The sequence below is a fragment of the Rhinolophus ferrumequinum genome, chromosome 6, assembly GCF_004115265.2.
Source record: "Rhinolophus ferrumequinum isolate MPI-CBG mRhiFer1 chromosome 6, mRhiFer1_v1.p, whole genome shotgun sequence".
Lineage (NCBI taxonomy): Eukaryota > Metazoa > Chordata > Mammalia > Chiroptera > Rhinolophidae > Rhinolophus > Rhinolophus ferrumequinum.
This window is the reverse complement of record NC_046289.1, coordinates 78660670-79237385: the sequence shown is the minus strand read 5'-3', so window position 1 is coordinate 79237385 and position 576716 is coordinate 78660670. Positions and strand designations below refer to the sequence as shown.

General features: G+C 36.5%; 1 protein-coding gene, 1 non-coding gene and 2 pseudogenes across 4 annotated transcripts; 2 read left to right on the top strand and 2 right to left on the bottom strand.

Annotated features, from left to right (window-relative positions):
- The first annotated feature begins 88861 nt into the window (after positions 1-88861).
- On the top strand, positions 88862-89103 carry LOC117024019 (V-type proton ATPase subunit e 1-like; annotated as a pseudogene).
- A 49809-nt stretch (positions 89104-138912) lies between these two features.
- On the top strand, positions 138913-437976 carry PRKD1 (protein kinase D1). 3 transcript variants are annotated; one of them, XM_033109339.1, is made up of 19 exons: positions 138913-139445; positions 293794-293932; positions 361157-361288; positions 362123-362283; positions 369836-369859; positions 382839-383049; positions 383208-383285; positions 385156-385360; positions 386844-386967; positions 388495-388572; positions 389836-390115; positions 391148-391200; positions 393100-393172; positions 395424-395530; positions 417655-417816; positions 418362-418460; positions 419423-419690; positions 436114-436199; positions 436996-437976. In XM_033109339.1, the coding sequence occupies exons 1-19, from the start codon at positions 139182-139184 to the stop codon at positions 437212-437214; spliced, it is 2763 nt and encodes a 920-aa protein (XP_032965230.1). In that variant the 5' UTR covers positions 138913-139181; the 3' UTR covers positions 437215-437976. The 3 variants fall into 3 exon arrangements, with proteins under 3 accessions (XP_032965230.1, XP_032965231.1, XP_032965232.1); XM_033109341.1 differs by lacking the exon at positions 138913-139445 and adding an exon at positions 284717-284862; XM_033109340.1 differs by lacking the exon at positions 369836-369859.
- LOC117024257 (U6 spliceosomal RNA) lies at positions 229784-229892 on the bottom strand. The gene has a single exon (XR_004423342.1). It is a non-coding gene; the product is annotated as a U6 spliceosomal RNA (small nuclear RNA).
- A 90682-nt stretch (positions 437977-528658) lies between the features above and the next one.
- On the bottom strand, positions 528659-529255 carry LOC117023198 (60S ribosomal protein L9-like; annotated as a pseudogene).
- Between the last annotated feature and the right edge of the window lie 47461 nt (positions 529256-576716).

Genomic DNA, 576716 nt, shown 5'->3' with positions numbered 1-576716 from the left:
ACATATATATGTATATAAACAGCTAACTTTAATTTATTAATTTATGCCCAGCATGGTGCTGAACACTATATATGCATCATCTTATTTAGTCCTGCCATTGGCCATAAAAAAATATGTGTTTTCACCACCTCCACTTTATAGTTTAGAAAACTGAGGCTTAGAGAAAGTAACTTTCTTAAAGCCCAACAAGAGCCGATAGTGGCAGAGCCCTTGTTTGAATATATATATTCTTGCTGATTCCAAAGCCTTGCTCTTAATATTGAGCTATCTGTCTAAAATATAAATGAATGCACATAAATATTTCTGTATCTATCTATCTATATCTATATAGATAGATATAGATAGATATAGATAGATAGATATAGGTATATCTTATCTAGTATATCATTCGTATAGTGGGAGTTGTTAAATCAATATTGTTAACGAAGACACATCACTCGTGTTCCAGTTGAGATGATGTGGCTGCCATTTTTCTGGCTTAGACTCTCCTGGCACTTCTCCTCTGAGTGATGAATGTGGTTTTTACTCCTAAACTATTTTGGCACTATTCGAGTTCTTTAAAAGTGTTCCTTTCCTGACTTCAAGAGGTGATTTACCAAAATGTCAGTCAGAATTAATTTGAATGATGTTCATTGCAGTTCCCAAAGGCCTAGAGTTACTGGCATGTTGTTTTTGGATGTCATATTTTGATGGGAGATAACATTTTAACTGCAGTGGGAAGGGCATGATTTTGGATGAGTCAGGCAGTAAATCACCAGGGATTATATTCATAACTATATTACCATTCTGCTTTTACAGTTGTCTAATCACAGTGATCCCAAGCCGTTTAAAAGTTCCAGCACCCTATCTCTTATTTGATTTTGCAAAAATCCTTCTTAAATTATTCTCTGCCATGTTTTACTTAAAGAGATTTCAAATTGAGTTTACTTTGATGAGTTTTAAAAAGTTATGCTGAAACTAGTGAGATAATTAGGGCCATTTCAAGAGGTTATGATACCAGGATTTGGAATTGCTTATTCCATAATTCCAGATCTCAGCTCTGCTTATTCAAATAAACTTGCCACATCTGAGGTTCTTTCTTTCTTCGTTTTCTTTTTAAACAAATTTAAATTTAAATATTGAGATGTCTTTTACATATAGAAATTGTATATATTTATGGTATACAATTTGATGTTGATTTATATCTACTATAATATTATTGAAAAGATCATCACAATTAAGCTAAATAACTTATCCGTTACCTCTACTTTGTTACCCATGTGTATGTGTTTTAGAAGCTATAAGATCTATCCCCTTAGAAAATTTCAAGTATACAATGCAGTATTGTTAATTATAGTTACCATGTTATAGTTTTGATCTCCAGAATTTATTCAACCTTCATAACTGAATCTGTACTCTTTGACCAACATCTCCCCATTCCCACCGCCCACCCCCCAATTCCCCAGCCTCTGGCCACAATCATTCTACTGTCAGATTTTATGAATTAAACTTTTTTAGATTCCACATATAAGTGAGATCATGAAATATTTTTCTTTCTGTCTGGCTTATTTCACTTAACATAATGTCTTCTAAGTTCATCCATGTTATTGCAAATGGTAGGATTTCCTTAGAGAGATTATTTCTAGGTATAAAAGGAGTATAACAGTATTTGCTATCTTCTAGGATCAGGGGGAGCAGAATCTCAGATTCATTTAATGTTAGAAGTGCCTAGGATTTTAGAAATTATGTAATTCATGCCTTGTCTTTTAGGAACAACAACAACAAAATTAAGATTCAAGGCCATGAGATAATTCATCCAAGGTTACACAATTGCTTAGTGATAGAATTAGAAGTAAAATTCAGGACTCTTAGCACCCAACTCAGATTCAAATTAAATTGATTTAGCAGTTGCTTAGCTCTTCAGAGCTGCCTTGTTTAGGTATTTAATAAAAATGGTGAAGTAGCTTAGCCATAATCTCTGAGACTACATAACTCTTTATAAATGGAGATAATATTCACCTTCTTACTTATGTGAATTATTGCTAACTGACTAGCAACTTCATTTTGACTTTAGCACACAGTGTTGCCCATATTTGTTTCCTTACTGTGTTTTAGAAATACAACAATTAAAAGAGATGATTCCACAAACAAAAGGATTTTCTTAAAGTGTTTTTTAAATGAAACAAGATCTTCTAATACCAGCATTGGACTGTATTTATTAGGAATCTGTCTATACCTGACACAGTTTAGACATTGTATATATTAAAACAACAGATACGTTCTGATTTTTCTACTGCTGTGGTATGATTGTTAAAGGGAATGGAGTTAATGGAATGACATCTGTAAGTTTAATTAAATAAATAACATATAAGTACATGAAACAAAATGGTTACATTGCAAAGAGGTTAACAAAGAAGGGCCAAGTCAATTGTTTAGATTAGTGCTTCCCAGACTTTTGAATTTCGAAGACTCAGGAACTTGCTCCCCCAAATTTTGAAAATTAAAATAATGAAACCTTGCTTGTAAACAAATTTTGAGGATAGCCAAATTTTATTTTGACAAATAATGAAAAAAATAATTAAAGAAACTAACATTGCCATTATTATATAAGAATCAAGGTTTTTTTAATATTTAAAAAAGTATGAGAACATAATTTCAGATTAAAGGATAAACCTCCCCCAAAAAAGAAAGTTTCAGCTGGCACTTTATACCAGTAGAGGTGTATGGGTGTGTGTGTGTGTATGTGTGTGTACAGCTTATATTTCTCACTTTTGTATGGATGGTCCAAACTCTGCAACAGCAGTGGTCCAAGGATTGGTGTTTGGGAACAATTAGTTTTTGTTATGTAGAGCCAGTAGATATTTGCTTCTTGTCATGAAGCTAAGGAAAGATGAAAGGAAAAAGAAAAATTGCAGGAGTGTTTTAAAAAATAAGATACCAGAGGTGAGAACCAGGTACATTTTTCAAGTATAGGTATAGCCTGGAAGAAGTCTCAGACATAGAAATATAATTATTCAATAAAGAAAGCATTCGGTAACTGCATATGAGGAAAAAACTGAACATGCATAGTGAATGAGATGGAAAAGAAGAGGTTAAGGAAAATCTTTGGATCTTCTAATTAATTTAAATTTGTGGGAGTTTATTCTACATTTTTAATCATGGTCAAAGTAATAATGAAGAGCATTGATTTGAGTAGAGAAGGGAAAAGGATAGATGAAATGGCTGTTTTGAGTAAGTACCTAGAAATTATTTTTCCCTTTGAAAATGCTCTGCTTGAAATAAATACAGACAGACCTGTCAAGTTTCAGGGTAAATGCAGTAAGTCTCTTTTATAGGAGTTTGTCCTTTAAAGATTTGTCTTTCCTGCTGAGGAAATTTTATTAAAAATATATAATGTAGAGAATAGCAAACAGTCATTACAAACTAATTCTGGAACATCTTGCTTGGAAACAGCAAGACCAAGCTATACCAGGAGCAGAGATCCTCCCTTTAAGCCAGGATAATTATTTCCAAATTATCTTCCCTCTCAGGTGTGGCTGTTGGGGTGTATGGAGGGGTTTTCTTCTCTTCAGGTGGCTGGTAGCTGCTCTAATTTGGAGGATAAGGCTATGGAAAATCACAATTAGAGGTTGAGTTTCTTCTTGCTGAGTGGCCATTACTTTCTTCAGTGATATGGAACATCTATGTTAACCTGTGATTGGAATACCAAATTTGAATTTGGGAATCCATTTTCTCTCCTAAAACAATGTTATTAATTATAGTTATATCCTAGGATGGACTAGAAATGATCATCTAACTTTATATATAACCTCAGTGCTAGGTCTAATTATTTATTGAGAACCTACCAGGTGCTAATCACTATTCTGGATCAACAATGGGCTTCCTCTAACTGTATTTTAACTCTGTGACTGTGACTTGTAATTATTTGTTCTAACTGGCTATTGGCCTGTTATTAATTCTCCATTAAGATTCCTCTAAGTAGCCTCATTTGTACTCTTATTGTAAATGAGTATGACTAATGAGTTGTATTTCTCTGTTTATGAAATAATAATTACCAATAAAAGCATTTCATAGACCCAGGTCAGAATGGAAGAGATTCCATTTTCAACAGAACTTTGCTTTTCTCTTGAATTGTGTTTTAACAATATGACCTATAAACAATTAAAGGACCTCTCTTTCTTTATTGGAGGTATTGAAACTAGGGATTCATAATAAATCCCCAAAACACAGTTCAAAGAAAATAATTTGCACTACTACCTTTTCTATCTGATAATTAATGAATGTAAGAAAAATTACCTGGGTCAGATATTCCATTGTTCTTATAAGGAGATCTTTTGATTGATGCTTGCTCTAAAGAGATCACTGGGAGGGGTAGTTGGGGAGCATTTATGGAGATGCAAGGTAAATAAAAGGATACACTCTTCTGTCACAGAGAGCACCCTTACCTTCCTCTCTATTCATAACTTGTTTTTTATTTTAAAGAGATATGTTATTGATCTTAAAGATAGTCTAATTTAGTACAAGATAACAGTGAGGTGAGATGACAAAGGGTTGAGAGGTTACATGTTGAGTATGAAGTGTGACCAATGAGCTTTTCTTCTCTGTACAGCATGGAGGTTGAGTGTCCATATTCTGGACCATACTTTCTGGGTTTGAATTTCAGCTCTACCATTACCCAGTTGTGTGACCTTAAGCAGATCACTCAACTCTTTCAAGCTTCCGATCCTTCACCTATAAAAGGGAGATAATACCAATACCCGTTTAGAAGGTTGTTATGAGGATTGAGTGAGTTATATACATAAAGCTCTTTAAATGAGACTTGGCACAATAAATGTTTGCTTTATTATGGAGCAGCGTTCTCCAAAGTAGAGAGTGTACTCCTCAGAGACTGACAATCCAAACATTCGTTTATGTTTATTTATATTTTAGTCTCTTAAATTTCCCACTTTGTGTATGTTCTGTAACATACATAATATTTATGAATATGTAGTAATGCATGTATTACGTAAATATTGCATATACATGTATTGGTGGTGTATAATTTTTTTAAATTAAAGTTTATTGGGGTGTGTACATTCTGTAATACATCATTTATATATCACATTGTGTGTTTACCATCCATGGTCAGTTCTCTTTCCATCATCGTATATTTGATCCCCCTTACCTTCATCTACCAACCCCCACCCCCTTGCCCTCTGTTCAAGAGGCTCACCTCATGCCGCCGTTTCAAAGATGTCATCTAATTTTTTTTTTTTTTTTACAGTCATAAGCATTGGGAGACCACTGATATGGTGGTCTCCTAATTTTAAAATCTAATTTTAATTAGTTCTCAGGAAGAATCTTTATGTATAGCAAATTATATTTTGTATTGAGGCTACGGTCAAACTCATCAGAGTAGGAATATACTGCTTTTCAGACTAAACCAAAAATCATAGAGGGAAGGGGCATACGGATTGTTTTTATAGAAGAAGGAACTCAAAGGTTGGATTCCAAGCCTGCTACCTTCATGCTGCGAGACACAGATTTCGGACAGACGTTAATCACACAGGATAGACTGTGGAAGCCCACTGAGCTAAGAGATTCCATTGTAATTAAACCTATTACCAACTACCCACAGGCTGTACCTCACAAAAGCTGAAGGTAAGCCTGCCCCTATTCATCTTGTACCTTGCAGAAATTCCCCATACCAAGAAGCTTTCCATGGAAGCAAAAAACTCGTATAAATCCTAGCCCTGGGGATGGAGGGCGTCTCTCTTTCACTAGCGATTAGAGACTGCCACTGTCTGTTGGGTGGCCTTTCTTACTTACTCTCTGCTAAATAAATTTACTTTCACTTTAAACTCTGTATCAGCTGATGTTTGAATTCTTTCCTATGTGAAGCGAAGAACCTTCTGAGTCCAGGGTTTGAGTCCCCACTCTGGGGATTTGCCTCACCCAACATCAAAAACACCACTAAATTTACTCATATTTTCCTTTTTCTTTTAAATCATTTCCTCAGAATGTCTCCTAGTAGAGCATAATTCTTTAATTTTTATGAACATTCAAATAATTTATATTGATGCATGTCTTGAAGACATGGAACCATTCTGGGTTTGAAGCGTTGATTTAGAAAGACCTTATTTGGATATTTAACTACTCTTAACTCCTTTCTACTTCCCCTTTATTTAGGATTTCTTCTGTTTACTGATGTGTTAATTCCTTAAGTTACCTCCAGAAAATCTAAGGACAGGACTATAAAAGAATCATTAGCTAGGTGACTGTTTTCTCTTTAAAGTTGGATATTTAAAAAAAATCTGCTTCAAAACATATATCCCTTTATGGCCCAAATCATTTTGTTATAACTGAAGAATAAACCTGTGACATCAAATTTAGACTGAAAATTAGCAGGAAGCTTTTTGAAAACACCACTGCAGGTACAGAACAAATATATGAAATAATTATTACCTTCAAAAAGTTGTAGAGAGGCTTGCTCTCAAAAGATGTCATTATATAAATGATCTTTGGAGGGCCTCAGAGCTCATGATAAAACTACCAAATTGCTTATTAGGAAGCAAACAACAGCTCTACTGAGATATAAGTGTAACAGGCTTAGAAAAGCACATCTATAGCACGGTCCACCTACACAAATTTAGCTCCTACATGAACACAGAAAACACTTTGGAATTCATTAGCATGCAGTATTTACTCAAAAGCTGTAAAAACATTGTGTTTGCATAATTTTATCAATTGTCAATAGCAGTGCTTGCCAACATTCATATCTTTATTGAGATGCAAAATTAAGAGCAGGAAGAAAGTTTGTATCAATATTAATACTGAACTCACTTGAAAAGATGACATTTATTAATAATGCGTCTGGCTCAACATTCATAGTGGTATTTAAGGCTAAACACAATCCTGGTGCTGGAAACGTTTTTTAGCAAATCTTGTTCATCAACCACCTTACAGTTTTGAAATATATAAGCCATTTTTTTCCATTCCACAAATGCCTACTTCCCAAAATTTCTATTGAAATTTGGGATGGTCTGGCTGTAGTTAGAACAAGAGCAGTAATAAGAGAAAGATTACAATGCATTAAACATTTTATGGAGAATTGTCTTTGTGCAAAGCATATTAGTTTTAAAAACTCAATGTTTGGGGAACAGCTGGTGTGGGCTGAACATAGAAACAACTGTTGTAAAACAAATGTTAAAGAATTGTTGTAAACAAGACTTCATTTATTTACAGTATGTTTTAATTCTCTTTCTTCCCTCTATGTCCATCCTGGGCAATAGAACCACAATGGTAAAAGATTCCAGTATGTATGTAAGGTGTGTGTGTGTGTGTGTGTGTGTGTGTGTGTGTGTGTGTGTGTGTGTGTGTGTGATGGGAATGTTATACATACCATGTTTCCCCGAAAATAAGACCTAACCAGACCATCAGATTAATGTAAGACCAGGTATTACATTAATGGGTCTTAAATTAATGTAAGACCCGGTATTATATTATATTATGTTAGATAAGAACCAGTCTTATATTATAGTAAAATAAGACCAGGTCTTATATTAATTTTTGCTCCAAAAGACGCATTAGAGCTGATTGTTTGGCTGGATCTTATTTTTGGGGAAACATGGTATATACACATATATATACACACACATATATATGTAATATACAATGTATCAATGCATTTTTTTTCTGCTATCTTGAGTTGACCTTGTATGCTCAAAAAATATAAAAATAAAATGGAATATTGATGATATGGCTATGATGTAAGTTGTTATAAAAATAAATTTTCCTGTTTTACTCATATTCTTCATGACTATCCTTTCATGTTTTCCAACTTTCAGTGCATTGTGGACACAGAGCCACAAAGACCTTCTATTACTCAAAACCAACCACGTTTCACACATGACCTAAGCAGTTTGGAACTTGAAACTTTAGATAAAAATGAGGAGGAGGCTGAGGAAACTTGACGTGCAGCAAGCACTTAGGGCTGCCCTTCTCTTTAGAGTAAATCCACATGAATTTCTAGCATCAAGAACCTAAAACCTTCGTGTCCTAGTTTCAGTCTGCTTCTGACCTACTCCTGCTCAGCTCTTCAGTACAAAAGGAACTCATGTATCAGTGTCAGTTTTTTTTTTCATTTTTAATGTTATCACCCTCTTATGCTTCCCTAAATGATTATGATTATATAGTTTAATTAAAAGAAACTGAAAGATTATTGATAAAATAATGAAAGTTTCTTATGTAATAATTCCTTAGCATATAAACCTCCAGGAGGGCAAAGGGGTGTTTTACATGGCATTCATTTTCTCCTTCACTGCAGACTTCTGTAAACATACTTCTATTTCAAAGAAGACACTGATAGCACCACGGCTTGCCTCTTAATACATTTTATGTCTCACCCAAGCATAGGGATCAGTGTGGCCCAGTATTAAATGAAAGAAAAAGGGAATTAACATTTCTCTTTCTAGGCTACTTGCATAATAACCTTATTTAATTGTCACAACCATCTTGGTTTACTGGGAAGAAAACTAAGGTTCTGAAAGGATAAACAGTTCATCTAAAATCTCAAGGTGAGGATTTGGGAAGTCAGTGTTGTTCCAAGAGCCCCATTTCTTTCATCACAGTAAAAGTGTATTCAGAATTCAGAAAAATAGCATAGAGAAATGTGTCAGTGGTAGGAAAATAGAATAGGTAGGATTTTAGAAAGATTGAGTAATATTGAGAACATCCTGTTTTGTACAAATAATTATTTGCAAATGGTAATTTTTAGCTCCTTACTTGGTCCTCTCAGTTTGTTATTTGATTAAACCAAGGCAGAAACTTGAAACCAGATTAGAATGGAATTTTTGATTCAAAGTTGTTATGAAAAATAACTATTGACATTGCTTTTTCTGAATATAAATCTACAACTGAAAGCCCCCAGAATTCACAATGAGCACCAAGCTACCTACAATAAGATATACTGTGTTATGGATTTGCTGGTATTCCTCCACTGACTATTGCTCTGTGGCAAAAGCATGTGGTGAGCTGATGTACCTTCGCTTTCAGAGCCCTGACTGAAGAAGTATCTTCCTCGGATACCCTGGAAGAGGAGCGAGGCCCCAGAGCTCTGAAGGAAACTTACAAAGAACCGAAGGCTTCAGAACAGCTCTCAGTCGCTGCTTTAATGACTCCCAACAGTCAACATGGAAGATAACACCCAGAAAAATGAGGGAATTTTTTTTGTTTTTAAATAATGGAGGAGAGCATGCAGAAAGCTAGCTGGTATACCTAGTGTCTCTGTTACCCATCTGTACTCACCTGCAAATTTTACAGGAAGCAAGGTACATCCATCTGAATTGAAAATAAGGCAATGCAGAACCACAATGCTGCCAAGTAATGATACATGTTCCAGTACTCAAGTATATGGAGAGTTGGAGGAAAAAAGCCGTATTTTAAAGTCAGCGCAAAAATGAGGGAGGAGTCCAAGCAAATGGGTTTGATGTAGAATTCATAGGTATGTGCTTGTTTTTCATTATCAATTTAAAAATAGTTTGTATTTCTAGGAAACAAATATTTGAACAGCTCCTGAATTACTACCAGAGAAGTCTAGTGTTCTAAGGGACAGACTTTGAAGAGTACCGATTTAAAGCATAATTTTCCTCTTGGAAATTCTCTGAAACTGTTGAATAGAGAGATAAACACTTCATTTTACTCAAAGCAAACAGGGGTCATTCCTGCTTGTTCAACTGCTTTTTCCAAATCTTCAGAGGATCTCTGGCTGCTTCTTTTGGCATTAGTAATAGCCCTCTGAGAAAGAAACTTTGTGGAGAGAAATGTCAAATATTTCCTTCTAAAAACTGGGAGGGGGGAACATACAAGCGAAGACTACCTGTGAGTGAATAAAGTGCTCTTGAATGCTTTAAAATACAGAGTCGCATTAATTGTTTTTCCATTTCTGTTTTCAACCTCTCTAAAACTGTTTTGGCTAAAATAGAAAGAATTACAATAAAAATGTATTATAATAAATTGCAGTACCTCCAACTATATCAGTGATGATCAAGTTATTGCATTCAATTAGGTGATATCTCAGTCACACACATCTACATTTCTATGAATTCCACTTCAAGGTTTTACTCTTTTATAAAAAGAATAATCATTTTAATAGAACAACTTGAAAATTAACCAGAAGAATATGTCCACTTTCAGATTAGATATTCCATTGTACATATTGGCATACATATTTAACAACGTGTCCTTAGTATATCAATCCCCAATGTTTTGGTTTTCTTCAGTTTAACTTCTAAGAGAAAGAAACAAATCACACAAAAACTGTATTTATAGCGAAAATGAAATAAAATAGAATATTGTTCACTTGACTGAGTTTGGATTCAGCTGTATCAGCTACACCTCTGAACTGGAGTTTATCTTTGCATCTTTACGATGATCTGTATGTTGAAAATTTATGTTCAGATCAGTGATCCCAAGTTATTTCAGTGCATTTAACCACTCAAGACAGATTCAAGTAGATTCACTTGTGATGTTCTTACTGAAGAATTCTAGAATGTCTATGTTATTTATGTATCTATATCTACCTAGCCATATATATTTGTATAATGATAGTTTTTATTTTATTTACTCTACATGTTATTCTGTACCACTACAGCAGGGATTGGCAATCTTTCTCTAAAAGGCCAGATAGCATATACTGTAGGATTTGAGACCATCCTGTCTCTGTCACAGCTACCCAAGTATACCTTTGAGCTCAAAAGCAGTCACAGCCAATGAGTAAATGAATGGTTGTGGCTGTGATCCCGTTGAACTTTATTTATAAAAATAGTAGACCAGATTCGGTCTTTTATCCTTATTCATATATATAATTGAAATTCATCATTTATAAATTGGTTATGTATACACATAACCAAATCCTACTGGAGGATATTTAGGTTGTTTTCAATTTTCACTCTTATAAATTACTTCAGTGACTATCCTTGCACATATATATTTTAACCTGTTGATCATTGCTTTGTAATAAATTTCTAATACTTAAATAGTTGTGTCAATGAGTATGCATATTTAAGTATTAGAATTATTATAGAATTGCTCACCAGAAGAGCCAAGCCAAGTTATACTCATGTATATGGGATATGAATGCTTGTTTTCCCATATCCTCCCCACTACTGGGTCTTATGTAATCTTTTAATTCTTTCTCAATTTGCTTGGTAAAATATTGATTCCTCATAGTTCTTTGGATTTTTCCTATTCTTAAATATTTAATACTCTGGGGCATCTTTCCACTTGCTTATTGGTCATTTATTTATTCTTGTGAGTTGTCTGTTTATGTAATTTTTTTCTTACTGATTTGCCAATTTTTTCTTATTGATTAGTAAGAATTCTTTAAATAATAAAGAGATTAACATTTTGGTCCTTGCGTGTGTTTCAAAAAGAAATTACCAGTTTGTTGTGTGTTCTTTGCTTTTGTTTGTTTTTCCATGTAGAAGCTTTTACTTTTTAAAAGCATTTTAATGTACATGTTTTATTGCTTCTGAATTTGGTGTCATGTTCACAAAAACGTTCTCCAGCTCTGATGTAAAACTATTCTCCCATATTGTGGTACTTAAGGCATTTTCCATTTTGAATCTGTAATACATTTTGAAATAGTGTTTTCAGATTTTTAGAATTATTAGCATAAATTTACATGCCCTGTTTCTTACCATTTTAAATCTCTCTTCTGTAAGTGTAGTTACTTCTCCCTTCTTAAAGTTATGCACTTGTTTTTTTCTCTTTTTTCCTTTACCAATTGCCTCAAAGTTTGCATGTTATTTTTCTTTTCAGAAAACCAGTTCTTGACTTTCTTGTTTTCTGCTGCTTAACTTATTTACTGCTTCTTTCTTTATGAATTTATCCCTAAACTTTCTGCTTATTTATTTTTTCTAGCTTGAGTTGAATGCTCTATTAAATTATGTTCAATAGTTCTTTCCTTATAGTAAAGGAAATATTTAAGGCTATAGGTCATATCTCCGTTGCTTTGCATATGTAAAGATATCATTAGACTTGATTTCCAAATAACCTGGAATGATTAAGCTCCCACACATCACATTTTCACAGTTGATCTAGTTCAGGCCTGAACATTAAGAGGGCGTGGATTTTGATCTTGATTTGGGTAATTTGGGTGGTTGTTACACAGATGTATATATGTGTCAAAACTTATCAACCTAAATTTTTGAGAGCCATGTATTTTACCATGTATCAAAGATACTTCAATAAAATGACTATGGTGAAACGAAAATAAAAGAAATGAAACATGGAGAGGAATATTTGTGGCATAGCTCTGCAGCTTCTCTGGTTCCACAGAGATGAACTGGAGAAGCTGGGCAGGCAACTTCAAGCTTAGGGAGCCTGAAAACCAGCCCCACTGCCCTCCCCACCCACTGCATTGGCCTCTTCTTTGCATGCAAGGCACAGGCAGTGGACATCAACCCAACCAGATACATTTGAATACATTCAAGATATTCAAGGTTCAATTCTAACACAGCCAACTTATATTGTTGGAGTGCTCGTGGTCTTCATTCTTTCCAGACGAACCCTTACTAAGATCCTCCTGATCCATGGATTTTATTACTTTATCCGTGGATCATCTCAATTCTGGCAGTTGTCATGGATCTCAATGATTACTGTCAGGCCTGATTATCATTTGGTGCCATCTCGGAATTTGGCCATATGCCTAGGAGATTTGGGTGTGAGGTCTCAGCACCTTTTGCTATACCTTTGCCTCCTTACTAGTCTTAAATTCTGGAAAATTAATTTTAATTTCACTGTGTGGGTGACAAAATGGGAGCCTGATCTTTAACCATAACTTACCCTTTGAAGATCTGTGACAAAGAAAAAGCACAAGAAAATTTTATGTTCAAACTACTAGAACAGAAGACCACCTGGAAAGGATGTTTCTGAAATAACTCCCTTGGTCACTCCGAGTTCCACAGAGACGTGCTGCCTGGCAGGTGATAGCTGAGAACCTCAATCTCACATGTACCTAGTGTTCTTATCTTGTCTGTGAGGCATAGGGATACTTACCAATCTAACAGGATGCATCTTAATTTAGAGGTGCAACACCATCTCTGAATCTTATTACTTGGGTTTGAAACCTGGATCTTCTAGTTACCAACTATGTGATGTTGGGCAACTCATTTAGCCTCTTTATGCTTCAGTCTGCTTATCTGTAAAATGGGAATAATACTTCTACTTAATAATAGTACTACCTAATAGTACTTGTGGAATTCAAATGAATTGATTCTTAGAATAGTGCTTAGTATATAGTTAGTGCTAAACGTGTGTTTGAAAATAAATTCTATTTAACATTATCCTTGAGCCCTGTAATGCAATCAACTAGGTTATTGTCTTGGTCTCACTGTCTTTGCCTTCTCACCGCATGAATCTATACCATAGATATGTAAAAGTTTTCCTTTAGTTTCATGACAAATTGTTCTTTTAAAGGATGTATCATACTCAATTCTTAAGGATATAGGAATTCTATTTTTAAGTTGTCTCTTGTTTTATTCATTAACTCTCTTTTAGTTAAGCTCATTTGCTCTGATTGTTCTGCACGACCCTCACCCCTAATATCAATTTTTGTTGTTGTTTTTATTCTCATTGTCCCCCCATCATTCTTCACTTTCTTCTGATTCCAGTGTCCTTCTCCCGTGATAAGCATGCCTTTCTGGTGGGGACTCCCAGTCAGAGTATACCCTTGTCAACTAAACGATAATATTGACTAGGTAGTCCATCATCAAAAAGTTTTTATTTGGGAAAAGGAAAAAGAAAAAGAAAAAGGAAAAAAAGGGCTGCCACCCAGCACCTGCATGTGCAGACCCAGCAAGCCTCCTGCACATTCTGGCTTATGTGCTAAGATGGAGGGTGTATCAGGCAGGGAGACAGGAAGTTAGGACCATAGAGTTTGACTAGGTGAGCTCATGAACTTCCGTGAGCCCCGCTCCTCCCATAGACCTCCCAGCCTGATCAGTTTCCTTAAAGTCCCGGTACATCTTTATCACCCTCTTCCCACAGGCTGAGCTTACTGTAGTACTTCATTGTAGCTACAGTGACTGGCCTAGGCATGGAGTCCCAAGTTGGAACAATCATAATTCTTCCTTGGTACTTGTACAAGCTAGCAGAAGGCTCCTTGGCCTTTTGGGTCATAAAACTGAAAGTGTTTGAGTCCAGAGGAACCAGCTCCTTACCATGAGGATTAAACCGACATGCAGTCAGAGAGACTGAGTCCAAGACATTCTTATAAGCAGAGAAAATCCATGAAGAGATTCCTGTTGCTGTTCCAAATCCCACATTCCAGTTATCACTAAGACCAGCTACATCATGCATTTTATGTTGGTGTAAGCCTCTAAATTCCATACACCTCCTATCTTTTTTGCTTTTTCTTTGTTTTTGTTTAAGCTAATTCAAATTGGATTTTTATCACAACACAATGTCCTAACCAAATAGAATACCTTTCTTTCAATCAGCCCACTGTCTTTATATATTTGGATGCTTTAACATGTCTCTTCATATTTATAAATGACTGGTGAGAAGTCCTCCTCACGAGTTCTATGAGGACATGTGCCATGTCTGTCTTAATAATCACTACACCCCCAATGTTGAACATAGTGCTTTATGCCAAAAGACAGTAAGGTGGTTGGGATTCTCCTCCAACGAACCAGACAGAAGCTGCTTGCCCTAAAGCATGGGCTGAGGGGTTACCAGATGGTTTTCTTGTGGGTACACTAGAGAGGACAGAGGTTGCAGGTAGACCTTCTATCAAGTGTGCTGGAGGGAAGGCAGCACACAGTGGTGCTGTAGCAGGCAGCAGTGAGTTCCTGTCTATTCTGCTCTACCCTATGGATAGGACCCCTCTGGACTTATGGTGGAAGAGATACATATATCTAGCGTATTTGGCTATAGGCATTGGTTGAGATACCTCACTGTGAAAGTTGTAGACAGATAGATTCAACTTAGACTTAGGTTAACATATTGCTTCCAAACCCAATAAATGTAATTTAGATAGGTTATCATGTGTTAATATAAAGATATTTCTAGTTATAAGAAATTTAAATATACTAGGCTATCCTATGCCGCAACAGTTTTATTTATCATGATTATAGTGTATGTTCATATCTGTTGTGTTTTTAATCAACAATCTATAAAAACATGAATTCTATTAAATAGGAGCTAGCTAAAGGAAATGACATCTGTGAGATATTATATATATATATATATATATATATATATATATATATATATTCTCCCAGGGGTACCAAAATGATGAATACAGGTGGACACTTTGGTCAGCGTTGCTCAAGCAGTAGTTCGCCATAAGCAGAAGTGTCTGGACGCTGATGGTAACCACTTAGAGCACCTCTTATAATTGCAGAAGTCAAAAGTGACTTGTTTTCATCTTTTGTTACTGGTATATATTATTACAATTTTAATAGTTTTCCTTTCTTAAAATCTGTATACATTTTATATATACATTATGTATATATAATATATATATGTATTCATGCTAAAATACACCTTTTGTCCTTTTTTTAATAGAGAAATAAACAAAACTGAAGAAGTTTAAAAAAATGAATATAAATTTAATGTGCTCTCTTAGTATTGGACCATATTTTCAAAACAAGATTCCTCATAATCTTGTTAGATATTAAGTCACCAAATCAGATCCATTTCAAAGATTATTTTCTAATACCAGATAATGGAGTCATTTTCTCCAAAGGAAAGCAACCAAAGTAGGAGCCCCTCCCCTTTCCATGATTCTGCAGAAGCTGAATTTGTTGCTAACTACAGTCTCCAGGTTCTCTGCAGCTAACTAAACCAAGAATGTGTGTGCAATCGGTTGAGTGGATTGACACTGAAAAACAAAGTTTCCAGTTAGAGTCTAATGAAAAGAGAATTCTTAAGGGTTAAAAAAAAGAAGAAAGAAAAAAGAAAAAAGAAAAAACCCTAAAAAACTCTAAAGAGACTTGACTGCATTTACAGACAGTTAGGAGGAAAACCTAAGGTTTTGTGTTAGGATGATAACGGGCATTCCTGGCATAAAATATGATTGTACCAGTTCTTGCAGACCACCTATCAATTCCCGTCACTAACGGATACCCAAATGCTAATTAAAGCTGCCTTCTCTGGAATTTATGGATACTGGCATTTCTTCTTTAAATTCTTTCTTTTTCAGTTTCAAAATTTAATTGAAACACAATTTATGCTTTCCTTCTATAACCAAACTTCCTGGTTTCACTCCTGTCTCAAGTGTGGTTTTTTTCTATATTAGCAACTTTTGAAATGTATTAAAGCTATCTTCTGATTATACTTAATGGGAAAGTCAAAATACACTGAATGCTAAATTGAAGTCTATAAAATTTATATAAAAATGATGTCTTCCAAGGAGTTGGAAGTTGAGTCTTCTTAAGTTGGATTTGACAGAGTTAAAAAGTCAGGTTTTTCCAAAAAAAATTATGGGGGTTATTTTCCCAGTGTTCTGTGAAAGATGGTATGTACTGTGTCTGATTAAACACAAACTCCTGGGCTCTCAGCTGGGCCTGTAGCATAAAAGGGAGTTGAACAATAGCTTATGAATTCATTAGAAATGACAGCCATGTTTCTATCAAACATCTCATCTGTTGTATTGATGAGTCACATCAGTAGAATGAAAACTTTCACCACTTTGTATACAAAACTTAGGAAAGCGACATACAGCAGCAATTCATAACATGTACACACTCATCATCTGGTTTGTAAACCATTAGGTTTGGGCTTGAATACACTGTTTGACAGATGCTTCCAGCCTCTTAGGTTTTAAACAACAGTTTTCACTTGCCAAAATTCTCACTTCATTATTATGAACGTAACGTGAGGTGGTAGCAGTTGGCTCAGGTAAGCTAGTAATTCTCATCCACACCTAAAGCAAATCTGAAATTACAAGTCACCTTCTCAGAAAGTTAGAAAAATTTTAGATTGGTGCTTCAAAGTCCTTTTCTGGTTTTCATTTCAAAATATTGTTAAATTTCCGTCCTTAAATTTCCAAACAGTTCAACCACAAAAATAAATACCCAAACTCAAGCAACTTACAAATTATTTATTTTGCTACCCTATTGTACAAAAATAAAAAATTTAGGATGTACAGAAAAATCTATTTCACTATGATGGTATGTCTGAGGTGAAGGGCAAAGTCAGGAAAACTCAGGGCCTGAAGCTTGTGGAAAGGGGACTCACCTTACCACAAAATGGAGTACAAATCCACCTTGAAATCTGGTGTGCTGGGCAGCCTGGGGCATTCAAAACAAGAAGGTATCTTCTCATGCACTGCCTTTCCCTGAGGCCAGACTGTAGAAAACGTGGCTCAGGAAAGTGTGAGGTCATGAACTGTTTCTTTTTTGTTTTTAAACAGGTTGTTAGAATTGGCCTTGGAGAAAGTAGCTGATCATGGTCCACCCAAACCAAAAAAAATAAGACAAAAATATCCAAAAAGTATGCTGAAGAAGAGAAGTAGACAGAATTGAGGGATTCAAAACTGGCAATTAAAATATGATACTGACAGTGGCAGGCTTTTTAGTTAGATAAGACTCCTATTTTCCTCACGTTTAGTTTCTTTCATGACAAACTGTCTGGTTTTACAATGCTATAGAACAAAATGGAAACGAGTTATGTTTTAGAGAGTATGTAGCTAATTTCATCTGCTAACATGTTAATGTTGAGTTTCTGATCGTTACATTTTCTTTACCTTTAGGACTTCATAAACACATTGTCATGAGGGCGTGTCATCCTGGGGAGCCAGCAGATTCATGCCACCTCCCTGCCCCCGCCCCAACTTACATTATCCTGGATGCTACATTTTCTTCATTTAAGTGAAACCCTTTTCTCTGTTTTTATGGTTTTGTTTTCCTTTCCAACTGTAGTTTTGGTGAGAGACTCTAGGGCATGACAGTGGGTAAATGAATTACAAAAAGCAATGGTTATCTTAAATATATGAAAAAATCACAAAGTTGAAGTTCCTTTCAACCATTCTCCTTACATCACTCTTTCAAACACAAGAAAAATGCTAATTTTTCTAACAGGTTTATGTGTTTTAGATTTTCCTGTTATTATTAATCTGCCAATCCCTGTTCAAGAACTAACTCAAATTGTGCACATTCTTTCTTTTTTTTAATCTCTCTATTTCGTCACCATTCATGTGCAGTTTTTTTCAGGCCTGGTTATTTGTAGAATGCAGATAGGAAACAGTAGAATATGGTGTTCTGTTGTTCCTGAAACATAGGGAACCAGGTCTCAAGACATTTAAGGAATCAGAGAAAAACAAATGCTTTGCATGAAAGATATTTAGATGCAAAAGATTCATTGCAATTGTTTGTGTTTTTATTCTCTCCATAGATCATTTGGATCGTCTCGAGTTAATGAACATATTATTTCATATTTCTGTAATGAACATATGGTTAAGGATGTTTGTGATATTCAGGTAATGAGTCCATAGGTTCTGTCTCTTTGTGTTCTTTTGTATTCATCAATGGGAAATGGTCCCATAAGCATGACCCTGAGCAAGTAATTACAATCTAAGTTTTCACAATCACTCTCCTTCTTGCCCTTGACTTTCATTATATAGAAAATTTATTTTCTTGCTAGAGCACTCACATTTTTCAGTAATGGGCCATTCAATCAGATATTACATGTACTCAAATTATAAGGATTTTTTTTTAATTTATAAAATTATAAATTATAGCCTATTATATATTAAAATAGCTAGTTCAAAAGTCATATAAAAGTAATCAATTTATATGAAAAACTTGCCATTAAAGGCATATGGCTAATTATCAATTATTTTTTAGCAAATCAGTGAAAATACCACTGCTTAATAAATTGAGTTCCTATCAAAACCTGTGGGATATTTTTCAGTTAAGGCACATCAATTCTGATTCCAGATTTGCATTACTAGAGGTAGTTCTAACTTTCGAATTATTTTTTCAGTTTTGCAAGTCTTTTTTTTCCCACACTTTATTTATTTTGACATTCAATATTATTTTATATTAATTTCAGTTGTACAGCATAGTGGTTAGACATTTATGTAATTTAAGAAGTGATCTCCCTGACTATGCATAGTTATAACATTATCACATTATTGACTATACTCCCTATGCTTTACTTTACATCTCCGTGACTGTTTTGTAACTACCACTGTGTTTCCCTGAAAATAAGCCTAGCCAGACTATCAGCTCTAAGAGTCTTTTGGAGGAAACATTAATATAAGACCTGGTATTCTATCCTATCCTATCCTATCCTATCCTATCCTATCCTATCCTATCCTATCCTGACCAGGTCTTATAGTAAAATAATGTTTGTTCCAAAAGACACATTAGAGCTGTTGTCCGACTGGGTCTTATTTTGGGGGAAACACGGCAATTTGTATTTCTTAATCCCTTCACCTTTTCACCTTAGCCCCAAACCGCCTTCCATCTATCATCCCGGTAAATCTAGTACCCATCTGACACCATACATAGTTATTACAATATTATTGACTGTATTCCTTATCCTATACACTAAATCCCCATGACTACTGTGCAACAACAAATTTGTACTTCTTAATCCCCTCCCCTTTTTCACTCACAGCCAACCCCCCTCCCTTCTGGCAGCCATCAAAGTGTTCTCTGTATTTATGAGATTGTTTCTGGTTTTTTTGTTTGTTTATTTTGTTCTTTAGATTCCACATATAAGCAAAAATCACACTGCATCTGTCTTTCTCTGTCTGACATACTCCATTCAGCACAATACCCTCCAGGTCCATCTGGGCCGTCTCAGATTGCTAGAACCCACTCCCTTCCATGGCCGAGCAATATTCCATTGTATATATTGCCACCCACTCTATATCCATTCACCCATTGACAGACACCAGACTGCCTCCACATCTTGGCCATTGTAAACAATGCTCCAATGAATATATGGGTGTACACGTCCCTTCGAAGTAGTGTTTTGGGTTTCTTCAAATAAATACCCAGAAGTGTGAAAATGGGCACTTCGTCTCTTGGTATAGTCTTTGCTTTAAAATCTGTTTTGTCTGGTATAAGTATTGCTACCTCAGATTTGTTTGTTTTTGTTTCCTGTTTCATAAAATATCATTTTCTCATCCCTTTACTTTCCATCTGTGTGTGCCTTTCGATCTGAGGTGAGTCTTTTGTAGGCAGCATGTGTAAGTGATTTGTTTCTTATCCATTCAGCCACCCTGTCTTTTGACTGGAACATTTAATCTATTTATACTTAAAGTATTGTTGATAGATATGTAGTTATTGCTTTTTTATTATTCATATTTTTTATCTTCTTTGTTTGTATCTTCTTTTTAAAGAAATCCCTTTAACATTTCTTGTAATACTGGTTTGGTGGTGACAAACTCTTAGCTTTTTCTTGTCTGGTAAGCTCTTTGTCTTTCGATTCTAAATGATATCTTTGCTGGGTAGAGTAATCTTGGTTGCAGGTCTTTACTTTTCATTGCTTTGAATATTTCCTGCCACTCCCTTCTCGCTTGCAGAGTTTTTGTTGAAAAATCAGCCGATAGTCTTATGGGAGCTCCCTTGTAGGTAATTAACTTCTTTTCCTTTGCCAGGTTAGGGAAGATTTCCATCATTATTTCTTCATATAGGTTTTCAATTCCTTGCGTTGTCCCTTCTTCTTGTACCCCTATAATGCAAATGTTGGTATGCTTGATGTTGTCCCAGAGGCCCCTTAAACTCTCCTGAATTTTTTGGATTTTTTTTTTTTGCTCTTCTGATGGGGTGTTTTATGCTACCTTATCTTCCACATCGCTGATTCAATCCTCTGCTTCATCTAATCTACTGTTGATTCCCTCAAATGTACTTCTTCATTTCAGTTATTATATTTATTTCTGACTGGTTCTTTTTTATGTTGTGTGTCTCCATTTTTATGTTTCCTGTTTCTTTGTTGAAGTTCTCCCTGAGATCATGGAGCATTTTTATAACCAGTGTTTGGAACTCTCATCTGGTAGATTGCTTGTCTCCATTTGGTTTAATTCTTTTTTCTGGAGCTTTGTTCTCTTCTGTTATTTGGGACATGTTTCTTTGTCTCCCCATTTTGGCTGCCTCTCTGTGTTTGTTTCTATGTATTATGTAGTGCTGCTATGCCTCTCAGTCTTAGTAGAGTGGCATTATATAGTAGATGTCCTGTGGGACCCTGTGGTGCACTTTCCCTGGTCACCAGAACCGGGTGCTCCATGTGTGTCCCTTGTGTGGGTTGTGTGTGCCCTCCTGTTGTAGTTGATCTTTGGTGGCTCTTTGCACATCAGTGAGAAGAAATGACCCTCAGGCTGATTGGTTGTGAGGACTGGCAGTGACTGCAGTGGAGGAGCATTGGTGCAAGGGCTGACCCTACAGAGCAGAGTTTGCTTTAGTGGGGCTCTGGTGCCTGCCTAATTTGTCCTTTGGGTGTGTCATCCTTGGAGGTGGCCAGGTGATACTCTAGCCCAGACCAAAGCTGGCAACTGGGCCTACCAGCCTCAGGGTCTCCTGGGAGGGGACCCCCTGCAGGCCAATTTTGACCACAGCCTGTTCTCTACCCAGGATATGAGCCACAAAGCAATTCACAGATGGCCGCTGCCATCACTAGGCTTAGAGGTGCCTTGAGAGTTCAAATTGAGAACCAGGGCTGGCTGTTGCTAGTGCTGGGTTTAGGGCTGCTCACCCAGAGGTATGGGACATGCTGAAGCCAGATGCTGCTTGTTTGGATTTTGTGAACTTCGGGAGATTTTGCGAAAGTCTGCAGCATGAGCCAAGACAGGTTGTTTGTATAGAAATACCACTGGAGGCAGCCTGGGTATGTCTAAAAGTTGGGTGGGGTTGGGTCTCTGGAAATCACTAGGGTGGGGCAGACAAAAGTTAATAGCCAGGTTGATGGAGACTCAGATACTGAGTCTGCCTGCATTTGCATACAGCGAGGGAAGAGAGCTCAACAAAGAAACAATGGTTTCCACCAGCTCCTCCATCTAGGAGAAAGCTGCCCCTCAAGCCCTTACTCTGAAGCCAGACAATTCAGTTCCTCTCCATATGTCCCTGGTGCCTTTCAAGCTGCTGTGCCAGTGCTGGAGCTCAGAGCAAGCAAGTCCATCAGTGGGTTAATCCATGCACCATCCATTTAAGAGAAGGGCCTGGGACTGTAGCTGCCTTCTGTCTCACTCAGCCACAATCTCCACTGGTTTTCATAACCAGAAGTTAAGGGACTTCTCTCACTGGCACTGGAACCCTGGGCCGGGGAGCCTGGTATGGGGTTTGAATGCCTTGCTCCTTGGGGCTCTCTCTGCAGCTGAGATATCCCTCCTGATTTTTAATGATTACACGTGGGTGTGGGACTAGCCTGTTCCACGTCTCTGCCTCTCCTACCAGTGGCTTCTTCTGTATCTGTAGTTGTAGGGCTTCAGTTTAGTTAGACTTGAGTTGATTGTCAGTGATTGCTGTTCTGTAGTTTAGTTGTAATTGATGTGGTCTTGAGAGGAGGTGTGAACAGCGTTTACCTACTCTGCCATCTTGACTGGAAATCCTTTTGAATTTATGCTTTTAAGAAAGAACACACATTTAGAGTCAAGCAAAATCCAATAAAAACCACATATGTGCTACATAGCCACAAATTAAAGGACAGTTCTAAAACATATATTGATTTCCAAATTTCAGAGAAACTATATTTTTCCATAATTCTCCTTCAGCTCAGTAAGTTCCATATCAATGTTAACAGCTCGTTTATATTTTGTACTTATTGGGAAGTTTTTCTTCCATGCACCTTTACTGGAGAAACCTAAATCATGATAAATATTTATCAATTTGTGAAACACTTTCAAAACTGTGATTTGTAGTGACCTCATGGAAGTTCAGCTATAGGAGTGATTTTTCTTCCCTGTGGTGAGGAGAGAATTCCTTTAGAGTGTGGGGTAAGATGCAGGAGTCATAGTGTCTGTTATCCACAGTGGACATTCGCAGGGCCATGGGAAAATGGGAATGGTGTGATCTGGAATTGATGTCCAGGTCAAAGCCAAAAGACTTGTTTCAAATAGGTTATTAAAACAGATGAATGAAATAAACTGGAGGAGAGGGTGTCAGGAAAGGGGAAAGAGAAAGAGCAGCCCAGTGGTGAGAGATATATTATGTTAATTACATAGACAAAGTGCCAATACTTGTTGGAGGGTTGTAGTGTATTCCAAATATATTGTGTTTACTAGTCAAATTCATTAAGCGATCAAGATTTCACTTGCTTTTTGCTCAATCTAGGCAGTTCGAGTTTCTTCTAAATATTCCATAAATTGGCAGAAGTTAATGGCACAAGCATAAAGAGATGGACACTCATAATCCTTTCTTTTGGTCAGATTACCTAATAACCCTGACACTGAAATTCACAGAAGTCTGACAATTAAGTTCCTGAACTCATCCTAGAAAAAATGCTACATGCTTCGTTGCTGAATATCACTATGGTCACCTTCAAAGTACTCCCCTTGAGAAGCTACGGACTGATGCCAGTGCCTAGTCCACCCTTCAAAGCAATTTTGGAACTCTTTTTCTGGAATGGCCATCAGAGCTCTTATCAGATTACTCTTGATGTCCTGAATGTCATCAAAACGTCTTCCTTTCAATATTTCCTGTATCTTTGGGAATAGAAAGAAGTCATTGGGGGCCAGATCAGGTGAGTAGGGAGGGTGTTCCAATACAGTTATTTGTTTACTGGCTAAAAACTCCCTCACAGGCAGTGCCGTGTGAGCTGGTGTGTTGTCATGATTCAAGAGCCATGAAATTGTTGGCAAAAAGTTCAGGTTATCTAACTTTTTCACACAGCCTTTTCAGCTCTTCCATATAGTAAACTTAGTTAAGTGTTTGTCCAGTTGGTACAAATTCATGATGAATAATCCCTCTGATATTAGAAAAGGTTAGCAACATCATTGCAACAAGTTTGCAAACTTAATTGTCAGACCTTGTATTCTGTTCTGAGGTACAATGGATACTGGGAATACTAACCTCCATTTTGAATTGAATACATTAGTAAAACTTTCCTTCACTTGTATTGTAGCTGCCTTATCTGAGATAATTAAACTCATCATATGCAAGCATAGATTGAATTTCTCAATCTAAGTACGGAGATAGTTAGAACCTCTTGTTTGTGTGTGCTAATGAAATTAGTCCAATATTTTTAGTTTTCTTCATTAGGTTGGCTTTCAATTTATTTTTGTTGTACTGAAATTTATGGGTCTCAAGTAGATTTTATTTGACACTGAAACAAATATGAATCCTCTTTAGAGTTATTTAGGAGGGTAGTGCTTTAAAAGCTGTTTGATATGGTCATAGCTAGATGCTGCTGCTAGAATGTAAAGCCCTAAAGGACAATACTTGAAGCAATGATGTGCCTTAGAAAATTATTAAATTATATAAGTTTTGAGAACACTGATGTTTTAAATGAATATAAGTAGTATTTAAGAAGTTTTAGAAATGTTTTTCTATTTATTTTACATTAGTGATTTTCAGGGAACTTTTCTCCTCTGTGGATTCAGGCTTAATTAATGAAAAAAAAAATTAACTGATTCTACCCTGTTTTTCTCTCTTCCTCATTCTTGGTTTCGATCATTCTGGTATCTATTATACTCAGTTTGGATGATTAGAATTTTTCTTCCATAGAACTTACCTTTTCTAAAATTATTTTTATCTTTTTTTTCTTTACCTCTGGATAAAGTCTGAAACTTTTCTTCTATTTCACTAAAGAGAATTTTTTGCAATATCCAGTCTGCTGTTCATTGTTCCTCCTCAAGTTTTAGTTGAACACTTTTATTTTTTACCTTTATGAAATCTGACTTTTCTTAACTTCTTCCTTTTGATATTTGACACATATTTTTGAGAACCCAACTTAGGCATTTTATAAAATGAGCTTTTCTTCTTGCAGTAAATCTATTTTAGGGAAGGCATTTCCTCTGCTTCCTCCAGATGGTCTTCTTTTGACTTACAGTGTCTTTTCCATGTCTTTCAGAGGAAGCCCTACTCTGCCAACTCTTGGTTTTTGGGGGGCCATCTGCTCTAGATGGAAGCTCATCCACACGTATTTTCTGTTTGTTGTGGTCGTTTGTCCCATATCCTACCCTCATTCCTCAGTTATGGGATGTTAATGGAGTTCTTTTAAGGTTTCCTGTACCTGTCTTCCGGGTAAGTCATAGGATGGAAAATCATAAATTGTCCTTCTGTATATCACCTTCAATACAATAGAAATTCCCAAGTGTCTGGCACAGGAGTGGCATTTTCCCCCTAATTTCCAGCATCTGTACTGGCATATTAGTTTTATGCTTTGTCGTCATTTCCATGACAGTTGGGAGTGAAGGTGAGTTAACTATCTACATTCACAGGTTTTTTTTGTTTTCCTCTTAAAAACACTATTTTTTGGTTCCATGAAGTACTGTCTCCAATAATTGGCACCATTGAGAGCCCATTGAGAGTGGTCTCTCAAATCGTTTCCTTCTTACTGTCCTTTGCCCCATCTCCTTTCTGGTTTTGAGCTCTCCAGGGAGGGTTCAGAGGAGCCATGGCGTTCACATGCCGAGCATTCCCCGGCCCTCATGCGTTCTCTAAGTAACTTGCTAACAGCAGTATCACATTGATTCTGCCCTCGGTCTTCATCTCCCCTTATAGACGCTCAGGGTTAATAGGATATTGTGACATCATTGTGGAGAGAATGTAATCATCAGGTTACTTGACTGCATCAAGCATGAGTTTAGAAGAAGACAACCTCATGGTAAGGAGGGATCCTTGTCCCTAACTGAGAGAGCAGAGGAGCTCCTAACACTATAAAGAATACTTCTTCACATAGATACAACTGGATTTTAATCTGTTCTATGTAATCAAATAAACTGTCTTGTCAGGAAATTCATTCTACTTTTTATAATTGAAGTGACTGAAGGACTGAGAGTCCAGGGGCATAGAAATCTTCAGAGCCTGAAAAAGTAGTTGGAGCCAATGTTTTAGTCTCTTTTTCTATTGATGCTTTTTAAAATCACATATGTTTGATGATTTGGGGGTTGCCTGAAGGATTAAAAACAAAAACAAAACAACAACAAAAAAACTGTTCTTGCAAAAAATAATCCAAAGCAACCAGACTTTAATTTACTCTATGATTACCCAATTGCTCTTCTGTCTGCATCCTACCTAGCTTCCAGAGAACTTCGTTAGCTTCTTTGATTAGTTAAAAATTAGCCACAAAGGCTGAGGAATCTGAGTGTTGATATATGCTCTTTTCTGGACATGTCTTTCTCTTAAAGCAATGACAAAGTTTAGCAAAATCAGTGGAAGTACTCCGTATGCCTGCAAAAGAAAAGCAGATAGATAGCCCAGTCAGGACCAAGTGGATGTGATTCTAAATGCAGCGCATTTAGAAGAACACCTGTGCCAAGTCATGGACCAGTCTAGTGTCCTGAGAAGAAAGGCTGATGATGTAGGAAGGAGGTAACTGGGCACAACAAAAATTTCCTCACGTGCTAATCAAGTAGAGCTGATGCCCATCCCATCCTCTACACTGAAGTATTAAGGGAAAACAACCTGAGATTCCAGCTGCTCTGACTGGATGAATTCCTTGTGGGATATCATAACAAGAGAGGCTGTAGTGAGGTGAGTTGTGTTGTACCCCAATGTCTTTTGCAATCCACTCGTTGTACCTCCATCTTCTTTATGGTTTTTGCCATCCTTATGTGCTGGTTTGACAATAAACCAAAGTGAAAACAACCTTGGCAGAATCTGAATCTATAGTCTCAGAAATTGAGCTTGCCTGAGGTTGTATTGTCTGGTCTGTCTCAATGCCATACAGACAAGGTCAGTTTCTAATGACAGCTTTTCATCCTGACTACTATTTCCATCAGTGATTTCGTAAAATAGGTTTGAGGAAAAAATGAGCCATTTCATCAATGTTATCAGCTTTGCCTTTCAACTGTAAACACTATTCATGGTCTGAGATTGACAAGCTTACATCTGCAAAGCTCTGGAGATTGTCATTTTTGGGTAGAAATACCTCATTAATCAGAATCATAAATAATCCACAGCACTTATATAATGTGTTATTATTTATCAGCCTTGAGCAGCTCTATTTCCAAAGGGGAGAATCAAAATAATTTCAACCAAGTGAGTATAATATTAATGACAGCAGTATTATAAATAAATTTAAGATAATGCCAGAAAGCATATGACAACAAGAAAAATATTTCTCTGTGATTTTTTTCCCCTTCAATGTGCAAAATATGCTGCTATTCTTTTATCCACAAACTTCGTCTGAAAATTTCTCAAGACACAAGCCAGCCCCATGTCAACAAAGGATGGATACTTGGTTTGGTGCAGTTAAAAGATTTTTACAACTTCTACGGTGGAAATCTGCAGGAAACCAAGAAAATTGGCAATTCATCAAACAATCTAATTGAAGGAAAAAAACCATAGTGTATGAACCAGTGAAAAGAGTACTATTCTTTTCTGTGATATTAATATAGTGATCTTAGGGCCCAATGCACATGAATTTCAGGCTTTCTTTCATAAGCCTTTTGTGGACTAGGAATTATTTATGATGTGAATCCTCTTTTGCATCCCTCCTTCTCATAGTTGAACTTGGAGCCTGTGTCCCTAAGCAGCTGTGTTGTCATTCTTCAAATAGGACAAACATAGAGGGGCACTGTAGGAAACAGTGGTTTTGTGTTGTGACACCACTCAGTCTTCCTAGGTGGAGAAAATCGTTTCCAGGTTGAAGTTTAACACAAGTGAGCGGAATATGCTGTGAATTTGAGCTCTTTTTATGCCTAAATACATTGACTTCTAAGGCCCTGCCTACTGACTTACATACCTGAAAATAAGTTATTTATGCTGAGACCTGTCATCAGAATGTTTTGGGCCAAGAAATGGATTTTATAATCTCAATATTTTTCTCCAATGTTTTGTCAAATGGGTACGATTCTAAAAGAGAGTTGTGATGTAACTGTCAAATTCCAAGTTTAAAAGCAGGAATGTTAGCTCATTCCTGGATTGATTCTAGGATGGCTCTTAGGATTTTCAGTTGAGTTTTGTAGAAGTTTATGTCCTAAAAAATATATAGATTCAACACAATCCCAATCTAAATTCTAGCAGTGTTTTTTTTTTTTTTTCTGCAGCTATCACCAAGTTGATTCTACACTTCTTATAGAAAGGGAAAAGAACTAGAATAGCCAAAACACTTTTGAAGAACAAGTTGGAAGACTCACACAATATGATTTTAAGACTTACTATAAAGCTATAGTAATCAAGGCAGTGTGGTATTGGTGAAAAGACAGACACATAGAGCAGCAAAACAGAATTGAAAATCAGAAGTAGACTCACTTGATCAGTTGATTTTGGGCAGAAGTGCAAACACAATTTAATGCAGAAAGTATAGTATTTTTATTGAATGATGTACAAACAATTGGACAAAGCAAAAAAGTGAACCTTTACCTAAACCTCATGTTTTATACAAAAATTAACTCAAAACATCATAGACATAAATGTAAAATCTAAAACTATCAAATTTCTAGAAGAAATAGTAAGAAAATCTTTGTGACTTTGGGCCAGGCACAAATTTCTTAGTTATGACACCAAAGTTACCAAAAGAAAAATTGGTAAATTGGATTTCATCAAAATGAAAACCTGCTTTGCAAAAGACCCTGCTAAAAGAGTGAAAAGATAAGTCTTAGACTGCATGGAAATATTTGCAAAACATGTATCTAATGAAAAGCTTTTCTCCGGAACATATAAAAAAACTCTCAAAACTCAGTAAGAAAAGAATCCAGTTTTCTGTGGGCAAGAGATTTGTATAAATACATCACCAAAGAAACTACATGTATCACGAATAAGCACATGAAATGATGGTCAACATCATTAATCATTAGGGAAATGCAAATTAAAATCATAATGAAATATCACTGAAATTCTGTTTGTTAGAATGTGTAAAATTAAGGAAGAACTGACAATACCAAGTATGAATAAGTATTCTGAGCAAATGGAATTCTTGTCCATTGCTCGTGGGAACACAATTTGGGGTAACTGCTGTGGAAGACAGTTTGCCAGTGTCTTTTAAAGTTAAACATACCCTTACCATGTGACCTAACAATTCCACTGCCAGATATTTGCTAAGGAGAAATAAAAGCTTATGTTTACATAAAAACCTTCATATGAATATTGGTCACAACTTTATTCATAATCACTAAAAATAATCACTGGGAACATCTTAGATGTCCTACAAATGGAACATGGATAAACAAACTGTGGAACATCCACGTAATAGAATTCTATTCAGCAGTAAAAAGTAATGCACTATAAATTCATTTAAGAATATGGATGAATCTTAAATGTATTTTGCTAAGTGAAAGAAGCCAGACCCCAAAGACTCCATACTGTATGATTCAATTTGTAAGACATTCTGGAAAAGGCAACATTATGGAAACAAGTGATTGCCAGGGTTTGGGGGTGGGGAAAAGGTTTGTCTTTAAAGGGACTTGGGGGAATGTTTTGAGGTAAAGATACTGTTTTATATCTTTATTATGGTGGTAGTTACACAACTGTATTTGTCAAAACTTACAGACTACCTCTACACCATAAAGAATGAATTTTACTGTATGTAAATTTTTTAATGTAACAAAAAAAGAGTCAGCACTGAGAGCTTAAAAAAATCACATTGTAGCTTCTTGAGGGTAAGGACTCTGGATTCTTTTCATTCTAGTTTCATACATTGAGTGTGTATGTGTTTAATGCCTGTTTAAAATAAGTTTTCTCTACATCAGGTCATAGTAAGATATCTGTAGTCAGAACATTTCTATGTTCCTGAGACCAACTAGATTTATTCGTACCAGAGATTTAAAAAAAAACACACACATAGAGAAAAGAAATAAATAAAAAGAAATCATTCATTAAAGTGTCCCCAAGGCATTCCCCAGAATTGTTTTGTCTTAAGTAACAAAGGAACAGTTTATTTTACAGTGGGACTGCATAAATAAGAGCTTTCCCCCAAAATGAACCAAAGATGTGTGTGTGTGTGGGTGTGTGTGTGTGTGTGTGTGTGTGTGTGTGTGGTGTGTTTAAGGGAGAAATAACAGAAGAGAAATACGTGTGACCCTTTAACATGTTTTTCTTTCCCCCGACATTTGAAAATGTGACAGCCACTCGCCTCCAGCACCTCCGCCGCAGAATCAGGACGCGGAAGGATTATTAACAAGGGTTCTCCCATTCTGTTTTCAAACCCACATAATGCTGGTTAAAAAAAAAATAGCCTTGCTGAAAGCATATTATACACATTTCACACCATACTTGGAGATTTCTGACAGCCAGATCCAAAAAAGTACAACACCCTCGTCTGTGTCAACCAGAATGACTTTTCTTTACATAGAATCAGGAAGCAGTATCCCGTTTTCCCAAGGGATTCTCCCCGCCTAATACTCCCCAAGTCAGAGATGTCGGGGGGAACTACATCTTGCTGTGGAATTCACACGTAGTGAATATAAAGAAATGCTACTGTTGTTGCTGTACTTATGGTGGTGACAATCTAAAAAGTTCTCATGACAGCATAAATGACACTTTTGACATGCTATAGATAGAGGCAGACGTGTACAATTTAGAATCTGCAATGGATCGTGACTCAGTCTGCTTGTTCTCACACTTTGCATTGTTTCTTGGCACCACTGTGTGTCTTAAAGCACACACCAGTTCTGCCAATAACAGACCTCCTTTGCTGGTCCTCATTATCACCTTGGCACAGAACCAAAACCCATTCAGTTGTCTCTCCTTTAAGAAAAGTAACTTTTAAGCTTTACATCAATGTCATGTCACGGAATTAGGGAGCGCCCTGCTTATGGATTTGTCTTATTGAGTGGAATACAAGTAAAGTGCTAAGTTAATGCCTGTGCAGCAGCCAGGGAAAGCTCCTAGCCGAACACTAACCCCACTGGGTTAACCGATGTCAGGGAAAAGTCTTCTGCTTCCGGGGCAATAACCTTCACCAGATCAGGAACATTCATGTTTTCTGTACACTCTTCATGCTTCACAATGAGGAACCAGGAAAAACTCATCCCACTTTGCTTTCATCTGAAAGGCAATGCATATTCTTTGTGCCGTCCTGACTGCTCTGACAGTAATGGGAAAATTTTTGAGTAATGGACAATTTCCTGAGGCCATGCTGGTTCCTGGAATAAAATAAGCAGAACACGGAATGGGAGGGAGAAGGCTATAGAAGGCCCAGAGACATGGTAGGAAAGAAAGAGAGGCTGAGGGGAGCCAGAGGAAAAGGGGTGGGTGTCTGGGCAGACTGGAGAGCACTAATTTTCAGAATTTTACGAGGGCCACAAAAGCTTGATGTGAATGCTATTTTTTGCTTGGGAGTTACCTCTGCTGTCTCTTGGATAATTCAGCATTTTGTTCTTCATCTGTAGCTTCATTACTTACCTCCAAGGCATTTTCCATAGAGGGCATTTGGTCTTGATGTTCCATCACGCATTGAATAGTACCACAATTTTTCTACTGCCACCAAGAATCTTCTTTCCCTTGTCTCAGGGTTGCAACATATACACATCCACTTGCCCTCCGCCACACACATGCACTCACACACACGCAGACACACACACAAAGCGGATGAAGCAACCTTGTCTGTCTGTATGTCTCTATATCCCATATTTCTAAAAATCATTAGCTTGTAAAAGAGCTGGTAAAACTTAGATATGTTTTTGTGGTTTTTATGTATGTATTCATGAAGCTGTTTTTTAATTGAGTAGTGTATATGATTTGTTTTGCTGTAAATTTCTTTACAAAGTGAAAACAATTTTAATTTTATGTATTAAAAAATGCTCATTTTTAAAAATCAGAAGAACATACGTGTAACGGAGAAAATGTATAAAAACTGTCATTCAGTATACAAAAACACTATATTAACTTTTAGTATATTATATCTTTGACACTCATTTCATTGAATATGTCATGAATCTTTTTAAATTTATCGAGGTAACATTGGTTAATAACATTGTGTAAGTTTTAGTCGTACAATTTTATAATACAACACCTGCTCACAAGGTGCAGTCTCCTTCCATTGCCATGCATTTGACCCCCTCTTCGTCCTCCCCCAACTCTCCTTTCCCTCTGGTAACCAACATTCTGTTGTCTGTGTCTATGAGTTTGTTTATTTTATTTGTTCATTTGTTGCTTTTTGTTTTATATCCCATATACGAGTGAAATCATTTGGTTACTGTCCATTTCCATCTGACTTGTTTCACTTAACATCATACCCTCAAGATCCATTCATGTTGTAAACGGCACTGTTTCATTTTTTCTTATGGCAGAATAGTATTCCATTGTACATAGATATATGCCACATCTTCTTTATCCAATCATTGGTCAAAGGGCACTTTGGTTGTTTCCACACCTCGGCTATTATAAATAATGATGCCATGGACATAAGGGGACATATGTCTTTAAAAATAGGTGTTTTCAAAATTTTTAGGGAGATACCCAGAAGTGGGGTTGCTGGGTAATATGGTAGCTCTAACAAAAATCCCCAAATATCAGTGGTTGAAAACTACAAAAGTTTATTTCTTGCTTATGTCACAAATCCCAAATGGGTCAATGGCGTAATCTGCAGCACACATTCACGTAAGGGCCCAGGTTGATGGGAATTTCATCATCTGTAGCTGCAATGTTTGGAAAGCCCTGCCTCCTCAATTTTCACAGTAAAAGAAGGGAGAGATTAGAAAATCTGGCAATGGCTTTAATCGCCTCAGTTTGGAGGTGGCACACCTAAATTTGACATTTCATTGGTCAGAATGAATTACATGGCATTATGCAAGGGTATGACAGGAAATCAAGTGCAATATTTAGTAGGCGTTACTGTCTCTCCCATCTCTTTTCAGTAAGTGGGGATCTAATTCCTGATTTGTGGTGGCTAAAGAATTTTTTAAATGGATACACCAAATTTTTTTAACCAACTGTAGTCAAACATTTAAATTGTTTTGATTTTTCACTACTCTAAATGACTGTGATAAACATCCTTCTAGCTACATCTTTGAGTACTTTTCTAATTGTTTTTTTAGGATAAATTTTATACAATTTGAATTGCTAGGTCAAGACATTGACACAACTTAATATTTTATACGTAATATCAAAATATTCTCCAGAATGGATGTCCAAATTTACATTGTCACAGCAGTAATGAATACACTTATTTCTTCATGCCTTCATCAATAGTATTCATTTTGTACTCTTCTCAGTAAGATGGTGATAGAGAGAAAAAGGAACTTCATTGTTTTAATTTATTTGACTATTTGACCTATGCTTTAAAATGCTCCATTGTTCTGAGGGAAATGACTCAGGATAATTCAGGAATTCAATAAGTAGGCCAATACAACTAATTGTACAAAGTAAGAAAAATTAAGTAATTTCTGTATAAATTATTATAAAAATATCATCTTTTAAAATCTATGTATTAAGTGCTTAATCTACTTATATCTGAAAAAAAACAAATTCAGTTTCTCCAAGTTCTAAAGCAGCTACTTTATAATCTCAGAATTTTTCAGAATTTCTTTACAAAGAGCAAATAAAATGTTACCAATTTCAAGTACAAATTTCTCATATATTTTTTTCAATAATATATAGAAAGTATTATATTCCAAAGAATGTTATTATAATTTTTAAAAAGTGGATTGAATAAATGGATTTCGCATTTTGGGGAGGTCTTTGAATCAGTTGTCTGAATCAAAGTATATTGAAATAATATAAAATATATTATTATAAAGTATATTATAAATATAACCTTGATAAGACCATAAAAATCATCCAAACCCTAACTCGCCTAAATTTTCAAAAAGTATATGACAGAAAAATATTGAACACGAAGAACAAAGTAAACATTGGATTAGAATCTTTGATAAGTGAATCAGAAAAAATATTAGTAAATTGGTTTGAAGTATATTGTTGGTTTGAAGAGAGAGAGAGAGAGAGAAAGTTTTGGTCCTGTCCGTTTTTCCTCACTATTTTCCTACATCCAATATCAATTTTCTCTTTAACTTTATGAGGTAACGTCACCTTTTCTATAAACCAAGGGAGGATCTATATTTCATTGTTTCCATGGTGTATTTTTTCTGTGTTTCCTTTTTCCTATTTCTGAAATTGCATTGCATTTTATAGTTGCTCTTAGCTAGGCAGCATCATGCCTTTTAGTCCCTGACAACACATGCCTGTCAGAGCTTAGAGGCCAGATGAGGCACGTGGAAGAATGTTCTGGAGACTACAGAGGGGCACTCTTGGCAAATGGCGTATCACACTTTAGATAGCACAGAGGATAATCCTACATGGGAAAAGAACACTGACCGTCCTGGGTACGTGAGGACTCAGACCGCAAATGCCAAGTTTTATGAATACCGTATCCAATTGATTTGCTTATATTTTTCTTTTCATGTAGGCTTAAGAGTGAGAGAGGATGAAAATCCGTATCTGTATGTGAGTGATAAAGTGTTTTATTGTAGTTTAATGGTAGCATTTTTTCTACTTTACAAGTGAGGAGATCTTAGAGTCGATGACATAAGAGTTACAGAGAATAAAAGAGAACAAAATACAGGACTTGAAAGAGGAGTTAAGATACTGGAAGAGGCAAAGGTAAGATCACTGATGTAAGTAGTGACTTTGGGAAAGGAGGTGAAATTCTTTCTCTGTGGGAAGGAAAGGAGAACAACTTTCTTCCTTTACTATCCCGTTGTTCCTCATATCCTACTCATGCTGCTGCAGAAACCCAAGTCAATCTATCAAGAAGTGATTATCCAAAGAATTGACACCAAAGAATCTGAAGAATAAAGGCTAGCATTTGTTGAACACATGCTATATTCCAGGTATACTAGGTACTTTGTATGTATTTCAGAACAAAAAAAATTGAAAGTGCACCTGTTTGCAGGTCCTAACTTCGAAAGTTAAGGCACATGAAGTTTCTCAAAGGTGTGTTTTTTTTTTGTTTGTGGGTTTTTTTTTTTGTATTTTTTTTAAAAAACTTATTAAAATATAGCTAACATACAATAACTCTCAAAGGTGTTTTGAAGTAGGAGAAAAAGGAGAGGGAGGAGAAGGAAAAGGCAAAGCAAAGACAGAAGCTCGGAGGAAATGAGATTCTCATTGTGACAATTTTAATAGACAATCCACAGATTCCATGGCTGTCATGTTCTGCAGAAGATACTGGAGCATACTAAAGTAAGGTCATCTGTGGGAACATATTCAAGTTTGGAGTAAAGAGAAAAATTCAGAATAGACATATAGGAAATAAAATTTAAAAAAAACAAAACAAAACGTTTGTAGATGTACGTCTGTAGACTGAGCAGTAGGCTAAGTGTTTTATATTCATTCTTTCGTTTATTTACAAGGAAGAAATGACTGGGAGGCAGTACACTGAAGTGCTCTAGAGCATGTTCTGGAGGTTTAAGTCCTGGCTCTGCAGTGTGTTAATTGTGTGGCTTTGATCCAGTTAGTCACCCTCTTGGTCCATCAGTTCCCTCCTCTGTAAAATGGAGATAATAATAGTGCCTCCTTCATTATGTTGTTGTAAGGATCAAATGGGGTAATTGTAAAGGGCTCGGAAGAGCGCCATTATTTTCACCTTTTTGTACATAAGATCAAGACAGGAATCGGTGTGATAGTCACTATGATAGAACTCGTGGTTCTGGTAAGTGGCAGAGCTGTGACTTGCTCTTAGGCCTCTTTGATGCTAAATCTTATACTGATCTTATACTGTCTTCCTAATACGGTCGGCACTCAATTTGAGATAAAAAAAAAAAAAAAAGAAAGAAAAACAATTGCTAAGCAAAAAATCTAGCTGAATAGCATAGATTTTTAATGAAATCACCCAATAGGTTTGATGACTTAAACTTCCGCAGACTATTAGAAAAAGTGATGACTATATGGGTAATATTTGTGTGTGTATAAATTTACATATTTTGTCTTTGTATATTTTACATATGTATGTTTATATGTATAACTGCAGTATAGTATATATTATACAAAACATAAAAACTATAATTCATTAGGAAAAAACTGACATATAAGCATTTAAAATGTCCATCTGAAAGTCACAACAAAGTTATAAATTAGAAATTATAAAGAGAAGATGTTTACAAACATATATGAAACACAATAGTAGTATTCAGAATACATGAAGAACTCTTACAAATAAAGTTTGACAAAATACACGAAAAAACAATTCACAAAATAGGAAACCAAAATGGCCAGTAATTATGAAAACGTCTTCAAGCTTGATAATCATTAAGGAAATTTCAAGTAGGGAAGTTTTATTTTGTGTTCCTCATATTGACAAACGGTCTGACCATATAAATATAAAGTGTTGGTACAGAAAGAAAAACTATCAAACATTGCTGGTAGGAATATAAATTCATGTAATCCCTTTAGAGAACCAATTGTTACTATGTAGTAAAGATGAAAGAACTCACACCCTACACTCTAGCAATTCCACTTGAAGTGTAAGCACCCATAGAGAGTTCTTGCACGTATACAGAACTATGTATGAGGATATTTATAAAATATTGTGTATAATAGTGAAAAAATGGAAACATCTAATGGGGAATGTGGAAATAAGTTGTGGTATAGTCAGATATATAATGAAATCCTACATAGAAGTTAAAGGAAACAAACTAGTTACGTATATATTTATGTGGACAATCTGATGCACAATGTTGAGTGATAAAAAGCAAGTTGAAGAAAATGTACAGCATAAGTGCATTTATGAACAATTAAAAGGACATACAAAACAATGCTATATGTGTGTGTGTGTGTATATATATATATATATATATATATATATATATATATATACAGGTCACCATATATAATATATATTATATATATATATATATATTATATATGGTGACCTGGAAGCATATTCAAGACCTAGAAGTATACAAATCAAATAATGATAGCCTCTGGAGAATGAAGGAGGGAAGGATTTGGAGTGGAGAACAGTAACAACTATGTTTCAAATTTACCTGAAACACTTTATTTTTAAAAAATCTGAAACAAAGTGACAAATTATAAGCATTTGTTAGTTCTGGAAAGTGAAGAGTACATGACTGATGATGGTATGTGTGTGCATGTTTGCGTTTTTACTGTATTTTAAAAATGTTTCCTCCAAAATATTTAATGGGAAGTTAGAGTTTCCAGGAGGTCACTGCTATGGAGAGATGGTATTGTTGATTGAACAATACAGATTTCAAAAGAAGAGTGATTGGCTCTAAAATGCTTCCTGCAACCCTGCTTCTTGGTCAGACTACTTTCTCTTCCCTCTAGATTCTTTCACAACTAAATGCAAGTGGGAGGTTAACCCCTTGACCCAGTGGCAAAGTAACGTGGATTAATTTTCCAGATTAGCAGAAAGCACTGCAGGGCTTCAAGGAAAGAGAGGGGGCAAGACGGGTAATTTTACTCAGTAGTACCCAGATTGTGATAAATGTCATCAATTTCTATGTAGACACTGTTCAAGACAATTGGTCAGTTGTAAGATTTAAAAGTAAAAGCCCAGAGTTTAGTACGTTGGGGTTGGGGTATTGTGGTGTGTGTTGAGTGGTCCCAATAGAACGACGACCTCATGTGGCAGGGACAGAGGGGGAGAGCACTGCAGCTTGCATCTGAACCAGAGGCAGTCCTGCTCCCCAGTAGCTTAACTCCTGTAGGGGGCCTGGAATTGCTTGACTCTCTTTGTTTTTGGTACTTGTGCTGAGCTACTTGTGTTCAGCTAATCAGTCAACATTTATTGACTCGCCCTCACTATTCATGAGATACTGTACTCAGTAGAGTGGATACAAAAGAAAAAGAAGTAGAAGCCATTTAGAAGACGAATGAGTAGCTATATTAAAAATCTCTCCTTTAACAGTATTAAGAAAAGGGTTTTGATTAGCTGTGTACTCTCCACTGCATCACAACTCATAAATCAACACGTAAAATTCCTTTGGAATAGGACTTTTCCAATGAGCTAATTTAAGGTTTAGATTGGTAATGAAATTGTTTTTTTCTTCCTTTCAATTAACCTTCCTCAGTAGAGCGCTCTCACTTCGGGTATACACTGACTTCTGCCCAAATTTCCCTTGGTTTTTAAATTTCCCACAAAGGCTGACTATGAAATATTTTTAGTGTCTCAGTTTCCTTCTTTTTGACATTGCTTTTTCCCTCAGAGGAATACATTTCCACATTGACGTGTGTATGCTACTTGGGCTCATTTGATGTATCGCTCAGAAAACCTTTCTAAGCCATTTCACTTCATGTGCTACTGTGGTGTGTGTGCTGACACGCATAGAAAGTTTGTGGTCTTTCCCAGCACCTGCTTTTTTCAAATATGCAATTGAGTTTTTCACAGTTGAACTCTAACATTTTTCTCCTAACTGAGCGAAGTTTCACAACACATTTGAAATATTTCTGAGGCTGGGCATATGTTCCTGTTTATCCAACACAAAGCTGAGGCCTCTTTGAACTTTCATCTCCTGATAATGTGCCTCAGATTTTAACATCATAACACTCTAAGATTGGAACTGTTTGGAGGCTTTTGTGCTTTCCAAAGGATTTTTCTCTCCTCAGTTTTTCTCATTTTAAACAGCTGTCTAAGGGCTGCAATAAAAGAGTGCATTGGTGGTCAGTGCCAATAAGCCTTTGATACGTACCCTCAGTTTTCTCAGTGGGGCATTGTCTAAGAATTTTTATCTTACACATACTTAAAATCCTACAAGACCTTCTCAAGAGCTCTAATACATCATTGTGGTTATCAGAAGCCCAATCTTTGCCAAACGACTTTGCTGCCTGAGTTGTGCCCTTTCACTTTATTCCTTAGATGCATTTGCAGCTGACCTCTCTGTTCGATTCTGATGTGTTGCTTCCCACAGGCCAGGTGAGGCTAGCATAACGCAGCCTTGTCTCCATTAGGAAATGTAATGATGTGGGTACAGGTTGCATATACTGAAATACTAAAACTCATCTGGAATCTCTGTCAGGTTTGACTTTTTATCTTTCTTTCTTTCTTTTTTTTTTTTAATCTGGCTCAGAGAAATCTGAAAATGACTTTGCTTTGGCTCTTTAACACCTTCTTCACACACTACAAGAATATTATCCAGGATGCATTTGGCCCCCTATCTGCCATGAAACCTTGGTGAGATATTTCTCTGGAGTTCCTCCAAAGCTGAAGGAGCCCACATGGCTCCTTTTACACCTCTAGGAAAGAAAGAAGGTATGCAAACTACATGTGCTGGCTGTTTTCTTGGTTGGCTCCAAAATACCCGCTTTACTTGAGCATTGGCACCTTATGCTAAGAAAATATTACCTTCTCAGTCTCTCTTTTTAGATAGACTCTGGCATATTCTTCACCTCTTTTTGTCTTCTCTTCCTACCTCTTCTTATGAAAGAGCATAATAAGTCTCTCATGTGAGTTCCCCGGGAATGGATAAAGTGTTAAAATGTTTTAAGTGATAGTAATTACTTGGATTGCACAAAAGCAAAACTTCAGCATTGTTCTCCAAAATATTAGAACCTCCAATTTTAACAAAATTTGCAATTAGAGCATCTCATGTGACCTGGTTTTATTTCAGTCTAATGTTGTCTGCACTATTATTATCTTTCAGTTCTTCATAGAAATATGAAGATTTTTAATCTTATAAATCAAATTGTATAAATCCAGGCTGGTATCATAATTATGCTTATGTCTTCCTGGAAATTTACAAAAGTGGTTGGGCAAAAATGAATTTCTTAGCAATTCTGTTTCTCCATCTGTGTTTAAAAGCTTAATTTTTCTATATGTCTTTTGTTCATGATTATACGAGGTCAGACAATTAAGTTGGCAAACTTAACCTAGAAAACGTGCTACATACCTCATTGCTGAATATCGCTAAGGTCACTTTCAAAGTACTCCCTGTGGGACGCTATGTACCAACACCAGCGCCTAGTCCACCCTTCAAAGCAATTTTGGAACTCTTTTTCTGGAATGGCCATCAGAGCTGTCACTGTATTACCCTTGATGTCCTGAATGTCATCAAAATGTCTTCCTTTCAGTATTTCCTTTATATTTGGGTAAAGAAAGAAGTTATTGGGGGCCAGATCAGGTGAGTAGAGAGAGTGTTCCAATACAGTTATTTGTTTACTGGCTAAAAACTCCCTCACAGACAGTGCTGTGTGAGCTGGTGCATTGCTGTGATGCAAGAGCCATGAATTGTTGGCAAAAAGTTCAGGTCCTCTAACTCAAGCAGCCTTTTCAGCGCTTCCAAATAGTAAACTTAGTTAACTGTTTGTCTAGTTGGTACAAATTCATAATGAATAATCCCTCTGATATCAAAAGAGGTTTGCAACATTGTTGCAACAAGTTCTCGGACTTAATTGTCAGAACCTCATATTTGCAAAGAAAGTAGCATTGATTAATTTGTTTAGTATAGATATACTGACTAGATAATTAGATCATCTGGAATCTACTCAAGGGCCTAAACGACCTGAGTGAACTGTCTGCGTGGGCAACGTTACTTGGTTTACTAGATAAGGCTTCCTGAAAATTTTAATTAGAAAAATGAGATAGTTAATATGTATTTCCCAGGAGATCGAGTACAGCAAAAAAATCTAATCATAAGAGAGTTTTTGTCCTTAGTATGGTTGTCTAAAAGATTAGAATGTTCCTAAGACTCAGATCAACTCACATATCTTAGAAAATCTGCACAAACCATTTCTCTAGATGTGTGGTCAGTGGTCATGTCAGGCAGGGAAATCTATTTACTCTCTTCAGTTTTCAGTATATCCTGATTTCTCGTTTTTGATGGAAAAAGTTATGTTTTAAATAAAAGATTTTAGAAACACTTATTAGAAATGGATCAAGGTCTACATTTCCGTTTTTTGCATAATCGTTTAGGGACTATCACCTAATTGATTCTTTTTTTTCTTTCTTTCTTTCTAATCTTTCTGTTTTCTAATTTATTTGTTGTACATTTATTATGCACTTACTGATTCATTCAGGTATAAGTGTCTCTTAAAGCCTAGAAATTCCAAGACAAAATAGTTTGTTTGTTTGTTTTTTTTTTGAATATCTGCCAAGTTAATTGAATATTAGAGAATTTACCTTTGTCTTTTCCTGTAATTCACATAACCTGTGTATCACTGGCACCTCCCAACGGCTTTTCATTACAGTAAAACCACTGACTGTATGTACCATTCTGCTGTTCACAAAATTAAGAAGTATACCAGAGATATATGAAAGAAAGACTATGAATTCAAAAAACCTTACTGGGGAAAAAAAAAAAAAACTACTTGGAAAGAAAATATATGAAAACGGAGAAAGAAATTAGAATTAAGATTTGAAGGATGAAGTAATCTTAGGGTAACAACACTGGTGATGAGCATTGTTTTCAGTTAAACATTTCATTTCAGTTAAAAAGTGGTCCAAAAAATTGTAATTATAATTATAATGTACAACACGAATGTCAAAATCATTTTTAAGAGCAAGTACCAAATGTTCAAAATAATATTTAGTATCAAATAGGTGAAACTAAACATTCAGATTATATTAATAAAGATGATGAAGTGCAATGTGGGGGGTAGAAAGAAGTAGAAGTTTGCTAAATTTCTTAAATAAAATAGGATTCAAAAGATGAGTTCATTGTTTATTCTTTATTTTTCTTACTATTTTTCATGTTACAAGGTAGTTATTATTTACTATAGATTACCTAAAAAAACAGCTTCTACTTAACTGATTTAAATTTTTCTCTTTATATAGTTTTTGCTTTTTCAATATTCCTGAAATGAGCTAGTTTATATAAACTTAGTTCAGATATTACCTAGATACATTCTGCAAAATGAAATTCTAATATTGCTTTCTCTAAGCACATGAAACTTTGGGTTTTTGTTCAATCAGGATTCGATGATGAAATTAAAAATCAAAATTTAATTTGTATGTTGTTCCCCCAAGAATCTGTCATTAAAGCTGCTAATTACTGGCCAAATATATTAACTGGCCAAATATATTAACAAATTAAGAAGGAAAGGGACTAATTCATAGACCAAGGATGATTGTGTATGTCAGTGTTGTCTATGATATTATTGAGGCTTACTTGAAGAAGATGGGGAAAAAATGAATCTCACGGGGATGCAAAGTTATCATTAAACCAGAGGCAGGAGGAGGAGGCCTGATTGAAAGATTCCATCAGGGTTTGTGTGGGTGGACCGGGGAGAGTGGTAAGAGAGGGGTCACTTGCAAGCCTTTCTTCCCATCTGAAGCCCAGCATGTCTTCTAGAGATTCTCCTAATTCCCCTAGAGTCAGTTTATGTGTTTTTAATTCAGCTTTCTCATGTTCACATCATAGAAACTGTAAATGAGCACTGGGCTGGAGGATAGGCACCTGAGCCGCTTTGGTATCATTCTCTTACTAATGACAGGAAGGAAATGACGACTGCCTAGGAAAGTACACGATGAGCATAGTGTCAAGCAATAATCTGCCTTTTGCTAAAGCACTAACTTCATTGGAATTGCAGGGAATATGAGGAAGTCCTTGGAGAAAAAAACACAGGCTTCAAGAATCTTAAGTAAGTTGGGAATTCCACGCACATATTGCTATTTTATTTTTAAAGAGACAGTAAAAGGAACTGACTTTTCAAATATATAAGACAATTGAATTCTTAGTGTATAATACCACTTTTAAAAACTTTTTTTACATGTGTTAGGAATGAAATGCTTAAAGATGGATTGCTTACAAATGAGTTGAATATTCCTCACATATTTTGAGGCTGGCTAATCATACTTTTGAAATAATATAAGCAACATGAAAGTGAAGATCATTATTTGTTGAAAACTGTATCAAAAATATTTACAAAAGTATATTTCTGTCTATTTGAGAGCTTCTTGCCTTTCATTACCAGACAAAAATATGGAAAAAACACAAATTAACTCCAACTTATTGGCTGATTCATTAATTCAATAATTTTATTATCATTGACTATGTTATGTGATGAGATTCATACTTTATACTCTCTGCGCTTGTGAAACTGACGTAAGTATATCAAAACAACACCCAAAGTTAAAAATCTACCTCAAGGAAAGTATTCAAAATAATGGCACTTGTGCTAGGATGTCAGGTTATGGGTGATTTTCCCCTTTTCCCCTATTTCCTCAGTTTCCTATAATGTGAATATTATCCTTAAAGTACCACTGATTGAGATCACTGTTCTAAGTGCTTTATAAAGATCCTCTCATTAATCTTAATGATTAGTAACAATCCCTGTTTTTACACTTGTAGAAACTATGTCTTAAAGGGATTACAGATCATGCCTCAGGCACTTAGCGCTGAGTAACTTGGAACCTGGTTGGTTTTACTTTGAATGCTCACAACCACTATGAGACATTAACAAACCTCAGAACTTTTAAAACCACCTTCATTCCCCCAGAATGTGATATAATATGTTAAAATATAAAGTAAAATATATGTGCCTGGAACTTAACTTTGTAAATTATAGTGGGTTTTTTTTGCAAGAAATAGAGCAATTCTTTATTTTCTTTAAATCAATTCAATTTCCAAGTGTTCCCCTTGCCGTTGGGTTGGTGGGCAACTCAATGGTCATTCTCAAAGCTCTTCCTTCCCAAGGTTGCCCCCAGGATCTGCTATTTTAAACATGTTTCAAGGAATTCTGGAGCTCCTATGGACATTGGTTATCTGTCTCCCCTGGTTAGTCCTGATATGTCCATTGTGCACGCCACAAACTCCATTCAGGTCAGGGTCACGCTATGGTTGTTTGATCACACTTTTGGCAGAGGGAATCTTTGGAGAGATTAGGAACTTGTAGGCATTTCTCTTTGAGGTCTTGCAGTCTCTTTGGGGCATTGTTGGAAAACAGAGAGTAGGTTCTTTGTCCGTCAAAACAGCTGTAAAATGTAAAACCTGTTGGTGTTGTATGAAATTGCCATTGCCCCATACTCTCATTAACCCTTGTGACAGGTAAGGGTTACCTTGTCCAAGACTGATCTCCTATAGGCGGCTTCCCAAAGAGAGAGCTGGACTCCAGCAAAGCTCCGTGGAAACTGGCTATGAGTATTTTGAAGACCACCAATACTTGTCTGTCTCAAGGCTTGGACCTCACATGCCAGTTGAGGGGCCAGTGCTTCCTTAACTCTGAAGGCCATGGGGTAAATTTTTTGCTGACTTGCCACCATATGCAGCTACAGGTGTAATGCTTACATCTCACCTATGTGACTCCCAAGAAAGAGGCTGGCATTCTTCCCAACTGTGAACACCAAACTAGCAGCTTAGAACTGTAGCAGAGGTTCTGTATATCGTGTTGTTACTGAATCGTGGCTTTTAATCCCCAAAGGGAAGGGGTTGGCCTTTCCCTAATCCTGCAGTGTAAAAGCATTACAGCTCAAGGATCTGAATCAGACCTGAGAATTGGGCTCTGCCAGATTGTTGAGTGGTGCTCAGAGCATCTGCTACTGCTCCTGTGCTCTTGAGTATCCCCAGGAAATGCTACTCAAGTGCGTATGAGACATGTGGCCACTTGAATTTGTTTACACAATAGATTGATGTTATCAAATTAATTTTTTTTCCTAACCTGAAGGGTATAGAATGATATACAGAGGGTGCCAAAAAAAATGCATACACATTTTATGAAAGGAAAACTGTATTAAAATTGTAATACTCAATATATACCGATAACAAAAGATGAATACAAGTCACTTTTGACTTCTGCAATTACAAGAGGTGCTCAAAGTGGTTCCCATCAGCGTCCAGACACTTCTGATTACGGCGAACTGCTGCTTGAGCATAGATGCATTTTTTTGGCACCCCCAGTATATTATGCTTTTAAGATCCATTTCCTCAGCTATTAGTGGACTGAGCATCTTCCAATATGTTTATTGGTCATTTTTATTTCTTCTTCTGGGAAGTTCTTGATCACAGTCTTTGCCTTTTTCTTGTTAATTGGTGGTTTAATGAAACACAATCTCTCTCATATATGCTGCAAACCTTTTTTCCCATTGTTTCTCTTCTAGCTTTTTTTATGCTATTTGTGATTACGTAACGTGCAAATAAAGTTCCTTATTTTCCTTTGCTAAAAAGAGGTTTCTGGCAAGCCTCTTTTCTTGACCTTTTAATAGAACAGTGTTTTGTGGGTATGTGGGAGCTCTGGAGAGGGCCGGCACTCACGGTAGCTATTTCTCCAGGCTGCCTGTCTTCCGATAGGGTTACTTCCAGTTCCTTCTATGGGAATTTCTGTGTGAGTTTACTACCCTGTTTCCCCGAAAATAGGACCTAGCCAGACAATCAGCTCTAATGCGTCTTTTGAAGCAAAATTTAATATAAAACCTGGTATTAATTATATTATACCCGGTATTATATTATTTTATATTATGTTATGTTATGGTATATTATATTGTATTATATTATACCTGGTCTTATAGTAAAATAAGACCGGGTCTTATATTAATTTTTGCTCCAAAAGATGCATTAGAGCTGATTGTCTGCCTAGGTCTTATTTTTGGGGAAACGCAGTATATATTGCCTTTTTACATGAGCCCTACAACCATCAAAATGTTTCACTAGCCGGCTAGGTAGGAAAAAAAAAAAATCAGTTGTGATTGTAATTTTAATGAAGCAGACTTCACATTGTTCCTACCTAGGAAAGTTTACCCAGGTGCGGCCCGATCAGTTTGTCTCTCTCTCTCTCTCTCTCTTTCTCTCTCTTTTTTTAAAATCACCAAGATTCTCTTGTGAAGATCACACGATGGGTAATGACGTACAGGCTCCCCCCGCTATCCGAAAGCAGAGCATTCGTGCGAAACCTTGTGTAAGCCAAAACGGCGTAAAGTGGAGAAGCAGTTATCATTAATTTACATGAAAAAAATTTTGAGCATTCCCAGACCCCAAAAATATCCTACCCAAATCATACCAAATACACTTAATTATGTCCCGTTTTACACTAAGCGTTAACACCCGTATGGGCTCTGTTAGGCTTTCCTGATACTTAGGACACATTGCTAACAAGTACACAAAAGAAATCGAGATAAAGCACAGATGCTCAGACACATTTCAGAGCCATGGCAGCTCGATGCTGAGATGCTGCGTGTGGTTCCCGGGGAAGGCGCTTGGCGAGGCCACTCTCGCGGCTCAGGGTACACGCTGCCTCTGTAATGGCTTGCTGCAAAACCAATGCTGAATGCTATTTTTGCCCTTTTTTTGTAACAGCGAAATCCTCTTCGGATTTCTTTCAGTTAGTGGAAACAGGTACTAATGTAGGCCTTTCGTAAAAGCAAAGTGGCATGAGGTGAACTTCCAAAAAGAAGGAGATACTTGTACCCTTAATGGTTTTGCACAGCAGACAGGAGTCAGTCCCTAACTTCAGTGAACAGGAACCAGATGGCATTTTGGAGAGGCTCTAATTGTCCTTTATCCACTCCTGTCCATGGTCTGCGGCAGTCACACTCTCTCCTCTCCCCTGTCCAGCCTGCTTCTGTTGGCTTCAGCAAGTCCATCAGTAACTGAGGTGTGACCTCTTGACAAAATAGCTTAGGAAGCAAAATCTGACCTCATTATAATAGATCTTCCATTGAGCCATTACAGTTTTCGTTATATTAAAAGTGTCTTGATGAGGAGATTTGAACTCTCACAGAGTATTGGGATCACAACTTACGTTTCACAATTCACAAAGCTTATTCATGTAGCCATCACATTTTATGTTCTGACATGTTTCTGCCACTTAAAATGTGTGTGTGTGTGTGTGTGTGTGTGTGTGGTGTGTGTACAAACCACTAAGGACATTGTGATGTCATACTGGATACCAAAAATTTGTGGTCAGACAAGGTAAAATTGTGGCCTTTGCCCTCAGGTGTCCACCTAAAAATAAGACTATAGTGGCATTTATAAGCCTAGCATGTAATGCAAAATCAAGAGGAAGAATAGTTCATCTCAGTCCCAAACATGTTGATGATTTTCCTATAAATGAGTAAATAAAACTTAAAGGTGTATTTCATGTCTTCTATCAAAATGTGGATGGCCAGACTCATTCCATGTTCCTTTCTTCACTACCAACCCCTCCCCCACTCTTTCCCGCCTTCCCCACCATAGTAGGCAATTACATGATGTATGTGTCCTGGATCTTCTTGTCCTCACGTCCCTTCCTTGCCTTTCCCTTGCTCTGCTCAATCAAGAGGCACTAATTTCCGTAACGATGGTTCCCATACTAGTTGACTTCAGGCTGGATTGTGGAGAGGGTGATGGAGAGAAATAAGTCTGGGTATCTCTCTTCTTCCTTCCCCTGCCAGCAGTTTCCTGAATATAGCTCTTGGCAGGCAGGCCAGCTACAGTTCCAGCTCCTGCTAGCACTGGGAACACTGCCTTCGCCTTTTTTTCCTTCAGCCATGGGTGAGGGTGGCTTCCTGCTGTTGTTAATCCTTGGATAGCCCCCATTGTCCCCTGTTTGGTGTCTCATCTCTTTCGTCACCCACGGAATCAATTTTCTGCATTAAAGTCTCTTTAACTACTCAGGTGGTTTCTGTTTCCTGGCTAGACTCTGATGATACACAAAATTTCCCCAGTACATATGAAATAACCTTTCAGGCTTTTGTTTTTTTTTAACCTCAGTAAAGACTGAAAATCAATCCATCACTCACAGAGGGTAAAGCCAAGAATATAACTCTCAAGGGGGAAGCCCAAGAATGTACAACTTTTTAATTCATTCTGATACATCTGTTGTCTTGCTCTATTTAGATTATATTTATTTAAAATAAATATTTTCCCATCAAAAATGGTTGTAGTAAAGGAATCTCTGCTTTAATGAAGCTCAAGAAGTTGAAATATTGCTTTTTACCTAATAACAGCACTTCTCTGGTTAAACTTTACTGATTATTAGAAGTTTCAAAAATAAACTTTAGATTGTACACCTGAAATCTATGTAATTTTACTAACAATTGTCACCCCAACAAATTAAAAAAAAAAAAAAACTTTTACAAAGAAAATTAATTCAGTAGTCTTTGGCAAAGGAAAAAAATCAAGTAACATACAACATTTTGCATTATTTTTTCTTTGGTTAACTGATACAAAGTATGAAACTAGTAACAATAAAAGTAGCTTCAAACTGAAGCAATGACTTAGAGTAGAGTCCTTCTAACTTTGCTGTATTTGATGTTAACTATTGACTTTCAGGACATCGCATCTTGATGTTATTAATCTGTCTTTCAGTGTAAGAGGCCAGAAATTTTATAAAACACTATGACTGGGAGTGGTATATCTCACACTTTCTATTCGTTGCTGGATATTCCCCTCTGAAATAGTGAGAATTTCAAGGAGAAGATGGCACAGATAAGGAAGCCTTATATATGACATTGTAATAAAATAATTAGAATCTGAAATGACTTTTATAATCATTTAAAATTTCCATTCCTGTTTTCCCTTGATTTCTAAAATAAAAATTAATAATCCAGAAATAAACCTTTATATTTGCAGTCAATTGATTTTTGACAAGGTGCCAAGATAATTAAATAAGAGAAAGAATATTCTTTCAACAAATGGTGCTGGGACGACTGGCCACTCCGACTACATAACTCTCTATTATCTTTCTTTCTTGTTTTTTTTCTCTTGGCCCTGTTTACACATTTCTCCTACCTGTGTCTGTAAGCATTTGATTTTTCAGCCTTGATCTAATCTAACCATTTACCTAATGCTTGAATTCTGCCTACCGTTTCCCTGCTAAGAGATTTTAGCATATGCTTGAGTGTATGTTATGGCAGGGATCTTCTTTATGTTGAGCTCCATTACTGAAACCAGTAGTTATTTACAGAGAGAATTTTTAAATTATGTGATTAATTTTTTCATAGCAATTGGAGGATGATGCTGTTATTTAGAGAGTGTGGGTGGGCAGAGATGCTAGATGTCCCACTATGCATGTGCTAGTTTTGTACAATGGAGAATTATGGTACATGACTTTCAAACATCCCATCAACATTTGTAGAGGCAAAAAAAAATGGTTAACAACTATTTGAGAGTCTAGAAAATAATTTTACATATCACAACAAAGTTTCTATCTTCATAGTTATAATATAAACTAAAATTTCCAGAAATGCAGTGTTATTTAAATCAAGGGAATAGTGCACTATGTTTTCTGAGCATTGTTCACCATTTCAGAAAATCACATTAACAAAACAATGCCATTCATTGTGATTGAGCCACCAATATAACATACTAATGCCAGTTGGCACACATAGCTGCCACATGCAAATATATAACAAATGAAACCTGAGACTCTTTTTTAACAGACTTAGAATTAAATATTATTCAATTAGTGAAGATACACAAGATGCAAAGATGTTGCTGCATTTTATTAATAAGATTGCTTTTATATTTCATATTGTAATTTTTTTGTGAATAGCAGTAAGAAATCTAAATTATAAAAGTTACATACTAAAATTATTTATTTATTTTGGGGGTTGCCTGTTTTTGTCAGTGTACACAGATTCTGTCTCTGTCACAGGTTTTCTGTGGTTTCTTGTATTACTGCTTCCTTTTGCAGTATACCCTCTCTCCCCCATAGCTTATAAAGGACATGGTCTTCCGGGTCTTTCTAAGTGCCAGAGACCACCTGTGAGCCTCAACATGTGGCGGAATTCAAGGCAGGAGATATGTTTTCAGAGATACGTTGTCACTATTCCGTCATAACAGTGGGAATTATTTTGATATGGCACTTCTAACTAAAGCCCAGCTTGTTTGTGTTAATATCATACTTCATCATTTTCTGTTTCCAAAGTCTGTAAATTGTCTTGGCATGTTATTCTTATTTCAATTAAGATTATTTCCCTCTTTTTCTTATAGACAAATAAATCTACTCTGTTGGGACTTATGTTTATTTTAGTGACCTTCTGTATCTCCACTCTCATCTTTCTTGTATTGAAGGGTTTCCGATCTAAACTCTCTTAAGTCCCAAGGTATTCATTATCAGGAGATGCAAGCATCTGTCTACATAATCACATCTAGTGGGTTAGCCTTGCCTGAGCATCTGCTATTGAAATACACATTATTTTACCATAAATTACTCTTTTTTATTCCACTAGCAAGCAGTGGTGTGGTGTTGAGGCTCTTTTGTGGTCCTTATTATCAGCTTCTGAACTGAACCAAAATATAAGCATTCCTGAGCTCTGTCCACATCTTTATTCTCTCCCATTTTGCACCCCAGAGCAGCCTCTGAGGTCTGGCCTCACGCACCAGCCAGTCTATCCTTGAGTTTTCTCTTCTGCGTGGTAAAATTCCCAGTTTCTTTAGCCACTCCTCACCTGACATACTTTCAACTGTTGAAATACCATAACAGGTACTTTTCAACACTATCTCTACAATGGTTTTGTAATCAATCCCCTAATACTCTCTGATTTAGTCTGAAGTTATTTCAATGACACCTCAATTGATGTTTTCACCTTCTGTTTCTTCTTCCACAAAAGCCAGGTTAACCTCTGAAACACAGGTATATCATGTGACTCTCCTGCTCAAATACCATATATATCTATATATACATATATATACATAAATGTGTATATATATATAGTTTTTATATATTATGTACTCATATGTACTGCATATAATATATAATACATATTATATATAAATATATATACTATTTTAGACCTCTTATTATTCATGACGTTGTTTTATTTACTCAAAGCAGACATAATGCCTTCTTCTTTTTTTTTTAGTATTCTTAAAATGTGTATAAAACAAAAAGGCATCCTACTGAATGGGGGAAGATATTTGTCAATGATAAATCTGATAAGGGGTTAATATCCAAAATTTATTTTAAAAAACTCATCCAACTCAACACCAAAAAAACAAACAACCCAATTAAAAAGTGGGCAGAGGACACAAAGAAACATTTTTCTAAAGAGGACTGCAGATAGCCAACAGACATATGAAAAAATGCTCAACCTCACTAATCATTAGAGAAATGCAAATAAAAACCACAATGAGATACCACCTCACTCCGGTCAGAATGGCTATTATCAATAAATCAACAAACAACAAGTGTTGGTGAGGATGTGGAGAAAAGGGAGCCCTCGTGCACTGTTGGTGGGATTGCAGATTGGTGCAGCCACTAGAAAATCAGTATGGACGTATCTCAAAAAAAACTGAAAATGGAACTACCTTATGACCCAGCAATTCCACTCTTAGGTATCCAGAGAAATCCAAAATGCTAATTCAAAAAAAAAAAATATATGTACCCCTATGTTTACTGCAGCGCTATTCACAATAGCCAAGGCATAGAAACCACTGGTAGACGACTAGATTAAGAAACTGTAGTACAATTATACAATGGAGTATTATTCGGCCATAAAGAAGAATGAAATCTTACCATTTGCAACGATATGGATGGACCTAGAGAACATTATGCTAAGTGAAATAAGTCAGATGAAGAAAGACAAATACCATATGATCTCACTTACATGTGGAATATAAAGAACTGAATAAATGAGTAAAATAAACAGAAATAGTATCAGAGATATAGAGAGAAAAACTGATGGTTGCTAGACGGGAGGGTGGTGGGGATGAGGGAGAAGGTGAAGGGAATAGAAAGCCCAAATTGGTAGCCACAGTATTGCCACAGGGAAGTGAAAGACAGTTTAGGAAATATAATCAATAATGTAAAGATTTTGTAGGGTGCCAGATGAGCACTTGTCTTATTAGAGAGACCACTTCATGGATGGGGTAGATGCCTGACCACTGCAGTGTACACCTGAAGCTGAAGCTGAATAATACTAAATGTCAACTATAATTTAATATATATATAGTCACAGGATGTAGAGTACAGCATAGGGAATAGAGTCAATTGAATTGTAACAGCTATATACGATGTCAGAGGGGTAGTAGATTAGGGGAGGGGGATTATCAATTTATGACGGGTGTAAATATCTAACTAATGCATTGTTTTGTACATCTGAAACTAATTTTATAAAAAGTATATTTTAAGATTTTTTTAAATTAAAGTTTATTAGGGTAACAATTGTTAGTAAAGTTACATAGATTTCAAGTGTACAATTCTGTAATACATCATCTATATCTCGCATTATGTGTTCACCACCCTGAGTCAGTTCTCCTTCCATCACCATCTATTTGACCCCATTTACCCTCTTCTAGAACTTCCCTTCCCCCTTACCTTCTGGTAACCACTAAACTGTTGTCTGTGTCTATGAGTTTTTGTTTCTTCATTTGTTTGTCTTGTTCTTTTATTGTTTTCAGTTTTATATACCACATATCAGTGAAACCATTTGGTTCTCTGCTTTTTCTGTCTGACTTATTTCGCTTAGCATTATAATCTCAAGATCCATCCATGTTTTTGCAAAGGGTACTATTTCATCTTTTCTTATGGTCAAATAGTATTCCATTGTGTATATATACACCACAACTTCTTTATTCAATCATCTATCGAGGACACTGGTTATTTCCATGCCTTGGCCACCATAAAACTGCAATGAACGTTGGACCACATATGTCTTTATGGATAAATGTTTTCAGATTTTTTTTGGTAGACACCTAGGAGAGGGATTGCTGGGTCATATGGTAATTCTAGTCTTAATTTTTTGAGGAACCTCCACATTGCTTTCCATAGTGGCTATACCAATTTGCATTCCCACCAACAGTGTATGAGGGTTCCTTTTTCTCCACAGCCTCTCCAACACTTGTTACTATTTGTCTTGTTGATGGTAGTCATTCTAACTGGGGTGAGGTGATATATCTTTGTTGTTTTTATTTGCATTTGTCTGATGATTAGTGATTTTAAGATTTTAAATTATTTTAATGAAAGTGGTAATATTTAGCTTTTATATAGTTCCTCATGTTGTAGTTTCAAACCAATTTATACAGTTAATGACCATTTTTCAGGAAATACCTATGTGAATATTTGGAAGTCAACTTGAAAAATTGGGATAAAAAATAAATATAAGAGTAGAAGAATTAGAACTAAAAGTTGAATGATGGAGTTCAGGACAGGTTACTCCAAAATATGGCACCTTGGCATATTGAATACAAGTATTTTAATCTGAGAAATGGCAGATACACATTTGTCAGATCCTCTTTTACACATGACTTTTTTTAAAATAGATTTTTATTAAAATATAGCTAACATACAATTTTATATTAGTTTCAGTTATTCAACATTTATATATCACAGTTATTCAACATTTATATATCTGAAGAAGTAATCATCTAGCAACCATCTGACACTGTACCATGCTATCACAATATTATTGACTATATTCCCTGTACATTGCATTCCCATGACTTACTTGTTTTATACTTGGAAATTTGAACCTCATATTCCCCTTCCCCTTTTCCCCCTTTGTAATTTTTTCAGTTTCAGTTGACATTCAGTATTTTGTATTAATTTCAGGTGTACAGTATAGTGGTTAGACATTTATGTAATTTAAAAAGTGATCCCCCTGACTAGCCTAGTACCCACCAGACACTATACATAGTTATTATCACATTATTTACTATATTCCCTGTGGTTTGCTTTACATCCCCATTATTATTTTGTAACTACCAATTTGTATTTCTTAATTCCCTCACCTTTTTCACCCTGGCCCCCAACACCCTCCCATCTATCACCCCAATAAATTGATTACCCATCTGACACCACACATAGTTATTACAATATTACTGACAATATTCCTTATGCTATACGCTACATCCCCATGATTGCTTTGTAACAACCAATTTGTACATCTTAATTCCTTTCCCTCTTTCACCCATGTCCCCAACCTCCCTCCCATCTGGGAACCATCAAAATGTTCTATCTATTAGATTGTTTCTGTTTTGTTTGTTTGTTTATTTTGTTCTTTAGATTACACATATAAGCAAAATCACATTTCATCTGTCTTTCTCTGTCTGACATTCTCTGCTAAGCACACTACCCTCTTGGTCCATCCATGCTGCCTCAGATGGCAAGAACCCATTCCCTGCCATGACTGAGCAATATTCCATTGTATATACATACCACCTCCTCTTTATCCATTCATTTATCGATGGACACCCAGGTTGCCTCCACATCTTGGCCACTGTAAGCAGTGCTGCAATGAACATATGAATGCACACATCCTCTCAAAGTAGTGTTGGGTTTCTTCAGACAAATACCCACAAGTGGGATTATTGGGTCCTTCTCTGCCTCTTGTTGTAGTCTTTGTTTTAAAGTCTGTTTTGTCTGGTACAAGTATTGCTACACCAGCTTATTATTGTTTTTTTTTTTTTTTTTTTTAGTTTCCATTTTCATGAAATATCTATTTCCATCCCTTTATTTTCAGTCTGTGTCTGTATTTCCATTTGAGGTGAGTCTCTTGTAGACAGCATGTTAAGTGTTTTGTTTTTTATCCATTCAGCCACCATATCTTTTGATACATTTACTTTTAAAATAATTGTTGGTAGATATGTAGTTATAGCCATTTTATTATTTATTATTTGTATTTTTATCTTTTTTTTTTGTCTTAAAGAAATCCCTCTAACATTCCTTATAAACTTGGTTTGGCGGTGATGAACTCTTTAATCTTTTTCTTGTCTGGGAGGTTCTTTATCTGTCCTTTAATTCTAAATGATAGCTTTTTTGGGTAGGGTGATGTTGGTTATAGGTCTGAACTTTTCATCATTTTGAATATTCCATGCTAAAGCGTTCTGGGCTACAAAGTTCCTGTTGAGAAATCAGCTGATAGTCTTACAGGAGCTACCTTGTATAGGTAACTAACTGCTTTTTTCTTACTGCTTTTAAGGTTCTTTCTTTGTCTTTAATCTTTGACATTTTAATTATGATGTGTCATGGTGTAAGTCTCTTTGGGTTCATTTTGTTTGGGGCTCTGTGCTCTTCCTGGGCTTGTACATCTATTTCCTTCACCAGGTTAGGGAAGTTTTCCATCATTATTTCTTCAAATAGGTTCTTAATTCCTTGCTCTCTCTCTTTTCCTTCTGGGACCCTTATGATGCGAATGTTGCTATGCTTGATGTTGTCCCAAGAGCCCCTTAAACTGTTTTCATTTTTTCAGATTCTTTTTTTCTTTTTGCTGTTCTGATTGGGTGTTTTCTGTTACTTTCTACTAAATCATTGATTCTATTCTCTGCTTTATCTAATCTACTGTTGATTCCCACGAATGTATTCTTCATTTCAGTTATTGTATTATTTATTTCTGACTGGTTCCTTTTTATATTTTTTATTTCCATTTTTATGTTTCCTATTTTTTGAATTCAAGGTCTCCCTGAGATCTTTGAGCATCCTTATAACCAGTGTTCTGAACTCTGTCTGGTCAATTGCTTGTCCTCATTTTGTTTAGTTCTTTTTTTTTTGGAGCTTTGTTCTGTTCTTTTATGTGTGATATGATTCTTTGTCTCCCCATTTTGGCTGCCTTCCTGTGTTTGTTTCTATTTATTAGGTAATGCTGCTATGTCTCCTGGTCTTGGTAGAGTGGCCTTATGTAGTAGATGTCCTGTAGGGCCCAGTGGTACAGTCTCCCTCGTCGTCTAAGTTCAATGCTCCAGGTGTGTCCTTTGTGTGCATTGTGTATACCCTCCTGTTGTAGTTGAGACTTGGTTGCTCTTTGCATGTCGATGGGAGGGATTGACCCTTGGGCAGATTGGCTGTGACTACATTGGAGGGCCTGTGGTGCAGGGACTGACCCTACAGAATAGAATATGCTTTTGCAGGGCTCTGGTGCCTGCCCAGTCTGCCATTTTGGGGTGTTGTCCATGGAGGCAGCTGGGTGGTGCTCTGACTCAATCTGAGTCTGGCCATGGGATGTGTCAGACCAACGACCTCCTGGGAGAGGCACCACAGCTTCCTACATTCGGCTCCAACCTGTGCCCTGCCCCTGCCACCTGGAGTGAGCCACAAAGCAATCCACAGATGGCCACCACGTGTGCTGTGTTGGAGATGCCTTAAGAGGCCAACCCACAAACCGAGGTTGGCTGCCACTAGTACCAGATTTGCGGCTGTTCAGGAAGTGGAATGGAGCACACCAAAGCCAGATGCTGCTTGTTTGGGTTTTGTGAACCTCTGAGAGATTTATTAAAGTCTGCAGCATGAGCCAAGACAGGCTGTTTATATGGAACAGCTACTGGAAGCAGCTGGGGTGGGCCCACATGTTAGGTGGTCAGGGTCTCAGGGAATCTCCAGGGTGGGGTGACCAAATGGTGTAAACCAGATTGATAGACACTCATATATGATAGCAGCTGGGGCGGGGGTGGAGGGACACTCAACAAAGAAACAATGAATTTTGCCAGCACTTCCATCTGGGAGAAAGCTTCCCCTACAGCCCTCACCCTGAAGCCAGACTCCTCCCCATGTGTCCTTGTTCCTTTCAATTTGCTTTTCCAGTTTTGGAGCTCAGAGCAAGTGAGTCTATCAGTGAGTAAACCCATGTGTAGTCCCTTTAAGAGGAGCACTTGGGACTCCAGCCACTCTTGTCTCACTCAGCCACAACCTCCATTGGTTTTCACACTCAGAAGTTATGGGAACCTCTCTCCCCAGCACTGGAATCCTGGGTTGGGGAGCCAGATGTGGGGCTTGGACCCCTCTCTCCTCCGGGGAGGGATGTGGACCTCCACAGGTGAGATATCCTTCCTGATTTTTAATGGTCACATGTGGGTGGGGGACCAGCCTGTTTCATATTCTGCCCCTCCTACCAGTCTTGAAGTGACTTCTTCTGTATGTCCTTAGTTGTAGGATTTCTGTTCAGCTAGACTTCAGGTGATTCTCAATGATGGTTGTTCTATAGTCTATTTGAAATTTTGATGTGGTCATGAGAGGCTAGCACAGTGTTTACCTACTCTACCATCGTGACCAGAAATCTCATGACTTTATTAATGTTGATCTCAGATAACTTTCCCAGTATCACTTTGTTCAACCTCCTATCCACAGACTTTGCGTAAGCCACATGGGTGGTTTATAACTCCCTGAACATATTCAGGGTTCTAATCTGGACCCAACCACTTACTAGCTATATGGTTTTGATAATAATAATACTCTGTCTTTAGGGTGTATAAAGCATGTCATTTTATTCTGATGCCTTGACATCGGAGACTTTACTGACCCTGGGGACTTACCTGATCCTCTTAGGGACTAGCCTGGGAGTGTGTCTTTCATATGCAAACTAAATCCTACACCCTTCTCTACTGTCTCTATCAGACTCTTACACTCCAGGCCTCAGTCACCCCAGGGCCAGACACCAGGCAACTTAGGAATGCCCCTTACCCCAGAGCCCTATGAAATCATTCAAACTAGCTAATGTTAAGCCTGCTTACTCTGTCTTGCCTTTTCCTTCCAATGGAAACCACAATAAAGGCTCTTGCCTATAGTTGCCGTCCACTACCTTTGTCTCCTGATTGACCCTATTGTTTCCTTGTGTGGCCCTTCATGTTGTGACATGTTCTCTCTTCTTGGGAACTATGAGTAACAATCTTTTCATTGGCAGTCATCTCCTGGTCTGTTGGTCTCACCATACCTGAATAATAATAAAACCTACATAATAAAACACAGGGAATATTGGGAGGGTCAAGTGAGTTAATATTTCTAAAGCACATAGATCAATGTTGGGCACATAGTTGGTGCTATATGAGCACTAGCTATTATTGATGGCAGCAATGGTATATAAAGCATCTTTGTATTCTCCTACAATGTTTTGCACATAGTAAGTTCTCATTAAAAATGTGCCTAATAAATGAATTCAGCTCTTTAAATAACTGCTAGCTTCACTAACAAGGCTTAATTGATGAACTGCAGGAGCAAATTCATAAATGGTTTAGAAAATACAATAATCAAGAGAAAAACAAGACTAACTGAAGGGAAACATTAGCATTGATAATTTGAAGGGACGTTTGAGAGGAAATAAGGGAGCTAGATACAGCTGAATTCAGAGAAGAATACTGGTTTAAAGATGAGAAATAAGAATTAACAGGACATAAAGTCCTAAGGGGATGTGGAACATCAGAGAGGGAACCAAAAGGGAAAACATCGAGGAATAGGGAAATCAAATGGAAAGTTTTTATTATTACAACCTAATTACTAACTCCCTACTCAGGTGTTCAGGTGTGATCCATCTGCAGACTTTGGTACTGACAGAAATGGGGGATAAATAATAGAGCTGTCCATTGCGTGTGCTTAAGGCCAAAGAAAAAACTGTGTGAAATGATTCCATTTTCACTCCATGAATTTTCACTTATGAAAAATTAGACTTTTTCAAAAATTACAAATTTGGTAAGGACTAAAATTGTGTCATTTCTACCACAGTATATTAGGTTGTCATAGCACAAAATATAAACACTAAGTGGCAAAATTTCATGTCAGTAATACATCCAGTACTCACAAATATTGTGCCTCGCAAAATAAAATAAAAATTGCTGATCTCTACAGTGTTAAACATAAAACAACTCTTTAGGAGAAATGATGGACTTTCACCTGTGAGAAGTCACCTGGCATGGCAGAAGGAAAGAACAACTTAGAAACTTCCAGAAAAAAAGCAAGTTGATTTTGTTAGGCAAATATCACATCTTTCTCACCAACAGTGAGAATTTTTTTCTCACAGTTCTATAAGAGAAAGCAAAGCTGAATTTAGCCAAAGTGTCCTGTATGAAAAAAAAAAAAAAACAAAAAAAACAGAAATCTGTGTCCATAAGCTTGGAAAAGCACAATGTTTCATTTTCAATTTTATTAGGAAATATGACAAATACAAAAACAGAACAGATGTTACGTCTCTAAGCAACATCATCTTTGATACATCTTGAAGCTTTGTGAAACTAGCTCTATTTTATTTCTAACTTTTTATATCATAAAGGAAGGAAGATGAAAATGTTTGGTTTTTATGTTCCCTTGGGTTGTTAGTTAATCCTTTGCTCTTTTTCTACCACACCACAAGTAAATACTTGCTCTTAAGCTTTCTCAATCTATAATCAAAAGGTCATTTAAGTGCAGTTACTCATTTTATCTAATTTAACTGTGCAGCATAATTATTATTTACAGATTGTGAAGAAACATCTAAAGAAAACTATGCTAGCACTAAACGTATTATGATATGGTATAAATGTATCATTGTGTCACCTCTGCAACCCTATAGGCAAAATTACTGTTTATTTGCAAAAATAAATTTATGAATCACAAAAAGAAAATATACACAGAGAATTTGAGTCCTTTACCTGGCACAACAAATCAATGTCACAGTCAACAGCTTTGTTCTTTATTTATTAAGATAGAACGTACAACGATGAAATTATTAGACAAAGTAATAAGTCTCCATCAATCTGTCTTTAGTTTTATAAAACCCAGCTTTACTCTGTCAGCTTTCTCAATGCTACTGAATATTAATGGGAATAAAGTTAATTGCTGGGTAGAGAAAGGTCTTACTCAAAAATGAAAGGAATCACCTTGTTGAAATCTGTCATTTTTGACAAGCCATAATTTATTTCTACTTAGTGATATGTACTGACAGGTTGCAAACCTCACTCTTATCTTTACCACAAATTCTAATTATTTTCATTTGGGAAGTTGTTGGATCCTAACCCTCTGACCACTTTCATCATTTAGAAATAAATTACTTCGTGAAAGGTGGTTACACATTCTTAGTGGAAGGAGTTTTGCCTAGAGTGTAGGAAAACAAATGCCTTCTAAACCTCTAGAAGACATAAATTTATTTATTTATTTATTTAATTTATTTATTTATTTATTTATTTATTTTATTAGTTTCAGGTGCACAAGACAAAGTAATACTTAGACGTTTATCATTTATATCCCTCACACTGTGTGAACCCCCCTTCCCCCTTCCACTATCCCTCTGACATCGCACAGAGCCATTACATTTCCACTGTCTCTATTCCTAATGCTGTACTCCGCTTCTTGTAAGTATGTACATACATATATACATATATACATATATATATATGTATGTATATATATATAAAATTATAGTTGGCATTCATTATTGTTCAGCTTCAGCTTCAGGTGTACAGTGCAGTGATCAGGCATCTACATCATCCCTGAGGTGGTCTCCCAAATGGGACAAGTGTCCATCGAATACCCTACAAAATCTTTACAACATTATTGATTACATTCCCTAAATTAATTTTCAAAACCCCGTGGCCATCTTGTGGTTACTGACTGTTTTCTAATCCCCTCACCTTCCTCCTTATCCCCAAACCCCCTCCCATCTAGCAACCCTCAGTTTTTCCTCTATGTCTCCAAAACTGTTTCTGATTAGTTCATTCACTTATTCTTTTCTTTAGATTCCACATATAAGTGAGATCATATGGTATTTGTCTTTCTCTGTCTGACTTATTTCACTTAACATAATGTTCTCCAGGTCCGTCCATGTTGTTGCAAATGGTAAGATTTCTTTCTTCTTTATGGCTGGGTAATACTCTATTGTATAAATGTACCACAGTTTCTTAATCCAGTCATCTACCGATGGGCATTTTGGTTGTTTCCATGTCTTGGCTATTGTGTATAATGCTGCAATAAACATCGGAGTGCATAAAGATTTTTGAGTTAGAGTTTTGGATTTCTCCGGATAGATACGTAGGAGTGGAATTGCTGGATCTTAAGGTAGTTCCATTTTCAGATTTTTGAGATACCTCCATACTGTTTTCCATAGTGGCTGCACTAATCTGCAATCCCACCAACAGTGCACAAGCGTTCCCTTTTCTCCACATCCGCGCCAGCACTTGTTGTTTGTTGATTTATTGATGATAGCCATTTTGACTGGGGTGAGGCGGTATCTCAGTTTGGTTTTTATTTGCATTTCTCTGATGGTTAGTGGGGTTGAGCATTTTTTCATATATCTCTTTGCTATCTGTATGTCCTTTTTAGAAAAATGTCTCTTCATGTCCTCTGCCCATTTTTTAATTGGATTGTTTGTTTTTTTTGGAGTTGAGTTGAGTGAGTTTTTTATAAATTTGTGATATTAACCCCTTATCAGATATATCATTGGCAAATATCTTTTCCCATTCAGTAGGATCCCTTTTTGTTTTATTGATGGTTTCCTTTGCTGTGAAAAAACTTTTCAGTTTGATGTAATCCCACATGTTTATTATTTCTCTTACTTCCCTCTTGCGAGGGGATATATCAGTAAAAATCTTACTCCGGGTAATGTCTGTGAAGTTTCATCCTATATTTTCTTCTAGGAATTTTATGGTTTCAGATCTTACATTTAAGTCTTTAAGCCATTTTGAATTTATTTTTATATATGGTGTAAGGAGATGGTCCAGCTTCATTTTTTTGCATGTGTCTGTCCAGGTTTCCCAGCCCCATTTATTGAATAGACTGTCTTTACCCCACTGTACATTCTTGCTTCCATTGTCGTAGATTAAATGGCCATATAGGCATGGATTTATTTCTGGACTCTCTATTCTGTTCCGTTGATCTATGTGTCTGTTTTTATGCCAGTACCATGCTGTTTTGATTACTGTATAATTTGACGTCAGGTATAGTTATACTTTCCACTTTGTTCTTATTTCTCAAGATTGCCGAGGCTATCCGGGGTCTTTTATGGTCCCATATAAATTTTAGGATTATATGTTCTATTTCTGTGAAAAACGTCGTTGGTAGTTTGATAGGAATTGCGTTGAATATGTATATTGCCTTAGGCAGTATGGACATTTTAACTATATTAATTCTTCTATCCATGAACATGGTATGTGTTTCTATCTATTTGTATCTTCTTTCATTTCTTTCTTCAGTGTCTTATAATTTTCTGAGTACAGATATTTTACTTCTTTGGTTAAATTTATTCCCAGGTATTTTATAGTCTTTGGAGCAATTGTAAATGGGATTTTTTTTTTTTTTTTTCTCCTTCTGATGTTTTATTATTGGTATATACAAATGCAACTGATTTCTGAATATTAATTTTGTATCCTGCTACTTTACTAAATACATCTATTAGCTCTAATAGTTTCTTGGTGGAGTCTTTAGGGTTCTCTATATATAGTAACATATCATCTGCATATAATGGCCATTTTACTTCCTTCTTACCGATTTGGATGCGTTTTATTTCTTTTTCTTGTCTGATTGCTGTGGCTAGAACTTCCAGCACTATGTTGAATAGAAGTGGAGAAAGTGGGCAACCTTGCCTTGTTCCTGATCTTAAGGGGAATGGTTTTAGCTTTTCCCCGTTGAGTTGATGTTAGCTGTGGGTTTATCTTATATGGCCTTTATTATGTTGAGATATGATCCCTCTATTCCCACTTTCTTAAGGGTTTTTAACATTAGTGGCTGTTGGATTTTATCAAATGCTTTTTCTGCATCTATTGATATGATCATGTGTTTTTTATTTTTCATTTTGTTAATGTGGTGTATCAGATTAATTGATTTGCGGATGTTGAATCACCCTTGCATACCAGGGATGAATCCCACTTGATCATGGTGTATGATCTTTTTAATGTATTGCTGAATTCTGTTGACTAATATTTTGTTGAGGATTTTTGCATCTATATTCATTAGAGATATCAGCCTGTAGTTTTCTTTTTTTGTGGTGTCTTTGTCTGATTTTGCATCAGGGTTACAGTGACTTCGTAAAAAGTGTTTGGGAGTCTTCCCTCCTTCTGGATTTTTTGGAAGAGCTTGAGGAGAATAGGTGATAATTCTTTTTTGAACGTTTTATAAAATTCACCTGTAAAGCCATCTGGTCCAGGATTTTGTTTCTTGGGAGATTGTTGATTACTGATTCAATTTCCCTGGTGGTAATCAGTCTATTCAGGTTTTCTGTTTCTTCTTGAGTTAGCGTTGGAAGGTTGTACGCCTCTAGAAAATTGTCCATTTCTTCCAGATTGTCAAATTTGTTGGCATATAGTTACTCATAGTAATTTCTTAAAATTTTTTGTATTTCTGCAGTTTCTGTTGTCACTTCTACTCTTTCATTTCTGATTTTATTAATTTGGGTCCTCTTTCTCTTTTTTTAAATGAGTCTGGCTAACGGTTTGTCAATTTTGTTTATCTTCTCTAAGAACCAACTCTTGTATTCATTGACCTTTTGTATTGTTTGTCTGGTTTCTATTTCATTTATTTCTGCTCTGATCTTTATTATCTCCTTCCTTATACTCCCTTTGGGCTTATTTTGCTGTTCTTCTTCCAGATCCCTTAAATGTGAAGATAAACTGTTGATTAGTGATGTTTCTTGTTTCTTCAGGTAGGCCTGCAATGCTATGATTTCCCTCTTAGGACTGCTTTCGCTGCATCCCATAGATTTTGGGTCATCGTGTTTACATTTTCGTTTGTCTCTAGATATCTTTTGATTTCTTCCTTGATTTCCTGGTTGACCCATTCATTATTTAGTAACATGTTATTCAGCTTCCATGAATTGGTGTGTCTTCCAGTTTTTTTCCTGTAGTTCATTTCTTATTTCATAGCACTGTGGTCAGAGAAGACAATTGGTATGATTTCAATTTTCTTAAATTTATCAAAACTTGTTTTGTGGCCTAACATATGGTCTATCTTGGAAAATGTTCCATGTGCGCTTGAGAAGAACGTGTATTCTGCAGCATTGGGGTGACATACTCTGAAAATATCGATTAAATCCAAGTGGTCCAATGTGTCATTTAAGGCTGTTGTTTTCCATATTGATTTTCTGTCTGGAAGACCTGTCCCTTGTTGTCAGAGGTGTGTTGAAGTCCCCTACTATGATAGTGTTACTGTTGATCTCTGTCTCTTTGTCAGTCAATATCTGTTTTATATATTTAGGTGCTCCTATGTTGGGTGCATAGATGTTTACTAGGGTTATGTCCTCTTGTCGGATCGATCCCTTTATTATTATATAGTGCCAATCTTTGTCTTTTAATATGTTCTTCATTTTAAAGTCTATTTTGTCAGATATAAGTATTGCAACTCCAGCTTTTTCTCATTTCCATTTGCATGAAATATCTTACTCCAACCCTTCACTTTCAGCCTTTGTGTGTCTTTTGATCTGAGGTGAGTCTCTTGTACACAGCATATACAAGGGTCTTGCTTTCTTATCCACTCAGCCACCCTATGTCTCTTGATTGGGGCATTTAATCCATTTACATTTAAAGTGATTATTGATAGGTACATAGTTATTGACATTTTTAAATTTGTAGTTAGATTGTTTTGATCTTTCTTCTATTTACAGAAGTCCTTTTAGTATTTCTTGCAATGCTGGCTTGGTGGTAATAAATTCCTTTAGCTTATTCTTTTCTGGGAAGCTCTTTATCTCTCCATCAACTTTAAATGATAGCCTTGCTGGATAAAGCAATCTAGGTTGTAGGCTTTTGTTTTCCATCACTTTGAGAATCTCCTGCCACTTCCTCCTGGCCCTTAATGTTTCTGTAGAAAAGTCATTTGATAGTCGTATGGGAGTTCCCTTGTATGTAACCCTCTGTCTTTCTCTTGCTGCTTTTACGATTCTCTCTTTGTCTTTAACCTTTGCCATTTTAACTATAATGTGTCTTGGTGTGGGCCTGTTTGTATTTATCCTGGTTGGAACTTTTTGCACTTCCTCGGCTTGTATGTTGGTTTCCTTCATCAGTTTAGGGAAGTTTTCGGACATTATTACTTCAGATATGTTCTCAATCCCTTGCTTCCTCTCTTAACCTTCTGGTATTCCTATGATGCGCATGTTGTTGTGCTTGATGTTATCCCAGAGGTCTTTTAAACCATCTTTATTGTTTTTTATTCTTTTTTCTTTCTATTGTTCTGTTTGGGTGATCTCTGCTACCTTGTCTTCTAAGTCGCTGATTCGATCCTCTGCTTTATCTAATCTGCTGTTAATTCCTTCAAGTGAGTTCTTTATTTCGGTAATTGTGTTCTTTAGTTCTAACTGGTTGTTCATTATGATTTCTACATCCTTCTTTATGTCTTCTCTAAGCTCCTTAAACATTCTTATCAGTGTTCTGAACTCTGTCTCTGATAGGTTGGTTACCTCTGTTTCATATGGTTCCATTTCTGGAGGTTTCTTCTATTCTTTTATTTGGGACATGTTTCTTTGTTTCCCCATTCTGGCTGACTCTCTGTGTTTGCTTCGATGTATTAGGTAGATCCCCTAGAGTTCTTAGTTCTTGCTGGGTTATCTTATATAGTATGTGTCCTTTATATTTGACTTGCACTACTTTGTTCTTCTCCTCTGTGTGTGCTCCAAAGGTGACTCTTGTGTTGTGTATATTGTCCTGATAAAGAAGATCTTTAATTGCTTTTCACTTGTGAGTAGGTGGGGTTAACTCCTAGGCTGACTAGTTGTGAGACTTGGCTTTGCCCACCGCAGGGTGTTCTGCTGCGTGAGGGTTGACCACTTAAATGTGGTTTGGCCTCTATGGGCTCTTGTGCCTGTAGAGAATTCCCTCTGGGTGTGTAACTTGTAGGTCAAACCCGGTAGTACTCTGGTTTGGTCTGGAGTTGGCTTCTTGGTGTGTTGTATCTTGTGCCTCTTAAGTTGGGCCCTGGTGTAGGGCAATTTCAGAACAAAGCAAATCACCAAGCACAACAACAACAACAACAACAACAACAACAACAAAGGAAAAATCAAATACATTTGCATGTAAAAACAACTGATAACCCCCACTCAACACAGGCAAAGATATCAAAGATATAAAGACAAAACAAAACAAAACAAAACTAAAAGCAGTGCCAGTCTTGGCTTAAGCCCACCAAGTAATCTCCAGGTTGTCCTCTGCTGTACGAAAGACTCCCCTGCATATTGTGCAGGCAGAGCTGGTCACCTGGTGCCCAGAGTGACGTTGGGACTGCAGATTTAGATGCGTGGGGCTGAGGGATCTGGATGGTAGTTTCTACAAAGTCAGTGCAGTTTCTGCTCTTGCCTGCACATATGCGCACTGAGAGTAGCACCACCAGCCTTGTGTCCAGTTCTCCTGAGTCTTAGGGCACTTCTTCCGTGTGTGTGTGTGTGTGTGTGTGTGTGTGTGTGTGTGTGTGTGTGTGGCGGGCGGGAGATTTCTGAGCTGCTAAAAGCCCAGAGCTGTGTCTGCTGCTTACTGCTGATCCCTGGGAGTGCCTCTGCAGTTGTAGTTGCCCTGCCCTGGGCAGGTCAGAAAGGGTTGAGGCTGGGGATGGAGGGGTCTTCTCTCTCCCAGCCCAGCCGTGTCACCCTCTTCCCGCAGGCCAGAAAAGGTGGTGGCTGGGGGTTGAGGCATCTCTTCTCTCCTAGCCCAGCAAAAATCACACTCTTCCCAGCCTCTTCCCTGGGTCAGGGCTGCCTGTCAGTCTTCCCAGAGCCTGAGCACTAAGGCTTTTCTGTAATCTGTCACTACTCCTCAGTTCAGGGGTCAGTTTAAGTCTCTGGAAGGGAGGAGGTAGGATTGGAAGAGCGGAGGGGAGGGGCCCAGGTATGGAGTTTGTGTCCTTTGTCCGGCCTAGGGCCCAACTGGAGGTCTCAGCTGAGGTTATTGCCTCAAATGCTGGGTATGCTGCCCCACCCCCCCCACCCCCCCCCCGTGGGAGAGATCAGCTGTGGGATGCAGGGAAAGAGCCCACCTCCTGACTTTTGTGTTCTCTGTTCCATCCTGGGTTCCCCTGCGTCTCTGCAGATGCGGATGCCGCCACATTTCCACTGCCGCAGATGCGGACCGCGTCTTCACAGCCGAAGGTGCGGGCCGCGTCCCCACAGCACAGATGTGGACCATGTTTCCACAGCTGCAGATGCGGCCGCATCTCCACTCTGCTCCCTTCCCTCTTCCCCTGCTTACCCAATTTGCCCACCTTCAAGTAATCCTTGCACGAGTCTCTTAGCTGTTCTGCGTGATGAGCATAGGATCCTTTGATGGGTTATAGATGTCCCGTTTGTGATAAGATCCGGAGGAGAACTCAAAAAGTGCACCCCGCTGCCGCCTTTCCTATGATGTCACTCAAAAATATATTTTTTGTATCTCAGTAACCAAGAAGTAGAGGAGAGCAATAACTTTCAGAACAAGAAAGGGTTATATGTGAACATGATAACTTGCTAGCATAGGTACATGCTAGTTAAGCAATTTCATTCAAGGTAAATGAATAATGAATAATCACTTAAGTTTCATCCTGATTAGATTGTCATCTGAGTGGAAACACAACATTCACTTGTGTTAAGAATCTTAAGACATTTCCATTAAACCTTAACCAGTTATAACTGTAAAACAATACACATTTTACTTTAAATTAGGGGCCTATCAAATGCAATACTGTTCTTCACTCAGTAGAGTTTAGGGAATAAATTAACCTTGAAAGTAAGCATTGGCCAGCTTGTAAGGTTCTTAGAAAGGACCAAATTAAGAAAAGGTGGTGAGATGAAAATACATTTAATATTGTCTATTTCCCCTTCGTGTATCCTTAGAGTTAATTTTTTTTGAGAATCTGCATTAATTGTTGGAAACTTTGAGTGACCTATTATCTGAAGCCTCATTGTGGTCCTTACACAAATAATAAAGACAGCACTTGAAAGTAGAGAAACAACTAGGAGGAAAGGGGGTTACTCAGTGGGATTCACACCGGATTTTGTTTTTAGGAATTAGACTTTGTGGCCTAATGATTTTGGTAATGATTTAATAAATGAAATCCATTTGTTCTCATGGCCTGACCTCTCACGGTTGGCAGTGGATTCTTCATTATATTTGGTACCTATATCTAATAACATTTCAGGAACCTGCTCTTTTCCCCTCGACTGCAAATAAGTGCCATGTGTGACTGGCCAGCAGATTGGGTGGCGTTTGTGTTGTGGTTCTTAGTCATCCCACTTTTTCTCCACCACATCCCAGTCACAATGGAGAAAAATGAAAAGCAGCTGCTAACAGCCTCACAACAGTTCTGTAATTACTTTCCTGGGTTGGCATTATATGATTTGACAATGGCCTGGGGATGTAACAAATAAGAAAAACCTTGTCATTCAATTTAAAAGGCTTCCTACCGGGGCAACACACTCCCCACTTCATCAGAATGACAGTACTCAACTCCGACACAGCCAGCGTGTGTAGTGCTGAGCGATGTAACTGCAGCCTCGTGGTGCCAGGCACAAACAGCCAACTTGCTTTCCTATTGACATTGCCATTGAATTCAAAGAGGAATCCTAACTTTAGCTGCAGATTCACGTCTCAGGTCCAAAAAAATACCAACCTATTTATTCCAAGTAGAAATGCTAATATATTGGAGTATTTCAGTGAAAAGAGCAGTTTTTAGAAATGGCAATCCTGCTTTGCCAATGATTTCAAGTTTCCTTGATACTAATCTATGCCAATTTTAATAGCTTTGCATAATCAAGTTTCATCCTAACTTTCTCAGATGATATTAGGAACTGGTTCTGTTGGTCATGGTAGACTAGCTGTCATAAAAATCAACCCAAATTCTAACTAGTTATAACTATAAATATTTTAGCCTTCATTCACGTCATTGTCCAATAAAGAGTTTGGTGAGTGGTCTTTGACCTTTTGATTCAGAAACTCAGCTGTCTTATATCCACTGACTCCATCTTCTAGGGCCTCTGAGTCCTCACTGTATCCTCTACTTCTGACCAGGGGACAAGGGAAGAGAACAGAATCTCACAGGGAATTTAAGGTCTCAGCCTGGGAAGTGCAACCCTATTCTATTGAATTTCTACCCTCTCCTATTGTCCAGTACTACCCTTATACCCCCACCTAACATGTGCAGGGCCGAGAAGTGGAGTCCAGCAGTCTACCAAGTAAGAGATAATATAAGTCCTTGCCATGTTGCATTGCCCAGTAAGGTGAAGGGACCATTAATCATTGCAGCTTACAACCACTTAAAAATAACCTAGCCAAGACCAGTAAATTATCATGTTCCCTAGATACTGTATAGCTCTTTTCCACTAGTATCAGTGATAAGGTACATGTTTTGGAGGTAATTTTTGTGTGTTACACTAATCATAATTATACTTTAATTGGTGGGATCACTAGAGGAAAAATAAATGTTCTTCTTTTCCTTCAGAAGCTATTGGTCTAATCTTGAAAACTAAACAAAGCAAGTATTCATTGAATAACTATATGTCAAGCATTGTTCTTGGTGCTTGAAATCCATGAGTGAACAAATAAGACAAAAATCCTTGTCCTCACGAACCTTATATTCTAGAGGAGGGAGGTAGTAAACAAGAAACATAAGAAATAAGTATGAGTATATGGTATAAGTATGATGATAAGTACAAAATAATGAATAAATACAAGGGGTGTTATGGTGGTTAGGATAAGCCTCATTGAGAAGGTAATAATTACTCAGACTTGAAGGAATGAGGAATTAGAAATGCAGATATCTGGAGAAGAAACATTTTAATTACAAGGTCTCTAAGACAAGGGCAAACCACACAGGTGAAGAGGACAGTATAACTGGCGTTATGTGAGTGATAGAGAAAACAGAATGAGAGGGATCCAAGAGTTCAAGGGGCCTGTTTATGCAGGGCCTTATGGGCCACTGGAAGGACATTGACTTACCGCTGCATGAAGTGGGGAGGCACTGGGAGGTTTGGAGCAGAAGAGAGATGTTATATGACTTAAGTTTTAACAACCTTGTTCTGGCTACTATGTTGTGAATACGCTGTAGGAGGAGGGTAGAAATAGGCCAGTTGGAAGAACATCAAAGTAATAGTTCAGGTGAAAGATGATAATGGATTTATAAGGATATATCAGTATATGGAGAATGGTGGGATTCTGATTATATTAATATTTTGAGCCTTTTTTATATTTTGAACAACAAACTTTCTGTGTGGATGGAATGTGGGGTGTGAGAAAAAGGGAGAAGACAAGAAAGACTAAGATTTTTGGCGCAACTGACTGAAAGAGTGGAGTGCTCATCATCGGAGATGGAGATGGTTAAAAGTAGAGCAGGTTTGGTGGCAGAATGACTTCATATTTGGAAAAGATGAGCTGGAAATGTCTACTCCATACCCAAGCCCCAAGCATATTGAATTGGCAGTTAGATATGTGAGTCTAAAGTACAGGAGAGAGGTCTGGACTAGTGGTATAAATTTGGGAGTCATTAATTAGCACGTAGGTGGTATTTAAGGCCAAAAGATTGAATGAAATCCCAAAGGAGCCCATATGTGTGTGTTTGTGTGTGTGTGTGTAAGCTTTGGGATGGTCAAGTATTAAGAAGTTGGAGAAGAATCACCAGCAAAGAAGACTAGAGGAACAACTAGCGAAGGGAGAGGAAACTGAGAAGAGTGTAGTGTCCCAGAAGGCAAGCGTATCTAGGACACATGAGTAGCCTGCTGTGGTAAATGCTGTTGATAAATCATGAAAGATGAGGATTGAAAATTGACTATTGGATTTAGCAATGCGGAGGCTATTGATCACCATGGCAAGAACATTTTGAGTGCAGTGGTGGGGTGAAAGCTAGATTGGAGTGTGTAAGAGAGGATTTGGAGAAAGATAAGCCTTTCAAGGAGTTTTGTTACAAAGGGGAAAAAAACACTTTTTTGCAGCATTTGACAGATAAAGTGGACTCAAGAGAAAAGTTCTTTTGAGATGTGTAAAACACCAGTGTCTTTATGCAAGTTACGTTATCTTATGTATGTATGTACTTGAATATATTTATGTGTGTTGATGGGAATGATCCCGCTGAGAGTGAAATATGAGAAAGTTGAGTAGGGGGATTTGTTAAAGTAATGCCTTGAATAGTCAAGAGGGGATACGATCTAGGGTACAAAGTTACAGATAGGCTTTAGATAAGAGCATAGATAATAATACGTCTATGGTAACAGTCAGGAATCAGAAAATGTGGGAAAATCTGTGGGAATTCTCAGCAAAGTAGGAAGAAGCAGCAAAGGACCAAACAATAAGCAAACAAAACTCAACACTATTGATGAGTCCAGAGGAGATATTTCAGATACTTCGAATTTATGTAGGCTATTTTGGGAAAGACACCTTTGGAATTGATTAATATGGTGCTGTATCTGAACCATGAATATTTATGACTTAGATCTCATGAATTCCATTTTTGTGATTATCCTTATTTTTTCATAGTACATCCTCCATTCTCCATTCTATCCATGCTAGTTTCATCACTAGACTGTTGTGGGTTGAATTGTATCCCCCAGGAAAATTTCTTGAAGTCCTAACCCTTGGTACCTGTGAATATGACCATGTTTGGAAATAGGGTTTTTGCAGATGTATATATGAGGTATACTGAGTTAGGGCCTTAAATCCAATGATATGTCCTTATATGGAGAAAGATATTTCAACAGACACAGACACACAGAGGGGAGACAAGCATGAAGAGAAAGGCAGAAATTAGAGTGATGTAGCTGTAAATCAAGGAACACCAAGCACTGCCAGGAGCTAGGGAGAGGCAAGAAATGATTCTTCCTTAGAGCTTTCGGAGGGAGCAAGGCTCGGGTGACATCTTGCTTTCTGGCTTCTAGCCTCCAGAATGGTGAGAGAATAAATTTCTATTGTTTGAAGCTGCCCAGTTTGTGGTAGTTTGTTACTGCAGCCACAGAAAACTGTATCAGTCATGATAATTTCAGCCCTTACAATTCTGCTGTGCTCATTACCTCACATGAGACACCTTCTCCTTTCCTTGATTCAATTCTTCATATGTATTTACACACATTAATTAAAATTATATATTGCAAGCATTTATGTTAAATGGTCTATAACCAAAAAATGAGACCCATAGCAAAGTACAGAAGGAAAAGTAGGCTATGGCAAGTTGAAAATAATACAATCTATAGTATTTGTTATCAATGTAATTTCAAGAGCTTACCCCAAGCAAATTCTGAGTGTATCTGTCTCAGAGAAAATTAAAAAAAAAAAAAAAAAAGTTTTTAGCACTCAGGGAATAGAGAGACTCAGGAATAAACCAGTTATATTATAGATGTTTTATTATGTTTTCATCCTGACCTTGTATTAGGAGTATCTATATTAAGGATCCTGGGTCCAAATTCTTAGTTCTTAGCCTGAAAGCACAGAGGAACTATCCAATTTACTCATATAAAAACAACCAGCAATCCATCTTCAGGAATTGGCCTATGTGATTAATTTATCACCACCCCTTTTCTTATAGCTGGGTTCTGAGGGAAAGGGGACACAGGAGGAGAAAAGGTTGACTGGAGAAAGTAAGTGGGAAAGATTCGGAACATGAGTTACTAACAAAGCCCTTAAAATCCTATGTCTGGTGAAGAGATGAGGTGTGCAAAATGATGGTGATGGTGGTGGTGATACTGGTGGCTGGGGTGCAGCAACATATAGTGAGATGGGAGCCCTAAGAAACTATAAGAGTCTTCAAAAAGAAGAGTAAGCCAAAGAAAAACTCTTCCTATTTTATAGTTTTGCCACAGGACCACCTTATCAATAAAGTTTGATGACAATAATGGTAGTAGGCAGGTGAGTAAACAGTAATTGTAAGCTCAGGTAGGGAGTTACAACACCTCTTACCCTTCATGAAAAGGTTCCTGTGCTTTTTTCCCTCTATGAAGTCAGTAAAATTGACCTATTCAGGGCTTTTCTAACTTTAACAAGTGTGATTTAGTCACACTGTTCTGAATTCTTATTCCTTCCCATACATCATCCATCACCTTGGGGAGAAGAAAAGAACGGAACAGTTAAATAGAAAAGGCTTTATTCTTAACTACTTCTTCTATTCTCCTCTCATCATCAAAGAACTACACACCCCCGTGACAAACAACAGGAACAAAATGAAGCGGATATGTGCCTCCAGGCCCTTCTGGATATTAAGAGGTGGATTGAACAAAAATGATTTGGGGGGAGTTATTTGCCTTTGTTTCTGGGTGTATGTGTTTATTTCCATAAACGTTTTGTTTTTCTCTGTGCTGTGAAAGTATCCTAACAGCACATGAAAAATATCTATATGCTAAACAAATATCGAACCAATAGATTGCTGATAGGTATTTTTATTATTGAAAATATATCCTTTCCCTTTGTATCCCACTTTAATGTCCTGTTCTAACGCAGATAGATATGCAGTGACATAGCAAAGGGAAGAGGGATGGAGAGAACTGGAGACCTGCCCAGGTGAGGAGCCGTACTTAATCACCAAGATGATTTAGAATTACACGGTTTTCAGAAACAGTAAGCAGATTTTTTTGTTGATTGTATTATTGCTTTTCAATTCTTTATAGACAGCGTACCTCCTTACAACCTACACCTGGGGCAGACCATATCCCTGAACTACCCCTCACCTTGCTCTCCCACTGGTGTTTAGAAGTACAAGCCAAGACATGCATGTGGAGCCCCAAGAAAAGAGACACTTCACATAAACCTTCATACAAATGAATACACATGCAAACATGAAAAGATAGTTATATTAACATAGGATCTAGAGCTATCTATCTATAAATGAGTTCTTCTTTAATCGTAACCTTCTGGTTCTTTTGAGAAAATATGTAATGTATGGACAAATATATATCTTTTATTTGTAACCATACACACATCCATGGTTTAGTCCACAGTTAACAATTCTTATTCCCATATATGCATATGAGAGGGAGAAGGATGGAAGAAATTGAAAGATAGTGGTCAGAAAAAAATACTCCCAGCTCTTCATATATAAGTTGTGTCATTTTCACCTCTCAGTGTCTCATTTTCTGTAGTGGTAAACTGAGGAATAGCGGTGCCTACCTCATGGAGTTACTGGAGGATTCAGTGAAATGATGCACATGAAATGCTTAGTGTAGCAGAAGTCCATGTCCAGTAATCATTAGCTATTATTATATGAAATATCCTTTTATTATAGGGAATTGGTTCTGTTTTTATGTGCTCCATTTCTCTTTCACCACATTCCCTCACACTTCCATATTCATCAGGCTGAGGAGAGACAGGTACCAATGTCCCTTTGTGCCGTCAAACTTAAGCATATGCCTGCAGGCCAACTCCTGGTAATACTGCAGAAGTCCGGTACACCACTGCTGCTAATGTAAGACAGTTAATGTAATCTGTGGGCCCACATTATTGGAAGTGTTTCCAACTATTAACTAATTCAATCCTCCCAACAACCTCATGAGGGTGAGGAAACTGAAACCTAGGCACAAGCATGAAAAGAGGTTAAATAGTTTTGAAAACAAGGTGGTTTCATAAAGTGAGTACCTCTGTTCTTTTGCCACCTTTGTTACAAGTTGCTGCTTCTGGTTGTAAGAAGGGAAGATGAGTGTTTCACCCCTAGAGGGGAAAAATATCCCAACTCATATTTCATCATTCCCAGGGATAAGACGCACCATTATTGTATGTGAAATATGAAGCATTATTTCATCTTAAAGCAGCCTGACATTGTTATAGGCCTTTTTTCTGAGCCTTTCTTTGCGAGAATTCCTCCAGATTACACCCTGTCCTTCACTCCCCTAGAGAGAAAACCAAAATAAGAGCAGAAGCCTCTTTGGTATTATAAACTAAACTTCAAAAGAAAACCCATCCCCAGACAGTACAGTAATACAGTAATATCTGGCTTTGGGGATCTATTTGCCTTCTCTAGGCTACAGCTCTCCTAACATTTCAGTTCAGAGTACATTGCTCCTTTTTATGTTACCACCTGCATGGCTCCCCGCACCTTTAGTGCCAAGAAGCATGAGAAGATTTTATAACAAGAGTAATTGTAATAGGATTTAATCATGTTGTTGGCAGAAAAGGGCCAGCAGCCTTAATGATAATGTTACAATAGAGAGCTCTGGAAATGGTATAAGTAGGTAAAACACTGTAAATTGAAGGTGCCTTATGCCTGTAATATACACTTTAATAGCCATTCAAAACCAGGCACCGTAAAAATGTGTCCAGCATCTATAAGGCGTTAAACATTAAGCAAATCTCTGACAAAAATCCAAAACCGCTAAGGATGCAATCGTGCTAAAACCTCATCTGTTAGAAAACTGAATTATAGTGCATTAAAAACTGTTTAAGAAATCAACAATGAAACAATTTATAAAATTACAATTTACAAATTACTAGATCTTTCAAATTTTTGAACAAATCAAACTTCATGACAGATTATTTCACATTTCTGGATGGTATGGGTAGAGTTTAGTTGGATATATCTATATGGCACCTTGAGTTTAGTTGAATCTATCTATCTATCTATCTATCTATCTATCTATCTATCTATCTATCTATCTATCTATCTATATTTCCTTTCTTTTTTTTTTAAATGAAAGTTTATTGGGGTGACAATGGTTAGTAAAGTTACATAGGTTTCAAGTGTACAATTCTCTAATACATCATCTATATATCACATTGTGTGTTCACCACCCAGAGTCAGTTCTCCTTCCATCACCATATATTGGATCCCATTTACCCTCATCGTATATATTTTTTGGCAAATGCTTTAGGTGACTAAGAGTCTGGTATGAGCCTAATATCAGGTTCATCAGGATGTTATGACCTCTAGGTTTTCTACATATTCTTTAAGGGCTAATCTGTGCATTAAATAACACTGACAATATTTTATTACAACTCTTTCTAAACAACATTGCAAATGTTAATTCATCAGCCCCCACAATAGCCTTTTGGAATAACATCAAAATACTATTAATAACACTTTAGGCTTATATAATCCTTTTTATCTGAAAATTCCTGAAGGTATCATAAACATTACTATCATACACATTAACAACATGCACAAAAGTCCTAATAATGCTAGCTAGGTCTCAAATAGAAAAGATGCTTAACCTCACTTTGTAGATGCCAAGATTTAGTCACAAATTGACTAGGAAAATTGCCTCAGACTACAGAAGCAGTCACCAGCAGAGCCAGCAGTAGAAATCAATGCTTTTTGATTCTCATGTCCCCATTCCAGACACTGTACTTTTTCCTACAGAAGCAAGAGGCATTCGATCTTTACTCTTGAATGTAACATTACATATTCATGAAACTGTCTAGAACTCTCCACCTTGCCTACATCAGTTATCCCCAATATCAGGAACTGCTTGGAGGTTCACTTCGGATGTCTGTTTTAGGTATAGATACAAATATTGTAATGGCTGACTTTTCATGTTCCCCATCATACCTGCCCATACTAGATTTTGTAAATGCTTTCACTTTAACAAGATTAGGGATGGTTTGCTTCTCTTTCGCCACACCTACTCTTGGCACCTTTACTGAATTCGAAACTTGCTAAAGCAACTGACACACACAAAAATCCAAAACATTAGATGATGTCACTAAAATAAAAACTTTTTCTTATAAACTGTTGGTAAATATTTACCTTAAACTTGACTAGTGTTAAATCCAACTTGTACCGAGTGTCTAATCTCTTAGAGCAGATAAAAATCTACTCAAAGCCAAATAACTAGTTTGTTCTCCAGTTACAGATTTTGACGACTTTTAGTATTTCTCCCTTAGAGTTACTTTCATGAAATAATATGGAGCTTTTCAGCTTTATTTTTGAAGGAAGGTGATGCTTTGCTTTTCTTTCATATTTGTCTGAAAGCACCTTCGCCAGCCAGCTAGCATCTGTGCTGATGTGAGCTTTTCTACAGACTCTCCCAAACAAGGTGAAAAAAAATCATTAGTAGTCCAGATTTCAATCTTCTGCACAGCTCAGGTAACAATAAATGAGTAATTTGCCGCCCTGTGCTTTGGCAAGCTGATGCCTAATGATTACCCGGGGACAGCATAATGGTACCATAGTGATTACACGATGTTTTTCTAACCACTTTCAAGGCCTTTGCTTTCAGACCTGCCCTAATGAAAAGAAAGCTCTGAAATTGGGCCAGGTCTTTATTAAAAATGTTCTGACAGGCTCTGCTTAGATAAAATGTATTCACTTCTCAGATTTGAACCTTCTTCAGAGGATTTGGAAGGCACGGGTTCCAGGGTAGATATGATTGCCGGAACACTTTCATAATGATGAAATGAGGTGTTGGTTAATTCTGTAAGCCATTGGAAAGATTTATTTAAAGATGATATGATGCTAACCCATCTCTAGACAGTGAACTGGCTCAGGGAGAAGAGTACAAGATAAGGAGACAGAAAATCATAAAAATCTGATCTTTGTTTATGTTACTGAATACTGCGTGATGTTACAAAAGTTAATTAACATTTCTGAGTCTGAGTTTTTTGGTCACCCTAAGCAGTAAGCACAGCTGTCAATCATCTGTTTTATAGTTAGAGGAGATTGATAGATGATAATGATAAATAGGAATACAGGTAGGTTTACTATTGACAGGAACCACTATCTGTACATGCACCTATGGCTATGCCTAGTGCTTTTTATATTTTTCTGTGTAAGAAAACATGCTGGTAACACTTAATTGGCCTCCAGTCCATCCTGCACACTGCTGCTGGAACTAGTTTTCTGAAGCTCAGTATTGTGCAGCGTCACGACTGTAAATAATACTCACCAATGCCCAGTATGTATCAGAGGATGGTTTACTTGAGAATCACCTGGAAATTTTAAAAATGCAGATGATTTCTGTCCCCCTTCTGATTCAATGTATTGTATGGAGTCGGGGTCATAGGTACACAGATCACAAATCTATGTTTTTTAATAAATCTTCTGCAGCCTATCTGGGTAGATCAGGTTTGGAAACCACTGATTACAGTATTATATCCCAAGCTCTTTGGACAACTAAAGATCCTTTACTGGAGAAAGCTAGGAAAGTATTTGTAAGGGTCCAGGTAGAGACAGAAGAATACAGAGAGGCAAAAACACAGGGGACAAAGCAGGTAAAAGGAGGTCTGCATGTTACTTGGGATTTTGGATTAGGTAGTAGGGGAATGAAAACCAAAACGGGGGATGTAAAATGAGGTACAGAAGTATCTGAGACATGAAGTAGAAGGTGAAAGTGTAGGAACAGTGATGAGTTTAATGTGCAATGAGTTTGGGGTACAAACAAAGAAGCAGTTGGTGATAATTGGTAGCCAGTTGGAATTACAGATCTGGAGCTCAAGGAAAAGTTCCGAGGAAGAGATATTGCTTTGAGAGTCAGCAGTCACGGGTATGGATAAGACGGCCCAAGGAACGTAGATGAGAACTGAACCTTGAGGAACGTCAACATTAAGGACAGTCAAGGGATGGGGAGCAAAGGAAGAGATGAGTAAACACAAGTGGTCACAGAGTTAGAAGAGAGGTGTCTTAGAAGCGTGGGTGAGTGGGTGGGGAGTGGAGCCGACAATGTCCCACGCTCTAGAGGGTTCAAGGAGGATCAGAACTGAAAGGCCTGTAGTGGATTTGCCGAAAGCCAATTTACTGATGTGTGTTGGCAGACATATTGCTGCAATACACTAGGAGTGAATGGGGCTGGAGGAAATATAAATTCTAAAATACTCTTTAAAGCAGCTTGGTTGTGAGGGGAAGAAAAAAGATGTAATAGTAGTTAAAGGGCCAAAGGTGGGATTTTTAAGGTAGAAGATACTTGAGCATATTTATATGCTAAGGGAAAAAGAACAACTGAGAGGAGGAAATTGAGGGTAAAGAGGAAAAGAGAAAATTGATGGAATACGTTGTCAAGGAGATGAGACATGAAGGGGTTCGGAGCACAAGTATACATTTGATCGTGGAAAGCAAGAGAAATGTCCCCTCCTTTGAGGCTTAAGGTACAATGGCAGTATAGATAGAATTTATATCTCAGGTGCTATGCTAAGAATGACTAGGGAAAGATTAAGTAGCACCTTGAGAATAGCAGTGAAATTTGTGGCAGCTTCTCTGCTAATTGAGAGAATAAGGTTGTAAGATTCTAGGATATTAATAATCCACTTACAGTTAAAGACTGAAAATATAGCAACACAAATCTCATTGTCTGTATGGTTTTTCTTCTGTAGTTCTCAGTAAACACAGTAGATTTAGAGTTGGGTGTTTTTTTTCAGGGAGGATATGGCAGAACAATAAAATAGAACTAAAAGGATGGTGAGAAGGTGGGAAGTTGGAAATGCTGGTTCTGAACACTAGACTGGAAATGTAAGCCATACCAAGGTAGAACAGAGGTGAATTCCTTGGAGTTTAGGATTGAAAGGAATTCAGAAGTGAGAAGTGAGTTGGTGTGGTCTAAGGCCTAAAATTAAAGCTCAATATTATGTGCAGCTTTACTATCTGGTAAGTTAGAAATGGCCTCAAATAGCCTCATCACAAGCTCTCCTCCCATTCTGTTCTCAGAGGTAAGATCCCCTCGCCAAGCAACCCTTCTTATCACAGGAACCAGGTGCAGTTCCTGCTTATCCCTGAGCAGTGAGGGTTAGTTCCCTGCCATCCCGTAGAATTATTCAAACAAGCCAATCATTTCCTCCCATGGGCACCCACTCTCTTGGTCATATAAAGCTTGCCTTGGCTACTCTTCCTTGTTTACTCTGTTCCCAAGTGCCAGCCCACGTGGCCCTGCATGATATGTGGTGTCTTCCTCTCCTGAGCTGGGTATCATTTGTATTGTGTGAGCTTTGGGTGTCACATGTCTGGCCATCCTCATAACTCCAGGGCCGGAATCCTTCCTACACCAACAGGGTACATAGGAGGTGATTAAAACAGCTGAGTGTGGTGTTCACCTGGAGGTTGATATTGCTCAGTAATATCAACTCAGTCAGGACTTGAGTAAGAGGGAAATTAAGTCACAGACCAAAGTTTTAATAAATGCTGGGAAGCAGTTTTGAAGTGGGCAGAGCCTTAAAGATAAGAGCAGAAAGAGCAAGACTACCTAGATAACATGAGCCATGTGCCGGCCTGGGGTCTGTGATTGTCAGAAACTGCTGACCTTCCTTATCCTGAAGCTGAGACATGTGGGAGAGTTTTAGGCGGTAGGGAAAAGAGGACCCATGGCTCGAGACAAATCTATGCCAGATGTTATACTGGACACTAGTCCTGATACTTCATTTAATTCTTCCCCAAACCAAATATGATAGGTATTATTGTCTTTTTTTTTTTTTTTCCCAGAGGTGGGAGCCAAGGTGCATAGACATAGGAAAACTGTCCAGGTTTTTAGAGATAAAGTCTGGCCTGGAACACTCATCTCCTACGTCCCACTGCTGTGCTGCTGGGACTCCTACAATTCCTATCACTGAACATTTTATTTTGAGATTCTGTTATGTTCAAAACTCTATTTGAGACACCGAGGCTACAGGACATCAGTGAATACAAGAGCTCCTTGCTCTCAAAGAGCCTGCAATCTGATGGGAGATATTGGCAGTCATTCCTCCAGGAGAAGCAGTGACTTGTGCTAAAATAATTTTTAAAAATTGGTAAAATGTGAGGTCTGTCTTTACTGCACACTGGATGATAAATTGTTTTTAAATCTAGTGTAATCCTTTTGTCAAACATGAGAAGAGGGATCACTTTTACCAGTGAATATAGAAGCATCTATATTTAGTCACGCTTTTGTTTTTGGATCTTGCACGAGCCCATACAGCTTAGAGCTGTGTGTGTTTCTCAAATAAGCAGCCTAACTACAGGCATTGTTTGTGGTTCTTTAAGAGCCTTATGATTTTTTATTATCCCTTTGTGACAGTTTTCTCAGAGTTATGCAAATCGTATGCCAAGTGTAGTAGACTGAAATTTCTTCCATTTTATCTCTGTCCAAATAGAAGTTGCCTCATCTGCATATAACAGTTCCCTTTGCAACTCAGTTGTAGTAGAAAATTGGAAGTCGTTTGTATTTGCATTTCCTGGGGATGCAGACAAGAGTAGATGCCAATAATGGATGTTATAATTCGCTGCCTTCTCTTTGCTGCCTATAAATCTTTGAATATTTTTTCTACAATAGCAAGTAAAGAGATTCAGCAAGTATAATGGGGAGAGAGGAGATGTAAATCTCAGCAGTGGTGGTGGATTCCAGCTATGAATATTTCAGAAACAAGACACTCTCTTTAAATGAAACACTAATGGTTTTTAAGATGCTGATAGGCCTGATGTGCTTTTGATTTCATTTAATAACCCAAAGCTCCTGACTGCACAACACAGATCCTGGTTGGTAGATTCTAAAGAAAATCTTTTCTCCTCTTCTAATTTTGAATGCTGGCTTTATTGTGGTGTCATTTCTTGATTACCTACACACTACACCAGCAATACAAAGGTATGCACAAGTTAAAATTTAAATAATTTATATTTGGTTTAAAAATGATATTCAGATAACAAAAATCTCTCTCGCTTTCTCTTCCTCTCTTCCTCCCTCCCTCCTCCACCCTCCATGGCCCCACACACAAGCATGAAAATATGCATACTCACCCTGACTTACCCCCAAATACCTAGCCGTCAGCCTTCTTTTCTCTGAACGCTTTTTCAGTAGGTTGTAACTCAACTGAGTGATGGTGATTATCGGAACATTGATATGAAAGAGAACATTTTTACTCAAATATGAAGATTCCAAAATGTACTGCTATTCATCACATGTAAGGTCTTTTTCTCACCTCTTACATCTTGCAAATAATAAATTAGGATAATCCAAAATTACTCAAGCTCCTGTTTTTCTCACTCACTCTGGCCAGTTTTCTACCTATTTTACATTAGATGTAAATTTTATATACTACTTTGTTTCAGAAATTCTGGAGCCCATAGCAAGACTACCTTGTTTACACAATTTTGTTTTTATCATCTGCCAAAGTATACAGCCTTTCTATAAGGTGTCTATTATTACTCTAGTGAGTTGTTTAAATACCTTAATTAGTGCAAATGTTGTAAACTAACCCCAGTGTACCTCATTAACTAGCTATATTCAGTAATACTACAGCCAGAGAGAATTGGCAGGCTATTAAGCTTAAAGAAAATAATCCAAAAAAGAAAGAAAAGAAACTAAATCAAAATTAACACCTAGTAGATGAGCTTACACTGAGTTCAGAAGAATGCTGAAATCTGTCATATTTGATTCTGACCACAAATCTCCCCCAAATTTTGAACTCAATGAGCTTGTTACCTCAATTACTCTTCACTCTCTACCATGGCTACCTTGTTCTCGGCCTGATTATCTCATTTCTATTCTTTACAAGCCAAGTGTCATTTTCAGGACAAAATCTTTTCTAATTCTTTAGCGAAGAGTTTCTCATTCCTCCTATAGCAGAGCTGCTGGTGCCCAGCCCAGATCCGTTTTCACAGAGCAGCATACTTAGCCCGCAGCTGCTACCAGTGTTGGCTGCTACCGGCTCTCATACAGCTGCGCACTGAAATGTTCTCTGTCTTGGGAGGTGGCTGATATGGGGAGACAGAGGTCGCCCACTTGCCTCAAGGTGGGATGTCTTAGTGTGTCATTCATGCCTTAGAGTTCATAACAGGATGGCTGAGGCTCGACTGCTGCTATGTTTCTACCTGACTGCATCCCCTGCTCTCTTCTATTTTCCATACTAACATGAGGCTTCTGCTGAGAGAACTCCCTCATTCAATTATTTGCATAAGAATCCCTATCTCTGGCTCTGCTTTTAGAACACTCAACCTAAGAGCGTTAGTACCAGGAATGATCCTAGAAAGTCGTCTCTAAGAATGGAGACTGGAGTCAGATCATTCATCTGCCAGATAGCAACAGAGACTCCATTACTGTTGATTGGTAGAGTATTGATCATACCCTGACCTGCTGTTATAATACAAGTATGAAGAATTTCACCTCTGGTGATCTTGGATGAGATATAGGTGGGTGTAGCTTGTGTAATATTCCTGATGCTTAAGAGTTTCAGGATAAATAATAACTATAAGCATGGTGGTATTTGGTTGCTGTGACTAAGTGCCATTAAGAGAGAAATTAATGCCTTAAGATAGAAAATGATAGGTGTAGACTCAATCTCCAATTTAAAATAAACTATGTTTCCTTGGCTGCAATTTAGAGCCACTTCTCTTGTTGCCAAAGTGCAGACAGAGGTGACAACCAGACACAGGACTTAACTGTAAGAGTGTCATAAATTCACAGAAACCTGAATTCTTAGCCTGTTACACCAGCCAGAGCCCTGGTAGGGATGGGCCCAATAGAATGAACTCCCTCTCAATGGGAGTCTTCTGGCTACTACCATAGCTGACTGTTTGACCTGTCAGGTGCGAAGACCGGCACTGAGTCCCCAATATGGTCCTATCCCTCAGACTAACCAGTCACTTGGTGACAAGTTGATTAAATTGGACCCCTTCCACCCTGGGAAGAGAAGTCATTTCATCCGATTGTGATTAATTTGTATTCTGGATGTAAGTGTGCATTTCCTGTTCACAGTGCCTCAGCCAGCACCACATTTCAAGGGTCTGATTTACCAGCATGAAATCCTGTAGAATATTGCTCTGAATCACGACCTGTTTTCTGGCAAATGAGGTGCATTGCTCCTACAATACACGACCCCATTCTGGAGCTGCCAGCTTGACAAAGCATTAGAATGACCTCTTGAGGGTGTAGCTGAAGCTTAAAGTTGGCCCCCGGTGAGGATATGGTGATTACACGGTGCTGTGCCCCACCAGGTAGAGGGATCTGGTAATCAAGGAGTGGAGGTGGGAGTCGCCCCACTGCCATAACTGACTGTGACCCCCTTGGAGAATGTTTGCTTCCCAACCGCACATATTTAGGCTCTGAGTATCTAGAGGTCTCCAACAGGAGGAACGCTCTCTAAATTTTCCACTGAAATTAAAGCTGCAGCTGCCACTGGTCATTGTGGGCTCCTTGTACCAACAGATCAGCAGGAAAAAGGGAAATTAAGCATCGGATGGGGGCAACTGAACTCTGATAACCAAGAGGAAGTAAGACTTGTTGCATAGTCGGGGCGAGAAGAATATTTTGGCACATGACTGACCCCCATGAGGTATTCTTGTGCTTCGTTTTAATAGTAAATGAATAAATGGCAGTTGGGTAAATACTCGTATAGCAACCATGACCTCGTACAATCAAGGTAACCAGGAACTCAAGGATGAAGCTCTGGGTCACCTTACCATGCAAGCCACCTGGATCAACAAAAGTACTAACCAAGGCCAAGAGGAATCTAGAATGTCTGGGTAGAGAAGGAAGGATGAGTACTAATGCAGTGAGGAACGCAGTTTGTCTCAAAAACCCTCCTCATGGAAGTTTCTCCAAGAAAATCTGACCAGAATCCTGGAGAAGTTGTGCTCTGATGATGTAAACTCCATGTGAGAAGCAGGTAGGTCTGAGCAGCGTGAAGGGGGCAATGTAGTAGACACAGGTCCTATTTATTAAGCTAGTGCACCCATGCCCAGCAGCTATGACTGATGACAGCTCACTTTGATATTTCTGAGAACTGTCCCTGGCCAACAGAAGCCTCCTCATTTGGAAATGCCCAGGAACTTATACACTCTCCCCAGGGCCAGCCTGGAGGCTGTGGCTTATTGGTACAAGGTCTGGACCTTTATCTCTTGATGGGACAACTTTAAATGCCATTCATGACGGAGAGCTTCTTAAAGAACCGGACGGAAGCTGAACCTCTTCTGAACTTACATCTTGCCTAGCTTCTTGCTTCCCTCACTATATTTTAGGTTCCACTTGAACATGTTTCCTCAATACATCGCTTGAACAAGAATCCTGCTATTAGGCTGCTTTTAAGAAACCCACCTTTAGAAATTCTCTTTTGTGTTCTCATAGTTCCTTCTTTTCCTTTGTATCAGATACCTCTTATCATATCATTTAATACTTTGCATTTGTCTTCATCACTATCTATGAGCTCCAGGAGAATTTGTTTCTGGGCCTCTACTATTTAAAACAATTCCTGACATAAACTACATAAAAACATATTACTGAACAAAGAACTGAACAAATGAGTAAACAGTAATTGTTGTAAAGTTTGCCAATTCTGGGCTAGACTATGCTTTGATTCTTTTCATTTAATTAGAAAAAAAAATTCAAGATACTTACTATGACTGATCAATGGTTTCAGTGCATGTAATTCTCAATCAAATGTAATTTTCAAGTAATATTAGATATTGTTCTTCTTTGTTTTAATCTCTACACATGAAGGTGGCAAAATCCAATTGATCAAATTGTGCTGGTCTCAGGAGCTGCTATTGACCCCTCTGTGACAAGAGGAGTGTACCATACATGAGTGTATGTAGGAGTACATATATAGGAGTATATTGCATATTCATGCAGCATAGAGGAAACCATGGAAGGTAAAATAAACTTGTGTTTTACAATTTCTTCTTATTTTAATATCCCACTGAGCTTTTTCCCTTAGCGAAATCTGATTAGAATTTTTTTTTGCTTTATTTAGGGAACTGTGGTTGCTACCACTTGCAAAATAGTTTCAGCACGCATATCAAAATGAGCAAACAGTTCTAAACAGAGTTGCAATTTTTCTTCATTTTTCCTCTGTGCAAATTTATAGATGTCTTATTGGAAACATCTCAGCGACTTTGGTTAGCAAAACTTATTGCGTGGCTTATTTCCCATTTGCCCCTTCAGGTTCACTCATTTCCCACCCTTCTCTGTGCCCTAGGCATCTGACCTCTATGGACTACATCAATGATAGAATTTTCTTCTTTTTTAATCATTAACAAGGCTAAATATGTTTCCACATATTTATTGGATATGTGCATTTTCTTGATAATCTATTCATAATTTTATTCTATAGGAATTATCTTTTGAAAATGATGTATAAGTTAATTTTATTTTAATTTTTAAGATTATTAATCCATTGCCTTACATATATAACATTATCTCTAGTTTTCTGTTTATCTTTCAATATTTTCAAACTGCACATGAATTTTGTTTTTATATTCTTTAATGGTTTCTGGGTTTTATATTTGATTTAAAATGTCTTATCCATGAAGAATTATGAGCCAAATAATTGGAGGATCCCTAATAATATCTAGCTGCTTTGAGTAGTTTCTGTTGTTTTTCGTTTTTTTTAAAAAACAGCTTCTAGCTTGGACACTAGAGGACTGAAGAACATCAGGTTTCCTTAATTTGTCTATTGTAGAATAGATCATATGTGTTGATTTTTTAAAAAAAAATTTTTTCCTCCATTTTATTTGGAGCTACCTAGCTGCAGAACTTCCCAGTTATTTTGTGAAAGCTGGAGGCAAGTGCACCCAGAGAGTAACTCAAGCATTTCAACCCCCAATCCAAGGATTTCTAGCAGCTTTACAGATCACTTGATAAATGGGCCAGAGTAACACACCAAAACGTGGAATATGTTGTCTCCAAAATACAGACAGTCCCACTAGCATTTTTTTCTGGTTGTGGGAAAGACCAGATGCAACAACTTGTCTTTCATCTTAGAAGGCATAGCTTAACATGCCCTACAGTACCAGATCCCTAGAAATTTCAGGTGTCCCTGAATTTCAGGGATCCCTGAGTGAGGTAGAAGTTCCCTGAATTTTTGTCAAATTGATTTTGTACCCTCTGACACACAAATGTCTTAGCTGTTAGTCTAGAGTCATTGTTACTTCTGGCTCACTAGGTCCAGTCAGCATAATGTCATCAGTACAATGGACCGACATGATCTCTTGTGGAAAGGAAAGGCAGTCAAGATCCCTGCAAACTGAATTATGACATAGTACTGGAGCGTTATATACCCCTGAGGTAGGGTAGTGAAGTTGTATTGCTGGGCTTATCAGCTAAAAGTAAATGGCTTCTGGTGGTCTTTATTGACAGGTATGCAGAAAAAAGCATTTGCCAAATCAATAGCTGCATAGCAGGAACTAAGGGCTGTATTAATTTGCTGAAACAATGAAATCCCACCTGGTATAGCAGCTGCAATTGGAGTAACTACCTGGTTAAACTTACGATAATCCACTGTCATCGTGAAGGAGCCATCTATCTTCACAGACCAAATAGGTAGGTTGAATGGGGGTATGGTGGAAATCGCCACCCCGGCATCTTGAAATCCGTGATGGTGGAACCATTCACTGCAGTCCCTCCAGGAATGTAGTATTGCTTTTGGTTTATTACTATTTTCTAGGTAGAAGCAGTTCTAGTGGTTTCCACCTGGCCCTTCCGACCATAATAACCCTCATTCCACAAATCAGGGAACTAATGTGGGAATTCTGCCAGCTGCTGAGCATGCTTATTCCAATTACGCATTCCAGAACTGGAGAAATAACCACAGGATGGATTTGAGGACCCACTAGCCCCACTGTGAGTCAGACCTGAGCGAAAACTCCATTGATCAACTGACTTCCATAAGCCTCTACTTTACCTGGTGGACCACAGTGACATTATGGGTCTCTTGGAATCAGTGTCAGTTCAGAGCCAATATTCAGTAGTCCCGTAAAAGTCTGATTATTTCCTTTTCCGCAGTGCGCAGTTACCCTGATAAAAGGCCATAGGTCCTTTGGGGAAAGCTGGGATAAAGATTAATAGTAGAAATTTCTGGCAGTGTGCCACGGTCTTTCTTCAAGAGATTCTTCCTCAAGCGAGCTTCCCTTGCATTTAAAGTGTTCTGGGTCTGCAAAGTGGCTTGAGTATGGCAAGTGATTGAGGGGTTGTAACTCTTTGTTTACAGTTCAAGTTAGAGACTTTCATTCACTTAACCTAGAATTTTTCTGCTTATACAGATCAAATAAGAATTCAGTAGGCTTTCTATCTATTTCACTTCTAGGAATATGATGATCAGCTAGCCAATGCTATAGGTCTGCTTGGGTCAGACTATTCTAATTGTTGCTTTGATTCTACTGTCCATTATCATAATCAAATTCACCTTTCTTTTGTCAGTTGAGTGCCACCTCTTTGCCCCTGCCACCCTGGGATATAATTACTCCCGTTCCATTTAGGTTTCCTAATTCAGTGACTGCGTAGCCCAATGTAAGGTTGATCTACAGAGACAAGGAATCACAGAGCTCTTCAAGGATGCTGGGGCTTCCCTCACAAATTTATCCCTCATAGTTGTGGTGAAAGGTGTGTTTTCTGGACTCTCCCAGGGTGGGTGAATAGGTCTTAAATGACAAATCTGCTCTAACATTTCAAGCTCCCTAAGCCTTTGAATTCCTTCCTCTATATTAAACCAGGGCGGGTCCAGAATTTCCAACTTTCTCACTGTGGACCACCTTTTGGTGCATGTTTTAGCCAACCGAACAAGCAATTAGAGTTTCTAACTCCCCAAGATGCAACATTAAAAGCAGGACCTCTGCTCCATTAGTTGATATCAATGAATTTGGCCTGATCCAACTTTATGTTCCTGAAACCATTATCCCACATCCTTATTATCCATATGTTCTCCAAATTTCTGTATAAATTAGTCAATTCAAGTAGTTTTAAATTTTTTTGAAGTATATTGCACCTTCTCATGGGTCATACTCTAAGGTCGTACCCTAAGGTCATACTCAAGCTAAGGGTCCTACTGGGACTTGAGTCTGGTTATAAGTCTAGAAGCAAAGAGGGGGCGAGTAAGGATGGGTCCCAAGGAGAATCAGCATTGATTGAATGAGGCCCATTCACGTGAGGGAGGACAATCTGCTTCACTCATCCATTGACGTACAAGTTAAACTCATCCAGAAACACCCTCACAGAAACATACAGAACAGTGTTGAACAAATATCTGGGCTTCCTGTGGTCCAGTCAAGTTAACATATAAAATTAATCAATACACCAGACTTTCCCAAATAGAGGGCTTAGAACTTTAATACCAAGTATTACCACTCCAATTTATGTTATTTTTGTTGGCTATTTAAGTCTCAACTTGTTATTTTTTTCTCCTCAAATTAATCATTATTATCCTTGTTGTTTAATGCAGGACTATTTTTTTTTTTTTTTAGAATTATCTATTTTTTACCAATTTATTTGCTCTCCTTGTCTTCCTTCATCTCAATCCTTCTTTACTGATTCAATATCCTTTTTCAAATCCCTTCAGTAGAGGGATTTCCAGTCAAGATGACAGAGTAGGTAAACACTGTGCTTGCTTCCTCTCACAACCACATCAAAATTACAACTAAACTATACAACAACTGTCATTGAGTAGCGCCTGAAATCTAGTTGAACCAAAGCCCTATAACTAAGGATATACAGAAGAAACCACCTCGAGACTGGTAGGAGAGGCAGAGACTCAGCATGGGCTGGCCCAACACCCATGTGTGATCTCCAAAAATCAGGAGGGGACTTCTGGGTGGGACCAAAGTGAGGCGGTGGTGCAGGGCTGGCAGCTCCGGTGGCAACCATGGCGTACAAGGGCCTCATGGTGTCCCTGATACTGAGGCCTGTGTTCTGGGGCATCGTCAGCTTCCTGGTGCCCTGGTTCATCCCTAAGGGTCCCTTCAGTGAGTTATAACCATTTTGGTCACCTGTTCAATTTGCTGCTATCTCTTTTGGGTGATTGCAATTCTGGCTCAACTCAACCCTTTCTTTGGACCACAGTTGAACAATGAAACCATCTGGTATCTCAAGTATCACTGGCCTTGAGGAAGAAGACCTTCTCTTCAGTGCTCAGTCATTGAGGTCATGAAGAGAATTCCTCTAGATGCAAAATCACTTCCAAACCCAGACCACCTTCCTTGACTTGCCTGTTTCGGCCCTAATCTGCCTTAAATATCCATACCACGTTTGAATATCTTACTCTACAATGAAGTATGTTTTCCTGTCACCTTTTTTACGGTTTGATGAAAATACGTGCCTCCTTAATCCACACTGTTCTGATGCTTTAAAACGTTTATGCGCTCTTCTGAGGTGAAAGGTGCTAGGGAACAAAGCAGTTAACTGGAACCAGATATAAAGAAAATGAACATCCTTAAAGCAAACACACAAGTGTCTTTAATTCTATTGAAACAATGGATTTATAATATATGATGCTTTTGCAACTAGCTAGCATTTTATAATAATAAATTTTGGAGATCTGTACATATCAGCATATATAGCTCTATCTAATCTTTTTTTTAAATTGCTGCAAAGTATTATATACATTTTTGATAGTATTGTATTACTTTCTTAAACTTTTGATTCCTATGTTTATTTATTTTAATCAGTCATAATGTACTTATCTTTTAGTGTGTTTTAATCTTATTAGCTAAAGGTCCTGTGTTGTTAGTCTGCTATTTCCTCATTCTGTGGATGCAACTTTTTGGTATTGACTTTTTTTTCCTACCTAGATCCCAGGCAGCTCAACAAGGTTCCTCTCATTTCACTTTGCCAGTAGATGGATTTTTCCCCTTTCTACCTTTTCCATGAGGGCATAATGACTTATGACTCTGCTTTATACTTATATGTGTCTGTGAGGGGAGGGTTTGCCAGTCCAACTCTCCAACTCCAGCATTCTTAATGCCTTGTTTTTAGATCCATAACTTTCATTAAACTCCTTTGAATAACAAGGCTGATTAATGTCTCCTCCTCCCTCAAGCTGCCAAAATGTCAGCCTTAGATTAGTGTTCTAGTTTTCAATTTTCTTCTTGCTTTTAGGCCATGGGGATTTTACAACTTCTTTGTGAGTCTGGCTATGTACTTCAAACAATATTTGTTATGTTGTTATCCTATACTTAGAGGTATTTGCAGTTGAAGGTTTTCAGGGTCTCTAATAATCTGTAATATTGCTAGACATAGAAGACCTACTGTTGTTTTACTTATTCTTAGACATATCTAGGTGCCACTTGTCTTTGTAACTCTTTCCCTAACTTTGGATACCCTTTGTCTTCATGTGTTCTCTTTGATAGTAAAGGGGGGCTAATTTAAGTCTGAAACTTTGACATGGGGAGTGATCTCCGTGTTTGAATTTCAAAGTGAAAATGCCTAATGTATAATGCCAAGGACATATCTGGCAAATCTCTTTATTCTTCCTCGTCTACCTTCACTTCTCTCACATGACAGTATCTCAAGGGCATTGCTGTTTCAATTTCAAATCCAATATATATTTTACAATTGCAATTGAGACAGTGCAATGTACAGAAATAGTAGTGACTACAGTGAAAGAACCTGAATTATAATTTAAGCTCTATTATTGACCTAAATTATATGACCTTGAATTAAATTATTCCACCTCTTAATACCACTTTTAATTTGTATGAAACCTTCAAGCTCTGCTTATGATTATATAATTCACGACCTTGTTACTTCCAAGAGTTTCTTCTACCCACCAAAAGAATAGAACGATTAAAAGCTGTAAGGTTTTATATTTTTAAGTTTCTTAAATCATAGTTTTAAAAATCATTCATAAAAATTGAATTAAAGTGGTGGCTCTTGGTGTCTTCCCCCCCATAAATCAAGAAAAAGCAGTCATTAGATACATTGTATTAACATTATTCAGAGCAAAAAATAAATGGACATGGTTTGAATAGGACAAGTCTAGCACCTGGGCAGGTAGCTGTCTAGGTTACACGAGGGGCTGGAGCTAACTGTTTTGACATAGAGCATAGTTGAAGGAATTAAATATTAAAAAGCATGTAAGTATACACCTAATTGGCTTTTCATTCTTTGAAGTAATTCACCATTTCAGCTATAGTCTCTGTGTATCCTGTCTTCTCCCACATTTACTCTTACCCCTATTCACACAATCTACGTAAGCCCAGAAATAAACAGCACTACAGAAGGTCTCAGAATACTGACTGCCTTCTATCCTAAGAGCTACTTGCACTAGTTAGGAGTTACATGTATATATTTCGATGGCCAACCACTCCAGTAAAAATGCTGAAAAGGACATGTGCAGGTCTTTTTGTTCATAGCCTTTTGAAAGTAATTTGAACATTTCATAGGTGAATCAGTCTTTCCATTTTTGCCTACTCAAATTTATATGGGTTCATTCTGTACTTTCACCAGTAATTAATGAGATTATTTTTATCTTTAATTTTCTTTTGTAGTAAAAGACCTCAAAACCTGTGATATAATGTCCTCAAATTACACTGACAGCATTTTCTAGCCTCACTCTCGGGAGACTTTGAATTGGTAGTAGGGAAATGTACCTCCCATAGACTTCCAGTAGATGGCAGGTACAGTACTTCAAACTTCTCATAACGTGAAAAAATCCAACAGCTCAATACGTAAATATAGATTGTTACTGTGTTTTAAATCTCAAGAGCAATAAAAAAAGGGAGTAAAACTTTTGTTTATGGATCTAGTATTACATTACCATATAAGTACCTTCTTATTTTTGTCTTCTACTAAAAATACAAATGCAACAGATGAAAATATGTCTTTATCAGGGAATGCCTGCAATTCCAGATTGCAAATTAAGCATTTAAATGTTGAATAATATAATCACCATGTTATAGATGTTAATTAAAGTGCTTAGTGAACAAAGATAAATTTAGCAATTTTTAAACATAAATTTTGGAGGATGAGTAACTATTGTTTTATAGCAATTATAGTTTAATAGGCTTCCATTTATATTTTATTTATTCAATTTTTTACACATTCATAGATGGCAGAAGTACAAATATAGATAAATACATACATATGTACATACATACATATATACATATAAAGATTTCTCAATCCATTCCTTTGTCTTTTAATATTTAATTCTGTAGTGTTTCCTTCAACTTACTGTAGAAATGAATTTCTACAGTGAATTTGGAAGGAAATTCCTCTCTGTGACCTATGATCACAAAGAGACCAAAGAGAAAATCTTAGGCTAGCCCGTTATAGATGAAAAATGACACTCAATCAGACTATACATCACATGATTAGTAAGACAGATACTTGTTTTGAGATAGGTGACTGTGAAAGCTACAAAATATTCCATTACACATTCATCTATACATTTTTATTACAAATATGTCCAGGTGTAACACATCTAAGAACTTTCGGACATATTTTTCATTCACTCAATAAAATACTTTCAAAAGGATTTAAAAATAATTTTAACTTCAATGCATATATTGAATGACATCTAAAGTTATCATTTTTGTGTTATACAGAAGATGTTCAATGTGACTTGTTTGAATGAAATTCAGCCCAAAATTTTTGCTATGTGACTTCAGGCTATTTACTTGGTTTTCCCAACGTTAATACCCTACATTTTCCTTGTTTTGTTTATTTTCTGTCCTATCCCTTAGATTGCAAGCTGAATTTTCAAATTTTATTTTATGGTTTTATTTATTAGTGAATCCACAACATTTAGAACAATTCCTGGTGCTTGGTGGATGCTTAGTACATGAGTGCTGACTATGTGAATGAATGGATTTACTTTACACAGTAAGGCTGCATGATAAAAGAAAATAATAAACAGTAGTCATGCAGTACATTTTGGATTGGTTCAATTCCCCTTTTCTCTCCCTCCAATCTACTCTAGCGTACTAGAAACCTTGGAGTCATCTTTGTCTATTTTATTTTCCTTTATCACGTGGGATTAGATCATCATTTTCAAAATCTTGGCTCCTCAAAGTGTTGTCCATCGATGAGCAACACAGGCAGTATTACCTTGGAGATTGTTAGAAAGTCAGAATCCTGGGCCTCAGTCAGATTACTGAATAAGAATTTGCATTTTTAAGACGATTTTCGGACAATTTGTGCACACAGTAAAGTTTGAGAAGCATTGATTTAAGTCACTGTATTTCTCCTTCCGTGTATCCTAGATTTGTTTACCTCTCTCTAATCAGCATAAGAGAGAAAATACCTTCTAAGTTAGTCCACTTGCCTCTAAACTATACAGCATACCACAACCGGATGTAACTTTTTAAACAAAGATTTGGTCACATTATGCTTCCGCTTATGGATCAACAACTCCCCCTTTTACCTAGTTTCAGGAAGTCCCAATAATTCTTCATTCTGGAATTCAAGGCTCTCCATCATCTGACTCTCCCCTCCTAACGCGGAATTCCTTCACCACTCAGATCCTTTTCCTTTCAGCCTGGCCTGCTAATTTGCATATACCTGCTTCACGCTTCTCTCTTCCTCTCTGCATATGAGCTGTCTCTGGTTCTCTGTTTCTCTGGTCCACGTGGCACACTCACCAGTAGGCTCTGTCTTTGAGCCTATATATTTCAGGATTCAGAGAAATGGAATCAGGCTCCTCTTAACCCCGATCTCAAATTCCTGGTTAGTCCCACTTTGACCTATCCAGTCAACCAGTGACAGAAAGGAAAATCATTGTTGCCCGGGCTTCAATGTTTTTGTGATAAACAGTTAATAGTGGGGAGAAGGGAATCATAACTTAGGAAATTATTTTCAAGTGTGTAAAATAGAATCTTTGCCATGTTTATTTAGGTAAAAAGAGAATGAAACTTTTTTACCCCCAGCAAATACAAAAAGTATAATTAATTCAACAGTCTAGCTAACTCTTTCCTCAAAATCTTCAATTATACTTTTTCTTCAATCATCCAATCAATAAGATAGATGTTTCACTCTCTATTTCATCAGGGCCACAACAAAGGAGATTTTCAGGAGTTGTCTTACAACCCTGTTTTTATTTAGGAAAGGCTGCATTTTTTTTTTTTTAAAGCTCTGTAGGAATGAAAATCCTTTCCATTAAGAATCTATCATACAATTGCAAAAGCCCTCCATACACACTTCTGCTACTGGAAGAAATAGTTTGGTTCATGAAAAATGCTGCAGGAGGATTTTTATAATGACTAGAATTTTGAAATAAGTAAATTCTGTTCTTTCTGACTCTTAGACACACACATACACACACACACACACACACACACACACACACACACAGGTCACTGAATCCATGTGAAAAAAACACAATAACAGCAAACTCTAAAATGCGGAGTTTCCCATTAATTAAAAAATATAGCTATGATTTGAAACTGTGGTCAAAAGAGAGAATATTTTGGGAGGATGAAAATGTACTAAAATCAAATGATTAACATCTCTGTAAACAAACCCAAAACAAACAAACAAACTGACATGTATTCTTTAAATGGGTGAACTCTGTGGTATGAAATTATATCTCAATAAAATTGTTAAAAAAAAAGAAATCAATAGGATTAAAAAACCAGGTTTGAAGAAACCTAAAAAGCACAAGATGCAATGTCGTTTGGATCAATATTTGGACACTAAAATGCCACTTAGTATGTGCAACTCATCATTTTGATAATGTTATAGAATTATAAGAAAGATTGTTGAGTTGTTTTTAGTTTATTGAATATTTGAATCAGGTGAATTATTAAGTAGAGGACAGTGATATAGGAAAATTATAGCTATGCCATTGTAATGGACGGTATAATTGAAACAATTCATTTGTATCAAATGACGAGTAGTTCTCATTAAGCAGAAATGTGAGTGTGGCCAACTCCAAGGTTGAGGAGCAGGAGGGCCTTACCCTTTAGGTATTCACTTAAAGGTCGCATATCAGGGAACACTGAGTTAATTATAAAAACAAGCTCTCAAAGAAGCACCATGTATAGCTATTTTTGTGTATAAATCGTCTGGAATGACCAGTGACCTTGAATTTAGTTGATCGATTTTTCAATTCTTCATTTCACGTTTCACTCAGTCTCAGCTTAGTTTCTGCAATCAGTGCTCATAGACTAAGCTTAAAAAGACCTTAACATTGGCACTTGCTTAATGCTTCAGTGAAGCTCTTTCAAGACTGGTTACACTGGGTCTCTCTCTGCATCATTAAACAAATCATATAACCTTTAATTCCAGTGTAGGCAAATGAAAAAATCTTACAAACAAATGTAAAGTTAAAAAAATATCACTCACTGTCCTGCAAAATGCCTTCGAGGCATTGTCTGCCATATAGTTGTGCCTTGTTCTCATGCCATGTTCTTCAACTCTGTAAAACTGATTTTCTGTTTTCTCTTTGCTCATTGGATATAATCCTGGGTTTGATTATTTCCTGTGCGTTCTGATAGCATAGCCCCTAATTGTTACCCACTGCTGCTTTCTCAACAGTTTTCTCTACATTTATCTTCCTTCCTCTACCACTTTGTAGGGCAAGCTATATTTACTTGTATGCCACAGCCTACATTCCGGATATGTCTACTTTATCAATAATTTCTATGGCTCATGCTATTTGTCTTTATTTGTTTCTTCAATGGCCAATTCTCTATCCCCACTGACTTCAAGAGCAAAATTCCTTCTGTGATCAGGGGAAAATGCAATGCCTGTGAAAATTTATGCAACTACTATATTTATTGAGGTTTTTATTGTAGCTTTATTTTCAATTGTTCCAAACTAGAACAAAAACAAAGAATCCCATAAAGCAGATAAATAAATTGTGTTATATTCGTATAATGGTATACTATACCGTAATGAAAAAAGTATATAACTTTCACATACAAGATCGCTAAATTGAAAGATATATTAAATGAAAGAATGATTACATTCATGTGAAGGTTTATAAGAGGCAAAACTAGTCTATGACGGTAACAGTAAAATAAGTGTACTCTTTTTCCATAGGGTGAGAATGGTGAACAGACATGAGGAAAGCTTCTGGGTTACTGTTGATATTCTATGTCTTGATCTGGGTGGTGATTTCATGGGTGTATTCACTTTGTAAAACTCATTGAGGTGTAGTCTTTTCTTAATATTTGTCACTTTGTGCTATATATTTTTTCCTTTTTCCTTTTTACTGTTATTTCATACAAATAGTAATATTATTTTATATCCATCAAGATGAGCCACAGAGCTGTGGTTTCAAATAGATTTTTAGTATTGAATTTCTTATCTTTTTATCTTCTTACCCTCTTCACTCATTTCTCCTATTCCCTGACATCTGCCTCTGTCAACCACCAGTCTGTTTTCTGTATGTATGAGCTTTATTTGTTTATTATTATTTATTTTAGATTCATGGAAGAGAGACCCTAAGGTATTTGTCTTACTGTGTGTTTAGGCCAGTGCTTGGGATACAAAAGTAATTGCATAATTCCTCTCCTCAAGAAGCTCGCAGTTTAATTGGAGGAGACAGGTACAGTCAGATAATACGAAAATATGTGCAAACCATATGGGAGCTCAAAAATGGAGAAATAGCCTCACTTATCCTAGAGTAGGGGTGAGAGTAAAGGTCAGGAGAGATATTTTGAAGATTCTAATGCCTGAGTTAAGCCTTTCCACCTAACATTTTATTATGAAAATTTTCAAAAGATAGTAAAAGTTTTAGCAAAGTTGAAAGAAATATTCTACCATTATAATTTCACTACATTTTATCCCATTTACCCATCTGTACATCTATTTGTCAATTCATGTTATTTTTGATAAGTCTCAAAGTAAATCTCATCACAATGTTTTTCCTAAATGTTTCAGCATGCATAGTATTAGCTAGAGTTCAACATTTGTGTCCAGTGTTTTTCTTTTAATGGTAAAATGTGTATACTATAAAAACACAAACTGAAACATTTTATGAGTTTTGACAAATGCTGAGTTTTGACAATTTTGAAACAAAATCCCTATCAAGATATAAACATTATCATGACTTCAGAAAGATGCCTTGTGTCACTTCCATCAATCCCCCACCTATATTTACCAACCCCAGAGGCAACCACTATTACAATTTTTCTCCACCAAAGATTAGTTTTGCCTGGTCAGGATGTTTGTGCAAATGAAATCATACAGTATCTTCTCTTTTATGAAGGATAAATTGTATCTTAAAAGATGAGAAAAGGCAAGTGAGGGAACTCTGTGAGGAAGGACAGGGAAAGTTTAGTCACATTGTACCATTTTGGTTGATTTCACAGACTCTAGACTCTGCTTTCCTGTTAAATCCCAAATTTGACCCCTACCCAGCTATGACAAATGAGTCAGAATCTTTTGAATTGTGGTTTTTAATTTTTCTCTCACCTGACCCACACAAACTTGTTGCGACTAGACTTCTGCTGTGACAATCTGGAATCATATTGTTTTAGTGCAACTCTTTTAAAATGTCAGTTAATGTAGGTATTGATGCTGTATCCCAGAGTAGAAGTCCCAAGTTCATCTTGGTTTAACCATCAACCAGTAACAATACTTACTCTCCCATCATGACTCCTGGCTCTCAATTCCATGATTTTCTATATCCTCCTATACCTTTAGGTATGAAAGCACAACTAAATATTCCTTGCCTTTATGCATTGCTGGTAAAAAAAGTATAAAATCCTAAACAATGGGGAAGTTACTACACGAGAATCTTCCTTAATTAGCTAAGAGCTCAGCATTCCTTGCTGTCCAAAGCAACTGATCAGACATTTTATCCTTTGAACAAGCTAGTGCTAAAGAGAGTCATAAAACACTACTTCCAAGAACTGTGCCAGAATTAAAGTAACTATTCCCCCAAATTTGGCATAAATGGTTACTTTACTGTAGTACAAATATATAACATTATTCTAAGTAGTAGTAGAACAATTTTTAACTCAATGTTGTGAATTTTAAAGGTAAATTTGGGGGCACAAAAATCATATGGATGCAGTTTTTTAGGCAATCTCTTTTATTTATCCCCATTATCATTGTTTGAAAATGCATTGTCTGTCCTTAGTGAATATTTTAATAATGGTCGTAATATTTAACAGTCTTCAGAAGCATGATAGCCAGGTAATTTGGGAGAGTTCTCCTTTTTCATTCAGGAACCTATTCTAGGCCTCCAATATGAGGGCAAGGTTCTCTTCGTCCTCTGACTGCCCGTCTTTTACAATACAACCCAGCAGCCAAGGTTGCCCTAGACAGATCTATTCTATCACTGTGAAGAGGAACATGCCAAAGTCTGCAGGAATCACTGTAAGGATAACAATCATCAAAGAAATCTAGCTGTATTTCCGCTGTTACTAGCTGTGTGACCTTGGATAACCCAATATATTTCTTTGGGCCTGTGGCTTCTCGCTTTTAAAATGAAGAGCATAAATAAAAATGTCACTTAGAAAAGGTACATAAAAGCAAAATTTATTTTTAAATGTACTTTTAATATCCTTGTTTCATATAGGTCCTCTGGACACACAAGTTCACATCATTTTGTGTTCCTGGGTTTGTTGGAGATTCATTGTGTGCTGATCACAAGGGCATTTTCCAGAGTCCTTGTGATTGTAAGGGTTAGAGTTTCCTTTGATAAGGGTTTTTTTTAATTCAATTATATATTACTTGATTCCCCATTAAGTGCTTTATATAGTTTCTACAGAATTTAGTCTGTATATACTAGGTGACTAAGAAATAAGAAATAAATGAATGACTGAATGCAAAACATTATATCCTAATTGTCAAGAAAGTGGTACATCAGGTGAAAAGTACTTGTGCCCCACCTTCACACTCTCTGTGCACTCGTACCCCACACTTCTGTTCTCCCTGAACAAGCTCTGCCTACCCATATAGCACTTTTGTGGGAATTAGAAAACCACACTCCTTCCTCAAGGAAAAGCATTTATAGCAGCATAGTTTCTCATTTATCTATAGCAAAAGTTATAACAAATTGAATTGTTACTTTAATTGGATTGTTACAACAAATGGATTATTATTAAATATTATTTATTAAATATAATTACATGGGAATTATGTCTTAGTGAAAGTTATTATAGATTTAAACTGCTAACTCAGCAACCACTCTGATGGAATAAATGTAGATGATATTAACTACAAAATGAAACATTAGAATTATCTAGATTAAACCGTCAGGCAGTGGTTACACTAGTACATTTAGTGTACATTTCTCAGAAAAGAAGCTTCTCTTTTAGAAGCATGGGCTACAAAAATGTTGTTAGATTCATAAGACTTTTCTTGAATTCACATTACTTTTGTAAGTCAGTATTGAACAATCAAGACCAACCCTACAGTAATAAGCCTAATCATTTCATTTATTTGCCATGATAAATGTGAGAAAATTGCCATAAGTATACAAATTGCTCATTTCTAGATTCAACACTAATAATGAAAACATGTAAAATTGAAAAAAATAACAAAAATGTGAATTAAAACCCATTAGATATGGTGCTTTTGTACAATGCACAACCTAAGCATGTGTGTGTTGCAGGCCTGTTCCTGACATATGACTCTTTCATATCTCAGCAATTTTCACATGTAATCCCCTTTGTTGGAATGCCATGGCAACCTTTATAATTCTGACAAACTTCTATTCACTTTTTGGCAGACAAGTCAAATTGGACCTATCCAGTGGGATATTCTGGGACATTCTCCTCCTGGTTGATTGAGCATTCTCTGTGCTCCCACAACACATGGTTCATTTTGTATTGCAAAACACTCATCAGGTTGTTTTATGAAACAATCCGTAGTGTGCTAGTAAACAAGCTCCCTGGAGGGTGTGGAGGAGCCCTAATTGTAGCATTTGTCAATTTCCATGGTATGAATACTCCCACCATGGCCAATTTGAAGCTATCAATGATTTAACGTCTGGCTGGCAAAAATTCTCAAATGTTTAAAAATTGGCTCTCATGAGCAAGTATCAGCTAGCTCCAGCACGCCAATGGATATCATTGTTTAATATATCAATCTCCTCTACTGGATTGTGAATTTAAGAAAGCCAGGAAAACTGTGTCTTGTATCTCTGTATCCCTACAAGCTAACACAGTGCTTGTTACAACACAGGTGCTTAATAACTATTTTGAGGTATTAGTTCAAAATATTGTTTTCCATCTGAAGTTCCCATTTTCTATTCCATATTGCTTTTGAATTCATTGATTTTCAGAATATACTATAGGATAGAAAAAAGAAATAAATTGTTCTTTTTCGAAAAAAGAAATAATTGTTTTTGTAAACAAAAAGCCTGAGCCCCAAGGAAGGGGAAAGATTTAGAGTATAGATAAAATGTTAAGACATTGTATCTGGTTGAATTTCATAAACATTTTTGTGAACTCCAATTATTGAGTATAGTTCTTAATTGTTTTGTCAAAAGTCCTATATCCTCAACATTATTTTTCCACTTGAACAGTCAATTATTGGTAGAGGTGTCTTAGTCTTCATCATAGAGACTGGACTTGTCAATTTTTCCTGAATGTTGTATCATTAAATGAAAAACCTTTTCAACTGTATAATATATATACAAAAAAGTGCACCTATTATTCTTATCAAGTCATACTGTTTCCATGGTATGAATACTCCCACCATGGCCAATTTGAAGCTATCAATGATTTAACGTCTGGCTGGCAAAAATTCTCAAATGTTTAAAAATTGGCTCTCATGAGCAAGTATCAGCTAGCTCCAGCACACCAATGGATATCATTGTTTAATGATATGAATTATGACATAGTGAATATACCCAGGTTAAGAAACCCAGAAGTCTGCCTTATGCCACTCTCAATCACTAATCCCATCCACTTTCCCAAAGGTAACAACTATCCAAACTTTTAACCTCACATTATTCACCCTACCTTTGAGATTTATACAAATGATATCATATAGTATGTGCTGTTTTATATACCTGATTTGTTTTGAGATTCATTAATGCTGTTCCATGTGGCTTTATTTTCTTAATTTTCATTATGATTTAATATTTCCTTTTATGAATGTATCATTATTTATTCATTCTATTCTTGATGAGTATTTAGTCTGTGTTCAGTTTGAGACAAGTAAGAAAAATGTTTGTCGATTTCCAGTCAAGATGGCAGAGTAGGAAAGCACAATACTTGAATTCTCTCATGACCATCTCAAAATTACAACTAAACGACAGAACAATCATTGAGAATTGCGTGAAGTCTAGCTGAACAGAAGTCCTATAACTAATGTTATACAGAAGAAGGCACATCAAGACAGGTTTGAGGAACAGAGACATTAAATGGCTGGTCCCACATCTGCATGTAACAGTTGAAATTGGGAAGGATGTTTCAGCTTCGGAGATTACCCTGAGGAACAAGAGATCCCAGCCACACACCAGGCTTCCAAGGCCAGGAAGAGAAGTCCCCACAGCTTCTGGCTATGAGCGGTAGCAAAGATTGTGGCTGGAGCCCTAGGCATTCCTCTTAAAGGGCCAATGCATAGACTTACTTGCAGATGGAATAACTTGCTATGAGCTCCAGTACTGGGGCAACAACTTGAAAGGCACCAGGGACATATGGGGAGAAACTGAACTGTGTGGCTTCAGGGTGAGGACTGCAGGGGCAGCTTTTTCCCAGACAGAAGTGCTGGCAGAAGCCATTGTTCCTTTCTTGAGCTCTTCCCCCTACAGCATGAAGACTTATGCGGGCACCATATCTGAGTCTCCATCAACCTGGCTAACATTGGTTGCCCCACCCTGGTACTTCCCTGAGACCCCACCCCACCCAAGCCCCTTCCAGTGGCTTTTCCACATAAATGGCCTGTCTTTGCTCATGCCGTGGACTTTACTAAAATCTCTCAAAGTTTCACAGACCCCAAACAAGCAGCAAGCTTTGTAACTCTTGCTGAGAAACATTAAGCCTGACATTAGTGGTGCCTGGCCTTGGTTCGAGGCTTGGCCTCTCCCGGGCACCTCCAAGCCCAGTGCAGGTAGTTGCCGTCTGTGGATTGTTTTGTTGCTCATTCCAGGTGGCTCCAGGCAGGGCATAGTCTGGGGCTGAACTTGGCCTTTGGTGGAGCTCCTCCCAGGAGGCCCTATGGCTGGCATGCCCAGTGGCCATATTCAGATTGAGACAGAGTACCACCTAGTTGCCTCTGTGGACAACACACAGAAAGGGCAGAATGGGCAGGCACCAGAGCCCTGCTAAAGCAAATCCTGCTCCATAGGGTCAGCACTTGCACAATAGTTCCTCCACTGTAGTCATGGCCAGTCCTCACAACCAATCAGCTAAAGGATCAACCCATCCTATTAACATGCAAACAGCAACAAAAGCTGAACAACAACAGGAGAGCACACACAACACATGCAAGGGACACAAGTGGAACACCCAACTCAGATGACCAGGGAGACTGTGCCACTGGGCCCCATAGGACACTTACTACATAAGACTACGCTACTAAGACTGAGAGGTACAGGAGCTCTACCTAATACATAGGAACACATACAGGAGGCAGCAAAAATGGGTAGACAAAGAGACATATCCCAAATAAAAGAACAAAACAAAGCTCCAAAATAAGAACTAAACAAAATTGAGACAAGCAATGTGCCAGACAAAGAGTTGCAATCTTCCAGATGCAGAGTTCCAAACACTGGTTATAAGAATGCTCAGTGATCTCAGGGCAAACTTCAACAAAGAGATAGGAAGAATAAAAATGGCGATAGAAATCATGAAAAAGAATGAGTCAGAAATGAAGAACACAATAACTGAAATAAGGGATACATTAGAAAGAATCAACAGTAGGTTAGATGAAGCAGAGGTTCAAATCAGTGATTTAGAAGAGAAAAAAACACCCAGTCAGAACAGCAGAAAGAAAAAAAATCCCCCCAAATGAGGATAATTTAAGAGGCCTATGGGACAACATCAGCATACTAATATTTACATCATAGGGGTACCAGAAGGAGAAGAGACAGAGCAAGGAATTGAAAACCTATTTGAAGAAATAATGACAGAAATCTTCCCTAACCTGGCAGAGGAAATACAAATGTAAGCCCAGGAAGTGCAGAGAGTCCAAGACAAGATGAACTCAAAGAGGCCCACCCCAAGACACACCATAATTAAAATGCCAAATGTTAAAGACAAAGAGAGAATCTTAAAAGGAGCAAGAGAAAAGCAGTTAGTTACCTACAAGGGAGCTTTTATAAGGCTGTCAACTGATTTCTCAACAGAAAGTTTGCAGGCCAGAAGGGACTGGCATGAAATATTCAAAGTGATGAAAAGCAAGGACCGACTACAACCAAAATTACTCTATCCAGCAAAGCTATCATTTAGAACTGAAGGACAGGTAAAGAGCTTCCAAGACAAGAAAAAGCTAAAGGAGTTCATCCTCACCAAACTTTACAAGGGATATTAGAGGGACTGCTTTAAGATGAAAACAAAACAAAAAACAAAAGATCAAAAATATGAATAATAAAATGGCAATAACTACTTATCTATCAACAATTACTTTAAATGTAAATGGATTAAATGCTGCAATCAGAAGACATAGGGTGGCTGAATCGATAAGAAAACAAAACTCTTACGTATGCTGCCTATAAGAGACTCACTTCAGACGAAAGACACACAAACTGTAAGGAAACGGATGGAAAAAGAAATTTTATTCACATGGAAACAAACAGATAAAAAGCTGGGGTTGCAATACTTATACCAGATCAAACAGACTTTAAAACAAAGGCTATAACAAGAGACAAAGAAAGACCCAATAATCCTGCTTCTGGATATTTAGCTGGAAAAAAAAACAAAACACTACTTTGAAGGGACGTGTGCATCCCTATGTTCATTGTAACATGTTCACAATGGCCAAGACGTGGAGGCAGCCTGGGTGTCCATCAGCTGATGAATGGATAAAAAAGAGGATATATATATATATATATATATATATATATATATATATATATATATATCCAATGGAATATTATTCAGCCATAAAAAAGAATAATGTCTTGCCATCTGCAACAACATGGATAGACCTAGAGAGTATTATGCTGAGTGGAGCAATCAGACAGAGAAAGGCAAATGCCAGATGATCTCACTTATTTGTGGAACCTAAAGAACAAAATAAGTGAACAAACTAAACAGAGAAAAACTCATACGTACCGAAAACATTTTGAAGCTTGCCAGGTCGGATGGGAGTTAGGATGCTGAGTAAAAGCGGGGAAGGGATTAAGTACAAATTGGTAGTTACTTACTAGTCATGGGGGTGTAAAGTAAAGCATAGGGAATATAGTCAACAATATGGTAGTAACTATGCTTTGTTGTGACATCACTTCTCGGGACATGACACAACCCTGGAGAGGATTGAAGAGACTGATGCTAGGGTTTGCAAACACAGCCCTGTATTACAGAGCTTAGAGAGAGATGTTTTATTTCTTGAACTTCTGAGTTTGTAGTCTGAGATGCATTAACTATTACATTCTGCTCTTCCATACCTAAAAAGACTAATATGTGTTATTTCCTAAAATGCATTTTTAGGGTGCAAATAGTTAAACAGTACTGTGGAATGTTGTCCAAACTGTTAACAGTGGTTACTTTTGTTGTTCATGGAGCAAGGAGTTGTTAGGTGATGAGTGATAGAAACGGGGTGGGGTCCACAGCTAAAAACCCACAGTTCAGAGAGAGCTGGCTGCTGGGGCCAACCACCTTTCCAAAGGCATACTGAGAGGTGGCCTTCAGAAGAGCCACATGAAATGGGCCAGGACATCTCCTTCTCCAAGTTACCAGTTTCCATGGAAGATTGAAACCCAAGAGTTGGCTGCAGTATGTAGATGAGACTGGGGCTTGAGCCTTGCAAGGGACTGTGACCACATAGCACGGAGAAGCCCGTGCTTCAGAGGAATACAATGCGATGTTGCCATCTCCAAGTCAGCACAAACATATGGCTGACTCACGCAGGCCACCGGAGCCAAGGGCCGCTGGGAGTGAGTCTCTCAACAAAGGGGCCTGTCAGAGCTGCCACCTGTTTTACATGAAGATGATGAGAGTAAACTAGACAGAACTTATAGCAACTTGCTGAGACAATCTGTTAAGCAGGCATTGGTATTTTCCTTCTATTTTCTGCCCCATCAGCAGAGGAACAAACATTGCTTTGAGGAAGGAAATTACTAAGTGGTGTGAAAGACAGGCTGTCTTTTAAAAACAATATTTTATGGCCAAAGGCTTTTGGGAGACATCATATTAAACAAATGAAATAAGTTTCCTTAATGCACTGCTTCTTGGAGCATTTAATACCATGGAATCTTGAGAAAGGGAATATTATGCACTATGTACACAAATTCATTTAGCCGCCTAATCCTTGTTTGCTGCGCAGCATGGTACGCAGATCTAGGTGTTGCTGAATACCTTTTGAGAAATGTTAGATTATTTGTCTGTACTCAGTCAGCAGCAAGGGTGTGGGGGTTCATGGAACACAAAGGGGACATCCAAGTTCATTGTAACCCAGTGGTTGAATAGCACCCGTATTTCTTTAAAGAATAATTAGGCAAATATTTTTCTCTTCACAGTTGAAATGGTAGTAAATATCAAATGTTGAAAGTTCTTTCATCTGTGTATAGGCTACAATGTTTTAGATCTTAAAAATGCTATCAAGTGTTTAAGTGGCCCTGTTTTCCAGAACAAAACATTCTGGAGAAAATATTTCTTTCTGAGCCTTAGGCTTCTGTAGAACAAGATAAACAGGTTTTATTAAAAGAGATAAAAGGTAACTTTCATTTTAAGAAGTAAACTTGTTATTCAAAAACAATAAGTATATTTGTCATAAAAAAAGTCTGTCTACTTACATTTGGAACTTCAATTTTATAAATGTGTTCACATTTCCATATACTTCCCAATGTCTTTTCTACCCTCTCTCTGAAATACACTCAGTTTTAAAGATTGATTTTTCTTTTCGTAGTCAGTCATTCCCTAACACTCTCTCACACACACTCTTTTAAATCTATCATTCTTTAAAAATACACATGAGTTCATTTCTTAGTATCATAGTATGCTCCTCTATTAAGAATCAGTTGTGTTCAGTTGTGTTCTAGCCTGGACAAACATGGAATTAAAAGTGGCTATTTATTAATGATTGAATTCCTGAGAGAGGAGAGTTCATCAGTGTAAAGTCTCCCTTTATTTCGTTTTTGTTTTACTTACCTAAACTGAAGTTAAGACGTCTGAAGTATCACTTTGTTGGAAAAACTTGAAATTGAGCTGCAACAGTTACTTTGTTCTCATTTCTTGAACTTCTGGGATCAAACGGAAGTGAAATTCTGTATGTAAAGCACCGTTTCCAATCACTTACACTTTACTTCTTGTCCCCATCAAAATACACAAAACTCTTCTTAAGGAGAAGGAGTTACTGGTGGAAGTAAAAGTCTGATGGTATCCAAAGTCAAATTAGTTTTTATCAGTGAGTGACATGTAACGGTGAAAATTATCAGTATAATTTTATTAAGTAGGATTAGGAATCCTAACCATTGCCAAAAATGATAAACAGGCCAGAACATACATGTTGCACACGTTCATCTCTGGTTTTCAGGTGAAAATAGGAGAGAATAAGGTGGGAGAAGGTGAAACCCAATGTATGAGATAGGTGCCAAGTGCCCATTTTACCTTGGGGTAGCTTTCAGCACCTCTCCTATTTGGCACATCTGTTCCTCCAGATAGTCTCAGCTTGTAAGTCATCTTAATAAATGGAAACATATTCAACACATAGCAAAGGGCAGGATTTCAGGCACAGGGATGGACCACTTTCTTCTTCACTGTTTCTCAGTGGTACCACAAATACACACGAGGCCTGATCAAATGAAGTGAATAAAGATGGAAATGCATTACACATTTTGTTTATCAGTTGTTATTTCTTGTGTTTTTCCTTGGTTTGTCTTCTAATTTTTATAATTTGCTATAGCAACTACTCAAGTTTTTAATAGGAAGAAAAATGAAACACCACTGGGAAGACAAAACACTAAAAACATAATCAGTATCCAAATTGACTTCTTATCCCAGCAGTGATGGATTTTTATTGACAATTTTAAAGAGCAGTAATGAAAGAAGCAAAATGGCACCTAACAAACCGATGCATTGAACAAGCCCATCATATTAGGTGACTCTATGAATAAATTGTTAAGATTGCACCATTTTTGACATACAAAAATGGCAGTTTCATATGGTTTTCTCTAATAACAAAGCATACAGACCTTGTCTAAACTGGCTTGCTTCTGCCCTTCCAGACCCCAAAGGTGAAGATTCCATGTGTAAATCAAGGAATTCCTGTAATTGCTGAATCTGTGCAATGCTGAATTATGGTAAAAGTAATAATGGTAGCTACTACTTACTGAGTGCCTACTATGTGCAAGGAATCTTATGTTATTTATCATATTTAATCCTTACAAATAAAACATTGACATTTTGCCAGGAAAGCTCAAGGAGGTTAAACCATATTACCAAATTCACACAGCAAGGAGGTTATGGTGGTGGTGCTCTTTGAATTTAGTCTTGCCTGACTCCAAAATGTGCACATCCCATCCCATCCCAGTAATCAAATAAGTTCATTATTGTTTAATTCATTTCTTTTTTCTGAAAGAATCTGTTTCACTATGTTTTCAAGGTGTCAACGTGGAGTTAAATATTTTCTCATGTGCTGCGGTAAATGTTACTAGGAAAAGTAAACAAGCTGTTGAAATGCATCAGTTCAAAGTGAAACTAATAATTGTAAAACTTAGCTAACCTAAGTAAAAAAAAAAAAGTAATTTCCACTCTACTGCCTGGTTCCCTCTAACCCTGATTCAACTCACAGTTCTTCAAATGGTAGGTAATAGAGACCAGCCTAAATAACCCTCTTAATTAAAAAAAACAAACAAACAAACAAAAAAAAACGTACTGTTTAGTACAGACTCTGATGAGCTTAATGGTTTCTAAAAACAAAAAAATTTTCTAGGCATCAAATGTAGCCAGGGGAATGTACCTTCGAGGTTTGCCTTTTCTTTCGATCCTAGTACTTGACAGAAGCAGCTAAGGATGCTTCTTTGCTACTGCCTGGCCTAAGTGTGAGCTGTCAGAGAAATCACACAACACAATCCTTGTGAGAACCTAAGGAGGGAAATAGCGCCTCCGCACACATTTCAACCAAATGTGCACACACTTTGTTACTGGCAAATTTACCTGGGAATCTTACTAAAATATTATAGTACATAGTTTAAGGAAGCATATGTTTAAAATATGCACTATCACTCATTCCTCTATAATATTCTGAGAGTTATGCACAACAATTGTGTTTCTAGTGAAATAACAGTGAAACAATTTAGTTTGAATTTTTTGCATCCCTGTGCTGCCTCTCTTATTTAAAGTCATCATTCTTGTATTTCATCCGTTCTAAAGTGCATCTTTCCTCTCCTCATTTTAACATCTCTGATACCAAGATATAGCTCATGATTGATAATTTTCATTTCTGGTACATTCATGAAAATCTTAGTTATTCCTGTTGACATAGCTGGACAGTGGCAATTCCTTGACCTTTCAGTCAAGAAACATTTTAAGGATCACTTGAAGGCATATAAATACTAAACATTGTCTAACAGCCTTCCTTTGACGCGTTCTTGTAAGATCAACAAAGTGCCAAAATCAAAGCTTCCAACTTCAAAGAAAATCTCAGAAACAATAGTGGAGAACTTTTGAAATACTGCCTGGAGGACAGTATTGCATAGAAAAATGGATTTTGAAAATTCTGAGTAGAAAAATGACTTGTAAGAGTTAGATTCTGAATATGAAATGTTTTAGGAATTCTTTAACCAATTTATTTTGCTTATGTTTTTCCTTTTCAGAAGTATGAAATGTAGTTTTCCAAAAATTTGTTTAAAGAAACCAAAAATAGCTCTTTCATTTGGTTCAGAAGAAAAATTCTAAGGGATAAGAATGCATTCTGTCATAGTTGAATCGAGTTTTTGTTTTTTCTTTCTTAATGATAGATAAAATAATGGTGCATTTTACAATCAAAGTTGACGGAGATTGGTGATAATCTACATGTAAGATGATCAGAGGTTTCCACAACATCTTCACTCCTTTTATCCAATTAATTATAAGATCTTATCAATTTTGTTTCTAGAATATAGTTTTAATCTGACTCTCCTTCCCCATTCCTACTGCTTCTTTTTTAATTATGACTCTTATAATTTCTTTCAAGTTTGTTACCATAGTCTTTTATAGATCTCTTTGTCTCGGGTCTCTTTCCAGACCAGTGCATCCTTCTCAACGACTGAGTGATTTTACATTTAGATCACTACTCAGGTTGAAAACCCTCAATAGGTCCCCATTTCCTAATGTGTGGTTAAGAAATGTACTGTAAGCATGTCCTCTCCCCACATGGCTAATCATTCGAGGTTTTTTTTCTCTTTAATGAGGGCAGGATTTGTGTTTACCTTGCCAACCACTAAATTCCAAATCCTTAGCATACCACTGGCACACAATATGGTCTAAATAAATGTTTGGTGAATGAATAAATGAGCCAAATATGCTTCATGATCCCTCTATACACCAAATTCCAGGTAGCAACTATCTAACTCTTGGAGTTGGCACTTAAATTTAACTATCTGAAACCAACAGAACAAAGTCCTAAACTCTTTAAAATAGTAATCAAGGCCTTTAAAAGTTTATCCCTATGTTCTTTTACAGTCTTATCTCTTATTTCTCTCCATCAAGCACCCTTATACTCCAACCTTATCAAGCCACTTGACATTTCCTGAATAACCTTTCCAAAATTCATAATTTCTTCCTCTGTGCTCCCCTCTAACTCAATACTGCTAACTCAACATTATTACAATGAGTTAATTCTGTATGTGTCTCTAGAAAGTGAGCTCTTGAAGGAATTATATTGTAGTCATTTCTTATGCCCTGAATGCCTAGCATAGTTTCCACCAGAAAAATGTGCTGAAGCGAAATGTTTATGGATGACTCTATTAATTGCCTAGGGCGGCCCTAACAAATCATCCCAAGTGTGATGGCTTAAAGCAGAAATGAATTCTTTCAAAGTTCTTGAGGCCAGAATTCTGAAATCAAGGTGTCAGCAGGGCTATGCTCCTTTCAAGGGTCGAGGGGAGAAGACCTTTCTCATCTGTTCCAGCTTCTGATGGCTTCGAAAGCTTCTGGGCCTCTGTCTTCACATGGTTGTTTTCTCTCCTCTGTGTCTCTCCTCTGTGTCTCTTATAAAGATGCTTGTCATTGGAGTTAGGGGTCACCTGGATAATCTCATCTCAAGACTCTTAGCTTAATTCCACAGGCAAAAACCCCTTTTCTAAATAAGGTTCTATTCCCAGATTCTGGAATGTGGACATATCCTTTTGAGGATCATCATTCAACACAGTAAATACTTTCTAGCATATACACTTGTCTCACACCTAATTCTAAGGGTGTGAAATTCATAAAATGTAAAGGTAGATCTTAAAGAGACTGTATCCAATAAAACGCACACATTTTGAATAATACTAACAGGTACTACTGTTGCTTAAATCTCAGGGCTAATGTTGCCATTTGGCATTATTGCATTTTTACTGATGTTATTATAATCCTGGCCGTCATATGGTATATCACTAATCTGAAAATAAATGATTCTACTCCAGACTATGAAATACCGCATTTCTCTACATTCAAAGTAAGCATGCAATTTATTCATATACTTTACAAAGACAAGTCAATTCTCCTAAAAACCACATATATCTAGGAGTGATATCAGCTTCCTGCTATTGCTAGTCTTTTATTGCCATCTCTTATTGGTTTCCTTTAACCCTGCCCATTAAATTTTAAATAGTCTTTTCATTAATTTCTCTTTAATCTCTCATTTTAAGTACAACTGGTTCCTTCTAGGATCCTACAAAGAGTAATTGGCATCAGGAGTAACCCCAGAAAATAAACATTTAAAATGAGATTCTATAATTGAGTTGCTAACACATTTGTGAAGAATGCAGATAATTCTTTGCCACAGGGACATATGACAAGTAATCGTGGCATGTAGTGGCATCACTGTTGCTCAAATTATCACCTATGATGGCATGGAGTAGAGAGCAGGTAGAGGGCAAAATACTGGAAGCTCAGGCGACTGTGACACGATCACTTTGGGGACAATGGTGATTACAAAATTGTTACTTAAGCTGGTTATATTTGACTATCCTCTAGCGTGTGTAAAGAGAAGAGGACAAACTGAAAGCCTTGAATGCTAAAGTCATTACATAAAGGAAAATTACAAAGCCTGTACGGTTGCTCTAAAGGTATGTTTTATCCTCTGCAGCTGCAGAGCAGATATAGCTGAAGATGAAGTCCACAGCCTGACTCTAAGAGTTGTAAACTTGTGATGCCAATTAAACATGCAGCCTTGTCAAATCTTTTAGGCCCATTTGATCTGGTAAGTGGGAAATAGCAAGCCCCAGAGATCCTTTACTAAAATACATATATGCCAAAGAATGGGAGGTAAACCCCACAAAAGGGCTGGGTCCTTCACATACTTGTAAGTGAAGTTTCTAGGCTTCTGTGTAGTCTAGAGTTGGCTGAGATACCCTTCCTAAAATGAGAGGCACAGCACACTGCCCACTGCAAAGAAAGAGGCACAATTTCGTGAGTGTCATTGAATAGCAGGGGCCACGTATACCACATTTGGGCATGTTTCTTCGATTTAATTACTGAGTCATCCACAAGGCAGTTTTGAGTGGTGTTAGAGCACATAAATATTCTGCATCAGGTACAGGTGCAGTGTAAGCTGCTTTGTCACCCAGGCCTCAGGATGCAGAAAACCAATTTGTATTTGAAGAGTCTGTGGCAGACAGAGGGGCTTGTGGTGTATCTATAATAGTAAACCCTGATACGAAAGCTCTAGGGTTTTGGAGTAACGTCATGGCCTCTTTTGCTATTAACCATTTCCCATTTGAAAATCAGCTTCTGGTTTGATTTAGTAGAGACTGCAGTTCAGATCATGCCACATCAAGTGACTGTGTAATCTGAACTGCCCCTGTTGTGATCCACTGAGTCACAAAACTGTGCCTGTGCAGCACTGTGTTACATGAACATGGTCTGTGTGAGACTGAGCTCTAGCAGAAGCAGAAGGCGCTACAAAAATGAATGAGTGCATAGCTCTGAATCCCTGCTAAAGCTCAGTCTCACACATCTGCTCTTGCCGCTTCGCCACTTCTTTCTTAACTGGCATCTCTGGCTCCATGCTGTGTGCTAACGCATGTCTGAAAGTAGGTTGCCACGGCATTACAGCTCCACTCAGAGGTGGCTTTGAAAGAAAGTGGCTAAAGAAAATCCTCCAAAACAACAGAACATCTCTTCGTCTACTTGGCCGGGAAGGAGAGATGACCCGAGATGCAGAACTGTGCTGATTCAAAAGAGTAGCTAGCAAGTTTATTAGCTGATCGGGGACCTGAAAATGACAATGTTGGGAGAAAGGTAACAAGGAGGAAAGAGCTTTTAATGAATCAATAAGTCAGTGAGTAAGATGACCTGACCCATGGTATCAGTCAGTTTTTAATCCCAGTCACTCTTAATGCTTGTTGAATAAGCCCTTGAATAAAGTGCCAAGGGGGTAGGGATAGAGTCCTCACACAGACCCAACAACTTGGACTCTCCCTCACTAAAGCTAAACCCTAGCTGCTTCATTCCTGACCCCACACAATCTCTCAATTCATCCCTGAACCCCATCTCATCCTTGAGAGAAAGGCCTGCCACAGCAGATAGGAAAAGCTGAAGCAGCAGAAAGACAAACTTGACTCACTTTACATGTGTCCCCAGAATCTTAGCCCCTTCCCCACTGTTTCCTTAAAGTGCTATTTTATAGAGTACAGATTATGGCCATGTGGGATTAGTTTTCTACTCATTTCACACTTTACACAGAAGATGAGAATTCGGGTCCTTTTATAAGAAAGGCATTTAGAGAAAACTACAACTCTGGCTGAGTTGTCATTTTTAAAATGTATTGACTCACTGCTATACTCGTAACTACCTGAAAAATTCAGCAAGTTGCAGAATACAAATCTTTGCTCACCTGGACCTTGAAGGTGTTCCAAATGTCTCCCTTAGCTTTCTAAAGCCTATGCTCGGATCCTGCATTTGTGTAAATTGGAATACATTTATTAATTTAGAAAAATTCAGATTTGGAAACACCGCTTTAGAAGTAATGATTGTGATTGGTTTCATTTACAAATAGGGCATCTAGATCTCAGATACACTGACTTGATGAAGGTCACACAGACCTCACTTAGGACTCAGACCCACTTTTCTCTTCAGGGGACTCAGGACAGTGTAGGTAGAAATGTTTGCCTGGCCTTTCTGGAGCACACACCACTATTTTCATGATGAAACCAACAAATCCAATTAGTCAGCAAAAATGTTATTAATGAAAAGGAAGCTCCAGGTCTTTATTGGAGATGTGAGCATCCAGCTTCACATGGTCACTAAACATATCATAATATCTTTGTTTTTTCTTTTAGCACATAGTGTGTGATGGCAGAATCTGATGTAACACCTGCCAGAATTTTGCCCCTTTAGAATTGAGTGTTTCTCACATGAGCAGAACTGTACATGAAATCTGGTTAGATGGGTATGGGTCATTCATTGGTTTACCAGAAAATCAATTTGACAGTGGTGGGGGGGACAGCATTATGCAATCATTGTCACCTTAGCCTGTTGAATTCAAGATATATAGTGCTGCTAGCATTGCATAACATTATGGTTAATCTTCCCATTAAAATTCATTAAAATTATAATCTTCCCATTATAAATTAGCAAAAGATGAGAAAATTTTATCAGTGTACACGAGGACTGATTAAGTTTCCAAAATTGTTGCAATGATGTTGCTAACCGTTTTGAATATCAGAGGGATTATTTGTTATGAATTTGTACCAACTGGACAAACTGTTAACCAAGTTGACTATTTGGAAATGCTCAAGAGGCTGTGTGACAAAGTTAGACAACCTGAATTTTTCGCCAACAATTAATGACTCCTGCATCACAACAATGCACCAGTTCACATGGCACTGTCTGTGAGGGACTTTTTAGCCAGTAAACAAATAACTGTATTGGAACACCCTCCCTACTCACCTGATCTGGCCCCCAATCTTTCTATACCCGAAGATACAGGAAATATTGAAAGGAAGACGTTTTGATGACATTCAGGACATCAAGAGTAATACGATAACAGCTCTGATGGCCATTCCAGAAAAAGAGTTCCAAAATTGCTTTGATGGGTGACTAGGCGCTGGTGTCAGTGCATAGCTTCTCAAGGGGAGTCACTTCAAAGGTGACCATAGTGATATTCTGCAATGAGGTATGTAGTACTTTTTTCTAGGATGATTTGTGAACTTAATTGTCTGACCATATATATCTATATCTATGTCTATATCTATATCTATCTATATATGTATGTGTATATATATATATATTTTTTAATTTAGCAGCAGAAATTTCAGGCCAATTTCCTCTCCTTGAGCCATAATTTACTGGTCCTGTAACTTCTTCAGTTTCAATATCCTTGTTTAGGTTTCTACAAGTCAGTCATCACTTAGGGTCTACATTTTTACTTTCTCCGCGGGTCCTGTGATCCCCTTAAATTTAGGTGGTTTGAACTGTGAAAATGCTTATACAAACAAACATGCTTTGTTTAATCTTTCCCAGTTGTCAGAAAACCATATCAATCTGTGCTTCTGTTTTTTTCATCCTCTTTGCCTTTGTTTCTTTTTCTGACGGAATGAAGCCTATGATTTCTAGGCTAAATGTTTGATGATAAGCTTGTGTCTATTTTAACTTATTTCCATTGTAGTCTGCCCATCTTATTTAGTTTGCAGAGTATCTTTTGGGATTTAGGGGCTAAAAACAAAAAATTAAGTAGGGAATTTAATTTTGGTTTTTGAATTTATTCACAAAATACAGCTAGATTATTATTTCCCTGTATCCTAGTCAAATAATTCTAAAAAATTAAGTTATTGTGTCCACTTGAGCAATATAAGCTTAATTTTGTATACTTTTTAATGAATCTTTATCTGTCAATCCTGATTAAATTTATTAAATGACTTCATTAAATCACATTTATCTCTATACTTTTAAAACTTAACATCAGCAATACAAACCAGTTTCCAAAAGACTGCCTTGATTACTGTTGGTGCCAGATAGCCTCCTAAATACAAATGGAAAAATCCACCTGATTTAGCCAGAAAATTAGTTTCTAATGACTTTATGTCCATTTAAATTGAAAACTCAGTACTATTAATGTTTCTGAAAGTAATGGAGAATGTTTCCTTTTAAGATCATATGGCTTTAATTTCATGTTTTTCAAATGCAGTAGACTATTAATACTCATTTAAAATAACTGTTAAAGTAGTAATTTATTTTAGCTTTCTTATCAACTTTTAAAACATGCATACTGATTCAAATATTAGCATATGCAAATTTGAAAAATTTGGCAGTGTGGAATAAGCCATTCACTCCAGCCTTTGGAGAGTAATGCATGTAAGACCTGGTGCTGATTCCAATTTGATTAATATCTGGCTCATCAATCTGTGCATTTCCATTTTCAATGTTGACATGTATAAACAACAGGTGCTATGCTCTATACACATCCAATAAATGTTTTTTAATTACACTATTTTTTTTTATTACTCCTGCTCATCATAGGAGAAGAGTTGTATCTGTCTACACAAACACACACACACACATATACCAATAGTTAAGGAAAGTGATTTTTAAACCAACTGAAATACACAGACCCCAAAATGCATTAATAACAGGGTTTGAGATAAAATGACATATTGAATATGTTCTACTGATTACAAATTTGCATCATTATTAATTAAATTCCTCCCCCTCCCCCAAAATAGGAAGAGCTATGAAGAAAAACAATGCCTTTTAGTCCCTGTCAGTATAAGGGTAATTCTCTTTAATTATCTTTACAACTCAGAGGCCAAACTATATGTCAGAGAATGTGTCAGGATCATCTGTGGAGACAAGTTTCTCATGCTCCTGGTTAAAAGCCAGAGGCAAGTATAAAATTGTCAGATCACACAAGGAAATGAGCAGGTGAACAAAATTAACATGGCATTATTTATTCTCATCATAAATTTTTAGGCAGTTTTTAAATCCCTTTGGGAAAGACTGACTAAAAAACGGAGACTATTTCAAATGTAGAAATTCTGAGTTTGCAAGATGACTCTAGAGATTTACAAAAAGACAGATTTTTTTGGAAAATGTATCCTCAGCATCTCTGACCATACATTTGGGAATTCAATACTGACCCTATCTTTTTGGTGCTCTCTGGGATATTACCTCTGTACACGAGTCACTGTTCTTGCACATTTTCAAGCTTTTCTGCTCTGCAAGCTCTTTTCTCTCTTCCTACAGGCATCCACATGTCCCTCCCATTCTGAAAATATATTTCCTTAACCAGTCTCCTGTAGTTATTATTGCTCCTTTCTCACTCCTTTCATCAACCAGCCTTCTTGAAAGAATAGTTTATATTGGTTGAGTTCATTTCCTCGACATTTATTCTCTCCTAGTCCCCTTACCAATTTGGTTCTGCTTCTAGCATTTTACTGAAAACTGCTCTCACTAAGGTCCCTACGAAGATTCTTCAAGACACTGGGATGAGTCAGCTGTTGAAACCTCAGCTAGGATGGTTATTGAATCTATGCCTTCAAATGGGGCAATTAGGAAAAGGCAACATAAGCCCTCCACTGTGGCATGTCTAGATGTCATGAAACAGTCTGTACCCCCAAAACTAAGGTGGCACTTTTAACATTTGGCAATGTAGGCCCTCTGATTCAAAGATAGGTAAAAGTGCAAGACAGTGATCCCCAACTATAGCTCCATAGAGAATCCCCTTTGGCTAGTTGACTGAGGAGGGTAAAAACTGAGCCTTGTATACTTTGTCCTTGCAGCGAGTATGACCACCAGGTGGGAGAGTACCTGAAGCTACTCCAGGGTGACTCAAAGGGTAGCAGAAGGGAGAACTTCCAAATGGACAAAATTTCAAATGGTGAATCTTGGGATCCACTTTCTCCAAAAGAAATGATGGGCTGAGCTACGGGTTTACAGTTTCATTTAGTGGCACACTACAGTATCCTATACCCTAGGTATTAGCATTGGGTAGCTTACCTGACCACAAAACCCTCAGTGCTCATTATAGAATGTGTCACAGGTCCTTCAGAGCAAGGCTAACAGTAATATTTATAGTGATTATATGATGTTTATAAGGGACATATGAGTGTTCCACATAGGTCTACTCGGATCTCTCTTGCCATTTCTGTAATTCTTCTTCTAGAAACTGCCTTTGGGCTAGTGGAAACACTTTGCGTGCACCTTCAGAGAACCAGAGTACTTGGAAGTGTACACCTGGACACACCCAGGGTGGCCGTTAGCCAATGTCTGTGGATACAAAAATATGAAAGCTCCTCTCTCTTATCCCCTTGACCCGAGTTGGGACAAACTCTAAGATTCAGTTTATGCCCCAGAGATCCCCCAGAGGCAGGCTGAGACTAGGATGCTGTCTGAAATTGCACCCTGGTTTATCTTTTCCTTTTCCTGTCCAGCCTCCCCGACTCCCTTCCTGGCTTCTCTTGGGAGCACTTTTTAAATAGGCCACCTGCACAGAAATCCTCACTTTTGAGTCTGTTTCCAAACGAACCAAATCTAAGACAATGTCATCATAGGGTTTGTCCTTAAGAATTCCCAGGTTCCTCTCCTTTCAAGAAATTCAGTGCTGGAATTGACTTAGGGAGCTATGGCCTGGAAGCTCAATCCTAGAATCTGTTTACCAGGCTTCGTTGTTGTTTTGTTTGTTTGTTTGTTTCTGTTTGTACAGATCAAGTGGGCCCTTGTAGTTGCACAACTTTTTCAGACTGAGGAGCCCCAATCAATCAGCAAGGCAAGTAGTGTGTGTCAAGGGACTCTGATTATCATTACGTGTATTAAATGATGCTAATGAGTCATTCCCCACCATGGTTTTCAGCCTGCAGAGAACAGAGAGTGCATACTTTTCAAAGATGGTTGTGTCTGTTTGTCTGTTTTACCCCATATTTTTCTTTTTTTAATATCCATTCCTAAAACTTTGCCTTAATATACAGGGGGTGCCAAAAAATTGTATACACATTGTAAGAAAGGAAAAAACTATTGAAATTGTAGCACTCAATATATCCTGATAACACAAGATGAATAGAATTACAAGAGGTGTTCAAAGTGGTAACTGTCAGTGTCCAGTCACTTCTGGTGATGGCGACCATTGTTTGGTAGACATCTGTGGTGAGCATTTAAATTGTTCCAACACCATAGCAGAAGAAGCAGGACTTGTTGCTGTGTGAGGCCTCGTGGATCTTCCCTTGTGTACGTCACACACAGTACCATGCATCTCAAACTTATCACGAATGCATGCAGTTGTTAGACGTATTGGAGATTCTGTTGCATACTCACGCCTCCATTGTCGTACTTCCACAATGTTCTCGAATTTCAAATACCACTTCAAAAGGTCTTGCATTCCTCAAATGACGACTGTGCTTCTGCCATTTTTTTTGACTCCTGCCTGTCACATAGTGACACTAGCATTCATTTATTAACACCATCTTTTGAGCGAATGTCATACTACACATTGCTACCACAACTCAATTCAACTTCGAAAAGTAATACATATGAGTAGATAACATGTGCATACATTTTTCAAATGTGCATACATTTTTTTCCACACCCCTGGTATAATTATTCCATTTGTTCTGGTTCAGAATCTGTTCCCAAGCATATTTCTTCAGGTGTTCACCAATATAACTTAGCAAAATGTTGCATTCTTTTTGGTGTATAAGCTTTTTCTTCCTGGGTGTAATTTTGCAATGGCTTCTTGGAGTGTGCTGGGCTCTGACACTAGTTATGGGTCTAAGGCATTGAAGGATATTGAGAATAGGTTGTAAGGAAAGTTACACCACCTTGCAAGATAACTGTCCCAGCAAGGTGCTTACATCATTTTCAAGGAAGGCAGGAACAGCTCATCAGACACTGGAGAAAAAGTTGTGTCTTCTAGTAAGAAAGTTTAATGACTTGTAGTGTTCAAGTACTCTGAGTATTCAGGGTTTTCTCATTTGTCCCAACTACGATTGGGATTCCAATGTCTTAACTTTCAGTAAGAGACATGGTACCATTTGAATTCAACTGGTGTAATTCAGAAACCACAGGATTAGACTGTGCATTTAATTTTCAGTTTCATCAGCCCTGCAGAGATGAGAGCTAATTTTAGGGTAATCATTTTATCGCCCTGGCTTTTTGAATGTCTTGAGCTGCGAATTTAAAACTTTAAGCTTATCATTTCCTTTCTTTCAAAGCTCAACACATTTAGAAGTAGTCAACTCGCCTTAAATCTCTTGCATTCTTCATGCCCATTATGCTGTTCTAAGGCAGAAACTGTTCACTCCCCCAATTCCTTCCCTTTAATGCCACATCCTCTGCCATCCCTGGTGTCTGAGGAAAAATCGACTGTCATTTGAATTGTTTTTCCCCTTAAGGTAAATTGTCAATTCTCTCTGGATACTTTCAAGATAAATATCTATATCTATATATCTATCTATATAGCTATATGTAAGAGATAGATATATAGATACATATTTAAAATGTATATATATTTCTTTAAAATATATGTATTTAAAATATGTATGTATACATCTACATCTATATCTATCTCTCTCTATATAGTATACACACACACACACACACACACACACACACACACACACACACACACACTGGGTGCCAAAAAATGTATACACATGACTTTTAGTCATCTTTTTTTTATCGGTATATATTGAGTATTACAATTTTAATACAGTTTTTTTCCTTTCTTAAAATGTGTATATATTTTTTGGCACCCTCTGTATATATGTATATGTATATGTATATCTATGTCTATATCTATATCTATATCTGTATCTATTTGCTTTTACTTGTCAGAAGTTTAATTATGACATGCCTCGGTATAGAATTCTTTGGTTTTATCTTACTTGGAGTTCATTTAGCCTCCTGAATCTATAGATTTATATCTTTTACCAAATTTTGGAAATTTTCAGCCATTATTTCTTTGAATGCATTTTCAGTCTCATGGTCTCTCCTTTCCTTCTGGAAATCTAGTGATGCAAATAATAGCTCTTTTGTATTGTCCCATCACTCTCTGAAACTTTTTTTTCAGTCTATCTTCTCTTTGTTGTTCAGGTTATGTAAACTTTATTGATCTATCCTCAAATCCATGATTGTATCCCCTGTCATATCCACTCTGTTATTGAGCCCATCAAGTGAATTTTTATTTCTGATATTGTATTTTTCAGTGTTATAATCTCGATTTGCTTTTTTTGTTTTTTTAATAACTTCTTTGCTTGGGTTTTCTACCTTCTTATTTGTTCCAACAAAATTTTAAATGGCTTATTCAAGCACTTTTATAATGGTTTCTTTAAGACTCTTGTCAGGTAATTACACATTTGATTCTTCTCAGTATTGGAATTTGTTGATTATTTTTTCTCATTCATGTTGTGATTTATGTGATATGATGAGTGATTTTCTATTGTATCCTGGCCAGTTGGATATTACAGTATGAGACCCTGAAGCCTCTTTAGTCTTCTTTAGAAGGCAATCCCCTGGTGAAGTGTAGCCCAAGGGCTGGGTGCATGTGCATGTTCAATTTCTTGCTAGGCTTCACTGATACCACCCAGGAAAAGTGGAGCACTGACTCACACCACTCATCTGTCAAGCCAGAATTCTGTATCTAGTGAGAATATCCTCCAGGAACTATAGTACAATAAAGGTAGTCTCAGGTGAAGGAAGACTAAGAGAATTCATACGTAACCAACAGATTTGCTCTAAGAGAATTACTAAAGGGAGCTCTTGAAATCGAAGGGAAATGATACCAGAAGGAAATGTTAAGCATTTAGAATTAAGGAAGAGCAATGAAATTCATGGAGGGATTACACAGTAGCTGTGGATATTGGGCAATAAGAGCGCTCTGAGCTCCATGGAAGTGCCGGCCAGTGATCCATAAGATAAGGATGTGGAACTATAGGGAAGTAGGGTAGGCTTAGTGTGTGGGCCAGCAGGCTTTGCAGCTAAGAATGGAAGCAATGAAGAGGGACAGGGAGCTACACAGACATACAGGTCAGCAGGCTTTGTGGCCCAGCACAGAATGCTGTTGGTGGCACTGTGTGGAGGTAAAGGGTGAGCCAGTGTTTTTGAGAGATTGGTTCTATGGAAAAAATAAATTAATTGAGCAAATAAATAAAAAGACTGAGGATTTCTAGAACCAACTTCTCCTGTTGAAGAATATATTAACAAACTGAGAAAAGAAGCCTTGAAACTGCTGAGGTCCATAGGGTTATAATTGGAGTTATCAATATAAACTCATTGTTTTATAATATATTCATATGAATGGATATAAAATAGTTATAGAAGTATGAATGTGTGTATGTTTATGTATGTGTGCATGTATACACACATGTATTTCCTGGCTCTATCCTAAGAGGGTCTAGAAGGAAAGACCCAGCAATACTGAGCAGGGCTGTGATCTTGGTTTCCGGTAAATGTCTTTCACTGCAAGGAACCAAACCTTCTTGTGCAAATGGCTGACTCCAGCGGTAAGTGTGGAGGACAGAGTGAGCCTGGAATATCTTTGTGTGCTGAAAAGTAAGAATACTCAATGATAAAGACACATCAAAAGGACACAGGAATCAGCTGGAAGGGGCTCACTGTCCAAGCACAGGAAAATTTGAGCATCAAAATAAATAATAATAGATTTCAACACTTTAAATAAATAAGAATTCATGAGCCCACAATCATAAATTTTAAAAATGAATAAATAAGTACAGCATCTTTTCAGGAAAAAGGAGAGCATAACCGCTAACAGTGAGCTTTATTACCTTCTATAGGAAACCTCCATTAGAGGACAGAGAATCATAGAAAGTTATGGAGAAGAACTTCCTGAGGAAAAGAACTCCGGATCTGAGGTAAACTTCATCAATACCTTAGACTTGAGGTTGGCAAAATGGGACAAATACATTCAATTTTTACTCTTTAACATACATTAATGTTTAATTATTTTGGACCAAATGTTTCAGCAAGTTAATATCAGGGCTTCTTTGAGATACTCGACTTTGGCCAGACTTCCTGTTTTAACATATATCCCATTCCCCATCACAACCAACATTAGTACTACCAGTGAATTTTCTAGATCTTTTCTGCTCTTTTTTGATTCCTTATGAGCTATTACTGGTCTTTACCTTTACCAAGTGTTTGGGACAAAAGCACGCCAGCCTCAGATATGCACCACTCAGTATGCTTTATTTAGATGCCAGGTTCTCTTACGTCAGAACTAATTCTATTCATAAGTCCTAGAGATGTGTCATCAGTCTATAATTACATTCAAATGATCAGATACAATTTAATAAAAAACAAACAAAACATAAAGTTATTGACTCATTTCACTTTTCATGAGACAGATTATTCCTATCAGGAAAGAATGAAATAGGAGAAAATCTACTGAAACCATTAGACTTTTTGTTTTTCTTGCTTGACCCTACTTACGTTTCTAATCTCAAACAGATATGCTTAGGGAGGTTTTTTTTTCCTCTCTGATCCACACCGTAGGAGCCATTTCTCTTTTTCTCTACACTTTTAGCTTTCAAGAAATAGCTTTTGAAGCTTAAGTCCATTTCTGTCATTACAACCAACTATTTTGGCAACTATTATGACGAACAGGCTTAGAAAATTATGGTCAATCTATTATAATTTCTTATAGTCCTAAGGATTCACACAAAGCATATATATATAAGATCCAAATATTGATCTCTCGAGTAGATGTGTGCACAAAAGGGGAATGAAAGACGATAAAGGGCAAAAATAAAAATTTAAATTGCTATTTGAGTTTAAATACATTTAATTAATTAATTTATTTAAACCTTTTTTTTTAAATTTTGAAATCACTATAAATTCATAGAGACTTGCAAAAATAGTATAGAGAGGTCCCACGTACCATTCACCCGGTTTTCCCCAAAGATTACATTTTATTAGTACAATATCAGAACCAGGAAACTGATATTGAAATAATATGTGTGTATAGTTCTGTGCCGTCTTATCATATGTAGACTTGTGTAACCCTCACTGCAATCAAGATACGGAACAATTCTATCACAACAAAGATCTGCCTTCCTTGTGTTAACCCTTTGTAGTTACAGACTTCTTCCTTCAGCATCTCTGACACCTGGCACCTGTACTAATCTGTTCTCAATTTCTACAATTCTGTCATTTTGAAAATGTTTTATAAATGGATTCATTCAGACGTTTTCATTCACCACAATGTCCCTCAGATCCATCCAATTTGTTGGATGTTATCAGTAGCTCCTTGTGATTGCTGAGTAGCGTTCTGTGGTATGGATGTTCAAGATTTGATTTAGCTATTTACCTATAAAGGAAATTTAGATTGTGTTAAATTCCCAACCATTACAAATAAACCTGTACACGCACATTCATGTACAGGTCTCATTTTTCTAAGGCAAGTGTCCAGGCTTGTGGTTGCTAGGTTGCATGTTAAATGTATGTTTAGTTTTTAAAGAAACTGCCAAACAGTTTTTTGGACCAGGTACACTACTTGACATTCCCATCAGCTGTGCATGAGAAGTCCAGTTTCTCTAAATCTTTGCCAACATTTGATATTACATGTCCCTTTTCTTTTATTATAGCCATTATATCGGTGTATTGTGATACTGTGTTAATTTTTGTTTTCTAATGGCTAGTATTGTTGCACATGTTTCATGTGCTTTTTTGCCATCTGTATATCCCCTTTTGTGAAATGTCTCTATGGCTTCTGCTAATTTTTAAATTGGATTGTTTGATTTTCTACTGTTGAGTGTGAGAGGTTTTTAAAAATAATGTATTCTAGATTTGAGTCCTTTGTAAGATATGCTGTTTGCCAATATTTTCTCCCAGTCTGTAATTTGTATTTTCATCCTTTGAACAGGGTCTTTGGTTTAATAGCATTTTAAATTTTGATTAAGTTATATGTATTGATTTTTCTGTTATGGGACATTGTTGTGGACTGCATTTTGTGCCACCCCACCCCCGATTCATATGTTGATGCCCAATGGGATGGTATGTGGAGACTGGGCCTTTGGGAGGTAATTAGGTTATGAGGATGGAACCCTGACGAATGAGATTAGTGCCCTTATAGCAAGAGACACAAGAGAGCGACTTTCTCTCTGCTTCTCTGGTCTCCAGCATGTAAGGATATGAGGAGAAGACAAACATCTGCTAACTAGGAAATCAGCTCTCACCATAACTTGACCATGCTTTCACCCTGATCTTGGGCTTCCTAGTTTCCAGAACCGTGAGAAATAATTTTCTGTTTGAGCCACTCAGTATATGGTATTCTGTTAGAGCAGCCTGAACTGACTGAGACAATCATACTTTTGGTATCATGTCTAAAAGCTGTTTTAAATTATGGATTTAATTTCCTTAATTTAAAGGTTGATTTATTTATTTATTCATTATTGAGATGTGGTATTTATGCTTTCCAAGAAATTGCTCCATTTCATCTTATTTGTCAAATTTATGTGTGTAGACTTCTGTATAGTATTTGCTTATCATTTTGATGTCTGTAGCATCTACAGTGATATTCCCTGCTTCATTCCTGATATCAGAAATGTGTGTCTTCTCTCTCTCTCTCTCTCTCTCTCTCTCTCTCTCTCTCTCTCTCTCTCTCTCTCTCTCTCTCTCTCTCTCTCTTTTTTTGGTCAATTTTACTAAGTTTTTCCCCCTCAATTTTATTGATCATTTTAAAGAGATAAATTTGTATTTCATTGATTTTTCTCTATTCTGTTTTCAATTTTGTTAATTTCTGCTCTTTATTATTTCCTTTCTTCTGCTTGTTCTGGGTTTACTTTCTTCTTTTTCTAGGTTCTTGAAGTGGGATCTTAGGTCATTGATTTGAGATTTTCCTTTTTGCTAATGTATGCCTGTGGAGCTATAAATTTCTCTCTCAGCATTACTTTAGATGCACCCCACAAAAATGTATATATTGTATTTTTATTTTCATTTAGTTTAGTATATTTCTTGCTTTCCCTCAACAGTTCCTCTTTGGTCTATTATGTACTTAGAAGTGTGCTGCTTAGTTTTCAAGTGTTTTGGAAATTTTCCATTATCATTCTGTAATTGACTGCTAGTTTGATTCCATTTTATCGGAGAACAGTCTCTTTATAACTTTAAATCTTTTAAGTTTATTGAGATTTGTTTTATGAGCCAGGATATACTATATCTTGATAAATGCCCCATCAGCGTTTAAAGAGGAATGTATATTCTGCTCCTATTGGGGGAATTCAATGTTGTTGGTTGGTGGTGTTATTGATTTCCTCTATATATTTGCTTTTTTCTGCGTAGTTGTTCTATCATTTGCTAAGAAGTCCAACTCGAAGTGTGTATTTGTCTATTTCTCCTTTCACTTCTATCCATTGTTGCCCCCCATCCCCAACTCATTTTGTAGTTCTGATGTTTGCGACATATACGTTTATGATTGCTATGTCTTCTTGGTAGATTGGCCCTTTTATCATTATGTAATGTCTATTTCTGTCCCTGGTAATTTTCCTTACTCTGAAGTCTATTTTACCTGATAGTTATTTATATAGGCACTTTTGCTTTCTTTTCATTTATGTTTATGTGGTATATCCTTTCCATGCTGTTACTTTCAGTCTTTCTATAATGGTATGTTTTTAGTGAATTTTTGTAAACAGCCTGCATTGGTTCATGGTTTTTAATCCACCTTGCCAGTCTGCTTTTTAATTGGTATATTTAGACCATTGACATTTAATGCAATTATTGACATATTAGAGTTTATATCTGTTATTTTATTTGTTTTCTGTTTTATGATTTGTTTTTCTTTTCTATTTAATATTCCTGCTTTGAACTTTAGTGTTACTTGAACTTTTATTACAATTCTGTTTTGATTTTTTTGTTATGTGTTTGAGTGTATATCTTTATATTGATTTAGTTTTAGTGGTTGTGCTAGGTTGTTGATGTATGTATAAATTATAGGGAAATTAATGCAATTCAAGCAGAAAAATTTTCATTTGGTTTTTCTTTATTTCTTATTTTTTGCTGAACTTTTTAATTTTTCTTTTGTTTCAAGCATGCTTGTCATTATTCATTGAAGCCTTTTTATAACGTCTCAGTTAAAATCATTGTCAGATAATTCCAACATCATTAATATCTTCGTGGTGGTGTCATTCGAGTTTCTTTTCTCATTCATGTTAGGATTTCCTTGTTCTATTTTGACAATGATTTCTAATTTTGTCCTGAACCTTTTGGATATTATGTTACGATAGTCAGGATCTTATTTAAATCTTCTGTTTTAGCAAGTCTCCTCTCACACTGTGAGAAGGGGAAGGGAGGTGCCATCTAATTACTGCCTGGTGGAGGTGGAAGTTCAATTCCCTAGTCATTCTCCATTGTGACTCCAGTTGTGGACATCACCTCATTGCTGGAGGGTGAGGGGGTGGTGGTGGTGGAATTTCAGGCTCTGCACTAGGCCTCTGCTCACAGCACTCCATCAATAAGGCAAGGGATGCCTCATTACCACCTGGAAGGATTGCAAGTCCAGGCTCCTGACTTGGTCTTCTCTGATGTCACCCAGAGGCAGTGTGGTGAGGTGTTGAGTGTGTGTATGTGTGTGTGTGTGTGTGTGTGTGTGTGTGTGTGTGTGTGTGTGTCTCTGTGTGTACACGCACTCTTGCAGGGCAGGGGTGGGGGGAGGATCCCTGGAGTTTTTCCTATGATATGAGGGTGGAATAGGTGTTTACTGTCTGAACGTTTTCTGTGTTACTAGGCTTCTCCTTTCTTGATCCTTTAGCTAGATAGAGCAGACTTTTCTTAGGGCTTTTTTTGTTTCTGTCTGTTGGTGTTCCCAGGTTGTATGCTTTTCTAGCACCAAGTCTGACATATGAGGCAAAAAGAAAACACAGGGAACTTATCTCTGTGTTACTCCTTGGGTATGAAAGTCCCTCTTTGGTCTTTTTCTCTCTACTTTTCAGAGTCCCTCTGTTTCTTTGATATACAATAGTCACGGTTTGTAGTTGTACTTAGCAGTAGGAATAAGGAGAAACGTATCTATTCCATGTTATTCAGAAATGAAAGCCTTGTAAATGCACTTTTACTTTTCTAGTTTTTAAATATATTTTACACCACTCATATAACATTGATGTAATTATATATGTATATATATATATATTTATATTAAATTACAAATAAATATACAAACATAGAGATGGTATATATGCTCTTCTTCTTCTTTTTTTTCTCCCCACTAATAGGGTGCATAACCAAGTGCATGTAGACCACTGGTGTAATCAACGCAGTGTTGATTCATCTCTTGGTCTGGCTCTTGTAATTTGTGTGATTTGGAGTATTCCTTTTTTTCACCTCTAAAATGAAGCAATTGGGTAAGATAGTCTCTTCTACCTCTAAAATTCTACAAATAATACTAGCTACTATCCCTTCTAAAAGATATCAAATACCATATGGAATTGTTTTCCTTTATTTATATTTTATTTAAATATTTTTTAAGTCCTGAAAAAATTCATTCCCTTACAGATAAACTTTTATACAATTTGTGTTATAATAACTTAATCAAGATCAAGCTCATACATGTAACTGTTATATGAAAACAGCAAAATTGATCTGAGAGTCTACTATTCAAATTTTCTGTGCATTGTCAAATTCAAGGTTGTATTACCTTAGTGAGTAACTTAGTATTTTTCCTTGATATTTTTCAGGAATATGAGGTCAGACAATTAAGTTCATGAACTCATCCTAGAAAAAGTGCTACATACCTCATTGCTGTATATCACTCTGGGAAGTACACCCATTGGGAAGCTATGCACCAATGCCAGTGCGTAGTCCACCCTTCAAAGAAATTTTGGAACTCTTTTTTTGAAATGGCCATCAGAGCTGTCTTCATGTTACTCTTGATGTCCTGAATGTCATCAAAATGCCTTCCTTTCAATATTTCCTTTATCTTCGGATCAAGAAAGAAGTCATTGGGGGCCAGATCAGGTGAGTAGGGAAGGTGTTCCAGTATACTTATTTGTTTATAGGCTAAAAACTCCCTCACAGATAGTGCTGTGTGAACTGGGGTGTTGTCGTGATGCAAGAGCCATGAATTGTTGGCAGAAAGTTTCGATCGTCTAACTTTTTCACGCAGCCTTTTGAGGACTTCCAAATTGTAAACTTAGCTAATTGTTTGTCCAGTGGTACAAATTCATGATGAATAATCCGTCTGATATCAAAAAGGTTAGCAACATCATTGCAACAAGTTTGGGAACTTAATTGTCTGCCCTCGTATGCTCCCTCCCACACTTTTCTGATGAAACCAAAAAGGTCAAAAAATCAGAAAGAGAGGCTACTGTACTCTGTGCTAGAGATTCAAGAAAATCGACCTTCATCTTTTGTGCTCTTTATGTATATATAAAATATATTCATTCTATCCTAACATGTTATATGTTACTGCCTTACTTTGCCATGGCTGCCATAACAAAATACCATAGGGTGATGGCTTAAGCCACAGACATTTATTTTCTTACAGTTCTGAAGGCTGGAAGTCCAAGTCAAGGCACCAGCAGGGTTGGTTTCTCTTTAAGGCCCCTCTCCTTGGCTTGCCAAGAGACGGCTGTCCTCTTGCTGCCTTTTCACATGGTTGTCCCTCTGCGTATGCATGCTCCTAGTGTCTCTCTACATGTCTTAATCTCCTTTTCTTATTCCCGTGTTTCCCTGAAAATAAGACCTAGCAGGATAATCAGCTCTAATGTGTCTTTTGGAGCAAATATTAATATAAGGCCCGGTGTTATTTTACTGTAATATAAGACCGAGTATAATATAATATAATATAATATGTAATGTAATATAATGTAATGTCATGTAATATAACATAATATAATATTCTGGGTCTTATATTAATTTTTGCTCCAAAAGACGCGTTAGAGCTGATTGGCTAGGTCTTATTTTTGGGGAAACAGGATAGGATAACCAGTCAGACTGGATTAGGGCTTCTTTTTAATTTAAAGGCCCTATCTCCAAATACAATCACATTCTGAGGTATTGGGGGCTAGGGCTTCAACATATGAGTTTTAGGGGGGACATAATTCAGTCAATTACAGCCACATTCACCATTCTGCTATTAAAAAGTAAATTCCATGAAGTTCAATTTGAGTTTAGGCTCAAAAGGACCATAGCTTTAGTTTGGCTAATATATAAAGAGGGTGCCAAAAAAATGCATACACATTTAAGAAAGGAAAACTGTTGTAATACTCAATATATACCAATAACAAAAGATGACTGACTACAAGTCACATTTGACTTATGCAATTACAAGAGGTGCTCAAAATGGTTGCCATCAGCATCCAGCATTCTGATTATGGCGAACTACTGTTTAGCAACGTTGACCAAAGTGTCCACTTGTATACATTTTTTTAGCACCCCCGGTATAGTAGAATGGAGTGTGTGTGTGTATGTGTGTGTGTGTTTGTGTGTGTGTGTGTGTGTGTGATAATTATTCCCCGGGTTGTTTTAAGGCAGTCAGCTGCCAAAATGCTCCATGGACATGCAGTTTAACAGTACCTAAAAGCATGGGTCAGTTAGAGGTATTACACTGACATAATTCGGAGATGAAGCATGCCAAATTTATAGGCCAAACAGAATAGTGCTGTTTAACTATTTTTTAACTGAAAATTAGATTATTTAATCAATTGTCTCATTACTCAATAATCTATGACTTTGTAAGCTTGAAAACCAGGATTGGTTTGTTAAAATACAAAGTTTTCTTATAATACAATTTAAAAATCAGTTTTAAACATCTTTTATTCTGTATGTTTTTGAGCCATGTGCTTATAATTTTCAAAGTAAAATACTTTAGCATTAAGTAAGTTAGTTTGGCACTTACATTTCTAGCCAATTAATAAAAAGCATGGTTGGAAAGTAGTAAAGCAAATACTTTACAATTTCAGTCATTAGTGATATTTCATGAAGTTAATTTCTGTCACAATAAAAGAATTATGTATATATGTATGAGTGTGTATATCTCTCACTTTCTAAATATAGCATACCTCATTGTTTAGATTTCTGACGGAACTGATGTTTTACTGAGGCATCAAATTTGATTTGAATATTCAGTTTAAAAAGCTATGAAATGTCTTGCTAATTTTTTTAAAAAAATGTTTGTTTTCTTTTAGATTTTACGTCAGCTTAATGTATTTCAACATTATGAATTCTTTGAAATTTTTTGCATCTTTAAATTTTTCTATTTTAAAAGCCTATGATATAATCCTTGTTAGCAGACCTAATCCTGCCCACAAATTATTAATCTTATTTATATTTTATCCTACAACTGAGTGTCTAAATTTTTATTTCAATTTATGAATATATTTTATTCCCAAGTGATAGTGCTATTATTCACATTAAAAAAGTATGCTAGCAAAAAAAGAAATAAAGTAAATGTTCCAGCATAAACAATATTCTAGAATACTCTATAGCCATCCCAAATGATGTTTCAAAAGAATATTTAATGACTTTGGAAAAAATGGTTTGATATAATATGTTTAAAAATCATATTAAAAACAATATTTTAAATATGATTCCACACATATTCACATAGAAAAAAATAAAAGAGAAGAGAGGTTAATATTAACTCTGAGTTAGGAGATTATAGTGGATTTTTGTTTTATTTAGATTTTTGTTTTTTCCAAATTTTCTAAAATAACATGTATTATTTTTATAATGAGAGAAAGAACAATACATGTTATTCTAAAATAGAAGTGCACCCGAAGTAGTTGATTTTGGAGGGAAACTTGGGCATTAGATTATGTTATACATTTTTTGGAGGTGCTTTAAGCTCAAGTCATTCACTCATTCAATAAATAATTTTGAATTATTCCTAAGTATTGGCACTATTCTATGCCAGATATAATAATTGGTTCTGGAGTCACTTGAGGAAGAGTATGTGGAGATGATTACAAAATGGTTTCTACAAGTATAGGATGCAAGTAAAATCAATATGGTATGTTATAGGTCCTAAAAAAATTCTATAAGCATATCTGGATAGGGGAGCTAACTCTGTCAATCTGAGTCAGATTAGATCACTAGAATAGAATTTATTTGAACTTCATTAACTGAGTCCCATGAGGAAATGTCTATCTGATTTAGAATTGGTTTCTGTGACTTGAGCCTTTGAACAGGGTGGATATTTTTTTTATCTTGGATAAAAAGTTTGCAAATAACTAATTTCATACTGTAGTTGATCAGTTTTTTTCAGAAAGCACATTAATGAGCATCTGTTACTTTCTGGTACTAAGGGATAGGAAGGTGAGTAAAACAAGAGTCTTGTCCTTAGGAAGTGAGTCTAAATCAAATGTTATTCTGTCTTGTGTAGTGTGGACACCTATGATAATTTCATCCAAAATTTTTGCTTAAAATCAGACAATAAAAATTTGAAAACACATTGTTTTCCTTCTTTTGTTTTGGCTGTGAGGAAGTTTAGAGCTAAATATTACAGTGGAAACCAGGGATATTAGTCCAGACAGTTGTACTACGTATTTATTAAAATGGCTTTATTGAGCTTTGAAAAGGACACAGGTGATGATAAATTAAAACCACATGCATTTATCATTTAATTATGAGCTATTTAATATTTATATAAAAACAAAGACAATATGTTTGGTAAAGGAAATAAAGGTTAAAATGAATATTCCTTATTGGTGATTTAAATTGCTTTATTTCTCCAAAGCATGTAAAATTTATTTCAATAACTAATTTTTTTTGTTAAAGTGCAACTTACACAGTTAGTTGTAGATGAACATGTATTGAAATAAAATAAAGGGAAGGCAAAGATGTGTTGGGCAGTGATAGGACTGCTGTTGCCCAGATAAATGAACAAGCATTCAAAAATCATTATCTACACTTGTCAACTTTGGCATTCAACCAGAGCAGCAAAGTTCAAAGATTAAGGTACTCTAGAATGTTCTTCTTTCATCTAAAAGAGTATGTACATAATTCTTTTCTTGAATGCATTCTGAAAGAAAGCTAAAATGTAATGATTTTTTTTTCTTTTTTCAGTTTATGGGGACTTCATTTTTCCTTCATGGTCTGGATGATGAACTGATTGAACAAAACAAGATATATTCATAAAGAGTATGTACAATGTCATATAAATATTTAAAATAAAAGTAAAATTAATATTTAATTCAAGAAGTAAATATTCTAATTAAAGTTGTACGAGTCAGAGATTTTCACTTTTAACGCATGTGATCAAATGTGTAAATAATTCAATTTAAAAATAGTAAAGTATGGGAAAGAAGGTTTACTGTGGTTAGATCAATATGATTTTTTAGGATTATATATTTGAGGATAAAAATTAATAAGTAAAATGCAGCATGATAACTAGATAAAATATGGCTTTAATTCCATATAACTAACCTCATTTTAATATGCAGACTTTCATCCTAGAGCAATATGAATTTTATAGTAATAAGTGAATTTTAGAAATAATACCATTTACATTTTTTTCTAAGCCAAGAAAAGCAAATTATTTTTTCTCAAACTATTAAAACAATTTTTCCTGGTTACATCATGAGGAAATAAATCTGCCAGGTTCTTTCCCTTAAAAAGTTCATTTTCCAAATCAAGCATCAGAAACCACACAAGAAATTTCAGCTCAAAAATATTTTTTTTTCCAGGAAGGAACCCAATAAGTGACTTTGGATTAATTGTACCTCCTTTATGCTTTCTTACTAATTTTTCGAAATTTAATCATTACTTTATAAAATGTACTGAATAAAAGAGTATACAGTCTCACAAAATGATATATACTAAAAAGGATAAATTAGGTTATGGAATATTATCAACTAATGGGACGTATTTGATATTCATAGTTGAAAAATATGTAGCTATGAAAACAAGTAAAAAGCAATAAGAAAGGAGGAAAAGTTTGTATCCGTGGAACCAATGGGCCTTGAAAATCGAATTAGAAGAATCACATCTTTATAAAAACACAAATGTGCTTCTGTTAATGGATTCTGGATTTGAATGTTGGAATTAATAAAAGCCAATGTGCACAATTAGAGTTGGCAACTATAAGCAATAGCTTTCTTGCTTAGTATATTAAAGTCCAAGAAAAAAGTGTTTCATTTTTCTACAGGGAATCCGAACAAATTTTATGATATCATGGAACCAGCAGATTTCAGTTCTTGTTAGAACAGCTGAGTCAAAGTTGTTACTGTCCAGGAAGAAACGATGTTTCGGGAAACAAGTCTAATAACAACAATAAAATGGTATAAAATAGAAATGTAACTGTAAATAGTCTATATGAGTGCAAAAAGTAAAAGTTTCAACATTTTGGACAAAAAAATTTACAGTTCATTCATAACTTTACAAATTAGAGAAAATAGGTTAAAAGATACTTTTTAAAACTTGAAGCTAAATACTGGAAGCTGGATTTATTTCTTTCAACCCATTGATGAATATAAAAGCAAATAAAAAAATGTCCTCCAATAGTTGAGACAATTGACTTTTTAGGAAAAAATAGGTCTAGAAATCAATACATGTACTCAGATAGCTTCCAGATTGATTACAGTTCTTAAAGAACAAAATAATAGTAACATAAATAATGGAAAATAAAATCTATAGATGGGTATTTTTCTGATCTCAGTTTAGGGAATACCTTTCCAAGAAATATAAACAAAGGCAGAAAAATAAGCAAAAGCAGCTTGAAAGCTATAATCCCATAAAAACTAAAAGATTAATGACGAAAAGCATTTGCCTTTTATATATTACAATGGAATAGCATTCTTTATAAATAGTCTTTTATTAATAAGCAGAAAAGGAATATTCAATATAAAAACATATAAGTAACTTAGAATATAATATTCAAAAAAGAAGACATACAAGTAGTGATCAATAAGCACATTAAAATGTTTAACCTCACATAAGTAAAAATTAAAGTGAAAAATTCAATTATTGCCTGCAAATTAAATATTCAGTGGAAGGGTATTTAAAAATTTTGCAATCTTACATATAGCTAGTACATGTTATTTTTAGCTTTATATAACCTTTATTTTTATTTACTCTTGCTCATGTAGTAGCTTAGGTCTATTTTCATTCATTCTCTTTGCAGAGAGAATTCTCTGTACTCATCCAGAACTTAAAGTGTAGTTACACTAGTGTCTAAGTTTATTCCTCACCTGGATCACTTGTGATTTTATATTTGAAATCTTGTTTTTGAGGTCCTCCTGTCCTTTTTGGGGTCTCTGACTCTAGGATCACACCTATGCTTTCTTTGAATTTTTGACATCTGGTTTCTTATAGAATAAATAAATTTTTTCTTTCGTGAACATTAACTTCTCAAATTTACTTCCTTTCTCTTTTATTTTCCATGACATTATCAGCAAGGTAAGGCAACAAGTTTGTCAGGTGTTCAGGTTTTAGCAGAAGATTTTGGCTGACATCAGTATGGTTGATGTCTCCACTAGGGGTTTTTCTGTTGTGCCAGTTTGGTGACATTTTCCTTATTTAACATGGTCTTACAGACGATTGTTTATGAACACTCTTAAGCAAACAAACAACAGTATAAAAATGTTTATCATATACATTAATCATCTATCTTCCACCAATCCATCCAACTGTGATCTTTATCCTCATGCTTACAACTTCCAGTGCTCAATTGTTTAAAAGGGAGGACATCCTGGAACTACACTTTTCCTTCAAATTTTTGATTTCCATGTTGGTATGTAATTTCTCTGCACCTCAGTTTCTTAGGCTATAAAATGGTTGTACTAGGGGATATGATCCTTTCAGCCATAGAATTGCATGTTTTCTATTCACTTTTCTTTCTCTGCTGTCTATTTCATCTGGACAAAGCATATAGTGCTTCTAGACTGATTCCTATTCAAATGAGGTTATTCTTAATCCTTTTTCTAATTATTAATTGTGAATTACTGGACACTCTCAATATTATGCATCTGTTTTCGCAATTTATGCTATTCTTCAAAGTATCTGCTTTTAATTATCTGAGCAATTTTCTTTACCTTCAATTTTTAACCTAAATTCTTTTACATTTGTTGTATAGTAAGTACTCCATTTCCCAAAGCGTGTTCTGTGGAATACTAGCTATGTGAAAATTTAAGATACGTTATATGGTAAAACAACAACAAAAAACCAGTGGGGTTCTGAGGTTAAAAAAAAGATGTCTAGAAAGTAATGAGTTAAATGAAATAAAACATTTGTAGAGGAATTCTCAGTGTTTTATAAATGTTAATTTATATTGAGACTTTAAATGCTGATTTAATTTGTAAGCTATACAAGAAAAATGAAGCTTATGAAGTTACTCCCGAAATTATTTCAACATCCAACCCTCTTTTGAAGAACATCCAATAAAATTATCATTCATCTTTGGAAATGGCTATAAGTACCTCCGCATACTTCTGCATACCCACATCACTTTTGCAGGGAGTCTTGATTAGGGCATTAAACACTGAACCTTCTTTGTAAGATGGTATTCCCAGCCACTGCTAGAAGTCCATTATTCCAGTAACATTAGCCATGTTCAAAAAATGAAATCCCATTTCATGACTATAATTTATATAAATAGCTATTTGCTTTCTAAATCCTCATTTCTTTTCCAAAGTTCAAACATCTAGAAAGACTTAAAACCGCTGAATTTTCTCAAATCCTTTGAGTTCTCTATGTATAATTTCAGAGTCACTAGAGATATATATACTGGGTTCCTTTCAGGTATTCTCTGTTGTTCATTCTCTTGTCATTCAGTAGAAGTGGGTAGCAGTTGGCAAACTGTCAAATCTCAGGTGCCTACTGTAGAAATGGCAATAACCAACTCCATGGGTATTTTCTGCTTGTTATGGGGAGCTCCAGTGGTTTTGCGATTTTTTTCTTCTTGTTTCTCTTTATTCACTCTTTTGCTTTCAGTAATTTATCAGCTGCTTAAAAGTAATTTTAATTCTCCATGGCTTCTTTAGAATTCCCTCCTGTGCCCCTGCTTCCTTTTTAATTATTTCCAACACCCTACAAAAATCTTTCATACTATTAAGAAATCAGACTATAAGAAACAGCTATTCACCTAGTTAATTTTTTTCCTAAGTAGAGCATCTAAATTCCTGTAAGTCTCATAACTGATGAGTGCCTTAAGCCCTGTCTCTCTAGAGATCTCATGTAATCTCATTTTGAAACATCTCCATACTAATGATTTCCATCCAAATGTATTTCTGGACCTCCTCTCTTTCCTGACCTCTGGGGTCTATTAAGCTATAGTCATTATTTCTACGTTGAATGGCTACTAGGATCTCAAACTTGACACAGTCAAAACAGAAAAAACATTTCTCCCTAAACTTGTTCGTTCCCTATCTTCTCTGTCTCAATCATCTGCTTTAAGTGAGTCATTTCTCTTATACACAGTATAAGAGTCATTTCTCTTATACACAGTAGCCAGAGTGATCTTTTAAAAAAAATGCTAGTTAAATTTTATTGATCCCTGGATTAAAATGTTCCAATGCTTTGGCAGTGCATTGAGAATAGAATAAAAATGTTTTACCATGGCTTTCAAGACCCATTGTGATCTGGCTTTTCTGATTTCATGTTATCCACTTGCATCTCTTTTCCAGGACATTGAAAATGCCAAGTACATACCTGTGTTTGGCTCTTTGCACTAGCTATACCCTATGCATAGAGTGTAATTCTTCAGGCTGGCTCCTTTCCATTATCCAGGTTTTGCCTCAAATGTAAACTCAGTGAAGCCTTCTCGCATCCTTATATCCCATTCAAAGTAGTGCCCCTTTCTCCACCTTCCTCTCCACAAGACACTCTCATTACTATTGCATTATTTTTATTCATTGCAATTATGACTACCAGAAATAATCTTATTTAATGTGATCTGTTACGACAGGGACACTGTTTGTCTTCACCACCGCACATATGGTGACCATACCGTGCCTGGCACAGAGAAGGCTTTAATATATCATTGCAATATCTACAGAACATGAATGTTTTCAGCTCTCCTGAACCTCAAGCAAAATTGGCTTTTGTAGGTATCTTGTAAATTGACTAGCAAACTTTTTCTTCTGGTAGTAAGGAATTGTGGGAATACTGATTTTATTCTAACTTTGAAAGAAAGTGAAATACATTTTCTGACAATAAAAATACTTCCTAGAGAATTTGGAAGGACATTTTAATATCAAGAATATTCCCACTGTTCTCCTAGCTTAGCTGAACCTGGTATATTAGGAAATGTATACTTTACCATAGATGAAGAGAACATAAGTAAGTAAGCAGGAAAAATGCCATCACACACATAGACCTTCTCACACCACCAAATCCAAAGAGAACAAATTCAGTTCTCGACTAGAGCAGTGAATGACACAATGTTGTTGGGGACCCTTAAGGCTCCATTACTGACCCTTGGAACGAGGCTCTAAGAGAAAACCACCTTGCAGTGCCCTGTTCTGGGCCAGAAACTGAGGTCAAGGCATAAACGAATAAACAAATAAAGTAGAACAAAACAAAATAAAATGTAACCGAATACAAAAAGAAACATGCATAATAGTTTTCTTGGGTATGTGCATGTGTGCTTGTGTAAGGCGAAGGACTAGGGAAGTGGAGAAGTAGACAGCAAGACTGGCTACATAATTGCTTGGCCCACTACAAAATGAAAAAAAAAAAATTCCTTGACAGTGACAGGTGGCAGACCATTGTGGCAGAGCATTACAGGGAACAGGGCCTTTCTGAGGTCGGGCCCGGTGCGCCTGCACTGCCACACACCCATGGAGCCCGCCTTGGTGGGAGATTAGAATTCATCTTCAAAGACAGGGAAGCATCTCCTACCTCCCCACCGCCACTAAAACAACAGCAACAAGAAACACTATCAAAATTAGAGCAGATGGTGCCCAAACTTGATGGTGGTGCTAGTGATGGTGGGGGCGCTGGGTGGAGCTGGGAGCACCAAGCCTACAAGGCCGGCTTTAGAGTGACAGGAAGAGGAAAGGAAACAGTTTCTGAGGCTCCAGAACTAGAAGCTCCAGGCACAGAGGATAAGGTAAAGGGAAAGAGGCCGCATCAGAGTTTCCTCCTGCCTTTATGTAGACAATGTCTTTCTTTCAAAAAAGCCTTTTCCTGAATCCCAGCCAGTTGTGTCTGTCTGGTGCCTTGGGAGCTGCGGTGGAGTAGGTGGGGTTGGGTATCAGGCTGTGTCAGAGAGACAAAAAAAAAAAAAAAAAAAGTAGAGACAAGTTTAAATACATTTCCTCCGTGGACTGGTTTCCTACTCTTTGGCAACAAACCCCAGGGCTCCTAAAAGGAGCCGGGATGTAAATGGGCTTCCTAAGACCCTCTATTTTCATCCTCCCTTGACACTCCCAAGGCAAGACCCTAGGCGAACATCAGGGCTCCGCATTCTTGCGTCCATCACAGATCACCTCACAGGGAAGTGCATAGTCCTCGGGCATTTGGAAGAGGTGGAGGGGACTGTGGGGACCGGGAAGCTCGTGGCCCTGGGCAGAGGGTCGGAGGAGATGCGCCCCGTCCCCTCCACCCGCAGTCGGGTAGCCCTGCCAGCGGAGACTGGAGTCCCCACGAGGAGAGGCGGACCTTGCCCGTGGAGGCGGCCCCGAGCCCCGCTGCTGGGTCCGGCCTCGACCAGGGGAGGCTCAGGCCCGGGGAACCACGGGTGGCGACCCGGCAACCTGTGGCCACTGCGGCCGCGCGGCCGCGGCTCCTGCGGCTCCCGCGCCTGCCGGGTGGTGGCTGCGCAGCGCCCGCCCCCAGCTCCCCTTCCCCGCCCCTCACGCCCCCTGCCCCGCCCCCTCCCGGCGCCCGGGCCGCGCTGACCCGCCGCCCTGTCCCTCCGAGCGCGCCGCGGCGGTTGCTCCTCGGCGGCAGCGGCGCCTCCCTCGCGCGGTGCCCGCGCTCCCGGCGGCGCAATCGTCCCGCCTCGGCCATTTTCCCTCCTCCCTGTTCCCTCCCGAACCTCAGCCCCTCGCCCTCCCCCGCGCGGGGACTTTTCCGGAAAGTTTTTATTTTCCGCCTCCGCTCCTGGAGAAAGAAGCTCCGGCTCCGCCACAGCAAAACTTTTCGGCTGCCGCGGCCCTTGGCGCGCCCCGCCGAGCGATGAGCGCCCCTCCGGTCCTGCGGCCGCCCAGCCCGCTGCTGCCCGTGGCCGCGGCGGCGGCAGCAGCGGCCGCCGCGCTGGTCCCGGGGTCGGGGTCGGGGCCCGCGCCCTTCCTGGCTCCCATCGCTGTGCCGGCCGGGGGCATCTCGTTCCATCTGCAGATCGGCCTGAGCCGCGAGCCGGTGCTGCTGCTGCAGGACTCGTCCGGGGACTACAGCCTGGCGCACGTCCGCGAGATGGCTTGTTCCATCGTCGACCAGAAGGTAAGGCGCCGCGCAGCCCCGAGCACGGCCCCTTCCCGCCGGGCAGGGGGCGCTGCCCGTCCGCCCGCCCCTCGCCTCCCCGACTTTCCGGGTCCGAGGGCTTGGCCGGGAGTCAGCCTTGCCAGCGCTCTTGGAAGGGTCTGGCACCCGCCTAGGTTGGACGGCCTTATCCGAGGCACTGCACTCTGTAGTCCAGTTCTCCCCTTGCCTCATCTTACCTACATTCGCGATTTCTCTCCTATCTGCATCCTCTTCACCCATTTACATCCTTCTCAGGACATTTCCAGGTATCTTGCCCTCTTCTCGTCGCACCTCTCCCTACCCCCAAGACTTCCAGGCTCTCACGTCTCTTCCCTTTGGACCCTGGACCAGCACATTCCTGGCGCCGGCATCCTCCTTCCTGCACCAAGTTCCCCCCCTGGGACACGCTCAGCACGATTTCAGCACCACTCCCTTCCCCTTCAGGCCCCTCTCCTAGCTCTGATTGATGCTGAGGAGTTCCTGGAATAGTCTGGAGATGAGGAATTTCTCACCTGTCAAATAAGCTCTTAAGAGAGGATGATTGACTCGGCCAGCTGTGAAAACAGCTGACCAGACCACAACTACCCACCTCTGTGTGAACATGAGAGCAGATTTTTCAACTATACAATCTGAAAGTTTCAGCCTTCTTGTTTTTCATCCCTGGGGCACCAATAGTGGGGCATTGAAGTGGGGGCACAGGGATTTAAAAGGTGTGTGTACTGCCCAGGAGGACTCCAAGGCTGGCTATGCCCTTGTGTTTGAGGTGTGGGACTTTGGACAGCGGCCGCCAAAGGCAGGTTGGAAAACGGGCCGTTTTCCTGGGCCAGGCCACCAGGCCTGCAGCCCACTCACAACTGTTAATAGTGTAATTCTGAATTTCAGGTTGTTTCTGTAGCCATTCAGAGGGATGTTGCATGGAAGGGGGTGATAAGAATGTAAAGGGGAGGGGACCCTGGCGCCAGCCGTCTTAGTGTAAACAGCCAAGGTTTAGGGGGTGGAGACAGAGGTCTCTAAAAGGTGCTGAATTTCAACCCTGGAGAAGTGGCTAGTACTTGCCTTATTAAAAAAAAAAAAAAAATCACTTGAATAATCATGAATGCTTTCTTTAAACTATTTGGAACAGAGTTTGCTAAGCCTGAGCATTGTGAATTGTGACTCTGACCACAGGAATATTAGGAAAAGCCCCAGGGAAAAACCACCAATCTAGGAAGATGTAAAAGTTCTGGACGCCAGACTAACAATGAGAGCTAGAGATTTTTATTTATTGAATGGAATGACATTTTTATATTACACATCATTCAGTTTTTTCCAACTTCCAGGTAAATGACATATTTTGTCTAATTCTGGTACAAGTCACATCAGGTGCCTCCTCATCATCAAAGATGGAATGTCTGTTGTTGGCAAACAGGAGTACTCCCCTAAGCGCTGAAAGGCTTCTCCTAATAGAAGTTGTAGTCTACAACAATCTCTACTAGGGTGCAAACCAGTTAATTAATGAATATTAGATAAGCATATAAACAATGTGTAATAAAATATCCATCACAGGATAGCAGGGAACTCTGTGCTTTGTGACAGTAGAAATGGCAAAGATGGTCAGTGTGGAGGTAAGGAAGAGGGGGAGATCCTTTGTCCCTACTTCAAGTACTCTTGAAGTATTTTCTGAAGGTTGTAGCAATGTGAGGAAAGATGACAGGAGAGAGAGAAGGGGATGAATGTTTTAGGAGACAGCTGAGAGTTTGAAGTCATTCACAATTTACCATGTAGACAGACTGGAGTCATGTTGATCTTATAGCAGAAGGTTCTTCCTGTTTTGAGTCCTTCACTTTCATTGTTTTCTAATGTGTTAAGAGGGTTTTCATATGATTTCTTTGAGAGTTCCTTAAATACTAACAGATCAGACTAGCTTAAATCTTTGAAGGTATTACCTGGCATTTCAGTTTATTTCAGCAACATTCATGGGACAGTGTTCAAATTGGGTCAAATTAATATGGAATGGCTGGTTTTGATCAGCTTCAACCCTCTTCCCTCCCCCCCACCCCAAATACCCCTTTATGGAGTTTGGAATGGAGAGAAACAAATATTCTTCAAGAGGTTTGGAATTGGAATTTTGAATAGAGAGTGAATTCCAGTTATCTCAGTAGTTAACAAGAGGGATGTTATATAGAAGGAGTTATATGAGTGCAAAGGGTGAAAGGCTGTAGGCACCTGTGGAGTACAGCAGGCCTGAGGATGAGTGACTAGTGTATTTAGAGAGAGTTCAGTTATGAAAAGGCCTTGAAATTAACATGAACTCAAATTACCAGAAGCCTCAGTAATATTTTACATAGAGATATCAAAGCGAGGACAGCTGAAAGATGGATTTGCTTTGTGGAGGATGTTTTAGAATGCCAAAAATGTTATGGCAGAAAGAAGAGTTCAATCATGAGCTAATTGAGATCTGAGCCAAAGCTCTGGGGGAAAGACCTGGAGAAACACCGGAAATGGAAAATTATCAGCCCTGGTGACTGATTTAAAAGGGGCACCCGTTCATTTTATACTTTGCTCTAGTAGTTCTTCTGTCTCTAAAAGAAGTTTGAAAAGTTTGACTGCTTGGGATAGCTCAGGTGAGATCTCACATGCACTTTTTAATTTTTTTTTTAAAGGTTGTGGTAAATGGAGAGAAAGATTAGAGATGTGGATTTGAAAGTTATTTATCTGTAAGATACTGTAAGTAAATATTTACTGGATGGTGGGTTTAAACAGGAAAATTTTCATTTATCTATCTTTTATCATCTTTCTTGAGATACATTATCACCCAGGCAGAAACGAGATAGTAGGCTGAATATCCGTCGCAGGATAGCAGGGAACTGTGCTTTGTGACAGTGGAAATGGCAGAGTTGGTCAGTGTGGAGGTAAGGAAGGGGGGGAGGTCCTTTGTCCTTTGCTTCAAGTTCTCTTGAAGTACTTTCTGAAGGTAGCAATGTGAGGAAGGATGACAGGAGAGAGAGAAGGGGATGAATGTTTTAGGAGACAGCTGAGAGTTTGAAGTCATTCACAATTTACCATGTAGACAGACTGGAGTCATGTTGATCTTATAGCAGAAGGTTCTCCTGACTTTTGAGTCCTTCACTTTCATTGTTTTCTAATGTGTTAAGAGGGTTTTCATATGATTTCTTTGAGAGTTCCTTAAATACTAACAGATCAGACTAGCTTAAATCTTTGAAAGTATTACCTGACAGTTCAGTTTATTTCAGCAATATTTTTTGTGGAATTAGCAACTGAGGTGTACAGGGCTGAATAAGAAAGATCCTTATTAAAGATATGTCCCTGAGAAACATATCTTTATGTTATTATTGTTATTATTTAGAATTTAGAGTATAGTTTTTCTTTAATTATGTGGATTTAGGAAGTGGCGGACAAATAATTGTACTTGAAAAAATTTGGTGATAATTCAACAAAAATATTCTTACTTTAAGATAAATGTACACTAAGTATGTACTGAATTATATAACTAATAATTATTTCTTTTATCTTGAAGTTTAGATGAAAAATCTAGTTTTGCTTTTTTGTATGTAACAATGTATGAATGTATAAGATGTAATTAATTCTTTCTTTTTTGGAAGTATTAGCCCAAGGCTATATTTATATTATGCTTATTTCTTTACTTTGCAAGAATGTAACCTTGAAGGCTGGTTGTATATAAAGACATGTATTCTGTTACTTAGTGTGCATGATTATTGTTATTAAAAAAATAACAGTAATTGACCTCACTTTGAAACATTGTTAACTTTCTATTATCAAAGGAACCTTGAGTATATAGACTAAAAAGGAATTGTTTTGAAGCAAGAAACAGTATTCCAAAGGAAGAATTATTTTAGTTTCATTGTATTCTCTCTCTCTCTCTCTCTCTCTCTCTCTCTCTCTCTGTCTTTCTCTCTTTCTCTGTTTCTCTAACACACACACCCTACACACTTTTTTTTTTAAATAAGCAGTATTAATTTAGGAATATAGTATGCAATTAATATGACTATCCATTCATTTTGGCTATCTTATTAGTAATACAAATTATATTTCTTTCTGAATTTACTTGAATGGAGTAATAACATCTGTAAGACTCCTGGCATGTAGGTTGGACAGTCATATATCTGACCACAGAAACTAAAGAGTGAGATTTTATACAAGGTAGCTCAGTAAAGGTATAACAAAAGTTAGTGCTTTGGTTTGAGAGCAGCTTTGCTCTGCTTGTAGTTGTTTCACATTCTTAATTATAAATTATTTTCTTAACAGTTGTGGTGTCATTTTTTTCTTTATTGTTAACTTTAGCTATTCTACTTCTACACATATTGAGAAAGTTGGAAGATTAACTGCTTGACTAACCCAGCACACATGGGACAAGAAAGACCTTTTAAATTAATGATGGTGCTTGGGTCTTTGGTACATATTTTTAATTCAAATTTTATATTTGTCATTGTGTATCTATTGATTTCTAATTTAATGATGAAGTATAGAATTTGTCATTTCATTAAGTGATATAACTTTAATACCGTATATTTAAAATTATTTCTTTTCAAGTTTAGTAGTATAATAAGATTATATTTTGGTATACATATAATGCCTATTTTGTGTGTGCGTGTGTGTGTGTGAGTGACATACAGAGGGTCCCCAAAAAATATATACACATTTTAAGAAAGGAAAACTGTATTAAAATTGTGATACTCAATATATACCGATAACAAAAGATGAATACAAGTCATGTTTGACTTCTGCATTTACAAGAAGTGCTCAAAGTGGTTACCATCAGCGTCCAGACACTGCTGATTACGGCGAACTACTGCTTGATGCGTACATAGGAATGGGGGTAAGAGTGAGGCGTAGGGCTGGAAATTATTAATAAAATTTGAAAACTTGTTCCATACTTGATGACTGTGTTGCTCAGTATCAACCAGTCACCTATCATAACTATTAAGGGAGATTTGAAACTTTATTTTGCCAATTATTCTTACTTTATTTTTGGTGAGATGTTTGTATATTGCATGCACCAATTTATGCATGAATAACTTTTAATGACCTTACTAGACAATACAAATTTGTAAGCCCGTGGTTGTGATTTATCTAAGATTATTGTGAAGATACAGGATAATCAGTATAAAGAATTAAATATACTGCTCAGTAAATAGGTTCATAATAAATAGTATTATTGATATTCTAAAGCTTTACAGACTAGCATAGTGTCTTTTTAACAAAAGAAATGTGTACTTGATTATCTTATTCTTATCTCAATATTTAATGAAAATTATCGTATTAAAAAGCAACAAGGCCCAGGTGACGTTATTTTTTTCTGCCCTCATGAGGGCAAATTTTAGGAGTAGCTGCATTTTGAAACTGGCTCTCAAATCTCAACCTCTCAGACTTTCTTAAGAAGTAATATTTTATCATTGCTAAATGAAAAGAACACATGCTGATAAGTATGCATACCTCCGTCACGTTTCATTATTTTTGACAAGAACATAATTCCTTTTTGATTGCAAGTAATTCAAATGATATGTCAATTTATAAAAAAGTGAAATAAAATAGGTAATGATGCAACATTTGGAAACATAATGATTCTCAAATCTGGTCCTCAAGACTGAAATAAAAAGTTTCTTTGCAAATAAGCCCTTGATATGAGGAGGAAGGCACTTGGAAATGACTTATGGAGATCTCGTTTTGCTGTCATGATACCAGCTAGGAGATTGTTTGCTAAATCGTTACATCTAATGAAAAGCTAAGATAACATGGTTGTGCATATACAGAAGTGTTATGTCAGGATGGGATGCAATTTTACTGGAGAACAACTGGCTTACATTTTGACTAAGCCAATCACAAGTCTTTTCTAGATCTTTTCGCTAACTACTACTTATCTTTCATGGAAGTCTATGCCCCAGTTATCAAACCTTTAGACAACCACTATTAGTAATTATTTATCCATCTTTTAAACAAGAGTGGAATAGACAATTACATGAAATGTGTGTTGTGTGTGTGTGTGTGTGTGTGTGTGTGTGAGTGTGAGAGAGAGAGAGCGAGACTATAATCATTGAACACGGTCTCAAGCTATACCAAGAAACTAGTCTAAAAATCAAGTCAGCAGGGTTGGGACTCACATTGGATTACGAGTAGGTAAAATGCAGTTCCATAGGAGTTGATCATAACCTGAGAGTTCTTTGTTTTATTTTTATATTTGTTTGCTGTTTGCTTTGTTTCTGTATGTTGGGGATAACTAATCTTTTGGACCTCTGACCTCTGACTTTGGTTCATCTGGAAGATCTAGGCCCAAATATGAAAATAGAGGTAATATACGGTGTTTTTAAACATAGTGCTCACCTTTTAATTTTCCCAGCATTATGCTATAGAAGTTTTGAAAATGAGGGTTCAGTTTCTTAAATCTTTTTTTTTTTTAAATCTTTTCTTAATATTGCAATATGGTAGAACAACACAAAAACAGGAAAAAAAAATGCGTCGTTTTATTTTTCTATTGATATACTTTAGATACAGAGAAAAATGGTTATTTTTGCTCACATGTATTCAGAATTCTTTTCCTTCTACAAGAACATGTGAAATTTTCCTCAGGAATTCCTCTGGTACTGTCAACCAAATATTTTTGTACCATTGAAAACCAATAATGACAGCATTACTTGAAGTTACTTGGCAGTAGAGAAACCCACATTATGCTGTTTCTTACTGTGTCTTTCTGGTCTTACACAGAAAGCAGATAATCAAAACAAACAAAAACAAAGCTTTAATTACATGGCCACTGTGGCCATTTTGGAATATCGTATAATTTAGATAGCTATAAAGTCAAGAATTGGTGTAAAAACAGCACATATTGAGACACAGTTATGCCTGTCCACATGTACAGCTTCCTGTGTCGAAGTTTCTTCCAAAGTTGCAAAAAGGTTTTATTTGGCTAAAGCTAGACAGTTGATATAGCAGCTTAGCAATGTTGGCAAATACAGAAATTAGATTTTTAAATATGCAATCATGCAGGAATTTTGTCCAACGGATTTTGGTGAAAAGGAAAAATAATATGTATACCCTTCATTAGTTCATTGGCTTCTATTCTGACTCAACCACTGATTGATGAAGACTTTGTTGAATTTACTGCTTGTAGTTAGGCACAATTTCAAGAATTTTTGAATGTTTCTCTCCCTAATTGTCAGCAGCCGCTTTTTCTTCACTTACATATCATAAAATGAATGAAAAGTATGAATATGATGAAAATATGAGCAAAAGGTATGAATGTACATAATAATCGGTATTCTTGATAATCTAAGGCTCTATAGACTGTAGTACAATGTGCGTTGTCTTGTTAATAAAAGAAACATACTTTTTATTAGCAAGAAATTTGTCTATTTTGATAAAAAAGAAAAAACTTCATATGTATCTTTTATTGGTTCAGGTTGTTGGAGGAACTGGCATACATATGAAATGTTCTACCTTAAGACATTTGAAGCTTACGTTAATGGATAGTTGGCCCTTGAACAATGCAGGGACACCAACTTCACGGGTGCAAAGGAGGTCGAAAATCCATGTATAACTTTGACGCCCCCAAAACTTAACTACTAATAGCCTACCGTTGACTGAAGCCATACTGATAACATAAATATTCATTTAACACCTGTTGTATGTTATATGACGTGTATACTGCATTCTTACAATAAAGTAAGCTAGAGAAAAGATAATGGTATTAATAAAATCAGAAGAAAGAAAATATATTTACAGTATTTATTTTTTAAAAATCTGTGTATGAGTCAGCTTGCACAGTTCAAACCTGTGTTGTTCAAGGGTCAACCGTACTGTTTGTCAGAGAAATAATAGACAGTTAAGATTCATTTAAAAGAGTATTATTATTTTTTTTTGAGGAAACTCCATACTGTTTTCTGTAGTGGTTGTACCATTTTAACATTCCCACCAACAGTGTATGAGGGTTCCTATTTTAATTTTTTCATTATCTGTTGGCCATTTGTATGTCTTCTTGGGAGAAGTGTCTGTTCGGGCCCTCTGCCCATTTTTTAATTGGATTGTGTGTTTTATTTGTTGTTGAGTTGTACAAGTTCTTTATATATTCTGGATATTAGCCCCTTATTGGAGGTGTTGTTTGCAAATATCATCTTCTCCCACTCGGCTGGTTGCCTCTTTGTTTTGTTAATGGTTTCTTTTGCTGAAGTTTTTTAGTTTTACCAATCAGTGTCACCCAATAAATTTAATAAAAAAGACTTATTAAACATGTGAAATAACAATCTGAGTTTGTTTTCTTTTTCATAAACAATGGGATAAAAAGAATCTGTGTAAAATTAAAGGCTGATTTGGTAAGATATGTCACAGAAAAAACATATTTGCACATCAAATAAAACAGCATTTCATTAAAATATGAAATCCATATACCATTAAATCAGTTTGCTTTTTATGTATTTTTTGTAAATGGTTTAAGTTGACTTTAAAGGAAAATTTATTTTCTTGAAAATTTGTTCAACTAGATTTATATAGATGTAAGTTTTAGATTTTCTTAATATTTTCCATTAATCATTAATAAAGATTAAACCATTAGGTCAAAGTGTTAAGAAAGATTTTTAAACTGTCAGTGTTAGACATACCAAAAAATTAAAATCTTTTCCTGGGTTGTCTGAATCAGTCATACTAATGGTATAATAACTAGCTGGATGATTATGGAATTATCACTTTGTTTTGAATGGATAACTATAGCCAGAGAGAGACCAGGGATTCAGTTCTAGTTCAGGTACTTGAATTAAGTTCCAGGTGACTTAATTGACTGAACTAGGCCATCTATTACTGGCCGAATATTTGTTCATGACACTGTATCTCAATCTTTTAATCAAGTAAACAGGAACATTCTTTTTTTCTCTCTTAACTCCTCAGATTATGAGAAATGGTGGTAATCTGGTGTTCCAATAGGGCCTCTTGGGTGGGATCAGGAGTTCTTATAATACCTGAAAGTGGATACATCCTTCTCTGAGTGCTGGGAGATTATGGCCAGATTTCAGGGAGGGACATACATAAGGTTTCCGGGGCATCTGGCATAGGGAATAAGAGGAGTTAGGAGACATCTAAGGGTGATTTCTTTGCCAAAGAAAACAGGTACTACGGTGGGATAGGAGAATATTCCTCAGTTTACAGAGAGGTGAGGTTTGCTGTCCCTTCTGAACCATCCCTAGAGTCTTTACACTTGCTCAGCATCTTTGAAAGATTGGGTCTGTATCCTTGATTTGGAAAGCTGCATCTAAGAACATGTGTGCCTCACAGTTGTAATTATTTAGCAATTGGTTAGTCCAGTTAACCCCTCAGAACAGTAACACTAGAGGTCGATGCCACGTTACCCCAAGCAATGGTCTGGGGCAAACAGCTGTAGCTTTTACTATTGTCAAAAGCAGGAAAGAGTGGGGGAAATGGCGCAGGCAGGAAAGGTGGCAGTTAAGCTTTGGTGATGGCTTCGAATCGATGGTGGTCAATAGATCTGAGCAAGCTACAGTAGGCAAGACCTGTGGGACTGTGAGACGAGTGGCACCTGAGGGCAGAAAAAGACAGTGATAGTGAAGCTCTAACCTCCTGTAGTCTAGGATAGCAGGAAAGGCTGTATTAGATAACTCATAAAGAGCAGTGGGGAGAGGTCTAAGAGATGGCTTTTTCAAAACAGAGTAGTCCTCTGGAAATTTTCGGAATGTCACTGATCTCGAGAGGTTCAAAGAGCAGCTCCGCCATGGCTTGACTGGGAGAGGTTTAGGAAGAGCTTGTCCCAGGAGCGTTGGGTTATGATCCACAAGGTTCCAGGACCTCCTGGTAATAATGGCCTGCAGAAGGGAGCCTCCAGGAACAAAACCTTCCTGGCATTTATACTGTATGCCTGTCTGTATCTCAGCTTCTTTCCATTTGTCATCTCTGATTTTCACAGCCCTTTTGGATATTCACTTTCTGTCCATTTTAAGGATGAGGAAACTGAGGGTCAGAGAGGTTAGCCCAGACATGTAGCTCCTAAATAAAAAGTGAAACCTCCCAATAATTTATTCACTTCACTATAGCTAATTGTAAGAACAGGGAGGACTGGAATGGCCATAGAGCTGTACAGGGAGTTAGGAATCATCGTATTGTGGGGTAGGGGGAATGACAGATATTCTATTACGTTGGCTGGAACTTACTTAAGAACACTTCAGCTTTGACTGTGTGATATTATTTGTATGTTAGTTTAAATTATTTCTAAGTTTGGAAGGCTTACCTCATCTGGAATTCTGTGCCAGTTAGTGGTCAGCTAGAATTCTAGTCACTTTGGAGTCCACTACGACAAGGCTTCTCTTAACTGGTGGCAAGATACCCACCCCAGATATCGGTAATTCACATAAAGAATGTTAGAAATGGACTCTCATAGGGGATATTAGTGCCATTAGATATGTGATTGCTTAAAGTATTTTACAGACATACCTCACTTCATATGACTCCTCCTTGAGGAACTGTAATGTGTCTACTTGGTAATATGATTTTTTTTTTTTTTAATCTGTTTGTGTATCAGAATTTGGTTTGAAATTTGCTTTCATTGTACTCTGGTAAGAAGATGTGGTAATAGCCAATAGTTACCCATCTTTAAATTGCCGTACACAACTGTTACTTATCCAAAAAAGTTAAGTACCTTGTGTGATTAAATTGGACTAGGTTGGTTCACACCACTTAATTCAGTGAGATGTGGACATGGGTATTTTGGAAGAAGTGATAATGGTAAGACCATGTGTTGATCACTGTGGCTCAAGACTAGGGATGTAAGGAATCTTAGCTCTCAGTGTAAATCAATGAATCATTTCTTCTTGAGTAATACATTGATTCTGAGAGAATAACTAAGGTACCTTAAGATAAGTGCCTTTCAGTGGTTTTTCATTTGAGAAGTATTCAGATTGCCCCTATGCTAAGAATCATGCTTTGCAAATGTTTTCTCTTTTTATGAAATTTATGTATTTGTTGTTTGCTTATTTTTGGTCAATTAGGGATGAATCCACCCTGAGGTAACTTACTCCCACTTGTGCATGATTAATCACATGATCAACCACCTGGAAGTTTCCTTCCCACTTTAGTAGTGCTAGCCGATCCAAATTCTGAGTTACCTTGTGTTCCTTTGCAGTGACAGTCTGTGGGCAAAAGCCAACACATCCATTGCAGACTTGTACTATCTTCAGGCTTTACAAAAATGTATTTGAATTTATGGTAGACATGATTTAATCTAAAGTATATTCATAATTCAATTCAGTTCTAAGTGTTCCTGCCCTGAATGACTATTGGGAAGGATATAGTAGTTGTTTATTCCTAGTAGACTAGAGGGGTACCTGAAATATTGCCTCTCTTTGATTTATTTGGAACTTTTGCAGCTTTAACACAATGGACAAGTTACATAGTGAATTCTCTTTTGACATGACTCACTGGTAATCACTCTCTTGGCTAACCAAAAGACAGCATACCTATCCAGCTGCACTACGTAGAAGTCTGAATTTACTAGATGTCTACTAATCAGGTACTGTGCCCTCTAAGCTTTATCTTGAGAGAACCCATCTTTAACTTGGTGGACACGAGGCATCACTTGTTCTTTGATAAGTGGTAAGATGGATAACTCATACTGAGCTCGTGCTGAGAAGTGATTCATTAGCTTCTGAGTAGCTCCTAGAGAGGAAGGCTCTATGCCCTTCCCTGCGACAGGTGGTTAATTTCATCTACTAATGTGGAATGAGCTATTGTTACCTGGGATGTAGACCTTTAGAGTATTTAAATAAATCCAGTAGTTTGAATGGATTTTTCAAAGAATAAAAGACATGATTGTGTATGAAATTTGCTTTTATTCAATTCTTTGGGAAGAAAGGGGAGCAAAAGTAAACATAGGGTAAGGATAGATTAATAGAGTGGAGTTGGGCTAATAATGCACTAAATAGAGTGATCATATACCCAGTTGTCCATGAGGATCCTGGTTTAATGCCTGTTGTCCTGGAATTCTTTTAATTTTATGTTCAATTGTATATTCAGTTGTATGTTCAATAAAAATTATGGAGTTTTAAGTTTAAAAACAAAAAGAGAAAGAAAAATCTTATTCAGGACATACATTTTATTACTTTTTGGCAAAAATCATTGTACATTTAAAGATAAAAGCAAAACTTACATTTAGAATTTATTTCATTGAAAGCCATATATATATATATATATATATATATATATATATATATATATATATGCCATGTCACTTTGAATACCTTTTCTAAATGGAGTCGTAAGCTAAAAACAAAACAAAACAAAAGATAAAAACCTCACTTTGGTTAGAATGTTATCGTCTTTGACCAAAAGTTTCTGTGTAACTTAAAGATAAAAAGACAACCAACCACACCCTTTCTTCAGAGGTTTGAATCTCTACTTTGTGGTTGAAAAAGTAAATTTTTAAGTTATTTTCTTGTTAAGCTTCTTCAATTCTAGTAGTACTAGCTGCGTTTTGTGGTTGCTACTTCTATATAACTTCTGTAGGACTTAGAGTCCTCTTTTACCCCTTTCAGTAATTGATTTTTTACTAGAACACAATTCTTTATGTAAAATTTTTCCTTAAAATCACTGGTGTAGTATCTATTTTCTGATTGGGTTCTGACTGATACAGGATGCATCACTTTTCTCTTTGTCCTATCAAAAAATGCATACCTATATATACACAGTGGAATACTATTCGGTGGTAAGAAAAGATGAAATAGGACCATTTGTGACAATATGGATGGATCTTGAGATTATAATGCTAAGCGAAATAAGTCAGACAGAAAGAAGCAGAGAACCATAAGATTTCACTGATAGGTGTTATATAAACCAAAAACAACAAAAGAACAAGACAAACAAATGAGAAACAAAAACTCATAGACACAGACAATAGTTTAGTGGTTACCAGAGGGTAAGGGGGAGGCGGGTGTAGATGAGGGTAAAGGGGATCAAATATATGGTGACAGATGGAGAACTGACTTTGGGTGGTGAACACACAATGTGATTTATAGATGATGTAATACAGAATTGTACACCTGAAATCTATGTAACTTTACTAACAATTGTAACCCCAATAAACTTTAATTTAAAAAAATGCATACCTAAATATAATCATGATGAAACATCAGACAAACCCCAAATAAAAGACATTCTACAAAAAAAAAAAAAAAGACAACCAACATTTAGAATTGATTTCATAAACAGATTAATTAGATCTCACTTTGATAATTTTAGCTCTATTTTTTCCATCCAGTGTAAATCAAGATACTACAATAGATACATACATTTTTTTTGGATCAAATAGCAAATAATTTTACTTATTCTGGTAGTTCATACTATCTTCATTAATTCAAATAGGTAAACAGAAAGGGCTATCTTGATGCTTCAGCATCCTTGGCAACCATCACAAAGGCAAAATACAGACTTACATGCAGAGAGATAACATCATAGTTTCAAGTTGTACTTTATTGTATTCTGTGCACTGGAGAAAATATAACAAGATTAGCAAAAAAAAATAAAACAAAAAAAAATGAAAGAAGTTGCACACCAGTACCCTTGATTATTCAGAAAATTTGTTTTGTATTTTAAAAATAAGTAGGCAAATAACGGAGATAAAATTTAGGAATTGTATTGCCCCACAACAACAACGTGTAGGCTATAGCTCATATTTTCTTTAAGATGTTCACCAGCATGTCCTGGATGAAACTAATATATGAGTTATACCTATTACTCTACACTTGGTTTCTGTTGACCAATGTACTATTGAAGTAGTACGAAGAACTATAGGTTCAGAAATTACAATGTTGAATGTTCTGGCTCTTGAAAAATAATGCAAGTCAGTGGGTCCAAAGCCACTTGAAAAGGAACTTGAATTTGTATAATCTTTTCTCTTTAGAATTGTCCCCACATGAAAAATTATAATTTTTATACTAGAGTTAAAGAATTGTTTTTCTTTTAGTTTGAAAATTACCAAATTACCACATGTGATGGGCTGAATAATGACTCTCAAAGATGTCCACATCCTAATCCCTGAATCTGTTCATCTTACTTTATATGGCAAAAGGGACTTTGGAGATGTGATTAAGTTAAGGATTTTGAGATGGGGAGATTATCCTGGATTATCTGTTTGGGCCCAAATGCAATCATATGTTTCCTTAAAAGTGGAGAATCTTTCAGGTTAGGTCAGATAGTGAGACAACAAAAGAGGAGAGATTCCAAGCATGAGAGGGACTGACTCCCTGTTGCTGACTTTGAAGATGGAGGCAATGGGCCAAGAGCCAAGGAATGCTGGGGTCTTTATTACGAGGGAAACAGGAGGAGTTAGAGCTTTTTAGTAGTGAGAGATGAGACAACAGAAACAAGACGCAGTTAACATTTTGCTGAATGTCATTAGATTTTTGTTTTCTATAAGGGAAAATGCTCATCATAAGTAGCATCTAGTTTTATTTGCTCTTTTCATTTGATACTATGTCTTTCTATGTCAGTTTTTAAATATAAAATATTTAGTGCCCTTGAGCATAAGTTTTGTGTGAGAAAAAGGCTTTTTCGACTTACTTTGGTTTTAGAATTTAATATTCAAGTTATTAAAATTACAGGTTCAGATACTAGTTTTAATCTTTTGAGTACATCTTATAAATATTTTTAAAGCCTAACAGATTATAACAATCCCATTTAAGAACCTTTGAAGAATTAGTAGTATCCTTTACAAACTCAATTAATTAGATAATGTCAAACATTTTAAGTGCATTTCTAAATTTAATATATTTGATTTTCCTTTAAATACTACAATCACCTGCTTGCCAAACCTTTATATGTTCTTATGTAACTCTTACACATTTAACAAATGAAACGTAAATATGGTAAATTTTAAATTCTTAAATGTTCTAATGACATTCACATAAGCCAAAATGAATGGCTTAATTATATATACATGTAATATGTACAAAGTATTAATATTATGGTTCTCTTAAACTTTTGTATATTTAATTAAAATATTCCAATGTTTGAAAGATGTTTTTCCTCTCTTGAAATAATTATGCGATCCCACACAATTTGTGGAGTTCCCTTGCTATGTAAATTTTGCCATTGTCTTCTTGGCTTGCTCAAATTTGCATAAAACCCCAGTGCTTTTAGCTGGATTCTAAAGACTGGATTCTGTTGGCCATGTAGATCGATTCCATGGAACCCTATTTATGTGAATGATTCCATCACTTCAAGAAAGGATAATCATGTAACCCTGGATTCAACTGATATATTACTTCCAGGTGTGGAAAAGTCTCAAATTCCCACCCAGATTGATCATTTGATTGGATTTTGAGTTTGGTTAGCTGTTAAGATAGGTTGAATCCCTTTCCTAGCTACACTGAAGACCTTTGGATCTAATGGGATATTTTTCATATTCTTTTTTTCTCTTAAAGCTACATAACTCTTAAAGATATTAAGGATGTGATTGAATGTTGGCAGACTCTCTGGGCTTTGCCTGACCATCTAGTCACTCATAAGATCAGTCTTCTAACTTGATATCTTGTCCTGGAGATAAAAGAACGGTCAGGGAACCACTTTCTGATGTCTGAATAGAATTGGTGTATGGCTTTATTACAATGTGTTTCACTTGTCCCCTACTCTTGTACACTTAGGATTCTTTCTTTCTTTTTTTTTAAACATCTTTATGCATATGCCTTGGAACATTTCCCCCCACTTAAATATATAATGTATTTGAACTTGTCTGTTAATATCCTCAAGATTAATATTCTTTTAATATTTTGATGTTGACTGTTGATATTCTAAGATTAATATTTAGATTATAGTTTTTATCTCAGAATTATACTGATTCTTTGCTTTTTTCAGTTTGAAAAGTGTGAATGCATAAGGTTTGGGTTTTGCTGTTCTATTTAAAGAGAAAAATAAAGTGAAGCAAGTAGCAAGCTGCAGAATAAATTGTTATATTTACCAGTCAACACTAAATCCCTTACTGGGTAGAAAACAGATGAAATACATCTAGCAAATTTACAATGAACAAATAATAAGCTTTAAGAAAAATCATTACACTTTCCATTTTCCTGCTTTCTTTCATAAGACCTGGCCTTATATTTTCTCTATATATCCAAGTTCACTTTGATCTTTTAAAAAGCAGTTTGGAAAACACATATTCCTATAAATATTTAAGAAAATTCCATAGAATAATTTCTTAGAAGTAAAATTTCACCTAATTTTGTTCTTACTCCGTTTTCTATAGTGTTCTTTCGAAACCTGAATTACGAAAACTGAGGTTTTTAAGGACATAAGTGTGACTGTCGTCTATGACATGTCGATGTTCCCCAAGTTTGTCCCTTTGCAAAAGAATCAGTTGCATTGCTTAGTAGAGCTATCTTTTGTAATTTAAAATTTATTTTGATTGAGAAAACTTTGATTTACACCAGAGGTTCAGGGACCTCTTTGTTGGAGGGACTACATAAGACTGAGTAAATCACGTAAGAGTATAAACACCATATGGGCAGCAATCTTTGGCCGTTTTTTTCCCAGGTACCTGGAATGGTGCCTGGCACTGATGATTTGAACAAATGATTTGTCCCGTTAAGTCAAATAAGTTCCTAGAAGCAGAATTGTATGCAAATTAAGTCATTTGTTATATCTGGGACGTGTTCATGTCCACCTTTGATCCAAAATTATTATTTAAATAATTTTTTAAAAAGTTAATTAGAAGTATTTTGGGAGATAAGATATACTTAGGGGGAATGTTGCTGTATTATTTGAGGAAACAAACACAAAACCCTGGGATTTGAGTCTTCTCTGAGGAATTAGTATTCCTCTCATCTAAGTGGGCCAGTAAAGCCAGTGAAAGCCTTCCTTCCTGAAAACATTTTATGATAGGGCCTGAATAAATATTTGTTGAATTCAACTGAGTCTTTGGAACAGAAGGAGGAGTCTTTTGTGGTTGTTATTGGATACCTAGTTGAAATATTCTGAGACTCTTCAATGTTTTACTTGTCAAATCTCAGCCTAATTTAGAACATAATTATGGAAATAACAAAAAAAGTCTGACATAAAATATAGTGAGTGGTAGGAGAGGTGATGATAAAGAGGAAAGAATAATGTCTTTGGGTGAAAAAAAAATCAGAAAAATAACACAAACTCAAACAATGTTAGCTGGGAGTCCCTTTGCTGTTTTTTTTTTTTTTTTTGGTTCCCACTGACTTGTGAAGTGAGTTTGAGAAACTCAGATGGGCTGACATTTGGCAGAGTGGCCTCTAAACTTCAGTAGAGTGGCCTCCAGGGAGGAACTTTTTAAATAGTTAAGTCACTCTTTGTCTGCTTTGATGTGAGTCAGTAGGATGACAGTTTAACAACATTTACCTTTCCTTTGTTTCCTGCCCATTCTTAACCTCAGTTACTTTAACTTTCTACTTTTTTTACATGTAAATTGCTGTGTTTTCAATGTCTTCAATCAGATTACAGCTATTTAAATTTAACATTATGCTTATTTTTGAAAACTGTTCATTCGTACTTTAAAATATTTATTGTATACTAGATGACAGGTGTTAAATTATATAGCTATATCTTTTCATCTATTTGTGTGTGTTTCTTATTTTATTTTCTGGAATTTTAAAAATTCTTTTCCTAATTCTTTTTATTTTCTCCTCTTCATAATTTTAGCTCTTGACAATCCAGATTTACACCTCACACATTTTAAATTTTCTGCCCTGCTGTTTGTATCTTTTTTCCTTCATAATTTACTTTCTCATGCAGTTTTAAGCCTTCTCAGACATTCTTAAATGTCTTATATATACTCACGAGTTGATTTTCTCCAAAGTCATAAATGCCACTGGGTGAATATCATATTTGATTTTTCTGGAACCCTGTTGCTTTTTAACATAACATTCTTTGGCTGAAGAATTTGTGATCTCCCAAGTACATAACCACTTTAGTTTGGGCAAACGGTTGCATGCTCTAAGAAGTATGTGTAACTTCTGTAATTCTGGAGAAGGGTCTTCCCAGTCCTGGGCGCTAAGCCAGGAGAGATGACACCCCCATATCACTCACTCATGGAGGTGAAAGAATAGTGATTTTGTAGCCATGTTTGAAAGTATCCTGCTTCTAGGCTACTTTACAAGGATGATCCCCATATTTTCTGGTAAGATTTTATAAAGAACTAAGAAGCCCATGAGATGAGGAGTTACCTCACTTGGGACTTTCACAATGGAATCTGTTCTTCACTGGCAAATGGTTGTTTAAAATCATTAAATGTATGAGGTGTGATCATAAAATACTGTGAATGTTTACATAAAAACAATTATTACAGTAAAAGATACATTGCCATTAATCTCCTTCAAAATACTTCCCCTCGCTTTGAACATACTTATCCCATTGTTCTTGCCACTTTCTGAAGCAGTTCTGCAAGTCCTCTTTCGTGAGTGTCTTTAGTTGCACTGTCGTGGCTGCCTCTATGTCCTGAATCGATTCAAAACATTTACCTTTCATAGTCATTTTGATTTTGGGGATGAGCCCCAAGTAGCATGGTGCCAGACATGGTGAGTAAGGTGGATGAGGACACACCATAATGACTTTATTTGACAAAAATTGTCATATATACCAGAAGAGATATGTGACATGGAGCCTTTCTGTTGTGATCAACAAATATGGTGAATGCTGCTGCCGAGTGCCATCCAATGGAAAGACAGGGATCTTCAATATGAGAAGCGATGCTTGGAACCTTAATAACAGTGTGTGACAAGTTTCAACTTGTTCAGTGCAGTCAGTCAGGTGTGAGCTATAGTTGAGAGAAGGTGTGTTTTAAAGTGTTCTGTAAATCATCCTCCCTCATGACAACGCTCTGTGTCACACTTTGCTTCTGGTATATGGCAGTTTCTGTCAAATAAACACGTTATAGTGTGTCTTCATCCACCTTATTCACCATATCTGGCACCATGCAACTTCTGGCTCTTCCCCAAAGTCAAAATGATTCAGGACATCAAGGCAGCCATGACAGCACAACTAAAGAGACTCACAAAAGAAGACTTCCAGAACTGCTTCAGAAAGTGGCCAGAACAATGGCATAAGTGTGTTAAAAGTGAGGGGGAATATTTTTAGGGGGATTAATGGCAATATATCTTTCACTGTGATAATTTTTTAAAATTTAATTCAAACATTTACCGTATTGTTTGATTACACCTTGCATATTTTATCCAGGCATTTTAAGAGTAGGACTCTTGATATACAAAAAAATTTTCCTCCTGTTTTTTTCAGGTTATTAACCATAGCCCCCTAAATTCCTTGGGGTGCAGGAACATGGAAGACTAAAGTCCCTGGAGGGAAACTACGACAAATTTTAGAAAATTAGTCCAAGTTCAACACTCTTGATTGTGTTGTGTGATCTTTCTGCCTTTCCCCTCCAAGAATTTTCTCCTTGACACCCTAGAAGCTGTGCTCTTTCATCTTAAAGGGGTCCATCTCACACAGTAAGTGTGGTTGTGCACCTGAAAATCCATTTAGGAAGTGGCATCACTATCGCTATCACGATCCAGAATACAATTCAACTGTCCAGAAAAAAATGACCATGTGTTCTCCACAAATTATTGATTTATTGGCATTTTGACCAAACTGATTTCCAACTAAATATCTAAGTGTGGACATCTTAGGCCAATGATTTTACACTGGGAGCAGTCCGGATTTAGATACTGTTCCTGTACTACCTTTTTAAACTGGGAATTATATCTTTCCTTGCAAGTTTTGTTAGTCTCACCTTAGCGTTAGAATCCATGTACAAGAATCTATTGTGAGCTGATCTGTTTGAACTCGGCATGTAGACTTGATCATTTAAAGCTCTATCAGAACCTGCCCAGTAGGGACCATTGGCATAAACATCAATAGGAATCAATGTCTGATAGTTTAAAATAATGATAGCAATTTTTGTTGTGATGATTATTCTCTTTATCACCTAATGATAACATTTATTAGCCATTACTATACCACTCAGAGGGCCTACCTAGACTAACTCATTTATCCAAGGGTAGATAGCTACTTGTCCCCTCATTTTACAAGTGAGGAAATTGGGGCACAGAAAGAATTGTCTAGGATTACATAGGCAGTGACAGAGTTGGGATTTAAATTTAGGTTGTCTCGGCTCCAAAGTTTATGTACGTAACCATATACTCTCCATATAGAACATCTTAAAAATTTCCAGGTAGATTAATAAATGTGAAAAACAATGGCCCCTCTTCCCTTTAGCTTGTTTCTTAATCATCTGATAATACTTTTGAATGAGCTGGATGTCTATTATAGAAGACACCAATAAAATATTCTTTTATAAATGGATAAGTTTCATTATTTGGAATTACAAGGAGCCCAGACTGGAGACTGACCCTGTTAATTATTGCTATAAAGATGGGTAACTATAAACTTTTCTAAATCTAAATTTATTGTGTTGGCCGATGTTTCCAAGCTTATAATTGGTTTATAAGAAGCACTCATATATATACATATATATACATATATGTGTGTGTGTGTGTGTGTATATATATACATATATATACATATATATACATATATGTGTGTGTGTGTATATACATATATGTATATATACACACACACACATATATATATATTTGTATATGTAATAAATATATGTAAAATATATATGTATTATATATGTATAATATATATAATTATATTTAAAATGTATATGTATATTTTAAGTTTCCTGTAGCCTTCTCACAAATAGTTTATTTTAAAGAGTACATTAAGACTTCTTTGTTAAGCTTTCTTTGGATACTTTATTAGATTTTTATTTTCACTTTTTAATTCTGGAGTTCAGATACTCATCACCCAGCTTAAATAATTATCAAAATATAGCCAGTCTTGTTTCATTAATAATTAATTTCTTGTTCCCCAGTCATTACTCTTTCATTCTTTTCTCCCCAGATTATTTTGAAGCTAAATATTAAGATTTATTTTTAATCCAAGGTCTGGAGAGTCTTCAGAATGAGTTTTGGAGAGAATCCTGGTGTTGCAATAGTACTCTCTCTGAGGGGTGCGAGGTGCCTACCATTTAGATGCTTGGATTTGTAAGGCTTTTTACATTTTAGTTTTATTATCTGGTAGGATATGTGGTTCTCTGTTCAATTGCAACAAAGAAAAACTATACTCCAGGCATTATGCTGACGCTTGCTACTTAGTAGTATCTCTTGTGAGAGTGATAGCTTTCCGGAGGAATTTCTCAAAGGACATATAGTCCGTTCATTCTCCCGGATCTTTTAAAGCATACTCCTGAATCAAGTTATATGAAAGAGTTGTGTGCCAATGCAAGACTGTGGGAAATGCAAGATTACTTCTGGTGATGCCAGGAGCACCTTTCTAGGTTGGTTAGATGGTATAATCCTATGAAACTTGCATCTCAGATAAGGCCCAGTACATTTCTCATTATAATGCAGTCTTCTTTGTGAGGAACCTGGGGACATTTTTCCACTCAATTTTAATTCCAAGAATAGTGTTCCTCTCCTTTGCTTTTTCTATGCTTTTAATCTCACTGACAGTGTGAAGTGTGAAATTAACATTTTCCCACTGTAGGTTGACTGCCCTAAAAGTTAGAGCCAAATTTGGGGCCCACAGAGCAGGTGTATAGGACATTATGCCATAGATTTTAAAATTTGTTCCTGTTCCCCTTTGTCCTCACCCTTGTTTTTCTCTTTCTCTTTTCAGTTAAGACAAAATATAAACAAATTAACAAAGTCCTAATAGTGGTTATCTCTGGTTTGGGATGAAAGAGATGATTTTATTAATTTTCTTTTTACTTTTCTAAATTTCTTAAAATATGCATTCTTATAAAAGTAATATGGAAGAGATGCAAACACTTTCAGAAACTGAATATAAATAATGAACCACTAATGTAAAAATTGTGGTTGGAAAGCCAGTATCATGTGAAAATTAAAGGGATCTGTAGGTGCAGATTTCATTTTGCCATTTTGAATTAGACTTCTCTGAAATGACCTAATAATAATAAACCTTTAGGGAACAGTGCTGAGCGCTTTCAGAACAGTATAGCATTCCATTCTTGGATCGTCCATGTAGGAGAGAAATTTTCAATTCCTCTTTGGGCCAGTAAAAATCTCTAAAATATAACATTTCATCCTCAAAAATGCCTTCTAAAGTAATCGACAACTTCAGTTAAACAACTATTAACTTGATGCTTCAACCTTGCTGTATTAGTCTTTCTTTTAGTAGGCGTTGGACTCTTTTGATGAACCATATTATTAATAAAAATAATTTTACCCATTTCTTCCAGTAAAAATAATGTGTTTTAAATGTGTTTCTCACCTTGAAAATAATAAATCACAATTCCATTGCATCTTGCTCCAAGTTCTGCTTTGTACTCAATGGGAAGCATGACATGATCGTGTGGAAAGAGAAAACTGGCTTACGAGTAGGAGACCCCGGTTACAGTCTTACCCAGATGTGCATCTCGTACTTACTGTACTAGCTCTGTTCTAAGCACTGGAGATGTAAACTTGAACAACTTTAGGATCCTTGTAGTTTCCTAACTTCTTAATCCTGTTTCCACATCTTAACAACGTGTCACCTAACAGGGATTAGTAATACCTGTTGTTCCAGGGGTTGTTGTTACAAGGATCAAAAGAAAAATGGCTTGAGTGAGTATTTTTGAAAAGGGCCAAGCCATGTTATAATTAGAAGGTAATATGATTGAGTTAAATAGTTTGACATTTTCATGTTACTGTGGATCAGTTGCAAACATAAGTTGATTGAATGATGAATTTGGAGTTGAAAACTCATAGAATTAATGGACTCTTTATGTCTTACCTTTAAACTGCTTTATAGTGGGTTATTATAAAGATTTATTTTCCCTTTCCAAAGCGAACGGTTTTTATTAATCCTTGGCTCTCACTATGAACTCTTTGAAGGAATGGTTAAGAAGAGCAGCTTGGGTTGAATCCTATTTCTGCTACTTGCTTTCTGAGTAACCTTGGGCAATTTACTTATGCTAACAATTGCCTTTTCTGAAAAATGGGGGTAATAAATGTCTATGCGTCATAATAACTATTTTCTAAGATTAATCATGCAGGTTAATAACGTCTACAGAACACATAGTACTTTGCACATACTAAGCAGTATGATGACAGACACATTCATAAATTATTAATGTCATAATTTCAGACCTGTATGGGCAAAATCCTAAATGGTAAATTCTTATTTTACATAAACAACCTATCCATGTTTAAGGGTGTAGTGTATAAAAGAAATTGATTCTACAATTTTCTGACAAGGTTTGAAAACTGGAAAATTGATTTACATAATGGTAACTCTCAGGAAGAAATGTTTAAATTTTATTTACAAATGTATCTAAAGTCAGTGTTATGAAAATACTGTATTTACCTGATATGTAAACTGCATTCTACTGGTGTGTGTTTATTGATTCTTAGTGAATTGCGAATTGAATTCAAAATAGCAAGTGGTAACCTTGATACAAATATTTTCATATTTGCATCATTAGAATTTGCACTTTGAGAATTTCATAAATATTAATCAATTAAACTTCAGAACACTTCAGTGATTAAGGTATTGTAAACCAACCTTCTGGATGAGTATTAAAATTTGCGAACCCACAGAGATATTCTCTGCCTTCTATCCTCTAAAATCGCATCTAGATAAGAGTCTTTAATATTGATTTGTTCTTTAAAATGTATCTCACTTTTTTTTTGTCTTAAAAGAAATATTGAGAAATATCTGTACTAAATAGCAAAGGAATGCTCAGGCAGTTTTTATCTGTGGACACAACTGATGTAATCATTTGGACTGGATTGGAGCCTGTTTAGTCAAATTCTCCGCCAGCTCAATTAAAAACAAACCCAAGATGACTAGTAATAACAGCGGTTTCTACTTCAATCAGAATTATCAATCTTGTTATGTTGGAAGATAAGACACAGATGAATTGATGATGTACTTTGTCTTAAGTTAAGAAGTGTAATAGCCAAATGAAGTGATGAAATGTGATATATTTTACATCTTATCCAGCAAAAGCACCAGTATTTGAATAGTGTGGGATTTGTTTATTCAATAAACATTTTGTAATGTATCTTTATAGCCTTAGGCACAGACACACCTGTGGATGTAAAAAGACCATGCCCCTCCCTGAAGACTCACAGATCACTCCAAGTCTTTCTTAGACAGGTTATCTAAAATGTAGTGAAATTTTTTGAATAATTTTTAACAGAGAAGTAGCCTGTTTTGCTATTTCAAGCTTAGATTGTTAATTATATTTCATGACCTGCATAAACATTATGTAGAGTCCCTGACTTCTTGTCTTAATGGGTAAAAATACACATAAATGTAGAACTGCAAAATCCAGATTTGAAAAGTTGAATATACTACTGACTTTGGAAACACAACAAATAACAAAAAATTTAATTTTTGAATTTGTGAAATTAAGAAACAATTACCAGTTTTATTTTTTAACTTGTTTTAAATTTAAAGGGATAACAATGAATGGCATATATTGCATTTTCCTTTACATTTCAAGAAACATAGGAGGCTCTATATTAGTAGACAAGATTGTTTTTGAGAAAGCACTTCAATATATAAGAAAATACTAACTACTAGTTTTTGAACATTAGTATTCGGAATTAATCTTTTACTAAAAATCATTGAGTACTGCTGAAGAAAAAAACCAAGTAATTGAAAAATACCTTTATTTTTCCCCCTAGATTTTAAAGTATTTTATGTTTGTCTTCAGTGATAACAGCATATATGACCAAAATACTTATATGTTCCGTTGCTTTAACATTTAAGCTCATCTCTTCAAGAAAGGAAAGCATTTTTTTCTATTTTTGCATAAATGCCCTCCAAATCAAACTTGGCGTAATATTTTGCAGGTAATATTTTGAGTATTGCGAAGGCCATTTCTTCTGGTAACTATACATTACACTCTCTTCAGCTGTAACCCAGCTTTCCTTGGGTGGTTGAATAGACTTTTTGGTGAGTCCTGTTTTGCTTGATAGTTTAGTTTTGCTATAGTGCACTGAACAGTTAGTTAAGCTCTCAAAATATTACGAGATCATATGGAAGCAGTCAGTTTCTGCCAAGTTGGTAAGTCAGTCTTTCAGAAATGCAACTTTAATTCTTAATCATATCTTTAGAAAAAAGCAGAATAGGCACCTACCAGATACATACCACTTTACCTATATTCTTTCATTTTTTCTTATCTTCATAAAAATGCTGGGAGGTTGGAACTGGTCTCATTTGACAGGATTAGGAAACTGTGAAATGAAGAATTTAGTAACGAGGCTGCAGTTAGTAAGTAGCAAAGATCTGTTTGCTCTAAAACACTTGCTTTCCCACTGGATCGTGGTTCCACACCAGGGATCACTGCACTGCAACCCAGAGTTGCCTTAAGTATGAGATTTGTCATCTGGTCCAGGAAAACACTCCCCTTTTCAAAATACATTATATTTTATATATACATATACATTATAGCTGTTTATGGGGTTCCATCAGTGTAGAGAGTTGGTGGGAGCTTTGGATCACACCTTCCTCCCCAGTATATACTTCCTCTTTGTGTTCTCTGTAAGAGTGTTTCCTTTTAATTCTTTTTTAAAAAATATCAGTTTAACACATAAAAATATTATATAATACTTCCCTACTGGTGAGGTTTAAGCTTAAGTTTAAATGTCAGTTGCCTGAGTCAAACAGTTTATTACCAAATATTCTCCAACTTAAGATGGACAATTTTAAGATTTCTGAAATTGGAGAATATCTTATCTTTGTAGCATTATGAAGAGTTCTTTCTTTTGTTAGCTGTGTGACGTTGGGCAAGTAACTAAGTCGTTCCAAGTCTTTGTCTCTTGAAATTTCTGGAAGTATCTCCTGACCTTCCTGCTCCACCTGCCTATTAGGTAGATCTATTGAGACAAAGTCAGTTGTTCAGCACTATAAACATTTAGCATATGGGCTACGGGTTCTCAGATTTGAGTGTTCATGAGAGTCATCTGCTGAGTGTGTTGAAAAAGCAGAGTCCTGAGACCCACTGCCAGTGATTCTGCTTCTGTGGATTTGGGGCACAGGCACATGCCATCAAAAGAAGACTGTGCCAATAAGCATGTGAAATTTTGTAATAAAAATGCACATAAATCATCTTGGAGAGATGAGTTTTCACCTGTCAGATCGGTAAAGGTGAAAACAATGATACTTGGCATGATGACAATGATTCTTGTCCTCATTGTGAGTATAAACTTGGAATCACCTTTTTGGAGAATAGTCTGGGAATATGCATTAAAAGACATAGAAATACTCTTGCCCTTTGAACTAGCAATACCATTTCTTTAAATTTTAAAAATGAAAACCCCACAGGTATACCATCATACGTGCAGGAATATCCATTACATAGTTGTTTATGGAAGGAAACAAACTGCACACAACTCAAATATCTCACAGTAAGGGGCTAGGTAAATGAATTATGTTATAGCTACATAATGAAGAATTATGCAGACATTAAAATATAAATATAGAACTATATTTTTATTTACATGAAAGATGTCTATGGCATATGGGTGAAGAAGGTTTATAAAATGTATAAAATGAATTAAAATCTGTGTATGTACATATAGACCTAGAATGATGCTCTGATAATCTAAAATGGTAAATGGTTATTCTCTGGCTGATAGAATTATAGATGTTTTAATTTTTATTATGTCATTTTTAATAAAATATGGACAAATTTAAATTATAATCAGAAATACATGAAAGCCTTTTTTCCTTTTTTTTGGTTTTAAAGGGAAAATATTTAGGGAACTTACATTTTTGATTGATGTCATTATTTTCTTTCATATTTTGTGTCTATAGACCCTTCCACCGCCACCCCACTCCCATTATTCTCCTAAACATAATAATTGGTTTGTTTTCTTCTAAAGCTCTTAAAAGAAGACTCACTTGTATGTTAGTTGTGGTGACAGAAGGCAAGGTGGTTCCTACCCCCTTCCTGATTTTTATGTTTAATTTTCACGATAAATTGGAACATCTTGAAGCTTATCCCTTTTAGAACATTTTAAATGGTCTAAATAACTAAGGCCTAGCCACCACAGTGTAATGTACTTTCATTTGGTTGCCACACATCTTGTTTGTTTTGTATTGTGTTTGCCCAGCTTTATAACCATACCTGAAGATTTTGCTGATCAAGGGAGAAATAAGGTCTTTCTTTTCATTTTCCTGATGGCTTACTGATTACCCGGGATAGAAAACCACTGAGGTCCACTTCCTCTCCTGTTACATAAGCAAATACTAACTGTAGGAGGGGAAGACAGATCTATGTTTAGACTAACAGTCTTGCTGGGGAATGTTTATGTGTGTGCCTGAGTGTGCGCATACTCGCTTGGAAGCTTTAAGAACTTGATGACTGGGAAGCACTAATGAAAATGGATGTACTGAATGTAAGACTCAGGAAATTTGCCTTTCAATTCTGGCCTAGTGTATTTACTGCAGAGGAAAATCATTTAAATTCTCTAGGTTCTGTTTTCTCATCTACAAAATGGTGATAATTGTTCCTATATTACCTACAGGATTTGGAACATGTTTCAGTCATTTAATACTTTGTCCTTCCTTCACTCATTTGTTCTACAAATCTATATTGCGCACCTACTGTAGATGAGACACTCTTCTAGGCCCATGGCTAATCAGTGGGTAAAACAGACAACATCTCTACTGCCTTGGAACTTAGTGGGTAGAGATGAACAATGAAAAATAGGCATAATAAGTAGTCAAGTATATGAGTATGGTTTCAAATGAGAGATGACAGTAGCTCGGATGAGAATGAGCGGTCCAGGTGGTGATAGTAGTCTGTGAAGCATAATATAAATGACGGAGTGTTTATTCTTATAAAAATGGTATTGAGCTAGAGAGCATCCATTTCTCAGTCTTTCTTCAGTGCTTAGAATTTAAATATAATAGTGCATGTGTGTGTGTGTGTGTGTGTGTGTGTGTACACACAGAGTACACATTTTGACATCACATGTCTAGAAATTAAATGGGATATCTTAGTTTTAGACTGCTTTTACTAAAGCTCTTATGAAGAAATTAGGTTTTAAGGCTGAAAAAAGATTTCTTCTGTGCTTCCTCCGACAGTGCATATAGCACATGATGATCCAGGGGTGATTCAGTATTTCTTATTTCAGAGATTGAGAAGTTATTCTCCACACCACCCTCTCTCTCGGTCCCCTTTCTGCTTTATAATCACCAAGTCTCGTCCATTGTGTTTTCAAATGGTTATCGCAAATCTGTTTATGTCTGTCCATTCCCCTGCTATCCTCATGGTACTAGACATTGTTAATTTTGCTTGTACTGCAAGTATCCCCATCCATTCTCTACTTAGCAAACAGAGAGTTTTGTACAAATGCAAGTCTCATCTGTGTGAAACCCTTCAGTGACTTCTGTTGATTATTCTGCACAAGCCTCTGTCCATTCTCTGCCTTTCCCTGCTCTGCTCTGTACCTCAGAAGGTGCAACTGCATCACTGGAACTCTTTTGGCTTCTAGGTACCCCGTGAGGATGCTGTACTCCTCCCTGCACCTAGGATGAAGTCCACAATTCATGACATGGACAGTAATCTGCATGGAAGGACCTGCATGATCCGACTGATCTATTCTGGACACTCATCTTACCTCTTTCCCCGTTTCTGGCAGTTAGTTACCTTTCAGCTCCTTAAAGACCCCAAGCCACTTTTATCTCTTTGCTGTCATACATCTCATCCCTTCATCTTTTTTTAGTCCTATTTCTTAGAACTGTAAGTTCTTGTCTGCCAAATCGCTGACTATTCACTTACATTCAACTTGTGAACCACTGTGACTACTAGATTTAGCTCTGCTGCTAGGAGCCAAGTCAATCACCCTTCATTTATTATCATGCACTTTTCATTTGGATTCTCAGGGTAAATATAAGTAATAACAAAACCACCAGTTGGCTTTTTCAATACAGTGGAAATCTACAAAGTGATTACATCAGCTGGTCAAGATCCTCAAAATGATAAAGGCAGAAGCCAAGCCAACATGTCTCTATGTTTTTCTTTTAATAAAAACTTCTATTGAACTTTATTCTATTTCCTGTGTTAAATGACTATTTTTCATTTTGAACTTTGTTCTTGTTTAGAAAGATATTAGCAACCCTATCCAAATTGTTACTTTTCACAAACTACTGAGTATGTTTTCAACTGGATCAGTCAAGTGAGTGTTTTGAATGCCGCATGCTGTATGGGATTTCGAGTAGAATAACACTGAGTTAAAACTTCAGTTTCTTCATTTGTAGGAAATGAAAACAATATTATAAGGGTTGCTTTAAAAATTGAATTGGATAATAGCTATTTGTTAGCTATTCCATCTACCATATGGAAATCGTACTCTAAAGGTTAATGTGCTTGTCTTCTTTGCCCTTGTTCCTCTCATATAGGGGCAAGGTTCTGTCGGCTTCTTTTACATAGAGCCCCAGGTTGTGTCAGAAATGAAATTCTGCTACCTAGAATAGGAATGGAAGGGAGCCATGCAAGTTTATAGGGATTAATATATTGAAAGTACTCCTGCTGAGGAAATAAGAAGAGAAAGGACTCATGTCTCATCCCTTCTGACCTGAACACTTTTCCTCCACCCTCCTTCCCCTTCACTTGTCTCTCTCTTGCTCATTGTGGATGTCTCAGCTTTAATCTTGTGTCCTCAGGGAAGACTTTCCTCCTTGTAGACTCCATTTCTCACTAAATTTTCCCTTTGTAGCAGGTGGCATGACTATATATAAATATTCATGTAACTATTTGCATAATGCTTCTCTTCTATGCTAGATTCCAGGCTCCATGAGGTCAAAGATAGGAAAGATTTTATTTGTCTTTTAAATCTCTGCCTCAGAGGCAGTACATGGTACATACAGAGCACTCACTCACTATCTGGTGAATGCATTCAGAAAGTGAAGATAGTTTCACAGGTGGTTTTTAGTAATTATTGAGGAAATTTTAATGTGTTAGTGCAGGGTCAGACCTGGGAGCAGAACTAGCAGAATTATAACCAGAACTAGAACTAGAAGCCAGGTGTGTGCATTCTTTCCTCTGCTGAAATTGATGCTCATGAACCCAGCAGTACTATATGAAATCCTAAGAATCGCAGGCTAAGGAAAATAATGTCAACGAGACAGTTCTGCGTTTCAGTTTTGAAGTTGAAAGAGTATATATATGTTTTTCATATGCTTATAATTTTTGTGACTGGAATTATTGACATTTTTTTTTCTAACTTTAAGAGCAAAGTTATATTTAACAAATGGAAACAAGGGAGAAAGCTTTGGTAACACATATATGGGTGAAGACAAAAGGGATGACATTAATAAGATGAAAAACAAAACTAAAATATTACAAATAATTCTAGTTATTTTAAAAACAAAAATAATACCAATTATTTTTAAAAACATTTACTCTGGTCAATAAAACCTTCAATAAAGAAGGACTTTTACATAAGAAAATATGGTTTTGCCAGTAATAAACTACTCTGTTCCATGCTTTAAATGATTTAAAACCTGATGTCCTACATTTTTATTATGAAATTTTACTCATTTTGTACTAGAAAATGAAAATCTAATCTCTCAGAGTATTATAACTCAGCTTTATCTCACTGATTCATTTTTTTAATCTTTTAAAAATTTTTTAAATTTAGTTTCAGGTGTGCAAAACAATGCAATAGACATTTACACCCCTCGCAAAGTGATCACCCTCCTCTCCCAATCTAATTTTAAAAGTTTAAATTGTACCCTGAGAGGGTCTATCAAGAGCCATCGTGAAGCAAGTAAACAGAAACATTATTTAAATACATATGGTGTGCTGACAATATTTCAAAATCATGGAGCTGAATAGTACTTATTTTTAACTTGATGAAGAAATAGTCTTTGATGGACATTCAAAATTGTGCTTCTATTCCAAAATAAGTTTTGTGGCTGTAACATTCTAGAAATAGATGTGTTTGGTGGAAATGTTGACATTCTTATTGGTAAGCAATGAATGAAGCCACCTAGAATTTTAGTGACCTCCTTTCCAACTGAATGGCTATTCATATTTATTATTATCAATTCTAATAATAATCAGTTTTAGAGTGCCAGCTGGGTACTGTATAACATTTGATGTGATCTCCGTCTGATGGGTCCTCTTCTAAACTCCCATGGTTCGGTACACTGAAGCCAGTACACACCTGAGAGGATGACTCAGCTTTGAGCCTGTACTTTTCCACAAGTTAAAATATGATGGGAGGTTAGGAGGTATATGTCATAGAGTCTGTAGCATTAAGTCATTCTTGGCACTGCCAAGGGAGGTAATTTTTGGAAGACTTGAATTATGAGGTCTGTCAGCATGGAAACTGTAAAACAAACTCCTGAAAGAGGTGAGTCCTAATACTCTTTTGTCTTTTTTTTTCTTTTCTCTGTATCGGTGGCCAGAAATGATTCCACATTTTATAGGAAAAAAGCACAGAAGATTGTTCTTGATACAAAGAGAAATGTCTTCAATAGTTTGGCTAATCTGAGTCCTTCAATAGTTTGGAAAATCTGAGTCCTTAAATGAAAAGAGAAAACTCAATTAACTATTATTTATCTAATAGTCTACTGTATACTTAGTAAGATGTTACTGAATACATTACTTTTTTATTTTTAATGGAAGAAAGAATGTTTGTGTGCATAGACATGGATAATGAAAAGAAAGTAAAGTGCTGAAGAGTTGTGGGTAGAAAACAACATCTGGAGAATGTGTGATCAGTAAGAATGTGTGATATAACATCCCCGTATGTTAAAGGGACATGTAGTTTGGTGAAACTAAATAATTCTTAGTTTATGCCAAAGTTAGGTCATTATTATTAATACCAAGGCAATGAATTAAGTGACATATTTGTCAGCATTGGTGGGCATTAAAACTTTTGATGAGAGTCTTTTAGAAATTTTAAGAGGTGAATAAAAAAATTCTTTAAAAGGTTTTATAAAATAGTAAATTTAGATTAGATTATGTTGGTATGTTTCTGTATGTATGTTTGTAAATAGGTAACTACATGTAAACTGTTTCAGAATTTAATTCCACAAATCTCTCTCTAGTACCTTCTGTTTTTCAGGCAATGTATAGTTTCTTTAAGGACTTAAATAGGGGTAAGGTACACACATACAACTTTATCATATATGTGGCAAACAAAACAATCTAGAAGGAGATTTTGAAAAAACACACAAAACACCTAAACGTTTACCACACAGCAATACATATGGAATGGGAGAGTCCGTGCCCTGGAGAGAAAGGAGGGCAAGCAAGATCTATTCAATTACAGGGATCAGGAAGTAAACATTGCAATAGACCTTGAAGGGAGAGGCTTATTTATATATATGAAGATAGAGAAGGAAGAGACATCACAATTTCAGGTAATGGACTATAATAATATAATAGCGCATGTGTGCATTATGCCAGGGAGGGAGAAGACAACCTGTATCTAAACACGTAGTTCACTGGGGGTTTTTGGTTTCTGTTGCTGAATTGGCCAGAGGCTGTTGCCATTCAAGGTGGCTCTGCTTTATATAAAAAAAAGCCACCCACTCCATTTCTGAGTAGCCTGACGCCTGCCACCCTGGTGACATTTATGCTTCTTCAAAGTAACTTTTCTGACTGCTCATTTCACACTTGCAGCTTGTTCCACAGCTGTATTTTGGGCATCCTGCTATATCCCGTTGCCATACGTGTTCCCTGTGAGAGGAGGTATTGTGCATTGATGTATTTCTTCCTTGAGAACTCCCCGGTGTCTAGAACAGTGCTTGGGCTGTAGCAGGTACTTGTTAAATACTTGGTTAATGTTTTGGTAGGGATTCTTTCTTGGTATTCAATATCAGGTATACTTGGTGTGAAACACAGGTAAACCTTATCACAAGAAACTGTGGTTGTGATGATAGATACAATTTTCAGTTATATGAAGCATCTAATTTTACAACAGTGGATTGGTTTCATAAAAAATTGCACATTTTTGTTTATCAGAGTATGCAGTGTACAGCAGCAATCAAGTTTCCCTGTAGAGTGGTTTTCAATTTTTATGCTCATCCATGCATATGCTATTTAGGCAATGTCTTCTCTTGGAAGAGTAATTGTATTGGAAGATTTCCTTTTCCTGGAAGATACTTGGATATTTTATCTTCAACCATTTTACTGGGGAAAAAAAGGCAAGTCAAGGGAATTGTTTCCATTTTGTGATTGTTTTTTAAGTACTCATATATCTAAATTTTCTAAGGTTATTGTCTAACACCTTCATCCTCTACATTTTCAAGAGTTTTCTCCTTTTCCCCTCTCCCTCTCTCTCTCTCTCTCTCTCTCTCTGTCTCTCTCTCTCTCTCTGTCTCATCTCTCTGTCTATCCATCCATCCATCCATCTGTCATCTATCTCTATCTACACACACACACACACACACACACACACACACACACATTTGTGTTTGGATAACATTTATTATGTCAGGTACTGGGCCACATTTGTTATTCCTCCCAGTATATTTGCTTTATAGATAAAGAATTAAGGATTAGGGTACTGAGCTCTCTTCCTCAAGAGTAAATAATTAATAAGTTATGGTCAGGAATTGAATCTAGAGAGATTCTTTATTTGATGGAGTTCTCACTTTCAAAAGATGCCACCCAGATATGTATTCTTTTATTTATAACAGGTTGGAAGAATTAATAAAAGTTCTCAACAGTGATAAAAAACAAAACACTTGAAATATTTGAACATGTCGGAAATTAACAGTTCTTTGCTTTATCTTAGGCGAAGAGAATGGCATGTGGAAAGAACTACATGTGATAAAATAATGGCAAAGTACTTAGAGGCTATTGTGGTAGTATCAGTAATGTAATCACCTAGGGATTTAAGAAGTCCATATATGTAATAAAAGGGACACAAATTATTTGAGACTCTTGTTAGAGAACTACCAAGGAAAAAATTTTTAGTTTAAATGATTTCCTGTATTTTTTTAGGGTTAAAATTTTTCCAAAAGTTTCCCATTTGAAGGTCAATGAAATGGACAGGATTGAAGTGTATCTGTGAGTATCTTAGAGGTTGACATCTTCAGATTAGAATTCTCCAAATACCTAGAGTATTGCCAGCTGTCATAATTGCCAATATTCTGTTTGCAGCCTAGGGTATACTTTTGTGCTTCTGATAATTTTGGGGGGTTATTAACTATGTCATACATATTTCATCTCCAAAGTGAGCAGTTTCTGTAGTGAAATGATCTTAGTTATTTTGTGCTAAAGTAGCATAGAACTTTGACTTTCTCTATGTACCTCTTGTTTTTAGTAGCACATATTACACTATTGTCTCACCACAGTGTAATTTTATATTTATTTGTGTCATTTTCTAATTGACGTTTGTTTCCTCTATTGGATTCTGTGCTCCACAGGACACTTTCCTTCTTCCTTCTGTATCCGCAAAACCTGGAAGGGTGTCTGGCCTCGAATATATGCTCTGTAAATTCTTGTTGAAGGAATGAAAGGACCATTGAGGGATTTTTAGAATGGGCTAGATAAGAACGCATTTTACAAAATCCCTGACTATTATTTTCTAAATGCTCAAAAAACATTTTTAAAAGATAGAATTGTCATTTAGCAGCCTATAGCTTTTAAATTCCTTTCCTATTTTGAAAATCCTTTTTTGATTTACTTGAATTAATTCATAACTAAAAGCACTTAGGTGTATTGACTTCTTGTCTAATTTTCCCAACAACGTTTTTGTTTTCCTTGAAGAAAATAACATAATATATTAGATACTTTTGATATATATTGGATACTCTATATTAGATAATATATATTAGATATATTTGCAGATGAGGAAATTAGGGTGAAGTAAATTTTATGATCAACTAGCTAATAATAGGAAGACAGAAAGAATTATATTCATTTATCTTTTTCTTTTATACAGAAGAAAATAACCACGTACTTAGTGATTTTTCAGTTGCTTTTCTATTTAGATGTGCAGTTATACTGCAAATGATGCATCATTTCATTTTCAATACATAACTTTTATCTTTTTATGTCTATTGTATTTGTCAAAACTTCAGAAAAAAAGTTTAAAATATGAACTACAGTATTTCTAGAAGAATACTAGGGTTTCATTATCAAGTAATGATGTTAGATGTTGTTTCATATATTTTTTTTTCATGTAAATTGAAACTTTTTTTTTTAACCCCTAATACTAATAGGCATTAGTATATTACTTGAAGAAACGTTGGTAGAGATCATTGCAACTACAAATCTTGATCAAAATTTTGGTTTGGGAATCGACTTTTTAATTTAGATTTAAAACTTAATTGCCTTTACAACCGTAATTCCCATCATGTTACCCTAGCAGTATGAAGAGCTCAAGGACTAGAGGGCTAAGTCTGTAATTTTAGTAAGTTTAGCCTGAGGAGAACCCAAACATGGAGCTCTTGTGGGATGTTTGCCCACTTTTGGAACAGAACTCAGGGGATAGGAGACGATATATGTTTCAAAAGTTTAGGTACTTTATAATAAACGGCTTTATAATAAACGGCTGGCTTTGCCCAGCTTTACTCACCAACTTATATTCACCTTATAAGTTGTATGCTTTTTGTGAACTTTTAAAAAGTCATTTTAGAAACAGGGTTGAGCATATATCAATCAATGTTGGGAATTTGGGAACTAGATGAGCTATAAATAACTTAGTGTTGTAATAATAATAAATTATGCATTACCTAGGAACTGAATTTTTTATTTATGTGGTGTACCTGTTCTTCCCATCACTCCTGTACTTTTTTGTTTTCTTGCTACGTGGAATTTTATTCCCATTACTCACCTGCGTCAATCCTGGTGGTCAATGTGGATGTCACAGATTTCCTCAAACACCACTTGTGATTTGTTGTCCTATTGATTTGAATTAAACCACTTAGGTTTGAATTTTTTTTCCTTCTCTTGAACATATTTGTTTACTAAAATGCAACCTGTGCTGAGTCTTAAACATCTTCCTTCATGGGATGCCTTTCTAGCCTATTCCATGTAAAAGTTGATACATCTTTCTATAGGCCATCTTGTGTTATGTTTATTCCACTTGTGTGGTGTTTGTGCATTGTCCCAAGTCTTACTGAATGGGGCTCATATCACTGTTTGACATATTACATTATATATTAATAACAAGCTTTTCTCTCTTCTTGAATTAAAGTCTTTGAGGAAAGGCTCTATATCTTTCATATCTATCAAGGAGCCTAGTGCTGTTTCTTCTGTAGATTAGATGCTTGGTTTTTCCATGGTATCCTTGTCCTCATAAAGCAGATAGCCTATTAAATACTTATATGAAAGAATATTGCTCCTACTGCATCAGTAATATGGACACATCACATACACATCCATATGGATATAACACAGATCAAATCTTCATGCATTGTAGAGCACATGCATTGTGTTGACTCCCGTTTGTGTACCTGTCACATCCCTACTGGAAGAATTGGCCATCTTTGTGTAAGCGGAAGGTAGGGCAATAGAGACAGTAGGTTGCCATAAAAGTTAATTTATGTCCATCCCCTCAGGATTGCTTCCGAATTTTTTTTTCCTTGTGGTTAGAGCTGATAGTAAGCATTAGAACCATCTCTAGAAGATTTTATATTAACATTGGCAAAAAACAAACAATTGACATTCAGGATAAGTCTTACTTTGCATTATCTTTTTGGTGCATCGTTCCTGGGAAAATTATGCTAATCCTTACCATCTGCAGCTACCAGATGTGCCATTGAGAGGTGCACAAGTTCCTTTCCAGAAAACCGCTTGATGTCAAACATCAATCATTGGTGTTAAAATGACAGTACCTACCATCAGAGGAGGGAGGACAACTACGATTCATGTTTTTTCTTTACCATCATATACCAATCTGGAAATGTATCTGGCTCACAAATGTAATTGCTCAGTCCATCTTTTGTTCTGTTGCAAAATAGCTACAGAATTTGCCATCTCATTGAGTATACATGTAGTGGGTGTGGTTCCATCCTGCTGACTACCTTACATTTCCTGGCTTGCACGGTTTATTATGTTAAGAGAATTGGCTGGAGGGGTATCAGCAGATGGTGCTAGGCACAGAGTAAGTTTAATCATTGCATGGTTCCGTATGCTTCCAAGAACTCTTTCCCAAGTATGATTTTTGAAAATAAACTTGTTCATTTGAACAAACTGACAGGTTCTACATGCATGTTCTTATGTCATGAAAGACATGCCATCAATTTAGTGGCACAATGATTTTATTTCTTTTGGTTGGGGAAGAGTGGAAAAGAGAGAGTAAGAAGCGGTTACAACCAACTTTCATCTGAAATCTTTTCATGTTCCACCTGGGTCTGGATACATCTGCGTTTAAAGACAATAGAAATCCTTTATGTTGTAGTTTCATGTCTTTTCAATTTTGGCAGCTACTGCTAAGTATTGAAAGGATGCCAGGACACAGAAGCAGTTTGAACTGTTGAACATACCAGGTACACCCTAAAATTCCATTGATTTTTAGAATATTAATGAATAATAGTGTTTGCCAGCAGCTGGCACTTACTGTAAGCTTTCCTTGTACAAGAATGTGTCAGAGTAGGGAGCAAGGCTCTTCCCCCCTTTGCTTCATTCCTTGTCCTGAAGTTCCCGCTGGCCAGACTGCACTGTTGCTGGAAGGGGCTCTGTGTGGACACCAGAGAATATTTTCTCATAGCTCAGGTATTCTGTAAATGCATTCCAACCATTGTATCAGAAAAAAGCATATTTTGATTTAAATTCCTTTACTTAGGGGATGGGGAATTCCCCCCTTAACCTAGCTACATGCTACTCTTATTCACGTTTTGTCAGGAAATGAGACACTTTTCTAGTTATAATTATTTTTACAATCTGCCTTGGATAAATATCTGAAGTCGCCCTTTGGTCCTATAATTGGTTTATGGTGTTGTTCTTAAGTCCTGAGTAAATGGAAATTTGTAAAGGAATATGAAGGAAGAGCCAGATGTGTCCAAAAAATATGGGGTCCTCCGGATGAGTAGCGGAGTTAAAAGAGTTATACTGTTTTGCCTTTTTGAATAATAGTGTCCATTGAAAGCTCATCTCAAAAAACAAACAAACAAAAACTATACATTTTATTTTCTCAGAATGAGGAATAGAGCCTACAAAGAAAAATACTTTAAACAGTTTTTGCTGGCCTCTGTGCCTACCCCCTACTTTTTCCTTCTGCCCAGAGACTCGTCACTTTACCTACGCAAACCCAGGGCTCAACCCCAGGTGAATTTTTGTTCACTCTCAAGACTTAACTTATTGGTCCTCTTTGTGGGATGCCTTTTTTTGAGTTCTCAGGGAAGAATTCTGTGCTGATTCCGTTCCGCACACCCAGCCTCCCTCCCCTCCACTCTCAGTGCACAGCTGACTGAGCTCCTTCATGTGTTGAGACTGCCTTTCTTTCCTGTTTTATTAGATGTACCTTTGAATCTGTCTTTGGAACATAATGGACATCTATTAAATGTTTGTTGAATGAATGGGTGGATGAATAATTTTGTATTATTCTTTCATGTAAAACTTTCATGTATGGAAAATCATTTTTGCTGTCTTTGTCTTTAAGGTTCATGAGGGTATAAAATGGTAGGCCATAAACTAATTTGTATCCTTTTAATTGTGAAAACTTTAGTAATATGTGTTATATTAAGTGATCATTGGTATTGCTGATATTAAAGTCGACATATTAATATATAAGTGTACATTTGTATATTTTTTATGAAGTCATTAACTTTCTGCATTTTAGTTCAGTTTTAATTTGAGATGTTATCATCATATATGATATATATGATATGTATAACTTTTTACATTAAAAAGTTAGCTGGCTGAAAATCTTAACAGCAAAAGTTACTTTTAAACTTTTATTGTAAATTATGCAAGCAGAACATTGCATACAGTTTGAAAAAATTCTTCTAATCCTAATGTCAGTAAATTACTCTTGACATTTTTGTCTGTAGCCCTGCAGACCTTTTAAAATGTATTTATGTACAAACTTGAAGTGAAAAGAAGATCACACAGTACATAATTGTTTTTTAACTGAGCATCACTTTTGAGTTGACCAAATTACCCAAAACATTTTAGGGAAGGAGTTGCCATTTTGATGATCATCTCTGCAGATGATGCTCACATTGAAACTAGAAGGTCAACCATATGGAGAGGTTAAAAATAAAATCTGCTGGCCTTCAAAATCCTCTTATCAGCCACCTAACGGGGTCAGATGCTGACAATGATGCATCTGAGAGCGGCGAGTGAAGACAGATTGCAGAAGTTTCATAATTGTGAATTGTGTTCTCAATTAATTCATTTTTGCTTATCTTTGTTCCCAGCTTTGGGGTCTTTGGACTGTGCAAATTTCAGTGGCAAATTTCAGATGCAGCCCCAAAAGGCTAGTAGTCATTTACATATTCATGCATGAGATTAATATTTTATGACATGTCAATCAAATATGCCTAGAAATAAAAAAAAATAAAACACAAAAAACAAGTGTTTTCCCAAAGTAAGTTCCTTCTAAATGTAGCTAAAAAGAGCTACTTTGTCATTAAAGTGAATGAATATTCATTTTTAGAACAGACATGGTGTTTGGATTGTGTTAAACATATGTCTGTTAGTGAAAGTGTGAGTCACAAAGATAAAATTTCATCTAAAAATAATATCTATAGAAAAAAGCAATAAATATGCACATGGTTAAATACTTTTTTTCTGTAAACTTTTACTTCTTTATTTTTAATGGTTGTGATATTGTTTATTTTCTGTTATTAAAGGAAACTGGAGACCATGTTCATAGTAGAGTTATTCACAGTAACCAAGAGGTGGAAGCAACCCATGTGTCCATTGACAGATGAATGGAGAAACAAAATGTGATCTATACATACAATGAAATATTATTCAGCCTTAAAGAGGAAGGAAATTCTGACGCATTCTGCAACATGGATGAACCTTGAGGACATTATGCTAAGTTTAAATATGCCAGTCACAAAAAGACAATTCTACTTAATAGGAAGTACCCAGAGTTGTCAAATTCATAGAAACTGAAAGTAGAATGCTAGTTGCCAAAGGCTGGGGACAGAGAGAAATGGGGTCTTGTTGTGTAATGGTTACAGGGTTTCAGTTTTATAAGATAAAAAATTTCTGGATATTGTATGCACAACAGTGTAACTGTACTTAACCCTATTGAACAGTACAGGTAAAAATGGTTAAGATGGTAAATTCTATATTCTGTGTATTTTACCACAATAAAAAAAAAATAAGAAAGATACTTGAGAGAAAGTACAATTTTTAGGCTGGAGCTTATTTCTTTTTAGCCATAATTGTTTCTACAGAATAAATACCTTGGGACTTTAACAGGGTTTTGATATAATACATGATTACTGATCAAATGCACATGTATAAGAAAACAATAGTTAAGGTTCAGTGGAATATCACTTGTCCCTAAATTGTCCTATTTTCTTTATTTTTTTTTTGTGGAAAACATTAGATATAGTAAACTATTATTTACAGAGAAACTAAGAACTAACTAAAGTACTGAAATCAGCATGTCCAAATATGTATTTGAGATCTTTTTCTTTAATGGGTATTGATTTGTAACCCAGAAACACTTATTTATTCAAATATTTATTCACTGCTCACTATTGTGTCCGAGACTAAGTTGGGTTCACATATATAATGATATTAAGTCTAGCCCTCAAGGAATCTAAAGTCAATTGGAATAGGGTGGGAGGAGAATAACAAACAAAAATTACGATAAACTACCAAAAATATTATGAAAAGGGTAAAATAAAGAGTGTAATGAAAAAATGTAGGACGTTTTAGGAGTTCATGGTTTCTGTTTTGGGGCTTCAAGAAAGATTTTGTGGAAGAACCAATATCTTAGTTCAATGATGAATGAAAGTTAACTAGGTGAAATGGTAAGAGGAGAAAAACGGAGGGAACAATAAATGTGGAAGCCTCTAGGTAGAGCGAGCCTCTGATCCAGTTTTCCTATGATTGTCCTTTGTGCCTGTTGTCTTGGAGCCCATGGTTTCTTTTTGACTCTCCTCGGTGCAAGTGTAATGGTCTGCCTGTTGAGTTCAGAGGACATGACTTAGTAACTGAGAGAGGTTTACTAGGCTGGAACATTGAGTTTGGGGGGGTGGGGAAAAGAGATACCATTGGTAAGAGGAGGTTATATAGTGAAAATAGGCCACCTTGTAACATGATTCTTGCCTCGTCCAGCTCAACAAAAGTTGTGGGAAGTGAGGAGGGCGGTGCAGGGTTAAGAAATACTGTAGCCAAGAATAGAGTGCAAGCAGGGCCAAGGGACTCCAGCCTCAAGGACTGAGCCCCGAATCGAGCCAACGTATAGATTTTATTAGTTAAGTGAGGAAGTAAAGTTTGTTAATCTCAAGATCTGTGAATCTCACACATTAAACTAGGAAACTGATTCAAACCAATCACCCTTGCCTGCAGGCAGCGGAACCGTAAGTCTCAGGATGTACGTACCTCCCCAAGGGACGAAACCTTTATGCATATGGAGAACACATCATTGAGTAATTTCCCTTCAGGTTGTGGGAAGGAATGTAGCCACAGAGACAGAGGCTCTCCTTAGCCGGGGGAAGATGGGAGGCTGTGCCCACCTCTATCGACCCCGCGCGTTCTCTAGATGGTCCCCACGTGACTGTGTCTGACTTAGGTCGTTCCCATCATGGGGAATCTTACCCGTCATTGACTAACCAGCCATCTTTTGGGCCAAACAGGGAGACATAAGGTGTAAGCACAAAGGTGAAGCAAAGTCCCTGAAAGGATCCATCTTACAGACTCTCCTCTCTTTAAGGGCAGGTACAAGGAGACAGACGGGTAGGCTGCTGCGTGGCAACAGATTCTGGTGGCAGTGTGGAACATGCAAGATTTCTGTAGAGGAGAAGAGTATGGAGAGATACATGCTTTAGAAATTTGAAAGTGGCTGCATTGAAGAGAAGAGCTTTGAATGGAACAAGAGACAGGACCATCACACAATAAGACAGCTGTGCAGTGGGGGCAATAACTGACGTTGGTTGTGGGGATAGAAACAAATTAATTTCAGAGCTATTAAAAAGCTAGACTTAACAAGATTTAAAATATAGCAGTCCCCCCTTACCCATGGGGGATATGTTCCAAGACCCTCCCCCAGTGGATGCCTGAAACTGTAGATAGTACCAAACTTTGAATATACTATGTTTTTTCCTATACATAGATATCTATGATAAAGTTTAATTTATAGATTAGGTACAGTAGGAGATTAATAACAACTAATAGTAAAATAGAATAGTTATAACAATGTACTGTAATAAAAGTTATATGATTGTGGTCTCTCTCAAAATATTGTATTGTTCTCACCCTTCTTGTGATGACATCAGATGATCAAATGCCTCTATGAGAAGATGAAGTGAGACGAATGGGACCTTGTTAAGTAAAATAAGGGTTACTTGAACATAAGCACTGTAATAGTGCAACACTTGATCTGATAACTGAGAAGCCTAAGTGACCACCAGGTGGGGAGTGTGTGTAGTGTGGACACGCTGGACAAAGGGATGATTCACACCCCAGGTAGCGGGACTCTTGGAATTTTGTCATGCTACTCAGAATGACTTAAACTTATGGATTCTTTATTTCTGGAATTTTCCATTTAATATTTTCAGACCTGGGGTAACTGACACTGCAGAAAGTGAAACCGTGGATAAGTGAGACTACTGTATTGAGTGTGAGTTTTTGTGTATGCATGTATGTATGTGTTCATGGGGGAGGAAAAAGGAAAGGATGACATTGTGGTTTGGACTGATAAGTGAATCATGAAGCAGTTCACCAAGGTAAGGACAGAAAAGGAAGGGGAGGTTTGGGGGAAAACACATTCATTTTCACTGGTTGGGAGGGAATGGCTAAGCCTAATGAGAGTCCATGGAATGGGACCAAAGGAGGTCCAAAATATGGAACCCAAGGAAAAAAAAGGAATTAACAGCGGATGAACATCCCACAATCATACCTACTAACCAAACCAACAAAAAACAAGGAAACAAACCCCCAAAACAAAACAAACAACAAACAAAACAAAATTGAGCAGAAGTGGGTCAGAGAGGGAGATGGACAATGTTGTCATGTCAAGAAATTAAGGAAACAGGGTGTTTTTGGAATGAAGCAGTAACCCGTGGGCATATCAGGGAAGGAACTGGCAGCAGGGTACTGGGCGGTGTGCTCGGTAGCCAGCATTTCAGGAGCGCTATGGCGCCCGCCAGGCTGAAGTAGGGTGCTGAGTTAGATCAGAAATGGAGGCTATGAGTGAAGTCTCCTTCAAGTTTTTACTATGAAAAGGAGAGTAGAGCAGTGAGAGTTATACTGGAGAGGATATAATTATATAATTTTATCTTTATTAAAAATTTTTGTGTGCTAAAATACACATAACGGAGTTACCCCTATAATCATAAGTGTATAATTTAGTGGCATTAAGTACATTCATGATGTTGTACAACCAACACCATTATCTAGTTCCAGAACTTTCTCATCACCCCAAACACTCTCTACCAAACTCTCTACCCGTTAAGCAGTAAATTCGCCATTCCCTCCTCCCTCTAACCTCTGGAAACCTCTGCTCTTATTTCTCTCTTTCTGAACTTGCCTGTTCTAGATATTTCATATAAGTAGAATCATACAATATTTGCCCTTTTGTGTCTGGTTTATTTTACCTAGCATAAAGTTTTAAAGGCTCATCCATGTTGGAGCATGTATCAGAACTTTATTCCTTTTTATGGTTGACTAATATTTCATTTTATGTGTATACCACAATCTGTTTATATATTCATCTATGAACACTTGGGTTGTTTCTACGTTTTGGCTATTGTGAATAATACTGCTATGAACATGGGTATATGAGTATTTGTTTTCCATTCTTTGGAGTATTTACCTAAGAATGGAATTGTTGGCACATATGATAAATCTATGTTTAACTTTCTGAGGAATTGCCAAACTGTCGTCCACAGTGGCTGGAATATTTTACGTTCCCGCCAGCAATGTATCAGGTTTCTAGTTTCTCCACATTATTGTAAATATTTATTTTCTGTTTTCTAGATGACTTCCCCCACCCACAAACAAAAAAATGATCTGTGAGGCATTGTCTCCATTTTATAGATATAAAAACTGAGGCTTGGAAAGTTCACAAGTTTGCATAAGATAACTGCATTGCATCTCTCGGTAAAATCTTGACAGCTGTAAAGACTTAATATACTTATTAAGTTAGTTTTCAAATGCTTTTGCATACATGCACCATGAGTGACAACAAATTTGATTATACGTTATCTGGTATGTGTGTATGCATGTGTGTATACACACTCATGTATGTGTCCCTATTAATAAAATATATAATAAAAACAATATTACATTTTATAAAGATAAGAATAACATTAATATGAAATTATTTCATATGAACATAATATCTGCTTTGTTCTCTCTCTTTACTATAGTTTTTCTTACCCATTTCTGCGATGGGTGCTCCCCTACTTGTGTAAATTACTGATAAAAAATGGCTAACAGCCATATTGTATGATATGTTCAGGTACTTTTTAAAACAAATATTTGAAACATTCTTTACATATGAAGGACATTAACTCAGATCAGTTCAGAAATGCATGTTGACTATTATATACAAAGCATTTTTGTACATGTCATGATCTTGTTTTGCTCTGCAAAATATGCAATGTAACAATGAATGCTGTTTTTCTGAATCAGTAACCTCTTGTAAAATTGGATTTTAACTTAGTATCTAGCTAAAGTTCTGAAAGCTTGCCCTTGAGGACATGCATCTAATTATAAGAGAAAAGTGGTTCTGTGAGCAACATGAAATTTCCTTGGAAAGCAGTGTTTGCAACCTTCATCTATAACTTGTATTTAAATTTTCTTTGGGAAAATGAATGGGGTGATAATTTATCTCATGAAGTTGTGCTGATATTTTGGCATTTGGAAGAAAAACACAAATGCATAAAAACTAATAGAATGTCAAGGGAAAACTGGCAAGTGACTCTATATGATCTCAGGAAAACAACATCTAAATATGTACATCTTTTCTAATGGCCCGAATTAAATATGTTTCTGTTTTGATTGTTTTTGTACATTGATTTGCTCTATAGCAACTACCAAATAAAAATATTTCAAAGGGGAAGAAAGAAAACGAAGATAATTGGTGTGGAGATTATAAATGGTTTTTGAGTCAGAGCAAATCAGCTGTTTTCCTCTTGACTGTAGTAATTATTGAAGAAGATTTGAAACTTTTTTGTAATTACATTATTAGTACATTAGTAAGTTTCTCCCGAATGGTATGTTTTGTTTTTTTGTTGGGTGAATACAATGACTTTCCTGTTCTGAAACAACATCAAATTTAATTTTTAAGGTCAGAATGTGTAAGCTTTTCCTTAGTTGCTCCTGAAAATCTAATGGCTAAGTAGAGGTGACTGACTATCTAGCTAAGTTCCAGAGAATAGATTAACGAGTGAGAAGAATAGCATCACGGGAACGGCTCCTCAATGAACACAGCTACAATTATATTAGGTCTGGAATAAGCAAAAGATGACAATTTTCCTTTAGTGTAGGAGAGTCAAGAACACGCTTTCTAAATGTTTGATATCTTTCACATGTCCTTTTTATTCTTATTTTAACAGGATTAGTAGATGGTACATTGGGTCAACAGGTTTACCATCTCATGCAGAGCTGACTTGATTTCCAAATATGTTATCTTCCCTTTTGGAAGATAGGTTAATATATGTCACACAGGAGAACCCAGACCTAGAAACAAACACTTGGCAGACAATCCTGTAAAGCAGGTAAGAACACTTACCATCGTACTCAGACTGGGTGTAGAAATGGCTCTTTCAAGTGATGATGATGATGATGGTGATGATGATGGTGATGATGGTAATAAGATTAGCTAACATTTATTGAGACTGGAATCTACTTTGCTAAGATCTTTGCATGTATTATCTCACTGAATCCTCAGAATTTTGCATTTTGGTGCTTAAGCCTGAGTTATTTGCTCTCCTATTCCCCTCTTTTATAGATGAGACATAGCAAGGACAAATCACTTGTTCAAGGTCACCTGTTAATGGCAGCATCAACATAAAAATTCAGGCTTTCTGACTACAGATCCTATGTCTACTACACTCAACTGCCTCTAATTTTGGCAATAATTTTTTGGCAGATGGTGATCACAGAAGTTCCTTAAAGTTACAACTTTTAAGTACTCTTTTTTTCTAAAGACAAGTTGTGTAGCTTTTATTCCCCCCAAATTATATTATCACTTTCGTAGTTTTGAAGAAGGGTGTGAAATTTGAAATGTTATCTATTCTTATTCAATTTACTACTTTCCATGTAGAGAGCATACCATATCCAGATCGAAATGCCATTACCAATTGTTTCTCACACTTAACGAAAGGGAAAGTATATGCTCACTTTTGAGCAGAGGCTCCCTTGTAGGAGTATGACAGTACTCAGTAAAGTTTTGGCACTTGTGTTTGGCAAAACATCCCAGGCAGATGAATGATTCATATGGCAGGAGCATTGCTGCTTGAAAAGGTACATTAATATGAATATTAGCACCTCTAAGTGTTTGTAAAATTACCTTAATGGAAGGACTAGAATATTAACAAAACATTTTCAAAACATTATATTACATTTAACGATTAAAAATATAGACAAAGAGTAATTATTGCAGAAGTTTGTGGTAATTCAATTCCAAATTGTATGTGATATCTGTAATTATGTTTGAGAAGAACGTTAAACAATATGGATGTGATATCTGATTCTTAAATATCATCATTATATTGAGTTCTAAATATAACCCATCTATAACCAACTTACAACACATATTACTATGAGACAAGCAATAGTTAGCTATAACAAGGAAAAAATAGAAATTTCAAATTTAAGTGATTTGAAAATAATTCTTAGCATTTCTTCAGGGGTTACTAAGGCAGAAAAAAGGGATTTTTACAAGGACTAGTTCAGTTGCAGTTTTCCTCCTCAGAATTCACATTATTGCCACAGCCTCCGAATGACAAACATTTGTGGACTATGGCAGCAATCTGTTGGGTGTTTCAATCTATTTTGAGCTGAAATTGATTAGCACTTTATGAAAAGTGTACAGAAAATTGCCATGCTTATCAAGGCAAATCAAGCCATAATTCTGCCCTTTTTTTGTACACCTGCAGCTATGAATATTTTTTGGTGGATACATTGAGATGTGCTCAAGAATATACATATTGGACTGCATATCATGCAATTTATTCTGATCTCACTGACAGTTTGCAAACAAAAACTCAAAACAAGATGCAACTGTGTGCAGCTCCCGAACTGTAGGTTCTGATTTTGGCATCCATGAATGCACGGGGAAAGGGGCTACAGCTGAAGAGGTGTGCTTTTGTTCATTTTACTGTGAAGTATAATCTGGGCATTTGTTTGATGGTTTCGTAAAATATGGAGGAAATCTCAACTAAGGGTTTTCCTGATTGCTTTTGTTGTGCCCCACCTTGGTAATAATGAGAAGAAATGAAAATAACGTGAAGTTGATAATCGTGGTGACATGAGTTAATTATATTCAAGGAGAGTTGTTAAGAATGAGGAAGTGAGCAATGGTTGAACTTGATATTGTGAGAGGAAGAGTCCTCTCTGTGGCAACACCTTCAATCAAAAACAAGTATGGAAGGCCAAAGGTAAGGAGGAAGACCAGGGACTCCATGGAAGTCAGTGTTATTTGGTAGGATTTTTAAAACAGAAAAATGATGTAACAATAGGTTAGTTTTCATGCTGTCACTGTAGGGCTGAATTGAAAACAAATATCATGAGATTAAAAAAAGGAAAATCATTGAAAATTTACATGTGCTGTGGAGTAAGCTGTTCATCTAAAACTCATTTCAATGCTAGCAAATGTTCTAAGTTGCTACTTAAAAGGAGCATATTGTGTGCAAATCTTTTACTTTATGCCTGGCTCTATCTAGAAAAAGATCATGAATCATCTTGCTAAGTTCCATATATGCAGTAAGTCTACTGTGGTAAAATTCTGTACTTTACATGAAAACACATTTTTAATAAAAATTATCTTAAAGATACCATTTTAGGTGTTTGCTGTGAAAAGGGAAAAAATTTAAATCACTCATGATCCTAACACTCAGAGTGGACACTGTTAGCGTTTTGGGATACATCATTCCAGTCTTTTTACTATAGATTTGATATGGTAAAATGGAGATTTTTTTTACACAATATATCATGAACCTATTTAAATAGATATGTCATTGAATACTCTCCTGTAACATTGTATTTAGAGAATAAACATTTTTTTTTAATAATATGGGCTTTTCAACATCATCATATGGATTTCTAACATCCAGTCTCTATGTGGTTGTATATTTAGATATTTCCAGTATTTTGTAATTAGTAACAATGATAGTTTTCATCATCATCATCATTATTAAAAAATTTATTGAGGTCAAATTCACATAACATAACACTTACAGTGTTGTGTATCCACCACTTCTCTCTAATTCCAATGCATTTCCATCACTCCAAAGTAAAACCTCTTATCCATTAAGGGGCATTTTCCTTTCTGGAGCCAGCTTACTTCTCCATAATTATTTCCTCTCCTCTCAAAATTAAACTCTCAGGTCTTATCAGGGCCCAAACTGGCCTTGTAAATTCCTGCCCTATCACCTTTGTCAATTGCATTCACTTTTCCATTTCTCTCTATCCATCCATTATTCATACCCAAGTCAATTTCCATCTCCTTTGTGAAAACTTCTCTTACCAACTAAGGCTAAATGATCTCTCTCTTCTGAAAACTCTTAGCACACATATATGTGTTATTCAGTTTTTATTCTTATCTTGCAATGCCAGTTCAGTAGCATGTGTTGCCCATGAATTATATTACAAACAATTTATGTTTTGCTACACTGGTATCTTATCGATATTATGTCCCCTGATGATTATCTTAGTAAATGGCACAACAGAAATGCACAATAAATTCTTGTTAAAATAAATTAAAATTCAATTTTTCCCCTTACAGACCTTAGCATAGTGCTTAACATATATTAGAGTCCCAACAAATATTTGCTGATTGATTTTTACATATTTATACTTTTATCTAATTCTCTCTTGAGGTCACAAGTTCTGCATAACTGACAACTTTTTAAAAAAGTGTTGTATGTACTTTTATTTACATGACCTTATTTAGGAGATTGCTGTTCATTTTAAAATACTGAGATTTATTGAACAAAGCAAAGCTCATTATATGTAAATCAATCACCCTTCCTTCTTTCCTTCTTTGCTTCCTTCCTTCCTTCCTTCCCTTTTTCCTTCCTTCCTGTTTGCTCTAGTCTTTTTTCTGTCTTCATCTTTCTAAAATGCATAATGTGTATTTGTACATGGCAAATTCCAAATGGGGGATTCTAAAATGTAGGATTGTTTTGCTTTTGTTTTTGTAATAGTACTAGTGGCTAATAACTTCAGAAGACATTCTGCAGTGATTTGTGTGTCCTGTTGGCCATTATGTCTGAAATCTTAGAGCTCACTTTACTAAAGATATAAATTATATGATTTTTCCCTAAGTATATTTGCCTTGCACTTGTGCCCATATTGATTGGCTTCAGTAGGTTGAATGCATGTTTCCATAGGAACTAGAAATAATAAATTGATATCACAATGTCTAGAGTTTTATTGTTCCATGAAGACATTTGTAAAGGAGGAGAATGTGGATTTTTATGCTAAGTAATCTCTCCATATTGCTTTTTAAAATAATGTGTATTTTGAAAAGCTTCACTTTACTCCAAGAGAATATCTTTCTCTTGTTTATTACTTATGAGGAAAAAATCCTACTAGGAATTGATGAATTTTTAACCCCTTTTGCCCCTTATATGACTCCAGAAAAAGACAATGAAAAAAAAATGCAGTGAACATTAGATTTAGAGCAAAATCTCTCAAAGAGAGTACCGCCATATACTTCTGATAGACTTTTTTACAACATAAGGTCCACCATTTATTTTTATGGTTGAGCTTAATTTTATTGACACTCCTTTTTAAAACAATTCAGCCTGATTTCAGAAGTGCCATCTTGTGCATCAGAGAGAACTAAACTATGCAAAGTAGCATCCTTTGAGGAATGCTCATTACCAGAGTGGCGACAAGGAACTCAGCTTAAGCAGTTCCTTTAGTGATTGCAAACTGGCTCACTTCCCAACTCTTAGCAATTCAGTTTGGGTTTTTCTGGATTGACCATCAGTCTTCAGCATCTCTAAACACATATATTACACACACACACATAGACATACACACACGTGCGCACACAGAGCACACACAAAACACACACTGGGCCAGACACAAGGTAAACAAACAAAGACTCTTATTAAACTTGAGGAACAGCTTACACAGAGCGATTTAATCCTTTTTGCATAAATAAGATTCCTATTCTGTTACTGTGTTTTGGAATCTGGAAAGCCTGTAAAACTTGACTATAAATTTTCAGAACACATACTCAGCTGTGGAATATTTTTTAGTGGGTAAGATAGATATTCAGGATCTATGACTAACACTCTGCCAGCATAGATTCTCTATAGTCTAAAACACATGGCCAGACTAATCATTGAAAACTAATTTGTGACTGCCACTTCCAGCTTCAAAAGTTGTTGGCTCATTAATTCTGTCGTCTATTTTTGGGACATTTACCATATGCTGGGCTCGGTACTAGACAGTGTCAGACACCTCCCTGTAGATTCCCCAACGCCCATTCTGATCTAGCACTGCTCCTGCAGGCAACAGGCACGGTCACCTTTAAGCACACAAAACGACCATGTTACCCTCCTGCTTAACAATTCACATAAGTTCCAAGCTCCTTATCACAGCTCACAAAGCCTTGTGGTAGAGATTCCCCCACTACCCTCTCTGACGTCCTTTCCTTCTGTTCCGTCTTTTGACCACTGTGTTCCAGCCACACTGACTGCCTTTCTGTGCCTAGATGAGGCCAGGATCTGTCTCATCTGCAACCTTTGTACATGCTGTTCCCTCTGTCTGGAGCACCCTATTCTCTGCTCTTCCCACAGTTGGCTCCTTCTGCTCCTTTGTGTCTTAAATGTCATCCTCAGAGAGTGTTCCTCTGACCACGCTATGTAAATGGGACTCCCCATAACTCTCTTTTGTTACACTGTTTTCCTTATAGCACATTCAAAGTTCACATTTGTGTTTATTTGCTTTCTTTATTATTTTCTGCCTTCCTCACTAGAGAAAGATGTCAGGAGGGAGTTTACAGACTGTGAGAGCAAAGTTTCTACCGAATGAAAGAGCAGGTGTCCTGGGAATGAAGGTTTGAGAGAGCTAGAATGATGGAAGACTGTGGCCGACTGGCTTCGTAGACTACATGTACAGCAGTTCTCAGGACAACTTGCGGGGTGAGGCTGGGGTGAGGATGTAGGGGGCCAATGTCAAGTGGAAGTGAAGTGAGGGTTGCTGGAGCTGAGTGTCGCCAAGGAGCCAAGTTTCATTAGGCACTGGGTACATCAGCCCCAAAACATAACCCAAAGCTCAAAACCAGATATGGCATTTATCTCATTTTTTCTAATTTAATTCCCCACTGATGCTGTCTATTAACTTCCTACCTCTGCCACATCCTTTTCCCTAAGTCATGTTTAGGACTACTCTCTCCTTTTTGCCTGTCTAAATCCCATCCATCTTGTAAGCCTCAACTCTTGGAAGTCCTTTCCAATCACTCCTTCCCGTCTGCTTCCGTCTCCCATTGATGTGTTGTCTGCTCTCCTCTAGGCATGGAGAGGGTGGTGTGTACCTCTCTTTTGTGCTGCTATTGTGTTTTAACCTTTTCTCCCACAGATCTTATTTTCCCAGCGAGACATGAGCACATAGAGTATGTAACAGTCCCTCATACATCTTTGTAATATCATGTTGCAATGAAGTGTATTAAGGAAGATATGGGAGAAACATCTGATGATGGAAAGTTAAGTGAGAATTTTTTCTCATGTATAGCTGCCAAAGTGTTATAGGGTGCTAATGTATAGCTGACTAAGAAATTAATCATTATGACTTATTTGTTTATAAAATGTTTGTGTTGCTTGTTATTTCAGTAAGAAATTGATGGAGAGAGACATGCTTGAAATTAGGATTCAAGGCTACCTTTTCCTTTTCCTTGTTGATCTGGAATAACAATGTACTTTGTGAATGTCCGTCACTTTATCTCGTGTGAACTTTTGCAATGATTAATGTATAATGAACATCATCATTCAACATGGTTGAATAATAGTAATTTTTGGATAATGCAAAGTTAATAGACTTTAAAAAAAATTAAATCAGAAATGGCCGGTTATTTCAGTTGGTTGGACTGTGGTACTAATAGCACCAAGGTTGTCAGTTCAGTCCCCTCATGGGCCCCTGTGAGCTGCTCCCTCCTTAAAAAAAAAAGAAAAAAAAATTAAGTCAAATTCAAAAGAATGTTGACTATGAGACAACCTTAGTTGATTAAAAAGTACTTTAAGGTCTTATAAGCTGTAATTACCACCAGTTATTATTGGAATATAGATATGTGGAAGTTAATATCCATTAACTTCCTACCTCTGCTCAATAAAGTACAGGACTAGCAGAGGGTTTGTTGTATTAGGTAATCCGGAGAGTAGCCAGATAAGTGGAATTTGGGATTTCCTGCCATTACCAGACAGCAGCATAGAGACATGGTACATGACAAGACACAGGTAACTAAAACAACCATAGCCACTTTGATTTCCTCATGTGCAGCATGTTTGAAAATTTATTTATTCATTCAGCAAATGTATATTCAGTGTCTGTTGTATTGTGTTGGAGCTTAGAGACAAGCTTACAAAGGGAGTAAGACAAGCACAGTCATCCACCCTCATAATGCTTACATTCTCTTCAGTATGCAATAGAGTATGTGATTTTTTGGCACCTACCTCCCTTGCCTCTTTTATGTTGATTTCGTATGATCACTAAGTATTCCCTGACTGATTGATATTATCATAAATATATGTTGATAGCACTTTTGTGTATATGTTTATAATTAGATGTTGCTTGCAAAAGTGACTTGAACCCCAGAAAAATACAGAAAATAGTTGAAGATCTGAAAAGGCTACCATAATTTCTCAGTTCATTAAAGGTACAGCTCATTGAGGAAAAACCTGGTAAATTAATTGGAGGAGGTAGCTTAAAGATCAGACCTAGAGACAGTTCAAGAGCTTCCTCTAGTTAAACTGAGAATTCAGAGACATAAATCCAGTAGGTCTGTGCTAAGTTTATTTACAGAGGCTGGTAACTCTGTTCCACTAGTTCCTTTATTTCCCTGCCCTTTCTACTTTAATCCTACAGTGTTTCCTTGCAAATAAGACCTGGTCGGACAATCAGCTTTAATGCTTCTTTTGGAGCAAAAATTAATATAAGATCCAGTCTTATAAGATTGGGTATAATATAATATAATATAATCCGGGTCTTATATTAATTTTTGCTCCAAAAGACGCATTAGAGCTGATTGTCCAGCTAGGTCTTATTTTCAGGGAAACAGGGTAGGCTCTTGGGATTTTAATTAAATTGCTTCTTCATAAAGTCATCTTCAGAATGATTTGTTTTGGCTACCAGACTGTCCCTGAATTCTACACACTCACACTCCCACTTTGTCTTGTCTGTGTTTTAGGGGATATTTTAAATGTCTGTTCTGAGCCTTTGCAATGCAAAAACGACAATACACTGTTGATAAAAAGGAATTACATTCCTAGGAGAAAAAGTAGCTATGCTTCTTTTTTCTTTTCTTCATGTCAGTATTGAGGGTCTAAAGGAAAGAATAGGTACTGAACTCAGAGCATTGGACTGCCTTAAGGAGTACTTTGGATGTACTTAGAAGCCAGATAGAATGTGCCTTCTTTTAAGGTCAGAGTCAGTATTTAAAAAAAGATTAGATTAATTGGTAGGTAAATCGAGATTCCATTTTCTGGAACCCATAAAGACTTTTCATGTTTGGCTCTAATGTTTGGATGTAGGAGTGAAATTTTCCATATATATTTCCTTTGATTTCTTCTGGAGAGTTATAAGGATGTCTTCTGGGCAAGTTATTTTGGCAAGAATATAAATATGTTACCAGTTGAATTCATATATGGTCATTGCCCCGTAGTGATAAAAAAAGTGCCAATTAATGTGACTTGGTTCTGCTTTTTAACTCATAAAATAAGTATTCTCTTTAGTGTCTTGCTTTAGAGATAGAGTCATTGCTTTACCTGATGCCGTAGATGTGTATTTTCAAATAAGCATTTTTTACTGGAAAATGGTAGTATACTATTTAAATTTTTTTTGGCTCTTCCTACAGCCCCTCTATTTCCTAGAAAATAACAGCTAAAATTGCTGTTATTTTTTGTGTGTGTTCTTTGAGATCATGTCGTCTTACCTTGAAGTTCCTGAAAAATTCTGTACTGCTTCACTGATTTTTTTTTTCCTCCAGGATAAAAGACAGTATCCAAATATGAACACTAGTAAGGATGTAGAATGCTTCCAGGAGGTTTGAAACCAAAGGCCAAGAGAATAGTGATCACATTTTCTTTGGCATGTATTTTGCTTGATTTTCCACTTTGTATTAATTTCTTTATGTTTCTCCTTTTCCCCTCAATTATAAGAAGTCACTTGTGACAGAGCAGATAGGAAATGCTCTTTGGGCTCCTTTTGCATTCAAGAGTTGGTTGTAAAAGCCACATTGGGTTCTGAAGCCTAACCTTTTTTATTTGTTTTAAAGGAGGTAGAGTAAGAGAGTTGAAAAAAAAGAAAAACATGAAGATTAGAAACAAAAAGAAAATTATTTCAGTAGCATCAAGTTAGGATTGGAAGGAGGGAAGGCAAGAACATTTCAGGAACACTAATGAGTAGAAACCATGAATCTTATACTTGGAAGTGACAATGGGGGAGAAAATAATTTGCATGTTTAAATATTATTTCCTTATGGGGACTTTTCCCATCCTCTTAGACTGGGTCAAGTGCCTTCTACTTTCTTGTAGCACTAGGTACCTTTTTGTTGATGGCGACTATTGTAATACTAAATGTAATTATTTAATGATAGCCTGTTTCTCCCCGTTATTCTTTTTTACTCACTAGTATTTCCAGTAAACGTCATGGAGTGTGGCACATGGGCTCAATGCATTAAAAATAAAGTTGGAAAGACAGACCAAAAAAATGAAAAATAAATGGTGTGTACATTATCATGTGAGAATGAAAGAATACAACTTTTTGTTATAGTTCCCCTGATGAAAAATAGGCCATAGAACTGAAAAATAAGATAGCTTATTTTCAGCTCCAGGGGGAGTAATATATTCATACAGATAGATGAAGCATTCCGTGAAAAACAGTTCATTTTAACTCTACTGTTTCCAATACACTTTTGTATCTGGTATCTTTTTTTTACTTTACTATAAGAAGGTATGAGTAGGAACTTATATTCACTTAATTTATTGAAACACAGAAAGAACAATATGGACAACATGTTAAGGGACTTACCTAAATGTTCATAGTAGGAAATGAACTAAACTCTTTGATTTTTGACTCCTAAAAAAATGACTCTTCTGCCAGTTTTACTTAATATTTGTGTTTTGCCCACTTGAGAGGGAAGTGAAAGAAAACACCTGAACCTCTGCTACAGCTATTCATTAATGAGTAGTGGCAGCTTAATCCAAACTATGAAAATGTCTCTGTCTTTATCAAAGCCAAAGTTGATTTTGCTCTATGAAGCTGCCAAAGAAAAAAATATTTGGTGGAGAGGTAAGATAGACCTATAATATGGCATAAAAGCTTCTAGAAATGGTGTGTCAGAATACAATTTGTAAGTCAGGGTATCTCTTATTAGAGAGGAATAAGCTAAAACCAACTCACTTCATGAGAAGTGGCACCAAACCGAGTGCCCCCTTTTCTGCTTTCTTTTTTCCCCACAGTTATCCCTTGGTAAAAATTAGACTTAGTTTAGGGGGTGCCAGTTATAGTTTATTTAGACTACTTTCGTCATTTATTCTGGCTGAAAAATGAGTTTAATTTGGCCTGTTTAGTGTATTGTCAAGTCATTTTTAATAAAAAAAATATTAAAAAGTAAAAGATGGCAAGGAGGGCTTGTTTCATCTAGGCTGAAAGATTAGACTGGTTTGTTTTTTTAGTGAATGTGGAAAATGTAACCTGTCTGATTACAGAATTAACACATAATCGGGTGAGATAGAGATCTGGGAAAAGCTGGGAAGTTGATGTAGTGGAAAGTTTGTTGGCCCTGGTCTAAATTTGAGTCCAAGTTCTACTTATCAAGTGATCTTAGGAATGTCATTTAAATTATTTAAGCCTCAGTTATCTTGTTTATAAAAAGAGAATAAAAACACCTACTTCACCGGGTAGGAGGTAATAGTTACAAAAGTACTTTCTAAATTGCAAATGGTTAAACATATAAAAAGCATGATTATTAAATGAAAAAGATACTTGTAATACATGCCAATCTTAGAATCACGTCAGTAAGCAGTAGCTAAAATGTGATCTTAATTTCTAGAGTTATAGCTATAGGAGAAGTATCTCTCCATGTCAGCTCTAGGCAACAACATCTCCAATGGTATCTGAGATGAATGAATTTGAGTTTGAACTACTATGAAACCTCCACATACTGCTTCCTGACGTGGTTGCAGCAAGTCTGAGAAACCTGGTTTGACTTCTGCCTTGCAGTTTTTACTAGTAGGAGCTCTTGTCTTATGTTAAGAAGAATACCTTCATGTCCCCTTCGGAGCTGCACATTGCCTGTGCAATTTAGTTTGAATTTCATTCTTCCAAAACAATATAGCCACATACTTTCTACAATAGACCTTCTGCTCCTCCATAAGCTTCAGTGCATAAGCTTTCATGTCCAAAATTATAGGTCATGTCTTAGAATCATGATTTTTTTTTTTTTTCAGGAATAGCCCTCACTGCAGAAGGAAGTGTGTTTGTGTTGGAGGTTGTAGATGTGCTATATTTATTCACATGTATTCTGAGTGAAGTGTTTATTTTCCGAAAGCACTTCTTGCCCTTCCCCTCTTGTCTTTAAGTTTCTAGGAACAAAGAATTGGTTTGACTAATGCTGAACTGTATAGGAAAATGTTCTGAAACCCCACAAGTACACTTTAATACATTTGGATCAATTCAAAGATCAGTTTACTCATTCAGATTATACGTGGAAAATATTAATTATACATTGTTTTAAAGAAAGATCTTCGACTGTGTTAGAGTTAATTGTTTTTTTAAAGTATGTTATTGCCTGAGCATTGTCTCCAACTACAGAAGAATTACAAGTCTCTTGTGAGGTCTTGATGTATTACCAAGTCATGTAACTTTATGATTATTAGTAATTAATTCATTATTACATTCCCCTTTTCATCTTTGAATTCTTATAATGAGATCAGGGTTATAAAATGAAGTTTATTTTATTTCCCCCATTTATCTACATGAGGAAGCTCAGTAACTGACTGGAAAGGAATCATTACTACCAGCTTTTGGTTTACAAAGCAAATGGGCTTTGATGACTGATGGCCTGATTTCTTTTGAGAATTATGAAGTACATAATGTGTGAGTCTTTCCAAGAGGGGAAATGATTTACTATTTTATAACAGTTAGAATAAACAATGAATCCATTGATCAGAGAAGATAGATTTGACCTGCCTTTTGCCATTGGTTTAATAGTCTTGGCCTTTTTGTAATTAAAAGGATAATAACTAATTAGAAATAAATGGTATTATGCCATTATTCGAATGGAGGAGGCTTCTCTCACATTGTAAACAGTTCCAGGGGAAGTGACTTTCAGACATTAAATGTGAAATAGGTTATAGTGTCCCCTCCCTTCATTTTTCCAAATATCAGTATTTCCCCCCCCCACAGAAAAAGACATAAAAGAAATGAGAAGAGATTACAGTTTTGTTTATGTGACTTGTCTTCATGGTCTTTTCAAAGAAGAGGCTAAAGTGTTTATGACACTGGGAAAAAAAGCAGGGAAAGCCATTCTATATGAGGAATTTTCTGCTGTCGGTGCAGGTGAAAACTCTCTTTGAAGGCTTGTCATTTTTCTAGAAAAAATATTCCTGGGTAGAAGTGTTGCCACAGACAATCACCAGTATCATGACAAGTGATCTCTAGTGTTTCAAAGTGATCGGTGGGGCATTCTGTAAAAGGAATGATCACAGGCCCCGGCAGTAATCAGGTCCTTATGGTATGAAATAAGGAGAGGCCGAGTGAGGTCGTGACCCTGAGTATTGCTCTCAAAGGCTTAGTGTTTAATCCTAAAGTGTCTTACGAAGACGTTTCCTGTTCGGTGCAGTCAGTCACTCATTCAGTAAATATTTCCTGATTAATCTATGACTTGCCGGACACTGTTTTAGGGGACTTTAGCAGTGAGAAAAACGTATGCACCCGCATGCAGTTTATATTCTAATAGGGGATTGACAGACAATGAATTAACAGACACTTAAATATGTAGTATGAGCTCAGGTAATGATAAGTGCTGGCTTAGGGAAAACTGAACCGCCATCGGGGAGAGAGGTTGATCAGGCCCTGCCTTCACGGGCTTGGCAGGAAGGCCTGCCTGTCATTTATTCATTCATCCATGCATCTGCTCCTCTACTAATTTAATGAAATACATCATCTATCTTCAATGAGACAGATATGGTTTCTCCTTTGAGGGAGTTAATGTGAGTGAGTTCTGTGGAACTTAGAACTCATTTTCCTATATGAAAAATGTTAAGCAAATGAAGTTAAGATTTTCAGTTGGCTCACAAAATTCCCTTTAATCCATGTTAAAACTTCACTGTGGTACTAATGATGGAAAATTCCATTCTGGTTCTTGGGAGAAGGGAGAAACCAAGGCAAAGGAGGGCAAAAGATGAGAGGACTTCCTCTTCTTCTCTGGACACCTGGCAGCCAGCCATCTTGTGTGTGGATTTTCTTAAAAAAAACTAGTTTTGGTTTTCCCAAAACTAGTCAGATTTTCAGCTCCCCAGACTTTCCTTATTTGCCCACACTGGCCCTTTTCATCCTCATTCAGCCTACTCTACTCTTAGGAAATGCTCTGTGGCATTCCAGTGTTTTCTTTATCTTTGGTTCTCCCTCAGTTACCATATGAGGAGAGCAGTTTGATTGAACTACTTCTTATAAGTGTATCAATGAGGCATAATGTGAGCATAACCCTAACCTGAACCAAGGAATCAGCATTTTCTAAAGAGGATACTTGAATCACTAATTGCTGGGGTTTTAAGCTGTCTAACAAAGCTGAGTGAGTGTATGCCACTATAGAGGAACTGCTGTGGGCAGAGGCCTGTGGGTTGTGACTGCCAACACTTCTTCTGTCTCCTGGGAGGTAAGGTCTGCAGCCTTGCTTTTTACCTTTCTCTCTTCCTTCTATTTAAAAAACTAACAAACAAACAACAACAACCAAAAAAAATTTTTTTTGAGTTTTCTTAGGTGGCTCCCATGCCAGCAGGGACAAGAAGGCGTTTTTACTTCCTGCCTTTTTTAAGTTAGAAGTTTATAAGTCAAAGGTGGTATGGATAGAGTTTGTTCTATTGAGGTAGGTAGTCTGGCCTGCCACCACGTGTGGGCAGAAAGCCAGTAAAAATGACAGTAACAAAGATTATATTTGAGACTATGTTTTCTGACTCTCTAGTATGCTAGTTATTTCACACACAGTCATGATTTTATTCTGTCTTCACTGAACACAACCCTGCATGGTGTGTAATAAAATCATCCACAGATAAAGAAGGCTGAGGTTGAGTAATCTGCCCAAAGTAGAATGGCTAGTAGTGGAGCTGGGATTCAAACTCGGGTTTGTTTGATCCTAAAGTCCTTTTTTTCCTTACCCCCATTATCCTAGAAATAAGTGAGGGATAGTTCCAGAAAGCGAGTCCCTTGGTAGACTTGGGCTCTGTTAACTCAGGATCAGTAAGTGGCTTCTCATGTCTTCTCTGCCGAGGCTAACGGACAGGATTTAGAGGAAAGAGAGACTGGCAGCTTGAGTTCTGTTTGAGTGGTTTTTCTCATGTCTGCTCACCCCAGGCTCAGAGGTATGGGCTGGGGTCTGTTCCCACTTCTGATAGCCAAACTCCAACAGGTCTTGGTTCCTCTGTGCTCAGACGCTCCTGCACTTGCTCCTTCCCTCTCTTTTGAGTATTTAAAATAGAAGCATGGAACAGGGAATTAGTGTACTAAGCTGACAACCCTGCTGGTCTTTCTTATGCTCACTATTAATGGGACCTCCTGCTGCAGATTTTAGATAAAGTTTTATCTGTTATTCACACTCTTTATTTAGCTGTTTGTATTTCTTACTCCATGGGGACACTTTCACTGATTGCTTACTTTTATTCCCTAAAACACCTAATGAGAAATCCATAGTTTTAGTGTCTGTTGTTTTGCTTAGGTAGGACATCTGACAGATCTTTGGTTGTGGTTGTACGACCAGTTATTCAGGTATTTAAACAATTGGCCGCATTAATTTTTCTTTTTTTCTCTTTTTTTGAGGGGATTGTGAGAATGGGCAGTGGTGCCTGGGTTGCTATATTGGAGTGTAAAATGATCTGCTTGGCTTAAGTGAAAAAATCCCATGTAGACTTGGTAAAAGGATTTGTCTTTGATTATATAGGCTGGCAGCTACATTTTGGTTTCCTAGTATTTTTCCAATCGGCCAATTTCAACTTCCCCTTTATTCCCGCTGTGATGTGAGCTATTGGATGCAGCATTCTTTATACTGTGTCATCCAGATGCTTGTGTTTTGGTGAAGCCAAAAGCTGAAGGAATAGAATGATTCCATTATGAGGGGTCTGCATACAGTTTATGATGTATTCTCTAATACATTCTCGTTGAACGTATAAACAAGTTTAAAGAACTGTTTTTTGTTTACTTGACATTCTTGACTTTTTTTTTTTTTTTTTTTTTTGTTGCTTTCTTACCTTCTTGTGATGTCCAGGGAAAGAAATCCAGACCTTTCACTTACTTCTAACTGTTGGTCGTAGCTGTCAAAAAGAGCTTCATGGTTGTGCATGGCCAGAGTCAGAAAACCTCAATTTTGCCACTTAATCAACTATGTGATGAGTTATTTCACTTTTATGAGTGTTGGTTTTCCCATCGGTACGTTACCTCAACTGGTGATTGTGATTGTTGAGATAATATGTGGACTGTCCTTGGCACAGCTCTTGGAACAATGGTTGGAATGTGAAGGCAAGGTTTGGTTACCGTTAGGATTTACCAGCACATTTGTGCTTGCGCAGGTCCCAGAAGAAGCCAGTGATACTAGACATCGCCCCTCTGCACTACTGGACTCTCAGAAACTGCTGGGGTGAATTCCTGATCCTTGTAGGACAATCAGATTATCTCCCTTAGCGCTTTGGCTGTTGATTCTGCAGTTGATCTTTATGCAGCTGGAACTGTAGAACATATTTAAATTCGGGATCCTTTATCCAGCATGAGGTACAACTCCATATGTGGCCTGCTGCAAGACAGACTTTTATGTCTGTTAATAAATAAAATAATAAAATATCATAAGGAGAAAATGGCAAACCCACAATGGGAATAGATGCATTTTAACACACTTTGTTCAGCAATCTGTAGATCAAGCTAGTATTTTTTCTACTTTAGCATATACCAGAATCATTGGAGGACTTATTAAAATAGATTGTTGGGCCTCACTCTCTATCCCTGGAGTTTCTGATTCAGTAGGTCCGGAGTGGGGCCTGAGGATTTGCATTTTGAACAATTTCCCAGGTAATTCTGATACTGTTGGTCTTGGAGTCACACTTTGAGAACTACGGGATCAAACAACTAAAAAGGAGAAATTAGTAAGGACGTAGAAGATCTTGACAATTAGAGAACTTGATCTAATGGGTATATTAGAATCCTGCACCCAATAATTAGGAAATAAACCATATTTTCAATCATTCAGTGAATATTTACAAATGGGATCAAATACTGTGACATAAAGCCAACTCAGTAAGCATCCAATGTTGATATAATACAGACAACATTTGTGATCACTGTATAATGAATTAAAAGCCAATAATAAAAAGCTAACTAAAAACCCCCATGTATCTAAAAAGCATTTTTACAAAACTCTATACTTCTAAGTAATATCTTAGTAAGTTTATATAGGGAGCCTCAGGTTTACTTGTAACTTATTTTTTTAAGGAACAAGAGAGCTGAAATACATATGGCACAATGTTAAGAATGGACAAATTGGGATGGTGGTTCCATTGATGTTTGTTGTATTCTATTCCGCAATTTTCCATTTGTTTTCAGTTTAATTTAAAAAATAATAACTGATTGATTATCACTTATATATCCATGACATGAACTTGATGTGGGAGGGCAAAACAGAGGCATTTTCCCACATTTAAGGACCCAGAAAACTTGCTACTCATGGAACCTGTCTGAAAGAAGTATAAAATCAGGAAAACTTTAAAATCCATTTCACTTCACCAAACATCCTTAGGTCTTCTCCTGTGGAAGCTAGTATGTGAATTGGAAACAGAGAGTTTTTTGCTCTGCTGAGAAATCCATGTAGCTTGCAAAGCCAGCAGTAATGAAGTAACAGTATTTTCTAATGTACTACAACATTGACTAATCAAGAATGTTTGAAAAATGGGTATACTGATGAAGTAAATCTGGCACACCCCAAATTAATCAGAAATGCTTTTCACTGCAATGCTTAAAATTCAATTAAGTTTTTCTAAAATATAGGTATACAGTATTTTATATATACTAAATATGTGAATATATATGTATAGTTTTGTGTCTGTCACAATAAGTACAGTTAGCAAACCTAAATGAATCTTATTAATGATTGTGAGTTAATGTTTTAGTTATAATTATTCACATCAGTTACAATTATTCTATATATCCCTCTAATGAATGATAATCCTTTACATTTGATTTTACTTATATGAGGTTTAGGTACAAAAGATAGACTTTGTACTGGATTTGTACCTGACAAAGTCGTAGATTATAGGTCCTCATTTAAAATAAATCTTTCATTCAGAGACATAGAGGAAAAACTGAGGGTTGCTAGATGGGAGGGGGGCTGGAGATAACGGGGAGGGTGAGGGGATTAGAAAGCACAGTCGGTAACCACAAGATTGCCACAGGGATAAAAAAGTTAATTTGGTGAATGTAATCAATAATGTTGTAAAGATTTTGCAGGGTATCTGATGGACACTTGTCTCGTTAAGGAGACCACCTCAGGGATGATGTAGATGCCTGATCACTGCACTGTACACCTGAAGCTGAAGCTGAACAATAATGAATGTCAACTACAAGTTTATATATATGTAAATGTGTGTGTATATATATGTTATGTATATAGTTACAAGAAGCGGAGTACATAGGAATAGAGACAGTGGAAATGTAATGGCTGTGTGTGATATCAGAGGGATAGTGGATGGGGGTAGGAGGGTTGACACAGTGTGAGGGATATTATAAATGATAAATGTCTATTACATTTTGTGCACCTGAAACGAATAAAAAAATAAAATAAATATTTTATGCTACTGTATTTCATCTAATTTGTCTTTCTTGAAAGATTTTTAATTACTCAAGGGTTTATATGAATGAATTTGATAACCTGTCTACTTTTATAGTGTTAAATATTAAGCCTCTCTACCTACACATAAGACAGCTAACATCCTTAGTGTTAATGACTAATATTTACTAGAAAACTGTTGATTGAAAGTGCAATGGTTTATGTATTATGAACCTAACTACATTTTTTTTAAAGCAAATCAACCATGTACTTCAGGCTGCAGTAAAGCAGGGAGACCTAAAAGTCCTGGGGGATGTTTGTTTTTGTTTTTCTTTTAGTTTTGGAATTTATTTAATTTTGAAATCTTTTTTAAAAAGAACACCTCAGTCATGAGAAAAAGGGTACTCAGTTGCTTTCCTGTCACTTCTTTCACAGTTAGTGTACTTATTGGAATTATTTGTAGTGTGGAGGATCCCTGTTTTCAGTTTGAAGGAACACGTAAGGTCTAAATTCAGCCTTGGATAGAAAGATCTTTTACTGTGCAAGGAACTAGATGGAATCATTTTAACTACACTTGGAGCCAGAAGCTAAGCGAACTATCCTCGTGAGAGGTCTCTGTTTGTAACTTTATGATTCTTAGGAATGTTTTGTGGAATCATGGCCTGCCGTTTCTTCCTCTAACTTCCTTCCTACTGAACTTCCTCCTAACCCCGTCTGGCTCACTCAGTGCCGGCCTTCCCGCCAACTGGCTTTTTCACTGGCCGTAAGGAATGCATGTTCCATTGCTCATCCCACGGGGCCTTCACCATTCCGCCTGCTCCCCTTACCTGATATCTGGACCTTTGATGATACCAGTCTTCCTGTCAGGGCTCTCTCCAGGGAGCTGCTTTCCTTGGTGACTCTGAGGTCAAGGAACAAGTGTTGGCAAACCTTTGCTCCCAAGGGTGAGTCTAGATTTTCGTTCTGTGATTCTCAGCAGTTCTTCGCTGCAGTTCTGATGCCCATTTCACACGAGCTGCTTCTGTTTACCTTCGTTAGTGTGGTCTGGTAAATTCTTAAGACATTGTTCTAACAGCCAAGGTTGCCAATCCCTAGTTTACAGCTCTCTTTTTACCTGTTGTCTACCATCATTCTTGAGCTCTGCGTCTACAACATCACTTAATACTTCTTCAACGTCCTCAGTACCAGCGACCACTTTTTTAGCCCCTAGCCTCATAATAAACTTCCTGGGTTCCATCCTACTCTTGGTTGCCATATTAATGTAACTAGTTCACTGCTCTGATTTAAGACTGAACAGTTTAAAATCTTCATTGACTCCTACATGGTTTATCAAATAGAATACCAAAACTTTAGTCTGACAGTCTTGCCTCAGCCCCCAAAATCAGCTCCAGTTTATTTTTCAAACATCTTTTTTTTTTTTTTTTCCCAGCTGGTTAGGTGTGCTTGATATTTCTAAGCTACACTCCTTTTGGTAGAAGTACCCTCATCCCTTCAGTCTGTTTCAGTGTAGCTCTGTTCTACTGAAAACCTGGTGTAATTGCTGTCTTCTCGGTGAAGCCAGCCTTGATCATTTCATCTAGCGAGTCCTCTCTTTCTTCTCATCTCCCTGGTACTTAGTTTGTACCTTTGATACTTATTATACACTTTTATTTTTAATATGTCTTATTGGGTTTTATGATGGCATGAAATATGAAAAGAGGTCCTAGCCCTCAGGAAGAATATATTATTGGTTATGCCTAGATTTTTAAATAATTTCTTTGAAAAGGAAATCCTGGATGTGACAAGCTTTCAGAATATGGTCAGTGCAGATTGAAGAATTGCGTCTTGGAATGAGAAGCACCCAATTTTAATCAAAGTTGGTCTGAAATAACAACTAATTTCTTTAAATCTACACTGCCATGGCTGTTGAGGGAAACTGTTCTATGTAATTATAAGATTTTTCACCCAGTAAAAACAAAAACTGAACTTGTCATCCAGTTTTCAATTATATAAGCTAATAAAGGCAGGAAATAGAATATGAGATGGAAAATATTATTTGTGTCCATTAGCACGACCACGTTACTAAGTAAAAGCAATGAATAGTTTTGATCTTTTCATTTTATTTAACTGCTCCAGTATTTCTATAAAATAAATTAATTTTTTTTTCCAGTGCGCTGGAGCAGCATTCACAGCATGAGTACATGACACATTTTTAATTGAACGTACTCGTTGGTTGGTGTTCCTACATTTGTTTGTATTTATTTTAATTTATCAGATTGTAGACTCACAAATGAGAAACATAACTCACAAATGAGAAAGTTAGTTCTTCAGAGGAAAAAAAAAATCGGCCTCAGTATGACATTATGTAATAGAAGATAGTAATTCAGAGCATTTGAAAGCATTGACTCTGGAGTCCACGGCCCGGATGTGAACCTTAGCCCCACCACCTTTAGTGAACTTTTGCTAATCACTTAACAGGAATGAGTCCTTAAAATGGGAATGGTACTTACCTAATGGGATGTATGGTCATTAATGAGATAATCTTTGTAAACATGAATGTTTAGTAAAGTACCAAACACATAATAATTGCTCTATAATGTTAGTAACTTATTATTGTTATTTTAATAAATATGTTACAAGATAGTGCCAATAATATTTAGTGAAATAGAAAACAAAAGCAGCGGGAGAAAATTAATTCTATGTAAATTGTCTGTAAACTAGAAAACAAAGCAATAATTAAGTGTAAGCTTTGGTTAATTTGCTTCGTTCTAAGATTTAAGGCTAGCTAAACCAAGAACTTTGTTCACTGTGAGGCCTAATGTTAAAGAAAAAGAAATGTTTAATGGAAATACCAGTGATGTTTGCACTACGTGATAGAAACTAGACAGAATTATTTTATAATTATTTTACAATCTGACTCAATGTATACACATAGATACTGAGTCAGAAACTTCTGCAAAGGGAAAAAAAATCACTTAAAAAATCAGGCCTCTATTTCAAAGAAAACAAGAACAGTTAGACAATAGTATGTCAACACAAACTAGATAAATGGTGCAGCTATATTTTTGCCAAATCACAGCGTGGATTTATGAGTTCCCCCAAACCAGAACAGTGAACAGCTGACAGCTTCTGTCACTAGCAGAGCCAGTTCAACGAAACTGAGAATCCCTGCTTGAAATAAATTCATGTAGTTCAAAACAAATTAAAGTTTTATGAACACATACAATTTAATATTAAAACCCATATAATTAGTATTTAAAGGAAGAATAGGTCTTTTGCTTTAGGAAAGCTGTAGAGAGGCTCTCCATCAGAGGAGGATAGAGAGGACACACTCTTTCAGAAGAGAGCATCTTCCTTTGCTCTGTATTTTGCCTTGAATAGCGACTCTCCTGAAGGTTTTTCTTTTACTTTTTTTTTTCAAACTATTCAGTAATAGGCCTGATGGGTAGAAGATAGAGGAGTAAAAGAGATTGCTTTTTTATATATGAATTTGAAATTGTTAGAATTCAACAAATAGCAATTTCAATGTATAGGAAGACAAATCAACTGAAGTACAGTTCATTTGGAGATAACTCAACAAATGAATATGCGGTCAGTTGTAAAATAGAATCCTACATTATTCATATTCTTATGCTGAAATGTTTCCTGCTTGATGGGGAAGGAATGGCTGTTCAAATCTGTCTGCTCTGGAAGCAACAATAAGTATCTGGCATTATCAGAATCCATTTCCTCTGAGGCACTCTGGCTTTGGTTTGTGAGTAATGGTTTTTATTTCAATAGATATATTGAAGAAAGGAAGTTGGCCATTCCATTTTGGGCCCTGAATGTTAAAATGAACTTTTAGTTTCATAGCTGTTGTGTTTAGGCCCTTGAGAATAGTGTGTGTGTGTGTGTGTGTGTGTGTGTGTGTGTGTGTGTGTGTGTGTGTGTGTACTTTAGCAGACTTACTATAAAGGAACAGAATTTTGGAGAGCATTTTGCCTAATAAATTATTTTATTTAAAAAAAGAATGAGATTAGGGACTTACCTATAGTTACACAACTAATGGCAGGGAGTTACATGTTTAGAACTCCTTAAAGTGCTATTTATTCATCCATGTGAATTCCAAAAAACTAATCCAGGGTAGGGAAAGCATTCATTAGGTGCCACCTCGCAAAAATGGATTGTTTTCAAACTCTATACTTTTCAGGAATATTTTTAAAGAAATATTTTATAGATAATGAATTATAGGGAAAACAGATTTTTGTCCTTATAATTATTTTCTGATATAATCTTCAGTTGTACATACAGTTTGTACTTCCAACTTCTCTGAAAGCTTAAAAATGTAGATTACCTCAATAATGATAAGAAAAATGGACTCCAAAGATAGAAGGAAGCATGTGTGAAGTATGATACACAGGTACAAACAGGCATAAAGTAAAATACCACAGATGGGCTAATTGATAAAATGTATAATCATATAAGTTGCTGGGATTCTTGTTAATATGGATAATGTAATTTTAATAAAAATGGTAAATATTTTGATATTTTTACTTAGAACAACATAAAATGAAGAGGTAATTCCACATAAAATAAAAAGATGAATTCTGTTTTTTAATAACCAAGGATTTAAATAGTCGCCTTGAGGGGCATTTTGCTCAATGCAAAGAAGAAATTAGTCCAGTTCTTATTATTCTCTTAATTTTCTTTGAGAACGTTCTACATAAGGGTGCCATTTCTAAAAATCTTGGATTTAAAATACAAATGCTCATTTCAATTTGAATTTATTGTGCTAATCAAGAGGAAAAAATAGATAAACTTTATTATCTCAAAATTGAAGTTTGTGTAAGGATACTATGGACAAAGCTAAAAGCTAAGTTAGTCTCAGAAAACAACATGTATAACAAATAGAAAAATAATCATAGAAATTAATAAGAAAAATACAAACAAACCAATGGAGTAATGGGTGAATGATAAATGAATTAAAGAAGAGGAAATCTAAGCGATTAATATTAATGCAGTAGTACTCAGGGAAATGCATAGACTAAGAATGAGAATACCACTTCATAGCCACTAACAAAATTTAAAAGTTTGGACGATGTGCATTAGAGAAAATTTACGGGGAGTAAGGTGGGGATAACGGTCTGTATCATGTGTGAAAGTGTGAATTGGTACAACCCCTTTGGAAAAGTATTTGGCCATATCTGGTGAAGCTGGAAATACATAAATATATTGAGCCAGAAACTTCTGCAAATAATCCCAAAGAGACATGTACAAATATGTTCAGTATAGCATTGTTTGTTATGATGGAAAACAGAAACAACTTAAATAATAATATGGTATATTCATAGGGTGCATGTAACTAGAAATTTAAAATAATGACTTGGACATACATAGACTACAAAGACAGATCCCCCAAACATAATTTTGAGTGATGAAGCAACATATTTACAGTGTACGATGTGGGACAATTAAATTTACGAACTCATCCTAGGAAAAGTGCTCATACCTCATTGCTGAATATCACTATGGTCACCTTCAAAATACTCCTCTTGGGAAGCTATGCACTGATGCCAGCGCCTAGTCCACCTTTCAAAGCAATTTTGGAACTCTTTCTGGACTGGCCATCCAAGCTGTCGTCATATTACTCTTGATGTCCTGAATGTCATCAAAATGTCTTCCTTTCAATATTTCCTTCATCTTCGGATAAAGAAGGAAGTCATCGGGAGCCAGATCAGGTGAGTAGGGAGGGTGTTCCAATACAGTTACTTGTTTACTGGCTAAAAATTCCCTCACAGACAGTGCCATGTGAGCTGGTGCATTGTTGTGATGCAAGAGCCATGAAAAGTTCAGGTCGTCTAACTTTTTCACGCAGCCTTTTCAGCACTTCCAAATAGTGAATTTGGTTAACTGTTTATTCAGTTGGTAGAAATTCATAATGCATAATCCCTCTGACATCAAAAAAAGATTAGCAGCATCATTGCAACACGTTTGCGAACTTAATTGTCTCACCTCATATAACATGTACATAAATAAAAAATAATTCTACGTATGTCAGTTATGAACTCCAATAATAAGGGATTATTTAACAATCATTGTATGATTGAAGCATGGGCTGGAAGAGTGCACAGCAGATTTAGGAAGGGGTGGAAACACATGAGGAGAACAAATGAGACTAAAAAATTAAAACCCCTACACAGAATGAGAAAGAAAAGGTATTTGAATGACGGGTGGATTGTGAGGAGAAATACTAGGTTTAGTTCTCATTCTGCTACTAATTTAACTGTGATCTTAACCTGTCTGGCCTCAGTTTTGTTATCTACAAAACAAGACGATTTTATTAGGCCATCTTAAATGTTTCTTCCAAAGTTGAATATTGTATGAGCTTTGTAGCTGTGTGACACTAGGCCTTTTTGTAAACATTTTTTGTGTCAGTTTACTCATTTGGGGACTAATAGTAATACCTACTAATACGGTTGCTTTAAAGAGTATATGAGATAATCCATTTAAAGCCCTCAAGTCTGTGCCTGTCACTTATTATCACTCAATAAATGTAAGCAACTGCAGCCATGACGTTCAAGTTTAATTTCATGAAACACTTCAATTATGGGATACTTGAATTATAAACAATATTTTCTTCTTTAGAGACTTTATATAGCACATTTGTGCAGGATGTTACAATGAACTTGGTATATTTAGGACTCCCAGGGACTTGTGTCTCACATAAAATAAGATGGTCCTAATTTTTTGGAATGTTGGTTAGATTGTAGTTTTTAATCTGGAAAGAAAAAGAATATAGTATATATGAAATAGGAAAAAATTTAAAGATTGTGTTATATGTAATTTTTTTACTATGTATTCATTAGAAGGTGGACTGTCTGCTTGAACTAGTATGTTCTTTATTAAATTTGCTGATTGTTAAGGTTAAATATGTACACACTTCAGGAAGACTGCAAAGCTATTTTATTGAGAAAACAGCATTTAATCCTTTAATCGGAGAATGGAGACTCAGAGTACTTCCGGGGTAGACCTGACTTAATTCTTAGATATAATTCAGTAAAATATAGATTTCTTAAATGAAAGGATTTGACAATGTGCACAATTTAATTGTACAAAGCCAAACTCCACTCTGAATGTCTTCTTGGCAAATGAAAGCCCATTAAGTCATGTTTCAATACAGCGTAGGGGTGGAAGGAGGGGAGGGAGGGAGGGAAAATTTGTAGTACACTGTATCTACTTTATGGCTACTGATTTTAAACAAATTTCAGATTACCCTTATTGTCTAATCATATGTTTGGGAGGATGGGCTATTTATGAGATGTTAGCTTTCCAGATGCTCGAACAATGTGCTTTAAATGCCGTATTCATAAACCAGCCCCCCAAATGCAGCAGATTAGCTGTTTCTAATCTTTGAATTCAGAACAAATGTTAGAGAAAGGAACACTTGCAGAGCTGTGTAGTCTCTATTACCTCATTAAAATGTATTTATAAATGAAGTAGACAGAGGAGCAAATGTCTGCACAAAACATTGCTACTTCATTAATATTTTATTACAAAAGCACTTTCTATGAAATCTGCCATCCTAAAGGAAATAAGTGAATCAGTTGTCTTTCATTTTTTGTTTTGTTTATTTTTCCTGAAATGCAAACGCAAGTTTAAAAAAAAATTAGCAATGAGTTTGAACTTAGTGAAATTAAACAAAAAAAAGTAGCATGTGACTAGGAACAACATCTGGTTCAAAGTATAAAGTATACAGAATGCTAGGATTTAAGTGGGGAAGTTGTCTGAACTTGAACAGGGTTGTCTTTTTCTTAAATGGGTGAGGTTTCTGTTAGTGGAGAAATAGTGTTATGATGAGCTTCATGTCTAAGGGTAGTTCCTTAGAAGATTTCTTATTATATCAAGAGTAGCTAGAAACAACATACAAACAAACTTTGTTTTCCCCTCCAAATTAGAAATTTTGGTAAAAATACTGTGGTTTAAAGAAACACTTAAAAAGATTTTTTTTTAAAAAAGGGAGTGAAAATACTCTGTATGATACTAGAATGATAGATACATGTCATTGTACATTACACATAAATATATTTATAACCCATAGAATGTACAACACCAAGAGTGAACCCTAAGTTAAGCTGTGGACTTCGGGTGATGATGACTTGTCAACATTCATCAACTGTAGCAATTGTGGGTTCATCAACTGTAGCAAATGTACCACTCAGGTACGGGATGCTGGTACTGGGGGAGGCTACGCACATGTGGAGGCAGGGGGATACGGGAAATCTCCGTACCTTCTCAGGTTTGCTGTGAACCTAAAACTGATCTCAAAAATTAAATCTTGAAATTTAAAAAAAGTGAAAAATAAAAGCACACTGTGACACTCTTTCCTGGTTAATTTATAAAAGGCAGTCTATTTTGGATCCTACTTGAGAGATCTGATAATGAATTACCTAAAAGATCTTGTGATGGGTCTTATTTGTTTTAAAGATGGACCTCATTCCAATTGCGTATTGCTATATAAAAAATCACCCCAAAACTTAGTGACATAAACAAATTTTTTTTTCATTATTAGATTGTATAGGTCAGGATTAAAAAGGACACAGGGAACTTTTTTTGTGTGTGTCTCTATTCCACGAGTCTGGGGTCTCAGCTAGGAACACTTGAATGGCTTGAGGCTGGAATCATCTGGCGGCTTCTTCAGTCCCTTGTCTGGCTCCTAAATAGGACACTATGGCAGCTGGTTTCCAAGTGGGGCCTCCTAATGGGGAGAATCCCAAGAGGGAGAATTCCAAGAATGCCGCAGGAGGTCCATTGGGAAGTTACATACCAGTATTCCCACTGCACTCTGTTGGTTGATGCAATAACAGGGAAAGGGATGCAGACCCCACATCTTGGTGGGGCAGTGTTGACAGAATATTGGTGGTCCTATTCGGAAAGTTAAGGTTTATAAACAGTCCAATCTTTAAAATCCTACTTGATAGAGCATGACTAAAATTAGTAAATCAAACTATGTCATTATCCCTTTTAAACTCTTTAATAACTACCCCCCTTGAGGATTAGTCTGTATATACCTTTTTATAAACTCATCAACAATCTTTCATGATCTGCCCCATATTTACTTCTCATTCTCGATCCTCTTGAAATTTATGCTATTTTTATTAGAGTGAATTCCCCTGCTTCACAGCACTGACCACACACACACACACACACACACACACACACACACGCATACACACATGTTCAAAGGTATGACTTTTTGCCTGGTCAATTTCTACTTCTTACTGTATGTCAAGTGTTAATTCACATATCACTTTTTCAGATCATATACATGCCATACGTACTCATTTCTATGTATACCTCTGTCATAGCACTCATGACATTGTAAGAAACAATCGTTTTTATATATTATTTTCCCCTTTGGACTACATTAAGTCTTTATCCTTATTTCACCAGGAAATGCTTACCACATGTCCTGGCACAGGTAAACAGAAAAATCTCTCTTCTGAAACTCAGAAAAGCACGTATCTTTTAATTCCTCATTAAGGAAAACTGGAAGCCCACTAGATTTTAGAATCAAAAGCATTATTTTTCTTTGGAAAATTGTCATACTGAATAAAATTTTTAAGCATGGTATTCCAATCCTCCAATGGAATACAGCATTAATCTGAAAGGATCCTGTCTTGAAGTGATTAATTCCCTGGCTTTTTCAGTGTGTACACACACACACACACACACACACACACGTGAATGCCTACTGAGTTAGCATTCAGTTGGACTAAATAATATGTTATCATTGTTGACAAATGGGATATTTGCAATCACAAGCCTCTCTAATTAAAACAAAACAAGACAAAACAAAACAAACCTGAGCTAGACACATCTTAAATATCTACCTAGGGATTTCATGTGTCCAACGGTGTAACTATCCCCAAATCACAGGCCTAAAATGGCAACCAGCTAAAGAATGTACTTGGCTAACAGGGTTTCTGGTAGAATAATTTCATCAGTATGGTGAATAAATTTCCTGCATATGAATATATTCTGTTGAAGCCAGTCAAGTTGTTTGTTTTCAAATAATATTTTGACAGGTCATTTGATATATGGGTTATAATGGGAGAGCCTAACATTATTGGTTGAGGGCCCTGAACAGAAAATGGCATTGACTCTAAAATGATATCCTGCTATGACAATTAAGTTTGCGAACTTGCCACCGTGTACTTACATTGGCAGCACTGTACAAACAGCTCGGTAAGGTTTCATAACCTTGGTATATCAGTGTCTCATACCTGTGTTCGTGTCAACATGTGACGGTATCTTTCTGAGTGGCGTTCATTATTGTTGTTGCGTGTTTTTGTGTGCTGTCACGAGAATGTCTGAGCTTGAATTGGAGCAACGAACAAACATTCAATTTCTTGTTAAACTCGGCAAGAGTGTAAGTGAAATCAGGGACATGTTAGTCTAAGTTTATGGGGATAATGCCATGAAAAAAACAGCAGTATACAAGTGGATTAAATGTCTTTCTGAGGGGAGGGAATGCATCAATGATGAAGAGAGGTCAGGGTGGCCAGTGATGAACAGAACTGATGAAAACATTGCAAAAATTCGTCAAATTGTGCATCAGAATTGTCGCTGACTGTGAGAAGCATAACAGACCAAGTAAACATCCATAGAGAAACAGGAAAATCTTAACTGAAAATCTTGGCATGAGAAAGGTGTGTGCAAAAATGGTCCTGAAGGAGCTCACCGATGGACAAAAGCAAAGGAGAGTTGAAGTTTGCTAAGACCTTTTGGAGAGGCAAGACGATGTTTTGGGCCGTGATATCACTGGTGATGAAACATGGATGTACCAATATGACCCTGAAACAAAGCATCAAAGTGCACAACGGAAGTCAGCCAATTCTCCAAGACCAAAAAATTCTGTCAGTCCAAATCAAGAATTAAAACGATGTTGCTAAACTTTTTTGATATTAGAGGGATTATTCATTATGAATTTGTACCACCTGGATGAACAGTTAACCAAGTGTACTATTTGGAAATGCTGAAAAGGGCTGCGTGAAAAAGTTAGACGACCTGAACTTTTCGCCAATTCCTGGCTCTAGCATCACGGCAATGCACCAGCTCACACGGCACTGTCTGTGAGGAAGTTTTTAGCCAGTAAACAAATAACTGTATTGGAACACCCCCCCTACTCACCTGATCTGGCCCCCAATGACTTCTTTCTTTAACAGAAGATAAAGGGAATTTTGAAAGGGAGACATTTTGATGACATTCAGGACACCAAGGGTAATACGACGACAGCTCTGATGGCCATTCCAGAAAAAGAGTTCCAAGATTGCTTTGAAGGGCGGACTAGGCGCTGGCATCAGTACATAGCTTACCAAGGGGAGTACTCCAAAGGTGACTGTAGTGGTATTCAGCAATAAAGTATGTAGCACTTTTTCTAAGATGAGTTTGTGAACTTAATTGCAGACCTCATAGATCTCATTTAGGAGAGGAGAAAAGGGGCCACCATGTGTTGCTGCTACTTAAAAAATGGTGGTTGGGGCTTTGAAGGGGAATGGGAAAATTAAGAATCAAGTTTATTTTTTAAATCATTTTGGTTCAGAATAATGAAATGTAGTTTCCTACCTTTAATTTTAATAAATGGAAAATTTTGAAAGCTTGTTTTGGAAACTTGGACAAAACACTATTTAGCTTAGTCGGCTACCACTAAGTTTAATCCTTGTAGACTTTGGCACAAGGTAGCAAGTGTGACAGAGGCTGTTTCTCTGAAATGAATAAAGGAACATTAGAACATTTGGGTCCTATTATTTCCATTTAAGAACTTTCCAAATACAGAGTTGCTACACCTTCACCGTAGCTGATAACTCACTTAAAATTCACACAAACCGAATAAAAAATGCAAGAGCCTCAAGCACTGCATTCCTGCTGTGCATATTCTGAATCTCCTGAATGCATGCAGTGTGTGTCCAAAGAATGTGTCAGTTTATGGAGGACTGGGGGAGTTTCTAAGGCTTAACCTCGGAGTTCTCAAATCGAACATTTGGAGAGCCAAAATACACAATGGAAAATACACCCAATCTTGCAATTTCCGGTTAGGAATGGGCTCCTCTTTCTTCAACTTCAGCAGGTAGCTATTCATCATTAAGATGGAAAATGTTTGTTAATGTGAATGTGATATTTTGGAATGCTTAAAATTGGGAATCAAAGACTAAAACCTTTTTTTTTCCCTCTTCCATCAACATCTAATAATGGTCTCATCCTAATATTTCTGTCCACTGACCTGTTACTTTAAGAGCTATAGAAAAGTGGATTTGACTGACTTCCTTTTTATGTCAACTGTTGGGTTATGTAAAGTGAAAATGCCCCACTAAAGAGTGTTTAGTGTTTGATCCAGTTTACTAGGGAGTAACATGGTATTCATTTAGTGATTTTGTTGTAATCATCAATGTGATGGGATAAGGACCTGAGTCTTTTAAAATTATGAGCTTTGTTTACATTTATTAATCAGACATATACTCTGAATATGTCTGCATTTAAATGGCTCTTTCTTTTGCATTATTCTATGAACCCATAAGCTATGGAAGTAACTAGCATTAAAAATAGCTTATGAATCCACTTGCACTATTTGCTTGAAATGGGGTGTTTGTGATACTCCTGTTTGCACACTGGCAAGTAGTCATTGAAATGTAAACCACACACACATGCATAATGGAAAATTATGGAATTCCCTAATGGTGTTGTCATTTACAGTATCAAAATGGAAAGTCAGGAAGGAAGGTAATATTTAGTTAGTGCTAGGCTTAGTTTATCCACATACTTTATTCAGTAATTCCATCTGGATTCTCAACAAGGTCAAGTAACTTGTTGAAGATCACCCAGCCTGTGAGTCTGGGAATTCAGGTCTATTTGAATTCAAATGTGACTTTTAAACTTGACTGTTTCTCATCTTGGATTAGTCTTTTGTAAATTTCCTTTTGGCATAACTTTAAAATTTCCTTGGAGAATATACATTTTTTTGATACCAATTCTTCACGGAAATATCCAGCTCTTCTTTAGTCAGATGTCCCCTTAAGAATGTTATGGGACTGAACCAAGAACTGTGGATGTATTTTCTTAGAAGCAAGAATCACTAAAGAATATGCTTTTTGCATCCTAGCTACTAGTGAGATATTCCTTAAACACAATAGTTTCCAGATATGCATGAACAAAACCCAGGATTCTGTACTTAGAGCAACATTTAAAAAAATGTTGATGAAAATCTAGATACTATGTACCTAAAGTAAAGGGCAAAACATTAACTGCCTCCAAACATGGTGATTGCTTTCTTCCTTTGGAAGCTAAGGATCTCTCAACATGAGATTTTATTTATAAACAGAACTGTTTCTCTTGCAGGAGGTTCATTGTAAGGTCACCTTTTTTGACTGTCCAGATTGAAACACTAAAATAATTATTACCCTATTACCATGCTTTGTCCAGTGACAAAGCCATTTTGGATCTGAGCTTTTATTTACTGAGTTAGGAAGACATGAAGATTGACCTAAGAGAAAGAGTCAGAAATTGAAAAAGAAGGTTGTGCAATGCACATAGGGTAAAATGCAGATAATTTCTGGGGGGAAAAAAAAACAAAGAAAAACACTCAATGAATTCTTAATAAATCGTATCTACATCATTTATTTTGAAGCTAGGAGACTGGATCTGTGACTGATTTTTTTTCTATAGCTCACTTATAACAAATACTTGCAGTCAGATGACTGTGTATTATTTATTCAAATGATTGTACAAGAAAATCAGATTGCATTCTATAGTGACCTGGGAAGCCAAGAACATTGAAGATCTGGTCAGTAATTAATCATGAAATTAAAAAAAAAATACATAGAGAACAAATTGGTTCATGGAGTTAGTTGTAAAACCCGGTTGCTAGGCTGTTACTGATTACAGGTGTCACCCTTTCTGTGAGAGGGCAGATGATCGCACCAGACTGGGGGTTGCTGTGGCTGATGAAGGCAAAGTGTTTTATAAGGTTGCTCTGACTGTGAAGTCTGTGTGTTTGAGGAGGAGGTGTGGGTGTATGTGTGCACACGCGTGCCCTCACATGAACATCTATAGACATTCCATGGAGACGATGCTTATTGTTTAACCCAGAATCTCTTGGCAGTTTTATGTTACAATCAAAAGTTTGCATTGTTTTAGCCATGACCCATTGTAATATTTTTTCCATCAATAATTTTTAAAGGAAGGGTGAATGCATCCAGTAATTAGTTTGTGAACGTGTTATTCTTTGTGTTGTTTTCTAAGCCCTGAATGCTATACAGGTTCTATTATGTCCATGATTATGCTTTAATTTAAAATAAATTCCTTTCTTTAATTTTTCAGTTTAATGTGTAAGGAGAGAGTGAATAGAATGAGAACTTAACTCAAACTCTATCTGAACTTAAAGTCACTGTGTTATTCAAATGTAATAGAAAACTTGGCTAGCATAATAGAGGTATACCTCAAGATATTGTAGGTTTAGTTCAACGCAATAAAGCAAGTATCATAATAAAGCAAGTCACATAATTTTTTTGATTTCCCCGTGCATGTAAAATATATGTTTACACTAGACTGTAGTCTATTAAGTGCGCAATAGCATTATGCCTGAAAAATCAATGTACAGACCTTAATTAAAAAAACACTTTATTGCTAAGAAATGCTAACCATCATCTGAGTCTTCAGCAAGTTGTAATCTTTTTGCTGGTGGAGTGTCTTACCTCCATGTTGATGGCTGCTGACCGATCAGGCTGGTGGTTGCTGAAGGTTGCAGTGGTTGTGGCAAATCCTTAAAATAAGACAGCAGTGAAGCTTAATTAATTGAATGACTCTTCCTTTCACAAACCATTTCTTTGTAGCACATGATGCTGTTGAAAGCATGTTACCTATAACAGAACTTCCAAATTGGAGTCAGTCCTCTCAAACCCTACCATTGCTTTATCAACCAAGTTTGTGTAATATTCTAAATCCTTTGTTGTCATTTCAACAGCATCTCCACCAAGAGTAGATTCCATCTCAAGAAACCACTTTCTTTGCTCATCTATAAGAAGCAACTCTTCATCCATTAAAGTTTTATTAGGAGATGGCAGCAGTTCAGTCACATCTTCAGGCTCCACTTCTAGTTCTAGTTCTCTTGCTATTTTCACCACACCTGCAGTTACTCCTCTGAAGTCTTGAACCCCTCAAACTTATCCATCAAGGCTGGAATCAACCGCTTCCAAACTCCTTTTAATGTTGATATTTGACCTCTTCCCACGAATCACGAATATTCTTAATGGCATCTAGAATGGGGAGTCCTTTCCAGAAGGTTTTCAATTTACTTCGACTAGATCCATCAGAGGAGTCACTTTGTGGCGGCTATCGCCTCACAAAATGTATTTCTTAAATACTAAGAGTTGAAAGTCAAAATTACTCCTTCATCCATGGGCTGCAGAATGTATGTTGAGTTAACAGGCATGAAAACAACATTAATCTCATTGTACATATTTCTCATTGCTCTTGGATGACCAGGTGCGTTGTCAATGAGCAGTAGTATTTTGAATGGAATCTTTTTTTCTGAGTAGCTGGTTTCAGCAGTGGGCTACAAATGTTTAGTAAACTATGTTGTAAACAGATGTACTGTCATCCGGGCTTTGTTGTATTGAGCACAGGCAGGGTATATTTAGCATACTTCTTAAGGGCCCGAGGATTTTCAGAATGTTAAATAAGTATTGCTTCAAGTCACCAGCTGCATTAGCCTCTAATAAATGAGTCAGCCTATCCTTTGAAGCTTTGAAGCTTCTCTCCAGCTATGAAAGTCCTAGATGGCATCTTCCAATATAAGGCTGTTTGGTCTACATTGAAAATCTGTTGTTTATTGTAGATATCTTCATTAATTATCTTAGCTAGACCTTCTGGATAACTTGCTGTAGCTTCTGTATCAGCACATGCTGCTTCGCCTTGAAATTTTATGTTAGGAAGATGTTTTCTTTCCTTAAACCTCATGAACCAACCTCTGCTAGCTTCAAACTCTTCTTCTGCAGCTTCCTCACCTCTCTCAGCCTTCACAAAATTGAAGAGACACAGGACCTTGCTCCTAGGCTATAGGTTAAGGGAATGTTGTGGGTTATTTGATCTATCCAGACCACTAGCACTTTTCTCCATCGCAGCCATAAGTCTTTTTCACTTTTGTATCATTCATGTGTTCACTGGAGTAGTACTTTTAGTCTTCTTCAAGAAGTTTTCATTTGACTTCACTGCTTGTCTAACTGTTGTGTGCAAGAGACCTAGCTTTTGACACATCTCACCTTTTGACATGCCTTCCTCATTAAGCTTCATTATTTCTACCTTTTGATTTAAAGTGAGAGATGTGTGACTCTTTTCACTTGAACACTTCCAGGCCATTGTAGGGTTATCGATTGGCCTAATTACAATATAGTTGTCTCAGGCAATAGGGAGGCCTGAAGAGAAGGAGAGAGACGGGGGAATGTCTGGTCGGTTGAGCAGTCAGAATACACACAACGTTCATTGATTAAGTTCATCGTCATAAGGGCTCGGTTTGTGGTGACCCAAAACAATTACAATAGTAACATCAAAGATCACTGGTCACAGATCACCATAACAAATATCATAATAATGAAAAAGTTTTAAATGTTGTGAGAATTACCAACATGTGACACAGAGACACAAAATGAGCAAATGCTGTTGGAAAAATGGTGCCATAGACGTGCTGACACAGGGTTGCCACAAACCTTTAATTTATAAAAAATGCAATATTGTAAATATCACAATAAAGCGAAACACAATAAAACGAGGTGTGCCTGTCATCCAGATCTAGCAAAGCATCTGATGTCTAATAGGCTTCAGTGAACGTGTGCTGAATGGTGATTGAACTGTGGTTACTGGGTGCCTAACCCATACGCAAATAGCATGTAATACCGGTTACTGCATAACTCTTCTTATTCTTCTTCCTTCTCTTGGCTTATTTTCTTTCTGATCATCTTTAAACATCTATTTTTAACTGTCTTCACAATCTTCTTTAGAGAATACAAGAAAAGTATTTTGTATTTAATCACCATCGACATGACCCTAGCATCTTTACCTTTACCCTAACTTCTCTCCTGGACTTCAGTGTATTTCACATAATCCTAAATTCTGTATCGAACGTCTCTAAGCATACTGTGCTGGTACTTCAAACTCAAAATGTTCAAAGTTGACCTCATCGTTTCCCCTTTTCCTTTGTCACTGTTAATGACCCCAAAGTATAATCTACGCATAGAAAGCTTCATCATCTTAACCCCCATCCCCACCATGTCTCATTATACACAATCAGTTGGTTGCTGAGCCCTACCCATTCTGCTTCCTTAAATATCTTTTTTCTTGTTGATGTAATTTCAGTTCAAGTTCTGATCACACTTGTAGACTGTCGCAATTACATGTGAACATGGGATGTCATGCCCATCTTTTCTTGATAATTCATGCTCGAGATTTCAACCAGAATTATCATTCCATGACAAACAGTTCATCATTTAAACTTTCCTGCTGAAAATATTCTGCCGTTTCCTCCATAGGATTACCTTGTAGTACCATGGCCTGTCATACAAGGTTATCAGGATGTTGCGGTAACTGTTTTTACCTCCCTCATTATCCACACCCCCCAGGAGATGCTGTGCTCCCAGCCATACTGATCCCCTTACTGTTCAGTGAAAACAGCTTCCACTTTCATGACTCTAGTTGTTAGTTGTTTTTACCTAGAATTCCTTTCTCGCCTCTTTTCCTGTCAGCTGGGGGAGTATGTACTTATTCATCCTTAAGGTTCCTTTCCCTGACACAGAGTAAATACTTACTGAACAACTGAATGAAGCTAATTCTCACGTATCCACTGAATCCTTCTCAGAACACTTGAAACACACCTTTCTTGCAGCAGCATTCCATAGATTCTATTGCAATCATATAATTATATGTCTTTTTTTCCTTGAATTGTGATTTCCTTAATATCAGTGTCAAAGCATATATTTCTCTTTCTAGCACATAGCCTAGTGTCTGCACATAATAGGCTGTAAGCAAATATTTAGTAAGTTAGACCACCATTAGAGTTGTACCAGAAGGCATTGCTTCTAGATCAGTCATGTGGATGAAGCTTATTTCTAGGGCTGATCTGTGGTGGCTTTGAAATCGTACAACCATTGTGTTTAGAGTAGATGTACTTCACCTCATCGTGGAGACTGAGTTTATAGTGTCTGAGGAACTGGAGTGTATCCAGGAGTGCCTTTTTGTAGAGACTTTAACTTTAGAAATGACTGGCAGTCTGTGTGGACCAAGATCGTCATAGACTTGAATGTCTGTGATTGTCCACAGCATAGCATTAATACCATAAGGGTGTGCATGAGGGACTTTGTGTGTCTGTGTCCTATAACGAGTGGGTTTAGTTCCCACCACTGGTTCAAGTCAACAGTTTTTCAGTGGTGGTGTTTTCATTTTTTATTTGGAAATAATTTCAAATACACAGAAAGTTTGCAAACAACAAAAATAATACAAAGAATACTGCTCTTTGACCCAGATTTCCCTACATATTTCACCCCATTCACTTTATCATTTTTGTGCTCTCTCCATCATGCTCAGGCTTTCTTTCCCTGAACCATCTGAGGACGCTGCATACCATGACTCTTTGCATCCACCTGCTTTAATGTATATTTACTAAGGAGAGCTTATTCTTGTATATAACTAGAGTATAATTATCAACCTAAATAAATTTATTACTGATAAAGTATTTTATCATTCGTATTACATTTTTATCAGCTGAGTCAATAAGTTCCTTTAGAGTACGCTTTCACCCCCACCCCTCCAGTGCAGGATCCATCCTAGGGTCAGGTATTACATTTGGTCGTTATGCCTCTTTATCCTCCTTTAATGTGGATATTTCCACAGGCTTTCTTTGTATTTTACAACATTGACTTTTAAAGAATGTAGTGTGCCCCACCCCCCCTTTTGTTTTTCAATACCGCATTCCTTGTTTTGGAGTTTTATGTGTCAGTAGATTTTGCTTAATCATTTTTTTTCCCTTAAACTAAAAAATAGTTGGATTTGAGCTAGTAGGTTATTACCACATCTAATAATTACTGCATTAAAACTGTTAATACTTAATTTTCTTTGAGTAAATTGATATTATCTGTGGAACTTCACACAGAAATTAAGCAGATCCTTAAAACAATGTTTACATCCAAAAGAAGTAGGTTGAATAAACCAATTTTTGGTAAGTAGGTTCTTTCTGGTACTGCAAGAAAAGGAAGAAAAAGCCTACTGTAGGGTTTTCCTCGATACTAAAACTGAACAGAAATAATTGTATTGGAGAACAAGTAAATGTTTTGTTTTATTTTGAAATAAAATAATGTGTTTCAAATCAAATATTCATTTCAATATTTTGAAGTTTTAAATGCCAAGAAGATTTAGTTCACCTTCAGTTCCATATGTTGACCAATTGATACTGTCTTTGAATAAAAGCTTTTGCTGTTATTTTGAGCAAAGTGTGCTATTTTGACTATAGGTTCTTATAAATTAATTCCTTGGAGAATAAAACCCTGAAGGTATTAAAGCATAATACATGAATATTTAATAGATAACTAATATTTAGAATGTTTAAACAAGACAGTAAATCAGCATCAAATTAAATAAGCTTCTGTGGATATTTATCACCACTATTGGAGAGAATTGTGTGGTATGGTGTTTCATTTTCTTGTTGTTTGTCATCTGTTCTGCCATCTCAGCTAAACTCATGAATCGAGGAGCAGCCTGGGCTTATTTCCACACATCCAGACCTTACTGTGCATTTACACTTGCTTACAATATGCTTCTCTTTTCTTTCCAAGTGTGGTCATCTTTCATTTTCACACTGTAGGGTGCTTTACACAGCCAGTGGACGCAGGGCAGTCAAATTGTCACAGGCAGCGAGGTAAAAGGGATACTGTCAAATACCTTTTTTTTAAACTTTAATTTGTTTTTCTCTCTTCATTGTTTATGATAACCTCCTAAAAACTTGAAAATAGCATTTCCTTCCCTGCTGTTTTTTGTCATTTGTATTTGGAAGTCAGTTTTTTTCAATGAAAATAGTTTATGTTGCCTTTAACTGTGGAGGAAAGAACTTCAAAGTTATATTATTTTCCTTTGTAATAAAGATGTTTTCTTTCTTTAAGCAGATTTTTGGTGGAGTTTATGAGAAGAATTAAGGAAACAGTGGTCAGGAAAGGCAGAATAAGGCCGTCATTAAGAGCATGGACTATACAGTCTTACTGCCTGGGTTCAGATCTTGACCCAAGCAGTTTAATAGCCTAGTGGTCTGAGGCAAGTGACTCTGTCTCTTTCCCTACATTCTCATTTCTAATGGGAATTACATAACAGTACCTCCTCATATAATTGTTATGAGGATTTATTGAATTAATATTTGTAAAATATTTAAAATAGTGCCTGGAATATAGTAAATTGTAGGTTTGTTAACTAAAAACAAATGTCTCCCCACCCTCAATCTTCCTTTACTTATTCTTTTTCCTCGTGGTATGGCTTAGTGGCATTCACAGCACTTCAGAGAGTCCTCCTCAGAGAAGTAGGGGGCCCTTAATTGAAGAACTGCAGATGATTTTTTAAAATTTAATCTTTTCAAAAGTCAACATGTGTTAATTTGCCACTCATGCTTGTACTTTGGCTTGGTTGAGAAAAGGCATTATTAAAAGGCTAAAGATGTTTATTCATTCCTGGATCTCTGCTTACTCGTAGCATGTCTTCATTTTGATTTAGAAGGAGCCCAATTCATTGTTCTTGTGGAGAACATTTGTTTTAAAATTTCATAGATGTCAGGTATGTAAAGGTGAAAGAAAACACTTTCAAAGATCATCCTAGGAGATATATATATATATATATATATATATATATATATATATATCTTCATTCTTAAAACAAAAACACCAAAAGAAAAAACCAGCTAGCATAAAAGTGGAGTATATAAATGTATATTTAGAAAAATTAATTGTAAACCTTCAGACCTTAATATATCTTTTTTATCTAAATGTAGTTAATTATTTTTCAAACCTAGTATGTCACTGGTAGTTTATATTTATTTTATATTGTAGGCAGCAGCAGAGAAAGCATATTGTCTTGGACTGCCAGTATTTGGGTACATTTCAACATGTGGAAACCGTATTTAGTACCATAGGGTTACATGGAATAAATGGTGTACTTCATTGAGGGCATGATACTGTGGATGACAACTGTCTTAGTTTGGGCTGCTATGAAAAATTACCACAGATACTACGCAAGTGAAACGACGAACACTTATTTCTCATAGTTCTATAGGTTGGGAATTTCAAAATCAAGGTGCCAACAGATCTGGTGTCTGGTGAGAACCCTCTTTTGTGGTTTGCAAATGGCCTTCTTCTTGCTGTGAAGGAGAGCAAACTCTCTCTTGTGTCTCTTATAAGGGCACTAATCCCAACACAAGGGCTCCACCCTCATGACCTCCTACAGGTCCCACCCCCTAATACCATCACATTGTGGATTCAAGTTTTAACATAGGAGGTCTGCAAACAATTAAGTTTGCAAACAATTAAGTTTGCAAACCTGTTGCAACGATGTTGCTAACCTTTTTTGATATCAGAGGGATTATTCATTATGAATTTGTACCACCTGGACAAACAGTTAACCAAGTACTATTTGTAAGTGCTGAAAAGGCTGCGTGAAAAAGTTAGATGACCTGAACTCTCCCCCAACAATTCATGGCTCTCGCATCACGACAATGCACCAGCTCACACGGCACTGTCTGTGGGGGAGTTTTTAGCCAGTAAACAAATAATTGTATTGGAACACCCTCCCTACTCACCTTATCTGGCCCCCAGTGACTTCTTTCTTTACCAGAAGATAAAGGAAATATTGAAAGGAAGACATTTTGATGACAATCAGGACATCAAGGGTAATATGACGACAGCTCTGATGGCCATTCCAGAAAAAGAGATCCTAAATTGCTTTGAAGGGTGGATTAGGCACTGGTGTCGGTACATAGCTTCCCAAGGGGAGGACTTCGAAGGTGACCATAGTGATATGCAACAGTGAGGTAGGTATGTACTGTATTTTCCCCAAAATAAAACCTAGCCGAACAATCAGCTCTAATGTGTCTTTTGGAGCAAAAATTAATATAAGACGGGGACTTATTTTAGTATAATATAAAACTGGGTCTTATATAATATAATATAATATAATATAATATAATATAATATAATATAATAATAATATGATATAATATATAATAATATAATATTGGTATAATATAATATAATACTGGGTCTTACATTAATTTTTGCTCCAAAAGACACATTAGAGCTGATTGTCCGGCTAGGTCTTATTTTTGGGGAAACAGGGTAGCACTTTTTCTAGGATGAGTTTGTGAACCTAATTGTCAGTCCTCATATGAATTTTGGGAAACATTAACATTCAGTCCATAGCAACAACATTTATACTCCACTGTGGGGACAGAGTTCCAGAGAGAAGTTTTCAGGCTCTTGGCCTCACGTGGAAAGGTGCTGGCTCGGGTAGTAGATGGCCGTCAGCTGTAACTAGTTGGCCATCAGCTGTAACCAGTTAGCCATTGGCCACTGATAGAACTGCCACGGCTGAGCTCGCAAGCGCAGATTGCCGTTAGCAAGGGGTAGGTTGATTGACAGAAAAGCGGATGACGTATTGCGGCTAGCAAGTAGGGTTAGCAAGAGAGGATGGCGGATTATGGATCGTGTGGATCCTACTTCCTGCGTTTCGCCCAGCTGCCAGCGAGACTGGGGTGCAGGAAGACCCCCTGTTGGAGTACTAGCAGATGTTTGCTTTTGTGTTTCGACCAGCTGCCATCGAGGATATAGTGGTATGACTCCCCTATCTATAGCTCTGTGGGTGTTCCTTTTTGGCCTCACCATATCCTGTGTTCTTGTGCAGGGAGCGGGAGCTGAGGGCCTGCATGACATCCATTGAAACATAAAACTGTCAGCAAAGCTAAAGATGCCCTAAACCAGTATCTTCACACAAGGCAAGGTCAGAGTTAACATAAACTTTTGGAGATTATTAATGATGTGACTAAAGGTATATATTTAATAGAAAAAGATCATCTAGAACTTAAGGGCAGTAGATAAGTGAAAGAAGTTCATGTGTTGGACAGTGAATGATGAGAAAAAGCTAATAACGTTACAGATTATTTCAATGTTGTGTTCATGGGTAACAACTTTTCTATTATGTTACCATGTAAATTTCCTAACAATAGACTTAAGTAACAATCAAACATATTTTTAAAAAGAATGAAAATCAGCTCCATACTACCATGTTTGTCTTGTCATTCTTGAATGTGTGTCTCATGGTTAATTCTTTTATCAGGCAGCTCCGGGAGCCTGGCTTTCTCTCTGTGCTGATTTCTGTAAACTGCTGGTAAAAAGCTTCTAAGAGGAGTTTTGATTATTTACTGACATGGCTGTGTTCCCTTTGCTTATACCTACACTGAAGGTAGAATTTTTTTTTAGTTAATGAAGAAATGAGTATTATTAATATGTAGGAAACAGGCACCCCATTGAAACTGGTAGACACAAGAGCTATTCTAATTGATGTAGTTTACCTGGAAATAGAAATGGGGTCTGGAGTTGTGCTGAGAAGCACTGTTGGAAGCGTTTAGTGGACTGTGAGTCCACTTAAAGATTTTTCAAGTACATACATTCCTATTGGTCTCCTGGGAAGAACCCTGAGAGAAGGAGACATATCCCACCTTCGAGACAGGTGGATGTTACGTGATGCATCAGGCTGAATTCGTAGTGAATGTGTATTGCATAGTCCTGTAAATTGTTCCAGGCTCTCTAATTAAGTGCTACTCGGATTAATGGTTAGATTGTTAGCAATATATTTCTCCCTCGTTTTCTGTTTTCTTTTTTTCATATTCAGACCTGAGTTTGTTCCAAAGGCTTGTATTTTGCTCGTGGATTTTTCCTCTCATTGTCATGTTTAACCTCTTGCTCTCAATAGTTTCCCTCTAGGGACATTTTGAAAGGGAATGTCTGGAATGGAGAGATGAGAATATGCTGGAAAGATATAAATCACATGACTCTCTATGGTATTCATGTTAACTACGATGTCCTTAGTGGATTAGAAAGAAATAGCTAGTTTCCATAAGTTTGATTTATCTTTCTTTTTTATTTCTCTTAAACAATTTAGATATTTCTAATGGCAGTTTTGTCATGTCATGATTAATTAGTTGCTGTTACAGTACTTTGCAGTCAACTTGGTAATTTTTCTTTGATGATTAAAAGGTCATTTTATGCACTTTTTTTTTTCAGTAGCTTTTTAGCTTTAAAGGTAGTGAGAAGCTTCTCAGAGCTGGGAAGAAGCACAGGGAAGTTGCAGCTGCAATTGATTTGAATGGCACGTTTTAGAAAACTAGTCTTTGAGAATCAACACAAAACACTTTGCATTGTTCATCTGTGTTAAACCACACGTTTGTCATCTTCTTTTAGGTCAGTATTTATTTAAATAGTAAACCATCCTTTACGCTGTTCATACAGTGACACAATTCATGTTGGTCCTTCCCTGTATTTTGCTCAGTCATTAAAAATTTTGCATGTAGTTAATTAAAGTTCATGAGTATAAGTAGTTGAGTTTTGAGTGCTAAGGCATCAATGAGAGAATAGAACAGAGTCAAGGTTTCTGCCGTGAGTAGGTACAAAGCTGCATTTGTGTCAGTGCCAGCAATGGAGGCAGCCGGGAACCACTGAGACGGGCGTGCAGCCAGCCTGGGATCTGAGCCTGTGCCGAGGGAGAGGGCTTTGAATTTACCTTTGAGAAAGTGTATTCAAAGCAGGTGTGTGGACTGTGGTTAGGGCACATGCACACACGTCCGAGCTGAGCTGTTCAGAACTTGAAGGCCCAAGATGAGACGGGGCAAAGCCCAGTTCCTCAGTACACTGGCACCTCAGGAGCCTAGGAACCCGGAGGAACTGGAGACTGCCAGAACCAAACTAGGGCACCCTGAGCACGGAGACATTGATAGGCAGCCAACACTGCTCTCCGGCCTCAGGAGGTTCTTAAGTGCTTTTTGTTAGACTTCCAGGCTCAAACTTGGCTAGAGGACCACTCGGTAATTTGCCACACCTGGCAAATCCTGACATAGCGTTGTTGGCATGTCTGCCCCTGACTGGTGCTGACAGTGATTAATTATGTAGCGGGGCAGCACCATCCCGTCAAGTGAGGTTGTGAATAAGGTGCTGTTTTATTGGTGGTTCCTCCCCTTTGACTTTGATATTTTAATTCTACAATGAAGCCGAGAGGGAATTTAGCTAGTAAAGACAAAAAAGCCAGGTTGAAGTCTGTACGTATCCATTCATTAATTCAGTCTTTCATTCAACAAATATTTTCTGAATACCTTAGTATGCAATTACCCAAAGTGAATGAATATTCATTCACCTTTGAAATTCAAATTCCATTTTACTAATGAACAGCTCAGTGTTTTACCCAGAGGTACAGAGTTAGCAGTGGCAAAATTCATTTGGATCCCAAACTTCTTTCTTTGTGTAATCAGTTCTTCAGGTCTCTGCAAAGGTGGGTTTATCTTGGCTGTGAGTATTGTCTGACAGAGCAAGAAACAATAGCCGGATGTATAATTTATACTGAGTTGGTGCTAAGGACGTGAGAGGTCAGAGTGGGAGCAGGCTGCCATGGTTGATACAAATTGCTAAAGTATTGAGTACATCCAGTGTGATGGGCTCTGTGGTGTAAGTGTGTCTCTTCTATTACCTTATTTAATACAGTCAGAGTAGAATTAGGTACCTTTGAGCAGTCTCTGTCTCTGAGGCCCTACAGATGTGGCTGTACCCTTCACCTAGGACGGACAAAATTGATCCCCTTTAGGCATTTGCTCACACACAGCCCTGAAAAGCAAGATAAAATTCGCATCTGGCTGAGATTCTGGGCAACTCAGCCCAGAGAATTCAGATTTCCCCTATTACACTTTTCATGTTTCAGCATCTGACAGGCAAGATGTTTTATCTTTTGTATGTAAAAATCAAGTTACTGTACCAGCATCAAATATGTACTTTCAATTGTAAGTGGTATGCAGACAACATTTTTAGATGCGAGAACTTAACATTTTAAAGTTGATTTTGTGCTACTATTCTACACACAATTCTCCCCCTTTTGTGAATAGAGACATGCTTTTGCATCGACCACTCAGGTTTCCAGGGTATTTTTATAGTTTCTAGATTGTGTGTTTTTATTTTATCTTAAGTAGATAAAAGACATTTAAACAAGAAATATAGGTAAAGACATTCCTCGTGAGAGTGTACTGTGTGGTTAACATGCTGATTGCAGATTTTGTATTTGAATTGAGCTAGTTATTTAAAGGATTGCTCCTTTACATCATATCAAGTCAAATTATATTCAACTTAGAGTTCTGAATGTATCCAGGTATGGGTAGTTTGGATAACGATTGCCTGTGTACTGTATTTTGTCCATTTAATAGGCATTGGATCTTTTTTAAAAATTGAGATAATTACACAGTTATAAGAAATAATACAGAAAAATCGCTTGTACAGTTTACCTGATTTCCCCCAATGGTAACATTTTTCAGAACTATAGTATGCTGTCACAACTAAGATGCTGGCATTGATGCGATCCACCTTTCCCTGGTTGTACTCAGGTTTCTCCGGTTGTATGCATATTCATTAGTGTGTGTGTGTGTCTGTGTGTGTGTGTGTGTGTGTCTATTTTCATTTAGTTCTATAAAATAAAAATATGGGACACATAACAAATTCGTGTGCCGTCCTTGTGCAGGGGTCATGCTAATAATGACTCTCTTCTCTAACGTTAGTATAATAAGTATGCTTCAGAAGTGAGCGCAGGCCTTGGGTTTCTATATGAATTGGGGCTGGCTTCAAGGGTTGTGACCAGAGCATTCCGTTGGGATTTAATGCCCTGACTTTGCTGTCTTGAAATCTTTAGTTTTATGTTTGAATTTGTGTCTTGTCAGTGAAGTCTGATGGGATAATGGAGCCTGTTCTGGGACCGGAAGCTGTGGCTCAGGTGACCACCTCTTTGGGCTGGGTTCTTTTCTCTCCTCTGCTTGCTCCCCAACCTCCTAGGACCCCCAGGACTTGGCCTCTTCCTCCCTGCTCCTACCCCAGAACTTCTGCTGCCTTCAGCCCTGGCAGGGGAAGGTCGGGGTCTGGAGCAGGAGCCCAGGACATTTCAGGACAGGACACTGATGTGGTTGCCGCATCCTGGAGCATCACAGCAGTGCCTCAGTAGGGCACACCTCTCACCCACCCCCATCTGGATACCTCACACATCATTGCGTAGAGATTGCAGTGCTCCTCGGGGTCTGTGGGTTGGGGGGTGATGGGCCTGTGAGAAGGGAGATGTCTGCCTGGATTCCCCTGCCCCAGTTGGTGTCCAGAGTTTTGGTCTGTGGCTGGAGGGACTGGGGAAGTCAGTACCTAGTGTATGGGCAGTCTGTGTGCATGTGGGTTGTTACCCCAGAAGCTCAGCTCTCACTCTGCAGGTATCTCTGTGCCTGAGGGATTGTAACATTGAATAACAAATAAACAACACCAGGGCAGGTTGAGAGAAACAGCAGAAGAAAGAGAAAATCTTGATATTTCAGAACCTTTCATGGAACTTTTCCTCTGCATTTTGAACAGGAGGCCCTGCATTTTCATCTTGCATGGGGCCCTGCAAATTACGTAGCCCATTCTGATAGGCAGGCATGGTGTTATCTCCAGCAATCATTTACTATACACAGCGCCCACTTGTTTTCACTGCATCATCCTATATTTGCTTCAAATTTCAGTGACATAATAAGAAGATATTCAGTAAGACTGTGTGGGGACTAGAGCAGCACAAAACCCATAATGATATAAATATGTGGTGGAAAATTACAATAAAACCCTTGCATCTTCCACTTTAATTTTGCCTCAAGGAAATGGCAAAATGCCCAGCTGGCAATAACCAGTTCCAATAAGCTGCCAAAACTGCTAGGTGCTGAAATATATAGTTTGTTGCTCTTCCGCATTTTGGTGCTTGACTGTAGGTTTTGAGGTTGGTGTTTCAAAGCCAGAGCAGGTGCCTGCCACCTGGAAGCATTTTCTTAAGTGCCTTGCTAATATCAGCACAATGAGAACTATTGAAAGTGTATTTTAAAATAACACTGACGCTACTTTACATGTGTATACATGTCTATTGAAACACAATCATAAATAGGCCTAAAATGTTTTCATCTGAAATTCAGAGCGATATAAGTTGTGCCTTGGAACAATGAAGGATGCTTACGAAAAGGAGCATGCTGATGGGAAAACATGTAGATAAAATTAAAATATTTGAAAAAGTTGGTAAATGTAGGATGAACGACTAGCATGACACAATTAGATTGCTTTACCTTAGAACTCTACAAATAGAGGTGCTGGGTAAATAACAGGCAGTGGTGCTAGTGGAGATGAGATGATGAAGAATAAGTACCTTGTCAGGACACGCTTCAGTCTTGGAGGCCAAAGGACTTCTTGTTTCACTTGAGAAGCAATACCTTCATTTTGGTACTTGTAAATCCATTTACACATCAGATCATTTCAGGATGCTGAAAGTGGTTCCTTGTCTGCAGGGAAGGTTTTTCTTTCCCTTAAGCTAGTGCTAGAGTTTTCCATGAACATCTTTACCTACATACTGCATGAGGGATCAGTGAATGTCAGAAGTTTCCGAGGTCAAGTTTTGTTTTAATGTTTGTCTGAACAATCTGAACTGTTTCCCAGTGCAATTCTAACCAAACAACTGCTTTGTCCATAGTTTTGCCTGACCTGAAGCATACTTTGTGTAATGTGCTGGCTGTTTTATAATTCAGATTCCATAATTCTGACTGTGTCAACTCAGCATATTGCTTCCCCCAGTAATATGAAGGCCAGGCAAAGAGGGTTCATTGAAATCTAGGATGAATCAGCAAGTATTTTCATTATTAGTTTCAAATCCTAAATTCTCTCTTCCAAACCTATTGCTAGATCCCAAATAAGAGCCCAAACTGAAAAACAACAAAACCCAGCAGCAACAACAGCAAAACCCACAGAAAACTCAATTTAATTGTCTTTCCTTCTCCCCTACTCACTCCACCAAGTTGCTTATTAGAAGCAAAATGTCCAAACAATCTTGTAGGAAGAAGAAAGAAACCCAGCAAGGGGCCCAGATAATCTGTCTGTTAGGTAATTAGTGTGAGAATAATCATGACTATGTTGTCTTTGAGTGTATTTTGCTGTATTTGGTGGAAGTCAATTGTTCCTTGTCTTTCTGTGGTTGGTGAGACTTGCAGCTTGACTTGCGTTCCTCTTGGGTGTTTACTTGCCAAGCAGATGGGTCTTCATTCATTGCATCTCGGTCTGGATGGATGAAGCCTCCCTCCATTGCTACAGTATGTTCTTCCGAATCTGTTTTTTTCTCCAAACATTACTTTCATTTTCTAATTTTTCCCTTCTCCAGCTTGGTTTCATTTTCTCCCTTGCCCTAACTTTTAAGTTTTCCTTTCTCCTCTCTATCGCATTTCCCGTTCATTGGCAACTTCTATCTCCTATCCCCTTGTGGTGTTTCACGGTTCCCGTGAACACTGAAAAGTGCTTGTGTTTCAGAGATCAAAGCCTGTGCTCAGGAGCCAGCCTGCCAGGGTTCCACCACACACCAGCATGTACCTGTGGCAAACTATGTAACCTCTTCTACTTCCTTCTTCACATCTGTAAAATGGGAATGAGAATATATGTAGTTTCTACCTCATAGCGTTGCTGTGAAGATTAAATGAATTATTCCATATCAACTATTTAGATGCATGCCTGGCACATCGTAAATGCTTAACAAATGTTTGCTGTTGCCATTATTTAATTTTGTTTAACCATTGATGCTCCTATTCTTATGTTTCTGGCAACACCATTAATATCCCAGACAAGTAGCATTCCTTGGAGTACATTTGGAAAATGCAGCTCTTCAAGGTAGGTTTAGTATTGCCGTTTTTCTCAGTCGTTTTCCAAGCAGGTCAGTTTGAGGTGGAAGACCTGGAAGCCGAACCTCCCTGATGGTCAGGTCTCTCCTTTGTAAGTGCCCCTCTGCCAGCGTGCATGCCGTGTGCTCTTTCTCCCGATCAGTCAGTAAGGTGTTCTGACATTTTGCTCCTTCAGGTGTTGTCTGCCTGATCAGCTGCATGGGCGCAAGTTGCTGATTACCTGGGAGCTTGTGGAAATGCAGGTCTCAGGCCATACCCCAGACCAGCTGAATTGGAGTCTGCATTTTAACAAGATCCCCGGGTGATTCTTATGCACATAAATATCTGAGAAGCAGTGCGCTGTCATTTCTGGGTCTACAGCACCAAAATTCTGCTCTAGGGAAATCAGAAACCAACCTGAATTCTATTTTACAACACACTATATTGACTACTTCTACAAGTATGGCATTTTAAGCCCTATAAGATTTCCTGGAAAGCCTATGTTGGCATTCTCCTGGGTGTAATTGTTATCGATTAATGTCATGATTAAAAGTGTTGCTTAGGTCTACTGGGAGCTTTAGCTCATTGAAAGTAAAAAAAATTTCATTGATCTGAAGCCCTCAGTCAATCATTCTTACCTTTTCTGAAACACTTCAGATAAATAGCAATAATCTTAGCAGTGAGAGATTTGTCTCAAGGGATAATCTTTCCAACAATGACTTGCATTGATTAGGTTCATTGCTTTTTAACAGTTCACTTGGTTGCTGTGGTAACTCTTTAAAAAATTAGGATGCATTTTCTTAGTTGGGATTATGTGTGGGGCAGGTAGCATGAAGAAGCACACAGTTAGGTACTGGTAAAGTACTTGCTGAGAGTCTAGCGCTTTTGGTTTCTAAAGACTGCTTTGTTGAAAGAAGGTTCTGGAGAGGGGAGGTATTGGACGTGTTTATATGGTAGACAGTATACAGAAGGGTCGGGCTGGTATTATGTTCTGGGTATCTCTGTCAGCCGTCAGGAAAGGACCGAAAATGCCAGGTTATTTGCTGGAGAACTCTGCTTTTGGAACAGTCTACTCTTGTAAATCTTGTACAATACTGTTGTTAGATTATTGCCTTACCTTTTACATATGTTGTCTTTATGGGAGGGTGGAATGTAGAAAATCTTTAGCTTTCTGTGGGTGTGAGGAGTGAAGACAGCTTACTATCCTGGATTTTGATTTATGAGCCACTACATAGAGTCTATTAACTCATTCAGCTCTCTCAGCTGCCATGCATTGTGCATAAATTCATGCATAAATATGGTAATTGCCACCATAATTATTAATAAAAAATAGAAGTTACTTGAGTTTCTATAACATTTACTGCCTGTCCATGAAGAGAAAGAGCAGGAATTGAAGAACAGTGTCACCTGTATCTTATACTTCGCGTCACAAAAATCATCTTTCTAAAATGTAGTTGGATCGTGTCTGTCCTTCACTTAGGACTCCCCAGTGCCTCCCGTGCATGTCCTCCTGGGTAGAGTGTGACTCCTCACGGCAGAGCTGCTGACCATTCCCTGCCCGTACCTGGGGTTCTGGCTGTGGAGAGAACTGGGCATTTCCCCGAACACTTGATGCTCTCTCAAACCTCTGAACTTCTGACCGTCCTGGTATCTTTCCCTGGATTATACTACAGCCCCTTCCCTGGCTGTGCCACAGCTCGAGGCTCAACCCAGTGATAATTCCTCTGTGGAACCTTCTCTAACTCCACAAGTGTTCACCTTGTGTGCTCACACCTCTGCCGTGGCATTTATCTTGTATTAGTTAGGTTCTCCAGAGAAACAGAACCATGTGTGTGTGTGTGTGTGTGTGTGTGTGTGTGTTTATTTTCAGAAAATTGGCTTAGTGGTAGCAGGGGCTGGTGAGACTGAAATCCATAGGGCAGACTGTCGGGCTGGAAACTCAGGCAGGAACTGACACTGCAGTCTCCAGGCAGAATCTCGTCTTTCTCAGGAAAACCTCTGTTCTGCTCTTAAAGCTTTTTGACTCATTGGGTCAGGCCCACCCAGGTTATTGAGGGAGATCTCCTTACTTACAATCAATTGAGTGTAGATATTAATCACATCTGCAAAATACATTTGCAGCAACATTTATATTAGTGCTTGATTTAATAACTGGATACTGTAGCCCAGCCAGGTTGACACATAAAACTATCCATCACACATGTCACACGGTAATCATTTATGTACCTGTGATTTCTCCTGAGGACTGAGAGCTCTCTGTCATAAATATGACCTTTAAATAATTAACATTTTTTAATCAATTGCTTTAATTGTGAAATAGAAGACATTATATTTCTGCCATTTAAATGTATTGGTCCTTAAAAACTTCTGAGAGTTTGCACGTGATTTATAATGAAGTTCTCCATTGATGCCTTGCTAATGTTTTTAATTGAAGGGAAACTGAGGAAGCGGTATATTTATTAACAATAATTTATACCTGATATATTGGTAGACATTCACTGTGTCATATTAAATTATGAAACTTGCAAAATAGGTGTATAAAAAGAAAAGCAATCTATTGAAAAAAATGAGATTCAGCTTATTCTAAAAATAAGAAATCTGTGTCATTATATATTCATATATGCTATCTTATTTTCACTCAGAAAAATTTCCACTATATATAATATTAAGTATACTTGCTTAATAAATATTTAGTGTCAGATTTTTTCCCTATGTTGTGTCACCACTGAAAAGGCAGTCCTTCTTTTCGATCCTATCTTTAGATGACAAAGTTTTGAAAATATAGCTCAAAACTCTTTTCTGTCATGAAAACTTCTAGGATTGATTAATATATTTTGATGTTCCTCTCCTTAATACTTGTGTATGTGTTCACATTTGCTCTTTTTATTAAGCTTATTGATAGGCTGTTCTATAACTTTCAAACATCATTTTACATTAATGGTTTGAATCTGTTAACATCACTATTCAACATCTGCACCTGGGTTCATTATTTAAGGCCAAATTCACATTGTCTAAACCTAACCTCTCTGTCTTTCACTTTTAAAACTGTCAGTTTTAAAGTGATTTTCAAAAATCATTACAAAATCTTGGTCTATCTTTTTTCTGCTTTTTCCTTGGCATGTGTATTTCCCTTAGTGGCACTGTTGTACTCTCAATTACTAACCTTAGAGTATACATGAACCTTTTCAGGGTCTTTATCTTTTACATCCAGACAGACGCTCAGTGAATCCCACTGTTTGTCCATTACTTAGGGTCTCCCCCTCACATTGTCTGTTTTTATTCCAACAACCATCTTTTCAGCTTAGATTGTTATTACCTCCTCTGCAGACTGTTGCAGTAAACTTCATGGACCAGTTACTTCCTCCTCAAAGATCTGCTACCTCTTAACAAGTTAATTATGTTAATATACAGTTAACAATTTTGATATTTAGCAGCTCAAAAAAAAATCAAAACTTGATGGCTGCCCATTGCCAGTAAAATAAAAAAAAATGTTTGCAATCTGGTCACTTAAAGTGCTCCAGATGGCTAGTTTACCTTTACAATCTTCTTGTTCAGTCGTCCTGTGTATAATATATATGGACATCAAAATTGGACTATTTATTCTAATCAATAGTTACATTCTAGTTCCCTGTTTTAGAACTTTAGCTATGCTTTTCTTTCCATATAGAATACTCCACTCACAATTTCTGCTCATTAAAATATTTCTTATTTTGTCGTTTTTTATCGAAGCCTCTGGCTCCTTCCAGCCTTCAACATACAGCTACGAGCAGCCCTGGGGAGGAACAGAGAGGGGGAAGGTGTGCATGGCTTGTCAAGCTGGCTTAGCCCATGACTGGTTCCCGGAGGTGCAATTTCTGGTCCTCAAATTTTAAGCTCCAGAATGTTAATTTTTTCCTTCTAGCCAGAGTGGCTAAAGTTCCTAGAAGACAACCCCCCAACTAATAAAACTTACAAAAAAATCTCTATGAACTAGAATGCCTATTTACCAATTCTTAGTGAGTGGTATACTACTGTAGGGTGTTTATTCCCTCTGCATATAGCAAGATACCTGAAGGAGAATCAGTAACCGGAACGTTGCTAAATTGGCCCAGAACTGAAACATAAGGAATTGGTTGGTCTTGAAGGATATTCCATCTAGGTTATGGGAAAACCTCATTGCCTTATAGGATCACCTGATAAGGTTCTTTTCCTTGGATAATTTGATATAAACATTGGTGGATGCTCAGGCTCTAATCGCTTATCCATCAGTCCAACTGACTGAATTACAGTTCTCCTTTACATTTTCCATTCCAATAGTGTCATTATAAAGATGTTACTGTGTTACCTTATTTTAAATTTAGCAACACTCAGTCCTTATCAATTAATTTGTAAGCTAATGCAGGTCTACAAAACTCCATTTGTATTCATCTACTTTGGTATCTTGGAGTGGCTCATACATCACGGGTTTGGTTTTGGACCCTTCATAGTCTCAAAATGTGTCTTTTGTTTGTACTTACACCAGAATTCTGAAATTGCAGTCACTTCTGTATCTCTTTCTTAATATGTTTGTATTATGATTATTTGCAAAGTGGCCTTATTTACTACTTGTCAGATCTAAATTGTTTGACAGCACAGACTATTTTTTATTCTCATTTTTTCTGTAGTTTCAAGTACAGTGACTAAGTTCTTTCTAAAAGTGAACTTTAACATTCATTCCTTCATTTACTTATTTATTCACTTATTTTTTTCCTTCCTTCTTTCCTCTCTCTTTTCTTCTCTCCCTCTCTTTCTTCATTCCTTTGTTCCTTTCTTCCTTTTTTCTTCCCACATACTTTTATGAAACTCACATTAGGTGCCAGGAATATATTAGTGTTTGGTAATACAGTTTTAAAAGGCATGGACCCAAATAACATAGTACGATCGTTAACTGCCCTAAGCTCTTCATCAAATACATACAACACCACCAAAAGGTAAACTTTTTTTTTTTTTTTACAAATAAGCATACTGATATTCAGAGAAGAAATGTAACTTTCTTAAAACCACATAGTTAGTGAAACAGCTGGGATTTAAGCACAGAACTGTTGCTTTAATTTGTTCTTTGTTCCCTATTGCTTTTTGGTGTTCGTTGGAGCCAACTTTATGGTTTAAGGTACTGTGATGGTTAGTTATAAGTACCAACTTGGCTAGGCTGTAGTGTCTAATTCTTGTTTAAACTGAGGATTGCTGTGAAGGCCTTTTGTAATTGTGTTTTACATCTACAATCAGTTGACGCTAAGTGATGTTGTGGGTGGGCCTCACCCAATCAGTTGAAGACCTTCAGAGCAAGAACTGAGAAGAAATTGTGCCTCGAGAGACTTCAGCATCAACTCCTGCCTGAGTTTCCAGCTCTCTTGTCTCTCCTATAATTTTGGACTTGTCAGCCTCCACAATTGTGTGGGCCATTTGCACACACACACACACACACACACACACACACACACTTGGGTTCTGTTTCTCTGGAAACAGATTCAATGACTGATACAGGTTCTAAGAGTTGAATAGGCAAAAAAACACAAAAAGTGCTTATTGCATTACCTTAAATCCCCGAATTTTAAACAGTGTTTTAAATTTAAATTCTGTAGGGCACATAGTAATTTATTTTTTCAACAGGGAGGATTGGTACCAGTGGTCTTATCCTGGTACCAAGTAGGAAGCAAGTGTGGAGAGGGAAGGAGAGGGTTGAGGGATTGGATTATCACCCTAAGTGACTGAAATAGAGGGCTGAAGCAACCTAAAGATGTTCATGTGATTATTGCTGTCCAGGGAGAGATTTATAAAATTGCTAATTTTTTTTCCCTGACCCCTCAAAAAACAGCAACAAAAGCAAACCCTATTTTTCCCCCTCCTATTTGAAGTTGGCATCTGTCTAGATATACAATGTTTTCCCCAAAATAAGACTGGTCTTATATTAATTTTTGCACCAAAAGACACATTAGGGCTTTATGTTCAGGGGATGTCATTCCTGAAAAATCATGCTAGGGCTTATTTTCCAGTTAGGTCTTATTTTCTGAGAAACACGGTAGTTTGTAGTGTTCACAATTTTACTTTTGGGTTTTATAAAGTAGAGCAAGTCAAATATTTTCCTGAAACATGGTCTTTCCAATAAGAAGACACTGAAAAGGAAAACGAGTAGTGATTTTAGGAATTTGGATTGCAGTGGAAAAGTAATTGCACTGTTAGATCCAAAGTCATCAGAGTCAGTCCACAGAAGTCAAGTTTTTTGTTTGTTTGCTATAAATCAGAGATAACACTAATAAACCCCAAAATCTAAACTATAGATTTTTATTAAATAGAAGTGGGCAATATCTAGGAACAAAATTTTAAACAAATGTGAATACTCTGCTTTACTCTGTGCCATCTCTCCTTAGGATGGTCTCTACCAACCAAATTGATTGGAAATACACAGTTGGCAGTAATTAGGTTCTCCAAAGTCACTTTGAACACTGAATTAGCAAATACCAAACCATTGCTCTTAGGGGAAATACACAGGGTTGGTTCCTATGAACCTCTGCTCACATGTTTGTCAAGTGATCAATACATAATCTTGTTTATGTGCTTCTATGTAAGGATATCTTGTTTAATATACTCATGGCCACTAGTACTATAATTTATGCCTGAATGAAGCTTATCTAACCCATGTATTTTCTCCATAACACACAGCCAGCACTGTTACACTTAGGAAGACGAGACAGCACTTCAGCTCTATGCCCGGGGCCATTTTAAACAGCAAAATCACCAACCAGAAGCACAAAATGTGAAAAATGTAGCACTAAACAGACTGAGAAAAGTACACTTGTTTTAGAATATGAGAACTGAAAAGGGAAGGGACATTAGCAGGGAATGTGTATGTTGGGTGATTGAGAAATTTTGCCACTCTGTCAGTGACCCTGAAATGCCTGTGAACTAACCCAAAATGTCTGTGAATGACCCTGAAAGCACCGGGAGTATTGATTTTGGTGTTACAAGTACATTTGAACTAGTAGACGAATTTGCAAAAGTAGAATCTGCAAATAATGAGGATCTATTGCAAATAGATGGAGATTTTCTGGAAAATACAATTATGTGTAGTTAAGTAGCCTCCTGCAAAGCCCCTCTGCAGGAGAGTACAGCGCTGCCAAAGAAAGTTGTTGGGCTCCTAAACATTTTATGTTCATTTGCAAGATTCTTTAATTAACATCTTTAATCTGTGCCACTGCAGCTTTTTAGGAGAATAAGTGCTATAAAATAACAAAACTCCAAATATGGCAATAGACTTTCCTCAGGAAACCCTGAGCAATTTTAGGTGTCTGTTTTGAACCACTGGCATGATTAATAAAATCAACACAAATAAATAAAAAATCAAAATCCAAGCAAAGTAATTTGTCATCTTTTTACAAATATTAGCGGAGAAGCAATTTGTTTTCTTTCACCCAAATTTGCAAAGTCGATTCATTAACATGTCACGTCTTTAACCACTGTTAAAACAATTACTTGTTTAATTGAGGTTTTCACCTTTTAATGATTCTTGTCATATTGAAATTTGCCAAGAAATTAGCAAGTCTACGACTTTGATTCTTGCAAACTGTTTATGTACTTTTAGGTTGATGCCAGTCCTTTAATTCTTTATTTGTCAAGCACTTATGTGCAAATTTCTGTGCTTTGAAGTCCTGAATCAGTAAACCAGGGCTGATCTTGGCTTCAGCAACTGTCATATCATGGGAGGTACTGCCACTCAAGAAGGAGGAGTAAGGGGGAATCTGCTCATTTATAGCTACTGAGGCAAAATTAGAACTCTAGGGCAGAGGAAGTAGATCAGCTCAACTACTGGTGGGATTATTACCAGGAAAAAAAAAATGAAAAGAAAAAATGAAAAAGAATCACTGATATGGAAGATGATTTGAACATTTTATTGTCAGTGTTTCAACCACTAGACCATTGTACACTTAAAAAAAAAAGACAGGTTATTTCTTTATTTTGAAAGATATTACAAACCACTTTTCCCAGCCATTTCATAGGTTAGAATGGGAAAAAAACAGATTTATGTTCTAGCAAGTAGAATTTAAACTAGTGGAAGGGGACACTTCCAGAGGACTTTGGTTATGAATATTTATAACCTGAAATAAATATAAAAAGTAATTTAGAGAAATTAGCATTGGCAATAATCATATTCATATAGTGACACTGTGACTTGGAGAGAATTATATTAGGGAGTCAGAAAACTTAAGCCTATTACTGCTTGAAATTATGTATATGTGGATCCCTAATGTTCCGGGCTTGAATTTAAAAGACTCACTCATCAAGATTTTTAGACACATTATATTTGCTTTTGCAAATTAGAAGCCCAACCACAGATGCAAGTATACATTGCCATGTGTGGAATTAATGCTTCAGACAGCTTATGAATATGTATGTCTGTTTTGGTGATGCTTCTGCTACAGAAGTCTGAAAAGCAGTGGGAAGTGGCTAGATGTGCGCGCAACTGCTTGGCACTGTCAGAAAAGTACAATTCTCAAAGACAAAATTGCAGGGGCGACATTTCAATTCAGACATGTCTTCCAAGACATAAAATTTTCCAAAAGAGGAAAGCTGATATTTGTCCATTTTAATTGGTAAAATTTCTGTTGATATTTTCATAACAACTTGGAAATGATCTGAGGACAATCCTTTGTTTTTAAGTGTGGATACATCATCATGATGGTTTCTAGAATGCCGTAAGTATTAATACTGTGTTTCCCTGAAAATAAGACCGGGTCTTATATTAATTTTTGCTCCAAAAGATGCGTTAGGGCTTATGTTCAGGGGATGTCATCCTGAAAAATCATGCTAGGGCTTATTTTCCAGTTAGGTCTTATTTTCGGGGAAACACGGTATGTGGTGCAATTTGAATGATATTTAATTCTGAGGTTACAGTTGTACCTGATCAAATGTCTCTATTACTGGTATGTATTGGCTGAGTTCAGCCTAAATTTTACTGTGTTTCTATATGTCACCTGGATTTTGTTATTAACAAGTGATTATTTCAAAATTGTGTTTGTTTTGGCAAAGAAATGTGAAGGAAGTGATAGTGCAGTTGCAGTCCATTCTGCGTTGTGGTCCCCGCTGAGGTCATGGTACCTGAGCATGTTGGGGAGGAGGAGCAGGAAAGCCAAGGAGAGTGGCTGCTCCTCCAGGTCGGCCATGGTGGGTGGGTCCTGAGATTCCCTGGCTCAGTGGGGCACAGGGTCCATAACAATTGCCTGTGGCACGCTCTATGTGCAGTAATTACCCATTGTGGTCAGCGCTAGGTGGCCTCCTTCATGTACATTTTAGGTGTTCTAAGAAACCTTTGTAACGACTTAGTAACTAGTTGGGGTAAAGGTATGGCTAGAGCAGGGTCAGAGCATAATTACATATTTTATCAATATGATACTGATACAATTCTGATACTGTGGACAGACATTGAATTCATTCCTTCCAGAGCACATTTTAAACATCAAATTGAACAGGTGATAGTAACGCATACCTACAGCTCTATTTTATTGAATTAAACTTGTTACACTTGACGCATCAGTAAACACCAAAGAGATTTTAATTCATCACCAAAGAGATTCTAATTCATCACTTACATGCAATTTGCTTATAAGGCATCCTAAAATCCTCCCTAAAAGACCAGCTATCCTGGGAATATTGTCCCTCAGTCACCAGAATCATTTATGAAAGGGAAAAGAGCACTTGACCGTTGCATTTGATACGTAGTTAGATTCCCTGTAACTTTTAAGCCCTTTGAAAATAGGACTGGCCTGAGGGTCCAAAGTTTCTAGACAAAAATATTTTCTGCAGTTAGCCCAGTTCATTATTTCTTCATGTCCTTCCTCATTAGAGCTTTAAATTGGATTAAGTGAATATATTTTCTGGGAACTTTATATAGGATTAATTGTCATACATTTTTAATTGTCTTAAAAACAAACAACCCAGGCTTGCCTCTTCACTTCTCTTACCCCACTAGCCATTCTTTGTTTCCTGTAGTAAGTGAAACTCAACCAGTCTATACTTGTTGTCTCCACTTCTCCTTTAATTATCTCTTAAACATACTTTAATCAGACTGTTGTCCCCCCCCCCCCACTTCACCAGAAATCTGATCAGGTTCAACAGTGACCTCCTAGTTCCTGTACAAATTAGGTAATATTTGGTCATCCTACTTCACCTACCCCAGAGCCACAGAGACACTGCATGTTTCCAGATGTCCATGACTCACTTGTTCCTTCCTCCTCTTTTTCCAGACATCTTCATGTTGGAGTACCTGAGGGATCAGTACTTAGTCCTCTTCACTTTTTATTTGCAGTTATTGGGGATCACGTTCTATCTCATGGCATCAAAGATCTTTTATAGACCAATGACTGCCAAAATAATGTCGTTAGCTCAAAGCTCTCTCCCAAACATCATTTTTTCTATTTTAGAAGTTATAGGAGTTTCTGGTTTCTACATCCAAAAATTTAAATAGACCAGTTTTGTATCTTCCACCAAACATAAAAAGCCATGATAAAGAACACAATTTAAAACTTTGATATTGTTATGATTAAACATTCATTCTAATTTCCATATTCAAGAGTTAGGGAATTTAACTTCAGATAGAGAAGCTAGAATCACTCAATTCAGGAGAGCACATCGTACACATTTAAATGATTTTTATGCATACTTGTTGATTGCTATTTCATATTTAAGGTGATTTACCTAACAAACTAATTCATGCCAACATAATATACCATGTAATCCTATTGGGAGATATCATTTAGACAGAGAAATCATTTGCTTGTTTAGAAGAGTGTTACAAATATGTTTAGCACTGTTATTTATGTATCAATAGATGAAAGAAGAGTGTAGCATTTATAATTAAGGAAGAAACACATACACTAATATGACCAGCTAACATATTTAAAATGATCTTAGTAAATTATGTTTGTTTTACTTGCTTTCCTTGGTAAACATTGTCCTTTTTGCTTCCTTTCCAATGGAAAATTAACTCAACTATTTTAATCGATTGGAGAAGTTGAATTTTATAACTAAAATATGCTATCCATACTATAGTTCTTGAATTTTCAGGTTTAGGCATGAGATATTTTCAGAGTTATAATGTTGAACATCCTAGAACATTTTGTGTTTTGTTAAGTGTCTTAAATGTTTATTTCAACACCTGAAGTTTGGGAATATTCCAAATGATTGTATTTATCATTATTCCTAGCTGGTCAATTTTGCTGTAAAAATTTTCCGCTAGAAAATAACTGACTTGAAAGCAGTTATAGACGGCTTTATTTCAACCTAAGAGTCACCAAAATGTTTACTCATTCTCTGTTATACTAGTACCACTCATGTAGAAGAAAAAGTTAAAATAGAAGAAAAGGTAAAAATAGACAAAAGCAAACTGATTTAGGGGTGACATTTTTGGCTTTATACTTAGACTCTCAATATATTTAATATTAACTATTGGTATATTTGGTGACTAGAAAATTGATATTGATGCCATTTAGAGAAGTAATTAAAATGTATAAGAGTGGTGTTCAAAGGACAGATGTTCATAGAATTAAAATAAATGTTCATGTAAATGAAAACATAAATTTGAAAGTTGAAAAGAAACTTAATAAGATTATAAAAATGGAAATTAAAACAAGTCTATGATATGTACTATTGCCTATCTATAAACCTATTAAATAACTAAAAATTATAAATCCACCTGAGGTGAATATGCAGGGACATGTGTGAACTCATATGTTGCTGCTAATAAGATAAATTGGAAAAATTTATCAGTATATTGGGAGGGTGACAACTGTGATCATACTTTTAACTTTACCATTTAACTTCTAATTCTGAGACTTTTCCACAAGGAAATAACCCCAAAATAAAATACAGTGGCAGACAGAAACAGAGAGAGAAAGACATCTTAAATTTTTATATTGATTATGAATGTATAGTATAAATTATCAAACAACTATGTTTAAAATAAATGAGTCAGTGGGCAGCATTCTGTCTATGCAATATTATAAATATCTAAGAATCATTATGTAGAAGGGGGATGAAATTAATAGGCCAAAAAAAAAAAGAAAAACCCAAATAATTTATAGTTGTTATTTAGTATAAGGGATACTTTAGTACTTTGTTTACTTCTTCACTAGTTTAAATTTCTAGTTATAATAATTTTTGCATATTCACACTTTAAAGAGGAATACAATAATTGTATATACTAAAGTATACTGCACCTATATGCCATAATATATATTATAAATTGTGGCCCTTGTTTTGTATGAATAAAATTAAAACTTGAAAATCTTTTAAAATAACTTTTTGAAATTCTGAGCCCCCTTTTTAAAAACCAGCATATTAACCTTAAATTACAAGTTAGATTTAAACCTACAATATCTGTTAATATAGCTGCATTTCATGGCAAACACCGTGCACAGCAGAAATTTGCAGACTGCTAATAATCTTGATCTAAAATGGCTGTAATCAAACTATGATGGAAGGAACATTTGATGTTAGGAAATTCCGAAGACTTCCCATGAATTGCTGTGTTTAGGAAAAGTCCTCTTCTCCTTCTCCTTTTGCCTCCCCCTCCCCCTCTCTTCCCTCTCCCCCTCCTCGTTTTCCTTCCCCCCTCCACACACACACCCAACCCAAGCAGAAAGAAGAGGTTATATAAACACACAGGCAGAAGGTGACCACCAAAAGGCAAGAGGAGAGGCATCAGAATGAAATGGACCTCGTCAGTACCTTGACTTTAGACTTCCCAGTTCCTGTACTGTAAGAAATACATTTCTGTTGTGTATGAGCCACCGACTGCATGGTATTTTGTTATGGCAGCCTGAGCAGGTTAATATGGTGGGTGTGAGGCTGTGTGTGAGAGAGAGAGAAGATGGGAGACGTACAAGATGGCTCTGTCGGGACAAAGGCATAGGCTGGTAGCATGTGGGCCACTCCTTAGCAGGACATAGTGCTTGAGACAACTCAGATGTTATTCTGCTGTTGGCTTAGTTGAAGTTCGCAAGGTGATTTTCAACTTTTTCCAGAACTATATTTTAACATAATAAACAATCTTGAAAAAATTACACATTTCCATAGAAAAGGTACTCCCCTAGCTTGCTTGTTTGTTTCATTGTCTCTTTAGCTCTCCCATTAATGTAAAATACACCTATACTCGGAATAAAAATAATATTACATGTTTAAGAAAAACATCTAATGAAATTTTACATCTCATTTTCTGTGGTTAGACAGCAGCTGTGGATGATGTAAGATCCACTGCTTCAATAGAGTTATATAGAGGAGTTCTGGATAATAGGTTCATTTCTCAAAGCTTAAGAAATTAAAAACAAACAGGAACAACACACACACAAGAAAAACAAAAAAACATAAACTTATATGTGTTTCTTTCTATTTGAATAAAACATACCCATTGTTCATGTATTTGATTATCTTGAATATTGCTCCTATTTAAGTGTAAGAAACTAAATTGTTGAAACAAAATTGAGGTTTTACCTCTCAACTTCCCACAGAACACACAAAGAAAAGATAGTTATGATATTCTTTATAGGATGTGGGATTTAGGTACACAAGTATCTTAGAACAAATCATTTCTTGGTAGTGGCTTTTTTTTCTTTAAGGAGAACATATCTCAGATTTACCTGAAAAGGAAAAAAAGTGAATAGATGAAGTGTTTTTTTTTTTGATTATTATAGTTTGGATTTTGAAATAGTTTGCTTCTTTTATTTTTTTTCTTGCCAACATTTTAAAGATGACTACTATATATGAGGTATAGAACTGAATGTCTTTTTAAGTGCAATTCTATTTTTTTATTCTGCAGAAACACCTACCATTTAAATAAAATTACAGTGCTCCTACAAGCAAAAAACAGTCTTTTGTTACCCTTGTATATTTATGCATATTTTGCTTTTACTTTAACCACAAGAACATTCTCCAATTTTGGCAGCACTAATAATCTGCAGAATGTCATTTTTTTTTTCATGATGCAAGTGTGAAGTATTTTAAAAAGAATCTGATTTGTAGCTGTCTCTATATTGCCATTACATTCTCTTGTATGTTTTTGAATATATTTTATTTTGCGATTAGGTCACTTTTGATCCAATGAACATTAGAGGAATGTTTGGCTTTTTAAAGCAATGGCTTCAAATTGGCAGCATTTTAACATTGGCTATTTTACTAAAACCTTGCTAAGTGAAGTTGAATTATTTTTCCTGTCTCGTTTCCATTATGTCATTGCTTTCTTTGCAGGTATTATTGTGTTCAGGTACTTGGGAGTTGGTAGCAAGTTTCCATATAGATAATAAACCTTTTCTTTTTGCCTGAATTCTTCAACAGTGTCACATTTTGGCACTTAGGACATTTTAGCAATTTTCCTGGCTGCTGCTGTCACTGAGATGGCAAAAATTATTTCCTCCTCATTTTTTTGACTTATTATTATCATCAAATTTCAGCATCCTGGTTAAAATTTCACAAGCTCAAATTATGCCCAGTGTTGGCCTTGGAAACTTTATTGAATAAAATTTTTTCCACAAAGGAATTACTCATAGTAACATTTGAGATAAATTGATATGTGAATGATTCATAATACTACCATATTTCATTTAATATTGTTTCATGTGCTAGTCTATGCCTGGGGTTAAATCTCATTTATAAGCTCATTTTGTGGTGACTTAAATGTACAGTATGATAATTCAATTATAATATCAAATGACAAAAGAATTTTGACATCTTTAAGATTTATATTTTTATATTAGAACACAATTTTGTGTACTTTGAAGGGACGTTTTGTAATTTATCTCATTGGGAGGAAAACATCAGTACAACTTCACTGTTCTGATCTATGACATGGAGATTACAAATATTTTTCATAGAATGAAAATTAAATAAGGTATACTTTTAGCATGACTAAAATTTAATTGATTTACCATATTCGCTGTTGGTGAGGAAAGGAACTGGAACTCTCATACACTGCTGGTGAGAATATAAAATGGTACAACCACTTTGGAAAAACAGTTTGGCAATTTCTTAAAAAGTTAAACAAATACCTGCCATATATTCCAGCTATTCCACTCCGAGGTATTAACCCAAGAGAAATTTACTGTACCTTTCTATGGTATGTTCATACCAAGAATTGTGTATAAATATTTATAATAGCTTTGTTTGCAGTAGCTTCAAATTGAAAATAACCCAAATATCCATCAACAGGTGGATCAAACTATGGTATATTTATACAATGGAAAAAAACTTGATATTAAAAAGGAATGGAGTATTTATATATGGTATAACTTGGATGAATCTCAAAATAATTATATTGAGTGAAAGATGCTCCGTACACAAAAAATATGTAATGGATGATTCCATTTACAGAAAATTCCAGAAAGTACAACCTGATCTATAGTGCAGAAGAATAGATGAGTGGTTGCCTTGAATCAGAGGGTGGGGAGGAGCTAAGGGCAGGATTACAAAGGAGCATGAGGGGTGATGTGTATGTTCCTATAGTCAATTTGGGCTTCAGTAGCAGAATACCATTGACTGGACGGCTTAAACAACAGAAATTTATTTCTCACAGTTCTGGAGGCTGGAAATTTAAGATTGTGGTGCCAGCCCAGTCGGGTTCTGGTGAGAGCCCTCTTCCTGTTTTTCAGTCAGTACCTTCTCTCTGTGTCCTCACATGATGGAAATAGAGATCATCTCCCATGTCTCTTCTTATAAAGTCATTAATCCCATTCATGAGGGCTCCACTCTCATAACCTAATCATCGCCCTAAGATCCCCACCTCCTAATACAACCACGATGGGGATTGGAGCTTCAACATTTTAATTTGGCAGTGGGACAGACATTCAGTCCATAGCACTTCCTTTGGGAAGGAGCATATATTCATCATCCTTTTGGTGGTGATTTTATATGTAAAAACTTATCAAATTATGTACTTTAAATACATGTAGTTATTATATGTCAATTATACCTTAGTTAAGCTGTTAAAAAATATTAAACAAGGTAATGCATATGAAAGCGCCTGTTATGTTGCTTAGGAAATGAAAATATCACAATGCACGGTATTAAACTGAAATGATGAAATGATGAGATGTGGGGAAATCAGGGAAAGTTTTACTTCTATTACAAGGAAGAAAATGGTTAAACAGTAGTTTCTCTTTTGGTGAGAAAATGGCTGTATATTTGAGGATTGCTGTATACACTGGTGCGTATTTACTTTTGTGTGTACATTCATGAAAACCACTGTTCATCCTGTTTTAGTCACCTGGTTGTTCATACATGGCGAATGAGTACAGTAGCAAGTCATGGACTCTTCTGGTGACTGCTGATGTAGAGCTCACTGAGATGGCTCATACTGAAGAGAACCCATATTCTATGACTGAAATATATGGAGAGATGCAGAAGGGCAGAGCTGAACAGGTCAAGGACGCTAAGTTTCCCTGTGGCTTCATGCAAATAGGAGGAGTGAGGGACCTGATTGTGACTGGAGCTGCCTGTACTTATCCCTGGCTGTTCTGTTTTCTGTCAAGTAGTGTCCCCACTCCCATTCGGATCTCAAATGACGTATTTGGAGTCAGAGAGCCAGAAATATACTGGGCAGGTGCATACTGGTAAGCCAGTGATAAAGTAATGGTAAACAGACAGCTACAAACTCTAAGGTCCTTATCGTTACTCCTAAAACAATAGGTAACATATAGTTGTCACCAGTACATCTGATTCTTATTCATAATATATTCTGAACATGCCTGGTCTGGAGGGCTAGGAAGATCTTGACCTGAATGATTTTAACTCTGTAATCATCACCATCATCACCACTACCACCATCACCACCACCATCACTTCATTGAGTGGCTGCTGTGTGCTAGACCCCAGGCTAAGTGCTTTCAAACATTTAGTTTTCACAATAACCCTCCAAGAAGACTTCCTGGAACGCTTTTTCTCCATTCTTCTTCCCCAAATTAAGTCAGAACCTCATTTTACCTAGCCTCATAGCATCCTGTACACCTGTATAACACTTGTGACTATTGCAGTCATATAATAGCTTGCACAATTAGTTGATTAATATCGATATTCTCTCTAAAACGTAGGACTAGATCTGTCTTATTTACAATTCCTTGTACATACTTAAAGCTTAATACTATTTGTTGAGGGTGTGAATGAATAAAATATAATTTTTATGGTACGGCGATAAAGACCCTGTGATCCAGTGATTCCAAGTTCTGTATCAAGATGTTTTGTCTGGAGATAATTTTAAATTGAAACAAGTGTTTGTCTGGAAATAATTTTAATTGAAACAAGTGAAAAAAACTGAACAGAAATATGACCAATGACATTGAGGAAAGCATTGAGATTGAGCTGTGGATAGGTTCAATCAGGAGGAAAAAGCCTCTGGGACTGGCTCGTTCCAGGGACTGTTAAACTCCGTCCACTGATAAATGCCTTCGTCACCAAGAGGCATCGGCTCTTTTCTCAAAAAGCAAAAGTAAAGACCTAGTGGTATTTATGGCATATGATCAGCATGTTGTGGAATAAATTATGAATCTTCTGTTACATTACAGCTGGCATGGTGACAAATAATAATTTGACTTTATCCACAATATACATATTTTGTCATAAGTTGCTCACTCAGCCAAGCATACATCATTAGCAAATAGGATTTGTTGACATGTATCTTTAAATGCAATATACTTAGATGATGCTTCTAACTAGTTTTCATACTTAAATAAACAGTGAAAAGTTCCCAAACCAAATACAACAGAAGATAATTGAAATATTAAAAATGTCTTCAAAGGAAAGATTCATAATTATAATTCACTTCCCTTATCTAATATAAAGTCATATTTTCTCTTTCTTTTTCAGGATTTTTGTTGTTAGTAGTACCCCAATACTCAGGATTAATCATTAAAGTAAAATAGTCTTCAAGATAAAGCAAATTACCCAAAATGCGTTTGTGAATCAGACCGGAACATGTTAGTGCAGGTGCTCTCCAAAGCAGAACACTCGACTTAGTCACAAAGAAGCTTCCAGAGTGGTCAGAAATGTTCACTGGTGCTTTAGAGTCTCACTGATCATATCTCTTCTCCTTTATCCAGAACCTTCTCAAAAGAAGTAGGATTTCAGTCTTTTAACTGAACTGAGTGTCATAATACACTGTCTTAGGAAAATGAGTGTTTTTAGGTACTCAAGAAATATAAGGAGATAAAGAATATATTACAGACCTGTTCCTAGATGTACAAATCATATGGATATTCTTGCCAAGACAAAGATGATTTAATCAAAGAATATATGATTTCTTTGATTAAAGAATATGAAAGTATATATATAAAAAAGAAGAAGAATATAAAACGATCACTTTATAGAAGGGACTGTAAAGTGAATTGCATACCTTAGTGCATTTTCCAAGAATATTCACAAATGATACAATTGTCTCCTTTTAACTACTCTTTAGGAAGAATATGCTGAGTGCTCTATTTTCCCCTCTCAAGTTACTTAAGTAAAAATGTGTTCTATGATTATGTTGTGGAAGTATTCCTATAAACTAAAATTTTTGAATATACAACATACAAAGTGAACTTTAAAAAAAATAAAGTTTTTACTCTATGCCGGTGGTCGACATTTGTCATTACTTTAGATCCTCCTATATTGTGGGGTGTCCTCTACCTCTTGAGGCAAAGCCCTCAGCCATTCCTGAAACTGGAAACCTCTTTCCAGACTTCTTTGTAGCTTAGTACAGTGTGATCAGCTTTGACTTGTGTGGCAGGGGCCTCCCTGACTATTCTGTCAGTTGGAGGCTGCACCTGTCCTGATTCCATCCAGTTTCCTGAAAAAGCAGTTGTCGCTAAACTGATAGCAGTGTCTTGCTTTGGAATTGTTGGGGGTGCCAGCTGGGGTGTCAGTGTTCCATGGTGGGACCTCTACCTTGTAACTTGTAAGTTCTGTAACATAATATATAATATATAACATCCGTTTGTGTATTATTTTACATAACATACATACAGTGTTTCATGTATTAGTATGAATGTTTATATACATTTCCTCACATAGCAGTCCATACCACTATTTTCCTGTACATTTATGTCTATGTATGTACACATTGCATATTGTTTCTTTGGTAGTTTCCTTAATATACAGATGGGATAGGGGTTGAGAGAGTAAACTGCTGCTTTTTTTCACATAAAGGAAAATAATGGCTTGGACTTTTTTTTCGAGAAATTTCCATAAATTCTCAAGAAACGTAGATGTTCTGTATTAAAATAATAAAATAGATGAGAAGAGACCTTCACGTGAAGGAGTCAGTCTCTGGGTGGGTCCCTGAAGGGCAGACCTGTGGTGCTTTGGTTTTCTCCTGTTGGTGATGTGTGGGGTTCCCGTGACCTGTATTTGTTTCCCCCTCCTCAGGACTCTTATCTGTTGATGATTCTGTTATTTCCTGGTATTTGTAGAAGTTACTGTAATGCTTTTAGTTTCCTTCTTACCAGCTAACATTTGGCCCAGGTTCAGCATTTTGGGGTGTGGGGGACAAAAGGAAATGTAGAGTTCAAGGATTACAAGTGACTTGGTCTCCCAGATTCAAGACTGTGCATATCAAGCCGGGCTGAGACATACCGTATGTAACCATGGGTGCTTTATAATAGAGTGGGGACGTCTCTTCAAACTCGTTTCAGAAAGTTTCAAACCTAAAGTAATCTAAAATAGATCACATCCTGCCACAAAGAAGCCATTTGGAACTAGTTTCAGAAAAAGAAGACCATGGAAGAGGTAAGCTGGTGTTTGAGACCTGTTATATGGTGTTCCTAGATGAAAAAGAAAAAGCAGAGGTGCTTAATAATTGTTCAGCTTGATCTTTTAATTTTTTTAATTTTTTAAATCAAAGAGAAAGAGCTTCAAACTCAAGGGGTAGAACAAAGCTGGCTAACAGGTGCCTTAAGAGATGTGGAAATAGAGCATGAACCCTTAGGTAAGGAAAGAGTTTTTGTCTTGAGTCCAGATTTAGCACAGAAGGATCTAAACATCATTCATCATCTTTACAGATTCAAAGAACTGAAGAGTTCTAAGAGATTAAAGATAATTTTCCGAAAGGGGTAATAGAAGAATTTACTTACCAATTAGTAAATTCAATCTCAAAGTTTAGCAAATTTCAAAACAGATTATGAAACTGTGTGTGTGATCACTTAGAAATGTAGCAGTGATTAATAGATGGTGTGGCTTCCAGAATCCAAGAACAAATTATGCCATCCTAACTTGTGTTAAATTAATTAGATAAGGAGGCTGTTAGATTAGCTGGTTCTAATGCCTTAGTAAGTTCATGTAAACAAACCAAAACCTAAGCTTTTATTGCCTCGAGGTTAAGAAATCAAAACCTAAGAACAACCAATCAAAAGCACCAACTAGGCTTTCCTAAATAATATAATCGCTTACTCTTTTCTATAAAAGTCATGCCCCTCGTTCCTGTTTGTGGAGCGCTCCTAACCACTTCCAACTTGGCACTGCCCTATTCCAATGGATTTTTGCTCAAATAAACTAAAAAAAATTGAATATGCTTCAGTTTATCTTTTAACACTTAACCTCTGTTTTTAAACAGTTCCTTGATTGGGGGTGCAGGGAACTTTGTGTATGTGGTGAATCTGGACTGTTTTTCTAAAATTGCTTTTTTATAGTCATGGAACAGATGGAAAAGTATGGGCTTAATGGAAATGATTAGAGTAGTTCTTAGTTGTGAAATGAACCAATCAAGGACTGTTGTTTAATGGGTCAGGGTGTCTCCCTGTGGGAGGTTTCTACTGATAGATAGCCAGAGTCCATCCTTGGGCTCTGCCCCATTCAGACATTTATCAGTGACTTGGGTAAAGACGGGAAGTCCTACTTGTTAATTCTTTGTATTATCTGAAGTCGTGGGATGGTTAGTAAAGAACAGGGAGGAGAGCACAGACTCTTTAGTAACACAGAATAGGTCTGAATGCTGATTCCAAGGCAAGGTAATTTAAAGTTTTTGAACCTCTATTTTCTTATCTTTAAAATAACAATGAATTTTCTATATTACTAAACAGTAGATACTCATCAAATGTTAACTGACTTACCTCATGTTTAGAAGAATAAAGATAAATATTCCAAGCAACTGGAAAGTTGGTCTGTAATTAACAGGGTGATATTTATTATAAACAAGTATAAACATGACTTCATTGGAACTAATCACTTATACAAAATATAATTATGCACGAGAGAGAGAGAGAGAGAGAGAGAGAGAGAGAGAGAGAGAGAGAGAGAGATTATAAAGGATTTATTGACTGATTTTAAAGTAATAGCGTAATATCACTGACAGAAACAGACTTTATTCCAGACTGCTAGCAACATGGTTTAAGTACGAAGTACCCTGTTTAGTTTGAGCACTTTATTTTGAAGAGAATATTGACAAAGTGGAGTTCAGTTCAGTGATGGATCCTGAAATCATTTCCTTTGAAAAACAACGGGAAATGGCATGTGTTCAACCTGGAAATAAATAGACCTGCATGAGATTGAAAGATTGGAGATGTTATGAATGGCTTCAGAATGTACAAGGGACAACTGGTACTAGTTACAAGAATTAATTAGAATTTCCTTAAAATTTAAGTTACACACATTATGCATGCTGTCTCTTTGCAGGTTGAGTTCACCATTGCTGAAGGTTTTCAGTCTGGATTAGCACTCAACAGAGATGAATGAAGTGGCATTATTGCATGGGTTTTGGGAAACTCTCTTTCTCAGAATTGGAGTTCTGTAGACATATTAAACAAGACCTCCAGGAACTGGATAGATCACTCAGGTGGAGCAGAAAATCTGGGCAGGTTTTCTGTTGCAGGGACAGAAAAGATTTAGGAGAGTGTAAATGGCATGAAAATCAGGAATTAGGGGTGAGGGTTGGGGACTATAATTATGAGTGATATAAGATTAACTACAAGTAATTTTTAAAAATTTAAACGCCACATGCTATACAAACCATTCTTTTTTGGGGAGCGTGTTTTCAGTAAAATATGATTCAGTTGAGAGATGGAACAAATTCCAAACCGGAAGTAGAGTTTCTCCTTTAAACCAGTCAAGGACTGATTAGTCTGTTTTTAAGTCCAGTGCACTGAGTGATACCAAAGGGCCTCCAAAGAACGTTCAGTATGTAGAACAAATGTTATGATAAAAGTTTTTTTGTCTGTTCGTTTACTTCTCCTACCCCAAACATCTATAATCTTAAATTCTGAACTAAAATTCCACATTTAAAAGAAACACATTCTTTGGCACCTAACATGCTACCTCAGAATCTGTTATAAGCCACGAGTTATGTTCATCAGCCACATTTTTTCCAACTACAGTTTTTTTTCTACGGTATTCCAAAAATCACGTTCGTGGGAGCATGCATATGTAAATTACAGGTAGCCCTTCTACTCCTTCTAAGGCTGAGGAGGGAAAAGTCACATATCTCCTTTCCTTATACTGTGTGTGGAGAGCATGACATTGGTTGTCATATGGTCAGCACTGTTCAGCACTGGCGAGATCCGTGGACAATATCCATGAAAACAAAGCCACAAGTGAGATAGTTATCATACATGTAAGAATGATGTCTATGAGCTTAAATGAGGCCAACACTGGATTGAGCAAGTATCATCCTGTACCTTCCTACCCATTTCCCCTGCTCCTTGAATACTTACTCCAGGATGTATTGTGTCTTAGGTTTTTACTGACTGAGGAAGCTATCAAAGAGAACCAAAAGTCAGGACAGTAGCCAAATTAAGACTACAGGGAACAGTGGGGCAGGGGAGAGGGTTTACTGAAATGTACCATTTGGTAAAAAGTGATCTGACATTGTGCATTCAAAGGAAAAGATAACAGTCACTTGTCTTAAGGAACTTGGGGTTTATTTAGCTCAGTTTCTCCGGTCTTCCTCCATTGCCTCCTCCTTCTCTTTCTTTTATCTTCTTCCTTCTTCCTATTACTTCTCTTTCTTCTCCTGTTTTTTGTGTTGTTTTGTGTTGTTTTAATGTTTCCGTTAGGAAATAGAACATGCAACTAGGGAAGTCCATAAAGCTGAAAGTGTGGTTTAAGGAATTATTATGAAGCACGATGCACGCAGTCATCACCAAGTCAAGGAAAGAAACATCGCCAGCTCTCCTGTGTGTCCCTTCCCAAGTATAACCTCTCCCACCCCCTAATTCCTTTCCTTTTTCTTTAAAATTTTGCTACCATGTGTGTATACTGAAACGATATTGTTTGGTCTCACCTGTTTTTGACTTTTATATGAATGTTCGTAATTGTGCTGTGGGTACTTTGGCAACTGACTTTTTTCATTCACTGTGGTGATTTTTTTATATATATTATTATGTATAGTTGGAGTTTATTTGTCCCTACTGTGATATAATATTCTATTGTGTGTCTGTACCACAATTTATTTATCCATTCTACTGTTGGTGGAATTTTAGGTTGTTTCTAGTTTGGGATATTAAGAACAATGCTGCTAAGAACATTATTGTATATGTCTCCTGATGTTCTCTGTTCATGAGTTTCTATAAGACGTATATACCTCAGAGGGGAATTTCTATAGCATGTGTTTCTTCATTTTTACTAGAAAAAGGCCAAATGCTTTCTGAAGATATATATATATATTTTTAACCAATTTAGATTTCTACTGAAAGAGTATGAGAGATACTGTTTCTCAATTCTCAAAAACATACCTCATTTCCAGGCTTCCATACCAAATAATCAGGAGGGTGTTTAGTGTCTTTAATTGTGGTTTATTTTGCGTTTCCTTGATTATTATTGAGATCAAGCACCTCTCCATGTATTTCTTTACCACTTGGGTTTTCTTTCTTTGAAGTATCTATATAATCTTATACTAGTTCTTTGTCTATTACATGTGCTGGTAATCCTTCTCCCATTCTGTAGCTTGCCTTTTCCCTCTCTTCATGTCTTCTGATGAAGTGCTTTATTTGAATATAGTCACATTTAGTTGAGTTCTGGAATGAAGGAACTTTTCTTCAGAGAGAATCTGTATTTGCTTCTGCCAGGTACCTGGAGGTGTTCTGAGTCTAGCACCAAGCAAATTCAATGCTTGAGTTTCTTTGATGGATCTTCATAATGTCAACCTTGGCTGCAAATCCATTCTGTTTCACCTGTATCCTGAATTTAAGTGGGGATTCCAAAAGGTAACTATCGGCTTCTGCCAAGGAAATGCCCTGTTAGATCCTCCACTCTGTGTCCGCCTGGGAGTTTGATTTCAGTCACCTTCTACTAATGAGGCCATCAAGACAAAAGTTCAAATCGGCAGGAATATTGAAATTTGTCAGAATTGGCAAACGTAGTTGTGCAAAGGTGTTTTCCATGCTGGCTTATCTCTTTGGATTCCTGTCTTTCCTTCAGTATTGACATAATTTCTTATAATCTTGTCGGCTCTTTTATCTATCTATCTATCTATCTATCTATCTATCTATCTATCTATCTATCTATCTATCTACTTACCTACCAATCTATCATCTGTCTTTTTGGTTGATCCATGCTCTGTTTCCACAGAACCACATGACTCATCAGAGGTGCCATGCTGACTTCCCCCCTCCCTCCCTCCCTCCCTCCCTCTCTATCTCTTTCCCTCCCTCCCTCCTTCCCTCCTTCCTTCCCCCCTGCCGCTTTGTCAGCCATCAAGCTTCTTCTCTATATCTATGGGTCTGATTTTGTTTTGTTTTGTTTATTCTATTTTTTTTGTAGGTACTACAAAATCATGTGGTATTTTTCTTTCTCTGGTTTATTACACTTAGCATAATACCCTCCACATCCATCCATGTTGTTGCTAATTGCAAGATTCCCTTCTTTTTTATTGCAGAATAATATTACATTGTGTGTACCGTATTTTGCTGTGTATAATGTGCTCCCATGTATAATGCTCACCCACGTTTTTGGCCCAAACTTTCAGGGAAAAATCTTTCATTTTAACTTTTTAATTCAAATTTTTCTTTGTTTACATTTAGTACTTGTTTTTTTGGTATTATAAAGGACTTTTAGCATTTATTTTTTAAATATTATGCTACAAGAAATTTTATGTAACAAGTAATTATAAAACACAGAACAGATACAAGGTACAAGACATTTTATGTATTGGTAACAAATTTACGATATTTACACATCATAGAAGGCCAAGAACTCTTTGTCATTGCAAACCGATTATCATATTCCGGAGTATTGTTTTGCAAATGAATATCATGATTGATTTCTAGAGTTACACTTTTAACCTATAAGCATAAATAAAAGTATTAAAAACATTTATGTAGATATGGAATTAGTACTACCCATGTATGATGTGCATCCTTATTTTTCATGCACATCCTTATTTTTCCCTCACAAATTTGGGCAAAAAAGTGCACATTATACACAGCAAAATACAGTATATACAACATCTTCTTTATTCATTCATCTATTGATGGACATCTAGGTTGCTTTCATAACTTAGCTAGTACGAGTAATCCTGTAATGAATCTATGGATGCATATATCTTTTTGAAATAGTGTTTTTGTTTTCTTTGGATAAGTACCCAGAAGTGGAATTGCTGGATCATATGGCAGCTCTATTTTTATTTATGTCTTTGATGCTTTTAAAATGATTTATAAAAAACAAACAAACACTACCCAGCATTTTTAGATTTTGTTTTTCCCCCAGTGGAAGAAGATTGGTTTGGAAACTTAGTTTATCATTACTGCAAACTAGCTGTTCTCTCGTAGTTCCTTATCAAGGGTGTACATTAGAACGAAATAGGAATTTCTTTTTTAACCCTCCAAATGTATGTGCTTGGGTCCCACCACGGAGATTCTGATTCAATATATCTGTGGGATAAGACAAGTGTAATTTGAAAAGTCTCCCTAGGTAAATCTGTTCTGCAGAGTGATTGAAGTGACACTGTAAAACAAAATCAATCCATCTGTCTATCTATCGATAGAAACAATACTATTTTACAAAGAAACAATACAGGCTATTCTAATTTATAAATTTAAAACATATTAGAATCAATAAATTAGAGGAAGGGAGGGGTAATTCAGGTTGCCTGGATTTCATTTGGATCCAGGATGAGCCAAACTCTAACAGACAATATATACAAACTTAGGAGGTGCTGCAGGCATTTCTTTATACAGATTCTTCACCAGGAAGAATAATGGGGCAGTTGAGTCGTAGGTGCTCAATTCCCAGACCATCAACCTTTCTATGGCTCCTGTGAGGTACAAACCAAATCCTGAATGCTTTGAACATTTGTGGAAGCCCCCGGGGCCCCACATGGCTACAGAAGGTACATTTCCTGGCTGTGAACATTCTGCCTTTCATTCTCCCTACCACCAGGAACACAAAATTAACAATAATCACAATCCCTCTGTCCTTCCCATTACTAATCTGTAATTTACTGTTAAACTACTTCAATATAGAGTAAAATATATGTGTGTGTGTGTGTGTGTGTGCGCGCGCGCGCGCACGCTCAAGTTTACTTTCCACTGTAGACATGGCCATGACCAGTTATATAAAAAGAACCTTAGGGGGCAGCTGCCATCCAAAGTGGTCACTAAGAACACTTCAGAGATGTCCCTATAAATATGACCCAGAAAATTCATCAGTTAGTGAAATGGATGTTAGAAATAATTCTCCAATGGTGAAATGAGTGTGGCTCAGTAGGCTTTATATAGGTACCTCTAACCTTTGCATGAAAGTTATGTAAAAGAATATTGAAAGCAGATTATTTCTACATCTTCAGAATAAAGCACCTAAATCAAGACTTTCAATGGGTCTACTCAAGGGTGCATCCTATCCTGTCTCCTGATTTGATGAAACAGCGTTACCCAATCCTCCTGGAATGGTGAACTTTTCGTGCAGAGTGATGGTTGGAGTGCTTTAAAAGACCAAGGGAAAGGAATTCAGGAGTCTGTAGTAACAGGTGGCTTGATGGTATTTATGCCCACTTGCTGATGCTTGCTGAACTTGTGGCCGAGTTCAGCGTAGGACTTATTTTCCTTACAAACATGTTTTGCTGATGATCTGAGGCTACTTGTGTGTTTATCAGAAGAATTGGATAGTTGTGACTGGCCCAACTGGTGTAAATCAGTTTATAGCACCTCTTCTTCCATTTTTCTTCAAGAACCTCTTTATTTAGGGAAACCCACTTCTCTTGCTTACAGGAGGAAAGGGAACTCTATTCTGTTTTATACAGAAAAACTCTTTTATTTATTGTCTCCTGTAACATCCCCCCACTCCCCTATCCTGCTGCCTTTTTTACTTGTGAGACTACTGGCTAACATAATGATAGCAGTGACAGCATCAGCTTATAGCCCAGGCAACGAGACAATAATAATAATACAATAATACAACTGTATTATTATTATTGTCTAAGAATAGAGAACCCTAAAGTTGCAGTAGGCTGGAGCTGTTTAGATGAAAAGCAGACGTTTCACCTCTCTCATCAAATTCTCAGAGCGCTCCAGCTTCCTGGAGGGATGTCACAGACTTGTGTTTTTTGAGTGCTATTAATTATCTAACTCAGTTGTCCTAACAACCATTTGAGAAATGTGTTCTTATTCCCATATTTTTGCTTATAACCCTTGGATAAGCAATCCAAGGGTGAGACAGTCCCAAATAACTTGATGAATTTGAGCATTGAGCCCCATGCTTTAAAATGCGTGTGCTTTTTATGCTCCCCTGTGCTGCTTACACTAATTATTGATGTTTATTTTAATGACTTTATGCTAATGTCCAAAATTTAATTTACGTTTAACAAAATATACTTCAGGAGGTAAGGAAGCATGTTTTCTACGTTAGAAAGATTCAATTCTGGTAGTATAAAATAAGGGGTTAGGAAGTGGCCGGTTAGTTCAGTTGGTTACAGCATGGTGCTACTAACACGAAGGTTGCTGGTTTGATCCTTGCATGGGCTACTGTGAGCTGTACCCTCCTTAAAAAAAAATAAGGGGCTAAATAGTAATTAAAAGTAAAGCGTTATGAAATCTTGTTAACAAGGTATGCCTAGGACCACCAAATTTATAAAAAAGTGTTTAGAATAAATTTTACTGTATAACTACATAAATACAAGCTACCAAAGCAGGAAAAAAAACAAGAAGCTGTCCATTTTTAGGGTAAATATATGTGTTACAAAGGGTTTAGAAAGACTGGAGAACAGGTCGAATGACTTGTGTTGTGAGACCTCATGGAATGGAGCTACTCTGTGGCAATCAAGAAATACTGTGTTTCCCCGAAAATAAGACCTAGCTGGATCATCAGCTCTAATGCGTCTTTTGGAGCAAAAATTAATATAAGACCCGGTATTAGATTAGATTAGATATTATATTTTATTATATTATACCTGGTATAATATATAATATAATATAATATAATATAATATAATATAATATAATATAATATAATACTGGGTGTTATATTATATCATCTTATATAAGACCTGGTATTATATTATAGTAAAATAAGACCGGGGCTTATATTAATTTTTGCTCCAAAAGATGCATTAGAGCTGATGATCCAGCTAGGTCTTATTTTCGGGGAAACACGGTAGTTCACCAAAACGCATTTTAACATGTTTAGTTAGTTAAAGATGAGAAAATTCCAGATGGTGAAACGTAAGTGCCACCTTAAAGGAAATTTGAAATCCAGAAGCTGTTCTGAGGAACCACTGGTGAAGTAGGATTGGGCTGTGTGTGGTCTCTTATTGGCATAACTCAGTGACTGTGCAAACTATAGTGCAGAACAATTTCTCCAATATGAAGAAAGAGGGAATTTTGGGTTGGCTGAATGGAATGCTGCCTATTAAAAGGAAAATAAGAGAGCTATTGAAAACTGCCATTATACAAAAATAGTAAACAACGGTTCTTGCCCACTCACTGGACACAATAGTCTCTTATTTAATACCACTGGGGAGGTCTGTGTTTCTAAAGCCTTTGCATGTAGTTTAGAGTCAAGGGTATGGTCAGCCAGATTATTGTAACTTTTGACCATAAACCTGAATATGAAAAAGTTGAAATTAATTTTTATAGAGTATATTTTGCCAGTTACTAATATGCAGTTTCTTAATCATAAAGAAAATATATGTACAGAGTTTTCTGTATGAATGCCCTCTTTAAGCATTTTCATTTAGTGGATTTTGCCATGAAACACCAGCTCTTCACCTGCATGAGGTTGGCACCTTATAGCTCACAGGACCAATTTCTACCACCATGCTTATAGCTCTTTTATTTTCTGTATGCTTAGTGGGCTGTCGTATTTCTTGCTTCAAAATTCAGCGTTACAGATTTTAATAGAAGCCCTTCTTTTTGTGCTAAAATGACTCCCAAACATATCCCGAGTATCACTAAATTACCCCTGAAACTCCTGCCAAAATGCAGAGGGCTAGTACTGCAGTTGCTTCCCTGCCTGGTGGCTCCTGGAATGTTTACAGCTTTAAATTATTGTTAGGACAGTATTTAAAGTTGCCTAAAGTGTGAAGATGTTTAACATATTTCATTAATGTGACCAGTTTAATGGTTGAGCTGACTTTCATACTAATAGAAAGATTGCTATTTTTAAGTCAGTTAGGACCGTTTCATGGGTCCGGTGCTTTCCACACACCAGGAAACTCACAGGCTCCTCCAGGCGAATTTCTTGTGTGCTTGGCATAGTCCCAATGACTCTTTTCATTTTTTTCTTGTTTGTTTCCTAATAGTATGCCTCATCTCACTAGCAGCACCTCCCACACTTACTGTCTTTGCCCCTAATCTCAATATTATGTGCTAACTACAACTGTGGAGCCCACCAAACTCAGCACAGTTATAGTAGTCTCTTTAGACTAGGGAACACTGTGATGGTTAAGCCCAAAATGATCACGTGTGACTAATGACGCAACCTGGTGGAATTGAACTCTTGTACTATAAAGCTGAATTGAGGAATTGACTTTTTTATAAATATGATAGAAATAAGTCCTGATGTTGCAGTTAAACTTCTCCAGTTACATATTTGCTGTCTGCATCTGTGGAAAATGGAGTAAGATATGCCCTGCTTTATCCTCGCCCTCCTTGGCTTTTACTAACAATAGGTGCATGAGGTCTTTAACTTCCTGATTAACTGCCAGCCGTATCTGGACGTCTTACTTCCATGGTTTGCTGGGTCACAAGGGCTTTGAAGACTCACTGCAGCCACCTTGAATTCCGTACAGCTGCTATGGTTTGGCTCACACTCCCTGCTGCTAAATATTCTCTTTCCATTTTCTGTGGTTATCAGTTTCCTTTTCTTCTTTCACGTTATTCACTCTGCTTATTGAAGTTTCTTCTTTTTTCTCTTTTTCCTTTCCATGGTTTTATCCCCCTCTCTTGGTAAGAAAAGATTTTTATTTACCCAAAGGAAACTATAATTTTGGCAGAAAATTACAGGCTTCGGAGCAGTGCGATCAGAAAGAGAGGCACACCCAGGAAGCGAACCTTACATCCTGGCATTTCATAACTCCTCAGAACAGTTCCTTGTCTTCTCCCCGATGTCCGCTCTTCCTCCTATATTCTCAGTTTTAGGGAATGTCAACATGACCTATCTGGGAAGTCAAGCCCCTGACCTGGAAGTTGTCCTGTCTCTGCCAGTCCCCTGTGCACACTCCACCCCCCTTATCAGATTTGCTGCCCCTCACTGTATCCTCACTTCTCTGACCTTGGGAAGGCCCTCAGCACTTCCTGTCTGCATTAGTGCCACTTGAAGCCTATCTGTGAAAAGCCTCATTTAGGATCAAACTCTTTCGCGTACACAATAAAACACAAGTCCTTGTAGCAATCAAGGACTGTTCCCTGCCTACCTCTCCTGCCATTTTCCTGAAATATGATTTGCTACAGCCATACACAGCCATTAGTCTTTCTCATGGAGTGCTGTGTAATTGCACATGTCCCCTTTCTCTTTGCTCAGTTACACCTGATGCTTCAAAACTCAAGTGAGGTGACACTTTCTCCATGTAGCCTTCAAGCTGGGCTAGGTATCACTCATTCCTGCTTGCTTGGCACCCTGCATTCAACTTTATCTTTGTGCAGATCCTGCATGATTCTCCAGCTCTCTCACTAGACTGTGAACTCCTTGAATGCAGGAAATATCTTTCATCCCAGAATTGTTAGGGTTTAGTGTGTTTATCTGTATCTCCAGGCACTGTGCTGGAACCTAAGAATGATGAAACAGCTAACAGATCTTCAGTTATTCATTCTCTCAGAGTATGGAGCTGTTCTAACTTACTAGCAATATGACAAGTGAACTCTGCTGATCTTTATTAAGACTCCTATACCATTGATTGATTGAGGCCATATCTTTAAAAATGTTTTAATATAGTTGAAAATGCTGGGTAATAATTAAATGATTTTTAGTCTTTCGACTACAGACAAATAAATCTAAAATTAAAAACATGAAGTTTATATGATATGAGAGTACTTTGGTCGGAATGTTTGCATCCCCCCAGAATTTCTATGCGGAAATGCCAGTGCCCAGAGTGATTGTATTATGGGGTGGGCCCTTTGGGAGGTGCTCGAATCAGGAGGGTGGAGGCCTCACGAATGGGATTAGTGCACCTTACAAAAGAGACTCCACAGTGCTCCCTAGTCCAGTCCACCCTTCCACCGTGTGAGGAAACAGTAAGAAGTCTGCAGCCTGGACGAGGGCTCTCCCCTGATCATGATGGCACCCTGATCTTGAACTTCCAGCCTCCAGAACCTTGAGAAACAAATTTTTATTGTTTATATGTCACTCAGTCCAAATGGACTTACACAAAGGTGCTTCAAAGTCAAATAGTCTGTTCTACCAGAAAGCATTCAAGTTAAAAGAGACATAGACGTTGGTCCTTAGACACGCCACCCTTTTCATAAAATTCATGAACAGTTAACTGAAAGGGCAGCCCTTCACGATGAGTCTTGAGACTTTCAGGCCGTTTCTAAAATACCACATCTCCAAGTCGGGGTCTGCCACTTTGGCTTTGCCACTAAGCAGGCTCACAGAGCTTAGTGTGCAGGCCCTCAGACTTGCTGATTATGTGGTAAAGACTACAGCCTGTGGTGATGCTTGCAAGGAACCAGTGGCACAGGGTCTGAAATCATGAGTACTCAGTGATTACACTGGTCCTGTTTCCATTAAGGGTAGAAGAAATGACAAACATTGGACAGTTTTGATGGAAGTTTTGTCTTGGTTTATTTTAAAGCAATATTCCACAGCCCTATCGATGCTATTATTTTTTTTAAACATTGCTTTTATTCTTGAAAGTTTATTTCATAAAAGATCAACTACCATGTGCGTATTTTCAAATTCTAAAAAAAAAAATCCTTAAAACTTTGGCTATACCTTCGTCACTGAGTAAATTTTGATTTTAAAATATAGAAAGGTTTTATGCATAGTACAGAGAAAGAATACTTCAAACAGACTTTGGCAGCATGTGTCATTGTTTCTAAATGTACAGTTTTTAAACATAGCTTGGTACAACAGTTTGTTACAGTTAAAATTCAGTTTGTATCACTTTTAGAAATCTAAACATTGTTCCTCTGTCATATGTCTTTGAAATGATATCATATGTTCTGGAAACTCAGTGGGGATATTGAGAGTGCCAGAACTTACTAGAGGAAAAAAATGCATATGTATAATCGTTATAGATATAGATATGACTATATATAAATATATTTTTTCCTATTTCTTTCTCAGTAGGTTTATGATACAGTGATGTCACAATTGGGGGCTAACTATGGAAATTAAGTGGTAAATGTGTTTGATAATTCTCAAATCTCTATTTTATCTGCAAATCTGTGACACTCTGTTCTGGGCAGTGTGGGGTTATGATGACTGAGTGCAGAACTAAAGAAATAGCTGATTGTTCACAGGGTTCAAAGAAAACCAAGGTCTGAAAGTGAGAGCAAGGCTTCTCCTAAAGAGGGCTCTGTCTCTGCACTGTCTCTTCCGAACAAGCAGAAAAAGTGGAGTTGGTATATTAAGGCAAAAGGCACAGAGCAGCCATTTCCCTCATGTAGCATTTTAGGGGGCAGGAGGTCAGTAATCCACATAGAACCAAGGAGAATCCCAGTTAACAGGCCGAGTTGTTAGGACCAAATTTTTAGGAATTGTGTTATTAGAAATGTCAAAAACTAGGTGAAAATTTTGTTTTGAGGAATTTTGGTATTGAGAAGGGGTAGTTTTGATTTTTTTCCCAGAACTCAAAAAGGTTCATCTCTTGGCTTTGCTGACTCCACATTTGGCTCCAACCTACACAGTGCACTCCTAAAGTCCAGTCTTTCCTCTTATGATTTCAAGCCTCATATTCTTATGCTATGAAGCCAGGCAAGGAAGACTGGCACATTTTTAATGCCATGTACAAAAGTGTAGTCCAAGTAGATGAAAGACTTACATATGAAAGCTAAAATTATAAATCAAATCTAAGAAAATTTAGGAGACTGTCTTGTCATGGAGAGAGGGGAGAAGGCCATCTTTAAATTTTGAAAGCAAAAATCATAAAATGAAAAACTGATGAGTTTGATGACATCACTTATAGGATTTCTGCTCATCAAGGACATTATGGACAACAATAAACATGTGACAAAATGGGGGAAGATATTTTTAATATACAAAACCCAAAAAGGGACCAAAATATACAATAGACTACAAGGAGTTTAAAAAACAAACAAACAAAAAACCCAAAACAATAGATGAAAGAGAAATCAACACCAATAGAAAATAGAGAACACGGAGAGCTAACCTTCAGAGGAAGAAACCCTGACAGCCCACAACGTTAAATTATTTTCTATTAGATAAATGCAAACTAAAGGAATTATGAGATGTCATCCTTTAAATTATGAGACGTCATCTGTTAAAGTGTGAAGAATCTGAAGTTGCATAATGCCAATTGTTGATGAGGATTTGGGTGTTAAGGAAACCTCAGGTACTGCTGGTGAAAGCGTAGACTCGTGTAGCCATTGTCAAGGGCATTCTGCCACTGTTTAGTCAAAACAGATAAATATTGTAACTTAGCACTTTTGGGTACGTATGGCCTCAAAAAAATTCTCACACGGGTACATGAGGCATGTATCAGGATATCCATTGTAGCATTGATTGTGGGGACAGAGAGTTGGTAGATGTCTGGGTTTCCACACTAGAAAAGTGGGTAAGCAGAATATAGTAGACACCAAGGAATATTATGCAGCAGGTAGAAAGTATGTATTTGATGTATATATAGCAACATGGGTACATCTCAAATGCAAAAAAAGGAACAAAGTACTTTGTTACCTAAATAGTATCTATGTAAATAAAAATATGTACATACACACACAGGTTACACATGAAACACATTAGGGTGGCTTTCTGTGGGGTGGAGAGATAAAAGGATGTGAGTTGTAAGAATAAGGGGAAAAATATGCCAAAGGGAAGCAGGAAGCATAGATATCATTTTCAGTGAATGAAAAATGAATCCCATCGGGCCCAAATGGCAAGTGTCTAGTGTTTCAGGAATGTTCAAGAACTCAGAACATCAAAAGTAGACTCTAATAGACAGAGTATGTAAGAATACTCTGTGAACACTGGCATGAGGCACAGAATGTTGTCTTTATTTATAGTTGTTATCAAATTGAGAGCCACCCAAAGACTTGGGTCCCCAAAATGTGGAGAAAATGGCTAACTACTTAAGTTTAAGGAGAAGGATTGGCAAGCATTTGCAGAGTAGATTCTGAAATATTCATCATGGCACAGTAAGCCTGAAAGTAATTATATTACATGCAAAAGTTTCTCTCTAGCACAGGTAAAATTAGTTACATTGTGATTCTTTCTCTTTTTTTGCTTTTCCTGTTTCTTTAATATTCCTCTTAATATTTTCTATACACTCATTCACATTTCTTGGCTTTGTCCTGTCACATTTTTTTTCCCACTACATCAAGTTGTTTTTTCCTTTCTCTATATATTTTTTAAAAATCTATGTGTCATTATTTCTTTTTGCATTTTTTTCTGTTCCATACAGTCACACAGCCTCTGTTCCCATTTCTTTCTACTAAGGGATTGATTTTCCTCAGCCTGCAGATCTATCCTGCACATCTCCTACACTCTGTTCCTAATACGACTTTGGAGAGAATAAACTACTAGGTCCTTAATCCTATTTTCATGCACATATTTTAGCAATAGAAGGTACACGCTATGAAAAATCAGGAAATCAGAAAAGCTCATTCTAGCTATACTCCTTTTACATTTTTGTTGATACTATAGGATGTTATTTGCTAGTTTCACAGAAATGGCAGAAATAGTTTTCATCACTGTATCAACTAATATCTTTTTTTTGGCCTTTGACCTTAAGGTAGATCCTCACAATGGATCCTCAAAGTGAGGCCCACATAAGAAATTGTTACCTGATTCCTATTTCTAATGGGTACAGACATTTCAGACAGCATGAATATAAGAGAAAATAACTGACTGTTCATTTCTGGGGAGGGATGCAAATAAAAAGTCATTGTATTTGGAAATCTACCACCCCACTCCATCACTAACCATTATTCTAGCTTTTCTTGCAGATTTATAAGCTAATTGCAAACTCCTCTCACTGATTATGTCATCCTTTTCCTATAGAGCTGAGCAGCAATCTCTTGGGGAAAATAATTTATTATCTTTTTTGCATGATGGAGAACTGGAAGAATGTCTTCTCTGTTTCAGGCTCTGGGACTTAGGGGGCAAGGTGGCACATTATATTGTACTCAGTAGTGTGCTGATAAATGTTTAACACCTAACTCTCTGAAAAAATTTATTATAAATTTTAATTATATAACAGGTGGTATAGGGAAAAACTTACAAAAAATAAAATGTGTAGTACCCTGTATTATAAATTTCATATAGCCAATTATATCTTACAGAATAATTTTGTGTATTTTTTTCCCTAAATTCTTGAATCCTATGGATGTAACCAATGGTTACAAGTAATGAATGAATATAGTGGTGATATTACTATTAGTTTACAACTTCTTTTAACTGAACAGTAAGACTAAAATGAAACAACAAAGATGGTTGTCAGCACTTCTCATGCTTATCAATGACATGAGTGAATTCTTTGCTGAATTGAATAATAGTTTTGTATACTGGAAGAAAATTTTCTGTGTGTGTGTGTGTGTGTGTGTGTGTGTGTGTGTACTGTTCACATGGCCATTCACATTTCAAAGGCAGGAAGAGAGGACAAACCCTAATCTGCACACCTTTTCAAGCCTCTGCTTGAATTATGTTTACATACATCCTATTGGCCAAAGCAACTCACATGGCCACTCTCAGAGTCAGGGAGGGGGACACTAAAAATTACAGGGCCATCTAATGAATATGAATACAGGGAAGGAAATAATTGATGGTCATTTTGGTGTGTTCAATCTATCATAGATGCCTTAAGCCCCATGTCACAGAAAACCCAGAATAATATTAAACTCTAAGGAGACATAAATGTATTTAATATGGAGTTTGTTCTAGGGTCTCACCTGCAACTTCACAATCTTAGGTTGCAGGGATGGTATCTGTGATTCCCTTGGCTTTATTTTCTTGTCCATAGATGGTTGCCCACATTCTGTCATCATGTCCTTACAAAGATATCATGTCTTTGCAAAACTTTGAATAAAGGCAGAAGGTAGCGGAGGGGTAAGGGCACTGAAAGAGCTTAGTTTGTATGTCTCATACTTTTATCAGGAAGGAAAACGGACTCCTGGAAGCATCCAGTAGCCTGATCCTTATGTGTCTTTGGTCGGAATTAGATCACATGACCTCCCCTAGATTTGGGAGGCTGGGATAGCAATTTTCAGGCTTTTTCCAAGAAAGAGTGGGGATAGCTGGTAATAATACTCAACTCACAGTGAGTAATATCCAGGACTAGGATCAGTAATATTCCAGGACTCAGTAATATCCTAGGATCCCTTAATTGATCAAAAATTGAGTCTGTGACCCCTCTCATGCCCGTGTGTCACTCAGCTCAACTCTTAAAGACACAGCAGAGTCTAGTTTGCATAGCTTGGGTCATGTCTTTACCCTTTTCCCAGAGGAGGAAATGTTTCTTTGTAAATTTAGTGGACCAATGATGGAATAGGAATTCCCTCCACCAAAAAGTGAAAGCTATTCTGTAAGAGAGGAATGGATGTGGAATGGCAAAACCCACCACACCACCAGTACAGCAAGTGTCCTCTATCACGGGAACAGATCTTTTGAATGGGAAGATGAAATTTTCTGACTCATTATACATATCCTCTGTGCTGCGTTGCATACTCTCCTGGCACAAAAATGTATGACTTGAAGTTATGGTAAGCTTAATAAATTTTAAAATCTATAGATGATTTTTCACAGATTGCTTTAGGAGAATGAACTGTTCCTTTTACTGGGCTTCCCTTGGGCGACGTTCATTAGAATATTAATAACACATCTGAGGAAGCCTTATAATGAATTTGATGCAGTGGTCCTTGTTCCAGACAGTGCAAGGACATGACTCTGACAACTCTTCAGATTCTGCTTGTGATACCTGTTTTATTGTGATCGTAAACACATTTTTGTAATATTTTTTGCTGTGTATCTTTTTGTCTGTGTAGGGCGTACATCCCTAACTCATTCTGCCAGCAACTCATTATATTTTCTCTAGGGCAATCTTGCACACGATAGGAAGAAAATAAATATTGGATTTGTGATTAAGTAACAAATTTAAAGGTATAGGGTTACATCTGTCAGTCACTGATTTAAATCAGCTTCTCGTCTTAATAACTAATTGTAATAATGTTGATTATTTATTACGCTTTACTGTACGCATATGCCAGGCCGTATTTTCATGACTTTAGCTGCATGATTTATTTGCAAGTGGCTAAGGAAGGTGGCAGCAAGCATGGGTCAGTAATGACCATTAAGTAAGTTGTTGAGCTAAGTGTGCCTGACTTGTCCTCCCGGATGTTGCCTGTGTGCTTCCCGTGATTCTGTCTTGCTGCTGGTGACTGTATTGTGGGGGGAGGAAGCACTCTAAAAATCTGGGAAGGAAATGAGTCACTGGAAGAGTGAACCCGAGATTCCATCCCCAACATAGGCACATACACACATACAGATGTATCTGGCATATAGTCCAACCCGACCAGGCTGTATAATTCTATCCTAGAAGGCAGAGCACAGACCATAGCTTGATTCTTACCTATTTCTATACCCGCCTGCTTGCCACCCCGTTTTCCTCTCCTTCTTTCCTGGCACATACCATATCTGGCTAGAGAGGGAGAAGAAGTAGCATATTCTAGGAGAACAGAACTAAGTCCTTCTGTTATCCAATGGCTTTCCCCCCTTCTTAATTACAAAGCGATTACACATATGTAGTGGAAAGTTTGAAAAGTACAAAAAAAGCATAAAACATAATACAGTCTTTCATAATTCTATTTCTAGATTTATCTACAGTTAATATTTTTGGATTATCTTCAAGTCCTTTTTTTTATTAATGCATTTATTTTTATCACCATAAGGGTGTCATTGTCTATACTATTTTATCATCTTTTTCGTTTCCTGGAACATCATGACACAGTTCTCACCACATTAAAGATTTCATTTTCCAGTCATTCGTTCATCCATTCAGAACATACTTCATGTGTTATTGGTATTGGATTTTAAAGGTGGCATAACTAATGCATAACAATAACATCTTAATTTATTTCTTGGATTTTCTGTTGCTGGTTATTAATTTATTTAATAGACACATATTTACTGAGCACTTATTATGGGCCTGGCATGTTCTAGGTGCTGAGGATACAGCAGTGAATGATGCACCTCTGCGCCCTACCCCTGAAGCTCACTCTTAAGGAAATTGTAGTCAGTCTCCATGTTAATAGGTGCAGGGGAAAGGTGAGGGCCTACGTTTCCATCAGATTTTCATCTCTTTGATATTTGTCAAAAGTTTTGACATTGACTCTCCACTCCCATGTTCGTTGGTAATATGGGTTAAATTCCCTTTGTTCTTTATTGTTGTTTAAGTAGAATTTGTGGAAATGAAATGTTAATATTTATGCTTCATCTGCCATCTTGAATCAGAGGCTTCTTGGCTTAAATGATTAGAAAGGACTTTCTGCTATCAGAGACATATACTCATATTTCTTTCTGATTTATTTATTTTAACTATTTTACATTTAATTCCTTTAGCATGTATTTTGGTTGGTTGTAAAGATTAAAATTTATTGTCCCCTAATATTTAAATCCAAAATCCAAACACAAATTTATATGTTCAATACATTATAACTGTGACTCTAATTAATAGAATCAGAATATTTTCTATTAATATTTTCTGTGGGGAACAATTGCAAATAGTAATTCTCTAGCCAGACTACACAGGGCCCATAGACAAGTTACATGAAGTATTATTTGGAGTGGTTTTGTATATGCATTTAAAAATACCTGTGTTTTTAATTGTAATTTTTGAAGCTGCTTACATTGAAGTTATTTATAAAATATGGACAGTAGGATTTTATAGATGAAATGAAGAAATTATTCCAGAGAAGTAGTGAAACAAAATCATAGAGTCCTAAAATATGTCAATTCACAAATTAATTAAATACAGTAATTAATAGTAAGCCTTGATACTTGTTTATATTCCAATGATGTCCTCCAAATCAATAAAGTGAATCATTTCATAACTAAGAAAGGACATTATATTCTAAACTAGGTGTCAAAATAGCCTACTTTCAATAGTTCCACAGTTACTGAAAATTCGTGCAGAGAATAATGAGGGGAATTGGGAAGGGATGATAAAGACATGCTGGCTATCTTTATGGATCATTCATTCATTCACTGCTTATGGACTACCTGCTCTGAGCCTGGCCTTGTCCTGGATACTGGGATATGGCATTGAACCAAACACACAGCCTTAGCTCAAATGAACTCCGCTTTTAATGATTAGAGAGATACTACACATGAGATTAAAAAATATAAAGATATTTGGGCAGAGACCTGAATCAGGTGAAGGTGTGTACCAGTGGACTGTTAGGTGAAAGAACATTCCAACCAAAAGGAACAGCAAAAACAAATAGCATGGGGTCTGCTGAGCTTGAAGCTTCTAGAGAACCGAGGGAAGAGTGGAGAGTGGTAGTTGTTAAGTGAGAGAGGTGAACTGAACCAAGATCCTGTGGTTACCTGTTGATTTTGTGAATGGGCATATCCAGTTTTCTTGTGTATTCTAAAGTTTTCTAGAGGTGATAAGGTCAAGATACTCTTACAAGGCAACTGAGGAAGTACCCACAGTGGCACAGAAAGTGAGAATGAGGCCCTCAGAAACCTGGAGTTTCTATAGTGGGGAAACATCCTTCTCCAGTGTGAAAGGCTGCCAGAGTCATCGTAAACATTTCAGTGTTCAAATGTGTCTGGGCTGTAACCTCTGCAAGGAAAGGAAATCCTGATTTCTAAAAATAAAAATCTGTTTTTATTTTAAGAGTCAAAGGGGAACAGACAGTCCCAGTAAATACAGGTCATTGACCTGTTTTAGTTGTGAAATTAGAATATGAAGACAGAGAATCTCTTTAAATCCATGATAGCTAGATAACAGTTTCTTAAAAATGTCGCCAGAGAGATTCTAAAACCTGAGAAATTATGAATTTGTTTTCAGTACTGCTTGGGTTGGGTTTGTTTAAAAAAAACAAGATATAATAGTTAAGGAATTCCTCTGTCATTTTTGTGAGGTTAAATAGCTCCCTTAATTGTGACTTATTTAGTCATGCTTTCTGTATTATACATTGAGCACATACTATGTACCAGACACTATTCTAGGCTCCTGAGTTATAATAGTGAATACTACGGGAAAAATCTCTGCTCTAATGGAGCCTATATTTTAGTTGGCAGATAGATAACAATTTTTTAAAAATGATAGATATACAACTTCTAGGAGTGATGATTTTTCTGAAACAAAAGGAAACAGGATAAAAGAAATGAGTTAGTGGAGCTGTTACTTAGGGTGGTCAGGGAAAGCCTCCCTAAGGAGGTGACACTTCAGCAACATGAAGGAATTAGCTGTGGGTATGTGAATATCAGGAAAAGGAGTATTGCAAGCACGAGAAGAGCAGGCACAAAGGCCCTGAGGAAGAACTGTTTATGATTTTTGAAGAACAGTTATGAGGTACAGAATGGATAAAGGTTGGTAAAAGATGAGGGCAGAGAGGTAATACCTGGGTTAAAAGCCTTGTGGGCTCTGGTTACAATTGTCGGATGACTCTTAAGTACGAAGCGAAGCGATCAGAAGGCTGTTATTACCCGTCCAAGTCTGTGTGCCCGATGTTTCAAAAGGCCAAACCTCAAAACGCCAGAGTTTGGAGTAAGGAGAGCTTCATTCATCCAGAAGGCAGGCACCAACTGAGAAGATGGGAGTTCTCATCCTCAAATCCACCTCTCTAAAGTATAGAGTTCTGGCTTTTTTTATATCAAGGGAAGGGGAAATGGGAGGGGCTGTTTTTGTAAAAACTCAAGGCCCAAGAAGAATTCCTCTAATGATGACCAGGTCTGAAGCGGGAGGTATTAGTCTGAGGGTCATGGGAACAAGGCAGATTTGAATAAGATGGCGTCAGAGAGACCTAGCATGTCACTCTGTTGCACTTTGAGGTGACACATATTTTCAAAGGATGATTCCAATTCTTGTGTGTAGAATAGATTGTGAGGGCAAGAATAGGGACTGGTGGCTTGAACAGTTATTGAGGTTTGGGTGAGAGATGGTGGCTTGGACTGCAGACATAGTAGTGGAGATGGTGACAGATTTTAGGTTTGGAACATACTGTACTTTCATTATAGAGGTAACAGGATTTGTTGATGGATTACGTATGAAATGAGAGAGAAAGTGAAAATTCAAAGATGATTCCAAGATTTTGGACCTGAACAACTGTTTGTTGAGCTGGGAGCAGTGAGGAAGCGCAATCAGGGGCTGGTATTAGGAGTTTTCTTGTGAACGTGATAATGTCAATGCCTCGTAGATACATCTGTACAGAGATGTTGAATATCATTAGATACATGGCTCTGTGTTTTTGGGGGAAGCTCAGAGTTAGAGGCAGACATTGGTGTCATCTGAGTATATATGGTATTTAAAGCCAGGTGACTGGATGAGGTCCTCTACAAGAGTGATTCTGTATGGAGAAAGTAAACTTTCTGAAGAATGAGCCCTGAATGCTGCCACATCTAAGGTTAGAAAGAAGAGGGAAGATTCAGTGAATGTGACTGAAGAATTACAGCCCATCAAGTAGGAGGAAAACCAAGTGTTTTGTTGGAAGAAGGGAGTGATCAACCAGTCAAAAGTTGCTGAGATGTTACCTCTGAGGCCTGAGAATCACACATATGGTGTTTCCCCAAAAATAAGGCCTAGCCGGACAGTCAGCTCTAATGCGTCTTTTTAGAGCAAAATTTAATGTAAGACCCTGTATTATACTATATTATATAAAACTAATATTATATTGCATTGTATTATATTATATTATATTATAGTAAAATAGGACCGGGTCTTATATTAATTTTGCTCCAAAAGATGCATTAGAGCTGATCTTCTGGCTATGGAGAAGCATTTTCAGGGAAACATGGTATAGAATCTGTCAACGTGAAGGGCACTGGCTGTCTTAAGTGATTGTTTTGAGAGGAGAGGTCGGGCAGACAGCTTGCCTGGGGTTGATTCAAGTGTATGCAGTGAATACAGATACTTCCTGTAAAAATGTCTATAAATGGGACGAGGAAAACGTGGTGAAATTTGAAGCACAATATATCTTGAGTGTTTTGCCAACAATCTGAATTTTGATTTGTTGTGTTTGAAGTTTTGTGAAGCACGATGTTCTGATTCTTAACATGATCCAGTCTCAACTAGTGAATTTTATTTTCTATAAAGTTAGAGCGAGATATCAAATTTCTTTTGGTTCTCATTTTCTTGGTTAATCTGTGTTTAACAAACTGCAGTTTATTTTTAGTACTGATATAATCAGTATAGTTCACCATATATGTATGGTGAGGTTTAAAATACCATGTTTAATTCAAATGTTTCAGTTTTAATTTTTACACGCACCTGTTCTCTCCCAGTGAAAAGGAATATGAATTAATGCAGTGACTGGATCTGGATGAAATGACAGGCACAGGCTACCATCTCATAAACTCCCAGTTGCTTAAAGGATACAATAGAAGGTTTTCACAACTTGGAGTTGCTGGGCTATTCAGATGGCCCAGATTTCTCAGTTACAGTGTAAACCAGATTTCTCTCAAGGGGACTTTGTTCTGCCCTCTTTTAAAAGTAAATAGAAACTTCTCTCAAAATGTTTCACTTGAAACTTTTCCACACCAGCTCCTTCTCTCTTTACTGTTTTGGGATAATAAGCAAATTGAATCATAGAAATACAAAGATAACAGGATAAAGAATGTCAAGAAGTTAGTTTTTTGGAGATAGCTTAGGGCAACTCTAAATTTTAGGCAGAGAACACTGAGTATCTTAAATCGTCATAGTGGTGGGGTCTATTTGTCTATATTGTTTACCAGTATGCCTCCAGGTCCCCAATGAAATAAAATACAAATGGTGCCACAAAAATGTATACACGTTTTAAGGAAGGGAAGAAATGTATTAAAATTGTAATACAATAAATAGTGCTAGCATTCATTTGATTAACGCCATCTTTTGAGCAAACTTCATATTACACAGTGTTGTCATAATTCAGTTCAACTTTGAAAAGTAATATGTAGATAACATCTCTTAAAATGTGTACATTTTTTTGGCACCCCGGTATATAAATTTGTGCTGGGATAAACAAGGTCTTAGTTGTCATCGACCACTGTTTTTCTTTATTTAAAAATTCAAGTTATTTCATATTAGCATGTATATGTATGAAAGAAATTAATGTACTTAATGCTAAGTCATAGTATAAGGTTTCACCTTTACATTCATTTTTACCTTTCCCTAGATCAAACACAAACATTGACAGATTTTTTTTCTCAACGTCTAATCCTTTAATCCACTTCTCTTGGACTCAAGCGAACATGTTCCCTCTCATCATTCTTCAGATTTAGTCTTTGTAAATGTTCTATAATCTGCCTTTATGAGAGACAACCACAGACCATTGGTCAGTTTTTCTATACAATACATTTCTCTGTGACCCAATAACCTGAATCCGGGTCCCAAGGCATCACTAATATTCATAAAAGCCCTAGCAGGTATCTTGTCATACAAGCTTAGGGCTTTGTAGGTGGGGCCAAAGCCTGCTCTTGAGTCAGCTCAGCTGAGGACATCTGGCCACTTGGAAGTGAACTGAAAGGCCAATTTATTAAGCGTTACTTCTATGGGGATGGCAGGTGGTTTTATTATCTTTGGCTACTCCTGACTCTTCCACAAGGTACAGCATTCTTTCCAGGAGCTGTATAGCATTTTACAAGGGAGAAGAAATTCTTTCCTATCTTGGGGAACATCAAACTAAATTAGAGAAATTGTTTTCATTTTGATTCTTTAAATCATATGCACTGCCTGCTTATCAGTACAAAGAAGAAAAAGTACACCAGCTCCGCGGGGATTTGGCTTTCGGGAAATGAGATTTTTATCCATGGAACCAAAGGATCATTCGCAGCACAATCAGAACAATGGAATTCCACAGTATCAATGCCAACAGCCAGATCTATGGCCCTTGCTGGGTTCTAATACAGTAACTGAAATTAATGCAAAAATATCAGAATATGAATATAAGAGAGTTTAAAAAGTCAGTTAATTAAAACATTTTTCACCACATGTAAGTTGTTTTGAAGAAAAGTAGGATATCTTAGGTGTGAATGTCCTTTGAATATTCACAAAACTGGAAGTGAAGAAGGCCTCAGTGTGTCAAATATAGAAATATTGGGAAACAAGTTTCTTTATAAACATGAATTATGATAATATGCATAATGAATTTTCAAAAAGGAGGTAGTGTATGTCACATTTTTCAAACGTATTTCAAACCTCATCACCGTAGAGCTTCTCATGGAGTTAGTTCATATGCTTTGGGAAATGTTAATTTAGTCACTGAATTCAGGTACAGGTCTAAGTCCAGGGGATTCTTAAATGAGTGAGCAGTTTGTGGGGTCTCATGCAGTGTCAGAGCTATTAGGCAGGTCCTGGCACAAGCATGGCATCCAGTGTGGATTGCCATGATGTGAACGATTGATGATGAGTGAGCCAGCAATACTTTTTCTGCCCTTATTCAAAGGAGACTTAGCACCGTTACTATTTTTAATATTAGTTTTGTTTCTCAATTATAGTTGATACACAATATTATATTAATTTCAGGTCCACAACATAGTGATTAGACATTTATACAAGTTAGGAAATAGTCACTCTGGTAAATCTATTACTCATCTGACACTGTACATTGTTATTAAAATATTATTGACTATATTCCTTATGCAATACTTTATATCCCCATGACTAGTTTGTAACTACCAATTTGTACTTATCAATCCCTTCTTTTTTCAGCCCCACTCCCCTTCCCAGCTGGCAACCATCAAAATGTTCTCTGTATCTATGAATTTCTTTCTGGTTTGTTTGTTTATTTTGTTCTTTAGATTCCACACATGAGTGAAGTCATATGGCATTTGTCTTTCTCTGTCTGACTTACTCCACTAAGCAAAATACCGTCTAGGTCCATCCATGTTATTGCAGATGGCAAGATTTCATTCTTTTTTATGGCTGAGCAGTATTCCATTGTATATATATATATAATACCTTTTATTTATCCATTCATCCATTAATGGACACCCAGGCTGCCGCCATATCTTGGCCATTGTAAATAATGCTGTTATTAACATACAGATGCACACGTCCTTTAGAAGTGGTGTTTGGGTTTCTTTGGATAAATACCCACAAGTGGGATTACTGGGTCCTTCTCTGTCTCTTGTTATATAGCCTTTGTTTTAAAGTCTATTTTGTCTGGTATAAGTATTGCCTTCCTAGCTGTATTTTCTTTAATTTCCATTTTTTATGAAATAATCTCTTTCCATCCCTTTACTTTCACTCTGTGTGTGTCTTTTGTTCTGAAGTGAGTCTCTTGTAGGCAGCATATATAAGTGTCTTGTTTTCTTCTCCATTCAGTTTCTCTATCTTTTGCTTCGAGCATTTAATCCATTTACATTGTAAGTAATTGTTGATAGATATGCAGTTATTGCCATTTTATTATTCATATTTTGGATCTTTTCCTCTCCTTCCTCTTCTTCCTCCTCCTCCTCCTCCTTCTCTCCTTTTTCTTCTCTTGTCCCTCTCCCGCTCCCTCTAACATTTTTGTAATACTGGTTTCTATTACAAGAAAAACTAAATACTCCTTTAGCTTTTTCTTCTCTGGGAAAGTCTTTATCTGCCCTTTGATTCTAAATGATAGCTTTACTGGGTAGAATAATCTTGGTTGTAAGGTTTTGCTTTTCATCACTTTGATTATTTTGGGCCAATCCCTTCTGGCCTGCAATGTTTCTGTTGAGAAATCAGCTGACAGTTTTATGAGAGCTCCCTTGTAGTAACTAACTGCTTTTCTCTTGCTACTTATAATATTCTCTCTTTGTCTTTAACCTTTGGCATTTTAATTATAATGTGTCTTGGTGTGGGCCTCTTTGGGTTCATCTTGTTTGGGATTCTCTGTGCTTCCTGGGCTTCTATGTCTATTTCCTTCACCAGGTTAGGAAATTTTTCCATCATTATTTCTTGAAGTAGGTTTTCCATTCCTTGCTCTCTAGTCTCCTTCTGATATCCTAATGATGCTAATATTGCTGTGCTTGATGTCCCAGAGCCCCTTAAATTCACTTCCTTTTTTTTTTTTGATTCTTTTTTTTCTTTTTGCTGTTTCAATTGGGCATTTTCTACTACCTTATCTTCTAAATCGCTAATTTGATTCTCTGATTCATCTAATCTATTTTTGATTCCCTCTAATGTAACTCTATCTCAGTTATTGTATTTTTCATTTCTGACTGGTTCTTTTTTTATGTTTTCTATCTCCATTTTTATGTTTCCTAGCTCTTCGTTAAAGTCCTCACTGAGTTCATCTATTCTTCCTATAAATTCATTGAGCATCCTTATAACCAGTGTTTTGAACTCTGCATCCAGGGCACTGCTTATCTTCTTCTTCTTTTTTTTTTTAGTTTTTTTTCTGAAGCTTTGTCCTAGTTTTTCATTTAGGACATGTTTCTTTGTCTCCCCATTTTGCTGCCTCCCTGTATTTGTTCCTGTGTATTAGGTAAGGCTGCTATGTCTCCTGGTCTTATTAGAGTGGCCTTATGTAGTAGGTGTCCTGTGGTGCTCAGTGGCTTAGTCTCCCTGGTCACCTGAGCTGGGCGTTCCAAGTGTGTCCCTTGTATGAGTTGTGTGTGTCCTCCTGTTGTAGTTGAGCCTTGGTAGCTGTTTGCACATCAGGAAGAGATTGACTCTTGGGCTGGTTGGTTTTGAGGAGTGGCCATTATTACACTGGAGGAGCTGTTGTGCAGGGGCTGACCCTATGGAGCAGGATTCACTCTAGCAGGGTTCTGGTACCTGCCCAGTCTGCCCTTTGGGTGTGTCATCCTTGGAGGCAGCCAGGTGGTTCGCAATCCGAAGTCAGCCACTAGACATGCCAGCCTCAGGGCCCCCTCAGAGGTGCTGTGCTGCAGGCCATGTTCAGCTGTAGCCTGTGCCCTACCTGGGGCCATGTGGTATGCGCCACAAAGCAATTCACAGATGGCCACCATCCATGTTGGGCTTGGAGTTGCCTGGGAGAGGCCAAGCTGTGAACAGAGGCTGGCAGCCACTAGTGACATGCTTGGAGCATTCAACATGAGATATTGGGCATGCCAAGGCCATGTGATGCTTGTTTGGGTTTTGTGAACCTTTGATAGATTTTAGGAAAGTCCACAGCATTAGCCAAGACAGGTCCTTTATATGGAAGAGCACTGGAAGAGGCTTGGGTGGTTCTGAAAGTTGGGTGGGGCAGGGTCTCAGGCAATCATCAGGGCAGGTGAAGAGTGTTAGATAGGTTGATGGGCATTCAGATATGGTGGCCACCTCTGTGTGCTCATTGGGAATGGGGAGGGCTCAACAAAGAAATAATGGATTCTGTCAGCAGTTCTGTGTGGGAGAAATCTGCCCCTCTAGCCCTTGCCCTGAAGACAGATAATTCAGTTCTTTCCCGTATGTCCCTGGCACCTTTTGAACTGCTGCCCCAGCATTGGAGCTCACAGTGAGTGAGTCTCTCAATGAGTGAATTGGTCAGTGAGTAAGTCCGTGTGCGGGCCCTTTAAGAGGAGTACCTGGGACTCGAGCGTCTTGTTTCATTCAACCACAATCTCTGCGGGTTTTCATAGCCAGATGTTATGGGGACTTCTTTTCTTGGCACTGGAACCCTGGTCTGGGGAGCCTTGTGTGGGGCTGGAACCCCTCACTCCTCCAGGAGGGACCTCCACAGCCTAGATATCCCTCTTGATTTTTAATGGTCACATGCAGATATGGGACCAGCCTGTTCCACCCCTCCTAGCAGTCTTAAGGTGGCTTCTTCTGTATGTCCCTAGTTGTAGGACTTCGGTTCAGCTAGACAAGAGGCGATTCTCAATGATGGTTGTTCTGTAGTTTAGTTGTGATTTTGATATGGTCATGAGAGGAGGCATGCACAATGTTTACCTACTCCACTATCTTGACTGGAAATTATTTTTAAGGATAATAAAGAAAATGTAATACTTTGTGCAGATGCTTGCCCTGCCTGGAATTCCTACCTCTCACCATCCTCCATGTAAAGTTACTTATTTTTATCATTGGATCTGAGCAGAAGTGTCATTTTTTTTTAGGGAAATATTTCTTAATTCTTTGCCTAGTTCTTTGTTATAATCCTTCATTACATATGCTCTTAGAATGCTACTTTGTTTCTTTGTATAACTTAGCTCACTGTGCTGTTATAACCTCATTTGTGTGATTTACCTGTGTAATATTTCTCTCTTCTACTTGTATTCTCCTGCTTATACCTCCCCTTACTTATCTTATGAGAAGAAGGGATGAGGTCTGGTTTGATTTATTATTATATGTCTAGCTAGGAAAAGAGTGCCTAAGTGTTTGCTGGGTATTTACTGAGGGAATGCAGGATTATGAGCATTTGTGTGTGCCATGATATGTTTGTACCTACCTCTTGTGAGTGGCAGTGTGCATGCTGTTTCTTTATTATCCTTAATGATCCAGGTGAGTTCTCATCATGATCATTGGATTCATCACATCAGTTTTTCCACTTCAATTGAAAGAGCAGTGTTTATGCCCACTCCTTATTCCTCCATGCTATATCGTTCAGATAGCTTTGGTAAGAAGTATTTTACCTCCAAACTCTTCTCCCTAACCTCCATTTCTGTATTTATGACCTGGGGCATAATCAGGCAGTTCTCCTTTTTCCCACACTCTTCTGCATTGTTGTTATATCCTTGTTTATTAGACATACTCAGATCTACCCAATTATTATGAGTAACAGGTAAAAAAGAACTGGTTTAGTCATTTATTTATTTCTTTTACTGAAGACTGATTTTTAACTGACCTTTATAAATTGGCAAACTTTATGCAGTATCATAACTATTTGAGGGTTAGTGTCATCTTTAAGGATTATGTAAATACATCGTTGCAAATCTGTGCTTTCAAATTGAGCAGTTTTTGTCATTGGTTTAATTATGTTTAATGTTAAAGTTTAGTTTTAATTTAATGGAAAATTATACTTCATGCATCTGAAATACAAACCCAAATTATAGTTCACTGATAGAGCTATCCTTCGTTTATCATCATTGTTGAGGATGGTAGCCAGATGCATAAATTTTCCAAATAAAAGCAGAGTAAATTTTACTTTCCAGTTTTATTTTATAAATTTAGTGGGAATCTTGCAAATGTAATAATCAGTACTATGTATATGTTTCTTTTTGTCTAAAGGACTGATAATTCTGTAAATATTAATTATACTTCTTTTATACTGCAGTTCTCCTTTGAGAGTGGGATGTGTAAGCCTGCCCCTTGTCTTAATAACCACACTCAGTTTTTCTGTTGCTGTAAGCTGTCCCATTTTGCTGTCAACCAGTCTTCTATGGACTGTCTTACTGCCACTACTTTTTAAATGACTTGCCTATCTACGTAATAGTAAGAACTAAGATTGCCAGAGAATAGCTGCTGCAAAGCTCATTAAGTCATTTACCTGATTTTTGTTCAAAATCCAAACTCGTTAAGCCTGGGTCCAGGGCTTTCTGGCAAGGAAAAGTGCTTAAGGTTTTCAGTTCTAAATCACTGTTTGCTGGACATTTGGCCACTATTCCTGTATTTCCTTTCTAAGAGAGGCAGAATCGAAAGGAAGGATCAAGGACTATGATTTAGGAGACTAGACTACTCATACTTGTTCTGGCATTACCTAGCACTGTGACCTCGGATAGATTCCTAATATATTTGGAGTGTCAATCTATTCACTCTAAAGTGAGAAGATAAAATAAATAATCTCCAGAAGCTTTTCTCCTCCAAAGTTAGTGATTCTTAATTTTTGGTAAAACCTTTTTAGTTGCTGTCATATTCTGTATTTTATCCAGTACTCATCCATTATCATTAATTCATTAAAGTAATGAACAAACATGTAGCCTTATTATGAAATGTAAAAAATCTACGATATGCGATAATGACAGTTTTATTCAGAGTGAGACAAAGAGCGTGAAGTACATATTTTCCATTTCCAAGCGGCACATCCACACACCTAATTAATGTTGTGTGAATAATTTCAGAGTACCTACTAAGACTTCTAACAGCTATCATTGACTAGTAATCTGTCAAGGTATGATGTGGGATAATATGTTTTTATACAACAATGGTGAGGCTCTCATTAATTACTACCACCTATAATTGCCTGATATGAACATTTATTTTTAAACTTAAAAATTATATACAACAAAATAATGATTTAAAATACCTCCAGGAAATCTGTACATAGCAGTTACTGCATTAAAGTTAATGGTGTATTAAGTAATTCCTTATTGCTTTTGTCTTTTTAATAGATGATATATTATTCAAATTAAAATATAAAAAATGTTTCTACAACAATTAAGCATCACACTGTGTCACATCTGCTGCCTTCTAGATAAACAGATAATTTATTAAACAGAGTTCTTTAGCAATATCTGATGCAAAACATTATATGCCCAAGGAAGAAAAATGTATAGTGTAGCTTTATTCCCAAAAAGTATTGCAAGTTTAGGTTATATACATGTTTCTATGTCTTTTAGTATTTTATAGCCCACATCTACCATTTCACATTTAATGTAACCTTTAATCCCAAAAGATTCCAAACAGACCTCTCTTTGATGAAATATATTCCTTCCCTTTCTTCTATTTTTCTTTGTTGTAATTTAAATAGAGGCTAAGTCCAAGTTTAAAATTGTGAATGAAAATGATTGTTTAAACAATGGGATTTTGAACTTAATGCACAAGAGAGTGGCTAAAAATAGGGGATCTAAGCAGGAGAGAGTCCCTGGGTCAGGTGCTAGATCTGCCTTAATGAAAGCAAGAGTGGAATAAATTAAAGTTTTGTCTTGAATGAAAAAAGGAAGTTATTGTCAGTAAAGTTGGAGAAAGTAGGACTAACTAGGGTGACTTGTGCGTTGCTAAGTTTGGACCTTGAAGATTTCGGAAGTTGATAGACCCCTGGTGTTAGACATAGATTTTCAAAGGAAGCTTTGGGTATGTGGAGAGGAGTCAGGTGGTTGCCAGTGATGGTAGAAGAGAAGGACCTGCAGAGGAGCAAGGCAACAGGTGTGATTGTTTGCCAGGGTTGTCTGCATTTGGGCTGCATACCTGTGGCCCAGAAAAGACAAAGTAAAATGGAGAATGTATGTGTGACTGGCTCCGCAGTGGACAGTTTTGCTGTTTTTCATGGCTTGTGAAATGTGTGGTGGATCTCATTTCAACACTGTAAGTATAATTTAGTCTTCATCTTTTCAGAAACTGGAATTTTTCAAAGGCTTTTAAAAAAATATTTCATGAAAATAGATATTACAAATTTATTTTCATGAATCATATCTTTTGGACTGATAGATCAATGATTCTACCAAGAACCTATAATATTTGACACTAGGAAGATAGCAAAGCCTTGCTTTAGATAATGGTTCTTGGTTATTGTGGTAGAACAGTATTCATTCATTTTTCTGCCTAGTTTGGTAGGAAGTGGGGGAGGGTAGGTAGGTGTTGGGTGGAAGAGGGAGGGAGGTAAAAAGCAAAGTTTTTAACATGTTTTTCTGGTTTCTGTTTCCTAAGATTACATTTATTAACTAGTCACGTAGCTCTATGGTCATAGTATGGAATTCTTTTTATGTGTCTCCTTTTGAGGACATGAAATCAAGTAAAAGCCTATGCCCAAATTTAAAACATTTCAGAAATATATGTCCATATAATATAGATTATTCTTTTTCCCCCTTTTCATTTACACTTTATAACTTGGGTTTCTAAGTCAAAATCTAGTGTTCGTGCTTTTGGTGGGCCGGAACCATCTCATAATTTGTTGTTGTTGTTATAACTATTGTGCTATGATAATCATCCAATGGTTTTTCACTAAGTATTTGTTGTTTTCTTTTTCATTGATATATTTAAATTTTCAGTCTGTTATTAGACAATTTTTAACAACTGTAAGGTGATTAAAAAGGGAACGGTTTTTTTCTAGGCAGAGTTAATAGCATAAATTGAAGATTGGTATCTTAATTCTCTTTCATGATCTCCCTCAGAAGGATCTAAATGACTTAGGGATTTGCTGCTTTCAGAACCATCAAAGGGCTAACGTTTCCTGCCTTTTACAGCCCAATGCCAGCACCACTCAGGTGCAACTTCACCAAAGGAGTCAAAATCCTTTTTCACCTAACTTTCTAGACATTCTTGTGGAAATAGCTGCTCCCAGTGTGTCCCTGTTGTCCTTATACTCCAGGACCAGCACTTAGGGAGTATTTGGGCCAAGCTAGGAAGTGGTAGCACTTTTCAATTTCTTTGTTCATTAAGGGTGACGAGTTATGGCACCACTTGTTGTAGACAGGAGAGTTTTTGGGAAATGACTTTGGAGTCCTCTTTGATAAGAAGAGTGCAACATTCAACTGCTTGGTGTGTTCTGCTATTGAGCAGAATAATTAATTTCAGGATTTTCATCATCTTTCAGCAAAAGTAAACTGGCAGTGTACTTTCATTTCCTAATCAAGACACCCCCCTTTCTCTTTCCTACTTGACTGAGTCAGGGATTAATTTGTTTCTGGTGTTGCTTGCTCCTCAGCCTTTGTGATTGGCCTCAACTATGAAAAAGCACCATTTGTTCCTTATAGTTCCTGTTCGCCAGGTCGTATTTCAGCTACTCATTAAAACATGTATTTATTCTACTCTGGAGCACATTGTCTGGCCAGCCATGAATTTATAGTGAAATGTAACAGTAAATTGTGCTCTGTGGTCAAAAATGCCAAATGATACACACAGCAGCACAGAGGATTCCAGCATAGGGTAGAATTAAAGAGCTTAGGACCAGTGCCGGGATTGTGGGCCGTATTTTCACAGTGGCCAGTTTTGTTAGAGTCAAACTTGGAGAGAGCTTGAAATCACTTATCTCAGATGTTTGCTCTCAGAGCCACAAAGCCTCAGAGAAACACAGAACTGATCTTGTAATAAGCTCCAGCTGAGTTTACAAGCCTCTGAGCCTTTCTAAAAGCCTGTTTAGTTTAATGAGGGTTTTCAGATTTCAAAGCTCACACACCTTCCCATAAAAACAGATGATTATGACCAAATTAGGAAATGTTGTTCCATGAGTGTTTTCCCCCAATATGTTCTCTTCTCAGTTGTCAGGCATTGTTCATTTACACTTTTCACCTTCCAGACATCATTTTTAAATATAAATTTTTGAAAGTCTTATTGTATAGTTTCTATTCAAGAAAAATGTTATGTTACATAAAAGCAAAAATTTTATTCTTTTAACAGTAAAAGATAAATATGCATATATATTTTTTTGTCTAGTACAAAAAGATACAGTCTGAAAAAAATTGAACCTTCAGCTTCTGCTACTGTGACAACTGTCCCAAGAGGCTAGGCCTCCAAGTTTACCCCTTTACCCTGCTTCATAGGGCTCTACAACTGTTTCTTGAATGGCTTGTTAACGATGAGAGAAAAGCCAAGGCTATGACTCAGCAAGAAGGCGTGGGCGAGAGGATATCCACACCTCAGTTGTTTATATGTTGGACAGATATCCTTCATGAACATTTATAACACTATCTTCATTTTAAAAAACTTAGTCTTTTTAAATAATAGTTTTAATATGTGTGGCATATATTGGTATTATTCTACCTATTCTTATGTTTCAAAATATTTTCTGCATCACCCTTAGAAATACAATAATTAGGATGAGAAGCATTTAAGCCTTACTTGAACACCAAATCATTTCTATTTTTATTACATCATACCCATGGTTTTATAGAGGGGCACAACATAGAATGCGATGTTCAAATGTCAACAATACAAGACCATTGATAAATGGAATATAGAGATGTCCTTGAAGAAAGCAAGAGATGTGTGGATAAGGCCAGGTTGAACCAAAGCTGTGATGAGCTGGCAGAATCCTTGCTTCTTAAGAACTGTAGGGACAGAGTCCCAGAGAGTAGTTTCCAGGCTCTCGACCTCACATGGAAAGGTGCTGGCTCTGGTAGTAGATGGCCATCAGCTGTAACCAGTTAATCATTAGCCGTTAATATAATTGCTGTGGCTGCGTTGGCAGGCACGGGTTGTGGCTGGCGGGTGCGGTTGGTGGGCGGATTGCGGCTAGCCAAATGGGGTTAGTAAGCATGGATGGCGGATTGCATATCATGTGGTTCCTACTTCCTGCGGCTCACCTGGCGGCCAGCAAGACTGGGGTGCAGGAAGACCCCTCGTTGGGGTACTGGCGGATGTTTGCTTTTGTGTCTCGGCCAGCTGCCATTGAGAATATAGTGGGATGACTCCCCTATCTATGGCTCCATTGTTCCTTTTTGGCCTCACCATATTCTGTGTCCGTCCACTGAGAGTGGGAGCTGAGACCCTGCATGACAGAATCCTCTTCACTTTTCCCACCTGACCCTTGTGCCCCACAAGCACATTTACAAGGCGTTAGTTGGAAGACACTGAAAAGCTTACCTCTTTTTCAGGGAAACAGTTGCTGTTTCATATCTCTTCCTCTCTAGGTATTATTTTCTTATTCACTCCAACTCAAGCACTGAATCCCTTGAATTTTCTTTCTCTTCTCTTTAGTCAGAATTAGCTATCCATGGATTTGGAAAGGATATGTTAATAGGATCTGTGCATTAATGTATTATCTTTTGAAGAAGTTTTAGATTCTGATCAGGGACTATCCTTTAGTAGTTAAAATTTAAACCAGTGTAGATCAAAAGTTGTCTGATAATTAAATCTTCTATTTTTATATCATTACTAATCTTAAAAAGGTACTCTTACCCATTATGGACATTTTATTTTTCTTACTTGCTTTTCTTGCAAATGCAATTTAAATAGAATTAAGCGTACCTAAAGCTTGGGTAGAAAAGATGGGTATTCTGTGTTTAAAAAGCACATGAGACTTTGGCTTCCACACACAAGTAATATCTGGTATGGGACATGCTCACCTGGTCCAAACAAATACAAAACAATACAAAATGTATAAAATGCCTGTTTTAGACACTGCCCTGTTTTAGCACAGGACTATGATCCCTGAGAGAAAGGTAAGCAACGAGGTAAGCACTACAATCATCCGAACTTTCTGCCTGGGAGCAGGATCCAGAGTGTCATGTAGGGAGAGAGAACCCAAGCAGAGTCTTGTTTGGTTGTGTGGAAGAGACAGAGAACAGAGCTCAAGGAGACTAAGTCAACAGGATTTTTAAGGGAGAAATACTGGAAAAATGGGACATATACAAAGAGCAAGCTCCAGAAATCTGGTTAGCGGTTCATTTGGGTAGTGGACTGAATACAAATCTGTATTCAGATTTGTATCTGAATGTCTTTAAGCAGGAGAAAGAGCGACTATTGGGAAGCTATGAAACGAACACTTTCTAGAGCTCACATAGGGCTGAGAGACTGTTGAATTTCTACCAAATAGGAAAGATTCCACTGAACACTTGAGGCATTCCACAGAGGTGTTCAAAAAGTCATGCATTAGTAGTAGGGCTGAGCTGTCCTAGAGCAAATACTACTTTAGAGCTGCCCTAAGAAAGCTTAAAAATAAGCCTTGAAAAGATAAAACTGATCTGCAGGTACTTTAATGTTTTGCCAAAACAAATATCAACATTCTTTAAAGGAAAACAACAAAGCCTATATCTGGCATCTAATTAAAAAAGCATACATGTGAAATAGCAGGAAAATGTGACCCATAACCAGGATTAAAAGAGTGAGTGGAAACACACCAGAAATGATAGAGGTGAGACACTTAGCAGAAAAAAACTTTCAAGGATTGCTGAAAAAAATTAAATCAAAAACAGATAAATGGAAAGATATCCCATGTTCGTGTATTAGAAGAATTAATATTGTTAAAATGTCTATATTATCCAAAGAGATCTACAGATTCAATGCAATCCTTATCAAAATCCCAATGGCATTTTTTTTACAGAAATAGAAAATAATAGAAAATGCCTAAAATTCATATGGAACCACAAAACACCACAGATAGCCCAAACAATTTGGAACTAAAAGAGTAAAACTGGAGGTATGGCACTTCTGATTTAAAAATATGTACCATACTGGTATAAAACCAGATATATAGACCAATAGCCAGACTGATCAAAACTAGATAAGACACAAATTACAAATATAAGAAATTAATAGAGAAACATTACTACAGACCCTATGGACATTAAGAGAGTGATAAGAAAATAATATGAAAAAACTTTATGAAATTAATAGGTTCCTTGAAAATTACAAACTGCCAAAGCTCCCTGAAGAGGGAATTGAAATCTAACTAATGCTATATGTATTAAGGAAACTGAATATGTAGTTTTAAACCTTCTGAAAAAGAAAACTCCAGGCTCAGATGACATTGCTGGAGAATTCTACCAACATTTGAGGAGGAACTTATACCAATTCTATACAAATCTTCCAGAATATGCAAAAAAATGACCCTCAATCCATATTATTTACTTGATTCAAAAATTACCTCTAAGCAGATGATAGACCCAAAGCCAAAATCCCAAACAATAATATTTGTAGAATAAAACATAGGATAAATTTTGTGTGTTACTTTAAGTTATGCAAATATTTATTAGATATGATATCAAAAGCATGATCCATTAAGAAATACTTGATAAATTGAGCTTCATAAAAATGAAGAACTTCAGAAAACAATGTTAAGTGAATGAAAAGACAAGCCACAGACTCGAAGGAAGTATTTCATACCTCATAAACAACTTTTATCTAGAATATGTAAGGAACTATCAGAACTCAATAAGAAAACAACTTTTTTTTTAAATGGGCAAAGGAGTTGATCAGTCTCTCTCTCTCTCTCTCTCTCTCTCTCTCTCTCTCTCTCTCTCTCTCTCTCTCTCTTTCTGTCTCTCTGTCTCTCTCTCTCTGCTGAATAAGCATATGAGATGTTGCCCAATGTCATCATTGTGGAAATGCAAATTAAAACTATGGGATATTATTATACACTTAATAGAGTGTCTAAAATAAGTACAACTGACATTCTGAAGTCCTATTTAAGATGCAGAGCAACTGGAACTCTCAGATGCAGAGCTGGTGGGAATGCGAAATGGTACAGCCACTTTGAAAACAGTTTGGCAGTTTCTTATAAAGTTATCTAGATACTTCCATACATACCAGAGAAATAAAAATTTATGTTCACACAAAAAATTCTATGTGGACATTTCTAACAGCTTTATTTGTAATAGCAGATTTTTTTGGTAGAAATTGACAAAGTGATTCTAAAATCTATGTGGAAATTCAGAAAACCGATACTATCCAAAGCAATCTTGAAACGGTAAAAGATGGAGGGCTTACATGACCTGAATTCAAGGCTTAGTATTAAGCTTCAATAGTAAGTATAATGTGGTATTAGCATAAGGATACACATGTAGATCAAACATAAATTTATCATGTAACTCATAAATTGTGTTGCTAGGTGCTTATAAGAAATATACCCGTGGAAAAACTTGTGCAAAAGTGTTCATAGCATTTTTATCTGTAATAGTCACAAACTGGATAAAAATCAAATGTTCAATGTGGATTCATGGATAAATAATTTTCCTAGATCCATGCAATGAAGTAGTAATAACTAATAAAAAGTGAATCTCAAATGCAATATGTATAAATGCACCTCAAAAACATAATACTGAGCAAAAGAAGCCAGCCAGAAAAAGAGTACGTGGCTCATACAGTATGATTCTGTTTGTATGAAATTTTATAGCAAGTGCACTAATCTCTGGTTTCAGAAAATAGATCTGTGCTTAGAGTCAATATTGTGGGTGACATCAACTACAAGGGGGTACAATACAATTTGGGGGTTGATGAAATGTTTCATGGTATGATCGTGATTTTGGTCGCATGGGTGTTGATGTTTGTCAAAACCTATATAGATACATACACTAAGATCCATTTTATTTTGGGTAAATTATACATTAGAGAAAGTGATTTTTAAAATAATACATAAACTATCCATTGTTCTAAGTTGGGGAAAATGGCATTTTAGTTTTCTCTTTTCTTGTACTCTAATAATATTATTGGAGAAATTACCAAAAAGAAGCAACTATTTTTTTTTCCCTTTTAATTAGCACAGTGGAAGCAGTGACATCATTCAGCTCTTTGTTTATTTTAAGGAAGCCAACTTTATGAAGTGATATGCAGAAGTAGTTTTAACCCTGGTTGTCAACAGTTTCCTAAGAGCAATAGGATGTTCTGAACTTTTAATTCATACAACATGTCTCACATGAATGTAGCCCCTAACTTTATTAATAAGAAAATAGAAAAAGGTATTCACAATATATTGTATTTATCTTCAGAAGATACCATGTGGACACATTTATCCCAGCAATAGCTTATTCAACGCCACCTTTGTTGATATGTGTCAGACCCATCACCAGTTGCAGGAACAGGAAAGACAATTTTCTCTCCTTGACTGACGACTTTTTCCACGACATTGCAAATATCAATTGATTTTTAAAAAATCCTTAATAACTATGTGAAAAAGTCAGATACAAGAAAAGAGCCCTGTTCACATACCAAATTAGCCTAGAATGTTTGATGGTTTGTTTTCATAAAAATATCCAATGCTGGAGCAGATGGACCTTCAAGAGAAGGTCACTCTCATGAGATTGTAGGTTGACAGTGTTGTAATCAGTATGTAATTTGCTTTAAGATCCATAAGGATATTTCTACCTTTTGATCAAATAATTCTACTTTTAAAACAGAATTCATCAATGAGGGCTATGGTTCGAATTTAGTGCATTTTCCTGCATTAGAAGGAAGAGAAGAAATTCAGGGAATAATATTAATTGCTAGTATTATAATAGTAGTTCTTACTATTATAATTCTTCTAGGTTTGTCCATTATAAAGTATCTTTCATTTAGCTTTCATTATATGCCTGCCACTGCTGCCGGGAAATGGGTCCTTGGTGTCAGTTGCAGGATAGAATTCAAGGATGTACCCAATAAGCCAAGCAAGTGATAGATTTATTAAAAAGGATAGCACACCCTCAAGATAGCAAGAGTGGGCAGGCCCGGAGATGAACAGCTACCCCAAAGAACAAAGAGGCTTAAGAATTTATTACTTTTAAAAAGAGGATGTGAAATAGTGAAGTTTTCGTGGTGGCATAGGCGTTCCTAGGCAGGCCCTTTCTGACCACTCTTTCCCTTTGGGAGGCGGGAATTTTGTTCTTATTTGACTCTTGTCAGAATAGTCATGGTGACACAGGGAGAGGGTATCTTTTTCTGGGCTGTCATTGCTAATAACATAATAATCCGTTATAATTACCTAAAGTTCACCTAAAGTGACAAGATGGCGTCCTGGGTCTGCTCTTGGCACAGAAACCTAGTTCTGGCTGGTCTGGTAGCTGCACTTGTCTTAAAGATGACCTCATCTCCTTACTCCTTTGTCTCCCCTCACCTCCTCCTTCCCTTCCTATCCTTCTTTCTCCCGAGGGCCTGGTTCTTCCCGCGTATGATAACATAATCAGGATATAGTCCTTGAGTGATCAGTTCGTAGGTTTATCCCTATAAGGAGAGTTTCAACCGGGTGTTATACTTCAAACAAATTGACCTGTAGTTATTGCACTTTTCTATTTCACCTAGATTGCATGAAAACTAAATGTAATGTAAGGGCAGCAAAAGAGGGAGAATTGGGTTGTCACCTCTGGCTGTCCTGAGTCAGAGGATCCAGATCACAGTACTGCCCCCACACACAACATGCTTAGATGTATTGAGTCATCTCTTGTTTTTGAATATGTCCAAATGGACTGACTGTTTTTTTGCAAACAGATTGTAACAGTATGTGTAATAGTATCGTAATAAACTGATTCCCATTTTTAAGCTATTGGATTGCTATAGGTCATATGAAAATGTACACTTCTTCCCACTTGCTATATTTCTTAACCAATTAACTGCCAATAATTTCTTTGTGTCTTATCTCATATTCTCCTGTTTTCTGGCTCTCTAATGAGAAGATTATTTGGTCATTATTGCTCTTACGATATGTCTTTCCTCTTGACTTAGAGTCATGTCAACATCAATCTTGCCATTCATTTTTATTTTTAATTTCTAGATACTTTGAATTTTTCTAGTTAGCTTGCATTTGTGCCCTGGCATTTGTTTCATTTTTTTTTTTTTTAATTTAAGAGGATTTAGATATTTAACCTATTGTGATATTTGTATTTGCAGTTCCCTGAATGTGGTTTCTATGGAATGTATGATAAGATCCTGCTTTTTCGCCACGACCCTACCTCTGAAAACATCCTTCAGCTGGTGAAAACGGCTAGTGATATCCAGGAAGGCGATCTTATTGAAGTTGTCTTATCAGGTAGTAAACTTTTTTCTCTCTCCATAAATTGATATTTAGTATTTGAAGAACTCTTGCACACAAGTTTTTAAGGCAACATGGAAAACATACATAAAACTCAGCCCCAAAAGGAGATTTTAGAGCTGTCTACATGTGCTTTCAGAATTATTTTGGAGAAAGCAAAAGGTTTCCTTTGCATTGGCTATTTGTACACCTAGTACTACCCCATAACTTCTCCCAGCTTCATGCTTTCTCCAGCTCCCAACAACAAACGCATACCTTCATTCATTATCTTGGATCATTTGGACAGCAGCAAAAGCAAACAAAAAGCTTTCCAACAGTGAAGCTCAGACATGTCTGGGCCCCAAATGTACTGAGTGTCTGGAAGCCAAGAAATAACAGCAAGGCTAGGAAACCATTGCTGTAGTTGAGTCAAAAGTCCTGTAGCTATAAGCCAAGTCCAAGTTGGAAACCAGAGCTCAGCAGCTATAGTGGGTCGGGCTCTGCCATGTGACACTAGCTGACTCACGCCCTCTGCAAATGGCTGCATTTTCCTCTGCTCAAACTTATATTTCCTGTTTAGGATTTTGAAGTTAGGACTGTACCTATCAATACAGAAAAAAAAAAAAATAATGGTTGCATTTAATTTGAAAAAAAGAAGTGCCAGAGAAGAACTGTAACAGGGATCCTTGCAACGATGATCAGTACAATATTCTGAAGAGGTCCAGATTTTTATTGTTTATTTTTGTTAAAATTGAGTCATTGGGAAACTCAGACTGCATTGTTCCTTTCTTCCCTCCGGTCTTCTTAGCTTGCTATCTCTTTGACTAAAGGAAATCTGTTAGCTTTAATGATTCTAGTCTTCATTTCTTCAAGTTCCTCAGTTTGTTCTGAGCCTAGTACTTGAGTGCACTGGTTATAATTCAGTCGGTCTTTGCTTTGATTTAGTCTAATTTGCTTTGTCTTTATCAATCACCTATCATTGTGTGAGATCCTGGAATTGCCATATTTTCTTTTTGTAGATAGATCCTATAAAGCAAATTGTTTTGCTAGATAAAAGTAATAGGTTTGCCAGTTGCTAAATAAACAGCAAAAAAGCGAAAGCTTTCATAATTTTTTATTAAATTATTTGGAAAGATCACTTGCTTTGACTGGTTCTCCCTTTTACTTTTCTTTGGCTCTTTTGACATTGATTGACTGTGCCACCCTGGCCTCACAAAACTCCTATTTCTCTAGGAGCTTCCTGAAATAAATTATTCAGGAAAATCATGCACTGGATCTATTCTCATTGTAATTCATATATGAGGATTTTTAAAACTGCATTTCTAAATCAAACGTATTTTTCTTTCCATTTTACTTTCATTATCAAGCGCTTTAGAGTAGTACCAGCCAGACTGAACGCAAGCTGTGTGTGGGTGTGCTTGTGGAAGAGAGGGCTGCCCATCTGTGTGGTATCCCAGTCAGTGAGCTAGACCTGCTGTTCCCCACACTGCCCTACCTGCTGCAGCCTTCTAGAGTACCCTGGCTGCACAGGGAACCGCATTCGGCTTTCCCTCTCCTTGCTTTGCAACCGACAACTTCACTGTGCTCTTACTCTGCTTCTTTTGCCATCCACCCTTTGTGTTTCATCTCTCCCATCTCCCTGCAGCAAGACGCCATTTAAAGGGCAGCACTTTTTCTCACCTGCTCCCCCAGCAGCAGGATGAGGGAGGCGTCTCCTACTTTTAGTAGCTCTCTTGTTGGTAACGGAAAGGAGCCATTCTGGAACAGCCCAGTTTCAATTTTGAGCTTGGAGCGTTTGAACCCTTTTCTCACTCCACATAGTCCCACCGCCCCAAAGTCATTTAACCCTTAAATTATTCAATAATGTATATTTTAGTTATACATATATTCAATTATGTGTAAATCTCTAGCATTTATTTGTAAATTTTCTAAACTTCTTTCTAGCTCCCCTCCCTCTCTAATGGTGAGCATTATGATTTTTCTCAACAAATGGGGACAATCTTTTTCCTTAAACCGCCATCCCCTCCTTATCACAACCTTGTTTTTCTCCCCATACCTCCTACCTTCCTTCCAAGGATGCCCCGAGTCTCTTGTGATCAAATGCCTGCTGTTTCTTCCCTGTCTTCTTGCCTTGCTTGCACTCTGGCTCTCCTGAAGATGATGCAAGTTCGATCTGAGAGAACTCGCTGTTCATTTTCATCCACTCTTAGGTGAGGAGTTGAGTGAAATGGTCCTCTACTCATTCCCGGTTTCCATTTTTGGCTATTTTCTGTACCACCCTCCTCCAGTTCCAATGATATCTATTTCACTATTCACCTTGGCTTCTTTATAATATTGCACTGAGATAATATACTTCCTTGAAGGCTCATTTCTTTTTAGCTGTGGCAATAGTTTCAGCGTCCGACTCCCACTCTTTCTTTCCATTTTCTGCACCCAGCACGTAATCTTGGGCGTTGTTAACGTGCATGTTTATAAGTCTTCAGATTCCTTGTCATCGCTGTTTGTTGTCAGTCACCTGCCACATAGACCCAGCCCTCACCTCACCCCTGAACCATGGCTGCAGCCTTGAGGCCGCCACTTGGCAGCGCTCCTCCATTCTCTCCACTGCTACCAAATGCACATTCCTGTTCCCTGTTTCTTTCACTGTAGTTTTCAACCACCTCCCTACCATTTTGGGCCTACAATTTTTCCTTTTCTTTTTTTCTCCCCACAGTACATGGCCTACTATGTGCACATCTTACATCTCCTTGATGCAGTCTCCACTACCTCGTATTCTCTTATACCCTGGAAGGGCCTCTTATGATTGTCAGTAATCGAAATTATGTCACTAGCCACTGTTGCCATTCCTGTTCCTGAGCACAGGTGACTGCTAGACACACAGTCCCCTCCCTGCCCAGGAGGCTCAGTGCACCTTCACCTTTCTCCTGGCCTTACCATTGTTCGGCAGTCTCCTCCTCCTCATCCTCTGCTTACCACAGACATGAGGTTCTCCATAAACATATATGTACTGGTTGATTGACTGTTAGCTATCATATTAGAAATGATCACATAGACGATATTTTGTAAAAATGTATAGAAATATTATTTCTAGATATATCCTCAAAAGTTAACTGAAGTTTGAGACTCCTTGCAGTGCGTTCGCTCAGCCCTGACAAGAAATTAGTGCCTGTGATGTGGGCAGGATTACACTGCATTATAATTTGAGGCAAGACAAATGATAGCTACTAAAACACGTTAGGCCATGAGTGCAAGGAAGCTCGGATCACGTCCTCCTTCTTGAGCTAGTCACTGGAGTGGATTGAGTGCTGTGATTGGCCACAGAAATATGTCATTTCCTGGAAGTATGGTTAAGGACCGTCTTCATTCAAACTGCAGCAGATAAAGAGGGTAGAGGGGCAAAACACCGGACTTCCCCTCTGTTGCCTTTTGACCAGTTCCAGAACATAAACGTGCTGGGAAATTTTCCCCTTGAAGACTATAATTTCACTGTTAAAACTCATTTATCCAAATTTTCTGTTTTTCCTCATCAAAAATTAAATCTCACTGTGTAATTTGACATAAACATAATCTAGTTCTTCCTATATTTAACTCACATTCTACCTATAGGAATATTTTTTTCTTTACGTAGGAGAACAGTAAAAATGTGGTAAAATATGGAGAAATTTAATTTTGAGGAAAGTTAAATACTCTTGTCTTTTCAGACAACATTAGGAATTTTCTCTTGCTTATGTCATTTTTCTGCTGAGCCTTTTCATCATCTGTTAGCACTAACCAGGCTGCTCCTGGCTAATTTGCTGGTTTTTCCTCCCTCTTGCTTTTTGAAAAACATGGCTTGTGGGAGCTAGTGCATGTGGACCCAGTAAGCCAGGAAAAGATTGCTCATAGGCGAATGGATTGAGTTATGGAGAAAAGAAAAGAAATAACTCCGTGGAAGTTCCCCACCATACACACTCCCATCACTGGCAAATTTTCTTGGTCTGTTAAGGAGAGGATTAGCATTGTTAAGATTGTTCTGAAGTAGGAAAACACTGCAAATGGAAATTTCTCTTACTAATGCCAGAGTCAAGTTCAAGTGTATTGTACTGAACAATAAAATAAAGTTCATGGAATTTCTCTGAAGTCTTCTTCATGATGGGTCTCTATCAATGTGTGGTAATTCAGCCATAGCAAAGCAAATTAGTAACAGAACTGCATGCACATCACTTAGCTCTTTTTGTTTCTGTTCTTTTGGGTATTTTGGGGCTTTATCTTTCATAATTGTATGTGTGTGTATAGCTTTCATAATTGTATGTGTGTGTATCTACCTGGTAAGTGATTAAATGGAAAACAGATGAAGACTACAAGAATTTCTCAAATACAATCAAATTTTAAAATCTTAGAGCTAAATATTAAATTTTTTTCATTAATGGTAAAAGTCCATATTTTTCTTGGATTATTTTTTGCAATAGATCATGCTGTATTATTTATGACTTTTGCAAAACACTGTTTTTACATATGGTTATTTGTTTCCCACTATCTAGAGATGGGAGCCTTGTCAGGAAGCTAGTGCTATTGCCCAAGCAGAGGGGGTGTGGGCCTATTCTCAGGCAATGACAGAGAGCTGAAAATGAGGTAGGGAGATCAAGAAATATTTTAGAGGAAAATCAGAGATATAATAACTATTGAGATATAGTTGATGGAGAATGAAAAAATAAGAGGACTCTAAGGAGAGCTGATCACATTTCCAACCCCCAGTTCAAGTTTTGCTTTCATCCTTTGTTCAGTATGTTTGCCAAATGGGTTGGGTATTTCCTTGAGGGGCTGAAGAACTAATTTCTTGGGCATGTGGTATCATTGATTTCCTTTGTAATTTTGTGCAAGTTGTATAACCTCTGGGATTCAATTGTTTTTTGTTTCTTTGTTTTAATTTTTAATCAAAAAAGAGATTTACTGGACAAAAGTATCATAATGCTAATAGTAGATAGATTCCATGTTTTCTTCTGTCCACAAGTAAAGTGGTATGCATAATGGTTGAGTACACTTTCCCGGGTCAGATCATCTGGGTTCATATCCTTTCTTTGTTCCTCAATACGTGTATCTTTTCCAAGACATTCAATCATTCTGTGGCCGGTTTCCTCATCTGTTAAATATGGACAACACTAGCACCAACTATCATAAGGTTACAACAAAAATTAAAATGAATTAATGCATGTAGAGCACTTCAGAGAGTTTCTCCACATAGAAGCTGCACAATAAATGTTAGCTATTATGATTGCTTCTCTTCCTCACAATGTAAGTAGCCTTTCCCTGTGATATTCATGGTTGCTATACCATAAAAGGGAATCCTGTTCTGGGAACTTTAAGAAATTGGCTTAAACAATGTTAAAGGAATTATTTACTGCAGGGCTCTCTTCAGAAGTTTGGTGCATGCTGATATGAAGCGTAATGCTCCAAGACCACTTCCCAAATTGACTTTATCACAGATTACCTTTTATTTTCCTCCCAGTGTCTGGTGTGTCTTGGTTTCAGCATCCACACTGGAGATACTCCTCTGGGACAAGCCCGTGAACCAGAGGATCTGAGAGAGTATCTCTATTCTCTCTATACATAGACCACTTCTCTCTCATGGAGAAGAATATTTGAGCCATGGAAAAGCAGGAGTTCGGAAGAGAAAAATCTTTATTTATGTAATATCACAAGCTTTTGAAGCAGCTTACATAAGTAATTTTCTTTCCTTCGCAGTGACTGGGAGGTAGTGAAATCAGATGTCTTAAAAGCTATGGAATATAAATTTTAACATGCCCATCTCCTGTAGTGAGTAGATGTAGTACCAGAACTTGAATCTAAATGTTCAGTCACTGTTCACACCTCTTTTGTTTCACGTTAGCCCTTTTAATTTGGACCAGTAAACAGGAATTCTTGAGGACCTATTCAAAGAATAACTACTACAGTAAGACAGTTTGTATTTCAGGGAAACATTGATGATATTTGAAACAACAAAACCAGCAATGAGCTATGAGTTCTGTTGCCATAATTTTAATTACAGAACCATTATCCCCCTCTTTCTCAAAAAAAAATAAATATTGAATAGTTTGCAAACTATTATCAGGTTAAGAAAACCCTGGAAGCGCTTCTCTGTAGACATATAATACAAAACATGAAATAATAAAGTAACCGTGCCCTGCTTAAACAGGACCTCATCATATAATTTCACAACTCTTATCAAAATTGAAATAGTGTCTTAGGGTCATTATATTTAAGAGATCCTTATGACCATATTTTTCTGTTAGTAAGATTCAGTTTCTAAAGCATAAGCCAGAAAAAAATTGATAAAATTCTAGCAGGGTTCTCTTTCATTTATAGAAAGTGTAAATTATTGATTTATATGGCACTGTACCAGTTCTATCCATTTCTCTGATATAGTACATTGCTTAGCAGTGTTTTATCCACCTCTGAAATATAGGTGGAAGTGAAAAACCTCAAAAGTGATACATTAGACCACTGCATTATTATTTCCCCAGGAACACATTATATAGAGTTCTGTTTGTTTGCTTCTAAGAAAACATAATTAATCAGGAAAAGCACTTTCCCAGGCCTAATACTGCTTGGGTAATTAAGGTTCTAAAAGACCTGGCCTTTAGTACACAATTTATATTTCTTTGTAGTTGTTCTTGGACGTCTAAATACGCCAGGCTGACTGGTGCCAATTGCTGTCCAACTGTAGTTGCAGTTATCCGTGCGGGTGGTTTTGAAACAATGGAAAATTTAAATGCAAGATTATGGGTCATTACTCTTTTCTTCTAAGTATGATTTATGGTAAGTGTGTCTTCAGCATTTTCTTTTTTATTATTGTTAATATTAATTCTGTTTCTTTCCTTATCTTTCAAGTAAACCTGGTTTTAGTTTCTTGGTGCCACATTTTTCACAGAAAAACTTTTTTTTCCATAGAAAAATGAATGCAAACAGCAGGCAGGTTAGAATGTTTTCATGGATTTCCCACCTTTCCCCACCTGTGACCTCAGTGGGAATACAGAGGCTTGGAGCACTCCTTAGTTACTTTGGTAGTTTTCTCTGTCATATGTCTCTTGGTGGAGTGGATTCTCCAGGGAGATGTGACACAACAGTGCATGCTTGTCTGTCTTTTTTTTTACCTGAGTACCCTAAGTGTCAGGCAGACTGAAGACATTCTTCCCAGGTAATATGGGGTATAAGACAAAGCATAAAGGGAAAAAATTTTTGAAGAAAATAGTTTCATTTGAAAGTTTTGTGCACGTTTTGCATTATATTTTTCTTGCTTAATTTTGAATAAATAATATTTCTCCACATGCTGTTCTTTAAGAAATTACAAAAACAACAGTGCTTAAAGGCAATATGGTTAAGGGCATATACCATTTATGATGTGTTAGGCACTATTCTAAGTGGTTTGCATAGATTAACTCAGATATGTGCATCATTTATGACATATCCGCATAACTTCAATTTGATAAATAGTGGACTTCCAGTCAGAGACTTATATTTGAGTCCCAGACCTGCCATTTATTTTTTATATAATATCGGGCAAATCACCTCATTTCCCTGAGTCTTGATCCATCACCTGTCAAATAGCAAGAGCAGTGTCTATAATGTAAACCTAGGCTGTAGCTTTCATGAGAATAAATATAAAGCGTTTCATGAGATGCCTGGCAAATGTGAAACAGTCAACTCTCTTGCCTCACCTCTATCCTACTACTTGCTGTACATTTCTTGAAACAGGAACCATTTATTTTTATATTGCATCCTCCGGGCCTGGCATATTACGTGCAATCAATATCTGTTGAGAAAAATTAATGAATATTTGAATTAACAAAATGGACAAGCCAACAAACAAATGATTCAATCGGTGCTCTATATATGATACTCAAAAGTTACCACTATTCTATAGGAGCTGAATTTCAGTGCTTACTATTGGCTCTCTTTGGCCTAATCAATTAATAATAGTAATGTTATTACCGTCTCATCCTTTTTTCCTGGATCCTTCCTATCTTCTGCATATTGTCGAAAACCAATTATTTTTTTAGATATTATTTATTTTTTGAAATCCAGTTCTGCTTTGAAAGCATTACAGTGTCTTCACAACATTTCTCATGTAACATGAGACCAAATTCATAGAAACTCATTGTTTTCCTATCTAATGATTGCAACTCCTGGATTATACGTTCATTACCATGACCAAGTAACCCCAAACTCAATTCACTTTTAAAAGCAATTTTCTCAAACATTGCTCCTTTCTCCCCAAAATTGTTGCTTTCTTTCTAAAATGTATTCAGTAGTCACTCCTTTTAGATACTTCCAACTCCCTCCCTACAATCAGTTTACTGTCATTTCCTCACCTGGACCTGGGCGTTCCATACCTGCCTCAGAGCCCAGAGTAGTGACCCTGGAGCTAGTCTTAGGCGCTGACCTTTCTATCAGCATCTGGAAGGAACAAGGACTGATATCCTGAGATGCTGGCTGACCTTTCCTGCTGTTCCCTATCCCCTCCCACTCACATTAGCAGAACAGCTGTCTGTGCCTAAGGGTCAGCTGGCAAGATCTATAGGAAAAGCTGAGTCATGTGTTCCCAAACTGGAATCTAAGTCTCCATAGATCTCTGTCCATGTACATACTGTGGTTTTCAGAGGGACATATCACGCCCCTCTGTTCACACAGAATTAGCCGAAGGCCTAATTCATCACCATCTGGCAAGTGGATATCCAGCCAAAAATCATAGTTTCTTTCTCTTTTCATCTATTCTCTAATTGAGGACAGTATTATAACTCATCTAGATGAACAGGAAAAGAACGCAGAGGTAATGAAAAACACACAAAGGGGGGGGTGGTTATTGTATTCTCTGGTCTCTGTGTAACCAAAAATTTCTTTTATTTGCTTCTTAGGGTGGACATTCAACAGTCTTATGTCTATTAATCTTACAATGTTATGGCCTCTCAACAGAATCTCAGAGGACTTTGCATATTCAGGATCTTAGAAAATATAGGGAGATGTTAGTTTGTTCTTTTTGCCTTTTTACATGAAGTGGTTTATAAAACACACAAGTCTTCTTAATCCACCTTATCAGATTTGACTCTGAATTATTTGGGGCTCCTTTCCAAAAATCATACTCTAACTCAAAAACGAAGATTTTTATACATCAGAGATACATAAATGAATGAGTGACAGAATCTGATCATAATTTTTAAAAATGTATTAGGATAATAGTAGCGTCTTGTAAAAGCTATTTCCTTCGTTTGCTTTTCTACAGAGGTGATTTTTACCCCCCCCCCCCCAAGTCAGAACCTTTGAAAAATTACTAATTTTCTGCTCAGTGCTCTAGGCTCAAGCTAGAGAACAAAATGGTTTAGGTTTTTATTTTGTCCATCTGTTAAAAAATATGAAATTCTATTTGTGAGAATTGGCTAAGAGATAGATATTTAGTCCCACCCTTCCTCTACTTCTGCCCTGTTGAGTGTGGTAGCCTCTAACTGTGTGGCTATTAAAACTTAAATTAACTAAACTCAAGTAAATTTAAATGCAGTTCCTCAGTCACACTAACTACATTTCATGTGTTTCATAGACACATTGGCTAATAGTGGCCATATTGATATAGAATATTTTCACCATCAAAAAAATCCTATTGGGCAGAGCAGCTAGATAAACCAAATTTCATTGCTGGAGATCTGAAACATATTGTTTGCACAAACACACACACACACACACACACACGCACCCTACAGAAATGATTTTACTGAGATGTTCTTTGATATGACATATTGAGGAATGTTACAAATAACACACCTGAAAATTTTGGTAACATATTTATGACCAAAATCTTATGGGAAAAATTGTCCACTAATCACCCTGTAACTTATAGGATAAATTCCTCAGACTTTAATACCCTAAACAGCTCTGTTTTATGAATAATGTTACCGAACTCAGGTTCAGTACCGCTTGCCGATGCCTGAAGCTTCTAAAACACTAGAGTGACAAAAGGGTTGGTGAGGAGAAAAAGTGTCCTTTTTTCTACATGCTGGCAGCTAGGGAAGGTGGCAGACTCAGGTCTAAAAAACCACCTTCCTTGAGCCAAAATGATTAAGAGGTTTTGTGGGCAGGTAAATGGGAAAGACCAAAGGGAAGCGGGCCTCAGGGCTGATAGTTGAGAAGTCATCCCCTGGTGTCTTCTGAGGCCTCGGGTCTGTCTCAATGTGATGCTAAATCTTACTGTCTACAGCCAGAAAGTTATTAGGACAAACTGCTAGGGAGTTGATAGGGAGTTGAGATCACAAGTCCCAGTACCTGGGCACCTGAAGATCAAAAGAAGCAGCTTTTTTTCCACGTTAGGATGGTAATTAGTAAGGTATGGGTAGCCTTGAGAAAGGGAACAAACTGAGTTAGTTAATTAGTGAGGGGAGAAACAAAGAGAAAACAGCTGAATATCAGGATAAATCAAACTGTAAACTGGCTAAGTTTAATTACAGTGATCTATGGAGTTTCACCCTTCAATGTACTCTTATGACAGATAATGTTTCTTCCTGCTTTGGCCTTGGCCTCTCAAATCTGAATTCACAGGCCACCTTTCATAATGGTAAAAGTCAATACTACATCACTTTTACTATAATAATTCTTATATTTGATATAATATGCAATATCCTTAGAGTTTCTTAATTTATCTTATTTCACTGTATGATGCAGAATTCCCTACTTGTTAAATGCACAAACTCTGGAACCTAGCTGCCCATTTATTAGCTGTGTGGCATTCTGAAAGCTATTTAGTGTTTGTGTGCCCGTTTTCTCACCTTCAAATTGAAGTTCGACTATGATAATAATGGAAAGTATCTAACACATTGCTTAGGACATAAGGATCTTGTAAAATCACCGTAGACATATTAGAATGCCTGCTTCTTTCTATGCAGCAATAATCCCCTTAGTTGCGGGGGAAATTGTAACATATACTTTGTTTCTGTATTCATCTCTCTCTCTCTCTCTTTCTCTCTCTCTCTCTCTCTCTCTCTCTCTCTCTCCTCTCTCTTTCTCTCTCTCTCTCTCTCTCTCTCTCTCTCTCTCTCTCTCTCTCTCTCTCTCTCTCTCTCTCTCTCTCTCTCCAACACACACACACAGGAGGACCTAGAGGAGGAAAGGAAGGAAAGGCAAAATGGTGTATACCATCAAAATCAGTGAAATAAATTCATTGAAGCCTGCCTTCAAGAACAAAGGCTGATTGGAGAATGGCTATTGAGTGGCTCTCTGAAAACTTCATGGGTGTAAATTATTTCTGTTTGAGGTAAAGGATTGGTCTTCACTTGAACAACTGCCACATATCCTTTTTTGATGTTCTATGATTGGTGACACATACCACTTCAATCCAATAACTCAGCCGTGCCACCATCTGCCCAGCACTCTCATTCTGCTGGTTGGCATGTCGTCTATTTGCTTTTAACATGCAACCCATATAAAAATCCCTCATAATCTGCCAAAATTAGAAATGCAGCTGTTTTAAGTCTTAAACAGCAATAACACTATTCATTATGCTAGTATGGAGGAATAAAATAGAAAGATGTATTTGAAAAGAGCAATACTACACCAGAATGTATTTGTACCTCCACTTTTCTGACTATTTTTAAGACATCTCTAGCCTGTTATCAGTGTTGACTTTAGGCTTAAAGTGGAGTCAACACATAAGTATACCAAATATCTCTTTTCTATATATATTTCAATACAAGAATTGGGGTTTGAATCAAGCTCGGAATATTTTTTTTCATGTTATGAAGCAATTTCAACTTTTTAGTTTCTAGAAAATGAAAATTTTCTGGCTAACTCTGGTTCTCTTCTTACTCTATTTGTATTTTCCCCAGCATTTTTTGAGGTTCCAATCATTACTACTTGTTAATTCTGAGAACATGATAATGTAGAGCTGTGTGGAGAATTCTCATGAAGCAGTTGGTCCTCTATTAAAAAAAAAATAGAAAAATGAAGAGAAAAGATTAATTTCTCCACATAGTAATCCTGTGATGCTGAAAAATAAAAACCAAAACTAATGCAAAAACTTGCCCTTGTTTCACGGTGTCATCCACAATCAGATTATTTAGGAATGATAGGCATTAGGAAACAATAAAGATCTGGTATGAAGCATTTCATCCAGAGACACTTTTCTTCACAGTGACTAGACACTAACTGTCTTGAAACTGAAGTTGCATAGTTTAAAATTGGTTTCCTCCATCTTTTATACTTTGGTATTCATATAAGTTTAAAGGTCTACGTTGAATTCATTTGGTTATGTGTTAATGTTGCTCCCATATGAGATTTTTCATCATATGAATTTCCAGCACTTAAAAAATCATTTATATTTGTGAGATCTGACCTGTAAAAAATTACTTTCTGAGGCATGAAAAGTAATGATGGAGGAAAACTCAAGTTTGCTAAAATGAATATACTTGTTGTGCCTTTATCTTACATATCCAAGAAGATTAACTTTATTAGAGAACGGGTACAGTTCTAAGAAAATCCATATAACAATTAGCTCAGTGCCAGACGTATAGTAGTCACTCTGAAAATACTTGTTCATGGTAGATAGGCTTTGCTTGGCAATTTAAGACTTCATTAATGGATCTCAATTGGAAATGAAAATTTTAATTTGGGCTTTAAAGAATTAAAATGGAAAACTCCAAAGTTAAAAAACACATTAGACCTTATGATATGTTGGTATGACTGTTACTGTAAAATTTTAATGGAAAACATATTTTTAATTTTATAGCCTTAAAATATAACCTTTTCTACCTAGAACACATGTGTAATGTATATTGAGCCTACTAGATTCGCTTTGTTGTTCCTCAAGCTGAACAGCAACCTCACATTATCTCATACACAAATCTCTACTCTTGCTGGTTTTATGGTCTTAAAAACATTTGGGGCTGAGCAGAGTTCTTGGTTTGCTGATGCTAATGAATGAAATGTATTTTTGGTCTCTTGGAGTGCTTAACACACAGAACAAATGAGACAAGCAAAAATGCCATCTTTCCAGCTTTGAAATCAGATTTGCCACCTTTGGTAATAATACCACCCTAGCAAGTGAGTCAGTAGTCATAATCTGATAGTTTTTTAAATAAACTTTTTAAATTTTTTAATAGTTTTATATTTACATAAAAGTTGTAAAGATAGTACAAAGAGTTCATCTCGCCCAGATTTACCTTCTTCTAAGATTATCTTCTTATGGTACATTTATCAAAACTGAAAAATTAGTTTGGTACATCATTTGGACTACAAGATTTTTCATTTTTTTCCCCATTAGTGTTCTATTTCTGCTTCAGGACCAAATCCAGAGTACCACATTCCATTTAGTTGTTATATTTCTCCAGTCTACTCTGGTCTGCGATAATTTCTCAGATTTCCCTTGTTTTTCAAGATCTTGACAATTTTCATTATCACCCCAGCTACACATCAGGAATTCTGTAGAACGTCTCCAGTCTGGGTTTATCTGAAGTTTTTTCTCATGATTAAACTGGGGTTATGGATGTTTGGTTAAAAAAAGTACCACAAATATGTAAGTTTTTACTAAGTGAAGTACACTTCTCATTGCATCACATTAGGGGTACATGATATTGATACAACTTCACTGATGATGTTAAATTTCATCACATGATTAGGTGGTATTGGACATGTTTCTTCACTGTAAATTTACTATTTTTTCCATTGTTTATTCTGTAACTAAGTCTAGTCTTCTATCAAGGAGGGAAAGATAAGTTTCACCTTCTGGAAGGGGCTGTAATTATGCTTACATATATTAAATTGAAATATTCTGGAAGGAATATTTGTCTCTTCCCCATTTATTTATTCAAAACCCAGTTTTAGGTCCTTATTTCTTTATTTTTTTTTAACATCTTTTTTATTTTCAATTACGGTTGACATTGAATTTTATATTAGTTTCAGTTATACAACATAGTGATTAAACATTTATATAACTTAAGAAGTGATCACCCCAAAAAATCTAGTATCCATTTGATACCATGCATCGTTATTACAATTTATTGACTATATTCCCTATGCCGTACTCTACATCCTCACGATTGTCTTGTAACTACCAATCTGTACTTCTTAATCCCTTCCCCTTTTTCATCCTTCACCCTAACTCCCTCCGATCTGGCAGCCATCAAAATATACCCATCTATGAGTTTGTTTCTGTTTTGTTTGTTTGTTTATTTTGTTCTTTAGAGTCCACGTATAAGTGAAATCATATAGCATTTGTCTTTTTCTGCCTGACTTACTCCACTAAGCATAATGCCCTCTGGGTCCATCCATGTTGTTGCAGGTGGCAAGATTTCATTCTGTTATATGGCTGAGTAATATTCTGTTGTGTATACTCGTATGTACCACCTCTTCTTTATCCATTCATCCATTAATGGACACCCACATTGCCTCCGTATCTTGGCCATTGTAAATAATGCTGCAATGAACATATGGATGCACATGTCCCTTCCAAGTAGTGCTTTGGGTTTCTTTGGATAAATACTCAAACCCAGAAGTGGGATTACTGGGTCTTTCTTTGTCTCTTGTTATAGCCTTTCTTTTAAAGTCTATTTTGTCTGGTATAAGCATTGCTACCCTAGCTGTTTTTTTTATTTATTATTTCCATTCTCATGAAATATCTTTTTCCATCCCTTTACTTTCAGTCTTTGTGTGTGTCTTTCACTCTAAAGTGAGTCTTTTGTAGGGTCTTGTTTTTTTATCCATTCAGATACCCTGTGTCTTTTGTTTGGAGCATTTAATCTATTTACATTTAAAGTAATTGTTGATATATATATATAGTTATTGCCATTTTATTATTCATATTTTGGATCTTTTTTCTTTCCTTCTTAAAGAAGTTCCTTTATCATTTCTTGTAATACTGGTTTGGTGGTGATGAACTCCTTTAGCTTTTTCTTTTGTGGGTAGAGTAATCTTGGTTGTGGGTTTCTGTTTTTCATCACTGTGAGTATTTCGTACCAGTCCCTTTTGGCCTGTATTTTTAAATGTTTTTTACTACATTCAATAATACAAGTTCTAGTGCCACTTGTCGTAGTAATGTTTTGAGCTCAGCTTTTCTAAAGAGAACATATACACACACATACATGTATTGTTTAAAGAGGTAATTGTAAACATCAGTAAGCACAGTATATGTAACCGTGATAGTTACTTTTATGTGTCAGTTTGGACCATGAGTGTCCAGATATTTGGTGAAACATTGTTTTGTGTGTGTCTGTGAGGGTGTTCTAAAAGACATTAATATTTGAATCAATAGACTGAGTAACGCAGATTGCCCTCCCCAGTTTGTATGGGCCTCATCCGATCCCTTGTAGGCTGATTAGAACAAAAAAGGCAGACTAAAGGAGGACAGTCTGCCGATCTTTGAGCTGGATTTATATTTAGATATGACATCTGTCTTCTCCTGTCTTCAGAGTGGGACTGGAACTATATATATCATTGGCTGTCTAGCTTGCTGACTATTGATCTTTGTTGGGACTTGTTAGCTTCTATAATTGGGTGAGTCAATTCTCTATATGCCTTCATCCTATTGGTTCTTTTTCCCTGGAGAATTCTAATACAGCAACCATCTCTCTGAAGAATTAGAAAAATACCATAAACCCGAATATTCTTTGTGTGCCCCTTCCCTGACTCTCTTCCTTTCTCTTGTTTTGAAATTTGTTAGTCTTCTGCTTACATTTATTGTTTTATATGGTGAGATTTTAAAACTTATAAATTAGAATTTTGAGATGGTTAAAAAGGTATGATTCTCAGCTAGCAAAAGCTGTGAAATAATTCATTTGCACTTTTAGATTTTTTTTCTTTTATTTAGGAAAATAAAATGTATCTCTTCCTTAAGTGATAAAGCATACTCTGTGTACTAAAACTAACTCTTAAGAAGTTTCTGAACTTCATAACTAATCTGCTTCTGAAGCTGGTGCTAATCAATGGGTAAAGATCCTCTTATCTTTAGATTTGAATTTTCCATGAAAAAGTTACTTTGCCTAATGACAATTTTCAAGTATTACAGTGAAAACTGAAGAAAAGACATATTAAATACTATGGTAAATTGTGTAAAAATATACCGTGGAATAAACTTGTAAGATTTTACTTACTTGCTGTAGAAGGAATGATTATAGCTTTATCTCAATTTAAAGACCTATAGTTTTTTTTTTTTTTTTTTTTTTTAATTTATTGGGGTGACAATTGTTAGTAGAATTACATAGATTTCAGTTGTGCAATTCTGAATCACATCATCCATAAATCACACTGTGTGTTCACCACCCAGAGTCAGCTCCCCTTCCATCACCGTACATTTGATCCCCCTCACCCTCATCCCCCACCCCCCAACCCCCTTACGCTCTGGTAACCACCAAATTACGTTCCCCAGATTAATTTTCAAACCCCGGTGCCATCCTGTGGTCACCGACTGCCCTCCAATCCCCTCACCCTCCCCCCCACCCCCCACTCCCCCCGCCCATCTAGCAACCCTCAGTTTTTCCTCATTGTCTCCCAAACAGTTTCTGATTAGTTCATTCACTTATTCTTTTCTTTAGAATCCGCAAATAAGTGAGATCATATGGAACTTATCTTTCTCTGTCTGACTTATTTCACTTAACATAATGTTCTCTAGATCCATCCATGTTGTTGCAAATGGTAAGATTTCTTTCTTCCTTATGGCTGCATAATACTCCATTGTATAAATGTACCACAGTTTCTTAATCCAGTCATCTACCGATGGGCATTTTGGTTGTTTCCATGTCTTAGCTATTGTGTATAGTGCTGCAATAAACATAGGAGTGCATAGAGATTTTTGAATTGAAGTTCTGGATTTCTCCGGATAGATACCTAGGAGTGGAATTACTGGATCATAAGGTAGTTCCATTTTCAGAATTTTGAGATACCTCCATACTGTTTTCCATAGCGGCTGCACCAGTCTGCAATCCCACCAACAGTGCACAAGCGTTCCCTTTTCTCCACATCCGCGCCAGCACTTGTTGTTTGTTGATTTATTGATGATAGCCATTCTGACTGGGGTGAGGTGGTATCTCATTGTGGTTTTTATTTGCATTTCTCTGATGGTTAGTGAGGTTGAGCATTTCTTCATATGTCTGTTTGCCATCTGTATGTCCTTTTCAGAAAAATGTCTCTTCAAGTCCTCTGCCCATTTTTTAATTGGATCGTTTGTTTTTTTGGAGTTGGGTTGAGTAAGTTTTCCATAGATTTGTGATATTAATCCCTTATCAGATATATCACTGGCAAATATCTTTTCCCATTCAGTAGGATCCCTTCTTGTTTTATTGATGGTTTCCTTTGCTGTGAAAAAACTTTTTAGTTTGATATAATCCCACATGTTTATTCTTTCTCTTAGTTCCCTCGCGCGAGGGTGTATATCAGTAAAAATCTTACTCCGGGTAATGTCTGAGAAGTTTCTTCCTATGTTTTCTTCTAGGTATTTTATGGTTTCAGACCTTACATTTAAGTCTTTAAGCCATTTTGAATTTATTTTTGTATATGGTGTAAGGAGGTGGTCCAACTTCATTTTTTTGCATGTGTCTGTCCAGGTTTCCCAGCACCATTTATTGAATAGACTGTCATTACTCCATCGTACATTCTTGCTTCCATTGTCGTAGATTAAATGGCCATATAGGCGTGGATTTATTTCTGGACTCTCTATTCTGTTCCATTGATCTATGTGTCTGTTTTTATGCCAGTACCATGCTGTTTTGATTACTGTAGCCTTGTAGTATAATCTGAAGTCAGGTATTGTTATACCTCCCACTTTGTTCTTATTTCTCAAGATTGCCTTTGCTATTCGGGGTCTTTTATGGTCCCATATAAATTTTAGGATTATATGTTCTATTTCTGTGAAAACGACGTTGGCAGTTTGATAGGAATTGCATTGAATATGTATATTGCCTTAGGCAGTATGGACATTTTAACTATATTAATTCTTCCTATCCATGAACATGATATGTGTTTCCATCTATTTATATCTTCCTTCATTCCTTTCATCAGTGTCTTATAATTTTCTGAGTATAGATCTTTTACTTCTTTGGTTAAATTTATTCCCAGGTATTTTATAGTCTTTGGAGCGATTGTAAATGGGATTGTTTTTTTAATTTCTCCTTCTGATGTTTTATTATTGGTATATACAAATGCAACTGATTTCTGAATATTAATTTTGTATCCTGCCACTTTACTAAATTCATCTATCAGCTCTAATAGCTTCTTGGTGGAGTCTTTAGGGTTCTCTATATATAGTATCATATCATCTGCATACAATGATAACTTTACTTCCTCCTTACCAATCTGGATGCCTTTTATTTCTTTTTCTTGTCTGATTGCTGTGGCAAGAACTTCCAGAACTATGTTGAATAGAAGCGGAGATAATGGGCATCCTTGCCTTGTTCCTGATCTTAGGGGGAATGGTTTTAGCTTTTCCCCATTGAGTATGATGTTAGCTGTGGGTTTGTCATATATGGCCTTTATTATGTTGAGATAAGATCCCTCTATTCCCACTTTCTTAAGGGTTTTTATCATAAATGGCTGTTGGATTTTATCAAATGCTTTTTCTGCATCTATTGATATGATCATGTGATTTTTATTTTTCATTTTGTTAATGTGGTGTATCACATTAATAGATTTGCGGATGTTGAACCACCCCTGCATACCAGGAATGAATCCCACTTGATCGTGGTGAATGATCTTTTTAATGTATTGCTGAATTCTGTTTGCTAATATTTTGTTGAGGATTTTTGCATCTATGTTCATTAAAGATATCGGCCTGTAGTTTTCTTTTTTGTGGTGTCTTTGTCTAATTTTGGGATCAGGGTGATAGTGGCTTCGTAAAAAGTGTTTGGGAGTCTTCCCTCCTTCTGGATTTTTTGGAAGAGCTTGAGGAGAATTGGTGATAATTCTTTTTTGAACGCTTTGTAAAATTCACCTGTAAAGCCATCTGGTCCAGGGCTTTTGTTTGTTGGGAGACTGTTGATTACTGATTCAATTTCCGTGGTGGTAATCAGTCTATTCAGGTTTTCTGTTTCTTCTTGAGTTAGCCTTGGAAGGTTGTACGCCTCTAGAAAATTGTCCATTTCTTCCAAATTGTCAAATTTGTTGGCATATAGTTGCTCATAGTAACTTCTTAAAACTCTTTGTATTTCTGCAGTGTCCGTTGTCACTTCTCCTCTTTCGTTTCTGATTTTATTAATTTGGGTCCTCTCTCTCTTTTTTTTAATGAGTCTGGCTAATGGTTTGTCGATTTTGTTTATCTTCTCTAAGAACCAACTCTTGGATTCATTGATCTTTTGTATTGTTTTTCTGGTTTCTATTTCATTTAATTCTGCTCTGATCTTTATTATCTCCTTCCTTGTGTTCCCTTTGGGCTTATTTTGCTGTTCTTTTTCCAGATCCCTTAAATGTGAAGATAAACTGTTGATTAGTGATGTTTCTTGTTTCTTTAGGTAGGCCTGCAAAGCTATGAATTTCCCTCTTAGGACTGCTTTCGCGGCATCCCAAAGATTTTGGGTCGTCGTGTTTTCATTTTCATTTATCTCGAAATATCTTTTGATTTCTTCCTTGATCTCCTGCTTGACCCATTCATTATTTAGTAATAAGTTATTCAGCCTCCATGAATTGGTGTGTCTTCCCGTTTTTTTTCCTGTAGTTCATTTCTAATTTCATAGCATTGTGATCAGAGAAGACAATTGGTATGATTTCAATTTTCTTAAATTTATCAAGACTTGTTTTGTGGCCTAACATATGATCTATCTTGGAAAATGTTCCATGTGCGCTTGAGAAGAAGGTGTATTTTGCAGCATTGGGGTGAAATGTTCTGAAAATATCGATTAAATCCAAGTGGTCCAATGTATCATTTAAGGCTGTTGTTTCCAAGACCTATAGTTTTAAAAATAAATGTTATAATTTATAAAGATGCTTGGTATGTTTTTCTTACTGAGACAAATAAGCAAGGACAAAATATTTAGACAAATTTGTTATTTAACATCATGGCCACCATATAAATTTTGAAACTGATTTTTTAAAAAATTCATATGAATATGCACTTACAACAATAGTCATACAATCACTAAAAATAAAATCTTACAAGGTTCAAACTCTACTACCATGTTTCCCCGAAAATTAGACCTATCCAAACCATCAGCTCTAATGTGTCTTTTGGAGCAAAAATTAATGTAAGACCTGGCCTTATTTTACTATAAGACTGGGTATAATATAATATAATACTGGTTCTTATATTAATTTTTGCTCCAAGAGATGCATTAGAGCTGATTGTCTGGCTAGGTCTTATTTTTGGGAAACAGGATAGTTAACTCTTTAGGTCATTTATGTTTTTTTACTGAAAACATGAAAAGTAATCTTAGTTTCACTTCTTTATGCCATCCTTTAAATATTTAACCCCCTAAAATCTTCTTTATAGGACGTTTTATTTTTTCAATTTGCCTATTTCAGCTGTATTGAGATATAATTGACAAAATTGTAAAATATTTAATGTACACAATGTGATGATTTGATATATGTATACATTGTTAAAGAATTCCCTCCATTGAGTTAATTAATACATCCATCACCTTTATTTATTTATTTATTTATTTACTTATTTACTTACTTACTTACTTACTTACTTACTTACTTATTTGGTGAGAACATTTTGGTACCACTCTGTAGGTAAATTTCAATTATACAGTACAGCATTATCAACTATAGTCACCATATTGTACATTAGATCCTCAAACCTTATTCATCTTGTAACTTGATTATGTTTTCATAGTTCCATCAAGTACCCACTTGCTTAAAGATCATTTAGATACTTGATTTGGTCATCCCATTAAACTGTCCTTTCTAATGTCATCTTGTTTGCTTAATAAGGGTATCACTATGTGTTAATTAGTTAGATAGGAACAATAAACATACTGGAATGACTAACAATACTTAGTAAGTGACATCTGTATCTTGGATGAGAGGTGAGTCCCTAAATGTAAGATTGACAAATTACTTTTAATGGTCAATTGGAGCAGCAATCAGAAGTGATAAGTAGTTAATAAAGACTGAAATATCAGAAAACTAATCGTTCAAGTAGTCATGATAGGGTCAGTGATCTGTCAGCCTGAAAGATGTATCCCAGGGGTCATTTTTTTGATGATATGTAAGTAACAAGTCCAGGTAGGTACATCAACATTCAAACATTCAGCAAGCCAATAGAAACAGGCTAGAATATGGAATTCAGGGAAAGTTGCTAATATCATGAAGTGGTCAGCTAATGACCTTCATATCCAAGCAGGGTGTTAAGCCCCAGAAGTCACAAAAAGTGTCTGAAATGTAGGATATGATCTAGTTTGGAAGTGACAATTGTTACTTGTTTGGCTGTATGTGGGAAGAAACTGATGGGAGAAGTGGGTGATACTGGACCTATAGTGTGTGTCATAAATCATCTATTTAGCTATTGTTTTATTTTCTTCCCCACTAGAATATAAGTTCCAGAAGGGCAAGTACAATATATTTCTTCTCTATTGTTTTATCCTTATTGCCTAGAACAGAGTCCGATATGTGGTAAGCACAATACATACAAGTTGAATAAATGAATGTATGGAGCTATGATTAGCTGACGTTCTGTTGATATTGCTTTCTATTGAATATCTGCATTTCTTACTATTTGCTAATTCAAGTCACCATATTCTCACACCTGTATCACTGGAATGGTTTCCTGATTGGTTCTCTTGCTTCTAGACTTGTCCCCTCTTATCCGTTCTCCTTCATCATACAACCCTAGTAAATTTTAAAATCTAAATTGAATCATTCTTCTAGAGAAAACCCTTCAATAAATCCTCCTACATGCTTATGAAACACTGATTTACTTTCTGCTTATGACTCCAGCCATATGGTCCCCTATTCCACTCCCTACCCTACTCAACTCTGGTATATGGGCATATGGAACTTCTTTCAATATATTATAATGTTCTATCTTACTCCCAGTGCCCTTTTACACCTACTTGTCTTGCAACCTGTACTATTCATATGCACATCCATCTTCTTTTAATTTGCCTGGCTAACTTCTATTTATCTTTGATGAGTTGGCACATATATCCTCCTCTAGGAAGTCCTACCTGAAACACCATCTTTGAGTCAGGCAGCTCTTTCTACCAAGTTCTCCCTTCATTAATATTTATCAGACTCTGTTTGCAATAACATGTTTACTGACTTTAAAGTAGATGATAGTTTGTGAGGAAAGGGGCCATGTTTATCTTATTTGCACATGTAAAAATACCATGGGATTTTTTGTGAAAATTATATGAAATTCTACTGTGAACCACTTACATGTTTTAACTTTTTCTTCTTATCATTATCGCCTTGTGTACCATCTGTCAATAAGTGTTTAGTACAAAAATTTCTTGACTATATTAAACTTCCGCACTAATTATTATCATCATGTGCACTTAAGTCAGATTTGGATTTAAATATGATATGGATGGTAATCAGTCCAGAACACTACCGTTATTACTTGTCAATCCAAACAGGAATTTTTTAAAATGAATGTTTGCATGGGTTTTTTAAATTCATAACTTGCATCTAACAACAGAGTTCCTGAAAAACAGTCATCAGTGAACAAGAGTAAAGAACATATGGAATGAATTTTCACTGAAGTTCAAAAGCTTAAAAAGAAATGGGGAAATCTAATTAAAAAGTGGTCAAAGAATTTGAATAGAAATTTCTCCAAAGAAGTTACATAAATGACCAATGAGCACATGAAAAGATGCTCAACATCATTAGTCATTAGCGAAATGCAAATCAAAACCACATGAGATACCACTTCATACCCACTATGATGGCTATAATCAAATAGACAGGCAATCACAAAGTTTGGCAAAGGTGTGGAAAAATGGGCACTCTCTTATATCGCTGATGGGAATGTAAAATGTAGCTGCTTTGGAAAAGAGATTGACTACTCCGCAAAATTTCCCAGCAAGTCTACTCCTAGGTATATACCAAAGAGAAAACATGTTCACAGGAAAACTTGTACACAAATATTTATAGCAGCATTATTCATTGTAGCCAAAGGTAGAAAAACACCAAATGTCCATTAACATATGAATAGATAAACAAAATGTGGTATATCCATTTAATGGAATATTATTGATCCATAAAAATGAATGAAATGCTCATGCATCTTACATCATGGATGAACCTTGAAATCGTTATCTTCAATTAAAGCAGCCAACACAAATAGTGATGTATTGTATGATTCTATTTATATGAAATCTCCGGAATAGGCACAACTATAGAGACAGAAAGTAGATGAAAAGTAAAAGAAAAAAATAAATAGGTAGAATTCAACTTTTTTGAAATAATGTTTTACTCTTCGATTACAATTGACATACAATTTTATATTAGTTTCAGGTGTACAACATAGTGATTAGACATCCATATAACTTATGAAGTGATCACCCCCATAAGTCCAGTACACATCTGATACCATACATATTTATTACAATATTATTGACTATGTTCCCTATGCTATACTTTACATCTCCATGACTATTTTGTAACTATTATACCAATTTGTACCTCTTAATCCTTCCTTCTCCCAGACTCCCAAACCCCCTCCCATCTGGCAACCATCAAAATGTTTTCTGTATGTATAAATTTATTTCTGTTTCGTTTGTCTATTTATTTATTTATTTATTTATTTATTTATTTATTTATTTATTTATTTTTGAAATTTCACATTTAAGTGAAATCTATAGCATTTGTCTTTCTCTGCCTTATTTCACTCAGCATAATACCCTCTAGGTCCATCCATGTTTTTGCAGATGGCACGATTTCCTTCTTTTTTATGGCTCAGTAATCTTCCATTGTATATATGTACCACTTCTTTTTTATCCATTTAGCTATTGATGGACACTTAAGTTGCTTCCATATCTTAGCTATTATAAATAATACCGCAATGAACATATGGATGCATATGTCCTGTCAAAGTGTTTTTGGTTTCCTTGGATAAATCCTAGAAGTGGGATTACTGGGTTCTTCTTTGTCTCTTGTTAAGCCTTTGTTTTAAAGTCTATTTTTTCTGCTATAAGTATTGCTACCCCAGATTTTTGTTTGTTCAATTCTATTTTTATGGAATATCTTTTTCCATTTCTTTATTTTCAGTCTGTGTTTTTTAATCTGAAGTGAGTCACTTGTAGGCAGCATATGTAAGGGTCTTGTTTGCTTATCCATTCAGCCACCCTGTGTCCTTTGTTTGGAGCATTTAATCCATTTACATTGAAAGTAGTTGTTGATACATATGTAGTTATTGCCATTTTATTATTCATATTTTGGATCTTATTTTTTTCATCTTAAAGAAGTCCCTCTAACATTTTTTGTGATACTGGTTTGGTGGGGAAGAACTTCTTTAGCTTCTTCTTGTCTGGGAAGCTCGTTATCTGTCTTTCGATTCTAAATGATAGCTTTTGCTGGAAATGATAGCTTTTTGGGGAAGTTTTCCATCATTAATTCTTTAAATGGGCTCTCAATCCCTTGTTCCCTCTCTCTTCCTTCTGATACCCCTATGATTTGAATGTTGGTACAATTGATGTTGTCCCAGAGACCCCATAAACTATCCTCATGAAAAGGTTTTTGCTTTTCATCAATTTGAATATTTGATGCCAATCCCTTCGGGCTTGTGAAGTTTCTATTGAGAAATCAGCTGACAGTCTTATGGGAACTCCCTTATAGGTAACTGACTGCTTTTCTCTTGCTGCTTTTAAGATACTTTCTTTGTCTTTAACCTTTGGCATTTTGATTATGATGTATCTTGGTGTGGGCCTCTTTGGGTTCATCTTCTTTTAGTGCTATCTACCCTTCCTGGACTTGTATGTCTCTTTTCTTCACCAAGTTGGGGAAGTTTTCCATCATTAATTCTTTAAATGGGCTCTCAATCCCTTGCTCCCTCTCTCTTCCTTCTGATACCCCTATGATTTGAATGTTGGTACAATTGATGTTGTCCCAGAGACCCCATAAACTATCCTCATTTTTTTTTGGATTTGCTTTCCTCTTTGCTCTTCTCATTGGGTGTTTTCTCTTATCGTCCAAATCACTGATTTGATCCTCTTCTTCATCTAATCTACTGTTGATTCCCTCTAAGGTATTCTTTATTTCAGTTATATATAGTATTATTTATTTTCGTCTTTTTTTTCTTTTTTTTTTTTTTAATGTTTTCTGTCTCCTATCTTGTTGTTGACATTCTCACTGTGATTATTGAACATCTTTATAACCAGTGTTTTGAAATCCACATTTGGTAGATTTCTTGTCTCCATTTTGTTTAGTTCTTTTTCTAGAACTTTGTTTTGTTCTTTCGTTTGGGACATGTTTCTTTATCTCCCCATTTTGATGCCATCCCTTTGTTTGTTTCTATGTATTAGGTAGAGCTGCTATGTCTTGGCAGAGTGGTCTTACTATGTCTCCCCGAAAATAAGACCTAGTGGGACCATCTACTTGAATGCATCTTTTGGAGCAAAAATTAATATACGACCCGGTCTTATATTATGTTAGATAAGACCCAGTCTTATATTATGGTAAAATAAGACCAGGTCTTACATTAATTTTTGCTCCAAAAGACGCATTACAGCTGATGGTCCGGCTAGGTCTTATTTTTTAGGGAAACACGGTATATAGTAAGTGTCCTATGGAGCCCAGTGGCCAGCCTCTTTGGTCATTTGAGCCAGGTACTCCAGGTGTGTCCTTGTACAAGTGGCGTGTGCCCTCCTGTTGTAGTTGAGCCTTCTTTTTTATTCTATCTTTGTTGGCACATCAATGAGAAGGATTGAACCTCAAACAGATTGGTTGTGAGGACTGGCTGTGCCTACAGCCAGTGGAGGAGCTGTTGTGCAGGGGCTGATTCGACAGAGTGTGATTCACTGTAGCAGTGCTCTGGTGCCAATTCAGTCTTCCCTTTGGGTGTGTTGTTTGTGGAGGTGGTTGGGTGGTGCTCTGGTGTGGTCTGAAGCTGGCCACTGTATGTTGGTTCTGGGCCATCTTCAGAGGAGCTCAGGTGCATGCCAAGTTTAGCCACTGCCTGTGCCCTGCCTTGGGCCACTTGGTGTGAGCTACAAAGTGATCTGTAGATGGTTGCCACTTGTGCTGGAGTTGGAGGTGTTTTGGAGAATCTAAGCTGCAAACCGAGGCCAGTTGCTGCTAGCGCTGGGCTTGGGTCTCTTTACCAACAGTACAGGGCACACTGATACAAGATTCTGCTTGTTTGGGGTTTGTAAACCTTTGAGAGATTTTAGAACAGTGCAACGTGAGCCAAAACAGGCCATTTATAGAGAATAGCCACTGAAAGCAGCTTGGGTGGGCCTGCAAGTTGGGTGGTGTGGGGTCTCATGGAATCACCAGGGTGGGGCAAATGGTATTAGCTAGGTTGATGGGGAAGAATTTGGCTTTTCTGTTTGTCTAGAGCAGGGGTGTCAAAACTGCAGCCCGTGGGCCAACTGTGGTCCGCAATCCATTGTTAATTGGCCCGCAGCAAATTCCAAAAACATATTTAGTTTACTTAATTAACCAGGTGAGGCAATACATACTTCACCTCGAGTGAGTGGCCCGGCTGTTTGTGTATTTTACCACATATGGCCCTTGGTAAAAAACGTTGAAAAACGTTTGGACACCCCTGATCTAGAGGATAAAGATTTGGTGGAGGGAGGGTAAGGAAAGGTATTGTATCAAAAACATGGCATAAGTCTTTCACACGCAATTTCAATTGCTTTCAGAACTTTCAGTTGCTTGAGATCAATAGAATATAAGGATTAAAGCATCAAGAAGCTGAAAATACACTTTATTTTTCAGGACATACTTAAAGAAGTATTGTTACTCAAATTATCCTTTTCTGAAAATAACCTGTTAGTGTGAGTGTTTCAAAGGATTTGGTTATAGCAGTTCTGAAGTACAATATGCTTTTATCCTTTTGTAGCAGAGATGATCCATTCTTGCCAGTGCAGACCTATTGCTTCTCTTTAATGTATACATGTTGATGCTGTGGTATTCTTTATGGAATCATACTATGTCTTTGGCTTTGACAGGATAAAAATCACATAGACTGAATTGTGTGTCAGTCTGTGTACATGTGTGTATATGCAATAATTAGCTGGTGCATTAATTATTTCTACTGATGTTCCAAAAGTATGTATTTTTTTCTTTTTTATTCTGTCTTTGTCTTACATATGATGAGCTCACAGATGTTTATATATTCAGTAGAGCACTCGAAACAACCCCCAAACCCAGTGGAGTCTGATGATTTACATGTTGAACTCTGCGTGGTTTGAATACCAAATCAGCTGCCCCATATTTAATTACCATACCAAGTATACTGGGGGCTTAGCAGGGGTAAAGTAGATTTCTTGAAAGATGAAAGGCAGAAATTAAAACGGAGGCATTAACTTTAGTCCACAGTCTTGTTAATTGTAGTCATAATGTTATCACGGCTTTTGCACAGAAGGTGATGGGAGACTTCTGGATTTAAATGAGAAAGCTTTATGAGCTGAGGATTAGTAAATGAAGACAAGATAATTGAAGTACAAATATAGACAAAGGATGATCAAAATCCCATGGGAAAAAATCACAGATTTAATCACATTGCAAAGAAAATCTTAATCAATTCCTTAAGGTAGAAACCATCCTGACCATGTTTCTTAACCTCACTGCAATAAAATAACGTGAAAATCTAAAAGGATAAACAAAATCCATCAACTTGGAAATTTAAAAAATACCCTTCTAAAGATTTGGGTTAAAGAAAAATAGTCAATGATGAAATTATAGACTGTTTGGAAATGAATGAAAATGAGAGCACTCTATATCACGTACAGGATATTGCCAGAGTGGTCTTAAGTAGAAAATATATATTCTTCAATGCATTCATTAGAATACAAGAATGTTTGGAAATAATCATTTCACTGAAAAATATGTAAAGAGAACAATAAAATAAGGGAATTACAAAAGATTATAGAGGATACTATGCATGATTTTTACCAATAACTTTGTAAATCTAAGTGGGGGGTTATTCTAGGATGAGGATTGTACACTTTCTAGAATTTATTAATGTAATTTTCTACATTAGGAGATAAAAAGAATAAAATGATGTGATCAACTCAGCAGGTACCAGGAAAATTTGCACGCTTTTCTCTGATAAATCATAGCAAGTTAGGTATAAAGATAAACTACCTTAACTCTATAAAGCATATTTTACGAAACCTGTATCAAGTATCTCATATAACAGTGAAGTGAGAAGGACTCATTCTCATAAAAGCTTGGAATAAAACACAGTACACTGGTGTCATGCCACCATCATTAAGTATTGTGCAGGAGGTTTAGCTAATGACATATGAAAAAGAAATTGTATATAAATATTAGAAAGGAGAAAAAAGCAACTATTATTTTTGTAAAACATTTGATTGTCTAATAGTTCAATCTAAGGGGTTTAACTGAAAAGCTATTAGTAGTGATTAGAAGATTTAGAATAAATTGATAATAAGCCATAAATTATGAGAAAAATCCATAACATTCTTAGGAATAAATCTTAGAAATGTTAATGCCTCTAAATGAAAACTATGATATATTCCTGGAAGACATTAAAAGAAGAGCAAAGGATATAGTTCCATATTCCTAGATAGGATACTTCAATCAAATAAACATTTCAGTTCTTCCCAGATTTATCATGAGTTTATTTCAATCTTAATAAAGTTTAAAAATAAATTTATTTAATTTGAAAAGCTGATTTAGAAAGGAAAATGTGCAAGAATAAGACTACTTAAAATATTCAGACTATGGCCTTCTTGTGATTCTTAGAAGGTTGGAGGATATAAGTCTGAGACAGGAAATATACAAGATGAGCCTGCAATATTTTGTTGTGCCAGGAAGCAAAGAAGCTATTAGAGATTAATGAGTCTTGTCAAAAGGATACAGGAGCCAACATGAGGGGCCTCTCATTGAGTATATGTGGCACAATTGAAGCATCATAAAGAATAAGTTCACTGATGGAAACAGATTGAATATATAAAAATCTGTAAGCTCATGATATGTAAGACAACGATAGAGTGAAAAAGAGAAAAACTAAATACTCATTGAACACCACTGGAAGTAATTATGTGTCCATTTGGACTTATCCACAAGTTGACACATAAAAGTACCTATCACTTGAACATAAAGTGTTCTTGCCAAAAAAGTTGAACCTGAATCCAATCAAGCCATCAGAGAGAACTTTTTTTTTTTTTAAATAAGAAATATGGGAGAAAGAGAAGGAAGGGAGGGAGGGAGGCAGGGAGAAAAGGGAGGGGAAGGAAAGGAGAAAAAGGAGGGGGACTGCTCTAGACCAAAAGGGATTTAAGAGCATAACAACCAAATATGGGGTATTGAACTTGTTTGGATCTTATTCAAACACATCAATTATAAAAAGAAGTTTTGAAACTATTGGAGGCATTTATTAATGTAATAGGAATTTCTAAGAAATTCAGTTTTTTGAATTTCAATAGCTGTTATTATGGCATTTATGATTATGTATGAAAATGTCTTTTTTATTTTAAGAAATACCCTCTGAAATAGATAGGGGTATAATGACAAAATGTGTGGAATCTGCTTTAAACTACTTCAGCAAAGGAAAAAGGAATTAAAGGGATAGGTAAAGCAAAAATATGGCAAAATCTTGATAATTTTTTAATCTGATGTTGGGAATGGGAGTTCACTGTACTATACTTTCTCCAGGTTTCAAAATTTTCATAATAAAATACAAAATGACTTTCAAAAGAGGAACAGTAGAGGGGCAATTACCTTTCCAGATATTAAAATATACTATACATCTACCAAATTAAAATAATGTGGTTTTGATTTAGAGATAAGATCAGTAAAAAATACAGTCAAGAAAGATACATATTTGTGTACAAAAATTTAGTTTTATTTGAATCAGTAAGAAGAAAAAATAGGTTATATAAATAGGTTATGTAACAGCAGTTGGATGTCCTCTTAGACAATAAATTCTAGACAATCAGAGCTAAGAAGCAATCTATATATAAATCATAGGTAAAAGTCTTCTGAAGTGTGAAACAAAGCTCTATATACATAACAATTATTTCTGTATTGAACTTAATACATTTTTAAACTTCTGAACAAGTTCTTTTAAATGTCATAAATATAAAACACTAACATAAGAATTGGAGAATGTTTTGCCATAAAAGACAAAGGATTAAGAATTTGGATATATGTGGAGTTCCGACAGAAATACCGTGTTTCCCCATAAATAAGAGATAGCCGGACAATCAGCTCTAACGCATCTTTTGGAGCAAAAATTAATTTAAGACCTGGTATTATATTATATTATATTAAATTATACCTGGTATCATATGTATCATATCATATCATATCATATCATATATCATATCATATATCATATCATAGACCTGGTCTTATATTATAGTAAAATAAGACTGGATCTTATATTAATTTTTGCTCCAAAAGACGCATTAGAGCTGATTGTCCGGCTAGGTCTTATTTTGGGGGAAACACGGTAAAAACAAGTGAAATTAAGCAAAGGAAAAATATGCAAAGATCTAAACAGAGTTCACAAAAGAATAACTAAAATATGTGGCGACAAATTAGAGACTGTTGATAAACACTTGAAAAGATGGCCAACCCCATTTTTAATTTAAGAAATTCAAATTAATATAATTTTCACCTAGCAGATGGTCAAAAATTAAAAGCCCAAGCAGTGGCTGATACTGATATAGGGTACAAGGAAATACGCAGCCTCATTGCTGTTGATTGGAAAACAAATTAGTAAATTTAGTGGGCAACTTACTAGTTCCTTTCAAAAATTTTAAAAAGCAAATTCATTGGCCAAGCAATTCTACTTCTGGCAATCCATTGTTTAGAAATACTCTCACATGCAGACAGGTTATTAGTAACAAATTAGAAATCCACTATAATAAATGTCCATCAATGACCAAATAACTTTTGTAACTCCATTGCCATGAAATATTATATACTGTTTAGAAGGAAGAATGAAGGCGATGTATATTTACTGACTTGGAAATAACTTTGACATTGAATTAAGAGAAAAAATGTAAGCAAACTTTGTTCTGTGGTATGTATTTTGTCACAGGCTGCACTTGACCACATGAATCTACATTTGCATATTGGCATCTAACAGGGAAAGACCTTTTTTCTCACTTTGTCCCAAACAAAATTTCTTTTACTTCATGAGGGCAGTAGTACTGGCTGAACTTTGTGTTGGATGATTTATTTATAGAGTCCTAGTTGCTATTGATTTTATCCTTAATTTTAGGACAAATGCATCGTGATTAAGTTGACTGTCAAGACTCACAAACCCCAGCCTTCACTGTCATCCCACGTTGGATGGAGCTGTGTGTGGGAGGTACTTGCATATGGAGGGTTAATAACGATCTTTTAATGAGCAGTACAGACCGTCTCCCAATTTTAAGAGTAATACAGGTTTTGTTATTAGAGCACTAGAAAGGATTTGGAAAGGCTAGGATTTCCTGTAGTATTTAAATTTCAGTGACAACCTGGAAAGGCAGAAATTAATTCAGGAGGCCAAACTGTATCTACTATATAGAATTCTTCCTTAATAGGTCATTTTTAATATCTCATTTTTCCCTGACAAGCTTGGTAAAGCTTGATAAAGCTTGCTTTGTGAAATTTCTAAACAGTAAAAAGCTTTTCTTATAAATAACACTGTTACACTTGTTACTTTGCTCTCTTTATTGAAAAATGACATCCTAGAGAACCATGTCTACTTCACTCATTTTAGTAATTTAAAAAGTTTTCTATGTTATCTCATGATCCAGATAACAGTAATTAGAAACATTTGTTTATGTTTCAAGTGTCATTTACAATTCTTCCAAAACTTTGTTTCAGATATCCAAATCTTTGACGTGAGGAAGCACAGGGTTAGTTTTTTTAAATATTGATGCTTTGACAGATCCCATATGACTAATGATAACAGTTTTTAGAAAAATTTGAAATATAAGGTATAATCAGAAAAGCATATTTATTTCAGTAAATTTTTTTGAGCATCTTGTTTTCTTGTGAATTTTGACCTCAGGTTACTTTAGAAATGCACAGTGCATCTTCAGATATTGCTCTGCAAGTTTGAATAGGCATTTATTCTCAGGTGCTCTGTCTTCTCTGGCATATAAAATTACAGGGTTCTTATATAATATCAAAAAAGTAGAAAGCTGTGGGAGTTACAAAATTTCATTATGTCAAACAGGAATACATTAAAGCTTACTGTTTGTTAAAGTTAAAAATACATTTGATGAAATTGCTGGAGAAATTCAAGCACAATCATGTCAAAAAAAAAAAAAAAGGAAAAGAAAGAACTGAAGTGTGATTACCTAAAATTTCTGTAGGCAATTCATGAAACAAAATTTTATATTAAAACATTATTTCCTTTCCCCAAAAGTTATTTTGCACGTAGATTTTTTCCCCCAGAAAATTGAGATTTATTGCCTATAATCCAGGAATATAGAATTGCACATAGATTTTAACAAAATAGATGGGGTCATATATTGCCGTGGGATCACATGTTGTTAATCAGTGACTACCCGAAAACAGTTTCATGAAATTTAAAATGTTACTAAACACAAATCTGCGTACATGATATGGACCATCCTTATTTGAGAAAATAGTAATCCAGATGAAATTTGAACATTTTATTACATGTTTAATCTTGTGTACATGTATTCACTTATGCGCAGACATGCTGGGAGTTGTGTCGATGCTCTTATTTGCCGTCTGAATAGAAGTGGCCATCTGCCTAGGAGCTCAGGGTAAGAATAGTTTTCAAAAGATCATCTGTATGTTTTAGCTCCCAGTACTGAGATTTTAAAATTATCTGGTCAGAGTAGGATTGGATTTAAATATGGATACATGATTTTCTTTCTTTGACTATGTGTCAAAATGTGGCTACAAGCTGGCAGTACATGGGCCAGCTACAATCTGCAGATGTGCTGTATTGAGCCAACAAAATGGTTTTTTTTTTGTTTGTTGTTGTTTTTGTCTTTTCCCCCCCAGAAAATTAGAGCAGACATTTTAAAATGTGGAGATTTCACATCAAAATCTGGATTCGAAGGTTTTCTTGAAAATGCTGAGGAAGTGGCACTCAGGCAGGCTCTGCATTCCTAGGCAGCCAGCACGTGGAGTAGGTGGCCTCTCTTATTGGATTGTCAGCTCTTCTGTTTACCAGAGTCACCTGTGCTGTCTGTTGTCTTCCTGACGTGGAGATTATTAGTTACCACTCATCTTTGCAATTGTAAATGATCTCTCATTATTCAGAAATACTTAGCAGAAACTATGTCTCTAGCAAATGACAGGGAAAAAATTGAAATGGCTAATGTTTTAGGCTGAATGTGTGGAAATACTATAAAATGATTCCTTTAAAACATTTTTGTTTGTTTTCCACCAAGTCTCATAGAATTTTAAAAATATCTTTATTGACATAGAATCATATACCGTACAATTCCATCATTTAAAATTTATAGTTCAGTTGTTTACATTATAGTCACAGAATGTGCAGCCAATCACCGCTTTCCTAATTTTGGAGATTTCCATCACCCCCAAAAGAAACTTCATAAAAATTAGTGGTATTTACAGATATTTAAAAGTGTGTACTTGGTGGAAGATGTAAAACAGAGGAATCAGCTTTAGTCTGTAATCCAGATTTTACTTCAAAATTTTAGAAACTTGGATTTCATGTCTCATAAACAGCTGTCTTTTCCGGTGTGTATATTACTTCATATTTTACAACCAAGCCTCTTGTCTCTTCATCCAAAATACTTATATGAAAAAAAAAAAGCAAAACGAAAATGATCTTATACATAAGGATGTACTATATAGGCAAATATGTAAGTACTTGGAGTATCGTTAGGTAATTTCCTGATGATGCACATGAATCCAGTAATTAGAAATCTATATGCTTAATATTCAGCCTCGTGTTTTTTGTTTTGTTTTTTAATTATTGGGTTAGGCTGAGCCACTCTGTCATGTGCTTTGGCAGAAAGCAAGATGCTTTATACTCTGGTTATTCCCTCATCTTCCATATACCAAAGGAACCCTTATAGAAGGCTTCATTCCTAAACAAAGTGACTTTGTCTGGTTCAAATTAATCAGTTAATTAGTATTTTTTTACCGTTAGTCCTCTTAACTTGTCTAATAATCCAGACAGAAATTTATATGTTAAGTTTATTGGTGCATCATTTTCCCACTCTCTTTTTAAAATCTAGGATAACATATGCCAGTTTCCATTGTCTGGCAGTCCTTCTCTTTTCTGGTATTTAGATTCATTCTAAAATCTTTTCAATTTGAAATTTGAAATGTCTCCCCTGAATTTCAGACTCTCATATCCAGCTGCCTACCTCCACAGTTCCCCGTAAATGTCTAATAAGTTTTGCAAATGCAGCTCCAAAACTGGACCTCTATTCATTTCCTCCAGAACTGCTTCTCTCATACTCTTCCCTTTGCGGGGAATGGCATCTCCATGCTTTCTGTTGCTCAAGCTGCAAATTTGGAGTCATTTTTGCTTTCTCTCTTGTGTCCTACCTGTGCTCTGCTTTCAACAAAAGTGATGCTGATCACTTTTGTCCTCTTCTATGGCTTACACCCTGGTTCAGGCCAATGGCATCTCTCATCTGCTTCTGCTCTTACCCCCCAGTCTGCTCATGGTACAGCGCTAGGTGATCTAATTAGGTTCCAGGTTTGTTGCTTACTATTCCTTGAACACACCAACTCCAGGCCACTTCTGGGTCTTTGTGCATGTTGTTCGCTCTGCCTGGAATGCTCTTGACCCAGATACCTGCCTGGATTGCTCTTTGATTTCCTTTGCTCTCATCCAAGTGACCCCTTCTTCATGAGCTCTTCCCTAGCCACACTATTTGAATATCTTCTGTCTAAAAGTACCTGATTACTATATGTGTCATATATATATAATATATATATATATATATATATATATATACACACACATGTATATGGGGTGCCAAAAAATGCACGCATTTTAAGAGATGTTATCTATGTATTACTTTTCGAAGTTGAATTGAATTACGGTAGCAATGTGTAGTATGATGTTCGCTTAAAAGATGGCGTTAATCAAATGAATGCTAGTGTCACATCGTATTACAATTTAATACAGTTTTTTTCCTTCTTAAAATGTGTATGCATTTTTTTGGTGTCCAGTGTGTATGTGTTGTGGTGTGTGTGTGTGTGTGTGTGTACTCCTAAGACACATATATAGATATATGTATCTTATCACCTCTTCCTTGTAATATATATAATTATTTTAATACTTACTATATAGTTATAATTATATATTGTATATAATTATAGTTCTTATAAACAGTCTTTTCCATATATTGTATACATTATAGTTATAATTGTTATGTAGTTATGATTATATATAATTATAATCCTTACACTAAATCTCTTCATATATATAAGAAGATAACTATATAGGGAGATACATAGCTGTCTTTATGTCTATCTATACATTGGTGTATGTAGATATATATGAGGAGTTTATTGTGAGGTATTGGCTCATGTGATTGTGGAGAAAGAGAAGTCTCCGGCTGTGCTGTCTGTAAGCCGGAGAACCAGGAAAGCCACTTGTGTATTTCTTGTCCAAGTCAGAAGGCCTAAGAACCAGAGGGCCAGTGCTGTAAGTCCATTCTGAGGGCAAAAGACCAGTGTCCAAGCTCGACAGGCCAAGAGAGTGAATTCTCTTGGTCTACCTTTTTGTTTTATTTAGGTCCTTAATAGATAAGATGATACCCACTCACTTTGGACAGGCAGTTGGCTTTACTCAGTCTGCAGCTCAGATGCTAATCTCATCTGGAAACATCCTCACAGACACACCCAGAAGTAAGTTGAACCAATATCTGGGCGTTCCATGATCCGGTCCCATTGACATCAAATCAACTATCATACATTGCTATGTTCTTGCATAAATTTCTGTGTCCCCTGGGATTGGTATTAGTTATAATATGGAAACTTTATATTTGCTACAACTTGTGGGAAGTAAATGGACTGATTTGACCCAAATTGCAGCCGAGTATCAGATTTAACTGCATCCACAACAACCCTTCGCCACCAAATCCATCCTTGATGGGCCTTATAACCAAAACTCCAAATTCTGACTTAGAGAGTTATTCTTTGAATATCAACATTAAACAGTGACAACATAGGTTACAACATCTTTAGAGCTAAACCGATTATTAAGGGCATCAGAACGGCACTGCTTATTTAGCTCAAATGCTTTCCAGACATTGTCTCTAAGTAGATGACAGATGTTTGTCATTTGCATCTGTTCATTATCAAATAACAGATGATTTCAAAATCTATCATGCAGTATATTACTGAGCAGTAGTTTAAGAATAACAGGGCCATAGAATAATTGCTTTATTGCGTATGGTCTATATTTCATTCCTTATGTGAGAACATTTGTTGTCATGTCCAATTTAGTTCCAGTGGAATGAATCGATATTATCCAGTGTTAGAGAAAACCACTACAGTTATTTGGCAAACTTATAACTCAAATAACGTCCAGAGTCATAAAAATCTTCTATTTATCAGGCTACCTCTAAGGACATGATGACAGTGTTTCTGGAAAGGACAGACGGGAAGGATGTGTGAGGTTAAGTACTTGGAGAGTAGCATTTAGAGTAACCTGAACCGGGGGGAATTGACAATGGTGAATAAGTGTTACATCAGGCCACTGCAATCCAAAAAAAAAAAAACAAAAAACCTTTGCCATAATGTTTGTAGTACTTTCCATTCAGATTAAACTTTAATTACAAAAGGAAAATATTCCTAGATGTCCCCCCTTTAACATTTTTAAGTCCCTTTTTCTAATAGCCACCAATTTTGCAATCTTTTCTCTCCTTCTAAGTAAAAAACAACCCTTTCTCTAAAAGCAACGCAAAGAATGGTCATTCTTGAAGTTTTACTTGAATTAAGACCCAGGCTTTTAGTCACAGTGCTCTCTTGCTTTCAAATACAAGTGAAGTCAAGTGCTAAGACAATCCGAAGCTCTAGAAATAGTTAATTTTTTTTTTTTTATTGTGTACCCAGATTGATTTAAAGGCAGGAAGTGAATCAACAAGTACACTTGGACTAAAGGCTGGTAGAACACCCTATTTTCTTTGAGCAGAATTTTTCAAAATGAGTGGGAAGTCTGTCACGAACTCCATTTGAACACATTTTACATTCCTGAAATGGCCCACCCAGATTGCCGTAATGGGGCTCACTTATAAATTAACTATCTGAAGCACAGAATGCCATCAGAGGAAGATTTAAGTTGTGCTCAGAGCTTGGCTGTGTGGGTTAAGTTTCACATTTGAAATACTGTGTGTATGTGCATCTGTAAAAGTTTAACATGCTACTTATAGAGGTGGAACACTTACCTCGAATTGTATGTGTGCTTCTATAACAGCATCAGGCTTCCTCTTTATGAGGTAGGTAGTGGGGAATGGAAACCTCTTTTTTAATAGCTCAGACCATTCTAAATACACTTTCAAAATTGGGTGGAAATGTATCCATTTCTCTGTGATACATTGTCTCTGTGATGACAAACTGAAGGATCCTTGTTGAATTTTATAAATATTAAGTGCTGAAGAAGCGATCAGCAATGACATTTAACCCTGTGTACAACTGTTTATCCAACCGTTCTACCCCTCAAAGTATACCAGCCCCAGTATAAGATGCTGTCTCAATGGCCTAGAACTGTTTCTCTTACTGCTGTTTGTTTTGGCCACCCTTCGCCAGCAGTGTGGGCCTCCAGCTGTTGAGGTCACCTTGGACCATATGCTCTCAGAAAGCCCGTATTCTCGTGGGAATAATTTTACATTAAACCATATCGGTGGGTTTTAAATGTTGGCTACCCATTAAAAATCAGTGGGGAACTTTTAAAAATACCTATGCTTCCCCATTCCTAAGATTCATCAGTTTCTTTAGGTGTCACCTAGCGTGAGCGTGCTTTGAAGCCTCCCCCCGCCCAGGAGATTTTAAGGGATAGCCAAGGTGGAATCACTACCAGGCTGGATAGAATAATCATTGGCCATGGGAACTGGCCTGGTTACTTGGGTGGATTGGTTATGGATTTTAGGAATTCAGAAAAAGAAAAGACCGGATGTAAAAGACCCTGGTAGAATTTTAGGGAAAAGAATTGAGATCCTTCTAACTCCATTTAAGTGTGGGCCTTAATGTAATTTTATAGAGTGCCTTTCTAGTGTTTTGATTGCTCTTAAATCAATAGCCTCATGTCACAGAGGTGTATGAGCATCCACTATGTGCCAGGCCCTGTGTGCCACTATGAAGATCAAATGGTGCACGAGATAACCATGTACAGCGCCATTGTGGGACTTCGAGCGAACTCAAGTCAACAAAGTCACCAGTTTTCATATAGTACCATGGTAAAGACAAGCAGATGGGGAAGGTATCGACTCACACTGAGCAGAAAAGGGATGTCAAGGGAAGACAAATGAAGTTAAAGCTCAAAACTAAAGGATGAATTGGACTCAGCCGGAGAAGAGGGCAGGATTAGGGGTCATTCTGAGGAAATCAGAGGCTCAACGGCCAGAAGCAAGAGAGGGTGTGTGCCTGTCACAAATGAATTTCAGTGATGCTGGAGTGAGGAGTCCAAGGTTAGGAGAGCTGGAGGAGGTTGAACAGATAAACAGATCTGAGGGTTACAGAGTCTTGTCATTATTCGTACAAACAAGGGTTGAATTCTTGCTACAACACTGAGAGTACACTGAGCAAAGAGGCAAGAGTGAAGGTAGCGAAGGGATGCTGAAGCAGAAATCCAGGTAAGAGATGATGTGGTGGTGATGGCTTCAGCCATAGCAGTAGAACTGGAGAAAATTAGACAGCTTTGGGGCGTCAGTTGTTGGGATTGTGGAGACAGAAGAGAGGAAGGACAGAGGATGACGTCCATATTTTGGGTGTGGGCAATTTAACCAAAGTAAACTAAGAACCTTAGGAGGAGGAACAGGTTTTAAGAAGAAATCGATGAGTTTGGTTTTAGGTGTACTCCATCTAAGGCTTCTATGAACTGAACAAATGAACTGTGTCGTAGGTAGCTGGTAACACAAGTTTAAAGCTCACGACAGATATTGAGCCTAGAGATAGGCTTGAGGAGTATGAACATTCATTGGATAATTAAACCAGGAGAATATGTGACCTCATCCAGAAAGTGGGAAGAGAGGGGAGGCTGTGTTTAAAAGTTTAAAGAATAAAGGAGTTTATGGTCAGAGTACCTTTCTAGTACATTGAATATCAGTGTGACTAGGTTATAATTCTGGCTTTGCTTATAACTGTGTCGTAGGCAAGTGTTTTAATTGCTCTTATATCATTTTCCTAATCCATTCCAGGAGAAACCCCTGCCTCCACCTAACTCATAAGGTTAGTGGTAGTGATTTACCAAAGATGCTATGTTCTAGTCCATAGAACCTGTGAGTATGTTAGGTTACAGGCAAAAAGAGAAATAAGCTTGCAGATGGATTTCAAGTCGTTAATCACTGACTTAAAATAGAGGGATAATCCTGGATTATCCTGGTGGGTCCATATAATCACAAGGGTCCTTAAATATAAAGAAGTGAGGCAAAGGGGAGAGAACCAGAGAATCGGGAGCATGACAAGAACTTGGCCTGGCTTTACTGGCTTTGAAGATGGGGGAATGGGCCAGGAGCCAAGGAATGCTGGCGGCCTCTAGAAGCTGGAAAAGCAAGAAAACCGATTCTCCCCTAGGGACTCCAGAAGGAATGCAGCCTGCTGACACCTTGATTTTAGCCCAGTAAGATCCGTTTTGGACTTCTGACTTCCAGAACTCTAAGATAATAAATGTGTGTTGTTTTAAGCCACTAAGTTTGTGGTAGACCAGCAAAGGAAACTCATACAAGTGTTAGGCACATAAAATCAGATTAGGGATATGAAATAGTTTGAAAGACAGCAAATGGATGGATACACAAATGGACGTGCTTATGAGGGCATGTTTAGATGTTTCGCTATCAATTTCAGTGACAGATGTTGAGTAAGAGATGTGGGTGAATTATGCTAGGTGTGATTGGTTTTAACATTAGACTCTTAGCAGTTAGTAAGTAACAGGGAAAATGATCAGAAGACAAATGGCACATAAATACACAAATTAACAATGGTAATTCTGGTATTTAGGTATCTGTGAAGGAATGCCCTCATTCGGAGCCCCCTTTCCACCTGGCAGGGGCTTGACTAGACTTACGACAACCTGTACTGGAGTGTTGGATGAACTGGGGCCTCGTGCTCTTGACCTTGAAGAAGTTAGCAAAACTCTGCAAGCCTCTGGTGACACCTGTCCTGTAGAGGTGCTGTGAGGAGATAAGTATATAAATAATTAGCCCTTATTCCCCTCTTCCTCTCCTCTCCACTCCTAATCTCAACCAATTTCTCTTCCTATTAAAAATATGAAGACACTCAGTTTAGACTGGGCTTTAGTACCGCTGGTAAAATAACCTCAGGTATTTTACTTCTGGTACATCATCATAAGAGATTAGAGTGTATTTTGTAAAGAATACTCGAGAAGCTTTCGATTCTGATAATATTTTTTAGAACCCATATTATGAAAAGAAATATGTTGCAGACAGAGACACAGGCCTCAAGAAATGCACAAAAACCAGGGGTGACTGAGCTAGACAAGACTTCTGCCTCAGGATCGCTCAGGCTAGCAGGTCACAGAATCTGAGTCAGGGTGGACGAGTTCAGGTGATGGAGAATGAGTAGATTGATCTTGAGGAACTGGGCAGAAGAAGGCTCTGAAAACAAAACTGTGACATGTTGTTAATTGTGACATGGTTAACTGATGCTGACCATGGCACGAACTCATGGTTGGTGAGTTCTGTGCCATGGTTAGCATCAGTTAGCCATGTCTAACCCCAGGTAGACAACGTGGTAATGATAATAGAGTTCCTTCTTAAGTATTTGCCAAGTATTGTCCTAATCACAATACAAGGAATCCTCAAAATATTCTGTTAGGTAAGTAATGTGATTATCATTCCCTTTTTACAGATAGACAAACTGAGGCACAGATTGGTTTATGAATTTGGCCAAAGTTACACAGCTGGTAATTGACAGGTAGAGTCACACGGCCTACAGGCAAAGCCCTTGACTTGAAACCGAGAACATCTATCAGTTAATAGCAATGCCCCAGCCCTAGATTTAGCTGAACCTCTGGGAAGAAACCTGGCAAAATCAAGATGGAGAACCGATGTGGAAGGGATTACCTAGACATGGCTCCCAGTACAGACAATGGGAAAAAGATTCAGCCATCAGAACCGGGTACATAAAGCATCCTGAGTGTGAAAAAGGCTGAAGCAGCACAACTGTCACAGTTAACTAACAAGGGAAGCTGGATAACATGTCAAAATGTAGAGTACCAGCTTAAAGCCCCACAACCCTCTCCCAACTGACCAACCTTCCAAAGCCAGGCCCCTGAATGCCCCAACCCAGAGACATAGTGTGAGAATCCTGGTGCTTGCCAATCCATCCAGTCAATCAGCAAGTGTGTCACCAGCTGAATTGGGGAGCAAACAAGAAAGAACCCGAAAGCATTCAGATTAAGAGGAGGAGGTTTCAAGCTATCAGTGGGCCAGGAGCTCTGTATCCCATTTCACAAAACTGTTCAAGTAGGAAGCCCTCTGTAAGAACTGTGCAAACAGAACCCAAAACTGTGTGCCTTCCCCTTTATAACACTGTTATTATAGAAAGTTATTATGTGTGTGTCTTTGAAGACTTTAAAATGGAAATAAACATTTTCCCTAAATCAGCTATCATCATCAAAATGAGAATCTGTCTTACTGTTAGAAAGTCTGAGTTAAAAAAGTTTCTGTTTCTAAAACTAAATGCTGATGCGAGCTATACAGTCCAAAATAGAAACTTTTTTTCTAAGCATAAACATCTGAAGTTTGAGTTATAGTTAGTTGGTCCATTATTGCAAAGAAAAGACTATTAACACATAGGCATTGAATGAGGAGAAAGATACATTTTTGCTCAGTCTCTGAATTATAAGAGTTCTTTCTAAAGTGTTAAACTAAAGATCCACAAAGGATGCTATTTGCCCCCAAAGATTTATCACCTTTATTAGAAAATATGTGAGAGTGTTGAGCACAGGATTGGGAATTTTAACAATCCATGTTTTTGTTCAGTTCACGGAGTGTATCTTGAACAAGGTGAAGTCAAAGGTGAATAAAATGCTCCCATTGTCATATACCAGCTTCATATCCTGAACTTAAAGAAGCACTTAACGTTTTTTTCTTGGAAATGATGTAAACATTATCCAGTTTAATATTTCAGAGACATAGATTATGCTAATTTACAGAAAAACTTCATATGAGCTTATGGTATATGTGGAAAGTTCATTTGTAAAGAGCTTCATCATTACAGTCCATTTAGTTTCACCAAAATGAAAGTTTTTAGATGTTTAGATGTGCTATGTATGCTATCATTTCTATCAGACAGAAGTTCCACTACAGATGAGGGTGGTTTTAAATGCATTTAGTTTGGCATTCACTTTCTCAAATACATTGGAATAACATTGTGGAACGTATTTAAACAAGCCGAAAACGAGCACTTAAAGGCAGGGAAAAACGTACTTTGTAGCAGTCATCAAGTTCGAGGTTCTGGATGCAGATAAGGTAGCCCTAATCCTGAGGGCATTCACGCATCTGCCCAGCAAGCTGCTCTTCTGCACTTTGAGTGGAAAAATGGCAAGAAGTCACATGGAGCTTGTGGCCTGAGAAATGCCGCCAGATGGATATGAGCCAGGAAATTCAAGGGGCTTACATTTTGGAGTTTGTCTAAATCTTACTCTGAAGAAATAAGAACTCTTTCTTTTTTTTAACCAAGAAAAGAAAAGCTTTATTTGAGAGACACTTCATAGAATACTCCCAATAAAGGGCAAAACGATTTCAGAAATCAAAGGAAAAAAGGCAAGAGAGCCTTCTAAAATAAACTTAAACTGTTATTCCGCTGGAAAAATTATATGCCTTAATTTGCTGACAATCTCAGGGGTGTGATAACTACGTGAGAAGCCAAATATATTTTCAGAACTTTTAGCTCTGAACAGTCTTCCTTAGCCCCACCCAGGGAGCAGGGTCTTTCCTTCCTCGCCATCATCCAAATCCATTCAGGCCTGCACAGGCTTTTTAGTCGTCTGACATTGTTCTGTTCTCTTAGAATCGTCCCAGTAAACCCATATCACCGAGAGCATTTCTGCTCACTTAACCCTCAATCTAATTCTGATTTCTTTAAAAGTCTGGAGGCATGGGTTGATTCATAACAAATATTTCCTCACTGGATCGCCTATGCCTATCACTGACAACAGCCTGCTTTGTACGGAACAGAGGAAATACACAAGGTGATAAATCTCTGTCTGAAGTAGCCAGCTACTTGGTTGAGGAGAGAACAGTGCATTTAAATTGTTGGTGCCGCATAGAGGACATTATATAAAACTAATGGTCATCTACATCTTAAAGAGCAAATGCTGTGAACATTATAAAGAAAAGATATTTGGAAAGTCGAGAAAGACTTTCTAGAAATGATGGTCCTTGAACTGGGCTCTGAGGGCTGGTTTTGAGGAACATGAGGGACATTCAGCTGAAGAAATCCCACAGCAATGGGACATGTGGACACAAGGAATTTGATAACTGTGAGCAAATGGTCATTGGAGCAGAGCCCTGGGGGCCACTTTGCTCTGCCAGTACCTACTAGCATGATGTTCTTGGACAAGGCCCTTCTATTCCGAAAGCCTTCGTGTTTTCATCTGTTAATTGCTGATGATAGTAAAATCTACCTCATGGTTTCAGGTCAGGAATAAAGGAGATCACACCTATAAAGTGTTTAACACAGTGCATGATACATGTTACGTGCTAAATGATTGTTAGTCCTTATTATTTCTCAGCCTATATTCATCTTTTGGCATTTGATACTTGATTAAAAACCCTTCTATTTGGACGTTGCTTCTCCCTTAGCTTCCATTGAACTCCTGCCCCCTCTGACTCTGTCTCTTTCATCCCCCAGAAGATCTCCACTTGTCACTCCCATGGCTTGAAAACTGCCTGTGAAGTGAGTGGGTGACTTCTCCAATCTCTCCCTAACCTCCTGCCTGAAGCATATTTCTAACCATTTGCTGGACGTTCCTACGTGGATCTCCCACTGACACTCGTAACATACCTAGAGCAGAAGTCATTCCTCCTGCTCAAATCACACCTCCTGCTGGTGATCTGTCCTCATTGCCAGCCGGTTTCCAATCTGTTGTAAGCGCTCAGTGTCACTGTTGACTGCTGTTCTCAATAACTTCTTATCGTATCCGTTGTCCAGTCCATAGCTCTCTACTTTGTTTCCACTGCTAGAATCCCTATAACTCTTTCTAACTAGTGTCCTTGTCTCTCTGCAGCCCATCTTCTCAGACCATACCCATATTAATCTTCCCCAAACCTGGCCATGACCTGGCACCACCTCTGTTCCAAAGCTTCCAATTCCCCCAATCCTATCTGCTGAATACAGTTTCCCTAAGCAGGCATCCAGCCCTCTCTCCTTCTAGCTTTTCCTTGGCACATTTGTGTACATCCCCTGTAGGTCTCCCATGATCCAGCCAAACTGAACAACTGTGTTCCTCAAACTGCCCTTCACTTTTTTTTTATTCTGGGCATTTCTTTCTGTCTGGAATACCTGCCTTTTATTACCTTTACATCTTAAGTTTCACATTTATCCTTCAAGACGCACTTGAGATCCCAAGTTCTGTGTAAAGTTCTCCCCACACTGTTACAGGATTTGTCACATTCTACCTTCTGGAGTGTTTATAAACATTTCATGTTATCTACTAGACCGTAAGCGCGAGCACCTGAACCATATTCTGTTTCCTTTCTCTTAGCATCCCCGCCACCCTTCCCTGCTCTCTTCCTAGCACTGTGTCTTCCATGTAGCTACTGTTCAACAAATGTTTCTTGAATAATGCAGTGAGAAGCATAAAGCCATTTAATATTAAGTGAGAGAGGGCTATTGATGAATGTGGTATTGCAGGAAGATTAGTCTGGTAGTAATTACATGAAGGATATGAGCTCATTTTTCAGAATATTTGAAACTTACAGAGGGAAGTAAAATTATTTTCATGGAATCTTAAATCCAATTTATCCTTTCAGGCATGCGGGGGAGGGGATCTAGTAAAATCCTTTAAGATCGAGGTTAAATGAAATTCTTCTATTTTGTATCTTTTCTCCTACCGCTGTGCTTAGTTCAATATCTTCACTTTAACCAATGCTAAATAAGTAAGTTCATAAAAATTACCAAACCTTGTTGATCTTCCCCGATACAAGTTACATTTCTAGGTGATCTTGTATGATTGAGTACCATATATCAAATTGCATACCTACATTCTTCATTACATGAATACTCACACACATAGACACACACAAACATTAAGATTCAGGGGATATCAATTTGTGTATAATGATCTATGGCCATTTCGCTAGTTTTCACTTTCCATTTTTTAATTATCTTTAGGTCAGTGTAGTTTTTGGTTTTTTGCTTTTGTTTTTGCTATGGAGAATGCCATTGGTAGTGTAATTACATCTATACTCAGCAATTTTGAAAGCTTAACTGCTCATTTTCTCAGCATACTCTTAGGGGTATTGGTTTGTACTGATCCTTCTAAAAGCATTTCACCATGAAGTATGTGAATTCTTGAATACAATTTGTGGCATGTTGCATATTTGAATAAAAAACCCAGACTCAAAACTATGATCCATGAGGGCAAGTTTTGGTTTTATACCAAGGACAATATAACTATGACAAAAGGGAAATGTTTCGCAGAGATAATATTTTTTCTAACTTTATCAAAAGATATTCAAGTGTATAATTACTTGACATATCTAAGTGTCCTCCTCATAATTTCAACAGAATAAAAGTCTCTGCTTGGTTCATATTACTCGGAATTCAGTGGAGAATAATGCCTGTCATAACGACTTTTCAAATATACTCTGACTGGTGGCATGAAGAAGGCAGGGTTGGTCCCATGTGGACATTCTTTATAACAGTGACACAGATATCTTATTCGCCTTGCCTTTCACCCAGAGTGAAAATATTATTCATCTCTATTATGGACACATATAAATGTAATTAACTTGTGATTACTCAAAATCAGAACAAATTTTCCAGTGTAATGGCTTTTTCTCTCTTTTTTCTTTATACTCTTGAGCTTTTTAATTCATCACATTGTCTTCTTTTCATGAAAGGAAAGTATCACGAAGAAAACTTGAAAGTAACACAAGAAAACAATAAGTTTTACTGTGGAAAAAACTACGGGCAGTAACTACGTAAGGTTTGGGGCTATTTTTTAATGCATTAGCCTCCTATTTTGGTAAGCAAGAAAATATGCAAGGGAACAGGCAAACAAAAGGAACTAATACTTTATTTGCAGCTGAAAATTTGTCCCCAAATACCAGTATAGAACTCTAGAGAGCTAAGCTGAAATATATGGAACTGTGCTTCTCTGTACTAGTTTTCTTTTGAGGCATTAACAAATTACCATGAACTAATTGGCTTAAAACAGCACAAATTTATCTTACAGTTCAGGAGTTCAGAAAGCCAAATGGGTCTCACTGGGCTGAAATCAAGGTGTTGGCAGGGTTGTACTCCTTTCTGGAGGCTTCAGGGAACAATATGCTTCGTTGTCTTTTTCAGGGTCATTCCTTGGCCCGTGGCCCCCACCAATTTTGAAGCCAGCTGTGGAGTGCCGTCCTCATTTTGCATCATCTGCCTTTGACTCTTCTGCTTCCCTCTTCCACATTTCAGGGTCATTGTGATTACATTGTGCTAATCTAGAGAATGCAAAGGAATCCCACCATCTACGATCAGCTGATTAGCAACCTTAATTCCATCTGCTGTCTTCATGTCTCTTTGCCATGACATTATTCTACCAACCGCAGTCTTCCCTCTGTCCCACAAATGTTCACATCCAGCCCACGTCTAAAATACCACATCCCCAGGTCCCCACAAGTCATGGAATCAACTCAAAGTCAAAAACCTCATTGGCACAAAAGTCCCAAATCTCCTTATGTAAATTTGAATTTCCTTTAAATGTTAATATCAAGAATGTGACTTCTTTTCCAAAAGCCCTGATGGGTATTTTTGGAAAACCTTTCCCGAGATTTGGATGTAGACTTTTAGATTTGGGGATTTGGGGGGAATTTTTGGGTACACAAGCGGGTCTTTCACAGACTTTTAATACCATGATATCTGGTGTGTGTGTGTGTACATGCTGGGTCTCTCTCTCCCTCTCTCCCTTGTTACCTCTCTCCCTCTCTCCCTCTCGCTCTCCCTGTCCTTCTCCCCTCTCTCACACACACACAGGAGAAGAGAGGAAGAAAGAAAGTAGGGAGGGAGGAAGAAAGGAAAGAAAAAGAAAGAAGATAATAAACAACAACAAAAGATAGTTTATAGTTACTGCATGTTTACTGTTTTGCAGGCACTATTCTAAGAGTTCATTCAAACCTCAGAACCAATTATGTCCTATTATTATTCTCAATTCCTTTGTCACATGAGGAAACTGAGGCATGGAGACATTATATAACTCAACTGAGGTCACCTAGCAGACAAGTATGAGGAGGGGGCCAAAGGCTAGTCTAGGGCTCTGATCCCAGAGCATATGCTCTTGGCTGTGACTTAGAACTGTCGTAGTTGCTCTATCGTCATCTTCGCTATACTGCAACAGACATACTAGTGCCAGATGAAGGTCAAGTTGATGAGGGCAGTAGCTTAAGCCATGGTCTGCTACAGCAGATTACAGAGAATATCATGAAAGACTGTCCTCACCTCTCATGTCTCAGGCTGCAAGGAAAACTGTAGAGACCATACCCTCCTCCTAGCACACTTTCCTCGGAATGCTCCACCCACTTGTAGGGTTGTAGTCAACATAATTTCTTGGAATCTGACTGATTAGTTACAGTGTAACTTGCACTGGAGAATTGACAAGGTGCTATGATGTCCAGAAGCGGTAGCCTTGGTTCCCCCCTCAGGTGGTACGCTTCCTTAGGGATGGGTATCCCGAGGCAAGCTGAATTCAGCGCTCAAAAATTATTCAACAGGAAGTCTCAATGGGATGTAAGGCCACCTGTAGTTGTTTAGAATCAGCTTCGCCAGGGTCTACTTAGGATGGACCATCAGCCCTCCATAAGTGGCATTTTTAGTAGGACTGTGGCCATAGCTTTGAGAACAGACTTTCTGGTGTTTTATATAATCTTTCATGGCCAAGAGCAGCCGCTACTTACATATATAGGTGAGAATCCAGAGAGGGGAAACATACATAGCTTATCTCCCTAAGTTATCCTAGCAGCGAATTAAGGTAGAGATGCTAGTAAAAGGATGGCATATACATGGCCTATATTTCGCCACCATCCTTTCCTATTCTCCTGGGAGACATACACAGCATTGCCAGTGGAGAGCCAGTTATTGAACTCACAGGTAAACACTGATCGATTGGTTAAGGATGCATGGAAGTTTGAAGACTTTTACTCCAGTTAGCCTCTTTTTCATAGGCTTACACGTACTAGGCTGATGTTAAACTAGGATATTCTCCCCCATACTTTGCCGCGTAGCATCAGGCACACATTTTTTACTTTGTTAGACCTCACTGATTGTCATCATGCAATTCAGCTCTGGTCACATAATGTCTTTTAACAATCTCAAAAGTATTATATAGAATGTTGTTTTATTTCCCCATTTAGAAAATGATGGACAGTGATCACATCTTACTTTAAATATGTCCCCCAATACCTTGAACAATAATGAGCTGATGCTAGGTTCTAAGTTCTTGTTAATTGATTGGCTTTCAGAGACTCATGACAATCAGTGAGGTCCCTGAAGCAGTCATTCTCAGGCCTGATCACCCAGGAGTGTTTAAAAAAAAAATCACCCAGGAGTGTTTAAAAAAAAAATCCATATTCGTGCTCTATCCCAGAATAATTAAATCAGATTCTCTAGAGTTTGGGTCCAAAACTTTCCATTGGTTTAAAGCTGCCCAGACGATTCTAATGCACAGTCAAGGTCAAGAATTCTCACACTAGATGCCTACAATTTGTGAGAGGCGCAGGGAAGCATAGGAAAGCCCAACTGCTTTGGTAATTGAATAGGAAACATGTTTTTGTTTCTCTTCTTAAGGCGTAAAGAGGCTGGTAGTAGAGAGGTGATGAATTCCTCGGCATTGCTCTCGGCTTATTTAGGTGCCAGGGTAGTTATGGGTTGTCTCAGCAGGAATATTATGTGGCTGTGCTGCCAGGACATTTTACTCTTGATCCAGTGACCCAAAGGCACCACTGCAGACTTCTGTTACCCTGTAATGCCAGTTGCTGTGGATAAGAGAAGCATCAACATATGAGATTTCTTTGGCATTCTGAATGAGAAGGTATGCCTGCACAACCTCTTTCCTCTCTTTCATCTTTTTCTTTTTCAGTCCAGTCTAGCAGACTAGACTCTGCCTCTTCATTCCCTCTCTCCAGAGTCTTTAACTGACCTGATGTTGATAAGTCTGGAGGTGTTTTCTCAACCACCCAACTCACCCTTCTTCAAAGACTCTTTTTTCCTTATCTGTGACACTGACACTTCTGGTTCCCCCAAGCACTGTATTTCCACTTGTAATAATCCCCCATCTGGCTCTTTCTTAGCCCTCAAGCCTCAAATCTTAACTTTTTGCTCTACTTTTCACTTCTCAAAAGGCTCATGTCATCTCAGATTCTTCACCAGCCACTTTCTGAAATTACTTCTTGAACCCCTGTTCTTCACCTTGGCTTCATTGTGCATTGTCTTCTATACCAACGTAGTTTTCACATTTAAACGTCTCATTCCTTCACCTGTGGGTCTAAAACATGGGCTTTACCTTCAAACCTTCCTTTCTCTCCTATTTCTAGTAATGATACCAATATTTAGTTTCAGCCATGCAAAAAAACAAGTGAAACTAAATCAACTTCAGTAATAAACAAGCAAAACAAAACTGAGTCATCTTTGCCTTGCAATCCCTTTGTAACAATAAATTGTAGGATTTTCCTTTCTTCTGTATTCCCACTGCTTCTTTCTCACTGGAAGCCCCCTCAAGATTGGTATTGCTCTCTAAGGTGTCTCAGATCTTTTTGTGTCTCCCTCTATATGCTCCTAAACAGTACTCCGTTAACCTTACCAAAACACTGATACTACCTAATCTACCCAGCTGGGGAGGGGATCACAAAGCAGCTTCAAAAGCAATGGTAATTTTCTTGTTCTTCATGTGGATGGAAAGTGCAATGGCTCTTTATTATTCTTTAAACTACCCATGTGTTATATATGTTCTCCTGTATATATGATACTTTTAACTAAAACTAATTATAGTCCTTTTTTAAAAAGAGTCTAAACTATGTCTTATTGCATTCTAGACTCTCAATTTAAAAATGCCAAAGTTGGCCCTCAACTATTCTCAGATAAACTGTCTACTGTCTTTCCCACTGCCCGAGTCTAGTAACTTTCCCTTCCAATCATGCTGGTTTTTTCAGTACCCCTCACTTCCCACATTTGTTTCCTTTTCTGAACCTTATTCCCACTCTTTTTCTATCTGAGAAATTCCATTTCTTTTCAATCCAAGATTTATATTTTCCTTCATCTGGTACAGCAAGTCTTTCTGTACACTCTCCCTTATCCTTGCTTAGATCTCTTCCTGATCTTTACAATCTCCAAATCCATGTTTAGTTAATACTGGGTTATCGTCTACTTGTCCTGTTTTGTTTATTTGGTCATCTTTCCTCAGCTAGAATATAAAATCCTAGATGATTGACCATGAATCCTTTGCTATGTTGTTTTAAATGTGTTGGTGTATGCTGTGTATTATGTGTCTAATAATGCCATGTCGAAATAATCCAGAGTGTTACTCTTTGTAATTGGGGAGCAAGCAAAAAAAATGTTGCCAGCCAGATACAATCTTTCAGTATTGAGAACAATGTCCTTTGAAAATGACTTCAAAGTTCTACCAAAGGTAATAATCCTGCAGGCAAAATCATCCTTGGAACGTTTTGCTCAGAATCACTTGTACTAATGTTATATTTATAGCACACTTTAGGAAGATGGACTCAAATTGCCATATAGGACATGTTTAATCTATTCTCTGCTGATTATCAAATCAATTTCCTTCCATTTTAAATTTCCATTGGCAGGTTCATTTTCATCAGCTTTTTTTTTTGTTCTTTTTTTTTTTTTTTGATAAATGTGGCACATCGCTTGGTTTCTGAGTTTTGTACTTTTTAAATCATCTGGGAAAATTACTAAAAAGAGTCCAGGAAAAGGATTGCCCTCTCTCCTGCCATGTGGCCTTATTAGCAGATAGCTTTTAATAATGGCTGAAGCTTTTAACTTACTTAAAGCTGGAAGTTGATGTACAAATTGTCCTCTGTTTTTAATGTTTATTTTAATGTTTACCTATTATTTCAAATAATGTTTTATGATTTAAGATGAGGATTATCATGTTAAATGTATCCTAATTGTGTTGTGACTCAAGTACTCACAGTTTAATAATTTAAATTTACACATTTATGTTAGAATCCATTACTTTCATCAGACATACAATTAGAATCATTTAAATATTGAAGTATATTTTAATGGTGAGTTTTATCCACCACCATCATATCATTTGGATTGTAAGAATTTATTGGAATGTCCTCTTTATTATCTGGTACACACACATGCACACACACACACACTTTTTGATAGAAAAAAATTGAATTTTATTTAAGACGCACGAGGTCCCCAACTCTCCTTCCACCCCCTGGGGGGGGGGAAGAGCACTGTGTCAGTAAGTTTAGGTGAGATTTCTATCAATCACTTAAGCAGAAACTATTTCAGAACACATGAAAGTTAAGAATCTGTCCAATAAATTATTCAACTCTAGCAAAATTTTAATACTAAATCCTGGAAAAAACAGTATAAGAAAGAACAGGAAATTGCAATGCATGAAATGATTTTTCCCCCTCAAAATTTATGTTGAAATCCTAATCCCTAAAGTGATGGTATTAGGAGGTGATTAGGTCATGTGATTGGGTCCTCATGAATGGAATTAGTGCCCTTAAAAAAGAGACCCCAGCTTTCTCCCTTGCCCCTTCTGCTATGTGAGGTTACAGGGAAAGCCATATATGAACCAGGAAGTGAGCTCTCTCTAGATACCAAATCTGCCAGCACCTTGATCTAGGACTTCCCAGCTTCCAGAACTGTTGTTTGTAAGCAATCCAGTCTCCAGTATTTTGTTTTAGGAGCCCAAACGGACTAACACAGAAAGGAAACTACATCATGTCCACTAATGGAATGGTTAATGTTTTCCAGCACATACTGTTCACGAGGCTCTGTGATAAGCCTTTTCAGAGGTATAAAGATGTTAAGTAATTTACCAAGAATCATCCAGTTTCGTAGTAGTAAAATTGTTCTTAAAAAGCAGGAATATCTGAAATCAAAACCCATATGCAACTAATGATGTGTTTTTTTTTTTCAGATTGAATTTCTTTATTTTTTTAAAAAATTATTTATTTATTCTTTCCAGTTTGGCGGTTCTGCAAAAAAATTAAAAATAGAACTACCTAAAAAAATAGGCAATTCCACTTCTGAGTATTTATCCAAAGAAATCCAAAACACTAATTTGGAAAGATAAATGAAATATTATTTTTGTTTCATAGATACAAAAGTCCTGAATAAAAAGTTGTGAAAAATACAATTCATAAGAATACGAAAGAAAAATACAAACTAACTAAGTAAATTATTCTAGCAATAAAAATATTATTATCAAATCAAGTTTTATAGTCTGTCATGAATTTTATTACTCTTTTAAGGTAACAAGGAATAGTTAATTCAAATCAATAGCATCATATTTAACAAGAATATACAAGGTGCAGTACAATACAGCTTAAGAATATCTTTGCCAGTATTCAGCATGGTTCAGGAAGTTCTTAGCAAACGTAATAATGCCAAAAAGTAAATGAAATAGAAATATTGTAAAGGAACAGCAAAATGATACTTATTTGCAGTTAAATACAACGACTTGGACAAATGCATATGTAGGTCTGGATTCAGATTGATCTAAGTTATTCTCTAGAACTTCCTTCTCTAAAGTGTTTGTTAGTTGGTAGCCTAATTTGTTCACATTCAAAACCTTAATCTCTTCATCAATAAAATGAGGATGATAATAATAGCACTCATTTTGTGAGTTTGGGGGAGTAAATAAAACAAATAATATATTGCTTTTAGCACAGAACCTGATAGCAAGTGAGTGTTCAATTTATGTTAGCCTATTATTAGTAAGTGAAGTATTAATAAAGCTTGAAAATAAAAATGAAACTTAAGCTTAGTAAATAAAGGTAGAAAAATTGCTATTTGTTTTAATACCAGCTACAAGTTTTGGTTTTCTTTGCTGAATTCTCTCTCTGGAACACTACTGTCCAATACAGCTAGCTTTCTGTAACTATGGAAATGGTCTGTACTTTCCAATGTAGTAACCACGAATCACATGTGGCCACTGAGAGCTTGAAATGTAGTTAGTGTAACTGAGGAACTGAATTTTTGATTTGATTAAATTTAAATAATTTTAAATTGGAATATTGTGACTGATGACCACCATATTGGAAATTAAAGCTGTAGAGAATCTCATTAATTTACATGGTTTTATTTGGTGTTGCTATGCTGATGATTTTCAAATTATCTCTCCAGGACACACCCTAGTCTGAACTTCATCCTGTATCCATTTGCCTGCTCCTCACCCCCAACCCCTAGCCCCGCTTGAATATCTCAGTTTTCTCACTTGCACCTTGCACTTAGCAGATCCAAAATTGAACTCAGGAATTGCTCCGATCGATGTAGAAGGAAATGAAAAATATAGAGAGCATTCACTATGAAAGAGACTATTTGCCTTCCAATATCCATTCTCTCCTCCTGTAGTGATATGGACCCCCATTTTGGGGGTAAACGTTTTCTGCAGGATTCCATGCAGCTCGTGACTTCTAACCACTATGTGAAAAGGTTATGTCCTTTTCTCTATCCTATTGCTTAGAATTGATGGCAATTTGGGAGCTGAAGGAAATCAAACTGAGGAGACATCTGAATGGGCAGCTGGAAGGAACATAGGTCCACAGAGTAGCCATAGCTACTCGGAGCTGCCTACCTCTTCATGTTAGAATGTAACACATTTCTGTCACATTTATGCACTGTTATTCTGGGTTTCTTTGAAATAAATGTATAACCCTAACCGCATCCTAAGATTATAAGGCCTACATTATGATAACATTGAGGACATTGAAAAATTAAATAAATGAAAAGTGATACAAAATAATAATAGTGACATCATCCCACTAATGTTTGATTAATGTATTACCTGGCAAATAGAGTAAATACTAAATAAGTGTTTATCTCAGGAGCAGTAAACACTTTTTGAATAAATGAATGCTCCTTTAAGAAAGATAGAGATAAGGCATTCATTTACCATATATCTACTGACTACCTGAAATGCCAGGCAGTATGCTCTATTTAGCAGAATAAAAATGAAACAAAATAAAACAAAACAAAAATGGAATTAAGATCTAGTACATCAGCATAGTACTTTTCATTCGTGATTTGCAAATGATGATTAGAAAGCTGGGATAAACTTGCAATTTAGAAACAGCATTTAAAAAATTATTATCTGTGAAAGCTAAACAAAAAATTAAATCACACTGTCCCAGTCCTGCAGTATTTTCAAATAACTTTAAAACAAATGAACTGCATAATTAATATGGACAGAATTAGCTAGCTAGGACAAGATTATTACAAATATCATAGTGTGTCAACATCTTTCAAGTGTGAAAAGAGAAAAATAAGAAAGTGTCCTAAATATTTGCAAACATTTATTAGGTCAAGGTAATTATATGTCAGGCACTGGTCTAGATGCTTTCTACATATTTAATACTTCAGCAGTGAGGGATTTACTATTGTATATATCCCTCCCATTTTACTGATGTGGTAACTGAGACCTACAGACTTAAAGACATACCCTGGCTCAGACACCTAGTAAGTAGAAAGCCTGGCTTTCAAACCCAGTCACTCTTGCTCCAGAGCTGGCAATTCGTAACCCATTACACTGTGTTAAAGAACACAGTCCTTTCTGTCTCCATGTTGTGTATGTGCCCAGCATAAAGTAAACTCTGTCATTACATGGAATAATAATCAATTAAAGGGCAATACTCCTCTAGACTAGGAAAGGAGCTACTATCAGAGTTTCAATGGGTGCATATAAAATTGAGATTTACTTCATTCCCCTCCCTCCTTCCCAATGCTGGAATATCTCAGAGAAGACACTACTATTCTGTGAGAATCACTTCCACACAAAGCATAACAGGAAACATCAAATTCATATAAAAATTTTATATCTATCCCCTTTTACACATTTGTTCCTATGTTATTCATCCTCTATTATCCTAAACTCACTAGATAATTTATTCAGAATTTTTCCTGTTAAAATTAGCCCCTTGTTGTTTTTTATAATGACATTGTAATTTGTGATTTAAAAAGGAAGAGGGAATGAAATTAAGTGCTAAAATTAGGTATGACTATAAACGTACTGTGTGAGATTCAGATGTATATTAAATGGGTAAATGAACAAAGTCAAATAATTCACTTGCCATACACATGCATAGCATTTTGATGATCAATATATGAATGTTGTTGTACAAAATTAATTCAAGTCTGTCCAAACATAGTTAATTTTAAATTAAAAATCATAATCTGCAATTACTTGTGATGTTTTCTACAAACTGTTGGGTAATGATGATTTGGTCTTCCAAAATATTTCCTTGAGTAGAACCAAGTTTGTGATTTCAGTTATCAACATGCAATGTGATATAAGATCCTAAAACAAATATGGATAACATTGTATATGAGTGAGATAGGTCCCAAAAGGCCCTATAAGTTAAATATTTAGGGTTCAGAATGATTTTGTGATTGAAAGAATCACATACATGGTGATAATGATCCCAAGCGAGTTTTGCAAAGCCCACTGAATCTACAATGAACAAGGTTTCAGGTACTTATGTATTTGCCATCCAGATAGCTTCTTTGGTCAACGGTCTTTTCAAATCTTTTAGCATTTTTTTAATTGATTCTTTTCTTAATATTGTTCAGAGGGTTTAATATGTTCTGGATACAAATCCTTTATCAGAAATGTAGTTCACACATATTTTCTCCCAGACTGTAGCTTTTCTCTTCATTTTTTAAACAGATCTTTCAAAGACCACAAGTTTTTACTTTCAATAAAGTCTGTCAGTTTTTAAAATGTGTTGTATTTGTGGTGTTCCACCTAGGAAATCTTTGCTGAAACCAAAGTCATAAACATTTTCTGTGAGGTTTTCTTCTAGAAGACTTATAGTTTAGGTTTTATATTAAGTCTAAAATCTATTTTGAGTTAATTTTGGTAAATGGCACAAAACCATAACATTTTTATAATCTATATATACATACTCGTATTTGAAAAAACTACCAATTTTGTGCACTACTACAGTGTAGTGCCAAATATGATTCTGTTATTTTAAAATGTTTTCTCATTGAATGATTATGATACTGTTCTTTTAGTAGTAATTACACCGATTTTTCAAAGGTAAAGGAAATGAGGTACAGAGAGATCCTGAGGCTTGTGTGTGATAGGTGGAAACAGCAACATAGCTACTTTGTCTCACTCTAAAAATCATATGCTGTCCAGTGTTGTGAAAAAGAAGTTGTTTTCAACAACAGTGTGCTCATGTTAGGAATGACCCGTACAGGTCACAGATAAACATTTCTTTCCACTTCGACCTCCCCCCTGAAGCCTGGGGCTCTGGACCCTAGATTCCTACGGCCCTTATCCCAGCATGACCCAATGCCCTGGTGAATGGGTAAACTGATGGCCCCCTGAAAGGATTTGACTGGTGAATTGGAAAGCCTACTGTGGCGTCTCAACCAAATGGAACACGACTCAACAGTAAAGGGAACAAAGTACAGATGCACATACAACATGGATGAGATTCAAGTGCATTATGCTGAATGAAGCTAGAGTCAAAAGGCTATATAAGTGGAGTCTTTTGGAAAAGGGACAGAAAATGAATCAATGGTTGCCAGGGGACAGGAGTGAGGAAGGGATTGGCTACAAAGAGGCACAGGGGAATTTGGGAAGGGTTGCTATAACTGTTCTTTGTCTCTAGTACGGTGTTGGTTACACAATTATATGTCTTTGTTGTACACACACAAAAAAAGGGTAGATTTTACTTTGTATAAATTATAGCTCAATAAACCTGACTAAAAAGCGTAAACTCAGATTTTCAATTAATACAGCTCTTTTCATCTGATGAACCAGAGTAAACCAATGAATCTGTCAGCCTGATTCTTCAAAAGAATACAGGGAGTCCCTCAGCAGCCTGTTCCCTTCTCTGCCCTGAGCAGCAGCCAGAACAATGCCTGCACACAGCAGATGCCCGGTCAGCAGGCACTGAGTTGAACTCGGCCATCATTGAACTGTTACTTCTTCTGGAGTGGGAATACCCAGCAGGTTTCACAGCTTTTATGGTTTTTCTTGTTTATGAATCAAAAGTAAGCATCTGCATTTATGAAAAGTACAGTGACACTTAAACTTGAAGCAAAGCACATAGGACCTCGACCTGGTGTCTTCATGTGCAAATGTATTTGACAACAGTGATGCTTTTTGTCGCCAGAAACCCCACTGCGTATTAGAACATTTCAATATATAATGTACCTCACCTTTGTCTCCCACCCTTACCTAAGTAGTCTAAAGGGCAATTTGTATGCTGGTGTTCCTCATGTAAATAAGGTCATTATCCTCTTAAAGGTATAAAGTCTCCTGTTTGCAATGGAGCTTTCTAAGAAACAGACTTGACCTTTTTCTCCCTCTATTCAGAGTACCTGCAGTGCTTGCACTCATTAGCTGGAATTTGACTCCATGACATTTTTACTTAATTTTCTTTTTCCTCTATGTTGGACACATGGGGCAACCATTTATGTTCTTTCTTGACCTGAGGTGCTCTCTAATCTCTTTCCAGCTGTGGCATTTGTCATTCAGTCACATCAGGATATGGTGACTCTTCTTTCCCCCACAGCAATTGCTAACTGTTAATTGATTCATTTCAGAAAAGGAACCAGACACAGTCCCGTGGACTTAGGTCCATTTAATTAGTGTTAACCAGAACAGTGAATAGAAAAGCAATTTCCTCTGGAGTGGAAACACATTCTTTATTAGGTAACAGCGAGAGCAAATAATAATAGTTTTTAATGCATTTAGTTTTTTAAGTGCTGTGGATTGATAATAGAATTAAAAACAGTATCTTCCTCTGTTAACACTGATGATGATTACAAAAATAATGATAAACAATATTAATAATACCTGGGATTCAAACTCAGGTCTTTCTGACTACAAAGCCCATACTGTTAAATTGTTATGCTAAGAAATTTTTGTGATAACTACCACCAGCATGCCAAGAACTGTGCTAATCACTTTGTGTTCTCCTGTCAGCCCAAGGAAGTGAGTCACTTAGCCAGTTTAATAGAGAGGGACCCTGAGTTTCAGGGAGGTGATGTGACTTTCCCAAGGTCACCCATTGACCAGGATTAGAACTCAGGTATGCTCTGACACAGCGTCCGTGCTTTTCATGACTACTCACACCACACAGCCTTTAGAGAAATAAAGTACTAGCGAGGACATCTCTGGAAAGCATTTCTAGAAACTACTTATAATATGATCCAAATTATGATTCTGATGGGTTTTGCTTTTGAACTTGAAATACTGTATTTGCAGATTATTAGGACTTAATAAAATGTAGAACCTTCAGCAAATAATACATGTTTTAAAGGCGTTGGTTTATTTATTCAACCAGGGATATTAATTGATCACTTAATATGTGCATAAAAACTCAGAGAAGTTATTATCTCTGTTCTCCCGCAATCTGTTAATGTCAGGTGTGAACAGACTAAGGGGTGGCAATATAAAGTGATACGTTTTACGACACAATTGTGCCCAGGAGCCTGTGAGAACAGAGAAGAGGGTAGTCAGCATCGTGTGGAGCAGGCAGATCACAGAAGGCTTCCCAGAGCAGGCGATACTGAGCTGAGTTGAGGGACGGAAATGAATAAGCCAAAGAACAGGGACGTATGCATCAGCAGTGGCTGGAATAAAAATGTATGTTGAGGGGAGTATTCTTGGCTGACTTCTCAGTATGGAGATGGATGGAATAAAATAACCATTTTCTAGCTCTCTTTAATTATATAGAGTTCCATTTTTGCATCTCTTTCATCGTCCTGGCAAGAGGCATCGCAGCTTCTACAGCAGATGTTCTGCAGCCGCCTTAGAGCTCAGCTGCCTGGGTGGGAAACAAAGGATCACTCAGGTTTTAACTGTAACACTCTGGGTTCAGGAACAGGTAGATCCTAAGTGGCTTGCTTGGTGAGCAGGGTTTTAGCCCTGCCATCAAACGCCCGCTGTCCTGCTGCTTACTTCTAGTTAAACAGAAAAATGAAGGAGAAGGATCTATTTCTTGCTGAGCCTGAAGGAATCCATGTGAAATGTCATAATTTTCATAGGACTTGTCACCTGCATGCCTGGTGACTAACAATTCATAGGGATCTCTCCTTGATTGTTAGTAATTATGTTCTAAATATCTGGAAGCATTCAACATAATTAGCTTTCTGTGACCTCACATATATAAATTGTTATAAATAACCCTATTATAAGTATGAAAAGTAAAAGAGACCATTATATGACTTTGGCAAGTCACCTAGTAGCACCTGCTACCCGATCATGCTAACGAATCTTCCTTTTTACCTCCAACTTGGGATGTGTATTTTATTTATTTTTTAAAAATTTGTATTAAATTTATTGGGGTGACATCGGTTAGTAAAATTATGTAGGTTTCTAGTGTACAATTCTGTAATACATCATCTGTATATTGTATTGTGTTCACCACCCAGAGTCAGTTCTCCTTCCATCACCATATGTTTGACCCCCGTTACCCTTTTTTACCACTCCCCTGAATCTTTCCCATTTGATTTCTTCCATCACTTTGAAGATTTATGAATTCCCTTTACTTTCAAAAGTCATTTTTTCCTCCAGAGATTTGATAAGCATTCACTTCTGTTTCCCTCTAGTTTTTCTGTGGTTTGGTATTTTATTTTAACTTTTTACTCTCAGGTATAAAATATAGGTGTGTGTGTGTATGTGTGTGTGTGTGTGTGTGTGTGTGTGTGTGTGTGTGTCTGTATTTATATTAGTATAACATAGGAGGTAAGATTCTAAATTTTATTTTTCCCCAAGTAGCTAATTGCTACTAATTGTTAATGATTTGTTAAATAATATTTCCCTGGTGAATTGATTTATGATATCTCTTCTATATATTTTAACTTTATACAGAGTGGATTTCTGTGCTGTCAGTTCTACCCTATTGAACTTTCATGTGTCTTATACAACAAACATATATTTTAAAATATCATAGTTTTATAGAATACTTTGGTATCAACTAGGGCTAAATTTCTTCATTACTCTGCTTTTAATTTTTTCCATTCTTATGAGGATATTTTCGATTCTTACAGAAGATCTTCAGATAATTCCATTAAGCCAAATAAGATTTTCTTAGAATATTATGGTAGATGTTTTCTTAAAAGTAAGTTTTTGAGCCCTCATGTATAATTCATTTGGGCCCTTTGGAAATAGTTTATTTAAAGTCTTTTGATAATCTTTGTTCATCTACCCTAGACTTCACTTCCTTCTCCAGTATATTTGTTCTTTTTTTTTTTAGTTTGAAGACAGTCCATTTCTAGAAAAGATAGACGCAAAACTATAATTTAGTAGTTCTGCTTTTATTATTTTGTTTGTTAGCATTAAACTATATTTTCCATGGTTCAGGCCTACCTCTGCTTCATTCTTTTCACGTATGACACAGCTAAAAGGCCTTTAGTTCTGTTTCAGCATTTTAAAAGCTTTAGCTTCTTCTGTCTTTAGCCTCTCTGTGTGGTTCTCGATAGGCAAGCCACTGTTTGTCTTCACCAGGCCTCTGTGCTGCTGCTTCTATAGCTGAAGCGTTCTTTGTCCGTAGGCGCTTCTCAAAGAGTGTCCTGAACAGTTCCATCAGTTTCTCTGAACAGTTCCATCAGTTTCTCAGATTCCAACCCCTTTTCTTCCTATTTAGGGTAATTTGTTATTGTGCTATCAATCTGTCTTGTGAGACCTCTTTATTCCTCTTGGAGCCATATTTTTTTAAGAGTCCCTGGCCATGGACTTATAAAATATTTTCCCAGAACTTTCTGAACTGCCTAATCAACATATCTAAATACATTTTATGTGTTTTTTTTTTTCTTCTTTTCTCTTGGCTGCTATTATCTTTGAGATGATAATACTCACAGCCTCTGAAGTTCCTATCATTGTACCTCACTAACATTTTTCCGGTCAGATGTGAGTCAGAAGTAGAAATCCCCCCAGTTTTTTTTCCGTCAGCCATCTAACCGATGCTATCATAAATGTCTCAACAAGAATTTGTTGAATGTTCTTGTTGCTGGAGAGCTGTGTGGTCTTCCCAACTCTAGATGTCTGGAGGTATAACAAAATGTGAAATGGTATGGTTTATTGGAATAATTGCACAAAGGGAGAATCTGGTACCAAAGGGGCTTGGAGAGACTGGGACCATTGGAGAAGCAGAAAGAAACGGCCAGCCTCAGTGTGTAGGTATATATGTGTGTGAGGTGGCAGAGGGGAGTAGGCCCATGCAGGCTTAATTTTACAAACACTGCCACACATCTGGCCACAAGAGTGTAGAAATGGTCTGTTCTCATCTCTCAGTTATCTGCCCTATGGACAATTTGGAGTCACTCTTGATAACTGTCCTAACAGTGCACCGAAGATGATGAAGTGTCAAGAATGCGCAATCATTATAAAGAAATGTGTAGATAATCCTATAAATTATCTATCATCACAGAAAATCAGACTATGTAAAAATGTTCCCTCTTTATCCCATTCTCTGCTTTTCAAAATACTCTTTATCCTTTCAAGAGTCTAATAGTCTCTCCTTGATGAAGCTTTCCCTGACAGACACAGGCAGTCTCAGTCATCATTTCTTTTGTGCTTTCATCCCTACATTTTGTATTGATGAGCTAGGGGTCTGTCATTCTCATTTTGACTTTGACCCCTCAACACAAAACACTGTTCATTTTTCTGTGTCCAACATATAGTATATGACCTAGTAGGTTCTAGATTTACTAATAAACTATCACATAAATCAACAATGTTTGCAGGTATTAACACCACTTGACCTACATGAGCTGATTTAAGAAAGACATGAACATATCTTAATTTTAAATGCTTGTTTTCAGAACTTTGACTACCAGATACAAGTTACAAAGGTATGTTTGGGATTCAATAAAAAAAAAACCTTTCTAATAATTTTTGGTATTCACAAATGCAACAAATTGATTTGTGAGTAGTCTTATTCCACCAAACTTCAAGGAACAGAGGAAGATTTACATATTTCTATCGTGTGTGTATGGATTAATGACAGAATGTTATATAGAGATGGGCAGGATGTTTCTTAGCCACAGAATACCTTAAAACTGATGAATATGTGTGCTTATATTGGGGGAGTGATATCCAGAGGCTATTTTCAATATTCCAAAGGCTAAGGGGAAAACAAATTTGTCACAACAAATCTGTACAGCTTTTAAAAACTTCACAATATTTTGCTTTTGGTCAGACTTACCAATTGGAGACACTGGTTATCATGGGGGCACAAGCTCCAATTGGCTTATAGTTCTGCATTACCTTTGATTTTTGTAAAAATTTAAAAACCAATTATTGTTACTAACTTCAATTTGTTTGAATGGAAAAGGATTTCAAGAAATTGAGTCTGTAAAAAACACATAGCAAAGGGATTTTTTAAAAAAATCAATTTCATTCTAGACATTATTTCATGACTCTTTTCTCCCCATTAGTTTTTGCATCTCATAATATGATGATGTGGTATGTTGCATTGCAGTGTTTTGTTGTTGTTCTTGGTTTTTTTGAAATGTTTTTAAATTAAATTTACGGGGGTGACAATGGTTAGTAAAATTACACTCATACATAGGTTTCAAGTGCACAATTCTGTTGATACTTCATCTATATACCACACTGTGTGCTCTCACCACCCAGTCAGTTCTCTTTCCATCACCATATATTTGACCCCTTTTATCCTCTTCTATCATCCCCCTTCCCTCTTACCCTCTGGTAACCACTAAACTGTTGTCTGTGTCTATGAGTTTTTGTTTTTTTAAACTTTTCAAGTGGTTCATAAAATAAAGATGCAATTTATTATCCACAGTGTTTCAATGTTGAGAGAAATATAAGTAGATTCAGAGTAGCTGAGAGAGTTTTTATGGGAGAGGTGTCAGGACTGACTGAATCAAGATCCTATGTTACCTAGGATCTATGCAGCTCCTTAAATTCTCTGAGACTCAGTTTTCTCATGGGTAAAATGGGGATGATGATAATAATATCTACTTCGTAGATAGCTTGTGAAAAATTGAATGAGGTCATGCTTGCAATATGTTAAACTTTTTTTCTTCTTTTATCTGACATAAATTAGCGATGCCAGAAGAGTTAATGCTTTTACTAAATTGCCAAAGTTACCAGTAAGAAAAAAATTACTGAAAATCTTAGATCTGACAATATTTTATCTTATTATGCAAATAATTTTGACCTCCAGAAATTATTTATTTTGCTTCAGAAGCCTCATTTCTTCCGTACTACTAACCAAACACTTTATTCCATTTTGTGCAACCATTTATAATGAACCTTAAATGAACTACTGAATATCTTAGAGTTTTTGGCTCAATTACCTGTTTCAAATACTCAATGACTAAGGAAAGCATGTCATTTTCTCCTCTCCTCACTGGAGTATAACAATAGACTGTGAATAGAGCAAATCAAAGAGACACACAAACTAGTATAAGGGATCCATTGTGTTTAGTTTGTAGCCCTGTCATATGGTTTTAATTTACGTTGGCTGATTGATTATAACAGACTGACAGATAGCACATTGTTCCTTTCTCGGAATCTCTAGACACTTTAACATTCCTATGCTTATCTGTCCATTTTGATTCCAAAACTTAAGTGAAATGGAATTACAGCATTCACTTTGTTTTCCTGTGCTAAATGATGATCTCTGAAGTGCAATTTTGTGATTAGGCAAGATGGTATGCATATATTCAGCTAATGCTGTTTCCCCCAGGGTGCAGCACAGGTAAATTCACAGTGAGTGGATGTTGTGCTTTGATTTCAAATGGATGCAAAAACTCACCGCACTTGGTAGCTTTATTTTTTTTAATGTATTTAACTATTTTTGAATTAACAGGAGAATATTAAAATTGAACTTTATAAAATGGCATTTAAACATAAGTCAAGGGGGCTAACTGCTTATGAATGTTAATCCCTTCTGAAAAGTGAATAACAAACTTCCTGACAAAAATTGGTGGAGGTGGTCATTGAAAATCTTCAGTTTAATTATTTATATTCTTCCTGGTTAATTTAAAAAAAAAAAAAACTGAATGCCTCTTGGTGTTAGTTTTGTCAAATTCTAATGTTCCTTATTTTGAAAACTATTCAATGAATTATTGTCATATTATTAGTATTTGTTTGGTGCTAAAAGGTGACGTTTAAGAGAAGGGGGTGGAGAAGCCAGGAATTAATGGTTGGCACAAAGTGTTTTATTTAACTATTTTCTTTGATGTTTTAAAAACTAAATTTGTCCATGAGTATGAGAGACCAACTTTAAAGAGGATTTAGCATTTCAAAACTAAGACACATTTTTGTCAAACCACAAAAGTAGATCGTTGGTACCCAAACTGTACATTTTTACTGATTTACATAGAATAAACATTGACTATATATTGTGAATCTTGAAGTGACAAACATAATATGTAATTTCTCAAACTTAATTCAATTGAAATTATTTTCATTGGTAATATTAACACTAGTCAGGACTCTAGGTAGACAATGCTAGTGCATAGTTATTTGGCTACAGTTTTTTGATCAGCTCCTTCTTCCCACACTTACATTTCTTAGCATATCGTTCAGTATAGTTAGAGCTTAATAAATCTTAGTTATTCTTGTTATTTTCATTACCTTTCCAACTGAATAAAAACCGTAACTTTAATAAGTTGATAGATGATTTCAATAATAGAGCACAGTAATTTGGAGCAAAGTACTTTTACTCAAGATTCAAGGAAAAACCAATCCATTAACATTTTTAGTCTTCTATTATGGTCCAGTTCTATGTTTTGTGACCTACCAATAATATTCTTTCTGATAGAACGGATTCACTTTACTGTATGTTCTATTATCATTTACCCTGATGGATGTGATACCCTCAAAATTGTCCTCATCATTTTGGACACCTATGTAACAGAGATGAATTGCCTCCATTTTTATCCTTTACTCTGTCACACCTTGCCGACTTGAGTTAACAAGATTAAGTACTTCACAAGTACATTGAATGAGTGATTTGTTAGTCCATAGTCTCCTATCCAGGTACCAACAGGGAAACTGCAAATGTTTATTCCCTGCATCATAGAGCTATTGAATCCAACTCTTTGGGCAATTAGGGAAGGTAAGATGTAACACTGGTAATGATGAATAAGACAGTGTATTGAGGGCTAAAACACCCGTGGGTCAGGTCCTAATTCTATTTAGTATCTGTGTAACTTAGGCCAAATTGTGTAGCTTCTTTGAACCTTAGAAGTTATTTCATAATTGCTGTGGGGTTTTTTGTTTGTTTGTTTCTGTCTGTCCTTCCTGCTGGTCTGGTGGGCTCTGTGAAGATGTCTTACTTATCTTTACATCTTTATCCCCAGCATCGTGTCATTGGCAGCTTTGAAGGTGCTTAACAAATGTGTGTTTAAAAAGGAAGGCAAGAAGACCGGCAGGACCAAGAGAGAGGAAGGCAGAATAGAAGGATATATTTACGGCCTAAATTTGCCCCCAGATTCTCTTTGAATAAAACCTTATGAAATCAGGGGCACATGGTTCTTCCCAAACATTAATGGTAGTTTAAACTTGAAGGGCCTGGAGAAGTTGCCCTCAGTCAGACCTTCCCTTTTTATGTACGAGAAACCGAGGGTCATGATGGTTAAGTCGGTTGTCACTGAGGGCAGAGCTTCATCCGACTCTTCTCACCCCCGGGGCCACACTTTCTACACCATACCCAGCAGTCTCAGCGTCAGGCTATGTGTGCAAGTGGCTCTAAAAGATACATCCCTGCTCATTAGAATTTTGGGAAAAGGGATGCTCTTTCATTTTCAATTCTTTATACCTTTTTATTTCTTGATTTGAACAACAAGAAACTCAGAGCCACTTTTATAACACAATAAAAAGTACCAAGTAGAAAAGTATAATTAAAAAATAATAATTTCAATATTCTGCACAAGTACCATATAGGATAAATAACAATAAGCAATAACAAAAAAAATACCCCGTAGCATGACTGTCATTTACTAAAGTATATTTCTCAAAGAATGGACAGGAATTCACCAGCGTGTGTATTATAATAAATTCCTCTGTTTGGCATATTAGTGAAGAGGCTGCTTCATTATTTTTAGGTCTGGATTTAAATGCTTGGCTATATTGCTTAAGAGTTCAAACTTCTCTATCTCCCCAAGAAGAGGCTACTCAGATTTCTTATCTTCCAGTTGTGCCCCGCCCTTCTAATGTATCTCTTCATGGTCATATTCAGGTGCACCATCTTCTCATCTGTCTAAATTCAATTCATCAAATTTTTTTCTTTGGATTAGTGTTACTGATACCTATCGGGTTCATTTAAGGAAAAGAAAAAGCAAATATTTTTAAGTAGCATCAGGTATTTGTAAATCGAGTTGAGTTATCCTTTCATTCATGCCTTCCTCCAGCATTTTGGCTACTTTCACAGTGGCCTGGCACTTTGTCAATCAGGAAGAGAACAGGGAGGGTTGCTATGGCACCACTTGTAAAGTTGTGGTTGGGAAGAATGGAGTCTCATGGGTAAAAGTCAAGTAGTGTTGCATTTTATCTTTCCTGATTTTGACTAGAGAGTTATATTCATATTTGCATATGATTATCTTGCATACTAATTATCTACAGATCAGTGTATTCATTCGCCTTATTTTTTAACATTATTTTTACAGCTTCTGCCACCTTTGAAGACTTTCAGATTCGTCCCCACGCTCTTTTTGTTCATTCGTACAGAGCTCCAGCTTTCTGTGATCACTGTGGCGAAATGCTGTGGGGGCTGGTCCGTCAAGGCCTTAAATGTGAAGGTAAAGTATTTCTTTCCCCAACCAAGCTGAATGTATGCTGGAGTTATCTACTTATGTTGTGCCCTCTACAATGTCATCTTCTTTCCCCCAGTTGTCTTGGTGGGATCTGGGTGGTGCATAGATTCCGTTCATTACATTTCCTGATCTGGAAAACCCGATTCTCACATCTTTTCCCCTTAATCATGTGGATATGTTTATTTTATGTTGACTATTTTGGCAACAGACTAAAAATAAAATTTGCATCTTAATCCCAATTTTGGAATAGTAGTCATTCAAGAAATGTTTGTTGAAATGAACAGCTGAAAAGAGCAGAGATTCAGGAGGTTAATCAAATTATCCAAGGTCGCTCAGCTATTGAGTGGCAAACTCGAACTTGTACCCACATTTCTACACCAACATCATAGTTTGTTTCATCAGCCTCTGTGGAAAGAACTCCTTGAACTGTAGAGTTCAAATGTTGTGATGCATTGTGATTAATTTTCCCTATGTGTCCACTTACATTAGAACTTAGGGTAGCTAAAAATGGCTCAGATCACCTCTTTGGAGTTTTGTTGCTACATCCTTCAAAACCCTAGTCCATTATATCAGAGGATATCTTTTAAAACTGATAATCACGGTAGTTGCTGAGCTTGTCCAATGAAATCAAAATTCAAAACCCAGATTATTTACAGGTTAGAAGAAAAAAATCAGAAAAAGCTCAAAAATTTGAGTTTCCAAATGGTCCCAAGACAAATGGAAGCAGTGCTATTTTTTAAAATGCAAAATATACAACTGACACTAGAATAGCTTTTAATTTACAGTAGAACAAAAGTCATTTTTATTTTCTTCTTCCAGGATGTGGTCTGAATTACCATAAGAGGTGTGCATTTAAAATCCCCAACAATTGCAGTGGCGTGAGGCGGAGAAGACTCTCAAATGTGTCCCTCACTGGGCTCAGCACGGTCCGCACAGCATCTGCTGAGCTTTCCACCAGCGTCCCAGATGAGCCCCTTCTGGTAGGGCTTTCTGTTTATCCATTCCCCTGTTTGTATCAGAAATGCGGGACAAGGCAGTAACCGTGTCAATCCAAGACAGTGCTCTGGGAGGGAGGTCACAGCCAGAGTGTTAATGACTGCTTCTTCTGGGCCTTCGGGGCTGTAGGTTGGTCAGTGCTTCATCACATATCCAACAGCTTTGAGTTTGCTTTTATCTGGGAGTTTAGTGCAGTTATAAAATATGTGAGGTTTCATCGTGGTCATAGGGCCAGAGAAGAACAAACCAATGTGTGAATGTTGCAAAACATAGTTTGTCAAAATTTGGAAACTAGAGTGAAAAGATGTTTTTCTCTGAAGATTATTCAAGCACTTTGTGGCATAGCTGAATGTTTATTCTGGGAGAAAATTTGAAATTTGCTCTTAATGGAAATATGAAATTCTTTAATTGCTTGGTGTTACTGGCATACATTCTGGTGTATTGTCAGAGTGACACTATTGACAAATGCTGTGAGAAACATAGCACCTTAATACTTTAAATAGTTCCATTACCCCTAAAATGTGTATTTTATAGACATAGCTTAAATATTCTTCTTTAGGAAAATTAAATTTGGAATTTAATTTTACCAAAGTAAAAAATTTGGTAATTATGTCAATTATTTAAAATAAGAACATTTTTCTAAAATAAGATAATGGTGTGAGGCTTTAAATTTCCCATATTTACTCCCTCCCCCAATGGATATTACAAAGACTTTTTATAGTCTGGCTATTGTAAAAATCAATTAAAGAAAAAATTAAAAATTACTAAAACTTTTAGGTTAAATAACTCCTTCTTGGAGTGGAGAGGCGCAATACTTTTTTAAGACACCTCTAACAAGTTGTATTAATTAGTTCATAGTTTGAAAACTATTTTATTATGATCTTTATATCACTTTACTTTGTTACAGCATAAGCCAGACATATAACTCAAATGAATGCTTGTTTTGATAAACAGGAAAATTTCATACTCTGTTTTTCCATGACTTTCTTTTGGGAGTTTCTTGTGTTTTCAGACCTTCAACAGTGAACCTGTTTGGGGAAGGCAGGTACTAAATTCCACCAATCACTAGAAAAATATGTTGTATTTTGGTAACTATTCAGAATGTATGTATGTGATTATATATTATTCTGTGAAGTCACACTAATTGGAATTAGTGATGTTTTTACTGAAAATGCTTAAATCAAAAGCTGTTTGTTTACTTTTCAAATAACTCTCGTGTCACCTTCCCAACTCTGAAGTTCCTTGATTTAGTTTGAATTTTTGTAAATAGTGATTTTACAAGTTACAGCAGTTACTCTTTCTTTTAAGGATAGTCACTGAGAGTCACAACGTTTACAGGATAGACATTTAAAGACAAGTTTAATAAACAAAGTTATAAATTAATTATGTATTATTATTAGTTTTACTAAGAAAGGTTTTTAAAAATTATTTATATCTCACAAAAAATATAAAGCTCTAAAGGCATTCATCATTAGAATACATTAGGATCTAGATAGTTAATGCTGAAGATTCTTCTTTTAAATCTATCTGAACTTTTTATACTATATACACATGTACATATAAACATTTATACACATGTATATTACACACTTCAAAACATCACATGTAGAATTTAGTTTTATAAATACCAATTAAATTATATGTTTAAATTATGTGCTTGCAAATATGTATAAATATATAATTTATATATAAATATAGTTTAGGTTGCATAGCTATAGTCTTTCAAAAAGGTTTTGTGTTTTTTTAAACCAAATTATTTAATTGCATTCTGTAACCAAATTAAATAATTATTTAATTATTTGAATTACTTGATTAAAGCTATATTTTCTATTAAATATTTAATTCATTCATGCTTTAATGTCGAATGGAAATTTTTGTAGTAGAAGGCTTAAAAATGTATTTATTTTAGAAACACATTTTTGAAAATCGGATTTTAACTATGTCTGTCAAGAAAACTTGTAAAATTGTGATCAAATCAGATATTTATGAAATGAGAAAATATTGAGACCATAAAATACTTTGAAAAATATTATCATAGACTTTTATAGCCTTGTATGAAATGCCTTACAGGTAACCTCTAAATGAGAAATGCCTTTGGGAATAATGTTTGTGACACTGGCACATTGTCTTTCAAAGTTGTTTTCCATGCATCAAAACCCTTTGTGCCCTCATGGGGTGCCTATGTGTCTATTTTTTATCCAATTCTCGAGAAAATACAAAACATGGACCCACCTTGAGGAGGGCACATACTTCCCAGTTGCCCTGAGTCGTGTAGGGCAAAACCACCCTGCTTACCCAGGCATGCTTAGAGTACAACCAATATGTCTCCTTTCATCCCTGGGCAAGACATAAAAGGCCAGTAACTTTAGTTTAAAATTTGTAGTGAATGACTAGTCACAGGTAATATTATGGCAATAATAGTGAAACCTTTTAGTTCTATATACAATAAACAATATTTTCCATTTCTGAAAAGGTTAATGGCATTGTTTATTAATACCACTAGATCAGCCATGTTGGAAGTCTACCATGGTAAGTGTATAGATTTTTCTCTCAAGCGTAAGAAAATGATTTTTCTCTTCCATACTTGATTACCTATTTTGACTACAAAATCACCATTTCACATACAGATTGAGACATTAGTAATTCCATTAGTTTACCCATTTTGGCACGTAAATTGAATTTCAGATTTCTATAGTGCTGCTAAGATAGAAAAAAAAGGATCACAGCATAGATCATATGACAAGTTTTATCTGTCATCAACTTTGTCAGTAAACTGTATTCATTATACCAACCATAAAGCAATTCGTCTTTTAAGAAAATCCAAAATGTAGTCAGTTTATTGCAAATGACTATGTGGGGATATATATCTTTTTGTAAATCATCATTAGAAAGAAACAAGAAAAACTCAGTAGATCTTTAAGTCAGACTCACTAGTACATTGTGTCATTACATACTATACATACCAAGATTATATCAGTTTTATAGACTTTTAGACAGTTGCAGAAGAGAAGTCAGGATTAAATGATCCCATCATTTCTCTGTGCTTTGCTCATCTTTTTATTTTTATTTACAAATGTTCTTGTGGTATTTGGGAAAAGTTAAAGCCATTTCAAACCATAGTATGCAAGACTTAGTCTTAGACAAAAAAGTTGATATCTGTTCCAGAACTTTTGCTTCTAGCTATGGAGAAGCTCGTATCAGATCAACTCTCCTGCAAGGGACAGTTATAAAATCTGAATAAAATAGAACAGAACAGTATGAAACAACATTTGAAAGTACCCAAGAGCACCCAAGGCAATCAGGATTTCAAGGACTAATGTCTCAGAAAGAAGGAAATCACAGAGAAGTCGATGCACAGAACAGCTCCTACAATAAAAGTATTAGGCTCAACATGTCAAACCAGGAGAATTTCTATACGTTTCACAAAGCCGCAGTTAAGACAGTGTGGTATTACCCCAAAACAGAAAAATAAACCAATGAAATAGGACAGAGAGAGTCCAGAAACTATGTGATTATACAGGCCAACTGAATTGTGACAGGGATACTCCCATTGTGAGAATAGGATGGTCTTTTCAATAAATATTTCTGGAACCAATAGAAAAATATCCAGAAGAATTTGGAATAGGAAAAGTTTTTCTTAAAGAGGACTCAAGTCACTGGTGACGAGGCAAAAAGACTGATAAATTAGATATTATTAAAATTAGGAAAGTAGTTTAATCAAAATATACCATGAAAAGAATAAAACAGCAAGTCACAGAATGGGAGGAGATATTTTTATTGTATATATCCTATAAAAGACTCATCTAGACTGTATAAAGAACATCTACAAAAAAAGTTAGAAGACAGACATACTGCATAGGCAAAATACTCGAACACTTTATAAAAAGAAATAGACAACAGAAAAACATACATTACATCATTAGCTATCAAGGAGTCTAAAGTTAAATCTATAGTGAGATATCTCTACACCAGAATGTCTAACACTGGGAAAAAAAACAAACTGCAAATAACAAGTAATAAATATTTTTTTATTTAAATATTTACTGTATTTTGTGATCACACCTTGTATGTATGATGTCAGATGGGTTCTAGATTTCTTAGGGTGATCAGTTTGTAAGTTGCATAAATGGCTTATCACTAGGTATGTTGTATATCTAGAACTAATATAATATTATATAACAATTGGAATTGAAAAATAATATATATGAAAAGAAACAAAGTGGCTGTATCATTTTGCATTCCCACCAGCAATGAATAAGAGTTTCTGTTGCATTTGCTGTTGTCAGTTTTCTGAATTTTGGTTATTCTAATAAGCATGTAACGGTCTGTCATTCATGTTTTAATTTGCATTTCTCTCATGCCAAAAAATGTGGTGTGTCTTTTTATGTATTTATTTGCGATCTGTTTGTCTTCTTTAATGAGGTTTCTGTTAAGGTCATTGGCATATTTGTAAATTGGGTTTGTTTTCTCATTGTTGAGTTTTAAGAACTCTTTATATATTTTGGCTAACAATCCCTTATCAAATGTGTCTTTTGCAAATGATTTCTTCCAGTATGTAGCTTGTCTTCTAAATGTTCTTGACATTGTCTTTTGAAGAGCAGAAGTGTTTAGTTTTAATGAAGTCCAGCATATCAGTTTTTTCTTTCTTGACTGTGTCTTTGGTTTTGTATCTAAAAAAGCATTATCATATCCAAGGTCATCTAAGTTTTCTCCTGTTATCTTCTAGGAATTTTGTAGTGCTGTGTTTTATATTTAGAATGAATTTTTGTGAAGTGTATAAGTTCCATGTCTAGAGTCTTTTTTTTTTTTTGCATGTGATGTCCTGTTCCAGCACCATTTGTTGAAGAGACTATCTTTACTCCATTGTATTGCCCTGTTCCTTTGTCAAAGATCAGTTGGCTATATTTATAAAGGTCTATTTGGGTTTTTTTTATTCTGTTGCATTTATCTATTAGTCTATTCTTTCACCAGTACCACACTATCTTGCTATTATAGCTTTGTAAGTCTTGAAGTCAGGTCGTGTCAGTCCTCCAACTTTTTCTTCTTCATTATTATTGTGATTATTCTGGTCTTTTGCCTCTCCATAAACTTTAGAGTCAGTTTGTTAATATCCGTAAAATAATTTGCTGGGATTTTGATTGGGATTGCATTGAATCTGTAGTTCAACTTGGGAAGAATGGACATCTTGACAATACTGAGTCTTCCTATCCATGAACATCTCTCCATTATTTAGTTCTTCTTTGATTTCTTTCATCAAAGTTTTATGTTTTCCTCATATAGATTTTGTGCATTTTTGGTTAGATTCATACCTAAGTATTTCATTGTTTAGTAGTATTAATGTGAATGGTATTGTTATAAGCAGGTTTTTAACATCTTCATTCATAATAGCTAAAAGCTAGAAACAAATAAATAACAAGTTATAAAGTTATTAGGTTTCTTCATCACAGGTTATGTGAGAAAAATATAAAATATTATAGCAGAATAATTGATAATAAAATATAGTTCCAAGAATCCTATCAATCAATTAAAAGAAAATTGAGATATAGAAATTACATTTTTCAATAATAGAAGATATAAATTCTTTGGGTGCTAAATGAAAAGTAACATGCCACAACATTCTAATGTACATAGTGTTCATTTGCAAAATGAACATTGCTTTCTAAAGTAGTTTTCACCACAGATGCAAAACAGTAATTCATATGACAAAAATTAAAACAAAACTACAGTATGATAGGTGGCTCTCTTTTTCTTGGTGACCTATAGACATCTTGGGTGATTCTAATTTGACAGCACAGTAGATAGATAGAGCTGTGTGTTTCTGAGAATTTTTTCTTTAAAATAACCATCCTCTAAAATATTCTATAAAAAAAATATTTTCGTGGTCAGATAAGACTGCAAAATGTTTCTTGGTCCATTCAAGTATTACACATCACAGTATTCATTAAGCATAATTATGGGTCTCAGAAGTCTTTCAACAATGAAATCAGTGTTCTTAAACTGACTCAAATATGGATTCCTTATTCTTATAAAACCTAGGACTGTCTTATGTGGGGGAAAAAATGGACTTTGAGAAAGTAGAGGAGTGAGTGGATTAATACACGTTGCATAGACCATCTTCAGATACCATGAACTGACCAGCTGGAGTTGAATTCTGCTGAGAGTGCAGAGTAAAGGTGTTTAGGACTACAAACTGGAGGATATCATGAGCTTTGGATATCAGATGTGTTAATGACAAGGATATTTTATTTTGGAGATTGAGAAACTTGATTGGTTTCCTCTCCCAAAAGAGAAAGCTTTGCCACCTCTATGAAAATGTTCCATAAAAGAACATGCAGACACTGACATAATTTCTCATTAAAAGTCATGTTTGAATCTGTTCAAAATAGTGGTTGTTGCCCCTGAATTCTGCACATGCTGCACGTTAATTCAGAAATATAACAGGAATTACTGGGTAACAATCCTGGTAGAACCTCAATCTAAATATACAGCACTTGCCAATGTCTATGACAAAATGGGTTAACTGTAGGTTGCAAATTAGGGGTTCAGAGAACAGATAATTGGATTTTTTCAAAGTTCAATAATTTATTCAACATTGGCAATATCACTGATTTCAAAACACAGTCAGGCATTTTGTTAAAGAGGCAACTATATTTTAATTTTGATTTGTTTTATAGTTAACAGAGCTGCCCAAAAAAACTTGAAGGAATAGGGGTGAGAAAGAACATATTCAGTATAAATTACCGGATACGTGTTGTCTATTTAACCAAGATGTTTCTTAAATTTTTTTCATTGATGCTCCTCTTAAAAAAATTCAGAATAACCTTTCCACTTTTGAACTGTATTTCAACCTTGAATAAAGTCTTTCAGAAAACAATGATATGAAGCAAAGTTTTTAAAATAAGCAAAGAATGCACTGGAGGCATAGTTCTCTCATTAAAACTTTAACCCACTATTGGACTTTTCAGGTTGGTAAACCACTGACTGAAACTGATTATTCATCAGCGTATTCTTGCCTTCAGACAGATAACAACTGCCTTACGTTTGATTACGTTGATGACCTTTTTCTTTCTTTTACCATTGAGAGGATGAACTATTGTGAAGAAAATCTAATCTTTCACTTAAAGGTCAAAAATGCTTCATTCCGACTCTAATTTATTTTCAACAAGATGAAAGTGCTGTCTGTCATCACTGACACCATGACAAGTAGCTTCACTTTTTTTTTTCCTCTACCAGCTCATAACTGTAAACTGATTTTTGTAGTCTTGACTTAGTGTCTATAATATCATTTAAATGTGAAAAACTAGTTTCCAATTCAAATGTTTCTGTGCCCACAAAAACTGATTAGTATAACATTTTGCTTTTCTTGAAAACAAATATATATATATATATATATATATATATATATATATATATATATATATATATATATATAAAACATTATTGAGTAACATGGATTGCTTTCCTGGAATAACACTGTTTTCTTGTCTCTTTCCTCCTTCTGTTCTGCTCCTTTGTTCTTACAACTTCATGTTTCAGTCTCCTCTGAGTCCTGGCTTTGAGGTAGGTACCAACTCCACCTGGTGCTCAAAACGTGCTTCATTATCTTTTGCAAACCAACATTATAGTATTAGGTTGACATCAGACAGTTATATGCATTGATTCTATGAGAATAATCAGGTCAGGATTTAGTTCAGAGAATCATATGTCAAGTACATATGAAAAAATAAATGTAAAGAAAAAGCATTTAGCTCAGAATCCAATCTATTGAAGTGTAAAACGTCCACTGGTTTTTGTTATTGTTGTCTTTTCTTGTTGCTGTTTAATTTTTCTCAGCCCTCAGTGAGACAAAGAGCAATGCAGGCATTAGATTAATAGATTTCGATTTGTTAAATACAGTTTTGCCTTCAGATACTTGAGTCCATGACATGGGTGTCTTTTCTATGAAACTGAGCAGACAGGTTGAGAATAGAACAGGACAGTCGCCACTCACTTTACCCAGGAGCATGTTAATTGAAATGTACGCATAGCGGACCTGAGTCCTGACGCCAGGCAACAGAACTGTACAAAGTGGAGGTCGCTATCTCAATATGCAAAGGTTTGGGTTGACGCAGTAAGGAACACAACAAGGGCTGCCTGAAGGGTAATGTAACTTTTTCAGGAAAGGAAAGTTTAATCCTTAATATATTACCACGATCTAATTATTTGTAAAAGGATGGGATGCCAGTGGATTTCCCAAGCTCTCAATTCAAGAAGAACTTATATGAGGCTGTGGAAAAAAAACACAAATTTCTTTCATAGGGGTTTAATTATGTCCTCCCTCCAAAATGAGTTTTTTATCTGTCTTAAGCAATTAATAACCTGAACACAGAGAAAAGGCATTTAGATCAAGCACCAAAGCAGAGTATTCAGCAGTGCTCTTCTTATGATAATTGTTTTGACCAATTGCCTTGTGAATGTTTAGTTTTTCTTATTTCTGTGCCTCTTGCAAATTGAGAGTTGATGTATAGTTATTTTCTCTCGTGAGACTAAATTTCAAATACCATTTATCAGTGTTCATTTTAAAATGGTCTTGTCAAGGTAACTCTAACAAAGAAAGCTAATGAAAACACGACCAGAACACATTCTGGGTTAAATAAAATTGATGTCAAGATATCTTGATTTATAAGATGTAAAATGAAGTAATCTGCTTCAATAATAGTAAATCCCTACGTTTAAGAAAGTCATCCTAGTTCAAAAAGTGTCCTACTCAGAAAAGTCCAGGGTGAAAGCTTGGTAATAAGTTTTGATATGCTTGTAAATTTGAATTTTGTAATTTACAGTGCCTTCCAGACATAGTTTTAAATGTGAATTAGTATCTCTCCCTTCAAATTATCCTTTGAGAATAAAGCCAAAGAAGGATGGGACACATTTTTCACTTCCTTCTCCTATATTGCAATCAGGAACAGATTGTGTAGGTCTCAACAGCAGTCCGCTTATCTGTGGAAGTTGTGCAACTTAAAGGCATCAAAGCCTTCACTGGCTAGCTCCTAAATGGAAATAAGATGCGTTTTCTGCATAAGCTATTGTTCTTAAGCTTGTTTATATCTAGTGTGTTTACAGGTAACAAATCTTTCTCTTTATAAACGCCTTGGAAGAAAATGATGCATAAAATTTGACGAATTTTTTCAAAGAAACATTTTGGTGACAGTTGTGTTTCAGAATTGTTATAGAAGCCTGGTCATTACTCCACGTTCAGCATGTTTTGGTCAAAGTACACTTTTAGGTTTGCAACTCTAAGATGCAAAACTATAGAAACTTAGATCAATTCTCTGCCCTCACTGAGCTTGCATTAATGAACAATATGCAAACAAAAAAATACAATAACATACAGTCTTGGTCAAAGATTTCTGATATTACATCACAATTATATATGTTAATTTACTTAATCTACTGATTAGGTTGTTTTCATATTTTAATTTTAAACAAGGAAATAGTATCCTTGTATGTATTTTTTGCACATTTTTACGAGTATTAGTAACATTTGTTGAATGAATTAGGATATAACCATTTGTTGAATGTATTAGTAGGTTATCTTCTCAGAAGCCAACTGGACTAGAGAATATATACATTTTTTTTTTGCAAAACAGTTCTTCAAAAAGTTGTAAAAGTTTCAGTTTATAAGTCCACTGAGTACAGTGTATGTGAGCTTCTGTTTCTTCATACAATTCCCAACTATATATTTTGTCAATATTTTTAAAGTTTTTTTCCCACTAATTTGATAGGAAAAAAATTTCTATGCCTAAATGTTATTTTCGTATTGGAGCATAAACAGCTTTTTAAATATTTATTGTCTATTTGTATTTCACCTGTGGTGAGTTGCCTGTCTCTTTTTCTATTGACTTGCTTATTGGTTACTTGGACTCTATGTGTTGTGACAGTATTCCTGTCTATTAACCTATGATAGAAGTATATTTTCAGTTTTATGTGTGTTTTTGATGTCTTTTCCCATACTAGTATTTTAACATAAAGAAGACATATTTTCACTCATTCTCTTACTATATATAAACTGATGAAAATAAATCAAAGATTAAACATAACATTTTTATCAAGTTATTGAGGAGAATGGTCTTTTCTTGAGGTAAAGGAGCTGAAGCCAAGGTCGAAACTGAAGCAGAATTTAAAACACTGGTGTTCTTTGCAACCACCAGGTACAATCAGTGACTTTTTTTTTTTTTCAAGTAAGTTAGGCCTTATGGAATTTTTTAAAAAATTTAGATCTTTACTGAAATTATTTTAAATGTTTTTAAATGTCTTTAAGGAAGGATTTATTATTATAGCTTTGAGGTTAAGGGGTACTATGGAGAATTTGGTGTTGGTAAAATTAAATGCTTCTAGCCAAGGTCTTTTTGGTAATTCTTAATATTCAGAGCCTTATTAGGAGATAAATTGCTCATTCTGAATGTTTTCCCTGTGTTTGACTGTTTTATATTCTCACTTTTTGCATCCTGTAGTTTTTATGAACGTTAGGCAATATTCAGTTTATTTTTTTATGTTAGGGTGCATATGTTCTAAATAATAATTTCCCATAAACTGCTATTATTTTCATAAAGATTACTGACTCACATTTAATTAAGACAAGTATTGTACACAAACGAATGCTTGGCTGAATATTTTCTTAGAAAATCTCCCCCTTAAATGACTCATTCCATTACTGTGTTCGTTCATTTAACAAAAAAAAAAAAAAAAATCAAGAAAAGAGAATTCCAGTATTGCATTACCTATCTGTACCTGGATATGATCCTGATATGCTTTATAATAGTCGAGGTAGATTATTTTCAAATGAACAAATGGAAGAAAAAAAGCTATTTCTAATCCCGAATGAAATTCGGATATTTCTGGCCAAATTAATATTTTCCGGGATATTTTCCAAAGTAGCAAAAGTCTATCTAGAGGTAGAGACTTTAATTGTTACTTTTGTGTTCTGGAGTTCCAGGAATCCTGGTGATTCATCTGAATTAAAAAGTCATTTTTCCATTTAAATATGCACCATGACATATGTTGTATTTGCCAGATATTGCAAGATTTCTTTTGATGATTGTGTAAACTAGTTCTCCTAATTCAGACCTGGGCAGTGTATACTTTCAGTAAAGAAAGACATCCAAGAATCCTTTACCCAGCATTTCTCCACACCCTGAGAGTTAGGAGAGCATGTGCAGTGGTGGGTTTGTGGAAAAGGAGCCATTCCATAAAATTTAAGAGTGTGTGTTCTGCTTTCATGTGCTACTAATCAGCTATTGCCTGATTTCATTCTACGTGTCAGGCTTATCCTACGTATGTTATTAATTCAGGCTCTGAACAAAAACTTGCAGATGTGCAATTCTAAATATGAACGCTGCAGGAGAGTTCCTCATGAATTGCACTGGGACATCATACCACTTATCCACACTTACAAACATACACATCTTACGAACAAATGGATGTTCATTGAAGACTCTGAAGGTCCGGCATTCCCCTCAGGAAAGGTATCATGCCTTCCATAGCACCCCCCACAATCATGCCTTAAAACATTGTTTCTACCTTAAGATGCAAAACAGCGTTTCCCCCGCCCCATCCTCCCGTCCCGCCTCCCCTTGTTACCAGTAATAGGCACTCCTGAATGGCCATCTGTATCCATCTAATGTCATGCCAGACCTGGCCAGATTTCAGTCCCTTCTCCTTTAATTCCTAACCAGTCATGACTACTGAGCTCCTAGCTGAATAATATGAAAAAAGATTGCTCATGTTCAGTTCAAAAGCTTATGTCTTCATGAATGCCCCTATCCTAAATCAATAAGTGAATGAATGATTGAATGAATGAATGAATGTAATAAAGGTTAATGTAGAAGAAATAATGAGGCATGTGGAAAGTGGAAGATTGGAATCGGTACTATAAATTAGACTTCTAGAAACGAGAGAAATAATCCAGCTTCTAAAATATTTGTCTGTGTTTCAGAAATATTTTGATACATTATTTTACTTGTTCCATTAGACATGGTTTTATGATATTTGGCTCTTCTCTCCCTTCTCAAAAAGAGTAAAAGTGTTGCCATTTTGATAATAAATATAATGTAATGCAAGCTGAAACAATGTTCAGAAATTGTGAACAAACGTACCTTTTTATCCAAGTAGCCCAGGTTTGAGTGGTATCTATTTCTCTGTGGCTATGAACTGGATATATCAATGAATGATATTGTTTCATTGAATTAGTGCTTTTCTGTATTTTTAAAACTCAAAAAATTTGGGGTAGATAAAGAAAAGAGTTTTATCTTTTTCCTCTCTCTTTTTAAACTGAGTTACATTAAAAATGTAGTCTTTGGTTCTACTATGATTTTTCGGAAGCATATAAATAGGCTAAGATTCTATAAAATATTCCAAAGTTACCCTTATGGGCAACTTTTAAAGGGAGAGGCTCTAACCTTTGTAGTTTTGGACTGTGTTTATGGCATGCTTTTCCTGGTTCTCCTTAGTTGTCTCCAAGTCAGTGATCAGTGGGACAGCCTCTCTCCAGATGATTTCATTCAGCTTTCCAGTGAGCTCATAATCCCAGGCCAGGCCCCTGTCAATTTAGACAGGATCAAATACTATGGATCAAACATGTCCCTATAATAACTATTGTTGATTTTTCCACATAATCTGTTTACCACCCACTTCACGTTCTATGTGTAGATCAAGTCTGGCATTTGAAGCCCCAAAGTAGAAGTTGTTGAAATGCAAAATTATTTTCTCCCTCAGTGGAAATACTCCTTTTTTTATTGTATAAATTTAGAGTGCATATCTTAAGGTTACATTGCCTTCAAGTACGAAGAGAGGTACTCTTACTTGTATTATCTCCCCTTTCCTCCAGGATCCCACAGATTTGTAGGATGCTAGTAACTGACATTTTGAAAAAAACGTGTATAATTTGCAACAATTCGCTAACAGTTCTGGTGTTTTCCTCGCAAAGGGTGGATCACTTAAGAAAATAGTAAGGTTCTTTTAACCTCCATTTCTATTTACTTAAAAAGAATGAGGTAATATAAAAGTTAATGTAACTTCCAAGACTACTTTAGCACTCAGCAAATCCAAATCACCTTGTATTTTTAATGAGAATATATGTTATTACTGTGAAAGCTTTCACAAATTGCTGCACTGTAAAATACAGCATCAGTCACCACTAAGCAGGGGGCACCTTTTTTTCCTGCCCTGTAGCAACACTTTTTATTGTTATGAAAGGTGTTGATTAGCTTTTATTTATGCTGTGTATTTAGGTGTACCCAACGGGGGAGCCAAATTCTTTTATCTGACACACTTGGCAGGTATTTCACGGATGTAGAATCAGAATTGTAACAGAATAGCACTGATCAATTTGAAACTCACCAAACACACTACTCTCTACTCAGTGGATTAGAGGGCATGGAGACTTGTCTGTGACCCAAGACTGGTCTGTGTGGGAAAATCCCTGACTTTCCGTGTGAGAGATGATATGTTCATCTAAGTGCTGTTGAAAAGAGTCGATTGTTTCTTTTTGCTTCAGAAAGTAGTCAGCCTCAGACTGAGCCTTCACAGTGACATTTTACTAGCAGAGAGGGTGGGTGGGGTTAGATAATCATTTCCAAGGAGGATAAGCAAGTTTCAGAGTATATTACAAAAAGGTTTGTAAGCAATCTGAAGACTGAAAAGATTGAGTTGTCCTAACCAGAGTTTGACAGCTAACCATACTCAGTGTGGTCATGGCATGGCGACACTCACTTCGGAGTCCACACCAGATGCCTCTTCTTCAGGAAACCCCTTTTCTAAATGACCCCTTCACCTCCACCATGAATGTTCTTTGTCTTCACACCGTCGTAGGTGTGGGCACTTATTCTGTATGAGACAGTATTCCAGACGTTGGTGATACAGAAATGAACAAAATAGTCAAGAGCCTCTCCTTATGGTATGTATAGTCTTTTGAAAGGAGACAATAAAAAACCAATAACCAAATCAGCAAAGAATACAGCTGCAGTGAAGAGACAGAAGGATGTGCCAGAGAGTAACAGAGAAGGGACAGGGAATAGTCAGTAAGTGAGGCGGTCTGGAGGCCTCTTGGAGAAGGTGACACGTGAACTGAAATCTGAAGAATAAGGCAGAACCATGCAGAAATAAGGAAAGAGCACCTATTGTTGTTATTGCTAGTAACAATTATGTTGTGTCCAGAATTCTATTGGACAGTAAAGTCATTGGGCACAGAGACTGTTATTTACTGGCCTTCACATGTCCTGCGTATCAGAATTGGGCTTTCAGGTAGGATGTGCTACAGGAAATGCTTGTTAAGTCAGACAGATCCTCTCAATGGCAGTAGGAGAGAACTATTGTAAGGTACTGTTCTGCACGGTGCAATTCTTCGAACGATGGTCCAAAATGATAGGTCTTGAAACTTCTGGAATAAAAGGTTGCATCTGTTTCCACACAGTTGTGCTAGTATCTTTTAAGCATTAACAATCCCTGAATGGGCAGTCGGCAGCCAATAGAGGGATGCTTATACAATAGGAGCTGTTTATTCTGTTAGTCAGTGTGTGCCGTGCATGACTCACATGCTGTCCTCTGAGCCCAGACAAGCTGGTATATAAGCTGGTATATAAGCTGGTATATAAGTCTCTTCTGTAGGTCCAGGTTCAAGGATTCACAACATTTTCACATTGCATTTTGGCATGTAGAACATACTATTAATTATTCTCACTGTCTCATCTGAACTCTTCCTTTATGACTTAAATGAGGGGAAGAAAATACTTTCTCTTTTTCTATTAGCATGAAACCAGGGAATGTGAGAGCTGGGAGGGACCAAGGAAACGAAGCGTTCTTCTCATCTGGAGCGAGTCTACCTGAATCCATAGTTCTGTTACGTAGAAGCTGTGTGATCTCGGGCAAACAATTTAACCTCCTTGTGATTCAGTTTCCTTATCTGTAAAATTGGGGTCAGAACAGTAGTGGTCATGGGTTTTAAATGAACTAACGCATGTAAAGTGTTATGAAAAGAGTTTGGCACATGTAAACATTATAAAAAGTGTCGTGCGCCATTATCTAGTTCAAAGGTTTTACACTCCCCATGGACCAGATTTGTAACCCAAATAAGTCAACTGCCAAATGTTTCAATTTTTTTTTTTTTTTTTTTTTTTAGAATTGCCAATGTTTACAAATAGAATTGTTTCATAAAACAACTAGATTTTCTGCTGCTTTTGAAAAACAAAGAGGTCCGGCAGCACTGGGCTTATATACTCATGTGACATCTATTAGCAGTATCTGAGCAGTGGCCCTCCAATTTATACTGAGTGCTTCATCTCTCATTTATTGTCGTCTCCACCATTGTCTATTGCATCCCTGACACTATTAATAATTGGAACCACCTATTAATATTTACAGCCTGCAGGTAATTGAGCTTGCTACCTTTCTCCTTCCAGAGCAGAAGAGTACAGATTTCGTATTCATCTTGGATATGCCAAGTAAGGGTGAGGAACAGGCAGACAAGTTCAAAGAGCAGTTGCAGATGTAGCCAAAGGTACTCTGTTAAAATTGAAATCCAGTAAAGCAAATATGTCAAAGTTATATTCCCTGTAATACCACATTTTTTTAAAAGGCTTGTAGTACAGTCCGTATTTTGAATCTCTCTATTGAAATGTCTCATCCATTTATTCCCATTGCATTTACTTCTTGAAAACATTCACTCTGATCAGTTCAAGCAATGCTTATTGTTTATCAAGTACCAAATGCTTCTTTCCATTAATAGAGGATGAATATTTTAAGATATCGTCCTTTCCTTAGAAGCTTATTGTCTGATGATTGAGACAGGTCCATAAAAATTTATCAACGTGTATGCTAAAGTTTGCTCTGCTTTTTTATTTTTCTTTAACTCAAGGGGAGTTTATGCCACCCAAAATCCAGTCCCCATTGTAGGGCTGTGAAATGAATTTTAGTTAATAAATATAAATATTGTAATACTGCAGAAGTTTTCATTTGAACCATGCTTTTTATTTTTTAAATTTATTTACTTGAACCATGTTTTCTATAAAGTGACTTTTATCTTTCAGGAAATCTTATGTTTGATCTTTACAAATGACAACAAGCAAACCACAAGTTAAGGCAGCTTCCCCCTCCCCTCCCCCACACCCCCCATTTTCTAGCTTTTCTAATGAAAAGAATTTGTTTTGAACTGTGAAGTGTAACATACCTTGTTGGGAAATTGTTTCAGAGTCCTGTTAAATGTTTAAAGACTTGCTGGCAGTTGGAATTTCCAGAATATAATCTAAGCAATCATTTCCTGGGAAGGTTCCAAATTTGCTGAGTCATTAATTTAGCATACCAGTTTAAAAATCAAATTAAATCTCTAGAAATGCAGGATCCATTGTCCCCTAAATAGGTCTTCAGTGCATATGGTTTTCACTTTGGCAGTAATTTCAAATGAAACACTATTAACATAAGGATGTTACAGACACTTCAAAAAAACACAGTTTTAAACAAATTTTAATCTCTATAATCTTTATTCTGTTTAATCTCTAATCCTGGCTTTAAATTTTAGTGGTCATCATTTTTCTGTTCTCATATTCTCTTGCATCCATGACATGATACCTCTTACTGAGAACAGAAAAGAGACCTTTATACTTTTCATCATCTATAATTTGCCAAATCAAATCATTTACATACATACATCCCAATACCATATTTTACAGTAATGTCAATTCTCACAAAAGTTCCACACCAGTAATTTAATCCAAACTGCTCAACTCAGGAAGAGAACAATTTATAGGCTCCATGGCTAATGTAAAAATGTAAATTTTTAGAAGCACATCCTCCTGCATATGCTTACCATAATTATAGAAAAGGGAATTTTAAATCTGTTCTGCCAGTTCTGAGCCAGCTTTGCTCTGAACATAATAATGAAGTAGAATGAAACAAAATGTAGTTGTTCCCTTTCCAAAGTATTTCAACTTTTCTCCGTATTCCTTTAAGAAACGATCATTCTGCAGATTTCCCAGATTTGCTAAATACACAGTGGCAAACTGGAACAGCAAGTAACAGTGGAAATTAATTTAAACACCATTTAGTTAACCAAGTAAAACCTTCACTAGTGTTGACGAATAATGAAGAATTTTCTGATTACTAGACTTATCTTTAAAGAAAGATCTTATTTAAAAATCTAAAGTACTATACACATTATAATTAAATCTACAAATAAGTGAAAAAATAAAATGAAGTAAGTTAAGAAAGAAAGAAAGTAATACTGTATCTCTTTATTTTGTATAAATAATGCATTACATTTTTTTAAAAAGCCTGGTTATTTAAGTCAATATTACCCTGTGAATTAATAATTCTTGTTTCATATTGAAGTTATCTTAAAGTCTAAGCTAATTAGATTTAGATCAATAAGATTTTTTTATCTTTTAAAATTATCAATTTCTAAAGTTATGCCTACTCTGAGACTTGTTACATCAAACAAAACATACTGTAGTTATACCTTTGTGGTGTACATATCTTCAAATAAAACTTCACATAATAAGTGAAATTATATATTTTTGCTTAAAGTCATAACTGAATATTAATTATTAATGAAAAATGTATCACTTGTTCGGAAAATCCTTAGAGTGTTTGGTTTGTGTTCACATCATTAGAAATATTTCTAAAGGGATATTTGACCAGATGACAGAAATGGTGGTTCTTAAACATTTATGTAAACAATGGTAAATATACCGTGTTTCCCTAAAATAAGACCTAATCGGAAAAGAAGACCTAACCAGAAAATAAGCCCTAGCATGATTTTTCAGGATGGCATCCCCTGAACATAAGCCCTAATGTGTCTTTTGGAGCAAAAATTAATATCAGAACCGGTCTTATTTTCTGGGAAACACAGTATGTAATAGGGCAATGGCCTTATTTCATAGGCTCTTGTTTTTCTGCTTGTTTTACAATTTGTTCTATCTCAATGAAGGCAATATTTTACATTTTAATTGAAGACTGGATGAATATCTCATAAACAAAGTCATCAGATAGTCTTCCTTTCTGTATTAGCTTCTTAGATTTTCCTCACGATAAGGAAAGGCACATGCAAATATTTGTGTGTGGCGTCCCAGAAACATAGAATATAATTCTGCAAACAAAACTTCAGAAGGCTTCTTCACTCTTCTTTTCCCAAAGTGTTTATCTGATAAAATTAAACAACTCAATCTCCTTCCAGCAGTAGATCAGTTCCCACATGAGAAGTCAGCAGGCATGCACCCTGTCTCTATATTTTAAAGCTTTTTCGTTTAAAAATACAGGCCACATTGAAAATGATTAGTTGTATTTGGAACTATAAGAAAATGTAATGACAAGTATTTCTGGTCATGTTGCTAGCTGCTTGTGTAATTTTAGGATGTCATGAGTGACATTAAAATCTTTATTAATGCCATTAAAATCTTAAATTGCTATTAAATCTTAAATGCTATTAAAGTCTTAATTTCCGACACTATAGATTATGTAGTTTGTGAGTTGTTATTCTGTGCCAAGGACATATGTGGCTGTGGGAATCTCATCATTGCTTGAATATGTATGGTGCCGTCTCTGGGCCACAAAGTAACAGCCAATTTCTTTTCCCTAAACTCATGTGTAATGTCTTAAAACTCCTTATGCAGTCCTGCCTCGAAGGTAATAAATGAAATGACTTCTCAAGAATAATTCTGAATCTTAACAACTTATGGCAGTGTTTACGTGAATGTTACCATGTTGGATGAAAAGAGAATGGTTTATCAGATTGCCTCTGGCTCTTCTGCGTGACTGTGCCCCACGGTGTACTCAGTAGTCCTACGCCAAACTGACTCTGGTCACACAGCCTAGAATTAGGTATCTTACAGGAAGGAAAATAACTGAAGAGTGATTTGGCCAACTTTTCGTATGATTTTCCAAATCTGAGAACATTTTAAGCCTGCTAAGAAAGTGTGACATCGGTCAGCTCTTATTCTGAGTGTTGAAATTTTCCAACTATGGAAAAATACCACTTTTCACTTCAGTCTGTGCTTAAAACTGGCCATTGGCTACAGTTACTCAAGAAGGACGCATAAAAAAGGAACTTGACCCTGTGGATTTAATTATTTTTCAATCCCATTGAAGATATTTATTCAATATGTTCATGATTCTGGTCTGGCAAACCTTTAGCCCATCTTTATAAGCTCCCTAGACATCTCTGCAAGAGTCGAGCCTTTCCAGAGTAATTACATTTTACAGTTTCATGGAATTGTAATTATAACTGTAACTGTAGACATAATATCCCTAGGTAGAACCTCGTCTCAAAATTGTTTTATTGCAGCTAGTGAATCTGCAAATCAAAATTTCCCCATTTGGTAATGTGGTATTTTGGGGCAGATAGGAATTGAAACGGATGGAAATTGTATGTAAATATGATTTTTTCTCATCTTGTCAGTAATCACTCCAAATTAGAAATTAACTGAGTAAGGTGATAATACAAGGGTCCTGGAGGCAAACAAATGTAATGTCATTTTTGGCTCCACTATTTACTAGCATTTGACCCAAAAGAATGTATTGAAACTTTATGAGTTTAGATGCCTCAACTGTAGATAACAAGGCCTATCTTCCTAGGCGTCTAACACAATGATTACTTAGAGTAGGTGCTTAATAAATAAGATATATAATTATAATGACTATTAAAAAGTAACTTAATTTACCTTTTATTCTGGTAATTTCAAAATACATTTATTCTAATGACTCCCAAGTGTATTTCCATGATGTCAAGAGATATCATGAAATTGCCCCCAAATTCTGAAAACACAGTTAATTTTAATTCACTTGATTTTAAAAAATCTATGCCTTGGGCTGATTAATTCCAAAACTGAGACAAGCGTGCAGAGAGACATAATTATGACCATAATACTAATATTTGTGTGTTTTGTCTAGTTCACCAGTTATGTTTTCCAATTATAAAAATGATAGTATAAGTTTTACCTGTTATTTTTATTTGAGGAATCATTTAATTTTCTTTTTTTTCCTCTGAGAGAATCCAAAGAAACTACAGGCGTTTTTCAGATAAAGTACTATGTAGAATAGACTGGGGATTTACATTTCATTTTCTATCTTCCTGAACCACTTGCAAACTAACTATTAGAAAGTTAACCATGTGCGTGTAATACTTTTAGAAAATGCCAATGAAATCATATGTGCAGTGGGATTAAGAACCATTTTTCTTTGTTTTCAGCTTTATATTTCAGGATTGAAGTAATTCAATTACTTTTTAAAAACCAGACATTACTTGAAAGTCCTAGAAATCAAGTTCAAATATTCTGATCTCCACTTTTCTTCATTTCAGACTATAAAAACGAGGTAACTTAAATAAGAAATAAAGGGGCAATAAATTTCATCAATGAACAGAAACATAATTTTAGTTTATGTCTCTCACATTCTTAAGGAGCAAACCACTAAACACAATGGTAACTACAATGTGATTTAAAAATACATAAATTCACTAATCAAGTAGTCTCTTACATCTTAATTGTTCTTTGTTTTGTTTTTTATTCAAAACATACAGCAAAAGTCACCATCAGAGTCATTTATTGGTCGAGAGAAGAGGTCAAATTCTCAGTCGTACATTGGACGACCAATTCAGCTCGACAAGATTTTGATGTCGAAAGTGAAAGTGCCCCACACGTTCGTCATCCACTCCTACACGCGGCCCACCGTGTGCCAGTACTGCAAGAAGCTTCTGAAGGGGCTTTTCAGGCAGGGCCTGCAGTGCAAAGGTAAGGATGACCTTGCCACCAAAGAGCTGTCACCGGCCAAACTTTGATCCTTCATCTACTTGCAATTACCATATATTTTTTTTTTTTAGTTTCAAAACTCTCTTGCTGATGAATTCTTGCTTTTTAATTTGTTTTCTTTTAAAAATCCTTGTGATTAGATTGCAGATTCAACTGCCATAAACGCTGTGCACCAAAAGTACCCAACAACTGCCTAGGTGAAGTCACCATTAATGGAGGTGGGTAAAAAGAGCAGCAGTCGCGCCTGTGCTTCTCCCCTTTGCCGAGAGTATGTCAGTTAGCCGGACTTTTTTTTTTTTTTTTTTTTTTTTTTACCGTTTTTCTGTTTTGTTTTTCCGGTCAGATACTTGTGCCCCAGCTCCAAGTAAATTATGGCCTCGGTTTGTTCTACTTTACTGTAGAAAAGCACCAATTCCAGCTCACAGAGTTTGATTAAAAAACAGAGACCTTCTCAGTTTTTACACTGTGAACTAGTACTGAAAACTTGGATTCCAGCATTTCTTCCCCAAATCTCTTTTTTAATATGCCTATACTAGTTTGTTCAGAAATGCAGAAATTGTTGGAATACCCATAAGTTATGACTGTCAAGTCTCTTTTCCTCCATCCTTCTCGTTCCAAACGCTGAGACAGAAGTTAACATTTTTTCCCTCTATCAAAGGAGTGAAGAATCATAGAGCCTGACCCATCAGGAAATAATCACCCTCTTCCCTGCTCCACCCAGTTGCTTTCATTATATATGTGCTTGTTAACTTGAATCTTTCCTAATAATAAAAGGAACTTTAATTCAGCCAATGAAAAATGCATATCATTTTCTACATTTAGTAATATTTCTTTGGTAAAACTCCTAAGTGCATAAATTAATTTTGAAGGACTCCTAAGAAAAATGTCATATCTTAAAGAAACAGCTCACATTTCCTTCCCGAGTAGTATTCCTAATGGATTTTTAGCAAAATATTTGACATAGTATCTATCCCAGGCTGACTTTTTCCATAGATAGTGGCCTGCATTATACCTTCAGTCTGATACCAGTTTTCTGATTCCTCTGGAGAGGAAAATGGTGATAGAAGACCAGAGAAAAACAAGTTCAGTATTTTTGTTGCTAAAGGCTAAAGAACGAGTGATGATCTTTGCTCTAGAACTTTCTTTTGTAGAAGGAATATATACCTAGGAAAAGAAGAAGAAGAAACCTCTTCAGGAAAACAGTCCCATACTAGTTTCTGCCTTAGAGAATTCTGCATGAATTAGCTGCCAAAATGGAAAGCTTGGCAGTCTTCCTGCTTTCTGCGGCATGTGGTTTTGACTTTGTTCAGGCCCAGAAAAATGTCAATGTGTTCTTGATAACTAGAATAAGGGGAAACAGTGCAGTTTTTGATATTGTTGATTACTTTGAAATTGCATTTTCCCAGACAATCAAAAAAGTCTGGTAAAATGTGAATTTTCAAAGCTTGGCAGGCTAGGGTCTCTGATCAATTTATTTCCTAATTTTAAAATAAGTACTCTGCATTGGTAAGTATTTATAATTTATTTTATTACCGTCAAGTGCAAAATAACAGAGTTCAGTATAACTTCAAATATCAAATATCTTAGGTATTTAAAAGGAGCTTCTATGTGACCAAATTAATGTATTGGAATCCATGACTTGAAAGGTTACTGGAATAGCAAGAATCAATACCACTGAGTATTAGTGCATGAGAAAGTTGCCCTCCTCCTCCCATGTATCTTTTTCCCAACAGGGCTGTGATATTGCAATATGGTCAGGTTCTTCTTCACTTGTGCCTGGTGTCATTTGGCTTCCTAGCACTTTGCTTCTGTCCTACCCTTGGCTTCCTTCCAAGGCTCTCCATGGCTTTTCATGTTTTTAGGCCTAAGGGCATGAAAAACAAGCATCTGCTTGTAAAATTATATGTTCATCCTCTCATAAAGTCAGATACTTATGAACTAAACTTTTTTTAAGAAAAAGGAAAAGATGAATTCTTTAAATAACTATTTTTTTAGGGCTTCCAATTGACTTGGTTTAGGATTGAATCCTAGGCAATTGAATGCCTAGGATTTCAGGCTTATCTTCACGGGTACAAAATAATTTTTTAGATTTGCTTAGCCCTGGGGCAGAGTCTGACGTGGTCATGGAAGAAGGGAGTGATGACAATGACAGTGAAAGGAACAGTGGGCTGATGGATGACATGGAAGAGGCCATGGTCCAAGACGCTGAGATGGTGATGGCAGAGTGTCAGAATGACAGTGGGGAAATGCAGGATCCAGACCCGGACCACGAGGACTCGAACAGAACCATCAGGTGAGGGCCACACTCCCAGCCTCAGTCCAGCCATGGAACTCCAGAGCTCTTTGATATTTGAGTCTACTAAAAAGGAAATTTAAAGTGTGTGCTTACTGTTTATGGATGAGCTGCATACCAGAGCCTTTGGAGTTGGGAGGTCTGGATTCCCTTTGAGAAGTGCAGTTTGCATCCTTTGTAGCAGTGCTTCGTTCTTTGACTCATTTTCTTTTGTATGTGAGGGATACTCGTATTGGCCAGACACAAGTTTAGTACTAGATTCATGTTTATTCTATGCTTATTGTGTGCAAATGCAAAGATCAGGGACCAACCTCAGCAGACACCGTCTGTTTCATAGATGGCCCCTGTTACAAATATCACATATGACTACACCTTGCTGTTCTTGATTTTATTATATCCTAAGTTGGTGTAACTTTACATTGGTGATCTAGTTATCTATACTTTTTTAATTCCTAGATGATCCCCATTTTTAAAAAAAAATATCAGGAATCTGTGTACACTAGGGCCAAATCAAGCTGCTGCCTGATTTGTAATAAAGTTTTATTGGAACATAGTCACATCCGTTCATATCAACTACATTTGCATTAATTTACAAAATTAAGTATTCTGAAGAGCCTAAAATGTTTATTTCCTGGCCCTTTTTAGAAAAAGTTGCCTAACGTCTGATTTATGTTATAAAGTATATTTAAACTTTTGTGTTCCTTTTACAAATGCCATATTCATTGACAAACTGAAATTGTTCATTAGAGTAGAGCAATAACATAACTGAATATTTTCCTTTTTATGGAATAAGACTTGTTTCTAAAATACCAAAAATAGTATTCTTGTGACCCAGCTGTCCTTTGCAGGTATGCATTTCTTTTGTATCAAAGAGAGGGGCTTGCAGAGGTGTACGTGCATATATGCATGTGGGGTGGGGATGGAAGAAGAGAAGAAGAGACAGACAGAAAAGAGAGAGATGAAGGATTGGCCTAATTTCATGAGTAATAGTTACTTAAAAGACAGTTTAAACAGCAGATTTCAATTTTTATGAGATTATCCAGGGAGAGATGCAAATTGATGTGAAATGATGTTATCTGTAAATGATTAATATTTTGTATATAATGTGTAATAAGTAAGTAAATAAGCTTTCATGTGTGATTCTGAATACTGTGGTCTGGGTACACTAAGACGGTATGATGTCTGATGTTTACTAGAAATCTGAACACTGTACAGTTTAAACCTGAAGACTAGGGTGCTTATTATCCTCCCTCAGGATTTTTAATGTGCACATACCAAAGTGTCTGTCACTCCTCAGAGTCATCCAGATGCTGAACCATGTACTCTGGCAATACATTCCACTGAAAATGGGATGTGAAATGTGTGTGTGTGTGTGTGTGTGTGTGTGACTTTCTCTTTGAAAGAGCTGAAATAAGGTTTTAGGCAGGAAAAGCAGATCCGTATCTAAAAACATTTCTTTCCTACAATATTTTGACTTTTCAAGTCCATCAACAAGCAACAATATCCCGCTCATGAGAGTAGTGCAATCTGTGAAACACACGAAGAGGAAAAGCAGCACAGTGATGAAAGAAGGGTGGATGGTCCACTACACCAGCAAGGACACTCTGGTAAGATCCATAGCCGGCAGCTTCCTCCAGTCTTGCTAGCTTTCACTAGAGGAGATGCCAATGTCCTGTGAAGACTGTGGGATGGCTAGGTTACCAGGAGCAAACCTCAGTGCAGGCAGGGCACAGGATCAGCAGGGGGGAACGTTAATGGTCTCTGGGTATCAGAGGTAGTTGATCAAGCCACTGAGTTAGAGAAAAGTGTAGACAGCAACCTCAGGGAAACAAAATCATTTCCCTCTATTACGCGAGATGATCTCCAGACCACCTGAATGTCTACCTTTCATTTTATAGCAGTCCTGAAAATGTCAGTTTGTGCTTTCAGAATGCTCCTCTATCTTTCAGAATTTAAAAAAAAAGCATTTTAGGGAGAGGAAAAAGCAATAACTATTACATACTTCTTAAACCCTTAATTGTTCACTTAAACACCGACCTCCATAGGAATACAGTAATCCTGTATTTAATTAGATAAAAGACAACACACTTTAAATTTTTTAGTATAATCTGAGTTGTTCATTACTTCAGATTTTCCTGCCAGTTGGTAAATGAAGTTGTACATGAAGGTAAGAAAAAAAAATTGATCCACGTTTCGAAGTTGAATTAATTGACATTTGGTGATAGCTTCTTTTTCAGTTACTGGTTGTATTTTCCTCATCACCTCCTACCTATAGGATCCCCGTCACTTCATTAGATACACGCCCGTAACCTAATTATCTATAGTCTCAACCTTCTCTGCTGAAGAGAGGTTTACATGACTTACTGTAGAACTCAGTTGAACACCATGTAATTCTACCTAGACGTGGTATAGAATATTTAAAATATATTTTATGTGTTTGACTGGTCTGAGATTGGTTGTGGAAGAGACCAAGAATAGTGTTAGGGCTTCTTAGTCTAAAAAGATGAACACACACACACACACACACACACACACACACCCTAATCATCAATCATAGTCGTTTTGACTGGTAGGAGCTTAAGAGAAGGCAAAGTTATTTGATGCTTTCCCCTGACTTTGTTAAGTTGATATCATGGAGTCAACCCTACCATCCAACAACATATTCTTTAGTTCAGTTACAGCATCCAGAACTCTTCCATCTCTGATGGAAGCTGAAATACCTGCTGGATCAGCATAGCATTCCTTATGTTCTAAAACAATGAGAATGACTAAGCATCATATCTCCTATGAAGCCTTTTTATTTTGTTACAGACTAGAAAGCCACCTTTACCTACTCAAGCAGTCAAATTTAAAGAGCAAGTTTTCTTATTACTATGTATGTAATAAATGTCAGGCCCTGTGCTGAGTGCTAATAATACATCGTCTCCTTTGCTACTCATAACTCTGATGTAGACGTGGAAACATCACACAACAGCTGCTAAACAGTTCCTTTCTAGAGTCTGAAATTGAATGTGAGTCTTTCATGCACTTTGCACTATCAAATCTTACATCTCCATTGGGAAAATGGTTTGATTCTATCAATCCTGGGTATTTCTAAAGTTTTTAAAAGATCCTGAATCTAACTTCTATTTCAGCGGAAACGGCACTATTGGAGATTGGATAGCAAATGTATTACCCTCTTTCAAAATGACACGGGAAGCAGGTACTACAAGGTAAGGGTAGCTCTTTCCTTCATTGGAGTTTCATGCCCTCTCTACGTGGAGATGTAGAGTATTGGGAATGCAAAATACATCCAACAGACAAGATTGTTTTTGTGCTTGCTCTAAGTTATTTTTTCTTCTCTGTAGTTTACAAATTTCTGGGTAATCAGGTTGTGACCCCATGATAGCCATCTGTAAATTTCAAATTTCTCTGGGGAATGCTTCTGGTCCCATGGGATGGAGGCAGGGGAGGGGAAGCTTAATTGAAGATTTTAGCAGAGACGTGTGATTTAACCACAAAATCCACAGTCACGCTCCATCCAGGCTTTTTTTTTTTTATTTATTTTTTTCCTTTCTTTTTTTTTTTTTTTGCATTTATAGCTTGCAGAATATCACTGGTTAAGAAACGCTGTATGATTTCTCCATGCATTGCCAATATTCATAAGGAGCATTTACTTTCCCCTAGAGGAAAATTTGACAGCAATTTTCACTTTATCTGTCTACATGAAATAATATAGATGTGGCATAATGTCTCACCCAGTAATAAAACATGGTTGCAAAAGAAGTTCATAGTGAAAACTGTGTATCCTTGGTCCTTCAAAATTAATGCAGGCTCAGACATAGTTGTGATTATCTGTGGCCATTTTACACAGCTCTATCAGAAAAAGGAAACTTCATTAACTTTTAAATAAAAATATGTTTTAAAAGTTATTTCTTAGTCACTCCTGGAAGACAATGTGATGATTAATTTTTTAATGTTAAAATTTTCTTAGAAGTAACTGCTTTTAAAACCAATCTCAGTAGTTTTCTCACTGAAACGATTCACTTGGCTATATTATATTAACAGGTATCAAATCAAATTATGTGATTCATTTTCAGTACCTTACAGAACAGTTAAAATTTTAAAGCAGCCATGTAAACCCAAGTGCATTTTGCAAGTGTTGTGATTCCACTTAACAGTTTTAAAACTGATCATTTGTATTTTAAGCCTTAGATTTTGATGTAGGTTCAAAGTCATTATTCTTACTGATGTTTTTCTTCTTGCCGCATGAACATAGTGAAAAAGTCACTTGGATTTTTCTAGGAAAATGAAATAAGGTTTCCCCAATAAAGGTATTTTTGAATTTTGCTTTGTAATATTATGTCTTATAAAACCATTTTTATATAAATGATGGCCATTTGTAATGTCATTTCTCACATGTCCCTGGCATGAATTGTATTTAAAAGTTTACATAGTTTTGGTAAACTACATTTAGCATACTCTTGCTTTCATAGGAAATTCCTTTATCAGAAATTTTATCTCTGGAACCAGCAAAACCTTCAGCTTTAATTCCCAACGGGACCAACCCTCACTGTTTTGAGATCACTACGGCGAATGTAGTGTATTACGTGGGAGAAAACGTGGTCAATCCTTCCAGCCCGCCCCCAAACGGCAGTGTCCTGACCAGCGGCGTTGGGGCGGACGTGGCCCACACTTGGGAGGTGGCGATTCAGCACGCCCTCATGCCCGTCATCCCCAAGGGGTCGTCCGGAGCTTCAGGAACCAACTCTCACAGTGAGTCTGCTGCTTTTCTGACTGTCCGTGGAGCAGGTGAAGACAACCTGCTGAAGGGTGATTTAGTTTATTGGATAACACAGGGTCTCTAAATAAAAGCGCTATACGGATGAAGATGTTTCATTCATTAAATTAAGCCTACGTTTTATTTTATCTTAAAATCGGAACAAATTAATGTAAGCTCACTATATATATACAGGCAATAGCAGAAACCTAGAGATGTTGGTCCTGAAAGAAGTCGTCTGGTCAGCTTGAGCTTGACTTGGAATGCCGGTCTTGTTATTTGCAAACCTGAGTTCAGGGTGTTGGCTCAAAACCACCTCATGTGGTGCTCTGTGTGGGTACTGGGTGTGTAGAGGACTTGGAAACCGTTGATAATTTTACCCCAGGAAGAAATCTCTGTCGTGAATAGATTGAGATAAATTTTATGAAAATGGAACCAGGATCAAATATTGAGGATGAATTTCTTTAAATATTTGAGAGGATTATTTATATAAAAATGTAATTTTAAATTTCATAATGGCTATCAATAATGAAGCCTGTGGGGAGAAAAAACCTGTTTTTCACATCACAGTGTATTATCTGGTGCTCTATCACAACTTTTTAATTAATCTCTACAATTAATGTACATGTTAATAGACTATATGCCTATTTTGGTGCTAAGCACTTTACATGAGGTCTCTATTTTAATGCCTAAAACAACCCCAGCAGGTGGACATTAATGATTTGCCTGTTTTAGAGGTGAGGGAATCAATCAGGCCCTAGAGAGATTACCTTGTCCCAACTTGTACAGGGGCTACGATATGGCAAGCCTCCGAACTCTAAACTGACAAAATACTTTTTTTTGAAGCCAAGTACCAAGGAAATTTGTAATCATACAAGGGAAGAAATATTCTAATAGATATTTTCCTAGAAAAATCTAATTGCTATGATTTAAAAATATCCCTGCAGCTTGATTTGTAAGCATGTGTTTACTTGTTATGCTATTGCCCCTCTTACTTCTTTTGTGTATTTCTTCACATGTATTTCCAGGAGATATTTCTGTGAGTATTTCAGTATCAAATTGCCAGATTCAAGAAAATGTGGTGAGTATGTACCTACTAAAATAAAACTTGGTAATGTGATGTTTTTATTGGAAAATAGGGGCATCATAAAATACATTTTTATTTCTCTAACGTATTAATTTTTCAGTATTTTCTACAAAGTGAAATACGGTCTATTTGGGTATTTTTCTTCTATAAGATCTTAGAAACATTATATCGATTCTTTTAGGCATTTTTTCTATAATCTGTTCTGTAGTTTGGAAAGCTAAATACCTGTTATTCGTCTCAGATCAGCAAATAGAATGCAATGCCTGATTTTTCACATGTCTGCCTGTGTTGGTATTAAAATTTTAATGGTTGATGTTACACAATTCCAAATAAGATAAAATAAAATTCTTTTGAGTTGCACGAGTAGCTAGAAAATGCTCTTACTCTCATTTCTTGATTGCTACTGAGGAGAGCTGTCATATGACAAGGAGTTGCAGATGCTTTTACAGTCACTTGTATATATCAGGGAAACCTCAGCAAAGTAGCAACCTGGTCACCTGGACCACATAACTCCATCCTCTGAGCTCAGTTTTTGAACATTATAGGTCAAACATTATGAAATAATTTATACTCAGGCATATGTTTGCTTTATTTGTTATGCTTTGTTACTATGGCACATAGCCCAAAAGTAATAAGGCCTTTCTCAGCTCATCCTGTGATGCACACCTTTTGTTCTGTTTTACTTGCTGTACCTCTGACCAAAAGCCAAAGGTTTACAGCTTTACATACACTGATCTGAGTTTGGTTTTTAAAGAGTAAACTCCATGAAACTCTTATTTATCCTAGTATAGCATTGCAACCTTTGCTAAATTGGCACAAAGTAAACTGAAAACCAAAGATGAATTAGAAAGAATTAGGAAAACTTCATAGTGAAGGTTAGATGAATTTTTGTGCTGTCAATCACAAGATAGCTTTCTAAAAATCTGCAGGTTCCTGTTGCTCTTGCTTAGCCAGGGAAGGCTTTCAGAAATGTAGATTAACCTATAAGTTTCTTGGGAAATTCTAGATACCTGTGGGGTTGTTTGGCCACTATTGTCCACTGAAAATTCTGGGTGGGCCACTGAGCTATCAGAGAAAGCTGGAATAGTTTGGACTCAGAATGCTACAATAGTCTTAATTCACTTTATTGTCTCCAGACAACCTTGCACTCACCCCATGGACACTCTGAAGGGATCACAGGATAGAGACAACTTGTGGACAGGAATATATAGGATATACAGAGGGTAGGATTTGGTGTTTGATTAAAACGTAAAGTTTTATTTAGCAATTATTATTTCAAAAAGAAAAGAGTAGACATTTGGAACATGTTATCTCCAGCAGTGGAAAAAATGGAGGGGTTTAGTTACTTTACCAGTGGACTTTCATAATGGATTGTCATCCTCTTGTAGTGTCTCCAACTCACGCACAGTGGTTCAGCCCCCTTGTCCTTCACTTTAGATTCATCTGGATGTGGATGATTAATAAAGAAGCGGCTTCACCATTCTAGCCATCAACAGTAGTGGGGTTGAAGTCAGACTCACACTAACATACGATTGACGACCATGATTATTTAACCCAAATTTCTAAGTAGCCATCTCAATAAACAAGTCCCTTTTTGAATATTGACAGTAAATGGCATTATATAGTTTTATGTATTATTTCTCTCTGATGAACATTAGTAAACCTCTGCTGCTTAAGAGCAGAATAGTTTTCAAAACATTACAATATAATTCATTCATTCATTCAGGAGTGTGATTTGACTATTACAGTCCTATTATTGATTTCATCTAGCATTTACAATTTCTGTTTAAAATATTTAATAACATTTATGATATACTTAATAAAATTACATAATTTATTAGGACTAATGTTCTTTCACTTCATATTTCTCTTTCATTGGACTTGCACCTGTAGGATATCAGCACAGTGTATCAGATTTTTCCTGACGAAGTACTGGGTTCCGGGCAATTTGGAATTGTTTATGGAGGTAGGTTAGCTCACTAAGTATTTGTATTCATTTAAAATTTTAGCTACTTGTATTTATAAAAGTGATATCACCAAGAAAAATATAAAAGACAAAACCTGTGTGTGCATATGTTTGTATATATGTCTCTTTGTGTTTTACATTTTTAGAAATTTCTCTTGAGATATCACGATTTGGAAAATTGTTACACTTATGTTTTCAAAGAGAATTTTTTCTACTCCTAAAAAACTTCTTTTGCTTAAATATGTACAAACAACTCTATCCACTGTACTAGATACGTGTTAGTTTATTTAAACAAAATATTGAGAAACTAGGAAGTTGTGATTCATAAACATATTAGTTCCATTTCCTTTTAGCATATATCATCAGAACGCTAGAAATTCATTCGTGTAACTATACACAAATATCTTTTAATTGTAATACTTTTAACACTGTATGCGTTTCATTAAGGTTTTCATTTTTTTAATTTTCAAATGAAATACTACATTTTTATCTTTTTTCTTATTGTCAAACTATTTGGTTAATTTATTATTTTAACCTTTGCTGTTTGAGATTCTAGCCATTTCTATTATTTTTTTCAAGTCTTTAAGAAAGATTTAATGTTAATGTTTTACCTGGCCCATAAAATGACACCATAGCTTGCAGTTCCTTAATATAATCAGTAACAAATTATCTTTTTTGAGAGGTGGGGTTGCTCTGAAATAATCACAGCATCTCTCTCAGTATTACTTATGACAGTATAATATTGTGCTTTTTTAGTTAAAAACTAAGTTCTACTCTATTTTACAAAGTAATTTTGATTCTTATAAAATGCTCAAATGATTTTTTAAATGAAAACCTATATATGAGTCAGCAACCGTTGTGCTTTTTATCAATGCGTTACAGTGTAATAGAGGAGAAACCAAGTACTCAGAGTATTACTGTACAGTGTAACAAGCATATGCAAAAAAAAAAAAAAATCGTCGTCTATACAGCATGGTAAATATACATAACTGCACATAGTATGTGGATGAGAAATGAAGTTGCAGAGACCAGCAGGTGCCAGCTAATTTGTAACATCCAACATTGAAGGAGCAGGCTCAGGAGAAGGCCTCCACAGGGAAGACTGAAAAGTTAAGAGTAGACACATAGGGGGTGAAGTGTATAAGAACAGTCTCAGAAGAGAAGTCAAGTACTGTAGTGACAGAGGATTAGAAACCAAAGAAGCTAAGACCTTGAAAAGAGTAGTTGCAGAAAAATGGCTGAATTGGAATAGAGGTTGCAGTACGTCAAAGAGTAAGGAATGATATTAAGAAAGTAGAGAATGTGAAAACAAGACAATTTTGTGGTGAAAGGAGTCAGTCTGGAAGGAGTCAGACGGAATAGATTCAGGGGGAAGGAACACTAGATTCAAAAAAATTTTGAAATGATGGAATTTCAAATTCGTTTGTATGTGATAAAAACACTGAGTAATGAGGTCCATTTCCATTTTCAGATTCATTTGCATTTTCCATTTTTTAGATTCAATTAACAGTACTGTATTCTAAACCTACTACAATATAGTAGTGTAGAAGTTAAGAGCTTGAGGGTGCCCTCGCGCCCTATAGATTCTCTCAAATGTTTGTTATGAGAATTAAATGGGATGTAATGTATGCAAAGGGCCTGTCATGAGATAATAATGACAATAATTATGATAACTAACACATTTTGAGTGGGTATAGTTATCTGGGCACTATGTGTACTTTACATATCTTATTTCATCTAATTCTTACAATTCTTCCATTGAAGATGAGGAACCTAAAACTCAGCAAGCTTAAGTGATTTGCTTAAGATCACGAAGCTAGTAAGTGACAGAGCCAAGACTTTTATTCTGTCCATTATAACACACATCCGTTTATCAGGAATTGAAAATTGTACTTTCTTAAGGAGAGTCCTCTGCTGGTGTTATGAACATTTTCCATATTAAGTAGCTCAATATCCAGTTTCTAAAACATGTATTTTTATGAGAAAAATATCAGGCTGTTGGTATGTCTAGCTTTAATGTCCCAATTCTTTTGTATCCTTAATTGTGGTTAATTTTATGGTACATATATGATTCAGAGTAATAAAGCTAAGAAATGAAATCTGTGGATATAAGTCAGGACACATGAGAAATGTCAATTTATTTGATGAAACATTTTTATAATTCCTATAAGTGTCCTTATAAATTCTGGTGTTCTTTAATACAGATGATATTTAATAACATTTGCTAATATTTTCCTTTTTTATTTTAAAGGAAAACATCGTAAAACAGGAAGAGATGTAGCTATTAAAATAATTGACAAATTAAGATTTCCAACAAAACAAGAAAGCCAGCTTCGTAATGAGGTTGCAATTCTACAGGTACGTCTTTATTTTTCATTTGGAGTTTATAAAATACCCCCTCAACTTCCACAAAACAAAGAAAAGTTATGCAAATGTCTGTGGCTTAGATATTAGGTTGGTGCAAAAGTAGTTGCAGTTTTTGCAATTATTTTTAACATTTTAAACCACAATGACTTTTGCACCAACCTAATGTTTAGAAACACTTTAAAATCACTGAAAAGGCAAATTAAGCATCAAAGTGCTGCCTGGGTAGTATCTTTCCTGAGTCTAAGCTGCAGATGTTCTTTTTTATGCACATAATTCTAAGTTTTGTATATTATTAATACTCATTAAATGAGTAATGTTTCAGCATTTGCTTATAGTAGACATGCTAAGACCATTTTGTTTCACATTATAAATGACCTTGCCTTCTTAAACATTCCTCCCTTATGCTATGATACTTGCACGAATTGAGTAGGTAACTGTCGATATATCAGGTGAATGAGTAATATATGTCTGAGAATCAGATCATCTTGACATTATTAGTGTCCTCTTTGTCTCTTATTGTCAGGCTTTTATTTAATATTGAGCATGTTACTTAACTCCTCTCATTAATAGCAGTCCCTTTTTAAAGCCAGAATTGGTTAATAAAAGGTATTATGTGGCATATATAATTTCTGTAACCATTAAAAATTTTTCTACAGACCAAAAGGAAATTGAGCAATTGTTTGCTAAATGTGGTCATCCTAGCTATCCAGTCCAGACAATTGAGACCATTGATAAATGCCCATTTGTATATAACTGCCATAATTCTCTACTAGTCATGCATGCTGATCATAATTTCTAATTCATAGTTTTATTGAATAATATTCATTTGCACACTGCTAATAAAATGAAACACACTGCATTTCTTCATTTATTATTTCATTTAACTGCCATTTATTGAGTTACATACAATTAAAAATTGAAAAACATATGATTTTAGCCCAAAGGAGTTCATGTATACAGACAACAAAAAATAATAACAGACTTTTTTGGGATTCAGAATTTCTAAACGTGGTGTTTTTGTGCTTTTGGCCAACGAATGTAACACAGAGCACTGTCACGTTGTTCTCTGTTTTTATGGGAAAGAAGATAACCATGGCTCTGAAGGTGCCAGTTCATAGATTCATAGCTCAGTGCTTGCTAATCAGTTACCAAAAAAAGGTGTTTTTTGATTGTTTGTTGGTTTTATTCTTAACTTGGCAACCTTGACCTGCAAATGACTTCTGAAAACTTAGTAAATGGCATCGTCCCAAACCTGGCCCCTGCTCTCCTCGTCTCCATGCCCACATGGTTCCTGGAAGGCAGATTCCTTTGCAGCCAACCTCCAGAGTTGGCATCTGTACAGAGACATTTATCCTTTCTCACAGGACAAGCGCGGAGTTTCCTGGTTAACATGGCTTTGTACTTCTACATTTTGTTGCTATTGCAGAGGACTGATTGGGTCTTGAAAGTCCAATTTTCTGTATTTTAGTTGGCTCTCCTGAGCCTGTCAACACAGGCTGTTGACTCTGTAGTGAGGTAGAAAAATAAAAGGCACCTGAGCATAAACTGCCTCCTATATCCTCTTCTAAAAGAGTAAATGCAGTCAACATCTCAGATGCAATAAGTAGACATATGGCACAATTGTCATTACAGCATGGTTTTCAAAAAAGAGTTTGGTTAGGTTGAAAATCACATTCTGCCCCTTGAGCATATGAAGCGCTCTTATATTGTGTCCTGAAATCTCAGAAATCCTCATCACTTACCACTCATCGCCAGTATCCACAACCATTCTTTGCTTCGTTCATCAAACCCACATTTATTGAGTACATACCATGAGCTAAGCACTGTTCTGTGTCCAGTGGATATAGTGGGGACAAAGATACACAGGTTCTTGCTGTCATTGGTCTTTAACTTGTGTCACTCAGCTAGTCAGATGTTTGCTACATACTTATGTTTTGAATTTGCAATCACATAATCTATACAGTGAGTCTTATTAAGGCTTGGCTTAATGATAAACAGATACCAGAAGTTCAGGAGTTCATACTTTATCATAAAGTTGTCAATTGTTTCAAAATCCGGTCATCAAAACTAGGGAACTCATCAAGTCCCCTAAGTGAAACAAATGAAAAAAAAAAAAATGTTTGAACGCTTTTTACCATTGCCAGATATATCAGCCTCTCAAGAAGGATTATAATTCAGTATCTAGAGATAGTGAAGTTCAACCTCACCTCTTTTGACTCTGCTCAAAAATCACCAACTATGTAAGCACCACTCGCACACCGTTTAAAACTACAGTCCACTCAGACACCCTCCCCATCCGTACGCCTCTTACCCTGATCTACGTCTTTTGTTTTTGTTTTTTCCCCCCATGGAACTTACCACCTTCTGGCCTGTTAAAGATTTCATTTCTTACATTTGTTGTGGGTTTCTCTCCCCACCCTCTAACCTCTGCCCCTCCACTTGAATATCCCCATCAGGAGGGCAGAGATCGTTATTTTGTTTCCTAATATATCCTGAACACCTGGCACACTTCAGGTGTTTACAAATATTTGTTGAATGGATATTTGTTGAATTAGAATTGGACAGAAACACCATCTTGTCATATGCGATGGCATCTGTAGTGTCCAACCAGATAGCAAAAGTTTTACTGCATTGACTGTTAATGGTTAGTTGGTTAGTTAAGGATTGTGTGTGGTTTGTTTGAAAGCCCTTATTGCTCCATTTTGTATTTATTATCAGAAGAAAGAGCTCACCTCTTGAACCTGAAAAGACAAACTGGTAATGTGGATATGGGCTAGGGGTTGGAATTCTGACTCACTGATTAATATGTTCCGAAAAAGTACCATGATAAAAATCACTTGAGTGGTGGTGAAGGTTTTCTTTTACTAATCTTGAGGAGCAGATTTCTGTCCCTCAGGACATAAAAGGAATACCCAGGAGCATTTGGTATCTTCTGCCTTGTGCCTAGATTATGGAAGCAGGTATCCTTGTTCATGGCCGTACCAGGAGTCTGAAAAATTCAGCCCTGTTCCCTTCCTCCTTCTGATTCTCCAGAAGGGGAACAAGGAGGTTGGGACATAGCTGATTTTTGAAAATCCTCCTCATGCAATTCTGTTAATCTTCTGGTCAAATTTTGATTTGTTTCTGTTTTTTGTGAAAAAGCACCTTAGCTTATAGGAGACTTCAAAGTTGTAGAAATATGGAATGTACGAAAACGTGCAATTCTCCTTTCTTCTCTCCATAACCTAGGTGAAGGCTTTCCAAGGTCTGATTTAGTCACTGGAAAACCAAGCTCTTTAGATGTTTTTGAGTAGCTGAAAAATTAAGTCAGGCATGGATCTTATGGCATAGTTATCCCTTATTTCAATCATTTAGAATAGCTGTTTTCATTATCTGTAAATACTTCATTATTATTACATGTTTCAGGAGGATGTTAATGTAGATGTTAAAATTATTTCATAAAATTCCCAAGGGATCTTATTTATATTGTTATTTTAAAAGTTATAAAACATGGTAAAAAACATGTAAAAAAGTTGTGAAACACATGGTAAATTTGAAATTATTGTTTTTTTTCTATTCATGTCAATAAAATAAGAAGGAAAAGATAGTTGTTTTATGATTATTAGAGTTATCACAGAAAACTGACCTTTATGAGGAGATACAGCTATATTATAGAAAACTTAAAAACTTCAAATTTAAAGTAACATATTTAATATAATTTATTTTATGATGATATATTTAATATAGTTTATCAACACAGTCTTGTTTGATCAACATTAATTTTTATTGTCTAACATATCACAGTGCATAAAAAGCTTTAGGATAATACTTATGAATAAAATTCCAATTGTTTTACTATTATTTTTTCTCTTGTTCTTAAATATCAACTTTTATTTATCTATTTAAGGAACAATAGTAAAGCTTTTGTTTATGACATGATGTACGGAAGGATTTTGGAATTATACAAGTACTGAGTATCGAATACAAAATACAGGAAAATACATGAGAATTTAACAGGCCATAAATTAAATGTATCCCCTAGCACTTATCTCATAAAACTCCTCCTGTCGTTCTTTATTGTGAGGCACTCCTCTTCCCATTCAATTGTCTCCTAACTTAAAAACGAAACAACAGCCACAACAAAAAGTGGTCTTGATTTGTCTAGGCTCTCCCTCTCACAGCTGCAGTCCAATTCTCCCTTTTGTACCGCCACACTTCAGATCTGTACTGTACTCTGCTTCCAATTCTTGTTCATAAATTTCCTTCTTGTCTCTGGTTGCCACATTTTTCTTAAAGAAAATGCAAGGCTCTTTTTTGCCATATTCTTATGTCCTACCTCTACCCAACTAACACATGATGGCTATTTTGTAGTCTCTGTCCGTCCTACTTGACTAATCTCAGTCCTTCAACAGCATTGATCCTTTGCTCCTTTTTAAATCTCTCTCCTCACTTCACCTCTACACTTACGAGATCCTGTTTTTTTCCCTGCTAGCTCCTCCAGCTGTCTTCTTGAACTTCTTTCATTCATCTAAATGCTTTGTGCTAATTTGGAACTACTTCCCAGAGTGAGGTCACCCACGTTAAGAGTGATCTCTCATCTCTTCGCAAGTCATTCCTTAATGTTCTCTTGAGCTCTCATCTTTCACAGGCACTTTTTAGTCTCATATTTCTGACCATAGGACCTCTCCACTTTGCTGTGCCCCTTTTACCTCATACCAACCAGCCTAAAAGCAAACGCTTATCCCTACAAGATACTCTCTCCCTAACTTTGTCTACTTTGCTATCATTCTTTGATTTTCTTAGGCAAGAACCCTTTTCCTTCAATTAATAAAAATATTAAGTGAAGCACTTCCTTTATACGAAGCTTTGCTGAGCCTCTGGGCCACATAAAAATGAAAGAAACCCTTTAAGATGTTTATCATCTATTTGGGTAGTCAGGTACAAGTAGCTACAAGTCAGGATAGCCGTGGAAGCATCGTGAAAGAAGTCATGGATTATGATTGAGGCCAGGACGCTGGAATCAGAGAGATTCAAAGAGAAACATAGCATTAGTGAAATCTTGATTTTGGTAACCAAAGAAATGCTGGAAAGGGCCATTAGGCTGCCGGGCGACCTCAGCAAAGTAAATATTCTATGACTAATGAGTAGAAAACTTAAGATCATTTTAGAAGAGTGCTCTTCAAATATTTTTCATCATGTGTCCTCAAAAACAATTCCAAAAAACTTTGCACTTGCTTGTGTATTTTTAAGTTGACAGAACAATTTGTCAACAGTTTAAGGAACTTTAATTTTGTAGTGTATTGAAAATCTTGCTATTTGAAAATAAAGCTGTTATAGCACTTTTTTAAATATGTGCTTTAGAATCTAAATATCATAGACATTGGACATTCATCATCAGTCATTTTTAAAAAATACATGAATAGTAGGCTCTTTAACAATAGTGTATTTTATAACTTCTTGTTTTTCCTTAATATATTACATTTTTCCCACAAAATTATATTCCAATGTAATGTGTTTTTACACTTGAAAGTCTTTTTTTGGTCCCCTTCATAATTGTTTACAATAAAAATAAGTATTATTTTAAAATTTTTATTATATTTTAAATGTTTAAAGCACTCTCCTGGATTAAGTTATCATTACAAGTTTTATCAAGCAGGATAAATATTCTGTAAATTTTGAACTATGCTTATTAAACATAAAAAATAAAATGTTACTGAAAATACATTATCTAATGAGATTGATTTTTTAGTATAGGTCATAAATTGGTGGGTGAATTTTACTTAATTGTTTGAATTAGACAGAGTTCAGCAGCAATTTTATTCCAGTCTTTTAAATGTGGGAGCCAAGTTATAAGCCAAAAAAAGTGATTTATCTTCAGAAATTCATTTTACTCCTTATTAATAAATCCATTAAATTCTTCTCTAATTTTGTTGAAAGCACGAATTAGAAACTGAGTTGTAAAATAATTGATTTCCAAGTTATTAGGGTCATTTACTTCAGACCAACACAGTATTTCAAATTTTCTGTTTATTTTTCTCTAATAGGATTTTCCTCCTTATGGGGAGGCACCCTTGTAATATTTGGAATGTGTGAGAAACATGCTTTTTTTTTTTTTGGAAAGTGGGAGAAAAATCATTAAAGGGAAACTTGGGAATGGGGAATTTTGATACCACAGGGATATTGTCAGGAAGATCTATATTAGAAGAGTATTTATGGACTGTTATGGTTCATTTATTCATTCACTCAACGTGTAATTTTTGTGTGCCCCACCATGTACCAGGCGGTAGAGATACAGATGTAAACAGAACAGTTTTTCTTGAAACTCTCCACTTACATATCTCTTAAAACTCTTTCCATTCCCAGGAGTCTATCTTAGTTTGGAGACAGCTACAGTGAGACATAGTGTGCAGTAAGGCCAGGAAGTAGGTTTTGTGTGAGTTCGTAGAGAACTTTAGATAGTGTGCCAAGTCAATTGAATTTTATTATGCCTGGGTGGTTGTGAATTATTGAAAGGTTTTCAAAAAGAAACTGTTATGAACAGATCAGGATTTAGAGATGACGTATCATGAAGAAGAATGTTTAAGGGAAAGAAAACTTTGGAGCCACATCCATTCTCTTTCAGAGTGTGTTCCCTTGGTGCATCAAGCTTTTGCTTTAATAAACCTTTCACTCCGGAAAAAAATTTAAAAAGTAAAGACAAACTTTGGTAGAGACTATTTTCAGCTAGTAGTGACAGTCACAATGCCCCCATTTTTCTTTCTTTCCACAAAGTCATCTCGGCTTCAGCACTAGCATTTCCATTGCCACCAGTTAACGCATACTTTTAAATTCCTGCTTTGATGACTGGAACTGGTGATATTCCTGAAAGCTGAGTCCTCTCCCTCTTCTCACTCAGACTTCATCTTCCTGGCTCTCTTTTTCCCCTGATCCATCCTGAAGACCACAACCCAATGAGTCTCTAGTGGGCTTCCATCTTATCTCTCCCTAGCTTAGTAGTTCTCTTTGTCTTCTCTCTCATTAAACCCGTCTACTAGTCCTGGCTTTTTAACACCTGCAGGTGATCTCACAGGACTATGTTTCTCCTATTGTACTGAGTCTTCCATTTCTGTTTAAGTCATTGTCCTTGCCATACTGTTAACCACTGGCCATTCTTCATCTTTTAATCCCAAGCTGGATGCCAATCTTGGTTTACTTGGCTCATCAATGTTTGATTGACCTCCAAGATCCTCCAATCCTGTCTGACTGCCTTGTGCTACTTTCCGTATCTCCTTTTATTTATAGTTTCAAGTCTTAGTATAAAGTAGTACTTTAATACCTAGCAAATTCTTCTTATATAATAATCAGATTATAAAGAATTTCAAGGTCTTAGCAATGCCTTATTTTTCTTCAACTTCCACAAGGCCCAGTACAGAGGTAAAGATATTAGAGATACTTAATTAGCATTTCACAAAATTGTCTTAAGTCACATAGAGTATTTCCTTAAATTCTTTCTCAGGGCTTTTGTTATAATACCTTTTGCATAAATAAATCATTGAATTTTAAGCTCTAATTTAAAAATTATGGTATTTGATGAATGGAGAAAGTTTGTGCCAGATGTTACAGGATGTCTCAAAAGCTCTGCCCTGGGGGGTAAAATTTGTATTTTGGATGCACAGGAAATCAGAGAACATGTCAGAGTTTTACCTTTAAAGGCTATGGAACCTCAAGATCAGGCGGGTATTTGGTAATACAGAGCAACCCTGGGGTGGTACATGGTCTTAAAAATAGAATAAGCTGTAGGGAAGAAATCCTGCTACTCGGGAAGATAGGGAATCCAATTGTCAAGGCACATTGTCAAGGTGAATGTCACAACAGGTATAGAGTGGGGTACTCTGCTAAGAGACTAACAACAGGCAGCATTCAGAAATCCAGACAGCATTCCCAGATGGGCTTGTGAGATAATGAAAATGAGGCATAGGCATGGCCCCAGAAGCATACTAGTGAGAACAGGCGGCACCCAAGTCCTAAATGGACTTGAGTCCAAGGAAAGAATTAAGGCAGTGTGGAACATAGTGTAGAACGTAAAGAACATAGGTTTTAGAGTTAGACTGCCTGGATTCAAATATCAGAATATTATTGAAGAGTTTCTAGGAGTTTGGATAACTTACTTAAGCTCTCTGAGTCTCAGTTTGCTTATCTAGAAAACCTCATAGATATGAGAATAGAGTGTGATAATTTGTGAAACTCTTAGCAGTGTCTGGCATATAGTAGAGGTTCCATACTTATTGGATGTGACAAGTTTGCCACCGCTGAGTTCTAAGTCTAGCTCCTAGAAACAAGATCAAATAACTTCATGTTGAATTTCCTGAGTAGGAACCTGGAGACATAATTTCATCGTAACAAAGGACATGTATTTGACTCAAAGCCTGAGGTAGGGCTGACCATGCCTTAACATATACGTGACCCCTGGTAGGCATTTAGTAAATATTTGTTGAATGAATTACGTAGCCACAACTGAAGAAACCAGGGGGATACAGAATTGCAGAGCTTGCCGATAAAACAAAGTATTCCTTATTTTCTTTCCTTTTTTTCTTAAAAACATGGTAATTTGTCTTCTTGGAGCAAGATTAAATATATTGTAAATACATGGCTTTGTTCTCTTAGTCTAAAAAGATGATCAAGAGTAGGTGGAGAAGAGATAATTATGATAGAAAACCAGAGAATAATGTTGCTAAGTGTGGGTGGGAAAACTGAACATTTTTGCCAACTGTTGATTTTTTTAATTATGAAGGAGTCATTTTACTTTCTGTGGAGAAAAACATGCAAAATTTGAATACTTTCTCTTTTAGCGTATAGAAAGAAGTTAGTTGATACTTCCATTGTTTCATCTAATATGTTTATTTCTTCAAACATTTCTTTGTATTTTATTGCATGAAGAATTTACATGGAATTGTTTCTTTAGACAATGTTTTGCATCTCTAAGGTAATCTTGTCTTCTGCATGTTCCAAAAAAATAAAGTCCATAAATTATGTGTATACATGTCTAAAACAGAAGGAAAAAGAAAACAAAGATTATAAGAAAAAAATGAACTTAGAAGATTTTTCAAATCGATATTGTGTTTGATTAGAAGTTAGTCATATTGAAAAGGTAGTGTCAAATGGCAAGGTTCTAAGTCAAATTTTTTTCCATTGTTTGGTAAAGCTTTTTTTAATTTTGCTTTCATTAATTATGGATTATAATTCATCTGACTTGGTGTGCTTGCTCCACAAGAATGTTTTGGGGGACTAAATTAAATAATATATAAAGTGTTTTTAAATCAAATTTTTCCCAACATATTTTTGGAAGAAATTTGAGGTCATTTTTGGAAGGGTTTGGGGTTAACATTTTCTCACTGAAACAGTTTATAAAATATTGTGTACTATCTCCACGTCATTCATATCTTGGAAGAGAGCAGTCTTTCACTTATTAAAGTTTATGAGAAAGCCCATAATTAAAACTTGTTTAATTTTGAGAATAAAAGTATTTTGCTATAGAACCCTTACATAAATATGTAAGATACCACCATTTGACCTTTGTGCACATAATGTTCTGTCTTCTATCCCTGTCTAGTAGACCCCGTATACTCACTCCAGTTCCCATTAGCTAATATATAACACATAGGGAGGAGACTGCGTCTACACAGGCTCATTTAACATTATAATGAAATGCTATGCTTCCTGGAGTGCTGATATCTATGAATAGAAGCTGGGCTACAGTGATACGATTTGTTAAAAATTACACTTTAAATCTAACACCCGGACAAGATTGGATTTATGTGTTCGTGTTTCTAGCCAGGTAGATTAACACGATATAAAAATGCATTCCAGATGTGTCTCCATTGCTATGCATTTGATAGCAAATAGAAAATAAAATTACATATATATATGTGTATGCAGATATTTGAAGGTTTTCAACTTCTATATACAGTAAACACATATTAACCTACAAATTCCAATTTCCTTATTTAAACAAGCCACACTTTTAATTCTTGCCTTTCCCCTAAACACAAGCTGCGTAATGGCATGGAGTAAAAGGGGTCAAACTTGATGAGTGGAATGCTTACTAACACTGATTTTGTTCTAAAGCTATCGGTCAGTTATTAATTTTCAGTCTTTGAAGCTTTCATCTGGTTTTCAAATATTAGGGCCTTTTGCCTAAATTCACCTTGAAACTCTGGCCTTGATTGGGGGCTAAGGGGTGGTTATTCAGAGTCATATAAGATCCTTGCCATGTGAGGGTCTTTCCCAAGTTCTCTTGATCAAAATCACTCACCCACCCCAAAAATGACAGTATCAACTTGACCCATATACACAAGCACCACTGCCAATGGAACCTCAGTGTATGAGTCCCGATGCTGGGCTTAAGACATCTGGATTTTGTTTTTAAAATTTCCCATTCATATGTCTAACCTGAAGGATTCCTGGTGATGAGTAGGAAATATCAGACATTTTTATACAATTTTTATCTGCTGGAAAGTCAAGAAAGTTTGGAAACAACATGAGAGATAATGAGAGCGTTTTGTTTGTTTGTTTGTTTGTTTTTTAAGTGTTATTTTCTATGTATTCCTTCTCCCCCACTGCATTTAGCTTCTTTTGATTTTATAGGGAAAGGAGTCTTTGTATTTATCATATGTCTTCAGCAACCCTGGAATCTAAAGCTAGATTGAAGCATTTTCATAACCGATGAAATGCAGAATGACTGAGAAGTGTGTGGTTAGATTTATGGATATTCATGAATACAGAAGTTTAACATCAGGCCTCAGCTGATATTTTTGCTACGCAAATATTAAATTGGTCTTTTTTTAAAATTTCTTGAGCCCTTATTGTTTAATAGAGTACACACACACACTTACAGGTAATTCAATTCAAGATGAAAAAAAAATGCAACGGTAAATTGTGCATTACAAGCTAACCACCTAAAAGTTGACTCACTTTCTTGATATCTGGGCACAATATGTATATATTGTCATTAGCAGTTAATGGAGATGCTTCAATTAATTATTTCTCCCACAAAATTTTGAACTATAGTAAACCAGGGTCCATCTGTGGTAATTAATGCCACAAGAAAAATAACATTATACTCCAGTTCTGATGGATGGTATGAGCAAACAGTTCTTACCAGGAATGATCTGAACCTTTCTGAGTTCTCAGAGTCTAACGGGCTAAATTAGGTTGTGGCCCCATGGATCTAAATGTCAGCCTGTGACCTAGTCCCAGAAGGATGGATTGTTGTATCTAATCTTGTTGTTGAAGTAATAATGTGTGCATTTATTCTTCTGACGGTATATGTGAGATTTATTTTGTTCTAGGTTAATGTCAATGTGCATTTCTAAAATTTTACAGATGAAATTTCCCCAAAAAACTATTGCCTCCTAAAAGATAACTGCTGAAGTATGCACCTATGTAAATTGACGTTTTGCCAACTGAACATGAAATGAGGACGCATTCACATGCTCTAACCAAAGGATCTCCATTCTCATTTTAGATCAGGAGGGCTAAACACAGTCATTGCCTGGCTGACGTCAGAGTACAAGCACCTCTGACGTCATTGAAGTTTAAAAACACAGCAGGGGAGAAGATGGGAGGACAAATGAGAAGGTGCAAGTTTGTGGCAGTGCATTCCTGATGTAGCTTCTGTTAGGGGAAAGGCAAAAGGAAATTTTCTTTTTTGCCACTTCAAGTAAACTTCCCATTATTAAACTAAAGAGGGAAATGTGGCTCAGATCTTTTAAAAATTACAGAAAATCTGCCCAACAATAACAGCAACTAACTTTTACTGCGTTCCAGGCATGATTCCAAGTATTTTGTGTCCATTAAATCATGAAGTCCTAGTTATGTTACAAGGCTAGACACATGACTATGATCCCATTTTACATATCAAGCAGTGGAAGTCAGGAGTTGAGAAGTGGCAGAGCTGGAATTCAAAGTCAGGAAGTCTTTCTCCAGGGACTGTGCTCCTGAAATTATGCTCCAGGCCCCCAGGCGTTCCTTGTGTCATATCTGTCTGGGGGTAAATCAAAAACAGAGCAAAAGAAGGGAGTTGCAAGGCCTTTTCCAAGTTAGAGGGTAAAGAACAGTGATCATTATCATCTAAATAGCCCATTTTCAGTGCTTTACTTCTCATCCTCGGAACAATAATGAAATCATAGGAAATTAGATTTTCACAAGTCACGTAAGGGAGAATTGGCCTAGAGGGAAAGGGTTCATTTACAGGGAATATCCTGACTGGCCTATAGCTGCTGCTTCTGCGCCTGTTTTGCTGATGACTATTTCCTCACGGGCTTTGAGAATGAGCTGAAACTAAGGAGTAGCTCCTTATAAAGAACTAGCTATAAAATAAATACTTATCATCTACACAGTACGATAATTATGTGTTAGTTCCTATCAAATATGCTGAAATAGTTATAAAAGCAGTGGCCAAAACTCCTGTATTTTGAGGGAGCGATACCTGGAAATGACCAGGACACCTTTGTCATACCCTTGAGACTTTAGAAAATCATTTTGCAATTCATATGAATGGTGACATCTCTGATAAGATATTCACATCCATATTATTGGTATTTATCATAAAAATCATTACTTATGATCATGTTATTCAGCATCAAAATCCTGAGGTTGCTTACTAGCCGATTCAAGTGAACCCACAATGAAAAAGTCTAGTATTGAGTTTTTTTTCCGAAGAGAGGATCAATATATCCCCTACTCGATGCAAAAATGTACTGTCACTAAAGAGGTCATACATGAATTAGCATATCTTCAACAAAATCATTTAAATCTTAAAGGATGTTATCCATGTATTGAAAAGTAAGGAGATAACAGGGATTCTTCATCTTTCAGTCAAACTTACAAACTTGTGTTGGGCATTTAATATATACCACGCATTGGGCTTATACGGATTGGGAATATAATTAACTAAATATAGTCCATGGGGAGCTTGTAGTCTTGTAGGTAAGACACATAGTTTCACCACTAACTAAATATAATATGTTAACTGTTTTGAAATAGAATTGTCCCAAATACTATGAAAACAGAGAGACATCCAAGTCAGACTGCAGTCAATGAAAGTTGCCTGACAGCTGAATACTGATATCAGGCAAAATAGTCTGGTTCAGCCTGAAAAAACAGTATTATAAAAGAGTAGAAAAGAGAGAGCGAGTGTGGCTTGTTCTGAAAATAGTTTAGTATGGCCAGAGAGATGGGTAGATATTGGGCAGAAGAAGAGAAACTGTGGAAGTATTTGGGTGGGAAGAGGGAAAGGAGCTAATAGCGAAGGGCCTCGTGTGCCTTGCTAAAGCTGGTGGTGATTACTTGTGGAATTAAAGCAAGACGGTGTGATCAGAAGCACCTCTAGGAAGATCAGTGACAATCTTTGAAAGAATGGGTTGGAGGAGAACAAGTCCTGAGACAAGGAGATCACTTGGGAGTCTGTGGCAGATCGCTAGGAAAGAGATAAGGCTCAGAGCAAGACAGTAATGGTGAGGATGAAGGTGAGATGTCAGTGTGAGAGAAATTAAGGAACTGGACTCTTGTTCATTTTAGAGAGCAATTGATTTTTGAATTGAGGGAGAAGTAAATATGTACGATGATTCTCAGGTTTCTGACTAAGATGGTTGTCCATTTACCAAAAGAGGAAACACCAGAAGAATCAGTTTGGATGTGGAAAGACATCAATGCTCATTGTTAGACATCTTTCCTTTAAATGAATACACCCAAAAAACAGTTGGTTATAAAATTCTGGAATTAGGAGAGATAGCTGAGGTTGCCATATCGATTTCAGTATTATCTTAGTCTTTTTGTAATCATCTGCTCTCTACACGATTTTTTTTTTTTTTAACATCTTTCAGGGAATTATGTGCTATTTCCCCTTCGTGAGACATTAGGTGATTGTGATTCCTAGGGTCATTAATGGAAACAGAAATTGTTAAGAGACTGTGATTAAAAAATGGATAAGATGGTATGCTCTTCTCTCAACCCTGGCAAACTGGCAGAAATGAAAATCAACAAAGCCATTCCACAGTGCTATCTATGCCTCCCAGAAAGGCACCTCCGGTCCCCACCCACACCACTGTGAATATTCTTCCTTCCACCCTGCATGGCATTTAGAATTTAGATCGTGGATTCATCACTTCTAAGTTTATTTCTTTCCATCTCATTAGGAGCTAAATCATTTGGTCGTTTTGATAGAAGAGTAGTAAGAAGTCCCATATTAAGGCTGTATTGCCCCTAAATAACTGGTTGATTCTAATTCTCATCTTTCCCACCTGTCATATGTTTGAGTGTAATAACCTTGAAGGAAAAAGAAAGAAAGAGAAAATATGACATCTTTAATTTATACAGCTATGTATGGAATGAGTTCTCACCTGCATAGTTACAATAAAGCAACCGCATTAAAATTAAAGAATATAAATACAAATGAAATATTAACACAAATCCAAAAATAAAACAAAACAGAATGTAAACATAAAGATGTTAAGCCATTATTTCTTTTTTTATATAAAATGTTGTACTTTTATAAAAGGCTTTGCTTTTAGTGACTAGTCTCCATCAATTACGTAAGAATTTTCTAGGCAACTTGAGTCAGGAAAATTTTTATCTTCATCTCCAAATGGCATTTCCTCCCAGACTTTGAAACAACTTATATTTACCCCATGGATATATCATCAATCTGTTATGTGTGAATGGACACTATTCTTTCCTGTACTTGACCAAATGTTTCATTTCCTGAAAATTGAATTACTTAAATGCAACAAACAGATGGCCAGAGAGTCCTGTAGCACTTACTCTGCCGTGAAATTTATTATTTGAGTTCCTGAGGTGGGCCTGAGGAGGTAGCAAAAGTGCTTTGTGAACAGTCGGATGCCACAGTTGTTGTAGTCGTCAAGCCATTTTTAAATTAATTCAGTTATTTTGAACATTAGGAGGAAAAGGTTGCAAAGCTATTTTATATAGAAAATTTCATAGATTTTGTATTTTATGTAGAAAATTAAAATTGTGAACAAGTCACATGGACCATTGTGGTTGAAGCTTATTTTAGAGTTGCTCTCAAGGTATTAAAAAGATAATATGAATAATACACGATAGAAAATAATAGCTCAAATTTTTTTTTCATTTTAAGTCTTCAAATATTATCTTCTCTAAGATAAAGAAATACTTTTCAACAGTATAATATGGAGAATTTGCATAAATATGGCATGATTCTTTATATTCTGTTTTCTTTTTTTACTGTCAAATACAAAAACAAGTTTGGTCATTTGGTTCAATGTAAAAAAAAATACAGCTCATGAGTAAGTATCTCTGATCGCCTTGTCTCAACCATAAAAATACCAACTTATTGTATGTCAGCTATGCAGAAACAAATGTCACTTTGCTGCTGGAAAGATTTTTCAGCTACTTCTCGATGTATTTTTTAAATTTGTTTTATCTTTATTAAATTTATGGGGGTGACATTGATTGGTAAAATTACATAGGTTTCAAGTGTACATTTCTAAAATACATCGTCTATATATCACATTGTGTGTTCACCACCCAGAGTCAGTTCTTCCGTCACCATATATTTGACCCATTTTACCCTCTTCTACCACTACCCTTACCCTCTTACCCTCTGGTAACCACTAAATTACTGTCTGTGTCTCTGAGTTTTTGTTTCTTTCTTTCTTTGTCTTCTTCTGTTGTTGCTTTCAGTTTTATATCCCACACGTGAATGAAGTCATATGGTTCTTGACCTTTTCTGACTTATTTCACTTAGAATGATAATGTCAAGATCTATCCACGTTGTATCAAATGACAGTGTTTTATTTTTTTCTTATGGCCGAGTAATATTTCATTGTGTCTATATAACACATCTTCTTTATCCAATCATCTATCAAAGCACACTGTGGTTTTTTCCATATCTTAGCCACCATGAATAATGCTGCAATGAACATAGAGGTACATATATCTTTACGGGTAAATGGTTTTAGAATTTTGGGGATAGATACCCAGAAGATGGATTGCTGGGTCATATGGTAATTCTACTCTTAATTTTTTGAGGAACCTCCATACTGTTTTCCACAGTGGCTGTACCAATTTACATCTCCACCAGCAGTGTATGAGTGTTCCTTTTTCTCCACAGTCTCTCCAACACTTGTTATTACTTGTCTTGTTGATGATAGCTATTCTAACGGGTTTGAGGTGGTATCTCATTGTGGTTTTGATTTGCATTTCCCTAATAACTAGTGCAGTTGAATATTTTTTCATATATCTGTTGGCCGTTTGCATATCTTCTTGGGAGAAGTGTCTGTTCAGTTCCTCTGCCCATTTTTAAATTGGATTGTTTGTTTTTGTTGTTGAATTATGTGAGTTCTTTATGTATTTTGGATATTAGTCCCTTATTGGAGGTGTTTGCAAATATCTTCTCCCATTCAGTTGGTTGCCTCTTTGTTTTGTTGGTGGTTTCTTTTGCTATGCAGAAGGTTTTTAGTTTGATTTAGTCCTATTCATTTATTTTTGCTTTTACTTTCCTTGCCTTTGAGGTCTAATTCATAAAATTGTCTCTGAACCCAAGGTCCATAACTTTAGTACCTATGCTTTTTTCTATATAATTTATTGTTTCAGGTCTTATGTTTAGGTCTTTGATCCATTTTGAGTTAATTTTGGTGTATGGTGACAGATAGCAGTCTAGTTTCATTCTTTTGCACGTGGCTTTCCAATTTTCCCAGCACCATTTATTGAAGAGAATTTATTTTCTCCATTGTATGTTTTTGGATCCTTTGTCGAAAATTATCTGCCAATACACATGTGGGTTTATTTCTGGGTTCTCAATTCTATCCCATTGGTCTGTGTGACTCTTTTTCTGCCAATACCATGCTGTTTTGATTATTGTCTCTTTGTAGTATAAATGGAAGTCAAGTAGTGTGATACCTCCAGCCTTGTTCTTTTTTCTTAGGATTGCTTTGTCTATTCAGGGTCTTTTGTGGTTTCATACAAATCTGATTATTTTTTTGTTCTATTTCCTCAAAAAATGCCATTGGGATTGCATTAAATCTGTATATTGTTTTGAATAATATGGCCATTTTAACTACTGTGTTTCCCCGAAAATAAGACCTAGCTGGACCATCAGCTCTAATGTGTCTTTTGGAGCAAATATTAATATAAGACCCCATCTTATTTTAATATAATATAATACCAGGTCTTATTTTAATTTTTGCTCCAAAAGACACATTAGATGTAATAGTCCAGCTAGGTCTTATTTTTGGAGAAACACGGTATGTTGATTCTTCCAATCCATGAACACAGAATATCTTTCCATATCTTTGTGTCATCTTCAATTTCTTTTAATAATGTCTTATAGTTTTCAGTGTATAGGTCCTTTACATCCTTTGTTAAGTTTATTCTTAGGTATGTTATTCTTTTTCTAGTGATTGCAAAAGGAATTGTTTTTTCATTTTTTTTCCTGAAATTTTATTGTTAGTATATTAGAATGCAATGGATTTTCTACATTGATTTTGTATCCTGCAACTTTACTGTATTTGTTTATTATACTAATAGTTTTTTGGTGGAGTCTTTAGGGTTTTCTATTTAAAGAATCATGTTGTCTGCAAAAAACTGACAATTTAACTTCTTCATTTCCAATTTGGATGTCTTTCATTTTTTTCCCTTCTCTGATTGCTCTAGCTAGGAATTCCAATACTGTGTTGAATAACAGTAGTGACAGGGGTCTTGTACCTGAGATGTGTCTCTTGGAGGCAGCATTTGGTTGTGTTTTGTTTTTTGATCCAATCTGCTACGCTGTGCCTTTTTATTGGTGAGTTCAACACATTTACATTTATGGTGATTATTGATGTATGAGAGTTTCCTATAGTCATTTTATATTTTGTGATCTGGTAGCTCGGTGTCTCCATTTTTTTTTGCCTTTCTGTTTCTGTTATTTTAGTTTGGTGGTATTCTATGATTTTGTCCTCTATTTCCTCTTTTTTTATGCTATTCTTTTTTTGAATGGTTACCATTAAGTTTATGTAAAAGAAAGTTTCATATATATAGTAGTCCTTTTTCTTCAGCATGCGTCTTTTCTCCATTCTTTTTTGCAAATTTAGACCTTTATTCCCTCCCCTTTTATGTTTTTGTTGCCATAAATTATCCCTGTTTATGCTGTGAATTACTTTTGAGTTGCAATAGCAAATTGTCTTTCTTTTTTTATGTTTTTATCTTTTTTACCCTTTATGTTACGTTTAAGTGTATAGTTCCCTATTCTGTGTAGGGGGTTGCCATTTCCTGCTTCTGTCTGTCTGTTAGTAATCTTGCTCATAGTTTTGTATCCTTCTATCTTTTTGTTTCAGTTCGAATAGCTTCCTTCAGTATTTCCTGTAATGCAGGCCTTGTGGTGCAAAATTCCATCAGCTTCTGTATATCTGGAAAGGTCTTTATTCTTCCTTCATATCTAAAGGATATCTTTGCTGGATATATTATTCTTGGTTCATAGTTTCTCTCTTTCAATAGTTTAAACATTTGATTCCACTCCCTCCTGGCTTGTAGAGTTTCTGCTGAAAAGTCTGATGATAGTCTAATGTGCTTTCCTTTGTAGGTTACCATCTTCTTTTTCCGTGGCTTCCTTAAGAAGTCTTTCTTTGTCATTAATTTTTGACAGCTTCAATGTAGCATGCCTTGAAGAAGGCCTGTTTGGATTGAGGTAATTAGGTGTTCTGTTTGCTTCTTGGATTTGAGGATCCAGTTCTTTCCATAGGTTTGGGAAGTTCTTGTTGACTATTTAAGTAAATACTCTGTGCCCTTCTCCCTCTCTTCTTCTTCTGGTATACCCATTATTCTTATATTGCTCTTTCTAATGGAGTCAGAAAGTTCTTGTAGAATTCTTTCATTGCTTTTAACTCTCAAGTCTTTCTCTTCTTCCATCTGCGTCATTTCTAGATTTCTATGTTCAGTATCGCTAATTCTTTCCTCCATCTGGTCACCTCTATTTCCTAAGCTGGCTATATCATTCTTCATCTCTTTTTTGAGTTTTTTAGCTCCAGAATTTCTGTTTGGTTCTTTTTTAAAATTTCAATTCTTTGCTAAAATAATTAATTTTGTTCATTGATTTTATTTCTGAGTTCATTAAACATCCTACCTGAGTTTGCTTGCATCTCGTTGAGTTTTTTCAGAACTGCAATCTTGAATTCTCTGTCATTTAAGTCACATATTTTCGTGTCTTTATTTTCTGGATATTTTTCATTTTCTTTCTAAGCTGTCTGGTTACCTTGGTTATTCATGTGAATTAATGGATTATTTGCCTTCCTAGGCATCTATGGGAGTGAGTTCTGCAGCAGGTTGATATGTTCTGCAGCATTTGAAGAGATCTTTCTTTGGCTTTCCAGTAGGTAGCTCTGTAGCGTTTTATTTTTCTCTTACGCTTTTCTGGCTTCTCACGTGGTGGGAGATTTCCTGGGGAAGTGGGCTTCTCCTCTGTCACGAGGTCGTCTTGGTTCCAGGGCACTACCCTGGTGGGAGAATGTGGTGGGCAATGGGGTTCTGAGCCTCTGAAATCCCAATGCTGTGTCTGCAGCCCGATGCAGAGCTGTGTGTCTCAGCAGCCCTGGGAGCCCCCGCAGCGATCAGCTGGGAAAGGTGTGGGTGGGGTGGGCTGGGAAAGGTGCTGGTGTATTTGTGGCTTTGTTTTCTTTGAGTAATGGCAACAGTTGGACCATAATTGCCTCACCCCTCTAGCTCCTCCCTTGTTACTGGAATTAGCCACATTATGAGTCTGCTGCTCAGGAACTGTCTCTCCAGTTTTCAGGGCTGTAGATATTCTGCTCTTTAATCTGACACTGCTACTCTTTTTTTCTGGGGCCTACTGCTGACACTGGGAGGGTGCAGGGGAGGCAAGCTGTGTGAGGTTGGGGCCAGGTGGCCAGGCTCTATGGCTTTGTTTTCTGCCTGGCAGTGAGGACTGTTAGACTGCATTTCTGTATTTGGTATTTGCCCTGAGGTCTCTGCTCCAGTCGTTTCGTTCAACTGTATTATATGCTGATCCCTCAGGTAGAATTGCCGGGGCCACAGAGAGTGCACCTGCAGTCTCAGTATTTCTCCCAGGACCGCAGTGAGTTCCGGGCTGCATCCCACAGCCCCCAACTCTGCATTTCTCCTTTCCCTCCCCTGTTCGCCCTGATTCACTCACCTTCAGATGTTTAAATGTGCGGATCTCTCAGACATCTTTGTAGGTTGTGTAGGGAATCATTTGTTTAATTGTAGTTGTTCAATTTGTTGTAACTTCAAGGGTCTCAGATATCAAGGAGCACCCCTCACGTTGCCATATTTCTCATGTCACTCTCTGTGATCATTAATTTAAAAGAGGAACGCTGACATACGGGGACACCCAGAGGCTGATGGTCTTTCCAGTTAGTGTGGCTCCTCTATCAGGGAAGGGGGTGTAAGAAAAACGAAATGCGACAGCCTGGGTGCAGGCTCAGATATAAACACTGCTATCACTTGTATTCCATACTGCATATCAAATAGAAACATGTAGTGATTCATTAGAGACTCCCACCTAAGGATCTGGCACTCCCATAATGGTCAAAGCCAACTGGCTATCTGGCCTTATTAGTAGGCAGTTAGGACAGATAGAGTAGTGAGAGTGTGAGTTTTGTTACTACTACCCCTCTCCATGTGCTTTAGCTCTGATCAGGAGAGAATAACTCTGGAGGCCTAGTATCTGATGTAGCCAGATCTGACCAGGTAACAGTTTCAGGAACAATGATGTCAGCCCTCTAGAGGTGAAATGCCATTGGGTAGATGTGCAGGCATCTCTTGGACCACATTCAGAAACTTGCTACTCATGACCATATTATGCTGCATCATTGGTCACCAAGGCATCAGAACCAAAAGGACCAATCAGATATCTGAAGCAGAGATCAAAATTGCCAAATAGTGAAAGGATACCCTGAAAGATAGGTTATCATCATGGGAGCTTCTGACAACCATAGTGTGGCTCCATATCCAGTCGATGCCAGGATTTCCTTGCTGATGGGCAACGTGGAGGACGACTATAATGCAGATTCATCCACAACCCCTTCTGCTGCTCACCACCCAACATCCATCTGTGAGGTCTGAATAGTGAGCCATTTCAGGTTTCATTTTCTAAAATAAGGCATTTATTTATTTTTTCTCTGTTCAGCTGTTAGCACATTTAAGTTTGTTCCTGTTTTCTTTTTGTTGTTTTTTTTTTCTTTAGGTAGTTTTGTTCATGATTTTTTTTTTCTGTTTCTCATTGAAATATAAGTGGAATAATCTTTTTTTTTAATATTAGGAATTTTTGTTATTGTGTGCAGAAAAGAACTAGTAAAGGTCAAATGATGAAAGGCTTTGTCAATAACCTCAGACCAACATTCAAACGTAAGCCTCATTACAAAGGCCCATCTAATGTGAAAAGTAATTTTACTTGACATACATGACAATTAACATGTCAAGTCAAATGCAGCCTATCATTATTAGCCATTACTTTATTGTAGAAATATTTATTGAGTCCTTGAAAACCGTGTAGTACTTTGATATAGCCTGATGTCCTGGACAAAGCAGAGACTTAAGAATTTTTTATTTTTTGTTTATATTTTTTATTTTTTGGTTCTCCTGGGGATCTTTACGCCATACAAGAGCTTCCATAGCAAACTACTGCCACCTCTAGTAGCAGAGCAGTTCCAAAAGATTTTGACTAATGTGCTTCATCAGTGCAGTTAGATGTACTACATGTACAAATTCCATCTTTTTTACATTAAATTTCTCCCAAGTGTGTAGAGGTGGCCTCGCGTGCTTATTTAGGGCAGTGTGCTTAATATTGGAAATGATCCTAAGAAATTACAGATCTCTCAATATGGTATTCTAATTAAAACCTAATTAGCAATTCACAGTGCTGGAACTTGGATTTTTAGCAGAGAAAAAAATAATTTACTATGCATAGAAAGTAAAAATGTATTTCTTGGACCCATTAGATTTTCAAAAATATAAGGCAGCACATGTGGAATGTAGAGGTGTTAAAAATCTTAAGTGTGGGTTTCTCCATAGCTTTAAGCTTGAACGGTTTGGTATAATCAGTAAGCTTGCCAAACAGTATCAAAAAACTCATTTTCTTCAAGTGCTTTGTTTATCTTTAATAGAACCTTCATCACCCTGGTGTTGTAAATTTGGAGTGTATGTTTGAGACGCCTGAAAGAGTGTTTGTTGTTATGGAAAAACTCCATGGAGACATGCTGGAGATGATCTTGTCAAGTGAAAAGGGCAGGTTGCCAGAGCACATAACGAAGTTTTTAATTACTCAGGTAAGAAATCAATTAGAGCCAGAAAAAAAAGATAATATTTAATATCAAATGTTATCACTGTTTCACGGCAGCTTCGTAGCCTTATTGCTTAGTCTCTACCTCCAAAGTCTAAACTGTACTCAAAAAAGTTGCAATAGCTTACTGTATTATGTAATTTATAGCTGATACCTAGAATCCAGTGTACTAAATGAGTAATATGTATGAAGCCCCATGTATTAAAACTACTCGTGAAATTTTAAAATGCACAGTGGCCGAGTCCTGGTTCTTTGAAAATATAATGGGTTTCCCTGTTAGATATTGAATTCTTTTATCTACACCTGTCTTGGTTGCTATATGAATACCATAATACGCTCCTTTTTCCATGAAAGTTTCCTTAGAAACTGCTATGTTCATTTAGCTTGTTTAACTGTCTTGAGCTTAACTGTTGTTCATTGTGAGTTTTCTCTTGGCCTTATTTATGGCCTAAATGTATGTCCTAGTAGAAGACATTTTGAAATAAACTAATAGACCCAACTAAATTATTTTGATGGTTTTCTTCTTTATAGATACTCGTGGCTTTGCGGCATCTTCACTTTAAAAATATTGTTCACTGTGACCTCAAACCAGAAAACGTGTTGCTAGCATCAGCTGATCCTTTCCCTCAGGCAAGTATAAAAGCTTCTCAGCAAAAAGCCAGCTGACAGCATCATTGGCCCCCCTGTAGTGTTCGGTCACCTTGTCCCTCAAAACCTCTATTTATTTCGAATTGTACATGTTCATTTTCATCCATTTGTTACCTTCAGATATTTTGGGGACTGGCTTTTTTACTCTGGCTTCTCAGTCCAACCTGCCTTAATAACACACCCTGAGCCTTCTCATCTTGCCTGTTGGCTTCCATTGTGTGCAGAGCCTGGAGAACTGACAGGCTTAGGCCAATGTGGAAAGCACTGGCCTGAGAGTGAGAACACTTAAGAGGCCCAGGGATGCTTACAGCTCTCTAATGCTGGCGGGACATGCAAGCTCAGAGTTGTTCTCAGGGACAAGTACAAAAGTTTCAAAAGGATGGGAAACAACTGGAGCTCACCCCAAGGGAATCTTGACTCTGAAGTGACCTGACTGACGTGGCTGTCCTACCTTAGCTCCCTGACACCTTTAGGTCCCAACTGAGTGCCCATGCTGAGCTAATTTTGAGGATTATTGTGGATGACATGCCACATCTGTGCTTATCCTTCAACCTTTGTTTATAGTAAGCCTTTGAGTTAAGTCCATCGCTTCCCTGATTTGCATGATGTTTTCCTGCCGTGTTAAACAGTATTACCCACTTTTAAGTGGACATATTTGCAGATTTTTCACTTGTTTTTTTTTTGGGGGGGGGAAGAAAAGGGAAAATGTTCAGGTTTTCTTTTTGTGAATGAAAACATACTTTGTTGTTTGTTTTTTTTTTTGTATCGGTACATAAACCACTGTCTTCAACTACATAAAATGTAAAACAGCTATTACTTCTACCATGATAAGCCCATGCAATATATGTAAAGTATTATAGTTGTCTTTGGCAGACCTGGGTTGAGACACACACAGGCACACAGTTTGTGACCTTATCATTTCTGAAAACCATTATTGTCAACAGGTGAAACTTTGTGATTTTGGTTTTGCCCGGATCATTGGAGAGAAGTCTTTCCGGAGATCAGTGGTGGGTACCCCAGCTTACCTGGCTCCCGAGGTTCTCAGGAACAAGGGCTATAATCGCTCTCTAGACATGTGGTCTGTTGGGGTCATCATCTATGTAAGCCTAAGTGGCACATTCCCTTTTAATGAAGATGAAGACATACACGACCAAATCCAGAATGCAGCTTTCATGTACCCACCAAATCCCTGGAAGGAAATCTCTCACGAAGGTAATCTTTTCCACTCAAAAAGAATGTTTTAATACTTAAGTGTTACATTATTGTTTCTGTTATGAATTATTGAATTGATAAATGCTCATTGTAAGTTGCCCATTGGCGTAGGGACACAGATTGATTGAGGGGAATTGAGAAGTAAAGGAAATGGAGACCAAATGTGTCCTCTGAAGAAATGTGCATGTACTATAAGGAAATTGAAAAACATTTATGGAGGTAAATGAAACCAAGTAAAATTGTTAATGTTGTGGTATATTTCCTTAGAATTTATAAATATGTATACATTGATATAGTGCCAATACCTACTCTTTACTAAGCCTAATCTTAGTATACAACTAAGAGTCTATACTTGTTTCTGTCTTAAGCACTTTTAATCTCATTTTTCATCTGTTATGGATGCAAGAACTTTATGATACTGCTACTTTAATGATCATATTACATATATTAATATAACAAGTTCTTTGTGTGCTGACTTCCTTTGCGTGACATTAGAGCATGTATGATTTTTATTTAGTCATTTCCCTGGTATTACATTTTTGGGTTATTTCTATTTGTTCAGTATTAGATAATCTTTACATATATCTTACCCATGTATCTCTGATGATTGTTTTAGGGTAGGTTACCTTGGCAGTGTTGCATTATTTAAAGTTAAATTCTTTTTTTTTTTTTTTTTGCTGCTTTTATTTATTTTAAGTGTGTTTTTCCAGGACCCATTAGCTCCAAGTCAAGTAGTTGTTTCAATCTAGTTGTAGAAGGCACAGCTCACAGTGGTCCATGCGGGGATCGAACAGGCAGCCTTGTTGTTAAAAGCACCGCACTCTAACCAAATGCGCTAAACCACCGCCCCTAAAGTTAGATTCTTAATAAGTGTTTCCTTCTCAAAGAGAAGTAGTTCTAAAAGTGGCAGGGGCAGTCAGGGCAGAGGATGGTTTGGAAAGAAGTTCCTCAGTGAATATTCTTTGGAGTTTATTTAATTCTCACAAAAGCCTTGTAAAATAGGTTTTACTGTTATACCTACATATCATGGGCGAACACTGAGGCAAAAGAAGTGACACTACAGGCCAAAATCACACAGCTAGTAAGTGACAGAGCTGGAATTTATACCCAGACCATCTGAGCATACATTTTTAAACCATTAGTTCTGCTGCTTCTTTAGTTTTCAGACATCTAGTTCTAAGTTTATTCAGATTTTTGACCATTTAAAAAGGTGAATACATTGATAGCTAAACATCTATTTGATACCTGTTCGTGCATGTGATGGTGCAGAAATCAAAAAAGAATGTAATTAAGTTCTTAGACTACAGTTAGTATTAAATGGCAAGAGCCATTCATCATCAGGGCTTTGAGTTACTATTAGCAACAACTTTTAGCATCATCAATTAGTTGTAAGCCACAGTTAGATGGATATATCTTAAAGAATCGGTGACCTACAAAAGAACTATCACGTAGCCAAAAGACTAATGAAATATTTAGGATAATTCAACAGAGGCAAAAAGTGAAGTGTAATTCTTTTTTCAAGAGGCAGAAAAGAAGGAATTATCAAATAACCTCGTGACCAGTACCCATGTTAGAAAATGTTACCTCTTAATATGCTTAACCATTATATCTGATACCTTCAATCCAGAAATCCAGTAAACTAACTTGATGTTGTTACTCTAGTGCAAATCTGGACTATCTCTGAAACCAGATATTTTCCTGCTATTCAGGAATAGAACTTCAGGAAAATAACCTTCACATTTTAATTTTTTTTTCTTGGAGTAGTGTTTTTCTTGAAGTAGTGGAACAAATGGTGCCCTCTGGGAACATGGAAATGTGCTGGCCTTGTATGTAAATATAAACTATTTAGGTGAGAAATGAATAGCTCTGGATTATGAATGTTTAATCATCACTGGTAATAAAGACTAGAAACATAGATATCAGTAGCTCAAGAAACTTGTGGGGAAACCCATATACATAACATCTTAAGTGATATGCAAGTAACGGACAAAACAAAATGTTTTTCAAAGAACTTGAAAGCTTGTTGGGCAGACGAGTTACATGAATTTGGGAAAATGATCATTTGTTGACTGGAATTGTTAGCTAGGTAAAAGCAGGTCTCCAAGGTCAAAGGATGAAAAATCACTGTGGACTTGACTAGTCGGAATTTCATTTTCAGAGGAGATGTAACTTAAGACAGTCACTAAAGAATGGAAAAGAAGAAAGACGGCGTTTCAGAAAGAGGGAATTACGTTTTCTAATTCAAGAGGCATTTATATTTAACCAGGAAGTACACATTTTACTTGCCTATAGATAAGTCTAAACACAAAATTTCCCTCCACTCAAAGTGATGTGGGGACCAGCTGACGTAGAACCCTCACTTTTCCAAATGTCTCACGTATCAGTTTGGGAATTAACTGGTCTCTCTTCTCAGTATCTTCCTCTGGTTCATTCTTGCCTTTGAGACACAGGAGTTATTCTATTTGCCAGTCAATGATCTGAATGGCAAATGAGTTACCTGTTAGTGTGTGAGCAAAGCTAATATTTGAACACAAAGAAAAGTTAAATTACGTCATAATACTAGCTGAGGCAGTTACAGGCCCAGATTCTATCCCACTATCTTGTTGAGAACATGTAATTCCCTGATTAGAAGTTATAACAGAGGCTGCTGGTACCAAATCATTTTAAACACATAGGATCTGATAAATACGTAACCAAACTAGTATCTAGCAAAGGGTGATCACAACTGACATTAGTAAACTTTCAATCTCAGGATACTTTAAACAGCACCAGAACCACTAAGAATCCAGATACATGGAAATAAAAATTTAGGCACTTCAGTCAAAAGTAAAAATCAACAGCCAAGCGGTATGAGATACAGTCCTATCTGCTATTCTAAATAGCTATCACTTACCTTTCTTGAACTTCAGTTCCTCATCTGTAAAACAAGGTAATGATTTCTGCCTACATAATGAGGTGGTAATAGAGACTGAATGAGATAAAGGATGTGAAAAGCATTTGTAAAGGCAGGTGTGGGTGAGCCAAGGATTTGGATTTAGGGGGAGAACAGCGGAACACTAAGCTAAGCAATTGCTCTGGCAGAAAACCAAAAATTGATTGTATAATTTTAGAAATTATATGCATACGGATGTTTCCCAAGTGTTCTTCAGACATATTGTTAATTGTATTTTCTTTCTTGGCATGAAAAAGCAAAAGAAAAGAGAAAGCTGTAGGTCTTTGTAGCATACATAGATGTGTCAGAATGAAAAAATTTCTTTATCATGCATATTTTTCTGTTAGTGTAGACATGGACCTGATACGATGTAATACTATATATCGGACTGCTTGAGCTGCCATCGTGCCATTTGATCTTCATGCCAATCCTCTAATAAGTAATATGTTTTAGTCTCTATAAAGGTTAAGTGACTTACCTTAAGGTCACACAGTGGTAGGGCTTGGATTTGAAAACGTTTGCCTTCATTCTTTAAACCATGCATTGTAAACCATGCATATAACTAAATACAAAGGGTATTTATTTCTTAGGGTTTATTATTTAGGAACCTACAGGGAATATTTTAAACTCATTATTTTTGTTGTGATAATATAATAAGCCAAGTACTGGCATTCTAGAGAAATGCTTACTAATAATTTATCACTGAATTAATCAGGATTCTTGTGTGCAAATAATAGAAACATATCTCTAGCCAACGGAGGCAGAAGATACTTTATTGACTTACACAGCTGGGAAGTTCAAAGGTGAACCTCATTCATCTGGGTCCTGTTGACTGAGAGCTGGGGAAAAGTGTCACATTTCTCCATGTCTCAGCTCAGCGTTACTTTATGATGGCTTCCTTCTCAGGTGGACTCTTCATGTGGTTCAGAGTGATCCCCCAGCAATTGTAGGCTTACATGATGCTCATTGTACATGATCTCAGAATAAAAGAGTAATCACCCCTCAGTAGCCATAGAGTCTCTGAAAGGGGCACTGATTGGCTATGCTTCAATCCCATAATACCCTAGGAGCAATCACACAGTCACCGCCTGGCTCTGATTGGCCATATAGATGATGGAGAGCCCCTCCATCATCCCATGTTGGAGACGGGAAGTTCCTGCAGGGAAAAGATAGTAGTCTAAAAACAAACACAAAAGTATTCGCAGATGAACATTATAAAGATAGGGATGATTTTTTTTTTTTTTTTTTGTTTGGTTTGGGGGTCTGTTTTGCAAATCAAGGTATAATTTGAAAATTGAAAGAAAATTTGAGGAAAACTTGACATCGCAAATGTTATAGGAAAAATGGAGATAGTAAAAAGAAATTTTGAAAGAAAATGATAGTCATAGCTAACACTTCTACAGCATTTACACTATAGCCAAGCACTACTTTAAATACTTCATATATGAACTCATTTAATCATCCCCAACCTTTGAGTAGATACTTGTATTGTTTCCATTTTAAAGATGAGGCAGTGTAGGCTTGCCGTGGGTGGGCCCAGGTACAAATCTTGTCATCTGGCTCCAAGGTAGGTGTTCTAACTCACTGCTTTTACAGTCTCTTGATTATCCTTCTAATGAATTTAGCCATGCTGTCATATTAAATTTTTAATATGCTTTCACTAGCTTAGAGCTAGAGTAGCCACACTATTTTAATAATGTGTGAAAATACAGGGAAACAGGATTACATTGTGATAAAGACCTGAGTTGAGAGCTCTTCCACTTACGAGTCTTGGGGACCTCATCCAAGTTACTTATTCTTGTAGGTCTCAGTGTTCTTGTCTGAAATTCCTAACTCACTGGATTATTTTAAGTATTAAATGAGATTGCACTGGAAAGCTCAACACATTGACATTACTATATTAGCTTAAATATACTGAACACTTTCTATTTCCCAATCACTTTACATGATCTGTTATCTATCTGTGTATTTGTATTTAGTTATATACACCACACACACATATATATAACTACAACTATGTGAAGTTATATATGTGTGTGTGTGTGTGTGTGTAACTAAACACATATTTAATTACAGCTATATATTGCCCCCCCAAAAAAAATTGCAAGCAAGACTTAATCTGTGACTAAAGAAGAAGTACCAGCAGTGTAGAGCTTCAAAATGGGCAATGGAAAAACTAACAGTCGTAATACAGGAATGCTTGCAAGGCAGGCAGTTTAAACTTTGGCATGTTGACCGTTAATCAGAGGAACTAATTAAAAACGGAAACTCCCAGGCTCCACCCCCATAATCAGCTGTGGTGCGCCCTGGGAATGTAAGTCCATGGACCAACTTTGAAAAACACTGCTCCAGAGCCCTGGTTCATTAGGAAGGAATTATTTAAAATTAAATTCAGGAACTCCTAAAGGACCTGACAGCTGACAGTGCTCTTAAAAAATTTAAACTAAGTTCCTAGTATTCAAATGTAGATAAACTATAAAATTCCTCTCTCATTTGTAAAAATATATATAAAGTCCAGGAAATACAAAAAGTTGTGTAATAAAGAAGTAACTAACATGTGTCATGATTTTGAGCAATTAAGGAAATGTAGGAAAAGAGGATCTATTTAAACTTGAAAACTTCCCTTTGTGTGGGCATAGATTTAGACACTTCACTTAGGTTATAATACAGGGTAACAGGTTCTTGGCTATAGGGGATACGTGCTAAAATCCAATAGTTCATCAATTAATAATAGTTGTATGTAGGTTATTGCACATATTGCTTGCTAATATTAAATTTTAGATAACCTTCAGCATGTCTTACTTCATTATAATTATGCAAAAGAATGTAAATAATGAAACTTCTACAACGCTGAGAATGAGGGCGTCCAAGAATTGATGAAGAGAGCTGTGAGAGCCGTAACTTCCATGGAGTTCACATGGGATTCTGCCTCGTGAATGGAGGAAGTTACACGTTTATGTGTAAGATTCAGTACATGACTTAATCATGAGTTAATACTTTTTAGTAAATGTTACATATATGTGTGTATATACATCCTATGTTGTGTACCAGGCACTGTTCTAAATTGCAAAGGTGGCCACCAAATTAATTTACTATAACTTAACTTGGGAGATGGAGGTCAATATGGTAGAGAAAACTGGAGTGAAATGATTCATTTTCTTTAATGAAAAGGAGTCAATGTTTGTTTTATTTTTTTTAAGGTTGTTCTTTTCAAATTGTCAGTAGTAAAGGGCCAGTTTTATTTTGTTATAATTTTTAAATAAATAATAAGATATAATAAAAATGTGACAGCAATGTCAAAATGTTATAAAAGTTTTCAAATACTTAGTCTCACTTTCTATACTTATCCCATCACAAACCAGTAAATAGTTAACGTGCTGGTACTGATCCACAGACCACTCTTTGAATAGTGTTGTTTTAAAGTTACTGAGTCAAGAATAAAAGAATAAAAGATACTTTGTTTATTGTCTAAAGTTATAGAAGTAATCACAAGAAATTTTTTAAATAGTTAAAAGAGGTCATCTCTGGAGAGTGGATCTAATGAGATGAGAGGTTTTTATTTTTTATTGAGATCTCTTACTGATTGATTTAGTTTTTTTTTATAAGGTGCATATGACACTTTCATAAAAAAATAATAAAAATAAACAAAAGTGCATGGAGAGAAAAAAGCCTCCAGGAATGAACGGCGTACAACCTTTGGTATAACTTCAGTACTTTCATGCTTGGCCTAAAAGTTGCCTAACATTTTAAATATATAAACATACATATAATATTCTACATATGAATATTATTCACTGAAGAGCTAGAGGGTTGTGTTTCCTTTTCTATAACACCAATCTTCGCATTGTGCCTGAACAGATGAAGAAGATATAATTTTAAATCTCTAAACCTGTCTGTACCCACACAAAGGAGATTTTTCAAGTGGGAAAGTCAAATGAATTCTCTTTTCCTACATTCCTTTAGTTGCACAACATCATAATACACATCTTAAATTTTCTTTTTTATATATGACTTTATTAGACAGCTCTTGTTTTCTCAAGCGTTTATTCTTAGAGGAAGAAGAGAAGTGACACAGAGAACTAGATGACATGGATTCTATAGCTGGGAAAGTGAGATGTAATTTGCTTCCGTGCAAGTCATCTTACCAGGAGAACGATGACAATTCTATAGCGATGGGAAAGCATCTGTTAGAATAAAGGTGTATTTCCATCATCAAATTGAATTGATGTGTTCAATTAGGGATACATGGTAAATCTGAGGAAGGTTAGTAATGGACCATGAAGATCACCAGAGAAATTACTGTTTTATCCTTTAGAGTTTTGATATTCCTTTATATGCCATTAGGGAGGCAAGCAGGCAGTAATCAACACAGAGGCAACCTCGGAAATTGTCTCACAGTGAGCCTCGACCCCCGCAGACAGAGATCATTTTCTGTGTTCACAGGTGAAGTCTGAAGAAGCACCTATTCTCAACTCACCTGCTGTGATGTTACTGCTCAGCTTCAGAGACATATGGTTAGTTTGTATTATCAAGAATTAAGATCAGACACGCAGCCTTGACATACTGTACATAAAAAGGAGAAAAAAAGGAAATGCCCTTGCACTAATCCTATAGCTTGTCTTCACAATTATCAAATTGTCATGGTGCAATAGTGACGTAGGTTTTTTTCCACTTGTGCACTTCCACAATCTCAGGGGTAGTATTTCTGCCTCTGCCTTTCCCTGATAAGTACAGCCATAGGTTTTTCTTCCAGTTGGTCACAGTCCTATGCTGACATTTATGTATAATGTAGAATATATGGCATCTTGAGGCATAGAATGGCCATAATAATATACCACTAAATTTATCAGAGAGTCTAAACTTTATTTTACAAGCAATTTTTGCCTTTCATTGTGGTAAATTCAAATAAAATTGGTCACAAGTGTGTTTTTCCCCCAGAAATTGGAAATGAAAAATACAGCCAGTACAAACACAAAGCAAAGCTAAATAAAAGCCTAGCACCATTACCACATGGTATGTTTTCAGAATCCAACAGTGTTCCAGAACACTAAACACTTAAGTTGGAAGTAGCACTTTGCCATGAAAAGAAACCAGCTGTAGGTCCCTCTTTCACTACATATTGTTCAAAACAAAAAATAACCTCATTGAAAATGAGCCTCGGGTAGATGAGACCCAGAAATCCAATGGTATCAGAAACAAAAGAGAGACAATTGTCATTTTAATAATTAAACTGTGTTTGTAACAGCTTACAAGGCCTGCAGATCTAGCAAGCCTGCTGAATATTAATGAATACATTGATTTGTCAACATATTAGCACCACTGTCAGACATAACATCATGGAGGAGGTGCGAGGGGACTAGCCAGTGAACTGCTTAAAAACACTTGACTGGGCTCCAGGAAATTCTATTACAATTGGTCAACTAAAGTGAATTACCAACTTTCCCCGAGAATAAGACCTAGCCAGGCAATCAGCTCCAATGTGTCTTTTGGAGCAAAAATTAATATAAGACCCAGTCTTATTTTACTATAACATAAGACTGGATATAATATAATATAATATAATATAATATATAATGTAATGTAATATGATATAATACTAGGTCTTATATTAATTTTTGCTCCAAAAGACGTGTTAGAGCTGATTGCCCGGCTAGGTCTTGTTTTGTGGGTCAGAACTTGCACTGGGGGTTAACATTTTAAACAGTCTCTACTTGGAATTCTGGAATTACTTAAATTAATATTTTTAAAGAAACATACGTTTTGCTCAGTAATAAGGAACTTTACAATTATGAGCCAAAGGTATACAATGATTTAAATAATATCTACTAGTAGAGTGAATTTTTAAATATACGTGTGTATACATACATGGATGCATATTTCATACATGTTTCAAAATCCAAAAGAGTTAATATCTAAAAAAGATGTTCCACCAGGAAAAGAATCATTTATTTTGATAATACAATTAATGGAGTTTTTCTCTAATAAATAATTTGTAGAGAGAAACTGATAAAAGAAATTTTAGCAAGAGCATTGGTATTATAAGTGCTCAAATATTGGCTGTTTATTTACCCCCAAAATTGAAATGTTTCCTATATATCCAAATTATAAAATTAAAATTTCACTTCTGAATATCTATCATAGTTGAGTTAAAATATGACATCTGAATATATGTGGAGATGTCAGGGTAGAAGAACTACAAAGTTTAAATATTCTGTAAGTTTGCTTTCTTCCACAGTGACAACAGAATATTTCAAAATACAAGATGTTAAAAATCTTATGTAACCTCTATACTGCTCAGAAGTACCAATCCACTGAGCAGCTATCCAGAATATTCTTAAATTGCTCCAATAATAGAAAATAAACAATTTCACGAGGAGCACTCTTTCTTCATAATTTGACCCTAGCACAGATGAGCAAAATGTCTCTGTTTATACTTACTGGTAGAACAAACCCAATCCTTTTTCCAAATCAAAGCTTATCTCAGAGGTTTGAAAGCAGCCATCATATCACCCTGAGCCTTCTCTTTTCCTGGGCAGTCAGTTTTTCCTTCAGTCTCCCTCCTGTTCACTCTGGTTTAAACACTCCCCTCTTTGCTTATGTGTTTTTACCCCCCAAAATCAAACCTCAAAATTGCTCTGACTCAAGGTTCAATGAGTCTAAGAGTAACATGATGCCACCATTTCCCTCATTATAAAGAATACCTTTCTTTTAGCATGACATGACATAACATTTGATTTGGAGACAATAAGTAGATTCATGTTGAGTTTACTGTGAATTTGGATCCCTGAATGTTTACTCATGCATATTGTTGATAAGCCAGGTTTTTCAGTTCTGTACTTAGACCTTTCTCGGGGTGCGGGGGTGGGAAGGGTGAGGGGGTGAGATGGGACCTAAATAAAGGACTTAGTTTCTTTGTCCCTGTTAAATGCTGTCTTACCAGTATGGCCCATAGCTCCGAATTATAGTTATTTTGGAACTTATTTGTGTAATGCAACTTGTTTGCTTTTCCTGTCGGCATCTTCTGAGCAGAGGCTATCCAGAAACCATTCTGTGTCTTCCAGAAAACCGAACAAGGTGGGGCTAAGGACAGACACCTTTCTCTATGATTAGATACCTTTGTCTATGTTTACATCCATTTATTCAGGGGCCCTTTGGGAAATGTTGAACCAGTTGTGAACTACTTTCAATGTCAAACCTCTGGCCCCTTGCTACTCAAAATGTGGTCTAAGACTCTGCCTGGGAGACATTAAAATACAGACTCTCAGGTCACCCCAGACCCACCAAATCTAAACCTTCAGTTTAAGATCCCTGGATGATTCATATGCCTGTAAAAGTCTGAGAAACACTCCTTAGCACATTATTCTCCACCCTAGCTGCACATGTTAGAAATACCTGAGGCACTTCTAAAACTGCCAATAACCTCCCCTAAAGATTTTCACTTAACTTTAAAGATTTTCCCCTAAAAATTTTGATTTAACCTTTGGCTTGAGTGTTAGCATTAAAAAAAACAATTCGACAAACACTATTAATGTGCAATAAGAATGAAAGATGTTACTGAACATCATATGAAAATAATAATAATATAAATACATTTTGATTTTTACTTTGAATTTTGAATCAAGTTGGCGTCACTTTGGGGGCTGCTATATGCTGTGTTTAAACAACTCAGTATTTTCAAAATTGTTAAATTGTTGCTGGTCTTCAAGAGGCAATGAAATTGAATGTAGAACAAAAGAGTAACCATTTACAAAGTAACTTTCTACAGGGGAAAGAACTGGAAAACGAAAGACATCTACTTGAGTCACTAAAGGTTTTGCACTTCTTTAGATTGCGGGAGTTAGCTTGGGAACGAATGAGATGATGCTTTCCAGTGGCCTTGTTTGCTTCCAGCAGCCTTTGGTTTCAGCCCCTGAGAAGAGCGTCCCAGTTAGTGTTGCTGGGCAACCACTTGCTGGGTTGAGAGCTGGTATGCGAAGGGTTGCAAAATGATTTTTAAAATAAACACATAACTTACCATCAGCGTGAAGCAAACCAAAGGCAGAAGTACTGAGCGCTGCCCTGTGACCGGCGATGAGGTCAAATGGAAAGTTAAGAAAATAGAAGGCAAAGAGCCCAGTAGTTGACAGGTGATGGCTTCGTCACAGACTGACAGTTCTGATCTCGTTTCTAATTAGAAAATTTGTACCTGAATAATTTGTAGGTGGGCAGAGACAGTATGGAAAAAAATAAAAAGTACTGTGTCTGGACAAAACAGGTTAGCCTCGGGGTTTCACAGGTAATTTCTCTTCTGTAAAATAAACATAATCTGTGTAGCACATAGTCTCAGCATGATTCTGATTTGCTGATAGAAGTCACTGATCCTCTGTTCTGTTACATTTTGTAGAGTTGTGATCTCCTACCATCCAGGAGTATTTTTAGCCAAAATATAAACAAACCATATTGCACTTAATGTGGGTATTACAACTTAGAGCTGAGAAAATGGTTATTGAAATTTCTAATGAATATATTCAATTCACCAAATGCTATTTAACAAGCATTTTTCTAACGCATTAAACGATGTGTTTTATTTTAAGTGTGTATGAAACTTATGTGCAAAAATGAATATACAATCTGTGTGACCTTAAAGGAACTAAAATCTAGTGGGGATAATAGAGGGAGACAGGCATATACTGAAATAGTAAAAGATGGGAAATGGTAGATGATTGAGAGGTGTGACTTAAGGGACCTATTATGTATTCACATATGTCCAGTTCTTTTTGGAGGATTTTCTCCAAGCTTTGGATGCCACTCAGCTTAGTCATAGCAATGGCACATGTAAATGAGCCTTCTACATACACAGAATCTGTTGTGGTATTTGCTTTGAAATAGAGAATGACTGCAATGTATTTTCCACAATTTCAACGATAATTCTGTATTTTGATGCCAGAAGAAAATGTAATCCATACAATTAACAGTCTAATGGAACATTTCTTTTCATATTAAAATACAAAGCCCTTCAGCACCTGCATATACCATTTAATTTTGGTTTTGTTCAGATATATTTAGGCACCTGGCAAACAGGCCACGTAGAATTTTAGCTACCCAACATCTGCTGAAAGACCCATTCTAGTAAAAGAGAATGGTAAAAGAGAACATTTGATAAAATTGTCTCTTCTCTTTCTTGACATTTCAGTCTCTCAACTGATGGGACAACGAGAGAAATTGCTGTGTAGGAAGTTAGGAGGAAGGTAACTGTGTTAGCCAAGAATTTAATGTAGCAAAAAAAAAAAAAAATCGACTTCAAAAAACAAATTTTCTTTTCCTTTTTAATTTATAAGAAACATTCCTGTTAATCCATGGCTAGAGACATTTTAGAAAGCACAAAATTCTTTGCTCATGAGGAATAAGGGATTCTTTAAAAATGAAAATTTGAACCATGTGATTGTTTAAAATTTTTCAATAAGAAGGAAAAAGGAAAGACTTCCCACATTGCCCCAACATGGCTATCCAAAGTGTTCCGAGAGATTGGATTTGAGGCTATTTATTAATAATATGGAAGGAAGGGATTGAGTTTAAGGATGAATAAGAGAACAGAACTTTCAGAATAATAGTAGAAAGGCTAACTCCCAGAATAAATGGGCAGGTACAATCAGAAAATAATTCTACCACTCTATGAAAAGTTGCCATCCTATTTACTGCAAAGAGAAGGAGGAACCAGCCACTGTCTGTTTTACTCCTGTTCAGGGAGAGAGGAGGGAAAGTGTCCATCTGTGAAAATAAGGGCAGGAGGGTATGAAACAGAAAGTATAACCCAAGAGAAAACAGGATTCTTACTTCCTGCACACTTTGGCCCTAGCCCAATCCCAGCTGTTTAAAATGGTATCTGCTTAGTGCCCCAAACTGCAGAGAGACCAGCACTTGTGTTGCAATAAACCTCACCTCATGAAAGGCAGGTAATGTGGATATATACCTCTTGCTATGGCTGTGGAAGGAGTAACGGTACCAGAAATTTCATTCTCTGCTTCCCCAAATATCCCTTCCTCATGAGCGCCAGATCCTTGTGGAGCTCCGGAAAACCTGGAGTTTCTGCACTCCTCTTCCCCTCCCCCTTCCCCTTGGGCACCAGAGTCCTGTTATGCTGATGGGCCAGCATGCAGCCTTTCCTTCTTACTTCCCATTCTGCTGCAGTTCTCCTCTTTCCTTCCTGTTTCTCACTTCCAGACCATATTCCCTTTCCCCTTTGCTTTGCATTTGAGAGAAATTCACAGAATGGCCCAATTTTATATCTGTCTTTCCCACTGTCTCTCCTCCTCCCCCTATCCAGTGCCACAGTTTCAAAGGCAAGCCCTGCCATGTTCCCTCTAGATCCCAATTCTCACTCATGTTGCATTTTGGAACTGGAGTTGAGACCCAATTTGGTCTTGTTTTCTGATTGCCAGGTAGCTTCTCGGATTGTTGTGACTACTCCTGTTTTACTAGTCTTTATTTTATTTATTTATTTTTTTTGCTCCTGTGCTACTGGCTTCCCCCTTCCTTAGGATGTCTCTTACACACACACATTATCCATCTCTGCTGGGGGTTAGACCTTGGGGAAATGGGGATATGAAAAGAAGACACTCAATGGCAGCTCCACAATGACACTACAATACTGGATATGCTGCATATTGAAGAAGCTAACAGAGGTGCTTTTAGAGTCATCGTGGGTAATTTTGAAAAAAAAATCATACATAAAATGAGAGCTATGCCAGGATACTTCACACAGGCCAAATTTTCTGTATTTCAAAAGGGGGGGAAAGGATGAATACTGAAATCGTTCAACAAAAAAACATTACGTTTATTCTTGACAAAATTCTAAATTCTAGAATGAGTGATTGAATAGTTTGCAAACATTTACACAAATCTTGGTACTGAGAAGGAAATGACTAAAAGTCAATATTAGTTTACTTAGAATCTATTAGTCCAGGATAATTATATTTTCTTTTTAAATAGGATTGCCAGATCTTATTTGGTAGGATGGAGAATACCAAGGACTGATATGTCTTGACTGTAATAAAACATTTGAGAAACTCTCCCATAACAGCTTTGGAGAAGATGATAACATATTCACTGGATGGGATACTCCTAGGAGGAAACATTGCTTGTTTATCAGCCTGTTCAAAGAATAATTAATAGGCATGGCAGTTGGAGTATGATCTGTGATAGAGTCATCAAGCCATATGTTTAAGCCTTATTCTGAAAAAAGTTTCTTAATAATGTAATACATAGCAGGTCATTCAGTTTGGAAGTGGTGGAAAACTAAAAGGATTAGTCCCTAGGATAAGAGGGAATCACATCACATTGAGAAAAGTCTTTGAATGCGGAAATGTTGAGGTAAAGTCATGGTGAGCTAACTATTTCTTTGAATAGGACATTAATTAAAGGTCAAAGATTCAAAATGGTGCACTTTGTCATTTTATACACATACACACACACATACACACCCACACACACATATGTATGTACTTTTTGCCTTTGCAACTAGATTGGGAGATTTTCAGGGAGTAAGCTATCTTTTTATTCCCTAAATAATTGCCAACAGTAATTCCTTAGGGAATATTTAGTGAAGGAACAGATGAATGAATGATTGAGAATACATGTGAGGAAAATGGCCAATCAAGAGAACGTTGTTAAAAAAAAAAGCCACTTTAGTAGTTCTTTTAAAAATGGGTTTAGTGAAAGGCAATTGGAGGGTACAGTTAATGCCGGACTGTATGAGAGTTAATTAATAAAAAGGATATTTTAAGAGTTCTAGAAACAGTGACATGCAGAATGGAGCCTCAAACACTAATGATGCACCTATTTTCTCAGTAACACCTTGTTCCCAGTATTTAACTATAGGTTCCAACATTTAATAGTTAATTACGTCTGTTTTCTGCTGCAAAGAGTCACAAAATGTGTTTATAAATACACACATACACATATTTAGCCACACGAGTATTCCCTCTAATTCCTTCCTTATGGTCTAAACTCTTCTCTCGTGGAGGTCCTGGTAACTGTCTTGCTGTGCTTTTTTTGGTCCCCTGGGTACCGTGGCTGTAGTGAAACTTGGGATTGTGGGCTTCATTCATCAGACCAAGTTTCATCTTCACGTATTCCATTCCCTGCAGACCCTTCTAGTTTCTCCCCTTTCAGTGCCTCCCTCCCCGTTAGGCCATGTGGTTCACTGTGGGGGCCCATTTGGGCACAAACCAGACCTTTCATTGAGTTACTGTACTCCTCCCTTCCTAATTACAGAATTCAAAGCAGAGTGAGTGAATTGAGAGCACGTGTTTATTTTCTGCAGTGTCGGGGAAGCGTAATGCTGCGGCAGGCTTACAGTAGCACATACGCTCTTCCTTCACCCCTGATCGTCCATTTTTGCTCTGTGATTTCACAGCAGCAAGAATGCAGGTTGCACTCTACTCACCAGTGAGTAAATCATGGGAAGGGATGTTTGAAAGCCCATGCCCAATAGACAGTTCCCTGAGAGAGCTATGCTTTCAGAACCTTTCTGAGAACACACGTTGGGAATTTGAAATTGTACTAAGTCCTGTGTTTCCTAAGGTATCTGAGCTAAAGCAAGAGTGTATAGGTGCAGACGGCAGTTAAATGTGTGCTGTTGTGTTTACTGTCTCCAATCAAAGAATTCTTAGGTGTTAGATTCTATAGCCCTTTTGTGTAGGCAATTATTTGGAATATTAGTATCCGAGACAGACAATTCTAGGTTACCAAAAGACTGTAGAAATTCTTTTTCCCTTTGCCTGATAGTGAGAAGGATTCTGATTCATTCTGATTGAATGAATGGATCTTTGTTCCAGGTGGCCTCTGAACTCTTGTGACAATCTGTATTTTCAGGTCCATACAGGTTGAAGTAAACCAAACAATCAAGTTAAAGCCGCCTGATTCAGACTTGGTGGATGGGAAAGTTGGGGAGTTAATTCATATTTTTATAACAGTGAAAGAGACAGAAGTGTTTTCCTGGTGGGCAGTTGGTTTTTAGGCTCTAAGTTTATAACGAGTCCTGGCCCATGTTATGCTTTATATTTTTTCTTTTAAATATGGCATCTAGATGTCTCATTTAATTTAAGACTATGAAGCCCATTATGTGTATTCAGACTTTAATCACATTTTATAGCAAAATTAGTAAATGCTTTTTCTTGAATATTAGTTTTACCTTGCTGTTAGCACAAGATATATTTGAATAGTATATATTTAAATAAAACTTTAGACAAATATGTTAAAGAATAAACCAAGAGAAATTCAGATCGTACACACAAAAGAGTCGTATTCTTTCCTCCACAATTGTTTCCAATTTTATTTTTCAGCATCCAAACTAAAATGAAAACCAGTGTTAGAATTCTCAAGACAAATTTTCTTGAGGTTCTAGTGCCTAATATCACTAGGCTGTATTAACTGTGAATTAATCTGTAAGCAAATTCTGCATATGTTCCAGATTTGTCATCTATTTTTACCAACAATTAATTTTTTTTTCAGCTATTGATCTTATCAATAACTTGCTGCAAGTAAAAATGAGAAAGCGTTACAGCGTGGATAAGACCTTGAGTCATCCTTGGCTACAGGTAAAAATCAACCACTGGATATTTTCTCAATCAGATGAGCTTCTAAATATTTGTAAGATTTTTGGTACTGTATATAAAAATCTTTTGTCGTATTTTAAAAGTATAATTTTAATATCAATTTGCCAAAATGCATACAGTTTTAGGATTTAATAACAATTTAGTGTTTCTAAATCTCTCTACCAGGAAAATTTGACAGGAGAAACACACCACACACAAATACACACATGCGCACACACGCGGACACACACACATACACTTGCACACGCGTGCACACACACGCACACAAACTCACAAAACTGAAAACCAAAACCAAAAACTCTAGGCGTCATAACAAAACTCCAAGGACCAGATTTCCAATGCATGTGTATGTGCTGTCCTGATAAATGTCCAAGTAGTTGCCCATCTGGTCATGCACTGTTTGCTTTCTCTTAAATATTTATTATTTTCGCATGGAACTTAAAGTTTAGAAAAATGGTACTCGGAAACACTAAAGGTTTATTTGTAGTCATTAAATCTCAGAGGCATACCAACATTCTAATTGCTCAGCTGCAAGCCTTTCTTGCCCACCCTTCAATGCATGATATCATGTAAGCAGTATGCGTTTGCAAAATTTAGGCAAATAGGATGGCTTTGGTGCTGATACTGTCACTTCAGGGTGCCTGATGAATGACACAGCCCTGTTAAGTGTGGAAGGAAAAAGGGTAACTCATCAATGGTGGGAACTGACAACTTACAGAACGGTGTTTTAATGAGTATTAATCATCTCTATGGTAATATTTTGGAATTTCTTCATCAGGATTATCAGACCTGGTTAGATTTACGAGAGCTGGAATGCAAAATCGGGGAACGCTACATCACCCATGAAAGTGATGACCTGAGGTGGGAACAATATGCAGGAGAGCAGGGGCTGCCGTACCCCACACACCTGATCAATCCAAGTGCTACTCACAGTGACAGTCCTGAAACTGAAGAAACAGAGATGACAGCCCTCAGTGAGCGTGTCAGCATCCTCTGAGTTCCATCCCCTATAAGCTGTCAAAACACTGTGGAATTAATAAATACATACGGTCAGGTTTAACATTTGCCTTGCAGAACTGCCATTATTTTCTGTCAGATGAGAACAAAGCTGTTAAACTGTTAGCACTGTTGATGTATCTGAGTTGCCAAGACAAATCAACAGAAGCATTTGTATTTTGTGTGACCAACTGTGTTGTATTAACAAAAGTTCCCTGAAACACTAAACTTGTTATTGTGAATGATTCATGTTATATTTAATGCATTAAACTTGTCTCCACTGTGCCTTTGCAAATCAGTGTTTTTCTTACTGGAGCCTCAAGTTGGTAAGAGTCTACAGAACCTGTCCATGAAATAGTTCTGTTCTGTGTGTCCCATCGGTGTTGTTGTTATAAGCCAACTCTTGAAGAGTAGATTATTGCCAGTGTTCTATGAACAGCCCCAAAACTCATGTGGAAAAAGTGAATGATGGGGAAGATGGATGGGGGCGGATATACAATCCTAACACACAAATGCATGAGACTTTTACTGTATAGTTTCAAATCCTTTTTCTGCCTGGTGTGCCTCCGTGTATTTAAACTCAAGTAAATGCACCTAGGCCACATACTCTTAAGCCTAAATGCCTTAGAAATGTAAACTGCCATATATAGCAGATATATTTCCCCCTTTCTTATGAAACCCTGCTGTACTCTGAAAAACCAGCAGTTAAGCAACCTTTTACCTTTGTGTATTTTTCGATTACAAATAAATATTCTTGTCAAAATATATGTCCATTGGACTGAATTATTTTCTTTTATAATTCACACTAGTGTTTTTCAGGCCAATAAGGAATGGGTATCTGCTCAAAAAGACCAACAATTCTCATGGTCTAGAATTTAGCTTTAGCTACTCTGAAGTCATAAAAGTATGTTTTTAAGTGTAGTGAAGGCATTCGGTCTTGCATGTCATCTAGTTTCCAACAGAAAAGAAAGCTTTCAAAGAAAAATGACCAAAACCAAACAGGATACTTGGAGGCATAAGTAAGAATATTGCAAATAGCAGTCTCCGTGTAGCTTCCTGATTTCGTCAATGAAGCCAGGGATGTATTAGAATAATGGCTCCAGTTTTATTCTATGAGGTGTAAAAATTAAGGTCACAAACTTGTTGCAACAATGTTGCTAACCTTTTTTTTTATATCAGAGGGATTATTTATTATGAATTTGTACCAATTGGACAAACAGTTAACCAAGTTTACTATTTGGAAGTGCTGGAAAGGCTATGTGAAAAAGATAGATGACCTGGACTTTTCGCCAACAATTCAGGCTCTTGCATCATGACAATGCACCAGCTTACACAGCACTGTCTGTGAGGGAGTTTTTAGCCAGTAAATAAATAACTGTATTGGAACACCCTCCCTACCCATGTGATCTGGCCCCCAATGACTTCTTTCTTTACCTGAAGATAAAGGAAATATTGAAAGGAAGACATTTTGATGACATTCAGGACATCAAGGGTAATACAACGACAGCTCTGATGGCCATTCCAGAAAAAGTTCCAAAATTGCTTTGAAGGGTGGACTAGGCCCTGGCGTCGGTGCATAGCTTCCCGGGGGGAGTACTTGGAAGGTGACCATAGTTATACTCAGCAGAGAGGTATGGACCACTTTTTCCAGGATGAGTTCGCTCACTTAATTGCTGACCTCGTATGTTATCTAAACAAGAAGGTTCTGAAGTGAACTACAAAAACAAAGACTGGAAAATAATTCCTAGAGAGAAAGACAACTGAAGTGAAGTTCTATAGCCTGGGAAAGAGGAGATTTAATAGATGCGAGGTGTATGGATTAGGTAATGTGGATAATGTGGGCTGTGTTTCTTTGTAGCAGGATGACAATGAATTATGTGTTATTGTTAACTCTGTAACCGAAAAAAAACTGATGAATGTTTGGAAGAATTTTAGAAGTGTTGTGAAACATTTGACTATATGAGGTAAGTATGTTAAGACTACAGACAATATTTACACTTGGGGAGATGTAGGGGAGAATAGTTGATTTTCGCAATGGTTCGTTACTATTTTGTATTATCACTTACCCCTCATTCTAAGGGATTTGAAATTTATTCTGTGTAAGTCTCAGGACAGCATTCACACATTTTTAGCAGAAGAGGAAGCAACATCAACAAGTCACTCTGCCAGCAAGGCAGTCTGGATTGAAGCCAGGGGAAGGGGTGGGTCAACACTCCAGCTAAACTATTGTATTCACACATGTGGGGTGATGAGTGCCTGAACTAAGGCAGTAGTGAATAGGAAGGTAGGTGAAGAGGTACCTATAAGGGATGTTAATAGATGGAATCAGCAGGACGTGGTTACTGGCTGAATGTGGAATCTAAAGGAGTCCAGAATGAATCCTAGGTTTTGGCTTGGGTGATGGATGGAACTTTCATCGAAAGGAGTTCTAGCCTTAGAAAGGATGAGTTAACATTTGAACATGTTAAATACAAAGTTTCTATAGGACACCAAGTTTGAGATATCCTGAAGGTACTTAGATATGTGTCTGCTATTTAGGGAAGAGTTCTGGAGTTGAAGGTACAGACTTGGAAGTCACAAGCCCCCAGTATGTTGATTAGAATGACTCAGATCCATGGGGATAGGATGAGAAAGTGATTTTAGGACACAAATCTGAGAAGTAGCGATATGAAAGTTTCAGTCAGAATAGAGGAAAAATAAAAAGGAATGTTAAAAGATAGAATTTGGAGAAATATTATAGAAGCCAAGGGAAAGAGTAAGTTCAAGAATGAAGTAGACAACAGTAGAAAATACTATGGAGAGAGAATGGTTTCAGGGTTTTGGGGGGACTGCCTCGCCAACTATTCCAGCAATTTGTAATAAATATGACTCCTGCTACATTCAGAGTAGTGGTGTCAGAGGGATCTCTGTGTGGCAATGCCATTGAACCTATTCTGCAGTGTCATTAAAGATGGGAAAAACAAAGTAACTGCCAATATTCAGAAAAAAGTCGGCCACTAAAAGTCATGTTGCTTTCTTTTATCCAGAATATCAGTGATCCTGCAAAGAATTCAGTTTCACTGAATCAGCACCCACTTTTTATGCTAAACATCATCAATAAAGTCACCCCGATTTCACAGCACGCCCCATGGTGTTCGTGCTATTCAATGCCATGGGCAGGTAGGTCAGTTGTCTATGTTTAAAGCAAGAGGTGGACAGCATTTTTGATACAGAAGTGTCTTCTGATTCTGACAAAAATAAGAGAAATGACAGAAGCATATTTGGGGGAGGATGTGTCCTCTGTCCTTGTCACAGAGGCGATATTCCTTAAACAGTGACATGAAGTGCCCACGTAGATGCCATAAAAATTGCTGGTCTCTATATATCCTGGACCCTCAGAACAAACTGCACTACTCTTGCTTTTGGCCTGGGCAAGAGACAGTGCTGACAAAAATGTTTTGATGAGTGATTCTTTTAATGTTCATTATCCCTAAGGAAGAGCTGATCTTTGCCCTTAGTGAACAGAGACTATTTTGAGAAGAATATGGTCAGCCATTCTATTGAATGTGTAAAGTAAGCACAGCAATGAGAAGAAGAAAGCCATCTGTCACCTTCTCTCTGCATCTATTACCCAGGCAATGTTAAGGTTGACTGCCTCTGCGAAATGATTACGTTATTCATGCTGTTTGTTTAGACTTCTTTAAGGAACCAAATACTGGTTTATCTAAAGATACATGCAGGCTCCTGGGGAAGGGCCGACTGCTTTCGGTTGCCAAAAGAGAAGAAGGTCTTTCACCTGTGCCTTTTCTCATTGCCTGAAACACTGTTCTCTCTACCCTACCCCCTTGCCTGGTTAACTCCCATCGATCTTCACAGGAGACAGTCTCCATTGACACCTTTTTATCTTGTGTATGTGTCACACTTTCCTGCTTCTTTCATGCCTTATATTTATTGTTAAAAACTGGGTATTTTAACTAATATGTGTAGCAACTCTGTGATGTGATCCCTCTCCAACCTCCCCCCATGGTTGTTGCTGTTTGTTTCTTCAGTAACTTTCCAGGATTAGTTCTCCAGAATCTGTCTCCCCCTGAAGTATGCAGCTACTGATGTCTCTGCTCAGTTTTAGTTTGTTTGTTTGCTTTTTCAATTTTTATTTTTAAGTCTGGCTTCCTAGAGGCCATCTCTGGGAGAGCATAGATTAGTGGTCAGAAAATGATAGCTCAGCGACGGTGTGTAAGAACCTTGAGCCAACAAGGCTTCCGTCCTTTGCTGATGGATCCAAGTGTGGGTTCGGTTCAAGCAGTTGGTAAGTTTCTTTCCTCCAGATGCTTTTGCTCTGTATGTGTAAGGTCTTAACACTCGCCCAGGCGAAGAGGAAATGCCTCAGGCTCAGTCTCTTCTGAGTGTGTATACAACTTTGTACATTCATGTAGCCTTTTAGCCACCAAATATATGGGGAAGCCTTCTCTATCTCACAGTTAAATTTCTGGTGGTTCTACCAGTCTGCTCATTACCCCAGTTAGTATTGTAACCTGAGGATAGCCGTAATACTACCCGTCCATGATTGTTTACCACTGAGATTGCTATTGTTTTTGACAACAACCCTGGGAATGGTTTTTTTCCACATTCTGCTCCAAGTCAAGTCAGCTCCCTCTATCAGTAAGGCTCCTGGTTTTTCTGTGCCTTCTCCACCCTAGTAGAACTACCTTGTGACAGGGCTGAGGGGATAGGGAAGGATGGCAGCAGGCTGAAATGCCGCAGACTCCCATTGTTCTTACTAAGGTTTAGTAGTTTTTCCTGAATAAAATTCATTGTATGCCCTTGGCCAATTTCCAAGTCCTAAAATGGTTGTTTTGGAAAATTTTGCCAGTTATAGCATTGCTCTTTGGGAAAAGGTTTGCTAAGCTTCTCACTCCACTGGAAGTCCCCCGAGATAAATATTAACGTCACTTTATGAATAGCTGCAGGACATTAAACAAACACCCTGAACACTTATATAATCTATTATACATAAAAAGACAGAGAGATAAAGTAGGAGAAAACATTCAGAGAATTCCAAGTTTTCCCATGTAGTCAGATTTCTCGTGATAAGCTACCAAATTATTAGGTAGTTAAATGTTAATTGTCTTATGAAAGTGAAACATCTTATTGAAAATTTCTGTTTAGTCCATTTCTCCCTCCTAAGCTCTGAGTGTCTGAACAGCATGACTCCCGGTATCCCAGTGGGTAAAACAGGTGCCTATCCACACCACAAGGTATGAGTGGGTGTGGGTGGAGCCCACATGAGCCTGCAAACCCTTAGCTAACCTTGGCTAACGGCCCCATGCCGCTTAAGGAGAATGTGCCAAAGTGTTTTTCCACATACAAAAATGTGGCACTAGTGGCAACTAGTCTGCATGTTTTCCTGACCAGCTTGAGCATCTTTATTCTTTTGTCTCTCTGGTTTGACTTGTTTCTCCTTCTCCCAGCTCTGAACTTTCCCTGCAGGTTCAGAGAAAAAAATGTGGGTTTTTTTGTTGTTGTTTGTTGTTTTGTTGTTTTGGTTTTTTTTTTTTTCGTTTTTTGTTGTTGTTGTTTTGTTTTTTTTCCCTCAAAGGCTGAGAAACAACACTTCTACCTGACTTCTGATTCTTGCTTCTTTCAGACATATCCCACCACCACACTCCAAATTGTCTTTTTTTGGTATCCACCAACAAATGACCCTTTGACTTAAAACAAGCTCAGTTTCCCTCCTTCAACAAAACAATATAAACAAGTTAGACATTACTTGTCCTTCTAAGCAAACATCTAATTTCCTTTTTTTCTTTCTCTGGCAAATTCCTCAACCTTTTGTTTTTCCTTTGGCTTCAGTGTTTATATCCTATGGCATAAATTTTTCATTTTTATCATCAGTGTATCTCTTCTCACATGAGTCATCTGCGATCTCTAACTCAAAATCGCGGGATTTTTCTCAGTATAGTGTTGAGGTTAGAAACCCAAAGTTAGAGACAGGCTGACTTTGGCTTGAATTCTGGGTGACTATGAAAGTATTGCAATCTCATGTCTCTTTAGGGGTGTTGTGAGAGGTCAAATACAATCATGCATATAAAACTCTTCAGTGCATACTTGGCCCCAGGGCATTAAAAAGGTCATCAATAGGTGACATTTATTATTTCAGTCGTTCAACAACTATTTTTCACACGTTCTATGTGCTGGGAACATAGCAGATGAAAAGATAGATATGATTGCTGCCCATATTCCCTTGTCCTTCCTTCTCTGATGTCTAGCCTCCATTTATTTTGATGGGCTACTGGAAAGGGCATGAACTTTGACACTTAACAGGAATGGATCCAAATACTAACTCCAAGCTTTGTTGAGTGAACTTACACAAACTAGAGTCTCTGAGTCTACTCAAGAGTAGAATGGCAACAATGCATATTTTAGAGTGCTGTTGGGATAACTAAGGTAAGTATGTAAATTTCTTAGCCAAATCGCTGACATATGTTGCAGCTCAACAAATGTTAATTTCCTCCTGTTTCCTACCTCTTTACACTTTTGCCAAGGTTTTCTTATTTTCTCCTTCAATATTTTCTCCTTCTGATATGATTTATTTCTATGAATTAAACTATTACTTTAGCGAGCCCTGCCAAACTCATATTGGCCACCCCAAACTCTCAACAATCTAGTTTCATCTCTCCATGGTTTCATAGAATATATGTATGCAGAGGTCACACTATGACAAATTTAATACATCTAAAATCACTATTATCCTAAAATCAAATGAGCTGCATTGTCGATTTCTAAGTGAAGTCTTTTCTTTCAGGCTCTTTTACCTGCTATCTATACACCACCACTAGATTTATCTTCCCCAAAAAACTGCTTTCATCTTTGTACTCACACATTCTAAAAATCTTTAAAAGCTCCGCTTCCAGTTATCTTCAACATTGATGTAAGTTCCTTAGTGCTACAAAAGCTATGGGATCCATGAGTTAATAAAACACTATTCAGTAAGAATTCTATGTATCCCTCACATTTCTGAACAACAGGTGTAAGTTTTAGGGCTGAGACAGAAACAACTTTCACTTCTTTGAAGTTCATTTCTTATTTCTGTAGGAAGACAAGAAGCTGGGCAGGATGACTTCTAACTTACCTTCTAATCATAGGTATCATGAAAGTGGTTTAATTTGAATGTCAGCAAGGCATCAATGATGCAGATGTTTTCTAATTCACTGGGGAAAATAGTATTTTGAAAAAGTCACATCCTTCCCTGCATCTCCTTTGTACTATAGATTGTGTCCAGGTTCTTTTGACAATAGATGGTTTCTGGGCTACTAGCCACTCGCTGCTGAAAAGTGTGGACATCTCTGCTGCAAAATTCTTTCTTTAACTTGAGTGAGTTTTTGAATTAAGATTTTTTTTTCCTGAGAAATAGAAGAATCTTCATGCTGTATGCTGTTTTTTGAATATAAAACCCTTGAATTTTTTGCCTTTTGAATTGTTTAGCCTGGCTTGGTATGAGAACTGAGGTTGAGCTTTACTTGAGCTTTGGACACCTAGTGTTTTCAATTTTCAAAGAGATTCAAATAGATTATTTATATTTTCTCCTTATAATTTGTCTTCACACTTGAAGGTAGATAACTGTCTAGTATTGGTTGACTACTGGCTTCCACTACCTTCCACAGAGACAAGGATTATTAGAGGCAAATACCTGAGTGTAACCTGTAAGTATGTCTCTCGTGCAAAACCTCTTAACATACTGTGTTCTTTGCAGGAGCTTTCACCACTCCAGATTGAGGCAGAGGAGCAGGAGGAATCACTTGAGTAAAGATACAGAAGTAAGAATGAACCTGATATGAATAAAGGAAAAGCTCCTTGATTGAGCAGAGGGTTAATATGAAGGGTAGACCCAGGAAATAACGTTGTCCAGATTAAGTAGAACTAGATAATCAAACCTCAAAAACCAGGAGAAAGAATTCACACTTCATCCCAAAATAAGTAGGAAGTTATTGGTGATTTTGTCAAGGGGAATTGTGGAATTCTTTTTTTTTTTTTTTTTCTTTTATATCTTTTTTTTTTTTTTTTTTTTTTTTTAATTTATTGGGGTGACAATTGTTAGTAGAATTACATAGATTTCAGTTGTGCAATTCTGAATCACATCATCCATAAATCACACTGTGTGTTCACCACCCAGAGTCAGCTCCCCTTCCATCACCGTACATTTGATCCCCCTCACCCTCATCCCCCACCCCCCAACCCCCTTACGCTCTGGTAACCACCAAATTACGTTCCCCAGATTAATTTTCAAACCCCGTGGCCATCCTGTGGTCACCGACTGCCCTCCAATCCCCTCACCCTCTCCCCCACCCCCCACTCCCCCCGCCTATCTAGCAACCCTCAGTTTTTCCTCATTGTCTCCCAAACAGTTTCTGATTAGTTCATTCACTTATTCTTTTCTTTAGAATCCGCAAATAAGTGAGATCATATGGAACTTATCTTTCTCTGTCTGACTTATTTCACTTAACATAATGTTCTCTAGATCCATCCATGTTGTTGCAAATGGTAAGATTTCTTTCTTCCTTATGGCTGCATAATACTCCATTGTATAAATGTACCACAGTTTCTTAATCCAGTCATCTACCGATGGGCATTTTGGTTGTTTCCATGTCTTAGCTATTGTGTATAGTGCTGCAATAAACATAGGAGTGCATAGAGATTTTTGAATTGAAGTTCTGGATTTCTCCGGATAGATACCTAGGAGTGGAATTACTGGATCATAAGGTAGTTCCATTTTCAGAATTTTGAGATACCTCCATACTGTTTTCCATAGCGGCTGCACCAGTCTGCAATCCCACCAACAGTGCACAAGCGTTCCCTTTTCTCCACATCCGCGCCAGCACTTGTTGTTTGTTGATTTATTGATGATAGCCATTCTGACTGGGGTGAGGTGGTATCTCATTGTGGTTTCTATTTGCATTTCTCTGATGGTTAGTGAGGTTGAGCATTTCTTCATATGTCTGTTTGCCATCTGTATGTCCTTTTCAGAAAAATGTCTCTTCAAGTCCTCTGCCCATTTTTTAATTGGATCGTTTGTTTTTTTGGAGTTGGGTTGAGTAAGTTTTCCATAGATTTGTGATATTAATCCCTTATCAGATATATCACTGGCAAATATCTTTTCCCATTCAGTAGGATCCCTTCTTGTTTTATTGATGGTTTCCTTTGCTGTGAAAAAACTTTTTAGTTTGATATAATCCCACATGTTTATTCTTTCTCTTAGTTCCCTCGCGCGAGGGTGTATATCAGTAAAAATCTTACTCCGGGTAATGTCTGAGAAGTTTCTTCCTATATTTTCTTCTAGGTATTTTATGGTTTCAGACCTTACATTTAAGTCTTTAAGCCATTTTGAATTTATTTTTGTATATGGTGTAAGGAGGTGGTCCAACTTCATTTTTTTGCATGTGTCTGTCCAGGTTTCCCAGCACCATTTATTGAATAGACTGTCATTACTCCATCGTACATTCTTGCTTCCATTGTCGTAGATTAAATGGCCATATAGGCGTGGATTTATTTCTGGACTCTCTATTCTGTTCCATTGATCTATGTGTCTGTTTTTATGCCAGTACCATGCTGTTTTGATTACTGTAGCCTTGTAGTATAATTTGAAGTCAGGTATTGTTATACCTCCCACTTTGTTCTTATTTCTCAAGATTGCCTTTGCTATTCGGGGTCTTTTATGGTCCCATATAAATTTTAGGATTATATGTTCTATTTCTGTGAAAAACGACGTTGGCAGTTTGATAGGAATTGCATTGAATATGTATATTGCCTTAGGCAGTATGGACATTTTAACTATATTAATTCTTCCTATCCATGAACATGATATGTGTTTCCATCTATTTATATCTTCCTTCATTCCTTTCATCAGTGTCTTATAATTTTCTGAGTATAGATCTTTTACTTCTTTGGTTAAATTTATTCCCAGGTATTTTATAGTCTTTGGAGCGATTGTAAATGGGATTGTTTTTTTAATTTCTCCTTCTGATGTTTTATTATTGGTATATACAAATGCAACTGATTTCTGAATATTAATTTTGTATCCTGCCACTTTACTAAATTCATCTATCAGCTCTAATAGCATCTTGGTGGAGTCTTTAGGGTTCTCTATATATAGTATCATATCATCTGCATACAATGATAACTTTACTTCCTCCTTACCAATCTGGATGCCTTTTATTTCTTTTTCTTGTCTGATTGCTGTGGCAAGAACTTCCAGAACTATGTTGAATAGAAGCGGAGATAATGGGCATCCTTGCCTTGTTCCTGATCTTAGGGGGAATGGTTTTAGCTTTTCCCCATTGAGTATGATGTTAGCTGTGGGTTTGTCATATATGGCCTTTATTATGTTGAGATAAGATCCCTCTATTCCCACTTTCTTAAGGGTTTTTATCATAAATGGCTGTTGGATTTTATCAAATGCTTTTTCTGCATCTATTGATATGATCATGTGATTTTTATTTTTCATTTTGTTAATGTGGTGTATCACATTAATAGATTTGCGGATGTTGAACCACCCCTGCATACCAGGAATGAATCCCACTTGATCGTGGTGAATGATCTTTTTAATGTATTGCTGAATTCTGTTTGCTAATATTTTGTTGAGGATTTTTGCATCTATGTTCATTAAAGATATCGGCCTGTAGTTTTCTTTTTTTGTGGTGTCTTTGTCTAATTTTGGGATCAGGGTGATAGTGGCTTCGTAAAAAGTGTTTGGGAGTCTTCCCTCCTTCTGGATTTTTTGGAAGAGCTTGAGGAGAATTGGTGATAATTCTTTTTTGAATGCTTTGTAAAATTCACCTGTAAAGCCATCTGGTCCAGGGCTTTTGTTTGTTGGGAGACTGTTGATTACTGATTCAATTTCCGTGGTGGTAATCAGTCTATTCAGGTTTTCTGTTTCTTCTTGAGTTAGCCTTGGAAGGTTGTACGCCTCTAGAAAATTGTCCATTTCTTCCAAATTGTCAAATTTGTTGGCATATAGTTGCTCATAGTAACTTCTTAAAACTCTTTGTATTTCTGCAGTGTCCGTTGTCACTTCTCCTCTTTCGTTTCTGATTTTATTAATTTGGGTCCTCTCTCTCTTTTTTTTAATGAGTCTGGCTAATGGTTTGTCGATTTTGTTTATCTTCTCTAAGAACCAACTCTTGGATTCATTGATCTTTTGTATTGTTTTTCTGGTTTCTATGTCATTTAATTCTGCTCTGATCTTTATTATCTCCTTCCTTGTGTTCCCTTTGGGCTTATTTTGCTGTTCTTTTTCCAGATCCCTTAAATGTGAAGATAAACTGTTGATTAGTGATGTTTCTTGTTTCTTTAGGTAGGCCTGCAAAGCTATGAATTTCCCTCTTAGGACTGCTTTCGCGGCATCCCAAAGATTTTGGGTCGTCGTGTTTTCATTTTCATTTATCTCGAAATATCTTTTGATTTCTTCCTTGATCTCCTGCTTGACCCATTCATTATTTAGTAATAAGTTATTCAGCCTCCATGAATTGGTGTGTCTTCCCGTTTTTTTCCTGTAGTTCATTTCTAATTTCATAGCATTGTGATCAGAGAAGACAATTGGTATGATTTCAATTTTCTTAAATTTATCAAGACTTGTTTTGTGGCCTAACATATGATCTATCTTGGAAAATGTTCCATGTGCGCTTGAGAAGAAGGTGTATTTTGCAGCATTGGGGTGAAATGTTCTGAAAATATCGATTAAATCCAAGTGGTCCAATGTATCATTTAAGGCTGTTGTTTCCATATTGATTTTCTGTCTGGAAGACCTGTCCCTTGTGGTCAGAGGTGTGTTGAAGTCCCGACTATAATAGTGTTACTGTTGATCTCTGCCTTTATGTCAGTCAGTACCTGTTTTATATATTTAGGTGCTCCTATGTTGGGTGCATAGATGTTTACTAGGGTTATGTCCTCTTGTCGGATCGATCCCTTTATTATTATATAGTGCCCATCTTTATCTTTTAGTATGTTCTTCATTTTAAAGTCTATTTTGTCAGAAATAAGTATTGCAACTCCAGCTTTTTTCTCGTTTCCATTTGCATGAAATATCTTACTCCAACCCTTTACTTTCAGCCTGTGTGTGTCTTTTGTTCTGAGGTGAGTCTCTTGTATACAGCATATACAAGGGTCTTGCTGTCTTATCCAGTCAGCCACCCTATGTCTTTTGATTGGAGCATTTAATCCATTTACATTTAAAGTGATTATTGATAGGTACATAGATATTGCCATTTTTAAATTTGTAGTTAGGTTGTTTTGATCTTTCTTCTATTTACAGAAGACCTTTTAGTATTTCTTGCAATGCTGGCTTGGTGGTAATAAATTCCTTTAGCTTATTTTTTTCTGGAAAGCTCTTTATCTCTCCATCAACTTTAAATGATAGCCTTGCTGGATAAAGCAATCTAGGTTGTAGGCCTTTGTTTTCCATCACTTTAAGTATCTCCTGCCACTCCCTCCTGGCCTTCAATGTTTCTGTAGAAAAATCATTTGATAGTCTTATGGGAGTTCCCTTGTATGTAACTCTCCGTCTTTCTCTTGCTGCTTTTAGGATTCTCTCTTTGTCTTTAAGCTTTGCCATTTTCACTATAATGTGTCTTGGTGTGGACCTGTTTGGGTTAATCCTGGTTGGAACTCTCTGCACTTCCTGGACTTGTATGTTGGTTTCCTTCATCAGGTTGGGGAAGTTTTCAGACATTATTACTTCAAATATGTTCTCAATCCCTTGCTTGCTCTCTTCACCTTCTGGTATTCCTATGATGCGCATGTTGTTGCGCTTGATGTTATCCCAGAGGTCTCTTAGGCCATCTTCATTGTTTTTTATTCTTTTTTCTTTTTGTTGTTCCGTTTGGGTGATCTCTGCTACCTTGTCTTCTAAGTCGCTGATTCGATCCTCTGCTTCATCTAGCCTGCTGGTAATTCCTTCAAGTGAGTTCTTAATTTCGGTAATTGTGTTCTTTAGTTCCAACTGGTTTTTCGTTATGATTTCTACATCCTTCTTTATGTTTTCTCTAAGCTCGTTTGTTATGATTTCTACATCCTTCTTTATGTCTTCTCTAAGCTCCTTAAACATTCTTATCACCAGTGTTCTGAACTCTGTCTCTGAGAGGTTGGTTACGTCTGCTTCATTTGGTTCCAGTTGTGGAAGCTTCTTCTGTTCTTTTATTTGGGACGTGTATCTTTGTTTCCCCATTCTGGCTGACTGTGTTTATTTTGATATATTAGGTAGATCCCCTAGAGTTCTTAGTTCTTGCTAGGTTATCTTGTGTAGTATGTGTCCTTTATATTTGACTCGCACCACGTCGTCCTCCTCTGCGTGTGCTCCAAAGGTGAGTCTTGTGTTGTGTACACTGTCCCGTTCAAGAAGATCTTTAATTGCTTCCCGCTAATGAGCAGGTGGGGTCAACTCCTGGGCTGACCTGCCGTGAGACTTGGCTCTGCCCCCCGCAGGGCACTCTGCTGCGTGAGGGTTGACCACCCCAATGTGGTTTGGCCTCTATGGGCTCCAGAGCCTGCCGAGAACCCCCTCTAGGTATGTGACCTGCAGGTCAACCCCGGCTGCACTCCGATTTGGTCTGGAGTTGGCCCCCAGATATGCCGAGTCCCGTGCCACCCAAGCTGGGCCCCGGCAGGGAAGTCCCAGAACAAGGCAAATCACCAAGCACAGCAGCAACGACAACAGCAAAGAAGAAAAAAAAAAAAAAAAACAGCCGAAAACCCCCGCTCGACACAGGCAAAGATATCAAAGATACAAGATAAAGCAAAACAAAACCAAGCAAAGCAAAACAAAGCAAAACAAAAAGCAGCGACCGTCTCGGCCTGAGCCCATCAAGCAATGACCAGGTTGTCCTCTGCTGTACCAAAGAGCCCCCTGCTTATTGCGCAGGCAGAGCCGGTCACCTGGTGCTCAGAGAGACTTTGGGACTGCAGACTTAAAAGCGTGGGCCTGAGGGGTCTGGATGATAGTCTCCACAAAGTCAGTGCAGCTTCTGCCCTTGTCCGCACGTATGCACACCGAGAGGAGCACCACCAGTCCTTTGTCCAGAGCTCGTGAGTCCTAGGGCACTCCTTCAGTGTGTGTGTATGGGTGCGGGCGGGAGATTTCTGATCTGCTGACCGTGCCTCACAAGCTGGGCCCCGGCAGGGCAGTTTCAGAACAAAGCAAATCACCAAGCACAACAACAACAACAACAACAAAGAAAAATATCAAATACGTTCACATGCAAAAACCACCTGATAACCCCACTCGACAGAGGCAAAGATATCAAAGATATAAAGACAAAGCAAAACAAGACAAAACAAAGCAATACAAAAAGCAGCGACAGTCTCGGCCTAAGCCCACCAAGCAATGTCCAGGTTGTTCTCTGCTGTACCAAGGAGCCCCCTGCTTATTGCGCAGGCAGAGCCGGTCACCTGGTGCCCAGAGAGACTTTGGGACTGCAGACTTAAAAGCGTGGGCCTGAGGGGTCTGGATGATAGTTTTTACAATATCAGTGCAGTTTCTGCCCTTGCCTGCACAAATGCACACTGAGAGTGGCACCACCAGATATGTGACCAAAACTCTTGAGTCTTAAGGCACCTCTTCAGTGTGTGTGTGTGAGTGTGGGCAGGAGATTTCTGATCTGCTGAAAGCCCAGAGCTGCGCCTGCCTCACTGCTGATCTCCGGGTGTGTCTCGGCCGCTGCACCCACCCCACCCTAGGCAAGCCAGGAAGGGTGGGGGCTGGAGATGGAGGGGTCTTCACTCTCCCAGCCCAGCCGTGCGTCGCCCTCTTCCCGCAGGCCAGAAAAGGTGGTGGCTGGGGGTGGAGGCGTCTCTTCTCTCCTAGCGCAGCCAAAATCACGCACACTGCCCAGTCTGCCTGGGTCAGGGCTGCCCGTCAGGCTTCCCAAAGCGTGAGCGTTAGATACCACTTCTCGGTTCAGGGGCCGGTTTAAGTCTCTGGAAGGGCGGGGTAAGATTGGAAGAGCGGGGCGGGGGAGGGGCCTAGGTATGGAGACTGCGCCCCCCCCGTCCGCCGCAGGGCGCGCCGCCTTCCCGGCTGGAGAAATCAGCCGCGGGACGCAGGGAAAGAGCCGCCTCCGGGTCTCTGCGCTCTCCGCTCCTCCTGGGCTCCTGTGCGCGCCCGGCACAGCGGGGCTGCACCGCGGTTTCCAGTCCTAGTCTCTGGAAGGGCGGGGTAGGATTGGGGGAGCAGGGCGGGGGGGAGGGGCCCAGGTATGGGGACTGCGCCCCCGTCCGCCGCAGGGCGCGCCGCCTTCCCGGCGGGAGAAATCAGCCGTGGGAGCAGGGAAAGGGCCTACCCCCGGTCTCTGCGCTCTCCGCTCCGCCTGGGATCCCGCGCCTGCCCGGCTCCGTGGTTTTCGGTCCTCGCCCCGGCCAGCTGAGGCTCCGCTGGGGGCTGGGCTCTCCCGTCGCTGCCGGCCGGGCGCTCCCACGCCGCTTCTCCTCCTCCTCTCCTTGCTCCGTCCAGTTAGCTTACCCCCAAGAATTTCTTAGCTTCAAGCAATCCACGAATCTCTCCACTATATTGTGTGGTGAGCGAAAATTTCCTCGATGGGTTATAGTTCCCGTTTGCAACAAGATCTGGAGGAGAACTCAGAAAGTGCGCCCTGCTGCCGCCATTCCTATGACGTCACTCTCGGAATTCTTTATTTTGCACTTAAGAAAAGGTTTTTGTTTGGATTCCAAGAATTTATTATTTTGTCTTACTTATAAAGGGATTAAAAGGCATTTTTGAAAATAAAAAAAGTAATACAAGCAGAGTCTAAATTAAACTTTCCTTACTTCCTTTTGAGGATAGAGAACTCTTTTATTATCAGATGTGAATTTTTCCTCACACTTGATTCCCTCTCTCAGACACACAGATAAACTAAGAACATCTCAGAGGAGAGAGTGGCTTGAAGTATGCTCTGTAGCAAAACTGCAAAATAAGCCACACTTGGACTTCATAAAACTGTAGCTTGTGTACACAGAGAAATAACCATTAGAGCCAATTATCTTAGACAGACTGATGTTTCAAATTCTAACAAAGTTTTAGCCTCATTAACACATGTGCTTCATTTTATATCTTGGCTACCACATTTTATTGTTACAATTCATTAAAAATAATGTGAAAAATGAAGATGATCATAAACTCATCATATAAGCAAAGGAAAAAAAATAATGCCTGGGTAATGATAACAACACTTTATATTTGCACAGCAACTTTCTTTTAAGGAGCTCAAAACATTTCACAAACATTATCTCATTAATCCTATGAGTACAGAAATAAAAAATAATTCCCTAGATCTCTGAGCTAGGCAAAGTGATGCATTTAAATGGTTCCAGTTGGTTTCCAGTGTTTCACACTGAATTATGAACAAATGAAGTAAAATATTCAGAGTCATTTATTATTATTTTAAAATTTATATACAGTAAAATTGGTCTTTTGGGGTGTACATTTCTATGAGTTTTAACACATATAGATTAATGTAACTATCACCACATTAAGGATGCAAAACAGTCCTCTCACTTCAAAAAACTTCTTCAGAGTATACTTTGTAGTCAAACTCTCCCACTTAATTTTTAAATAGCATTTTAATTTAAATTTCCCTCTAAGCATTACTTTAACTTCATCACTCAAATATCAATATCTTGTATTTTAATTTTGAAGTTCAAAATATTTTCTAACTTCCCTTCAGTCTTCCTCTTTGACTCATAGATTATTTAGAAGTATATTTTAATTCCCAAATATATGGAGATTTTTCAGTTATCTTTCTGTTATTGATTTCTAATTTAATTCCATAATGATCAGGCAATATACTTTATATGATTTCAATTCTCTTGAATTTGTTGAGATTTGTTTTATGACCATGACATGACCTATTTGAGAATGTCCCATGTGTATTTGGAAATTATATGCATTCTGCTATTGTTGGGTGGAGTGTACTACAAATGTCAACTAAATCCTGTTGCTTGATGGTGTTGTTCAGTTCTTCAATATTCTTCTGGTTAGTGTTTGCATAGTATATGTTTTTCCATATTTTTACTTAAATATGTATATATGTGCACACACACACGCACAAGTTTCTTTTAGATATCATGTAGATGGGACTTTGATTTTTAAAAATTCATTATGAAAATCTTTGTTTTCTAATTGGTATGTTCAGACAATTTAATATAATTTTTGATATATTTGGATTTAGGTCTACCATGATATCTTTTTTTTTTTCTTTTCATGCCCTCTGTTTTTTTCGTTCACTTCTTTTCCCTTTCCTACCCACTATTGAATTATTAGAATATTTTTTATATTTCATTTTGATTTATCTGTTGAGTATTTTATAATATCTCTGCCATTTTTTTATAATGGTTGATCTAAGGATTATAACATATATGTTTAACTTTTCACAGTGCACTTACAATTAATATTTTTCCTCTTCACATGGAATATAGAAATTTTACTATAAATATCTTATAGATCCTTTTCCCTTTCCCTTTTGTAGTTGTAATACATATTATATCTATACATACATTGAAAACCCCATCAGACTGTTACAATTTTTACTATCAACCATTATACATATTTTAAAGAGACTAAGGAAAAAAATTTGTCTATCATACTTAACCTGATATTTACTATTCCTGTCCCTTTTCTTTCATTACTGATACTCCAAGTTGCTTTCCAGTGCCTTTTTTATTCAATCTGTAGAACTCCCTTTTGCATTTAAGGGCATTTATGCTGGCAACAAATTCTCCAGTTTTCCTTCATCTGAGACTGTCTTTATTTTGCCATTCCTGAAGGCTAATTTCATTGGATATAAACTTCTGGCTTGACATTTCTTTCAGTACTTTAAAAATGTCCCACTGCCTTCAGCTCACTGCTATCCAGGTTCTCATAAGATATCTGCCATCATTCAATATTGTCTCCCAAGTGCATGCAACGTTTCATATTTCTCGGGCAGCTTTCAAGATTTTTTGCTTGTCATTAGTTTTCAGCAGTTTGATTATGATATTTCTGGGCATGGATTTCTTCACATTTTTCCTGTTTAGGTTTCACTGAGTTTCCTGCATCTCTAAGTGTGTCTTTGACCAAATGTATAAAGTATTCAGTTGTTATTTTTTAAAAGTTTTTCTTAACCACACTCTTTCTATTACCCTTCTGGGACTCCAGTGACATAAGTGTTCTACGTTAGTATTATCCCACAAATTTCTGAGAATCTGTCCATTTTTCTTCAGTCTTTTCCCACATTGAATACTTTCTATTAATCTATGTTTAAGTTTACCAACTCGTTCCTCTGTCATCTCCATTCTGTTCTTGAATCCATTCACTGAGTTTTTAGGGTTGTTTTTGTTTTGTTTTGTTTTGTTTTTTACAGTTCTAAAGTTTACCTTTGGTTCTGTTTTTCTATCTTCTTTTATTTTACCAAGATTTCTAGCTTTCCATTTATTTACAGAGTATTTGGCATTACTTCTTGGATGTTATCCTGAACATTTTGAATATTATGATTTTTTGTCTTATTTAAATCTTATGAAGAATATTGATTTTGTTATTTGTTTCTGGATTTTAGTAATAACCAATCCTGTTAGATTCAGATTACAAATTCCTGCTTGCCTTGTGTAGACTGTAGTTTCAAAGTCTGTCCCGTTTTTAAAGCCTTTGCAGTGCTATTTGGACTTGTGTTTTGTGTGCACCACTCAGTATCAGACTAGGATCTGGGAAGTGGTCTAATTCCACAGTTTAGTTCTCAAAGCTTTAGCTATGCTGATGAGTCATATTTAAGCAAGCACAGCTTGTGATTGAACCCAAGGGTTTATGTACAACTTTCTGGAATGAGTTTCCTCTTCTCTCTGCTCTCCCTGACACCTTCGGTCTCACAAGAACCCCTTTCGTGGTCCTCTGGCTAGTAAGCCATGACTTTAGATTCCCCACTTGGCTGCATAATTTCTATGATTGTGTTTGTTTCCAGGGCCAAGCAGCAAGAATATACATGTAAAGAAAAAGAGACAATGGTGCAATTCCCTACACTCTTGAGACCAGAATTCCTCTGGTCAAAGAGAAGGCTTCCCCCATTTGAGCTTTAGCTGCCTGCCTGACAGTCACTGCCATTGCTGTTACTGCTGCTATGGGGTTGCGTATGGGCTGGGATGAGAGACAACAGAGACAAACACAAGACACAAGATTTTCCCCACTTTCTCTGACTCTGCGGGGCTCCTTTCCTGCTCATTAGCCAAGAAATAGAGAACTTCTCTTGGAGATGTTTCTGTTCACATTCATTACACAATCCCAGGTTTTAGGTTGCCTTTGAGTTTTTGCAAGAGATGTTGAGAAGAAAAAAAAAAGGGAAGTTCATCACTGGTTTGGTAGTATTTCAAGTTCTAGTTTCTTTCCCCATATGTGTGCTACCATTTACTTTTCAGAGTCTTCCATGGGCTGCTCTCTGCATTATATCCAGGGATTTTAGCCGCAGTTGGGGGAAGAGACAGGGTGGAATGTGTTTATCCCATCTTGATTGGAACCAGAAACCAAGGTTTAGATTTCTTGAGTCCTCATCATTAAACCAATCTTGAAAGTATGCTTTAGTCTGGAGACTAAAAACAAATGTCCAAACAATAATAGTATGTAAGATTTAAGTAACAAAGCTGCCAAGAACTAAAGCATTTCATTTAACCCTGCCATATAACCCTAGGTATTTTATATATTTTTACTTTACAGATAAGGGGTTGAGGTACAAAGATATTAAGTAACTTACCCAAGGTCAAAAAGCAAATAGCTGACGGGAACGTCAAGATTTGAATCCAAGAAGTCTGGTTTCAGAGACCAAGTTCTTAATCATACACATGTGCTTAGTTCTCTATTTCTATTTTCACTTTTTGTTTCAGTGTACATGATATTGTACATTTATGTGAGAACCCTAAGTACAATTGTTATAGCTACAAACTTAACTTATTCTACCCTAAGTTTAGGAAGGAGTAAAGATTAGTTGGCAAAGAGATGATGTTACCCCTTTTCAGGAGAGCTGAGATAATATTTCGGGAATCAAAAGAATTTTAAAGTCCCATTGATCCCTTAAAAATATGTGTGTATCAGCTGGATTTATTCACACAGTCTTTGTTTTCCCCTCAGAGTTTTAAATTCTACTGTTAACTGGAAGAGCATATGGAGGGCAGGAGGTTTCTGTAAGAATCAACCCCTGCTGAGGAAAAAAAAGGTTTTTATTAGAATCAGTAGCTGTCACTTATCCATAAATTACTACTCCAACTATGGCACTAACGTAGTGCTATAAAATACGAAATCTGTGGAGCAAGGCTGGTCTTGGGCCACCACAAGATAAGTACAGAGATTGAAAGTCGAGGAATTTTTATGGCAATTTCATAATTTTATGTTGTTGAATATAATAATAATTAAAAAGTAGACTTGTATTTTATTGTCCTTGTTTTTATTTTATTCTTATCGTAATTCATTTTACTATAATTTCCAAAAGTATAATTGTGCAATGGGTTGGAAATTAAAACAAAGAACTGGTATTAGCAAGCAGAAAGAGTTCATCCACACGGCACTAGCAGAGCCAAACACAAAACACTGAGAATTGCAGTGGAGAAATACTGGTTATTTTATTATTAATGGCGCCCCCCCCCCAGAAGAACGGGAAATAAATGCTCAAAAGTCCGAAATCCTCGATTGGCCGTGGTTTTATAACCACGTCTAATCAGAAAAACTCTTATCTACAGATTACATGGGGGCAAAGTCACAAGACACTGTGGGTTAGGGGTTCTGGGTTGAGCTGGAAGCTGATTTGTCGGAGGTGAGGTAAGGGTAATAAATCATTTATTCAGGTCTTGAGGATGGTTCTGAGGTCTGTTCTGGTATCCCTCTGTCTGGTTTCATGGGAAAGTAGCCAGGGGGTCCTTCCACCTTAGAGCTCAGGAACTGGAACATTACTTAGGTCAGGATGTTGTCTGTAGCCTGTCAGAGGTCCAGAAACTGTGACCATTAACCTGGTCAAGGCTACTGTTTTCTGCTGCCTCTGGGGTTGTTGATTGTCCAGGGAAAAGACTAGGTCTTTGAGGGATAACTTTATATCTCTTAATATATCTATGTATTTATGTCATCTATATCTATATTTATATCTATATCTATATCTATATATCTATATATCTATATCTGAGAGAGATGATTTCTACAGCTAGGATTTACAGCTAAATTTAATCAAAGTCATAAGGGCCCTCGGTTTCTCTTGTTCTTCACCAGAACCAGTTTGAAAAGTGCTACCCTAAAGCACAATGACTACCTTTTAATTTTAAAAGAAACAATGACAACATTAATTAGAACAGAGTCCTTGACATGGTTTTTTTTCTTAATGGTTCTTAAAGTTTCTAAAAAGTATGCCTGAATTTTAAGTAAGGTTATGTTTGTAAGAGGCAAAGACCTGGGGAAAGGTTCCAAGAGCTGATTTTGAATCTGCCTGAAAGCTGGTGTTTATATGGATCATTTCTTTTCCTTCACATTTTAGGATTTGAGGGTAAGTCCCTACAGTACGGTAATGAAGACCCCAAAGGCTGGGGCAGCAGGGAAGACCACTGAAGCCAGACAAGAGCCAGGCCTGGGTTTCTCAGGGGGCCGGAGGTCCTTTTGGAGCAGCATGGCACCACCAACTCAACCATTGCAAGATGAAGACAAAAGAGAAGGAAGTGGAGGCAAGTGCATCTCAGCTCATGTTCACTATTTTCCTTATTACCCAGCTCAGTCAATGACAAGCAGCTCTACCTCCTTTAATCTAATCAGCTCAATTAACAACCTACTAACATTTTATTTTTCACCCTCATGCTTCATAAACATTGATGTCTGATTAAACATGACAATCAACCAACTTCTCTGGAGGTTCCCTTAAGTATCTAGAATTAGATCTTAATGTAAGATAATGTATTGCAACAAACACTAAATGTGTTCTTGGAGAAACAAACTGTCTACAGTGTGGAGATTGTGTTCCTTGTGACAAAGTTTTATAACCACATTTAATCAGAAAAACTCTTATCTAAATTTGTTCAAGACTTATTTTCTTTTTTATTCTAATTGACCTGATCTCAGTATTCTAAAAAGAAAAATATTTACAGAATTGGAAAATTGGGACATATAAATGTCTCCATTTGTTCTAACCAAAATATTAATAAGAATTAGTAAGAAAAAAATACAGAAAAGAAAAATAAGTCATTACTTATATGAGTATATATCACATTCTATGAATTAGTCCATCAATGTTAGTTTATAGCCTTCAGAGATCAGTCACCTGCATATATCCAAGTCTTTCAGTCTACTTGAGCCACACTATCCTGTAAAAATTAAATCAGTGTTCTTTGTAAGGTAGGAAAACAGTGTTCCATCCAGAATTTCCTGGAAATTCTTGGGGATAGTCTGAGATTTCTCCCAGTGTGACATCTCTTCCAGCTTGCAAAAAATATTTTTGATCTCCCTGTGTTTTCTCTAGTCTGCATTTACCCAAATGTGGAACATAGCCTTTAATTTCCCCAAATTATCGCTTCTTTGAGGCATCTGCATTTTGTAAACCTTTCCTGAAGACGGGTTGATAATAGTTTCTACTTAAGTAAACTGCCAGGTGTACAGTAAATATCTAATAAATGTGGTTATTATTTGTTTAGGGATAATGGTATGGGGTTACATCACAGCAGATAGAATAAAATGAAATATTAGACATCCTTATTCCCTTGAAGTTCCTTTAGTCTGTTTAACCATGGGCATTTCTTACTAGGTCAAACTTGCTTCCATCACCTACTTATTATTCTTTCAATCTCGCTCTCCATATCTCAATTCCTGTTACTTTTATTAGGCAGAGGAAATCAGTGCACACTCTCTCTCTCCTTTGTCTCATGGCACCCATGTCCTATGGGATGGTGAAGAGGAGAGAAGATTGGGGTCATATATGAGACCAGTAATCTTTTGATGGATCCTGTCATCTTCCAAACCCATGTGACCATATCAAGGAGGGCTTATTCTACTACCCTAACAGCTAGAGTCAGATAGGCCAATCAATTGTGAGATTAAGGGTTAAAGTAGTTCCCAAATTATAATTTGATTTTACACAAAAACTGTTTCCAGAAATGAAACCACCATGGAATCCAGGAGAATTTGATAGTGTGAAAAACTATTCTTAGAAAACTAATATCAAATATTGCTCTACATTCAATCTTCTAATAAGGTGCAAGCAGCAAATCTGACAAGAACTAAAGATATTGAATTTACTTGTTATAATCAATTCACTTACAATTATATTGAAAACATTCTTTCCAAAGACATAAAATCTGATACTAATAGATCTCTAAGAAAAAAGACTTCTAAATATTTAACCAAACGAATTCTTCTATTTAATGAGTTTTTAGAGATTGCTTATGTATTAGTTTCCTAGAGCTGTCTTAACAAATTAATAGAACATTTCACAGTTCCGGAGGCCGGAAGTCTAAAATCAAGATGTCAGATGGCTGTGCTCCCTCTGAAGGCTCTAGGAAAGAATCCTTCCTTTCTTCTTCCAGCTTCTGGTGACTCCAGGCTCCCTTGGCATGTGGCAGCATAATTTTAATCTCTGCCTCAGTCTTCACATGACCTTCTTCTCTGTGTCGCTCTTCTATGTGTCTCTTCGAAGCATCTGTGTCATTGAATTTTGGGCCTACCCTAATCCAGGATGGTTTCATACTGAGACTTTTAACTTACCATCTGCAAAGACCATTTTTCCAAATAAGGTCACATTCAGAGGAGTTAGGATACAGACACATCTTTTTGAGACTGCAAGTCAACCCACTACAGATGAGAAAATGGATAATGCTCTGAATTGGAAGAAAAACTTTTCTAGCAAAATTTCTTTAACTGTGTGGAATTAAGGTAAGTATGAAATAGTAAGATATTTGAAAATCTGATTCTATTTTAGAATATATAATAATTTTAGCAAAGCTAACAATCTATTAAATGACTTATAATATCAGTAAAACGAGAATGGTGCCCTGTATATTTGAAGACAATCTTCTCTTTTCCCTTTAAGTGTATTCTTTATATTATTATGTATGATTGCTGAGATGGTTAGCAGATACTTTTATCAAAGGTAAAGTCAATTTGAGTTGAGCCTTTTTGAATGATGCAAAATTAGTTAAGTTTGAATTTATAGAATATAACTCATACATTTTTTTTTTAAGTTGAATGAGGAATTCCATAGTTGAAGAACTAAAACTTACCTGAATTCACTTGGAAATTTGCTTATTTCACCACATTTTCCTATAGGTTAATATTATTCCATATTTTGGAAGAAGTCACAGTCTGATGAGATTAAAAGGGAATAAAAGGATATTAAAGTTTTAAATCTTGACCTACAATATCACAGATATATTAGAAAATCAGTAATTTCTAACTAATTGGCTAAGCAAACTAAAATTAATTACTTTTTTATATTAGAAGATAATTAACACTAGAAACATGAGGTCTTTGATACTTACTTGGCTAAGTTAGGTTTTGATCTGAGAATTCTCAGCCACCCTTAGAGTAAATCAGTAGACTATCATAATGTGCCTTTAATTATATTCATAAATATTCGTTTGGAAAAATGTATCATAGTTTCTATTTCAAGAACAAAAGGTGGAATTTTAAAACTTGCTTTTGTCTAGAATGTTTGGTTTGAGGCTATTCTTTTCAAGACCTTTCTCTGAGGAGATTATTGTGCTTTAATAATTCAGTTACTGAAACGTAACAAATTTGCTCTATTGAATTATAAACAATTTCTCTATGGAGTATTCTACTCAGACCGAAGGTGAATGATTTTAACTTGGTTTAATAATTTGCCTCATCATTTTCCTGAGACCACATTAGCGTGGGGAATTAATCAAAGGATATAGATCAAAACAATTACCAACATAAAATATCAGTGGTTTTAATAGTCATCAGCAAAATTGTCAGAGCACCAGTCCTGACCAAGAGCATTGGCAGACTTTTTTTAGCACTTACTATTTGTCAGCCACCATCAGCACTTTACATGCATTAATTCATGTAATTCTCATAACAGCTTTATTATTATCATTCCCATTTTATAGATGAGAAAACTGAGGAGCAGAGAGAATAAATAACTTGTAGTGAGGAAGTGACAGAGCCGAGATGTGAAACAGGTGGTCTGGCTCTAGAGTTGTCTCAACCCTCCAAAACTTTGTTTTTTTACTTAATACTGTGCAACAAACATTTTTTTTCTAAGCTACAACATTATTTGAAAATGCTGCTTACTTACATAGCTGTACAATATTCTTAGATTTTTACTGTAATTTATTTTACTATTTCTCTATTGTCTATTTAAGTTTTCTGGGGTTTTATTTTTGCTATTATAAATAATATTTACACAAAGGTCAGACCAATATTTTGTGATTTTCTTTTTAAAAGTGGAATTGACAAACACAAGAATATGAATGGTCTAAGGTGCTTAATACATTATGCCAAGAGCATACAAAAAACTTATATCATACTAGCTAGATAACTAAACATAGCATGAGCAAAGGCACAGACAGGTGAGAGAACGTGGTACGTTTGGGGGAAGGCCATGGAAGAGTGGCAAAGGCTGAGGCCAAAGAAGGACCCAGACCATGAAGGGTCCAGGATAACCAAAAAATAGATCTTAAGCAGTCCCAGGTTTCTGATTTGGCAGTCAGTCCATTGAATTACCAGAAGAGAAATCAGATGAAAGAACTAGGCATTTGGGGAGGAAGATAATGAGATCAGTTTTAAATATATTAAATACAAATTGTGTATGGCATATCCAGATGGTGATTTTAGATTTTCTGGTCTAGGACTGAAGAAGTCAGGGCTTCAGATGGAGATTTGAGTCATTATGGTATATTAGGCCCCGAAAGACTGGTTGATTACTCAAAGTATATTAAAGGAAAGAGTATAGAGTTTGGGGAACAACAATATTAAGAAGAAATCTTATAATCTAGCTTCTCCAAACCAAAAATTTTTGAAATATAAATAACCGTAATTTTGCGATAACTAGCACTAATCATATAATCACATCCTGGTTCTGAATTTGTGAATTTCCGACTGACTCATGTATACATATCAAATGGATTTAAAATGTTGTAAGAGAAAAACCCAATAATTTTGCCTTTAAAATACACAGTTAGAATTTAAGAAATTCAATTTTGCTCTAAAAGGGAAAAATTTATAATAAATTAGAATAGCAACATGATACATACACTCATCTCAAGAACCAGGAATTTGGGGTAATTACCAAATTTTGAGAAATTAGTATGATTTTGCTATTCTCTAGCCAGCAGACAGACAATGAAAAGAGAAGGCGCCCCCCACCCCTTCAGCCCCCATGCTGAAAGACATTTTTATCTACAGGAAGATCCCATCTAAACGATGTAAATTTGTATACTTTGCCACCTTGTGGTCGGTGTTGTTATTTACATGACTCTATCTGTACCGTGGTTTGAAGATTTTCCTGTTAAAATGACTAGATGTTCTCATATATTTAATTAAGAACAATACCAGCAAAAATATATTAGAATAGACTTGAGTGCCCTTGGCTAAAAGACAACCATGCCCAAGATGAACACCTAGGTGATGAATTTATTATGGGCTGATATATCTGCTTGATAACCTTTTCTGGACCTTTCTTAAATGTTTGGGGTTTTTTCTACATGTTGCTACAGCAATTATTTTGACACAGAATAAATGTTAATGAAAATAAGAAAAGTGTTATTACTTTGCAGTGCAAATACTGGCATAATCTTTTTTTTTTTTTTTTTTTTTTGCATTTCACCAAGGCATTAAACAGAAAATAAAACTCATGACATCATGTATATGAAGTATATGTATGAATAAATGAGACAACTCTGTAAAACTCAAACCAAAGTTTCCATGAACTCTTAGGTTAAGCTCTAACTTCTATATTTTCTAGTTCAATCTATAAGAAACAGCTATATTAGAGAAATGAATTTTTAAATGTTTCTGGAGATCCAATAGCCATTGCCAGATAATTATATGTACAGATGCATTTTTAAGAGGTTTGGGTTACTTGCAAGATTAATACTGTATATTTCCTTATATTTTTGTTTCATCTTGTGATTCCTTTTCAAGTGAGGTTTGATTTTCCTATGTTTGTAAATTTACAAAATACTCAAACATTTTTCTTGGAAACTACACAGAGAACATCATCTTAGTTTCAGTGCTTTTTCTCAGGCATGAACAGAACTTTTTGCCATTCCAAGTCACTAGTTCCCTGTATCTTGAGGCGATAAAGTAGGTTTTGAACAACAGTGTCATAGGCATGGTAATTCTTAAGCTGCATTTTATTTCTCAAAATACATGAGATGCTATTAAAATTTAGTGAGCGGAACATCTGGGCTATTTTTCTTTCCTTTAAAGAAATCTATGAGCTTTTGACTCATTTAAGTTTTGGTGATAGGGTTGATAGACTGCATATTTACTCATGTTATTCAACTTAAGGAACTTTCCCAAAGTTACACCAGTAGTAAGGAGCCATGTACAAAACTCTTGAAAATACACAGCTTGATTACCAGATAAAACATGGGGATAAATGATTATCATTCTATCTCTATCATTAGAAAACCAACCCAAATTACAGATGTTATCTTGATGTTAAGTCTGTAATGCTTATTCTACATGATGGGCTCTCAGAAATTATTTTGGCTCATGTGTCCAATAAAGGGTGCTGGAGTCCCTTTAGAACCATCGAGTAGCCATGGACACACAGGTTTCTGCCACATGTTTTTCCCCCATTACCCACCAGCTTAAACTGGGATGAGGGCAATTTCTTAGAGGATATATTGTCCTCTGCTATATATTGGGAACAAATTGTAGTACCTTGTTAAACTTTAACTCTGAATTGGGGAGGTTGGGTCTTTCCTCATAGAATTGAGGCTTTCATTATGAGGTGAGGATGGTCATAGCAGTGATACATTGAAAACCATAAGGATAAAAAGGGATAAAAGGAACCACTTTTTTTTTCACAGACTAGAGAAATTTGATATAAAAATAGTAGCTCCATTCCTTCAAGTCACATTGTATGTCATGTAATAAAGGAATAGTTTAAGAGGAAAAAAAAGCAGTTTAAATGAAAGCTGGATTTAAATCCTAGCTCAAGGGGAGGCCAGTTAGCTCAGATGGTTAGAGTGCAGTGCTCTTAGCAACAAGGTTGCCGGTTTGATCCCCACATGGGCCACTGTGAGCTGCACCCTCCACAACTGGGTTGAAACAACTACTTGACTTAGAGGTGATGGGTCCGGAAAAACACACTTCAAATAAATAAGAGTTGAAAAAAACAATCCTAGCTCAACCATTTCCTATTTAATATTTTGGCAAGTTATTAAATGTCTTCCAGCTTCAGCTTCCTCATATGTAATATAAAAATCATTGTATTTGCTTCAAGTGAACTCATGGATATTAAACAGAAAAATATTAAAACTTACACAAATGTATGAGTCAGGATAGCCTAGACTATTCTGCGGTAACAAATAAACCTCAAAATCTTAGTAGCTTACAGCACACGAAAAGGTTTATTTCTTATATTACAGTCTGATGCAAATCTGATGAGGCTCTTCTCCAAATAACGACCCAGAGATCCTGGGTTTCTAGCAACACAAATGGGAGAGGGCACACGATAGAAAGCACACCCACTTTTTGCTTTCTAGGACAGGAAGTGTCACGTCAGTTCTGCTAATGTTTAATTGCTGAAAGATAGTCATGTGATCTTATGGGATCTGGTACATGGAAACTGAGAAATGTAAATGAGCACATGGATATATTGCAAAAACCAACAACCTCTACTACAAAGAATGCATTTTTTATTGTTGGAAAATTAGAAAGTATGGATGCACATGAAGAAAAAATATATATATTAAGTCCAATCCCATTATCTTTTAAAAATTTCAGTATTTTTTCAAATTTTTCTACACATACGTTTTTATATCATTTTAAATGAGTGTCCAGGTTTTTAATACATGCTGTTTCCTTCTCCTTTGGAGACTCCATCCATTACTCTTTCACTCAAGAAAAGCATGCAAATTGAGAACAAGAGTGACATTGTAGGGATAAACTTAAATCTACTCTAATTTCCTTAAAATGCACATCAATTACACATTTCTGTAATTGGAGGTTAAGAGATTACTTGTGATACAACTTTTACCCAAGACCATGAAAATGTGTTCTGATCCAGAGGGTGAAAACCCCTGCTTGTAGAACTCGCCAGAAGAGTTAGGTAGTGATAAAAAAAAAATAAATAAAAGCCATTAATCTTGGAATATATTTCCCTGGCTACCCATGTTGCTACCTTAATGTTACATGATAAAATAATGTGTATGATTTTTCATTGTTTCCTAGTAATGTTTATATACGCAATAAGTCAATTGAAGTCAAATTCAATAAATCCTATGTTTCTGTTCAAAACAAATTACAGCAGATACAAATTTATTTTTCTTTCTCTGGTCTCACTTCAATCAGGTAGCTATTATAAATAATACAAAACAAACATTTTATTATAGAAAATTACAGAAAATAGCATCACCTCTCACAATGTTACAGAAATAGGTGGCTATTTGGAAACCTTAAATAGAAACTTCTAAGAATATCCAAATAGACTTAGGAGAAGTAAGGCTGATTTTTTTAAATCACCTTTTCTCATTTTTAATGTTAAGGTAGATGTTTCATTGTAGATTAACCAGTGATAAATAAATAAATAAATAAATAAATAAATAAATAAATAAATAAATATGTATTTTTTAAAAAGCATGTCTAAATCCCAGGAAACATTAAACTTCTAGTATATATCTGTCAGAAGCCTACCATATCACTTAAGCAGCTAGAATTAACAGGGAAAGACAGCAGAGTGAGAAAGAGAGAATGATAGAGAAAGAAGATAGAGAGGGAAGGAGAGTTGGAGAGAGACAAACAGATATGAAAAAATAAAATAAATAGGCAAGTAACTGCTCTAATTCTTGGAGAGCCTCCTGTCCCCAAAACCAAGTCACGTATAACTTAGTTGTACTTCATATAACTTAATTGTATTTTATGTTGATGAGCCCATTATATTATTAAAATAAGAATATTTATTCTTGAACCAGTTTAATCAGATTTCTCGTCTTTCAAACACACACACGCACACACAGGCACAGGCACATACACGCGCATGGCCTCATTTTCTCAGTGTTTCAAGAAAACCTACTATGTGTAATAAAGGTAATGTGTTCTCTGTAGATAAGTGTGAAGATAAGCAAAACAGGAGTTGAATTCTGCCTGGTGTGACTTGATACAACCAAGATAATACTAAAGAGTATATTTATCCTTTTATTTATTTATTTTTTTTAAAGCAGCATTTATAGTGAGCCTCTATAAATTCTCTGGGGATTTATAGAGACGCAATAAAAAGATATGATTCTCAACCTGGAAAAATTGGAGTCCGGCAGTGGAGATTCACAGTGTTCCAAACCCTGGAGAATGCTACTTTGGACTAGAAATATCTGTCTAGGTTGTGGGCTGCCTAGAATTAATCATTTCTGCAGTTGCTGTCATATTCCATGTAGCCCTTCTTTATCATTATATTGTTAGATTTCGTGAGAGAGAGAGAAAGAGAGAGAGAGAGAGAGAACACTCTGGTCTCTTCTCCTTGTAAGGCAACAGTCCCGTCATGGGGACGCCACCCCCATGACCTCATTTGAACTTAATTCCTAAAGCCTCCACCTCCAAATACCACACATTGGGGATTAGGGCTTCAACATATGAATTTGGGGGGACACAAATATTCAGTTTATAGCCCTTGCACAGGTTCACTTTTAAAAAGGATATTAAAGATAAACTAAGTGTTTGATTTCTTGGTAAAATTTTAGCTAAAATATGAAATGCAAGCATGTTCTTTTGCCCAATTGCGATAAATAGACTTGAATCCTCTTTCCAGAATTCTAGTCAAATGGAGAGGTCTCACCCAGGCCAAGTTTTCTAAAACATTCTAAACACTCCATTGACCTACATCTTTGTACATTGTTAGCAGCTGAAAACATAACATCATAGTATGCTAAAGCTGGAGTTACAAAGTGCTTTGATATAGTCCTAGAGACCTGGTTATGCTTAAAGAGCTTGGCAAAATATTCAGTCCTGCACATATTTATTGACTTTTTTCTATGTGTTTTGTAGGCATTGTGCTAAATAGTGAGGACTCAACCCTCAAGTAGATTTTAATCTAGAAGACTGAAAAAACAAAGTCACACTATGTCAAGACTCTCAGAAATAGCAGCCTGTGGCCTTCCACAGAAGTCTGCCTCTGGAAGGGAACTGAAGCATCTGGCCCAGCCCTTCCCTGTGCAGAAGAGGAAGCTGAGGCTTACAGGAAGTCACTCATTATGGACCCGCCAGTACTAGAATCCAAGGCTTCTGATGGTCCTATGAGCCTTGTTTATTTGTCAGGGAGTAGGTGCATTTCTAGGATACTAAATTCATGTATTGATTTGTTTGGGGACCTTTTAAGTTCTTTTTCTTTAAGATTTTTATTAAAAATATCACTAACCTACAATATTGTGTTAGTTTCAGGTGTACATCAGAGTTATTCAACGTTTGTATACCTAAAGAAGTGATCGCCATAAGTCCAGCAACTGTCTGACACCGTACCACGCTATCACAATATCATTGACTATATTCCCTATGCTGTACATTATATCTCCATGACTTACTTGTTTTATACCTGGCAATTTGGACCTCTTACTCCCCTTCCCCTTTTCCCTCCTTTTAAAATTTTTCAATTACAGTTAACATTAAATATTATATTAATTTCAGGTGTAGCATAGTGGTTAGACATTTGTATAATTTAAGAAATGATCTCTCTGAGTAGTCTAGTGCTCACCTGGCACTATACATAGTTCTTACCATATTATTGACTATATTCCCTGTGCTTTACTTTACATCCCCATGACTATTTTGTAACTACCAATTTGTACTACTTAATCCCTTTTCCTTTTTCACCCTGCCCCCAACTCCCCTCCCATCTATCAACCCAATAAATCTAGTACCCATCTGACACCATACATAGTTATTACAATATTATTGACAATATTCCTTATGCTATACCCTACATCCCCATAACTACTTTGTAACAACATTTTTGCACTACTTAATCCCTTCCCCTTTTTTACTCACTCTCCCAACCCTCCTCCCATCTGGCAGCCATCAAAATATTCTGTATCTATGAGTTTTTTTCTGTTTTGTTTGTTAATTTTGTTCTTAGATTCCACATAAGCAAAATCACACTTCTCTGTCTGACATATTCCACACACTTTCTCTGTCTGACATATTCCACACAATACCGTCCAGGTCTATCTGTGCTGCTGCAGATGGCAAGAACCCATTCCCTTCCATAGCTGAGCAATATTCCATTTTATACATGTACCACCTCTTCTTTTCCATTCTTCCATTGACAGACACCCAGGCTGCCTCTACATCTTGGCCATTGTAAACAATTCCGCAATGAACATATGGATGGATGCACACATCCTCTTGAAGTAGCATTGTAGATTTCTTCAGATAAATACCCTGAAGTGGGATTACTAGGTCCTTCATTGTCTCTTCATATAGCTTTTGTTTTAAAGTCGATTTTGGCTGGTATAAGTATTGCTACTCCACCTGTTTTTTTGTTTGTTTGTTTGTTTGTTTGTTTCCATTTTCATGAAATAGCTTTTTCCATCCAGTTACTTTCTGTTTGTATGTGTCTTTCAATCTGAAGTGAATCTCTTACATGCAGAATATGTAAGGATTTTGTTTTCTTATCTATTCAGCCACCCTATGTCTTTTGATTGGAGTATTTAGTTCATTTACACTACAAGTAATTGTTGATAGATATGTAGCTATTGCCATTTTATTATTCATAATTTTGATTTTTTTTTTTCCATCTTAAAGTCCCTCTAACGTTCCTTGTAATACTGGTTTGCTGGTGATGAACTCCTTTAGCTTTTTCTTGTCTGGAAAGCTCTTTATCTGTCCTTTGATTTTAAATTATAACCTTGCTGGGTAGAGTTCCCTTGGTTGTATGTCCTTGCTTTTCATCACATTGAATATTTTGTCAATTCCTTTTGTCCTGCAAAGTTTCTGTTGAGAAATCAGCTGACAATCTAATCAAGGCTCCCTTATAAGTTACTTTCTTTAACTTCTTTTAGGATTCTCTCTTTGTCTTTAACCTTTTACATTTCGATTGTAGTGTGTCTAGGTATGGGCCTGTTTGGGTTCATCCTGTTTGGGACTCTCTGCACTTTCTGGACTTCTATGTCTGTTCCCTTCTAGGAAAGTTTCTGTCATTATTTCTTCAAATAGGTTTTCAATTCCTTGCTCTCTCTCTTTTTTCCTTTCTTTCAGTACTGCTATGATGCGAATAGTGTTATGCTTGATGTTGTCTCAAAGGTCTCTTAAACGATCTTCATTTTGGATTCTTTTTTCTTTTTGCTATTCTGATTGGCTGTTTTCTGCTACCTTATCTTCCAAATTGCTGATTTGATGCTTGTTTCATCTAATCTGCTGGTGATTCCTTCTAGTGCATTCTTCATTTCAGTTACTGTAGTCTTCACTTCTGACTGGTTCTTTTTTATGGTTTCTATGTCCTTTTTTATGTTTGCTGTCTCTTTGCGGAAGTTCTCACTAAGTTCCATGAACATCCTTATAACCATTGTTTTTAACTCTGGCTCTGATAAGTTGCTTACCTCCATTTCATTTAGTTCTTTTTTCTGGATTTTTCTCCTGTTCTTTCATTTGGGACACATTTCTTTATTCCTTCATTTTGGCTACCTGTCTGTGTTTGTTTCTGTGTATCAGGTAGATCTGTTATGTCTCCCAGTCTTGAACAGGTGGCCTTATATAGTAGGTGTCCTATGGGGCCCAGTGGCACACTTCCCTGATCACCTGCTCTGTGTCCTCCAAGAGTGTCTCTTGTGGAGGCTGTGTGTGCCCTCCTATTGTAGTTGATCCTTGATTGCTATTGGCATGTCAGTGAGTGGGATTGACCCTTAGGCTGTCTGGCTGTGGGGTTTGGCTATGTCCACAGCTTACAAGCTGCTGTGGGGGCTTACCCCACTGAGTGGGATTTGCCCCAGTGGGATCTGGTGCCTGTTGAGACCACCCCTTTTGTGTTTCACTTGTGGGACCAGTTGGGGGTTGTTCTGCAGTGGTCTGAAGCCAACCTCCAAGTATGTTGGTTCTGGTGCCTCTTGGGATGGGCTCTGGTGCAGGCCCAGGTCACCCACTGCCTGTGAGTATTTGGGGACTAACCTGGTAGGAGCTACAAAACAATTCGTGGTTGTTTGTTGCCTGTGCTAAATCTGGCGGCATGTGGGAGAGGCCATGCTACAAACTGAGGCGGTCTGTTACCAGTACCAGTCCTGGAGTAGCTCCACAAAAAGTCAGGATGCCCCAAGGCCTGCTGCCACCTGCCAGCTCCCTTAAGGTTTAGCCGCTGATAGAGCGTCATGTGTTATACAAGTTGTGTGAGTTAGGGTAGCAGGCAATCACTAGAGTGGGAAGAGTTTTGGTTACCAGGTTAATGTAAATTCTGGTTTAGTGCCAGTGCTGAGCCTGGAGCTACTCAGCAAAAGTCTCAGAGCACACGGAGGCCAGTTGCCGCCCCCACCAGGGGCCTGCCAGATTCCAATAGTTTGCCAAGAATGAGTGCAATTAGGGTGGGGCTGGCTGCTTGTGGAGAAAGTGCCTCCAGCGTTGGGGAAGTTGAGTGGGGCGGAGTCCCAGTGAATCAGCAGGGTGGAGCAGCGGAGCTCACTGGGCCAATTAGATTTAGATTTGGCCTGTGGGGGCAGGCTCAACACAGGAAAGATGGCACCTGCCTGTTGCACTGGAGGAGTACCTCACACGGGGAAAATGCTGGCTTTCCTCCATCCCCCCGTGAAGCCACACACCTCAGTCTGCCCTCCTGTGTGTTTCTGATGCCTCCCGATTCACCGTCCCTTCACTGAAGCCCAAGGTGAGTGCCTGTGAGGCAGTGAGTCTGTGCGCGGGCTGTTAAAGAGGACGTCTGAGTTTCCGGCAGCCTTCCGTCCCATCCAGACAGTCGAATACTCACTGTTTTTCACAGCCAGATGTTGTGGGGCTCTTTTTCCTGGCACCAGTACTCTGGGCTATGGAGTTTGGTGTGGGGGGCGGGGTTCCTTCACTCCTCCTGGGGGAACCTCTGCAGCCACGATATCCCTCCTGATTCTCAATCACCAGATGGGGGTTTGGTGCCCTTTCTGTATTTCCACCCCTCCTACCAGTCTTGCCTTGGCTTCTTTATAGTTTTAGTCATAGGAGCTCTTTTCAGCTAGACTTCAGATGGTTCTCCAGGTTGATGATTCTATAATTTAGTTGTAATTTTAATGTGTTCATGGAAGGACATAGGTACAGTGTTTATGTACTCTGCCATCTTGTATCTCTCTCTTTAAGTTCTTGGTTTTCTTATTTTCAAAAGTGAGTCAAGGTCTTACCATTGTGAGAACCCAAATTAAAAAATGCACAAGACAATGTTGTGAAAATTGTACCAATTTATAAGATATTCTTATTGTTCCTAATATTGTTCTATTTTTTAACTTCTGGAAGGAAATAAGTCATACAAACTGATATCCTTAGAACATGGAACACATGTTTGGTGTTAAGTACCAAGCTGTTAGATTAACTAATTAATATTAAATTGGGGACAGGAAAGTTTGGGGGGGGCCTTCAGGAAGAAATAAATGAGTAAGTTCTAAAAATAAGTTTACCTCATAGCAAGTGTATGTGTATTGACCTGAATTATAAATGACTAAAAATAGCACTTCCCATGAAAGCAGAAAGCATAAATGTTATGTATAGTAGCCTTGCCAAACAAAATTCTAAGAAGATTTTCAAGAAAAATGATATAACAAGTGATGATATGACAAGTGATGATATGACAGGAAAATGGGTAGTATGATACAAAGGTTAATAGAGTGTTCTTGCTTTTTATGCCTTTGGATTTCAGACATATTCAGATTGAACCTCCGTCGTTAAAAGACATCTTCGCCTCCTAAAAGATACAGTGGGACCTCAATAATCCTTTTTCTATTTGCATGTAACTTTCAGGCCATGAGCTACTGCACAAACCCCTGACTGCTTCTGCAGCAGCTCCAGGAGAAGCTCAGAAAGGATGCAAGTAATTGGTGTCATCACTAGTTCTTCCATAGTCATAGAATTTCAGACCCTCTTGTTTTGTTTCCTTTTAAGAGTTCTGACATGAGCTTCAGAGATACAATCTAGAACAAGATTATTCGTTCATATTAGATCACTTAAATCTCTCCTTTTGATACAAAAAAAAAAGAGTCTCCAATTATACAGAACATTAATATTTGTTTAACAGGCAGGGTGTACAAAAAATAAACCCTAATTTCCAACAGGTGGCACTGACTGTGCAGCACAAAAGCTGCCAATTATTTGAAAGAACACTCTGCATTTAGAAAAGATTCAGACTAGAAAATAATAATAATTTAAAAAGTTCTTGATCAGGATTTGTGCTGGATATTTTCCATTTATCCTTCCAAGTCTACTCTGTCGCTCGTGGCTGTGGCTCTGTGCTCCAGGAGGCAGAGCCATGGGCACTGCTTCACCTGGCCTACCTGTGCTCTGGCTTCAACTGGCTTCAGCCAGTGGATTGGATCAGCAGGAAAGTGAAGGAGCGGGGAGGGAGAAGTCTGGGGAGAGATTTTCCAATTCCCCCTATACAGCTGCACCGTATGCTGGCTGAATCCCTTTAATGAAGACCTTGGCTTCTATCACACAGCCTTCCCTATGCAATCGCCTAACTAGAATTTGGGTAACTACTCCTTTGCTTTTCCTGGAGAGGCAGGGACTTTAACAGTTCCTCTCTTTGTGAGCCTCAGGTGCTTTACTCTCTTTTCAATTTTCCTCTTTCTCTTGGCAAATACAGAAAAACTTAAGCAAAAAAACTTAGAGCTAATTAAGCTCAGTGAGGTTAGGAATCTCTGTCTGCTTTGCTCAGTGCCTAGAAGAGTACCTGGCAAAGAGTAGGTTGGTGCAAAAGTAATTGCGGTTTAAGAGGTTAAAAATAATTGCAAAAACTGCAATAACTTTTGCACCAACCTAATAGCAGGCACTCTGTAATATTTGTTTAATACATGGTTATACATATACATTTTATGAAAATTATCATTGTTAAGTGGATAAAGATAATATTTATGATTTGCCAACATAGAAATTAAAAATAAATCCTACATGCATAGAAACTCCCCCAATCGCATCCATTGTTATTAAACATACTTGATTGTTGCTACAAATAGATGAGTAAAAAAGATATTAATGAATGTGAATCCCACTGGCCGAAATAAGTGAAGATGTTCAGTACTTAAGACAGAATTAAACTTGTCGGCAGGAGATAGCTCATGCTTTCTCTTTCAACTCCCCGAAAATAAACATGTCCACTTGTATTGACCCTTATGTAATAAATATTTATCTCTCACCTACTGGGTAACTGTACTGCTCTAGAAGCTGGGAGTATAATGGTGACTGTATAAGACCCTACCTCTCCCATCCTATGGAAATGTGATGGCATAGGGTGGGGTAGATGAGTAAGAGTGTTATGGGAGCCCAGGTGAGGTTATCTGAGCTTAAGACATTTTAACAGAAGAGCTGAGAGATAAGGTGTTAGCCAGGTGATGGGGGAAGGGTGGGAGGTGAAGGTGCTCAAGGCACAAGGACAAGATCGTGCAGAAAGGTGGCGAGTGAAAGCATGGCTCACTCAGGTGACTGAAAAGTTCCTTATGGCTGGAACACAGAATTTGAAAAATAGTATTGAGAAATGGGATGGAGAAGTAAGCAGGTCAGACTATTAAAGGCTTTATATAAGATTTAAGGGAATTGTTATTTCAAGCCAGTTTAAATACTCATGGAATGAAGAAAAAGTGTAAGAAAAAAATAATTATTCTTCCCCTATTCTCATACACATGCACATTTTATATCTCCCACGTGGGAAGAAGTTAAGGATCCCAAAGTTACTGTAAAGCAATGATTCTGTAGTTCAAATAACCCATATTTTTTTGACATGTTTAACAACTATGTAAACAGCTAATAGTTATTGTGTGCTTACTATGTTACAGGCACTGTTCTAAGAACTTTATAAGCATTATTTCCTTTAACACTCAAGATAAACTCAATAGATAATCTTATGAGGTAGTTACTGTTGTCAGAAATTTGTAGATAAGGAAGAAGAGGCACGGGGAAGATAAGTGGCTTGCTCAAGATCACACAGTAAGTGGTAAAGATTCTTAAAAGTAGGGGTGGTGGTGGGGGAGAGAATTTCTTTTCCTCACCTCTTATAGAAAGTAGGTTGGGAAAAGACCTGAGAACAGCATCGACTTTGAACATGAATAATAAGGACTGTGCAGATAAGTTTGCTTTATAGTGAGACAGTAAACTACATGCACCTTACATAGCATAAAGTACAACATTAGTGAGTAAATTAAGACTTTTCGTGTTGAAATCTATGTAATCACAAACACAACAATTCAATTGCTTTCTTAAGGGGAAAATTTAACAGAACTTTTCAAAAAGTTAGGGGAGCCATGGAAACTGAAAAATGAAACTTGAATCCAAATTGATCAGGAACTAGTAAGTCAAGGCGATGTCTGGTGTGTTCATTTTCCTAATTTAGAATACAGTGACATTTTCTATTACCTTGGAGTATTTAAGAATTATGTACCAGACAACCACTTGAAAATAGTCTGTATCATAATCCTTTAATTTTTGTCAAATTCTATTTTGAGTCAAATAACTTCTAATAGTTTTAATAGAAGCATACCATTTAATCTTTAAGGAAAATAAGTCTTTGGTTGTTTGACACCAGCAGATGGCACCCTAACAAAATAATTTGTGTGCCATAGGTGAACTTTTACAGCCCTCTTTCAAATGCAACATAAGCACACTATTATCTGGACATGAAGGGTAGAAAAGAGAAAAACCAAAGACAAGAGTTTCTCTTTAAGTAAGATAACTTTTATTTGAGAAAGGACAGTTTCCTCATTATTCTTTATGTTGTGAATACCTAGTTAACTTGATTCATTATTGTAAGAAAATCATCTATAAACCTGCATAAAAATCCAACTATAAAAGGTAACATCAATACATTGAAAAGGACTGATCCATATATTTTCCAACTTAAAAAAGAAAGGAATTTGGGGAAACAAATATTCTTTTTGATTGTTCCTATTGTCAGAGATAACACTAGAATTTTGTTTTGTTTTTGTACAGTTTAATTGAGAAGAACTTAAACATGAAATCTGCACGGAAGCTACTTGCCACAATACCCATTTCAATTTCAGACCTACTAAGTTTGAATTGTTCCAGTTAGGTGATTGGTATTTGACCCCCTCCTCTTCACATGTTAACTGTTACTTTTAAAGCAAATGCAGGATATTCTGTCAAGATCATGATAAATGCATGTATAAGGGATGAATGAGTCTATTCCTGTTTTGAACGTAGTCAGTGTTACCACTTTTTCTTTCTTTTTCCTCTTTTCATCCCATTGCTTAATTCAGGTATTTGATTTAAGAAATTAACTAGATGCAGTTTGCCTATCATTTTGGTGTCTCTGAAAAGAGTAATGGCCCAAGTTATTAGCCTTTTTATTAAGCCTTCTCACCTGTCTCAGTCTCCTAATAAATAATTCTTATTTTCTATAAAGATATTAGTTTATAATTAACTTGCAAGGGACAGTAATAAAAGAATCAAACTTCAGTATAAAGTCATGGGGATGTAATGTGCAGCATGGTGATTATAGTTTAATACTCTATTGCATATTGGAAAGCAACTATTAGAGTGGATCTTGAAAGTTCTTACCACAAGAAAACAAAAATTTTGTAACTATGTATGGGGCTGGATGTTAACCGAACTTACTGTGGTTATCATTTTGCAATATATACAAATATCAAATTATTACATTGTGTGTCCGACACTAATATAACGTTATGTCAATTATACGTCAATAAAAACAAGCAAACAAAACTACCCGGGATCCGAGAGCAGCCCTCTCTCTAAGATGGAAACTCTACGGATGAGGGAGTAGCAAGAGGCTACAATCAGGAACAATCTACTTTCCTGTACACTTATTACAAAGGAAGAAAAAATACCAGGGTGTATAGGCCTGGTTTCAGGACAGGCACCAGATGAAGTAGCCAAGTTGTGAAGACCAGTGGGGATCCGAAAGAAGAACTGCAGCTTCCTCATTATTCCTCTGCCTTCTAGGTCTTGCTCAAGAAGAGGACTGAAATTAAATGTATAATTCCATTTTCTTTGAGATCTTGAATGAGAAGAGAGGAAGGCTAAGCAGCCCGATGAGTTATTTTAGGGACAAGGAATGTGTGGGAAGAAATCAGGATAATTTGCTTGCTGAGAAGACAGAATGGTTACTGGAGGCAAAGCCCTCCAACAGGAAGAAAGAAGCTCACTTCCACCAAAGCCTTGGAAAACAAGGGAAGCCAGTGTTTGGAAGATGAAATATGCGATGGAGGAAATGAAATCTCAGTGAATTACCAACTTGCCTTGAGAAGATCATCCAGTTCCTAATTATAATGGTTAACATTTATTGAGCACAAACTATGATTTGAGGACTCTTCTAAGCATTTTACATTCTTAAATACTTAATAACAATCCTGTGATCTTGGTGCTATTATACGTACATTTTAAAGCTGAGGAATCTGCAGCACGAACAGCTTTACCCAATTCATTTGGGCTGTTTGGGTCCACTCTTAACCACTAATCCATACCACCTCTGGAATGATTTCCTGTGAACCTTTTTGAGTAGTGAATTTTTTTCTGGGAGAAGTCCATATCCTACTTCTATTACCACTATCTAAACAAAGATGGGGAACGACTGAGGTTTTATATAGCAAAAAGAGAAGGTGCTTTTTCTTTATGTAATTTTGGAGACTTGGTCTTTCTGGGTTAAAGGCAGGGCTCAACATGGCCACATATTTTTGCCACCTGGAAATGTGGTTCAGCTGTAGTTACCTCAGAATGCCTGGTCAGCACCGCAGATCTAGTAGTGTCTGCAGAAGGGGAAAGTTCCATCTCCTTAAGAGTGATGTCAAGGAAAGAGTGCTTTGGGAGGTAGTAGGAGGCACAGAGAGAAATGCAATAGCAGGTAGAGAGAAAGGAAACCAGTGCTTTAAACAGATGCAGGAAGGCAGTTTTGGAATCACTTCGAAGGAACACACCAGGTTGGTTTCAGATCAACGAAAGAGGCCTCAAGTCTTCTCTCCCTACCCAAAGAGTCCCTTTTCTGAGTATACGAGAGAAGTGCTATCAGTTTTGAGTCTCCTACCCTCTTGACTACTATTCTAGCATCCTAAAGTGAGAATTATGTCTGGGAACTCCTTGGCCAAATGTCAAGTTATCAGTGTCACTTGTGAGTATTCTCCTGCCAGATAACCCTTAATGTTGCCAGACCTGCCAGCGAACTCCTTCATCAAGAAAGAACAGTCTGAGGCCTATTTTGTTCACTTTCCTTTCCTTGGGATTCCAACATGGGGATGGTTCCTGGGTCTTCTTTTCAGAATTCATTTCTCATCAGCCCAATTTGTTTTCCCACTTTATCCCTCAAGAACTCCAAGGAGGGAAGTTAATCAAATCCATTAAAGGCAGAAGTTGGGTAACTACACTCATTAGCGTCTGTGAAGTTTTTTCCCTCTTCTGTGTATTATCACCATCAAGGCTAGCCTGATGTTTAGCAAAGAGCACCTGTCAAAACAAAAGAAGAGTTCACACCTCACAATTTTAAGCCCCAGGTAAGAAACTCAGCCTGGTGGATCGGCAGAAAGGAAGACAAGAAACCTGAAACTTTAGGACTTGGAGTAGAGTTAAGTGAGTTTCCTTTGGGTACCAACAGGCTTTTGTTTAACACGATTAAATCCTCTTTGTTTCATTACAGACATCAATGGGAAAACAAACAGTGTGATCAAGATAAAGGCCAGGAGCAGCATTTTGTTTCTCTTTCTCTTCTTTTTCTCAGAGAGCTATCACCACCTCTCAGTGGACAGGCTTAAAGGAACGTAACTGGCTCACAGAAAATTGATGAGCTGAGCTGAGCAGGTGTACAGGAAAGCTTTGGGCTGCGGGGTTAGGGAAGGGAAAAAGTGTGAAGCACTATGTCCATGACCAGATCAAGTGATAAGAGGACCGGCTTCCTTTGCTAACTAATTAATTGTCTTTCTTTTCAAAACATAGTCTTTGATTTCAAGAAACACCTGAAGAAGATAAGACCTAGTCCTAGTGAAATACAACAACAACCCCAAACCTCCTATTGGGGTTGGGGCTGGGGCGTGGGAGTGTAGTGTGTAGACAGGGAGGATGGAGGGAAACATTACAGAGTTAGGAACCCAAATAACAAATTATTGACCAGCCAGGAGATAGCAGTCAACCAAATTCTATCAGGGATACATCAAAATCGAAACTGGTGTGCATTTCTGAGGCAATCTTTTCTCTTATTATTAAATTGCTTATTTTATTGTTGTTAGACAACACTAACTCCTTTTGCTAAACAAAACGTGGACATTGTCAGCGTAATAGCTACACTGAGCTGACAGAAGCTGGGGTCATCCATATACACATTTTAATTACCTCTTTTCAGGCAGGAACATCATTAAACGTTTATTATTACCAGCCACTATCTTGTGATCTTAATTGGCTTCCTTCACAGACGACACCATGAAGCCGATGCAGAAGCTCTGGCAGCCTCCCAGAGATAGTGACCATATCGGTGACACTTTACACTGATACTGTCTTCAGCTGAATAACAACCATCAGTTTAAGTTTTAATGCTAGACATGAGGTGGAAGCTTCTTTTAACACCTGTATACAGAGATGTTCCTGATTCCATGGTGTTGAAAAACACACCGAGAGGTAGTGACTTTTCACACACCTTTGTTAGGGTTATAGAGAAATTATCTATGTGTAGGAGAGGGATGTGCCAAGCAACCAGTTATTCCCTGTGGCACTTTTGGATACTGGTAAAATGAAGAAAAAAAAAAAGAGTTTGCCTACCAAATGGAAAAATCTGGATCCATTGACATGCAAATGAAATCTGCAGCATGGGCCATGGTTTTCTGGCTGCTTGCTTCTCAGAAAGTATGGAAACACCCTTAAATTAATAGTTAGCATTAATAACATTGGACCTGAATGAATAATAGTTATTAACTTAGTTTCCAAAGCAATTGCAATCATGTTGAGAAGAATGGCAGATTTTGATGCGGGGAAGAAGGGAATGATTATGAAATAAACATATTGTCATGTCTTGTGGTGGATGGGAAAGAGAAAGGTCTTTCTGTGAACAGAATTAGCACCTTTCTCTTTGCAAAAACAGAAGAAATAAGTTCTGAAATTTTAAACACTGGGGCTCACTCTCTATAAGATTAGGATGATGATGTCTCTGGGAACATTACTCATATACCTTCTTATTATAGGTAATTATTCTATTGATTCCTGGCCCATTGGGCTTTTTTTCAGGCACTTGTAGAAAATACAGTCACAAATATTCTAACGTTGGGTAATTACCAAAATTGCATAAAATTTTGAACTCCCCCAAAGAGAAAAAGAAAGATTTTAAAAAGTCATATATATCAATGGGTTGTTTGTTCAAAATAACAATGGTTAGAAAATTTGTTTCTATTTTTGTGGTTAAGATTCAAATAATATTGGTATTATCAATATATTCCTGACTTATTCTTTTAAGAGATTCTTGTCAGTTACCGGGATCTGAAGATGTGAGACATCATTTCAGAAAGAGCTTAGTAAATGGGTAGATTTTTAGGAGTATAATTTTCCATTCAGTGAATTGAACTAGTGTAGACATAGTCTTTGGAAAGAACCATCAATCTACTTTGTTATCTCCCCAGAGTTTTGATTATTAGAAGATTCATACATCTGTCTTCTTTCTGGCAATTACTCTACAGCAACCCAGAATACATCGGCTGTTTTTCCAAGACTTTATATTTCCCTTTTTAATAGCCCTCAACCATCTAATTATAGGTAAATATTATGAAAAATTTAAAAAATATAAGTGACAAAATCAACTTCAGTTTATGGAATTCCTAGAATGTGACGTCATGTCACGGTTACCCATAGATTAGTATAATTTCTAAGCCATATATATTTTAAAATGTTCTCGAGACATGACATTGATATATTCCTTCTATAAATGCAGCTGAATTTTCAGTGAGAAGGATCTTTAAATAAAGAAAAAAATTGGATGAAAATTCCAGTCACCCTAATTATTACAGGTCAACTAAATATGGTTTAAACTATACACCATAAAATAGGGACTAGATAAAATAATTCTCTTCATTCACTACCAAGCACAACCTCTTGGCGGCTCCACTTCTGTTATTGGAATGGTCATTTTTGCTTCCAGAGAGTAAATGTTTCTTTCTCATCCTAATTTTTTTTGTTTACTTGATGGAGTTCCTCTTTTAGGAAGACATGAAAATTAGCTTTACATTTCAACTGCTTTACTGTATTGAAACAGGATGGTGAAATACAGCTGTTTAAAACATACTGTGAGCAAAAAGCAATGAAATCTTATTTTTATGAAGAGTCATCAAAATCAGGGTGCCAATCACTCTTAGAAGCAGAGTAAAAATTGCTTGCACTTCAATATTTATATTTATATTTATTATAAGTAAAAAAATTTTTTTTCTAGAAAGAAGGTGCAGGAAAGGGCACAGTATTAGCTAAATATTGTACCTTCGAATATCACTCATTTCCTTCTCAATAGTACTGAAAGGGTCTAATTTATAAGTTTTTCCATCTCCCTGTTATGCTGGTTTGTAAGTTCTGACACTGCTACTGGTATGTTAATGAGAAGCTAGCGTTCCATTAAGAGAAAACCATATGCTCTGCTGCCTACTGTGAAAGAGAAAGCATGTAATGTGGCTGTTGCCTTAGTAACACATTAATTCATTTTGTCAGTGTTGGCACAGATCATTTCATTTATAAGAAAACAAGTATAATAGTTTACCACATCTATAATATTTACAGTGTTTCTGTTACAAAACAGTGACAAAATGAGTTTAAAAAATAGAGTTGGTATAATATCATTAAAATATGGAATTTGTGGTAAATTTTTCTCTGTAAAAATGAAAAAAAATAAAGATTGGTGTAAAATTTCTCTTCACAATCCTACTTAAAACACTTTAACACCAAACTGTTTGCTTTTTAGCATATTTGTATTATACTAATAACGTGCGTCTGCTGCAAAAAATTTAGTCCATGAAAAACACAAGTGCATTAACAGTTTTTAATGAATGCTAAACAAAATATTTCATACAACAGTTTTGTTAAATTACAACCATTATAAACCTAATCGTATGCTAGTGTGTTACTCATAACAAGGCTAAACATTTATCTAGTTGTATCTGTTCTTCCAGATGTTTATTAGTATTCTAGCACTCCTAAAATATTTCAATTAAACCACTCCATTTTCTCATGTGAATGCATTTTGGGTTTATTCACAGAAAATCTAGCCACATGTATATCTAAATAAATATAGTACACTGTATATGCTTTACGCACAAGTGATACTTAATGTGAATTGAGATAATCCAAAAGCGTGATAAAGGAGAGAGGTGATTAGAGGAAAGACAAGTTCCTGTTCATTGAAGTCTGCACCTGCAGCAGGATATCAGTTCTACCGATCCTTAGGGTATTCCACACCTGTAAACACACATTCTTAACAACAAACATTTTGCATCTGTAATGTTCACCTATCTTCTTTAACCAATAACAAGGGAACTGTGTACAAGATAGCGAGCAACTATCACCAGTTTATGTAGTGATTCGAGTTTTATGTCATTTCAAAAGAAGCATTTATACATTTACATAAGTTATACAAATGGGTGCAAAATACTGTGGAGCTGGCCATCTAAGTAATGAATGGCCAATTATATTTTCAACATTAAGCAATACCTTCCTAAAATATCAGTATTCAATGGGTTCATCCAAAGCTTCATGAACCGAATGTGGGTGTTTTTGTTTTTACTCTCCTGACTATTGATTCACAGCAGCGCTCCCAAGTTTTGTGGGATTCTTCCTAATTAGAACCCAAGACCCAAGAGTATTTTTAAGAGTCTCCTTTACAGACCTGCAATGCGATTACTCTGGGAAACACTTAAGAAAATAAAATTTATGATTAGCTTTGATGAAAATGACTTTAGTTTTAACTTCATAACATCTCTGCTTTGATATGAGTAAAATACTTTGAATGGCTACATCACCAAAAGAGAAAATAAAACCAAACATCAATGTAATTTTATATGATGGGCAATTAAATGTCTCTGAAATGTAATCATATCACATTGACTCACCCAATAAAAGTAACTTAATGAAGTATTTTATCTAATTCATATGTTTTTACTTATTAGTTTGTGGTGCTTGAAAAAATAAAGCTGTAAACTTTTTAAGATCCTTCTTTCAACTCAAGCTATTTCTATCAATAAAACTGGTTTGTCAGCAGTTAAGTGGCACCACATTTATGCTTTAAGTACCCTAAATTATGGGTAGCTTTATAACCAGATTCACTGATTAGACTTACTATAAATAATATATGTATTACTATGACTTTGGTTAAATAAAAAATATTTTGTAGTACATAACACCTCAAATTTTAAATCCTTTTGATTTCAACAGTTTATTATTACTCATCCCTCCTCCATCAATTAATGTGAGGATCAAAACTAAGATTATAAACTGGAAAATATACATATTTATATATACACACACTTAAACATATGTATAATAGTTTTATGCTATTTAATAAATTTTTACTTTGATAAATAAAACCACATATTTTAGATCTAATATTACCCTAGTGAATTCTCTAATTATTTTCTCATAATGATTTCTAAAGTCCACATTTACTATTAAGAGCAAAGAAAACTACTGTTGTATTTACATGACTATAAAAAAAGGTAAAATAAAAATTCACAGAAAAAATAATTTATTAAATGTTTAGGTATATTATACTGTGTAATCAGGTTAACTATCCTTTCCTCACTGGTAACATCAATTGTGTTTACTTTGTTTCCATACAGGAATGTGAGTAATACAGAATGACGACCATGAAGGCCAACTACGCTTAAGGTCAGATTTATGTATATATTTGTTAAGGTATTTGAGTCTAAGGAGTTCAACTCTGATAATATTAAATTGTTATATTGCTTTATAACTACTTACACAAAATATTACAATATAATCTTTAATATATAAATAATATTTCTTATAATCACTATTTTGAAATATAAGAAATATAAGCACTGCATAGCAAGTAAAAGTATATATTTTGAGTATTTTAAGAACTATAAAGAGGCATATAGTAAATATATTTAAAAACCCAACATTAAGATATTTTTAAGTAATGCATGTCAAATAATAAATGCTTCATATACTTGTTGAATAAATGAATAAACATAAAATGTATGAGCATACCTGCATTCATAGTAACCCTCGAGTCACATACTAAATTTATGGCATTCATAAACTTATTGGTGGAGCATTTTGACTGTAAAAGTACTGAAAGTAAGTATTTAAAATTTAACAGTAGCCAGTCAGTATTTCCTTTTGTAGTTAAACTGTTAAGGAGTAATGTTTCAGTCCAATTTAATTCAATATGAATTTACTAAGTGGTGGGAAAGGAGAGACAGAATTAAATAACCTCTCAAATGTTTTAGAATTTTAAGATTTGAATAAACAAAAATACCATATTTGGAGAGGATTAAATAATGATAGCTTCACGTTGTAAGCCTTTTCAATATTCATCTTCACTTTTGTGTAGGGGCATATAATTCAACAAAAACTTAGTCAATAGTTTTAGATAAACTCAGATTAGTCATATGGTAAAAACTTAATATTCCCAAGATGAATCATTTAAAATAAGTATCTGACTATTCATTAGTCCTGAATTAAGTCGAGTAGCACATTTATGTAACATTTTACCTAAAGTGTTAAAATTTACACGTTAAAATTATATATAAATTACATTAATGTTAAACTAGTTGTATAAAGAATGCAAAGTTTAATAGACATCATAAGGTATTTTAACCTGAGATGTAATTTGTTATTGTCATAATTTATTTAACATAAAATATACAATATGATACAAATAATAAACTTTAAATAGTTGAATACAGAAAAAAATTGGTCTAAGGCATTCTGTCATAGAGGCAGAAATATGCCAGTATAAGGATAATGATATGATTTGGGCTATGTTGTTTTCTGAAAAAATTCAGATCCTTGTCTTAAGTTTTTCTTATGTGTTATGTATCAAATGAATAATGTTTTCTAGTTAAGTAAGGAAGATAAACAATTAATATACATAATATAATATTTTAGGAGGTATATTAGTATTATTTTATATTTTCCATTAATTAATGCAGAACCAATTGCTATTATCTTATTTGTAACTATTCCAGTGATTAGGGTATTCTAAAGAATCTAGTCCTAGGATATTGTTTTCTAAGCTTTACTCATATGATATAGGAGAACATATTATACAGCACATTTTTTTTTTACTTTTTTATGACATGGTTAGTATATTAAAAGGCTTTATTTAGAAATATTGGAGCACTAGATAATGATCTCATGAATTTCTTTAAGTTGACTTAAAAAGAACATGTTGGAGAAAGGAATTTTCCCAAGTTGATGCTAAGATTGTTCAGACATACACTATGCTTTTTTTTTTCTTTCTTTTTTTAGTTTTGTCCTCTTTTTAACTTTTGGTCAAATTGATAAGCAGTCCAGCTTCACAGCAGTGTGATATGGAGGCATAATCATATTTGAAGACTGGACTTTTTGCTCATAAGAACTTATATTCTAGCTATTCCAGCAAGACTTTTGTTTTGTTTGTTTTGCTTTTTCCTCTTAGATACAGAGAGAATCTAATGCTTCAGAGAGAGAGAGAGACTCTTTTGGGGGGGGAAATGTAGTAAAGAAAAGTACACAATATCAAATTTGAATTCTTCTATAGAAAATAAAATTTAGGCATATATACAATACTTTTATCAGGAAATATGTCCCATTAGCCACACTCTATTTTGATAAAAGTCAAAGACTATTTTCATAAACAAAGAGTATACACTAAGACACACATGTCAAAACTGTACCTTTCCATCTTAATATACAAATACTTCTTGCAGAATTTTTTTTACCATGATAATATTTTCTTACTTATTAATCAATGAAGGGTAATGTAAATATTCTCTAAATCCCAGTCTTCAAGACTTCTCAAGGCTACTTTACTGATCATTTTTAGAACCTTGTGGTTATAATACTCATGCTGAAAATTTAAAAAAATATATAATGATATTACTCAAAGCAACACATAATTATTTCAGATTTGGTGTGCAAGGGATGCTAGACCCATCGCCTCACTAAGGAGTTCATCATAAGACATAAGGTCTTGAAAGATCAATTATCTGATTGTGCCAGATTAATATTCAGAAAACAACTGACTTTTTTCTTCATTTACTTTTTGTTTGATCACCAATTTTCCTGCTCATTTCACTCATGCACTAGGAGGGTGGGAGTTCTGTCTTTTTCATCTGTGTATTCTTTATGGTACTAAGTTATGGCTCACTAAATGTTTGAAGACTTGAACTGACACCCTATGATAGATGAGTTTGTCCTTGTTGTGTTACAATTTTTATTAATAAACCTAAAACTGCTCCAAAAAAATAAAGTACTAAAAATATATTTATTAAATTTACAGAAATAATTAACTTCATAAGGTAAACCTAGACAAAATGTAATTCCCCTTCTTAGTTTTCATGTACTAAATATACAAGTAATTTTGGCCATAACTGCTTTAGTGAATTGTCAGCCTATGTAAAATGTAAATAATATTCAGTTGATTATGTATTAAAGATTTCAAGAAATGCAAAATGACATAATATCAGATTTAGAGTAGGCAAGTAATCAATACTCTTACCAAACAATTTTTATAAAATTAATTTTGACATTTAAGAATTCTTTTATACATTTTTTATTCTTGATGTTCCTCAATGTACTTGTAAAATGTCCAATTACATAGGGAAGTTTCCAATCAATTGAGCACCTAGCTTGTTGAGTTTCGTAAGCATTTCCAGAAAGATTAAATTATTTATTCAAGATTATAATTTAAATAGTGCTCAGAATTCAAAATTTTCTGCCAGTTTAGATTATTTCTAGATATAGCTAATTTTAAAAGTGTTTAATAATCATAAACTCACAACAGTAAGTGCAATATGGTTGGGGTTAGGAAGTAAATAAATCTACATTGAAAATTATAAAACAAACATATTTTCATTTCACCTTTTTAATGTTTATTTTCTATTCCTGTTATTAAGCCCACAATAAATTATTTCACTGAATGTAATGCCATACACATGCAAGCCTATCATTACTTAATAACAGAGTAATTCATTGAGATTATATAAATTTGCTAGTTATTTATCTAAGTTTATCCCTGAAACAAATACAGAGCACAGTATTACCACAAAAATTCTAGAATTGTAGGCTTTATCAGGATGCTAATGGTACAAATATATACCACCTTGGTTTTGTGAGCCAAAGATATTTTAGAAGTTCTACTTTACAAATAACTACAAGCTAACATTTAGAAAGGAGATTCTGGAACTTTGAATATTTACATATATAATATTATAATGAAGAAGACAGATGAAGAAGCTGAGAGAGAGGAAGAGAGAGATGAAGGAGGAAGATGAAGGAGGAAACAGGAGGATAAAAGAGGTAAAAGAACTGAGAAAGAGAAGAACACTGGAGGAAATTTTTCTAAATGACTAAACACAAACTGAAATAAAAAAAAGATAAGAAATTTAGGATATGTGCGTCCATGTGATAAAGAGATTGACTAAATGTAAGTTTGAAATTGGAGAGAAGAATAAGGGCCAAGGAGAGTCCATCAATGGTCTAGTTCCCCTCAAAGGAGGAAGAAGATGGAGAGAAATACATGAGGAAGAGAAGGGCCAACAGGTGACACCAATGGATTGAGACAGTTTAGTTATTTGGCAAGTATAGCCGGTCAGTTTGGAATTGGGATGAAGGAGAGGAAAAGACTGAAAATATTGCGTATAATACATATTTGTCCTGCAGAAAGATTAAACACAGAATGATTTCTCTAGTAGAGAGGAAAACAAGCAATTAAATGTACAACATTTAATCATTGAGCACCAACTATGTGGCAGATATTGTTACAGATCCTGGAATTATGGTGGTGAGCAAATAGACATGGCCTTCTGGAGTTTACAATCTAATGAGACCAATAACCAGTACTAATCAATGTATCAGTAAATAAACATTTAAGTATAAACTGTGATAAGTTGTTTGGAGGAAATGAACCAGGAGTATGTTAGTTGAGAACACAGATGCTATATTTGTCCTGGAGGTAGCAAGATTTCTCTATGTAAGTGATATTTGAGCTGGGATCAGAAGGTCAGTGGACAGGAATTAGGCAAAGGTGGTAGAAGAAAAGTATGCCAGAGAGCCCTAAAACAGGAAAGAATTTAATGGATTTAAGGGACATGAGAAAGGCCAATGTGGCCCTGAATTTGCTGAGACACAAGATAGGTGAAGTAGACAGGATGGTGAGGCAGGGGCTTGGCACAACATTTGGACTGGGCACGTTATTCAATGAGTCATTGGTTGGAAGTTTCAAACTAATGTGTTCCTTAATCCCATCTGTGGTTTCAAAAGGTTACCCTGACTATGATTTGGAGACAGAATTCAGAGTGTGTGTTTGAGGATAGGGGGATGATGGCGGGTAATGGGGGAATAGAGTGAATTCAAGAATACCAGTTTGGAGACAACTGTAGTAACCCGGATGAAAGACAATGGTATCTTCAGCTAGGGTGGCAATGATAAAGGTGGAGAGGAGTGAAATAATTCAAGATACATTTAGGAAGTATATTTTACAAGAATGGCTATACACTGAGCATGGGAAGTGAGGAAAAGGAGGATTTCAAAGGCTACTCTTGGGATGGGGGACTTTTTCAAATATCATAACTGACAATTATTTTCTCACATCATCCTGCATTCTGGTTTGAAATTCATACATGACAGTGAAATTAAAGGACGTGATTATTGGCAAGAAATCCCCAAATAGAAAATTGCATTGCATTGGTAGCTCTGCAAATTAAATTGTATCCATTTCCAAAATGGTGGGAGATTCAGTGTTCTCTTACTCCCATGGTTTCCCTCTTGGAGGTAAGAGTGACAAGAATCCCTTTTCCCGGCTTTCTCCTATGACATTCCTTTGTCCAGGATGCCTCCGAGTCTGACTAGTACTCATACCCTTCTCTTCCTCAGTCGGGAGGTGGTTAAGACTTTGTGAGCTCAAGATTGTATAAGCTTCAGAAAAAAACGTGGGTCTCGCTACTCATTATCAGGTTTTACTATCGAAACAATTCAATTTAAACAAACTATTTGAGTTAACAAAAAAGTATAAAGAAGATTCACATTGAATTTTCTTATCATTTTCATCTGTTATGAGTATTAAGCCTACCATGTATAATTATACTATTGTATTTTGAAATTTGACAGATAAGAAATTAGGAGTTATTCATATGTGGTCATCTTAGTCACAAAATAAAGTTAAATTGTGTTTTCTTTCTTTTTTTTTAAAGATTTTTTTTGGGGGAAGGGGAACAGGACTTTACTGGGGAACAGTGTGTATTTCCACGACTTTTTTTTATTGGGGAACAGTAGTGTGTTTTTCCCAGGACTCATCAGCTCCATTCAAGTCAAGTTGTTGTCCTTTCAATCTTAGTTGTGGAGGGTACAGCTCAGCTCCAGGTCCAGTCTCCGTTGTTAGTTGCAGGGGGCGCTGCCCACCATCCCTTGCGGGAGTTGAACCGACAACCTTGTGGTTGAGAGCCTGCGCTCTAACCGAGCCATCTGGCCACCTAAAAGCTCAGCGGCAGCTCATTGACTTCATTCTAGTTGCGGAGGACATAGCTCGCTGGCCCAAGTGGGAATCGAAAGGGCAGCCCTGTTGCCTAGAGGTCGCGCTCTAACCAACTGAGCCACCCGTCCGCCCCAAGTTGTGTTTTCTTTTGAGTCCACAACACAGAGTTAAGCTTTTTTTCTAACAATGATGTCTATAATTCTTAAGCCCCCATTAAGGTCAAAGAAATTTATATATACCTGATTTCATGTAAATCTCATTAAAACTCTATAATGTAGATTATTATTATTCCCATTTTTCAGAAGAGGAAACTGATTTTTAAATAAATCAAGTAATTTGTCCAAATGCCGGTCTGGCTCATATCAAAGTTTTATCATCTTTTTAAAAAGAAATTTCATGATTTATATCTTTATTGAAAGCTGTTGTAGACTGAATCTTGGGGGGAAAAAACCCACTTTTCAACATTCATTTTGTGTTTTGAAACTGGAGTAAAGTTCTTGACCTAACACAAAGTTTTAATAATAAATTTTTAAAAATACACACCACTTGCTCTCCAAAAAGCTTTGCTGCCCTCTGACTTTTGAAAAGAGGTATGTGTAAAGCCCAGGAGAGGCCACATGTTGGCCCACAGGTCATACAGTGATGCACTCATCTTTATCTCTGGGCAAGTCCTTTAACTGCTTTCATAATTAATTGTTTCATTTTAAAATGTGAATAGTAACATTTGCTTCTAGGAACTCTAAGATGAGCAATAGATAAATGAGATAATTGGTTAAAATTATCTATAATTTATGAAAAATGGTTTAAGCTAATTCAATGTATTTATTTAATCTCAAGAGAAGGTTTAAAAAGGACTTTTTAACAGCATCTAGAATTCCCTCAGCAAGCACATCAAAGTGGAATAAGGTGATAGTAGAATTAGAATCTTTCCTAGGGCTTTCTGATAATTAGTCTACACAGGGAATAGCATTGTCACAAGTTTTTCTGCCTAAATTTGAAAACATCACATAGCTTATTTAAAAAGAGATAAGTTAATTTGTTCAGATAAAATGTAAAACTGATATTTTTAATTGAAACTATTACAGTCTGGATATATTAAATTATTTTAGAAAAAACAAAGCAACGTAACTAGGGGAAAAGACAGTTGCATTTTTGGAGACTGTCACAAGAGGGCATTTATGGATTAACTCAGTAAATTTTTCTATATTAAAAAAACACTGAAAAGTATTTCAAACTCCCAACAGCAAAGTAAGAATAAATAATTAATAAAAATTTAAAGGAAAAAGAAGAAAGTCTCTAAAATGTTTATTTTATATGAATTCTGCTATACAAAATTGGCTGTTCATTTTCAGGTTTTCTGTCAAATGTAAAGTAGGATATACTCTCAAGTGTTAGATGTCAGTAACTCGTTCATTTCTCCAAATGAGATCCTGAAAACACTGCATCAGCTAAAAATAAACAAGTAAATTAAAAATCCACCCATGTTTTGTTTTTAGCATTTGTTATTATACTATTGCAAAACAAATATGTAAAATAAACCTTATTGCAACAACCGATAAAAGGTAATTACATTTTTAAAACATGATTTTATCTTTTGTGCTGAAAAACAAGCTAATTAATATCCCTAGGTATTTTGAAAACAGGTGCCATTTAGATAATAAAAACACAAATGCCTTAATAAAACAATGAAAAGCTTAGTTTCATTAGGAAATAGGTAAATTGCTAGAAAAAGAGTGTTTTGAGGCCCAGTTAAGGGGGGAAAAACAAACTGAAACAAATGTTAAAATATTTTTACTCCTGTTATCTTGAGTTTTTTAAGAATAAAGACTTTGATAGATTCGTCTTTGTAATCCCAGCCTAACATAGTGCTGAGTATACAGTAGGTGCTCAATGAATGTCACTAAATAAATAAATGAAAGCATCTCTGTAATTGAGGATAAATTTAGAAGTGGCAAGACCAGGGAGAATTTTTTCAGTGATTATTAATTAAATTGATGACTTTCTTTGAATTAATTGATGTCAAACCTTCAAATACAAGGGGAAAATTTCAATCATAAGGGGTTTCCAAATAACTGCAGGGTTGGAGCCATATGTACAAACAAAACTTCAGGAGAGCTAATGTAATGATTATGTATATGTTCAATTTGCAAGAACAAAGAAATTGCAATTATGGGAGCAACAATGTATATAATATAATCTGGGAATTTTAGAGCTATAAATCTCTTCATGATCATCTAGTCTATCACAATAACACCCAATTTGTAGCATGAAGGATCCCTATAAATTTTCCCAATTGATCCAATATCTTGTAGTTTTGTGTGGTTTTTTTAATTCATCAAAGACCTGTAATGGGCTATAAGAGTATTTCATAAGCATTGGGTACTCCTTGTTATCACATGATTTTATATAATTTCAATCAAAAGTAAAAAAATGTGACATTTTAGATAACCTGCAGTCTTACTACAGATAAACATGCAATTTCCTTTAGGCATTTTAATATAACTAAAACAAATTTCAGATTTGTTTTCCTACTTATGCCAAAGTACAAGCTTTCAAAAGCCATTTTTATTGTACCATACTCAGGCAAGACAGTGAGATATGGAGAAACAGTCTCACTGATTGTTTGAGTTAAGCAGGACTAGATTCAGAACTCAACTCCAATATTTATTAGAAAAAGTGTTTTCTCTAAATCTGTTTTTCATCTATAAAATTGGGATAATATTGCCTACTTTAGTGAACTATAGGCTGTACACCTTCGGTAGTAAGTTTTAATACTATAGGTAGTAAGATTTAACATATGAAAATTGCCTCAACAGTAGAAGGTAGTCAGTAAATACCAGCCTTTATAATTAGAGAACCATAGATTTTAGGACCCCCGTTGAGACCTTGAGATTGTGGCAGGATAGAAATGATTACAAATATTCCTTTATATTTCTCAGACACATTTGCAATTGCTGGGACCAGGAAAATACTTCTGATCAATTGGCTGTGGTGAGAATGATGAGTATCACTTTCTGGCTGAGCTATTTGAAAGCTACGTGCCCCCTTCATCAATATCATCCCCTATACTCAAGCCCCATGAAACCTGGTCTTGAGATGGTGGTGTCTCATCTACCATAACACGGCCTTCATCACCTAGGTGGCTGAGTGAGTAAATGGAGCAGAACCCTTGCCGACCATTATTGGGCATGTGCAGGATTTAACATTTCCGGTGTTAGGTCACTGATACATAGAGTTTAAATTTTCATTGCAGCATACTTAATATTCTGATCTAACCCAAACTCTTTACTTTATTAAGAAAACTAAAATCCAGAGAAGTCAGTTTGTATTAAGAGTCAAGACTAGAATGCAAAGATTAAATGAATATAGAGGAATCACAGATCCCTTCTCAAGTGTTATGTCTTACGAATCACAGGGTACTTCCTTGTGTTCCCTATGTAAATATACCTAATACATATATTTAAATTCTGCCAAGGAAACTAACATCTCGAGTTTTTTAAAATCATTTTTTCTTCCTTTCATTTCTATAAAAGCCTCCTGATCAAGCCAGCTAGTTTTCTGGGAAAAGACCTTGGCTATCTAGTCTTCATCTCTATCCAAACATCATCATTATTTTTGAGTTTTCAGCTGTGGTCCAGATATCAGTTCCGATTCATTAAAAACCTATTTGAAACCAGAGGTTCTTTTCCCAGATACTTATATCTGATTAACCACTGGTTGAATTTTTTAAAAAATTAAATATGACTTTAAAGTACTTTCAGTTCTAAATTGATTTAATTAGGTACTGCATTCTATGAAAGATTGGTTTGTGCCATTTGCCTGTACTGGAATGTTTTATTGTGCTGAGATAGCTGTGAACTGAAATTTTTGGTTGTAATTTGAATTCCTTTTTCAGGAGTTTGGCTACCTCTTGAGAGGTTTGACTCTTTTTTATAATCATAGTACAATGATGAAAAGTGGGGTTATTTAAATCTATATTTAAATATACTCATGTACTTAATCCTCAATCTTCTTTATTCCTTTGTCCAATAATTTGAAATGTTAAAAGCAGTCTTCTGAGTATTTTATGGAAGTGGGAATGGTTGTGAAGCATGAAGTCTAGAAACAGAAAATAACTTTTGCAGGACACATACATTAAAGAGCAAAGACAATGAAGAGGAGTCAGTGAAAAAGAAAGTACAAATATAGGCAATAAAATAAGTTTTCAACAATCATAGGGAGGAGACAGTAGACATTGCATGGCTCTGAGAGATAGCATTACAACTGAGGAAAAGACTCTGATTTTGATGTTAAAGACATCTTTGATGGTTTTTGAACACAGTGATTCTTAAACATCTTTTTCTCTATGTAACATAAGATAAATAACTACTTCCATCAGTAGCAATGAATTGTCATGGCAGGAAATGATCAAAAGCAGTATCTTGTGTCAGAACCTCACATTAGGTCATGAATAGTTTAAAAATGTTTCAAGTTATTTAGATCCACTGCCCTAGGCGGCCAAGTGACTCTTTCCTCCATACCAATAAGAACCATTATTCTAAAGTAATTTTCTTAAACTGCCTTCTGGGCACTCCTGGAGTTCATAGATATAGCCTTGGAATCTATAAGCTCACCATGAAAAAATTTTAAATTCTATGTTTTCGTTTTAGTTGAAAAATCTAAAAATAATATAATCATATTATTCAATATCCACTTGCTACATGAACAGTGCTCATGTTTTAATCTAAAATATATATATTTTAAGAAGTGGAAGACAGGTGTCATCTCATCAGTGTATGCTGTCCTGATAAAGGTCTCCTACTACCCAATGGGGAAGTGTTGAGGGGAGTTATAGTATGACATGCTCTTCAGTGTGTAGGCACCTGAACTCAAAGGAAGCAGGATACTAGCTGGGCATCCCATATCCACTTTGTGAGCTGTATTGTGTGGGTTCTGTCTTTGTTCACATCACTCGTTAACAGAAGGTAACCGAAGCTAGATACCTTAAGGAAGAACTTCTCTGTTTTTTCCTTCTGGCACTAATCGGTTTCTTAGGCAGCCAACAGTATAGCGGTACTAAATTTATCTTTAAGGAAAGAAGACAAATTTAGAGAGGCCTCAGGGGACATCTAATTAAAATTGACATTTTAAAATTGCTCCCTTGAAGAGTTTAAGTATAAGGTCTGATTATCACGAGCCAGAATTCAAAGACATCATGTTATTCATATATTTTTAAAAACTGAGTTATATAGGTAGGCATAAGTATTCTTGATATCGAAATAGAGAAGCATATTAGATATAGAAGCATATATTATGCCACATTATGTTATTAGTAAACATAACTAAATATTATCTGAAATAAATGTATCATCCAGTATATTACATTTATATTATTCATTTATAAGTTATTAGTTTTCCAGTTTATATTTAATTTATCATATTATGGTAATAATGTCATAATTGATAACACTTATGTGTAGAGTTTAAATTAAATTTGTATTTATGCATATTTAACTAACACGAAAATACAAATGATTTAATACTGCCAATGTGTTAGAAGAGTGTTCTGTATGTAATAAGAGGGACATATCTCCAATATAAGAAAACTGGTTCTAGAGTTTATTTCATAAAGTAATGTATATTAAAGTCAGATTCCTTTCATCTAAGGAAAGTCTATGCTGAGAAAACATTGATTGTGATGATATAAAACATCCATTAGAGAAATGTAATGCAAAAAAAAATAAGGAGAGTGGGGCTGCTGCTGGAGAAATCAGCTGAGTCTGGCAGGCTGGGACAAGATGGAGAAGACCCAGGCATGAAGGGAAGCCAGTGTGGTTAGACAGCCATGCAGGGAGAGGCTACTGAGAGATTATGGTGGAACAAGGTCTGTCCTGGCACTTGCCATATGGAAATAATAACACATGGTAACTTGTCACATGGCTTTAGCCATGAAGCAGTACTGTGTGAAAAATGGAGACACCATCTCCATAGTCCTTCTCCACTTTCTGCCAGACGTCTCTTGTCGGTAGGGATCGCCAACCCTGCCTGGTGAGAAGAGTCATTGTGGATAACTGACAAAATAAAAATTCCCCAATCCTATGTCAAACATTCTGAATCAAAATCTTCATGGGACTACGTAGCCAGTGAAGCTGTGTCATTGACAGGTTTCCAAGGTGTTGCGCTCATTTGATACTTTTTGTGGCATAGTTTAATACGGTGTTTATCAAAATGTGGTTCACAGACCAGCAGTACCAGCAATGCTTACAAATTATCAGACTCCACCCCAGACCTCTGAATCTGAAACCCTAGAGGTAGGACCTGGAAATCTGTATTTTAACAAGGCATCCAGGTGATTCTGAAGTGTGCTAATTTTGGATTAACTGGATTAATGAGAAACGAATTTAAACAGGGTCTCCAAAAGTGGAGGTCCAGGCTTGGATGTTTTTAAAAGATTTTCTAGGTGGTATGAATATGTAGCTGTGGTTGAGAGACACTGCAGTAAATCACAGACTAGACTGTCTGAAGAGCATTTGGTTGATAAGAGTTGAGTAAAAAATTAATTTGCAGCACAGAGGAAAGCCTCCCTATAAGATTCCCTCCTGTATATAATTAGACTCACCAAGCTCTTGTTTCTTATCCCAGGGCCCTTGCTCACCTAGGTCTTTCCCCTCTATCTGTTCACCATATGTACATTCTGATCTATACGGCTGTTGATTGAATTAATCGTTTAATGCATTATTCATAAACATTACCTTTCCTAAACAGATGTAAGGGATGACGTTTACATGTTGAACCCATACTTAATTTTCTGCATGTCGTTGCTCTAATTTCATCTTTCTCATTCCAGGACTACAAGTTGGTGAGAGTGATATTATAAACAGTAACTTTGAGTCTGGTCTAATTTATTTGAAAAGGTAGTTATATGCACAATGTGGTAGTTTATTATTACTAACACATTACCTGAGGCACACTTCACAATTAATCATGGCATACCACAATATTGAGCTATTTTAAGATTGAGAACAACAAATTAACCTGTATGGAAACTGGTCACATTTTTGACGCCAGCTTTGAGCCCTTTAGACTGAGAGACACACAATTATTTTGTCTACGAAAGAGTGTATACAGATGGGTTAGGTCTTGGTCTGCATTAGACCCTCCTTCCTCGTATAATCACATGGGCCCAAAGGTAACAGACTGGTGGCTTCACTCATTATCCTGATTCCCATAGTCAGTTTCCTTTAAGACTAGGCGCCTTCCTTCTTGAGACATAGTATGAGGGCTTGGCAAAAAGAGTTATGCGAAGGAAAGAACCGTTAATTTTTTACATATCTAGCATAGAATTGAGATGAACTGGTACAAAGTATTTGTCTATTGGATCCTATATCAGCTGTTTTCAAGATTATCATATATGAAACTCTCATTTTATATGTAAAGAAAGTGAGGCCAAGAGAGTTTGTCCCTGTCATTTCTCTCTCCTTGTGTGCCATTCTCTCCTTGACATGAGTCAGTTCAAAGAAAGCGTAGGTGAAGGTGAGTAGGCTGATCTCTTTTCTCTCTGTGAGTCATCTCCTGGGATTCTAACTCATTATCCAGAGCCCTGGAAAGCTGAACTCTTGACTTCTTATTAGAAGACAAGAGAAACACTTGTCACTGAGAAAAAGAAAAATCCTGTGTGAAAAAAGAAGGAAGGGACTGGGATCATTGGGTAAATAGTAGAGTGGAATAAAGGCAGAGAAAGAAATCAACATGAATCCCAGGTCGGTTGATAAAAAGGGTGATATTTTTAGGTAAGAAAGACATCAAGCATTACTTTCAGTTTATGTAGAATACTTGATAAAATAAGTTACATCTACACTGTCACATAAAAATGTTATTATATCATGCACTGTGATAAGCTTCTCAGGGAAGCTTTGAAAAATCAGTGTAGGAGTTGGATGGACTGTTGGGGACAGAACTGAAAAATGAGGGAATAGAATTTATTCATCTATTTACCAATTCCCTTATTCTTTGTTCATTCACTTGCACATTTTATCATTCACTGAACAAACACTCATGTTTATTGAGAGCCTACACAGATGCAATCTCTGCTTTCATGGATATTTTACTAGTAATAAAACTCAGAGACATGATATCATACAGCTCATTTAGAGAACTTTAAGAACAGTAGTTTGGTGTACCTAAAGGAAAAGATTCACAGGGTAGCATTGGGTGGTGAAGCTAGAGACTTAGGGAGAAGCTTAGGGACATGGGATGAAACTCAAGAGTTCACTTCAGAAAGATTACTCAAGCTACAACGTGGAGAGATTGACTGAAGGCAGCAAATTTGAAAGTTTGGAGCCCACTGAAGTAGTCAAAGGAGTCAGAATGGAGGAAGACTACTGTAGACAATTTCAGTGGGGACAGTCTAAATGTGACAGACACTAAATATAAAGGTTGATAAACAACTTAACATCCTTCTTGCCATTTTGTTCTAGGTGTGACTCTTGTATGCAGAAAAAGCCTCCATTATGTTTAACTTAATTCAACAATCTTTGTTTCTAAATGTAGAAATTTAGTCAATTCATATAATTGTTGGTAATTGAAATTATATTCCTACTATCACTTTTTTCTATTTTGTTACTATTTTATGATATTCTTCTGCTATTCTTTTAGTATCACTTTATACATTCTTCTTGTGCTAGTCCCTGCTTTTGCTAAATTGATAAAAATGTGTTTTGAATTTTTTCTTTTTTTCTGTAGATTTGAGAATTCTACTCTGGTTTTCTAGTGGTTACCTTCATTTTTTTAAATAAATACATTTAAATGTTTACTTATCTATTATCTATCTATGTATCTAATTTATCTATGTAAGACTAAAATTAAACTAAATGAAGGATATGATAACATTAACCCTCGTGTTCCAAACAATCTAACATTAGAATATGTATAATTTCTTAGAAATAGAGTTGATAATACCATTATCATGATGGAAGGTTTTAACATATTATCTTAGAACTTAACATAAACTACACAAAACGTATTCATTACATGAGTGATTTAATTAAAATTAAAATCTTATTTATATCTAAATATATATATCTGAGATATATATCTGAGAAATATATCTGAGAAATATATATATCTGAGATATATATCTGAGAAATATATCTGAGAAATATATATATCTGAGATATATATCTGAGAAATATATCTCAGATATATTTAGAGAGAGAGAGAGGAGAATATGTATTCTCTGTGGGATACAGAGGTTTTATTTTCACAAAACATTTATGAGAAGAAAAGAAACAAATAAAGCTTGAATTATAATTCCTAAAATGTGCATCTTAAGGAATATTTGCTATACATCATTAAATAAAACAAGAAATTGAGAATAAAAGACACAATTAGGCACTTCCAGAAAAGAAAAAAAAAGCTATTCTAAATAGCACATAGACTAAAAAAGCCAATCAAAAGTGAAGCAAATGATTTGCAATTTAATAAAATAAATGTGAAAATATTAAAACATATGATCACAGTGCAAGCTGTAGTTAAGATCTATGGCTTTATCTGGTTTATTAGTAAATAAACATTGAACAAACAGGAAAAGATGAAAAACAAGAAGAAAAGCCCATAAATATAGATAAAGATGAAGAAGGTCTAGACATCTGCCGTACAACACTGTGCCTGTAGCGAGCAATACTGTATTGTGCCCTTAAAAATAAAAATTTATCGAACAAGTTGATCTCATGTTAAGTTGTCTTACCTCAAGAAAGAAAATGATAAAAAAATTACAAAGTAAAATAGGAAAAAAAAGTAGAACTGGTGAATAAAACTAAAAGTTTCCCACTCAAGCTGTTGAATAAAATGTATAAATCCCTGACATGTATGAAAAAGAGAGAACATTTATAATGTTATAAATAAAAAATGGCTACAATTATGATAAATATATTACCAGTGTTATACGAAAATATGAACATATGTCAATAAATTAGAACAGGACGATAACTGTGGATGAAATCAATAATGTAGTCAAAGATACCACTACTAGGCTGTAGGCCAAAATAATTTTATAGTACACTACATTTAACCTCTAAGGAGCTAGTACATCCTATGTTGTTTAAACTATTTCTGCACATAGAAAAAAGATGGATAGCTTCCCAATTCATTTTAGAAAAAGTAAGAAATCACTAATAGTAAAATCTCATATAGTATTTACACATAATACTACATATATACTTTTCACACATAATTTACAGACCAGTCTCATTTGTTCATATAGAATTAACCATGCAAATTATACAATTATATCCTGTACTATATTAAAAGTTGTTTATTTTACTAATAATATATAATGATATATTCCAGGAATCCAAGTATTATTAAATTCTAGGAAATAGATCAACACAAGTGAGGACTAATTTATAGTGGTTCTGAGTGTGAGCTGTGCATCTAGGCCTCTAGGTGTGAATCCTGAATATTCCACTCAAAGCTGTGTAACTTCTTTATGTATCAGCTTCCTTATTTGAAAGTAGGGAGTAATGATTTAACGTACATTAATGAGTTCATAAATATAAAATGTTTAATTATGCCTGGCTCATAAGGAGAACTACATACGTTTAGCTATAATGATTATCAGTAATTTGATGGCAAAAAAAAAAAAAAAAGTGATTATATAATTTGATTCCAAAAAGTACTTGACAAAATTTTGTCATTTTAAATAAATTTCTTATAGGCAAAATGTAATGTTAAATACACCTTAATTGTTATAAAATATCAGAAACATCAAACATCTGAAATCATATTAAACACTGAAATCCTACTTTCCTCTTTGAGTCTGTATCAAGACAGGATATTTACTATTATTTAACATTTATGGAGATTTCCGCTAATGCAATATAAGATTATAAAAGAAAAAGTGGAATAATTATCAGGAGAAAATAAATTGTACTAAATTCTTCAGTTGATATGAAAGGTATGAAATTTACTTAGAACATGTGACAGACTATAAAAACAAATTTTATAAATTTGAAGGGTACAAAATTAATATATAAAACTTGATAGCTCTTTTATTTATACCAGTGAAAGCTAGGGATAAAATAAAGTATAAACAAAGATTCCAAACTCACCCTTGCATCAAAAGCTATAAAATCATTGGAATAAATTTTGTAATAATGATATAATATGTATTTCTATGAATACATACACATAATGTGTCTGTGTGTGTGTGTGTGTGTGTGTGTGTGACCTGAAAATTTTACTGAAGGCATTTAGTTTGGTCTAAATAAATAAACAGGTAAATAGGATTTTAAATCTATAGGGAAAGTAAGGCTTTTTCAATAAATGGCTTGGGAAGAATTAGCAACCACTTGAAATAGCATGAACTTAGATTCCTGTTCCATTATTTAAATAAAAATTCTGGATGGGTTAAATATATGAATATGTTTGTGTATAGTATTTGAAATAAGTAGAACATTTTCTTTAAGATTACAGAGGATCGAGGGAGAAGAGTTAAAATTTTTTTCAAGGTGGAGTCTGTTTAATAAATTTATAGGAAGAAGTCAGAAGAGAAAGAGGCTTTGGAATACTGGCATGTAACAGCACAATGAAAGGAATGAAGTCCTTGAAGAGATATGAAGGGAGGTGACACTGATCACACCAGAGAAAGAAAGGACAATTCATCTGCAGTCAGTGTTGAACTACTTACTGCATGTGTAGTTATGTTTTAAGTTGTCAGTAAAACAAAAAAAAGGACTCAATGTATATTTTTCTCCATGGAAACTAGAGATTGTGGATAAAAAAATAGTGCTTGTGAGGAGAAGAGAGAATTTGTCCTGAAAGGCACTTGTTAGAATGGTGTTTATCCATAAGAGGAGTGAGAGAAGTCAGAAAAGTTGTAACATCTGCACTGGACAACTTGGTTTCAATCTCCTCGGGCTATACACGCTTTATTCTGTGGGGGTGTGTGGTTCTAGGGAGGAACTAATTATACGTAATAATAAAGTCTTCCGCACCTATCCATAATAACACTTTTGAGATTTATGTAACCATATATGAAACATTTTCTTGTTTCTTCACAGTAGTCCTGAGGAAAAGTTGCCAGGCCAGGAGTTACTTTGGAAAGGAATAATTATTGTTCCTCAAACATTTTAGGAGCCTCTTGTGGAAACGGAACGGTTAGGGGAAAACTACGGTTAGGGGAAAACTACCATAGCACCAATGAGGTTAGATAAAACTCTTAAGGAATTAACTATTCATTTGAAATTCATCTTCAATAATATATAGCATAAATCCTTCTTTTTCTTCTCTTCTGTACAAGCCGCCAAAGAGATGGCCAGCTGACTTCTTTTGGGACAAAATAGCTGAAAGAAAAATAGGAGCTGTTAAGCTAAAACCTGCTATGCCAAGTTGCAAACTACAGTAAATTTTCAAGGTTCACTGGAAAAAAATCCTGAAAGACTAGGCTTATAATGGAAGTGCTGACAAAACCAGCTCTAGCAGCACAAACACAGGACTATTACCAGGCCCTTAGGGTGGACTGGTTGATATCATTTGCACTTTAAGCAGTTTAGGTGTTAAATTGCATGCAATTGCACAGTGTGATAAAACACCCTTCAAAGATATGAAATAATCCCTCTTTTTTCCTGCACTATTTTCTTACAGGAAATCTTAACTCATAAATGGTAGTATTGGGTAATTTGTTTCTAGTAAAATGCCGCATAATCCATTTAGTTACAATGCTTATCCTATTCCAGTGGCAGTATGTAACAGGTGTAGGGTATGCTCAATAGACAGTGAGCCTAATTTCACAGATCTGAGTTTAGATTCAGGTTTTCCTTCTTATTATTCCTTTACTGATTTTTAATGGCAATTTAAAACCACTTGAGCAAAAGAAAATAGGAAAGTAGCCAGAAGTGAATTTGTTTTGAATGTGAAAATATTAATGTAACTGCTCCTCTATCACCTCTCCTTGTTAAAATTGAGAACACAATGAAAATAATCTGTTCCATAACGTGATATATAAGGTTTGCTTGCTCAGTTTTGTTCACTAATGTCATTTTGGTTTAATTCAGTGAGCAACAGCTGTCATAGGATGATTATCCTGTAGCTGGGCTGATGATATAGAAATTGAGGAAAAATGATTTTAGGTTTTTGGTCAAGGCTTCTTGACAGTGACAGGCTTTAGAGGAGATTATTCTCTATCACTTAATAGAGATTGTCAATCTGAAGTTGGCCAAATGCAGACACGTTATGGGAAGCTCTAGTTCTTAATGGAAATGTTGCTTAGAAGAGTTTCAAAATATATTTTAGAACACTTTTTGATATAAAATTTTAGTATTATTTGATGACCCCTGTTAGGAAAGATCAAGAAATAATCTTTGGGAAAATTGAGAAAAGAGGAATTGCAAAAACCAATGAAAATGGTTGACCAGGAAGATGGAGATATACTGTATTTTTTTATACATATATAAATGAGGTTACTTGTTAATCAGTAGGATTAACCTTTTTTTGGAGGTAGGGAGATTTAAAAACTATGTTCTTATTTTAACATCAACATAGTAAAGTTAGGACAATACTTAACGATTAGCAAGGGTTATATACTACTACCTTTCTAAAAATCCTAAACACAAAGTTCTTTTGATGAAACAAAGCTGGAAGTTGTAGGTGAATGTAGGCATCTAACCATCTATCCTCCCATTCACCTGTCCATCCACCTATACGTCATTCTATTCATCCATAAAATATTTATCTGCTTTCTTTCTATACCAGACATAGGTAGGTAGATATTAGGTATGAAGGATAGAGCAGCAAATCAAATTTCATCCTTATCTTCAAGGAACTTACAGAACAGTAAGTGAGACATTCAATAATTGCATTGATGGCAAAACTAAAAAACAAAATCATCAAAGTAGGCTATGTAGCAGGCAGATGCTGTTTTTATGAATGGGTTCAAAGTGAGTAAGATGTGATTGTTTACATGTATCACTTTCTAGGTAGCTATGTGAACTGCAGGAACTCAGAAATAACAACTCTCTCAACTCAGTGGGCTATCTAAGGAACCACAGGGAATCAGAACAATTGCTACTGTTGATTGAACCACAAATGTATGGACATGGCAATAATGTTGCAACAAAATTTTTGAAATTTTAGAGACATCTATGTGTCCCTGAAGCTACAATAGTGAACTTCAGCTGAAAAACATGGCTGGAGAATGTGATGATCTTTTAAATATTTTCCACTTAATTGATCTAAGCAGTGAAACAGCCTCAGGCAAAATTGCCCAGGCTTGAATACAGGTGCTTGCACATTTGAACTTTTTTCACTTAAGCGTAATGGTGTTGCTTGATTGCTGAGCATGGGGATCTGTGCCTATTGTCCCAGGTGGGGCTGGGAATATTCTTCAGCTCAGTTGTTTGGATCTTCTTGAGTTTTCGAATATCCTTCAGGTAATCACTCTTAAATGTGTGTTTGTTTCCTTCCAATCTCATTTTATTTATACACACACACACACACACACACACACACACACACACACACACAGGATTATTTTTTCAACACAAACAGGATCATTGTTCTGTAACTGTTTCCAAACATAAAATTTCAAAAGAATACCCAAGTCCTCAATTGCAGTATCAATGCATTTTGAAAGATACCCAATAGATATACAGAGGGGGATTATAATAGACCTCAAGTGATTCTGTCTATAGCCTTTGATAGCGGTGCTTGAAAGTAATTAACAGAGGACCTCAAAAGAGCCACAATCTCAATGCATGGGTATATTTTTTTAAAGATTTTTATTAAAATATGCCTAACATACAATAGTATATTAGTTTTGGGTGTAAATCATAGTTATTCAACAATACCCACCTGGCACTATATATTGTATTGTTATATTAGTGATTATATAATAATCTATGCTAAAGAAGTGATTACCATGATGAGTCCAGCAACAATCTGACACCATACCATACTATCACAATATTATTGACTATATTCCCCATGCTGTACATTACATCCCCAAGACTTATTTGATTTATACATGAACTTTGAATCTCTTAATCCCCTTTATCTCCCCCCCTTTTTAAATTTTTCAATTACAGTTGACATTCAATATTATTTCATATTAATTTTAGGTGTGTAGCATAGTGGTTAGACATTTATATAATTTACAAAGTGATACCCCTGACTCATGTATAATAGTACCCACTATTATACTATTATATTTAGTTATTACCATACTGTTGATTATATTCCCTGTGCTTTACTTTATATCCCTGTGGGGACAGAGTCCCTGAGAGCAGTTTCCAGGCTCTTGGCCTCATGTGGAAAGGTGCTGACTCGGGTAGTAGATGGCCGTCAGCTGTGGCTAATTGACCATAAGCTGTTACCAGTTAGCCAATTAGCCACTGATATAACTGCTGGGGCTGCGTTGGTTGGTCGGTTGGCAGGCAGAGAAGCGGACAGCAGGTTGCAGGTCATGTGGATCCAGCCTCTAGTGAGACTATAGCGCCTCCAGTGAGATTATAGTGGTATGACTTCCCTATCTATGGTTCCGTGGGTGTTCCTTTTTGGCCTACCTATATCCTGAGTTCTTATGTGGGGAGCCGGACTAGAGGCCCCACAGGCTGCCCTGCATGACAAATGGCGCAGTGAGCAGGGTCCCCCGCACAATAATCCCCACGATTATTTTATAACTACCAGTTTGTTTTTCTTAATCCTTTCACCTTTTTCACCCTGCTCCCAACCCACCTCCCATCTATCACCCTGATAGATCTAGTACCCATCCTATACCATACATAGTTATTACAATATTATTGACTATATTCCTTATGCTATACCCCACATCCCCATAACTACTGTGTAACAACGAATTTGTATTTCTTAATCCCTTCCCCCTTCTTCTCCCACCAGCCCCCCTCCCTTCTGGCAACCATCAAAATGTTCTCTGTACCTATGAGTTTGTTTCTGTTTCATTTTTTTCTATTTCATTTGTTTGCTTGTTTCGTTCTTTAGATTCCACTTATAAGTGTAATCATAATTGTCTTTTACTGTCTGACTCACTCCACTCAGCACAATAGCCTCTGTGTCCATCCATGTTGTCACAGATGGGAAGATTTCATCCAGGTTGTCTTCATATCTTTGTGATTGTGTTATAAATAATGCTGCAATGAACATAAGGATGAGCATGTCCCCTAGAAGTAGCATTTTGAGTTTCTTGGGATAAATACCAGAAGTGGGATTACTAGGTTCTTCTTTGTCTCTTGTTATAATCTTTGTTTTAAAGTCTATTTTGTCTGGTATAAGTATTGCTACTCCAGATTTTTTTGTTTGTTTGTTTGTTTCTATTTTCATGAAATATCTTTTCCATCTGTTTACATTCAGTCTCTGTGTATCTTTTGATATGAAGTGAGTCTCTTGTAGGCAACATATGTAAGTCTCATTTTCTTATCCATTCAGCCCCAACTCTCAACCACCTATCTTTTGATTGGAACATTTAATCCATTTACATTGAAAGTAATTGTTGATAGATATGTAGGTATTGTCGTTTTATTATTCATATTTTTTATTTTATTTTCATCTTAAAGAAGTCCCTCTAAGATTCTTTATAATACTAGTTTGGTGGTGATGAACTCTTTTAGCTTTTTCTTGTCTGGGAAGCTCTCTATCTGTCCTTCAAATCTAGATGATAGCCTTGCTGGGTAGAGTACTCTTGGTGGTACATCCTTGCTTTTCATCACTTTGAATAATTTCGTGCCAATCCCTTCTGGCCTACAAAGTTTCTGTTGAGAAATCAGCTGACAGTCTTATGGGGGCTCCCTTGTAAGTAACTAACTGCTTTTCTCTTGCTGCTTTTAAGATTCTCTCTTTGTATTTAACCTTTGGCATTTTAATTACGATGTGTTTTGGTGTGGGCCTCTTTGGGTTTATCTTGTTGGGGACTCTCTGTGCTTCCTTGGCTTGTATGTCCATTTCCTTCACCAGGTTAGGAAAGTTTTCTATCATTATTTCTTCAAATAGATTTTCAATTCCTTGCTCTGTCTCTCTCTCTTGTTCTTCTTTTGGTACCCCTATAATGTGAACGTTGGTATGCTTGATATTGCCCCAGAGGCCTGTTAAACTCTCCTCAATTTTTTGGATTCTTTTTTCTTTTTGCTGTTTTGGTTGGGTGTTTTCTGCTACCTTATCTTCTACATTACTGGTTGGATCCTCTGCTTCATCTAATCTACTGTTGATTCTCTGTAATATATTCTTCATTTCCATTATTATATCCTTTATTTCTGACTGGTTCTTTTTCATGGTTTCCATCTCCATTTTTATGAGATCAATGAGCATTCTTATAACTAGTGTTTGGAACTCTGCGTCTGATGGATTGCCTATCTCTGTTTTGCTTAGTTCTTTTTCTGGAGCTTTCTTCTGTTCTTTCATTTGGGACATGTTTCTTTGTCTCCCTATTTTGGCTGCCTCCCTGTGTTTGTTTCTATGTATTAGGTAGGGCTGCTTTGTCTTCCAGTATTAGTAGAGTGGCCTTATGTGGTAGATGTGGTAGATGTAGTAGATGTGGTAGATGTAGTAGATGTGCTGTGGGCGCAGTCTTTCTGGTCCCATAAGCCACGCAATCCAGGTGCGTCCCTTGTGTAGGTTGTGTGTGCCCTCCTCTTGTAGTTGAGCATTGGTTGATAATTGCACATCAATGTGAGGAACTGACCCTTGGGCTGGTAAGGAGTGGCCTTGACTACAGTGGAAGTATTGTTGTGCAGGGACTGATCATACGGAGCAGGATCTGCCTTAGCAGGACTCCAGTGCCTGCCCAATCCTCCCCTTGGGTGTGTTGTACTTGGAGATGGCTAGGTGATGCTCTAGCTCATTTTGAAGCTGGCTATTGGGACACCAGTCCCAGGACCACCTTGGAGGGGATCCTCTGTAGGTCTACTTCAGCCACACCCTGTGCCCTAACTGGGGCCACCTAGTGGGAGCCAGAAAGAAATCTGCAGATGTCTGCCACCATGCTGTGCTTGGAAGTACCTTTGAGAGGCCAAGCCATGAACCAAGATGGGCTGCCACTAGTACTGGCTTAGGGCTGCTCAGTCAGAGGTACAGGACATGCTCAAGCCAGATACTGCTTGTCTGGGTTCCACGAACATTTTAGAGACCCTAGGAAAGTCTGCAGCTTGAGCCAAGATAGGTGGTCTGCATGAGAAAGACACTGAAAGAGGCTTGGGTGTACTCAAAAGTTGGGTGGGGCCAGGTCTCAAATCGCCAGGGCGGGGTGAATGAACAGCAGAGACTCAGAAATGGCAGCCACCTGTGTTTACACGCTGGGAAAAGGGAGGGCTCAGCAAAGAAAAAATGGCCTCTGCCAGCTCCCCCCATGCGGGGACAGAGTCCTAGAGAGCAGTTTCCAGGCTCTCAGCCTCGCGTAGGGGGATGCTGGCTCAGGTGGTGGTTGGCCGTTGGCTGTAGCCGGTTGGCCAATTGGCTGCTGATGTAACTGCCGTGACTGCATTGGTTGGTTGGCAAGCAGAAAAGAGGACGACGGGTTGCAGATCGTGTGGATCCTACTTCATGTGTCTCACCCGGCCGCTAGCGAGAATATAGTGGTATGACTCCCCTATCTGTGGCTCTGTTGGTGTTCCTTTTTGGCCTCACCATATCCTGCGTTCTTATGTGGGGAGATGAGCTCAGCCCTTTCATGACTCCCTGCATGACACCCCGTCCAGGATAAAGCCTCCTCTCCAGCCCCCGTCCCAAGCCAGACAAAACTCAATTCCCCACCATTTGTCCCTGCCACCTTTCCAGCTGCTGCCCCAGCGCTGAAAGTCAGAGCCAGAGCCAGTGATTCCATTGGTGGATAAGTCTGTGCACAGTGCCTTTAAGAGGAGTGCCTGTGAGTGCAGCAGCACTGTCTCATTCAGTCACAATCTCTGCTGTTTTTCACAACCAAAAATTAGGGGGACTTCTCTCCCCAGCACTAGAAACCTAGGCTGGGGTGGGGCTGGTATCTCTCACTCTGTTAGAGGATGGGGGAACTCCCACAGCCAAAATAGCACTCCCAATCTTTAATGGTTAAACAGGGTGTGGGAACAGCCATTTCCGCATCTCTGATTTTCCTACCAGTCTGGAGGTGGCTTCTTCTGCACGTCCTAGATGAAAGGCTTCAATTCAGTTCAGCTTGATTTTAGGCGATTCTCAATAATGGTTGTTTTATAGATTAGTTGTAGTTTTGATGTGGTTGTGAGAGAAGGTATACACAGCGTTTACCTATTGTGCCATCTTGCTTGTCTCCTGCGTTATTGCATTCTTAATTTCTGACTGATTCTTTTTATGTTTGCTATCTTCATTTTTGTGTTTCCTATCTTTTTGTTGAAGTTCTCCCTGAGATCATTGAATATTCTTATAACCGGTGTTTGGAACTCTGCCTCTAGTAGATTGCTTGTTTCCATTTTGTTTAATTCTTTTTCTGGAGCTTTGTTCTGTTCTTTTATTTGGGACATGTTTCTTTGTCTCCCCATTTTGGCTGCCTCCCTGTGTTTGTTTCTATGTATTATGTAGTGCTGCTATGCCTCCTGGTCTTAGTAGAGCGGCCTTATGTAGTAGGTGTCCTATGAGGCCGTAGTATAGTCTTCCTGGTCACCTGAGCCATGCACTCCAGGTGCATGCATCCCTTGTGTGGGTTGTGTGTGCCCTCATCTTGTAGTTGAGCCTTGGTTGCTGTCTGCATGTCAATGAGAGGGAATGACCCTCAGGCACATTGGTTGTGAGGACTGGCCTTGACTACAGTGGGGAAATTGTGGTACAGGGGCTAACCCTACAGAGCAGGATCTGCCTCAGTAGGGCTCTGGTGCCTGCTCAGTCCATCCATTGGTTGTGTCATTCTTTGCTGCTAAGTGATGCTCCAGCTCCTTTCGAAGCTGGTCACTGGGAGCGCTAGCCCCAGAGCCACCTGGGAGGGAACCCATTGCAGGCCAAGTTCAGCCTCAGCCTGTACCCAACCTGGGGCCACCTGACATGAGCCACAAAGCAATCTGTAGATGGCCGCTGCCTGCGCTGTGCTTGGAAGTGCCTTGAGAGGCCAAGCTGTGAACCAAGGCTGGCTGCCATTAGTGCCAGGCTTAGGGCTGCTCAGTCAGAGGCACAGGACATGCTCACGTAGACAGATGTTGCTAGTCTGGGTTCTACAAAACTTTGGGAGACCCCAGGAAAGTCTGTAGCACGAGCTAAGGCAGGTGGTTTGTACAGAAAAGCCACTGGAAGCAGCTTGGGTGTGCCAGAAAGTTCAGTGGGATATGGTAAACAAATGGGGTCAGTCAGCTTAATAGAGACTCATATATGGCAGCTGCCTATGTCTGCATTCCAGAAAGTGGGTGGGCTCAGAAAAGAAACAATGGCTTCTGCCAGCTCCTCTGTCCAAGAGAAAGCTTCTCCTCCAGTTCTCATCCTGAAGCAGACAACTTAGTTCATCTCTGCATGTCCCTGTCACCTCTCCAGTCCCAGTGCTGGATCTCAGAGCCAGTGATTCCTTCAGTGAGTTAATCCACGTGCAGTCCCTTTATGAAGAGCCCTGGGATACTGTCCGTCTCACTCAGCCAAATTTCTGCTGGCTTTCAGCACCAGAAGTTATGGCGACTTCTCTCCCTGGCACTGGAATGCTGGGCTGGGGAGCCTGGTGTGGCGCTGGGACCCCTCGCTCTTTCAGCGGGGATCTCGGCAGCCAAGATAGCCCTCCTGATTTTTAATGGTCACATGCAGGTGTGGGACCAGCCCTTTCTATGTTTCTACCATTCCCACCAGTCTCGAGGTGGCTTCTTCTCTGTGTCCTTAGTTGTAGAGCTTTGGTTCAGTAAGATTTCAGGCAATTCTCAGTGATGGTTGTTTTGTAGTTTAGTTGTAATTTTGGTGTGGCTGTTAGAGAAGGTAAGCATAGCATTTACCTACTCTGCCACCTTGACCAGAATTCCACTGCATGGGTGTGTTTGTGCAGAAGTACCCTGAGGATGGGTAGAAGGGAACTTCTAAGTTTTCCTTTCAGTTGAGATCGTTCCCATCTGTTTAAATGTTAGACATCTTTTTGATTATTGTTAGGTTTTTGTAGCTTCAGACTTGTGGTTAACAAGGTTAACAACCTTTGAAATAGAAAGAAAATTTTTGCAAGATGTGTGTAGTCATGCTTCTCCTTTCATTTTGCCTGGTACCAAGACTGGAACTCTTTCAATTTCAATAATCGAGTCCTTAGAGAAATTTCTTTTTTTATTTGATTCTCCCTTCTGTTCTGCTTTATTTTTCTAGAGATATATAAATATATAAAATCTGTATCTGTATATTGTATATATTATCTTAAGATGCTGTCTTCTTTTTTCTCCCTCATTATCTTTATAATTTCATCTGCTATAAGAATATAGTATATACTGTGTTTCCCCGAAAATAAGACCTAGCTGGACCATCAGCTCTAATGCATCTTTTGGAGCAAAAATTAATATAAGACCTGGTCTTATTTTAATATAATATAAGACCTGGTCTTTATAACATAACATAACATAATGTAACGTAACGTAACATAACATAATATAATATAATATAATACTGGGTCTTATATTAATTTTTGCTCCAAAAGACACATTAGAGCTGATGGTCCGGCTAGGTCTTATTTTAGGGGAAGCACGGTATATAGCTGATATTTGATTTTATTTACTATATCCACAAAAAGCAGTATGTTTTTCCTTCAGTTTTATAATTTATTTCTGAAATGAAGATAAGGATAACATCTCCCTAATAGTAGTATGCGAATTAAATTAAAATGCAAAATTAGTGCTTAGTGAATACTAGTTATTACTGAATTGTGGTAAGAGAATGTGTTCTATAAATGTTCTCTTTTGGAAATTATTGAGGCTTATTTTGTTTCTTAGTGAATGATTTTTTCTGTCTTTAGAAAAAAGTATGTTTTTCAGTTAGGTACAAAGCTCTCTGTGTATGTTTATGAAGCACATTTGTCAATCATTCATTTGATTCTGCTCATGTCAAATTTTAAGCTATGTCACTCAATAATCAGAGTTTCATCAAATTATTCTAATATTGTTGATGGTTTTTATTTTATATATTTTACTGATACATCTATTGGTGCATAATAGCTCCTGGCTATGTATCCTTGACATTTTGACCTTACAAAATATCCATTGCCACTGTTCTTCATTTAATGATTTTAAGTTGAATTCCACTTATCTTTTATGAATATTTGTGCTGGAAATCTTATGTTTTCCTTCTAGATCTATTCTGCACCCTTTTCTGTTCTTCTCTGTTTCTAGATACTGATTTGTATGGACCACACATATCAAAAGGTACCCTTGTCCCCTGGCTTCTAGTTTGGTTAGGCTAATGGGAATCACTGGCAGGACATCCCAGGGAGGAAGGAGAATGAAAATGGGATACCCATTCCATAGGCTCCTTCTTTGTGGAGTTTTCCTGTGACTATAAATTTTGACCAAAGGTCACAGCGTCTTCAGATGGTACTCTGCTTATAGCTTCTGGGTTCCAGTAATAGCAACCTCTTTTACCCACTCAGACCTAGGGGAGGTAATAACAAAATGCTGTTTTTCCTAAATCCTGCCCATTCTTTTAAGATAATTTCATTTATTAAACTCTCTTCAAATTATTCAAGCTAAATGCTAAATGTGCTAAGTATTTACTGCCAGGATACTTACTGATGTATCATTTTCAAGGTTGCTTTATTTTTATTTTTGACATATTTTTACTTTCTCTTTGTTTTCAATCCTTCTTTGTCATTTTATATTAAGTATGTCCTTAAATTACAGCATTTATGTATTTTCCTTTTTCTTTATCCAAACTGAACGGTTTTTAAAAGAGGCTTTTTAATCCATTTATGTTTATTATGAATTCTGATATCTTATTCCAAACATGTTATATTTTTTGCTTTATTTTCTTCCCTTTTGCATTTATTTAATTTTTTATTTCTAAGAAATAATCGTGTTGACTTTGCTCCTTAAAAAAAAAAATCTCTTTAGTGGTTTTGAAAATTTATATCGTTTTTTTCTCTATTTCTGTAAAACATTTGACTTTATGGTTCATTAAAATCATAAAGAATATTGATAACCTAATCTCCAAATAAGGTTTGATTTTGGCGTACTTCTTTTCTCTACCACCCCAAGATTCTAAATATTTTTAAAAATCAGAAATTTTACTTCCAAATTACCCTAAAAAGTTTATCTACAATGAGCAACAAGGTGAGAAGACTATACGGGATAATTATAGTCTTAGAGGTGCTGGAAAAGATGGCCATTCCTCTTGATAAAAAGATGCACAAATTGCATTTATTGTATAGACTATTTCAAAAATGATTGATCTGGTTCAAGAATTATTTTATTCCTTAATTCAACATATATTATGGAGTGCCTACTCTGTACCAGACATTGGCATTCATCAAGGAAAAAAATTAGATAAAAATCCCTGCCCTGGGGCAGCTTATATTCATGGAGTGGAAGACAGACAAAAATAGCATGCATAATGAGTACTATGCAAGAATGAATAGTGTGCATTCTTCTTTGGTTTCTCCCTCTAGTTCTCTATTTTGAACTATTTGTTTCAGGTCATGAGTGAATTTTCTTGCTTTTTTTGGCTCTCATTTTGTTTGATCTCTTCTGAGGTCTTCAATATGGCTGACCTCCTTTCCCTTTTATAAATTCTTATTCTCTTACCTGATTCTTATTTTATATCTCTTTTTCTTTTTTTTTCTTCATGAGTTTCTTTACTTTTCTTACCCTTTAGCTGAGATCCTTTTTAAGACTAAGATCGTGGCTCTCTTCTTTTTCTAAAGTCTCAGAGATCTCATTTATTCTCATATTTAAATAATCATTTCGACAAATAGCATTCTAATCTCCTGTTGCCAAATCTCTACTGGATATTTTCTTCTTAGCTGATCATTTTCTCCCCCCAAATTACTGTTTTTCCTTGTCTCCCTCCTCACATTTTGTCAGTACCATTCTTATTTTTTCCTTCATCAAGGCTCAATATAATAATAGTGCATTGATAATAGAAATGATGATATTAATAAATAATACTTATTGAACTCTTTCTATATGTCAAACACTGTTATAAGCATTTAATAACTTATTTACATTTAATAACTTATTTACTCCTCACAAAAACCATATGAGGTAGGTAAACTTAGTTTTAGCATTTTATGAATATAGAAACCAAGATACAGAGAGGTGAAAAGTTTTCTAAAGGGTCTCCCAGGATCTATAGCCTCTACTGTCTTTATCCAAGCCAACTATCAAACAGTCGCTAAATCAGTATTTCTAAAACATTTTTGTATCATATAAAACTCTGACTTAAACTGTTAAATATTAATATATTGCACATTTACTCATAATAGTGATATCCATCATTTGCTGAGAATTTACTATAAATGCTAAGAATTGATCTAAGCACATAGGCCAAAGTTTGAAATTTGCATGTATTAGCAAATTACTCATACTTGTTCATTGATTTCAAGTAAACATTTTATTTTGGAATAGTTTTAGATTTACGAAAACGTTGTAAAGATAGTACAGAGTTTTCATATACCCCAAACATGTTTTCCTCTATTGTTAACATCTTGCATTACGATGGTGTTTGTCACAACTAACAAACCATCTTTGGTACATTACTATTAACTAAACTACATATTATCATTATTGTTGTTATTGTTATTAACCAAACTCCATCAGATTTCATCAGCCCTTTTTTTCTGTTCCAAATGTCCCATGTGGAAAATATACTTTGCTCTAAACCCAATAACTCACACAAATTTACTGCAGGAAACCCAGTTTTTTATCAGGTTTTTTTTTCCCCCAAATATTTCTGTGATCCCAAGGAAAATTTAAATGTTGCACATTTATCTTATTGTCACATCTGTTTTCACCGAGCCACCTCATCAGGATTCCTCCTCTGACTGCCCTGTTGTCATCTGAAAACACAAGCCAAGACTTCCACAATATCTTCTTAGATTCTAGTTTACCTTCCATTGTAGAAGCCAGCTCACTTGCTCCTATTTTGAAGAAAAGGGATCTTAACAACTGTTCCTTGTGAATGTCTTGTTTCTGCTGGAGGTCATGCAGAGTAAAACAGCTGTTATATTAATGGAATGAAGCTTAAATAGTAAATGATCTTCAGATCTTCAATACACCTTTTAGATCTTCCTTATTCTACTTACCCATTTTCCAGATCACCACCTCTTGTTTATTATTCCTTTGTAACATCTTTGGATTTATCTGATCTTCTCTTTTTTATTCTGTTATGATACTAGTCTAAAGTTCTCTTTCTTTTTAAGCATAGTTTCGTTATGCTATACTCGTATGAACAACCCACTGTCACTGTGCATCTGGATGGTGTTTTGTATTCTAATCAAACACAACCTTCACATTTGAAAAAATGCATGCTCACTATTGAGCAGCATGATAACTAGGCATAAATTATAAGGAGTAGACATAAATGACTGGAACTGATATTACCTTTTGTATTCTTTAACAGCTTCCAAGACATAGTCCACTGATTTAATGAGAATCACTCCCACATTTTTAGGATTTATGATGGTGTTTTCTTCACTTATAGAATAACTTTTACTGTAATAAAGACTTACAGTATTTATTATCATTGGGTAAACTGAGTACCAGTGGAATGATGGAATTTCAACTATGAACTGCATTGCCATCTATTATACTTGTGGCTTCCTTTGGAGAAATTGGATATAAAAGGCCAAAACAAGTTTAAGTTCACTGTTTGGGAGTAATACCCACTAGGAAAATGGTATGACTTAAAGACATGCAAATGATCTTTCTGTTTAGGTGGTATAGTTCATGATTGTTTCAGTATATATGAAGTGAGCTTGGACAAAAATGCTCTGAACATAACAGTGCCCTGTGTTTTTTCTTTGCAGCAACATGGCTGCTGTGTAATGCTGCATAGATCTATGTTGATCTAGATGGAAAAGAATTTCTTTGAAATCCACATTTACTGTGCATGGACATACCAGGTGAGAGTGTGAAGTCTGGTCAATCATCTCTCTGCCCTCCTCTAGCCTTTAAAATAAGTTTATTTCCAGTTTAAACAAAGTGACAAGGTCAGCTTTGGTGCATTTGTGTAGTTTCAGTGGTCAAGTCACAGACCTGTCCTAGAGCATATCTGAGTGTCAGGCTTTGTCCTAAAAACATCTACTATAATTGTGTTTTTAGAGGGGATGACCTGAGGTCTAGTTAGACATCTCTGGTTATTTTAAAACACAATGATTTGGTGGAGAGGAGAGGACAAAGATGTCTTCTTGACCAACTCTGTGTCCATTTCTTTCTTTATTTCCCCTCTCATGGAGGAAACATTGCTAAAGTTTCTGCCCAGCTGTTGGATTTTGATTGAGAAACATTTGCTAGTGAGAGGCATCACTGATGGTGAGGAAACATGCACCCTTCCCTTTCTGCCCGTTCCCTTCTTGTTTCTCTTTTTTTCCTTTCTCTTCTCCCTATTATGTTCCCATTCATACCAACTTTGTGCATTCACTAAACTGGTTTAGGGCTTTCCTTGGGGTCAGAATATCCCTCTTTCTCTCTCTTTTCACCTTAGTGTATTGGTCCCTGCTTTGATTTCTTAGAACACTGGGCAGAATGATCCTTCCAAGATTTAGATGGCGAATGGATGGAGTTGGTTGGAAGGCAGAGGGCTCTTCTTACATTCCCACCCAGATTTTCCAGAGTCCTGTACATTGGAGAACTGGGTCCAACTATTATAAGTGACCCTTTGATTCTCATTTTGAAATTGTTTCTTGCTTATAGCTCCACATTGTGTCACACTATGAGGACAAGTAATGAGTAGTTCCATGTTTTAACATTCCTGAACATAATTTTTTCAAGTTCTTGCAAAATTTCACCTCAGCTCTCAACAGTAGGATGGTTCAACTTCCTTCCAAGGCTCCCGGAGGGGGAATGGGGGTGGGACAGTCTGGAGGTGTTGAGAGAAGCAATTCACTGTATTCTGATTCCATGTTATCCTTCAAATTTATGCTTAGTGTCTTTGCCTTGTGGGGAAAGCCCAGGTGGAGACTCTGAGAACAGACTTGTCATGGCACCTCCCGCTCTTATTTTGTTACCCTGAGAATGCCATTCCTCCCACCAAGGAGAAGTGTGATAGCTTGCATATGCCATCTGCTTACAAACCCCTGTGAGCTGAAATTCTCCCCCAAAGGTTTACGTAAGCCCCCTGTGAACTCAAAGCACTATGTTTTGCTCAGTTCAAATAAACATCGAAAAAGTATCTAAGCATTTGAACTTATAATAACATATTTATCCCAACACATGAGGCTACTCATCATTGGTGTATGTGTAATATATAATTGCAGCATGCAGAAAACAAACAGCTCTCGATCAGAGAAGTCTCTGGATCCCACGGGGCACTAATCATCTACCAAAAATAGAGATGGTAGGGGAAAATAACTTATAATTGCTTTGGCAATCCACTATCAAAGTATAATTTCACGTTGTTTTCATTTCTAGCAAATAAATAATAAAAAACTGATTTGAAAAAATTGCTCATTCCACTTAGTAGCAGACTCAAACATGAAATCTAGAAATTGAAAATGTATACATATTTTATCAAGCATGCATTTTAAAAATGTAGGAAAAATATGCACACACACACATATATGAACTTGTACTCTTTCGATTTACAAATAACATTTAGTTTATACTTCTTACAAAATTTAAATTATACTCTTAAAATATAAATTTATCTTAAGTTATAAATAAAAATTATGAATACATGTATATATTTCTCTTTAATGGTTTTGAAATACTTATATTTATAAAGACCTAGTTTTGCTATATGTTCTCAAGATGGAAGAACTGCATTTTAATTATATTTGCATATATGAAGCATAAGGTTGCAGGTCAACCAGCAAGCTCAGCCTGAAATTACATAACAATAATTGAACTTGGAATTATTTGAACCAAGAATTTATGTTAAGAATTATATAGACTTACTCAAGGAAGAATAAAAATGATGTTATAAGACAGAGAAAATAAAAGAAGCTATAGATAATGGGTGACCATTTTCCATCAGCAAATGTTTTGTCCATGTTTCTCCTTGTTGCTATTTTGCTGAAATTTGTTCATGAAATGGGTCAGAATTGTGTCAAGGTCGGGAATTGTCTCTCATCTCTAAAATATTATCCATGTTAATCTCGTTTAAAACTATCTAATGGCTAGTTGTAAATACGAACAGAAAAAGTAAGCCATTTGCTAGCACAACAGAATGAAAGGTATTGTGCAAAATTAAAATAGTAGCTATTGTAATAGATAATTAGGAATCACACCTTATTTTCCAGCTTGTAGATAGGAGGCCAAGAATACCCTCTGAGGGTGTTCATGAGGTAGGACATTTGCTCTGGACGTGGCTGGCACTAAACCTCCCTACTCCAAGATGTCACCGCAGAGGTTTATGTTACCTTTTGGTCCTATTAGGTTGGTGCAAAAGTAATTGTGGTTTACAAAGTTAAAAATAATTGCAAAAACCGCAATTACTTTTGCACCAACTTAATAGAACACACCGAGTGGAGTCTTTACCTTTAAAAATGTATGAGGTAGACTTTCTAGTTACTGAGATGAACTGCTAGGAAAACACATTCTGTTGATGCATCCACCTGTAGCAGGAGGTTAAATACAGTTGATCCATAGGTCAAGGGACAGATTCAAAGATGACCCTGAGAGTTTCCTATCCGAAAAAAAGCAACATTTTGGTCATAAGCTGCTTAGGATATTAGTTTGATTTGCTAGTCAACTGAGAAAAATAGATTCCTGAGAGTGTCACCTTTGAATTTATGCTTTGGTTATCAATTGGCAGGGACAGTAACTAGCAGTGTTTCCCCGAAAATAAGGCCTAGCCAGACCATCAGCTCTAATACATTCTTTGGAGCAAAAATTAATATAAGACCCGGTTTTATATTACTATGATACTATAATAATAGTAAAATAAGACCGGGTCTTATATTAATTTTTGCTCCAAAAGACACATTAGAGCTGATGGTCCGGCTCGGCCTTATTTTCGGGGAAACATGATACTAAGCAGTAGGTTTTAATTGATGGACTGAGCAGAAACTTCAGTGGCTGGTACCTGTGGAAGGTGGGTTACTAAAATGAGCTTTGCTTTATGGGTGACAATAAATCAGTTAGTCTACAGCTAAAGATGGAAAATAGAAGTCCAAGTAGGGGGTAGAGAAAAATCTAAGACAGCTAGTTGTGTGGGTTTTACATAACATATAACCTTTTTAAATAAAGTGATCTGCATTGGCTCGTGTAGACTGTGGGAAGGCTTGGCGAGGAACGTTTTTGGGTATATTCAATTCTGTATAAATGACTCCCAATGTGTCATCTGAAAGCTGTTAAGATTGAAAAAGGCACTGGAACCAATTCTTTCTTTTGTCTCCAGGAGGATTTGAACAGCCCACTCTCCTGGACTCAGAGAGAAGTTTTTTCACACCTCTTCCAAAGACACTGGTGCCGGAAGCATGCTCTGGGCCATATGCAAGAAGCAGCTAGTGCAAAGATAGCCTTGCCAGTGTATTCCCAACGGCCTTTAAAGGGCAGAGGTAAAGTGATGCGACGCTGTCATACCCACTCACGCTCTGTAGCCTTTCTGCCGTGTACTGTGCCACATTTTGGGATTATGCTCACAGAGGTTAAGTAAATCTTATGAAGCAAGATCTCATTAATACATAGGGAGTGCTGTCCCTGACTTTGAGTTTCTTGATATCTTAAATGGGGATAAAATTACTCTAAAGCTCAAACGACATAAGAAAAAAATATTTCAAATCTTATAAAGTGCTAAATATAAGATATTATGGACTGGTGTCAAAACATGGTTTCCAGAAGAAAATATACCAATACTGCATTGTGAAATGAATCTGTCTCTAGCTGGGTTTAAGAGTCTGCGTAGTCTAGCTTTATAGGATAAGAAGGAATCCCCATCATTTCAGAATAATCTCATCCCAAGACACTGGACTGGTTTGGTGGTCCTTCAAGGTCTTTCCCCTCTCACTTAATATGCCAGCTTGGGGGCTGTATCCCAGGGCCACCAAATCAGAATTATTTGGCACAGCTCTCGGAGCCCCACATAAACATTTGAACTGTACTGCTCTGAGAACGGAGTTGCTGAAAGGGAGCAGGGGGGTCCTGGGAAACACAGGTCCCTGACCATTAAATATTTTGACTAATATGACCATTAACCTAGCACTGTTTCAGAAAATTAGAGAAAACAAGCAAAATCAACCCAGAGACTGGCAGGCACTCAGGTGTTTGTGATCCTAGAAGCTCACCCCATTAAAAAGGTGAACAGCTGCATTCCCACCTGCAGAAAACTCTGGGTAGTCTTGAAGACTCACATTAAGTATAGAGCTTTATGACAATTAGTCAGGAGGTAACAAAAGTCTGAATGGATGGGTATGTCACCAATTTTATATGAACAGTCAGTCCCACATCAGATGCTGTTTACAGAATGTATGTATTTCTAGTTTCTTTTTTCAAATGTCGGAATTTTGTGTTTCTTTAACTTTATAATTTCTCTTCCATCAAATATACTATAATGAGATTAACAGAAAAAAATGAACAAAACTATAAGCAAGCATATTTATAAGGCTTTTGCTACATACAAATTTACTCTTCAGAAAGGTTATATTCCTACAAACTCAGTTTAAGATTTATTTCCTTGCACTTTTACCAGCATCAAATATTATACTTTAAAAAATTGCCAGTTTAATAGATGAAAAGTGCTGCTACATATGTTTATTGTTAATTTATATTTATTCATTTGTGAATTCAACATTTATGTATTCTAATGGAAAAACCTGTAACTCTCAGGTGCAGTGATAATCCATTGTCAGTAAATCCCAACCATTAAATTTAAATCTCACTTATCAACAATAATGTGTAGTATTTATTAGATGTTATCTATGTACCATACACTTTGGTAAGGGCTTTCAGACATCACACATAAGTCTAACTATTCCTCCTTCAGCCACTTGCCTACTTCTCTGCTTTCCTTGACAGTAAAACTTCCCAAAAGTCCATAACCTATTGCATCCAGTTTGTTACACTTCCCCAAATTTTGCCTCAATCAACTTGAATACAGATTCTGTCTGCCATTTCACTGGGTCTTAAGGACAAGATCTTTCTAGCATCTAATTCAAAAACTCATTTTATATTTCTAATCTTTCTCCACACTTCAACAGGCATTCACAAAGCTGAGCAGTTGTCAAAAAAGGACTTAAGTGGGTGAGTCACTTTTTATCTTGGCTTCTATGACACCACAATCTGGTTTATCTCCTCCCTCCCTGGCAGCTTTTTCACTTTATTCTCTGGGGGTTCCTCCTTGTCCTGTCATCCAATCAAAGTGGGAATGCCCTAGAGATCAGTTCTGGATGCTCTTCTTACCATCTACATTTTCTTTCTAGGGGATCTCTTCATAGAATGCTAGCCCCGTAAGGGCAAAGATTTTTATCTGAATTTTTTTCAATGTTGTACTCCTAACACTTAGTACCTAGTTCATGTTACATGCTCAATAAATATTTGTTGGATGTATGAATGAATGAGTCTAGGCCCAAAGTGTAAATATTATCTATATCTTGATGACTTTCAAATGATAATTTTCTGCTGGACTTCAGTTTGTGAACTTCAGTTCTGCGATTCTGATCACCTCCATGTCTCCACAGAGGTGGTTAAAAAGTGCCTCCAACTTACCATGTCTGAGGCACAACTCTTGATAACTTTGACCTGTTTGTTCTTCAGTCTTCCTCATCTCATGACATAGTTAAGTGAAAAACCTGGTATTTGTCCTTGATTCCCTGCTCAACTTTTAATTCATCAGAAAGTCTCTTTAGCAGTATTTCCAACACATCCTAAATCTGTCCATCTTGCACCATCTTTGGTGCTACCTCTTTGGTCAAGCCATCTTCATCTCTCAACTGGACCACTAAAACAGATTCTTCGCTCCCCGTCCTCACACTTAGCTCTCCACACTAATCCACATAGAACTCTGACAGTGTTTTAAAAATGTCATCCCACTCGGCTGCTTAGCACTTTCTAATGGCTTTTCACTGCCCTGCTTATATTAGGTTGGTGCAAAAGTAATTGCAGTTTAAAAGGTTAAAAATAATTGCAAAACCTCAATTACTTTTGCACCAACCTAATACAATCTAAACTCCTTATGGAGACGTATGAGATTTGAATCATCCTTAGTATCAACTCAAGATGTGAACTGGATCACAGAGTATGTCAATGCCTGCAAGTTTGCTATGTTTTTAGGTAAAAGGTGTCAAGCCCCTTCCACAAGAGCTAATGACTAACTAATAAGATTTATTTTTAGTCCCAGATTTTATTTCTTGAAAAGTGGTACATGGTTGGGAAAGAGGATATGGATAGAGGGCATTTCACAGCTATTAACGATAGGTACTCAAGGAATACTTACTGTAAATGAATACTACACAACATTGGAAGTAATAGTGAAAGCAAATGGTTAAAGTAAGTATTTTATTTATGCTTCAGGTAAATAAATTGGGAAAACTGCAACATCAGAAATAACCACAGGCTGTTGCTATTTATCCACAATATGGAGAATAGGTTGTACATTTCTTATTGTACAGAATTTTTTTTTATGGGCTGTTATGTCATTGGTCTATATTGACTAATTTATTACACATATTCTATGTTATAAATATACTATATTATTATGAATATTAAATGTATATATGCATCCATATCCCAGTACTGGTTCTGTTTCATGATTTTTTGTTTACCTTTCAAAATTAAAACTCTTTATTTTGATATGCAAGTACACTAGAAGAAAACAGTGCAGAGTATATGATTTTTACTTTTTTTCATTGCTGATAAACTATTTTATAATGTCAGGTATTTTCTCTTAAACTTTCACAATTTGACGTGTAGGTATTTTAAATACAATTAACTATTTTTTGAAAAAAACACAGGCCTATTGTTTTCACAGGAGTATATGTCCACAATCATCCATATCTCAATGGTATATTTTTATACATCCTGGAATTTCTATCTGAAATTCTGGCATTTCCTACTGTTCTTTGCCTTGTTATTCAATGACAGACCCTTATTCACATTTAAATTTGTCAATCTCTTCAAACATGTCTAGTTTATTGTCTCCAGCCTTCTTTTAGATTTTAACATATTTGTGAGAAAGATTAAAGATTTAAAGAAATTAACTAACCAATTCACTAATCAAGTCTGTCCACTTCACATTTTATAGAGATAAATTAGCATGCTGTTTTACAACTCCGTATCTTCTGTTTTTTAATCTCTAATATTAGTATGAAAAATAAACTTCCTTCCTTCCTTCCTATATTTTTATAGTACCATCCAGCTGTTAAAAAGACTTTAAAAGAAAAATTTCTATTTGTTGTTAATTTAAATGACTTTTAAATTTAAATTAAGAAAAATCAATCCTTTAATTTCCCTTGATTCTGACAATCTTCTAGACCCTTGAAATCTTTAGTTAAAAATTGCACATTAAAGTAGCCTGTCATTAATTCCATACCAACTCACAAATTTGCATTCTCCACAATTATTAAGAGAAACTAAAAGAAGTCACAACTTATTATTTTTTTAAAACATGGGAACATCTACTGCCAATGTATAATGTACAGCCTAAACTTCAAATGCAGATTTGGCTGTTGGAACAATGACTCAAGCTCCATATTAAATGTGATTAAATCTAACTGAGGGTTCTGTAGAAGGCTCATGAGGTGGTATATTGTACATGCAAAGGCTTAAACTCCCTGATATGAAATAAAACATTAAAAGAAAAATCTATCAAGAATATGAGTTGTAAAGTTGGCATCAATTTATTTCCCTTCCTGGCCATTTTCATGTGTAGTTAACAAATATAAACTAAAGTGGATGACAATGATACATGCTTTAGAAAAACCCTCATAATCTTATTTAAAAATCAAGTTTATTGGGGTAACATTAATTAATAATATTATATAAATTTCAAGTGTACAACTTTATTTTTTCTATTTCCTCATTTTCTAACGTTTTAATAAAACTTTCTTCATCAGAAACTTTCTAAAGATTCATTTCTCAGGTATTTTTAATGGTAATTTGAAACATTTCAGAGAGAGTTGAAATTTCATGGAAATCTTCAGCTATATTACTAAGACTCTTTTCCTTGTTACTAGAGGGAAATATTTTTTTTCAGTTACAGTTGGCATTCAATATTATTTTGTGTTAGTTTCACATGTACAGTATAGTGGTTAGACATTTATATAATTATGAAGTGATCCTCCTGATTACTCTAGTACACATTTGGCATTATACATAGTTATTACAATATTATTGACTACATTTCCTATGCTGTACTTTACAAACTGTTACTACTTTGTAACTACCAATTTGTATTTTTCAATCCCTTCACCTTTTTCACCCAGCTCCCAACCCGTTTCCCATCTGACAACCACAACTTTTTTCTCTGTATCTATGAGTCTGTGTCTGTTTTGTTTGTTCATTTATTTTGAACTTTAGATTCTACATATGAGTGAGATCATATGGTATTAGTCTTTCTTAGTCTGACTTATTTCTCTTAGCATAATATCCTCTGGGTCCAACCATGTTGTTGCAAATGGTAAGATATCATTCTTTTTATGGCCAAGTAATATTCCACTGTGTATCTGTATCACCTCTTTTGTGTCCAGTCATCTATTGATGGGCACTTAGTTTGCTTCCATATCTTGGCTATTATAAATAGCACTGCCATGAACATAAGACTGCATGCATATATCTTTTCAAATTAGTGTTTAGGATTTATTTGGATAAATACTCAGAAGTGGAATTGCTGGGTCATAAGGCAGTTCTATTGTTATTTGAGGAACCCCAAAACCATTTTCATAGTAGTTACACCGATTTGCAATACCACCAACAGTAGACGAGTTTTCCCTTTTCTCCATGTCCTTGCCAACACTTGTTTGTTGATTTATTGATGATAGACATAATGACAGGTGTGTGCTTGTATCTCATTTTGGTTTTAATTTGCATTTCTCTGATGATAAGTGATGTTGAGCATCTTTTCATATGTCTGTTGATCATCTGTTGGTCCTGTTAGGAAAAATGCCTATTCAGGTCCTCTCCCCATTTGTTAATTGGATTGTTTGCTTTTTTTGGTGTTGAGTTTTATGAGTTCTTTATAAAATTTGGGTATTAACCCCTTATCAAATGTCTCATCAGCAAATACCTTCTCTGATTCAGTAAGTTGTCTTTATGTTTTGTTGATGGTTTCCTTTTCTGTACAAAATTTTTTAGCTTGATGTAGTCTCATTTGTTTATTGTTTTTTCTTTTGTTTCCCTTGCCCAAGGAGATATATCAGGAAAAAATATTACTAAGGGTAATGTCTGAGAGTTTACTGCCCATGTTTTCTTCTAAGAATTTTGTGGTTTGGGGTCTTACATTTAAGTCGTTAACCCATTTTGAGTTTATTCTTGTACATTGTGGAAGAAGGTGTTCCAGTTTCATTTTTTACATATAGTTGTCCAGTTTCCCCAACACCACTTATTGGATAGACTGTCTTTACCTCACGTTATATTCTTGTCTCTTTTGTCATAGATTAAATAACCACATAGGCATGGATTTATTTCTGGGCTTTCTATTCTGTTTCATTGATCTATGTGTCTGTTTCTTATGCAAGTACCATGCTGTTTTGATTACTATAGACTTGTAGTATAGTTTGACATCAGGTAATGTGATAATCCCATTTCTTCTTTCTCAAAATTGCTTTGGCCATTCAGGATTCTTTGTGATTCCATAAAAATTTTAGGATTATTTTGAACTGTTGTGCAGGGGCTGACCCCAGAGTAGGATTTACTTTAGCAGGGCTCTGCTGCCTGTGGAGTTTACCCTTTCGGTGTGTTGTTTGTGCACCTAATTGGGTGGTGCTCTGCTGTGGTCTGAAGTGACCAACAGGTGTGTTGGTTCTAGGGCCTCTTGGAAGGGACTCTGGTGCAGGCCCAGTCAGCTGCTCTTTTGCCTATCTCAAGACCACTTAGTGTGAACTACAATATGGTCTGTGGTTAATAGCTGACTGTACTGGACTTCGAGGTGCCTGGGACAGGCTATGCTAAAAACTGAGGTTGATTGCCACTAGTGCCGGAACCGCTTAGCAAGAGGTATAGGGCATGCTGTTCCCAGCTGCTACTTGTTTGGCATTTGTGAACCTTTGAGAGATTTTAGGAAAGTCTGTAGTACAGGCTGAGGCTGGTAGCTCGTGAGGAACAGCTGCTGCAAGAGGTTGGGGCTAGTACTTGGGGTCGATGGAGCAGGGTTTCAGGAAATCACCAGGGTGGGGCAAATTTTGTTATCCAAATTGATGGAGACTGAGATATGGTGCTGACCTGTGCCTACAGAATGTTTGGGGGAAGGGCTTAGCAAAGAAACTATGGCACCTACCAGAATTGCCCCTCCCATCCTCTCCCTGAAAACAGACAATTCAGTTCCTCCCTCTATGTTCCTAGTGCTTTTTGAGCTTCTGTCCCTTTTCTGGAGCTCAGAATGAGTGAGTAAGTCCATGTGCAGGGCCTTTGAGAAGAATGCCTGGGACTCCAGCAGCCCTCTGTCTCACCCAGATGGAATCCCTGCTGATCTTTACAGCCAGCTATTGTGGGAATGCCTCTTCCCAGCAATTATGCTCTGGGCTGGGGAGCCCTGTGTAGGGCTGTGATCCTTAGCTCCTCAGGGGTGACTTCTGAAGCCGAGATATCCCTCCTGGTTCTTAACCATAATATATGGTTGTGGGGCCAGCCTATTTTGCATTTCTGCCCCTCCTACCAGTCTCAACATGGTTTCTCCTTTATATTCTTAGTTATGGGACTTTTGTTAAGTCTTCAGGTGGTTCTTTAGGGTGGGTGTTCTATAATTTTGTTGTAATTTTGATGTGGTTGTGGGAAAAACCGAGCATAGTGTTTACCTACTCTGCAATCCTAACTGGAAGTTTCTGGCATTTTCTAAATTTACCTGGTGTAATCTCCTCTCTGAAGTTACCAGCTATAACACTTCTAATGACATATGCTAAGTTATTACAAAGAAAAAAATATCATTGTTTTTCTGGATCATATATGCCTTTTTATTAAGCATGGATTATCAATAATTGCAGTGTTTTATGTCTTTAATTTGAGACAGTCCACTGGACCTCGAGTATATTGGAAAGCTCTTTTCCAGCCCTAGGACCCAAAGGGCTTCAATAACTATTAGTTGAGTTGGATTGAGAGGAATTAAGGAGGTAAACATTTCAAATAATATATTGAAATATTTCTTAAAGGTGATAGTTCAGTGTTTTAAATATCAAGGGCTTTGATTGGATGTCAGCAGAACTGGCTGAGTAAAAATCTTTAAAAATTTACTCCTACATAAAAGAATTAGAACATTTATAAACTATCATAATAACACTTTCAGAACTCTGGAAATTACCCAAAGGCCTGCAACAGTTCAAGGATAATGTATTCAAGAAGATGGTTTAATCTTGTTTAGAATAGCAATATTTCTGTTATTTTTTTACTTGCCTCAATTCCACCCCCTACCCCCAACTCTGCAGTAGCCTTGCAAACTAATAGCACCATAATCACAATGAAAACAAGCAGTTTAACAGCCACTGGAATTGTCACAATGAGTTGGAGCTTTTTCAAAGATCCATTTTCAGAGAATCGTCACCATTTGACCTGTCTGATAGTTCCCTGGAAATCTCTACCTGCAGGGCTTGCATTTACTTGACCCAACTCAGAGATCACTCAGTGAAAACAACTTTTTTCCTTAGGAGAAAACTATCAGTTGCAATTGTTTGACAACACCTTTGTCTAAGGCAGCAATAACAGGTGGAGCAAAAAAGAAGCTGATCCAAAATATGCTAAGAGATTAAATGTCCATAGGGGATTTTAAAACACTCCTATATATTCCTGGGAATCCAGAAGACCACACATTCACAGACCTGTGGACATGCCCCAGGGCTATGTGAATGCCCAGGAAAGACCTGAGAAAGCCCTAAGCAATGCAATTAACTTTGTTTGACCCCAAAGCTCTGTGAAGGCAGGAAGTGACAGATAAATCAGAGATGTAAACTGATTGCCTGGACATTGAAGAGATGCCCAACATGTACACAGAGAACCCCATCACAGGCTGAGAAACATATTGCTTTCAAGAATTTAAGGCAATCTCTGTCCAATCATTAGTCAACTACTAAGCTAAGAATACAGACTTTCCAGAATTACAATTTGTTCAGAAAAGTCATTAAATGAACTACTAATAACAGCAGCAGCAGTGAACCCTGGGGTAAGAAATCTGATTTCCAGAGTCGTTACATTATATTATTTTATTTTTTTAATAAAAAAATATGCATGATTTTCATTGCATCTTTACAATATCACAAAAAATCTGAGGAATCACTTGACATCTTGGCGTTTTTGTAGCTGGACAACATTGATCTTATTTATCAGTCTGCTGAAATCTTCCTTTTTCAGAAACATAGAGAGCATCCAAAAGTTTCCTGATATTCTTGTTTTTAACTGTTGTGATTTGTTGAATCAAAGCAGCTGAATTTGATACAAGTTCAGTATCATTTCTCTCAAGAATTTTCTTTTTGGGATTGAGATACTGAACAAGTGAACACCTGACTTCATCCAAACCCTGCGGATGTATTTTTCACTGAAGAAATTTCAGATTTCAACAAGAGAACCATTCTCTTGAATAACGACATTGATGGAGAAGTAAGCATACACAGACCTCATCTTGTAATGGAAGCCCAATGTAATACCCTTGATCGTCTTCTGTCCATGACTACAGACAGTGCAAACAGTAGCCACTTCTTTTATATTTCCCCATCATTTGTCAACACGGAGCCTCTTCTTTTTCTTTCTAACAAGACTGAGTTCTACATTGATATGATTGAAGTCCCTCTACAGGGCACCTCTGGAGGGACTTCAAAGTGTGTCCCTCCAAAGTGATGTTCACATTTTCTGGAATGTTCACTGTCTGATAGCTGAGAATTGTTTTCCTCCTTACAGTAGATGCAGCAAAGAGCATTACATTATATTATTTTAAATGTCTAGTTTTCAACAACAACAAAAAATGTGAGACATGTAAAGGAACAAGAAAAAATGGCCTATATACAAGAATAAAAGCAGTCAATAGAAAATGCCCCTGAGGAAGTCCAGATGTTGGACTTACTATATAAAGACTTTAAATCAGCAATTTAAAATATGTTCAAAGAGCAAAATGAAAGTATATATAAAGAACTAAAAAAGGTATTAGAATAGTGTCTCACCAAATAGAGAATATTAATAAAAAGAAATGATAAAGTAGACACAATTAAAAATTCTGGAACTGAAAACTACAATAACTGAAATGAGAAATTGTATAAGAGCTCAGTAGCTAGCAGAAATAAACCGCAGTGAACTTGAATATAAGTCAATTGTGACTATCAAATCTGAAGACCAGAAAAAATGAGTGAAGAAAAATGAACAGGGCTTCAGAGACCTGTGGGACACGATTGAGCACATCAATATACACACAATAGGAGTCCCAGAAAGAAAGGAGAGAAAGAAAGCAAAAGGAATACTTGAAGAAATAAACTTGGCCAAAAGCTTCTCAAACACTTGTATATCTGAGACGCTCAGTGAATTCCAAGTAAGATAAAGTCAAAGAGATCCACACACAAACACATTATAATCAAACTGTCAAAAACCGGAAACAGAGACTGAATCTTGAAAGCAGCAAAGAGGAGTGATTCTTTATGTACAAGGGATCCTCACTAAGATTAACAGGTAATTTCTCAATAGAAACAACACAGGGCAGAAAGTAGTGGAATGGCCTATTCAAGGTGCTGAAAGAAAAAGACCGCCAACCAAGAATTCTATATCTCTCAAAGCTATCCTTAAAAATGAAGGAGAAATTAAGATATTCCAAGATAAAACAAAAAATGAGAAAATTTATTGCTAGCTGACTTGCCCTAAAAAAATACTAAAAGGAGACCTTTAGGATTAAATGAAAAGACACTAGACAGTAACCTGAATTCACATGAAGAAATAAAAAGCATCAGTAAAAATTATTAGGCATTAGGTTGGTGCAATAGTAATTGTGGTTTAGGTTAAAAATAATTGCAAAAACCGCAATTACATTTGCACCGACCTAAATAATAGAAAAAACAGTATCAATGTATTTTTTGTTTGTAACTTGTTTTTTCCCCACCTATTTGATTTAAAGAGACAACTGTTTGAAGCAATCATTAAATGTATACAAGTGGACATTTTCGTCAATGTTGCTGAAGCAGTTTGCTGTAATAGAAGTGTCTGGATGCTGATGGTAACCATTTGAGCACCTCTTGTAATTGCAGAAGTCAAACGTGACTTGTATTCATCTTTTGTTATTGGTATATATTGAGTATTACAATTTTAATACAGTTTTTTCCTTTTTAAAATGTGCATATATTTTTTTGGCCATATATACATATATATACACACACACACACACACACACATATATATATATATATGTATACATACACACATACATATACATACTTACATATATGTATACATATATGTAAGTATGTATATATATGAATTTCAAGTATATAGCACAGTGGTTAGGCATTTATATAATTTTATGAAATAATCTCCCTAATAAATCAAGTTCCCACTTGACACCATACATAGTTTTTACAATATTATTGACTATATTCCCTATATTGTATTTGACATCTCTGTGACTATTTTGTGACTACCAGTTTGTACTTCTTAATCCCTTCACCTTTCTCATCAATCCCAACTCCCCTCCCAATTAGCAACCATCAGTTTGTTCTCTGTATCTGTGAGTCTTTTTCTGTTTTGTTTGTTCATTTATTCTGTTCTTTAGATTCCACATGTAAGTGAGATCATATGGTATTTATCTTTCTGAGTCTGACTTATTTCACTTACCATAATATCATCTAAGAGCCATCCATGTTGTTGAATATGGTAAGATTTCATTCTTTCTTTATGACCAAGTAATAGTCCATTGTGCAAATGTGCCACAGTTTCTTTATCCGATCATCTACTGATGGGCATTTCACTTGTTTCCATATCTTGGCTATTATGAATAGTACTACAGTAAACATAAGTGTGCATACATTTTTTTGAATTAGTGTTTGTTGTCATACAGCAGCATGCGTGTCTATCCCATCATACCCACCCCTAAAAACAAAGAAGAGTCTGTGAGACTATTCCTTTCAGGGACATTGCTTCACCTTTATACCATCTCCTTGTTTGGCCCCAAAGGATGGCTGGCTAGCCAAGGACAGGTAAGATTCCTCAAGAAAGGAACGACCTAAGACAGGCACAGTAGTGTGGGGACCACCAGGAGAATTCATGGGGTTGATAGAGGTGGGCATAGACCCCCACTTTCCCCCGTCTAAGGAGAGCGTCTGCCTATGTGGCTGTATTCCTTCCCACAACCTGCTTGGGAAGTGATTCTTGATGTGATAACATCAGTTCCCCATCTCAGCAAGTTTTCAACATAAAGCTTTTGTCCCCTGGGGAGGTACAAACAATAATTATTTATACATCATGGGACTTTCTACAGGCAAGGGTGATTGGTTTGAACCAGTTTTCTGGTATGATGTATGAGACTCACAGACCGTAGTAAAAACAATGCTTCTTCCTTGTATGTGCATCAATAAAAGCCACAAGGTGGCCCAATTCGGAGCTCTCAGTCCTTTGAGGCTGTGAGACCCCCTAGCCCCTGTTTCAAAAGTTTCTTGATTTCTGTTTCTTTCTTAACCCTTCGCTGCCCCTTCTCGTTCTCTCACTGCCCGTGTTGCGCTGGACACAACAAGTGTTTTAGATTTCTTTCGATAAATACCCAGGTGTAGAATTGCTGGGTCATAACGTGGTTCTAGTTTTAATTTTTTGAGGAACCCCCATACTGTTTTCCATAGTTGCTGCACCAATTTGTAATCCCACCAACAGTGCACAAGTGTTCCCTTTTCTCCACATCCTCACCAAAACTTGTTATTTGTTGATTTATTGATGATGGCCATTCTGACAGGTGTGAGATGATATCATATTGTGGTTTTAATCTGCATTTCTCTGATGATTGGTACATTGAACATCTTTTCATAGGCTTTATCTGTATGTCCTCTTTTGAGAAATGTCTCTTCATGTCCTCTGCCCATTTATTAATTGGATTGTTTATTTTTTTTTGGTGTTGAGCTGTATGAGGTTTTTTTTTTTTTTTAAATAAATTTTGGATGTTAACCCCTTATCACATGTATCATTGGTGAATATCTTCTCCCATTCAGTAAGATGTCTTTTTGTTTTGTGTATAGTTTCCTTTGCTGTGAAAAAAAAAAAAAAACTTTTTAGTTTGACATTGTCTTGTTTGTTTATTTTTTCTTTTGTTTCCCTTGCCCAAGGAGATAGATATATCGGTAAAAATATTACTAAGGGTAATGTCTGAGAGTTTACTTCCTGTATTTTCTTCTAGAAGTATTATGGTTTCAGGTCTTACATTTAAGTTTTTAATCCATTTTGAGTTTATTCTTGTATATGGTGTAAGAAGGTGGTCCAGTTCCTTCCTTCCTTCCTTCCTTCCTTCCTTCCTTCCTTCCTTCCTTCCTTCCTTCCTTCATTCCTTCCTTCCTTCCTTCCTTTCTCTTTCTTTTTTTTTTTTTTGGCATGTATCTGTCCACTTATCCCAGCACCATTTATTGAATAGACTGTCTTTACCCCAATGTATATTCTTGCTTCTTTTGTCATAGATTGAATGACCATATAGGCATATATTTATTTCTAGGCTCTCTATTTTGTTCTATTGATTTATGTGTCTGTTTTCATTCCAATACCATGTTTTTTGATTACTATGGCCTTGTAGTACAGTTTGATATCAGGTAGCATGATACCTCCAGTTTTGTTCTTATTTCTCAGGATTGCTGTGGTTATTCAGGGTCTATTTATTGTTCCTTATTAATTTTAGGATTATTTCACAGAGTTCTGTGAAAAATTCCTTTTTTGATAGGGATTGCATTGAATCTCTGTATTGTTTTGGGTAATTTGGACATTTTAAGTATATTAATTATTCCTATCCATGAGCATGTTATATGTTTTCATTTATTTGTATCTTCTTTAATTTCTGTCTTCAACGTCTTTTAATTTCCTGGTTAAATTTATTCCTAAGTATTTTTTGGATGCAATTTTATATGAGGTTATTTTCTTAATTTCTCTTTCTGATAGTTTGTTATTGGTGTATAAAAATGCAACCTATTTCTGAACATTAATCTTATATCCTGCTACTTTACTAAATTCTTTTATCTGTGCTGATAATTTTTTGGTGAAATCTTTGGGGTTCTCTGTGTATAGTATCATGTCATCTGCAAATAATGAAAGTTTTACTTGTACTTTTCCAAGCTGGATGCCTTTTATTTCTTTTTCTTGTCTGATTGCTGTCGCTAGAACTTCCAGCACTGTGTTGAATAGAAGTGACGAAAGTGAGCATCCTTTTCTTGTTCCTGATCTTAAGGAGAATGATTTTAGCTTTGCCCCATTGAGTCTGTTATTAGCTGTGGGTTTGTCATATATAGCCTTTATTATGTTGAACTATCTTCCCTCTATTCCCACTTTGCTGAAAGTTTTATGATATATGGATGCTGGATTTTGTAAATGTTTTTGCTGCATTTATTGATATGACCACATGATTTTTCCTTTTTATTTTGATCATGTGGTGTATCACATTAATTGATTTGCAGATATTGAACCAACTTTGCATTCCAGGAATGAATCTCACTCGATTGTGTTATATGATCTTTATAATGTATTGCTGAATTCAATTTGCTAATATTTTGTTGAGGATTTTTGCATCTATGTTCATCAGTGATATCGGTCTGTAGTTTTCTTTTTTTGTGATGTCTTTTTCTGGTTTTGGAATTAGGGTAATGGTGGCCTCATAAAATGAGCTTGGGTGTGAACCCTCTTGGATTTTTCAGAATACTTTTGAGGAGAATAGGTATTAATTCTCTTTTGAATTTTTGGTAAAATTCACCTGTGAAGCCATGTGGTCCAGGAATTTTGTTTGTTGGGAACTTATTTATTACTAATTCGAGTTTCTTGATAGTAATTCGTCTGTTTAGATTTTCTGTTTTTATTTGATTCCGCCTTGGAAGACTGTATGCTTCTAGGAATTTATTCACTTCTTCCAGAATGTCCAATTTGTTGGCTTATAGTTGATTGTGGCATTTTCTTAATTTTTTTTTTTTTTTATTTATTTCTGTGGTGTTTGTTGTTACTTCTCTAAAATTCTGATTTTGTTTATTTGGGTCCCCTCTCTTTTTTACTTGATGAGTTGGGTTAAAGTTTTGTCCATTTTGTTTACCTTTTCAAAAAACCAGCTTTGGTTTCATTAATCTTTTGTATTTTTTTTAAAGACTCTATTTCATTTATTTCCACTCAGACCATTATTATTTCCTTCCTTTTACTTACTTTGGACTTTGTTTGGTGTTCTTTTTCCATTCCCTTAAGTGTAAAGTTAAACTGTTTATTTGAGATTTTTCTTGTTTTTTTGGGGTGGGGGGTGGGGGTGGACCTGCATTGCTATGAATTTCCCTCTAGGCCAGCTTTCATTGTGTCCCATAGATTTGGGGTCATTGTGTTTTTATTTTCATTTGTCTCAAGGTAGTTTTTGATTTCTTCCTTGATTTCATTGTTGACCCACTCATTATTTAGTAGCGTGTTATTTATCCTCCATGTGTCTGTGTTTTTCAGTGGTTTTATTTTTTGTTCTTATTGTAATCAATTTCTAGTTTCATGCCATCATGGTCAGAGCATACGTTTGATATGAATTCAGTCTTCTTAAATTTATTGAGACTTGTTTTGTGGCCAAACATGTGGTCTATCTTGGAAGATGTTCCATGCGCACTTGAAAAGAATGTATATTCTGCTCCTTGGGGGTAAAATGCTTTAAAAATATCAATTAAATTCATCTGGTCAATTGTGTCATTTAAAGCCACTGTTTCTGTGTTGATTTTCTGTCTGGAAGATCTATCCATTGACGTCAATAGGGTGTTAAAGTCCCCTGTTATGTATGATTGTGTTACTGATGTTCTCTGCCTTTATGTTGGTCAATATTTGTTTTATATATTTAGGTGCTTCTATGTTTAGTGAATAAATGTTTACTAGGGTTATGTCTTCATGTTGGATTGATCCTTTATTACGTATTGTCCTTCTTTGTCTCTTATTATAGTGTTCATTTTTAAGTCTATGTTGAATGATGTAAGTATTGCTATCCCAGCTTTTTTCTCATTTTCATTTGTATGAAGTATCTTCTTCCATCCATTTACTTTCAGACTATGTGTGTTGTTCGATCTGAGGGGTGTCTTTTGTAGACAGCGTATGCATAGGTCTTGTTTGCTTATCTATTCAGCTACCCTATGTCTTTTGATTGGAGAATTTAATCCATTTACATTTAAAGTGATTATTGATAGGTACATAGTTATTGCTGTTTTATTATTCATATTTTTGTTCTTTGTTTTCTCCTTTCTTCTGCTTAATGAAGCCCTTTTAACATTTCTTGTAATACTAGCTTGGTGGTAATGAATTCCTTTAGCTTTTTTTGTCTGGGAAGCTCTTTATCTCTCCTTCAATTTTAAATGATAGCCTTGCTGGTTAGAATAGTGTTTGTTGCAGGCCCTTGTTTTCCATTACTTTCAGTATTTCCTGCCACTCTCTTCTGGCCTGAAAAGTTTTTGTTGAGAAATAAGCTGACAGTCTTATGGGGGCTCCTATGTAGTTCACTAACTGCTTTTCTCCTGGTGCTTTTAGGATTCTCTCTTTGTCTTTAACCTTTGCCATTTTAATTATGATGTGTCTTGGTGTGGGCCTGTTTGGGTTCATCTTATTTGGTACTCTCTGCACTTTCTGAACTTGTATGTCTATTTCCTTTGCCAGCTTAGGGAAGTTTTCAGTCTTATTTCTTCAAATAGGTTCACGATTCCTTCCTCCCTCTCATCTTCTTCTGTTATTCCTATGATGAGACTGTTGTTACACTTGATGTTGTCCCATAGGTCCCTTAAAGTATTTTTCTTTTTTTAATTCTTTTTTCTTTTTGTTATTCTAATTGGGTGTTTTCTGCTACCTTGTTTTCTAAATCGCTGATTCAATCCTCTGCTTCATCCAATCTGCGGTTGATTTCTCCCAGTGTATTCTTCATTTCAGTTATTGTATTCTTTATTTCTGACTGGTTCTTTTTAATGTCATTCTTTATGCTTACTGTCTCTTTGTTGAAATTCTCACTAATTTCCTTAAGTAATCTTATAACCAATGTTTTAAACTCTGATAGGTTGGTTGTCTTCATTTCATTTAGTTCTATGTCTGGACATTTCTCCTGTTCTTTTATTTGGGACTTGCTTCTTTGTTTCCACATTTTGGCTGCCTCTGTGTGTTTGCTTCTACATATTAGGTAGATCTCCTATGTCTCTCAATCTTTTCTGGGTGGATTTATATAGTATGTGTCCTGTTTGGTCCAGTGGCACAATCTCCCTGATCTCATGTGCGTGTGTTCCAGGAGTGTCCCTTCAGTGTGTTGTGTGAGTTCTTCTGTTGTATTTGAGCTTTGATTGCTTTGGCCTGTCAGTAGGTGGGATTGACTTCTAGGTTGATTGATTGTGAAGACTGACTAGCCGAACAGTATATGAGCTGCTATGTGGGGACTAACCCCTCAGAGGGGCATTTACCCCCATGGGCTCTTGGGCCTGTTGTGACCACCCTTTGGGTGTGCTGCTTGAGGGGTTGACTAGGTAGTGCTCTCATGTGGTCTGAAGCTGGCCTCTGGATGTGTTTTTTCTGGTGTCTACCATGCAGGCCAATTATAGCTTTGGCTGTGACTGACCCGAGGCTACCTGGTAGGACCTACAAAGCTATATTTGTTTGGCTGCTGCCTGTGTTGGACCAGGAGAAGAGTGGGAGTGGCCTTGCTGTGAACCAAAGCTGGCTGCCACCAGTATTGGGTCTGGAGCTGCTTAGCAAGAAGTCCAGGGCCCCTAGGCCTATTGCCATCTGCCGCCTGCCCATTAGGCTCAGCCCTTGAAAGAGCCTCATTAGGTTATGTGGGCCGGGCTGGTTGACCTGATGTTGGGAGTGCCTCTGGTAATGCAGCATTAGCTGGTTAGAGTGGGGTCCTAGGGAGTCAAGAGGCAAAGCTGGTTGTTTTTACAAAGTTAATGCAGATTCGGTTCTTGCACCAGTGCCCGACCTGTGACCACTTTGCAAAACACTCTGAGAACACCACAACCAGCCACCACTCACCTTGGGATTACAGATCCCCTAGCACCACCCAAAAGACACTGCAGTGCAAGACGTGGCTCACTGCGCACCACCAAAATTTCCCTGGACTGCTGCGGGCCGTACACTCCTGTAAAAGGTTTTCACAGCTTGTGGGGCCAAGCCGGACACTCAGTAGCTGAAAGTGCCCCTAGCAATGCAGTACTAGCTAGGCAGGATGGGGACCTAGGGCATCACCAAAGTGATGTACACACACAGATTTTATCAGACCAATGTGGTCTCAGATGTTGTCCTTTCAAGGAGGGTTCAACATAGAAAGCATGGGGCCCTCCTGTAGGTGACACACATGAAACAGGCTCCACAAAGGGATAATGGCTGCTGTCCCTCCAGCATTACACTGAAGCCACACAACTTAGTCTTTCCCCGTGAGTCTCTGGCACCTCTCAAGTTGCTGCCCCTCCCCTGGAGACCAGGTGAGTGTTTGCAAGTGAATTAGTCTGTGTGTGGACCCTTTAAAAGGGTGTCTGGGTTTCTAGCTGCTTTCTGTCTCATTGGGACAGGCAAAGAGAGTCCTCGCTGATTTTCACTGCCAGATGTTGTGGGAACTTTTCCTGGCACAGGACCTTTGGTCTGAGGAGCCAGATTTGGGCCTGGAACCCCTCCTTTTACTGGGGGACCTTACTGAGGTGTCATTCCTTGTGTTCAACCACTGTGGGTTTGGGGTCAGGTTGTTTCATGTCTCTGCCCCTCCGACCAGTCTTGATGTGGCCTCTTCTTAATATCCTTAGTTGTATGGGATCTGTTCAGCTAGTCTTCAGATGATTCTTGAGGTTGACTGTTTTATAATTTATTTGTAATTTTGATGTGATCCTGGGATGCAGTAGGAAAGTGTTTACATAATCCACAATGTTGGACCTCCTTATCCATTAGTTCCAGAGCCCATTTTTTTAACTACTTTGCAATGCTGTTTCTCCATAAAAAGTAATGAATGTAGGACTTATCAATACTTGCTATTTACTAAGGTGAAAAAAAATAGAGTAAGTATAAGGCTGGAAAAAGTGTAGTTCTGAGATTATGTGTGGATCTTCATAGTTATCAGCAATTAGTATGATAGCCATTTTCTACCTCTAGTATAAAGAATCATATATTTGGAAGTCATATCAGGTCTGTCAAACATTTGGTGAACCATAGGCTTAAATATTAGCTGACATTAAGTGGTTTGAGTATTAGTAAGAACAGCTTTTTCTACTGCTTCACAAACTATTCCACCCAAACAACTCAAGCAAGAAAGAAGAGTGAACTGGCATTCCAAAAATACCAAGGGAGAGACCATGCTTGAACTGTTTATCTTGCTTAAACTTTTATCTTACAAATGTATGCATATATGAGAAATTCTTATGCAGAATATATTCAATTTCATTAAAAAATCTATTTGTTTAATACAAAATATGTTTTACCCAACACTTTGCAGTAATTTGACATTCAAGGAAGATGTACCATGTTGACTCTGGATACGCAAATGGTAGCTTAAGAAACAGGATTCCACCTCACATCCATTAGGATAGCTACTATTAAAAAAACAAAACAAAACAAAACAGAAAATAATAAATATTGGCAATGACGTAAAGAAATTGGAACCCTTGTGCACTGTTGGTGGGAATGTAAAATGGTGCAGACACTGTGGAAAACAATATAGTGGTTCCTCAAAATATTAAAAATAGAATTACCATATGATCCAGTAATTCTGTATCTGAATATATACCCAAAGAAATTGAAAGCAGGGTCTTGAAGAAATATTTGTGCACCATGTTTATAGAGGCATTACTTACAATAGCCAAAAGGTTGAAGCAAACCAAGTATTCATCAAATGGATGAACAGACAAGCAAAATTTGATATATACATACAATGAAATACTAAAAAGGAAATTCTGACATACGCTACAACATGGATAAACCTTGAAGACATTATGCTAAGTGAAATAAGCCAGTCACAAGAAAGACAAATACTATATGATTCTGTTTATATGAGGTAGCTAGAGTAGTCAAATTCATAGAGACAGAAAGTAGAATGGTGGTTGCCAGGGACTGTGGGGAGGGAGAATGGGGAGCTATTGTTTAATGAATACAAAGTTTCAGAGTTATTCAATGAAAAGAGTTCTGGAGATTGATGGTGATGACAATTTCACAACAATGTGAATATACTTAATGTCACTGACTGTACACCTAAAAATGGTCAAAATGCCAAATTTTATTTTATATGTGTTTTATCCCAATTTAAAAAAAGAAAAGAAAAAGGAAACAGGGTTAGGTGGTAAAAATATTCATTTCCTGTGCATAATATGCTTTACTTCACCACCACCATCCTTATCCAAGTTACCTAGATCAATGTCTTACTGGGTTACCTCCATAGCCTCATACTGTTGGATGTCCATATATTTGTCATCCAAACTGGGACATCTTTAAGATTGAGAGAGGGCACAATTAATAATTATCTCAAGACAATTGGCATAAACTAGGTTTGTTCTAGTCTCAACAGAGAAGTCATGTGATCTTTGCAAAATGGCAGTCTTGTTCTACTGAAAACCTGCACCAGCCTCCTATTTCCACATGTGGCTAATGGCTACCATGTTGGACAGTGCTGAAACAGGTGATGTTCATATAGTCTCCAAGCTCTCCATTATTCCTTAAAATTGAGATTTTCTTCACTTAAAGAAGTTTAATAGTTTCCATAACTTACGGCTAGTATATAAGCTCCATGAGAGCAGGGACTGTACTCATATTTATTTACTGATACATCCCCAGCATTCAGTATAGTGTCTGGCATGAGATAAGAACCTCATATTTATTGAAATAAAAAATCATTATATTAGCAGTATTAACACAAAATCTGATTTTGTTTTAAGACCAGAAAAATATTTAGAAAAACAGCGCAGCATTTGAGGAATCGTATCCTAGAACTTTATTTTTTTCTATTTCCAATTTCTCTGATAAATATTGTGATAGATAATATAGAAATGTTTGGACCAAAAGATAAATAAGTAGACATCAAAGTATCAAGATTATGTAAATGTAACTGGTACATCATGTTGGAAAAGCGAGCAACATATTTGAACGGTCTTTCCTTAGTTATTACTGAGTTTTTCATTCTTCCCTAGTGTTTCTTTGGTACAATAAGATATCCATTATGTTGACTTCTATTTGAAATATATCCATCAATCAGATTATATTTTACTAATCACCATGCTTTGTAGCATTCACTTTTAGAATGCGGATGAAAAGGAAATAAGAAATATTGGTGACATGCAGGACTCACAAACAGATACAAAGATCATGTGAAGTCTTGCTTCTTCTTGTCTTCTTTACTTAACTTGGCTCTGATGAGGAATTTGTAAAATTTTGTGTGTGTGTGTGTGTGTGTGTGTGCGCGTGAAAGAGAGAGAGAGAGAGAGAGAGAGAGACAGAGAGACAGAGGCAAAGAAACAGAGAGAGAAAAACTGTGCTTATTCATGAAACTCAGAGCACGAGAATATGCTATAAGGACTTGTATCATTATACCTATGTGTGTTCTGGGCATAATTTTTGGAAATCTAGCCTATCATAAGTCAATAGATTTTTAAAGTTTATTATATTACAAACAAATTATGAGCAGTATCTGTATTTTATTTATTTATTCATTCTTCATAACTCCAAGCTCTCAAGTAGGCTCTCAGAAAATGTAATTTAAAACCAATAGTTTCCCTGGTGCCAGATGGGTACTATACTTATTTTGGTGACCACTTCATAGGTTTATAATTGTCTAGTCACTCTGTTGTACATCTGAAACTAATATACTACATGTCAACTGAAATTCAAAGGTAAGTTTAAAATATCAATAGTTCCCCAATTAGCATTTGTTATCAACAAATGGCAACTAAAATTACATTTTAGTAGCAATATATGGATATTGCCCAAATTTATAAAGATTTATTGGATTAGCATTACTGCAACCAGAGAGCATTTTCAAAGCTCAACATTTCACATATGCAAGGCAAATAACTTCTTGATATAGTGAATTATTATGATAAAAGATTTATTACATTAGAACAGATGACTAATGATGCAAAGATGAATATTGAAGAATATTTTTGTTGAATGGACAAAGTATCCAAAGGCATTTGAGGAAAGGGTTTACCAAATGAGTATTTACACATGACCTCAAGTATTAACAATTTAAGAGAAAACTACTGTGCACATGTATGTGTGCCCATGTATGTGTAGGAAGTAAAGACCAATGGCAAAGTTATTTTTCTGTTTTTTGTTTGTTTGTTTTGTTTTTTACTTGATGGCATTAAATTCATAGTTGGCTCATAGGCACACAGAACTTAATCTCTTTTCTCTGTCATTTTTTTCTCTTTTGTAATTTGTTTACCAGGAAGAGGTTGGAGAAGTCTGTTAAAGTGCAATGGAAGTAGAACAGAGGATCACAGAAGAAGCCCAATAATTGAACCACTATACCTGGCAAGTATCGTGCTGGAAGAGAACGGCTCTGGAAAATAAGTTGGTAGGGACACTTAATTATTGCAGTCTTTAATTTAATGTAAGCTGCTCTAACACCAAGAGTTTGATCAGTATGTGTTAATCTAGTTAAAATAGGCACTTTTTCTCAAAATAAACTGGGTGCATAAAGTATGCATCTTAAATCTTGATTTATAGCAACTCCAAACTTCAGAGATAAGGATTTAGGTAAGGTTGCATTTAAAACAAACAATTTGCCATTATCTGTAAAAATGTGGTTATTCTAATGTCAGGATTTAGTCTTTCCAAAGTCTTTTCCCTTTATATACACATGTACTCACACATATATGTAATGAATGATGATGGGATATCATGAAATAATACTTCATTCTCAAAGCCACTCACCTTTTAACCCACCCGAAACAATACCCATTTACACTTATTATGTGACAGTTGGGCCAGCTGCCTTATGACTTGTTTTCTATTGAAGTCGCATTCTATAAATGACAGAAGCTTTAACCTTTATTTAGCAGGAGAAGCCATTAATCTGTCTTCAGACTTTCCCCTACCTCCCACAGAAAAAACAATTTGCTCTTCAAAAGTTTGTTTGGAAATGAAACCAAATTCTGTGTTTCCTCTACAGATGGTTGACCTCTTTCAGTTGGTGGCTGCATTACTCATTTAAACAATTATACAGGTCAATATAGTGTAATCTAAATTATTTAGTCTCTTAGTATTTTTCAGACACTACTGACAGTTGGAAAATCTCCAGCTGCTGGTGGTACCTGGATTTGAACTCCACCCAACGATAACAAGAGTTTTAGTCTGAATTCCAGAGCCCATCCATTGACAGTGCCTACTAATCCACTTGAGAGTCATGCACATTGGTCCTGAGGGAGTTATAACTTAGGAATCAATATGTTGACACATGATGATTAATTATTTTCAGATGAAAAGATTAAAATATGTGTGATTTTTCAAAGACCAATTACTACCTGGATGGTCCTTTTTCTGAAGCCTAACTTTAAAACACCTTTCTTTTTTGTTTGTCCTCCACAGGGAGCAATTCAAATCTACCAAATAGACTAGCAAAATATTATGATAACCTTTTCCATCCTAATTTGTACTGGAGGCTGAGTGTGTACTAAGATCAACATTAATTACTGTATAGCATTTCAGCAGTGTGGTTCATGGAAATGTCAGGGAGTTTGCTAAAGGGGACTTGGGGTCTTGGAAACATCAGGGGGGAAATAGCTAAAGACCATGTGCTCCACAGGACAATGGGGATTTATAAACACGAAGTTTAAGACTGAGGCAGAAATAAAACCCAGGACTAAGGTGTTAACACCAAGCAATTCCGATGAAAGGTTCATCAAGATAGAGAAAAAGCACAATGCAATACAATCTGGTCATATTTCCACCATCTTTAAATAATTTTAAAATTAGTAAAATTTAGTTTCCAGCAGTGAACACAACAGCTTGTAAAAATGATTCTTCATAATAAGGGATCTAGTTTGTTAAAGTTAATATATCAGCTTGAATTAATGAATTTTTAATTCAGATTCCTTTTGCAGCTTGAATTCAGACTAATTACAGGTTTTAAATTGTCAGTAGTCGGAACTCGGCCAAGGCATATTTCCTCTCTTCTTTACTTGTACCATGAGAATTCATGAATCAATTTTTTTCTGGGTCATGACTTTGCCCCACCAGGAGCAGAGAAAACCCTTCAGTGAGAAGAAAATTCAGTGGCAGGGATCCCAGTCAGTTTGAATTTATAAGCAAAATGCAAGGAAGTAAATGACAGAGGAAATTTCCCAGCTATAAGAAAAAAAAGCTTAAAAATCACATCTATAATCAAAACAGTAATGAATTTAGTAAATACCTTTAAACCCAGCAGTATTCACTTCTATCCTTATAATTTAGGATTACTGAATATTTTAGGAAAGGGACTGCTTTTTGCAAGCCTTTTTTTTAAACAGCAGAGGTCACCTTAGTACAAACCTCTTCAGGGGGGAAAGCCTCTCTGTTCAGTGGTGATAAATTAAGTACTTTTAAACCATCAGCAAGTCTTCTCTTATTTCATTGAAATGCAAAAATTAAACACACATGGTTAGTGGGAATTTTTAAAAAGTTAGACAAATGAAATTGTTTTAAAATTAAGTTACTTTGTAAGTTCGTATCTTTTAAAAAAATATTTTCCAAAATGAATAAGAATAATATGAAATAATTAAGTAATTATAGCATCAATTATATTTCCAGTATGGTTACCCATATTTCATTTGTATTTACTATTAGAAAAATATCCAGTAAATCATTCTGGCTCAGCCTCTGTGGTTTATTTTTAAAACTAATTGTATCTATAAAACACACCCATTAACAAAAAATAGTAAGTAGCGGACCAAATGTAAAAATTTCCAAAAATGGAAAAACGTTATTCAATAAAGTTCCATTTAATAAAACATGCATTAATTTAGATAAATTGATAATCTCAATTTTTGTTTTGTGACTGTTCTAACTTTAAACTATAATTCATCTAATTTTGCATTTTAAGAGTGTGGGCATTTGTCTTTCAGATATTTAAAGACCAGAAGGTGTACAATGGAATATTTGTTTTACAAGATTTCATGTAAAATATTCTTCTTTTAGTTGTCTAAAGTTCATTAGAATACACTTTCAATTAATAACTACACCTGCTCATATTATATAATTTTTAAATATTTAATCTGTGTTTTCTAATGAACTCAAATCTATAAGATATAATCAATTTTGAACAAGTACTTCGATATGTTATGAAAATAAATATCCTTTTATTACATATGCTGACATATCATTTTCATATTATAATGAACAATAATAACTATTTTGACAATGAAACTAAGATTTATTAGCACTCTCTCCTTTTCTGGCCCCTTTCTTCTCCCCCAAAGATGACAAAATTGTTATAACTTTCACACTAAAACTGCTAAGACAATTGCCATCTTTCAGGCAATGGGGAAAATTCAAAGAAATAAAAATGCCCAGGAAATTTTTAAATGCTATTTTAGATTTTAATCACTTTATTAGATTTCTTGCTTGAGTGATTTGTGCAGAAAACATTTTATCTATTTTGTTTTCCTCTGATTACCAAACTGTGTTAGACACAAAAGTCTACTTGAAACTAGCTTACAGTTTAAAGACAGGTTTAATAACAGGTGAACACTGGAAAATACGCAAACAAAATGGCAGACATGAATGCCTTCATTTAAGGCATAATTGCTTCTCATCAACCCAAGAAATCATGCAGAAACAGTCTCTGTTTTACCCAGCCAGGAAGAGACGAGAGAAATCATTCAGGCAGAGATACTAAAAGGAAGGTCCATTCTTGGTTCTCAGCCAGACAACCACTCCACACACAGATCCAAGCTTAAAGACAATAGTCCTTAGAATCACAGTTCATCATAACAGATAATTATACAGCAAGTAAGACAATAAGGTTTTTTGGCCTCTGACTATATAGACTAATTGCTGGCTATGGAGCTCTGCCTGGAAGGCATACAGCACAGCCTCTGCAGTGTCTTCTTATTATGTGAGGACTGGTGTAATTTGGGTGGACAAGAGGTTTAGTGTCTAGGGAATTCCATATGGTGGCTTTCTCTTTTGTGGATTTTTGTCCCTAACAGACATATAACAGTATTCTAAATGGTTGCTGACATATCTACTTGGAAGAAGTTTCAAAAGGAAATAATCCTGCCTAGTATTCCAAAGAAGTTTTCAGTTCATTTTGAAAAATTGGTATCAAAGGACACAAGAAAATCTGGCCACTTAACTATAGGGTTTGCCTTTAATACATTGCAAAATATTAAAATTAGAATATGATATGAGGTTTTAATTAAATGCATATGGATATCAGCAGATTTGCTGGATAATACAGGCAAAACCCATAGTTAACAAACAAATATATTTCTTTCAAATATGCAGCTGGAAGGAATAAAATCCCACCTTGATTTTGTTTTGTTTTTGCTCCTGTTACACTCTAACAGGATATATCATGACTGCATTTATTACTTATTTATTATCAGGAAAGATGAAAGGTGTCTGCTTTTAAGATAATTTACTTATGAGAGTGAGTTCCTGACAAGTTAGCATGGGGATGCAGAGGATCTTGAACAGTGATCCATCTGAAACAAATATGTCTCTCTTGAATTTGTGTAGCCCCCAATGCAGCCAATTAACTTGAAGCTGAGTTTTGACTCAAACTCAACCCTTCAAGCCATACAGCCCTATTCTACATGGACGTCATTGAACCAAATTAGGGTAAAAATAGTCTCTACTGTTTTTTGTTGTTGTTGTTTGTGTGTGTGTGTGTGTGTGTGTGTGTGTGTGTGTGTTTCCTCTTTCCTTGCTTAAAATAAATTGGTGTTTTTAAGACCTACTAAGGTCTTTAGGATTTCTAAAGCTTTCTACATGATATTTGTATGCCTTCCCCTCTTTGGGAGGAGGAACGAGCTGCACCACAATTATTTTTATTGAATAAAGTTTGAAGTTCATGAAAGGCTTTCTTGCTCCCATGTGCGAGCGCGGACCATTACATCATGCGCCCTTAGGGTTGGTTAGAAAAGAAAAGCAGGCGAAATCAGCAAAAATAAGTCTTCCTGACTTGAATTGAAAAATGTGCTTGTTTTTTGTTAAACACCACAAATTTGTAGAAGGCTGGCAAGTGTAATAGCATTCTGAGCATATGCTACCTCGGAGGCACAAAGCCTTCACTTAGATAAATACACATGGAAAGTACACTTTGATCCCAAAGATTTGTGCAAATAAAACTATAGTTTCCAAGCTGTGTAATCTATTTCGAAGTTAGTTTAAAAATTCTATTAACAAGGATGGAATATGCACTACCCCGACCAATTTCATTTTATTCACTGCTATTGTAAATTAATTTGAAATTTTCTTTTCCATGAAAAAGAAAGAAGGTGGATATCTTTTGAAACAAGGTGAACTGAGGGTCAAAATAAGCAAAATAAAGAATCATTGAGCATAGTGAATTTGCTCTTTTTTCCCCCTCGTTTTACTCCTCTTTCCTAAGAATGCTGCGGCATTTGGCTATTGGAGATGTTTGGTATGTAAGGTTATGTATAAAATGCATACTTAGACATTGTAAGTAATACTACAGTAGAGGTTCCAGGAGTGTAATGAGACACATATATCCAAAAGGGCTTCAAGTAGTGTCTGCTAGTTAGCGGCTATTAAATACTCATCTCATTTTGACCCCATCTGTCTGTCTTTTATTGGGTATGTAGTGAATTCACTATTTATTTATGGTTTGAGTTGCAGAAGAAAATGAAAACAAAACCAAGCCCAACTGGGCCAATCACTTTGCTATTGTGGTGGTATTTTAATGTATTCTCTTATTCTGTGTGATTTTTTTTTTTTTTTGAAAATACACAGATCTTAAATATCGTAGCTAGAAAGTTGATATGGTTTGGATTTCAGATGATAAACACTACCAAACGGTGTCATATTAAAATGTAAAAACTATGCGTGCATGCCACAGCCTCTGCCTGCTATGAGTTTTGTTGTACGAATGTTTTTTTGACTTCTAAATCACACATTTGCTAAAATGAGCTCTGCTAGATATCAGCTTGTGCACAGGCACAATGTGTCTCAGTCAGATTCCTAAAACAGATAGCTGAACTAGACTTTGACTTTTGACATCAACAATCTGACTTCAATATTTCTCCACAAAAAGAGACTCCTGACTCTGGGCTGTTTCCACGTGATGGATAGCTTTTCAGCTGCTGACAGCACTGAACATAATAAATGTATTCATTAGCATTGGGGGCTGCATATCCCTATGTCTTAAGTTTTACAGCTCGTGGCTTTGAAATGCCACCCAGAAACACCTGCAGCCCTGCCTTGTCTCTGCAGAACTGCAAAGCCACTGTGAAAAAATATTATTATAAAGTTGTCTGTATATCAGCATTTCTGTGCTAAACAACCTTTTAATTGCCTACCCTCTAATTTTTCTTTGCCTGGAAACACTTGCAGGCACATATTTTAATTTAAGCTGCTCTGTTTGACTCCTCTGATCATCTGGGTTTTCATTGTCATTGCTTCACAATAATTTAATGTCATATATAATGGCATCAAATTGGGGAAAGCCCTAAAAGCTGCCAATCCAAAGTGATCTGAATGTTCCCTCGTACAAGCTGGATTTGTTTATGCCAACATTATTCATCACATTCTGTGTCTAACTGGGCCAGTCTTCTCTTGCTCTTGCGTTTTCAAATCCTCTTTGAAGCTTCTTAATCACTGTGGTTTCTACACTACGGTGAAGAAAATGGTTGAAAGTATGCATTTGTAACATAATAAAAAGAGTATTATGATGATGCTTACCCCACTACTATCTAAACATTGTACCATACTGTCCTTTAACTTGGTTTTTGTTAAACAAATTTCATTTTGTTTGCCGCTAGGAGAGGAGAGTTGGCCCACATGTGCAATTCAACATTTGTTTTCGATTTTTCATTTAATAATATTACGGAGAGCTGACTACCGCTAATGAAACTTATTTGTGACTCTACTCCAAAGCTGATCGTATATGTATTCTTGGGAGAAGAGTTTTATTTTATAGCTAATTAAAAGTTTCTAAAGATGCTGTGGATTTTTTTTTAGTGCAAATTAAAATTAATTAGAGTTATTAAGAAGCCATGAAAAGAAGGATTTGAGAAATAGTGAGAAATATTATTTAAACCCTAATGGAATTCAGTGAAACCCACAGGTCTATTACAGGCCCCTGATTTGCCAGGATCACTGCAGGGAATCTAACATTAATAAGCACACTGGTAATTAAATCATTTGTTACTTTGTCTGTAATGTTGTAATGTTTCACTGATACTCTGTCAGAGCTCTTTGTGCAGATCAGAGCTAATCAAAGGTAATCAATTTTCAGCATTTGAGAAATCTGTAAATGATTATACATTCATCAGATCATTTAGTGGAGTGCAAGGAAAGTGCAATGCAATTAATCTTCTTGCATGAGGAGGAATTACCACCACAGAATTCAACAGTTATAATTAATTTCATTGTCTTGCTGTGAATTTTGATTGCTTTTCTTTGGACTGTATAGTACAAATGATGATTCATTGCAAAGTATTTGCAAAGCAAACACACCAGTGTGCTATGCAAATTAAAGTAGCTGTATAACAGATAGGTTTCAAACTTCCTATTTACTCAGGGTTGTTGAGTACTAATTTGCCAAATAATAATTGCTTGTTAACTTTATACACTCTTCCCTTGAATATCAAGATTGGTAACCAACATAAATAGAAGGCACATGCTATTTTGTATCTTATAGTATGTACGTAAAATATTAGTTAGCACTTAAACTTGTTCGGTTTACCAAATAATTTAAGCATTAAAAGTGGATATTTACCTCTGAAATAATTTGCTATTTATCTTACACAAAATACATAACAACAGATTACATGTAAAAATTTTCCTATAAATGTGTTGCTTCTTCCATTATTGTAACTATAAACCTTTGAGACTCATTTGAAACATTTGATTCTTGGAATCTATTTGTGTCTAGAATGTTGCTTGTTTAAAAAAATATGTAATTTTCAGTACATAGTAGGGTGTTGCCAGAACACATTTCCATGATTTACAGACATCCTATATAAATGCTTTTCAATTTCCCAGTGTTCTGTTCATTTAAAAATGTACCTATGGAAACAAAAACCGATTCAAAATGACCTAAAGTTCATCTCACATTTTGTGATAAAATAAAATGATTCTTAGAAATGAAATTAAGGTTAATGACAATGAAAACTCGTGCATAATTTTAATGTTAGCTGACAAATGATTCCAAATCTCATAGCAGTTCAAATGTGGAGCACAATTTTTCTTTTCCTTAAATTACTTTGTAAGATCCAAGTCTCTAATGTTTTCTCACAAATTAAACTCTGTACATCTTAAAATGAGCTCTGTTTCAATTCATATAGATCTACAGATATGAAATCCTATTTTAATATTTCTTAATCAAGAAGTTGATCTGTGTACTTAATCCCAACTGAAAACAAATATAAGATTTACTGTTCCCTCAAATACATTCTGTGTGTGATGTTACTGAGGCCTTTGTTGAATACATGTTGAGTAATAAGTCACTTTTCCTATTAATTTTTTAACCAATAAATCTGTTTAAATTGGTTCAAACCATTTCTTGCTAAAATCAGAAGGGTTAACATAATGCCTTTCTATTCTGAAAAAGCAAAAAACAAAAAGCCTTGAATGGGTTAACTGACTAAATTAACACATTCCAAATAATGTGCAATTAAAACGTCATGGTATCTTCTCTTAAAATTCATGGTAAGGTAAATAATACTAGAAAATAAACCAACATAATACACACAGAATAAAAAACTAATGCGACTTTTTTTCTGAGAAAATTAAATTATTAAAATGTCTGGAAATCCAAAGAAATAGTCAAAGAATAAATGAGGCCCCCAAACCACTATTTGCTGTCAAAAATCAATAAAACAGCTATGGTAAAATCGTTTGATAGCATCAAATCTTTCACATACTTTAAAATATTTGTCTAGTGTGGAGATGCAATGAATACCTCATTGAAGATTTTGATAAAAGACAAGTAGTATATAGTGCCAAGAAATTCCTTGTTTCTTAAATCTTAGACATGCCTATATTGCCTATTTTTTCATAGGACCAGTTTCTTTTTAATTTGTTCAAAGTGCCCCATCTTTCTCTTTGCTAGTATCTTATTTTTAACTAATTTTTATTGTTGCTGGGATCATAACATTTCTATTTGACAATTCTCTCCAGTTGTCATGTTTGAAATTATATGATTGCAGATACTGCAGTTGGTTAAAGCAATATTATGTGCTAAATATAGTTCAACTAATTTAAAATTATTTGAACTGCTCAGCTTAGAAAATTTACTAAAGAAATAGTAATCCTTTCAATTGATACCTTCCATTATAATCTCTTAAAGTTGAATCTGCAAATATTAATCCATTTGATCATTTTGACTAAATTTACTGATCAAATCATTTGGAAAAAAAGATAGTCTCTTTGAGTTAATAGAGGAAATAGAGATAGAAATACAATATAAAACAAAGAAGGAATAAAAGTTAAATACATAATGCAGCATATTTTATATGAGGATCATGGTATTTGGAGTAAAAAAGACTTGGATAAAACCTGGGTCAACTTCTTTAAAATGATATGATCTTGAAAAACTTTCCTTATGTTAGCTTTCTAAGTTTCATCTATAAAATGAAAATGATAATCTATTTTGCAGGAATTGTTTCATTGCAAATGTACATTAACGTGATTGGCACATAGTAGGCATTCAAAGAATGAGAGCTGTTATTATGACCCAAAGAATAATGAAAAGGTAATGTGTGAGGTGATGATAGAAATAGTGGAAGAAAGAACCCTAACTTCTGGGTTTTATGTATAAATGTAAATCAGTTTTCCATCATATTGGCCTCTTAGTTGCAAAAATCAGGAAAACAAAAATATAAAATATTATCGATTAAAGAATTTATTGGGTTGGGGATATAGATGTTATGTAATTCTTCATTCACTGTTTCCAAAATGTTTTTCTGTTTTTTTGTCCTCATTAACACCGTTGAACTACTCCAACGTTCTATTTCTGAATGTTCATCAACTTAGGTCTCTTTCACGTCTATTTTTTTTTAAGTTTCTATAGGTTTACTCCTATAGAAACTTCTCCTCATTTGCGTTGGGAAAGACGAGTTTGAAGTGTAAAAAGTATTTCAATAATGTCTATTTGCTTTTCAGCATTATTTCTTATTAACAATAATTCAGAATATTTATTAGGTTTATCATTAATTTAATTAAGCAATGATTTTTCTAGATAGGATTGTAAAATCCAAGACATTCAGAAAATTTTGGCTTACCAGAAGTCAATTTGAAAAATTCAGTCAAGGGTCAATGTTATGTTGTCAAAATGCAAGCTAATATTTTCTAAAGTAAAAATATTTCTGAAAAGATAAATTTTCATGGTATACATTCTCCATAATTCTTGGTTCACTCTTTTCAAAATCTCTTGTAAAATTTTCCAGTTTGAATATAAATGAAAAAATCTTTGTAAGTGAAAAATAAAGTCATGGATAGTTTTATAAGATTGGAAAAAAATGTAAGTTTTATTTTGACTTAAATAATTACAAATTTAAAAAAATCCCTTATGTGTCATTTAACTAAAAAACTGATGAGACTTGATGTTTCCCCCAGTGCAAAATTCAGGGAAACTTTTTATAACTCCATAATTATCTTTATTAGTAAAATATATTTGATGAATATTTGCTTCCATTGGTAATTTCCATAATCCATCTACTAAGTAACAATTGCTTTTTCCTTTTTGCTAATTTTTTAATTCAGAAAGTCTAATTTTATTTTTTTGGATAGCCAAGTGGCTTTAAGGTATCTCCAATTATAATAAATACAAAGTATAAATGAGCCATATATGTTTTTGATAGATTTTTGCAAGCATTGTTCTGTTCTTTTAAAGTACCAGTCTTTGAAAAAAAATTTAGATGTAAGATGGAGAACAATATAAATAATCTATCTGACTTAAAGGATGTGAAAAAAAAGAAAAAGAAAACTTGATATGTACTTGCAATATCATAATTTATGTGAAACATGAAAAAAACATGCATACATAACACCTTTCCTGTCTGGCTTCATCTGTATTCATTTGTTGTCAAAACAGGTTTCCATATTTAACTTCTTTTTTTGATTATGCCTTTTCCTTTATTTCGTGGAATGATATGTTATTATCTCTGAAGTGTAGATTTCTGCCAAGTTCTATGCACTTCAGTGTTAAGAGTATGGCCCACAACTCTGGGAATCTTTGTTGAAGCTGTAGAAATAAAATGAATAGTATAAAAGCTTGATGGCATCTGTGGATAGGAAACTCATTAAAGGCCCCAGCCCTCTGTTTTATTTCTAACCACATTTTCCCTGTGGGATTTCAATGTCTTGCAGGATGAAACCAGCAGGACTCATTACTTACAAAACAATGTTTAGAGTCCTTTCGTGTTGCTGGAATGCTTCTGCCAGTCAGGTAAAGAACCTAGGCCTTTATCTTTTTGGGACAATGCCGGCCAGCTCACAAACTGCTTGGAAAAGTCAAGCCTTTGAATGTAACTGCAGGTGTTGCTCCCCAAAGACTGTTGGTCGGTACCCTCCTATGCAATGTACAATGGGATAATAGAAAATTCACTTTGGAATTCAAACAAAGTCTTAGAGAAATGGAAATAATAGGAACACAATTTTGAGACTTCCTTAGTTTTTCCCACGAACTATGAACCATGACTAATACCCTCAGGGCAAAAAACATCCCTTTGCCTTTAAGGGATGTATACATTCAGTGTTTCAGATAAATAAGTTTCATGACCTCACCGATTTTGTGGCTTCCATTCATTTACTAGAAAATAAATTTAAACGAAGAAGACTGCCATGTTATAGCTAGAACTTTAAGACACAATCAAATATAAGATCAGTGTATTTGAATATGAAGTATAGCAAATAGTTTTTTGTTTATTCTAAAATAAATCATTGCTTAAACTTAGTTCCCTAAATCAAATTAGTATAGTTCTGACTGAATTGCCTGTCTCTCTTTGGCAATGTGGCTAGTGGCATTTTGGAAATATTCTTAGAACTTGTAAAATTCCTGCAAGCATAATAAAGACCATGCCATTGTGGAATCAAAGAGATTCAATCACTTAAAGTAGTACTATAGGCTTGTCAAGTGGAATTGCTTTTACAGATCTGCTGAATAACTCATCCATAATGGCTGAAAATTTCAGCCATTTTGTTAAAACACCCAAGGCAGAAGAGATTAGTGCACACCATAGCCTAGCATATGTATAATCATGAAGGAGTTTAGACCACATCTGCCCTGTGAAGTACCATTTAAACATCCCAAACTCCAGTCATTACATTATGGAAAACAATGTAAGCTACCTAAAAAATGAAGTGTGGCTTACCCTTGGCTAGCTGATGAGATTTCAATAGCATTTAAGCTTGGTAAAATGTATTTCTAAACAAAGTTCTTGTCTTTACAGATGAGAAGGTCATGTAGAATTTGACTGTAGGGAATGCAAAAAAACAGTTAAGTGTGGCAACTACAGAAAAGAAGTTAAACAGTGAGAAAGTGCTAACCTAGTTGTTGAAGAATTAATATCAATTAGATTCCTATTAATAATAATGGGATAAGCTGACAATAAACATCTGGGTTGCTAAAATGAGAAGCCATTAAGCTCTTCCCTTTTAAACACATTTTTGACAATGGAGACATGTATGTTATTTATCAATGGGTAAATTTCAACTTGCAGACTTACAGCATTTATTTTCACAATTTCATCTTAATTCTGAAAAAGAAAGCGGGAAATAAATTGCCATTTTAAAGATTGTCCCTCAAGCCTCTTTTGTTAGGCAAAAGCTATTGTGAAAGTAAGTTCTGGGGGAGGGGGGGAAATCATAATTTTAAATGTCAAATTCAGCTTTCATTTTCTATGTGGAAAATGTTATGAATACTATACTTGATTTTATACAGTCAAGGGCTCAAATAGACTTCATGGAGAATAAATACTTTTTCCTCACCTATATTTTGAATTTTGGGGGCTGTATTTAGCTTGAGTTATATTTGACTTTCAATAGAATAAAAACATGTATATAAAAGTTATCCTCGGTTTGAATTTAAATTCATCTGCTTGTTACCTTGTTTAAACAATAAAAGGAGAAAATAGTCCCCAGAAAAGATGTTTAAATACCAGTATGTAAACAATGATGTCACCTTGTACTTTGAATGAAATATTAATGGAAAGAAGAGCAGATGAATATCAGAATATATTATGAAGAGAGTAAATGCAACAGAAGGGTATTTTCTATCAAAAGAAAGGTGGTAAGAAATTTAATAGGTATAATTCATAGTCTAGTAAAATGAATGCATTTGGAATAGGATATACAAAAGTCAATTAGCGTCTCTGTTCCAAGAATCTCAAGAGTCTATCCATATGTAGCTTAAAAAATTGAGTCAAAAGGATGATAACTCAATCAACAATATCTTTTGGTATTCACTGCTTGTGCAAGAGGTCATGCAATAAGTTTTCTGCACAATCAGGAATCCAAACTTTAATTCTAGGATTCTTTCTACAACACTCCTAATTCTCCAAAGCAAAGTTGCCTCCATAGAAAGAATTAGAACATTTCTGTTGCACATAAAATTATTTGGAAAAAAAATCAACTAATTAACCCATTTTATGAGTCATTCAATAGCAAAAGCAGTATTTATTTGTCATGTTTTAAATATGCCAGTGATTGCTGCCTCTTCTTCCAAATCATATTGAGTTCTTCACCAAGTTTCCCATTCTAGTTAGCTGTGCTTAAGGTTTTAGAGGAGGCCAAACTAAATAATTTCTTCTCCCAAGTTTAGAATCAGTTAAAAAATAGATATTCAGGGCAGCTGGATAGAACTCAAAATGTCAGCTTTATGACTGGTAAATGGTAGAAAATACGATTTCACGAACGGGTGAACCACTTAAAAAATTTACTTTATAAATAAACCCCCCACCTCACTCAGGTAATGTTGCGTACCTGCAGACCTTCCTACCAGGGCTGGAGTCTCCTGACTAGCAGCAGTGTGGACCTGTCACTCTCCCCATTGTCACACAGACCTGGAGAAAAATGCTGAGTTTTCTCCTGAATGTACCTTTACAGAAATTGCTCCCCATCTCCTGGGACCTGAGAATAAAGGCAGCATGGGTCCCTGTGGGGACAGAGTCCCCTCAGAGAGCAGTTTCCAGGCTCTCGGCCTCTAGTGGAAAGGTGCTGGCTCAGTTATTAGCTGGCCATCAGCTGTAATCAGTTGGCCATCCACTGTGGCTGGGTGGCCATCAGCTGTTCCTGGTTAGCCATTAGCCACTAATATAACTGCCGTGGCTACGTTGGGGGGTTGGTTGGTTGGTGGCAGAGAAGCGGAGGGTAGATTGCGGATCATGTTGATCCTACTTCCTGTGTCTCGCCCAGGCCGTCAGAGAGATGGGGGTGCAGGAAGACCCCTCGTTGGGGTACTGGCAGATGTTTGCTTTTGTGTCTCGATCAGCCGCATGGAGAATATAGTGGTGTGAATTCCCTGTCTGTGGCTCTGTTGTTGTTGTTCCTTTTTGGCCTCACCATATTCTGCAGTCTTGTGAGGGGAGCAGGAGCTGAGACCCTGCATTATAGTCCCCTTGGACCTTTCTTCTCCTAGGAAATAGAGGGGAAATTTCCTCTCCTCTAAGGAATCAAGAGGCTTGAAGAACAAGTGTTAGATGAACCTTTTAGTTCTGCTACTGAATTGAAAAGTCTCATTTGTTCTAAGTACTACTGACTTGCTTCCTTGACCTACCCCAACTTTCCTATATTTTTATTTTTTAACTTGCCTAGATTACTTTATCATGTAGGTATTTAGGGACCAAAGAAGAGGATTTTATTTTATTTTGTTAACCTATATATATCTGCATATAACTTCCTATACATCAGCTCGTGGTGCAGCTTTCTATACGAGATTGCTCTAGCCAGATACTGTAGCTAAACGAGATTTAATAATAACAAGAAAAAAATAAATTTTATTTTAAAGGGGATGAAGGAGGTTGGTACCCATACTTGTGTTGCAATAAAATTATAATATGCCTCTCCCTCATTCTCCTATTTTTGTGGCTCTTTACAGCTTCTATACTCACTCTGATTGAGTGAACCTTTTGTACCAGTAAAATAAATCAGTTGATATAGGAAAGTAAACTTGTTGGAGAAGGATATAGATCCCTACTACTTACATTTTTTTCATTAGATCAAACCAGTGCATGCCATTAAAATAGCCACTGAATAAAACTGATTTCTGTTTTTCACACATAAGAGAACGTGTTACTGCTACCCAGTGTCTGGTCCCAGGGCTAGCGGCATCAGAATCTTGGGTGCCGTTTCAGACTTCTTGAACCAGAACCTGCACTTCACAGGTGACTCAAGGACACACTAGGTTTTCAGAAGCATATTTAGGAAATTATTACCTTCTCCCAAGCGGTCAGCTGGTAGGGAAGACAGCCCTTGCTCCACTGCGGCTCTTGTTACTCAAACTGTAGAATGGTAGCTGTAGAATGGTAGGGCCTCATTGTTCTGTTCTCCTAGTTGCCAGGAGTGTTTTAATCCCGTGGCTGGGACAGTGTGTGGGTGTGTGGTCAAGCCCTGCAAAAAAGGTCCATGACACTGAGCAGCACCAGGGCATTATCTAAACAATATGGACTGTGGATGCAGACCTGGGCTTGAGTCCCAGCTTTGCCACTTACCAGAACTGTGAGGTTGGTAAGTTATTGGACCTCTCTCAGCCTTGTAGTCTTGTGTGTGAAAATAGGAACATGATACCGACCTTTAGATTTATTGTGAAGATTACAGTAAGAACTACATAGTAAGTGCATGAGATACAGTAGGGAAATAACACGCTAGTTCCTTTTCCCTTCATTTCCTATAAGTGAAAGATATCCTTACTTATTTTAATCATCTCAGCTTTAACATCTTCATTCTACGCCCACCAATATGAGAGATGTGTAGGGAGGGAGGTTATGCCTCCCCACCTGAGGCCATCGCCCTTTCTGGCCAAGCAATGATTGTCATGTTCTGTTCTGCTGCTTGCTGTAGCACAAATCCTTCCTGGGTGCTGATCACTGACTATTCTCAACAACCCCAATGAAGTGAGAACTATTACTGTTCCCATTTTCACACATAAGAAAGAGGCACCACAAATTTATGGAACCCGCCGAATTCTCCGAATTGAAGCTGAGATTCAAACCCTGTGTTTGAATTGGAGGGATTCAGTTTCTTTATTCCATGTGCTTTCTGTTATGACCAACGGCATGTATTTTCAGATTAAGAGTAAAGTTCAAAGTCTGTGAAGAAATGCAGGACTTGTAGCAGAAGCCAAGACTTAGACCTTGACCTCGTTTTTCTAGGTAAGAGTCACAACCTTCCATCTGGCATGAACAATTCCTTTATACTGCAAAGGTAAGTCACTTCATCTTTTCTGTTCTCTTGGGAAATAAACAATTCTGGTTTTGCACAGACTACTTTAAAGAACTCTGGCTAAATAGTCAATGGTTGTGAAGGAGAAGATGGGCCACCTAACTTCCAGGCTTTCCTTTGTGGTCAGCAAGAGGCTGTAACCAATGCCCGTTTACCCCTGCCTGGAGAAAAAAATTCCTGTGAATGCAACTTACTTTTTTAGCCTCTTCAAGACTGTATTATTGATCTAACATTTATGATTTATAATATACTTTCAATGTCTTGAATGTTTCAAAACTATACTCAAGGTGATATTATTTTAAAGGACACCTACAAACGCTGAATGCTTTTACCATTGTTTCACTCATTCATTCACTCATTCATTCTACAAATGTATAGTGTGCCTCTTGCTAGCAATAGCCTTATCCTAGGCACTGAGGACGCAGGGCTGATCAAGACAGACAAGATGCCCTCTTTCACGGAGCCTGTGTTCCCGTCAGAGGAGACAGAATTCATGCATTACAGGTAAAGCCTTTGCTGTCCCCCTTCATCAACCTTGATCACTTTTAGCCAATGATGAGATAAAAGACATAGAACATTTAATTTAGTGAAATGCACCCAACAGTTTTAACTACATGAATAAAAAAATATTAGTAATAGTTGTTACTGGATGAAAACTCACCCATTTTGGTAAGTGTATGTCTTAGCCTAATAAGGTTCTGTCTCAGAAAACATTAAATAATGATAATGTAAATTAACCATATCATTTACAACTGCAAGTAGGGTAAATCAATTAATATCTAAGTATATCAACTTGGATTTCTAGAAGCATATCACATAATGTCCAGAAAATATAGTATACAACATGAAAATATCTATCTAGAAATCCATCTATTTATCTGTCTACATACATAATATATAAGTTTACTATTTTTGATACAACTGAATTTTTTGCCAGGTATTATTACTTAATCGAGCAAATGAACACTTTAGTCACTGACACTTCTAGAATTTTTGGGGTTAATATTATTGCATATTATCAGAAGGTGCTCATAGTTTTACTTCTCATCTAAGACCCTTAAATTTTCTATTTTCAACATTTCTTTTCCTCCATTCCTGAGATGTGAATTCATCATTCGTGTCTGTGACATGTTTTCATATTATCATTTAATACCGATGTCAGTACCAAACAGTAATAAGGTTGCAAACATCTGTTGTTTACTCTAAAGTGATTAGCTTCTATATATAATAATAAAAATTTACCCTATTCCAATAATGTTTAGGAAAAAAACTCTGCACTCATTTTAGACTCTGATGGTACCTTTAAAAGGGCAGGGAAAACCAGGTACATCAAGTTTGCCTGCTATTTGCTTAATCCCAGTAAAATCTAGAATGAGTGGGAAGACATTCCAGATAATGTTTACATTAAGGAAAGTCTATTAAATATATGCATAGGGCTGCTTGGTGTTTAACTTCACTGAGACTCAGAAACAATGTAACCAAAGTGATTTAATCACCTAGACTTCTGGCGAGGAAGGCCTATCATTTTACTGTCCTTTTCCAAGTTGGCTGGTTGTTTCATTGGTGACATTTAAGGACAAGACACAGTTGGTTTATAATACTGCTGACTTTAAGCTGAAATGGAAACATCTGGAGGAATCATATTTCTTTTCCTGGCTAACCTTTATTTCTCCTTTGAAATTTTGCTCAGGCATCATTTTCTACAGCAAGCCTTCCCCAAACCCCTAGTTTAGGCTAAATGATCCTCATTGAAACTCACAGCACCCAGTGGATACCCCTAACTCAGAACTCATCAGAGGATTATATTTGAATCATCTCATGTATGAAAATCTTCCCTGTTGGACTGTAAGCGGAGAACCAGCCTTTCTCATCTTTGTATCACTGGTACCAAATACAGCAATATACTGCCTGATCATGGATGAGGGGCCCAAAAGTTTAACAAAATGACAAAAATTAGAACATTGCATCAGGCAATGGGCTAGATAGGCCCAGAACGAACAAGATATTTCTTTCTTTTAAGATGTGATCATTTAATAACCAAGACATAAAAAAAAAAAAAGTACTACCATGTGAATATTCACGGGCTACAATAGGGAACAAAAAGGAGAAATTATCCATGGAAGCCATGGAAGTCTTACAGAAGATTTAATGTGGGAACCAAGTATTGAAAGATGAATAGCTACTCACTGATTGCCTTAAGAGTAAGAGAGCAAGACAACTTTGGGAAACTACAGAGAGTTCAATGTGTCTTGAGTTTAGGATTTTAAAGGCAGAAGATGGAGCTGGAAAAGTAGACAGGGGTTAGAACAGTGTGGACGTAATTTAAAATGCCAAGAACATTGTTTTTTAACGTGTAAAATGAGATGTTATTGACAGATTTTAAGCAGAAGAGTTATATAGTAAGATTTAAATTTGAGAGGGAAAAGCCATGGTAGTGTGATAGAAGATGAATTATTGGGGTGCACCATAAGCAAGGAAACAGTGAGGAGAGTATGAAGCTGGAACTAAGATGGGAGTCAGGAATAGATTAGAGATGTACTGAGTAGGTAAAGTGAAAAGGACTTGGTGAATTTAAGGATAAGATATCTGGCAAGATGAAATAAGATTTCTGGATTTTTCCAAGGGGTTTTCCAAGGGGTTTATTCACTGAATAAAAGCAGTACATAAGGATAAAAATGTGAGCCCAGTTTTGGACAAGGTATGTTTGGGGAGCCTGGTTGACAAGGAAGAAGCCCAACAGACAGGTATGTGGGTCTGGAGTTCAAGGGCGAGGTCTGCGGGAATGATACAGATTTGGAATTTGTCATGCTGGTTGAAGCTGTGAGTGTTATAGTGGACACTGATATTTTGTACAAATATCAGTGGGATCCCTTTTGCATTTTCTATTTTTTGGCCAGCCTCCTCATCCCAGCTTCCGTATGGTTTTGTATCTGGTGGCTTGAACCTGTGGAGGGCTGCCCTCAGGTACTGCAGCTGATTTGTCTGCAGGCTGGTTATTTCAGTGCCCATGGGCAGACCTTCGCCAGTGACCAAATGGTACAGGAGTACAAAAGCTCATCTCTCTTGCTTCCAATTGGGGCAAACTATGAGGTATAATTTGCCCTTCAAAACTTGGCCCCAAGTTGCACCTTTGCTTGGTTTGTTCATATTTTCTGTCCTGCTTCCCCTCTGTCTCACTAGTCTCCCTAGGGAGCACTTCTTTAATGAATCACTTGCACACAAATTCTCATCTCAGGGTCTCTTTCTGGAGATGTGTACCTGAGATATGTTGTGAATAAGACCACCCAAGTAGAATAATTAAAATGAAAAGGAAAATTATCCAAAAAAGGATCTCTGGGAGTATCACAGGTGAAGACGTAGGCTTTGAGATCCATTATTTTGAATGTCAGGATTATGCTTAGGGCTATCTCAGGGGTTGAAAAGTGCCCTCTCATAACAGGGGGTTTCCTCACCCCTTACTTTCTTTCTGGCTGCTAAAATGTGAAAAGACATGTGATTGTCTGATGAAGCATCACAGTGACACCATTAGCAAGGATGCTGACAGCATATCTTGGCCATAATTGGGAAATGAGCCCTGGATTAAGGCCCAATGGATATTGTGGATTCATTTATTAGGGAAGAATAAAAATGTAACAATAATACTTGAGATACAGAGAGTAGCTGTCATTTTTTCCCTTTCACTCAGTATTATGTGGTGACATCTTTCTATACAAAGAAATATAGATCTACATCATTATTTTTAATTACTGCATTGCATACTGTCATGATGTATATGAACTATGGCTAAATAAATCATTAGTCTTTCGTTGATGGATACCTTGGATTTTTTCATGCCTTTCTTACTAGGAACATGCTGTGATGAACATCTCTTTTTTTATAGTTGAGGATCTTCTCAGGAAAAACTTCTTCAAGTGGGATTTGTTGGTTAAGGTGTATGCGTGTTATACATTTTGATACTGGTAGTATTAAATAGGTGTACCATGTTCATGTGTATAATTTAAAACTTCATTTTCTCACAATTTGACATCATCTCTATTGTAAGCTCACATTTCCACTTGATAACAGATAATGTTGCCTAGTCAATTTCAGTTTCATCAGCCCAATAAACTAACCTTACACTTCGTTAATGCCGATTAAAAACTCAGCTATGTGGAGGTTTAAATTTTCTGCTCTGGTTCTCTCTTGCTATATCCTTTCCATGGGCAGTTCTAAGTTCCAAGAGCCTAATGCAACTGCCACCAGGGTTAAAAGGAAGGACTACTTCCTGCTCTGGCTCTGAGTTAGTTCTTCACTGGCATGTCCCCCAGATGTGACTTAGCAAGCTTGTCCCTGGCATAAATGGCACACAGTGTTTTTTCAATGATGACTAGTCTGTGGTCTTACCAGAACCCTGCTTGGATTTTTGGCCCAAGTAATTTCTCTGAGATGCAGCCACATTGTCCTCAGGTTTCTGGTTGGAACAGTAACCAACTCTGTGTCCCCTCATCCTGCCATATGACCTCGGAACCCCCGTTGGCTCTCTCTCTCTCCGTCAATATTCACATCCTACTTGGCACATAAGAACTCTGGATTTCCTGACACACCAATTAGGGGACACAAAAAACTGTAAGAAAGGTAAGGAAGTCTGACAATTTCCCTTTTATAGTCCTTTTTGCTTACTCTTCATGAGAAGTGAGGTAAGGTCACTAGGGAATTCTGAAAAGAAAGAGTGTGAGCTTGAGATGAAAGTTTTGAAAGAGCAGCTTAGGAGAAAAAGTGAACCATGAAGAAAAACCGTCAGGCAGTATGAAAAGTGCAGTATAAATTCCAGACCATAAATTCATAGTGGAAAAAACTGGGCAAATATGTGACATTTTCTCCTGCATTGCTCAGTAATAGTGAGGAGGTGAAGACGGGGAGAAAATGGAAGGATGTGGGACTGGAAGCTCGAGGATGTTGACAAATCATGGGAATAAAACAGTAAATGAGCTGGACAGATGATCGGTGTGATTAGAGAAGAAGGTCATGGATTTTAATGGTATAGAAGGTCTTTGGTTGAGGAAACATTTTTGGGGGGAGGACTGATGAAGAAGTGAAACCCACTAAACTGAGAAAGCCAAATCACTGTGAGATGGGGGTTTTGTGTGGAAATTGAAGACAGTTATATGAAGGTTGAACTTGGGGTGAAGAGGAAGACCAAAAGCCACGTTGTGAAGGGTGTAAAACATGTAGGGAAGTGATGGGCAGTTAAATAGGAAGAACTATAGATGATGTGATTGACAACAGCAAGGAGTAAGCATGATATAGTAGAGGGCAAAAGCCTGAGAGGAGGAGAGATTTGCTCTAAAGGAAGGTCTGAAGGTAAAACCAGGAAATCGGCATGCTAATCAGTCCCTTCATTTCATATCCCCAACTCCAGACGTGTAAGACATAGAGAAGGACGAGAAGAGCTATTCTCAGGTGAGAGCCAGATTTCAGTGAGGGCAAAGAGGTAGAGGGAGTTCTGCCTAAAGAGTAGGAAGAGCGAAGCAATAAGAAAGTGAGAGTATGGAAAGAATGAATGACTAAGTGGGCCTTCATTTTGGATGATTGGCAGAGCAGCCAGGATTGGGAGAGAGATTTCCTTGTGCTGAGGGAACTTTCATACACAACTGTTTGCTGTCACTGGCTGACATCTCACGAGTTGGAGGCCTCTTCACTCCCTCTCTGTTGTCTAGTCTGTAAAGGGTAACTTGGCTTTAGGTTCCAAACAGAATATTGATGAAAATACATTTGGAGAATTAAATCCAGAGTTTGGTGTTGGGAGCAACTGTGAATACACTTGATGTGTCAAATAAAAAAAGAATTCACTTGTGGGACAAAGTGGTTGAAATTCTAATATGATTCTAAGCTAAACCTAGCCAAAAGTTGTTGAGTTTCTTGGGTTGTGGGGTACAATTAGCAAAAACATTACCAGGGACTTTGAGTGTCATCTTTTCCAAAGCAGACACTAAAAGCAACAAAAGAAGCAGTCTATTTTATCTAGAGTTTGAGGATTATAAGAAAGGGTGGGGTGAACACCCTGCAAAAGTCACAGCTGAATTTGGCTACCTCTATTTGGATTCTATCATTCTTAATTCTTAACTTTTAGTTACAATAAATTGAATTCCAAATCTCATTAGAAAAGGAATAAAAAACCAAGGAATGAAGAGAAAAAGAAATGACAGTATGCCTCCCGTTATTTTCTTGCTAATCTTTCCACTTCTCCAAGAGAGTGGCACTAGGTCAGGCAGGTAGAGGTCCTGTTATGGTCCTGTCCTACAAGGGCACAGCTAAAGATCTTGGACTTGAGTTAGGTCCTAGCTTTGCATTTCTGTTCCGTCTTTAATTTTTTTTCTTGAAATTGATTCCTTTATTATGAGTCTGTTCTGTCTTTAATCAGTCATTTCCTGTTTGGTGTGAGTTAACAGTTCCTTTAGTGGATTTTTTTTTTTTTCCTCCTCTGAGTCATCTTACTTGAGAATGTCAGCCATGGGCTCACTGGCACATGCTGTATTGTCAATCTGTGATTCTCACTTTGGGCCATTTCTGTTGCTTGTGTCTCTTCTACTTGCAGTTTCCCTTTGGTCGCCATCCCCTATTTTAGGAGAACTCAGTCCACGTGCAGAGAAATATTATAGGTTAATCTCAGCAGGATGTGTGAGAAAGAGACCTTGGAAACAGGATGAAACTTGGAGTGTCATAATTCTATTTGCAGAGACTTGATCCTTGCTTACATGGACTGATCACAGTTGCTGAAAAAAAAAAATAACTCTGTGATATTTTCATGGATTCAGCCATATGGCACCACCCTACCTGAACCATCATTCTGTTTTCTCTTACAGACACTGAGGAATGCAATATGGACATCCCGTCTGACTGCACAGTATACAAACTCTTTACCTAACGTTGCAGATGGGTTTCATATATCTAAGGGGCTGTTTATTAATGTGGATATTTTTTCCCTTGCTTATTTACATATTGCTCAGAAGCCTGCCTACAACATGGAAATGATTTGAATGCATCTCGTTTCTTAGGAGTAAAGCACACTCCTACACAATAGGGCATATCGTTTCACAGAGAGGCAAGCCATTGTGGGGTCTCCGCTTCCATGTTTTGTGCGGGCAGTACCATAAAAGCACTTTCTACAGTTTGCTTATAGTTTGCAGAGAATATAAAGACATGCTTAAATGCTTGGAAATAGTAGGGTGTGGTAGAGAAGCAGGGTCCCGGGGGTTGGTAGAAGAAGTGCAGGCCTTGGGATAGGACAAACTAAAAAATATTCCTGACTTTCCTACTGGAAAGTATTTAACCTGTATCAACCTGGTTCCTCATCTATGAAACAGAAAAAATAACAGATATTATGTAAAGTGGTAAGGATCAAGCACTATGTCAGTATGATTAAAAATGGTGGTGGAAATGGCATTATTAAAAACAGTGTTGTTAAAAAGTATTTAGGAATTATTATTATCTGTGTTTTCTCAGGACAGAGTATTGATGCTTCGAGGAAGTAAAGTAATTGTCTTTAATAATTTGCCTTTAGCCCATAAGAATTCTTGAAAGAAATACTTCCGGTCCCTAGAAAGTGCTTGGCAAGTGAGAAATGCTCAGTCTAGGTTTGTTTAACTATAAAATTGATTCATTCATATGGAAAACATTTAATGTGCTTAACTAGGCATTCATATTTAGGGAGATAAAATCATAATTGTACAGACAATCACTGGATACTTTTTTGGAAGGAATGGAAATGAAATATAAAAAGAGATAGAGTTTTTTTTTTTTTTCCTTTCATTCTTTACTTTCCTCAAGATCTTTTGGTTTAGAAGTGGAAAGTTGACACTGGGAGAACAAAAGAATAGGAATGTCATTCAGTGAATTCCTTCATTTTTCTATATTGCCTTCCTTTAATAGAATGCTAGCCTGTCTGAGAACAGGGATCTTGTCTGTTTTATTTTCTGCTAAAAACCAGCCCAGTGCCTAAAACAGTGTCCTGCACGTAGTAGTTGCTCAATAGTTATTAAGCAGATTTCCATCTATTTGTATCTAATATCTGGAAAGAAGTTTATAATAACATATCTTTCTTCCTCTTTAAAACTAGTGCTATGAAACCCACAGTCCTTATATTCAGGATGTTTTTTTTTTTAATTCAGTCTTTGTTTTTAACAAAAGATTTCTTCTTATCTATTAATTTCTCCTTCTATCACTTGCTGAAATGATAATTCAAATAGTTTACCTTGCATACCTGTTTCAATCAAAATTCCTAAATCTGGCTAGTCATAGCAACCAAGTTAGTGTTCTTTTCTCTGTTTTGTTTATGTAGACTCAGTCATGGTTTTCAGGTAAACCTGTTTGGAGAAGACCTCAGCTAGCACAGCAAACTTGGTGGGGAAAAAATGTACACGATTGATTTTGTCAGGACTTAATATTTTTTTTTTTTGTTCCTATCAGATAAAACTTCCAGATGGATGGCAGATCATAGAATCACATTTCCTGCTATCCTATGGCACCCTGAAATACTTTATTTGCAATCTGGAACACAACGATCAGACCATGTAACTCTCAACAGCGTAACTGGGTATACACCTTATGCCTGGATCCTCTAATTTGCACATTTTTTTTCTGACACATTCAGAAAGTATACAGTCTGAATCCTTCAATTCTTGTTCACTTAGAAGTTAGTGAAGTTTTAAAATATATGAAACTCTAATAGGAGTCGGATGAGTACCAATAAGCAAAGATTATTCCCAAAGCCAATTAATATCTTTTATTGCAACTGGAATGAGTGTCAGCATCTCTTGCTTTTCCTAGACTTTCCTTACCGTAAACTTTCCAATACAAAGAGCTAGTTACACGATGAGATGTCTCACGTACTAGCAATGGAGCAGAAATATGGCTTCTAGATCCTCTAGCCTGATTTTTTGTTCTGTGACCTTGGGCAAGTCATTTCGTCTTTGGGCCACTGATTCCTCATAGAAATAAGAAAGGTTTTTAATAAGATAATTTTGAGATCCATTATATCTCTAAAATTTTTATGATCTACAAACCAGATAGGGCAACCTTAAATTATTGGAAAATCAATATAGAGTTATGTGAAATAAAGCAGGTCTTTCTGTCACAATAAGACCTATAAGTAATAGCAAACATTACTTTACCTTGTTTTCTTTTATATGACAAAATACCACGTCAGTGACAGCCCCTCTCCTAGATGACATCATTCATCAGCAATCCACTTTAAAATGTTTGAGGGGTTCAGAGGATCGCTCAGAATTTGTCTCTTACAATTTGAGGAAAAATAAACTCTGACAAAAATAGGATTCAAGGACTGGTTTGGTGTGCTCTGGAAAAATATTAAATATTTTTTTATAAACAGCAATAACAAATATGACAGTAATTGATGGGGCTAAGGCATGTGTGTGGCTTATCTGTATATTCTAACATGTTGACAACAGAGCAATAATGATGTTTAATTCAAACAATCTTTTATGGCAGGCAGTATGTGAGAAATATTTTTGATGTATTCATCATGTTTTTGTGTTCCGTGATCACCTTGCAAAAGCAGGCTTGAATCCTTCCTAAATGTGTGGTCCTTTGATTTGAACTGATAGGATATTATGACTTCCTTTGTCTTCTGTTTTGTGATTTTGCCAGTAGTTGAAACAAGGAGAACAATAGAGTGTACATGAATAGAATTGAGCATTACGGAAGGTGTAAAGATACTGAAAGCTGACAAAAAAGGAACACTAATGAACCAAAAACAAATTGGTTTAATTTCTTGAGTTAGGGATTTCTATATCTCTGTATCTTTTGTTTTCCTTTAAAAAGAGAGAAATAGTTTATTGAAAGGGAATTAATTCCTTCACTAATAGCCATATCGAATTTATTCAACTCAAATGGAATTTATGCAATATACCTGAAAGACAAAGATAAAATTATACTCGTCTTTGTGGGGAAAATCAATATAGAGTTATATATCAATAAAGAGTTATTACATCAATATAATGGGACCTGTAATACGTGTGTTAAGACTGTTTATTGATTTATTTATGAACACTATTTATGTATAATGTGATTCTTGCTCTAATCCTTATCATTACCAACCTTTAGCAGAAAGTCAATTGATACATAAAAATGATCTTTCACAGGAAATCTAGTCAATAATACCATAATAACTTTGTACAGTGACAGATGGTTACTAGACTTATGGTGATCGCTTCGTAAGGTATATAAATTCGAATCACTGTGCTGTACATGTGAAACCAATATATTATAATATTGTATGTCAACTATACTTTAAAAAAAGATTGTTCATAACATAAAGCAGTTTGCTCTAGAAATCCAGGCACTTGTCTTAGAAGCCCTCCCAAAAGGCCTTTGTTTACCTGTGTTCAAGCACCCTGTATCCTCCTGTTCTCAGACGACTGGGAGCTCATCTCCTTTCCCTTGAGCCCACTCTACTGCCAATTTCCTCACATGAAGTACTCTTTGCTCCAGAATCAACATTCTAGACTTTTCTCCCTCGGTCCATCTGTTAGTTTGGATAGTTTAATGTATACTGAAGGGTGAACAGATTTAGCTCTAGTGTAATTTGAATTTTTTAATGCTACTTTTCAATGGAAAGGGATTTTTAGTTGGTGCGTTTACCTGACTCCCACCCTCACCCCCAGTTCATTCTCTGCCTTAAACTTCTCCTCCTGCCAATAAAAGACCTCATGTGGTTACTTTGAATTTTCATGTGTGTTGAAAAATAGTTTGTTTCTTTACCAAAAACAAGTACTTTGTGAGGGCGACATTTTATTTATTTATTTTTCCTAGTTTATGTGGCTCCCAGGCTTATATTTGGATATTACTTTCTGTCGTTACATTAGATCCCACAGTTAAAGGGTCCTAGGTGAGAATACTTTATTTATTTCTTCCTGGGCATAGTGGGTCAATGGACTTCACCTGCCGAATAGACACCTACTCACCTTCCTTTGTGTGGGATCTCTATAGGTACTTCCAAAGGAGGCGAGGGGCGTCAGAATTATCATCCCAATTTCTACCTCTATTTCTCTCTGCTCCAGCTTCTCTCTGCTTTTGGCTGCTTCCAGTTGTCGCTCACTTTGATATATAGGAATGATGGACTGTCCTCATCAACTCTGTTCCACAGTGTCTCAGAGGACACTCGGGGTAGTTTCTAGCTGCCTCCACTTCTGGTCTTTGGGGGTAAACTTTCTTTCCATTTCTCAAGGAAACACCTTCCCTTTTAATATCCAGATTTTGGATGGTAGTGGTCTCATGGCAATAAGACCAGGTCCTGAGTGACACTGAGTTTTCAGCTTTCCTGCGCCAATGCTGTGTTCCTGGAACTCCATTCCCCTGGACGGGGTGCTTGATTTTGCCTGGCAAAGCCAGTGTTTTGCCTCATTCGTGATGCTCTGTCTCTTAGGAGACCCTTTGTTTCTCTCTGTATTCTGTCTTCTATTTTCCCTTCCTTTTAGTCTATAAGACATATTAGTATATGTTTGGACTCCTATTGAAGGCCAGGTTCAAGTTCTTCCCCATGCTATTCATGCATGGCATACGTATCAGGGGATGTGACAGTTGACCTCTGCTTAAGTTTCTATAAGCAGATGAGACTTTGTCTTACCAGTGTCAGCTCTGGACCAAATAAATCATGTTATACCACATTTCTTCATTTGGTCAGACTAATTTATTTATTCAGAGTAATTTATTTATACAGGAGGGAGAAAGATTTCTCTCTTCACTGCTAGTCTAAATATTATATTAACCAAGCTGCCTGCTTCATTATTGGCTTGGGAAGAGTAAATGTCAGGGCATATGGGGGTTATCATGACTACGTGTATTTTTATTATGAAGTATTAGTTGCACATTCTAGACCAACAGATGAGAGTGGGTTGAGTGGAACCCTCACCCCATAGCTAGGGCCAGATGAGGAAAAAAATGGGGAGAAACATGGAAAATCCTAAGTGCACATGAGTTTAGAAAGAGGGACTCACACATTTTGCAAGCAGAGTAGAATTTTGTGGAAGACAGAACTAAGGAATTCAGAAAGCTTCTCTTGAGTATGAGTTTGGGAATGGAGACATGAAACCAAAGAGAGTTTACTTAAGTCATATCCCAAAGAGCTTGTATTACTATCAGGATGTGTGAAGACGATGGTGGCTTAACAAAGTCCAATTGTGTCGAGACTAAGAGAAATACTGACCTGGATAGAAATGTAAGCCTCCAGCAGTAACCCAGAATAGTAAGGGCAAATAGAGGAAAGGGGCTTTAAAATTGAAATTGATTATTCCTAAAGCCTACCTGATTTTCAATTATTTTCTGATTTTAATATCTTTTATACCCTGAGTTTTCTTCATGCTCATATGAAAGCGAATGTTTATCAACTTGCCACATTTGGCCACTGGGTTACAGTGGGTGCCATGAGAGAAAGGCAAAAGGATAGAGAAGTGATTTTTTGTGTGTGTCAAGTGGTGGGTCCTAAGAAAAGGAAGGATGACATTAGGTCGTAGACACTGAGAAGGGAACTCAGATATTTTGGTAAAATGAGAGATTCTAGGGCAGAAAGCATGTGTGGACAAAGTCTCCTGTGTATGTTGTAGAAATGTTCTTATTACTCTCCTAGAAAATGTCTGGGAATTAATACTATCTCGATATAATTTTTAATGTGATATGAAAGTGTTCATTTTAAATAACCTTTACTGAGTTTAGGAATTTTCTTTTATATCCTGTAATTAATTGTTTCTTTTCATGATTATTACAATTGGTAAATATGGTTAGAATGTCAATAATGACGCCTCTGACTAAGATTAGGAAATTTTAAGATTTCATTTAGCTAGAGGTTACCAAGTTACAGAATCTATTTTTTTAAAAAATGGTTTCTTTGCTCTAGGCTACAAATCTAGTGAGGTTATTATATATATGAATACTGCTAGAGGACAGTGTTATTAAAAATGAGAAATTCTTAGGTCAGGATCAATACAAGTTTCAACAAATAACATTGTTACATAAAAGTCCTTAATTATTGAATTATTTTTATGTAACTGATTCTGGAGATTTTGAAGACAGAGTCTTCAGTGTTCATGAATATTTAGTGGAGTGTTTCTGATTGATGTGTCCATATGATGTTTTTAAACATTTTTTTTTTATTAGTTTCAGGTGCACAAAACAATGTACTAGTTAGACATTTATCATTTATATCCCTCACACAGTGACAACCCTCCTCCCCCCATATGATTTCATTGATGTTTCAAACTAAGGACCACAATGGTGGGACAACTGCTAAAATTGTGTCATAAAATTGGTACAGGTGTCTTCATTCTCCGGGAAGGTCTCACCTTAGTGTTTCTATAGTATGGAAGCTCCCCCATCACACCGATGGGGAAATCAAAGATGGGGAAGATGGTTATCTTCCTTCTCAGGGTGGGCGTAGGATATTACTACCTGACTGTGCTAGTTTTGTTTATAAATGGAATGGATTCAACTAGAACTTTATGGTCACTTCCAATTCCAGTTGTATGATTCTTAACCTAATTCTTTATCAGTTAATTGGAGTGGAAATATTTAAATCTTTAAAGTATTGAATCTTTCCATCTTACACATGTATTCATTTTTTATGTCATTTAATCATTTTGTAGTTTAGTGCTTATTGAGTATTAATTTTTTCATTTGGTATTTTTTAGTTTTGTTATTGCTGGGGTAGGAAAGCTAATATTGTCCCACATTGCCAAGCTCTCTCATAATTTCTAAGAGATTTTTCTGTTGACAGTCTTATATTTTCCAGGTAGACACAGTAGCATACCTCATGTATGTGCCATCTAGAGTAGATCATTATTTAGCACTCTATCCTCTATATGACAAAATTATTCTTGGTAATAATCACGAAAAGAAGCAAGTAACAATAATGGCCAAAAAAGAAATCCAGATAGATTAGAAATTTTCATAATTTAATTATATATATATATATATATGTGTGTGTATATATATATATATATATATATATATATATACATACACATACACACATACCAGTTAAAATTAATATTAAAAATAATACAAGTATTATAGTGCTTAAAAGGAAAAAAGCTATGGGTTAATACTTTTCAATTACATTAATGTATTTTTGAAAAGAGGGGATTTATATTTATATATAGTTTGCACTAATAATTAACAATCTGACAATTTCTATTTTCAAGCCTTAACTTCCAAAAATTTGTCAATTAAACTTTGGAAATAATTAATCTTGGTATATTCATGCTTGATAGTACAGCTAGGTTTGTTAATCCATCTTTACTCATGGTAGGTAGATTTCTATTAGTGTCAATTTTAACTTTTTTTTTCATATGAAGCAGCAGATATACAAATAAGGAAATTCTTAAAGTTCTTAAAAAGAAGGGTAAAAAAATTCAGTGATTTATAAAGATCCCATTTCTTAAAACATTCAGGAATTATAATACTGCTCAATGTCTGTGTTTCTTGGGCCATCAGTTCTATCAGCTGCCAAATAGATCTGTGAATAAAAATGTTCCACTAAAATATCTTCATCAGAAAGTTATCATAAATTTCTATTACATTTGGTTGAAACATCCAAAGCTTTTCTTCTTCTCCAAAAATCAGAGGAAATAGCTGAGTAATAGCAATCATTGCCATTATTTGATCCATTGCTTTAAAATGAGTGTCCAGTTCTTGGGGAAAATGATCGAGGCATTAAAGCCCAGTATATTTTGTCTTTCTCCTGGCATTCATACAATGGCAGGATTGAAGTAAATTCAATTCACATTTCTTCATCCTTACAATCACTTTGATATCATTCTGCTTTGTTTTAAATTTACTTTTTAAATGTAGGAATATGCACTGCCATAGGGGTACTAGACACCAATAGTGCCAGAAGCAACCTTGAATAATTCTGAACTGTTAAAAACTTTTTCTCAATACAAATCCATATAACTTTAACTGAGTTGTTTGACAAGGGCTGACTGTATTACTAGGAATTCTCCATTTTTAATTCCAAATATATTACAAAATATAAAAAGATAAATAATAAAATGTGCTAATTTGAAACTCTCTCTCTCTCTCTCACACACACACACACACACACACACACACACACACACGTCACTGAAGCTGTAGTTTTAGAACTTAGACCAGTAATTTTTTTTTTCAAAGAGAAAGAAGTTTTTTATCATTGACATTGTTTAAAATTTCTTGCAGATGGTAATAAAAAAGCAGATCTAGCTTTAATTGGTTTTGCTACTGTTTTACAATTCTCTACAGACAACCCACACCTTTATATATCTGAAGTTCAACACTCACATCACTACATTGTAGCAGTATGAGTATTGTTTACTAGATCCCGACTGAAATTGTCTCTAATTTTTCCATTATATATGTTTTCCATAGCTATTCTGTAAATAAGCCATTGCCAAGAAAAATATTACATTTCTAATTTACTAATTTTTATCAGAAATGAGTGTTGAATTTTATGAAATTTTATTTATCTATTGTAATGTGTATATGTTTTTTATCCTTCGACTTGTAAATAATACCACATTCATAGTTTTCCAGAGGTTGAAGCATCCTTGAACTTTTGGGATAAAACCTACTTCATACTGTATTATCTTTTTATATACTGCTTTTAGTAATTTGCTAGTATTTTATTTATAAACAGTGTAGGTCTGGAGGTTGCTTTTGAGTGTTAGTGTTACTTAGTTTTGATATTTGGGCACATTTTATTGAATGAGTTTGGAAAGTTTCCATTATTTCATGTAACATAGCAATAGCCTGTTCATTGCAGGCTCTGTCCCCAACTCCCTGGCCCCCAGCCCCATTTTTTAAAGGAGTAGATTCATATTTTGTTATCTTCTGTCTATGACTGCCAGAATAAAGTTTATAATATTGTGATAGTAATCCTATCTCAGTGTAAAATATAGATGATTTATCCTCTTCAATTTCTCTGTATGAAACATTATATAATTTATTTTAGAGTTACCAGTTGTCTCCTGTAATAGCACTTTCATTTGGGGTGGTGCTTAGTTCTCTTCTGTTTTGACTGTGTTGACTTTTCTCTCTTGCTGGTGGTTTTCCTCAAATGCCTGCCAATTCTTGGTTATCTCTTTTCAGGTGTTAATGAGGTTCTAGGTTGAACAGTATTAGTATCTGAAACAGAGTTTCAAGATATCTGCAGACAGCAAAAAGTTGCTAATGGAATTTGAAAGCTCTTCTCATCACTTCACACTTTTCACTTCCCAGCCATGAGAACAAACAGGCCATACAACAGTTATAGCAAAGATTAGAGTGAGTAAAAAATGATCCCTTCCTCCTAGTCCAAAAATATTCATTCTTAAGGATGAGAGTAAGTAGTACAGAACTATCTCTAATAGCTGTGCGTGATGCCAAAACTTGTACTATTACAAAAATTTAAGTTAAATTTACTTTTTTGTTCAATGGTTCAGAGATAACAGGGTTTCTAGTTGTCTTTACAAATAAATGTGGAGAAGAATTTTCCATTTAAGCTAACATATCCAAACCTAGGATCCTGGTCATGAGGAAGGAGTTAAGCAGTTTCCAAATTCTTAGTTGCTCCAGATAGAATTATGCTAGTTTACCACAAATCTTGGCTTAATATCTTTATCATGGGATACACAGGAGGGGATTTATTTAAAAAATATATTTTTAATTAAAAAACAATTGGACCAGGGAGTTCCCTTGAATTCCCAGGGGGAGGAATCTTCATCATGCAGAGACATAATAGTGCTCAGAGCCCCAGTGGTTCCCCCGGCTATGTGGAAGCTTTCTCTTTCCTTCTTCTGATGCCAACATCAAAAGGGATTTCTGAGAAACCTGTGGTATTCACCTGTGGTATTCACTGTTTACTCTCAGGTGGCTAGGAACCTGACTTTTGCCAGACCATCCACAAAGCCTCCTCCCATATTACCATATTTGCCAGTTCTTAATATTTTTGTGGCTGCCAAGGTACCAAAGCTGAAGATTCTGCCGGTGCTGCCCTGTGCTCTTGGTGTCTCAAAAATATTTAGTCAAGCAGTTATTTGAGATTTTTATCCTAAAACTTGGGCATGGGACAGTGATGGAAAGTCTGGCACACAGCTCTCAAATACTGCCCTAAAACCCTTGGATCTCTCCTGGACCCCTCACCTCCCTGTTTCCTTAAGATGAGTTCTTATTCAGTAGTTCCTAGGTCCTTTACGCAAATAAACGATGTACAAGTCCATCACACATGTTCCCAGACTCAAAAACTTTTTTCAGTCATAGAGTACAATCAGTTCAGTTTGCCATACTTGGAATCAGACAAAAGGATAAACAATAAATGCATAACAGTGAGTAATGTTCCTCTTAAAAAAAAATCTGAGACCTGGGTAGTAGATAAAAGTATTCATTTTGCTGCTATCTTATAATTTACATAAAAAATGTACACAAATATGGTTATGTATGAACATTTCAAAAATAAAAATGAAAAATGGCTAAATGAACAAAATTAATATATGATTCTGGGACCTATCCCCACTCAAAAAATTAAGTTTAAAATCACATGTGTACAGACTAAGACTCTACATATAAATTTATATAAATGATGGTTGGTTAACATGGTATAACTTGAGAATTCTGTTAAATTCCACCTATTCTTTAGATTTCCAACTCTGTTTTATATCTGTGTTAAGAATTATTCTACCTTAAACTCACCTCTCACATGGGCATTGGTACTAGGAGAGGGAATTGAGAGTGAAGTTGCCCCTTTAAGCTTAACTAATGCATTAACGTATATTAAAGCAACAAATCTTTAACTGCTATCTTGAAAGGTACAAGGGTTTGAACCTAGAAGGGGATGGGGAAGTGACACAGCAAGTATGTTTCGGTTGGGGAGACAGGCCTAGCAATCAGAGTCCTGGCTGACTGGGACGGGGCTAGGAATGAGGGAGACATGAGAGAATGGCTGGGAAGGAAGCCTGGAGGGGCTGTGAATTCCATTTCTGAAAGCACCTGTGCATCCCTAGTCATTGCTTTGCTTCAAGCTCTCATCTTCTTTTTGTCTACATTATCACAGTTGTTTGTTGGTTATTCCCCTTGACTATTCTCCACTCTACTCCCCTTCATCCTCTAAAACCCAAACTTGAATAGCCATTTCTCTTCTTAAACAATTTCAATGGCTCCCTATTATTACAGAACAAAGTACAAATTCCTTGGAGTGGTGGTGTTCAAGGCCATTCCCTCTCCCTCATTCTACCTTGTTTGCAGTATGTATTGGTGTTTGGAGGCTCCCATTTTGGACTCTAGATTGAAATCTTGACTCTACCACTTACCTCTTGTATGACGTTGGGTGAGATACCCACTTTGTCTGTCTCAGTTTCCTCTTCTACATAAAATAATGATAATCATCCCGACTTTGCATGGGATTGTTGTGAAGAATAACTGAATTAATACATGTAAAGTATTAGAAGTGATACATCCCCCAAGCACTCAATAAGTGGGAGCAATTATTATTAATATCACATTACACCAATCTAACCCATGTAATTTATGCTGTACTATATTAAATTATTTACAGTTCCCAGAAAGTGCTAGGTAGGCGCTTTCCATCCTCCCACTGCCACAAATTTGCTTATTCTATCCTAGAAGTTGCAAATTTCAGTATTTTCAGGCATCTGGCAAAGCAGGAA

Bases quoted from the DNA above. Each gene is read 5' to 3' on its own strand.
- PRKD1 (XM_033109339.1), top strand. From the start codon at position 139,182: ATGAGCGCCCCTCCGGTCCTGCGGCCGCCCAGCCCGCTGCTGCCCGTG. The intron at 383,050-383,207 runs GTAAGGATGACC...CCTTGTGATTAG, and splicing joins GCAGGGCCTGCAGTGCAAAG to ATTGCAGATTCAACTGCCAT. The intron at 386,968-388,494 runs GTAAGATCCATA...CTTCTATTTCAG, and splicing joins ACACCAGCAAGGACACTCTG to CGGAAACGGCACTATTGGAG.